This window comes from Pseudonaja textilis, chromosome 2 (assembly GCF_049901715.1).
Source record: "Pseudonaja textilis isolate UNSWEBS1 chromosome 2, rPseTex1.2, whole genome shotgun sequence".
Classification (NCBI taxonomy): domain Eukaryota; kingdom Metazoa; phylum Chordata; class Lepidosauria; order Squamata; family Elapidae; genus Pseudonaja; species Pseudonaja textilis.
This window is the reverse complement of record NC_141991.1, coordinates 116,167,318-116,744,033: the sequence shown is the minus strand read 5'-3', so window position 1 is coordinate 116,744,033 and position 576,716 is coordinate 116,167,318. Positions and strand designations below refer to the sequence as shown.

The 576,716-nt window shown below is 38.7% G+C and overlaps 5 protein-coding genes across 22 annotated transcripts; 2 read left to right on the top strand and 3 right to left on the bottom strand.

Annotated features, from left to right (window-relative positions):
* Positions 1–21,120: 21,120 nt before the first annotated feature.
* On the bottom strand, positions 21,121–35,575 carry LOC113436989 (uncharacterized). Of its 2 annotated transcripts, XM_087925021.1 has the most exons (5): positions 35,216–35,530; positions 27,750–27,801; positions 26,112–26,321; positions 23,108–23,205; positions 21,121–21,574 (listed from the first exon to the last, which is right to left on the bottom strand). In XM_087925021.1, the coding sequence occupies exons 1-5, from the start codon at positions 35,270–35,272 to the stop codon at positions 21,554–21,556; spliced, it is 438 nt and encodes a 145-aa protein (XP_087781147.1). In that variant the 5' UTR covers positions 35,273–35,530; the 3' UTR covers positions 21,121–21,553. The 2 variants fall into 2 exon arrangements, with proteins under 2 accessions (XP_087781147.1, XP_087781146.1); XM_087925020.1 differs by lacking the exon at positions 21,121–21,574 and having other exon boundaries at positions 22,609–23,205; positions 35,216–35,575.
* Positions 35,576–198,647: 163,072 nt separating this feature from the next.
* On the bottom strand, positions 198,648–465,554 carry LOC113436991 (uncharacterized). 16 transcript variants are annotated; one of them, XR_015741852.1, is made up of 7 exons: positions 424,881–425,815; positions 420,514–420,593; positions 228,322–228,451; positions 202,746–202,819; positions 201,178–201,254; positions 200,341–200,477; positions 198,648–199,282 (listed from the first exon to the last, which is right to left on the bottom strand). XR_015741852.1 is itself a non-coding variant. In XM_087925018.1 (6 exons), the coding sequence occupies exons 2-6, from the start codon at positions 424,890–424,892 to the stop codon at positions 199,100–199,102; spliced, it is 429 nt and encodes a 142-aa protein (XP_087781144.1). In that variant the 5' UTR covers positions 424,893–424,914; positions 425,016–425,815; the 3' UTR covers positions 198,648–199,099. The 16 variants fall into 16 exon arrangements, 1 of the variants encoding a protein (XP_087781144.1); XR_015741854.1 differs by having other exon boundaries at positions 200,356–200,477; XR_015741856.1 differs by having other exon boundaries at positions 198,648–200,477; positions 424,881–424,914; positions 425,016–425,815.
* On the top strand, positions 226,010–257,842 carry LOC148127038 (uncharacterized). Its single transcript, XM_087927680.1, has 4 exons — positions 226,010–226,066; positions 227,520–227,965; positions 239,727–239,819; positions 257,706–257,842. Exons 1-3 carry the CDS (start codon positions 226,010–226,012, stop codon positions 239,806–239,808), a joined length of 585 nt encoding a protein of 194 aa, XP_087783806.1. The 3' UTR covers positions 239,809–239,819; positions 257,706–257,842.
* Positions 452,101–477,486, top strand: SOX9 (SRY-box transcription factor 9). 2 transcript variants are annotated; one of them, XM_026701717.2, is made up of 4 exons: positions 452,101–452,350; positions 471,056–471,459; positions 473,037–473,290; positions 474,404–477,486. In XM_026701717.2, exons 1-4 carry the CDS (start codon positions 452,252–452,254, stop codon positions 475,210–475,212), a joined length of 1,566 nt encoding a protein of 521 aa, XP_026557502.1. In that variant the 5' UTR covers positions 452,101–452,251; the 3' UTR covers positions 475,213–477,486. The 2 variants fall into 2 exon arrangements, with proteins under 2 accessions (XP_026557502.1, XP_026557503.1); XM_026701718.2 differs by lacking the exon at positions 452,101–452,350 and having other exon boundaries at positions 470,371–471,459.
* Positions 477,487–494,346: 16,860 nt separating this feature from the next.
* LOC148127037 (uncharacterized) lies at positions 494,347–519,513 on the bottom strand. Its single transcript, XM_087925019.1, has 3 exons — positions 519,416–519,513; positions 515,858–515,983; positions 494,347–497,742 (listed from the first exon to the last, which is right to left on the bottom strand). Exons 1-3 carry the CDS (start codon positions 519,446–519,448, stop codon positions 497,557–497,559), a joined length of 345 nt encoding a protein of 114 aa, XP_087781145.1. The 5' UTR covers positions 519,449–519,513; the 3' UTR covers positions 494,347–497,556.
* Between the last annotated feature and the right edge of the window lie 57,203 nt (positions 519,514–576,716).

Genomic DNA, 576,716 nt, shown 5'->3' with positions numbered 1-576,716 from the left:
TTTGGTAAAAATAAGAAAGCTGGATTCACATTTTATACTGAAGCAAAGAAACTGAAAATGCAAGATTTCAATTTTTTTTATATTATATGTTTATAAGACATTGTGTTACAGACATGAAGTTATACAACATAGATGGCTATTGAACACATTATACTATTATAAATAATAATTTCATAGAAATCTGAGCCTTTTAAGCCTTTCAAGTCATCTTGGTTATTTGACTTTGAGGTGAGTATGGAGTTTAAGGTGTTCTTGGACATTAAAATAATTTGGGAGGATGTTTTGCTTTGTAGACGCCCTTTCTTTTAATTTTATTTAAATTTCTCTCCTAAGTAATTCCAAGTGCAGGGGCCATGATACCCAAGCATCACAACATCTGTGTTTCCATGCCAACACATGATAGCAGAGTTTATCACTGACCGTTTGAGGGATTAAGACAACATGCATTCTTCTTGCAGCTTGTCTAGCATTCAATCCTTTTTACCTTTTTCCTCTGTTCCCTTTGCTCATTCACTCCACCTCATAAACTTAAAGAAAAAAAAAATCGGCAGACATAACAGTTTCAATTCAGCAGAATGAGCTCTTCCTTAGTTGGTGCCATTAGAAATGTCTTCCATTGGCGTTGTCCCAACAGGGCCATTCATTCACTGAAGTCAAGGATTGTACATTTCCCCTTCTACCCCTGCTGGGTTTAAAAAGATGATGAGATCATTTATTGTTCTTAACTTTGAAGGGAGCTTGTCAATGATTTGTTATTGCTGCTGCTGCTGGAAGTGGTTTTGCTGTTTGTTGCTCCTGATACAAGATCAGGAATGGCTCTAAGCTGCAGGATGCTAATTCAGAGCTCACTTTGCTGAAGGGAGGGGGGACTCAGGCCAAAGGAAAACTTGCCACAAATTAAAATGCAGTCAAAGCCAGTGTGCAAAAAAAGGAGGGGGGGCAGGGAGAGATGGGGGGAATTGGACAGAAAATAGCAAACTTGTGTGTATATATTGAAAAAAAGGGGGGGGGGAGTCTTTTGGAAAGGAAATTAGGAAAAACAAACAGAAACTGCCAAGTTTTCTTTATAATACCTGGGGTAGGATATGCTAAATTCCACAAGGCTTCAAACTGGTGCCAGGTGCTGGTCTGTCTGTCTGTCTGTCTGTCTGTCTCTGTCTCTCTCTCTTTCTTTCTTTCTTTCTTTCTTTCTTTCTTTCTTTCTTTCTTTCTTTCTTTCTTTCTTTCTCTTCTTTCTTTTCCTGTGTAGGCTTCAAAGCTATGGCAACCCCAGTGTGGCACAGGATGTGCTTAATTACCGAGGTGATTTTTCAAGGACATGCGTGAGGAGGCAAAGTCCAAATAAAAAAGCCGAAGAAAAGGAGCATGAAAAAAAAAAAGAAAAGGAGGGGGGACCCTAAAACTGAAAGGTCTTGTTGTCCGTCTGCCAAGTGGCAGGAGCAGATAAGGCCTAGAGTTGCTGTGGAAACACAGGCTTGTTGGAGCCAGAATCCAATTTCGGAAACCACAACATCAACATAAACGTGTGCAAAAATAAAAACGTTTGTTTGGCAAGTCATAAGGAGAAGGCGACCAATGTAAAAAACAGATGAACCAGGGTGACCTTAGCCAACTTTAAGCCATAATAATGACGGCATCTCATACAGATTTGGCACCTCCAAAATGAGGGGTAATGAGATGCCGTCTGCAGAGCCTACAGTTATCATATTAACTGCTGCTTTTCAAAAGGCAAACTGCCAGATTTGAATAGGGTAGAGACTTCATTAAGACAACATTTAGGGGTCTTATTTATGAGTCGGGGCAAACTTGCTTGCTTTGTGGTTAAAATAAGCCAATATTGCTCTTTTAAAAGAATGGCACATTATATTTTGCCATGCCCTGATAATCATCAGGCAACTTAAGTTAAATACAAAAAGCTATGAACATTGAAGAATAGCTTATAAATTTAGTAGAACAGTTGAATTCTCCCACCCACCCACAGCCCCAAGAGATAGTCCATTAAATAGGAAAAAACAGGATATTGACCTTGAGACCGTTTGAATTCTTTTGATTTTGTTAGGAACTAGAATTTCTTCCAATACAATGGGAGAGTTGCCTCAAAGCATCAGAAGTTGCCCAGATGGCCTACTGATAAATGTAAATGTAAAAACGTAATGTATGTTAGATATGGTTCAAATTCAAATTCATTTATTATAGCCCGAAGCCAGATACAAACAAAATATTGAGTAAAAACAGTATTACATCCTTCTATATATGTATGTATGCATAAAAGAGAAACAGTAAGTATAATAGAGTATAAAATAATTAAGAATATAGATACTAAGATCCAAATAAAATACTATTTCAAGAAGTTCTTATTCTGAGTTATGGTGTATCATACAATTGATAATACAAAACTGGATGACTTGAGAAGGTATTTTTAAGTCCTTGCCTAAGAGTAGTAGCATTAAATAGAAGTTGCACATTCTAGCTGGGAATTTCTTCAAGACTGGATATACAAGGATCTGTCGAGTCCTTATACAAAGAACCTGGCTAAAGTGAAGGCCTTACAAAATTTTAAAATTAGAATAGTTGATAGATAGGTGGCTGGAAGGGACCATACTAGATATCATTCTCAACTAGCATTGTTCACATCCTTTGCTGTTAGCTATGTGAGTTGGCATTACTAGGAATTGTAGTTCAACATCTGATGGACAACATATTCTCTAGCCCAATGTATATGTTACTTATATGTCCTCATTCATTACAATCTAAACAATGCCTTCTCTGTGGTGGACCCACTCTTTTTTTGTAGGAGAAAAGAAACAAGGTAACACCTTACTGACTATGTCTTCATGATATAGTTTCTCTGCTATGAAAAGTACATAACATCTGTTCTTGTGTAACACTCAACTTCTAAGTGTTACTATTTTTCCTTGTGTTAAAATTAAATTAAACTGTTCAGACAAAATGGTTATTGAGGGACGATTAAGCTTGGAGGGAAAGATAAGTAAAAAATTTAAAAAAATCATTTATTTCTAGTTATAAATAATTCATTTTTACTTTGTGTTTTATCATGACAAGATTTGGGATATGGGAGAGCATCATTCTTTATTATAGAATCTAAAAGTTCTTGATTAACTGACATAAGATTAATTCCATAATAGCAAACAAGAAAAAACAGGAAAATACCTATTGACTTTCACTTAAAAATGTTATTACTAAGAAATTGCTGTAGTTGATAACAAAAGGAGCAAACTACAGTATATCTTACCTGTGAATATATGAAGGAGCTTGTATTTCATGAAAGGCAAAAGCTACCATATTATTCTTTGCTTAGCATAACACTTTTCAATGTATTTCTTATTCACCATTGTGCAGGAATTCATTAATGGAGGAACTTCCTTGAAACCTTATCACATTTATATAGCCACCCATCTCACCAAAGGAGATTTTGAACAACATACAATAAATAAAACAACTGATACAAAAAGAACAGATAAAAATCTTAAAAACCACAGTCATTAAGTATAATAAAAACAAAAATACTAACCGTAGGTGAACAGAGAATAAAAACAGCCCTCTCAGCAATGAAGCATCTATACAAATCTCTGGTACCTTGGGACCCATAGGTCTGGCAACATAACTAGGTCCATAGTAAGTTTCAGAATATAAACCTTGTCCCTTTTCTTCACTATTATGGAGTATTTTTGCTCCATATGGCATACCTTTCTTGTTGAAGGAAAAGTATTTTGGATTTGCATATTAAATTAACATAATTATCCATATATTTCTGCATTCCTCAAGACTAACACATGCAGATCCATAGCTAACCTAGGGAAGATACTACATATCTTACAATTGATAACCTTTTCCCAGTATTGGGCCTACCATGTATGTTGGTTTTCAATTCCTTTATTCATTAGCTAGTAATGGCTATACTCTCTCAGTATAGCCATAAATTCAACACATTTGAAGGGTACTACATAGAGGCACATGAATTACTTAGGAAAAGGGATACATTTGCTTTGCACAATTTGGCAGAATATGGCAAAATAGATTGGCTGTATGTCAGCAAAAGGGTAAGACAAGGTAGTAGATATGCTATAATGTTGGTATGGTATGTGCTCAAGATCATAAGATGGAAACTAGGTGATTTGGATCTTCCACTGTCTCTTAAGTCTGAACCTGCACATAATCTATTCCATAATCTGCCCTTATACAGTATTCTGTAGTGAGCTTCTAGCTATGTCTTTGCTGTTACTATGGAACTCTTTTATCTCTTTGTACGAATAGTTTAAAACATTTGATTTCTCTATCTGGTGATGTCCATGTAGATAGCCATCATTATAGGTGTTTGAAGACTGCCTTAGCAAAGAAAAGAAATCATTCCTGTTTCCTAGATTGTAGAGCCCAATTATATTTTCCTCCTTACTATTTTGCGAGAGGGCTAGAGCAGTGGTTTAGTCATCTGTGAGAACGTGCTTTGTGGGTTGAGGATAGGGTCTTCTAATCCTACATTATCAGGAAGCCTCTATCCATTTTGTGGATCCCATGTAGCTCCTGATCCATGGAAGTGGTGTGCAGAGATTGTCCAGCTACCCAGATCCCCATCACCCCAGAAACTGCCTCATCAGCTATCCTTAAGAGCAAGTGTCCCCCTTGCAAAAGCAAAAACTGGATCTAACTTTTGGGGCAGGGCTATAAGAGGCTTATTTGTCAATTAGGTGCTTTCCCTTGTGATGCAGCACAATATACTAGCTGTCCTGTCATTTGAATGACTGGGGTTTTTTTTTGTACTTTTTGGTTTGTTTGATTTTTTTTTCCACAAATTGGAGAGAATCTGCCCTTATACAGTATTCTGGTTTTTTGCCAGTCTTTTAAATTTGATAGGCAGATATCCTTTAAAATAACCCAAAATTATTGGGTTATGCACTGCTTGCCTTCCTGATTCTCCTCCCTCCTCCCTCCATGTGATTGGGACATTTTCTAGTGTTGTACAGAGAAAAGGCACATATATGTATCTACTTATCACACTATTTCCTTTTGAGATAAGCAGAATTACACAAAGCTCAAAAAAGAAGTAAGAAAGAGTAAGCCAAGATATTAGAGGCACAAGATAACAAAAGGAAGTACAATTAAAGCTAGCTTACACTCACCCCTCTCATATCTTCCAGTCCTTGAAAACCATCACACACCCTATACCAGTTCATAAAATGAGAAGAACCACGATGTGATTGTAGTGATTTTTCTCAGAAGCTCTGGACTGGTTAAGGCATCACTTTAGGTCATTATTTATCTTCATTGTTTTTGGCAAGGAGAGACATGTGACTCCATCTATTATGATGTCATGATATATTTCATCCATGTTCAGCAAACCTTGACTTATTATAATGCATAAATCAGGCTGTTGTTTTAGAAATGCCTCACTGCAGGCAAAAATCTCCTGATAGTTTGAAGTGCTTCATTGGGATCCTCTTTTGCAAACCATCTTTCTGCGGCTAGAGGCTGTTTAAGCAGTTGGTTAGAATGGCTTCCTTTCGGGGAGGGGTTGGTGATGGAGAGCTATGGTGTTTTTTTTTATTTTAACAAATGAATTATTAGTAAAAATAACAAATTAAGCTGATAAATAAATTAAGAAGTTTAACATACTTATTTAATTTTAGAAGAAAGGGAGGAGGAGGAGGAAGAGGAAAGAGTATTGTATATTACAATCCATGCCCACAGTTTATTTATATCCATATAGTCCTTATTTGATCAACCCCATCATAAGATTCATTGGATGATCAACCAGGAGTGAGAAATGATGATTGCTTTCCCTGATTTAAGAGGAGCGAAATGTTTGCTGAGGGAGGGTTATTCCCATGTATTTTCAGGAGGGGAGAGTAGCATCCTCTATTTTGCTAAACAAGTGCAGGTGGTTGGCTGATTAACAACAGATCCCCCTACCACCACAGTGCCCCTGTCCTCCCCATCTATAATTGAATTATTGTCTTTGTGGGTATTTATTTTTAATATATTTACATATTTTTATTTTTTATCATTAGGAACTGCCCAGGGAGTTACTTTGTGGTAAGATGGATGGCCAATAAATTTTATAAACAAATAATATAAAGCTATTAAAAATTCAAGAGTGGCTTTGACAAAGTATGTGCACTTAATTGTATAAAAATATATCCTAAAAAATTCTGAAACTCAATCTGTGTGAATGGTCAGTCCAGAAACCTGGTGGCTAAGTTTCCCAGAAGCTGATGTTACTATTTCCATTTCAACAGTCTTTTTTCCTAATGCACATCAGAGACTGCCAGATGATCCCGATCTCATTTGATTTACCCTGGTTGAAAGGTTATGCCCACATAATGCATTTCATATGGTTGCAGTGTTTTTGCTGTTTCATTATTCTTGCATACAGATATAATTATAGAGTATTTGAAAATCTCATCTGTAATCTGGGCTGCAAAAATCCAAATGATCACTAGATGGAAAAATAGAGAGATGGAAAATAATAATTAGCAATTATCTAGGTATGAGAGCTCTGCGATAAGAAATTTTCCATACTCCATATTCTGCACCAGGTTGAGGACTTGTATGATCTTGAGAAATTGCCTGTGTTTGACAGGTGAGTTGATGTATTTGTTTAGATCTGATGTATTTGAAACTGCAGCAAGATTAGTGGCTCTGATTGCTGCTATTTTTAAAGCACTGGAACTATGTGGGATTTTCTAATTTTCCTGTTTTGCAGAAACTCCTATCTCACCCGACGTGGCTCTTGGCTACCCAGTTTAACATCTTTTCAATTATTCTTCTAAGGATTTGGATTAATTTATTTGCTTACATATAATCAGACAAATATACATAATATGAATTAAAGACACAGATGGGGACAAAGATACCAACAATTTATTCTCCTTTTGTATAGAGTGAGACTGAAGAGATTTGTGTTATTGTAATGGCATCTTGAGGTAAAGCAGTGATGAAATGATATCCCTTGTTCCTTATTTTTTGGATCAAATCTCAATATGATTTCAGATTCTTTCAAACTACTTCTAAGAGATGAATGGGAAGGCATTAAAATGCTTTCTTAAATATCCAAGTAACAACATAAAGGAGCAATGGAGAACTACTGAATGTTTCTGGGCACTTTTGGCCTTTACAATTAGACATTTTCTAGATGTGTTTGACTTCAGCCCTAATATACCAAAGCTTTGACCATGGTGTCATGGAGATTAAAGTCCAAAATATCTGGAGGGCACTAGCTTATTTCAACATCATTACAGTACTAAGAAGTCATCATTTAGTACAACAAATATCTCTATTTACATAAGTACCTTGGTGAATAAAAATGATGGGAAAGGAAGTAGAGAGAAAACTTAAAAAGAAAATAAATGGGGATTCTGTAAAATATATTTCAAAATTAGACCATGCATGACAAAAGCTCTTTAAACATTCTGGATATATTGTTTTGTGTAATGTGTCTTTCTCTTTCTAAGTAGTTTACCAGTCTATCTGTGGTCAATGACAACACAGCTGTATTTAAAATGATAAATATTTTTAAATAGACCTATAAATCTTTTTAGACCTATAGCCTATTTCTTTTTTTTTTTTTGTCTCAGCAAATTGATCATGGGTAGTAGAATTTTGCAGTTCCTCGGAGAACCAGTAATACATTAGTCTGGCCCTGTTCTTGCAAATATTGACATTTAAATTTAGTTATTTAACTTTAGGAACAAGTATACTATTTCTATTGATTTAACTTGCAGGAACTGATCACATACACACACATGCAATGTCTGGGCAATTTTGTATTTTTCTGGATTGGATCCAACTGTTGGTCAATATCATGGCCTAAGTGATCAGATAGAATCCAAATGATGCCAATGGACTCCAAATCTTCATAGACTGATGTATACATTTATGCTGATCTATACCCATAATAAAGGATTGATTGGTTGATGTACATATAGAAGATGAAGAAGTGAAACATCTGGCTTTTTGAACCATCAAATCTATATACTATCAGTGCTGGATTGCTTGAATATTGAGAAGTGAAAAAAAGTTAGCAAGTATGAGCTCAGTCACCTGTGTTTTGGATCTTTCTGATTGGTTAAGATAGATCTCCGTAGTGGTGAATGCTTTTCTGTTGGAGGGGGTAGTCACATCCACCTTTGAAGGTGGTTTCTTCTCCTTAAAAACACTGTTGCTGGTCTCAACAAATCTGAATAATTTTCATCCTGTATCCAACCCCTTTTTTGTGATAACATTATTGAAAATGTGATTAGTTTACAGCTTGTGAGAAACCCAGAAGGAGGAGATTATTTGAACCTCTTTCAGTTAGGATTCAGATCTTGTTATAATACTGATTTCTTTATTGCACTTGTCAGTGGTGCCTGGTGGGCTTGGGATGGGCATAGGATAACCATCTGGAACCTCCTTGATTTCCCAATCATTTTTAATACCATTGAGCATGGCATTCTTCTAGCTATCACAAGAATTGGGAATAAGAGGCACTCTATTGCTGTGGTTCTCCTCCTTTCTCTAGAAGTAGGTTCCACTTCATGCTGATGCAAGGGTTAAGTTAAGTCTGAGGTCTCTGCTTTGAGGGATGCCCCAGGACTTCCACCTTTTCCACATTCGTATTTTAACATCTACATGTTATATGCTGATGATATCTAGCTGGACATATTTACCCTGGGTTGACAAGGTCCTACCCTAATGTTTGGAAGCTGTGCAGGGTGGCAATGTCAGCCAGAAGCTCCCCATTCTCATTCAGCACTCAGAAACAAAGTTCATCCAAGTAAGAATTTATTAAAGAAGTAATGTTGGCACATTTGGGAAAACCCGAATCTGAGAGTTCTGGGTTTTCCCTTCTCAAATGAAATTCAAAATCCATCCCCTGCACCCAGCAGTCCATCACACGGTCCAATCAAATATCGTCCCAACTGGAGACATTTGTTCTTAACACTCCTCTCCAGGTGAACTCCTCTCCTTGTCCTTGACTTTATGAGAAGAATGTTACTGAGTCTAATCTTCCACCTCTCTAAGAAATCCCCCCTCCCAAATTCCCAGGCACTAAATGTGGCAGCCTCGAAGCTTCTAAGTAAAACATGGCTTCCAAAGCTGACAGGCTTCCTCCCCTCAAGGAGAAAAACACGTCCTGGAAAAAGAAAAAATACAGAAGAAATACAGGGGTTAATCTAGTATCCATTAGCCAAATTAACCATCTCTCCCCCCTCCCCCACCCAGGAGGACCTTTTGGCTTGTCTGGGAATTTCTCATAAAATTGTTTTACCAACTTATTTGCCTTGACATCTCAACTGTTTACCCAAGTAGCTTCAGACAAAGGGTACCCCTTCCAGTGTACTAAATACTGTAATCTGCTGTTATACAACCTAGAATCTAAAAAAACCCGTTCACTTCTTAATAGGTTTCCCCTTGTATTACAATTGGTTTGCGGGGAAGCAACCATTGGGGATCTCAAACTTGAACTCACAGCTGGTTACAGGCTAGGGGAAAACAGACTTTGCCTCAACCATGGCAGGAATGAGTGGCTGTGGGTGTTAAGGCCTTAGTTCTGAAGATTTTAGTGCCTGTCCTATGGTACAGCATTTTCCTGGAGATCCAGATGGCTCCAACTCTGTTATGTAAGGCTCTGGAAATCTGGTGGTTTCTTGAGGTCTTGGGTTCAGGAAATTAGGTGATCTTTCCTGCTGCTGTTCTTGCTATCTATGAATGAGTTGTCTTTTTATCCTTGGGCATCATGGTTTGTACTCTGAGATTTGTGTTTTAAGCCTTGAACTTTTCCCAGAGTTTAGATGGGCAGTCATATAAATTCCCTGAATAGCAGCAATGATGAGGCTAATGTGGCACAATTCAACAGCCTGTGTGAGGGGATAGGCCACTAGAAGAACTTAGGTACAAAAGAATGAGATTAAGTATCCATATCAGAATTTATGTTGCTTTAGCTAAAATATGCTCTTTTTTGTAATAATAAGCCAAGACGGATACATTTTCTTTTGTTTCCTTTCCTTCACTTTCCAATTGTATTAATAAATACAACTTATGGACCAAAAATAACAGAACACCATTTAAATTAAATCTGCATTAACAAATTTGTTTTTTGAGTTCCATTCCTTGATTTATCTTACCTCCTTACTTTTTTCCTTCAGACATGAAGAATGATTCATTATTTTTACATTAAATCTTATCTTGACAACTCGCATGAAAAGAAAGAAAAATGAAACTTAACATTTAAAAAACTAATGCAAGCCAAGAAGTTGGCTTTTATTTAATGCTTTGTGCATATCGTATACCAAGATTTTAACAAAGTCATTTGAGGTCTCTCCTGAAATGCATTTTGAGGGCCATAAGGCTATGCATTTATATAATATATTGTGGAATCTCACCTTTCAGCACAGAACCTTGCTTCTTGCAGTTTTAATCCTAACTTGGCCAACAAGTGCTTTGGTGAGTCCTCCTACTCTCTCCTCTGCTGAAAGTCAATGTGTGTTTTCTTTCCATTCCCTCACCCAGTGCCAGAACTTTGTTTTAGAAAGCAGTCAGCACAAACTGGGCTCAGCTTCTGGTGGATCTGAGTAAGTAAGACAAAATAAATCAGTGTTGGGAGGCCTCACAAGCTCCTAGAGGTAATGTTCAAATTAGACAGGGAGGCAAGTGTAGAAGTAATGAAAAGGAAATGACTGTGATTTCGCTGACTCAGTTTAATCCTTATGGTTGCCCTACAGTTCTGAAATCTACACTGATAAAGACTGGTAGGCTATAAATTATTTTATTTACATCTTTATGAGTTATTTTCCTGTATGTTTACAGTTACCCAGACTAATGATTAAAACAGATATTATATAGAATTATAACAGTAATTAAAGGATTTTACCTGTTTCTTCAACTATTTAAGGAGTTACTACTGGTCTCTAAATTGCACTGATTCCCATGAGTTGGGTTAAGAAGAGATCTACAGATAAAGCCAGCTTTTAATGAGAATATTTTTTTAAAAAAGATGTTTTCAGATAAAAGATGGAAATGGTGTGTTCCACATCAGAAGTAACATAAAACAAGCAAGCAAACATCAAACAAAATACTGAATAATATCTCTCAATATTTTAGAATTAGAATTAGAAGAACTTTATTTCATCGTATTTTAAAGTGGTTATTACTATGAAGAGATAAACGATGGTGTTCTTAGAAATTCTTAACTGCTAAGAGCCGAATAGTGCTTAAAATGGTGAGGGTGTCTGTTTCTTACCAAACTTCCTTGTGAATTGACTATGACAAAATCCACTTTCTTTTCTTATACAGTATAAGTCATAATTATGCTACAAACATGACCTGGTAGTTTCTTCTCTACTCCATGACATTGCCTTAATATCATTTTTTAATGTAACAAGCATAAGTTATCTTTAGCAGTACCAGCCATCCATACAATGCTATAGACCACAATCCAGTAAGCGGTCTTTCTCTCTCTCTCTCCTTTTATTCTCACATTGTTCAATGGCTGACTTAAGCACACCCATTACTTTGGAAGAAGTCAAGTGACTGCAGTGTCTTGGAATAGATAATATAGGATGGAGATTGGCAATGAATACAGTGGACTTCATGCTAGTTGTTTTTTAACCCACTCAAGAATAGATGGATACCAGTTCAACTAAGCAGCGGGGAAAGGTTCTCTGAAGTCTTTTTAATGTCATTTCTATATTTATCCCAGGTCAGTTGTCCCATCTTCCCAAAGGAGCCTGTTGTACCTGATACCAACCATATAAAGCCAATCTTGAACGGGAATGAAAAATAAAAACAAAGTATACTCGTCATACTAATTTATCTTCTTCTGAATCAACTGAAGTTTTCTTTTTGATTAAATTCATTTATTCAATATTTCAACATTTAAAAAACAATTTCCACTTTTTACTACGATTCTGTAACGGTGTTCACACTGGTTAATAATGACTATATCAATTACTTCTCCATTCTATTCACTTATACTCTTATTTCTTAATCTAACTTACAATACTTATTAACATATATACATATATACAACATTGATTAATACTTTCTCATTTTTGCTATCAATTGATGCCTTTGCGTCTTCTTTCTAACCATTCGTAGCAAAGGTTCCATGTCTTATAGTACTCTAACTCTTCTTTATCTTTTAATATCATTGTTAACCTGTCCATTTCAGCACATTCGAGGATCTTTTTTATTTTGCTGCCTCAGAGGGAATGGTATCCTGTTTCCAATTCTGAGCAAATAAGATTCTGGCAGTGGTTACCATATGGAGTGTGATATATTAGAGGTTCCTACTAACATTAGGTCCTATTATACCTAATAAAAACAGTTCTGGTCTTAATTCAATTCTTTGTCTCGTTATTTCTTCCAACCATGTTTTAATTTTAAACCAATACTTCCGGGCTTGGGGACAGGTTCATCACATATGAAAATACGTTCCTTGGCTGTGATTATATCTCCAACAGTTTGCTGATATATTGGGAAACATTTTGGCTAGCCTTGCTGGGGGGAAGGTGCAGTAGAACATTTTGTAAAGGTTCTCCTTGTATGCAACTGACAATGTTAGTTTGTAATTTATCTGCCATAATTTTTCCCATTGTTCCAAATCAATACAATATCCAAAATTTTGGCCCAGATTATCATATTCTCTTTTACTGTTTCTTCTTCCATTTTATATTCTAATAAATAGTTATAGACTCTGCTAATCATTTGTTTCCCAGTCCCTTGTTCAATTTTGTCTAGTTCTTGTTGAGTTCTACAGAAGCCAAATTGTTCCCCATCCTTTTTACACCATGCTTGAATTTAGAGATATGCTCACCATCCTATTTCTATTCCTTGAGTCTTTAATTGTTGTTGGGTTTTCATTTCTCCTTTTTCTTCTAAAAGCTCTTTATATTTTATTATTTTATTATTTAGATCTAATGCATTAGGATATATCATTGCTTCCATTGTCGACAGCCATGTTGGTATTTTCATATAGTGGTTTCTTTTTATTTTGTCCCATATATACTCTGATGACCCAAGGTGGGATACAAAATAAACAGTCACAAAAACCAGGTGAAGCCCCTTTTATTCCTTCACTTTGCTTCCAAGCTCCAAATATCCTTGACTGGTGACAAAAAGCTCCCACACAAGCAGTTACAAGAAGGAGGAAATGCTGTTTAAATTATAAAGAGTAAAAAACAACACAAAACAGGCAAGATAAGGCCTGGAAGACATCCACAGAAATCAGAACACACACTGGGAAGGACGCCATACTCAAAGAGGAACAACAAACTAGAGATATTTCCACGCTTTGTTTCCAGCACTTGCCTGTATGCATGTCCTCTTATCTAGTTGTCACAGCTGCAGTCCATGAAAAAGATCAAGGCCTTCTCCTCCCCAGTAGACCACATCTCTCCCTTATCCTCTCCTCCCTGCATGCCCTAGGATGGAGAGGGGATGGGCCTGGGTCCTCCTCTGACTGCCCAGCCAGCCACTTTGCCAGCCTCTTCCACATCTCCAGAGCCACACTTCCACTCCCTGTCAGCTGATCCTCCTCTCCCTCAGAGTCAATCTCCACCAGGGCAACAACCCAGCACCAGGACCACTACCTTCACACGTTTGTGCAAGGAGAGACAGGAGGAACACTGCCAGAATGCTGGAAGATGAACTCCAGAGGGCCACAAATGTGCATGTGGCTGCTCAAATGGTCAGAAACAGATTCCATGAGGGTGGTATGAGGGCCCAACATCCACAGGTGGGGGTTGTGCCCAACACCGTGCAGGACGTTTGGCATTTGCCAGAGAACACCAAGATTGGTAAATTTGCCACTCACGCCCTGTGCTCTTCACAGATGAAAGCAGGTTCACTCTGAGCACATGTGACAGACATGACAGGATCTGGAGATGCCATGGAGAATGTTCTGCTGCCTGCAACATCCTCCAGCATGACCGGTTTGGCAGTGGGTCAGTAATTGTGTGGTGGCATTTCTTTAGGGGGTCGCACAGCCCTCCATGTGCTTGCCAGAGGTATCCTGACTGCCATTAGGTACAGAGATGAGCTCCTCAGACCCCTTGGGAGACCATATGCTGGTGCGGTTGGCCCTGGGTCCCTCCTAATGCACGACAATGCTAGACCTCATGTGGCTGGAGTGTGTCAGCAGTTCCTGCAAGATGAAGGCATTGATGCTATGGACTGGCCCGCCCATCCTCCAGACCTGAATCCAATTGAGCACATCTGGGACATCATGTCTCGCTCCATCCAGCAACTCCACGTTGCACCACAGACTGTCCAGGAGTTGGGGGATGCTTTAGTCCAGGTGTGGGAGGAGATTCCTCAGGACACCATCCGCCACCTCATTAGGAGCATGCCCAGGCATTGTAGGGAGGTCATACAGGGATGTGGAGGCCACACGCACTACTGAGCCTCATTTTGACTATTTTAAGGACATTACATCAAAGTTGGATTAGCCTGTAGTGTTTTTTTTTTTCACTTTAATTTTGAGTGTAACTCCAAATCCAGACCTCCATGGATTGCTAAATTTGATTTCCATTGATAATTTTTGTGTGATTTTGTTGCCAGCATATTCAACTATGTAATGAACAAAGTATTTAATAAGAATATTTCATCCATTCAGATCTAGGATGTCTTATTTTTGTGTTCCCTTTATTTTTTTGAGTAGGGGAATGCGTGCCATCCTAACTGTAGATTGTGGCCCTCTATTGCTAATATTTTTATTATCGAGGTTAATCCAATCTTTAAGCCATGTTACAACTGCGGCTTGATAGTATAATTCAAAATATGGAAGTCCAAATCTTCCTTTACATCTACAAACTTGTAAAAGTTTGAATTTTATCCGGGGTTTTTTCCTTAGCCATATAAATTTCACTATTCTTTTATTCAAATCGTCAAAAAAAAATTTCCCCAATTTTACCAGCACCATTTGGAACAGATATAGGAGTTTGGGTAGTATACTCATTTTTATGGTTGCTTTCTGCCCCAACAGTGAAAGTAGTATTTTGGCCCAGTTATCCAGATCTTTTTGTATTTGCAATATTATTTTATCATAATTACCTTCCTTAATCGAAGAGCACATCCCTATGAACCAAACTCCTAAATACTTCACTTTTCTTGCTATCTGCATTCCTAGTTTATGTTCTAGTTCTTCATTTTGACTCTTGGTGAGGTTTTTAGTTATTATTTTCATCTTTTCCTTATTAATTTTAAGCCTCGCTACCATTCCAAATTCTTCTATTTCATGAATTAGTATACTACCTGTTTCAATCTTCTCAAATCAACAGAAGTTGTTGAGTGGATGGCAATGGGGTCATACTGTGTTAGGATGAGGAACACCCTCAGTAAACATGTTCTTACTTCTTTCCCCTAAAATGTTACCTCTTACAAATCCTAGGTCAGTCACAGATTCCATTCCCTTGCTCATTTTGACCACCTCAGCCTCAGTTCTCGTCTGACAAATGGCTGCCCTGAGAATCTCACCACGTATACTTATTGTTGGAGATCTGTATTGATGCAAGCAGAAGCCTACCCTGGCTTGCATGCATAGTAGAAATCTGGATGCCTAAAGCTTTTTTTAAAAAAAAACTTTAAAATTATTGAGAATAAAAAGAGGACCAAGCAACGGCAGCTTGCCAAGTAAGTGGAGCTCAGTGGCGCGTTCCATTTGAGGTGTTGACAGTGCATAATAAATCCCAGCCCTACCTAACATTTACAGGAACATTATAAAATGAATGAAACGGTGTGAGCTAGTTCCCCAGGCAACCAGACAAACATAATAAACAGTCAGCAGTGGCAAAAGTAACTTACACCATGCACCATTCGCAGGCCTGAAATATATTACTTAACTAGTCCTCCTTTTCTGCTTTTGCATTTCTTGTTATTATTGTTTCTTGGTCTTTGGGGAGAAGCAGGAATAGTTAAAAACAAAAACATAAAGGAGCGACCAGAACCTTATCTTACTAGACTCCTGTCTTTATTGCTATGCATATGAAATTAAGAAGAGTTATCTTGGGTGTTTTTGCATCTTGGGTTATCAGAATTTATTGTTGAAAAAGAAATGGCCAGGGCCATGTTAGGAGTATCACCATTTTTCATAAAGCATCCATGATTTATTTTTATCGGTTCTTGTAAAAATGCTAATAATAATATGTAGAGGTAATTCTTAACAGCATAGCATTCACGTTGTGATCCCTCCCCATACGTATAGTATAGTTTTCTTACTTGTATAGTTTTAATATTAAAAATATGTTTTCCATGACCTATGAGGTGTGTTCTCCTAGTAGCATTTGTTTTTATGGTCCATCCATTATTTCATCCTTCTGTAAGGGAGTAAAGTGGGGGTTACTGTCTGTGTCTTAAAAAAGCAGCTGCATCGAGGCAAAAGCGTTTCCCACCCAACTTCCCTTATGTCCTCATGCATTCATTTTGCTTAAAGCTGTCGATGATGATTGAATCACACCTAGCGATTTCAAGAACATGTGGATGTCCAAAATGGTCTCACCCATCTCGGGACCCTTAGCTTACAAAAGCAAATGCTAAGAAAGAGTGAGAAGGAGTAGGTGTGTTGCAGGCAAGGTGATGAGCAAATGGCCTAAAGACTGGGAAGCAGATTGGCAGCTATTATAAGCAGGCAAGAGGACTTTCATTCAGTTGTCAGGACCACAAACTATGGTGAGCTGCATATCTTGGTGAGTGTCCTGCTTGGAGCTTTGCAACATGTAAAAAGGAGCAACCACATTGAAACTGCACCTCAACCCAACTAGTGAAAGAACTTTTGGAAAAAGGCAAAGGTTGTAACACTGTTTTATAGTCTTGGAGACTTTTACTTGAACTGAGTGTGAAGGACTGAACATGAAGGACAGACATATTTAAGTGGCAATATCACCTTGAGAGTCCTAGAAAGGTATAGTTGATCCAAAGTTGATCCCTATTGTTGGGGAAGGTCTGTGTTGCAATGAAGCATTGTGTATACTTTTGCTATGCTGTGGTGTGTCCAGTCCTTGAACAATAACCCTCAAGGCTCCCATCAAAACCAAATTATTCACTCATCTCTGGCATCTCACTTTATATCATTGAAGACAAGACAGTAATTTGTTTCCTGTGCGTGCAACAGGGCTAACTAAGTATTGGAATAAAACTGGATAATCCACTAATTTTGAGAGACAGAAACTTGAAAGAAGTGACCAAGGCTATGTGTACTCAAAATGCTCTCAAATGGAAAGGGACTAATCTTTCAGTTATTTAATCTTATGTGGTAACATCCCTATTGCAGAATTATCACTCCACATATAATGCTTTAAGAAGGGCTGTGCGATCTTAAAAGTCAGCTAAATGGTCTTACATTTCCTAGTAATTTGTAATTATAATTTCCTTGCTTTTTTCAGGCAAGTAATAGGTATATATGACTCCTGTGTCCAACCATACCCAGTCATTCCTGACTAAATTAAAAGGTTTCCAGGTCTCATAGAGCAGGAAGCCTCTTTCTGAACAGAGGGTACCAAGTAAATAAAATAAAGTGGTGGAGAATGAAGGGGAATTGTGGCCATAATATGCCAATTATAAAGCTTTGAGCTACTTTGAGTGAGTTCAATTTCAGACAAATTCATGGACACATCCCTGTAAATTCTGTTTGTAAAAACATTGAAGTAATTTTAATTTCTTTGGGGATTTTTGTTTTGTTCTGCTTTTATTTCCTAACCCTAGCTTTAACAGTGGGGTTTGTTGGTATTCTCTCATCCAAATACTAACTAGGTCAAATCCAGTTTAACTCTTCGAGATCAACCCAAGACAGCTAGATACTTAACCCACACCCCCTGTTAAATATTCTCTTCAAGTTGAAACAAATTGAAATTAGTTCGTTAATATCTGCTATGCAACTGTTGAATGGAAGTTTGTAAGATGGCATTGGCAGGGGGACACACTAAGAAAAACTAAGTCAAGCTGGACTATACGGAACGTATTCTCATAGGTTTCCTCTTTCATTGTTTTCCCAGTCTCCTACATCTTCCAGAAAAGGAAATGTTTAACATCAGTCACAACAAAGGGGTGGGCTTGCATCATTTGCTTCTTGCTTTTTGGCGGTATGCACAGGGAATCCTTCCCAGACTGTTTGGTTTACGGGCTTTGGCTCAGTGGCTTGCCAAGTAATAATCTGCTAGCTTTAAGCTTTTGGATAGAGAGACATTATATAAAAATATTTCACCTCTCTATGGTATGAAAGCAGAAGGAGCCTTTGGAGCAAGGTGAAGGCCTCCTGGCTTTGAAATAACCAAATTGTCTGAAAGAGGCTAATCACCCAACTAACTGAGCAAGCAAAAGGACTAAGCAAGCAGAGATATCATGGGGAACTTCAACAGGAGAGGACAAGTAGAAAACAGTTGTTTGGGTTTCATTTTTTTCCCTTTGTTTTTGCCTGAGAAATCTGGGGACAGAGAGGAGTGCTCTGCTGTATGCTTCTCAGAGTCACTTGTTTATGAGATGGGTGACTATATAAATTAGTTTAATAAAGAAGTTTAATAAAGAAGTGCTTTCATGAGCTGCAGGAAATGTTTATTGTTTATTTCCCTCCATGCCTTAACCATGAAAGCCAGCTGGGTGACTTGGAGCCAGTCACTCTCTCTCAGCCTAACCAACCTTGCAGGGTTGTTGTTGTGGTGGTGGAGAAAATAGGAGGAGGGAGGAGTATTAGGTATGTTTGCCATCTTGAGTTATTTGTAATAATAGCTAGGCAAAAGATCTGGTATAGAGAAACGCGGACAAGGTAAAGAATACAGTACATAGCGAGGTGCACTTTGAAAAATTGCATTCAGTAGAACATTAAGCAGAGAGACAGAGAGAAGAAGCAAAGAACTGAGCACTTTCTATAGTATGAAAGTATTTATTCCTGAAAGAAAACCAGAATGGGTGTCTTAGTGATTCCATAATGTATGTTCTGTACATTAAGAAATGTCTGGATACATTGGACTGAGTCAAATACATAATGATTATGAGGTTTGTGGCATGCCTGTGGGTAATTATAGACTTCTTTGACGATGTGAAAATTCTCAGACACAGAAAACTAATACCTCATAAGTATTCCATTAAATGTGTTATTTTCATGTACAAGTACTGCTACATTGCTTGCTGTGTGGTTTGAGAGAAAAAATAGCTATTCACATTTAATGTCTGCAGATATAGACCAGATTTATCCATGCTGTTACATGACTGTTGCATATAGTATCATATGCAATAATAAGTTAATATATAATGGGTTATCTAATAATATTAGTTTATAAAGTATAAAGTATTCTACTAAGCAAATTACATGAATTCAGTAGCACTTGATATATATCATCTGAGTGCTCAGTATAATATACCAATACTTTCTGGCTCATTGTACAAAGATTGCTCTGTGGTATATATTTTGATATTTTCTTTTTCATTCAAACTGTAGGAATTTTGTTCAGCACTAACTTCATCAAACTATCTTTTTCTTTTAAGATTTTTCCAAAATTTATTTTCAGTTCAGATTGCATAATTTTTTTAAAAAAATTATACAATTTCTCTACAGTTCTAGAATCATATAGTGGTGCCTTTCCAAATTCTTAAAACAGCTCATCTTAGACAAATGACTGATACAGCATGAAGATATCTTCAGAATTTTCAGAATAAAGCAGAATAAAATACCTTTTTATGGGTAAAACCTTTTTTTAAAGGCATCAAAAAGGCATAGTTTTAGAACAAGGTAAAACATCAATGCTCATTATAGTTTGATTTTACTACCTCTGCATTAAAATTAATTTCCAATACTGATCCTGAATTAAAATCCTATGCAACGAGTAATAAATTATCAAAATGTTATTAAACTATGTATTGTTCATACCATAGAGATTTATTTTCTATCAGCGCCCAACAGTTATCATAGTGCATCGCTTACAACTAGATAGGAAATAAGGAAATATACCAGTGGGTTTAAAAATGGGGTGGGCCTTCAATCATTTCAGTCTTGACACCATCTTGACTTTCTTGACATTTTTACCAACATCCCTGTCCCACTCCCCCCAAAAAACCAGGTGCCAAATGTACAACACCAAGTGCAAATATCTAAAAAAAATATATGAATCACATTGGTCTTCCAACTTTTCTGCATTAAAGTAGAAAAAAAACAAATTCCACCAGCTTCACCATTCATTCCTCCATTATAGGTAACTTTAAGTCCTTCCACCTTTGGACATATAAAAGTTTTGTTGGTCTCTTCATATATGAAAGCAAAGTTCCATAAGATGTTTCCACTTGTTTGTTCGTTAAACGCGAAAGTTCTCTGGTTTCAGTTGTACGTTCACTTTTAAAGTCTTCTGAATCAGAATGCATACTTGATCCCAATATTTTCTAACATTCATGCATATCCACCAAAGGGGGAAAAATGCTCTCAGTTTGATTACATTTCCAACAAATATTTGAAATTCCCTTGTATGTTTTTCACAGTTTATCAACTACCAGCAATGCATCATTTTACAAAAATTAAACTTAAGGTTATAATTCAATATAAATTTCAATCATTTCTTCCACATACATTACTACTGATTCAACTCTATATTATATCCCCAAAGTTTTGTTCCTTTTTTGGCTTAATGAAATCACCATTAACCATAACTCAAGCCTTTTGAGATGTATATGTCAACTTGATTCCTTGAATAAAATTCTTACCAAAGTCTACATCTTCCAAAACTTTAAACGAAAAGGGCCAGTACAAATGATCAAAGGCTTTCTTAGGCTAAGAATATCAGTTCAGCTTGTTTTTCACTACGCTGTTGGTAGTCACTTTGTTACATCCAGCACAGTTCTGGCATTTTTTGAAAAATTATCTTTCAAATAGACAATTAACTTTGATCTTCATGAATGAATTCGTCTAAGCACATTTTGGGTTATCTGCCAAAACTGATTAAAACATTTTATAATCATTGCTCAATAAAGAAATTGGTCTATAATTCCAGAGAAGATGTTCCCCTTAAGCTAAAAACAGGTGTGAAATGCTCTATGTCTTGAATAGCTTGATTGGATTAGAAATTTTGTGATGTGAAAGCCTCTGTATATTCTACAAGATCTGTCCATTCTGTAAAAATACAAACTTTTTACACTCCACAAGCATTTATGAATCAGCTTCATTATTTATTATCTCCTTTTCCTTTATATATAGAACAATCTTTGGAATGACTGCATTTAAGGCGTCCTAACTTTTGCAAAAGACAGATGTCAAAAAAAAACAACTTCCCAGAGTCAACCTGTTAGTTAATTTTTGTCACTTACTGAATATTTAAGATTTATGTTCAGAAAAATTAAGATTTTTCTGGAGACCATGGGCATATGGCATTTATATAAGAGATTTCTGGGTATATTCTAACTTCAAAATTTAAAATAGCCCAGGTAGCCAAATTATATTCCCATGGGGTTTTCTGTTGCAACTTGATGAATCTTTCAGATAAGAAAAACAGAATGCGACATTATATACGGGAGTCTCTGTGGTTAAACTGGGAGAAGATTAAAAGACAATGTTATTTGAAAATTCCAGTCTGGTTATCGACTATTGAAGCATTTTCTTATACTATAATATACAAAAAGGAACAAACAGTTAGATATGGTGAAATATTGAATGAAAAGGGTGAACTTAAATCTATGCAAAAATTAGAGGAACAAGGTATAAAGATGAATTGGTTTTCATATGCACAAATACATTCAAGGTATGATAAAGATTCTAAAACAGAAGGTTTCTATGATAAACTGACTGACAGATAAGATTTTGACAGGTACTGATGAAAAGGTGATTAAAAAAATGTATGGATATTTATTAGAAATTAAACTAGAAGAAGATCAAGTTAAAGAAACTATGATTGCTTGTGGGAAGAATTTTGGTTATGGGATTGATCTAGAGAAATGGCAAAAACTGTGGTCTCAAAATTATAAAATGACAATGTCAACAGCATATAAAGAAAATTTGTATAAGATGTTTTACAGGTGGCATTTTCCCCCCGGACAGGAATAGCAAGAATGTTCAAGAAAAAAACCGAAAAATGTTGGAAATGTCATCAGACACCTGGCTCACATTACCATATGTGGTGGACATGTGCAGATGCTAAAAAATATTGGACTAAAATCCACACATGGCTGGAAAAAAATGACAAAAAAGCATATAGATTTGAAACCAGAGATATTTTTATTGGGAATCTTACCTGAAATATATAGTAAAGACTTGAAATACCTGATTGTAAATGTATTAACAGTGGCTAGGATTGTATTTGCTAAAAACTGGAAAAATGAGAAAACACCATCATAGGAGGAAATCATTAAGAAAATATTGGAATGTGCTTAAATGAGTAGAATGACATTTGAAATTAGAGAACAAGAGGATAAACAATTTTATAAAATTTGGGATCTTTTCTATCAATGGTTAGACAATAAAGTACAGTAATGAATTATGTAGACTTTTAGAAAATAATAAATATACAAAGATGTACTTCTTTCTTATTATATCTACAAAATGATTTTAGGATAGATTTGGGATGGTAATATGAACTGTTATAAGATCTAAGTAAATTATGGTTATCTTGTAAAACATGAATGAATAAAAGTATAGTCAAATGATTAATAATGATATTAATGTATTTAATATTTGATTGAAAGTACGAGAGTATATACAATGTAATTGTAATTGAAGACTACGAAATGGAAGCACAAAACAACTTGTAAACCATCCGGCACACTGTATGTATATATATGGAAGATGGCTTGATGTTTTTATGTTTTGTTTGTTCATGTTTGTTTTAAAAATCAATAAAAATTTAAAAAAAATCAGAATGCAACTTGCTCATTCTCTTTACAGTGTCAAATTTGCTGATTTTGCCATATTCAACAGCACATCATTGGCTGCTTCTCTATACTCCTCTGAACACTTCTGTGCTTGATTTATCTTCTCAATATTTTCTTTCAGATTGCTTTCGAGACGCACCCAGTCTAGGTACTCAGGTGATGAGTCTTTCACTTTCTCCATCAAACTGTCCTGGCACTGATGAACTGAGTAAATCATCTCTTCTATTGTTGTACTAACTATTCCTTTGGTGGCAAAGTTCAATTTCCTCACCTGCTGCTGAGTCTGCTTCAGTTTCTGAGGGACTTCCTCCACTCCCACATCTAGCCAAAACCTGTATCCTTCCATACACACCTGGACATTGTAAGCACCTGAAAAACAAAGAGATGTTAACCTCAAATTAGTGATTAGGATCAATTGTTTGAGTCTCAAGAAAACTTCAAATAGTGGCCAACTGTCAAAGATATTACAATGCCATGAAATCTAATTATTTCTACTTTATTTGTCAGGGACACAGGTGAATACATACATTTATAGGTGTGTGTGAGAGAGAGATGTAATAGTAATTTGGTAATATTAAGCCAAGATTAACCAGACCATTTGCTTGTAATCCTTGGCATAGAACTAGAGATATGCTCTTTTGCAAAACCATCCTTATAGATTTTACAGGTAATCTCTTGGGGTGGGTTTTCTTGCTACTCATTCAGCATAAAGTGATAAAATACTTGATAAACCTCCCTATGAGTAAATTCTGAACTCATTTCTTGTCTTTCTTATTCTAGATTTCACAAACATTGGGCAATTCTTCTTGGCATTCTTTCGAAAGGCAGGCATTACAAAGGAAAGATTAGCTTTAAAGGCACATGAAGGGATAATATACAGGAAGGTAAATCTAAAGAATAATTTCACTGTGACATGCAATCCAAGTAGTAGAATATTCATCCAGGAAACGGAAATCTAAAATTCTAAGCATCTTGGTAATTTATTGAGGCAGAAAATCAAGCTGAATTGATCAATGTAAACAATTTTATCCTGCAAAAAGAATCTGAATCTTGGGTTTTGAACCATGTAATTAATCAGTCTAGAATAATAGCACTGAACAATCTGTCTAGGAGCAATAACAAGAGCATGATATTTCACTATTTTTCTTTCCAAAAACCTCATTGAGTGGATGAAAATTTTAGGATTGAGCTGTCAATAACATAAAGCATTGTTTTCTTACCTGAGGGTCAAGATGAATAAAAGGAGCCATGCTCCCAAAAAATACTGAGAGGAGCCAAGTCATTTAAATTTAGTTCAAATTAATTACAGTTATTTATTTATCTTACAACATTTTTATACCACTACAATTAAACTAATTCTGGACAGTGCATAAGTCAATAGGATTTTTTCCCAATCAGGTATTTTATTATTTTTCTGCTATAACATTCAATATTATAGGTTGGTAACCACAAGTGGAATTTCTGTGGATGCCTCATGCACAACACAGGATTTTAATTGTGCAATTTTGTAGAAAATCATGGCTATTCATTAGATTTATCATTTTCACCGCTATTTTTGTGCTGCATTCAGAATTATGTCTGATGGTAACAGTTGAGTCATTGACTTGCAATCTGAGCATTCCAGTAAGTCTTGGTGAAGGGAGAATGTCTTGGAAAGGAGGATCATATCATTACCACGTGAACAAGGAGGAAGATTTTTGGCCACCTCATAAATATCACCACACAAGTTTAAGGTTGGAGCAATCCCTCAAATTTGTGTGGTGGATGTTTCTGTAAAAAGAAATTGTTTTTTTTTTCCTGTTAAAAAGGCTAAAAACTATTCCATGGTACAGAACACTGCCCTATTTAAGTGGGCAGTAAGAATGAAGTGGATATTTCCAAATCCACATATCCTTATTAACTATCACCACTATCAAAGTGCCCAGATCATGTACTATCAAAACATGCTTTATTCTCAAATATCGTAATATATTTGATTTAATTTGCTCTCATAGGAACAAAACTGCTTTCTGCACCGTAAAAATGAAGCATTAATTTATACAGGAAGTAGTACAAATGGTAGTAGGCTGTGGATTAACAAAGATTTTTCTCTGTAGTTTTGGTCTTCTGTTTGTGTGGCCTGATTCTACCGTGTTTCTCACAAAATAAGGCTGGGCCTTATTTTTTTTTTTACCCCTGAAAAAACAACTAGGCCATCTTTTGGGGGGTGACTTAATTTCCTCCCCCACCTAGAGCGGCCCATACACACATACCTCACCACGAGGCCGCTTCTATCGGCCGACGAAAGCTCCCCAAAGGCAGAGTCCCCAGCTGCTTTGGGGTGTGGCATGGCTGCCCATGTCCCCTCATCTTTAGGCAGTCTCTTTCGGGCGATGGAAGCTCCCCAAGTGCAGTCACCAGCCACTTCGATCGGCCAGTAGAAGCAGCCTCGGGGTGAGCACACACACACACTCCCCTCGCCGCAAGGCTGCTTCTATCGGCCGACAAAAGCTCCCTGAAGACAGAGTCCCCAGCTGCTTCAGGGTGAGGTGTGGCTGCCCGTGTCCCCTCACCATTAGGCAGTGTCTTTCAGGTGATGGAAGCTCCCCAAGTGCAGTCACCAACCACTTTGATTGGCTGGTAGAAGCAGCCTCACAGTGAGGGGAGTGTGTGTGTGTGCTCGCCCTGAAGCCGCTTCTACCGGCTGATCGAAGTGGTTCGTGCCCACACTCGGGGAGCTTCCATCGCCTGAAAGAGACTGCCTAAAGGCAAGGGGACATGGGCAGCCACACCACGCCCTGAAGCAGCTGGGGACTCTGCCTTTGGGGAGCTTCTATCGGCTATTGGGGTATTCTAGCCTAGGCTAACTACAGGGCACTCCTAAAGGCAAGTTTTCTCCCCACCCCCCGCCTTTCCCCCCCATTTCTCTTCACCTCATGTAGTTCTAACAAATGATGTGAGAAATGGTGGGAAAACGCATGGTTTAAATAGGCCTAAATTTTGTGGGTGGGGCTTAATTTCACCTCATGCCTAGAAATCATGCTGGGCCTTCCTATTGGTGGAGGCCGTATTGTTGGAGAAACACAGTATTTTGAATATAGAGAATATGATGGAGTATTATGAAATAATGTGAACCTAGATTGGGTTAGTCCCTGTTCTATTCCTATACATTATAATTAGTGCAGCTAAGCAACACAAAAACAAGAGGTGGAAGTATATTCTTGCTGGCATCCTGTACACCAACATTTTCTCTTCAATTCAAACTGTTCTACAGCATTAATTGCCTACCAACTTACTATGTTCCTGCAAGATCTTCTCCATGCAAACAGAAAGGCTGCTTACAGGTGAACAGTCATAGGAATTCCTTAAGGTCTGTATAGCTTCTCGGAGGGACAAACAATGATCTTGCTGCTTATTGAAGGTCTCAGCAATACTATTGAACAGTGCATCAAATTCAGGCACATTGACTCGTTTCATGGTAAGGGGTGTCCCCTTGGTGAAATTAACTAGAAAAATAGAAGCCACAGTGTAATTTTGAATACAATATCACAAATAAGTAAGAGTCACTAAGTAATTAATAGGAACATGACCATTTCCTCTGTTCTCTGCTCTGAGGTAGAATCTTCAGTCATTTCTCTGCCAAGAACATTTCTATTTAGGATAGAAAATCTTTCTACATACTTTTTCTGTGTGCACTTACCTAGTTGTTACAGGAAGATATTGTCCCTCTTGCCAATAAATTTTGTGGGGCTTGGCATTGATGCAATTGTCTTTTAAGAGACAATTCTTATTATAGTCATGCTTGTGGTATAAAATATGTCTAGTTGTGACCATTGGAGAATGAAGCATTTTATCAGGGCAATATAATTCAGGGAATGTCTAGTCTAGATTAGGGGTCCCCAACCTCTGAATCACAGCCCATTACTGGGCCCTGGCCTGTCTGGAACTGGGCCGCATGACTGCGCAGAGCGCAACTTGCATAAGTGGAGTCCACCCGTCTCCTCCCATAGCCCATCAAGCCATAAAGGTTTGAGATTGTTGGTTTAGAACATGTCATAGATATTGGGATAAAAGAATGATTTATCTTTATAACAATGACTGGTTGATATTTTAAAATATATCCCAAGTAATGTCAGTAGCCAGCTGTCATTAATTTTAATGGGAAACTGGCATTCCAAATCTCTCAACTCACTTTTGAAAAATCGCAGCCATGATATTAACAAAGTAACTTTATCAGAATAAGAAATGGAGCCATAATTAAACTTTGAATTATCCAATTAAAATCATACCAGTGACTCTATGACAACACAGTTCAGGTTACAGTTTATTTTTCAAACTTGCAGAATTGCAATTTTTCCAAACAATGGAATACTTCATCCATTTTCTGGAAGTATTTTCAGCACACACCAGAAAGAAAGAAGGGGAAACTTAGCGTTTTATGTGCAAACTCTGGTTTCCCTATATTGTATATCTCTACAGCAGAATTAACTTTGAAAATATTATAAAAATCTAATTTTTAGAGAAAAACAATTCTGTTCAAGAACGATGAAAAAATATTTACTTCTGGAATATTTTGGAGAGGATAAAACAATGTGTTCCTATTTCCAGAAAGGATAATATAAATCAGATTGAAAACAGCATTCAGGCTGAAACTGCATGATTCAACTGAGATGATAGATAGATAGATAGATAGATAGATAGATAGATAGATAGATAGATAGATAGATAGATAGATAGATGAGAAATTTGGATGAGAGATGGTCAATTACATTAAATATGTATTCACATAAAGTTGTGTGTGGAGAAAAAAGTACAATTTCAAAATTATTTCTTACAATTTCAATTATAATTAATCATAATTCAGTTCCTCTATAATACTGAACATACCTGTAATACAAAGAAAACAAAAACATTTAAATAACCCAGAGCTTTACCATTTTTGATCCTTTCACGATTTCTTGAATGCTGAGGATTCAGATGTTCCCTCTGTGTGAGAAAAAAAAAAGGTTGTTAAAAGTAAATGCATTTACCCTGCCCCCAATGTTTTCAGAGATTGCCAATCTTTGGAGTCAGATGCTTTGTGCTTCTAGAGCTAGATACCTTATTTCGTGAAATGTTACATCTATTATTATTAACGCTTGCTAAGCTGAGATGCTTCTCTTAATACTATTGAGTAACAATGGCCCAATGGTTAGGATGCAGCATTGCAGGCTCTCTGCAGAATTCGATTCTGGCTGGCTCAAGGTTGACTCAGCCATCCATCTTTGTGAGGTCAGTAAAGTGAGAATCCAGATTGTTGAGGGAAATAGGGCTGACTCTGTAAACCACTTAGAGAGGGTTATAAAGCACTGTGAAGTGGTGTGTAAGTCTGCTATTGCTATTATATATTTGATTATTTACTTCATAATTATTGGGTAAAGTGGGATCCTGGGATTCTGGAATTTTTTTTCAAACAGGACTCTATTTGATTTCTATAGCTATCCATCTCGGCAAAGAATTCTGCCTCTCTTAAATGATGGAATGGAGTTCAAGCAATAGGGTCTACTTGTTTTATACAGGTATTGAACTTTGACTTTAAGGATCCAATTTCTAATGCTGATTTAGGAATTGGGTTGCAACCTTCTGCATATAAGCAGAGTATGAAATCCCATATATTTATTGATTTACAGGAATTAGATGACTGCCTATATTGTAGAATGATTCTAGGTAGCTCACAATAATCCATAATACATAGTTAAAATAAGTGTATCCTTTCTCCAGGTGCCAGGCCACACATCCTGACAGCTCAATGCCCATCTAAGCCAGGGGTGGGATTCTACCAGTTCGCACCTATTCTCTAGAAACGGTTGTTAAAATTCTAAGCAGTTCGGAGAACTGGTTGTTAGAAGAAATTATTGCCCTAATCCTGTAAGGAAGGCAAGAAGGAAACATTCTGGTGTTGCTTACAGAAACTGCCTCCGTTAACCCTTATTACATTCTTGGCAAAACTAGACTTCCTGTCTCTAGAACTTCTCTGGGGTTTTTTCCCCCTCCTTTGTTGGTACTTTGCTTGTGTGGAGTGACCATTCAAAGTTACAATGGCTGTCAGCCTTCAAGATTTTCTTCCTTTGCTTTGCATCTTTCGGCTGTCATAAGTAACAGGGGAAGAGTGGGGACATGGTTATGGGAAGCGAACTGGAGGTGTTAAAAACAGAACTGTATAAGTTGGAGAGGGGGAGATTCTTGCTTAGGCTTCTATCCTATGCTATGTGTAGCTGCAACTCTTTATCAAAATATGTCAAGGTCAACGGACAGAGGCCTCATCAGCAGCTGGAAATGCCCACATGATGCTATATACAACTTTTAATTGGATGAGCCAATTGAACTATTGGGGATGGGAACTGTTATGTCTTTGGAACTGGTTGGAGTTCCCAACCAGGTCCGCTGTTTAGGCGGGAGCATCAGCAGCTCCCATTGGTTGGCTCCGTTTGACAGTCGGCTATAAAAGCCGGCTGTCGAGCAGAGCCAGCCGTTGTTGTTCTCTAGCAGTCTGCCTTGTTAGCTGGCAGACGCAACAACCCTTTATTCCCTTGAATAAAGTCCATACTTGTATGCTCTGGTCTTAGCCTCGTTTGTCCCTTCGCTCTACAACACTGGCGACGAGGGTGGGATACTACGGGCTAGCCAGAAGCACCAAAAGCAAAAGAGCTGAAACCACGGCATCTGGATCATAGCTGCCTCGCTCACAGAGAGCTCGAGCTCAAACCGCTGCGTTCGGAGCTGAAAGTCACGGCGCTGACAGCCTCAGCCGCCCGCTCGCAAAAGAGCGCGTAATTCAAACCGCTGCCGTTTGAATTCAAATCTCGCTAGCGAAGCACGGCACTGTAGTCACAGTCGCCAACGTTTCCCCAGGAGCACGAATTTCAACCGTTACCACTGAGCTGAAGTCATTGAAGCTAGTACGGCGCTGTTAGCTACCGCCGCCAACGCACTCGGAGGGCGCGAAATTTAAACTGCCTTCACGAGGTTGAAACTCACAGAGTGAGTCTCGGGCGCTGCAGCCGCAGCTGCCAGCGCTCGTAACAAGCGCAAATCCAAGGGCCACGACTGCCCAGAGAGACAGCCTATTCTACTAAGAGTCTGAGGGTCCCAAAATGAATGCCAATCAGGCATTCCCACCATTCAAACCCAGTGAGGAAAAATGGGACTCCTATAAGAACCGCTTCAATCACTTCCTGGACGCCATTGGCCTGGCTGATGCTGCGGAACACAGGAAGAAGTCGTACTTCTTAAGCTACTGTGGGGCTGAGGTTTTCGACACCGCCACGGCACTCTTCGCACCACGTGAGATCAGAAACGTTCCGTGGAACGAAATACAGGAAACACTCTCTAACCATTATTCCCCAAACCTTCACAGATCGCAAGGCGTTTCGCATTCAGGATGAGGAAGCAAGCCGAGGAGAATCCATCAACCAGTACATGGCAGCCCTGAGGACAGCCGCTCTTCAATGCGAGTTCAAGAACTACTTAGACGACATGCTTCTTGACCAACTCGTTTGCGGGGTAAGAGATCAGACACTCCAACGATGTCTACTGGCCAGGAAAGATCTAAATCTTTCCCAAGCGGTGGAGGAAGCCCTAGCCGCGGAACTATCCGTCCAGTCAGCGGCCGTGATACAAGGCACCGCGCCAAAGCCAGGTATTTCCACTGTCCACTCAGAGGAGGTGATGAGCGAAGCTGACCCCTCTGAAATCGCAGATGTCCATCGCCTAAAGCAACTGAAACAGTCACAGGTAGGAGCGAGACAGAGAAACAGCAGTGGCCCACAACAGATCCCTTTGTGCCTAACCTGCGGGGGTTCCCATTCCCGGGCATCTTGCAGATTTAGAAACGCCAGCTGCCTTAACTGCAACAAGAAAGGTCACCTTGCAAGAGTCTGCCAGGCAGCACGCGCTCCATCCCAGAAGTTTCCCTCATCTCCTAGCCTCCAAAGGCAAGTAGAAGACTGTTACACATGTTACCACACCAACCACACTTCCCAAACTCCTAATAAGATTAAACTCTCTCTCTCCCTAGAAGGTAAACCTTGTACCATGGAGGTGGACACCGGTTCAGCGCTCTCAATCATCTCCTGGGAGACGCTGAAAAAGATTCAACCCAGACTGACCAGGAAGCAGCTGCAAAAGTGCCACCTCACGCTGAGAGACTATCAAGGCAAGAACATCCCTGTCCTCGGGAAAGGCAAGTTCCTTGTTAAATTCCAAACCTTCAAAGGCCATTTGCCTTTAGTGGTGGTTAATGGTACCCTCCCTAGTCTTTTGGGGTTAGATTGGTTCCCCTCTCTTGGCCTTAATGTCACAGGGATTCATGCTGTCTCAACTTCTGATGTAGACACATTGTTCGCTGACTATTCCAATGTTTTCAGTAGCGAGCTGGGTTGCTACAATGGCACACCCATCTCTTTCTCGGTAGACCCCCAGGCAGTTCCTGTCCGCCTGAAATTCCGTAGAGTACCTTTCGCCATCCGCCCCAAATTGGATGCGGAACTAGACAAACTTCTCAAACAAGGGGTAATTGAACCCACAGATTTCGCCAAGTGGGAGACCCCCATAGTCACCCCACTTAAAAAGGACGGTAGTTTGAGAATTTATGCTGACTACAAGACGACACTTAACCGTTATCTCCAGGTTAGCGCATACCCCGTTCCAGTCATCCAGCACCTATTGCACACTTTCGAACCCGGCACCATTTTTGCCAAGCTAGACATGTCACAGGCATATCAACACTTCCCTGTCGACAGCCACACAGCAGACTTACAAACAATTGTAACACATAGAGGGGCATTCAGATGCAAGCGCCTCCAATTTGGCGTTAGCGTGGCCCCGGGGATTTTTCAGTCACTAATGGAGAGAATTCTCCAAGGTCTTCCAGGAATAGTCCCCTATTTTGATGATATTTTGGTCTCAGCTAAGGACAGGCCCCAGCTCCTCCAGAGGGTGAGGGCAGTATTGGAGAAGTTTAGACAGCATGGTCTCAAACTCAAACGGGAGAAGTGCACCATCGCCACTAGACAGGTGGACTTTTTAGGATATAGACTAGACGCCTCAGGCATCCACCCAGTGGAGTCAAAAGTAAAAGCCATCCACGAGGCACCCACACCTACCAATAAAACGGAACTACAAGCCTTCCTGGGTTTATTAAATTTCTACGCTTCATTCTTACCACACAAAGCTTCAGTCGCTGAACTGTTACACAGGTTGTTAGATAAAGACGCTCCGTGGCACTGGGGCCCCAAGGAATCACATGCATTTAAAGCGATCAAATCCCTACTCACCTCTGACGCCGTTTTAATTCAGTTCAACCAACGCCTACCCTTGGTTTTGGCCGCTGACGCATCCCCTTTCGGGATAGGAGCTGTCCTTAGTCACAGACTTCCCAATGGCACAGAGGCACCAATTGCCTTTTTCTCCAGGACCCTTTCCATGACTGAAAGGAACTACAGCCAGATTGATAAGGAGGCTCTGGCTGCAGTAGCGGCAGTCAAAAAATTTCACTAATTCCTTTTTGGCCACCATTTCGAACTCATTACAGACCACAAACCACTCTTGGGACTTTTATCGGGGGACAGGCAAACTCCACAAGTTCTGTCCCCCAGGATGACCAGATGGACATTGTTTCTGGCGGCCTATTTGTTCAAGCTGGTCCATCGCCCCGGTAAGACTTTAAGCCACGCAGATGCTCTCAGCCGCTGCCCTTTGCCAACCCCAGTTGAAGACCCAGCTCCGGTGCACGCGATCTTCGAAGTCAACGAACTTAAGCTACCTGTAACTGCTGATGACATCGCGGCACACTCCAAGAAAGATAGACTAATCGCCCAGGTTCTGGACTGGGTGGGAAGGGGGTGGCCAGAAACAAAGTGTTCAGTTGACTTTGTCCCATTTAAAACACGTCAACAGGAACTATCAAAACTCCAGGGATGCCTGCTGTGGGGTACCAGAGTCGTTATCCCATCCACTCTTCGTGTGCCCATATTGAAGGTACTGCACGAGGGCCATCCGGGTATCGTGCGAATGAAGGCGTTGGCTCGCAGTTACGTATGGTGGCCCGGGATGGGCGATCAGATCGCAGAGTGGGTAAGCTCCTGTAAACCCTGTCAGGAATCTAGAGCAGCCCCACCAGCAGCCTCACCCACAAAGTGGGAAAGTGCCAATGCCCCTTGGTCACGGTTACACATCGACCTGGCCGGGCCGGTTCATGGCAAGACTTTCTTGGTGGTCGTGGATTCGTATTCTAAATGGATAGACGTTGCCTTGCTTCCCATGACCACCACGCAGGCAGTTGTCAAAGCCCTGACCCGACTTTTTGTGACTCATGGGCTCCCGGACACGATAGTCTCCGACAACGGGCCGCAGTTCTCGTCCTGCGAATTTAGCAGGTATGTCACGAACCTGGGCATCAGACACGTCCTCACGGCCCCCTTTCACCCTGCTAGTAATGGGATGGCGGAGAGAGACGTCAGGTCGGCTAAGGAGGCACTAGCCAGATTCGGTCAGGAAGACTGGCATTCCAAGTTATCCCGTTTCCTCCTCAGCCAGCATACAACCCCATGCACTAGCACGAACAAATCCCCGGCTGAACTTTTAATGGGGAGACGTTTAAGGACTACTCTTGACAGGCTGCATCCTCATTACTGCCCTGATACCCCTTTGGGTTCTGACAGCCAGGTGCGAGACTTTGCCTTGCAGGACCCAGTCTTTGCAAGGAACTATGCAGGGGATCCATTGTGGGTGCCTGGGCAGATCGTGGCTATCACCGGTCCAAGGTCCTACCGGGCCCAATTAGAAGATGGTCGCGTATGGCGGAGACACCTGGACCAACTACGCAGGCGGCAGAGGGACCGGAACAGCGGTGAGCCGGATCCAGCAGCCAGCCCTCGAATCCTCGCCCAGGTTCCAGACGGAAATTCCCTGAGGGGCCAGTCATTCCCGCTCGAACAAAGTGGGCCGAGAACGGACCTAGACGGCCGGCCCGAATCTCCTGCACATCCACCCTGCAGGAACACCGACCATCCAGGCCGAGACGTTCTACCAAGCCAACCCGAACGAGGGGAGACTTCTCGTTCCCCGGATCCAGTGCCAACCCCAGAGGACTCCACGGCGGCCTCGGAGCCGTGCTCCTTGGACTCGATGCCAACCGGCAGTTCCCCTGAGCCACGACGTTCGGGTCGCCAGCGAAGTCCTCCATCATACCTCAAAGACTATGCATGCGCCCAGCCAGGGGGGAGGGGTGTTATGTCTTTGGAACTGGTTGGAGTTCCCAACCAGGTCCACTGTTTAGGCGGGAGCATCAGCAGCTCCCATTGGTTGGCTCCGTTTGACAGTCGGCTATAAAAGCCGGCTGTCGAGCAGAGCCAGCCGTTGTTGTTCTCTAGCAGTCTGCCTTGTTAGCTGGCAGACGCAACAACCCTTTATTCCCTTGAATAAAGTCCATACTTGTATGCTCTGGTCTTAGCCTCGTTTGTCCCTTCGCTCCACAACAGGAACCTTGCCATCACTTTGTATATGTGATTTACATGTTCATTTTCTCAGATTCAGAATTCTTTTGTTGCTACCACTTGACTTTCAGTATAAGATATCTTTTCTCTAATTAATGGATTTTCTTTCTTGGATTTTGAATGGAGTACCATCTGACATTGTCACTGAAAAAAGTGACTTATGACCATTTTTCACACTTACGACTGTTGCAGCATCCCCACAGTCATGAGAGGCCAGGCGAGGAGATGTGTGCCTCGATGTAAGTGATATTGAGTTGGCCACACCCAGCCAATAACATGACCACCAAGCCATGTCCACCCAGTCACATGACCACCAAGCCATGACCACCATCAAGCCACACCCACAGAACTGGTTGTTAAAAATTTTGAATCCCACCCTGATCTAAGCCCAATGCTTGGAGGAAGAGCCAGATCTTCACAGATCTCCAGAAGGGCATACATAACCTGTACCTCCATTTTTTCTCTCTCTTCTACTAAATGTGAATCTACACAAAACACATGGCCCCCTTATAAGCTTTCAGGAAGTTTTGGATTCCAATTCCCATCCATCTCAGTCAACAAGAATAATTGTCAGGAATGATGGGATTGAATTCAAACAAGAGGACCTTACTAATGATTTATGGTTGTAAATAGAAAACTACCTGTAACCTCCACTACTAAGCCCTTTCCATCCTCCAACCTGTTCACTAGAGTTCAAATTATCTAACTCATCACATACATCAAGAACCCATCTCCCAGCTTTGTTTTCCCTTCCCAAATAGGTTGGCTTATCTTTGCTACCATTTAGATTTGCCAACAAGGGTGATAAGACTTTAGGTGTTTTTGCTTTGCTTTTTCCATTCAGCTTGTTGAACTTGTTCTCTTACCTCTCCTGAAGGCTCTGCGATCAAGGGGCAACAGGTGAAGCAGCAGGAAAAGGCCATTTTTTAAAATCAAAATGAGTTGGAGTATATTCAGGCACCTGCTTGGACAGTCCTGTAAAATCTTCTCATACATCAGCTTTTCTAGTTCAAAGACTTTTAAACAACATTGCTCTGGTGCAATGCAAACCTAGAAAGTTATCCTTACATCTAGGGAAAAGACAGTCAAAAGCTGTCTTTTCCTTAGACTTGAAAGCTGTATTTCTGTTCATGGGCCCAATTATCTCAAACAAGTCTAACTGGTTTATCAGCAATTACTCTCTGTGTAGTTAAAGAAGCCCTTTGTCCTGAAAAGTGACTTCCTCTAGAGTGGCATTTCTGGAGTGTACCATTATTCCAGGAAGGGGTGTGTGGGTATCTGTGTGTGAAAGGAAAAGGAGCGAAGCAGACAGTGCGTACCAATGTACTACAATAATAACTGAGTGAAATATAGTCCCTTAAATCTTTGTCTGTAAAACTGGTCACAGGTCTGCTGAATCTCGTTCATTTTTTAAAACCTTTTTAATATATATTTCCATCATTTTAAATAGATGAGCTGCTAGTGTAAAATCATACTTGCTTTTCATCAACAGTTCTCTTTTTTTTCTCTCACATCAAACAAGAGAAGTGTTTGTCTTTCATCACTGAAGCTACAAAAAAAAAAATAGTCAGTGGAGAAATAATATCTGAGAAAGTATTATTTAAAAATTCATGGTACTTACTTGGAAGAAAGATAACCTTGAATTTTAAAAAGCTAGAATAGATATAAGCAAAGATGTAAGTCCTGTACAATATTGACTCCTGGCCTATTCCATGTCACCAACACTAGTTGAAAAAAAGAAAGCATGTGATACATGGTTTATGGCAGAAAATCAGTCTGAACACATTTTAAGGACAAAAATTGCTTAAAATAGTTGCAATTGCATCTTGAGGAAAAAGAAACCAGTCACTGTTCCCTATAATAGCGAGTTTTTGTCAAAATTTGTCAACATTTTTGTAATAAAGTGAATGCACACCCTGCAAAAGTTGCTCTTCTCCACAAATGTGTAGAACATATAGGCCATGCCTAAGCATACATGTGTCATAAATATATTTCAGAAGCTAACCACATATTAGCTGAATTTATTAAACTTGTATGGTGCTTGACCAATAACTCTGGACAATTAATTAAATCAATTCAGGCAGTTGATTTTGATTAAAAAAATCACCAACTTTCATTTATATAAAATAATTTACAGTGTCCCAAGCTTGACAGAGGCAATGCTGTTCATGAAATTGCAGATTCCACGTTTCACATTGCATTACTGTCCTCAACTATTTTTTTCCCCAAAATGTATTGACATTTTAATGATGTATGTAGATAACATTAAATACACCACTGGTGGGATACAATTTTTTTTACTACCGGTTCTGTGGGCGTGGCTTGGTGGGCATGGCAGAGGAAAGATACTATAAAATCTCCAGTCCGAGGTGGTATTTTCCAGTTCTCCGAACTATTCAAAATTTCCACTATCGGTTCTCTAGAACTGGTCAGAACCTGCTGAATACCACCTCTGAAATACACACACATACACACACACACACTGCACTAATTGGGACAGCATATAATGTAAAATAAATAAGGGCCATTCTTTGCAGAGTTGGTCAGAACAGGAAAAATATAAAATATGAATATTAAAAGAAATATATACAAATGTATATTTTTCCCTATAGACTTATTTTTATCATTTCGAATTCATGAGGAGTTTTTGGACTTTTGAAAGCTCTTGAAGTTCTTAACACTCTTTGTTGTAGTGCTATGTTTGTGTATTGGATATGCTTTATACCATGAGCTACTGAGTGTTAATTTTGATTCCAGTAGTATAGAAATCTGTTTAATAAATAAATATTGGGGCTTTTTCCTCTAATTGTCCATTGGTTCAACAAAGAAGGTCAACCATATGAAAAACCGCAATGCAATAAAGATGGAGCTTTATTGCCTTCATCAGGGAGTGGTGAAGAGGTTTATTTATTTAGCAGATTTAGCACACATGCATCTCAAAAAATCACCAACTCTGGGCAAAGTACAATAAAGCAGCCACTTAAAATCAAATCAAAACAAAAACATTTATATACAATTAACCCAAATTTATATAAAACACCAGGAAAATGCACCAACAGTCAACACACTGTGTAACTTTCTCAAGGGCTCCCCAGTTCCCTGGGACTTCCGAGCCTGCTAGAAGAATCATGTGAGGGCCAACCTCATCTCGGGGAGAATGATGCTCCAAGGCAGGGTGCCATGGCAGAAAGGGTTTGCATACAGCATACTGATGATATGTCACCCCGTGGACATGTCCTGATCTCACTCATGTAGATGCAAAAATGTAAAATATCTTTATTACAGTCTTTGACCAATCTTTACTATAGAAAAGATAAATAGTTTGATGCAACAATGATGGAAATTCTACCTAACTCATTTTTGAAATATCAGGCTGAAAAGGGGAAAGTCGTAGCATAGGAATTGAGTATAAGAAAAAGTAAGCACAAACTCTGGTAACATGAGCATTATGTATGTATGTATGTTTTTATTTATTTATTTTGCCACCTATTCACCCATGGTGACTCAAGGCAGCTTACAAGGTATAAAACCACATTTAAAACAGTAAAACTAGGAAGAAGAATCAAATAATATAATAAAATCATCCCCCACTTCCCACCCCAGCGACAGCAGATCACACAAGCCATTTAATGGGCTCCATCCTGCTCTGGGTTCCACAGGCCTGCTGGCAGAACCAGGTCTTCAGTGCCTTCTGGAAGAGTGTTAGACTGAGCGCCATGGTAATCTCTGCGAGAATGATGTTCCAGAGAGAGGGAGCCACAACGGAGAAGGCCCTTATTTGGTCCACGTGGAATATTCAGGCCCAATTAATGTGCAATTACAATTAAAAATGAGAATGAATGACTACTGATGGGATAGGAATTGTATTATAAAACAATTTTAAGCTTATTTACACTCAGACTCATGTCCAAGTACATATAATTAATATTAAGTGCAATTGTCAAAAAATTAAAATAAAATAGTTAGACAATGCATGCTTTGAATTCATAAGTGTTTACTTTGGGTTGACTGTCTAGAGAATCAATCAGTTGTCAACTTGGTCTTCAGAATCCATTTTCATAATTTCATAACCTTCCTTTCCTTCATCCCTGTCAAATCATCTGGCAACTGTGTTTTTCACAACTGTTACATGTTTTGCACTGATCCCAAAGAGGTCTAAGAACTCAGCAGGTTTTTCACTGTGAAGCACATCTGACACAGCCAGACTTCGCACCAAAATAACAGGTTCTCCTGAGAGAATGGCAACCACCAGTACTACCTTCTTTGTAATGATAAGTGCCCCAGTGGCTCTGGCACTGGAGATGATGGCATCAGCATCCAAAGTTTAATTATAAATAGATTGATTATAGATATGAATATGGATCATAGGCAAGAAAGTTCCAAAGGCACAGTGAAGAAATTGCTAAACACAGTTCACAAGAGACAAGGCACAAGTCAAAGCTGGGGAGTGCAAGTCAGAACAATTGTTCCTGGCAAAGACTAATTCCCCAAGCTTCTCCTTAAGTTACATTCCTCCAGGTGTTCCTTGTGAGGAGGGTTAGGGTGATCTCTTTTCGAGTAGGAGAACCCTTTCTGGGCTTGCCTACTCTCTACTCTCCTTGTCCTTGAATCAAGTGGAGTAGTTCCTCATCAGACTGCCTATCAGACTTGCCTATGTAGGCAAGCAGTTCTCCATTTGATTGACCATCTCCCCAATGCCTGAGAGGCCTGGGACAGCATTGCTCTCAGCCCCTGGCATGCCTTTCCTGTTGGACGGTCCCAAGGTACTCCTCCTCCTCCTCCTCCAAACTATGCTCTGAGAGGGTCATGACACACCTTCACTTGAATGCGATGATTGGAGACTGGACAAAAGCTGTCCAGTCTGCCTTGGTTAAACAATGTTCCATTGAGGAAAGGGAACACCACTCTCTCTTTAAGAGTTGACATGGATGAATTAACTATTGCCCAGACCCATTAATGTATCTTCTCCTGCAAGGCCTCAATCAGCATGAAGGGCACAGATCTAACATATAAGTGGCCAAACAAGTAGTTGAGAGAGCCCTCAGGTTTCACAGGCTCTAATTCTTTCCAGATCACCTTTTAAGATATCACCTCCATTGACTGCTATAAGGCTGTGATCCAACATAGAGTGAATATGACCAATTTTGTCTGCCAGATATACAACATATTTTCATAGTAAGTGATGACCCGGAGTGTAATACAAACGTAACAAAATCCAAAACATAAATAAATGTCCTTTAATGCCTCCAACTTGGCCCTACTGTTCAATAATTCTCAGTTGGAGATAAACCTACTCAAAAATAATCTTCAAAAGAAAGCAATACAGTCCGAATTTAATGAGCAGATAGAGGTGAAATAAAAAAACCAAACAAACTACAATGAAGGAAATTCCACAATGGACTAGGATAAATAATTATCAACTTCAAGGAGATAACAAGGCACATTCTCCCCAGCTGCAACCAATGAGGGGGATTGTGGTCACTTCCTCTGTCATAAACCAAGTTGTTTCCTTCTCTGTTCCTCCCTGCGCATATCCTAGGATGAAGAGGGAATGGACCTGTTTCTTCCTCTGACTGCCCAGCTGGCCTCTGCCCTTCTCCAGCCTCCTCCACAAACTCTGGAGCCAAACCTCCACTCCCTGTTGGCTGTTCCTCCACTCCCTCAGAGTCCGACTCTAACAAGGGCATGACAGTGAGCCTTTAGGTGAATTTCAGCACTGCTCCATCCAAGGAGAGACTGAGTCACTCAAAAGGGCCTCTGGGTGATTATCGGCAGGTGCAATAAGGTGGAAAAGTAATTACATTATCGCCACGAGGTAGGCCTTAATAGTGGATCCAGCTCATGTCTGGTCATCTTTGTTCCTTGTTTTTGCCAGTGACATTCTAGATGTCTCTTGGTTGTCAAGTTCCCTTAATCCCATGTATACCACAGGGAGCATCGGGAATTTTGAGCATGGAAAGTCTGCTCAGCTGTGATCTGATGTAAAACTGCTGCCATTTTGCTATTTCATGCAGCCACCAAGGCTTCAATCAATCCAAGTATAGGGTTTCTGGACTAGCCCAAAACTCCCTCTGCAACCATTAGTCTATTAGTCACATGGGATGGGTTGATCTCATAGGCCTAGCCACCCTGCAGAAAGGAATGCCACTCAAGAACTTGAGGCTCACCAACGAGTGATCAGTTCATGGCAGGGAAGAAATCAAATCTCCCCAAATCCGGAACATTCTGACACTGCTCTGATAGAAAAACCAGATCAGATATATTACCACTGCTGTGAGTTAAACCTTGGATAATTTGGGCCAGGCCCATGGATACCATAAACTCCCAAGCTACATCTGACCCTGCACTAAGGGATGACAAGGTTGAAATCCTCCTCTGGAACCATAAATCCAGGAAATTCACTGTAGTAGGCAGAAAGTCTAGTACAATTGCAACAGCCCTAACTGACCTTTGCTAGTGCCCAATTGAAGAAACGGTGTCTCACATTTGGTCCCTGTATGCCTCTCAAGTATCTCAGCCACCCACCTCCCCTACTCTGGGGTTTTGGCTGGTGCCAAACCCAGAAGCCAGTGAGCCAGATCTCATTGAGCAGGACCCTGTCCTCTTGTTCTGACAGATCTCAGTAATATATGGTAGTTCAGCCATTTCATTGATAAAAATGTCATGGATTAAGGTGGTTTTATTAAAATGATGACTGATCTATCATTCACCAGCATTTCAGATCAGGATAATCAGGCAGCCAACAGTCTGATTATCCTGACAAATGTCTAACAACCAATCCCTGTTATTAATTATACTGTAATTGGCTGTGTGTCACTTTTAAATGACTATGTATGCCACTAAGGGGGAACCAAGGGTGCCACTAAGGGGAGACTAAGGATGCCACTAAGGGGGAACAAGTAGCATTGGTGGAAAATCAAATTGACACATGGAATTGGTTGTCATACCAAAAGTTGTCCCAAGTTGCCAGGCCTAGCTCATTTTCCTGTCCCAGGACATTCTGAAACCTTGCTCTGTTAGCCCACAATTTGTTTACCACAATCAACTCCAGGAGCTGGGGGCTATTTTGTTTGGTTAGCCTCAGCCAAAGTTGGCTTTGCACAGGGTATTGATCCACATGTTGTTGTTTTTTGCTGTTTCCGATGTGAATTAGTAGTTTCTAATGGAGCATCCCTACCACCCATGGTATGTGGCAAGTCAGAGTTAGTCAGACTTTCTTGGATTGTGCACTTTAAAGGAAAAAAAACTAAACATCTACTAAAAAGTTGAGTCACTACTATGTAAAACTTTCTCTGTAACATCCCACAAAAGTAAAAAGATTTTTTTATGAGATGGGTTGGTTAGAAAAAAATGACTAGTTGCCTAAAGGCCATCTCGGGGTTCATCTGGGTGGCCTTGATTCTACCTGTTCCTGTGGATGACTGCCATAAAAACTGTCAGTCATGAAAATTGAATTTTCTCTCTTTCTCAGTGTATTTCAAGTTTCAGGGAAGCAGAAACATTCCTCTCATGACCAACCAACATGGGAGCATGATTGCAAGAGAGGGAAAAGCAGTATATAAATTTGGTAATTTCAAAACCATCAGCATGGCAAAACCTATATCTTGCTGTATATGTATGTCTACAGATGGTTTAGCCATCTTACATAAAATTTATTAGCATATTAATGACTTTTTTGAGCTTTAGCTACCATTTAATTCTTTTATTTTTAGCCCTGATCTATTGAATAAGGAATAGTAGTAAAGGATATAGGAGAGCAAAGGACACATTAACACCATACCATTTTTTCCCTTGAACCTCTGCAGTCTAAAAAAAAGACACTTCTCTATAAAATAACAGCTGCAAACCATACAGACAATTTATAACTCTCAATATTCTTATTTAGGTAATATCCCAGCATGGATATTCTTAATGATGGAGTCTGATGGTGGAATGTCATTAATCAGATGGTAATGGACAGGAAGGTGGGTGGCTGCTGATAGTTTTGGACTATTTGAGATGGTTTTGGGAACATGCCAGCTTTTGTGTTTTTTTTTAAAGGTACTATGACATCTTTCAAACAATATGGGCTTTACAATGTTATAAAATATAGAATGGCTGGAAGTGTTTTTGAATTGGATTGATGCCAGCTAGACCTCAGGATTCCAGTCAGCTATAACCTGGATTCAAATCTTTGTCTGAGCTGTTCAAGATCATGTGTTTCCCCTGATTTGTGCATCCTGAGTTTTATGCCATAAATGAGAGATTATTCTGCCTAGAACATAATGTTAATGAGTAAAGCCATCTAACCCCCACTCTGTCTCAAAAAAAAAAAGGAAAAGAAAAAATGGGAGATTGCTGGACTTTATTATCTTAAGCTTGAACATTACTGATATCTAGTATTTGACAGTTGTCATAGTGAATTATTGATAAACCTGTGACAGAAAGAAAAAGGGTCCCAATCTGTATCCCAGGATGCATATTAAAGGGAAAGAGTGCAATGCAGGATCTAAAAACCAGCAAAAAGTACTTTTAAAAACTGGCAATAATATATTCAAGGTTTAGTCCATAAGTCAAGTAAATAAAATCCAGTAGCAATAGAAAAGAATTGACAGTCCACTCAAAGGTGAAGTTTTCCTGGAAGTCTGTGTAAGAATAAAGTAAAATATAAAGTAAAATAATGTGCTTCAGGAATTGAATGCTTTCAGGCATAGCCCTAAACCTTAGAAACTCCTGGCCTCATCTAAAGGAATACACAGGAATTCTGAGGCTATTTGGAATTTGCAAGTAGACTTTACTTCCAAGCAAACCATTGTCCCAATATACTTTTCTAGCACCTTTCTTAGTTCTTAATTTCTTTCTTTCAAGATGATAATGCTCTGACCCTATGAAACAGTCAAAGACCACTGTTCAATGAGATACTATTAGATGGTTCTTGTAAGATCACAATATTAAAACATAGGCTTTAATGGATTAGGCACATCCGCTTTTCTACAATTTCTTGCCTCTTCCCCTCCTCTTGAAAAGAAGAGTCATCTGTGGGCTATTAAAGAGCACACCGATGAGATAATCTGGAAGAAACGTCAAGAAATATTGGAGGGGATATCTAAATAGCTACAGAGGAATGGAGAGAAGGGATGACTAGAGAGATCTTTAAATAACTAGATAATAACCCATAACAACAATAACTTTACTGAGAGATTTTGAGAAGTCCAACCATGGCATGTTAGACCACCTATTTGCAGATGAACACTACTGAGAAAAAGAACCATAGGTGAGATTTAAATTCCAAAGTATGGCTTATTATATTTGAAATCAGAGCCATGGTAATCTCAGACAAACCAAATATCTTTATTGCTATTAGGCATATGGTATTATATCAGCATTTCCCAATCTCACTATGGTGATACCAAAATTTATTGCCACACATCTGGAGGGCACCAAGCTGATGAAATATGATCTTTATGAATATGTACACTTTGTCTGTTAAAATGCATAACATTCATGACTTTGGTGTGAACCAAAGGTTTTATGCCTTCCAGATTATGCCACTCTCTGTTCTTCTCCATGTTTAATACTAACCACAAATTTTAGTTTGCAAGGTTGTATAAAATCTAATGCCTGAAGTTGGGTCAAATATAATTTATCACAGCTGTTATACACCTAGTAAAACTAGCCTGTTAGGGGAAAATGCCCTGTCAAAAGACAAATGATAATCCCAAACATCTGACACTGTATTTCCAGGCTGAACATATTAATGGAAACAGAACATTGAGAGATTTTATATAATTTGGGTTTCACTTTTCCCCCTGATACTTCAAAAAGGAAGTGTCAAGATCCAAAACTTATGATTCTTGGTAATTGAATGTTTGACCGCAACCCAATAAAGACAAGATGGTTGTTAATCAGTGTGATTGAAATATCCATATGTCTTTTATTTTTATAGCAAATGAGAACTCTAGTCACTATAAGAATAGGGTGTTAGAAATTTTATTGCAATGGGCTTTGCAGTCTTCAGTTAACTAGGCATAATTTTAAAGGACCTTACTTTCATATAGATATTATAGGCACATTAAACTGGATGCTTTCCAAAAATCCACTCCTATTGCAGCTGATTCTAAGCCAGTTCATACCAAAGGGTTTTAAATAAGCAATCAAGGTATGCTAGACCAAATCCAAAGTTATTTTCCTGTTCCTCATCATTGGAAGGCAGTTTTAATACTGTAGTAGAAGCACAAACTTTGTCTACTTTGTAGACAAAGCTGCCTTATGTTGATTTACACTAGCTTAGTAGTCTTTCAGTGATTCTTTTGGTTTTTGGACATTTTTTCCCCAGAGTTCCTTGTAAAATATCAGCATCCAAATCTATAACATCAACATGCAAACATATAAAGTACTTGTGACTTTTTATGCTATGATTTGCACTCTGTTCCTGCCTATATTCGGTTTTTACCAAACCATTATCCTATGTATATATTACAGATTTTCCTCAGGATTGTAGTCAACAGCCAGACTAGAAGATAGCTAATTGGAGATTAGTGTTGAGTAATATTAGGCTTAAATATTCAGCCCAAATATTGTTACCTGAACAGAGCAAAGAGAAGAAATATTGTCAGGGGTTCAGAGGCAGACTGGAGTTTGCTTCCATGATAAAATACTTATTTCTCCTACATTATTCATATCAGATTACTACTCAACTCAAGGTTCTTAATATTTATTTCTCTGAAAAGAATTCCTGATTCCACGAAACTGGGAACAGGGCTTTGGACCAGTTTTTATTTATCTCCGTCTCATGCTACCGCTAGAGTGAAAGCACTGCCAGCATTCAAAAGTGACCAAACCATCAGCTAGAAAGCATAGGACTTGAGAAGTGGTCTGTGGTCACCACCTGCAGAACCATTCCTTTATTGGGGATGTCTTGCTAACTGCCTATGCTTTCCACCTGTTGTCTATTCCATTTGCACAACAGCATGTGAAATTGATTGTCAATCAGTGTTGCTACCTAAGTGGACAGTTTGATTTCACAGAAGTGTGATTGACTTGGAGTTACATTGTATTATTTAAGTGTTCCCTTTATTTTTTTGAGCAGTGTATATCTCTCACCTGTGATTGCTAATATCTAACTTTATTTATTCTACATATCTACATGTCTATGTATCACTTTCTTGAGCATTCTCCTATATAATCATTCTGTTTCAATTTTTACCTCTATTTTCTAACCATTCATGCCATCTATGCCATATTGAGTAATAATCAGATTCCTCTTTTTCCTTCATTTTAAGTATGAGCATATCCATTTCTGCACAATCTGCTATTTTTTGTACGATTAATTCTTCTGTTGGGACTTTGGACTCTTTCTACATTTGCGCATAAGCTATTCTGGCCACTGTGAGAATATGCAACATTATATATTTTATCTTTTTCGAGTATTGATTTTGGATTATTCCCAATAAGTAAAATTCTGACTTGAATTCAATTTGTTGTCCAGTAATTTCTTGTATCCAATTTTTAATTTTGATCCAATAAGCCCTGGCCTTAGGACATAGCCACCACATGTGATAAAAGGTACCATCAACTTGTTGACACTTCCAACATTTTGGGCTAGTGTTTGGATATATCTTAGCTAATCTTGCTGGGCTAGATGCCATTGATAAAACATTTTATATACATTTTCTTTATAGTATGAGGCTGTTGTTAATTTATAGTTTATGTTCCATAATTTTTCCCATTCTTCTAAGTTTTTAGCCAAAATTCTGTGCCCATGCTATCATGGTGGTCTTAAATTTTTCCTCTTCCATTTTAAAATCTATCTATACGTTTTGGATATAAATTTTGGTTCTGGTCTGAGTAAAATTTTATCCAATTGATTTTGCCCCGTTTCAAATTCAAATTCTTCTGAGTCTGTTTTATATCTATTTTGAGTTTGAAGATATGACCACCAATCAATCATGATTCCCTGTTTTTTAAGTGCTTGATTTGATTTTAATTTTCCTTGGGCATCTAATAGATCATTATAATTTACTATTTCCCCTAAATCTATTTGGATGTATCATGGCCTCCATGGTTGTTAGCCATCGTGGTATTTTCATATAATGTTTGTTCTTAATTTTCCTCCAAGTTTGTAATAATGAATAGGCATGTGTTCTGTCTTTTCCCCCCAGATATGTATGCCAACCTTCCTGGAGATCATGGTCTTCTATTGTTAATATTCTTTTGTCTCTTAACTTAACCCAATCTTTAATCCAATTTAATATCACTGCCTGATAATATAGGATAGGATAGGATAGGATAGGATAGGATAGGATAGGATAGGATAAAATACTTTATTGGCCAAGTGTGATTGGACACACAAGGAATTTGTCTTGGTGTAAATACTCTCACTATACATAAAGAAAAGATACATTCGTTAAGAATCAAGAATCATAATGTACAACACTTAATGATTGTCATAGGGTACAATCAACAATCAAATCATACTAGGAAACAGTCAATATAAATCGTAAGGATACAAGCGATAAAGTTACAGTCCTACAATCAGAAGTGGGAAAGGATGGGTGATAAGGAGTGATGAGAAGATTAACAGTAATAGTAGTGCAAACTTTGTAAATAGCTGGACAGTGTTGAGGGAATTATTTGTTTAGCAGAGTGATGGCTTTCAGGAAAAAAACTGTTCTTGTGTCTAGTTGTTCTGGTGTGCAGTGCTCTATAGGATCGTTTTGAGGGAAGGAGTTGAAGCAGTTTATGTCCGGGATGTGAGGGGTCTGTAAATATTTTCATAGCCCTCTTTTTGACTCGTGCAGTCCTCAATTGAAGGCAGGTGGGTAATTCCCATTCTGGTAACCCAAAATCACCTCTGCTTTTACTACCCTGCATCAATTTTAGTTTGATACGTGGCTTCTTGCCCAGCCAGATGAATTTGGTTGTTATTTTGCTTAGTTCAGTGAAAAATGGTTTTCCTAATTTTATCGGGATCATCTGGAAGAGGTACATCAAGTTTGGTAATATATTCATTTTCAGCACTGCTATTTTACCTAATATTAATAGGTTTCTAAGTCCTTCTTAATTTGTTCAATTAATTTAGTATAATTGTCTTCTTTAATTGATGAGCACCTACTAGATAGACATATTCTGAGGTATTTTATTTTTTTCCCACTCTGTAGTCCCATTTTGCTTTGTAGTTCTATTTTCTGATTTGCAGTACATTTTTTAATTATCATTTTAGTTTTATTTTTGTTCATTTTCAATCCCGCAACTTCCCCAAATTTTTCTATTTCTTGGAGTAGTGTTGGTCCATTTTCAATTGGTTCTTCCACTATGAATACAAGATCATCCGCAAAAGCCTGGACCTTGTATTCCTCATTTCTAATTTTAATCCCTTTTATTTCTGAATTCCATCTGACTGTGGCTAGTAACACTTCTAGGGATAGAATAAATAGTAAAGGTGATAGTGGGCACCCTTGTCTCACTCCTTTTCCTATCTCAAAATTGTCTGTATGCTCTCCATTCATTAATACACTTGCTGTTTGGGCAGAGTATATAGCTTTTAGTGTCTTTACTATATTGGTGCCAAAATTCATTCTTGCTATTTGTTGTAGCATAAATTTCCAATTCAAGTTATCGAAGGCTTTTTGCATGTCCAAAAAGATTAATGCTGCTTGCTTTTCAGGGTGTGCTTCATAGTATTCAATTGTATTTGGCACTATTCTAGTGTTATTCCTAATTTGTCTATGTGGTAAAAAGCTGTTCTGATCTGAATGTATACACTCACTTAAGATTGGTTTCATTCTCCCTGCCAAAATAGTTATAAATATTTTATAAAAGAAGAAAGATAGTTTTCAAATATAACACCCAAATGAAGGTAGTGCATTTAATCGGGCTAAGGTAAAGGCCCTTCTCAGGTTGGGAATATTAAGGTGTGTGAGATACTGGACTGGTGCCAGGATGTATCTCTGTCTGTCAAGGGAAGCTGAGTTGTATTACCCACATCCATCTGTTGCTTTATGTTATATGGACATTGTTGGAGTGAGGTGGGGGAAGCTTGTTATAAACTGCTTGTTTCCACTCACTTTGAACTTACCTTCTAATACCATTGGTGGCACAGTAGTTAAAATGTAGCATTGCAGGCAAACTCTTCCCAAAGCCGAGTTTGATCTTGACAGGGTTCAAATTTGACTCAGCCTTCCATTCTTCTGAGGTCTGTAAAATGAGGACCCAGATTATTGGGGGCAATATGCAAATAATTCTTACATTGTAAACTGCCAGAGGGTGCTGTAAAGCACTATGGGGAGGTATATAAGCCTAAATGCTATTCTGATATCACCATCACTAAACCGGTAGGGAGAAATACCAGTTTCACCCAGTAGAATATCATAACTTGCCAAATTATAGTCTCCACTCTCACCATTCTCCATATCCATCTCTGCTCTCGCCAGCCTCCTATGTAATGAGGCATTAGAAATACAGTGTAGAACTTGGAAAATTGCTCTTAAGAATTTAGACTGGATAAGTTTTAATTGTGCAAGATTGGAAGGTGTGACTTCTGACACTGTTACTGGATCTTTCTCTTAATGTTTTATTACTCTGGAACAAACATACTCAACAGATAACCACATCCTTGAACTTTATTTTAGTGCACAGTAAAAAAAAACTAACACATACAACTGCCTCTCATCTCCTTTTTTTGCCTTGAAATAAGAGGTGATTGGTAAATTTTGCACACCATTTAGGAACAAGGCTTTCAAAAAGCCATATTGAAAAGATGAAGATGGGACAATGACAAATGGCAGAGGGGAATACAATGTCATTGTGTTATATACCTCATCTAAATGTGCTTTATCTTGGGATGTTCCTTTTTCCATCAAATGGATCTACCATAAATTCTTTACATCCCTAACAGCTGCAGAGCTCTAGCAAAAAATATCATGTCTGAGGACCTGATCTTCAGAAACATTGAACATTACCCAAAGGAAAAATAACTATATTTGTGTGGGCTACAAGCTTAATGCATTTTGGTGAACAACCAACCCAATATTTATTTTTCAAGATGTTATCAGGCTGTTTATGACAATAAACAATGTGGCTCAGGTGAATGGTAAAGATCTAGTTACCTTTCCAGGAAGACATTTAGAGAGCAATTCAGAGAAAAATGCAGCCCCCAGTAATGTTTGGAAAGATTGTAAAAATGCATCCTGTTTGGAAATACGATGCAAATTCAAGGTAGCAGGTACTCAGCAGTCTACTTTAGAGGTCATCAGAATTAAATAGAAGAAAGAGTGTAAGTTGATAGTTTTCAATCTTTTTATTAGGACAGGATGTGGGTGTAAGGGATCTTCTATGTTGCAAAGGAGTGCTTCAAATGAGCCGGTATTAAATTGGAAAGATAAGTCTGCTTAGAGAAGGCTAAAGGGAATTATATGCAGGGCATAATGGTTGGGGAAGACTGCCTCTCAAGTAGATTGAATTGATTTCCTGCTATTCTAGCAAAACTATAACAATATTAGTAATGATAACAAAGATTGAGCAGCCATTAGCAGCTAGTCGGCTGAATGTGGCATACCTCTCTGGCACTTATTTCATTTACTAAAATCTCAAACCATATTTACCACTTAGATTTCAGTGGATTACAACCACTGAGGACATTTTAGGTTTTTGTTTTTCTTGGACTTTGAATGAATGGCTTTAAAATCTCTTTGTCCCAAACTAACTCTTGTTTTGCAAAGATTGGGGATAAGAGTGCTACCAATCTGCAATTGGCATCTAGTAATATTCAAGTCAGTATCTGATTCATGACAACAATTTTTTTTGCAATATTTTGTAGGCAGCATGCAATGCTATTTAAGTGATCTGATTCTACTAAGGGAGACAAAGCAATGTAAAGGATTCATTTGTTGCTAGGGACAAGGAGATGCTTCGGAAGTAATATTGACATATCCTTGGGGTTCAACAAGAGCTTGATGATCTCCTGTGAGAGACTAAGGACAACAACAACAATAACTTCAATTTGCCGATTTTTCATTATTTGAGCTTTGTCTATTGATCAAGAAACTTCTTTTTAATTAACAGGCTCCAGAACTTGAAAAAAAAAAATCAAAACCTCTGCTATCCTTCATTTAATGGGGTTCATATTCAACACAGCCTATGTGTGTAAATTGAAGCAGGAGTATATGGATGCAAATCTTCAGAGTTCAAAGCAAGTAGCACTTATTTGTTTGTTTGTTTTTAAAGGACGTGTGAAACTCACCCATTTGGTAACAGAACATTCCCAATAACTGATAACTTTGGAATGTTTCCTCTGGAGCAAACAGTTCCATTTGGGGAAACCATCCTGGGCTGGAAATGGACGAAGGTGAGGTAGTCTGGCCCTATAACAGGCTTGTTCAGTTAGTATGTCATATCTGGAACACTTCAGCCTGCTTCTTGTTTGAAAGATTGACTTCCAAAAAGCTGCTCCCAGATCAGCACGGTTCAAAGGAAGTGTGGCATGAGTCAGAAGAATGATGGAATGTCCTAGACTTCTCCAGAACATTTCCCAAATCTGAGAATGTCTAATTTACCTTTTTTTTAAAAAAAAAAAGTTGATGGCTGCAGAGATTCAGAAAACCCAAATCCATCTAATAATCATCCAGAACTTTGCAGCTCAGAGGTTGTAATTCTCAAGTACCTGCTCAGTGTACAAGTTTGCATCACTGATTGTTCTGTCCTTTTGGTTGAAGAGAAGGAAATGTTCTTCTTTACCTTTTTTTAAAAGTACTTTTCATTAAAAGGTTTTACATATATAATAAGAAATACATTCAAGGAAAAAAATCATAATTAAGAAAGAAGAACAAAAGGAAAATAAAAGAGAGACAGAGGAAAAGGTGATAAAGACAAAAAAGAAAATAAAAACAGAAAACACAAAGTGTGTATGTATATATGTATATCCACATGCTTATGCACACACACTTACACACAGTAAATACACCTATATATGGTTTCTGATCTTCCTCTTGGCAGTTACATATACAAGCAAACTTCTCTCTTCAAGATTTCAACATAATTCTCTTATTTCCATAACACGTTATCTCTTAAACATCAAAACCATAAATCACAAAATCATTCTCTTTCTTACACAAAAATTCCATAAGGATTTCCAATCATTGATGAATGTTGATAATGACCTTTTTCTAATCAAAGAACTCAGTTTGGTGTTCTCATCAAGTTCTGCAACTTCATCAACAATTCCTCCATGGTGGGTAATGTCAATCTTTCCATCCTTGTATATATAATGAATCTTGCTGCAGTAGTCATATATTGAAATAATTTTCCAATACACTTTTCCAACATTGTATCTATCAGTCCTAAAAGGGAACATGCTGGCTTCCATTGAATATTCAACTTTAAAATCCTCTAGATCAATGTGTGTCTCTGAATCTAATTTTTTAAAGCTTTTTTACATATCTACTGGACAGATTCCATTTTTTTCTGTAGGAAACAGGCTGAAGGAGAGAACTTAGAAAAGTGGTGGCTAACCTTTTGGGGCTCCTGTGCCAAAAATTGTGCATGCGCTTGCACGCTCACACTTACATGCCAACACCCAGAAGGCAATGCACGCATCCCTACCCATGCATGCGTAATCCTCACCCACCCACCCCCGCCACCCTCTTACCTGCACTGTGCCTCACAGCTGATTTTCAGCCAGTTTAAGGCCTTTTTCAGCATCCCAAAGCTACAGGCTTTGCAGGCCAAAAACAAGCCCCATTTTGTCATTTCCGGTATTGTCAGAAAAACAGGAAGTGAGGGCTAGTTTTCAGCCTGCAGAAGCCTGCAGAAACCTTCTTCGAGCCTTTGAGAGGCCGATAAAGGCCTCAAACCAGCCAAAAATCAGCTGTGAGGTGCGCACATGCCCAGTGAAGTAAGTTTGCCTGCAGTTTGCATGCTGGCACAAATGGCTCTGTGTGCCACCTGTGGCACGCATGCCATAGGTTCACCATCACGGGCTTAGAGTATCAGTCTATCAGGTTAAGAACTGCAGGAATAAAATATTTGAGATATTCCCTGTATCTCCCCTCACCAATTATCTTAGTTGAAAGCTCATTATGCAAACCAGTGGTTTCGTAAGCAACTGCCTCTTAATTTACTGGAATGGTGTGCAATGCTATTTCCAGGGTCTTAATTTTGAGATTCTATCAACTCTTCTACAAGATAATATTTTCCTCAATTCAGATTTTGGATGTTGGCATTTAGTCATTTTATTCAGTACACTCTTACATCCAAATGCAGCAAAAGGCCTATTTTCCCTCACAGTGTGAACTACGTTGAACTGAGAGTAAGTGGCCTAAAGTCATTCACTGATTTGATCTATGGCTGAAAGTTAACAAATCTCTCGGTCTCCTTTGCATTATTGATTCTCACCATTCAGAACATTACATGAAAGTATGATCAACTAATGGGTGCCTACTTCCACATACACACAGCAACAACAGCAACCCATATTATATCAACCCATTGTTTTCTGGCATACATTTATAATTAAATATGAACTTCATTTTCCTGCATGTATTCAGCAGCAACACTCCACAAGGATCAGAAAATGCTTTTAAGAAGAGAGAGCACACAAGAGAGCACCAGCTCTACTTATTATATGCATGACACCTGCAGCATCCTGTTAATAGTAAGGATGGTACCAGTCAGATTTGGCACCTGTGGACCCCAGTGCATTACATGTGCAATGTGAACTCAATCTGACCTGGGCTTGTTCATGTTGTTCTATGCAAGATGGGATCAATACTTGAGAAATGCCTTGCAAATCAATAGTCTGCTGCCTACATCCCTCCAATTAAGGCAGTGGCTCTCTTGTTGGGATTAGCAGAGCAATCTGTAATTGTTTGTGATCCAGTTTGGGATTGTCACTGCCAATGAATGAAACATCAGTCTGGGTTTTTTTTAATGGGGATAAAGACATTACTTGAGACCAGGAAAAGGGATAAATGGGTCAACCATTGAATTAAGAAGAATATGCTGTGGCCTGAAAATGCTGCAATAAACAGGAAAAAGCAATAAACTGTAAACAATAGTTTAATATAAGGAACCTACATAGCAGAAAGATGTTGCTAAATATACACTAAACCTATGTATTTCACCGGTATGTCCTCAATAGCTTAAATGTTTTTAAAGTGAAATGGAACAACTTGTGTAAACAACTATTGCGTGTGTTTATGTGTCTAGATGGGCAAGGGAAGGGGAGAAGGGTTTTTTCTTAATTCCTTTCTTATGGACTTTCTCAGACATCTGGCTGACCATTATTCATATAAGCACATTGCTATGGTATTGTTATGTAGTAAATTTTGGGTTTGCACTAGTATATTGATGCCATTTAGACAGACGTCCCAGGGCATAGTATGAAGAATAATAAGAGACCCCAAAAGCAGCAAAGCCAACTTACCATATTTTGAAAGAAGAGAACGAAGACTTACCCTAGTCATGCTTCTCAAACTTCCTGCGCTTTAATCCCCTTTCAACTTTGTTTTTTCTCCTGTGGTCTGCCTGTCCATGTCCCATTATTGGTGAAAAATGGACTTTATACACTTGGCTTGTAAATGGAATATATGATGGTATGTATAATAAAAACAGTATTTGCGGTATAACACATTTTGGTTTCCTGTGGCCCTCTTGGGATGTATCATGGTCCTGGTTACATGCTTTTCACCAGTGGCTCCCCTGAAATATCCTAGGGGCCCTGGTTGAGAACCACTGCTTTATGGAGCGCCTCTTTTTTCTGTTAACTACATTCTATAAATGTCTAGCATTATCTCTCTGCACTTTTGGCATTTCATATTAGTTAAAAATTAATCTACTTGGTGGTTATCTAAGACTTTAGCTCATCCTTAGATACTATACTTTGGTTGTGAGAGCTAGTTTAATTTTTCCATTCATATAAGTCTGTGAGCACTAGGGACATCTAACAAATCTCATGCAGTTGAATTCCCAAATCTTGGCTAGAACATGTTTCTTCAGGAGGGAAGACTGGAAAGGCTATTGCTTCCTTTCTGTAAAAACTTCTCCTACCTGAGGCAGTGGCATCCTGCTTTCTGATCCAGAAACAGCAAACCCAATCTAGCTGCGGCAGGCACAGATTGAACTGGAATGCCAACAGCTCAACTGGAAGCCCCCAGACCACAATCTCCTGGAAATAAGCCGAGAAAGGAAAGGAGGTGGGTGTAAAGCCAAGCATTTTAACCCAGTTTGTTTTAAAGTGTTTTCAGATTGTCTCTCTGTGTTGGCATATATCACTTTGCTTCGCTTTATATATTCTCATCCCTACAACTTCCCTACTAAATGGTAAAAAATATGCCTGTGGCCTTCTCATATTCTCTCTTCCTGGATCTTTGTGTCCTACTTAAGTCATTTACTTGTAGATACATGGAGGTGAACCAAACCACATTTTCTCAACAGATTTAAAGCTGAGCTCTAGTCTATAAATTGCTTTTGATGGCAGAAAAGTAATCCAACTGCTTGGGAGGAAAGAAGCAGTAAAAAAAATGATCCCAATAAAATTAATTTATCATAGGTGAGGGAAATAATCAGGAGGGAGCATCCAATAGTTATAGAACTGGATGTTGTAAAGATTACAGAGAGATAGGATTAATCAAACAGCCAATCAGTGAAAGGAGAAAATAGGAAGATTAGTAAATTATAATAAGAATCATTAAAAAGTCACCTTCAGGTTCTACCTCTAGCAATTATATGGATACAATGATGTTGTTTGCTAGTCAACAATACAGAAGTCACAACACATGCATAATTTGGGTATAAACAGAGGAAGGATAAATGCTTTTTTTCCCCAAACACCTGACAGAAAAACTCCTTTGTACTACAGTTTGACTGTGTCTAATAAAGCTAATCCAAATGCCTACATTTATCTAACAAGCAAGTAGTATATCTTGTTACTGTGAAATTTTAACAAACTGCTGCACAACACAAAGTACCTGGAGAGAGGTGGCATCTTCTCTTAAACTGATAGCCACCTCCCAGAGTGGTGCATCCCCACTGGGGGCCCAGGCCAACTGTCAGAGCCAGGTCTTCAGGCCCTTTTGGAAGGTCAGGAGGGTGGGAGAGGATTTCAACTTGGGGCTATGATGTTTTTTAATTTTTTTAAAAAAAATTTATAACAAAAACAACAAATAAAACCATCTTTCAGTTTTACAATGTGTCGGTTGAGTACATGTATCTTATGCATATACTAATATTACTATACATTGCTTATTTATTTATGTTCATAGTTTACTCTAATCAATATTTTATGTCTTATTGTTACATCATTGTATCTTCCTTAAAATTTTAGTTTCAATCCTAGTTTATCTTTCAAGAATAGATCCCAATATTTACTGTTATATTCATATTATTACTTATTCAAAAATAATCAATTATATTGTGTTCTTGCTACTACAACGTATTTCAAATTCTTACTCTTCTACCTAACCATTCGTAAAATAAATATCAAATCATATAAAACTCCTTTTCTTCCTGTTCTCTAATTACCATTGTGAATCTACTCATTTCTGTATGATCCATTATTTTCTTGATCGTTTCCTCCTCTGTCGGAATTTTCTCATTTTTCCAATTTTGTGCAAATACAATTCTAGCTGCTGTTAATACATTAATAATCAAATATGTTATATCTTTATTATTGGGCAAACCCCCCAATAAAAATATCTCTGGTTTTAAATCTACATGTTTATTGATCATTTTTTCCAATCGTGTGTATTTTAGTCCAGTATCTTTTTGCTTCTATGCATGTCCACCATATATGGTAATATGATCCAGGTATCTGATGACATTTCCAACATTTCGCCGATTTGTCCTTAAACATCTTTGCTATTCTTATGGGAGTAGGTGCCACCTGTAAAACATCTTATACAAATTCTCTTTATAGGCAGTTGACACTGTTACTTTGTAATTTCTAGTCCATAGTTATTGCCATTTATCCAAGTCTATCCTATATCCAAAAATTTTTCCCCATGCAATCTTTGTTTCTTTAACTTGCTCTTCTTCTAATTTCACTCCCAATAAATAACCATATAATTTTAAAATCATCCTCTCTTCAGTGCCTGTTAAGATTTTATCTAGTTCAGTCAGTTCTTTAAGAAAACCATCTATCTCACTATCCTTTTCATATCTTGAATGTATTTGCAAATATGAATACCAATTCATATTAATCCCTTGTTCATCTAATTCTTGCTTTGTTTTGAGTTCACCCTTTTCATTTAAAATTTCATTATATCTAATAATATGTTTCATTTTAAAAACATCTGGATATGCAAAAGCCTCTATTGTTGATAACCAGACTGGTATTTTCATATAATGCTGCTCCCTTATTTTCTCCCATATTGTTAATAAAGCATCCCTGATATAATGTCTCTGAAAATATCCATGTACCTTACTTTCCTTATACCATAAAAATGCATGCCACCTCAATTGCAAATCATGACCTTTCAATGTTAACAATCTAACATTTCTCAATACAATCCATTCTTTCATCCACATCAATATTACTGCCTGATAGTATAATTTCCAATTGGGTAATCCAAAACCTACTCTCGTTCTAGTATCCTGTAACAATTTTAACTTAATTCTTGTCTTTTCCCCTGCCATATAAATTTTAACATCATTTTATTTAGTTCCTCAAAATATTTTTTATTTAGCTTTATTGGAATCGTCTGGAATAAGTATAATATTTTTGGCAATATGTTCATTTTAATTGTCGCTATTCTCCCTGTTAAAGATAACTGTAAATTTTCCCATTTTTCCAAGTCTGTCACAATCTGTTGTTTCAATCTATAATTGTCCTCTTTAAGTGTTCCACATCTTGCTGTCATTTGTATCCCTAAGTATTTCACTTTTTTTGTGATCTGTATATTTAATTTGTCCATTAATACTTTCTTTTGTTTTTTCAGTCATATTTTTCACTAAGATTTTAGTTTTTTCTTTATTTATTTTCAGTCCTGCAACTTCTCCATATTCTTCTATGTTTTCTATCAACTTAAAGCCTGTGTATAACAGTTCTTCCAATATAAAAACCAGATCATCTGCAAATGCTTGTAATTTATATTCCTCCTTTTATATTTTCATTCCCTTTATTTCTTTGTTTTTCCTAATATTTCTATTCAATACTTCCAAAGCCAATACAAATAACAATGGTGACAGTGGTCATCCTTGCCTGGTTCCTTTTTTAATGTTAATATTATCTGTCAAGTCTCCATTTATCATTACTTTTGCTGTTTGTCTATAGTATATTGCCTCAATTTTCTTAATAAACATTTCTCCAAAGCCCATCTCCTTCAATTGCAACAACATAAATTGCCAATTAACATTATCAAAAGCTTTCTGTGCATCTTGAAAAACCAAAGCCATTTGCTTTTCTGGATGTGCTTCATAGTATTCCAGTGTATTCAATATTATCCTCATATTGTCTTTTATTTGTCTTTTAGGTAAAAATCCATTTTGATCTGGATATATAAAGTAATTCAAATATCTTTTGAGTCTTTCTGCTATTATTGAAGCAAATATTTTGTAGTCCATATTTAGCAGGGAAATTGGTCTATAATTTTTTTATTTGTTGTAGATTGATATCTTCTTTTGGTATAAGTGTAATATATGCCTCTGTCCATGAATCAGGAACTTTACTTTTTATCAGGACCTCATTCATTACTTCAAGCATTATGGTGCTAATTGGTTCCTGTAGTGTCTCCATTATTTGCTTCTCTGAAAAAGTCTTGAGAACTAGACTTGGTTGAATGAGAACGTGCCAATTCCATCTGCCATTCTGCTAAAAAAAAAAGCATGCAATGTCTTCCAGTATTTTTATTTCTTTTTATTTTATTATTATTTTATTTTATTTTATTTCATTTCATTTTTTTATTTTATTTTTATTATTTTATTTTTTTCTTCATAATTCTTAATCACTTCCTCAGATCTCTTAGGCATATGCATGATGGGCAATGTGCATATCCATATATTGTAAAACAATTTATTAAGATAAGACCAATTAAAGACACTTTTTTCTCCAGGCAGGACATTCCAGAGAATGCTTTAAAGAGGCTGGTTGTCAGTGTAAAATGGTTAAGGTGATATTTTATCATGTTAAAATAGAGTTGTCACACTACTGCAATCTTTGTTTATTATATGTAAATTAATATAATGTTACAATAACATGTCTTTTAAAAATGTTAATGTACTCTTGAATTATATACCAATCAATTCTAAATTATTAAAAATTGAGAATTACAGATGTATTAATCGTGGGGGAGCAGCAAAAAAAAATACTCTTCAGCATCCAACAGTACATTTTAGGATTCCCAATATGTATTCCTTTTCCGTTTATAAATTGACTTTCTATCGATATAATGGAAAGATGAATCAATATTATTCCATGTAGTCAGTATGATTTAATGATGTGTTTAAACACCGGGCTGAATGGCTTTTTATATGCAATATAATGTTTTCATTTTTTTTTCTTTTTCTGTTTAACTTTCTGTGGTTTTTTTTATCATTTTAAATGTCTGGTTTTTTTTCTCTTTTTCTATATTAATGCAATTAAAATAAATAAATAAATTAAACGTATTAATGTAATTTCCAATGGTTGTGTATTTCCCCAAGTTATAGAATGCTATTCTTGCTCAATAATTCAGAAAAGTGTTGTTTAGAGAGACATGCATGCAGAAACTGATATTTTATGGTGAGGAGTATATTTTAAGGGAAACCTCAGACAAATTTGTAAGGAACTACGTTGCATTTTGATGTATTTTTAGTCCTTTGAAAATACAGAAATAAGATTAACCAATTTAGGATAGAACTAGCTGATCCTGTGAAAAGCGACAAATAAATTGATCTATCTGTCTGGAGTTTTTGCTATGCCATTAAAAATATTCAGTTAAAAAAATAGAACTGTTCAAGAGCTTACCCCTCCCACACCTCTAACAACAATCATATTAAAAATTACAACGAAATCAGAACATACTTTTGCCATTTCAGTTGAAAAGGGAGAAAAAATAGCATCAGGATGAAGAACCTCCCTGACAGTCCAAATGACTGACAAATTCTTGCAGTTTTCTCCAAAAGTTAAACTAAATCCACCCCCCACCCCACCCCCAGCCACTGACAATTGGCTCTGACAATTCAACACTGCTTGGAAACAAGTGCAATCATAACCTAACAATTATTTGGATAATTGTTCATCAGACCAACTTGTCAACCGATTTCTTTATATTAGCATATTGCTAATCTAGAATATATTAAGGTATTATTTCTGCAATTTTTTCTTCTTCTTCTGATCTTTAAAGAATGGTGAACGTATTTATCAAAGATGGAAGAAAAAGGCTATGCATATTGTAATTCTAGACCAAAACTGAGGGAGAGAGAAAAGGAGAAAGAAATTTAGCCTCAAGGAGGAAAAAAATCTCAAAATATTGCCTGCTGGGAAAAAATGCTCCTGAATGAGACAGCATGAAATCCCCCTTTTCTGATCAAGATCATTTATTCTGGCCAACATCATTTGTTAGGTGTCCTTAATTACGATTCTCTAACATTTTTGTAAATGAGGGAGAACTCTAGATCACATGGAGAAGTTGCCGGTGTGGCTGGAAGGAGGAGTCAAGAGAGGTTTACCTAGGAGTCCTTTTGTAGCTGCAAAGGACATATGCTTGGCCTTCCCTCAAGATCCATGAAACCTTACCTGGTTGTTCCCAGGGAAAAGCAAGCAGTCTGTGGAGATTCTTGTAACATAGGTGTAGCTTAACAAAGCTGCTGATTAAAGCTATTTTTACTAGATAATCTAGATGATGAGCCACGGCATTGATCTGTGACTCAGATCTTTGCTCAGGTGCCTATGTCAGTGTGATGTAGATTTCAATGTCCTGGCCAAGTCCAGCAGAAGCAAAAGGAAAGATGAAAACATGATAAAATGGGGTCGTTTATTACCATATGCAAAATCCAAAACAAAGAACAGGGCAACTCATTGAATAAGAGTAAGCCCTCATGAAGCGAGGCATCTTCCCTCTCTCACCTGATCTTCCTTGGCCACTCCCTCATGGACCCAGGACTGGTCTTTCCACTGCTGGTTGTGGTAGCAGAGCCATGCATTCCACTGCTTGATGATCCCACAAGTTGCATAGAAAACATTGCAGCCCTGTTCTCGGTTCTTTCACTCCCAGAGCTGACGGTGCCAGGTCGGGATTGGCCTGAACAGGGCCTTGCTAGGGCAGTTGTAGTTGAGCACCCCTGATCAGGAATTTCCGAACACCCGGGGCCCCCCTTCCTCTGGAATCAGAACTCCCTTATGCCAGTTTCCAGTTCTATGGTGACTCGATAACACTCTACTAACCGAAGTGGCAACCTTCTGTATAAACATGCCTGCTGTATCTCTTTATCCAAACTGGCCTGGAACTGGTAAACTAACAACCATTCCGGCCATGACCGCAGCTTACTGGCCAATCATCTCAGAACTTCTAGTCTTCTGCCTACTTCCTTATCTTGAAACCACATAGGACTAGAACTATATAGGGGATCCTGAACTGACATATAACTACATCTATAGTCCAACTCCTCTTAAGCTGGAGGTAGCATCTCTCTTAAAGTAACATCCCCAAATTGCCTTCTCTATATGGGGCTATCTATTGACCCTCTTCAAAGTCAGGCCACCTTTGCACCTTCCATTCTTGGGCCTGTACCATTTGGTGTTGCTGCAAACCCCAGTCTTCTTTATCCAGACATGTTTTCCCTAATGGCTCATTTAGCCTCACCTCCTTCCATTTTGGCTTCACTACACTCTGGGAGGTTAAATCTCCATCTTCCTCCCTGTGTTGCTTGCCACATTCCCCCTCTTCTTTCTGCCTTGGTTTATTCACAGTCTGGGACCCACTGATCCCCTCTTCTTTATTCGTTACATGCTGTTGCTTTTCATCTTCCATCACCTCTTCTGCCACTTCAGCTGCCTCCCTTTCCATAGTCCATTCAGGATCCCTGCCTTCAGCCATTTTTTTCCAAAAACAAATAAATATGAGTGCTAGCTTTTATGTCAGCCCTGCTGGGTACTTGAGGATTTGCACTGACAAACCACGGTACTCATGATTAGAGATTGCAGTGATCAGGGTTTATTTCATAGTCAATTTCACAATAGTCCCGAAAGGCAACACTGGATCAATCCCAAGCAAAGCTAGCGCTGAGAGCTATTGCCTTTCAGCGCTTATTATACTTGCCTTTCAACCCCACGTTTCTAACCTACATCTGCCCTTCTCTACCCATGCCTCTACCCCACATCTAATCAAACCCATCACCTATACCTTCCAACACTCCGCAATCACAATCAAAAGTTAACATCATGTCAGTGCCTAACAATGCATCTGGGCAAGCAAGTCCCATGCCAGCATCGCCCCTGCATCTTGCCAATCCTCTCTGCACGCTTCACAGCTGATAGCTGTCAAAACAGGACTGCAAAACAGCTGAGAGTTCTTTCTGGCAGTTCCGCACAGTCGCAGTATAGGCATTGCTTGGCGTCGCTTCTATTGGTGTACTCCTGGCTTGAGCAGTCATGCTGCCATGGGATTGAAGAGATAGGTGGCTAGTGAGCATCAGGACACCCTACCTGAGTGCCGGGCTCCCAAGATTCCACCATGAGCCTGACACATGGACTCTCCAAAGAAAATGTTGTCTATAGATTGTCTATCTCTACCCTGAAACCCCCAATTAATTTCAATTGCTAAAGCTATTGACATCTCTACAACAGGGCCGTCTTATCAGTATTATGGGCCCTGGGTGAAGCATTGTACTGAGGCCCCTACAACAACTACTCACAGGAATAAAAATGTAAATGGCTGATAAAATTAAACCAATATTTATTTTATTGTCACTTCCAACAAAATTGGTGTTATTTAATAAAATATTTAATAATATATTTAATAAAACAACTCTGATTAATTTAAAAAATGCAGTAAAATGTAATAAACATGTTGCTGTATTTCTATGACAAAAGGTGCACTGAAGGGTTAACATACACAGATTAGTATGGGGCCCCTATACTTGTGGGGCCAACAGGCAAGTGCCCATCAGGCCTATGCATTAAGACAGCCCTGCACTTCAGGATTAATATAGCCTGCATGAACAAAACAAACATTGTCTATTTAACTTGCTGCAGACAATGGAACTGAGTTCCTCCTGGCTGTCCCTACCAATCCTCATGTAGCTCATGGTAAAATGTTAAACATCTGAATTTTATCTTGTATTTTTAAAGGCTAATCTCTTTAAGCTTTTAACATCAGGGTAGGTCTATATAAAATACCATATATTTTATTGCCCAAAGAAAAGTGGATGCAGAAAGCAGCAATGAATGGGTATTTCTAATCTGAGCACAAATCCCACATTTGCTCTGTTTAAATGTCTGAATGTCCTTCTAATGTGATGAATCTCAACATGTTCCAGAAGAACCAAGATATATGTACAATGACATTTCATCTTAGCTTTTTATTTTAAAAAGGGGAAGGGAAGATAAGATTAGGGTTGATTGAATAGGTAAATAAACTCAATTTCTTTGGTTTTCCTCCTCCCACTAAGTTCCTGGGGGGGGAAATGAACACATTATTGCATTGCATAGTGTACATACTATTTCCCTTGGGTGTTCCTAATATTTTGCTTCAGGGGGGATTATTTGCTCACAGTCTGACAACCCTGTTTTCCTTTGGGTTTGCCTCACTTTGCAACATGTGCCTTGGTTTGTATGTGATCCATGCAGGTTTCTGTGGTGAACCTGCTGTCTGCTTATGGCATGCTAAAATCCCAATAGCATTGTTACTGGTGTTCTGCCTTCTGGCAGTGAAGATCCCAGTGCATGTACATGTGCAGGAGAACATGTTATTTAGAAAAAGGCTTTTGGTTTTTTTCTTTTCTTTTAGGGCTGGGAATTGGAGAGTTCATGCCAAGTCTTGTCTTTACCCCTTATAAGATACTATAGATCCGTGATGGTGAACCTATGGCACACGGAGCCCTCTCTGTGCGCATGCGTCTGGGAGTTGCTTTATGGTTGACAGCAGACTTCCCACTTTAAAAAAAAAAAAAGAAAGGCTGAACCATTTGTTACCTTTTTGCCCAGTTTGGCCAACTGGCTTATCACACCACTAGCTCCCCCTTCCCCTGCCCTCCCAGTCACTCCTTATTTTGCCTTGCCCACCTTTGCCACTCACTAGAGTCACACTCGCTGCCCAGATGTCCCGGACCTCACCCACTGCTCCCAAATCTCACCCGCTTGCCTGCTATCACTAAAGTAGCTGTGAGTACAGGGACTGTGTGACACACACCCCTCGCTTACTTGCCATTGCCGCTGGCCCAGACCAAACTTGTGGTGTTGGAGGTGCATGGAAACTCTGGATCCCCTCGAGGCCTTCAGGATGATCTGTCCAAGGCTTTGCTCTCCAGGGAGGGCTATGTGTGAGCCGGGCCCAAAAGCCATCTGAGCCTCACCATCCCTCCCATCGCCAACTCGCCTCCCTGGCCTGTGCGTTTTTGCACAAGGCTTCCCTGCCACACCCTGCTCTGGCTGCTTCCTTGAATGATGCTCCTGCTCTGAACAACCTCCCCCTACCCTCCTCCCCCCTGCATGTGCCACTGGCCCTGCCTTGTTGTTTACAACTTCACTTGCAACTTCCCCAAGCAGTAGGTCCAACTTCTTGGTGAAAGAGGTGAATCAAAGGTAAGAAATGAACTCAGATGCCCTTTTTCAGAGCAGGCCAAAAGCTGGTGGTCAGTGGAACATTGCCCTTTGGGCTGGTGGTCAGCAAATTCAAAATTTCAATTTTTGTGTTTTTTGTAGACTCTAGGTCTTGAATACCTAAAAATGAGTGAAACAAAAAAAAAAAAGCAAAAACAGATAGTGGAAGAGGCCTGGACAGTCATTTGGAGTGATTGAATGTAGTGGGAAAGTGTTATGTACCTTATGTAATGAAAGTGTTGTGTGTCATACATCAAGTGTCAGACAACACTTTGACACCAACCACAAAAGTGTTGCCAGACTTGGTGCAACTGAAGGGAAAGGGAAATTGAGGAAATATCATTCTCAATCTCTTAGTTTTTCCAATTATCTTTCCAGAACAAATCATCTGACAGCTGCCAGTTTTCAAATTTCACTGTGCATAGCAAAACATGGTAAGCCCCTCTCTGATGGCGATATCATCAAAATGGTCATGTTGTGTGGGAGTAATTCCCTTTTTCATGATTTCTCAAACAGGGATAAAATTATTAAATGCATCTCTGAAGTGCCACTTAGCAGAGATACTGTTAAAGATAAAATCCAGTGCATGGCAAGTGGTATTAGACAGCAGCTCACCACTGACTTACAAAAGGCAGCCTGTTACTCCATGTGCTTGGATGAAAGCACAGATGTAAATAATCATGCAAGACTAGCAGCAATTTTGTGTTATGCTGTTGGTGACACCATGAGAGAAGAGCTGGTGAAGCTGGTGTCTTTGCCTGAAAGAACGCAAGGGATAAATATCTACAATGCTGTGATAGAGGCTTTTTTTTTGTCACAAGACATAAGACCAGAAAAAGTGGTTTCAATTATTGGTGATGGGACACCTTCTATGGTGGCACCAACATCTGGTTTCATACAGTTTTTTGTTAAAGAAACAAAACATAAGGTCATTCAGTTCCATTGTATTATACATCAAGAAGCTCTTTATGCCAGGGAAAGCAGCAAAAAAAATGAAGATGTCCTCAGAGATGTCACAAAAGTGGTGAATTACATCATGGCTTATGCTCTGAATTTTCAACAGTTTAAAACACTTCTTGAGGAGGTTCAGGCATAGTATAATCGTTTACTTATATTATATACAATAATGTCCAGTGGCTGAGCAGAGGACAAGTCCTGGAGAAATTTGTAGTCTGCTTGGATGAAATTAGGCTGTTTATGAATAAAAAAGGACAGGAATATCCACAGATCTCTGATATGGCCTGGGTTACCAACCTCATGTTTTTTTTTACAGATTTTACAGTACACTTCAATGTACTGAACAAACAACTACAAGTTATAGGGAAAACAGCAGAAAGAATTGTTATGTCCCTGGAACTGGAAGAAGTTCCCTCTCAGGTCCGTTCGCGCTGCGGGGGCGGTTGCCCTCTCTCTCATTGGTTGGTTCTCCCCAGCAGCCAGCTATAAAAGCAGGCTGCGGGGTCCAACCAGCTGCTGATCGCTGCGAGCCAGTTCCAGGCTTGGCAAGCACGTTCAGTCCTTTATTCTTCTAATAAAGTATTGTTGCATCCATGCCCTGGTTCAGCCTCTCATTACCCAAACCTAACACTGGCGACGAGGATAGGATGGCTACCAGAGGCACAATGCAACCGCTGAATCACTAGCCGCCGATCCGCAGCCAGAGAGAACGATCGGCAGACGATAAGAGCAAATGCTGATCCGCAGCCAGAGAGAGCGGTCAGCAAGCAACGAAAGTGAGAAGCGTCTGTAGCCGCTTGTTAGCCCAGCTACAGGGGAAAGTGTAGCGCTGCGAGCCGCAGCCGCTCGTTTCTTTAGGCGCGAAATTCAAACGGCTGTCATTTGAATTTCCGCCCTAAAAATACAGCGCGGTGCTGTATTACAAGTCACTGACGCCCACGCAGGTGCGAATTTCAAAACGCTGTCAACGACCGTTGCAGCCTAACCTCGTGTTACCCAGAGAGAGAGAGAGAGCTGTGAAAAGCCTCTCCAGAGCTGAAGTCACTTGCCTGCCACAGGCACAAAACCGTCCTGCTGCTGCCCCAGAGAGATTTTTTTTCAACAGACTATCCAGCCTGATTTTTTTGTCATCATGAACTCCAACCCAGTTTTCCCAGCATTCAAGCCGGATGAGGAGAAGTGGGAGTCATACAAGAATCGTTTTAACCATTACATCGACGCAATTGGGTTGGCTGATGCAGGGGAGCACAGGAAAAAATCATATTTCCTGATCTACTGTGGAGCCATCGTCTTCGATACTGCCACGGCCCTCGTGGCTCCACGTGAGTTAAAAAACGTGCCCTGGACAGAACTGTTAGAAATCCTCACTAACCACTATTCTCCTAGGCCCTCACAGATTGCCAGGCGGTTCACTTTCCGAATGAGGAAGCAATCAGACAAAGAGACCATCAACCAGTACATGGCTGCCCTCAGAACCGCAGCTCTCCATTGTGGGTTTGGGACCTACCTGGAGGACATGCTCCTCGACCAGCTAGTCTGCGGAGTCAAGGACCTTCACCTCCAAAGGCGCCTACTTGCTAAGAAGGACCTCAACCTCGCACAAGCCGTCGAGGAAGCCCTGGCAGCAGAACTGGCAGCACACTCAGCCACCGAAATCCAAGGTCCTGCTTCCAAGCAAGGTGCAGTTTCAGTCCACTCCGAAGAGGTGGCCATAGAGGAGGACCCCAGCAACGCAGCCGACATCCACCGCCTCACCCACGCCAGACACCCGCAGGTAGGGCCAAGCAGGAAAGCGTCAGTCCACCCAAGCACATCACCCTGTGCCTATCCTGTGGTGGATCACACCTGAGGGCCACCTGCAAATTCAAAGGAGCCACGTGCAACATCTGCCACAAAAGGGCACATCGCTAGAGTCTGCCAGGCCGCTCACAGCTCGGCACAAAGGCACCCCTCCTTTTCACAGTCTGGACCCCAAAGGCAAGTATTGAACTGTCGCACTCGCCACCATGCTAAGCACGCTTGCCATGCCATTAGTAAAATCTCTCTCTCCGTTTTGTTAGAAGGTAGACCTTGTCGCATGGAGGTTGACACGGGGTCAGTGCTCTCAATTATCTCTTGGAGCACCCTCAAGAGACTACAGCCCAGTCTATCCAGGAGCCGGCTCCAGAAGTGCCAGTTTAGCCTGAAGGACTACCAGGGGAAGGACATTCCTGTAATCGGCAGAGGCAAGTTTTCTGTTAATTTTAAAACTTTCAAAGGCCACCTACCTCTAATGGTAGTTAACGGAAACCTCCCCACACTCTTGGGGCTTGATTGGTTTCCCCATCTCGGCCTAGGGTTGACAGGAGTCCATGCTGTCTCAACCTCAGACACTGACTCCTTATTCGCTGACTACTCAGACGTATTCAGCAATGAACTGGGGTGTTATAACGGTACCCCTATATCATTCTCAGTCGACCCCCAAGCAGTCCCAATCAGGTTAAAACCTCGTAGAGTTCCATTCGCTATTCGGCCTAAATTAGATGCGGAACTGGATAAATTATTAAAACAAGGGGTCATTGAGCCAACAGATTTCGCCAAATGGGAGACGCCCATTGTCACACCCCTCAAAAAAGACGGTAGCCTGAGAATTTGCTCGGACTACAAAACCACAATTAATAAATTTTTACAAGTTAGCGCTTATCCAGTGCCCGTCATTCAGCATTTATTACACACTTTTGAACCTGGCAGCATTTTTGCCAAATTGGACATGTCTCAAGCGTATCAACAGTTCCCTGTTGACAACCAAACAGTGGAACTCCAGACCATTGTCACCCACAGGGGTGCTTTCCGGTGCAAGCATCTCCAATTTGGCGTAAGTGTTGCCCCAGGCATTTTTCAATCCCTCATGGAGCGGATTTTGCAGGGCCTCCCTGGTGTAGTACCCTACTTCGATGACATCTTAGTCTCGGCCAGGGACAGACCCCAACTCTTCCAGAGAGTTCGAGCAGTGTTAGAGAGGTTCAGACAGCATGGCCTCAAGTTAAAAAAAGAAAAATGTGCCATTGCCACTAGACAGGTGGACTTTTTGGGTTATAAAATTGATGCCTCAGGCATTCACCCCCTGGAGTCCAAGGTTAAGGCAATTCACGAGGCACCCACGCCAACCTCCAAAGCGGAACTGCAAGCCTTCCTGGGGCTATTGAATTTTTACGCGTCGTTCCTGCCCCATAAAGCATCTGTGGCGGAACCCCTACACAGACTTTTGGATAAAAAATCGCCTTGGCATTGGGGACACAAGGAAGACTCCGCCTTTCGCGCAGTCAAATCACTAATCACGTCGGAGGCGGTCCTTATTCAGTTTGACCCCAACCTTCCATTAGTGTTAGCAGCGGACGCATCCCCTTTTGGAATCGGGGCAGTGTTAAGCCACAGGCTCCCCAATGGCTCCGAAGCCCCCATCGCTTTTTTTTCCAGGACGCTCTCTGCAACAGAGCGCAATTATAGCCAAATCGATAAGGAAGCTTTAGCAGCTGTCGCAGCCGTGAAGAAATTCCATGAATTTCTTTTTGGCCACTTTTTCGAGCTGGTCACGGATCATAAGCCTCTCCTGGGTCTACTAGCTGGTGACAAACAGACCCCTCAAGTCCTGTCTCCTAGAATGACAAGGTGGACTCTTTTTCTAGCGGCATACTCGTATAGACTCACACACCGTCCAGGTAAAACACTGTCCCATGCAGACGCCCTCAGCCGCTGCCCCCTGCCTGCTCCAGCTGAGGATCCTGCACCGGTCCATGCTATCTTTGAGGTCACCCAATTGGACCTTCCCATCACTGCCCTTGACATTGCTGCCAAAACCAAGGCAGACAAAACAATCGCCCAGGTACTGGACTGGGTGAGGAGGGGGTGGCCGGGCGGTGATGTTGAAGCGAAATTCACGCCTTTCAAGACCCGCCTACAGGAATTATCCAGTTTGCAGGGCTGTTTGCTGTGGGGCATATGAGTGGTCATCCCGACCTCACTGCATACCCGAGTTCTGGAGCGTTGCACGAAGGACACCCTGGCATCGTCAGAATGAAGGCATTAGCACGTAGCTACGTATGGTGGCCGGGACTCGATGAAGACATCAGCAGATGGGTAAGCTCCTGCCATCCCTGCCAGGAATCCCGTCCATCCCCTCCAATTGCCACCCCCACTAAGTGGGAAAGCGCCAGCGCACCGTGGTCCAGGATTCACATCGACCTAGCAGGCCCGATGCACGGCAAAATGTTCCTGGTGATCGTGGACTCTTACTCTAAGTGGATTGACGTGGCACATCTATCCACAACCACCACACAAGCGATTACCAAGGTATTGACTCGCCTGTTTGTAACACACGGGCTACCAGACTCTATAGTTTCCGACAATGGCCCCCAGTTCGCATCGGCAGAGTTCAGCCGTTTCGCTGCCAACCTGGGCATCCGCCACATCTTCACGGCTCCCTTTCATCCTGCCAGTAACGGGCTGGCAGAAAGAGCCGTTAGGACCACTAAAGAGGCTCTAGCTAGGTTCAGTAAGGAAGACTGGCACCACAAACTCTCCCGTTTCTTGATGAGCCAGCACTCAACTCCGTGCACAGTCACTAATAAGTCCCGGCTGAGCTCCTGATGGGTGACGCCTGCGGACTGTATTGGACAGGCTTCACCCACATTACTGCCCTGACTCTCCCTCGCTTCCACATCGGGGTTAGGCATTTTGTCTTACAGGAACCCGTGTTTGCGAGGAACTTCGCTGGTGACCCTCTGTGGATCCCGGGCGAGATCGTGGCCATCACCGGACCCAGGTCGATCGAGTCAGACTGGAGGACGGCCGAGTCTGGAGAAGGCACGTGGACCAGCTGCGGAAGCGCCACGACACCCTCGTTAGCGGTGACTCAGGGTTACAGGCCGGAACGAGTCCACAGCATCAACCCCACATCAGCACCAACTCCGGTGACCTGTTTACACCAGCAGCCGAGCCAGGGAACCCGAACACAGACCACGACCTCCAGATGGCCAACCAGTCCGAACCAGTCAACGGGAACACGTCCCCAGAGACCAACCCTTCGAGTCCCGAGACAGCCCTGACCGAGGGGCGCGTTCGTGACCCCCTACCGGTCCAACCCTCCATTGCAGACTCTGAACTGACAGACAATTCACCAGAGTTGCGCCGTTCTGGGCGCCAGCACAAGCCTCCAGCGTACCTCAAAGACTATGCGTGTTCGCATCTGGGGGGAAGGGGTGTTATGTCCCTGGAACTGGAAGAAGTTCCCTCTCAGGTCCGTTCGCGCTGCGGGGGCGGTTGCCCTCTCTCTCATTGGTTGGTTCTCCCCAGCAGCCAGCTATAAAAGCAGGCTGCGGGGTCCAACCAGCTGCTGATCGCTGCAAGCCAGTTCCAGGCTTGGCAAGCACGTTCAGTCCTTTATTCTTCTAATAAAGTATTGTTGCATCCATGCCCTGGTTCAGCCTCTCATTACCCAAACTTAACAAGAATGTTTTGTGATATCAAAACAGTTGAGAGAAAACTGCAGGTTTCTGAAAGAGACCTTGAAAATGGGCAGCTGAAATATTTTGCATTTAGAAAATTCTGCAACTTTTGCAGACAGTCCAACAAGCCATCAGGATATCTACAAGAAATTTTCTAGCATTGTAGCAGCTGCTAAGGTGAATTTTAGTAACAGGTTTTTACAGTTCCATAAAAATGGAGAAAACCCTGTATTTTCTTACTTCTCCGGATAAGGCCAAATATGAAGAATTTGATCTTTCCTGCTTACACTGGTTAAAAAAATCTGGAAATTGAGCTATTGGAATTTCAAGAAAGCTCTATGTGGAAAAATAAATTCTGTGATCTGCGTGAAACACTTCAGAAGATAGAAAGGATGACAGAGGACAGCACAGTTAGTTCTGACACAGTTACTGGTACTTTTGAAAACGAAATCCTTAAAGTGTAGAATTGTCTGCCAAATAATTTTAAGTCAATGAAACACTCAGGATTGCTTTCCTTACTTTGTTTGGATCATCTTATGTTTTTGAGCAGCTGCTTTCAGCTTTGAATTATATCAAATCTGACACCAGAAACAGACTTACAGATGAGCTGAGTGCTGCATGTGTTGCTCTCAAACTTACAAAGTATGAGCCAAGGTTATAGAAATTATCAGTGTGCGTACAAAAGTCACATCAATCAAAAGCATGCCAAATGCAAATTTTTACCTTTCAATAAAAAGTTGCTTATATCATTGAAAGTGCTGTTATTGTGGGTTTTTCTTTCAGAAAAAAGATGTTAATTACATATGAGTTGTTTTTCTAAACTACAACCTAATTATTCAGGTTAAACTGCCATGTTGGCACTTCACAATAAATAAGTGGGTTTTGAGTTGCAGTTTGGGCACTCAGAGCTGAAAAGGTTCACCATCTCTGCTATAGATCATCCTGGCATATCTAAAACTCCCATGGAATTCGAAATTGCCACCCAGTCTGGAAGTCTCTATTCACCAAATACAAAGCCAGTTCCTTTTGGGCTACATAAAACCAACTGTGTACTTCTTTCAACATAGTTTCCAAAGTGCCCTATTTTATTCTTCCTAATCACTTCTTGAGTTCTAGCTAATGTTGGCTAAGTGGTCTTGGTTAGTAGATGGGTAGGAGCCACCAGGAATCCTTGGCCTCTAGACCAGATTTTGAAAACAAAATAACAACCAAAGAATAGCAAAATGGTTTCCAGGAAAGCTAGAGAGATCCATCTATGATATCACCCGGATTCTAAGTCAACCCAAGAGAGATTTTTAATTCACAAAAGGAGGCAACATCAAGGGTGGTTTGGGCTGATTTCAGAAAACTAAGCAGCATCAGGCTTAGTCAGTATTTGGATGGGGAAGCATCAGGAAATAGCAGGGCAGCAGGCTAGTTTGGGAAGCTGAGAAAATATGCAAGAAGAAGGCAAGGAAAACCACTTCTGAATTATGGCCAAAGTCAAAGAACGTTATTTTAATCACTGACCAGACTAAAAAACATAGCAGAATAAGAGTAATAAAATAAGATTGAGATGAAATAGGGTTAAAAGTAGGATAGAGTAAATAAAAGATATAATCACATCAAACCATTCCTGGTAATATCCCGATGGATCTTCACAAAATTTGATGACATTTTAAGAGAGGACATCACTTTGGTCAACTAGAAGCCCTGAGCACAAAAAGCATCAGTGCAATCTGAAACTTGAAGTAATACAGTTGTAAAAAGTTTGTTCTGCAATTTGTGATAAAGCTAACAATAGAAAAGTACAAAGATGTTATGTCAATAGTTCCTCATTTGCAGTGACAAGGAGTTTTTGTATGGAATTTTCTAGAATCCCCCTTCCAAAACCTTAATTTGCAAAGCATTTCAGTGTGCAAGTTTTAAAGCTCTTTGAAGTTTGATATAATGATTTGATTGAGATATCTGGCAGGCTTATGTCTACTGACTTGAATACCTACACAAACATCAAGAGAGATTAGATACTTCTCAGTGTATTGTTCTGTATCAAACACCATTTTCTGCTGTTCTTCCTGGTTGACTCATATCCCAGTGTAATGGAAGCATAAGGGGAGAAGCTGTAAAAATGCAGTTTTTCTTCCAGTCTCAAATTGTTCTTGATTTCTTCTACTGTGATGTAATCATACCCAGGAGCTTTTCCACGCTTTAGCTGCTTTACTAGCAAATCTATATCAATACCAGTTATTGATGGAAGGGAGAGAGAAGAGGAAGCCCACTCCAGATTCAGCATTGGGGGAGGGGCTTCATCCCATTTTACAGTGCCTGATAGTATTCCTCCGACACTGCTGGAGGAATAAATCAGTCAAATAGAGGCAACTTTTTGGAGTGAGATGCAAAAGCATGCCAGGGGGAAAAAATGCTTTTTGAGCTGCAATAATCAGTTATTGCTAGGTTATCCTTGTAGCTTCCTCTCATTTTGTTTTTGAGCAATTTGCATTACTTTTTTTAGATAGCTCAGTTTCTGTAGAGGAAAGTGTTTTGAGCAGTCACTAGATCTGCATTAATGATGAGATTGGTAGAATCTCAAAGACTGGTAAACCAGATTGGTGGATCCTTTTGTCTGGTCATGTAATCAGTGAAAGCTTAATGGCCAGTTGCAAATTCCTATTCAAGTAAAATATACTATATGTGGGGATGACCATGAAAAGTGTTCAGAAAACGCAGCTAGTGCAAAATGCTGGCGTGCACTTCACATTTTCAGGCATGCTAGCTTCCAGTTACTGAGTCCAGTTCATAGTCCTACATTTTGATAACCCCTTTTACCTATATATCAATATTTCCATAGTTTACAAATGTGATTAGAGACTTAGTTATGGATTCCATCTCGTATAGAGGTTAATCTGATTACCACTTAAAACAGAGCTTTTTTCTTTTAATAGTAAAAGGTAAAGGAGTCCCTGTGAATTTTACTCCATTAATCACTGCTGATGACAGGATTCAATGCTCATCTCTGAGCCTCCCATTTATTAACATGCATTTGCATGCTTTTAAATTTCTAGGTAGGCATGAGCTGGGGCAAGGATAGGAGCTCATTCCCATCATGTAGTGCTTGGGTCTCAAACCTGGGCTGCCGGCTTTCCAGCCAATAAGTCCAGCATCTTAACCACTGAGTCACTGTGCCACCCCTTCGTTAACAGCACCCCGACTTAATAGCAACCATATACGTAAAACGAGAGCTTTGGTGAAAGTGGCATTGATATAATTGCTCATGCTGTGGATCAATTCTTCTTTCAGTTCAGAATGGAGGATTTTCTATCTGTATGAAGAAAGCTTGCCTTCTTGAGAGCTTTGATGTCACATGAAAAAAAGATCAAGAACTGGAACTCCAGAGTATAGTAATAATCCACTAATGGAAAATGACAACTGCATCCTATGTCCTAACACTAGCAGTGATTTGACAGTGAAAGCAGTTAATGAAAGATAATTCACTGTTCAGGGAAAAGCTGGAGAATTATCTAGTGGGGATGATTTGACTTGGGTTCCTGTACTGAGTTTGAAGGGACTCAAGCGCTTACATGGCTCCCGCCAATTCAGTGACTATTGTGGCACTTTGTAAAAATGTGTTAAATCAACAGGGGGAAAAATAATATTTAATGTTTGTTTGTTTGTTTATTACCAGGGTCTCTGGCACTCATGGAGACCTGAACCTGTGTTGAATTATAAGGCAGCATTTATTTGTGAAGCACTTGGAACTGCAAGGGTAATAGTTCTTATAAACTTAGGCTGAACGGTTTCTAAAGTTAGCTGCAGCCTAAGGAAGAAGTTGATGAACAATTGTTATGAACTGAAAACATGAATTAAGAAAGGACCATTTGAAAGATATGCAATGCAGGCAAAGCAAAGGGCTTTCTTCTCCATAAGCATCTTATTGCCCACAATAAGACTTATCTAAAGCATGACTCTCTGCCAAAATCTTTTCTTAGAGAAAGAAAAGTGGAAGGAAAGAACGAAGTCAAATAATGTATGTTGGGTTCAGTGCACTGAAACAGGTTTTCTATTAGGTTTTAAATATTGTGACTCTAATGACATTCTAGCAGGTAGGAGGAATGAGGTTGGCCCTAAGCAACTCTGATTGCTACGAAGAACATCTTGTCCTGCTTGTCTTCTTTAGGTACCTACTGGAGAGGGATGAGCGGTCAAGACAGGGTGGGATTGTGGAGTGACCAGACAGTCCATATAGAGATCAGTGGTACACAAGGGTGGGATTCAAATTTTTTAACAACCAGTTCTGTGGACATGGCTAGGTGGGCATGGCTAGGTGGGTGTGACCATGTGACTGGGTGGGCATGGCTTTTTTGCAGAAAACCCCCACCACCACATTTTTTGGCCTTGTGGGCCTCAGGGAAGCCTCCTAGGGATGCATTTTTGCTCCCAGGCAGCATCCCTGGGGCCCAGGAAGGCAAAAAACAGAGCGCAGGGGGGCACAGCACACACACACCACCCCGGCATACCCCTTTTTGCCTCCTGGGCCTCAGGGAAGCCTCCTGGACAAAGCAGTAAAACAGTGAGAGGGATCCAAGCACAGATGATCATCAGAACAGCTGATTGTCAGGAGGGAAAGAAAAAATTAAAAAAAGAAAAACCTTAAGGAGTATTTCTTAAGATGGGGGAGAACGCAATCAGTGATGTCACCATGCGTGCGATGTTGTACATGTGCACTAAGTACTGACTGGACAGGGAGGGTAAGGGCAAACGGAGAGAGGAGGGGCCAGCCAGGGGCACAATTTGCTGGTTCTTCAAACTGCGCAGAATCATAACAACCAGTTCTATAGAACCGGTCCGAACCAATAGAATCTCACTCCTGGTGGTACAGTTCAGGATTAGGTAGTTGTGGCTATGCACTTGACTGAGATAAACACAAACTTCATTCTATTGCATCCCTCCAGTGGGAAAGGAAGTGGAAAGAGTACCTAAGCTGAACAAACACTGCATTGTACTAGATTACTCCGGAAAAAAAGGCTTGTTCTTACATTTCTTGTTTTTGCCAAGATACTTAATTGCATTGCTTTATTCCAGTGTAGTGAGTTTCTTTTGACTAGGATGTTCATCAGTGAAATGAAACCAAAAGCTTCCCACTAATAACATCTTTATTAGTGAAGACATTTTTTTCTCATTGGGTTTTACAGTTATAGTAGTATAATTTATTGTCAAAGAGCATGCAAACTTCAATCTTTTATGTATTGAAAATTTACTGCTGTCGATAAACATATAATGGCCTTGGAAAATGGACTTTTTGTTTCTTTCATGGTGGAAGCCAGGACTGTATTTATTTATTCAACTTGTACATCACCAAACTCTGTCAGACTTCTGCCAATTGACAGTGTTGTAGATCCAGGGTAAATAATTGGTAAAATGCCCATAAGAATTCAGTGAAACATACATAAAACATCCATGATGGAAAATAATTTGATTTAAAATCTAAATGCAAAACCAACCTTAACAATACAGCAATACATTCCATCTAAGGGGTAGCCCCCAATCTCCAAATACTGTATAGGTAATCCTTGATTTATGACCACAATTGAGCCCAAACTTTTTGTTGCTAAATGATATAGTTGTTAAGTGAGTTTTGCCCCATTTTACAACCTTTCTTACCACAGCAGTTAAGTTAGTTGCACGGTTGTTAAGTGAATCTGGCTTCCCCATTGACTTTGCTTGTCAGAAAGTCACAAAAGGTGACTGCACTCATGATGAATATAAACCAGTTGGCAAGCATCCAAATTTTGATCATGTAACCATGGGGAGGCTGCAACAGTTATAAGTGTGAAAAAAGGTAGTCAGTCACTTTTTTCAGTGCTATCATAACTTCAATGAATGGTTGTAAGTTGAGGTCTACCTACATTGAAGAGCATTGTCAAAGCTCAAAGCTATGTAAGAGCTAAGTAAACAACCCTAGAACCAGAGGTGGTGCTCAGCAGGTTCTGACCTGTTCTGGAGAACTGGTAGCGGAAATTTTGAGTAGTTTGGAGAACCAGAAAATACCACCTCTGACTGGCCGTGCCCTCATCTATTCTCTGCCTCCCCAGTCCCAGCTGATCGGCTGGGTCTTCTTTTGTTGCCCTGCCCAGGAGAATGGAGCTGAAGAGCAGGTTAGTGGTGAGGGGAGGGAATGGGGATTTTGCAGTATCCTTCCCCTGGAATGGGGTGGGAATGGAGATTTTATTGTATCCTTCCCCTGCCACGCCCACCAAACCACACCCACCAAGCCATGCCCACCAAGCCACAGCAACGGAACCTGTAGTAAAAAAAATAATCTCACTGCCTAGAACTAAGGAGAAATTTCCTGACAGAACAATTAATCAGTGGAACAACTTGCCTCCAGTAGTTGTGGGTGTTCCAGCACTGGAGGTTTTTAAGAAGAGATTGGACAACCATTTGTCTGGAATGATGTAAGGTCTGCTTGAGCAGGTGATTGGACTACAAAACTTCCAAGGTCCTTCAAACTCTGTTATTTTGCAAAACAGTAGCAAGACTGAGAAGTGCTGTTTCCTTTACAAATGCCAGGTGCGACATAAATTCAGGCATTTGAGCAAAAAAAGAGGCATGTGGGATTTAATGGACATATATATTGGAAGGAAGAAATAATATACATTCTTGCCTCTTACAAAGAGAAGAAGATATGTTCAAAAGGAAAGAACGAAATGCATTTTATTCTCCAGTAGTTGCTTTTTATCCTGTTAATAGATTTTGCAAATATAAAGAAACAAACAAATAAATAACTAAAATCCAAAGTATTTTTAAAAATTCTTGCTTTGGAGAAACATTCAAAGAATAATTGAGTAAAGAAAATGTTCTGATAAGCTTTGTGAAACAACCAAGGGGAATATATCCATAGACAATTATCAAAAAACGTCTTTGCCAAGCTTATCCATTTATTAACACTGTCTATATTTTCAAAGTGTATATTGGTCAAGGTTATACTGCAATTTAAAAAGTCCCTGCTGAACTGGAGATAAATCTGGGGAATTCTTGATTTCCCAAGGCTATTAACAAGCCAACATAATGAGAAAAAAAGTGCAATAAAAAGCATTCCAAACATGGTGTATTTTCAGTAAAAATAATGGTTACAGTACTGTATGTCAAAAAGGCTTGCCAAGGGGAGAGTTTAATATCTTATGAAAAGTAAGAAATTTCATAATGGCTCTTGGCAGAATCTCCCCTTTTTTTTTCTGCCACAGAAACTGGTAATCTTCTCTCTTCCACCAACTCCAGGGGAACAGCAGGGTATAGTTTTTGTTTTCTTTTTAAGTGTGCAATTGCTGCAGAAGACTTAAAAGTTGATAATTTGGAAACAAGGAAATGGCTGTTTAAATATATCTAATATTCATATATTAGAATGTTTAATAACAGGGTAAGGTTATTGCTCTATAGAAAGATATAGTTATATGTAACTGTATCTTTCAGAAAAATGAAGAGCTCTGCAGCCTATTTTTCCTGCATCACTATTTCTTGCCAGAGGGAATACTTCAGCCATTCCTCAAATATTTGGGAAATGCTAGAACTGCTCCTTAAGTTGGAGACAAAGTTATCCCAAACAGGATTGAGGAATAAATAATTTGGATAACAACAGAATGTCATGCAGTGAGTTTATTTGGATAAAAATAATTGCATGTTTAAAATTCAAACAAAATATGAATCTGGGCACACATGATATGTTCCCAAGCAGTTCAGATCAAAATACCTGTATCCAAAAGACTTTATAAAAAATCTGCTTCCACAACTTGAGAATTGAACAGCCTGGCTGCTAAAGCTGAGAAGTCTTTGTTTGATGAGCATGCTTCTGGAAATGGAGGAGTATGTTTCTGGACCAAACCAAACTTCCTAAGTTGACTTCATTTCACATAGCCTGATTTCAGATCTTAAGCAAGAATTGCAAGTTCCTTGCTTAGTATATGGAGAAGAAAAAGAAGCAAGGATAAGTGTTTTCCTAGAGGTGAAATGCCAGAAAGTGAAATAAGAAGTAAGTAACCACCAAATAACACATTGCTCCTTTTCCACCACCACTGAAGTTGCTCCTTACAGAAGAAAAGATTGCTTATACTGGAATAAATGAAGAAAATTAGGATGTGGCAGGATGAGTTCAGGATATCTTTGTTTTGGACCTAGTATTCTCAAATATTATCCTTATTGTACAGGGATAAAGAAAAAAAACACCCTCTTTTTTCCTTGGCTTTCCCTATTGTTGGTAAATTGCCAGCTAGGCTGGAAAGAGGGGTTAAGCAAGGGCTAGCTTGGAATCATTGTCATAAACTTGATCTCCTTCAAGATCCATGAAATCTTATCTGATCATTCCCAGGGGAAGGCAACCAGTCTGGAGAGATTCTTGTAACATAGGCGGTAGACAATAAAGTTATTAACTTCAGCTATTCTTTAGTGGCTCTGGTAGCTTGCACTTGACACCTATACAGAGAATAGGGAAGTGCAAGTGAATAGATAACAAAGGTGAGGGAGATTTCTGGACTGGAACATATATGACTTTAAATGTAGGTATATTCCAGTCAGAAGATATGGAAATTCTGTAGCAGGAAGGACACTCAAAGAACCAACAAATCAAAAATGAGAGAGGTATGATAAGCTGGCTGTAGAAATGAGACTTCTTGACTACTTCTAAAGTGGCAGGAGAACATCTGGCCAAAAGGCTGCTTAAAATGGCTGGGAAATAAGTAATCCTGGAATGTTTGGTTTATGGCATTTGTCAGCTGTGTGTCACTATAATGTATATGGATACACGAGCCAGTCTCTAGACACTTGGTCCATGATATACAAGCCAAAGATTAACTATTGCTGGTTGCATATTCTACTTCATTTTAAACTCTTTTATTATTTTAAATGGGAAATTATACTAATGTATAGATGCAAAAATGTCAGTGTTCTCACCCAGTAACTATTATGTGTAGCCAGTTCGATCTAATAATTAAGACACCAGAAAGAAGGATACCATAAGTTCTAATCCTGCCTTTGCAGCTGGGTGACTTTGAACCAATGACTGTCTCTCAACCCAGCTCTCCTTACACAGTTGTTGTTATAGGGAAAACAAGAGGAGGAAGATGTGTTGGATATGTTCCCCACCTTGTGTTATTTGTAAAAATAATAAAGGTGGGTCACAAATAAATAAATTCCTTTTTCTAAAAGCTACTTCAGCCATTCCACACTACCATTCTCCCCACCATACAGGATTCAGTCCTCTTACTACATGCCTATGGTGAAGTGGACTATGAACCATTAAAATGTGACGATAATAAATTTCTTGTATTTAAGGGGGGAAAAGAGAATTCTAAAATCTTTGGTAGATGTTTTCCAGACCGAGTCCTTTGTCAAGAGCTCTACAAATTAACAAATGTTTATCGGAACATTTGTTTAGAATACATCCATAAACTTTACATTGTTAAACAATTAACTGAATTTACTGAAAACATTATGGGTATTCTAAACAAAAGACATATAGCCTGAAGAGTCCTGCTATCATGCTTGATCTGTTTTTTATGTTAAAACCATACTTATATACCCACATGTGGGAAATTTTTGTGTGTGTTATATAAAAACAAAGCAAAACATAAAGATAAGAGTTATACATAAAAACCATATGTTAAAAACTTAACCCATATTTTTCTTTGAATATACTGCTAGTTCCATTTGCCCCACAATAAAACAATTTATCAGACTCTACAAGAAAAAACTAGGCACTTATATTTAAGAAGAAAGTGTTTTTCAAAACAAATATTCTCAAAATGAATAGCTCAGTTCTTATTTGCCTGATACATTATTTCTCATGCTGGTTAATATTTATTTATTAGATTTGTATCACAGCTTTATTAATTTTATAAATAACTCAAGGCAGCAAACATACCTAATACTCCTTCCTCCTATTTTCCACACTACAACAACCCTGTAAGATGGGTTGGGCTGAGAGAGCGGAACTGGCCCAAAGTCACCCAGCAGGCTTTTATAGCTGAGGTGGGACTAGAACTCACCATCTCCCAGCTTCTAGCCTGGTACTTTAACCAGTACACCAAACTAGCTATGGTGCATTGGTCCTGTACTTTTGTCTCTAATAAGAAATATGGTCAGATTTGTGTGTGTGTGAAATGCTTGTACATTTGGCACAGTGATTAGAATGCAGTACTGCAGACTACTTCTGCTGCCTGTGGCCTGCAATTTGGCAGTTCAAATCTCACCAGGCTCAAGGTTGATTCAGCCTTTCATCCTTCTGGGGTAGGTAAAATAAGGACCCAGATTGTTGGGGGTAATATGCTGACTGTAAATCGCTCAGAGAGGGATGTAAAAGAGGGATGTGAAGTGGTATATAAGTCTGAGTGCTATTGCTAAGTGCTATTACTTTATGAGATAATATGAAGGGAAAATAAAGGAGAGGTCCTTCATGAATTATACTTAATTTTAATATATTGTAGCACGTGCATAACTGTCAGCAATGTTCTCCCTGCATCTCCAGCCATCCTGGCATAATCCTATAATCTCACAAATCAAATGCCAGGCAAAAGTGCTCCTAATGCATCTGCAACTTCAACCAAACATTTTGGCAACACTTCTGCCACACAAAGCCATTTCAAAGTCTGTTCTTAAGCCAGAAATGTGGCTGTCTGGATATTGCTGAACTACAACATCCAACTTCCATCATCCTTGACTACACTAATTGAGGTTACAGGAAAAAGCCAATTAGAAGTGCCATGGTTTTATTACCATCACCATCAAGTTTAGAAAACCTATAGCCTCTCTTTGCCTCTTTGGTGTCTATTGTCAAGATCTGTTCCATAATACTCTGTTTGGTACTTTATACCTGAGTTGCTTTTGCTTTGAGGGCAGGACAAGAAGTAATGAATGGAAGATCATTGAAGAGAGATCCAACCTAGAATTAAGGAGATATTTCCTGACAGCAATTAATCAATGGAATGGCTTGCCTTCAGAAGTTGTGGGGGCTCTATCCCTGGAGGAGATTGGACAGCCATTTGTGCAGAACAGTATATGGTTTCTGTTATGTTCGGTAGGTTGGATCATAGAGACGAGAGACTCCTGGTTAAGTGAACAACAGCTCTTTATTTAACAGGCTAGTTTCGAGTAAAAGACAGCGCTCACGGCGGCTCTTCTTATAAAGCTAGCCGTGGCTAGGCGGCCAATGACATCGCTTTGAGTTTCCCGCGATTGGTTTCATCCAATCGCAGTAGACTCCTAGCGAACCAATCACAGCCATCCTGACTGTCCAATCACGTAGCGGTCTTTGTGGACCAATAGGAATGCAGGGTTTCAAGCCTGCTAATATGGAACAGTTTCCTGCTTGGGTAAGGGGTTCGATTAGAAGACTTCTAATGTCCATTCCAACTCTGTTATCCTGCTATTATTTAAGCACTATCTTCACATAATTTGTTCCTCTTTTTCACAGCTGTGATGTCTACAGCCACTGAGGTAGGAGGAACAGAGAATTCCTCCAAGTTTTATGGACTCCGTCACAGGGGAGGCATCTCAAAATGAAATGAGGAGCCCCCACAGGTAGCAGTAGAAGACAGCCTGAGTGTGTCTTGGGAGGAAGCCCAGAGCCTCGTATTCTTTATTTTATTTATTTATTTTTTTTATAAATTTTATTGAATTTACAATTAAAAAATAACATAACAACATTACATATGCAACAGAGAGAAAAAAAGAAGAAAGAAAGAAGAGAAAGAGAGAGGAAAGAAAAAGAAAAACGCTCGGTCTTGCGACCGAGAAAGGAGAAAAAGAAGTATAAAAGAGAAAAAAACAAAGAGACGGAAGAAAAAGAAAATACGTTAAAACCAAACAGATATTCTTTTTGACAGTCTGCAAGATCCAATTCTCCTACCTTACTTTAAATATACACATCTTATTACTATTTATGCTTAAATTACCCATTATTCCTTGAACAGTTTATCTCTGATATAACCAATTATACCACGCATTCCAATTATTATCAAATGCTGAAGACTCTTTATTTTTAAGAGCTATGGTTAAATTGTCCATTTCTGCGCAGTCACATATTTTCTGAATGACCAATTGATCTGTAGGTAAACAGGATGATTTCCAGCACTGGGCAAATGCTAATCTGGCCGCAGTTAGAATATGAATTATTATATATTTCGTCTTTTTAGGAAAATGTTTATCAGAGATCCCTAGTAGGAAGAACTCTGGTTTGTATTCGATTTGTTCTTTGGTTATCTCCTCCAGCCATTTTCTAATTTTTGCCAGTATTTCTGGGCTTCTTTACAGGTCCACCACATATGAAAGTAGGTTCCCTCTATGTTTTTACATTTCCAACATTTTGGACTAGAGTTTGGGTTCATTTTCGCTAACCTCGAAGGGGATAAGTGCCATCTATATAACATTTTATACATATTTTCTTTGTACGCGCAGATTTCGTAATCTTAATGATTCTATTCCAGATCTTTTCCCATTCTGTTAATGTAATGCTTCTTCCAATATTCCTACTCCACATTATCATGTTCCCTTTCACTATCTCTTGCTCTAATTCTACCTCCAATAAATATTTATAAAATTTAGAGATATTCTTTTTATTTGATCCTAATAAGATTTTATCTAAGTGTTGTAATTTGCTATAGATTCCAAACTCTTTGATATCTTGTTTGTATCTACTATGGATTTGTATATATAACCACTGATCAATTTTAAATCCCTGTTCCTGTAAGTCCTGTCGAGTTCTTAATTTCCCTAAAGGGTCTAATAAATCTTTATATTTAGTCGTTTTTGTTATATCCAAATTGTTGGGATGAACCATTGCCTCCATTGTTGAAAGCCAAATCGAATTTTTAAATAATGTTTTTACATATTTTTTTCCAATTAGTTAATAGTGAATCTCTAATAAGATGTCTATGAAAGTACGCCTGTTTAGTTTTCCCCACATCCCATAGAAATGCGTGCCATCCTCTCTGAAGGTCGTGCCCTTCCAAGACTAGAGTTCTTTTGTTCCGTAAATTGACCCAGTCTTTTAACCATAATAAGTTGGCTGCCCAATAATATAATTCCCAGTTTGGAAGCGCTAGCCCACCTCTACTTTTTGCATCTTGTAAGGCCTTAATACTGATTCTAGCTTTTTTCCCTTGCCAAATAAATTTAAGAGTTACCTTATTTATATCATCAAAAAAATTTTTTGGTAATTTTATTGGGATTGTCTGGAATAAGTAAAGGAGTTTTGGTAAGATGTTCATTTTGATTGTGGCAATCCTGCCCAGTAGAGAAAGCTGCAACTTATTCCAAGATTCTAGATCTTTCTTAATTTGCTGTAACAGTTTATCATAATTATTCTCTTTGAGTGATTTACTATGTGGTGTTAACCATATGCCTAAATATTTGACCTTTTTTGTTGCCTGTATCCCATGGTTTTTTCTAATTCTTTCCTCTGGTTCTCTGTTAGATTTTTAGTCAGTAATTTCGTCTTATTTCTGTTAATCTTTAATCCTGCTACTGAGCCGTATTGTTCTAGTTCTTTTATTAGATTATGTCCTGAACAACATGAACAACAGCTCTTTATTTAACAAGCTAGTTCCGAGTAAAAGACAGCGCTCACGGAGGCTCTTCTTATAAAGCTAGCCGTGGCTAGGCGGCCAATGACATCGCTTTGAGTTTCCCGTGATTGGTTTCATCCAATCGCAGTAGACTCCTAGCGAACCAATCACAGCCATCCTGACTGTCCAATCACGTAGTGGTCTTTGTGGACCAATAGGAATGCAGGGTTTCAAGCCTGCTAATATGGAACAGTTTCCTGCTTGGGTAAGGGGTTCGATTAGAAGACTTCTAATGTCCATTCCAACTCTGTTATCCTGCTATTATTTAAGCACTATCTTCACATAATTTGTTCCTCTTTTTCACAGCTGTGATGTCTACAGCCACTGAGGTAGGAGGAACAGAGAATTCCTCCAAGTTTTATGGACTCCGTCACAGGGGAGGCATCTCAAAATGAAATGAGGAGCCCCCACAGGTAGCAGTAGAAGACAGCCTGAGTGTGTCTTGGGAGGAAGCCCAGAGCCTCGTATTCTTTAAAAGGGAAAAAGTAATAATTGTAACCCAAAGTGAGCCAAGAATATCAAGCCATTCATAGCTGTGAAAAAGCCAGGGAAGGCTGAATCGTGCTTGTCCAATGTTTCTTTTCCAAACAGGCCTGACCACCCGCCCTACATAACAACTTATTTATTAAAGTTAAGGTTGCTCAACTGGAACAAAACTTATGCATCAGTTAAGGTCTGAAGTGCTATATGGAATGACTTGTAAATAAGCATCATTAAAAGTGATGGAACTTGTTAATTAGAGGGGTATGTTTTAGGCTCTACAGCCCACATTTTAATTACTCCAAAGAAGGTTTTTTAAAAAAAATAATTGGGGGAAAGTAGGGAATAAAATGGCAAAAAGAGAAAATAGTTGCACAGACAAAAAGAAACAAAATTTATTTTTAAAGGAGAGGTTGACACATAGAAAGTTGGACCGTTATTCAGAAAACCACCTTTTTAACATCTTTTTTTTTCAAGAGAAAAAGGAATTATACCATTTGATTTCAGAAATTAGGTGATGTCACTAATTATGGTTAATTAGTATAATTGTAGATCTGCATATAGAAAAAAATTACATTCCAACACTGCATAGTCAACTAAAATGTACTTACTGGTTGATCATAGAAAGAGATCTGGTGGCAGAGTAGAATTTAGCAAAGTTTGCTGCAGCAATTGGAGACTGATCTGATAGACGGTTTATGTAGTCATTTTCTATCTTACAATGATATTTGGTACTAATAAATCAGAGAAGCAATACATACTGATAGCAAATAACAGATAATCAGAGTTGGAAGGGACCTTGTAGGTCATCTAGTCCAACCCCTTGCCCAAGCAGGAGACCCTACACCATTTCTGACAGATGGGAGTCCAATCTCTTCTTGAAAGTCTCAAGTGAAGGCGCTCCAACAACTTCTGAAGGCAAGCTGTTCCATTGGTAGATTGTTCTCACTGTCAGAAAGTTTCTCCTTATTTCCAGGTTAAATCTCTCCTTGTTCAGCTTCCATCCATTATTCCGTGTCTGGCCTACAGGTGCTTTAGAAAATAGCTTGAACCCTTCCTCTCTGTGGCAGCCCCTCAAATATTGGATACTCAACTATCTCTATTTTCCTGGCTTTACATGTGTAACTCAGTTCCAGTCTAGGTAGACTTTCATATTTCTGTTCCAAAAACATTGAAGAAAAGACATTTAATAAGGCAAAGAAAGGTTTTTTTTGTGTGTGACAATATTAAATAGTTAGTAGGTATAAAGATCTTACATGTAATCACTACCCATAAAAAGTAATGTTCCATTTCTGCCTATGAATCTGCAATATATATAAAAATCATTTATTAATTTGCTAGATTTACATCCTGCCTTTTCTCTACAAGTTCACGTTAGTTTACATGGGATATAAGTTACTGTTATAAACCCCCAAAGTTTATCAAGAGTTACTGTGAAGCCAGAAACCCCAAGAAATGTTTTCAGTCAATAACCAAATAAATCCCTCAAACTTTTAAAGAAGCCTATGGATAGCAATCGCTCAAGAATGATCTCTTTCCACCCCTACATGTTACATTTGTTGAACTAGATAATCCTTGTAGTTACTTCCAGTTCCATAATTCTATAATTCTACCTCCCTATAGTTTATCCCTAGAAGAGCAAGTGCATGTGATGAGCTGGGCTGAAAGAGAGCAAGTGATGCAAAGTCAATCAGCTTCAGAATGAAGAATGATGAGCTAAATAGATTAGGAATCATGAGGCACAGATCCAATGAGAAAAAAATGCTTCAGCAAAAATTAAGACTGTGGGATCCTAGGTTACACACTTGCAGACATTTCATTACCAAACTAGCTAACAGCATCAAGTGCTAGTCCTAACATCATCAGACTATTCCTGATCCTAAACTAGCACTGACAATATTATCAACTTTGGTAACAAAACATCTGCGGGAAGATAACCAAGCTCAAAGAGCATCAAGAACCCCATAGTTCAACCCTGAGCTACAAATATTCTGTTGTAAAATTAAAACAACTAGTTACTATACATTCAGGCCCTTCCTGATTCCAAATTCACTAAGAATAAGTTGGGAGAGCTAAAATGCAGCTCTTCTGCATTTTGGCAGAATCTCTTCCAGTTGTCGTATCTTTATGTATACAAACCTGGGAGCCACAAAACTTCAGTTTGCTTGTCATGACTTAAAAATAGGTTTGGAGCTTTTGAGGGAACTCTCGGAATTGGACTTGTTTTTTTTGCTCCAAATTCCAAAGGCTAAGAAATAAGATTGTGCAAACTATTTGAAGGGGCACCTAAAAATGGGTACAAATGGCATGTCCATTTGTATGGACAATTCTTCAATCTAAGATGCAATTCTTAGGTTGTCTCAGCAAACATTTCTATAAAGAGCTTCTTTATCTATACTATTGCCTATCTATCATTCTCTACTTTCAATGAATTTCTTAAAATAGAGTGAAAAACTGATCACAGTCCTCAGGGATAGGAATAAATAATTTACACTAGTAAACAAAGCCTAAGTCTATCAGTGGAGTAAAGGAGAACAATGTTAGTTGTTTGCTTCTCAACTGAATGTTATGATACCCACTGAAAAGGCAGAGCTTAGATGACCAACATTATTTAGAGGAAATAATGCCTGGGTTTTTCAGTCTTCTCTACCACAAGTTCCAAATGGTTTGGGTCTGGGACTTGGGGTAGAGAATGAGAGAAGATGACTCACGTATATACAGTATTCTCTTCAATTTCACAGTAGTGAAATTTTGAGTAGTTTGGAGAACTGGCAAATACCACCTCTGGCTGGAGATTTTACAGTATCCTTCCCTTGCCACGCCCACCAAGCCACGCCCACAGAACCGGTAGTAAAAGTTTTTGAATCCCACCACTGAATAGAACTTCCCTTCATACAACTGTAAACGCCTACTTATTTCTTCCTTCAGGCACCAGAAGGACAATGTCAGAATAGCAGGCAGATACAAAAGAACAGCCAATTTCCTTTCTTCCAAGGAAGGATCTCTTTCACTCTGATTGTAAACTGTCTACTTGTTCTTTCTCAGATGGGATTGGGTGGCGGCCTAAAGTATCAAAGATTGACAGAAGTGAAGTACGCACAATGACGGACAATTAGCAACCTACTTTCAACAAGTAACAGCTTAGAATTGTGGAAAATGAATCAGAACATGTTATACTGGTTAAAAGAGAGGGAGGAGAATTTACAGTTCTTTGTAAATTATCTTGTAAATGGTAGGGAATATATATTAATGTTTTCTTCCAGGCACACATGTTTGGATACATGTCCATGTGCCCATGTACAGAATAGATGGTGTTTATCTTATTATTTTAGTCTTAGAGAATTCTTTTACATTCAAAGTGATCAGATTATTTATGACTGCATTATGCTAAACTGAGCCAGGTAAACATGGAAGACTATGATGGTGTCAGAATACCGTGTGTGTGTGTGTGTGTGTGTGTGTAGATATACACAAGTTCCAGGAATATTAGTTTTTTTAGAAAAAGTTCAATGGGTCAAGAGAAAAACTAAATAAATATTAAGGCATGGAGTAAGCAGAGCATCCTGCATGCTAATTGGAAGAGGTTTTTCATACAGTAGATAATGTTGGGTGGAGCTGGAATTTTAGTTAAAGTCACAATCTTTTGAATATTTATTAAACCTGGATTGACAGCAGTGCAGCATTGATTGTCAGTCTCCAAAACCCAAGAAAGACATAGAGGTTCTTCTAAGCAATTTCCTTTATTGTTCCTCACAAATAGACAGAAATCTTGCAAAACAAAAGCTACTAAACAATGTAGATTGCTAAACAATGCTCTAAGAACTCATAGGGAGGGGCTGTTTTAACTCTCTTCTTCCCACACAAACTATTTAAATTTTGCTGCTTCTTACTCCTCTGGAACGCACTCTTTCCCTCCTGGGAATCAAGACTACATTCCACCACACCAACCCATTTCAGGTGCATAGAAAGGACACATTGTGGGAGCAACATATCCTGGTACCTCCAGCATAGGAGGGGAATACCACAAAGCAGTAGTATGGATGTGGCCATAGAAACACAACTCTTCCAAGCTGTAAACATATTTGAAAGAACGGGATTAGCCAGTTGCAATATTGTGTGCTTACCAATGCATAGGAAGGAAGGAATTTATACTGGAGGTTTAGCAGTTGAATTTAGATAGGTCTCAACTAAGAAATTTATCCATATAATTTCTTGAAAAAAATCAGCAAGACAATGTTACTGGAAAATCACAACTGGATATCTGCATTAATTCACCTGCTTAATCCTTAGCACAGCCTCCACCAGTCCACAATTTGGTATTTAATGTATAAAGATCCTTATTTTTGTCAGCAGCTTTGCAATAATATTGCCTAAAATTAACTTAGGATTCATCAGAAGTCCAAAATTGTTTTTTAAATCTTTCCAAGTACCATCTATAAATCATATAGGCCAGTGATGGCTAACTTTTTCAGCACCAAGTGCCCAAAATGCATGCACGTGCACATCCCCAAAATGCAAAGCATGTGCAGCCTGCCCCCATGCATGCATGCATGCACCACCCGTGCATGGATACAACCCCCATGTGCGCACCCCGCTCCCATGCATACACAGCAGAGACCCAAAGGTCAGCTGGCCGGCAGGAGGCACAAACATGGAGGAGCTGAGCTGGGACAATGGCTCACATGCCCAGAAGTTCTCCATCACAGTTATAGACTGTATTTCTGGGACTAGATTTTTTTTTTTAATGAAGTCACTTTGTGATTCATTTACCTATCACTCATTTTCCTAGAGAAAGCATTGTGAAAAGTTTTATCATCTTGTAATGGATCTCTTGCACTCAAAAGCTAATGTGTGTACACACACACATGCACACACACACACACACACACACACACACACACTTTATATTATAGTACAATATACTGCAGGCACTAATTTGGAGTATTGGCCATGTACTTTTGCAAAGTTTGTGCTTAATGGTAAAGGTGGGATTCATTAAAACAGATATTTCTTGAAGCATTGGGTTTGATCAAAAGCTACACAATATGCCAATAAAAAGTGGTTAGGAGAGGAAAGCCTAGTTTATATGACTCACCTTTTTTGTGCTAATATTAACTTTGGCTAGTGAGCCTTTTTCCCTGTATTGCTTTTCCAGATATTAAAGGAGTTTTATAATGTCTCTAAGCCAGTTAATTAGATTAGATTTAACTGCATCCTTGTTATATTTAAATGTTTTTTTTTTCCTTTTAAACAATATATTTGTATATATGTGTATAATACATACACACAACACACACATCTGTCTGTGAAATCCCTCTAAGAAGTAATCATATTTTTGACTATTGAAAACTTCCAACTACAAACTGGCATGAAATGCTTTCTTTTACTTTACCATCCTCCCCCCTCCCCCCAAATAAGCTGTCACATCTGATTGGTCTGGGATCCAACATCCTCTTTTTCATGCTTCTTTCATCTGGATGAGTGGCACCAAAAATCAGCATTTCATCTGAATGAGATTCTATGCATCTTTAGGAAGCTGTTAGCACAATCATTGTAAGCAAAGCAGGAGCTAAAAGATCATGGAAATGGGAAATCAGTTATGGGAAGCTGTTGTAGAGTCAGATTAATATTTTTGGAGTGAAGAATTTAATTTTAGTCAAGAAGGGGTTTAAGGAAAGCTATAGCAAGAGCCTGATAGGATCAAAAGGTTATATTTGGAGACCTCAATAGGGGAAATGTAGGTTTTAAAAAAATATAAAAATAAAATTATAAAAAGTAAAAATAAAATTCCAGACAGGTCATCTGTCTGGAATCCACACTTCATATCGTACATTAATACAATCGAGAGAGTCCAGAAATATTTCATGAGAAGAGTCCTCCACTCCTCTACTTGCAACAGAATACCCTAGGCCTCCAGACTTGAAATTTTAGGCTTAGATAACTTAGAACGATGCCACCTTCAGTTTGACTTAAGCGTAGTACATAAAATTATCCATTACAATGTCCTACCCATCAATTACTACTTCAGCTTCAACCTCAACAATATATGAGCACACAATAGATACAAACTCAGGGTAAACCACACAAAACTCAATTGCAGGAAATACAACTTCAGCAACAGAGTGGTCAATGCCTAGAATACTCTAGTGGTTTCTTCCACTGACCCCAAACACTTTAACCTCAGACTGCCTACTGTTGACCTCACCCCATTCCTAAGAGGTCTGTAAGGGGCATGCATAAGCATACCATACCAACCATCCCTGTCTTAATGTTCCCTCTTATTTGTATCTATTTCATGTATTAATAATCATGTTTATACTTATATATATTATCAAATGCATGCTTGACAAATAAATAAATAAAATAAATAAATAAAACAATCAGATATGAATATTAGAGATCAGCTCACATTTCTTACAGCAGTCCGTCTTGCTGGAGTTCAGTGCAGATTCTGTTACAATCATCCACAATTTTCTGGAAAATGAGCACCACAGAATTTTTAAATAAATAAATGCTATAAAATGCACATAAAGGAAACTGAACACCATCTTAAAAATCATTCTTTACACAGTTCAGTCTTCAACTGAGAGGAACTAGATATCTCAGATTGTATCAACCATGCATATTAATTTTCTAAATTAATTAGCCAACTCCCTCTTTAAATAATTTTTATCAGAAATAGTTATTCTCATCATACTCCTAAATGAGGAGTCTTCAGAAACCACCTTGCATGTCCTATGTTACTCTTTAAAAATGTATTAACTTTTCAATTATATTATTTATCTAAAATCTATTTAATAGTTTTAACATACTCGTTGTTGAATGTTGAGGAAGGTCTTCAGCTTTATCCCACAAGCCTGAATGGCAACATTTTCTTATATTATTGATGCATTGCAATTCACCAAACTTGTTTGGATTGTCAAACAAGAAACTTTCCTAGTAGTACTTAAGAGCCATTGTGGCACAGTGGTTAGAATGCAGTATTGCAGGCTAATTCTGGTGACTGACTGGCTCAAGGTTGGCTCAGCCTTCCATCCTTCCAAGGTTGGTAAAATGAAGACTTAGATTGTTAGGGGTAATATGCTGACTCTGTAATCCACTTAGAGAGGGCTGGGAAGGAGTATATAAGTCTAAGTACTATTGCTGCTTCCCTCTGCTACCCTCATGTGCCCCATGCCCAAGGCATCTTCCAAGTCCAATGGGGAGCAAGAAGAGGCTGTAGAGAGTAAGGAAGATGAATTTGATGGACATAGGCAGGACCCATTATCTAGTCAAAAAGGGCTGCCACATTTTTTAAGGTTCTGAACAATGATATATGTTTGGAAGCAGCTCAGGTAGATACTTCCTTAAGTCACTGACATAAAACAAGGAGATACAGCCCAAGTAGCCCAATCCCAATGAAAGTGACTTTAGCTTTCCCGTGGAATTAATTTCTGAATCTGGTCAGTCAAGAATGGAGAAATACATGGGAACCAGAAGTTAGGGAACAATAGGGCAAACAAGGAATTACTGTAGCCCCAAGTCCCTACTGAGATTACTCTCAGCACCTAAAAATCTATGACAGCCTTGGCAATAAGAAATCAAGAATGTAGGGACTGAAAAATATAGAAGTGTGAGATTTAGGGAAAAGCTTCTTAAGTAATGTTTACTTGAGAACAATTGCTGTTACTTCCAAGTAAATTGCAGTTTGAACTGAATCAAAACAATCCACCTGTTTTGGGGCAGCAACTTGAAGCCTGGACTATAAAACTGGCTGATGACCCCAGGACTGAAACTAACATCTTCTTTCTCTGTATTTCCTTTAACTAGCAGATAAGATTCTCACTGCATTCCCTAGGATTGTCTCATACAATCATGCAACATACTGTCTTTGCTCCTTTTTGGTATTCTGCAGGCTTTGGACCTCTTTTACTAAGTTGGCTGGCTCTTGAACTCTTGATATCTTTTCTGCTTTAGTCCATCTGGAAGTTATTTGGCTAGATCTGTCAGCCAAGCAGAGTGGTCTTATCTGTCAGCCAAGCAGAGTGGCTCATCTATTGGAACAGGCCCAGTATAGGCCCCTCAACCATGTATGATTAGAAGGAGGATGGGGAAGAGCACAGGTTTTATTCCAAGATTGTAAGAAACATTGATGGTTTCAAATGGCACTGTTTCCAATGTTCAATTAAAAATAATAATAATAATAGGGAAAGCACATATGAATGAACACAAGCAGTTTGTGTACCTAGCTTCGGATCTGGATATATTTAGGTGGTCTGGCTAAAAGAATGCTAATTAATATTAACATATGTTGTGTAAACAATAAATGAGTTTAAGAAAAAAAAAACAATTTATTTGCTGAAGTAATAAGTTATAAGGGAGGTTGACATTTCTGACATTCTCAGAAATCCAACCCAAACGAATGGCTTTCCAACTTTGTTTGAACCTTTAGTGATGGAGCATCTAAGAGGCAGGCTGTTCCATTGCTTAGTAAATCTCATAGCTAGGAGATTCCTCTTTATTTCAAATTTGGATCTATCTATCTATCTATCTATCTATCTATCTATCTATCTATCTATCTATCTCCTTGGCTTTTTAGTCAAGGACTACCTATAAGTTAATTTAGGATTAGCACAAATGGTCCAATGCAATACCGACTGGTTATGAGGTAAAACAGTGGGTTGAAAGTGCAGAAATAGGCAACTGGTTCAGTGGTGGGATTCAAACATTTTAACTACTGGTTCTGTGGGTGTGGCTTGGTGGGTGTAGCATGGCTTGGTGGGAATGGCTTAATGAGAATGGCAGGGGAAGGATACTGTAAAATCTCCATTCTCTCCCCACCCCACTAACCTACTTTCCATCTCCATTCTCCTGGTGCAGGGCAACAAAGAAGATCCAGCCGATCAGCTGGGACTTGGGAGGCAGAGAATAGATGGGGACAGGGCCAATCAGAGGTGGTATTTTAAACTACTCAAAATTTCCACTACCGATTCTCCAGAACTGGTCAGAACTTGCCTGAATATCACCTCTGAACTGGATGCTTTCTGAAGTTACTGAAGTGCAGCTCTCTTTATTCTATCCCATATTGGTGTTAGACTTCAACGATATTTGGAGGGCAGACTCCATATGAACAATTTCTGATACAAAGAGTGAGGTATTTCTTAATCAGATTTAATGATGCTAGTTTCTTGCAAACTATGCCTTGTCAGCCATAATTAACTATCCTTTAAACAATTAGGTCTCATTAGTCCAAAACAATTAATAATCTTTCAAATAATCTTTCATCATACCTATGCTAGAATAGAGAATATGGATCCATACTGACTCAAAAGAGAACAAGCAGATAATAATGCTTCATTTTCTCTCTTCCCTTCCACCCTCACTATCCTGTAAACATTGACTGAAGAACCCATTTCTACATCTTTACCTCAGAGTAATTTTGGACTGGAAGAGTACTGATGCTCTGAGAGTATAGGAATAAGCTTAAAATATAAATTGACTTAGGAAAAAATCCACGTATACTATCGTGAAAATTGTACCCATGGAAATACATATATGCTAATCTTATATTCATTTCGGATTGTTTATGCAAGTAAACTCCTTGGAGACAAAAGAGTAAAATTCTTCTGAGATCTTGTGGTCAGATCAATTTGTAGAACCGTTTCCATGTTTTCTGATGCAATCAAGTGTAACAATGCTGTGTATCCCAGTAAACATGGAAATGGAGCAAGGAAAACATTTCTTAGTTGATTTCCTAAAGAATACTATGCTGGCAGGGGAGGAATTCTAGTTCGGTTTCCAGACTTTTTGAGCCATTAGACTTTCCACAGTGTCTCAGATCTCACATCTTACATTTAATGTAGCTACAAATCGGGAAACGCAGAAAAGACTTCAGCCAAAATGCCCACTAGCTTGACATGCAATAACCATTATGCATTCAAATTTATATATTCATAAGTGGAGAAGTGCCAAATCTAGCAAAAAGCAAACCTGATCTTTGGCAAGAAGGGCAGCCCTTCTACCTCAAGGCAAATCTCAGTAGGGGCTACTCTTACTTAGTATTTGTGTATATTTAATTCATGTCTATGGGAGGCGGGAGATTTTATTTTATTTTTATTTTTTAATATAACATCCTGATTAAAACACAGAGCAGAATTTGAGATGGAAATCAGCCTTCATTCATGTTTGCTATAAGCATCAAATTCAGGTTTGTATGATAAGAAAATCCACTTTTTTCTGTTCCTAAACAGTCCGGCCTACTCATTGAGAAGAAAGAGAGGATGAGGATGAGAACCACAGCACTATTGCTTATCCCACAACATTTGCATTTCCAAGTTTACAATGTTCTTGGTAACCAGGCTAGTTCACTGAAGAAGATAATTGACTCAATGCTGCTCCAGAGGAAACAGAAGGATGATACACAGGTAGTTCTCAACTAATGACTGCAACTGAGCCCAACATTTTTGTTGCTATGTCAGATATTAGTTAAGTGAGTTTTGCACCAATTTATGACCTTTCTTGCCACAGTTGTTAAATGAATCACTGCAGTTGTTAGTAAAACAATTTTTAAGTGAATCTTGACTTTGCTTGTCTGACAGTCGCAAAAGGGGATCACATGACTGCAGGGCACTGAAACAGTCATAAATATGTATCAGCTGAATCCTGAACATGTGACCCTGAGGGTGCTGCAATGGTTAGGGTTAGGGTTAGGGTTAGCATTGAAAAATGGTCATAAGTCTCTCTTTTTTTCAGTGCCATGGTAACTTCAAACAATCACTAACATTTGTAAGTTGAGGACTGCCTTGTGAAAGGGTATGAGGGAATGGTCTTGAGAAATGGGTGAGAGCTGCAACAAGGTTGGATAAGAGGCAGCTGTGCTCCCAGCAGGAATGAGAGAGTGAGAAATGTCTCAGCAGGGACCCTCCCTGGTTTATTGGACTGTAAAGGTGAGGGGATAATGTACTTTCAGGCTTGTGAAATGCTGTGATCTTATGATGAAACAGAATTAATTCATTTTTACAAAGTTGACAACTTGCTGTTTGCTTTCTGCCTGGGGAAAGGATTTTCCATGATTGCTTGCTCTTGACACTAAAAGGCCAGGTTAAGAATGGACAGTCATGGAGAGAATCTATTGCTTGTGGAAGCTAGGAGTGCAGTTGCCTCCTTAAAAGGCACCTTTGGGATGACTTGATGGAACATAATCACTTCTGAAGTGAAGATGCCATGGGAGTTTGCCACATTTCCCCCACTGTATCTTGATTGTTTTGAAGAGTGTTTCTGCCATGGACTATATACAGTAGCCATAAAAAAATGTGTTCATCATCAAAACCAAATGCAACAAGAAAAGGACAAGGAAGAAAACAAGTCACTAATTAGCTGACCAACCAGCTGACCACCTGAAGTCCAGCTAGTTGCCTCAAACAAGAGGGAAAATAAGAAGGAGAGATCACTGTCAGTGGCCCCCACAGTGCTTCTGTTAGGTTTTGTGAGGAGGTGAACATGACAGTCATTCAGAAGAAGCCTCAGTGATAATTTTCAGCAAGGTTCCACCAGGTGCTCTTAAGCAAATACAATGGATATGAGATACAATTAAAGTAACATGACCTTGCTTCAAGACTGATAGAAATGGTATCCTATTGATGATGGCATCAAATTTATATGAGCTCCTGCCCAACATGAGATTCTTTGAGGTTCCTGTTGGTCCTGTCCTGTTTCTCTTTGTTGGGAAAGAAGGCTGCTTATATCTGCAGCTGTTATTTCCTGTTGTTATTTTCTTTATGGGTGCATAGACAGTCTTATAATTACAATGGTGTTTGTTTGTTGGTTTGTTATGCAACCACCCTGTCCAAAAAAAAGTGAATATTTCTAAGACAATTTTAACTCAACCCAAGATGTCTCCATCTGATCATTTACATGGGAGCAATAAAATTATGTGTAAAAGGGGAGGGGTTTGTATACAGTTGTATACAGTTGGTTTGTATTTTTATATGAGAATTTAGGAACTATACAGTATTCAACCTAAAGTGCCTGGTGCCTCCCTAACGTCATACTTTATATGCAAGGAATCAACTTAATTTTATGTATTTCTGCTTTCCCTTCCTTGCTTTTGTGATGTTTGGAAGAAGCAGAGACTCAGAGATAAGTGATAAATTTTGCCAAAATGACTCATTATTGGCCAGAGCTATTTCCGACTCAGATTCATTAATCCAGATTTATGTGCAGTGATTAAAACAGAGAGCATTTCTAGACATTGGGATCAATCAGAATTAAGGGGCAGAATTAAGGAGTAGCACAGATGCCCCTTCCTTTTTCCTGGTGTCTTTATCTAAACATTGCTCTTGTGGATTCTACGCAATTGCGAATCTCTAAATGCCTCTTCAGGGTGACATTTTTCTTCCCATCGATCACACTAGTTTTCAAGTAAGATATATTAAACAGAACAGAACATGTGTTTATTTTTTAAAAACTTTATTCTATTTGATTTCTTATGTCTCTACCTATTTTTTTTTAAATTAAAAATATCTTCAAGGGGCCCTGTCAGAAATACAGATAAATGCTAAACTAAAACAAAACTTCTGCTAACTAGTAATTCGCAAAGCAACACAGATTTTTTTTTTTTAAAAAAAAACCTACACTGTATTTAAAACATAGATACAACATTTTGGAAAAGACCAGGTAAATGAATCATTTTAAATTCTCCTATTAATGATATTATCTTGCAAAAGTATTTCAGAGTCAGATACCACTATATAAATAGTTACCCAACTAAGCTCAACAATCAGGAAAATAAGTAAATAGATATTTTACATATTTATTCACTAAAACAATTGTGTTTGATATGCAAGGTTCCATTTTCTACCCTTAGTTTTTCTTTAAATGGTTGAAAAACTGAAGATTCCTGATAAATACATAACGGTTTGTCTTTTTAAAAAAATTCCAGTTCCTTCTATTCTGTTCCTAATTCTCATACCACTGATGATTGTCTAATCATATCAACTTTAGAATATATTTCAAATGCATACCTAAATGTTTACATAAGATTCTATGGTTCATATTATGTATACAAGAGGTAATTGTAGATTAAACAGATTTGCCTGCTCAGGCCATTACAATCTATGGATTTGAAAATGTTCTTTTCAATAAATCCAAAGTATTTCCAAATGGAGTCACTGGATAAAAATTACTTTCAAAATATCCAGGCTTTCAAGGACACCAGTATGTGACTTACACCAATGCAGCTTGATACCCCTTCAAATAAGCAAAAGTTGTTAGATTGGCTCTGCTATTTGCATAATTCTGCACTAACCAAAAATAAAGTCAATAAATTGCCGATAATTGTATAAATGTCAGACACAGTGGGGAAGGGTCAGAGTTGGAATGTTTAAGTCTGTTTGCCAGGTGTGATGGGGTCAAAAGTAAGGGAAATGTGTCAGGGATAATAGCTGTCAGAAGGAGCCAAAGTGAGCATTGTATAAGGTCATAGTCAAATAAACATCACCCAGTGCTTCAAGAATTGCAGACCGATTAACCATGAATGTTACGTTTCTTGAATTATCACAATTTGTCCTATGCAGTGTTAAAGACCCTTGACTTACAAATCAACTCTTGAAAAAAAATGAGGAATATTTCTTTCATTCTATGACTTTGGTCCAAAATATGTGAGCCTAACAGAGACTGGGATGCTAACCCATAGGTAGTCCTTGTATGCTTATTCAATTATTCTGATGAATGATTCCCATCCACCTCCATTCCCATCCATTCCTAATTTGTCATTTCACAAATATTTAGGCCCCATTTCCAATGTGGTAGCAGAAATCATGCAATAAAAAAATATTTAATACCATTCTCCCCAATTTTGCCACCAATTGTGAAGTCATTGTGCTGTTCTGATTGTAAGGAGCCATCTGATTTAGATGTATTTTATTTAATATATCCCCTCTTACCCTCTCCATCATATATTTTAATATAATCTACAAACTGTTCTTCCCACCCAACCCTTCATTTTGGCCAAAGAAAAGAAACTGGGAGAAAATAAGTTTCACAGAAGCAAAGAATTAGAATCAGAATCAAAATAGAGCTGGAAGCCCCTGCCCAAGCAGGAGATGCTATTATATCCATGGAAATGAAATTCTCTTTCATTTTGCCCAGATCCATCTCATGGTTGAAGGCTGTTCCACAACTGAAGGCATACTTCCAACTGTGAGCTCAGATATTATTCAACATGTGTGTTTTATATACAGTACTGCATAAACAGATATACTGTTAAGTATATTGCGAAAAATAGCAATTCATCCTTCACCACTGAGGTTGGGAAATCATAGATACAAATGCCCTTTCCTTGTACTAATTTTGTATCTGATAGACCAATTTTCTACACATTCAACTATACATTTTTGTCCATTAAACTGTGTCCAGTAAGCTTAGAATCACCCTTATGATCTTTGCACTAAAAAAGATCAAAAACATGGCTAACATTAACAGATTCAGTAGGGCCAACACACAAAGCCCCCAAATTTCTACATTGGTCTGTTTTGATTAACGTCCGAATAGGACAATAGTTTGCCACTGAAGTGGAACTGAAATAAATTCCTAATTTGATAATACTGAACATATAAGAACCTGATTACTATACAGGTAGTCTTTGACTTATGATCACAATTGAGACCCATATTTCTTTGCTAAGCAAGACAGTTGTTAAGTGAAACACTGCAGTAGTTAAGTTAGTAACATGGTTGTAAAGTGAATCTGACTTCCCCATTGACTTTGCTTGTCAGACGATTGCAGAAGATGATCATATGACCCTGGGACATTGCAACCATCATACATTTATTTATTTATTTTATTTTTCAATCACCTGCAAGATAACAGGTGTAAGCGTAAACATGCGTAAGGATACAGGAAATAGGTACGAATAAATGGGGACAATAGGACAGAGATGGTAGGCACGATTGTGCACTTATGCATGCCCCAGTTACAAGCCAGTTACCAAACCAGTTGCTGAGTGTCTGACTTCTGAACACATGGCCATGGGGATGCTGCAATGATTGTAAGTGTGAAAAATGGTCATAAGTCTTTTTTTTTCAGTGCTATTGTAACTTCAAATGGTCACTAAACATAAGGTAAGTTGAGGTCTGCCTCTACTCACTGCAATATTTCCCAATTTCCAAGAAAAATAACATAGGCTTTCCTAAAGAAGCCATGGTTTTCTCTTTTTTTAAAAAAAGAAGCAAAACATCCAATCCATTGTCAGTCTGAAATTTTCTGTTTAATTCTTTGTTGATAAAGATAGTGTATGCATAAACAACAAAGGTTGTTTAGAAGCCATCCATTCTTAAGTGAGGTTCCCATTCCGGCTCTTATTTCTCCAATGTGCTGAACAAGCAAGAGGACTATTCATTTGTCAGATACAAGTCCAGGACCCAGTGAGCATTTCATAAAAATATGCATCGTCTTCTTTTTTTCTTGAAAAGAATCCCTGCTTTCTCTTTTGGAATTGTTTTAAGATTTTGGAGAGAAGGAGATGAACGACAATAGCGCCTTTCACAGCTCTATATAGGATTTCTTTTTCTACTGGTTGGGCTTGAAAGCACTTCCTATTGAAGGGAGGACTTTGAAGTGTTCTCTTTGTTCTTCCAGGCTAGTTATTTTTAGTCTAAAATAGCTTTAAAGGGGTTTGTTTTTATTTTAATATATGCAAAAGAACAAAAATGCATAGCTTAAAAGGCCACAAGCAAGTCAAATTTAAAAGATGGAAAGTTTAATATTTTAGTATAAAGAACATTATATTATTAAATACAAATGAATAGCTTTCATGTTGTGCTGATGGATATTTGGGAAGTGAACCCCAACCAGTTTGTATATCACCGTCAGTAGACCCCACTTTTCTAAGATTTTTCCCTCCAACTTATTTAGATAATATGCATATTCTGTCAACTCGCAAAGCATTCTTGACCTGGCATACTCATTCATTAATGAGGTGAAGAGAGTTCTATGTGATTACTTGATAGAAGAACCATTGCACCCACTAGACCTGGAAACAGCACAATCCCAATATCACAAGCAGGTACAGATATCTGAGAAAGGAAGTTCCTGGGTCAGAAGATCCAGAAAATGCATTAGCTTTTCATGTGAGAAGAAGCCAAAGAGACAACTGTCTCCTTTAGCAACAGAAATGTCGGGCTTAATTGTGGTTGTAAGTTGAGGACTACCTGCACTCTTGTGTCTTAACATATGGTTTCCTTTTTGTTCAAGCTGTTTTCAGCCCCCACTGGTTGGTGGAGAGAGACAGCTAAAAAATAAAAATAATAATTAAAAAAAAAAAGACTAAGAATCTGTGAAACCTTAAGCATGCCAGAATGCAGGACAATATACTCTATGCATTCGTGATATCTTTCCCCAAATTCGTTCAATAGCATTTCATTGTCTTTATTTCAATGATCATTGTTTGATATTGCTTTTTCATTAAATATGAATTAGTAACATGAAAATAGCAGACTAAACTAATTGCCCCATCAAAATCATCCAGATATCTTGAAATGGGGCTGCCAACATTCATGCATAGAATGTTTATGTCAGGAGAAATGGTTATAGTTAATGCCCTTTAATGACAATGTTTAGCCTTAATGGCAAATTTAAGATAGTAAGAGGAAGCAGGGCAATTCTATAATGTTGTACTTAATAATGAATTATTTGGCACTGAGGTTTATTCTTTTTAATGCATATAAGGATTGCACATTACATTTTAAGACATGGTTTTTCATATAAGCCATTATAAAATTCACTTTATTTATCTATTATTATTTATTAAATTTCTCTGCTGCCCACCTCCCCTACAAGGTGACTCTGGGTATCTTATTATAAAACAAGGCCCTCTAAATTTTCGCTATATGTTTTAAGCATCTCCTGTATATGCTATTGTGTCCCTCTGAATCCATATTTATTTATATGCAAGGGAAAAAAAACTGTACAAAAGAATACGAGTTTCTCTGTTTGTATGCTATTTCAAGGAGTAGCAAGGCTGCATTTTGTTGGTATGGTAACAAAATGTTTTAAAAGTGAATCTATTTAAAGTTGAATATAGACTAATATCTACTTTTAAAGAAATGAAAGATTTTTTTTCTTTACTACACAGTAGACACAACTGTTTATACACTGTCATGGAAACTAACAGAAATTAAAATTATTTAAATATATAGTAATAGCTTCTGTTTCAGCTCTTGGAAAGTCCATGCAAATTGCAAATATCTTCAAAGTCATCTGTGAAATAGCAAAAAAACAAAGATCCATACTTTTTGATTTAGGTCCATATATCAGATATACTAATCATTTTTACTTCATACAAATTTTCAAATTGTCTGTTGTTGGCTTTCCAAAATCATTTGTGCTGAACAGTTGAACTGTTATGGAAAGTTTTAAAAAGATACTGGATTATTGGCAATTCTAGAATGTTGACAGAGTTTCAGGAAAATTGATGCGTAATATGACTGGAAAAATAAACTTTACCTAGTAGCTCAAGTTAGAAGTAATTTTGGCTGTTGATTTAAAGGAAAGAGATAGAGGAAAGAAAGTCAAAAGCTGATAAATACAAAGAAGAGAGCCATCAAAAAGGACATATTCTGAATAGTGGGCCAGGAAGGAATGTTAGCTGAAGAATTCAGTGGAAAAGCACAATACAGGTACTCAGTCCTTTGCTTATGACCACAACTGAACCTAAAATTTCTGGTGCCAAGTAAGACAGTTGTTAAGTGAATTTTGATCCATTTTACGTCTTTTCTTGCCACATTTGTTAAGTGAATCACTGCAGTTATCAACCTAGTAATATGGTTAAGTGATTCTGGCTTCACCATTGACTTTACTTGTCATAAGGTTCCAAAGGGTGATCTCTATCTATCTATCTAGAGTTAAAACACAAATTCAGCCAAGGCTTGTTGCTGACCTCTAAGGAAAAATGAAAAGATGACAGGTGTAGAACCACCCTAAGATCAGGGGTGGGATTCAAATTTTTTAACAACCGATTCTGTGGGCGTGGCTTAGTTGGTGGGCATGACTTGGTGGTCATGTGACTGAGTGGAAATGGCTTGGTGATGATGTTACTGGCTGGGCATGGCCAACTCAACATCACTCACATCGAGGCACGCATCTCCTCGCCTGGCCTCTCGTGACTGTGGGGATGCTGCAACAGTCGTAAGTGTGAAAATTGGTCATAAGTTACTTTTTCCAATGGTCACTCCACACAAGCAAAGTACCAGCAAAGGAGGGGGAAAAAACTTGAGAGACATTCTTGAGACAGGAAGTCTAGTCCTGCCAAGAATGTAGTAAGGGTTAATGGAGAGGCAGTTTCTGTAACCAACACCAGAATGTTTCCTTCCTGCCTTCCTTACAGGATTAGGCCAGTAATTTCTTCTAATAACCGGTTCTCCAAACTGCTTAGAATGCTAACAACTGGTTCTAGCGAATAGGTGTGAACTAGAATCCCACCCCTGCCTAAGATGCATTTTCCTTGATTTTAAATGATCTTGTGTCGTTCACTGCCTTAAATGTACACTTAGGAGAAAGGTATTTTATGAAACCAACAAATAATATTCTGGTTTTTGACAGGGAAACAACAGACAACCACAGCTTCTAGAACTTTCTAAACCAGAGATCTTGATTCAAGGAGTAAGAGCACTCCTATTCATCTGTTTCTGTCTCCATCTGCTCTGCTACCTACTTTGTGCTTCTCTGTCTGCCTTCGGCAAAGAAACTGTTGCGGTGCCTGAGGCAAGGGCCAATTTAAACTTGGGCTCACAAATACGTCACTGTTCTTCCTTGGCTTATGGCATAAATCTAAGGCTTTTCTGTTAGCACAGGGCTTAGGTCTGTTTATTTTTTTGCCAGCTGCAACATGCTACCCTCTTAGGGGGATCACCTAAAATCAACTAAGGTTTAGGTTGGAGTGGCATGTACAACCCAAGCTGTGGCCTCAGCCCCTCTCTGTGAATTGTAACCTTGTCAAAAATCAAGATTTATTATTTTTTAAAAAAAAAAATCAAGGCAAATTTTCTATCATATCAAATACCTGCACAGTAAATTATATTTCTGGTGCCGGTCTGACACACACATTCTCTTACTCTTCTCTCAATGGCACCTTCTCAGATTTTCTTCCCTTTTTACAATTAAGCCTCTTGTTTTCTTCATTCGCCAGGAATCCACTTCACGCTGATACAAAAATGTCACTGGAGCTGTATTTGTTACTTGGTGTTTGCCTTGACACATCAGTCAATATAAGGGCAGCTATCAAATTATACGGCCGGCAAGTATTGGTTATTAGTTGAGGAAAGAGAAGAACAGAAAGATAAAAATGTGTATATTTCTGCTTTCTATCACATATCATGACAGAAGAGAGTCTAATTCAGTTTTTAATTCCTCCAATCTTCACACTTGATTCTTTGGGAAAAAAATACAAACCTTTTATAGCCTAACATGCTACATTCCTTCATCTAAGGAATTCCTAGGTGTTTCTCAAACTCTCTGCAATTCCAGAAAACTAAATAAACATTTGGAAGATGCAGAGAACACCCAATTAAGTAAATACTCCCTTCCTGGATTTAGGGATGGGGGTTCACTTTTTCTAGCGAGTAAGATAATGGTTACTGTTGCATTAATAGATGATTGCCTATTTGCATTAATTTTAAAGAATCTTTAAAACTACTTTTTATACTCTCCCATCTGCAGAATCAAGTATGAAATATTAATTTGTTGTTTGTTCTAACAACTCTTAGCACAAACTTTGGGATTTCTAGCCCAATAATTATTTAAATTATTCATCATTATCATCATCACTATGTTCACATTTATTTAGCTGTTGTTTACACAAGATCACGTTACCACTTAGTACATGCCATCCCATTCACATCACACTGCCAGTGATTGCCTTTGAGACAGATTCACTATTGTCAATTATCTGAATTTTAGCAACCCCCATTATTACTCACGTGGTATCTTGTACACTTCAGCCATTGATCCATTCTCACAGCTGGCTGTCAGAGCATGAGGATAGGCAGGACTGAGGGGGCCAGGTGGGTCTTCTCAGCCAGCAGCCCTTTTTTGTAATAAAAAATTGCCAGGATCCATGCATGCATCTGCCTGCCCTGCCCCAACTCAACTCAAGAGATTATCTTCATGTCATCTTACAGTAGAAAGGACAATTTTTCACTACTTTTTTTCTCTCTCCTATCTCTGTGGTTTTATTCATGCTAGTTAATTGTAGCTAGTGTGATGATATTATTATTCACTATTTTGAACTGCCTCTCCTTGAGAGTATCTGCCCATTCCACCCAATCAAATAGAATGGGAAGACCCCAGACCTCTTCCCCTCAAAGTTGCCATCTTGTGGGATCTAGGAAGTATATTTTTTCCGTGGCAGTCCTAGCCCAAAGTCAGAATTCCCACTACAAAAGAAAAGTCATGGTTTTCAGCTGTGAAAAATGTTCCCCCAAAATTTGATTCAATTTGGGTAAATGTTAATGGTTGGGGGAGAAATCTCATATTCCAAGAGTTTTGGTTTCTTAATTTTTACAAAAACAATTTCTATCCCCGGTGTAGCTGGTCCTCAACTTAAAACAATGTATTTGAAATATACTTTTCAAAGCTACAATGGCACTGAAGGAAGTGATTCACAACTGGCCCTGTACATTTATAACCATCACAGTATTCCCACACTCACTTGATTAAAATTTGAGTGCTTAGCCTTAGCAGGTATTTATGATAGTTGCAGCCTCCTGGGGTCATGAGATCACCAATTGGTGACCTTCCCAGACATCTTCTGACAAGCAAAGTAATTGGGGGAAGCCATGGATTCATTTAACAGCTATGGAGACTCACTTAAGATTCACCTTGCTTAAAAACACAATTCTGGTCCCAGTTGTCGTTATAAATGAAGGACAGGGGCAAGCACTGTTTCCTATAGGATTTGACTGTTGCAAAATGAAGGTCCTTTCATGGTTATGTTACTTACTTATTGATATTTATTTGCAAAAGAGCAGCAGTTCCCTGCTCTCGGTGTGGTAAGGGGAGCGGCCATATAGTCAGAAGGGCCATGAAGCTTTAGGAGGGTGCTTGGCTGACCTGCCTGATGCCAGAATCACTGAGGTTCATGTCTATGGATTGTGTGTTTCTCTGTAATGCTTTAAAGATCCAAGGCCCACTCTCTTTGCCCTCAGAATTATTCCACTAAAACTGACGTTAATATGAGCCAATATGTTTCCCCTTATTTTAGACTCCCTCCCCCACCGTTCCTGAAGGTTTGTAAAAGGGAACAATAGCACATCTATATAAGCAGCTTTCTGGACTGGAAATTTAAAGTCCTTAAAACAACTGAATAAGGTTTGTGAAAGCACTTTGTATGCTGAACATGCTTTAGGTATAACTTATTAAAACAGTAAATAAAAATAGACGAATGGAAATTTAAAAAGCTGAATTTTCATTCCAGAAACATTATTCCACATCATAAATAGGACCATCAATTCGGCCCTGAGGTTGAGAGAACCGTGTAAGCTGCAACTGTCTTCAATGTAAAACAGAACCAGAATTCCATGTCGGGGGAAGGAGACATATTGGCTTGCCAAAAACCTAAGCAGAGGGGAGCAATTTGCATAATCAGGTACATAAATTTACATAACATCCATTTTTTTTTAAAAAAAAGGCAACTCAATGTTTTATTTTACCTTTATTAAATAAACAGATATAATGCAGTTACATCTAATGCATACAATGGCCTCTATTTGCAAACCCAGTTTAAACAAGAGATGATCATGACCAAAGGAGTGTATAGATTATGTCTTGAACCAACAAAAGCACTAATATAATTGGGGGAATAATACATTTATTTATATATATATATGTATGTCTTTAATGCAATACATAATTTATTTTAGCTGGAAGGTATTTGGAAATACTATACAACTGCATAAATTTTGAGAAAAGCCTCCCAGCTTAATTCCCATTTTAGATACATGGCATGATGTAAAAGGTTAACATATATGACATATAACATGTCATTAACATATACACAAATGTATAAATGTATAAAATTAGGATCACCAGTGTGCTGTGCACAATCCTCATAGAACCATCAAATCTTCCTCTTTGCTAATGCCCAAAATATGATGTTCCCAGCAGTGTTTGTGTGTGTGTGTGTGTACACTGATCCCCCCCATTAAAAGTAATACAGTACTTGTGAGTTTACACCTCCTTTTTCTTATCCTCCTTTTTCTATGATACAATATTGCACATCAAGATACTTCCATAAAATTTTGAGAAAACTAGAGAACAGCACTATTTGAAAGTACCAGTCTGGCTTCCGACAATGGAAGCATTTAACCACCCGAACACTTTTGATATGGGAAATATTGTAAGATATAAGGATATTCTAAATGAAAGAGGTGAGCTTAAAACCAAACAAGAATTGGGTGAACAGGGGAGAGATATGATCTGATATTCATACTTGCAAATATAGTTGAGATATGAAAAAGATGTTAAAACATATGGCTTACATAAAAAATTGGCAGAATTGGAAAAGATATTAACAGGAACAGAAGAAAGGTTGATTAAAAAAACTGTATAGTTATTTATTGGGCATTAAACTAAAAGAGGCACAAGTGAAGGAGACAATGATAGCATGGACCAAGAATTTTGGTTATACAATAGCACTCGATGATTGCAGAAACTATGGGATAGAAATTATAAAGTAACATTGTCAACTGCATACAAAAAGAATCTGTACAAGATATTTTATGAATGGCACTTTGTGCCAGCAAAGCTGGCAAAGATGTTTAAAGACAAATCAGCAAAATGTTGAAAATGCCACCAAACACCTAGCATATAGTATCATATGTGGTGGACATGTGATGAAACTAAAAATATTGGACAAAGATATGTTCATGGCTGGAAAAGATGATACAACATCATATTGATTTAAATCAGAAATATTCCTGTTGGGGATCTTACCTGAAATTTTACAGTAAAGAAAATGTATATTTGATTATTAACTGATAACTGCAGTTAATAATCTGCAGTGATAACTGCAGCGAGAATTGTATTTGCTCAAAGCTGGAAAAGGGAACAGACTCCTACTGAAGAAAATGTGATTAGGAAAATACTAGAATGTGCAGAAATGAATAGATTAACATTTGTAATTAAAGAAAGAGAGCAAATAGAATATTATAAGGTATGGGAATTATTTTATCAATGGTTAGAGAAAAAATATGAAAGCTAGACATAATTAATGGATTAGTTAAGAATATTGAAGGATAGTAGATATTTTTAATAGAGGTAAATAAACTAAGAAGAAAGATAAAGACATAGTCATATTAAGTATAATAAGTATAATAAGATAAGATTAGAGAATAACGTTATGTAATGAGTATGACTGTAAACATCAACTGTATTGTGCAAGATATTTGTATCCAGATGACACGTCGTCAAATGGAAGAAGATATGTTTGTAATAAATATAAAATAAAAACTTTATAACAAAAAAGATACTTCCATAAAATTTCAAATATGCTAGTCAGCCCCCCAAATACCAGGGTCTCTTCTTTTGTGAGAAAGCTCATTTCTTTTAGTCATTTTTCCTATACTTATTTCATCATCTCAGCAAGAGTTCAGCTTATTTTCAAAGAAGCTGTTTTAGATGTGAAAACTTATAAACAACTTTATGCATATTCTAATCCAGTTAGTGATACATAATTAGGAAGAATAAAAGTTGGATCAAGGTAGAAACATTACAGTATAACACTGATGGTTATGCTGATCTACTTGCAAACCATGTTAAATGTAGGCAGGGCAAAAGATAAATGATAACATTGGGTAACATTTTTTTCAAAAGGTTTGCTTCCTGAACAACTTTTAGTGGGTATGCTAGACCCCTTCAGACTGAACACAAATATAATTTCAGAATGACTGCATCATGGAGTAATCTTGAGAAATATGAAGTTAACTTTTAATGACCATAATGTATTTAATCACAATGTTTTCAACACATTGCATGAGTACAACTAGATTTTGCTGCTGATTTTCATTAGTACTCAATGTCTGATGCAATGCATTTTACTGCAGTAGTATATCTAACAATAGTCACCTAGCTGATAACTGATGGATTCCAGTTCATCTGATATTGTTTTTCCATTCTTGCAATGTCCCGGTGAAACCTTTTACCATGTTCATCATTGACTGTACCTAGATTTTGGGGAGAGAAGTTCAAGCATGAATGTAGAAAATGAATTTTCAGTGACATATTGCACTTTGTAGCTGTATGCTGTAAGACATTCGTCAATTAGCAGAATATAGTTTGGTGCTCTGTAGTTGCCAAGAAATTTCTCAATGACATCCTTGAATGCTGTCCAAGCAATTTTCTCTGGCTCCACTAATAGATCTTCAAACAGCTTGTCATTGATCAAATCCCACCCAGACTTTTCTCTTGCATCCAAACTTTTGCCGATGGCATAAAACCAAATTCTGCCCTTGTAAGGTAGGGTGCGGTTTGCCAATCCCCCCAAAAACCCAAGGATGTATTGAAAAGGAAACCAAATGGCTGCTGACACATACTAGTATATTCTGACTATCTACAAGGAATCACAAAACATTTTGGGAACCTGTTCCTCATTAAAGCAGATGAATGGTTATTGTTTGGAGGAAGCCTGTGGTGGTATTCTACCAGTTCAGCCTGGCTCTGTCGAGTCGGTAGCAGCGATGAGCAGTAGAGACTGAACCAGTTCTCTCCTCCGCTCCGCTGTTGGGCCCATTTGCCTGAGTGGGCTCTCATACCTGTATCCTCTGCTTTTGAAGCGTAGCTGCTTTGCACAGCACAGAATAGTGCCGCGTGGCAGCTGCTGAAGTGACCGGGATCATGCAGACTTGTAGGAGGCAAGTTTGAATGCCTCTACACCTGCATAAAGTGCACGTTTGGCATGCATGCACACGCAAAGGTGTGCAGGTGTGCAAAGTGCGGCCACCAAGTCACGCCCACTGAACCAATGGTAAAAATATTTGAATCCCACCACTGGAGGAAACAGTTATAAAGCAAAATGCTTGCATAATGCTACTGACCTCATGTCCTGTTACTAAAATGCAGTGCTCTTCTGTACATCTATACATTTCCCTTCTTCATTGCATATCTCTGTACAAATATCCTTCTACATAATAACAGGGATGGAACAAATAACCTGAAAAAACTTCTATAATACAGACATATGTAAAAGTGTTCCTAATTTCTGTAGAGAAATTAATTACAGTAACATATACTTATTCAAGTAATCCTGTAGGCTAAGTTCTGAAAAGAAATGGATGGCATATCCCATGCACTTGATTCAAATATATTATTTTATTCCCTCTGCTAGCTACAAAGCTCTTCCCTAAACTTAGGGCAAATTCAGTGATTAGAATCCTTACCATAAGTTGCTTGCACTTGATCATATGGTAATTAGAGCTACTATTACATGGAAATTAGTTTAGCTTAAGCCAAGGGCACAAACCCAGGCATATGCAGAGATTCATGACATTTATAATGACATCATCATAAAAATGATGTGACTAATGAACCTGCAAGTCCATAAATGTGTCATTTGTATGATGACTTCAGGCCAGTTTTGACATCCAGTTGGCTTGCCACAAAAGTGTGTATGTGTGGTGCATGTGTGTGTGTGTAAACAGTAAACTGAAAACTTTGAATTAAAGTAGAATAATTCCATCACTAGCATGCTGGCTGGGGAATTCTGGGAGTCAAAATTCATGCAGCTTAATATTGCCAAGACTGAGAAGCACTGTTTTTATAACATTGGTTGGTATGGCAAGCCAACTTGATGTCAACTTGATATATAATATAGCCATATATATAAAGATATGAGTAAGATAAGGGTCACTTCCTTATTCTAACTATGCAAATTTTCTCATTACCAGATGGTGGTGTCAATGATCCAATGGAAACTCAAGTATCTCCAAGTATCTTCTCCATATTATTCAGTGGGGCTACTATTTTTAAGATCTAAACGTAAAAAAAACAAAATATGAAAGCCTCTTTTTAGGTAGCAACATTTTATTCATTTAATAAAATAATATTTAATACAATTAAACAGACTCGTTGCATTTGAAATCCTGGATTCCTGCACTAGACTGTTAGTATTCCACTCTAATCAATAAATTGGTTGTTGATTTAGGATTGTGTTAAAGATTTGTACCCAGCCAAGTTAGAAAATTCTGTCTCATTCAGTTCTACATTCCTAAGCAAATTCAAGAAAATGAGATAAGTAGATTTCCTAGAAGAAGCCTTCCTCTTAGAAACTCACACATAAGAAGATGCTCTGAATTTAGCACCATGGAGAAAAATTGCCTTCTTTATACATTTGGGTCCTAAAGTGCAAATCCTATGCCTCTTTCTCACTACCATTTTGAATCAATAGATTTTTGGCTAATATTTTTTTCACCCAAGAAGCTTTCTGCTATCTATCCATTAACATTCATTCTCACCATAAGGAAAACAGAGATTCTTGACCACAATTTTCCACTCAATGGAAGTCCGTCAACCAAAGTGTTTGGCTGATCTCAAAAACTAATGACAGCTATTGGTTAGATTAAAAAAACAATCCTGGAAGTAGATAACAGCTAACCATATCAATAACACTATTAAGAAAACTGCATTGATGCCACCATCAGGATTTAACACAGGTTGAATAATTGCTGTTTTCATTAGATAACAAGAGTTTGACCTGTTAAGAAAATTGGAGTAAAAAAAAGAAGCATGAAAAGAGGAAAGGGGAAATATTAATGGAGAGGAAGGAGAGAGTAAGGCAAACGGAAGAAAAAAACAACAGAAAAAGGGACAAAAAGTATAGAGGTATTTTCAGACGTAAAGCTTCAGATTCTCTTAGTTCTTAATTATAGTGCCACTATTTGTTTTTGTTTTTTTCTTAATGGTCCTTATCTCAGGAAAAAGATGTGAACAATGTGGTGAAAAAAAGAAAGTTGTACACAGTGAACAGCACTATCTGGATCACTTATAAAACTTCATTCATAAATCAAGGAAAATGCATAGTACACATTTAATCTGGAAACACACAGAAGAAAACAAAGAAGGAAAAAATAGAATGCAGTTGAGCAATATTTATTCATTTTATTATTACATTTTTATGCCGCCCATCTTCCCTATCAGATGATTCTGGGTGGCTGATATTTCTTTATATTAAAGAGAGGGGAGGAGGGGGGGAGAGAGAGAGAGAGAGAGAGAGCAATGTCAGATCTTCACTGTATATTTCAGTCACTAAGTTTGTATTGATATGTGAGGATATAAAAAGCATACCATATTTTTTTAAAGGCATAAGAAATATAATTTATCCCTACTGCTATCTTTCCAGGGGACAAAGTATTGTTCCATTCCTGTTGAGATGTTAGTAAAATCATGGAGGCAGTGTTGTTTATAACAGATTTTCTATAATGAGAAGCAGTTTCTCTAATAGATTTTACTGGAGTATCAGAGACAATTCATTCTAAAATATGAATTGTAATTACCTTTCCTCCAACAAGAAGAGGTTTTAAAGAAGAGATTGGACAGCCACTTGTCCAGAATAGTATAGTGTCTCCTGTTTGGGCAAGGTTTTGGACTAAAAGACCCCCAAGGTCGCTTCAAACTCTATTATATTGTATTATTTCCCAAGTAGGGGTGCCTTAGTGGAGGGGTGCTATGAGAGATTTCCCAGCTTCATTGATGCTATTCCTTTCTGGAAGCTGACATTCCTGGCATAAGAAATGTGTGATATGCTGCCCAGAATATCAGATTCCATCTTTCATTGTGCAATCACAACCTGACAGTCTGATTCCAAACTTACTTTAATTTATCCAAACAGACTTGAGACAATCAACTATTTTACCATTACTAAGTATCAACACTCCTGAGAGTTTGATTAGGCATTGAACTGCAATTAATTAAAATTGAGTGCAAGGTGAAAATTGAGAGTGAGCCTCATAGTATTTGGAACTTTGATGTTATATATGCTGACAGCTGTGACTATTTTACATTAGTTCTGTCTTGTATTTTTCCACAAAAAGAAATCTTGCTGGAAAGCACGTATTCAGCTCAGCAGGGAAGCACTGACAGGGAGGAAGTTAAATAAAAGAATAACCCCAGACAATAATGTGTATTCCAAGGAGATATGCCTGTCTATAACAGTTACAAAATAACAGCTATAGAGTATGACTCATGTCACGTAAACTGGTCAAAAAAGATTAACATTGTATCTCTTTACCTTTCTGTAAATTTCCTCTTTCACCCCCTCCCTTGAATTAGCACAATAAAAGAGGACAGAAAAAAGCCTGGGGGAGAGAGGAGAAGCAGAAGAAAGGAGCAGGAGAAGAAGCAGAGAGCCCGGACATTTTCCATCTGTTCCAGGGCAGCCAGGGAATCCCATCTCCCCCAGGCTCAGTGTTGCCTCATTTTAAGATCTCTTGTGTTTTGTGTGTTTTATTTCTTGTGCTTGCTTGGCAATCACTCTTGTGAGAGTCTTGCCTAGCCTCACCCTTGCGAGGGTCCCACTCTATCTCGCCCTTGCGAGGGCTATTTTCTCACCCTTGAGAGGGTTACTTTAAACTTCGTCCTTGTGAGGACTAATTCACCCTTGCGAGGGTCCCACTGTCTCGCCCTTGTGAGGGCTACTTTAAATCTCACCCTTGCGAGGGTTATTCTCTGAGAGGAATTCAGCAGTCAACCAGAAAGGCGAAACAACAGACCGGTCGCTCAACGCGACAGACAGCAGCAAGAATGCTCTATGCACAAAAATGGAAAGTTATTTCAATTCCCACGATGGATGACTGGCTGAAAAAACTGAAAGAGTTTAGCAGAAATGGCTAAAATGACAGCCTTTTGTAAGAAAAGAATACAACTACTTTTGTTTCTACTTGGAAACCACTTCTGGACTTTGTGCTTGAGGCGGAAAAAATGAAATTTTGACTTTGGGTTTTGCTGCTTAGATTGGTTTACTGTTGTAGAAATGGCTAGTATATTTTATTATGTAAAAGAAAAAAGTTGAGGCTGTATGTTATTATCTTATTCTACTGCTCTAAAAAAGGTTGGAAGTCTATGCTTTTTTCTTACCTCCTTTTCTCCTACACATTTTTCTCTTCTCCTCCCTTACTTTCCCTTTACTTTCACTTTTCTTTTTCTTTCATATTTTGATTAACTAATAAAAAATTAAATACTGATAGAGTAATCTTAATGCTGAACTGACTACTTTCTCCATTGTTATACTCTTGAATCTCTTGGATTATATCTTTACCACAGCACATGGAGGGAAATTGCAACCAAAGCATCAGTAAATGAATGTAAATGCCCTTGAAGAAGAATACATGGATTTAATTCACAGCCAGTGATGAACTTGGGAAGTGGGTGGAAGCACTGTTCTGTTGCAGAGATAATGAGCACCCACTATCTGACCATCCTATTATTCTACTTTCATGCATATTTCCTATTGCACCACAAAATTTGCATTGCTTTACATTTCTAAGGAAGTGATAGCCCTAGAGCACTGGTGAAATGCAACTTTTTAAAAATATTTATCTCTCTATAAGTGCCTACATTTTTCACATTATTATCGGGTTTCTCAGTATTCCATTTTATTAAAAAATATTTATTTGGCTTCTAAGATTACTGCTTCTCAGACCACAGAAAATTCAATTACTGAAAACTGCAACTATCAAATTGGTCAGAAATAAATAGTCTTTTATCCAAACCTGGCACAAGATGGTTTACTTTTTAATATGTAGCCATAAAAAAAGTTCTTTCCACAGAGAGTTGGTTGGTTACAGTGCCAAAAGCCAAGGTATATTTTGCACCATCAGATTTTATTTTGAAAAAGTAGGAAGGAACTTTTCAAAATGGAGTCATTCTAGCACAAATTAACTCTCTCTTTTTTCTTTTGTTTTTACAAGCGATACTATTTTGTAATGCTTTGTTCCCATAAAATTCTTTCCCCTCTCCAGTTAAAAAGGCAATGGCTGTTACAAATTATATTAATGCAATGCTAAATCATACTAAACCAACCTGATCTTCTTTTCTATTACAATGAACAGATGGCCATGAGAACATAGTTGGCCCAGTATACTTTGACTTCAGTAGAGTGTTTGATAAAGTCTCCCATGAAATCTCAGTTACTGTGGACTTATGAATTTAATGAGAAATAAATCAATAAAATAGCTTGCAAAATATTACTAGTTTAGAATATATGCTCATTCTTCCATCTTCAGGAAACAACTTGGCCATTTCCCCTGTCCTGCAAATCAATATAAGCAATAAGTATTAAGAAATCCTCAGATTTCATAATATTTTATTTAAAGGATTTAAAGATAAATAGGGGGCCAAAATGAAAGTATCTATGTGTCAAGACTTCTCTAACCTAATCCCTTTTCCCTTTCAATAGATCTTATTAAATAAAATGTCAACAATTTGTTGGTTGTTAAGAGTGTTATAAAACACTAACGAAAGAAACAGAGGATAGCCACAATGAACTTTGTGTGACAACAGGGAACCCCAAAACCACTTAACAGGTACAAATAACCAATCATTTTAATACTGGATAATAAGTAGTAGTCTAAGTCTTGCAGCTTAATGGCAAATACCATGAAACCTCACAAACAGTGCATGTCATGCTGGAGGAAACAATAAAACGAAGGCTATAAAAGAAGCAAGCAGACACTGGAAGACTTCTGATCTGGGTCTTCCTTCTGCTGCCTACTGTCTTCCCCAGATCCCTGGGGTGCTTGGCCAGTTTGATGGTGGGACAATATGCATCTCAGCATACATGACAGAGTAAGTGGAAATTAATTAATGAAACTCCTTAAATACTTTTGCTGATTAATTCTTGTGTCCATCTTATCATATTTACTATTGTCCAAGATCCTAAAACACTAGACCAGCTGCCCTTCCATCTTGCCACAAAAAACAAGGGCATTTGGGTTAGATCCCTAAAAATCTCTGACCAGAACTTGATGCAAGGAGAGAAGATGGAAACTTGTGAGGTAGACTACTGTACAATTCAATTAGACACCTACAGAGTGGACAGAATAATTAGAACCAAATAAACTTTTGTCAAAGATTGTATATCAAGCTTGAAGGAGGCATTGGTGTCATGTTGCAAGGTTCCATTCTAGGCCTCGTACTATTTAGCATACTTACAAATGACTGGATGAGGTAATTATCAAACTTTTGGATGACCCAAACATACAAGGTTAACAAATGCCTTACATTCAAATTCAGGACAAACTTGATCATTAGGAACAACAAACTGAAATCAGTAAGATTTAATTTTAACATGGAGAATGCAAAAATCTGTATTGGGTTGCAAAAAATTGTAGGCATGAGTATAGAATGGGAAATACATATCAAACAACAATAAATGTAAAAAGGATCAGTATGTCTTGTTGCATCACCTGTCAGTGCAATAGTATGTCTTGTTGCATCACCTGGCAGTACAACAGAGCTGCAAAAACACAAGCAAAATCTCAGGCTGTTTCAACATCAGAAAAAGTCATTTTTTTTATACTGCATTAATCAGGTCACAGGCAAATATACCATGTAAACACAGGCTAATAGATAAAGGGGAAAAACTGATTCAAAAATGGAAAGAAAGGCCACTGCAGATTGTATTTGCTTCTAGTCTTCATTCTCAGTACTATGGTCGTGATGGTGAACATATGCCAGAAGTGGCATGCAAAGCAATCTCTGCAGGCACGCAAGCCATTGCCCCAGCTCAGTTCCACTGCACATGCACGCACAGTCTGGTGGTGGGATTCAAACTTTTTTACTACTCATTCTGTGGGCGTGGCTTGGCGGGCATGGCAGGGGAAGGATACTGTAATCTCTCCAGTCAGAGGTGAGATTTGCCTGTTTTCTGAACTACTCAAAATTTCCGCTACCGGTTCTCCAGAACTGGTCAGAACCTGCTGAATACCATCTTTGGTGCGTGCCTCCTGCCAGGCAGCTGATTTTTGGGTTTATGCTGTGCATGGCAGGGGGCGGGGCACATGTGAGAGACTGCTCATGTGCACAGGGGGGCAAGGGGAGCACAGGGGGGTCATGCACATGCGCAGGGAGTGGGGGTTGCATGTGCATTGCATTATGGGTGCAGACATGCACACATGCACTTTTGGCACATGGCGACAAAAAGGTTAGCCATCACTGTTCTATGATAAAGACAGAATTCGATAAAATAAAAAAGACAGCAATATTAAGTTATTTCAGCTTGGTTGTGTAATAATCTTTTGTTTTCATGGTAAAATGATTCCCCCCCCAAAGTGTCTCAAAGGTGTTTTTTTTAAAGGCAACTGGACTGTGTTTTTTTCTCCTTGAGAAGATGTTTTGCTTCTCATCCAAGAAGCTTCATCAGTTCTGACAGGATGTGGGGTAGGGAAATGGAAAAACTATACTACTTTGCAATCATTTAGTTGCTAGCACTCTCTCTGAGAGCCATTGAGGCCACTTGGAGGTTTATCGGTGCCCTCCGGGGCATCTGAATCAGAGTGCAAATGGATGTGGAATGTTCTTAGAATTGCTGAAAAGACTATGTTGTAGAGAGGAGATTGAGGAAGTTTTGGATTCTGATTCAGATGATCCTAAGGGTCTCAGAGAGAGTGCTAATGACTGATAACTGCAAAGCAATAAAAATTTTCCATTCTCCCTACCATCCTTTCAGATCTGAGGAAGCTTCTTGGATGAGAAATGAAACATCTTCCTCAAGGAAAACAACAACAGTCTGGCTGCCTTTTGAAAAAAACACCTTGAGACAACTGTGACCTGGATAACTGAGAATCTCCATAGACACTTCCCAAAAAGTAGTAATTCATTATATCTGGGGCCCATTGTATATCAGAGGCAGAAACATTACCATGTTTACCTTCTAATGCACCTACAGTTTACTGTTAACAGATTTTGTTCACAAATCAGCTGAATTAGAGTCCTTTCCTTTAGTGGACCAAGAATTCACAGGGGAAGATGGTTTCATGGGATATATTGTGATTAATGGGAGGGAATGAAGGGGCCCCTCTCCAATTGGCAGAAGGATGAACAGACCAGAGATCAAAGCTAAAAGATAAGAATAGAATAAGGAGCATGGAACTCGGATCTGTAAAGAGAAATTAGGCTATCACCAACATAAACATATCACATATTATTTGGAGGAACAACAAGTTAAGAAAATCCAAGCACATATGAATATTTCATTCTCTGGCACTATCTTTAAATAGGAGCTGTTAGAATACAAAGCAGCTGGAGCCCTCAAAGAACTATTAGGATTCTTCCTTTTCTCTTAATTATTTGGAAACAACTTTCTTGTGTGCAGTCCTTTGAAATGAAACTCTCCAAGAAATTATTTTGTCTATTTTTTATATCAAATGTGAGAATTCAGAGCTCATGATAAGGGTTCCCTTCCCACATGCTGAACAAACATATAGCATAATCTTGGTTATGCCTTCTGAAACCCAAATCCCATTGAGTTCAATGACCCGTATGCTAAGGAAAGTAGAAGGATCACAGCCCTAGGAATGCCTACAGAACCTTATTGCTTTAGAGTGTAATTGCTTCAGGAATGGAACTAACTATTTTAGCACAAAACAACCTGTTGTATTTCTTCTTAGAAGGAAGTACTGATAAAACAAACTAGCAGAGCTTTAAATGTCCTTTCCTTTCTGCTGAGCTGGCCATGCCCACCCTGGCCACGCAGGGCTCTGTTTTCATTGGCAGAGAGCTGCAGGAGGCCGTCACAGCTGAAAACAGAGCTTGGGAGGGCTGTGCACAGAGGCACTGTGGGCCAGTCCTTCACTGGTTCCAGGGCAGCTCCATAGACTAGATCTAAGTACCCAGCGGGCCAAATCTGGCCTGTGGGCCTTGAGTTTGATACCCCTGATTTAGGCCCTACTCAGTGAGTCAGTAGCTGACACAGTGCGGGAATCCAGATGAAAATATCCACAAGAGTTAACCTGAGGTTTCACTTCAACATGTTTAGCAAAAGAGATCTCACCATCCCTCTGGATAATTGGTTCTACCATCTGAATTCTTTTTAAAGGGTGGTGTCCAAAACAGGATACATTGGAAGGATAACTTCCTTGCAACTGTTGTACATTTATGTACACATTACTTTCAAATAAGACAACAAACATGCCATAAGCACTGCAGGTCACTGCTTCAGTTTATTTTTTTCCTCCAAAAGCAGCACCAGTAGGAAGATTGTATTTCTTCTTGTTGTTGTTCTTTTCTCTGGCGCCTGCATTAGCCAAGTCCTTGACTGTCAATGAGAGGCAAAATTTGTTAGGGTCTCTTTTATAAATACCCCAGGCAAACTTCTGTTAGATTTCCTTCTTTGCTTACCCAATTAGCAGTGCATATTCATTCAAATACTGTAGTTAAAGTTGCGATATTTAAAAATAAGCCCTTGAGAGCTTTCTTGTGATTTTGCACCCATTATTGGGTAGAAGGTGGAACAGATTTCTTTTCTGAGCAATTTGTAGAATATTTACTGTGTACTTTTCCTTATTTTTTTTAACCCCCCCAAAAAAGTTTTTAATATTAAGGGAGGGAAACTAAAAATTCTACTTTGCTCAACCCCTATTCACAATAGCTTTTTTAAAAGTTCAATCCAGTTAATGTGAAACTGAGACTAAACTCCACTGAACTCTTACTTTCTGAATGCAAACATGTTACATTGCATTATAAGTTGCTGAGATAGACAATAAAGAGGCTGGAAAGCAATCAAGCAAAGAGCTTTAAATACTTTGCCCTACGGTTTCAGGATTCCAAATGTTGGAAAGCTCCAGTGGACTTTTTGGTCCTACATAAAACTCTGGCCAAACATTCTCTCTCAGCCCAACTCACCTTGCAGGGTTGTTGTTGAGGGGGAAATAGGAGGATGAAGATGAATGTGATATCTTTGCCATACACACACACACACACACACACACACACACACACACACACATATGATACTGAGAAAAAAGAATAAAAAAACTACTCGGAAGACAATTGAATTTTTAATATATACATACCCATACCCATACTTATGTATGTGTGTATATATGTATATGTGTACCCACACATATATACACATACTAGCTCTCTACAAAACTATGTGATTGTGCTTAGTTTTTGGGAAGGAAAATAAAGGGAAAAAATTGTGCCTCTGCCTACCAGCCTCCATCGGTATTCATCTGGCTAGTGTCCTGTCAGTGTGTGAGATTTGAGGGCTGTTTGGAAACTGAAACATGGAAACTGAAACAGTATTTGCTATATGAGCAAGAAAGAGACAGCAAGGAGCCTGGGTATGGCTTAGCTCAACTGTTCTGTACTAAAGTTGGTTGCTGCTCTGAAACTAAAACTGAAACTGAAACTCCTCTCCTCTGCTTGTGTTTTGTATTTGGAACAGATTTCTTTTCAGGTGGGGAGGGGGAGTAGAACTCCTTAACATCAGAGCGTGTTAATAATAATATACAAAATACTAATGCTTTGATGGTCACTTCAAAATATCTTTTCTTAGTGAGCATCTAAAAGCCAAGAGGAACATACATGCCAAATTTCAAGTTTGTTGGCTTTATGGTTCTGGAGATTTTGTGATGATGTGTGAGTGGTATTTTGCTTTTATATAGATACACATGCACATACATATATACAAATACATACACACACACACACACAAACACACACATTTCCATTGCTTTCTGAGTAGTTTTTTATTCTTTTTTCTCAGTATTGTTGTATGAAGGGAAGATTTCTCCAATATCTTGCTTCCTTCCACCATGCATCCTAAGAAATTACTAGCTAATCCCACCACTCCTGCTGGATGTGTCCTTTAAAATGCATTTGTAAGAAAGTCATATTTAATTTAAACCTCTGCCACCTGGGATTGATGTCCCACCTCCATCCCACCTCTATTGTTTTGACTAGACGGAAGATCATACTGAATACATTAGCCAGCCAATGACTCGGGACACCCATGGCTTGGAATGTCATTGCACTCTGAAAGGAGAGGGATAAAAAGTCCACCCTTCAGCCCTCCAACCCAAGAACACAGTCATATTTCTGCCGCAATAATACTTTGCTGTCAGTTCCAGCAAGGCAAGGCGGGATAGCTGTGGTGGTTTGTTGTCAAAATGAAAAATGGTTCAGTGCAAAAGGTCTCATGGTTGGGATGCTAACAATCAAGGAACCCTAACTCAAGCATTTGACAGGAACTTGGGTCTTGCTGTTAAATACCACTTAATATTGTCCTGCCTGATGATCCCTGCTGTTTAACCACTATGCAGCCCAAGGCTCAGCTGTGGCTTATGCTTTTTCAAAAGCAAAACCTGGGCTCTAGATCATGTGTTTGCCTGCATCCGAAAAGGAAAATAGAAGGCCCTTTTAACTTCCAAGGAAAATAGAAATAACTATTTCTAGTTCTATGTAACATAATTGTAAATTTATTAGCAAAACTATTTGTCCATGGTGCCTATGTCTAGGATGAAAGCATATGTGAGATTCCAGCTGATATGTGGGAGTTAATAAAACAGCAAAAAAGGACTTACATTACTGCCATTTTGTTTAAGCTGAGCCCATTCTTGAATGGGAGGACCTTCTAGGAATTTAGGTGTTCAGGCATTCTTAAGAGGGTTTGAATCCAAATCTGTGTTACCACAACATCCACATGGAAATACATCAAGTTTAAGGACAGTTTTTCACCACCTAATTTTTTCAGATGCGTTGCTCAAATCACATCATCTCTGGCCTCCAAACTTTGGCAGCTTGGCATTAGGAATGCTGAAATCCAACATATGTGAAAGGAGCAGATTATAAAGACTAATTTGTCGGCATTTCATTTAAAATCCACACAGAATAAATGGAAGGTTGATTGGGTGGGATATAGAGAACAATTGTCAGACTGCTTTGGGTTACTGAAATCCTATAAAATCTAGCTCTGTGAAGAACGCAAATGAAAGATATAATCACCCATTTTAATAGTGCTTACATATATTACAAATAAACAGAGCATCTATCCATGGGAGATATGTTCCAAAAGTGCTTTTTCAAAAGACAGCTGGGCTTTCTTTGTTTTTCCTTGAAGAAGTTTCACTTCTCATCCAAGAAGCTTCTAATTTTTGGATGAGAAGCAAAACATTTTCAACCATGACCTGGATGACTGAGGATCTTCATAGAAGTGGGAGATATGGTGTCTCAGTGGCAACTGCATTTCATTAGAAACATTTAGGTTGTGGAGGCAGAAGATGGCCAACAGGGATGTAGGCTTCCCCCTTTTGTATTTCCCCTATCATCCTTCATATTTAATATAATAAATGATTTTTGAGACATCCGCATGTTTGAAGAACTTCATTAACCAGTTCCAATGTCCACTTGGAATTTTACAGTAATGGCACAAGTATGAAAGAAATTAATCTGCAATTATTTTTTGGTAACTACTGTTGTAAAAGTCATTCCAGATCCACCAAGGTCAGCTTTCAGAAATGATGTTATTATATTTAAGAAGGAGGCAGGTGCCCTAATATATTAATAAAGCAGCATCCTTTGTTCCATCTGTACCAATCTCTAGAATATGGTTCAACCGAAGTATCAATTAGTGAAATAGATACATTTTAAAAAATCAGAATGATAAGAAATGGAATACTTAAAGATATGACAGTAGTTTTTTTAACCTGCATTAAATACCTTCCTGTATGTAAGTATTTAAACAAAAGGACCAGATTAAACAATGCTCTAATAGGAGCAAGTTACATTATTGCAATGTTTTCACCTTTACATAACTTAAAGAAGATGCTAATGTTTGTTCTAAAAAAATAAAAAGACTTTTTTTTTCTGTCCACTTTCTTGATTACTACTGAAGCATTTACTTTAGAATTGAAAGAGAATCTGATTTTAAAAGCTGTATTTAAACAAGATCAAGCATTTAAAAGCCAATCAGGAAATTTAGACTTTTAAAAAGAGTTCTTGGAGCCTCTCTAATAACCTTCATTTTTTGTAGCAAGCTACATTTTTTAAAAAAGTAAAATAATAATTAATCCCCTTCCCACCCCACCCTCAAATCTGAAGTCAAAGAATTTTAATAAACACATTATTCTGTCTTACTTTTTGCAGATTGTGAATCTATTGGCTCCAGCTAGCTCTTATTTCTGCTCCAAGCCTGCACCCCTTGTTGAGCAAATTGCAATTTTTGTCGTTCAATAGCTCCAGAGGGAGTGTCTGAAAAGGGCTCTGCAAATTCATGACTGAACTTTATAGAGGAATGATACTTTGCCAGAATGAACAAATGAGCAGAGAGATGCCCAGTGACAGGAACATGGTTGCTGAGATTGTGTTTCTCAGTTTGCTGGGGGGAAGGGGGGGGGTTCATTTTTAAAGAAGGATTTACTGATTTAACCAACTAATATTCAGTTGCAGGAATGGAAAAGAACAATTGGTTGTTTCAAAGCATTTCCACGTAGCTGTTTCTCCTAGGGTTTTGCAAAGAAGTCCCAAGAGGTATTTCACCAAACCCATTAACAGACCCTATGTGGTCATCTCTAATCATTTGCACTTGCACAGATAACAGTTCTACTAGAATCGCAAGGAAGCAATTGTATGGATGCATCCAGAAAGAGCTTTCTAAACAATTAATGAGTGGAACAACATGCCTCCAGAAGTTATTGTAGACATTTTTATGAAGAGCTTGGACAACCATTTGTCTAAAATTACATAAGGTTTCCTTCCTGAGCAGGGGATTGGACCAGGAGATTTCCAAGGTCACTTCCAATTCTGTCATTCTGTTAAACTGTTAAACAACAATGTAAGCTTTGCAAAGCCTAGGGCAGCTAATGATTCAAAGAGGGGCTCATTGTAAACACACTTTGCAAACACCTTTTAAAAATAACTTGAACTTATTTCTCTGCTCTCTTATGTATATGACTGCATGCACTGATTGCATTCATTAGAATTGCATTCAACTAAAAAAAATCTGATCTGCTCAGCTGTATGACTTATATGCATCTGCTCCCTTGTCACAGTGCTCTTTGTTTATTTATGAAACAGGGTCTTTGGGATAATATAACTTTTTAAAAATAACAACAATGAGGAACTAATATCTGGGACTAAAAACATTTCCTTTCAAAACCACAGTAAAATTTAGTTTAAAAACTGATCCCAAGGACAGTACAGAATGAGCAAGTAAAGCCAGCCAAGAAATGAAAAATGAACACAAAACAGTGTCATAGGATTAAAATTAGAAAGTTACGTAATCCTGTAAATATACAGTTTGCTATCATTTATTGGTATATCTACAGTACTTGCTAACAAGGTCAAAACAAAGTAGAATGAAAAATAATTTATTCTGATTATTACAATTGACCTCTGATTCAAACATAAAAGGAAACTCAGTCAGGTTACTGACTTATCAATTGCAGTGATTCACATAACAACTGAGCCAAGAAAAATGGGGCAAAACTCATGCAACAAAACGCCTCACTTAACAACAGAAAAATTGGATTTAATTGTGATTGTAAGTCAAGGACTACCTGTAGGTTGTAAATGTCTCCACAAAGCAGTGATAGTTTTTTGTGGAACAGAGTCTATATTTTTATGAGAGTCTGCTGAACGTAATTCTATGAATGCAGAAAAATATTTGGATATTATAGGATGCCTCCACTAAAGCACTTAACCATGAATGTTATTAATGGCTTAACTGAGGAAATGCTACTATTTCTTAACAGTATTGAATAGGGATCTATTAAGTAATGCTAGAACTGAAAGAAAATAACACTTCATGCCTGAAAATATAAAGACCAGGTACAGCTATTTGAGCCAGTATTGTAACAATAAATAGTTGAGAAATAAATCTATCGGAAATTCTCATTGTTAATTACAATGCTTAGTGGATACCTATACCCGTTAAGGAATAAAAATAAATAAAATTAGTTAATTAACAGAAACTGGCATACAACCAAAGTATAATATAACAACCCAATGAATCTGAGGTAGGAAAAATTAGGATAGCATTTATGCAGAAAAGCATGTCCCTCAATAAATTTTGGAAAATCAAAGGAATAGAGGTTAATTAAGAGCTCTCAGCTGCAAAATTCCAGCCACTCATATAGAATATATATACCTCTTTAATAATATCTGATTTTTACAATCTAGATCTGTTCTGGTCATTCCAGTTGCAGGTTGTAAGGAAACTTCTTTTCAACATAACTGAAGCATTTGTTTCTATAAAATAATACTAATAAGAACAGTTACAACAAGAACAACCACAAGAGTAATCAACTCCTGGCATCACTTAGTTCTCCACATTAGTCATGGTTGCAGCTGACGGTGTCTGCAATTAATTTCACTTATTGCTTCATTTCACATTATTTCAATAGTAGACTGCCTTATTCCTTTACATACTATTCCAACTGGATTATTTGTGTTAATAAATAATAACTTACCACCCAAGGTACAGTTGATTCAGCCCTGAATCTCTGTGCAAATATGCTTTGAATGAAAGGAAAAATAACTAACAAGAAAGGGAGAAAGTTGTGGTCTTACTATTTTATTTTTCCACAGGTTAATTAGAGATGGATGGATTAAATCCAGTTAAAAGATTGCTGGGAGACTAAATGAAAAAGAATGTTTTCTTGTGATTATTCTGTTAATCTCTTTCTCTGAAGCTGACTCTCCTCATTTGCAGTGTGTTGCTGCTTACACAATTGAACAGTATGAATTCAAAATCCTGCTCAGTTTAAGAGAGAATTGGATCATTGAGACCTGCAGTCTATTGGATCATTGAGACCTGTAGAGTAGGATTAGTTGCCAGATTATTTTTATACATAACTGAAGGTGGCAAACATACATAATACTCCTTCCTCCTCCTATTTTCCCAATAACTTTGGGTTGTTGAGGTGAAAGAGAGTGATTGGCCCAATGTCATTGGCTTTCATGGCTAAGGTGAGACTAGAACTCACAGTGTCCTGGTTTCTAGCTGATTTTCCTTATTCATGATACTTATGTTATATAAATTTGCTGCAAACCCTGAATTACCAAATACTGACTCACATCTGGAAATGTATGAATCAGGCAAATCATTTTTTTTTTGTCTGATCATGTCTGAGAATAACATTGTAAAGTGCCACCAGGATTGATTTGGGACTTATAAATAAATTTTACAAGATGGCCAATTCACAAATATATATATGAAAATAATGATTAACTCTATATCTACGAGAGATACTGCTCTGTAACTTATGACAATTGTTTAAACCTTAGCCTGAAGACACAAAAATCCAGGGGGAGTTACTTTTCTGGAAAAAATCCCTTTTCTGGATATCATTTGTCTGCTTAAGAATCAGTAAGCATAAACATCAGGCAACCTAGCAAAGAGGGAATTAAAGTAGTCCTTTGGAATATGTATAAAAATATGGTGGCTATTAACTGTGTGCAAGAGTAAGATAATTTTTGTTTAGGCAAAAAATAAAGCACAATTTTAAAGAGCAAGATCTGAGTTAGAAATATATTAAAGTTGTGATTTTTTTCTACAATGTTTTTGGCTAGACATACAGAGTCAAATTTCAATTTTATCAAAATGTTGGGAACACTCCAGGCAGATACTGACAAGTGTGGCTTTCTCACTTTCTGGATAGAGGTCCCGTGACAAGTATAGATGTGATGCTTCCCCATGTGACAAGACTTTCTCACAATCCTACCTAATTGATCAGAAAATTGAAGAGCAAAATAAAATAAGTAATTAAACATTCTTAAACACTGGATTCCTTTCATACATTAGTCCTTATATTAATGAATATCAATATTATTTTTCTCAAATGCGTTGCAAAAAAATGCTGAAAAATTAAAAGTTGTAGATGCTTCATCACTGAAGTTTTGTAGGAAATCACTGCACAGCCACTTATCTGAAATGGTATAGGGTCTCCTGCTTGTGCAAGGGGTTAGACTAGAAGACCTCCAAGGTCCCTTCCAGCTCTATTCTGGCTGACAGATTGATTGATTCTTTGACTTACAATTGCAATGACTTTTGACTGAACTTTTGGTCTCAAATACAATCATAAATCAAGGAATACCCAAATTAAATGTTGAACAAGATGCCTAATCCCCCACACTTTAATAAGCCCACTAATAATATCTGGATGTCCTGATTGCACTTTAAAATCAAAGAGAGTATTTCATAAGTGATTGCAGCAACCTAAAAAATTAAGTCCAAAATTGCAATTAGTTAAAAGAGCCTGATAATTTTTTTAACCTATCTATACCTTCCTGTAACCAATGCCCAAAGACAGAATCTTAAAAAACAAAATCTTCTCTTTTGGATCTTATTCTGTGTGAAGGGATGGTGTACACTTCCTATTTTCAGGATTGCTGTATTCCTGCCAAACCACTGGGGAGGAAATGGTAAGAAAAAAATACTTCCTTCTCAGGAACCCTATGATCTCCTGCACTGAAGAGGCGGCTGGTTTCACATTTTGGATGGAATTTAACAAAGAAAATGTGGTTCCAATTCAGATGGAGTCACAAGAGAACAAACTTCCAATGTACTGAAAGGTAGAGCAGTTCTATCACACCAAATCTTTTTTTTTTTAAGTGGCATGTTTTCATTGTAGATAAATACATCTTTTGATAAATTTGACTATGTTAAATTAGCGTTACTCACCTTGGGCTGCAGAAATCCAGATGGCCATAAGATGGCAGCAATAGTATCTTTTGGCTACTATTTCACATTCAGTCAGAACTTTCCAGCCCAGATAGGAGAGCTTAAAAACAGCAATTATTGCAATATAAGTTAATTTACTATAGGGGTTTAATTTTTATTGATGTACACTACCAAAAATCATAAATTATGAATTGAGCAGCCTTGTAAATTTGATAGACAAACTTAAAGGAAGCTAATTTTTGATATATATAATTTGTGCCTTGCTGTATGTCTTCTGAAGTTATTTTGCTGCTTCGTTTTCCTTTTTGCCATTCTGCTTCTAGCTTGTCTTTGCTTTTTAATTCCCTTTTTCCCACTGTCTTCTTTTTCTTTCTCGTTCATTTTCCTCCATTACCCTCTATTCAACCATCTTTAGGGCTACAAAATATGGCCTTTAAAGATTATCTTGACCTCTTAGATAGCAGGAAAGAAATGCATTTTTTTTTGCTGCCACCTGCTGTAATGCTGGAAAGTTTTGCAGCGCAGTTAGAGCCACTTTGATCTTAAAAATGATGCATTGACATCCTCATGGTGATTATGTGGATTTGATTACATTATCTCATTGCAACTCAGGCAAACCATCCTTCCCCTCACAGATTGTGAATTATATGACATAAATTGCAATACACTACAGAGAACCAGTTTGGTGTAATGGTTAATATATCAGGCTAGAAAGACTGCAAACTCTAGTCCTGCCTTAGGCATACCTTACTAGGTAACCTTGGACCAGTCATCTTCTTAATCTTAGGGAGATTAAGTGTGCTCTCTCTCACACACACACAAATCTTAATTACAAGATACATAGCTTTCATCTGGATGTCTCAACTAGTTCTATGTTTACCACTGCAAGACCTTGGCTATAAAATCTGGACAACTGGATGGCTACAATGGAGATACAGAGAGATTGTAACCTTTTCCTCACATCCTTAAGAGTCTGGACTTTGGCAGATCTCGTAAACTTGATTCTATTGTACTTTGGCTTCAGAAAAGGCCAGTGCATTGAGCAAACATCAGAAACTGAATTGCATTAAATCTGATGGCAGTGGCTTCCAGAATCTCAAGTTTTCAAGGGAAAGGAGAGACTTGTTAGAGGTTCAGCTCCCTCTTTGCACAGAATTGTGCAATTCCACCTATCACTACCTCTGCTTTGCAGCCTCCCTTCCTGTTTAAACCTTGTTTAAACAGCTGGCTTTCACATGCTTCTTTTGCTGTAGATATAAATAAGCATCTTTTAATTTAATGTGTTATGGGCCACTGTCTCTTTCTGTGGCCAATCATCACTTCTATGGAACATACTGTTTTTTAAAAAAAATGAATTATATTTCTGGGATTGTGGGTTATTGCTACAGCAGCCTTCATGGCAGAAGTAAAAAGTCATTTCAGGTTGCAGGTGGGTGTTTTAAAAGGGTTTTTTTCCCTTCCTATTTTCTTACAAGGAGATATGACACAAAGCCAGATGCTTTAAATTTACTTCCTGATAATCATCATACTGTTTATCATATTGATTGACAATCATTATTATTCAAGGTAGATAACTAAATTCTTTCCCTTTCGATTTATGTTAAAACCTGTACTGAAATTAGTAATTGTGAGGGGAGGGAAAGCATCCTCCATGGGGAATAAAATCCTCTATCTTCATTTTTTTAAAAAAAAATTGAATTAACCACCCAATTTGTTAGATCAACCCTTTAGAAAACTAACATGTTGGACTTTCCAAACAGCAGCTGCTCGGGGCAAACATAATCTTTTTGGTTTGGAAACCAGTGTACCCAGCAAGCACATTTGGTATAAAATAGTAGCTGGCCTTCCCATGAATGGTGTGTTAGTTCCTCTCCCACTCATTCCACTTTCCTGCTGAGATAAAATGTACTGACATTGAAATGGAAGCACACCCTCCTGAGGAAAATTAGATACAATTCCCACCTAAATTATAGAGTTTAGTTGTGGTTCCATATGGAACACTTTTGCTGACAAGTTTACCTCTTTCTCTCTGTGTATCTCTCTCTCTCTGTGTGTGTATTGTTTGCCATTATTGTTTTTGTCAGCAAAGGCTGAATCCCCTTCAAGAGTGGGCATGCTTTTTTTTAGAAAATTGTCCCTTTGAGGTTCTGGCTGACGTAGTAGGTCTGTGATGGCCCAAACTGAATCTTACTTCTTTTACATTCTCCTAGTCTGAGTTGATAGTGGCTGTATTCTTTCCTGTTTCCCCTTTCATTGTAACATGAACATTGTGGGCCCAGCTCCAGTTTTAATTGATATAGTAGTGTCAGAGTTATTAAAATCATTTGCATCAGCAGAGTTGAAATGCTAGATGGAGACTTTGGGCTCAAGTATGGGGACACAAATCTATGATCACGTCTTGTCTCAAAATGAGATCTTTGGTAGTGGACAAAAAGTAAAAACAGTGATTACTCACTTTAATACAGGGGTGTCAAACTCATGGCCCATGGGCCGGATGAGTCACATGCTGGCCATGCCCACCCACCCCGATTTAGCAAAGGAGGAAAAAGTCACGATACATCACGTGACAACGTGATGCTGTGGGTTTGACACCCCTGCTTTAATACATTGAATAGCCTGATCTGATGTGGGTGTCTGAAAGAAGTTGAATTGTTTTCTTGAAATTACTGTTAGAATGCTATGAGGGCAATCCTTAGCAAGCCTATACAGATGAAGAAACATTGAATAGGTTAGGACTTTTTGGGGGGGAGTGGTAACAGCAAATTCTCTCTACATACTGGGAAAAAAATGCCTTTGGGATGGAAACAAATCATTTCCTCAAATATCCTCAGGTGAATTCAACTTTCTTATCTTCAATTCTTCTCATAGCTCACCCTCTTGTTTTTTTTCTCCACTGGCAGTAAAATACAAAAATACATCAGTGAATTAATGATAAAAGATCCCCAAAGATGTAATATGACAATATGGAGGTAAATTATTCACATGCTCCTGAATTAGGCTATAGTTAAACTATTTAAATCTCAAATTTTCAGTCTTGGGATATATGGATTAAAGTATGGATTAGGCTTTTTCATCTTGAGGTCTGTATGCAGGAAAGTATATATGCAAATAGTTTGTGTCATGGCAGCACCGATAAAGCTTAATTTAACATTTTTACTATATGTCAATAAACTCCAGTGTAAATTTTAATTTGAAGATAGGTCCTCAACTTATTACTACAATTGAGCCCAACATTTATATTCCTAAGTGAGACAGTTAAGTGGCTTTTGCCCCATTTTACGGCCTTTCTTGCCACAGTTGTTAAATGAATCATTGCAATTGATAAATTAGTAACACAGCTGTTTAGTGAACCTGGCTTCCCCATTGACTTTGCTTGTCAGAAGGTTGCAAAAGGTGAATTCATGACCCCGTGACATTGCAGCCATCATAAATAAATACCAGTTAGCAAGCGCCTGAAGTTTGATCATGGAACCATGAGGATGCTGCTGTGGTCATAAGTATGAAAAATTGTGATAAATTATTTGTGTGTGTGTGTGTGCCTTTATAACTTTGAACAGTCACCAAGCATATGGTTGTACGTTGAAGATTACCTGTGTGAGGTGTATAAGAATCAAATAAATTCATGATGGTCTGGTTTTCATTCATTAGGCTAATTTTATATTCTGTCATATTATGATTAATGATACTCCCTTCTGCAACTTGTGTGAGTGCTCATAGAACACAGTCACATTTCTAATTTCAGGCTGCTACATATTTGGAGAATCCTAAACTCTCTGAAAATGGGAGCTGTTTTATTTCTGGAAGTTAGAGAAATCAGTATTTTTCACACTGTACTGGACGAAGTACAGTATTTCATTTCATCTTGTTTGTATGGGACAAGTTCATTATAACACAAATAAGAACTCAAATACAGAAACACCAATAAAATACAAAGGCATCGCTTTTTTAAAAAATAGACCTGAAACAATTAATAATGAGAAGCGTAGTGGTTGTCCAATTAGTCTTACGGAAGAAAGATTGCAATGTTTTGATCAGAACATGGCTAAAATTTCTGCTAATTGGATTCATGTGTGCCACTTCTATGGCGGTATAATGAGCAGTGCGTGAAAAATGGATTTGAATCTGTATCTGAGTGGAAACACATACAATAGTGGTACAGGAGACTACCATATTTCCATAACAAGTAGTGCCCCAATTTGATCCAAAGTAAAAAAATGTTGGAGCTTCTCATTTTTAATTTTCATCACTGGATAATTTATTTTTGGAACAGATATCCTCCTTTTGTCTGCAGCTGGTAGTTCATGATTGGCACGCGCCAAGCCTGAGTTCCTTGCTGCCTTGATCCGAAATGACTGTGTTGATGCATCTTTTCCTTCACTGCACAGAAACAAAACAAATATACTGTTCATACAAACGAATCTTACCCAAGATGCCAACAGATGGCAATATTTTTTCATCCTTGCACAATATGGGGGTGTTTTCTTCCTTGGTCTAACATCCTTCTTTTTGTTGTTTTTGAGATGTTTCAGAGTCTTTTCTCAAAATGACTTTGATGTAATTTCCCTCCCAACTCACCAGTTTTAAGCAGAAGTACAGTCTATTGTAGCATAGGGAGAGACTAGTACCTGTTAGTTCCTTTGATAAACATCATGTATAGAAGCGTAAGAGTAGGGAGGGGGAGGGAGATTCTAAGCAGCTTTCCTTTAAAAAATGTGTTGGGTTTCTGATTCCATTATTTGCAGGCAATATGTTGCTAGAGGATTTAACAGATGAACAGATTTGCAAGGGACCTTGTAGGTCATCTAGTCCAAACTGCCTCCCAAGCAGAAAACTCTACACTAGAGGTGGTATTCAGCAGGTTCTGGAGAACTGGTAGTGGAAATTTTGAGTAGTTTGGAGAACCGGCAAATACCACCTCTGGCTGGCCTCACCCTCATCTATTCTCTGCCTCCCAAGTCCCAGATGATCGGCTGGGTCTTCTTTTTTTGCCCTGCATAGGAGAACAGAGCTTGAAAGCAGGTTAATGGGGTGAGGAAGGAATGGGATTTTGCAGTATTTTTCTCCTGGACTGGGGTGGGAATGGAGATTTTACATGGAGATTTTTATTTCCCCTGCCACGCCCACCAAGCCACACCCACAGAACCGGTGGTAAAAAAAATTTGAATCCCACCACTGCTCTACACCATTTTTGACAAATGGCAGTCCAATCTCTTCTTGAAAACCTCTAGTGATGAAGCTCCCACAACTTCTGAAGGCAAGCTGTTCCATTCATTCCAGGATGACATAAGTTAGCTGTGTTCTTTTCTTTAATTACAGCAGTCAGTTTAGCCATCTCTGCAAACACCATCAGTTTTTGCAGCCATTTGTCCATTGTGAAAATCGAAGTATCCTTCCATTTTTGTGCATAGCGTTCCAACTTCCCCCACCCGCAAATGGGTGTGTTTCATCCTACAAGGTGATAGGGATCTTATTTTGCTTCCTACCTGGATTTGAAGCCATTTCTGAAATCCTATACCCAAGAAATTTTATCACTGTCAATAGATGTGTAAGTATATGACTTTTACCTTTTGAAATACAACTTGCATACTTTCTCATCTATATGCCTCCTTTCAGCAGTAAACCTCACAGAACTTAGAGATATTTCTAGTTAGATACAGAATTCCAGCCCTACATAAATCCAAAATTCTCCTGATCGCCTTCTCTCTTATCTCAAAAAGAACAATTAAAGCGACCTGATAAATTCACTTTCAATTGCAACACAGCACTTCAAAGACAGAAATAGCTGGAAAGAAATATAGAACTCTTTTTTTTTCCCCAGACAGGCCATAAAATTGAGACCACCAGAAAAATCAACTCTCTTTCCCCTCATGTAATCATATTTTCACTCTTTTCCCTTTCCCTCACTATTCCTCCTCCTCGATACTTTAGAAGAGATCTTTTGGTCAAAACTCAGCAGGAAAGGTTGTTGAAAGCTTTGATAGTCAGTGAAGTAGAACACAGCTACACAAAGCAATAGCATGCCCCAGTGAAGTCTCTTGTTGGGTGGACCTCCCTTCAATAACAACTAGCCATCATTATTCATTTAGCCCCCACCCTGCTCTGGTCCATAACACCATTGACTCCAACAGCGTCTTGCTCCCCAGCTGCCCTTTCTACAGGTATGGCTAAAGCAAACAGCAGACAGTATTACCAAGGTGTGCAACCCTTTAAATCACCTTAATCTACCCAATAAAGCATTTGCAGCCAATAAAAATTGCATGGTGATGCAGCCTTTCTTCAAGAAGGAAGAATGGTAGAAAACAAAATGGGGGTAGGCCTTGGCCCAGCCATATTCTCTCTGAAGTTCTGCAAAACATCCAGAGGGGAAGGGAAAGCGGTGAGCCCTTAGACCACATCTGGAGAACAGAAAAATAAATACCACATATGCCGCACTAGAACAGCAAGCAACAAATAAAATGGCACAACAATAAAGTGATAGAAGCAGAAAAAACTTTAGAAATAGTGAGAAAGAGGACAAAACCATGCTTCTCTTTGCCTTGTTTTTTGCTTTTTTCATTTTGAGTGTTTACGTGCCACAACCACACTCGTTGCACTAAATAACATGAATTTAAGAAATCAAATGCTCTGTTTTTGCCTTCTCAGACGACAATTGTCAGATGATATTGAGTCTTTATATCCCGTGGCTCAAGGTTTTTTTGGAAAATTTCCAAATTCTTACCACTGGCTTTTTGCTCATAGTTAATTCTTGCTGATGGACCTGAAAATCTTACCCGCAATAACCAAGATTCCTCGTTCTGTAAGTTCTACCAAGCCTCTCGGTTGTTCCAAAAACAAGCTATTGTTAACTGAACACTTTCAAAACAGGCCTGAATATTTCGGAATTGAATCTCATTCTCCGCCCACACACATTTTAGACTTCTGCTGGCTCATAGGTTCTTTTCCATTTCTTATGCCCTTGAGTACAGGGTGAATGTTTTTGCTTAAGCAGAGACTATTCAGCAAAGCTAAGGGGAAATCAGCTAAATGCCTAAAACAACATTAGCAACAAAAGTTGACTGCTAAGGAATTTCATTTCTGCTTAACAAATGTAACCTGCAACTCCTGTATTTTATTTGGTAGTACTCAACCCTACTATCTCTTTGCAGTACATGGAATCAGCATCAACCCCCTGTCAAATATTTTAATTCTGACCGAACTTGCAATGTTTCCTTGATTGGCAAGTGACTACAAGATACAAACAATGATGGATCGATATGAGCCCCTCCAGATCCGGAAAAACACTCTAAGAATATATTGGTCCAGTAAAAGAACAAAATAAACATCTTAATATAAGAACTAGATAGAGTGATTTAATAACCTTGTCTCCACATTCAATATCTACCTTGAAATAACAGGATAGTGTCTCCATTATGCAATTATGAAGCAATTGGGCTTTCTCAGATAGCATTCTCTTTCTACATGTGTTCCCTTTCTCCCCTCATCATCTCCACTCTGTGTAAATTATAGGTCACAGCTCTGGATGATGGCTTAACAGGTCATGATCTTATTGCCTATCTAGGTAATATCAAGGCTGTATCAAGGCTCAAAAGCCAAGTTGGAAAATACTTTATAAATAATTGTGGGATTTTTAGGAAACCCCATGGCTTTGTCAGTCTTTCTCAGTAGGGCTGGAGATATGTATGAAAATATGATTCTCCTACTTGATATCAATTCAAGTGGGTGTAATTTAATCTACTGATAAATCTAACTGGCTGAATCAGTCACTTGAGGTTTGCCCACATTCTGAAGGGTGATTGTCCTATGATAGATAGATGATAGGTAGATGATAGATATAGATAGAAAGATGATAGATAAGTAGATAGATAGATAGATAGATAGATAGATAGATAGATAGATAGATTGATAGACAGACAGACAGACAGATTTGAGTGGATAGAAAGCAGTGATGTCATCCCAGATGATAGGATTACAGAGCCAGCTGGAAGGGACTTCTTAAAAGGCTCCCTAGCTTGCATGAATTGTGTTACACTGCTGTAAAGAAGTGTAGGGAACACTGATCTCACTTAAAATAGGCCTTTATTCTCTAAATGTAGTTATAAGCATTCAGTTTAATTGGGGGAATTAGCAATTAGCTTTCCTTCCATTTTTTTTTCTTTTTATTGATTGATGTTTTAAATTATGGTGGTAGAAAAAAAGTGAATGTTAATTCTTGGCTGTATTTCAGAAAATTGAATAGGAACATTGACACTCATGCATAAAAATTGTGGATAGGAAAAATTTAAATGAGCAAGAAACCGACAGAACCTTTCTCACGCTTACATTGTAAAATCATTGCATAACCTCCTACTGTTGAGCTTCCTTTGCTTAGAACCAGACACATGTCCTCTTATAAATGAAAATACTAAGATAAACTCCTTGGCAAACGTGTGACAGTATGAATGGATGCGGAGTAGATTGCTGAGATGATGTTCTCAAAGCTGTGTCTTGTGGAACTCTTCTCTTAGAGGCAAAGCCTAAGGAGTTGTTGAAAGAGTTTACTCGCATCCAGAAAGGAGATGACGAAGCTGAAAGCTGACATTGTAACACACACACACACACACACACACACACGATTCCCAAACCAGGCATTTGCCACATGATCCATTTGCTTCCAAGAGGCCATGTGATTCCAATGTGTCTTGTTTGAGTGGGCAGGGATGACTCAGACTTTGGTAAATGTTGCAGACCACACATGACACCTAAGTGGGAGAGGACTATATTTATTTATTTAGCTTGGAAAGAGTGTGCTCCAGAGAGGTGAACATCAAATTGGTGATGACTGTACTTTCTGAATTGGCCAGCGCTCTCTCTGAGCTTTCTGGTTGATAAAAGTCTTAATAAAAAGAGAACATTCGTAGCTCTGTAGCTGAAATGAGGGGTCCTGGGTGCTCACTGACCTTGCTTGTTTTTCTTGTAGCCATTTCATTATCAAACTAGGGAACATCATCAGTGACAAAAGCCTATTTGAAGGCAATTTTCTATCACTTGGTCCCAAGGATAGCAAGGATTCCCTAAAAACTTTATTCCAGGCCAGTGAGCAAAAATTTTGAATGTAAAGTTGACCGAGGTATGCAATTTGAGATTGACGTATTTCTCTCATCTAGTTCCATCTTGGAAAAGGGAAAGAATGTGAGGGAGAATGATAGAGGGAATGTCCCAAAGTTATTTTTTCAGGAGGCCACTGGACTTTCTTGTTTTTTCTTTGAAGACGTTTCATTTCTCATCCAAGAAACTTCTTCAGTTCTGACTGGATGGTAGGAAATGGAAGGATTTATATTCCTTGCAGAAGCTGGTCATTTGCATCCTTTTGGGTTGTTGAAGCACTTGGAGGTTTATCTGTGTCCTCAAGTCACCTGAGTAGTGCTAATAGTTCCTATAATCTGTAATTTTTCTGGAAATCCATTCATACTCCGTTTGAATAATGTGGGAGTATGAATGGATTTCCAGAAAAATTGCAACAACCTTAAAAGGATGTAAATGACCAGCTGTCTGCTAGGAATATAAATTCTTCCATTCCCCACCATCCAGTCAGAGCTGAAAAAGCTTCTTGGATGAGAAATGAAATGTCTTGTTTTTTCACAGAAAAAACAAGAAAGTCCAGTTGCCTCCTGAAAAAACACCTTTAGGACAACCATGATCTGGATGACTGAGAATCTCTATAGACCGATAGAGGAAACGAGTGATAAGCAAAAATGGGAGGAACATTGAATTGAAACCAATTGCTTCAGACATAATCCAGAGATAAGGAAAAAAAAATTAAGAACAGAAAATGCAGTTGACTCTAAAACAAACAAATCAGTTCATTATCCCTGATGAAAGGACACTTTTCTCCACCTTTTCATAGTACAGTTATAACATAATAGGAGATTTTGAATTTAACTTTTTTAATTCTGAAATTGATGAGTTTACTACAGTATACTGTAAAAATAAATAAAATGACTTGGAATATGTGGCATCAAATCCTAATTCAGAAATGGGCAACCTTTTCAAAAGCTTTCATACAATCATGTGAAATAATGCCTGTGCTAAGGAATCTTGTTTTTGTTTTTTTTAACGTGAGAACAGTGAAATTGGTGTCTCTTATATGAGAACACTAACATCTTGGGACATTTGGTTATAGACCATGGCTTAGTAAGATTTAGACCTTAATCATGAGGTCTACAGACTCCTCTATCAACCTACAATTCTTTATATATATATATATATATATATATATATATATATATATATATATATATATATATATATATATATAGTTATATCAATTTTTTTACTGATTTAAAAACCAGCAAACATGTTAAAAATATTTAAGAATGAAATTCCTGTAACAACTTTTATATGTACTGAAGAATTTGGCCAATTTTAGCTTGCAAAAAGGTTCCCAAATTCAATCAAAAGCAATTATTTTAGTATACTGTATTTTTATTCCATATTTAATATTTTGTCTAATAAATAACTCAAGGTGACAAATGTACTGAATAGTCCTTCCTCCTCTTGTTTCTCCCATAACAACAACCCTGTAAGACGGGTTGGCCTGAGGGAGAGTGAGTGTCCCAAAGTCATCCAACTGGCTTTCACACCTGAGAGAGATCTAGAATACCCAGTCTCCTGGTTCCTAGCCTGGTGTCTTCACCACTAGATCAAACTGGCTCTCACATATACGTATATTGGTCTGTTTGATCCCTGCCCTGGTGCATTAGGCTTTTTCCTAAGTCTGATTTGGAATGGTATTGATCAGTCCCAATACCCACACTGGCTGTGGAAACCTTTACAAACTGTCCAGAGTCACCAAAAGAGAAAAACTAACATGCGTGGCATAACTGGAGTATGGATTGTAGCAGCTAAAAATAAAGTTGCTTTATTTTTCAGGTAAACAGCTGGATCAGTCTCAGCTCCTCCAATCCGATGAGCAATAGTAAAATCTGAATTGTGATCCTGTCTTCCAGAAGAAAGGTTTCCTATAGCCTCTCAGGCTATCTAGACAGGCCATGGAGAATAAAAGGGAGAAGTAACCATGCAGTGAATCCTGAGTTTCTAACAATATTTGTTGGTTTTTAAAATGCAGCAAGAAAATGATAATCCGAAGAATATGATCTGCAATCTGCCATACCACTTCTTAAGATAATTTTAATATGTGCAAAATCTGGATTATATTTTAGAAGTTAGTCTGAAAATTTGTTATTTTGATTGAAAATTTATGACATTCGTTTTGGCATTACATAGGCCAAAAATCCAGGATGAAGGGCATTATTTAAGTGTTGAATTGGATATATAAAGAACAACATTTGTGGAGAGAGAGAGAGTGACAGAGACAGACAAAGAGAGACAGAGACAGACAGAGAGAGACAGACACAGACAGAGAGTGACAGAGACAGACAAAGAGAGACAGAGACAGACAGAGAGAGACAGAGACAGAGAGAGAAAGACTAATAATGAAGTAATTTCATTTCATGAAAACTAGTCTTCAAACAATAAATAAAAAAGCATACAAAGGCATCTCATACATACATGCATAAACATATGTATATACCATGCATACATATAGTACATACCTATTGTCAAGGCCACTGCTGCAGATATAATACCAAATAAATAAATTACTGTTGTGTTAGTTCTTTTGAACTGATTTCATTAGACCTTTTATACATTTATTATGGTTCCTGGCTCATTGACACATCCAGTGTATCAATGAAGTGGCTTCAGTTACCAAGTGACATAAAACATTAAATCTCCCTTCAAGTCCAGCTCATCTCCTGATGACTTCCAAGTTGTGCCCATGTAGAATTCTTGGCAGAAAGGCAGAAATAGTTTGCCACTGCCCTCTTCTGGGACCTCCCTTGATTTTCCTATTTAGCTTACAGCCTGGGGTTTCCTAAAGGTCTCTCATCAAAGCATTAACCAAGCCTATTCCAAAGGTTCATTAGTTTCCAAGGCCAGACCAGATCAACCAGGGTCTGAAATCTACTGAGACACCCAAGGATGAATCTGTATGAATTAATCTTTACCCAGGATTTCTGCATTCTTAAGCACTATTATTATTATACTACACAAAAATGACAGCAAAAAGATAACTATCCTGGGTTTTGTATCACAAATCACTAGTTGAACACTTCCCAGGTGTTTAGGACTGTGTGATGTGTCGGTGGATTATGTGAACAGATCCCAGTAAGGTGGCCTTTTGCAGCTGACCAATGGTGATCTTGTCAGCACCAATTGTTTTTAAGCGCTTGCCTAGGTCTTTAGGCACAGCACCCTGTGCTGAGTACCACTGGAATCACCTGCACTGATTTATGCCACAGTCTCTGCAGTTCGATTCTCAAGTCCTGATATCTGGTGATTTTTTTCAAGTTGTTTCTTGTTGATTCTGCTGTCACCAGGTGTGGCAATGTTGATGATCCACACTTTTTTCTTCTCCACAATCGTGGTATCCGAGGTGTTATGTTCTAAAACTTTATCAGTCTGTATTCAGAAGTCCCACAGTAGTTTTGCATGCTCATTTTCGACCACTTTTTCAGGCTTATGATATTATTATTGTTGTTGTTTTTGCTGTTGCTGTTGCTGCTGTTGTCATTGTTATTGTTGTTGTTGTTATGATGGTTATGATGGTGATGATGGTGATGATGTTGTTGTCATTGTTGTTGTTATTATTATTATTATTATTATTATTATTATTATTATTATTATTATTTGCATTTCCATAAGCTGTAGTTATAGATGTATTTAAAGATCTACTTCTCCAGTTCAGGCGGAGAAATCCTTTCCCCACTTTATATTATCTTTTAAAAACGGAAACAAATTCAGGTTTATATTCTCATGCCTATATTTTTTTATCCTTCACGTTGGCTGTGTTTCTGTATGTACTTGCATAGGATGACGTGATGGAAATCCATGTTTTAATATACATTAAAATATATATATATATGAAAAACAGTTCCCATGTGTTCCTTTTTTGGGGAGGGACTGCTTCTGTTCCTGCTGCTTATGACTAAGCATGGGTCATTAAAATCACATTTTCCACTCCACCCATATTTATCAATAACGTTACAAATTTACTCAACACCTCCTTCCTCCCCCAATACCCACAAAATGAAAAGGCTTCCAAACTGATACACGTGACAGTTAATGTAGGAGTCTAATACTGGCTCAGACCCAATATAATTTTTATTTGATGGGAAGGAAGAACACCAGAAGCCAAAAGGAGCAGATTTATCTGAAATGCCCAAGGAATGGTCTTCCCTGGTTTCCCACTATGGTCACCCTTCCAAGTCCTGGAGTTGGATATCACACTCCGCATCCCTACAGAACATAGTTAGTCCTGAAGGGAAAGGAAATAATTCTGTGATTGACAAACTCCCTTGAGGCCTCTTCTTCATACATTCAAAAAAAAACAAAAATGCAGCATTTGCCACCACAGGTGGTGTTGAAATTTAAGTGTGCAAGAGAAGAAAACTGCAAAAGCATTCCACCTAAAAAAAAAAAATTACAAGGCTATTCTCTTCATTGGATGGAAAGACACTGATGACAGTCAGATCAACAACCAAACAAAACAGCTAGAATTAGCTGGTTTGAGCTTAATTATTGAAGAGATGGAGGCACTCTGTGTCCATCAGCCCCCCCCCCCCTTGTGGAGCACAACTCTTGTGGGCTGGGCTATTGACAGGTACTTATTACACACACACACACACACACACACACACACAAAATGAGAGAGCAGTCGGTCCCGAAAATGGCTAGCATCTGTGCTACTGATGTACTGTCTCTTTAAGCCCTCACCATAGCCAACACAACAAGGTTGGCTTTCAAAGCTATGTTGAGAGACAGTTGGGGATAGTATAGTATGTAGGAGAGAGAAGAAAGTGTGTGTGTTTGCATGTGGAAATAAAGCAGCTCGAAAGATAATTTTCTTCAGCAATATTCACAAGGAATAGGAGTAGGACTCATAAGGAGTATGAGCTGGAGTAACAGTAGTAAAAGCTGTGAGGAAGAGTGGAGTAGTGGTGAGCAATGAGTAATAACTGCAAATGCTTGTTTGTGTGCTGTCTAGGGATCTGTGTTGTTGTTGGTTCTATTGTGCTTGGAGCCCACTGTACTGTGTACACCAAGGGTTTTCAAACTTGGCAAGTTTAAGACTTGTGGACTTCAACTCCCAGAATTCCTAAGCTAACATGACTGGAGGAAGAATTCTGGGGGTTGAAGTCCACAAGTCCTAAAGCTGTCAAGTTTGAAAACCCTGATGTATACTCTAAAGAACCCATGACACAATAGGAAGAGATACACTTTATTGTAGCATACAGCTTTGCATTGTTGCCTTCTGCAGATCTGCTCCATTTTTTCTCCCCTGACCCTCTTAATGTATAAGTAATGATACTGCATATAATATAACTCTTGTCAATGGTGGGACACTGGGACACAGCTTCTAGATCTAAGTCAACCTGCTGATATATGAGTTCAGAGATTCAGTTAGGCTGCTACATTAAGATCCACTTTTCCCAACAAATGGCATAGGTGTTCACAGTGCCCTCCAGCAAAGGAGACACTTGACATATTGGTGTCAAATGTCATGGTATGTGACTTAGATACCCAGCCCCCCTTGCTCTCTCATTGAAAGCAAGCAGTGTCTAAAGCTCATCACGGTTAGCATAGCATAGGATTTAACTTTGCTCCATCCGTCAGATTGGTAAAATTTGTTTTGTGACAATTCTATATTGCTCAATGTGTCCAATGTGCCGAGTAGTGAGTGGAGCAAGAGGGTTTCTGAGAAGTTTCTGAGGGCAAAAAGCGATATCACATGCAACTAAGACTGTCTAGACAATCAGGCAGTAATCTTTATTGGGGTTGTAGCACAAAAACTAGTGAAGGTAGCAAGTTGCTATTAACTGTGGTGTACTTTGGATTGCATCCACACATACCTCTGTATTCCTTCAATTTTATTCTGAATCGGATGCTAATGTAATTTAAGAAAAGAAAAGACAGTCTTTCATTGTATCTGAAGGGAACACCAATGCCTTCCAAAAACTGTCATGCCTTTTTTTTTTTTTCCCCAAGTCATCTTTAGAATCTTCATTCGCCATACCACTTAAGGACTCCATATTTCGTATGGTCAATGGAGAGATTAAATAGGCTGGAGCAAATTCAATTAGAAGAAAAATTTATATCAAATCTGCTATTCTTTCCAGCTAGTGATAGCTTCTGGCAAAGAGACAGGAAGGTAGTTCGCACAAAGGAGGAAAGCCAGGAGGAAACATGCCTCAAACTTTAGGTTTCGCTTTGCTTGGGGTGGGCTGTGTGTGGGGAGGTTCTTCAGACACATTGTTGTTTTTAGCATTTGGTCCTATGAAAATGATCTGCTACCCTTTGTCCAAAAACTTCAACTTGCTCAATTGATTTCGAGATAATTTCTCAGTATTTAATAAAAGAGTCATGCAAATCAAAGTAGACAAATGCAGTGATAAATAATCAAGGGAGACCTAGCTATTACATATTTCACACCTGAGTGTGTGCATGCACACACACCACATCCAATCAGTTGTTGTTGAAGTCATCTTTTGTTTTGACCTGGAATCTTATGAAGAAAAGTTACTTTGACTTATTCCTTGCTTGGAATGCCAGCATTATAGTAAATTATATAGAGAGATACTCTACACCAGGCTTGTCCAACCCGTGGCCCACGGGCCGCATGCGGCCCAGGTCGGCTCGTAATGAGGCCCAGTGCCCACCCCAACCTTCGTACAAGAGGACGAGCCAGCGAGGAGGAGGAGGAGAGGCAGGCGTGAGGCGGGGTGAGGCGAGCGCCACGCCAAGCAGCAATAGAAAAGGTGGGTGCCGTCAGAGCGCTCCTCGTACCGAGGCAGCCGCAGCCCAAGAGTCCCGCTCCGCCACCTCCTGCTGTTGCCACTGCCGCTGCTGCTGCCGCTGCAGCTGCCACTGGAGCTGTTGTAGCGGCTTCTGCCCCCCCCCCCACGCCGCCGCTGCTGCTGCTGCTGCTGCTGCTGCACCAAGCCTCCCAGTCCTCGCCTTCCAGTCCTGCCGCATCCAGCTGGATCATTTGCAGGAGGAGAGGTAGGCACGAGGCAGATGAGCTTTCTCCCACCCACCCCCCCGCATTCCTTTCTCTATCGTATGAAAAAAATGTTTTCTATGGTTTTTTTGGATGATCAGGTATCGTTACTGTTATTTTATTTTATGTGCGGCCCAAACCAAATTTTCATCTTCTAATGTGGCCCAGGGAAGGTGAAAGGTTGGACAAGCCTGCTCTACACCTTTATTTGTAACTTCAACCTGTTTTAATTCTGTTTTTTGAATCCATTCTTTTATTTATGTATTGATATATGTTTGTTCAGAGTCATTCAGGTAAGATGGGTTGTCTTTCTTACTTCCTTTTTTACCACTTTGGGTATCAAGGGAGATAAAGTTCTGTTTCTTGCTCTTAACAATCAATGATGGTTAATTCATGCTTTTGTAGTGTGTCTTTGATGTTGTCTCTCCATCATCTTCCAGATCTACCAGAATGACTAGTACACTACCAGATGGGTGGTGTAGAAATTTAATAAATAAACAGCTTCCGAAAACGTTAGGATGGAAGAAATATTAGTGAGAAAGCAAGAAGTGATACCAATGCAATAACTTAAGTCACTCCAACTAATGAGCAGCCTTTTATAATATGTAAGAGAGGCCAGCTGTGACCATATGGAATGTTAAAATTCAGACAACATCGTCTGGTATGGATGGATGGTTTCCATATGTGCTGGACTGCAACTTCCATCACTCCCACCCAGCTTTCATGCTACCTGGCTATTACAGGAAGTATAGTCCTGCCCTTATGCCAAGGACCAGGTTGAAGAAGGCTTCTCGATCGCTATAGAGCTGCAGAACTCAGAGATTAGATCTTCAGCAAGAAACCTAAATTCTGCAAGCTGTTGAAGGGGCTGAGAACCTTGTACTTTTCATTTGGCTAAAATGTTTTTTTTTTTTAAGTAACTTATTTATGTTGGGTTGCTGCAACCAGCTGCATTTTCTCCATTCTGTTTTAGACAGTGATGTGTGAAAAACCCTGGAGGCTTGTTTTGTGGTCAAAAAGATTGGCTTAGAACAACAAAAAACATTCAAGTGAATAAACAAAAAAATCCTCTGTGTTCCTGTTTCTAAGAAAATGCACCATTTACATTGACTGTGGTCCAGTTCTTGCCATCTATTTTCATGGAATTTATTCGTTGCAAATGAGAACGGTACATGTGGTTTCACTGGCTTGATTGTGCAGCATTAGCTACTGTCGGTGAATACAGAATGGGACCCTGGGCCAGACAAATCATGAATTTGTGTGAGATTACCTGCTGGTGGAGAAAAGACAGATCTCATGTCTTCAGGCACAATCTCCTGTTTAAAATATTGCAATGCAATTCATCTGGCTGTTCCCAGAGTCTGCGACTTAAGAAGCGCACACCTCGTTTTGACACCACATATACAATGTGGTGGTGCTGGAACATCCAGGGTTGTTCAACCCTCCCTTGAGGAACCTTGGTTTCTTTGTTTTGGACATGGAATGCCACAATTTTGCTGGGAAAAGGGTCAGTAGATATTCAAAAGCTAAAGACATTAGAAACCTCTGTCAGAAAGTTATATCCCAGTTTGAATGTGCAACGTGGAGTTTTGGATGGATATGTATCTTCACCAATGTTGTGTGGCATTGATAGAAATAACTCTTACAGCATAATTCTATTTTTTTTGCTGTTCTGTTGAATACGGAAGGCTGCAAATTCCTTCAGTTGGAATCATTCTCAAGAAAAAAAAAACTTATATTCTTTGAAGCAAATCTCTGAATTTTCTAGTACTTGACTGAGCATGCTGGTTTTCCTGAAGTACATTTTGCCATGAGCTCTTCCCTTTCTGTCAAGTTGGATATATCCTTTCCTGCCTCTGATAATTCCCAGAGATTGAACAACCTGAAGAAAAGGAGATAACTTTTTAAAAAAATAAAACTTTTAATCAACTAAAAATGGACCAAGGGTTGTTAGACCATGTCTGCCTTGTTCTGAAGAGATTTAAAGGAATCTGGGTAGCCAACAGGAAGAAACACCAGGTGCAATTGGCTCTAAGAGCCATCTGGTGGATCATCTCCTACAATGTTGTATTTTTCTGTACATTTTGTCCCAAAATCTCCACACTGCATCAATTTTCCCACACAACCTAGAAAGTAAAACTCTGAATATTCACACTGCATCTACAAGCAATCATGGGAGGAATAAAACCTCCAAATTTTAGTCAGCAAACAGAATGTGAGAATGTTGGGTTCTGAAGAGCTGCATTGTTCTTGTCACTAGATTTGTGTGTGTATGTGTGTGAAGTAGATTAATATTAGTAATTGGGAATCTATGAAATCTAGCGATTGCTATACCCCCATAGCTCTCAAAAGGATTTGACAAATCCTCTAAAAAAGGGTAGACAATTTGCACCATATTTGCATATGTACATATGTAAGTAGCACAGAATTGGAAAATGCTACAAACTACGCAGAAATGTAATCAATATTATTGCAGTGAAGAAAACTGTGACTGTAATGAGTCACTAGCACTGATGATGTTACCTAGTTTAGGTAATGAAACATCTGCAAGAAAACAAGCAAGCTCAGAGAGCACCAAGAACCCTTCATGTCAACCTTGAGCTACACATATTCTCCTTTATTGCCATCATGTGATCATTTTGCAAATCTTCTCACAAGCAAAGCCAATTGGGGATCCAAATTCACTTAACAGCTGTATTACTACTTTAATTGCAGTGATCCACTGAATAATTGTGGCAAGAAAAGTCATAAAATGGAGCCAAACTCATTTACAAATTTCTCACTTAGCAACATAAATTTTAGGCTCAGTTCTGGTCATACGTCGAGGACTACCTGTATAGATTCAGTAGAAAGTTGTTGGTTTTTTTAAAAAAAATGTTAGTTATATGAACCCTATTCAGTCACTTTGGAAGTCAAATCTTCCTTAGATATGAGTCCTGGAACTTCGTGGGCACTGAGGGTGACAAAATGGAAGTGGATGGCTTCCATCTTTCTTCTAGGACCTTTTAAAATATACATTTTCTTTCTAGTATAAAGCCCTGGAATTTGCTGGAGATCTTGCATCCAAATACTAACCAGGCTTACTTTGGGATCAACAATAGTTGGTTAGATGCTGCCAGGTAGAAGTAGCTAAACATCGAATATGACTTGGTCCAGCTAGCTACATCCTCAACATCTGCTAGAATCATCCATCAATTTAACATGAACCTTGAAGGGAGTGCAAACTATTAGTAGGTCTGTTTGCAATCCACTCAAAGTTCAAGTAAGTTCAACCTGCAAAAGTCTGCTTCTTTCAAGGGTTCATGCAGAGCTTCCAGCAGAGCCTATATAACATGCAAAATGTAGAGCAACTCTGATTTCAGAACAATTGAGTAGAGCCAAAGCAGTGCTAGGTATCTGTCTGAGTTTTCTGATACTTAAATGCCAAAGAGCTTTAAAGACTTAGTAATTCTCCATTGTAACTTAAGCTCTTGCCTCACATGCTATTCCCATTTGTCCTTTAAGCCAACTTCATAAATTCCAGTGCTGAAAGCAATAGGTTAGTCAAGCAGTTGGGTTGATATCCTATCTGGACCACCAGAAACCCAAAGGTGCCCAATGGAACTGAATGGAGAGTAAATTTCTAGGATTGAAAATAGTTCATTTACCTAGCAGACCCTCTTTAGATCAATAATTAAATGATATTTAAAACTCAATGGCCCTTAGCAGAGAATGTAAGCTATGTAGAAGCCCAAGAGAAAATGGCTGTCCAGGCAACAACCAGTTATTAAAAGGAGGGGCTATGCCAGCTGAGGCAAGCAGTCAGAGCAGGAGCTTCTACTAGAAGAGAACAAAGCATTGGAGATCTTCATCTCTGATGGTATTAAGATAATTCATGTTAGAAAGCAGGACTTTTAACTCAAGCCTGGAAAATCCTGGTGTGGGCTACATTTGCAAATTGCTGAGAGTGGGAGGAGGATGACATCATCAATTCCTGTGTCCTGGAAGTAGTGATTGGATCCTGTTGGACATGGGCCAAGGAGAAAGTATGGATCAGCTTTGACTTTCAGCCTGAACCACAAGTATTACCTGAAGTGAATAAAGTGGTAGAAGATACACTTGAGGAGACATGAATGCAGACCCGGGCCTTGAGTTAAGCAAGGTCCCAAGTTCACACCACAATTACAAAGGGAAGAGCAAAGAATATCAAGCTACTTAAAAAGAATAAATATAACTCGATGGGTCTGATAAGCTGGTGATTGAGGCTATTTGACCAAAATGGGTTCCATGGTTATTTGTGACAAATATTCTAATATTTAGAAATAGTATACCCTTTATACTTAAGCTTGGGCATTCTCTTAGTGTCTGAATTGGCCTGTGCTAATGGCTGAATTGGCCCGTGCTAAACTCTGTAGAGTTTATGATGATTCCTTGAGCTCATCACAGGGCATTGAAGAGGAAAACTGTCCATCTTATGAGCAATTGAGGGAATGAAGACACACAAAACCTTCCTTCTCATTTCCTGTATTGCTTCCATTACATGAAAATTGAGAGGATGGTTGATGTTAATTTTCCCCTTTTCAATAGCTTCTGGTGAAGTGCCCCATTCTACTCCCATCTGCACAAAACACTCCATCACTGGAGTTTTTAAAGAAGAAACTGGACAGCCACTTGTCTGAAATGGTATAAGTCTCCTACTTGAGCAGGGGGGTTAGACCAGAAAGGTCCATTTCATTGTATTGTATTGTATTGTATTGTATTGTATTGTATTGTATTGTATTCTATTCTATTCTATTCTATTCTATTCTATTCTATTCTATTCTACTCTACTCTACTCTACTCTACTCTATTATTCTTTAAGTAAACTAAGGGTGAGCATTCTGCACTACTTATAATTCTCTCTGCTGAAAACTGTGGTCCACAGATACTGGTTTTCCCAGTCTTTTCATTGTTGAAAGTTGACTTCCTGCTTTTCAGATTTGCTCAGCGGCATCCACACATTGCACTATTCCCAGACCTTTGCCCTTGTGATCAAAACCAGTTTGAGGCTAATCACCGTCTTAAAATTTAACTCTGGAAGCAAATTAATTGAAGCATTTTCATTTGATAAATAGTTTTTTAATACTTTCTGAGGCGAAGCCTAAATGCACAATTCCCCAAAGAAAGGAGTTTTTAATGATTAGCTAAGGAATAACTAAATCGACAATGTGCTGTGTGGAGTTGTTGTTTTCCTTGGGCATCTTGATCTGCTTCTGCCAACTCCCTGCCACACCAGAGTATCAAATGATTTTGTGATACGGATGGAGACTAACCCCACTCCTATTGAATGGATGCCAACATCATTCCCCATTTATAAGCAGAATTATGTTCACTATAGGTTTCTGCCATGTCAGGGGCCTTAAAAGAGAACATTGTAGCAGTATACAAATAGCTGGATATATATCAAATGAGTTGAGTTTAAAAAAAAAGACAAAAAACAACACTGTTCTAACATTTCAAAATCTGATAACCATATGTATTTTTCTATGAAGCAACGATGGCTGTTTCATAGCCCTTCATTTCATGGCTAAATAATAGATATATTTATGATTTGAGCTGGGAAAATATTGAATGGATTTGCATGATTTAAAAAAGCACTTCAGGTTGCAGATAAATCAGACCAGAAAATGGTCATTTTGCCTCCCTCCTAACAAACCCGAACCAGAATAAATAATTTTTTAAATCAAATTTCATGACTGGAGAGGAAAAAACAGGGATAGGTAAAGCTGTCAGCCATCAGTTCAATCATTTTTTAATTATTTCCAAAAGGTTTAAGTTCATTTTGGCCTGTTTATATATCAGTTAAGCAAAGAAAAGAGGCTGCTTAAAAATCAGTATGTATGTTCATACATGCTATATTTCTTCTAACAGACTCATTTTCTATGTCCTTTGCCAAATGTACAGTCTTTTGAATTGTTACTCAAAAAATGTAATTTTTTTCTTCTTAATAAGATGCGTTTTTATTTGAACATTATGGGAAGCAAAAAACTGGATGATGATCTGGCAAACTTTTTTAAATTTGTGTCATTAGCCATCAGAGATAGGCCTGCATCTGAATTCCCCTTCCTGATTCAGTTCTCTTGCTTATTTCAGCATAGGAGTTTTGTGGCAAAGGAGTAAAAGGAATGAAAGTCACTTTTTAAATGCCCCCTGTAATGCCCCCTACGCACCATCTAGTTCAACAGACACAGAAGACGTAGACCGAGACAATTCTCCAACCATGAAGCCCAGACTAAAATAAAAATGCTGGTAGGTGGCTTGTTTATATAGAGCCTAGCCCGGCATTTTCCTTTAAGTGGTTGGTTGGTAAATAAACACAAAGCAGCCTGTCAGAAGAGAATATTTTTGTGGTTGTTTCTAATGATTCAGTGGATTTTTGAGTTTGGGGCATGTCTGGCCAGGGACGAGGTGCCTTTGACTTGCCAGATGTTGCGAGACTGCAATACCCATCAGCAGCAGTGCCATTGCCAAGGATTGGGTGATTGGTGGGAGTTCAAGTCATAGAGATCTCTCTAGAAGGGCAAAGATGCTTTCCATTCCTGGAGAAAATATCATAGTGCATGGTAAGCAATTAGCTACTGTTATGCTTAGCTTCTTTATTAAGATAGTAGACAAACAAAACGTGCTTTACAGATTCAGTCTAGAGCTGTTCAACTTTGGATACTGTTGTATTCTAAGCCCTAGTTCAGATTCAGTGCTGCTCCAAGCATAGCTTAAATATTATCTGTACTCATCGTAATTTTTATGGTCAGAATAAGAGAGCTAGTTTGGTGTAATGATGAAGGTGCTGGCTTAGAAACCAGAAGGATCTGAGTTTTAGTCCCATCTTAGACACAGAAGCCAGCTGGGTGACTTTGGGCCAGTCCCCACCTCTCTCTCTCAGCCCAACCCACCTGACAAGGTTATTGTTATGGGGAAAATAGGAAAAGGGCATATTAAATATATTCATTGCCTTGGGTTACCTATAAAGTAATAAAGGCAGGATAAAAATGTAACAAAAAAATAAATAAAAATAAGACATGGGAATATCAAAGTGTAGTCATCAAGTAAAGAAAAAGTGAACCACATTATTGCCATTTTTTAAAAATGGGGGGCGAGGGGTCTGAAATTTAGAAAGACTATACAGGATGCAGACATAATGTACAACAAGATGCTCTCACACATTTTTATTTGGAGTGATCTGTTTGTTTCTTCTCTGATCAAAGACACCCCCGCCCCCCGCCTTTGCAGCTCTACAGCCAAAAGAAAATGTTTCAATTTACTTATTTAATGGTAGAGATCATCTTATTAAACAGCTAACCTAATGGATATGTTCCTGGCCAGGACAGATGTAAAGATGTATATTCCTTTCAAAAAATAAGATACGATTCAGCCACGATTCAGCCTATTTGTACTAGTAACACAGCACTTCATCCATTCATTTTAAAATGTTTTGGAAAACGTAACCATGTGTCCCTTAAAACTTTTCCTAATATATCAAAAATTTGGATGCAAGATTTCATATTTTAATACTTCCAAAATGTTGACTCTGTAATCTCTTGTAGCAAATCAGTAACCAGAAAGAATCCTCAAAGAATAATTTTCTTTAATTATAACATAATTGTTCATGAATCATCTCTACAAATAAGAAAAAAATGGCTCTTGAGACTTAATTATATCCATCTGAAACACCTTATTTTAGAAATGTCAAGAAAAGTAAAAGTATTAAAATAGTAAAATACTGCACTGGTTGGGCCTTAATAGGAATTTAATGGCAGAATAGCTTAGTCTAATGTTATTGTTTTTTTTTATCTTGCTCGGGATTATCCTGCAATTTAGCTGTGATATTGCTGGTGTTCATAAAACTCACTGTTTCACTAAACCATATATATTCTAATTGTTTTTAATTTATTACATGTTGCTCTGAAACATTCCCTGCTTTATGACTTGCCTTTTAATACCAGAAAGTGGGTTTAAGATGTAATAAATAAACCTATCCTGAAAAGTAATTTAAAAATAATCCTGTATACATCATAACATCTATAGATTTTTTGTTATGTTGACAGTTCCCCAGAATACTGTTTTTCAACCTCAACAACTTTAAGATATGTGGATTCCAATTCCCAAAATCTTCCAGTTGGGTTAGTCTTCGCCCAACCGAATTCCAACTTCTTTGTCTTTGAAATGAATGAAACATGGTGGTGTTAGAGCATGGGAAAGATGCTTGTCTATTCACTAAAATATGCTTGCAATATTCTGGTTTTAGCTTCAGCTAATACTTCACACCTGTCTGCAGTTGGCTGCAAAACTGAGAGGAAATTGTACAGACGCTGTCCACCCCCAGATCTATTCCCCTTCCATGTGGTTTTGGGGATCCATGCAGGTTTTAAATTGTGCCTGGAAAACATAATGTAAGTACTGTACCGACATCCGGAAGTATCCTAATCCTTACTTTCACAATTATTATCATCACCGGGGATGTTCTTACAAATTTGCAGCAAACGCTTGCTTTGATTATCGAAAGCAATCTAGACCAGCTCTTATTGCAAGGAAGAGAACAGAACCTAAAGAGTACAGAGATTAATGTAATAAAGGGTCCAGAAAATTTTTACACTGATGACTGTTCAAAATCGCTTACTGGATTTGTAAATTAATTGTTTGACAAAATCAAGACTGGTTTTTTTAGAAGGGAAAGTGGGGTACTATTTATTAAAGAAACAGGAAGCATCTCCATGTTTTTAATTTTGCAAAAGTTTAGACTTTCCGTTTTTAGAGGTCTCTATTAAATCAGAAAATATCAGACCTGGGATCCAAAAAGTCACACTGAGGGGGCGTTTCCATTTTTGACCCTCTAATAAGTACCAGTCCTGGGCTCAATGAGTTTTTGATGTGGCATGAATGGCTATGGTGAAAACAGAAAAGAAGGGAAGCCAGGATATGCATGGGCTTAACCCGGACGCCTCTGCAGTTTTCCAAATGGCACAAACCAAGCCAAATCTGACCTCTGGTGTTAGGCTAGGCCCAGCATGGATAAATCTGCAGTGCTGGAAATTGCCTCAATTTCGCACAGGTGGGTGGGAGGTGTGGATGAATCTCACTTTGTACTGGAAGAAGGCCTGCAAATAGTGCAAGACATATTGCATGCTCCATCTCTTGCATGGATACAATGAAAGCTCGGACTTTGTGGGAATAGAAAGGTGCTGGAATTCGTCCCCCTTAATAATCTCAGGAAGGGAATCTGCGTCACCCATTTCCAACTTCCAGCCTTCTGTATTTACACTTACAGAAATACAGCTGAAAATATCTAATAATAACAACAATAGGGTTTAAAAAAAAGAGGATGAAAAGTTTTAGATTTGCTTGTTGTACTCTCTCATCTGTGTCCTTATATATACAAGACATTTAGTGGCCATACAAAATTACGATGGACCCCCTCCACCAAAAAAGTATTTATGACTCAATTTTGAAGTGTCAATAGCTACTTGGTAAATCACTCACCCTTTACTGCTGTTTACAGTGTTCCGTGGACAATTTTCATCTTTTTTTGGCCAGTTTTTAATATTCACTTCTGAATAATATCTCCCATTGAATAAAACTGTCGGGTTCACTTCAAAAGGTTTGAAAATCAGGCACAGTCACTCAGTGACCACAACAACTTATGACCATAATTCCAGGTCAATTATAGTTGTAAGTTGAGGACAATTTATATTTCAAATATTCAAGTATTTATCAACTCCCATCACAAAAGTACCACGGTACATATAACGCTGCAAATGAGCTTTGAATCATATGACTGCCTCTTGAATCTTGAGTCCTCTTGAATCTTTTGGATTTGCCATTCTTTTAAATCTAATGAATTAATAATAGAAAACTGTTATGTCCTCGGGACTGACACAAGTTCCCAACCAGGTCCGTCCATACCGCGGGGCGTTGCGCGCTCCATTGGCTGGCTCTTCGACAGCCGGCTATAAAAGCCGGCTGCTAGGTCGAGCCAGCCGCTGTTCGCTGGATAAGTCTGCGTGTTAGTATGCAGATAGCGACAGCCCCTTTATTCCCTGAATAAAGCGTGTTCTTGTTAATGCTCTGGTGTGGCCTCCCCTTATTTCCAAGCTATAACATTGGCGACGAAGGTGGGATCAGGCCAGCCAGCAGCAACGATCAAAAGAGCTGAAACACACACCTAAACGCTGAGCCGTAGCCACGCCGCTGAGAGCTCGGTCAGTTGTTGATTGCGGAAGTGAAAGTGGAGCATTGTAGCCACTCCGTTAGCAAGCTACTTAGCGAAAGTAGGGCGCTGAGAGCCTCAGCCACCCAGCGTTATAAGCACAGAATTCAACCGTTGCCGTTCGAATTCTGCTGTTAGCGAAGCTCGGCGCCGCACTCACGGCCGCCAGAATAACATTGGGCGCGCAGTTTGAATAGCTGTCAGCACGATGCTACAGCTATAGCCGCCTACGCCCTTGTAAGGGCGCGAAATTCAAACTGAAGTCAGTTACGGCGCTACAGACATAGCTGCCAAGAGTCACATAGAGCGTGTAACACAGAGAGAACCTCTAAGAGCTGCAAGCACTAAGCAAGGTAGGCGCTGCAGCTACAGCCGCCTCACTTATCAGGGCCTCGTAGTCCCAGAGAGATTGGTCAGTCTACCAACAGGCTGAAATGAATTCAAACCCGGCGTTTCCACCATTCAAACCAGATGAAGAAAAGTGGGACTCTTACAGAAACCGCTTCAATCACTACATTGATGCCATCGGTCTAGCCAATGCCACAGAGCACAGGAAGAAGTCATACTTCCTGAGCTACTGCGGGGCCGCAGTCTTCGATACCGCCACAGCGCTATTTGCACCAAGAGAGATTAAGAACGTCCCTTGGGCCGAGCTGTTGGAGACACTCTCCAACCATTACTCCCTAAGCCATCGCAGATCGCGAGACGCTTTGCCTTTCGTATGAGGAAGCAAGCTGATGGAGAATCTATCAATCAGTATATGGCCGCCCTGAGAACCGCAGCCCTCCACTGCGAATTTAAAAATTACTTAGATGACATGCTCCTGGATCAACTTGTCTGTGGGGTCAAAGATTTGAGGTTACAGAGGCGTTTGCTGGCCAGAAAAGATCTCAACCTCTCCCAAGTGGTCGAAGAAGCCTTGGCCGCAGAGCTAGCAACCCAGTCTGCCGCTGAAATCCAAGGGACCTCGCCAAAGACCAGTCTGGTCACAGTTCACTCTGAGGAAGCAGTGAGCGAAGTAGACCCCACCGAACACTCAGAAGTTCATCACCTCAAACCATCCAGGCAACCACAGGTAGGAGCAAGGCCCGGGAGCAGCAACACACCTAAACACATCCTGCTGTGCCTTTCCTGCGGGGGTTCCCATGCCAGAACGACTTGCAGGTTCAGAAACGCTTCCTGCAACAATTGCGGCAAGAATGGCCACATCGCCAGGGCCTGCCAAGCAGCACACGCGACGCCACAAAAGTCATCCTCTTACGCCCCTCCGGGGCCACCAAGGCAAGTAGAAAATTGTTATACGTGCTACCAAGCTAACCACACTTTTTTGACACCTAATAAAATCACGCCCCTTAAGAAAGATGGCAGTTTAAGAATTTGTTCTGATTATAAAACCACAATTAATCGCTACCTACAGGTTAGCGCGTACCCAGTGCCAGTAATCCAACACTTACTACACACATTTGAGCCTGGTACTATATTCGACAAATTGGATATGTCACAGGCTTATCAGCAATTTCCTGTTGACAGCCAAATGGCCGAATTACAAACTATTGTCACCCACAGAGGGGCATTCCGTTGCAAGCGCCTCCAATTTGGCGTTAGCGTTGCCCCAGGCATTTTTCAGTCATTAATGGAACGGATACTGCAGGGCCTCCCTGGCGTGGTTCCGTACTTTGATGACATTTTGGTTTCAGCCAGGGACAGACCCCAACTATTCCACAGAGTCAGAGCGGTATTGGATAGGTTCAGGCAGCATGGCCTCAAACTAAAAAGGGAGAAGTGTGCCATCGCCACTAAACAGGTGGACTTTCTTGGGTATAGAATAGACGCCTCTGGCATCCACCCGGTGGAGTCTAAAGTCAAAGCAATTCACGAGGCTCCTACTCCTACCACTAAGGCAGAATTACAGGCTTTTCTGGGCTTGCTTAACTTCTATGCGTCGTTCCTACCCCACAAAGCGTCAGTAGCCGAACCGTTGCATAGACTCCTAGACAAAAACACTCCATGGCATTGGGGACCCAAAGAGGAATACGCCTTTAAAGCAGTCAAATCACTGCTCACCTCAGATGCTGTTCTAATACAATTCGACCAGCGCCTTCCTCTAGTCTTAGCCGCAGACGCCTCACCTTTTGGGATAGGGGCTGTTTTAAGCCACAGACTTCCAAATGGCTCCGAAGCTCCAATTGCATTCTTTTCCAGAACCTTTTCACCAACCGAGCGTAATTACAGCCAAATCGACAAAGAGGCCCTAGCCGCCGTCGCTGCGGTTAAAAAATTCCATGAATTTCTTTTTGGTCATAAATTCGAACTTATCACAGATCACAAACCACTGTTGGGGCTTCTCTCTGGAGAAAAGCAAACACCCCAAGTCTTGTCACCCAGAATGACCAGGTGGACCTTATTCCTGGCGGCTTACTCGTACAAACTCATTCAACGCCCAGGAAAAAACCTTAGCCACGCCGACGCCCTCAGCCGCTGCCCGCTGCCAGCTCCCGTGGAGGACCCAGCCCCGGTCCATGCCATCTTCGATGTCAGCGAGTTCAACATTCCAGTCACCGCTGGCGACATCGCCTTTCACTCCAAAAAAGACAAAACTATCACCCAGGTTCTGGACTGGGTACGGAGGGGGTGGCCAGGCACTAACCTCTTAACTGAATTCTCACCGTTTAAAACCCGTCAGCAAGAACTTTCCAGTTTACAGGGCTGCCTGCTATGGGGGACCAGGGTCGTCATACCAAGTCCCCTGCGCACATCCGTCCTGAGGGCACTACACGAGGGGCACCCTGGCATCATCCGGATGAAAGCGCTCGCTCGGAGTTACGTCTGGTGGCCGGGCATGGACGACGAGATCGCCAAATGGGTAAGCTCTTGCCACCCCTGTTAGGAGTCTAGGCCAGCACCACCAATCACCTCCCCAACCAAATGGGAAAGTGCTAACGCACCGTGGTCCCGGTTGCACATTGACCTGGCCGGACCATTCCATGGCAAGACCTTCTTGGTGGTCGTGGATTCGTTCTCCAAATGGATCGATGTGGCCCTCCTGCCCACGACCACCACCCGAGCAGTGGCCCAGGCCTTGACCCGCCTATTTGTTACACACAGGCTGCCGGATACCATAGTCTCAGACAACGGCCCCCAATTTACATCTACAGAATTCAGCCGGTATGTCACCAATTTGGGCATCCGGCACATCCTAACGGCCCCCTTTCACCCTGCTAGCAATGGGTTGGCGGAGAGAGCCGTTAGATCTGCAAAAGAGGCGTTGGCCAGATTCAATCAAGAAGACTCTCCCGTTTCCTCTTAAGTCAACACTCGACCCCATGTACCGTTACTAACAAGTCTCCTGCCGAGCTACTGATGGGCAGACGCCTAAGGACAGTGTTAGATAGACTGCATCCACATTATTGCCCTGACATGCCAATTGGTTCTGACAGTAGGGTCAGAGGTTTTGTATTGCAGGATCAAGTGTTTGCCAGGAACTACGCCGGCGATGCGCTATGGGTACCAGGGAAGATCATGGCCATCACCGGTCCGAGATCATACCGAGTCCAACTGGAGGACGGGCGCATTTGGCATAGGCATCTGGACCAGATTAGAAGGCGCCTGAGCGGTCATGCCAACGCTGACCCATGGACTCCCGTAACGTTCCAGGTACCGCACCAGACTCCGAGCGGAAACCACCAGAGGGGCCAGTCATCACCGGCCGAACCAGAGGAACTGACGGTACTCCGGCCGTACCGACCAACGACGCCACCGGGTTTCTGGGCAATGACTGCTTGACTTCCCAACCCGAGGACTGTGACTGCTCCCAGACACCAAGCCTGGTACCAGAACAATCCAGCTTTACGGCAAACCCCGTTCCTGATTCTCTGAACTTTGTGCCACTTAGTGACTCACCAGAATTGTGCCGGTCCGGGCGCCCGCATAGACCGCCTGCATATTTAAAAGACTATTCATGCTCGTATCTGGGGGGAAGGGGTGTTATGTCCTCGGTGCTGACACAAGTTCCCAACCAGGTCCGTCCATACCGCGGGGGCGTTTGCCGCTCCCATTGGCTGGCTCCCTTCGACAGCTGGCTATAAAAGCCAGCTGCTAGGTCGAGCCAGCCGCTGTTCGCTGGATAAGTCTGCGTGTTAGTATGCAGACGCGACAGCCCCCTTTATTCCCTGAATAAAGCGTGTTCTTGTTAATGCTCTGGTGTGGCCTCCCCTTATTTCCAAGCTATAACAAAAACCTCGGTAGCAATAATTTCCTTTTGTAGTCTGGCTCTGTGGCCTCGTTAGCTGCTTCTTCTTTACACTCTGGAAATTCAGGAGATATTTATTGTGGATCCTGGAGTTAGACTCTATGGTCTTCAGATGTAGGAAGCTCTATGAATCAGATGAAATCTGTTGACACCACTTTACGTTGCTTCAGTCTGGGATAGATGCCACTCCAAACATGCTTCAGGCAACGGAAAGTGGGTGTTGGTCGGTTATCTGAGACACATCTCTTTGCATTTCATAATAACTGCCTTTCAGGAAGAGAGGGCTAATTAAAACAATTCTCAGCATCGTGTTTTCAAAACACAGAGTGCAAAGAGGAAGGTTTTTCAAAAAAGGGAAGAAGGAGATCAAAACTCTTTTTCTCAGGCCACGCAGAAGGAAGAGCTGGAAGTAGACCTTGAAAGGCTTTGTTTGAATTCTAGCAATAACATGAATTGACGCAGTGCTATCTGTTAATTAAAGCATCCATGTGCGTGAAGTAAAATCCAGTGATTCTTCTCAGGTTGTAGGAATCAAAACCCAATTTCCTTTTTTCTCTCCCCCCGCCTCCCTTCACGCTTTTTACTCTCTTTACACTGAACATCAAAACCTTGCACTTTGGTGCTGGCTTTTTATGAATGCATATTTGTTTTCTAAATGGCAACCTAGTCAAGGTCAACCTAGACAATATTTCTATGGATATTAAATTCATAGGTATGCATGTGTGTTCTTGCATTATCGATTTTTTAATATTCTGAAAATTTCTATCGTATATAGCAATATTAGTTAGATGTATATTCCGCTTCACAGTGCTTCACAACCCGCTCTAAGTGGTTTTTACAGAGTCAGCCTATTGCCCCCAACAATCTGGGTCCTCATTTTACTGTCTCCAGAAGGATGGAAGGCTGAGTTGACCTTGAACCCTATCAGGGTCAAACTGCTGGCAGTGAGCAGAATTAGCCTGCAATATTACATTCTAACCACCACGCCACCATGGCTCTTATTATGTTGTGTTATGTTGATATGTTATGCTATGTAATATATTATTATTATTATTATTTGATGATGATGATGATGATGATGATGATGATGATTTGCAAAGGAGACAAAAATGTATTTTTATGACTAATTAGATTTCTCCTGTATCACCATCCAAAGTGACTCTGGGTGGCTTTCCAATATATAATTACTTCCCTGTGTATCTCTTTACCCACTGATTTCCCTGGCTACAATTAAATCCCAAAGGAAGACATCCCGAGGAGACTCCTCTTTCCCTTCCCCCCTCCAGTTCAGGAAACAATGACCAGTTTGATCAGTGATGGGATTTTTTACTATCAGTTCTGTTGGTGTGGCTTGGTGGGCGTGGCAGGGGAAGGATATTGTAAAATCTCCAGTCAGATGTGATATTTGCCGGTTCTCTGAACTACTCAAAATTTCCGCTACTGGTTCTCCAGAACTGGTCAGAACCTGCTGAATAACACCACTGAGTTAGATAAAATACAGCATTGCAAGAAGATATATAACACAAACTCCTAAGTAAACCCAGAACCACCATGCTCTGCCATCTTGGATCCATAAATAAAACTCAAAAACACAGGAAGAAAGGCTGAATAAATTTTGAATTGCTTTGAAAGGAAGGAAGAAAAAGAAGATGACACTTTTGCAAGAGAAGAAAACTTGGGCAGTTGAAAGGCAGATAGCGTGGTTTGCGCCTCACCAATTGACATGATTTTTTAATTGAATAAATCATATTTTGTTAAATCTGTACAACATATTGTCATAATAAACAAATTACACAGGATGAGCTTGCATCAAGCTATGATTCGTTTACCCAAGGTTTATGGAATAAACCATATTTTGTTACATCATAATACAATGGGTGGCCTTGCACATCGTACTAAGACAGGCAATCAATATATCAACATGCATGCAAATATAAACACAAATATGTATGTATATACGTATTTATCTATTATGTATGTATGCATGTATATATCTTGCAAGCTCACTGCTTTTATATAAATTAAAACAATTTTATTGTAGTAGACAGAAGTTACAACATTTATATATTTTAGATAACATTTCAGACTACTTTATAGTTTAAGTTACAAAAGCCAATCATTTGCAATTTCTGTGCCTAATAACTCCAAATAACATCACTGGTTTTTATTTCTTTTGTATAATCCTTCTGCTTTGGAACCTTTCTCTAGTTCATTAATTGTGCAAATGAATGTATTTCACTTTCAGTGAAATACTACACAATATACTAAATATGCCTTCTCCATATGTGTGCATGTTCAAGTATGTTGGAACATGTGTACAATCTGGTTGCATGTTTTTATAGTAACTAGACAGTGCTGGGCCTGGTGGGTTGCCCTGACTGGACATGTAAACAGTCCACAGTTCCAAAGGAGCAGGCACTGGACAGGCTACTTTTAACTCAATCTAATCTGGATAACTCTAAAGTACTGCAAATCTAACCTTAATGACATGTAGGGGGTCTGCCTAACTGAGTGCTTATTTTGGCAATGCCTTGCAAAGAACTTTTTTTACCTTGAAACATTGTTCAAACATTGTTCTCAGCTAATCCTACAGACACATATTTCTTCATCAGCACATGAGCAAACAGAGGAGGGAGCAAATCTTGAGGCTGACATTTAAAAGGGAAGACAAAGGAAGGTTAAATAAGCAAAACGTATAAACGGTGTCTGAAGGACCGCACGTGCCTGAATGCACTGTTTGGCCACTCTTGACTAATACTGGCAGGGAAATATTGCTTTTCATAATTTATCTAATTTCCTGCTCCCTCCTTACATTAGTATCTTGTATATCGGTTCCTGGTTCAAGCTTTATTTGGAAATGCCAAGCCTGTCTTCCCCCGTGGAAAGGCATTCTTGACATGTAATATCTGCCAGTCATTCACCATGTTCATTGCCATAACATTTCAGTTTTGAACACCCTTGGGAGCTCTTCATATACATCACGTAAAAGGTCATAACCTGTGTTTCACCATCCCACCAGATTGCATATGCTGCCCTAGAATGGATATTATGTTTCTTAGGTTGGGTCATATCTGTGCTAGCTGCATATTGATCCCAGCATGCCTCCTTTTTACTAATTCAGCTCTGACAACGGGCTAATTATCATTTATTTAAGGATGCATTGGATTTACTCCCAACCATTATTTTGCACAAGTCAAGACAGGGTGTATAATGCTGTCTTCTCTTGTTTTCTTCACAAAATCTCAGTGAGGTATGTTGGGCTAAGCGCGACAGATTGGTCCAATATTTTAGAAAACAATGTATCAATCTAGGTTTCGATCACTGGATCTATTGGGCATTTTGAACTTTCAGGGTTTGGTGACTGTGGTCTAGACAACAGATTTCCTGATTGTTACCAATAATTGTGGCTGGTGTCTTCAGAAGCAAGGTGTTCTGCTATACAGACCCAAGGCAACTGAGCTGGAACTGTCTCTATAGCCGAGTGACCCGACATCTAATGTTACTTAGCCCCAAGAGAATAGCATGATAAGTATGCTTCTATATATGGGTTTCTGCTGTGGCAGCTTTTTACATGTACCAGCTTGGGTTACAATCCAAGCAGGATAGCAGTTTTTTCTTTCTTTTAAAGAAATGCAGCCAAATGTGATGAGCTGGACAAATTCTTATTGCAAATCAGCTAAATAGAAATGTTGGCAGCATCTCTAGGGGCTGCTGGTCTGTTCTGTACCCTGGAATGAACCCAGCCCAAAGACCCTCCCACGGAGTGCCAAAGGCATATTTGAGAATTAGAAGAAAAGAAAACTATCCCTGATTTACATCTTAGGTAAACAGGCACTTCATCAGGTGACTATATTTTCAACATTCCTCCCACTGGTTTTGTTAAAGGCGTCTGGTTTCATTTCTACTGCACTTCAGCTCCTGATCTCCTCTTTAGAAATGCCAACAAATCAGAGGTTGGATCAAGCCTAGGGATTTTCATCCCAGGCTGACTGTTTCATTTTTACCAGATTTACCAATGAGGTTTTCCTTCAAATACAGTTCAGCCTGTAGTAGGACTTCACTACTAAGAGTTTGCTATGAAAGTGTCAGCCTCCAAGAACAGAGGGCACAGCTGACAGAAGGACAGATTGTTACACATATCTCAGTCTATGGTTTTGGATGTTGTGAGATTGGCATTCTAAACCAGCATGAGTTAATATGGCTGCCAAGCCAAGGGTTCAGTTGGTCTTTGGCATTGTGTCAGAATTTGGAGCTACTAAGAGTCTGGCTAACCTGGAATCCTTGTGGAAGAGGAAGCAACAGAGACCTGACATCTCCCTCCGTTCCAAATAATCCTTTGAGCTTTTATCTGGTATAGTCTGAGTATAGTCTGGCTAGATTCTTGTAAATAGGCAAGTAACAATAAGAAACTATTCTGACCAGCTCACAGTGCCCTTCTGTTTCCTGTCTGTTTCTGACAGATGTGCATTGATAGAACTCTGACAGGAGTTTGGATTTGCAGCTCTTATTCTTATACTTAAGAACTAATTTGATTACCTTATTGCCTCTATTCCAAAGCTTTGTTCTGAAAAAACTGGGGGCGCAACTATATGAGTCAACAGGAGATATTTTGATATTTTGTTTGATTTCTGCTTGTTCTTGTTTTGGCGTTCTCTGATACTGAATCTGACAGGGACAACACTCTATTTGTGCTTTTAATTGAGTGTTGTATAAACTGTTAGAAGCAGTGGTGGGATTCAAATTGTTTTACCACTAGTTTGGTGGGCGTTGCTTGATGGGTGTGCTTTGCCTAACACTGGCGTGCTGATTTCCCCATACCAGCTGAGGCTCTGCCATGCCAATCTGCTGGGAGGATAAAGAAGAGAAAAGCACAGAGGTGGCGGGGGGGCAATCCTGCGCTTTTCTCTTCGTTTTCCTCTCAGATGATTGTTGGAGGATTTTTTTCCTCCTCTCAGCTGATCGTTGGCTTTTTTTTTTTTACTACTGGTCTGAACCAGTAGCATACCACCACTGGCTAAAAGGATTGTGTTTTTTTATTAGACAATTAGCAAATAATAATAAATAAATAAGCGGATTTCCATCTGGGTTAGCCAAAGGCAAAACATAGAAACATAGAGGATTTATATTATTGTATGGTAAGCATTTGCTCTCAATGGAAGAAAAACCAACATTGCAAATGAAATGCAGCAAAACCAAACAATTACCAGCCCAACAGTCATTGCATTGAATAGACTTTTATTTCATCATTTTACATAGCAGGACCAATTGTGATTTTTTTGCTCCAGGAAAATTTCCTCTTAAATTTTATGTCTTGCATTGCAATGCTCAATTGAAACCTAACCTGGTTGCGTTAAAATGATGGCAAAATACGTTTCTGCAGTCTCTGTGTAGGTGTTTCAATCTGGTATCTGGAAATGCTGGCTGAACTTTAAAAATCGGGCTTGTAAATACAGACGGCTTTTGACCACAACTGAGCCTAAAAATTCTGTTGCTAAGTGAGACGGTTGCTAAATGAATTTTGCCCCATTTTACCAATCTTTCTTGCCACAGTTGTTAAGTGAATCACTGCAGTTGTTAAATTAGTAACAGGGATTTTAAGTGAATCTGACTTCCCCATTGACTTTGCTTGTCAAAAGATTGCAAAAGGACAAAACATGACCCCTGGAATTGCAATGACAAAAATGAGCCAATTGCTAAGCGTCTGGATTTTAATCATGTGACCATGGAAATGCTGCAATGGTCGTGTGAAAAATGGTCATGTCATTTTTTCAGTGCTGTTGTAACTTCAACTAAATGAACTGTTGTAAGTCAAGAACTACCTTCCGGTAACCTGTAACCTTCCGGTTTGAAGTCTCTTCGGTGACAGACAGAAATCCGCGATCGTGCGTTGTTTTGGTCTGGGCTCGCCGCTGGAGCACCCCGAGCCGGTTGGTTTCGGGGCTAAGCCACCCCATAGAGGTGGTGAAGAGGGAGGAGACTGCCAGCAGGGTTGAGGAGAGCCACATCTCTCCTCCTCAGCTGGCCATTACTCCCTTTCCCGAAGGCGGTTGCAGCGGTGGTCAGAAATGGCCACCACAAAGAAGAACTCGACCGGAAAAGAATGTGCAGGAGGAAGATAAGAAGTGAAAGTTTTGGCTGACTGGGTTAAATTGTAAAAGCAACAACTAAGGTACCCTGGAATTTAAACTTACAAAAAAATAACATCTCTCCCAAAGAAGAGTTGGAAGCAGCAAAGGAAAGGGAAAAGGGAAAGGTTTGGCTTTTTTTTCCTTCTCTCTCCTTCCCTATACTGACAACTAAGAGACTTAAATAAGAAATCAGAAAAATCCTCTTTGACATCAATAGGCAATTAAGCTGAACTAAAATAAAATGCCAAAGGGATAATAAAGATTCCTGGACACTAAAAAAAAATTTTTTTTCATAAGCAGGAAGGGAGTGAAAAAGAATAATAAGGGCAGGATCTGGAAGAGAGAGGAGAGTGTCTGGAATTAAAAAGAATCTACAGTAAAACTTCAACAAGTCTTCTAAAAAATACATTTTAACTGAAACTTTGTAACTAAACAGTAACCCCAAGAAGAGAAAGCGAAAAAAAAAAGCAAAAAGGAACAGCTTGCGTGTATTTGGATTATTTGGTGATCTTTGGATTCTTGGTTATTACATTTGAATGACTAAAATTAATCGGGTGGTTGTTTAAAAATTTATACAATGGCACCACTTCTGGATGAATTGAAAATGGAACTTTAAAAGTACAAAGAAGATGCACAAGAAGGGAAGGGTTCTTTTGGCTTCATTTTTCAATTCTTAGAAAAGGAGATTTGAAACTATGAGAAACAACAAGAAACGTGTGCAAAACAAGAAGACTGAGACAAAGAAGAAGCCATCTTTTATGAACAAGTAATTTTATGTGGGGAAGAAAAAGGAAAGGGGGGGAAAGAGAATGGAAAATTTAAGATTTAAAAAAACAACCAAAGAAAAGAAAAATAATATGAAAAATAAGTATAATAATGGAAAGCAACAGAAAAGGTGAATACAGAAGAGGGAAATAGAGGTAGAGAGACAAAGGGGTAAAAAGGGGAGGGAGAAGAAGAGAGGAAAGAAGGAAAGGAAAAGAAGTTACAAAGGTCCAGAGCAAGATATAAAGAAACAGGACCTATTAAGAGACAGTGGGTGAAAATTTAACTGAAAGGGGGATTCTGTAAAGGTACATGAGATTGTGTTGTTATATTTGAAATAGAAATAACTTTAGAAAATTGCAAACAACATATGATTAGAATGAGGGATAGAATGGTTAGTGTAACTTACTGAAATGTTTGTGAATAAAGTAAATGAAATAAAATAAATGAGAAAATTGAATTAGGAAGGAATGGGAACACTTTAATTAGTCTTTTTTTTTTAAATATAAGTGAAGGGGGGGGGGAATTGATTATGGAAAGTTTATAATTGTTCCCATAGAAATATGATATTTAATTGAAAAGTAACGTGAACAATCTTAAGACTTTAATGAATATTAATATTAATGTTAGAATTGAATTGGAATGGAATGTGTTGTTTTAATTACATACATTTATAATTTTTTTCTTTTTTTAAGAATATAGTGTGTATTTTAAGAATGTACCAAGCAGAATCCGAATGGAAATTATGTATTATATTGAATGTTATAACTTTAAGGTATATATTGAAGCCTAAATAAGGGTTAAATGGATAAACTTAAAAGATATAAAGACGTCATACTCCAATCAGTAACTACAGGAGAAATTTTGTTTAATGGGAAAAGATAATAGATAATTGAAACAGGACAGACAAAAAATACAAATATAATGATTTGAATTGAGATGAGATAATTAAAATAAAATTGAGAAAATTAAAAGAGGGGAGAAGCTATGCAGAAAATGTAAAATAGTAATAAGATATGGAATAGAATATTAAAATGAGCATGAACTTGAATTTGTGTCTATACGAAGAAATGTAAAAAAAAAAGAACTATCTGTAACAAATACTATATTTCTTTCACGTTTGTGCTTGTCTAGCATTAAAAAATGCATGTGATATGACTTTGCCTCTCCATCAGTGTCTTTATAGCAACCAAAGGAGTTCAGAATTTGATGCCACCCAATAAATTTCAACTTGTCTTGATGAAAAGGCTCTTCATTTCTCTAGGCACTACAAGAAATAACACAGTTTTGATATTTCAATTAAGCAACTTGGAGATTCTTACTCCTCTCCTGCCAGTTAAAATCAAGCTAGATATTGGTCCCTGTTAGCATTTAAATCCAGGTTTAAAATATCTCCAAGCAGTGGTAATTTGCCCCCCATAAATTATCAATTTCCCCATAATTTACAGTACAAATTGAAGAATTACTCACTCAAAGACTTGGGTGTCCCTTGAAAAATGTTGTCCCCAGGATGGTCACAGTTTGTTTTAATATTGTGCATATCAAGCCTTAACTTAAGATACAGAAGTACAGCATATCTGATAGGTTTTTTTTTTTTTAATCTAATAGCTCTAGCCATTTAAGTGCTGAAATTACAAAAGCTTCGAACAAAGAGCCGTCCCGATGGCGGAGATTAAGAAAGCACAAAAAAGCACAAAAAAGGTACAAAGGAGGAGTTGAAGGTGGCCGGGGAGAAGCGGGGGATGGCTGGCTGGCCGGTCGCTCGGCTCGCCTTGCCTTGTCATGCGTGCTGATGCTGGTACCGGGCCGCGGATCATTTTGTGATGCCGGTACCAGGCCGTGGCACAAAAAAGGTTGGGGGCCACTGATCTAAACTACAGTGAGGAAATTGTGATCCATTACCATGGAAAGTTGTCAAATAATCCCTTAATGGCACATATCATTGTGATTTTTGAAGGCGGATAGCAAATCTGTAATTTCTGCATAAGTGAAAACAACTACCTTCTACTTCATTTAAACTGAATTGAAGTCCAAGCTGCTTTTCTCCAGATTTTAAATGCTTAAAAAAAAAAAAATAACATGACATTTGACATTTTTTTAAAAAAAACCTTTCCTTTAGTTGCTGAGATTTTTAACATTTTATTTTTCAGCTCATTATTTATTTATTAGTTTGTTTGTTTATGTTGCATTCTGCCTTTATTATTTTTATAAATAACTCAAGGCAGCGAACATATCCAACACACCTTCCTCTTCCTATTTACTCCACAATGTGAAGTGCGATGGGCTGAGAGAGAGCAGCTGGGCCAAAGTCCCCAACTGCCCCAACCATGGTCCCATGGTTGGGGCAGTTGAGCCCATGGTCTCCCACTTTCTAACCTGGTGCCTTAACCACTAGACCAAATGGGTCTAACATATTTTCTAAAAAATGCCATTCTATTTCATGGTGCTTACTCTGGCCAAGTGTGATTGGACACACAAGGAATTTGTCTTACACGAAGACAAATTCCTTTTGTGTCCAATCACACTTGGCCAATAAAAAACTCTATTCTATTCTAGATTCGTAGAATTTTGTCCATGATAATTTTTCAGCTCATTTTACAAAGTTTGGAAGCTTAGCCCCATCAGTCAAATTAATTTATTTCAGACTGTTCAGATCGCACTGAATGTAACTAGAATAAAGGAGAAAGGAACCCCAGTTTGAGAATGAGAGCTTGGGAGGATTTTGTGATGATGGATGGATGAGAAAGAGATTGATGGTAGATTGATAGATGATAGATATAAAGATCTTAATAAAGATAACAATAAACGGATTTGGGAATGTAGGAAAAATTATGTTGGAGCTTAAATATCAATACAGCAAGAGTACTAAATATTTCAAAATTACACTATTAAAATCCAAACAGTCCTAGAGTGGGGAAAGAAGATTTCCCCCCCTCCCATTTGGGCAACAAAATTGGAGAGGACACTGCATCTGTAACCCACTTTTCCTAAAGTCTTTCTACTAAAACAAATAAGTCTCAGACTTTATGCAAAGCAATTAGCATGCCTGCTACTGGAGAAGAAAAAATAAAATATCCCAAACTGAGGCCATCTTCTTAACTTTGGGACAATTCAATTGGATGGCTCCAGAAAAATTGATGCAGAGTGGATTCTGCTCAGAGAAGTGCCAGAGAGGTGCTATTACCAGAGCTTGTGGCAGACTCAAATGATGAGGAGGTTGTGGGAGAACCTGGGCCAGTTCTGGAGCCTGGGAAAGCCTCTGATGGATGCTCAGCATCAGATACAGAGATGGAACCAGGGCCGTCCAACATTTTCCAGCCACCAGAGAGGCAGCTTGCCTTTGGATGCTGAGATGAGTGGGGAGAAGGAATAGCTGGGGCCTGTTCCAGATGCACATATGTGCAGAGCAGTTAGGAGAGGTGACCAATGGGGTACAAGGAGTTGACTCAGGAGGCAAAGCAAGTGTGGACGCTGAATGGCACCTCCCTGGCCATTAAATAGAAAGACAACAGTTCCTATTTCTGGAGATTTTTCTCATTGTGTTTTGTGCCTCAAAGGCTACTTGCCAGAACTTAATTTGCAGCCTTTTGGCTTGGAGCTCAAGGCCTTGCAATTATCACAAGGAATTGATAAGATCTATTGCTGGAGTTAACTCCTTGCAGGACTCTTGCCTGGAGTTTTCAGTGGGTGAATGCAATTAATTCACAAGAGGTAAATAAAGAGGGGTTTTTGTGACAAGGAGTCTGTTTCTTGCTTCTGCTAAGGCTGAGTCAGAACAGGTGCTTCACGTGGTGACCTTCGTGAGATATGACCTAACTGCCACTGAGTTTTGAAATACTCATCCAGAACAGGTTTGGTTGTTCATCAAGATTATGAAAAAGGAACTAGTTCCCAGGGTTACAAATAATTCCCTCAAAATGATCACAACATTTAAGGATGGGTGTGGTATCCTTTCCACATATGCACCCACACCCTGATGCGTTTAGCTTCACACTCCTTAATGAGACCAGAAAGTGACAGCAACAGAAAAATAGCTTCAAAGTAGGCGTGAATAATTTCTGAGGAAAGGTATATCCAGCCACAATTTTCAGTATTACTGGAAATTCAGTACCTAGAATATTTCCTAATGTGATTAGTGTAGTATAACCTACGTTCCAAGCATTTATGGTAGACTCACCTTTCAGGTCAAACAAAGGTCTAGAAATTGGAAGTTGAGTTTCTGATGGATTTCTTGGGATAAGCTTGAACAAGTCTCATGTAAGAATGCTTTGCCAATTCCTGTGAAAACCATACTGATCATGTCTCTCCAAATAATGTATGAAAATCAATTTCTGCCAGGCTTGGCATTTCCTGAGTATTCTCACTTTTTCATTTGCTGATGAAATAAAGAATGAAAAAAAAAAATTTAGAACAATGCAGATGCTTGTTAAGAGCTGTGTTTCAAGAGGTACTAAGTTAGACAATTCTTTCTCTGGAATAAAATATACTGTAATTCTCCAATATACATATTAAATAGCAATAGCACTTAGACTTATATACCACTTTATAGTGTTTTACAGCCCTCTCTAAGTGGTTTACAGAGTCAGCATATTGCCCCCAACAATTTGAGTCCTCATTTTACCCACCTGGGAAGGCTGAGTCAACATTGAGCCTGGTGGGATTAAATGCCTGATCTTTAATAATATTTACTATTGTTGCATATTTACTACGACAATTTAGGACTTATAAACATGGCACTGAGCAAATGAAATATCAGTACAAATGCAAATCTCCATTTGGATATTTTTTTAAAAAAACTTCAGATTAAAGCAGAAGTGGATGTAACATGAAAGGAAAGCTGAAGATGTTTATTTCTTGAACTATTTATTTATTTGATTTATACCTTGGCATTTCTTTTCAAGTAAGTCTTTAACAGAGGCTGTGTCATCCACCTCTAATCCCCTGTGAATTTAGATACCTTTCCTCCTTGGGATTAAGTGTGCACAGCCTAACACTTTAGATGACACCACAGCAGCTGAATCATAATCTGGATTTGAAGAAATATACATTTATTGGCAAATTTGCAAGACTATGCAGAGAATATATCAATTACTCCCATGCATGATTATGGCTGCCAATTGGTTAAGCATGCCCAGTGGAGCACCAATATTGGTAATTTGTGTGTGTATTGTCTAGATCAGGGGTATCAAGCTCACACCATCATGACAGCATCGCGTGATGTATCAGGACTTTTTTCCCCTTTGTTAAACCAGGCATGGCTGTGGCCAGCATGTGACACATCCAGCCTGCAAACTGGGAGTTTGACAGCCCTGGTCTAGATGGTTTGCGGTTTAGCAAAGGGGGCAAAAGTCATGATACATCACGTGATGATGCTGTGACGACACATGTTTGACATGCCTGGCCTAAGGCCTTTAATAGCAACCTTTACAATAAGTTTATAAGCTAACATTCATTTCAGGGGGAAGTCATCTGCATTTTTAAGACTGGCCCTAAATAAGACTTTTGATTGTAGGGCATGTGCCGAGAGCTAAAGTTCAGATTGATTTTTAAAATAAGCCCCCTATTTTTGCAAACAGATCATTGCCTTTGTGAGCAGTTGCTTAGAATCCCTGTGTAGAAAGAATATTTTAAAAATCCATCATTTTGCATTTATGGCCTTTTAGTTTAACATAAAAAAAAAATTGGCAAAATTGAGCTGGCTGTCTCCTAAAGCTATTAATATTATAACCAAACATTTAGATCGTGGCACAAAGCTCTTATTTTCAGTAAATGTTCTTAAAGGTCATAAATTTGATTCTGCTTCCCAGATTCAATCTTTCCAGCTTTATTTTCTGGTTGGTTATTAGGTCATTGGACCATTTTCCCCCCTGTTAGCAAATGAGCAATGAATCCCAAGAGCACTAAAAATAGATTGCCTTTTTAAAATGTATTGATAGCTCTTTTTCTATTCAAAAAGGAAAAATTAAAACATTAGAGGCAAAAGGTTAGAACATTTAAGAGCATCGTCCTATGCAAACTGTTACATCAAGAGATTCATTGGAGTTGGCTCAAACTAATTGGGCCCAATTCTCATTGATGTGTGGTTTTGTGTGCGTGCATGCATGCATGGTGTGTGAATGTGTGTGTGTGTGTGTGTGTGTGTGTGTGTGTGTTATAAAGATGCCCAAAATAAATATTTTAGAGCGGTCTTATATCATTGGATGTTTCTATGCCAATACATACAAACATACATACATACATACATACATACATACATACATACATACATACGCATGCTTTAATCTTTCAATATTTCTGCTGAAGTTTCCCTATGCAAAGGCTTTGTGTCAGACATAAACTTCATTTTTAGGACTGATCCAAACAACCAACTCGATCCAATGTGAATACAGACCACTGAACATTTATTGAGGGCATCAATGCATAATATCATCCTCCACCTAGCCTAGTTCACCAGGAAGATAATTTCTGCCCATCTTTTCCTGCTACTCATCAAAAGCAGTATTCTAACATTTGTGCCAACATAAGTGTTTCTGTCCAGTCTAGTTTGCTTCGTTCCATTGTAGGAAAGTGCCTTGACTCTAATTGGTTATTGCACACTGTGACAGAGATGTCGCCTCTTTCACTTTTCTCTATGGCATTTTTTAACAAGTTCACCAAAAACAAATAAATTAGGGTTCTGCCCAGCGGATGGGAAGGGTGATATAACTGGTGTTTTCTTTTGTCTTTTCTTTTCTCCCTTTCTCTCTTTTTACAAGGTTGCTGATGGAACAGAAAACATGGACTTCCCTTCTTTTTTTTCAGTCAGAGGATATTGACTAGAGTTCTTTCCCTTTCTACCTCTAGCCTATCAATGAACCTCTTCAAAAATTCACCCACAAAAAGAAAAATAAAACAAAAAAGTATGGAATCCACTAATCAGAGGTGCAAGTGAATGTGGTCTGAACAGAACACTAGGCCGTCATTGTGGCCCAAACAGAAGAAGATGTTGAAATCCATAAAGATCAACCATTTCTGTAATTAACAAGGAACCAAGTCACTAGGGCTTTATGTAGGTAAAATCCAGGTGAAAAAGCTAATATTTGCATTCCAATGCTATGTGCATTGGTACACTGTATGCAAAGTGTGGTTATTGACAAAGTCTACAACTTACTTAAGAAACAAATCTTGTTATGAAGGAATCCTCTACATATTATTTACATTTTGGATGCATATCTGTAAACTACCACTAGATGGCACCACATCACTAAGGTCTTCTGTATTTCTTTGTTGCCATCTGGTGTTGATGTGAAATTTTGCAGCCCACATATGGTAGCCCTGCCACTATTATACTATTTCAAAAATGGAGATTTCTGATTCTGCATGAGATAATGATGTGTGATTTGATATCAATTTCTTAGAATTGTCCTGGGAACATTGCTATAGAATTTAACAAGTTACTACATAACAAGGGTGTCAAACTCGATTTCCTTGAGGGATGCATCAGGGTTGTGTTTGACCACGGGAGGCCAGATGGGCATGGCCAGGGTGAGCGTGGCCAGAATGGACGTGACCAGCTCAATGTCACTCATGTCAGAGGCACCTGTGGTGGCCCAAGCACTCTGCCAGCAAAAAATGGAGCTCCTCCCAAGCTCTGTTTTCACTGGCAGAGGGCTGCAGGAGGCTATCTTAGCCCAAAACGTAACTCAGGAGGGCCATGCACAGCCCTCCCAAACTCTGTTTTTGCTAGCAGAGGCACTGTGGGCTGGTCCTTCACTGTTTCCAGGGTAGCCCCCGATCTAAGCACCCCACGGGCCAGATACATTATGAACATATTACGAAACGAGAGAGATTTTACAAGTATTTCTAATGTTTTACTGAGGACTTAGCCCTATCAAATTTATAAAGTAGTAGAAATAACAAAAGTGGTCTTCACCCCATCTCACTTGAATAAATCATGAAAGGAGCCCCCAACCGTGTAGACCTCGGGCAACAGTGATGTCACTACCTAATCCTTTCAATCCAGAAACACCTTGGGATTTCCGACATGAACAGGGAATGGGATTGCCATAGCTCATTCACACTCCTTAAGTGAATCAGATTCCTATTCCTTTTTAGGAAAATCTGTTTGCCCAGAAGATGATCTTCAGACTAATATGATCGCATTACCCAGAGAATATAGTTAGTGCATGCAAATCACTGAAAAACATAACCTTACAGTTTTCTCATTAAATTTTCAAGAAATTCAGATACCCTAAAAGTTTCCCTGATAAGAAGCCAGGTGTTTCCAGCATAACTAGTAACTCAAAATGCTATTTTGAAAATGTAGCTTGGGTTTGATTGAGGTTGTCAAGCTATATTTTCTACTAATTTGGATTTGAATTCAATAAAGAAAAAATACTATATATACTTTTATACACATACATATATATTCTATATAGTATATGTATATATAGTAGAAATACATACATACATACATATGTACATGGATACACACAGAGAGAGAGAGACAAATGTGTGTGTGTGTAGTAATACACACACACACACACACACACAATGCAATGTAGTAATTCTGGCTATCTACTAACCAAACTGAGGAGTACATCTGTTAAACTATACAGAAGAAAATTAGTAATTGATGGCATTAAACCACTTAAACCCAATACGGAAGAAAGGGAAAGTTGTTGATAGGTTGAGCTATTAATCTATCATGCTAAGAAAATTACAACCAAAGAGGAAGAGCATAGCTTAGTATGGGAATTCGTATACTTTTTTTAAGCCATAAAAATACACACATAAAAATACACACAGATGCAAGCTATTATCTGAGAGTAGTTGCGTGAGTTAAATTAAGCATATCTTCTGGGATAGAAATAAGCTTTTTACTTTCAGGGTTTTTTTATAAGAAAACAAAGTACTGTAAATTTTAAAAAAAGAATTATTTTGACTAGTTGTCTTCCCACGAGTATATATTTGAATACATCTGTTAAAAAAAGATCATTAGATCCAAGATAAAATATGTATTGGTTTATTTAAGACATGGTAATTCTTTGTTTGGCCCAATCATCAGCTTCCATCATGTCATTCTATAATCATATTTCAAAAATCAAGGAAACACTCAGTCCACTAAAGAGAGAAGATGGCAAGGAAGTAACAGGCAACAGAGAGAAAGCAGAACTGCTTACCTCATTTTTTGCATCGGTCTTCACGCAAAAAGAAACTATAGCTCAACCCACCAAAAACATAACTGTAAACGACAGACTAGAAATAAGTTAAAATTAGCAAAAAAAATAGTAAGAGAACACCTGTCTGATCTTGATGAAAACAAATCACCGGGGCCTGATGGATTACATCCCAGAGTTTTAAAGAAGCTGACAGAGGTCATCTCAGAACTACTGCACCACATCTTTCAAAAATCCTGGAGCACTGGAGAACTACCAGAGGACTGGAAAAGAGTTGATGTGGTTCCCATTTTCAAAAAAGGAAAAAAAAAAAGACCCAGGAAACTATAGACCAATTAGCCTAACATCAATACCCAGGAAGATACTGGAAAAGATAATTAAAAAACAACAGATCTTCCAACATCTAGAAACAAGTAAAAGTAATAACTAGCAGTCAGCATGGGTTTTTTAAAAACAAATCATGCCAAACCAATCTTTTTTCATTCTTCAACATAGTGACTAAATTACAAAAATTAGCAAAATACTGTGGACATAATATATTTAGATTTCAGCAAGGAATTCGACAAAATAGACCACAACCTACTTTTTAGTAAGCTAGAAAAAAGTGGAATAGATAGCACCACCACTAGATGGACTCGCCACTGGCTGACAAACCATACTCAACGAATAGTCCTAAATGGATCTAAGTCTACATGGAGGGAAGTAAGCAATGGGGTGCCACAAGGTTCCATCTTAGGCCCAGTACTCTTCAATATCTTCATTAATGACTTAGATGAGGGAATAGAAGGGGAACTTACCAAATCTGCAGATGATACTAAGCTGGCAGGAATAGCTAACACCCAAGAAGATAGGCTCAAGATCCATATGGATCTTGACAGACTAGAACACTGGGCCATATCTAACAAAATGAAATTCAATGTAGAGAAAAGTAAAGTCCTACACTTAGGCAAGAAAAACCAAAAGTACACATATAGACTGAGTGAAGCCAGGCCAATAGCAGTAACTGTGAGAGGGATCTTGGAGTCTTAGTGGACAACCAGCTAAATATGAGCCAGCAGTGTACAACAGCAGCCAAAAAAAGTTAATGCAATCCTAAGTTGTATTAACAGAGGGATACAATCAACATCAAGGGAGGTACAAATACCACTCTATAAAGCCTTAGTAAGACCACACCTAGAGTACTGCATCAAGTTTTGTTCACCACATTATAAAAAAGATGTTGAGACTCTAGAAAGAGTACAGAGAAGAGCAAGTAGGATGATTTTTTAGTCTGGAGACTAAAACATATGAAGAACGGTTACAGGAACTAGGCTTGGCTATTCTAGTAAAGAGAAGGACTAGGGGAGACATGATAGCAGTCTTCCAATATTTGAGGGACTGCCACAGAGAGGAAGGGGTCAAGCTATTTTCTAAAGTGCCTGTAGGCCAGACAAGGCATAATGGGAGGAAACTGAACAAGGAGAGATTTAACCTAGAAATAAGGAGAAACTTTCTGACAGTGAGAACAATCAACAATCAACCAATGGAACAGCTTGGAAATTGTGGGAGTGCCATCACTTGAGACTTTCAAGAAGAGATTGGACTGCCATTTGTCAGAAATGATGTAGGGTCTCTCGCTTGGGTGGGGGGTTGGACTAGATGACCTACAAGGTCCATTCCAACTCTGATTATCTGTTATCTGTTCGTTTCTTTCTCTTCAGCAGTTGCCCTGTAAAACAGGACCCAAGAATTGCAAGAATTATACAGGCATAGTCACATTTCATGTTCAGGACTGTCAGTAGAGCTAAATAAATAACTACTATTTACTATCTGTTTACTAACTATTTACTATCTGTTTAACCAGAGGACATAAACTAGAAGAAATACTTTTCTAATGAATTCTCACTGAGGTCTGTAATGGACCCCCTACAAAATTCCCACCCAAGCAGAAGTGTTATTCAGCAGGTTCTGACCAGTTCTGGAGAACGGAAATTTTCTGTAGTGGAAATTTGGAGTAGTTTGGAGAACCAGCATATACCACCTCTGACTGTAGATTTTACAGTATCCTTCCCCTGTCATGCCCACCAAGACACGCCCACAGAACTGGTAGTAAAAAAAATTTGAATCCCACTACTGCACCCAAGGAATTTCCTTCTGGATGGAATCATCCAGCCAACTAGATCATGTTCTAGAGTCATCCAGGCTGAGAACAATACAATATAAAATATTCTTGCTTTTGGGTTGTGTTTTCTTACAGTAAAAAAGAGCACTGCTTACAATATAATATTGGTGCAAAATTCCAAGTTACAGACCAATAACTAATGCTTTCCTGTGTTTAAGAAAGAAGTAGGGTGTTAGAAAATGTAGACTTTTTGTATTTTATTTTTGATCTGGAGAGGAGGTGAATAGAACGATGCACTAATATTTTTCAAGATGTGTAAAATTTTAACACACTAAAGTGCCACGTGCATAATAATTTAAAGCTGAGCTGAAACAGGCTTTTTTTGTTTTGTTTTCAATTTTATTATCGTCGAAATTTTCTCTTTGGGATTTTTCAATTGCTCCTTTCATTTTAGGTTATGCTATTTTATTATTTAATCCAAGTCTTGGATGCCAAAGTGACAACTCAGACTACTTTGTGCAAAAAATGAAAATCTACAAAGGCCAGTTGTTAAAAGTTCCTCTGCCCAGGAAGACTAAGATGAAAAAGTTCATGAAAAATATAGTGTGTCTCCCCCTCAAATCTGGAAAGTCTGACAAGGAAAATTGAAACTCCTCGCTCTAAATTATTGTCACCTCCTTGTTTTTGGAATAACTTATTTTTAAAAATAAGGAAGAAAACAACTAGCAAAGGCTAATAATTGTTGGAACATAGATAAGGGGTTCAGTCTTGATAACTTGAAGACTTATGGACTAACTCTGAGAATTTCCAAGCGGGGATAGCTGACTGAGGAATTCTGGGCCTTGATATCCACAGGTCTTAAAGTTGTCAAATTTGTTCACCACCAAGATAGATGAAAGAAAAAATAAATAAAGACTGAAAAAAGAAAAAGAAAAATTGAAAGTGCTAAAATAAAGAGAAAGAAAAACGTACTTGATACTTCAAGTTTTTAAAAAAGAGATGTGTAAGATTTTTTTCCCTTCTTCTATGTCAATTTCTATGATGGAAGAATGGGTAGAAAAAATGGATGGAACTAGCAGAGATGTCAAAATTAACTGTTTGATCAGATCATTAATATAGACAGTTTTGTTTCTACTTAGAAATCACTTCTGGACTTTGTGCACAACACACACAAAAACTGAATTCTTGATTTTGGGGTTTTGATGATGAAATGACTTGTTGTTATAGAAATGGCTGGTACTTACTAAGTTGTAAAAGTAAATAGTTGAGGCCGTAATTTTATTTTGTACTTTTTGCTATGCTGGAAAAGTTGGTTGTCAATGCTGTTTTTCTTTACCCTTATCCTTCACCTTTCTTCCCCCCACCTCCCTTTTCCCTTTTCCTTATTATCTTTATTTTCATTTGTGTTTTGTATATGATAATCTTAACAAAAAATTATATTCTCAAAAAGCTTTTTTTTCCCAAAACCAAAGCAGCTGAATATAACTAAATGGGGGGAGCCCTATTTTGACAATCTTTAGGAGAATACTAGCAAAAGATTCTTCCAAAAAAAACTCATATTCAAACAACTTTCCCTTCTGGTCTGATTTATGCAACCCAGTTATCTGTTTATTTGGTTATTGGGTTCATGATTTGTTTTGTTTGACTGCCTAACAGACTTGCTGTCCCAGCTTTATAGATGTTCAGAATGGGGCATAAAGCAACTTATAATGGACTAGTCATCCCGCCCTGGGGGTCCTCCCATAGCAATTTTCTTCATTCACAGGAGGGTTTTTTTTTTCAGCTTGTAAGAGAGATTATCACCTTCACTATTTATTTTTATAGAAATCTACCCAATAATTGATAATTAAGAGATCTTGACCTCAGAAGATATGCTTCTTCTGAGCTTAGTTTCAGCCTGAAATGTTGAAGGACATCTGTTTGTTTTTCTTTCTGAAATAGTATTTTTGAAATTGCAATAAAGCCCTATAGGATTTTTTTTTTTAAGTGTCAATGATAGACTTCCCCCACCTGGTGTCCTCTCAGATATGTTAGACTTCAACTCCCTCCTGGTATTGGGCAGATCATGAGTGTTCATATTGAACACATCTCCAAAGACAGTAGGTAGGGAAAGGAAGGATGAGACAGCTTTGGAGTTGAGGCTTTATGTTTAAAGGCTTTAATTTATTTTTGTACATTACTAAAATAACTACATTATCCTTGTGTTTGAATCTTTGTACATTATTTTTTTTAAACTCTGTTCTGGACAGAGGACCTTATGAGAAAACAGTGCAGAACATACACTGCTCTATTATTCTGCAGAGACAGGATAACCAAAATATACTCCTTGCTTTTTCATATATAAATTCTTAATTAAATAAAGCATAAAGCATGACGTACATGTATACCAGTATTTAGGAACTTCTGTCCTTTTAGGTCATAATTTGAATGAGCTTCATCCTACCTTCAGGACAGCAGTCGTTAGCTGTAAAATAATAGACCATTAGCCAGCAATAATTTGCAATCCAAACAGATTTGACGTTCTCTGAGATTTATGGAAACCTCAGCCCCTGCCCACCAGTTTCAGTTTTCCTCCCTTTGCTCTGTTTTCACAGACAGACAAGTGCTTAGGCTTGAGTTTAATAAAGAGGAGACATTTTCAATTGGCTTTGCTTTGCTTGTGTTGGCTAAACTGGGGCAGACAGGCAGTTGGAGTTAATTATGTTAAATTTTGAGAACATTATTTGACCCCAGTGGTTCAACATTAAATGCTTTTAGCTTGGCGTTAAGTTACCTGCATGTTCAGACCAGATTATATGGGTCATATACCAACTGCAGAGGAGAATCGCCAAGTACTATCTGTCCCAAAGTATAAACTAAGCTTCAAGATACCAAGATTGGCACAGATATATGTCTATACAGGGCTCTGGGGAGTTAAGGTTGAGTCACACAGACAGGTAGATCAATTCAGTGAAATTTTCTACACAATGTAATTTATTACCGGAAAAAAATGAGCCAAGGCCTTGATGTGCTAAATTCAAAACAAAGTACTTTGCAATATAGCCTGATCACTCAGGAGGCAAATGAATTTGTGTTTTTGAACACAACTTGTGCAGACTTGAAACTTCTCTTTGTGTTTTGAAGGAAGTTCAGTTTGGGGGCAGACTTTCTTCTTAAACTTTACTAAACTTAAGCCCGAGTGTCAGAGCAAAAACCTACTGTAAGATTCTGATTATTTTTATAAATGGAGAGAGGGAAAATGTCTTTGTGGAATCTGAGCTGAAGGTGTTTAATCTTCTACAAGGTTTTAGCTGGTTTGCGAGAAAGATAAGCAGATTGACTATGGAAACAGAACAGAAATATTTAACAATAAAAAATATTTAACCATTCATGGCAGTCTCACTGCACTCAAGGAAAACTTAAATGCAACTGGCAGTCTTTAGAGATAGATATGGCTTAGAATTATTCCAAGACGGAAGTTTATATTGTTTAACATATTAGATGAATTGCCAATGAATTGCTGAGGGAGTGGGGTAGAGAATATGAACAAAACATACTGATACACTTTAAAAAGTTAATTAAGTAAGCAACAGCTCATTATTCATTTATCCTATAACGCTTTACTACAATGACTGACACCAAATAAACAGTGAATTCCAAATTAAATGCTGGTTATAACTGATCAGCAGGTTTCCCTTGAGTCTCATTGGTAAAGCTTAATTCAACAGACATTCAACCCTGCATTTCCCAGAAGCAGTCACTAAAACAGAGGGCAGAAGTGACAGCAGAGGTGTCACATTGCACCTTTTTAAAATAAACTTTTGGACTGAGGATCAATACATCAGTTCATTTCTAATACACTTCACTTAAATGTGCTTTCATTCATCCTGTCCAACTGTGTTCTACATTAATTGATCATTAGCAAAACTGCACTCAGCTTTAAATTTCAGTGTGTAATATGCTGGATAGCTACTTAGATATCTAGATAACTTGAAACAAGATGGCTGACTGCCAAGGTGGCTGAATAGATAGACAGATAGATGACAGATAGATGATAGATAGGTAGACTAATAGATATGTGATTGATAGCTTGATTGATTGATTGGTGATTGATAGGTGATAGATAGATAGATGAGAGAGAGAGAGAGAGAGAGAGAGAGAGAGAGAGAGAGAGAGAGAGAAATATAGAAGCAGAAGCACATGATACCTCAAACTTGGAGAATGGAGATCCTTTTAGCTCAGAAAATTCTCCATATTCGAAATGGTTTGTTGCTGCTAAACTTCAGGAAAGGCCATTTTGAGCAAATGGCCAATTCTGAGAGTGGCCCTAAGCTTCAATGAAGCAGGACCTTGAATCAGCTTGAATTTCCAGAAATAAATGAGGTTGAAAAGATTTAAGAGATTAAAATTACAACAGCATGCCACAAGATGGGCAACTACAAATTCCATGAGGAGGAAGAGGCAAATGCTTACTTAAATTAATAATAAGACTTTATTGATTAGCCCTTGACTTACTTAAATTGAGTATTATCCTACCAGAGTCCTTTTTACCTTTGCAAAGTGAATTGTATTTTATGGTACAATATTAATACCTACTGCTGAGGTGTATCTGGTGGAAAAAAAATACACCTTCTCCATGGCCTCATTCTCACATCCCACTGGACTGTATCAACTATTAAGCTAGTCAGATCTGTTTATTAATTCAACAATGTCCACAATATTGAGTCAAAAGTTTCCATTTTCCTCACCCCAACAATTTCTCCAGGAAGAACCTAAACTCCTTTTTGCAGATTTGCAGAAAGCCTTTGTGACATTCCTGTTCTCTTCCCTTATTGACTACACAGCTAAGCAAAAAATGCACCATTTGATCCCCCACCTACACCTTATTAGCCTTTTCATAGCTATGTTCTATGTTGATCTGCAGCATTGAGTTTTCTAATGGATAGGCTCACATCTTTTCTTCATTTCTCTTTTCCCCAAAGTATCCAATATGCAAAGCAGATCACTGAGCTTAGGAGTTTACATCACACAACTGACTGGGTGGAGTCATTAACCCCCTGCTTTGGGTTACATGTAAAACCCCCAAAGGATTAAGCTGATTAGGTTATTTAATGCCTTTTTGGTGTGATCACAACAAGCAAAAACCCACCCTTTTGATCCTGTTAAAGGTGTTGTGAGAAAAAAAAAACATGGGCAGAGATTAGCTGGCTGAAACACTGGTTTGGCATTCTTATTTACACCAAATGGTGAAATACCTTTGCCCTGAGTCAGCTCGCAAAAATTGTGTGTGAAACACATTTCTAGGGTGAAGAATCACAGATACATATAAAATATTTGTATCATTTTTAGGTACATGAGTCTAGACCTTGCTATGCTGGAATATTTGGCCAGGGCAGTGTTTATATGTTTGAATAAAACATATTCCCAGAGACCTATATCCAATTTTCATTCAGCCCTGGAGCTCACTGTGTGGTTTGGGGTCTATTTTTATTGTTCGGTCTGATTTACCTCAAAGGATTGTTGCAAGGATTAAATGGAGCAAATCTCTGTGTGCAGTCTTGGGCCCCAGGAGGAAAACGGGAGTATAAATAAAACAAATAAATTCAAGTTGTGACCTATCTTGTCTAGCATTATGCTCCATAACGTTCAAGCTGTTTCCGAAGGGAAGCCCCCAAGTAGCAGCCAAATATAATAGCAGCATCTCATTCCTCTTCTGAGCAGCTGGCATTAAAGGATTAAAAAATGCTAGACTAGAAGTTGTAATGGTGTCTTTCTCTGTGAATTTGTCTCAACTTTTCAAAGCTGTGCATCACCATGTTGTTGGGAGAAGGTTTTGTAGTTTAATTCTTCAATAAAGAAATACTTCCTCTGATTCCACCCCCATCTCCCCACACACTCACACTAAGTTTTATTAGATGGCATTATTTCCTAGTAGTTGAGGCCAAGGGTTATCTATACACATAGTTCTACATAGCTTTTATATCTTAACATGACTAGTTTTCTTCTAACTTAAAGAGCCACGCAACTTTCTGCACATCAGATTGAAATTTTCATCCCTGTTACTGTATATATGAAATCAGAATATTGTACTCCAGGATGCATTGATTTGCACCAGTTTGCATGGTTACCACATCACCAGATGACTTCCCGTGTTCTTCCATAAAGTCAGGAAACGAAGATATAGTGCTGATCATTCAAAATGGTTGATTCTTTATCTGCGTGGATCATGAGTGTGTCTTTGTGGTTTCTAGTCAAAATTTTGGCAAACTCTATGTGGCAATACTGGTGAATGAACCTGGAATCATCTACAAGTAATGGCTGTTAGGGATAAAGGGATAAAATGCATAATAAACCTCCCGCTCTACCACTATTTAGCATTACTATGAAGAAGAGGAGGAAAGGAGGAAATAGAAAAAGTATTGGCAGTATCTTTAAATGAGGGAGGGAGGGGAAGGAGAGAAAGAGAGAGAGAGAGGGAGAGAGAGAGAGAAATTGGCAGCAAATGAGGAAGAAACATCAATGCCGAGTATATGGGAGTGAGTAGACAGATGGGAGATATTATTCTATTCTCTGTCCCAAGAACATTTGCATTTTAGGCAACCAGAGGATTAAAATAATTGGTAGGTAGACTATTTTTAACATAACTTATAGTGGGAATGCTTTGTCTTTTTTTGCATAATCAGAGTTATCTCCTAGTGCATGTATTATTCCAGCCTCTTAATATGAATCCCCTTGATTATTTTGTCTTTTAATTTGGAAGATTTTTTTTTATAAAATCAACAACAACAGATGAGGGTGTGGGGGGGGGATCGGGCTGCAATTACAACTTTTCTGTACTATTGCAGACATATAATTTATTTATTCTTTCTGATTGGTGCTATAAGGAATGCAAGCTGGTTCAGCCCTCCAGGTGTTCGGCTGCGATTATAAGAATGATTTTTGAAATGTTTGATCAGTTAATCTGCAAGAAGTATGGCATAATCATGGAAATGGGTGATGATGAAACAAAAATAAAAAGCATAGTTCTAGTTAACCAGTTCAGGTTGGGACAAGCCCAGAAATAGGAGGAGAGGTTGTAAATGATTTTCCCAGAGCTGGATTGCTTTCCATTTTAAACCAAATTGCCTATTCAGCCCATGGAATGCTGCTTGCAAATATTTCTCGCCCTGATCTTCCTTCCTCCACCAATTGCAAGGTGAGTATGAGTGCAATGCAGGAATTTCGGCTTTAGAAAGTCCTGCAGTACCCCTCAAGAAATCAATGAATTATATGCTTTTCAGGCACTAAGGGTGACATGGTAGTAATGCCCCAATATCTAAGAGACTCCCACAAAGGAGGGGGTTAATCTATTGTCCAAAGCACTTGAAGGCAGAACAAGAAGCAATGGATGGAAACTAATCAAGGAGAGAAGTAGCCTAGAGCTAAGTTGAAATTTCCTGACTGTGAGAATAATTAAATCGTGGAACAGCTTTACTTCAGAAGTTGTGGTGATCCAAAACTGGAGGTTTTTAAGAAAAGTTAAGGCTGCTTGGGAAGAGGGTTGGACTAGGTCCTTTCCAACTCTGTTATTCTGTAACAACGTTAAAGTTGGGACTCTGTCCTGTCTATAAGCTTACTGCTTCCTCTCCATCTTGAGCAACAGTCCCTCAGCTTTAGGGCATTTTTAAGAGGTACATTTCTCAAGTTGCATCATTACTCTATCCGGCCATTATCTAAACCCATCGATGGACCACCCCATAAGAACCATAGCAGGTTCCCCATAAGAACCATAGCAGGAGAGCGGTGACCCCTCTTTCCCAGTGCTCACTAAAAACAAGAATATTAGCATTTAAAATAAATCCTTGGAGTAGTATACCTGAAACCAACTATTTTTCGAAATATGACTGCAGTGTTATGGTTGGTGAAAAAATATTAAACCTCCAAGATATGTATTTTCCTTGCCTCTACCAGCATTGCTTTGATTTGATTTCCTCAGCAAAGTAAATCCAATAGCTATGCTTTATAACACTAAAAATTTTGCAGTCTTTTCTCCTTCCTTTCCTTTGCTTATTCCGTATCAAAACGTATTCTGAACTGCCTCTGGTGTGATTTGTTGTGCAGAGATCGAGACAGGCACCATGAAAACCTGGGGGGAGTGACCATGTGACTCAAGTGGTATCACACTTGCCTTCTGCAGTTCACAGCTCGAGGCTGAGATCACCATCCCAGCTTTAGTACCAGGGGCTCCCTGACAACATCAGAGATGGAAATGTTGGGTTTGTGGTGGTGCTTTTTAACCCTGAGCCATGCACAGTGGAAAATACCACACTAGCAAAGTCAACCTGTGGTTTTTTCAATTTCCAATTGCAATACTGTCTTGCTGAGAGGGGAAAAGAGAAACATCTGTGTTATTTCTTGCTAAGCATCACATCTCCATTTCTGGCATGTAAGTGTAAGACCCCACCTTCTGATTTGGGGGAACTAAAGAGAAAGGAGGGAGTGCAACTTTAAGGAAGAACTATTACAGAAATGGGGTGCATTTGACTACTTCGGTAATCATGCTTTTAGCATTGATGGCTCAGCTATTGGGATCAAAATGTTTTATCAGAGTAACTTAATTCAGTCATTTCCTATTCAGTTTCTGTAGGGAAAGGAAAGTTGCCAGTTTGGGTGTCATTAAACCTCATGTAAGGTTTTGAAGATGAGGAAAGAAGTTCCAGGATTTAAAAGTTTCAGGGTTGCTAGAATTGTATTTGTTAAAAATTGGAAAAATGAGAAAATACCAATGCAGGAGGAAGTTATTAAGAAAATAATGGAATGTGCTGGAATGAGTAAATTGACATTTGAAATTAGAGAACAAGAAGATAAACAATTTTATAAGATATGGGATTTATTTTATCAATGGTTAGACAAAAAATTATGGAAATGAAATATGTCAGAGAATTTTATAATACAAGGATAACAGAATGATACCGAATATAATATAAAAATGTACTACTATTGGATGAACTTAGGATGATGTAATGAATTATTATAATATAAATTAACTTAAACTTTTGAGTATCTCGTATAAAATGATGGAATAATAGTTTAGTCAAATGATTAACAATGATAACAATGTATACATATATATTAGATTGATAATATGAGAATTTATACAAGCTGTAAGTGAGGACTATGGAGAGGATGCACAAAAGATTTGTAACCAACCGACACACTGTATATATGTAACTGGAAGATGTTTTTATGTTTTATGTTTTGTTTGTGTATGTTTGTCCAAAAATAAATAAAAAGTTTCAGGGTTGAAACTTCAGGGTTGTGGAACACAGAACCGGAGGAACTGAAAAAGCAACATGAAAAGAGAATTAAGCCAGAAAGGAAAGGTAAAAAGGATGGTGAAGCAAGCATGAAGAGCCTAACAGGGAATGAAATTGGCAGGACATGAATGATCCATAAATACGTCAAATCAAATGACTTTATTACAACTGTTAACCAGTAGAAGGAAACAGATAGTTTTCAAATACAAAGGACAACCAAATTTAAATAAATAGGAATGATACATAAAAAGATATGCTAAAAGGCTTCATTCTTGGAATGGAATGGAATGGAATGGAATGGAATGGAATGGAATAGAATATTCTCTATTGGTCAAATGTGATTGGACACATAAGGAATTTGTCTCTGGTGCATAAGCTCTCAATATACATACAGGCAACAAAATGATAAATCATAAGATACAATCATAAACCACAAGATACAACCAACAAAGTGATAGTCATAAAATACCAATAAGAATAGGAAAGATGAGAAGAAGAATAGTAATACAGCCCTACTTCATGTACTACATATACTTAGACATAAGACAGTGTTGTGGGAATTGTGTGTTTAGCAGAGTAATGGCATGGGGGAAAACTGTCTTTGTGTCTAGTTTTGTTTTGATTAGATTAGTTGAAACTAATCTAATGTGTTCAGTTATAGATCCCCTGACAAAGCTGAGGAAGATGAAGCACAGAAGCTGACACAGAAAAATGACCAGTGGATAGTGCTGATGGAAAACCATTCCCTATTCTGCAGAAAAAAAAAACAATTATTACTCACCTGCCTTCAGTCGAGGACCTGTATACTGCATGAGTCAAAAAGAGGGCTGTGAAAATATTTACAGACCCTTCACAATCCGGACATAAACTGTTTCAACTCCTACCCTCAAAACAATGCTATAGAGCACTGCACACCAGAACAACTGGACACAAAGACAGTTTTTCCCCCAAAGCCAACACTCTGCTAAACAAATAATTCCCTCAACACTGTCCAGCTGTTTACTAAGTCTGCATTACTATTACTATTAATACTCCCATCCTTCCTTTCACCCATCTCCTCTCACTTGTGACTGTATGACTTTGTCGCTTGTATCCTTATGATTTATATTGACTGTTTCCTAGTATGATTTCATTGCTTATTGTACTCTATGTCTATTATTAAGTGTTGTATCTTATGATTCTTGACTCTTGATGAATGTATCTTTTCTGTTATGTACACTGAGAGCATTTGCACCGAGACAAATTCCTTGTGTGTCCAACCACACTTGGTCAATAAAGAACTCCTATTCTATTCTATTCTATTCTATTCTATTCTATTCTATTCTATTCTATTCTATTCTATTCTATTCTATTCTATTCTACTCAAGCGCGTTCAATTGTTCTTAAGTATTCTTTGTCTAATTTTGTGTGCCACTACACAAAACCTGGCATTCTTATATGCTATTTCAGGGTTAATGTCAGAGAGTAAGAGTTGCTTGTGCTGTTGATCACTGTACCTTGTTTTATGAGCCAAGATTGGAGCAATCAGAGCATTTCAGGATTCTGTGTAAAACTGGCACTACGAAAGAAACATGTTCGATAGTTTCTACTCTTCCTGAGTCTCAGGGCATATCAGTAAAGAGAATGGTACCTTTTGGTGTCTTCCAGCTAGGAGTATTGAACATAATGCATTACATGGGGCTAAGGTAAAGGCCCTTCTCTGGTTGAGAAAATGAACCATAAATATGCGAATCCCATAATAGAAAGCAATCTTTGCATTAAATGATATTCTATCCATACAATCAACATCAAATTGCATGCTAACTGCAGGATTATGGAAGCTAAAACCTAATTTATATGGAAGGAATAGGTTAGCCTGGTCTAATGCACCCAAAGGGCGATTCTGTGTCCAGTATGAATGGTTTTAAATGTCTCATCTCATCTGTTGCATTCTGCACATTTTAAAAAAGAATATTCCAAAATTGTTTTTTGAGGGTTGCCATACATCTCAGGGACAGATCACCTTTTATGCGAGTAATGCATGATAGGGTTTCATGAGAAGGCCAATCCATCATCATTTTAAAGGACAGAACTGATTTTGGACATCCTGAATAAATAGGACAATAGATTATTAGAAAGATTATCGAATTTGTACATTTTGGAAGAATGCTTTGAATTTTTTTTCTATATTGATGGGGCTTTTCAGCTTAAAAAAATGGACTAAAATGTGTGCATGAGAAGATATGTATACATGTGAACGCATTTATTTTTTCTTGGAAAAATGCTCATAAAATCTGCTCACTAAAACAAAAGTTATGAATATTCATGTGTATCCTTTCTGCCAAAGTTATAAACAGAAGAACCAAATGGAAATATGAAAAAAATGGGCAAAAGCCAAACTGAAGGAATTTGTCATCCCTAATTTATAAAATGGGCTCTGATCCTGCATTTACAAAGTGGTAAGTATCTGTGAATATATGAATCAGATTATTATTTTTTTCTTTTTGTTGGGTAAATTTAAATCTACCCGACTTATTGAAAAGGGTGAGAAATATTGATCATTCGTGCTTTCCAAGTTCTCAAAAGCCTTAATTATAGCGGCAACAGTGTAATGTATGAATTAAGCAAAGATTTGCCTGAACTAAAAAAAAATAAAAGTGTAAATGCAAATAAGTTGAACTGTCAAATAAGGAACCTGCATATGATTAGGATTATCTGAGTTTATGGAAATAACTTTCCAGTGTATTAACATGCCATAAAAAGCAGATATTACACTGTACCATGAAAATTGCTCTAGCCTATAGACTGAATTTGTATCTGTTATGCAGCATAATTATTGTGTGAAATTTTCTTTATTGTTGGCGAGCATGGTTTGCCAATAGAATGAAATGTTTCTGATGGTTAACATAAGACTGAATTGAAAAATGATCTTCACAAATCTTCCATTAAGAAATAAGCAAAAAAAATTGTATAAGATGTTTGATAGGTGGCATCTACCCCCAACGAGACTGGGTGAGAATGTTTAAGAATAAATCGGATAAATGTTGGAATGTCATCAGATACCTGGTTCATATTACCATAGGTGGTGGACATGCTCAGACACAAAGAAATATTGGACTAAAATCCACACATGGTTGGAAAAAATGATAAAACAACATATAGACCTTAATCCAGAGATCTTTTTATTGGGAATTATACCGGAAATATACAACAAAGAGTTGAAATATTTGATTGTAAATGTATTAACAGCGGCTAGGATTGTATTTGCTAAGAATTGGAAGAACGATGGGGTACCTATGCAGGAGGAAGCTATTAAGAAAATTATAGAATGTGCTGAAATGAGTAAATTGACATTTGAAACTGGAGAACAAGATGGGCGATTTTATATGATATGGGATTTGTTTTGTCAATGGTTGGATAAAAAGACACGGTAATGTAATACACTAGATAATTCTGTGATAGAAATGTAATAGATTGATATAAAACATAATATAGACATATGTAGCCATTGGTTGAAAGTATAACATAAATTTTAAGATAAAAGTTGGAATATCTCATATAAAGTGATGGAATGAATGGTTTGGTCATGGATCATTGACAACTGATGAATATGTGGGCATATGTTGGTTTGACAGTGTGAAAGTTGATATGAACTGTGAATAAATGACTATAAAAGGATAGCACAAAAGATTTGTAACCAACTGACACATTGTGTGTATATAAAATGGAAGATGGTTTTATGTTTTTATGTTTTGTATGTGTATGTTTGTTTGTTTTTAAAAAATAAAAACTTAAAAAAAAGAAATAAGCAAAAATGTAACATTAAAAGCAGCATTGGGAATCGATTCTTAAGATTATTAAGTAAGTTTCGGAATGGCATTTTAGAGTATTGTATGGAAACTTATCAGGGAGAAATCCAAGCTAGAACTAAGGAGAAATTTCCTGATAATTAGAATCAGTGGAAAGCCTTGTCTTCAAAAGTTGTGGATGCTCCATCACTGGAAGTTTTTAAGAAGAGATTGCACAGCTGTTTGTCTGGAATGGTATAGTGTCTCCTGCCAGAGCAGGTGGTTGAATTAGTAGACCTCCAATAACTCTGTTATTCTGAATTCTGAAAAGTTAGTGACAATTTATAATGCTGTGCTTTCAAAACTCTTCATTTGAAACTTAGAATGACAATAAACAAACCAAAGTTTAAAAAGGCAAATAGCATTATATTAGGCAAATTTAAGTTGAAGCTCAAAAGATTTCTCATCCAGAAAAGTGCAATCTTAATACGTGATGAACTTCTGCAGGGAACGGAACCTGGAGAGCTTGGCAAATGTCAAGGAAAGAAAAGAAAAGAAAAGAAAAGAAAAGAAAAGAAAAGAAAAGAAAAGAAAAGAAAAGAAAAGAAAAGAAAAGAAAAGAAAAAAGCTAAGTACATTGTATTTAGTTAATACCTGAAGGAGACATTAGAAGAAACTGTAAGCTAGACTAGTAGGTTTTTTTAAAAATCCAGAAAAAGGGCAATATCAAAACACCTCTATACAATTGTCAAATGTGACAAAGGTTGTGAGGGTGGAAGACAATGCAGAAGCCCAGATAAAGTTCAAGAAGAATATTTAGAAGCAGCTGAAATCAAGCAAGGAATTGTTATTAGTTGCTAGAGGATGCTATAGAACTGCAAACTACCACAACTGAAAAAAAAGCAATACAAGCCTTGATACAACTCAACCAATACCAATATACAGATTTAACAGATAACCAGAGTTGTAAGGGACCTTGTAGGTTATCTTGTCCAATCCCCTGCCCAAGCAGAAGACCCTACACCATTTTTGACAGGTGGGAGTTCAATCTCTTTTTGAAAGTCTCAAATGATGGTGCTCCCACAACTTCCAAGGGCAAGGCGTTCCATTGGTGGATTGTTCTCACTGTCAGAAAGTTTCTCCTTATTTTCAGGTTAAACCCTTGTTCAGTTTCCATCCATTATTCCTTGCCTGGCCTTCGGGTGCTTTAGAAAATAGCTCTGTGGCAGCCCCTCAAATATTGGAAGATTGCTATCATGTCTCTCCTGGTCCTTCTCTTCACTAGACTAGCCAAGCCCAGTTCCTGCAACCGTTCATCATATGTTTTAGCCTCCAGTCTCCTAATACATCTATGAGCCTGGATGATAAGCTCAAAAGAAGCCATGGTAGGCTTTATTTGTTGGTGTATGCAGAACAAACCAGGAATCTGTGAGTTCTAGCCCACTTTAGGCATGAAAATCAACTGGGTGACTTTGGACCAGTCACTTTCTCTCTGCCCAACTCATCTCATAGGGTTGTTGTGGTGGAGAAAAAAGGAGGAAGGAGCATTAGCACCTTGAGTTAATTATATATAAACAGGCAGGATAAAAATCTAGGAATAATAATCCACACACTTAATGCTGAATGTTTCTCGTTTTCACCCTGGCTCTGTTTTGTATTTTAAATGAAGATGATTTAGAAAAATGTAAATATGTTAGCACACATTAGCTTAGGTTTGTAAATAATAGGAAGCACTTAGTCCACTTGAATTGAAGTGTGCTATATATTTAATACCTTCAGATATTCCCTCTGTAGTCCCTCTGTAAACTGTTGAAATACATAAACCACAATACTCAGGACCATTTTCATCTCATTGTCCTTCCATCACAAACTCATCAACCATCACAGGATCACATCACACCTTCTTTCATCTCCAAAACTTTTCAGGCTGCAAAGTAGAATGCTTTTATTACATATGCCAGATAAAAAATAGAACCAGCCAAATAAATTCAATTCATCCAAGGACACATTTCCTTTTGCACCATTTATGTCAGTCAGCGTTTTTGAACAATATTCAGGAACTTGCCCTTGAAGTTGTATGGAATGTAGCTTTAATGTATCAGCATACGAAAGAAAGGGTGTTTTTTTTTTTTAAATAAAATGTGGGGGGGGGGGAGATGAAACAGTACAGGGAGGGATCTTTATGAAGTGTTTCTCTTTTGCTGATGTTGTTTTGCCTGTTGCATTTTTAAAGCATATAAACATAAAATAGAAAAGAGATGGAAAAGAGACATGAGAAACTTGCTACATGCATTAAGTAAATACATTACTCATTATTATTTCATGCATTCTGCTTGTATCCGATTCCCCATTCTCAGAGAATTTATTTCACACTGCCAAAAGTCACATAAGTTGGTGGCATTCTTTCCTATCCAGCAGATTTAAATTTTAGGCTTTAAAAAAAATGGGAAGAGGGAGGAGGAAGAGGAGAAGGAAGAAGAAGGAGAAGGAAGAAGCATCTGGCTGGGCCACATACTTTTTGCACAGTCCCCAAGGACAAATCTTAAAAGTGATACAAATCGGATTCTCACTTTGTTATATTTCAGTGGCTGTGACAGCAGAGAGGAGTATAGCTAATAAAACTGCCTAATTTATACTGATTTAAAAGGTAGTTGGGAACCATTTTTTCCAGTCCAGTAATAGATAACCTCATGTGAAAAGAGAGATTTCAGATGAACTGAGAACTTGGAAGATCAGATCTCCCTTTGGGGGAATTCCCCAAAGAGCAAAGTTTTGGATTCATGCAGGTGGTATTGAGATCATCGTGACTGCAGTGGGACCATGAGACCATGGGTGGCCATATAATGCCTCACCTAAGATCCCGAGAAGGTCTTTTCTCAGAGCAAAGTCTGGCCCATTTGATAGTGGTAGAGTTTAATGTTAGCTAGGTAGCAACCAGCAACTAGCCTATGGTAGGACTCCTAATAATATATGGCAGGTCCTGGTTCTACCAGTTTCAGTGACGTGTGGTAAAGGATTCCATGCAACAAACTTCATAACCAGAGATTTTACTCAGAGAAGGATACTAAAGAAGCACTGGACACAATTTTATTTTGTAAGCTCGCATGCTGCCCTCCTGAAAGAAGAAAATTCTGTTCGAGTTATACATTAACTCTTGAATCGTCCAACCACAACCTCGGGACATGTAGAAAGTTATAAATAGAGTTCCAATGTAAGGTTCTTTTTTAGACACAGGGTTGGGGGCAGAGGAATAAAATGCTCCCTGGGGGAACACTTGATCTGTTCTCCAGGTTTGAGTTGTCAGCTTTGACAGATACGATAAAAACTAATTAAATTTCTGTTAATTTATTTTATCTGATTTACTGACTGCTTGTCACACAAATCCCTCAGTAAGTCATACTTTGCTTTCATATCAACCTTTCCACTCTTCTCCACCCCAGAATTCTATTAGGTAAACGCTTGGAAAGTGGACTTGTGTAACTCAAATAAACAGAAGGAGCACTTAACTCAATCTACCTTGCATGCTTCATCTGCACATGCCTGCTTTGGAGAGAAGTTAACTGGTTCCAAGTGTACAAATCTCCATCTGCAGCCATTTCATTTTTCAGTCATTTGGATGAGGGTGCTTGTGTCTGTCTGTCTATCTATCTATCTATCTATCTATCTATCTATCTATCTATCTATCTATCTATCTATCTCATCAACAATGTCAATAATATCCTGACGTTAGATATTTACTTATTTACTTGCTTAGATTGATTTATATTGTTGCCCATCTCACCAGTGTGACTCTGAGTGAGTGACTAACAAGAATGAAAACATGATATGCATGAATTTAAAAAGGTAAAGATTTCCTCTTTCCGGTCAAGTTTGATTATAGGGGGCATTGCTCATCTCTGTTACTTCGGCGAGGGAGCCAGCTTTATCTGAAAACACTTCCATGGTCATGTGGCCAGCAGGACTATATGCCGAGGCTCACGGAACATCCTGTTACCGTCCCACCAAAGTGGTACCTATTTATCTACTCTCAACTGCATGCTTTCAAACAGCTAGGTGTGCAGGAGCTGGGGTAAGAATGGGAGCTCACCCCATTGTGTGGCACTTAGGTCTCAAATCCGGGCTGTTTGTCAGCTGACAAACTCAGTGTTTTAACTTCTGAGCCATCCCACACCCCAAATGCATGAATATTAAAAGAATAGTAACAAGTAAAAAACTACTCCCCACCAATTAACACAATTTTGGGTTCCAAATACATTTTCCACTAATAGTGTGGGCTCAACTACTCTCCTGGTCCCCTTCCCTATGAAAATAGCCAGGTCTTCAAGATTTCTTAAATGGGAGCAGATACTGTAGCTATACTAGATTTGGGTGGTCACCCAGAAGGATTTGCAGGACCCTGACAATGCTTTTGTCAAAAATGAAGAGAGCAGTGCGGTGTTGTTGGTTTTCCTTCTGCTACGATGTCATATGCATCTACAAAAGGATTAAAAGTCGTGTCTCCACAAATTGATCCTCTCCTTATCATGGGTTCCCTTTGGCCTCCTGGGTGATGGGAAGCCTATATAATACGTCAAAATTAGGCAAACATCCCAATAGCTAGTTGCACTTAATGTATTCCACCAAGGCCCTTTAGCTTTTCCTAGGAACTGAAAGAAAATTAAGCTGTTGCTCAGCATATCCATCTGGCTGATATTTGTCAGCAGAATGATTTCAGAATAATTTTGAAATATAATAATTCAGAGAGGCAGCACTTGCTTACTTTTTGAAGGTTGGTTTGAAATGTTGCTAGATTTTTGGAAATGTTGCTATTTGCTATTTAGCTAAACTGTGTAAACCAGGAGTGTGGAACTCGTGTCCTTGCAGAGATGATAAATTATAATTCTTGCCATTTCTTGCTGTTTGATGTGCTGGCTGAGACTTCTAGGTGTTGCATTGCTCAGCAGCATCTTTTAAGCCAGTTGAAACAGCAAGAAACAAGCCTACACGTCTTGTCCAATATTATCTATCCTATTCTGTATGTATTCGTTATTGTAAAGAACCTTGAACTTCGATGGGTCCAAGATTTTTTGCTAGGTAAAGTATTATTACATACATTAGTATTATTTGTCTAGTCTAAATCCATTTGATAGCAGAGTCAAAGAAATTGCCTTTAGGTTTGCCTGTTAAAAAGAAAATGCACTTTATAACCATCAATATTTGCTTTGACAATAAAAATACACTGTGGATGAAAAGCTATTTATTTGCTTTATATATGGAGCAAACCCAAGGGGGAGTCAGTACTCCTATTTAAAAATCAAAGACACAAATGTAAATCAAGAGTACAGCATAGAGGCCACGATCTATGTTGTTTCATTTCAGTGAATTTCCATTTTTGAACTGGGCAGAATGATTTAGCTCACAAAATTTGACCTGTGAACGTTGTGCTGTCTAAAGTTAGCAGAGATCAAGCTAAACTCAAAGGAGGCCTCCCTTTGATCATCATTGAATCAGAATCAGAATAGAGCTAGAAAGGATTTTAGAGGTCCTCTAGTTCACCCCCTGCTCAAGCAGGAGGTCCTATACCATTTCAGACAGGTGACTGTCCAGTCTCTTCTTAAAAACCTCCAGTGATGAAGCATCCACAACCTCTGAAGGCAAGCTGTTCCACCGATTAACTGTCCTCACTTTTAGGAAGTTTCTCCTTAATTCCAGGTTGCTTCTCTCCTTCCATCCATTGTTTTTTATTCTACTCTCTGATGTTTTGGAAAATAAATTGACCCCCTCCTCTTTGTGGCAGCTTCTCAAATACTGGAATACTGCTATCATACCCCCCCCCCACCCAGTCCTTCTTTACTCTAGATTAGCCAAACACAGATCCTGCAACCATTCTTCATATTTTTTTAGTCTCCAGGCCTTTTCATCATTTTAGTTGCTCTTCTTTGTACTTTTTCCAAAGTCTTAACATCTTTTTTGTAATGTGTTGACCAAAACTTGATGCAGTCTCCCAGGTGTGGTCTTGATAAGGTAATTTCTGCATTAAGGTTTCTTAACATTCTCAAAAGCAAGTATCTAGGCAATCAGAAAAAAACCAAGGAACTTGACTGTGCATTCATAACAAGCCAGGAGGTCAAATCTTTCTTTCCCCATCCCCACCCCAAACCTAATCTTCCTCTTTGGGGTGGCATTTGTGTAGATGCATTCCACGTTTTATTTTATGGTATGTTAGGGAGAACAAGAAAGGGTGTGTTGCTTGACAAGCATGTCTCATGAAAATGATGATATCACAAGCCAGTTGAATAACTTCCAGACATTTCATAGTTTTATAATAGTTAAGCTGAATCACAACGAATATTCTCCAATCAAAGCAAAATTACTATATTGCTCCAGAATTCTTTTCTTCGTGGCGTTGACATTCCACACCACAAACCTAAAGTCAACAATAAGTAATTAAATAATTTTTGCTTATCGAAGCTTACTCAAGGCAATGTACACCATTTGCAGTAAAAATGTATTTGAAATATAACATTAATGACAGTAAAATTAAAATCAGATGTTAATTAAAGTTTGGTGGATAAGATGTGCCTTTATCACTTCTCTATATTTTGGGAGCGTGGAAGCCACACAAACTTTCTAGGAGAGAACATTCCATAATCTGAGAGCCACCTAAAAGAAGACCTTCTCCTGTGAATCAGATAGATACTGTAAGTCTCTGACAGCATGGCATTTTTAAAATGACCTCTCCTGCTGATCTATATAACCATACAGGTTCATGGTGGGAAAGATGATCCTTCAGATAATTGTTCCCAAGCCATTTGGGACCTTAACTTCCGACCAACACCTTCAGTTTTGCCCAATAGACTCCTGCTAATCAAGGCAGATCTTTCAATGTTGGCATCACGTGAACCCCATAACCACCGATGATTTGCAGACTAGGCACTGCATTTTGCATCAACTGGCCTTTCTGAACTCTTTACATTACACCTACAAAAAATGACATAGGAGTTAAAACTAAATGTAACCAAGGGGTTGATAACCATCACTCAGAAAAGGACATAGCCAATACATAATTTGGCATATGTTCTCCGGACAGCTATTCTCAATGGCAAGTGACAGCTGAGGATCAAAATCCAATCCTAACCTGCTTTTAGTGAAACTCCTTTCATCTTTAAACTGGTTTATAATATAGATATTATGCAAACTCCAAAAGAGAGCTTCATCCTAGGACACACTTTAGTTAGCAAATAGCATCCTAAAGTTTATCCAGAGGCTAATGCTATTCAGTCTTGGCCTTACCTGAGCTTTCCAGGTGGACTGCATTTGCCCAGCTAATCCTCAGATCTCAAACCCTGAAGATTCTGATTCAGAGAAATCTGAGAAGAATACCCAAGGAGTGGCATAACAGTTTATTTTTCTGTGATTCTTCAGGCTCAGTTCCTAAAATATGAACACTCACCGCCACTTTAACAACAACAACAAAAAGACTATTATGGTGTTCAAGAAAGAGCTATCAAAAGTTACCTAATTTGTCCTGAGACACATTGCAAGAATGTCAACCGAAGGAGGGGAGGTGACAATCCTGGAGGTAAAAGCCCAGGAGGTAAAAGGTATGGAGACAATTCCTTGAGTTCCAAATAAATAGTGTTGTTTGTAAATGTTTTCATGTTAACCTTTTCACAATAGTGGCATTGAGAAAACAGGCAAAAGAAAGAAAGACAGACAGACAGACAGACAGAAAGAAAGAAAGAAAGAAAGAAAGAAAGAAAGAAAGAAAGAAAGAAAGAAAGAAAGAAAGAAAGAAAAGCAACTGTTTATGCATCTGTAACAGATGACAACTTTCTAAGTTTAGCTTAATACATTTTAGAAAATAAAATAAGAACATGTTTCATGTTCTAACACTGCTGGTTTTTCAGGTCCAATGAGTTGAGTATATCATTTTCATTACTCGGTATGCTCTTGACTATAGGCCATTACCCCTGGAAACTACCAACAAGAAAATGAAACCAAGAAGTAAATATATGGAATGCTTACTATGACCCCAATTGCCCCCTTCCTCCATATGCCGGTAACTGACATAGGCTAGGCATGCCTGTTACATTGATATCCCAAGTGGAGATTCAGCAATAAACTTGCCCCACCTCAGTCTTCCTAATGTTAGGACTATAACTTATGCTGCAGCATGAGAACTTGGGGGTGCTGTAATTACAGCCCATCATCTTCTGGAGGGAACTCAGTGATTTGATTTCTGTTCATTTTCACAATATTAAAATCTAATTGGATTTCCCTCTACTCACTTGTACACAGTACATGTTTTTATTGTCCGGTTACATAATTTTGAAGCAATTCTTTCAGACTTGCCAGCGGGTAGGAAAGATCCTGATGACCAGGCAATCTGGAAAAGTCCCTCTGCTCTGATCTAGATGCACACAATGTTTCACATAATGCCAGCAAAAGTAATAGTCACTAATAACTCTATTACCAGTGCCATTATAGGTAGTCCTTGACTTACGTCCACAATTGAGACCAAAATTTCTGCTGTTACATGAATGACTTCATTTGATAAGTTAGCAAAAACAGTTGTTAAGTGAATCCGGCTTCTCCATTGATTTTTGTTGATTTTGTCAAAGCATTGCAAAAGGGGATCAAATGACCTTGGAACACAGCAACAGCCATAGGTTTGAACCAGTTGCCAAGCATCTGAATTGATCACATAATCATTGGGATGCTGCAACAATCGTAAATATAAAAAAGGGTCATAAGTCATTTTTTCAGTGCTTTTGTAACTTTGAATGGTCACAAAATGAACTGTTGTAAGCCAAGGATTACCTGTATTTATCTAGCAGCCATTGAAAGCCACCTGAATTGGTCACATCTGATCATAGCAAATTCTACAGTGTAATGATAAATAAGTGCTTCTCTTAATCTTCAATTTGCCTGCATTTTATTTTAATGGATGAACTTGAATTCTAATACAAAGAGTCAGTGAGAAAACCATCTCTGCTCCTGTCATTATACTGTGCACTAGTATAATATTATAGGGGCCAATTCATGCTTGAAGGGCAGAGCCCAAGGGAGACAGGGAGAAAAAAAGCATTGTGTTTTCATGATGCTAGCTCCATCTTTTTGTTAGCGTGATGTTACTTTGCATGTATGTATGAAAGGAGCAAAGCTCAATGGGATAACACTACTTTTGCTATTCTAAAGAAAGCCTTCTGTACAATGGACACCTCTATAAGGTTCAACTATATTTTCCAGCAGTGGATATCCCAGTGTAATTTTGAGTGAGGCCTTTGGTATAAAAATATATATTTTTACCTTTAAAAGGTTTTTTTTAAAAAAATTCAAAATACCCCAAAGCTCATGAGATCTCACCTTGCAGGAGGAGACCCACATTCATTTACAGTGGAGCAAAAAGATCAAGAGAAGTTTGGTAACAGTTTCCAACTAACAAATTTCATCTCAAACAAGCCAGTCAGGAGGTTATAAAGACCCCTTTTAGATTGCAGTTGTATGGAACTCTTGGGAAAACATGCAATTGAGAAAGTTCCCTAGCCTATTTAGTGGCCCTCCCAAATCACTTCATTGGAAGAGAAGATGAAAGAACTTCCAATAGAACCAATTAACCAGAGTTTGTAGAACAGCAAGCTGCTTTATTCTAAGATAACCTTATCGGTTACAGTCCTGATTTGTTTTCACTCACTCTTCCCATCTCCAGGCATTTTCCGAATTAGGAAAAGGTTTCTAAACTGGTTAGAAATAATTAAACTTGAACAAGGCAAAAAAATTGAAAAACCTTATACAGAGTAACAGAGTTGGAAAGGAACTTGGAGGTCTTCTAACTTTCAGCCCAACTCCCAGGAGGCAAGTTGTTCCATCAATTAATCGTTCTTGCTGTCAGGAAGTTTATCTTTATTTCTAGGTTGGTTCTCTCCTTGATAAATTTCCATCTGTTACTTCTTGTCCTGCCCTCAGGTGCTTTGGAAAATAGGTTAGCCTATTATAATATAGTATAGCATAGTATATATGACAGGTTGACCTTGCTTGCAAAATGGTCTTCAGTTCCAGCTTCTTTGTTTCTCCCTGAATGCTTACTACTTCAGCTCTGATCAATTTCAGATCAAGCCTCAATCTCATCAATGCAGCTTCACTCAGTTTATTTCATAGCAGAGCATCCATTTCTTAAAATGTGCTGTAAGCACATGAGTATTTATGCAGGAATTTGCTAAATGTACACTTGTAATACAATTACAACAGCAGAGATTCAGTGGATTCATAACAGGTTTCCTGATAACAGCTTCTTCGGTCTCCTTCTTGCCAATGCCATATTTTATCTACAAAAAGAGGAAACATTGTGTTTGTAAGTCGTTGACTGTCATCCACATATCCAAGACCAGAAATAACTAGAAATCTATGTATAGGACAGGATCAGGAGGAGGCTGTTGATAAAGTATCTGAATAAAGGCCCTTTTTTTTTCTTTCCTAAAATGCCTCACATTCTTCAGAGTCTAATTTTAGACTCTTATTTCAGAGGTGGAAACTGACACTGAAATCAGGCATCCTTAATGTTTTTGTTTATTCTCAAGAATAATCCTTCTTGTAATTATCTATTATAATTTATAATTCGCATTTCTAAAGCGGCCCAACTTCTCAACTATGACATTTCTGAATCTCAAAAAGAGAGGTGTGTTTGTTCCAGAAGGTGGGTGCTGTGACAAAATCAAGAGGTCTTATTACATGCTATTATTTAATGGGATGAGACATGGCCTCATAGATGTCATAGTACAAAATCCAAGAAAGACATTCTGAGGTTCTTCTAAGCAGTTTTGTTTATTGTTCCTTGCTTATAGACAGAATCTTGCCAAACTAAAGCAAACTACAAGTATTAAAATAGTTATACTCTGAGAACTTCTAGGGAGGAGCTCTCTTGACCTCTTCCTCTCAACTAAACCATATAAACTTTGCTGTTAGGTAAAGTATATGCAAACAATTCAAGTGAAAAGAGACTGTGAGAAAGGGCTCTTGATCCAGGATGGGTAGAATTGGTGCACAAGATGAAGCTGTGCGAAGGACTTCATAGCTAGTACACCAACCAAGAGAGATACAACAAACTGGTGGCCAAATTAACAGAGCTAAGGATTCTGTACATTTCTCAGGAGTTGCAGGATCAAATTGTTCTTGGCTAATAAACAAGACTATTTATCTTTTGCTTTGTATGGGCTTATTACATCAGATCTCCAAACACAGCCAAATGATTTTATCACTGTCAAAAACAGTCTGCATGAATTGCTGAATTACTGCAGCATTTAGGAACTAAAATAGGCCAGGTAGTTCAATAAATCTGGAAAACTGTTATTATTGTCCTTCTGAATTTGTTTAAATAGTGCATCACCTAAAAATAATGCACCTGCAGCAATAAAAGAAAAAGTTAGGAAAACTCCACAACCGTGTTTTCCTTTTCTCCTGATCTTTGGCCTCTTCTGATGTTCTTTGCCATGGTCAAGACCTCCCATCTTGCTGCCTGGTGACCTTGAAAGGAAGGTGTGAAGATTAACAATCCTGAGGATGTATTTAATGAACAGCAACAAGGGATTAGTGACACAGTGTCACCTTTCATGGCCCTCCTTAACGGACAAGCTGACACTTGCTTTATTTTTGTTTGCCTTGTTGAGTAAACTTGGGGAGACTTAACTGGATTTACAGTCTTCCACATTTTCTGATTAGTAGCAATGCCATCAACTCTTTTCATTTCACCCAGTTTTGACAATGTTTGACAACTCCCTTGTGCATGACTATACAAAATGATAATTATTTTCTCCTCCCACTCCCAGAGAAGGAAACAACTTTGAGAAGAAACATTCTTAGATAAATAAACAAACAATGTAAGAAAAAAAAACTTAACCTTCTTCCCTACAGCTGAGATCAGAAGTTGTTGCATTCCACATCTGTAAATTTTATTTTATTTTTTGCACTTACTGTGCTGTAAGAAACTGCCATTTAGATAAAGCATCCTCCATTCTTTAGGCTTTAAAGGGGTGGTATGATACCCAAAAATACTTCAGTAAGGCTTACTTCAGACAGAACAGATATAAGAAGGCTGCCATGGTTAAAACAGACTGTTACACTTGGGTGGTTATGCAGCAATCCATGAGGTTACATGTAAAACATTTATGATGATGGGAAGATACTGATTTTATGCAGTTGGGATAATAGAAGGACTTTTACTTACTCATTCTAAGAACCAAGTTCTGGAGAAGTAACCATGGTGTATTTTGGCAGCAAAACCAAGAAAAAATCTGCAGGCATCTTAAACAGAAACAAATATATTATCTTATTAGCCTTCAAGGTTTTGAAGTAACAAGATCCGCCATTACCCCGTCAGGCTGAAGAATATTTTGTTGAAGAATATTTTCAAAAATAGTGCACATGTTTGTGAAGAACTGTCAGAAACTTGTTTTGCTCCATCCTTAACCTTCAGGTTAAGTTTGATATATTGTTCTTATCCTTTTCCTCCTTGTATAATGCCGAGACTTTATAGTGGGCTGAGCTAAAAACATAGTATGTCAGTAAGTAAATCAGTCAGTCAGTCAGTCAGTCAGTAACTGCATACATCAACATGTAATTTGGATGCCTCAAACATCATGTCAATGCTTAAAACAACTATCATTTCTTAAAACTCCTTAATCCCCTTGAACTCAAGATGGCCTGAGTCTTCTCCACTTCAGGAGTCCATCCTTTGACATATCCCTGGAGTAGCTTTTGAGTAAATAGGTAGCATAACCCCAACCCAAATCAAGGTTAAAAATTTATGTCCATTTGGTTGAACTAAGATACCTGACTTATTCTGCTAGGTTGGCTAGATAAGGTACCATGAGAGCTAAAATGTAGACAATATCTTGAGGGCCATTTGTTCACCATCCTTGATTTAAACAAGAGGTGAATGAATCATTTCTCTTTTTTTAACAGTTACATTATTATGTAAGCAAATTGATCCAGACAACATGCTGTTCACAAAGCACACATCTGTCTATAAACTGAAAATGTGAATGAATCATTTCTATATGAGCATCTCCAAAATTTAAATTTGGCAATCCCATATTCATGGGAAAATATCCACATGCCCCATGCTAAACATTTCATCCAATGTAATGCAGGAGACAAAGTCTAGATTATTTTAGCAAGTAAAAGTAAATCCCATAAGTTGGCAGTTATTTCAATGTATACTTAATTAAATGGTGATAATGGAGGAACCAAAGGAAAAAAGTAACATACATAGGAAATTATTACGTGACATACATGAATATTTAGGAAGAAAACTAAAGTATATGGGAAAAAATGACTGGGCCAGTTTTGATATTTGTTAAGTGGGGGTGGGTTGATTGATGCAAAAGCATTTTGAAAAAGGTCTCCTTACTTCAAATGCATAATAGATGTGAAGAGAACAAGTTTCTCTGGACGAACCCAGATAATCTTTAAAGGTCTTAGCAAGTTCAGTTCTGGTAAGCATAGGCAATACAGAGACTAAAATCCTTTAATAAGAAAAACATGCTCTGTGACCAAGGGACTGGCACACTGAAGACTGTTGATAAGAGAACATGGCCCTATTTGCCCTATCTTGTTTGTCTGGAGTAGGCGAGATCTATTAGACTGCCTGTTTCCTGATACTCTCTCTCCACAAAATACACCTTCTACAAAATAATAATATTTTTTTTAAAAAAACAGAGTAAACATGCAGTCCGCTACACCCCCATCCCCACCTCTGGACCCTTTTGAATAGGCCTTAGATACCTTGTTTACCTTTCTGCGTGCCAAGAGCAGAAGTGATGCGGACAGTGGCAGCTCCTTGCCAACCTCTCTTCAAAATCAGTTTTCTGGAGGCAGAGAAATACAGATATTCACACAAACACATCTAAAGGAATTTGGTGCTATAGATCTTAGAAAGGGCACAGTTATTTCCCCCTGAAGATAATAAACCAGAGAACCTCTTCCTTCTCTTGCACTCGGAAGCAACAGGAAACGTTGTGGAGAAGGCCCAAAGGAAAGATCTGGCTCAGGTGCTAAGAGTGGCTTTGACATCTGGCTTCCTTGAAATTCATATGGCTGCTTCTCAGTTCTTCTGATGCAGTCCAGAGACTCCCTTAGCCAGATTCCTGAGGCTTAGCACCTTGGCTCCTGAAATTAATTCACCTTTAACCCTCAATTTTAGGAAAGCAGATTCCACCTAGCATATGAAAATATCCTTAGGTATACCATCTGTTATTGTCCTGAAGGGTGACTGAAGAAGATGGAGGAGTGGAACTATAAGGGCATCAACAGGGAAATGCATTGGGCATAATGTACATGGCTGTCTGGTTTTGAGAGATGAATATATGGATATTTTCATATCACTATTTAGTTAAGTGCTCTTGCTGATCTCAGAGGGGGAAAATATACTGTATCGTATAAATGCTAATAAAACTGCTATAACACTATAAACAGGTTGTCCTTGACTTACAACCATAACTGAGCCCAAAATTTCTGTTACTAAGCAAGATAGTTGTAAAGAGAGTTTTGCCCTATTATACAACCTTTCTTGCCACAGTTGTTAAGTGAATCACTGCAGTTATTAAGTTAGTAACACAGTTATAAAATGAATTTGGCTTCCCCATTGATTTTGCTTATCAGAAGGTAGCAAATGGTGAACACATGACCCCTGCAACCATCATAAATACATGCCAGTTGCCAAGCCTCTGAATTTTGATCACGTGACCATGGGGATGCTGCAAGGGTCATAAGTGTGAAAAATGGTCATAAGTCGCTTTTTCACTGCCTTTGTAACTTTAGTCACTAAAAGAACGGGTGTAAGTCAAGGACTACCTATACTTTCATATAGTGAGAATTTAGTGGTAGTTATAATTAGTGATGCTATCAAATAAAACTACCATATGGTGCAGGTATCCTCACTAAATATGATCCTCACCAGATATGACCTGGTGTTATTGATAAGGTTATATAATCCCACCACTAAAAAATATCCTTAGATATGATCATATGAACTCCATATCAAAAATGATGTGTTTCCTAATCCCATCAGGAAACAGCCACTTGCCAACCCTAAAGTTAATAATTAACTGAATTTCCCATTTGATTGTACTGATTTCTGATACTGTTAGGCCTTGATGCTATTGAAATATGGAAATATTTTCAAGCAAACCCTATTTTTTGTAAAGAAAGCCATAATAAACTTTTTGCTGACCATAGTTAAAATCACAATAATTACAATTAATAGGCAATCAGGGACCCACAATACACCTTACACCCCTCCAAGTGCTTCAATCAACCTGGCCTCAACAGGTTTGATTCACATATCAATATTATCAATGCCAGAAGGAATTTACAAGAAAAACTCATTAAATAGTACATGTTTTAAAATAGGAATAGTAAACTAACAAAAAAAAAACCTTACTGATTTTCTTTTCTATTTCATAGCTGTACTCTGTATATTTTATTTAGTAATTTTATTTGGTTGTTAACCTATAATAAATAATTTGAATATTGAGTTTTTCCAGGCATGTTGGAAATGCTTTTGTATTTTAGAGTTCTAGTCTTATTTTATTATGATTTTGTGCTATGTCAACCATGTTGCTCTCTCTCTTTTCTCTTTCACTCTCACTCTCATTCTCTCTCTCTCTCTCTCTCTCTCTCTCTCTCTCTCTCTCTCTCTCTCTCTCTATATATATATATATATATATATATATATATATATTTTCTCTGAGGTTCTCTGGTATTTGTATGTGGATCTTTGGTTGTTCGGGTTTTCTCCCGCGTAAGATTCAAGTATCTAGGCAACGTTTCGATGAAGTCTCATTCATCATCTTCAGGCTTCTGTCTCCGGCTCTGTGTTTCTCAGAGTGATGTGAGATTGCAGCTGCTTCTTCCTTTAACTGCTAGTGGGGATGGGACTTGATTGGGTGGGGGCTTGGCTGTGTTCTGATTGGGTGGGGGTTGGCCATGTTCTGATTGGTTGGAGGCGTGTTCTGTTCAGGTGGGGGCTTGGTTGTGCTCAGGTTAGTCTTAGTTGCTGGGGATTTGAGTTGGTGAGCTGTGATCTTGCTGTTGGCTTCGAGTTCGTGGTCGTGCTGCATCTTCATAGTGGGTGTCGGTTTGCTTCATGTATGGCTCGGAGGGGTTTGAAGTGGGTAGTGATGCAGCTGCAGTGCAGCTTCTGGTCCATGGTCGTGTCTCATCTTCTGAGTGGGTGTGAGTCTGTTTTCTACATGGAAGTGTGGTGGTGGCATCTGTGTGGCTCTCATGGGTGTGGGTCTGGTGTCATTCTTCATGTTAGGTACTCGTCTGTTCATGAGGGCGGGTTTCCAAATGGCTGGAAGGTGGGAGGTGTCATCTCGCTTTGTTCATGCTGTGTGGGCGTTTTTCTATCTCTATGGCTTCTCCGATTATTCTGCTGTTGAAGTGTTCGGTTTTGGCGATAGTTCTGGTATTTTTAAAGTCAATTTCATGTCCTGTGGCTTTGAGGTGTTGGACCAGGGAAGAGGTCATTTCTTCTTTTTGATTGAGTTCTTATGTTCTTCAATGCATGCACTTATTCTTCTGTTAGTTTGTCCAATGTATGTGGTAGGGCAGGCAGTGCAGGGATTTTGTATACTCCTTGGTTTTCTAATTCGATTTTGTCTTTGGGGTTTCTTAGGATGGTGGATATTTTTCTGTTTGTGCAGAATGCTGTTTTAATGTTGTGTTTTTGGAGGATCTTGCTGATTTTGTCTGTAGTGCCTTTTATATATGGGAGGAGGGCTTTGCCGTTTTCTTGTTCTCTGTCTTGGATTTTGGTTGGGGTTTCTTTTTGGATTAGATGGGTAATCTTCTTTCTTTGGAATCCATTGGCTGTAAGTACGTTGGTGAGAGTGTGTAGTTCGGTTTTTGGTGTTGTTCATCGGCTAAGCATTTTGTTCTGGAGATGAGTGTCTCGCCACGGAATTGATCTGTGCTGGGTGGTGGTGTGAGAGTGCATGTAGATAGCGGTTTGTATGTGTTTTCTTCTGGTAGATGGTGTGTCCTAGGGAGCCATTGGATCTTTTGTATACCAAGACATCTAGGAAGGGAAGTTGATTGTTGGCTTCTGTTTCCATGGTGAATTGTATTTTGGGGTGTAGGCTGTTGAGATGTGTGAGGAAGTTGTTCAGTTTTTCTTTCCCATGTGGCCAGATTATGAAGGTGTCATCTACGTATCTGAGCCAGAGTTTGGGTTTGTGGTCGTATTTTTCTAGAGCTTGTGTTTCAAAGTGTTCCATGTAGAGGTTTGCGATGACAGGTGAGAGGGGTGATCCCATGGGTGCTCCTTCTATTTGTTTGTATTTTTGTCCATTGTAGGTGAAGTATGTATTGGATAGGCAGAGGTTGGTCAGATCTAGGATGTGTTTGGGGGGGGTTGTATTTGTTTTGGATGGCTATCAAGGCTTCTTTTATTGGCACTTGGGTGAAGAGGGATATGACATCGAAGCTTACTAGTAGGTCGCTGGGTTGTAAGTTTTGTTTCTTTATGATCTCGATGAACTGGAATGAGTTTCTTATGTGTGAGTTGATGGATTCTGCATAGGGTGTGACAGCAAGATCACAGCTCACCAACTCAAATCCTCCAGCAACTAAGACTAACCTGAGCACAACCAAGCCCCCACCTGAACAGAACACGCCTCCAACCAATCAGAACACGGCCAACCCCAACCAATCAGAACACAGCCAAACCCCCTACCAATGAGAACACACCCCCACCCAATCAGAACACAGCCAAGCCCCCACCCAATCAAGTCCCACCCCCACTAGCAGTTAAAAGGAAGAAGCAGCTGCAATCTCACATCACTCTGAGAAACACAGAGCCGGAGACAAAAGCCTGAAGATGATGAATGAGACTTCATCAAAACGTTGCCTAGATACTTCGAATCTTACGCGGAGAAACCCGAACAACCAAAGATCCACATACAAATACCCGCGAGAACCTCAGAAAACAAATACTGCACCTCTACGGGAGGAAACCCACCATCTGACCAGGACTTATGAAAACTTGAAGTCCAAAGAGCCTCCATTTTATGTGACCTTGCATTCTTATGCAACTGCCGAGATCAAAATTTAATTCCCACAAGCTTCCAATTGAAATTCCACACCAACACAGCAGCCACCAAACGCATCCTAAAAAGAACAGAACTGGCCCTAATTAGAAATGAACTTCACACAAAAAGGTTTCTCCTAGACCAAATCAACAAAGATCTCCTCACACTCCACCTCAGACTCAGCAACAAGATTCACCCTCTACTTTGGGACAACCAAACAACTCGCTGTCTGGAGAGCCGAAACACAGACCACCCTCAAGACAGACACACACACCAACAAACTCGGAAACTACAACAACGCCAGAAACCAACTCCTCCCCCACAGCCACACATGAAACAAACAGTGCACAACATCTCAGACAAGATCCTCACTGAAGCTGAAACCAAGGTCCTTTCAAAAGGATTCAACTTTGCTGTCGCTCCCAAACACATCCCCACAGAAACCATCATATGCGGAGTTGAAACCAGCCTGACCAAAACCAACCCTGATGATGCTAACAAAATCAGACTTGAAATCACCAACATCCTCTGCACTAGCAAACCACCCAAAAGCAACTTATCCAAAGAAGAACAAACTGCACTACTTAACCTGAAAGAAGACACCAGCATAATAATTCTACCAGCAGACAAGGGCAATGCGACAGTGGTTATGAACACATCTGACTACCAAACCAAGTTAACCAACCTACTCCAAGACCCCGCATACAAACACAGCCAAACCCCCTACCAATGAGAACACACCCCCACCCAATCAGAACACAGCCAAGCCCCCACCCAATCAAGTCCCATCCCCACTGGCAGTTAAAAGGAGGAAGCAGCTGCAATCTCACATTACTCTGAGAAGCACAGAGCCGGAGACAGAAGCCTGAAGATGATGAATGAGACTTCATCGAAACGCTGCCTAGATACTTCGAATCTTACGCGGAGAAAACCCAACAACCAAAGATCCACATACAAATACCCGAGAACCTCAGAAAATATACATATATATATATACACACATACATACACACACACACACACACATAGATATATATATATATATATAGTTTGTATGAAGTTGATATGTATAAATTGCAGTGAATAATGCATATAGTAGCCCAACATCAAAAGACAAAATTGACTTTACCATTTCTGTATCAAGGTCAAATGAATCCTTAGAAAGACATGCAAATAAAAGAGCATAAAAATAGTGTGTCAATAATATATATTTAATGAAGTAATACATGTATAATAACCCTTACTGTGACAATAAAATTGACAATTCCATACAACATAGTCAATTATAGTTTTCTAAGAAAGAATCTGTAAGCTTATGGGTTCTAATTTTGGGATTAAAGTTCATACTAAGGAGAAAAAGAGATTGCCTTCCAACAGTTTTTCTTCAAGGCTAATTTTCTAGCAGCTGTTCAGAAATGACATCTAGATGTAACTTGATAGGTCTGATAAGGATGTTGACTTGTATAATGCTAAAGCAGAATTTAAAGCAGAGTTACAAATGCTCTTAACCAAAATCTGTTCATCTTGCTGGTAAACCAATTTTCCCGTGTATTTCATTATTTTAAAATTATTAAAAAACCCAAAATATTGTTTTCACTTCTGAGTCAGTTCTGGACTCCTAGCAACAGTCTTAATGAGTCCCTGCAATTTTCTTGGCAAGTCATTTCAGGATTGGTTTGCCTCGAAGACATGGCAAATTAGATATCCCCGAAGGAGGAGAGATAGCATTATGGTTTAAATTAGCATCCAGAGGATGGAACTTGACTGTTGAAATCTCCCTGGAGAAAGAAGAGATTATGGGATCATCCACATGTATGCCAGATAGCTGCTCCTCACAAGTAGACCACAGGCTGATGGTTGTCTTTCTTGGAAAAGTTATCATGTTCAGTGATTCATTATGGCAAGAATTTATGTACAGAAACTATATGTAGAAACTTAAACATACATATTTTGTTGGGAAGCAACAGTACCTTGACAATACATTAGTGTATGTTTCATAGCCTCTGCAATTATAGTAATGCAAATGAAGGCCTTCATTGTGAAAAAGTTTGCGTTGTCTATGGATGCCTCGGAATGAAGGCAGATAATGCTGAAATTAGGGTTACTTTACTTCCAGTTTTTATGGTGTATGAGTCAAGTATAACCATCTAAAATCTACTTCCATAGCCTTAGGCGCTTGGCTTCTTTGAAAATCCCACTTCCCCTTTTCATTTTGTTAGCAATGCACATAGTCCACAAGAATCATTTCTGAACCTGACTCAACATTTGGGGGGGGGAGGAAGGATCTTATTTCACATTAAAGTTACTTGAGCCCTTGGTTGGACTCTTCAAATCTGAATCTACATATCATTGGAAATCAATAAAGTGCTATGAATTAGTTTTGTTTTTTAAAAAAAACTTTTGAAAACCTGAATTAAATTTGAAGTAGGCACGCTTATAGGAACTTTTGCTAGAAGCATGTAGGACCTTCTGGGTGGGACAGATTCCTATTGGGACAGAAATTCCAAATCTAATTTGGCTGGATCCAAGAAAGGAAGCACTCTGCCTGTGCTATCACAGCTTGTAAATCTTTCAAACCAAGGAACCTTCAGGAGCAAAGCAATGGATTTTCCCTGCCTTGTGGCAGGGGAAACTTTTAAAATTGAAGCTCTGTAGTACAAAAAAAAAAAGGCCTCCAAAAAGATCACCTCTGGCAAGATTTCTAGCCTTATCCTTTATTATTATACACATTTATGCAAATGAAAGGAAATTCATCTCATCTGTTTTGCTTTACATGTTTAACGAGAGACACATTCTGTCCTCCAGCTAAAGATGTAAATTCGATTTAGAGCTTTCAAAGGAGCAGTAGATATGTCTGCAGGAGAACTAGCTCAAAAGAGACATTTCTGGTTTCAGGAGATATATTTCAATCACAATTTTCAAAATGTGACACTTTTATTCTCATTATTCCAAGATTTGTGGGCATGCATCTTTGTACAAATTTCAAAATGTATAAAGCTATTCCATTTATGAACATGTTTGTTGTCTGATAATATTCTCTAATGTACAGTATTAGCATTTGACAGAAGATTTGGAAGTGACGTTTTGAAAAGAAAAAAAGTGGGGGGAGAATAAATGCACAGGAAGGTGTTCGCACTAATGGAAGTGGAAGGCCACACTCCCACACTCAGTCTGATTTATTCATCCCAATCCACAGAGGGAAGAGAGCAGGGTATAAAACACAAACACAACTATGTTGAACACAGCAATCTGTAAAAAGTGGGTGTGCTGCAGGTAGAAAAAAGCTGGAATCTCATTTTGGATATTTCTAACATCTATCATTCGAAAAAGAATGTTGACGTCTTTTCAGTACACCATAATCAGAATATCAGGCTTCCACAAACAGGAAATGCTAAGTTTTATATTAAAAACAGATTCTTGGACATTCCATCCATCTTTTCTTCCATCTTTTCACCAAACCTTTGTGTAACCTTCAGCTAGTTTGTAATAGGAGCGGCTCCAGACTTTGGTGTGCTTAAGGAAATGCTGATGTATGAAAGAAAAATTTAAGGGTAACATCTCCTTTGAGGTGAACATTATGGATGTACAGTATGTAACATGCATTCTCCACCATAGTATCGTAATGGTTTGCTACTATTCTGCATTGTTTTAAAAAATTGCAGTCTAGTTATTAGCCTTCAAGGTAGACAAGAGTAGGGAACTAAGGGCATGTAGGTCAGAACTTGTAGAAGACCAGGCAGAACCTGGGGGCAGAGTCAAGAGAGGACTCAAACTAAAACTATTAGGTATCCAAAAACAGTCCAAGTCCAGAGCCCTCAAATTCTATTAACTTTTATCTAGTGACAATTTAGTGCTGACTGTTAACTGATAGTCTTGTCTAGTTTGAGCAATAAATCTTCTGAACTGGAGCTTATGTGAGATCCTGATTCTTTGCATCTGATAAAACGACTTTTATTGTAACAGCTTATAGTAACAGAATCTTACAAGACTGAATGCACTTTCCCCCTCCCTCCCTTTATCTTCATGTGAGTTACAGAGGGGCTTGTGTGAAATGTTGACTTACCTTTCTTTCCTGGCCCAGGCTCAAGCCCGTCTTATCTGAGTTTTGCCTTGATAGCGGTTCTTCTTCTTATGCCCAAAGGCTGTTCCCTCTGCCCTGCACATTAGCCTATAGTCCTGTGATGATACACGAGTCTCTCATCCAGTGGTGGGTTTCCAAATCCTTTCCTACCAGTTCTGAGAATGCTCTTTACACACTCACGCACATGCACTGGGCTTGAAGACCGCCCTCTGTGTCAACGCTGGCGAGCTGTGCTGTTTTTCAGCTCAGGTGAGGTCTGGCTCTACTGCGCGAATCAGCTGAGCTAAAAACCAAGGGAATATAGGAGCGGTAACAGCAGGGGCTGGTGAGCCAGAGGTGGTATTTGCCAGTTCTCCGAACTACTCAAAATTTCCACCACTGGTACACCAGACCTGACCCGAACCGGCTGAATACCACTTCTGCTCTCATCCATATGTCAAAATGGTTTGTCCCCACTCAGTTTCTGAGACCAGCTAAGGATGGCTAAATGCAGAGCGCTAGAATAGCTTCCCAGGAGTTGCATGTGCCTTGCTAGTGACTTAAACTGTTTGAAAAGCATAGTGTCTGCATGTTGTAAAAGATCTCATTTGAATACTTTGCATAGTCTTAAAAGACCACCCTTGTAGTCTTTCAGTGTATCTCAGTCCCAGGAGCATTTTTCATATTTGTTTAGAGGCTTCCTTTTCCCATCTGTAGATCTTAGGAGCGGTTTTTTTCTCTTTAAGGTGTTCTTTGGAATCTATGGCACAAGTTACCTCTGCTATCTTTAAACAAAAAAAGGGTGAGACCATTACTTGTGTTTGCTGGATTTCAGTTAAATGCATATATCCACCCCACCCCCGGCTCATGGCCATGCTTACATGTTGAGTGGCATTCTAGTACAAAAAGAGGGGAGGCCTACAGCGTGAAATCACTAGGACATAATTGATAAGGTCAAGGCTGGGTCTTTTCTTTCTCTTTTCTTTCTTTTTTTGGTAATAGATTGTTTCCATGTGGCACATATTTCATCTTATGCATAAGTTAAAGTATAGAATGCAACTATAATCCCAGAAATCTTATATCTCTGTTTACTCTCTACATATGACTGTCAAATAGATATTGCTTACATTTAATTTCCAGGGAAATCTTTTTTAAAATCCCTCTGCTCAAAAGGGAGGGTAGTTTTTTTTCTCTCTTGAAATAATTTTAAAATGTGAGGTCTGAGGTATGCTGATATAACATTATCAGAGGTGAGGGTGGGGTTTTATTTTCCTGCTAATCTTTTATTGAGGATGAGAATTGTTTCAGTTTCAAGATCATTCTCCTTTGAGTAAACATGGGGTAACTGTCATGTTTATAATTATATGGCTTATATTGGTTCTTTAAATGCCCCTAACTTTTTTACTTAAGGAGGATTTCAGACTTTGTTTCTGACAAGGAGGACACAGTTCAGATGTAAATGATCCATTCCTTTGTTCAGCTTCTGTTCCTTAAATTTATGCCCATTTTTGCTTCCTTGTCTCAATTTTCCTCCTCATTATAGCATTTTATACTCCCTCTTTTCTGTTGGGCCTCTGAGATCAACAAGAAGAACAGTAGCTAGGAGAAGACAAGGAAGAAGAACCATCTACATTCGCTTGAACTCTTCTGGTCCTGAATTTGTGGGAAACCTAACAGATTTTTGAAATATTTCAGGTGTTTGAGACTGCAATTCACAGAATTCTTAGCAGGATAGCAACCATAACTTTTTTCTTATTCTCTAGTTACTGGCGGATGAAGATCAGTCTAAAAAGTATTTCAGCTATATAGAGAGAAAGTAAAAAGAAGAAACATACTTTTCTAATATGTTCATTTCTGTTGGATGGTGTCAGAAGATTTAAAGAATGCAGGATGTATCTATGAAAGCCAGCTTGGTGTAATGGTTAAGGCACCAGGCTAGATATTGGGAGACCATGAGTCACAAGTCAACACAGCCACATAGCCACACACACACACACACACACACACACACACACACACACACACACACAAAGGTGTATCTATGCCATTAATAAAAAGTAGCAAAGGGAAACCAAATTTAAAGTTAACAAGCTTGCTTAAGCAGTTTTAAAGAGAGTGCTTGATAATTAATTAATGTCCTAAATGGCGAGCAGGAAGGAAGGGTACAATAAGCCTGATTCATCTCCGGAATCCATAAAGTAGGAATTTCTTCAGTTTCCTTTATTTCAGTTCTGTAAATAGGTTGATTTAATCTGTAGTTTGAATGAAAAGAAATTAGTGTTTCCTCCATGAGGGAACTAATTGTAGACGCTTAAAGACAGCACAGAAAGCAGAAAAGAAAAATAATCTCTGAGATACGGTAATTTATATCAAAACATATGCATCAAAACAAGGCTGACATGAGGACTGTCATTTGTCAGCATGTCATTTTCCTGAGGGGAGGCCATTTTCCTGAGGGGAGTCAAAAGACAGCACTTTTTTGTAAGATTTTATCAAGAGACAATAATTTTTAACAGCACTTTTGCTGATCTTGTTAAAGGAATCATTTCCACTTGCTTGGGTTTGGAGGAGGATGTGTCAAGTCACCAAAGTAGAAGTTTTGAATTTTTGCTCAATCCTGAGCTATCGTTGCTGTGATGTCACTTTTCACACACACACACAAAGTTAGGGTCCAATCTGAGTCAGTCACCAGGACCAGAGATTTATTCTTCTATGCTTTCAGACTCATGCTGGAGCCCATCCTCAGAGAAATTTCCAGAATGTTCTGGAGAGTGAGAAGTTCCATGAGGATGGAGGCTCCAGCATGAGTTTGAAAGCATGGAAGAATAAATCTCTGGTCCTGGTGACTGACTCAGATTGGAACCTGTCACTTCAGCAACTGATGCACAGCAATCTGCTGTGCCGCGCAAAGCAGCTGTTGCTTCAAAAGCAGGGAATAAAGGTCAGTATGGGAGCCCGCGCAGTCGGATGGGTCCAACAGCAGCTCCTCAGAGAGAACCAGTTCAGTCTCAACTGATCTTTGGTGCTACCAGTACGCCAGAACCAGGCCGAACTGGCAGAATAGCATCACTACATTCAGCCCTGCTTTCCTGCCTCATTCGTTTCAGCCGAAGACCAAAAGTCACATGTCCTACTGAAAGGAAAGGGATTTTACAACATTTACCTTTGCTTGGATCATGCCCATGCTTTGGCTCTGTTCCCCCATTGTTGCACCTTGACTCTCTCATAATCCATTCAAGAACTAGTTAAAGAACTTCATCCTAGTCACTTTTTAAAAAGAAACAAGACATTTCTCCACCACGGGATGTTCACAAGGAGCTGACAGAAAGCAAACTCCATTGGACTCTGGATTTATGTTTCTTGAAACACATCATCTCCTGTCAAATGGCACTCAATATGGTAAAATTATGGAGTCTTGTAAAGGAGGGGGGGGGGGAAATCTCCTTTCCAAACTGAGGTAGGGGATTACTGACTGAAAATGTGTTCTTTGGGGAGCAATCTAAGTGTTATATTTACATTTGGCTTGGAATTATTTGCAGGGTGGAATTTAAAATGCAAATATTTTAAAAGCCTGGAGCTGAGAGAGAAACTGAGTGTGGGTACTTCTGTTTTCTTTAACAAGAAATAAAGTGAACTGTTTTCTCAACTTTCTTTACTGGAATCTTAATGAGACCAAAATTATGACAGCCAAAAATGGAGAAAGCTGCCACTTTAAAAGCTCATTGTTACTGTGCAAGGCAGGCTTCAGATTTATTTCTTTTTAAATTAAATTCATCTTCATCTTCCACAGTTTGCAATACTAAAACCATGCTTGCTCTTTGGGGCATTCCTGTCAATGTGAACAGGAGTCCAAATAAATTTCTTGGAGATTGTAGTTTGAGAAAAGGCACCATACAGAGTAGTATCCCGACCTTAAGACTGAATGCTTGCCTTGTAATATGCAGTAAAATAAACCTAGTTAGGCTGTATTTGAGCCCTGACTTGGTTCAGTTATGACTTTTTGCACCATTTTTATTCCAGGACATTCTAGGAAGTTTCTGTTTCAACAAAATGGCCTAAAATGGATATAGTATTTAAAAGTAACTCTCCCCCTCAAAATAAGGAAATAATGATTGGAATAATATTCTTGACATTGTCATAGCTAATGTCGTAACAATGAAAACCAAAAGCAATTGCCATCAGCTGGATTATGTCAAGGGGTAGTTGTGATGGCACATATAAATTCAATTTAATAAATTCATTTAGATTCAAAATATTTAAGAAATAAATAAAAATCATTTAGGCCAGTGGTTTCCAACCTTTTCTTCAATCAGAATCGAGCTGGAAGGGATCTTCTAGTCCAACCCTCTTCTCAAGCAGGAGATCTTATACTATATCAGAGAAATGGCTTCCAGTCTCTTCTTAAAAACCTTCAGTGATGAAGGACCCACAATATCTGAAGGCGAGCTGTTCCACTGGTTAAGTGTCCTCGCTGTTAGGAAGTTTCTCTTTAATTCCAGGTTGCTTCCCTCCTTGATTAGTTTCTATCCATTGTTTCTTGTCCTGCCTTCTGGTGCTTTGGAGAATAAGTTGACTCCCTCCTCTTTGTGGCAGCCCCTCAAATACTGGAACACCCTAGTCCTTCTTTTCTCTAAACAGACCCCCTTCATCACGGAGCCACTTTAAATACCTTTTGTGGCCATGGACCACCAAGACTTAAGTTTTAAATCATAACATTTCTTCAAGCTTTCACAGACCCCTGGGACAACATTGTGCCCCCCTCCCACCAAGAGTCCACAGACCACAGGTTGAGAACCACTGATTTAGGCAAACAGCAATAAGCCAGATAGATAAACCTGCTTCAGTGAGTGACTGCTCTTTCAGTCAAGTTGCAAATATACAACATTGGTCCAATGCTATATTGGAACAATATACATAATTAGAATTCACTATTTTCAAACATATTTATCTGGTTGAGGTAATTAGAACTTTGAAGCTGATAGCACAGCGTGTACACTGAATCGCTACATTTCTGTTAACTGATGATAGAATGACAGTTCAGTATCAGGAAATTGTAGATGACCAGGCTGAGCCCAAGGGCGGGGTCAAACACATCATCAGTTTGGAGTCACTCCACTCCCACAAGAAATCCAAGTCCAACCGTCCCTCCCCCTTGAATTCTCTTCACTCAGAGCCAATTTGCCTTGATTATTAGTAGATCAGATTCTTGTGTATAGATAACATGGAATAAACTTGAAGTGCTTTGAATGAAAATCCTGTTCCTGGTTACTTGCACATGACCAAAATGATATTACAGAGTTTACTTCTTCTACATAGTTATACTCCAGCCTGTTCAAAAGCTATTCACTCTTTCTCTCTCTCTCTCTCATACACACACATACGCCAATCATGGGCCCATATTTTATTCTGCTATTGTCAGACCAAATGGCACAGTCCAACTGAATGACTAATGCAAAGCATTGAACTTACAGCAAAATAACTGGATGTATATAGGTAGTCGACTTACAACAGTTCATTTAGTGATCATTCAAAGTTACAGTGGCATTGAAAAAAATGACTTATGACCATTTTTCACATTGACAACCTTTACAGTATCTATAGTCACATGAACAAAATTCAGACCCTTCACAACTGATTCATTTATGACTGTTGCAATGTCCTAGGGTCATGTGGTCACCTTTTGCAAACTTCTGATGAGGAAAGTCAATGGGGAAGCCAGATTCACTTAACAACTGTGGCACAAAAGGTCATAGAGTGGGACAAAATTCACTTAACAAATGTTTCACTTAGCAACAAACATTTTGGGCTCAATTGTGGCCATAAGCCAAGGACTACCTGTAGTTAGAGGTTATATCCAGCAGGTTCTGACCAGTTCTGGAGAACTGGTAGTGGAAATTTTGAGTAGTTCGGAGAACCAGCAAATACCAGCTCTGGCTAGAGATTTTGAATAGAATAGAATACTTTATTGGCCAAATGTGATTGGGCACACAAGGAATTTGTCTTGGTTTAAATACTCTCAGTATACATAAAAGAAAAGATACATATATCAGGAGTCGAGAATCATAAGGTACGACTATATTATGCAGTATCTTTCCCCTGCCACCCCCACCAAGCCACGCCCACAGAACCTGTAGTAAAAAAAAAAATGAATCCCACCACTGCTTGTAGTTAATAATATTATCACAGATCAGCTCAATCTACATATCCCTGCAGCATTAGAGAAATACATGTGCATATAGACTCTTCACTGAACATCTGTAAAGAATTTGGTGGTTCAGGGGCATATTATACATGAAATACCTAATCTCAGGTTTCTTTTTTTATTTGTTTATTTGTTTAAATTGGTTTCCACCAGCACATCTGGTTATTTTGGGCTCTAGAAAAATCAAGACTCCCAAAGTGGGAATAAGTAGCAAAGCATAAAACTGTGTGGCACAGAAGTAAGGCACGGATTTTGTTGGGTACCGGTTCCCAGTTCGAGAATCTTCCCTGAAGATTTCCCAGCATGCACCATACACACACATAGAGGGTTCTATATATGTCTATATATCTTATGTCTCTTATAGTCCAATGAAAATGAGTTTAAGGAAAAAGTTGAGGCAAGTAGCTGTTATTCATTAGCCTGGTTCACAAAGAGTATTTGCAAGTAAAAAGGACTGATTGTGGAGAAACCCCATGATGTGCTGACACTGCGCTCTATGGTATACATTTGCTGCATTTTTAAATGAGCTGTGCCCATTTTGTGCGGGCCTCATTGCTCCTAGAGAATGTTTTTTACACTCCCGTCCTTAAACCTTTGCACTCTGGAAGGTACAAAGCTGGCTTGTTCACCTGAGCACTTCTTAAAAAATTCTCAGGTCATTAGAGACGCACAAGATTCATCCTACCTTTTTTTAAAAAAAAGAAGAAGAAGAAGTCGTATACTGGTCAATATTGACCTACAGGATTTCCACTTGATGTTTTACTCTGCTCAAAGAGCTGAATGATGGAATGCTAAACCTGACAGTGATGATTTGGGCTTCTGCTCTACCATGAAGCTCATTCAATTACCTTTGGCTAACTTTCAGCCCAACCTAAGTTTCAAGGATGATGTCAAGATAGAGTAAAATAACCCAACAACCCTGTATACATGGTTTTCTGAGCCATGTAAGGGAAAGATGAGATAGAATCAAGATAGACAAGGCCACTAGTTACAACCTAAATAAACCCACAGATAACAAAACTTAGTATAAGCTAAATCTTGAATGAAATTATATTGAAAGAGTAACAGCTTCACAGTAAAATCAGTGTTTTGGAAAAGCCCACCGAAGTTAAAAAAACACACTGCCCAACTAAAAGGAGGCAGTGTTGTGGCCAAGGATACCTTCCTCAAGCAGCTATTCGAATCCTGGATAGTACACCAGAAAACTTCTGGTAACCACCTTTGGAAAGATTTTTGGATGTAATTGAGATCTTGGACATATTCATGGGGGGGAGAATGTAGCCCCTGGGGTATTTGGATCAAAGTCAACATTATAAATTGAACCCAAACCAAACTTTTAAGCAGTCAGGCTTGTAAAGGTTTAGTTCTAAAATATATCCTCCTGTACACAGTTTTGCCTTTCATGCTGTGGACCTCTTCAGACTTCCAACCTATCTTCATAGCAAGCTCCATGCAATGTTCATGATCATAATCAAATCTGGAAATGTCATGGCTATGGACAAATAAGTGTGGTATAGAGTAGACGGAAGCTGTATGTTTCTATTGATATGCCAGTTATATAATCAGGCTGAAATAGTTCCCATTGTAGAGAGCTTGGGCCAGTAGATTGTTTCTACCGTAAGGTCGGCCAACAAGATCATGGTTCATTTAAAATTTAAACTCCTGAACCACGGCTCGCGCTCTAGTTGTGAGTGTTTACTGGCGCTAGCCATGGTGCACCTGAGTAATATCTAGAAAGCCAGTCCACCAATTTACTTTGCCTAGAACAGAATATAGTATGTATAGGTAATCCTCAGCTTAGTTCATTTAGTAGCCATTCAGAGTTACAACAGCCCTGAAAAAAGTGACTTAGGACCATTTTTCACACTTATGACCATTGTAGCATCCCCATGGTCATGTGATTTACATTTGGCAGCTCAACAACTGACTCACATCTATGATGGTTGCAGTGTCTTGTGATCCCCTTTTGTGACCTTCTGACATAAGCAAAGTCAATGGGGAAACCAGATTCACTTAACAACCGTGTTACTAATTTAAGAAGTACAGCGATTCGTTTAACTTTTCTCAGTGGTGAGAAAAGTTGTAAAATGGGGCAAAACTCAACAAATGTCTCACTTAACAACATAAATTTTGTGCTCAGTTGTGGTCCTAAGTTGAGGACTACAGGTAATTTTGTCAACATTCGCCATCAAAATAGCAGTCTGAAATAATTTCATGGATTGCTTATAACATCTATGTTACTTGGCATATTAAGAAACACCCTCAAACTACAGGAATAGAATCCTATGGTTATTCTCATTTTTCTTTATGCTTTGTTCCTGATTTATGCATCACATTTAGACAGAAAGAGAAATGTTTAATTCACATGTTTGGCTATGATCACCTTTCTGCTTCAGAATCTGTACTTTTACCTTCACTGGTGTGATGAATTCTCCAAACAAAGCATCTTCAGTATACTGATAGAAGAGAACAGGAGCCATGGTAGAGGTTAAGCAGCTTGAGTAGTTCTATTCTCACCTGCTCAAGGTTGACTCAGCCTTCCATCCTTCCAAGGTGGATAAAATGAGGACCCAGGTTGTTGGGGGCAATAGGCTGGCTCTGTAAACTGTTTAGAGGGGGCTGTAAAGCATTATGAAGCAGTATATAAGTCTATGCGCTATTGCTATTCGTAGCTGAGGATTGAATTGTGTGGTCCTTAGTATTCTCTGAGCTTGGTGGTTTTCCTGCAGGTATTTTATTACCAAACTAGATAACATCATCATGATGCACTGATTGTGTTACCTAGTTTGGTATGAAACACTTGCAAGAAAACCACCAAGCTCAGAGAATACCAAGGACCCCACAGTTTTCATGATCTCATAGCCCAAAGTTTCCCAACATTTGGGGCTTTGCAGACCGGCGGAGGGAAGGGGATGGTTAGGTAGGGGGAAGGGATGGTTTGTCTAAGCAACCAGCAAGTGTGCAAGCCTGCGCAGCTCCATTTACCTGAGTGGCATGCACACTCGCCTGTCCCTCATGCACGCACATTCAACTGCTGTTTGCACAAGTGGGGATGTGTGTGCGTGCACGCTTGCCAGTCATTTCCACAGCCCAGTTGCAAACCCTCATGGCCCACTAGTGGGCTGTGGTCCACAGGTTGAACTATACTAGAATATAGCACTGCCAGATAGGTAAGTGAGCAGTTAGATAGCCCATACATATTGCTGTAGTTACTGTAATTCGAGTTTGCTCTTCATTTGCTTTCTCCTCCCAGTAAATCAAGGAATGTATTTTCATAGGCTGATTTGGTTTAGCATACAAAGATCTATAAAAGGAAGGGGCTGCTTGACAAACTAAACTCCATTAATTTCAAGAACATTTTTATTCCTTGGTGTTTATTGGTCTTCTGCAGATCATGCCACTATCTACCCATATCTTGTAAGCTGGACATTCAACTTTTTCTCCAAATCAGGCAAGCTTTAAGGGAAGCTAAAAACTACTTAGATACACACAGTGATATTTATGTAATACACACAATGCAAAACAATCAATGACAAATTTAAAACTACAAGTAATCAATTCTATCTTTCAATAGCTGCAGAACAATGTAAGCTAAAAAAGAAAAGAAAGACATCAGCATCCACATTCGAAAGATATAAAGAATTCAAAAGGGAAACTTCTCAATACTAATACTTATTAGATACAAAATATTGAGTCAATATGTGAAAGCTTTTTCCCTCCAGCAATATTATGTAGTCATTCAGTGGGCTGTGTTACAGTCCTGATACAGATATGCTCTTAAACTAAAATGGAATGCATGTCACCAATATATTTGGAAGTGGGAGAAGTATATTTTGCTTTCAACTCTCTCTCTCTTTTTTTCAACTGCCCACAGATTTCAGAGCTATCTTGACTGAAGGGAGTTGCAATGTGGCAGACGTTTCCTTCTACTACCTGGGTGGCTTGTCAGCCCAGAGTCTTGGTACACTTAAGGAAAGCTCTTGCTACAACACAGAACCTGTTTCCAGCAGCAGCAATATCAGCAGGACATTCCTTGAGTTCATGCAGGGAAGGCAGACTATAGTCTGGCAAAAAATCTGGAGACAAGTTGAGGCAGACATCACCAACTGTTCCAAAGCCCATTCTCTGCCTAGATGCGGGGGGGAAAACCTGGATTCAATAGAGGGAAAATTAAACAGAAGTGGCTAAAAAGTTGAGATGAGATGAGATGAGATGAGATGAGATGAGATGAGGTGAGATGAGATGAGATGAGATGAGATGAGTTGAGAAGAGATGAGATGGATGGATGGATATAGATAGATAGATGATAGAGAGATAAAAATTAGAGATAATAGCTAGGTGATGGATAGATATAATAGATATTATAGATATAGCTAGATGATAGGTAAGTAGTAGGTAGATAGATCTGTGTGTGAGAGAGAGAGAGATAAAGAGAGAGAGAGATTGCCTGCATACCTGCTGTGTAATGAGAGGGCTTTGGGTTGGGAGTGACTGACCTTTGACTCTTTCTTTGTCCAGTAAAGAATGCCAAGAAAACTCAAATACACCTTTTGTATCTCCACAGTAATGATGACCAAGATGATGACCTGCATGAGAGGTTCTAAAAGATGAAATTTTGCAGCCCTTGCTCTGAAGCCCTTTCCATTGGCCAGAATTCCTATCTTGTTCCTTCTCCTACCTCTGGGATGACTTGCCATGCGACAATAACTAACTTCCTTTCCTCATCATTTCCTTTCCTTCCTTTTCCTCTTGCAGAATGGAAGAGTAGGTTTGCTATCCTTTCAACAATAACTGGCTTGCTTTTCCTTCATCATCTAGTTCATCTAGATGGGCTAGAGCAATGGTCATATACTGAATTTATGCTCCTATATGGAAGGACGCTTGGCTGGCGCAAGGAGTGAGACAACTGTTGGATATTATAAAGCTGTGTCAATGGCTACATATGCTTATTTCACTAGACTATGATGAAAGGACTGAGGCTGACAGCTTTATGGGAGAAAGCTAAATCCAGACATCCATCAAACAGCTGTGGTTGTTACATGAGAACTTGTACAGAATACTGTGCCATGGACTGCTTTTTCTCTGAGGATCAAATGATGTATTATATTGGGAGTTCTATGAGGGGATGGCTGCTTTTCAATTCCAACTGTGATCAATTTGTTTTGTGTATGATTTCTAGCCACTTTTTGTGAACTGCTTGGAGCTGGCTGGCATCAAGCAGCTTGAAAACGGAATCTAAATAAACAGCAGCAAAAACATTATTTATCCATTTGTGTTTTTAATATTTCTTTATTTTCATTTGTTTAACATTGTGAAGCTCCAGGCATTTTATGCTCAGCAAAACCACTATGTCAGTATTTTCTTGAAAAAGAGCAAAAATATTTTTCCCCCCATGAGGGCAGGCACAGGTGTATCTCTGCTATGTAACTATCAGTTAATACAGCTTTTCAAAGTAAGAGTTGAATTGGTGCTTTACTCAGCCACAGATATTTTCCCCAAGTTCATGTTTGATTGATTGAGCCATTCATTCATGTGTTGTGGTTGCAAAAGATGGAATGCAACTCTGATGATGAAGTTCCTGTTTTACTGAAAGCAATAATAGTTGGGTCCCTGTTTACAGAAGACAGAGGGAAAAGAACAGTAAAAGAATAAGGATTTTTATTTGGTCTAAAAGGATTAAGCTAAAGGCAAGAGTTGCTCTTTTAGATCTGACAGGATTATGAAAAGTGAGAAACTAAACCTTGCCTCTGTTGCGTTCATGAGGCCAGAGAAACCCTTCACTTTGTCTTGCCACAATACATGCATATTTTCAGGATATTATCTGGCTTGTTTTAAATCAAGCCAGGAAGAGATATTTCCGAATATGTTAAAATTTTATGTGCAGATAAAAATCCTCAAATTACAGTGGCAGCATCCAAATAGGCAACTACGGTTGTTTAAAAAAAAGGCTTTTACTTGCACATTAATAACTTTGAGGTTTAAATGTTTTATCTAATACTGTATTTTATTGATTAAATAGGTTTGTCTGATGCCAAGCTTTTACATTATGTTTATATTCTGCTCTTTTGGGTCTTTTGCAAAAATTATCCCTGTTGTTGACTTAGATCTGAATGCTCATCACTTATCAACACCTACAAAGACTTATTTCAATAGTTGCAATTTTAGTACTTATGATGGGTAATTAAAAACTGGTCATTCGGGGTAAAGTGCAAAGAAGCACTGGAGTGATTTATCATTAGAGATTGGGAATGGAAATTCCTCCCTCTTCATTGCTTTTTGCAAATTTGCTGAAAGTTTTCCATCATCTCTAATTTAGCTTCAGAGTTTCCCCTGAGCTCCAATTTCTAGCATGTTCGGCACCAAACTACTTCCATGCCTGTTTAAGGAGACTGAGGCAGATGGGAAGCTGTAGCTTTAAAAACTTCATCATATCTAATATCACGAAGGGAAATTCAGTTATTATCTTTAATGTAACACAGGTGCTTAATAGGCTTTTCAGAAGTCTGCCCTTGATACGTAATGCAGCAGAACAATAACTTTGTCAACATTTTTTTGGTAACACTATCCCAAATTGTGTGGCTGAAATTTCTGTCAGATGACAAGTGCCATTACCTCAAGAGTTCCCCAGCTCCTAGACAGTTTTCTAAACTACTCCCAACACCCCTTGGGTTGCTGCATGTTACAGATCATGTTTCAGACCGAAAATATAGATTAAATGTGATCTCGACAGAAGTCTAGTTATCTTGTCAAAAGCAATGTAGCACCAAAGGATGGAAAGAACTTTCAAGCAATTAATGGATCATTGTCTAAATATCACTTCATGAAACTCCCCCTGCCTCTTTCTCTACTATTGGAACTTTTTATGGAGCTTTTAAACAAATTTTAGTGCTCATAAAATCCCACTTCAGGTAGTCCTCAACTTACAACTACAATTGAACCCCAAAATCTCTGTTGCCAAGCAAGACAGTTATTCAGTGAGTTTTGCCCCATTTTATGACCTTTCTTGCCACAGTTGTTAACTGAATCACTGCTGTTAAGTTAATAACACAGTGGTTAACGGAATATGGCTTCCCCACCAACTTTGCTGATCACTGCAACCATCATAAATACATGACAGTTGCCAAGCATCCAAATTTTGATCACATGGCCATGGAGCTGCTGCAGTGGTCATAAGTGTGAAAAGGGGTCATACAGTAAATCACTTTGTTCAGTGCTATTGTAACTTCAAATAGTCACTAAATAAATGGTTGTAACTCAATGTAAGTACACCAAAGTTAGACTCCAAACTAATAATGAACCTAGCCACACCAACAGACCTCTAGATCAGGAGTGTCAAACTCGCGGACCATGGGCCAGATGTATCACACACACAGGCCACCCCCATCCCAGCTCCACAGAGGGAAAAATGTTGCAATAAGTCACATGATGGCAACATGACATGGCAAGTTTGAGGATAACGAAGTCCTCAACCCTGCAAATCACTCTTTTTATATTAAGTTACCCTAATTAAAAGTGAAGGGAGAGAGTGGGAGAAAATATTTTCCCCTGGATTCCTTGTTTTGTCCCTTAGTTTGACCATTCAAGCAATTCCAGAGCAATGGAATGGGAAACAGATTTCCATGTTTTGCTATCACCATTGCTGCTTCCTGGGCTGCTATTTGGGAAAATAAGGAAAGTGGGGAGGCAGGTTGGTGGCTGAAGAGATGGGGAAAGGGTCTTAGTGAAATGAAGACGTCATCTAGTCACTATGTTTCATTTAGCATTTTGGGAACTGATGTTATCCTTATTTTTAGTAGCTTTATCTTGTAAATAATAGCTGAAAGAGAAACAATAAGCTAGTCTTTTCCATTCTGATGGCTTCATGAGGTTTTAGGACTACAACTTCCATTTGCTTTGGCTGATGGCTACTTGAATATACCTCCATTTCAAAATGAGTTATGGAGCCTAGAATTTTTTAAAAAATTACAGTCTGTAGATTCTCCTTGCATTTAACCCCAGACCTCAAAGAGGAACACAAGCTTCATCCAGAACAAGCAATTCTGACTAATTCTCAGAACTGGAAACTACACACCCACAATGCGCTTCTCTTATTTGGATCCAGCTTGAACCAAAACGCAATGCTCCTTCTACTTTCCAGTATGGAATATGTGTATATGGGCAGGTTTTTCAGAGAGCAGAAAAGAGCCTCTTTAAACCCAACCGTGTTTTGGAGACCAGAGTCAACATTTCTCAAAAGACATTTTTCTTCCCACATTTCTAAAGTTTTTCTTTACTGTCACAGGGGGAAAAAGTAAAATATATTTTCTAGTCCCAAAGGCGCTTTTTCTGGAGGCAACTGGACTTTCTTGTTTTTTCTTTGAAGATGTTTCACTTCTCATCCAAGAAGCTTCTTCTGCTCTGACAGGATAGTGAGGAATGGAAGGATTTTTTTTATTTCTTGCAGAACAGCTGGTCATTTGCATCCTTTTAGGGTCCTTGAAGCACTTGGGGGTTTTTCTGTGTCCTCGAGGTCACCTGAGTGGTGCTCCTGGTTCCCGTAGTCTGCAATTTTTTCCCCTCTGGAAATCCATTCTGACTCCCACACCATTCAAAGGGTGTTCATCCAAAATTGGATAGCTAAAAGTCTGTAGAGATTCTCACACCTTCAAAGAAAAAGCAAGAAAGTCAGGTTGCCTCCAGAAAAAGCACCTTTGGGACAACCATGACCTGGATGACTGAGAAGCTTTACAGACTTTTAAGTGCAAAGCGCAAACCAAGGGTAAAAATTGCAATGACAGTTACAAAACAATAATCCCAGCAAAATCAATAGACTTAAATATATGTGTGCTACTAGTGTTGTTTCATTTTAAAAAATGAAGCACAATTATACAACTTTCTTTGGGGTATTTCTGGCGTCCAGCTTGCATTTGAAATTGTCTCCTCTCCCAAGCACATACTTTTATTAAAGTAAAAAAATGCTTTTTAACTGTCGGAGTTAACCCAACCTGCCCCCCCCCTCCCAAAAAATGCATTGAAGCAATAAATTGAAAATACCGAATAGCTTGTTTATTCACATCTACATTTGTTACCCATATTCAACCTTGGTTCCCATGGATTTAAACGAGGGGGGGGATATGTAATTTTCAACTCACCCAGGCTCTTAAAATGGCAGGCAGCAAAGAGGAAAAATATTTTGATATCTAAACTTATAAAATAATATAGCTAGTTTCTAACAGTGATATTCCTAACAGAATATAGTGAATCCCCACAACCTCACTGTTGAATTCTTCACCAGAGAAATTTAACCCACCTTCTTAGAAGCTAGTTATTTTTTTTTTTAAAAAAAGCAGGCAAGCTGGGTTTCTGCTTTCAGGTACAAGAAGAACAGCAGCAAAAGATTAACTCATAAATGTTTTATTGTCATAATTAAGTTCTGCACTTGCTAATAAAAAGGTAGCGCTTTCATTAAAAACCCCTTTTCAAATTCTGCATTCGTATTTGGGAAATAATTATATACTTACAGCAGTTCATTCTTTAAAAACTAGATTAAAAAGCTTGTTGTAACACATGGTCTTAATACGTCCAAAATATCTCTTGCTCAGACAAACTCTCATTCTCCACCTTCATAATGTGGCCCGGGGGCAATAAGGTTGTGAGTCCAGTCTCCCTCCTTTGCAATTTGTTCAAAATATGTGCTGCATGTTTAACATGTAGGGCATGTGTGGTTTTATTGGAAAATTCTGCAGGAATTTGGAACATTCAGATCCACCAGAATATCTGATGATAGCAACATCATAAACGGCAAATGGAGGTGTCTATGAAATTGCAGACTATATCAGGATAAGGAAATGTATTTATTTATCTGTTAAATTTATTTGCCATCCATCTCGCTCTGGGGTTACTCTGGGAAGCTTACAACAATGGAAAATACAACCTGATAAAAATGCAAATGTAACAATAGTAAAGGAACGAAACAGTAAAAAAATAAACAGTGTAAGTACAATAATATGACATAAAAGCAGGAGAAGAACAGGAAGCGCAGGATGGGTAATGTTGTGTCCCTGCCTAACCACAGTCCCCAGTCTGGGCTGCCATGTCCCTAGCTAAGGGGGAAGGGGTGTTGTGTCCCTGTCAGTTTCCGTTATGTCTTTGGAACTGGTTGGGGTCCCCAACCAGGTCCGCTGTTTGAGCGGGAACACCAGCCGTTCCCATTGGTTGGCTCCGTTTGACAGTCGGCTATAAAAGCCGGCTGTCGAGCAGAGCCGACCCAGCGGAGAGCGGACCAGCGGAGCAGCGCTCGCAAGAGTTCTCGCCCTCCGGGCTGCCTGCCCGGCCAGGGCAGCTCTCGCCCCCCGGGCTGTCTGCCCAGCCAGGGCAGTTCTCACTCTCCGGGCTGCCTGCCCGGCCAGGGCAGCTCTCGCCCTCCGGACTGCCTGCCCAGCCAGGGCAGCTCTCGCCCTCCGGGCTGCCTGCCCGGCCAGGGCAGCTCTCGCCCTCCGGGCTGCCTGCCCGGCCAGGGCAGCTCTCGCCCTCCGGGCTGCCTGCCCGGCCAGGGCAGCTCTCGCTCTCCGGGCTGCCTGCCCAGCCAGGGCAGCCGCGGCAACTTGTTATGCTTCAATAAATCGACGTTAACCTTCAGCTCCGTGTCTGCCTCCTGTGTCATCCGACTACATAACAGGTAATAATAGGTAACCTCCTATTTTTGGAAGATATTTGGAATGGACATCCTTTCTTGAAGCAGTCATGAATCTGCAATTGAGAATTTCTCCTCTTCCCTTGCCCTCCACACAGGTCAGTCTAAATCAGGAGTGGGCAATTACTTTTCCTAAGGGAGAAACCGGGAGGGCTGCACTTATAGACATGTGAAGGTGTGTAGGCATGCACAGGCACATTGGGGCGGGGGGGGCGGGGGGGGGATTACAGTTGCCTTCAAAATAAAAGCAATCAACGCCAGCAGGACAGAAAGAGCAAAAGGGCTGGATGTGGCCCAGAGGCCATAAAATACCCAGGTCTGGTCTAAATGAATACACTTACACAATCCAAGTGAAAATTGTCCTGGAAACTTCCTCATAAAGTCAGCCAAGTGCTATACTTTCCTGGTCACTCCTGATAGTTGGCAACTCTAAGCGTGAGGCCTGTTTTCCTCCCTTCCTTTCTGTGTACCCTGTAGAAGAAAAAAATGGCTTTGGGGGAAAGAAGTGCCAAGATTCAGAAGTGGTTTCAATGTGTGGGGCAAAGCATGATGGGGGCCCATTTATCACTGAGGCCTGTTAAGCCCTGCAAATAGCGACATGCTCAGCCAGTTTGGCATTTGAACACCATGAGGCAGAGACCCAAAATAAACCTTTCATCAGAAATGTATGCAAAATGATCTTGCTAGAGTTAAAACCCAAGAGTGCAGCCCACCTTTCCTATGGATTTTAAAGGACCTGGATTGCACCCCAATTTTTAGAAAGTTAAATTTATGGGCTAAAAAAACCTTTGCAGACTGAAGAAAAACTAGACTCAGAAGCATTAACAGGATCTACAAAACAAATCAAATTCCTTTTTTTTTTCCTTTGGACCTCACTTATTGCCATCTTTTGCTGAAATGAAATGTAAAATGAGATCCAAAATACAACTTCACCTGACTAACTCTTTATAAAGAGGTATTTGAATAATCCATTTAGGTTAAAATGTATTAACTATTAGAACAGTTGCAGATTTTTTTGCTTGTTTTATTAAAACACAAACATTGTAGCTGTTTTGTGGCAATGTTCCTTAAAAAGGAGCCTCAGACATATAGGACTTCAGAATATATACCGCCCATTCAACTTATTTAGGAATAATGAAAAATATTTCCAGCGAATGTTATTATTTCAGCCATTCCAAAAATTAGAGAAGAAAACAGAAAACATTGTTGGTTTAATGCTAATCTTCAGCTCATCTGAGTGTTGATTGCAAGTGAGGTGTTTTGGTCTTTTTGTTTGGCTTGTTGATTAACTCTTTGACATTAGACCAACAATCAAGATGCAAACAATACTCCAATCAACTAAACCCAACTAAGGAACCATCAAAACAACTCCTACCAACACTGACAGACCAAGCCACCAGAATATAAAATGAGAACAAACCTCATTCCCCACTCCCCAATTTCATCTACGTATTCCAGATGTCATATCTTATAGCCTCTTCCATCAGCTTATGCTCCACATACATTTGAGGCATTTCATAGAAAAATATGGTACTTTGGTTTTAGAAGTGAAAAGGAGACTGGAGATCCATAGTATAATTTAGAGTATACATGTATACATACATATATATTATCTTAATTTCCCTCACCTGATTACTATACCAGCAGAAATTTATTTGACTTGCAGTTTTAAGAGAGAGTAAAATTTCTATTTCTGGATTCTACCTGACAGAGTAAACCTCAATTTTGGCTACTTATTATATTTTGTTGCACAGTCACTCAGATGTTCAGATTGGATTTGGCCTTTTTATCTATTATTCTGAAATGTATTTGCTGCTCATCTTGTCACAAAGCGACTCTGGGTATAATTCATATAATGCCTACAGTTTCTTACAATTGTGATTCCCCTCTCCTTTCCTAAATATCCTTTAAACACCGCTGCAGAGTCTCACCATCTCTGTCAGACTCTGTTGGTAAGAAAATATTCTACATTCATTTAGTTTACTGTAAACTAATAGGATTACATAAGTGAGGGAAGGGCGACTGCTAAACCGCTGTTCTTAGAAATATAGTGAAGTAACTTAAAGTGAATTTAATAAAGAACTGCTGCGGGGTAGGTGGGAAACAAGATAACTAGTAATATAACACAAAATCTGGGGAAGCAAAATGAAAGGTCTACAAAGTTAAAGAGAACTCAGATGATCTGAGGGAGAGAGAGAGCGGGGGATAGAGTAGAAAGAGGGGGGAAGCGGGGAGAGAGAGAGAAAGAGAGAGAGAGAGAGACTTTATAGCTAGTAAGCCTAGCAACATTTGTTATATATAACAACATGGTATGAAATAGTGACACTTTGGTGGGGGGGGGAGACAGAATTATCGGAGATTAGAAGTGACCTACTGAATAAGAAAATCTCATTGGGGACAATCCAGAGAAACTGGGCATAGGAGTTTATTATTTCAGTAGCTGTAGTGAAAATTCCCTCAGGGGTGATCTGTGAAACTAGCCACCCCCCTTGGTCTGTGGCAAGAGTCCCCCTCCCACACACACATACCCGCCAATCCCCTTCATTGACATGGTAATGGGCTTTGTTGCATTCAAAGACGATTACATCAGAAATGTGTGGCCTCTTGTGGGTTTTCCAAGGCTTATAAAGCCTACAAGCTATACAAAAATATTGGCTTGAAAAATTAGTAAGCCATAGAAATGGGTGTTGTTTTAGCCTTGCTTTACTGCAAGGAAGGAAAATTGGCAGCTCAAGACCTCTTGCCAGTCATTCTAACCCACTTTCTTCGCTATTTCAAAAAAAGTTGGTGGGCTTGCTTCAGATAAAACTGTCTGTATTTCTGAAAGATTTTCCTACAGAAGGGACATTTTTCATAACGTTAGGCTCAGAAGAACTAATGCTGGTGGGATACCTTTGGCCTCCATGTAATTTGCTTGGCTTTAGCATGGTGAATCAACAGAAGAAATTGGTACAGTTTTAAATGCATACAGAAACAAAGACACACAAGCACACGGGGCTTCCAGTTTGGTAGACACAACAATGCTACAGGTAGTCCTCAACTTATGGCCACAATTGAGCCCAACATTTATGTTGCTAAGTGAAAAATGTGGTAAGTGAATCTGTCCCATTTTACAACTTTTTTTGCCACTCTGCCTCTGAAAATGCCACCCACCACTGCTTGAGAAACAGCAGAAAAACTAGGCCATGGGTATTTAACCTGAAAGCTCATCATAGTTTAACTAACACTGGCCATGAAAATCTACTTTAATATACAGATAGTCCTCAACTTACAACCACAATTGAGCCCAGAATTTCTGTTGCTAAGTGGGATATTTGTTAAGTGAGTTTTACCCCAGTTTGCAACCTATCTTGCCACAGGTGTTAAGTGAATAAGCATCATTGTTAAGCTAGTAGTATGATTGTTAAGTGAATCTGACTTCTCCATTGACTTTGCTCATCAGAAGGTTATAAAGAGTGATTACATGACCCGGAACTCTGCAACTGTCATAAATATGAGTCAATTGCTAAACATCCGAATTTTCATCATGTGACCACGGGAATGCTGCAATGGTTGTGTGAAAAATAGTGCTCAGTCACTTTTTTTCAGTGCCCTTGTAACTTTGAATGATCACTAAATCAACTGTTGTAAGCCAAGGACTAGCTGTATTCTCTGTGTGTGTGTCTCTCTGAAATATACAATGGGTTTGGAGGGTAGAGTTGAAATTGAGCCGATTGGTTTGTTCAGAAACAAATGGATCTTCTCCCACATTAACAATTTGACCACAGTCCTAATCCAGAAAATAGACATGTCAATAAAATATAAATGTATATAGACCTATTAGGAATAGCTGGAAGCAGTCAGAACTCCCTCTCCTGTTATAGCAGTGAATCTGAAAATTTAGATGCTTGGCCCAGGTAAAGCAAGTCTCCCCACCCTGGAAACTTTATTCACAGCCATACCCTTTGCCAATTCTTTCTTACCCAGACATCTTGCCATACAGAGGGTCCCCCTCCCCCCCCTTTTTTTTTTTGGTGGCTGGGTGATGCTCAGGTGGTGGCAGGGAATCTATGAACATGGATGGCACAGAAACATTACATCAATGGGAGCTCAGCTACTTGTGCTTGGCTCCAGTGGATTGACAAGGTTTGAAGGCCCTTTCCAGAAACGATTGCATATCTCAGGCTACCCTTTGCCCTCCTTCCTGGAAATCAAGGTGAAATTTTCTACAGACATTTGATTAATTGAATATTAAATAACAGTGATAATTTTCCCAAATAGTGGGAATGCAATTCACAAGGTCACAGCCCAGGAGGTAACTGATAAAACTTTGTTGATCTAAGGTCATTGACACTGTTTATCAGTAGAAGATAAAAGTCTCACTGCAAGCTCACTTGTTCCCAGCATATTTTCTATATGTGACCCTGCCATTTGCTTACACCTTGAAAACACCTTGTTAGAATTCTGGATGTGAAATGCCTTGATCTTCTATTTCTAAGGTGCATTGAAAGAAATTAGACCTCAATGGCATTTTTAATAGATAAGACAAAAATAAAGACAACTAGTGGTATAATAAAAGAATAATAGAGTTGAAAGGGACCTTGGAGGTCTTCTAGTCCAACCCCCTGCTTGAGTAGGATACCCTATACCATTCTAGAGAAATGGCTGTCCAATCCCTTCTTGAAAACCTCCAGTGATGGAGCACTTACAACTTCTGAAGGCAAAGTCGTTCCACCGATTAATTGTCTTTACAGTAAATGTCTCCTTAGTTCTAGGTGGCTTCTCTCTTTGATAAGTTTCTTCTTGTGCTGCCTTTGGATGCTTTGGAGAATAGCTTGACCTCCCCAAATATTGGAAGACTGCTAGTAATGAGATATTAATGAGTAAAAAGGTGAGATTTTTTTTCTCTCCTGCCTGCCAGTTAAATGGGGCAGAAGGAGACATAGTGGTAGGAGAGAGGTTTTTCTCCCATTGCAATAACTGGCACCATCACATTAGCCCACACACATGATTAATTGCCCCATCATTCAAAGAAATAGGTCTTTTCATTCTGGCCACTCACAATATTATTAGTATGAGCTACTGATTTCCCAGAGCCAATTATTATATGATTCAAATGTTGCATCTGCCCACGTAAGTGTGGAGATGCATAAATAAGGGGTTAGTAATCAAATAAAAGACCTTCGATGGGGTTTTTTTTTAATTCCTCCAATATGTCATATATGTACATAAGGCTCCTGGCATTGAAAAGAACAGCTTTTAAACAAGCAGTGGACTGAAATTTTTGGAAAAGGTTGTAGTGGGAAAGTCTTCATAAGAGAAATATATGTCAAAAGTTTTGTTTGAGGCTGAAAGTAGCATGGGGAGCAGACCCAGGGGCTTACGGGGTACTTTTCTAAAGCCTGAGGACTGGGAAAGGAAAGGAGAAAAAAAATGTTTCTGCTGAAGACACTACAATAGACAGAAAGGAACTTCTTGTTATGGTTGGCAGGATTGCTGATGGGCAGAAAATCAGGATCCTCCCTGAGGCTGGAAGCAGAGGGGAGGAAGGAGTTACCTTTGAAGCTAGATAATGCGGAATTGAGCTGCGGTGGGGCTGACCAGTGGGGGGAGCCCCAGGGAGATGATGAAGAATCACAGGATCTCCAGGCAGGATGAAAAGCAACTCAAACTATGGCTAGCAACAAGTATTTTGAAAATGGAAAAAATCAGCTATGTATCAAGGTGGCGAGACATTCTGCTTATGCATCCATATGCAAATTCACATAAGGCTTGGGACATACGTTTTAATGACTCCTGCTCCTTATACATCTATAAATAAGTTCCTCCTTGGGTTAAGCTCAGCTCTTAGCGAATTCATGCAGTTTTCTAGGACAATAGGGTGGCTGAGAAGGGGTGTCTTCTAAGGGAAGTGGTGTGAGTGTTGCATGCTATGTTCTGAATAGGATGGGAGAGGAGACCCTTGCCCATCTAACAGGAGGGGGAGGGAAACTAAGGCTAACTGAAGAGGGAAAGGGAAACTCTCATAAAGCTGGGGCCAATGTAGCTTCCCCTTTTCTTCTTCCTTTCCATCCTCCATTTCCTGAGCTTGGAGTAAAGCAGAATCAATAACTATCCCAGGAACCTTTGTATCGCTATCTATCTATCTATCTATCTATCTATCTATCTATCTATCTATCTATCATCTATCTATCTATCTATCTATCTATCTATCTATCTATCTATCTATCCATCTAACCTCCCTCCATCCCTCCATCCCTCTAATATCTTCCACTATATCACCAATAATACAGAGCTGTATAGACTGCATATAATATGCAGATTCAATTCATAGATGCCCTCTATTCTGTCTAAGGTGCAGAAACAAATGTCTAATACCTGTGTGACTACTGAAACAATTTAAGATGTGAGGAAAGGATTATGGGTATATATCGCCCATATATGGCACCTGTTTCCATTAAAGGAAAAGCAAAGCCTTTCTGTGCACATAAACACTATAGGATGTGATCATCCTTGCAATATCTTCTCTGGTCTTCTTGCTCTGAAAAACAGAAATAAAAATATCACCGCCTTTCCAAATCCCAATTCTTCTCCTTTCACTTTAAAATGCAGCCAGGTCAGCTCTGACTGACTGTAGACATTGTGATGCTATGAATTGAGCCATGTTTACATTTGAGAATCTTTAGAGCTGGTCAGAATCTGAGAGTCAGTTAATGATTGCTTCCCTATCTGGATTAGCAGCCAATCTGTGATTTCTTTGAATGCTTCTTTCTGCCCCCTCAAATTTGTGCCCAAATACAAATATGTTCTACTTTATAAAATATAAATAGAAGGCTACATTGTTAATATTTTGGCTGTTACCAAGGTGGCACACATCCATTATCTCTGAGTCAGGCTTTTCTTTCTTAAAAACTTCTTCACTATAAGTCATCCCATATCTGGTCATTGTGGGAATGGTCACCAATACAGATACCGGTTCCAGAGAAAGTTAGAATTTTAAAAATGAGAATGAAAATATATTATGACGTTTAGATATGGGACTGGTGATTTTTGGCCTTATAGAATGAAGAAGTTGGGCCTTCAGCCACTATAAGCACAAGTTCCTCTTCTCATGTTTTTCCCCTAAATCTTTCTTATTTATAAACCTTTCTTGGATTCTATTTATGTTACTCCTAATTCTAGCCTGTTTGTCAAATCTCACCTAAAGCTGAAAGAAAAACTCCCCTGTAGAGGCAATTTAGGAATTGCCCCTCCTCTCTTTCCAGTTTTGACAGGGAGAATTTCAGATGAGCTGCCTGATAAAAACCAGCCCAAATGCGTAAGTATACACAAACACATGTATATATGCATCTCTCCTTTTTTATTTTCCCCAGAAAAAAAAAATCAGTTAAATATTTGAAGGGGCAAGAGGCTTTCAATTATTTTCTGAGGAATTTATTCCTTTCTCCAAAGTTACATCAGAATCATAGCAGTCAATTGTCATCAAGATGTTTCATAGGATGTATTGAATATGCACTATTAACTTTATAACAGAACTAATTATAATTATGCATTGCCCAAAAAGTATTAGTGTCATAATTCGAAAGACCTGAACCTGAAGTAAATTTCAATTGCTAGGATAAGATTTCTTATTATAGAAGCCCTGTTCAAGTGTGCTTTATCCAACTCCCCATTAATTTTCCTCAAACGATGTTAGCTTAATTTGCCAGTTCACTGCGACTTTCTACAGGAAGAAAGCCATTGCAAGTACTGTGTGGCTGAGTCAGTGGTGGGATTCAACTGTTTTTTACTACTGGTTCTGTGGGCGTGGCTTGGTGGGCGTGGCAGGGGGAGGATACTATAAAATCTCCAGTCAGAGGTGGTATTTGCTGGTTCTCTGAACTACTCAAAATGTCCACTTCCGATTCTCCAGAACTGGTCAGAACCTGCTGAATACCACCTCTGGGCTGAGTACATGTTGGCTTCTATGCAGATCAGATTACTTAATTCTGACATATGCAATCCCATTCTACAAGATAAATATATTGCCATTTTTTGAGATATAGCAATTCCTACTGAGATAAAGATTTCGGTCCTAAGTTTATTTATGCCTTTTAACTCTTCTTTAAAAATCAAAATGGGTTATAATGGATGAAACCACTAACCATAATATTTAAATGATTGTTTTCAATACCCATCTGTTTATAACATGGATTTTTTTTATGAGAGGATTGATTGGATGGGTGCATCAGTCAAAAGAGCCTATTTTTTAAAAGAAAGTTTTCTTCTTATTTATGAAGAACATTTGTGAATTTGGTACATTCATAACAGGTAGAAATGGACCCACTTGCATCAGTCAAATTCAGATGGTGCTTTTATTCCAGACACAAAGTATATTGAATATGCTTTTTGCATAGATGTTGAACATGAGTAATCTGCCCCAAAGAAGTAATCTGCCTCAAATTCAGTACTACAAACAAACTTGAAAGCAGATCTTTTCAAATACCTTGATAATGTTTTCTTAACAGCAATTTCCTGTGGGGCAACTAAAGCTTTGCCATCAACTTTTATCTCTGTTTCTTCATTCCCACTCCCTCTTATGAGGGAATAATCCATTTAGTTAGGGGTTCTTCAAAGGGGTGGAGGCCCCAGAACCCTTTGTTCTGGAGTGGGAGCTTTGATGTCTACTGTGTAGCTTGTTTCCTCTCCCTTTGTGTCCCCTTCCCATTCTCTCCCATCCCAATTCACCATTCAGTGAAACAATAGGAGTTATTTGTACGTACTTTACGAGTCTTTCAGGATTTGAAATGTTACAAATTTTTAATACTTACAGTGCATGACTCTGTAAGTCTTGTTTCTCAAGTACAGGAAAAGAAATTATCTCTTGCATACATACAAAAGCAAGCAACTAATATATCAGCAAACATTTGTGTCTCTGTTCATATGACAAGACAGAAAAAGATGTATAAAACAACTCTTTTGTAACATTATTCTCCAGGAAAATTTATTTATTTATATATATATAAATAGCCAATATTTCATATATTGCCATTGTTAAAAGCTTCACTGAAAATAAGAATTTCTATCACGATTAAAGGACAGGAATATGATATTATTATTGATAGATCCAGGAAAGATTGGTAATACTCCAAGGAAGTTGAACTTCTGGAAATTTGACATTTGTTCAAGTATGTAAGGCAGTGTTTTTCAACCATGACAACTTTAAGATGTGCAGACTTCAACTCCCAGAATTCCCCACCCCAGCCAAATTGGCTATGGAATTTTGGGAGTTGAAGCCACATGTTATTTTATTTGTTTTATTTATTTAGAAAATGTATATGGCCACCTACTTGCTCACCATGACTCTAGGCAGCCTACAAGGAATAAAAACACAATATAAAAAAATGAAAATAAAAAATGAAATAATTCCTCCTTCCCTTGTGACAGCATATAATCATAACCATCTTAAAGTTGTCAACCTTGAGAAACACTGGTGTAAAGAAAAATAAGTGGAAATCTGAGTTGTAATCTTTGTATGGCTGTTTTCTTGCAATGAGGCAACTACTTCTATGGATTGCAATAATACAAGTAACAAATTCAAATGACAGTATAATGACAAACGTGCTAGATTCATTTTCTGCTATTTTGTTTTTGAATTTTTCAGCCTTTGGGTTCTTTTTGCCTCTTGATCTCTCTATGAAGAGATCTACGGTCTAATATTAGTGATATCAGTTCAAAAGAAAAAAAAGGATGAAGCTCTCTCCTGAAGAGCTTTCTCTTCTGAAAAGTTGAATTTCAATTATCCAGAGTTTCTCAATAGTGCATCAGATATAGCTCAAAGGCAGAATTTCCACTGCTTCCTTATTATACAGAAGGCATTGATCTGAATTTTTAAACCTAAGGCAAATTCCAGGTATTACAGTAAGAGTGCCGAAGTATTTTATCCATGAAAAAAAAAAATACATGTGATTTGTTGAAACTTGATGCAGTGAATGTAGTAGTAATGGAATGAGGAAAAGTAGGCTAAATAGAGGAAAATCAAATAAGATGTGTTATGCCAAATCAAACACTAAAGACAACATTCCCTTTCCCACACCTATGAAGGGGAGCTCAGATAGAACATTTTGTCCTTGGATTAAAAAATGAAATACTGATAGTTACTGACGGACAACTCTTTGGAAACATGGCACGCTGTTTTTGAAGTATCCCTCAGCAAATTCAAGCTTTGAGTGTGTATGAATGTGCACAAAGGCACTCATGCTCTCTGCCATTTCAGGATCCTTCCTCCTAATAGGTGCCATCCACTGTAATAGAATTTGTGGAGTCCTTGAAGGACAAAGGAAAAAAGATCTTGCCAAGGAAACAATCAGACAAGAGAAGGAGCAGTTTGCAAGATTGATGTCAGCTCCCTTGGGTAAACCAGACAGGAAACATGACTAGATGAATTAAATCTACTTTTTTGTAAGGTCACATTAACAGAATTTTGCAAGTCCAAAAATATAAATCTCTCACTGCTATTTTTAAGCATCTGATCAGTTAGGGGAGAGAGGTTCCTTGCTAAGTTTCCTCCTCTGATCTTTTAAGTCCTTGGGGGCTTCCTCTTCTCTTGTCTCTTCAGGAAGCGCTTCTTTCTCTCATCTCCCAAGGTCATCTACGCATTACATTATATTCAGCAATAGTAAGCAATCTACTAATTCATTGAAAAATAATATTAATATTTCTTAAAAGACAAATGTGTCAAGATTTGGATATTATGCTGCACTATCTTAATATGTAGAAGAACAGATTCTGCTTCAAGTTCCAACTGTGTTTCTAACACTTAACCATAATGTTTCTCTCTTCTTGTCTGTGTTTTTATTTTTTTACTACTGTCACTTATAGTAAATCTTTTTTAAAATATTGGAAGTTTTTCTGAAAAAGATTACTTAGATCCCAGCAATTAAAGTGTTACAAATCATTCTGATATTGCTTAAAATTCTTAGCCTATCTATGCTAATCTGTGGTCTGACATATACATAACTCCATCATGAGCTAGATATGAAGAGAATTATAGGCAGAAGGAAGAGCCAAGATACCCAGCTTTTATTTCCTTTTCTGCAAATATCTAGCTTCATTCTTCAATCTTCCCATACAATTTGAAGGCTATTTGAGTGTTTGCAGTGCAGCACCCTGCTCAGTTTATTGTTAAAGTCTCCCTCATGTATTTCTGTCCATCTTGTTTAAAATGTTTCCAAGAGAGAATCTATTATTTTCAAAGCAGTTTGTTCCACAATTCTCAGCATTACGAAATGTCTTCTATTGTCTAGTTGAAAATTGCTTTCTTGTATTTTCATTCCCTCTGGAACAACTTTCTTCTTGCCTTGGCAAATTTCCACATATTTGAAGACTGCTGTTTTAATCTGCTCCTTTCTAAGGGAAACTTACCTAGACTGTTCGAACTATGTCTCCTACAATAGGATTCCAACTCCTCCACCACTCTGTCTCTAAATACTTCTAGGTTGTCAACATCTTTCTTAAAATATGGTACTGAACTGAAGAAGTTTCTTGGGTGAGAAATAAATGTTTTCATAGTAAAAATAGCCAAGAAAGTCCAGCTGCCTTTTGAAAAAAAGCACACTTGGGACAGAATTAGAGACAATATTCTATATATTATATAATACAAATCCATGATAATCTATAACATAAATCAAAATTTATAACAGTCTCACAAATTCCTAGCTTGCTAAATAATTCCAAGATCGCCAAACAAAATTTCACAGGTTGTGTTTTCTTCTTATCTGTCTTTCAGCCAGCCAATGAAAACAGATTTGGGAAGGAGTGAAAAACGAAAGTCAAAAAGAAAAATGCAGCTAGTCTTGTCCATGTCTTAAAAGAATACAAGGTAAAGCATTTTTCTGCTTCTAATTGTTTTTCAGAATCTGACAACTCCAAATGTCTCCGTCCATTTAATTAATCTGGATTGACAGGTCACATTTGATTGATAGGTTAGGTTTTCCTTTATTAATTATAATGTCTGAACAACAATCCCTATAAGCAAGGATAGAAATGATCATTGTCTATACCACATCATCTTATTCTATACCACACTGGAAGTTCAATTCCATTATATAGTTGGTTATAGATAAAATTCTGGAAAATATAGTATACATTAAATAGAGACGGTAATTACCAGGTGGATGCATCTCATATTCTGTAGAATTCTTTATCAGGATTTTGATTGAGTTGGCTATGCACAGACATAGCTAAGGCTGTGCTGATTATTGGCTGATTGCCACCAAGGGAGCAAAAATAGTTGATTATATTCTATTTTGGTTATTCAAGAGTTATCATTTATTGATTTTTGGAGAGTATCCAATAAAGCTTAGCAACTATCTTACGTTCCAATTGTTAGCAGCAATAGTTTACAGGGAAAAATGTCACATTTGTTTGTATGGAGATGCTGGCAGATATAAAAAATTTAAAGCCACTTCTTTATTTTTTATTTTTAAAGCTATCCTAACTAAAATGGTTGAGAACAGAGTATTGTATCTCAGCTGAAGATCCCTAACACACCCAACAGTGAATTAAGAGAAGACAAGTAAGATTTTTCAGACCAAAATACTGTTCTTTGAATCTCAAATGTAGACATGATTGGAATTCCAGTACAAGCAAATCAATGACTTGCTGTTTTATTGACAGATGTAGCATTTGAAGACTAGGGCCTAGATTGCCTTTGTATGTTTGGGATAAGATACATATAGTCAAGGTGAATTTATTTTTAAATGCAATATGTTTTCACATTATTCCAGATGAATTTATATACTCTTAAACAAATTTGTCTGGCAAAGATATCCTTCAAGATTTCCATTTGTAAAAGTGGATTTAAATTTCTAAAATTACAGGCTTATTTGGGGTCATTTACTTTAAATGCCACACTGGCTAGAACGATAAATTTAGAATTCAGATCCTCATTAGTCTTAATTTGAAACCAATTATTAAATCCTACTGAAAATCTTGCAAGAATTGGAAACCTTCATTGTTCAAGGCTCAGCTGCAATATTTGCATACACATGGAAAAATGAACGGCAGGCCTAATTGTGCTCCTTTTCTTCATAGCAGCTCACTTTCATGGCTATTTAAAAATAGCCCAAAAAATCAATTTTTGCAGAACACATTGTGCTTTCATAATATTTTTACTTAGAACAACACAGTTGCAGCAAAGTAATTCTTCAAACAATTTTTCTAATATACTGAATTACCTGGGCCCTGACTCATATGGAACCAAAGTGGCTTTTCTACCACAAGCACTAACATTGAATGCCAATTTTTGAATGTAATAAACTACAGGAAAGTTGATATTAGAGCAATGTTTATAGAGGAGGCACCGTATGCTCTGAATTGATTGTTCCTGGATGTGGATATAGATAATAAAGTATCTTAGGTATTTTAAAGATTGCACTTTAATTCCTGGTTTAAGAACCATCTTCAGATGCAATTTTGTACAGTAGTTTCTCAGAGCCACTTTTTTTTTTCCAGGTTTACTATCCAAGAAATATTATACAAAAGGATCAAGCATTACAAGGAAGCCAACATATTTCATTTTGATTGTTTCTTGTCTCCTTGTTCCTTTTCTTTTCAACTTTGCCATTGTAACTACTATACAGATGTTGGTTCCCTGTTTTGACTCGCCTTCTAAAGCTCTAGTTCACTCCTATGATGTTATGCCGTAATCTTTGCATCCGTCTCCCTAGATACAAAAATCGTCTGATCAGCAATCCTGATTCTCCCGAGGTGACAAATTTTGAAAAAGCTGTCTGAAATTTGAGTTACAGACTGGTAATTCTATGTGCATTTACCTCTTTTCCTTCCTCTGAAAGGTCTATTGTCACTTATTTCAGGCCAGCTGTGAAACATGGTGAATTAGAAGCTCAAGCCATAATGCATAAAGTTGTAACAGGTCAGATCACTTGGAAATCAATTGCTGGTGAAGCACAAATTATAAGACAACGATTGATAGCAATAATGCCACAATGTGAAGTTGAAGTTGTAATGTTGGGAAAAATTTGGCAGTCTCAACACACAAATGTCCCAAAGGTGTTTTTTGAAGAGATAACTAGACTTTCGCATTTTCCTTTGAAGACATTTCACTTCTCATCCAAGAAGCTTCTTCACTTGGATGAGAAGTGAAACATCTTCAAAGAAAAACAAGAAAGTCCAGTTACCTCTCCGAAAAGCACCTTTGGGACAACCATGACCTGGTTGGATGACTGAGAATCTCCATAGATATCAATCCACAAATCTATTCCATAGACCTCTTTCTTCTTCAGTTATAATTCTATACTACTATTAAACCAACTTTCACCAGTTGAAACTCCAATAATCCAATATCTTTTTCATCAATATCAAGGTTGTTCATTTTGAATTGACAGAAAGGTGCTTTTATTTTACGTATGTATGTATGTATGTATGTATGTATGTATATGATTATACTTTGCTTTCCCCTCATTACTCAATGTGATGACCCAATGTCAAGAGACATATGATTACAGCCACCATTTATGTTCAGGTAAATTCTAATGTCCTTGACAGTTGAAAAAGCAGAACTTTGCTTGGAAACATATGTTTTCTTCAGGAAAGCTGAGATGATGTTCTCCAGCTGCACTTCGGGTACTCAAGCACTTATTAAAGAAACTAATAGAAACAGTTCTGTCCAAATGAAGATCTATCAACTTATCTGTTCTCTAATAGCAAATTCAGGTGTCTGCTAATATAATCAGTTGAAAGCAAAGCTAATGAAAAAGAAAAAGGAAGTATCATGATCCTTAGATTAACTCCGTTTTGCCAGAGTTGCTAAAAAGAATCTGAAGGTAGCAATAAATACATAAATGCAACACAGTGGTGCAAGAGATATCAGTTATAGCTTCCATACTTACTTTGCTTCATTAGCTGTGATTTATATATTTTGATTTGGAGCACAGATCAGTAAGATTGAATTAGCCAGCCATGGAACTCACTTAGGGCCTATGGACCATCCAAAGCCATTGGGGAATTGCTCTAAGTTGAAATAGCAATAGCCACAGCACTTACACTTTTATACCACTTCACAGTGCTTTTACAGTCCTCTCTAAGCAGTTTACAGAGTCAGCCTATTGCCCCCAACCATCTGGGTCCTCATTTTACCAACCTTGAACCAGTAAGGATTGAACCCGTGGCTGTCAGCAGAATTAGCCTACAAAACTGCATCCTAATCACTGTGCCACCACACCACTTTATAATGGCAAAGTTGAAAAGTGGGTAACCATCTTGGTTTCCCAGAAAGGGAAGTCACAAATGTAATTGACAAACGATAAAATGTCCTTTTAATGTGGACTATAGAAGCCAAAATATTAAAGGCATGTTCATGGGGAGCTCTTGAGTGGTGTGCACCATTCTGCTGAGTTATGTGCCACTTTAGGAGAAGAATTAAACTTGAAATCCTACAGGTTGAGAAAGCACTCAGCATGAATTTCTCCATCCATCCATCGCCCTTATTAAAATATCGCAACAACAGTAATAAACCATCTCTAAACATTTTCAGCTTGTTCAAACAACTTTTTTTGCCATTAAAAGCTTGTAGCCATTTGCACGGCTCAAGGGTCTATAACTGTGCACCTTTGTCCCACTTGGAAGCTCATGTTCTGTTTCAGATGATTGGCTGAACATCTCATTTTTTCTGGTCATTGACTGCAATCAAGAAATGCATTCACTGCCTGAATATCTGCAGAAATATTGACTGAGCTATTTGAACATTTAGCTGTATTAATCTATGTATACTTTTCAGCAATTCTGCTGAGTTCAGGAAAGCTTACTCCAATGTCAGCATAGATAGAATTACAGAGATCAAAATAAAATTGAGCAAAATCTAAATGCTCTAACATGGCCATTATTAATGTCAGTTCTAGGAACTAGATGTTCTTGAAGTAGAATGATTTTGCCTTAACTTGTTACTTCTTTGTTTCGTTATCCGTGTGCCAGTAACCTCTTTGTAACTTTTATTGCAGTGGTACACACACACACATACAGAGAGAAGAAGTGTTCCTATAAATATGTACTACGGCCAAGAGAACATTTTATGGGCTGTTTACCCTTGTGCCTTCCACAAGTTGTCAATATGATTGTTGCCCAGAGACATAAATAAAGTGAGGCAATAAGATTTCATAATTTTACCAATGCATTGGTAAAATGCTTTTTTCTCTTTAGTCATTTTTTCAGTAAAAGAAGGAAAAGTCACATCTGAAGTGTAAGCAACTGCTTGCAGGCATTCCTCAGAAGTGTACAAGGGGAGAATCAGGCCTTGCATTGCATTGTGTAAAAGTCTTCTTTCTTCCCTGGCCTCTGTACAAAAAGAGCATGTCTAAAAGCCGATGCCCATTCATAGGTTTCTCACACACTTCTTCAAGGAGAAAATGGGAAACGCTATACAGATTCATACCTATACATACACACAGAGAGAAAGAGAGAGACCTGTCTTGCTGCCTTGAGTTCACAAAGGAAAGTTACAATTTAGTATTATAAAAATAAAGGGAATTCTCAGGTGAGAATTTTGATCAGGATAGCTTGCCAAAGTGACAATTTTGTTCAGGATAGCTTGCCAACATCCTCAAATGTCTTCATTTAAAGCAAAACAGACTGAATGTGGAATAAACACAAGCTGACATGTTTGTTCACCTGGCCAAGGGGTGATTTGTCCCTGTCTTAAAATATGTATTATTGCTTATATCTTGAAGGGATTGGGACCCTGTTCATAAACATACAAAACAAATATTAACTGTGAACTGCCCAGGCTCAAGCATATGAGATGAATGGTCTATAAACTAACTACCTAGCTAGCTAGCTAATTAAATCACTAACTAAATATGATATATTTAGTCATATTTATATTACACTGGGTTTATTCTCTGCGTGAAAGAGACAGAAAGGTGGGGGACAGGTCATCTTATGAGTTCCTGTGGCTGAAGATAGACTTGAATCATGATCTCTCCAATCCTAGTCCAACAACTTAACAACTAAACCATGCCAGCTCTTAACTACCAGTCACAAAGCTGGAAGATTGTTTTGGCACATATAATTCTTCTCACTGTTCATGAATTCTTTCAGCTTCCTGATTGAAATATCAGAGTGGAAGCCTATCAACTATCAAAAGTTATATAATCATAATCAAGTTTGTAATACAATTATCCTCCTGGGTATGATGATTCTTCAAAATATAGAAAACACTGTGTACATTATGGGATTTCATTTTATCTGTCTTGTGCTTGATCTTCAGTTTTAGTTATTCTATAAGACTGGCAATTATGGAAATGATTCATTGGCCACTTAGGACAAAACTAACTTCCCTCAAGTCACAATAGTGAAAACAGTGTTTTATCATGCTTTTAGAATTATAGCATTTTTATACTGACTAGTAAATTAACATTTGAGAAAAAGAAATCACAGGAAACAGATTTTTCTCAAATCAGCTAAACAGGATTAAAATTAATAGAGACACATTTACAAGTCTATTCATGTAATCTGAAAAGCCTTTTTTTCTGTCTGTGTTTCCATTTGGGGATATACAATTATATAGTATTTGTCAGTCAGGCAGTAATTTTTGAACCACTTCTGTTCATAACACCAATCCTGGGAAAAATGATTATAACGCATCCTGACACTCTGTTTCTGTGAATGTGTTATTACAGAAGTTACATGCAGAACTTCATGAAATCCAGAAATTCACTGTATGAGTACCAAATTGAGCACTAAAAACTGGTTTTTTTTAAAAAAAAATTTAACATGCAAACTTATTTTTCCCCAACCAATGAATAGATTAAAAGACAGATAACCAGTCCAATGTTGAATATAAGAAAAAGGCTTTATTCATTTTCTCAAGGGTGGAAGATTCTTCCAACAATATTCTCTCTCTCTCTAATAATTATAAAGATCTTGTCTATGTAGCAAAAGAGTAGTCTTATTTAAAGGCAATTGCAGCAAATATTTATACAAAATGAGCAAATGTATAGGACGCATCCAAGCATGAGATCAATTCCTATGGTCCATTGGTTTTCTTAAGATAGTAACTGAAGCAAATTAGACATCTAATACAGCACCAAAAATTAATTCATTTCAGAAAATTCAGTTGAGAGCAATTTCATTGTGGAAATAAGAAAAATGCTAAAAGGGAAAATATTTTGACAACATATCATAATGAAATCCAACTATATTCAACTATAAAGATTTCCGATGTCATGGACACCCAGTTGTTTCAATAACAGCATATCCATGCCAGTTTCAATATGTTTATCTCTCTCTAGTCATTACTCCGAGCTAAACCTGAAATTAAGACACTTTTCCCATTGATGGGGATAGCCAATAAACACCTAGGGTGTTTTCCTTGGATGTATTTGTAGCCAATTGTGATATGACAACAATATTTCCATTGGCATGATTACTCAGTCAGCCACATGGAAAATTTGACTCATTAATGTGAAAGAGAGAAAAGCAGTTACTGATATTAAAAGAGGCAGCTTTTCAATGCTATAGCTAGGTGGAAATGGAAATATATGTTTAGCTGAATTGTGGAGTGCGTCTCCTGCCAGATAGCTCCATCTCAATGTTATTTCCTTGCCCTTAGTCTATAAACAGTTCAAGATTTTCTGGACTCAGAAAATGACCTTCAGTGCCAAGTACTATGGGTATATTAAACCCATACCTACAACAATAGCTCTCCACAAGGGAACACAACTAACTAATTACCCTCTTGTTCTAGTGAGCATTTCAGCAGAGAAGTCAAAAAGCTAAAGATGTAAAAGGTCCTAATTAAGGAAATAACTTGTACACGGCATTGTAGAAATATAAAGATTCTAGAAAGAGTGCAGAGAAGAGGAACAAATTTGATTAGGGGACTGGAGACTAAACCAAACAAAGAACAGTTGCAGGAACTGGGTATATCTAGTTTAATGAAAAGGACTAGGGGTGACATGATAGCAATGTTCCAATATCTCAGGGGCTGCCACAAAGAAGAGGGGGTCAAGCTATTCTCCAAAGCACCTGAGGGCAAGACAAGAGACAATGGGTGGGAACTCATCAAGGAGAGAAGCAACCTAGAACTAAGGAGAACTTTCCTGACAGTTTGAACAATTAATCAGAGGAATGATTTATGTGCAGATGCTATGTAGAGGTTTTTAAGAACAGATTGGACACCCATTGTCTGAAATGGTATAGGATCTCCTGCTTGAGCAGGGGTGGACTAGATCCCTTCCAAATCTGTTATTCTGTTATTGGTGAAATTCTAGGCACTTACCTCGCACTCAATTCAGAGTGACATACCTGACATGCCTCTGCAATAAAATTTGATTGTGGGACTTAGTGTGATGGATTGAGATGAGTGAGTCATTATCTGTCATTTATCTGGTACTTAGAGGGGAGAAGAAAAGGGGGAAAAAGGTCAGAGTCAAGCTGGGCATGATGCAGCTGCAATTTTGCCCAATTGGTTTCATATTCATTCCTTTCCTTCCTGACTTTGATAGGTACTGTCACACATATCCATCAGTAGGTACCCAAATTAGACAGTTTGACTTCCTTTTTTGACAACTGGGGCAATTGAATATGAAGGCTATTTCATAGAACTGAATCCCATGCAGTGAAGGTGCATTCATATTCATTATGCAATGTGGCCTCCAAGGGCTCAAAGACCATTCTAGATTGCTGTTGTTAAAAGAGAAGAGAGAGTGAAATATCCTGGTTGATTTACTTATCAATTTCCCATTTATTAGGCGGATTTATAGTTCAAGGTTCTATCAACAGATCCTGTTCAAGGTGTTTGTGTATGTGTGCTGGGGAGAAGAACTGTAATTACAACATATCTGTGTGTTGTTCTTCCAGGTTAGAGATAGAGTCCTTGCAGAAGATAATGACATTAAATTTAGTTGAATATATCCTTCTTGCTCCTGCAAAGTATATGCTAATAATACTGCACAGATATTGGTCAAAAAGAATGGTGCTAAAAGTTATTCTGCAGATTTTGCAATTATCTTTCACTTATATGGAAGGAAATTTGTTTTGTTTTCAAACGAAGGACAAATAAGAGAAATACTCATTGAAGTGAGACCATAAGTTTTTTTTACATTTCCACAGGAAAGGGCTTAAGAACTTGTGCTAAAGTGTTTTCATTGCACAGCGATCTCTTCTCCTTGGTTTCTCCCTGACTCCAAGGGACAACCCTTCCCATGAATTTTTGGGGAGAAGTGATGTATCAATTTAAAAAGAGAGCATATTAATAGTACCTTCCACCATTTTGAAAAGTGGGTTACAGAATAAATAAATTTTAAAGCAACCCAAGAATTTTTTAAAAAATAAAGCTTGTTTTACACAGGAGAAAATTTCAAAACTTCAAAACAGGAAGATGGCTTCCTCACAGAATTATTAAAGGCTAAAATTGTTCTTAGCTTAATAATTTTGAATTGAAGCTCAACAAAAGTTCTCAACCATCAATAATACATGGAATCAGGGACACGGGAACATTTAATAGCACCCATTCTTATAGGAAGCAAGTGTGTACACTGTGCACAGGACAACACTCACTGTTCATTTTGTGTTGGTCATAGTGGTGGGATAGTATTTTTGATGACATCCCTTTGGCAAATTAAATTTCTGTTCTCTGTTCAGTTTCTAAACTTTTGATTGACAGAAAAATAGCTGACCATCTTAGAATTTATTAAGAAAAAAGCAAACTTGAATAGGAAGATAGAATAGAATAGAATAGAATAGAATAGAATAGAATAGAATAGAATAGAATAGAATAGAATAGAATAGAATAGAATTCTTTATTGGCCAAATGTGATTGGACAGACAAGGAATTTGTCTTGGTGTAAATACTCTTAGTATACATAAAAGAAAAGATACATTAATTAAGAATCAAGAATCATAATGTATGACACTTAAGATAGTCATAGGGTACAGTCAGCAATCAAATCATACTAGGAACAGTCAATATAAATCGTAAGGATACAAGTGACAAAGTTACTGTCCTACAATCACAAGTGGGAGGGGATGGGCAATAAGGAGTGACGAGAAGATTAACAGTAATAGTAGTGAAGACTTTGTAATAGATGAATAGAGTTGAGGGAAATATTTGTTTAGCAGAGTGATGGCTTTCGGGAAAAAACTGTTCTTGTGTCTAGTTGTTCTGATACGCAGTGCTCTGTAGCATCGTTTTGAGGGAAGGAGTTGAAACAGTTTATGTCCTGGATGTGAGGGGTCTGTAAATATTTTCACAGCCCTCGGAATGGTCAGAGGTCAAAATTATAGAGCCCAGAAAAGAAACCTTGAAGGTTTCATGTTGTCTCCTGGTACTTTTTGTACTTTACAGACTGGGTTTGGGATTTTTATGCTTTACAGATCATAGTTATCTTGGCCCACCTGAGGCACTACTGGTCTCAGTGAGTATCTCAGTAATGTAGCCCACAATGTTTCTTATTAAGAAATGTATTCCTATCTTGATGTCCTTTAAAATTTGTTGAAGGGGAGTTGCTTATCAAAGACATATGTTCCAAAGATAGAATGTCCTAGTCATTTATTCTTTTCCTTTTTTTAATGTCAACAATCTGGAACCATAATTTTAAGTGAATATACACTGCTCAAAAAAATAAAGGGAACACAAAAATAAGACATCCTAGATCTGAATGAATGAAATATTCTTATTAAATACTTTGTTCATTACATAGTTGAATGTGCTGACAACAAAATCACACAAAAATTATCAATGGAAATCAAATTTAGCAACCCATGGAGGTCTGGATTTGGAGTTACACTCAAAATTAAAGTGGAAAAAAACACTACAGGCTGATCCAACTTTGATGTAATGTCCTTAAAACAAGTCAAAATGAGGCTCAGTAGTGTGTGTGGCCTCCACATGCCTGTATGACCTCCCTACAATGCCTGGGCATGCTCCTGATGAGGTGGCGGATGGTCTCTTGAGGGATCTCCTCCCACACCTGGACTAAAGCATCCCCCAACTCCTGGACAGTCTGTGGTGCAATGTGGCATTGGTGGATGGAGTGAGACATGATGTCCCAGATGTGCTCAATTGGATTCAGGTCTGGGGAATGGGAGGGCCAGTCCATAGCATCGATGCCTTCATCTTGCAGGAACTGCTGACACACTCCAGCCACATGAGGTCATGCATTGTCATGCATTAGGAGGAACCCAGGGCCAACCGCACCAGCATATGGTCTCACAAGGGGTCTGAGGATCTCATCTCAGTACCTAATGGTAGTCAGGCTACCTCTGGCGAGCACATGGAGGGCTGTGCAGCCTCCTAAAGAAATGCCACCCCATACCATTACTGACCCACTGCCAAACCAGTCATGCTGGAGGATGTTGCAGGCAGCAGAATGTTCTCCACAGCATCTCCAGATACTGTCACATCTGTCACATGTGCTCAGTGTGAACCTGCTTTCATCTGTGAAGAGCACAGGGCACCAGTGGCAAATTTGCCAATCTTGGTGTTCTCTGGCAAATGCCAAACATCCTGCACGGTGTTGGGCTGTCAGCACAACCCCCACCTGTGGACATCGGGCCCTCATACCACCCTCATGGAGTCTGTTTCTGACCATTTGAGCAGCCACATGCACATTTGTGGCCCACCGGAGGTCATTTTGCAGGACTCTGGCAGTATTCCTCCTGTCCCTCCTTGCACAAAGGCGGAGGTAGCAGTCCTGATGCTGGGTTGTTGCCCTCCTACGACCTCCTCCACATCTCCTGATGTACTGGCCTGTCTCCTGATAGCACCTCCATGCTCTGGACACTATGCTGACAGACACAGCAAACCTTCTTGCCACAGCTTGCATTGATGTGCCATCCTGGATGAGCTACCTGAGCCACTTGTGTGGGTTGTAGACTCCGTCTCATGCAACCACTAGAGTGACAGCACCGCCAGCATTCAAAAGTGACCAAACCATCAGCCAGAAAGCATAGGACCTGAGAAGTGGTCTGTGGTCACCACCTGTAAAACCACTCCTATATTGGGGATGTCTTGCTAACTGCCTATGCTTTCTACCTATTGTCTTTTCCATTTGCACAACAGCATGTGAAATTGATTGTCAATCAGTGTTGCTACCTTAATGGACAGTTTGATTTCACATAAGTGTGATTGACTTGGAGTTGCATTGTGTTGTTTAAGTGTTCCCTTTATTTATTTTTTTGAGCAGTGTAAATCAGACACACTAATTCTTAACTGAATGTAGGTGAATATAAATCACATAGACTCATTCATTCATTCATTCATTCACTCATTCATTCATTCGGTGTTAACTAAACCAGAACAGGATTTTAAAAGTTGAAAAACATGGGGCTGTTTACAATAGATTACTGGTCTAGCTGGAACACAAAGAAATCTTTCCTGTAGATCAAACAACATTGAAGAAATACAGTTACTTTCATTTTTGTAAGCTTCTTCATTATACAAGCAAAAAACAAACAAACAAATCTGCTGTATGTAAGTACTACTCCAATTCAATGACTCATTTTTGATATAGAAATTCTAACCTGTATCTGGAGCGCCTACATATCTATCAGGTTTCACAATCATATTTATCCTGCCTGAGCAATTTATTTCAAAAGAATAAGTACTGGATGTGGATTTTTTTCTTCCAAAATTATATGTAAGTGTAAAATTACTAAGCATACTAAAATGCAAGTAATTTAGTGGCGAGGATTATTCTATTAATGGTGTAATAGCACCATTGGAGTCAGGGGAGACTGGCAGCCAAGGAAAAGTAAAAAAGAGAAAGAGAGAAGCAGTGGCATCAAAGGCTATAGGGATGGAGGTTAGAGAAGAAAGGCAATGCAATGAAAGGAAAGAAACAAGCAGCAGAAATGAGCACTGAAGTTAGAGAATATTGAAGATGGGGACAAAGTGGAAAATTCAACAATATAGAGATAGTAGAATTGGGAGAAGATTGCAGGCAGATAAGGGATATGACAGAAGAAATCAAGCTCACCAAGCTTTAGGCTGAACTTCTAATTAAGAAGTAATTAAGTAACTAAGGCCACTTAATATTTGTAGGATATTCTCAACTCTGATAACATTCAGGAGATTCATTTAACACTCCTGAATTTTAAGTGCCCGTGTCTAATATAGGCACTGAGAAATTCGTTGTGATGGATCCCTTTAACCCAGTTTGTATCTGTATTATACTGAGGCCGCACCTACACTTGCCATAGTGAAATTAAACTCATCAAAGTGACTGGAAGGTTGTCCAGAATAATTTTTTTTTCCTAAAAAATAATCCTAGCACATTAATTTTGAAATGAACCTTATCAATACTTTAATTCAGTCTGAAGGCTAGTTGGGCCTGACTTAGGAAGTGATGTTATGAAGGGAGCCTATAATTCTAGCAATCCTCAAAGCAGGAAGCTTTTTCCTTGAGGAATAGTACACTTGAAAATTGTAGATTACAGTGTAATACTAACCAGATTTCTACATTAAATGTGATTTCCGAGAACAATTTGATTTCTCTCATACCTCTGCTCCCTCTAAGTGATCAAAACTGTGTGCCCGAGCAAGCAGCTCCTGGAATGAAACCATGTCTGTCTGCAATTTAAATGTCAACTTTTGCAATTGCTGAACACCATCAGATTTTGCTGTCAGTCACTTGCTCTGCTGTCAGTCTTAATTTGCTTCCGAAGTTGGCCTTTCCCTCATACGGCCTTGTTTTGCTTCCACTGCATGGCTACACATAATCAAAATGGGGTTAAAAGTGGTGGGGGGGAAACATCCTTCATGGTGTGAGACATAAATCGAACCATGTGGTGGAGATCCAGGATTCATCCACACAAATGCTGAAGACTATGGTAACTGCTGATGAATGAGCTCATAATTTGACACCACCAGTTTATTAACTCCTCTGAGCTGGACCTCTGTCACCTTTCCAAGCCCTGATGAATGTTCAGATATGAAACTTTCTGGGTGGCCATTGAGAAGTCCAACTCTATCTCACTGGTTATGTTAAGGATTCTTTTTTGTAGTTATATGCTTGAAAATGTCCTGGTGTTATCCTCATAACAACAAACACCATTGCTCTAAAGACATTGGGATTTAGCCTATGAAGTTATCACTATCTCTTCGTGACATAGTTATATAGCCTTAGGAACATAAGCGCACCAACGTGCACAAGCACACCAACGTGCCTATTGTTTCTTTTTTTATTTTTCTTATATGTAACCATTTCATGTATTCATAACTATGTTTATATTGATACCTGTTATCTTATAATCGCTTGACAAATAAATAAATAAATAAATAGGGAAACTTGACTTACACAGAATCAGACTCTAGGTTCCTCTAGTTGATATTGTCTACATGATTAGCTACAAGTCATATACAGGTGAAACTCAAAAAATTAGAATATCATGCAAAAGTTCATTTATTTCAGTAATGCAACTTAAAAGGTGAACCTAATATATGAGATTATTACATGCAAAGCAAGATAGTTCAAGCCATGATATGTCATAATTGAGATGATTATCGCTTACAGCTCATGAGAACCCCAAATCCACAATCTCAGAAAATTAGAATATTGTGAAAAGGGTCAATATTCTAGGCTCAACTCTAATCAGCTAATTAAGCCATAACACCTGCAAAGGGTTCCTGAGTCTTTAAATGGTCTCTCAGTCTGGTTCAGTTGGAAGCACAATCATGGGGAAGACTGCTGACCTGACAGTTGTACAGAAAACCATCACTTATACCCTCTATAAGGAGGGAAAGCCTCAAAAGGTAATTGCAAAAGAAGTTGGATGTTCCCAAAGTGCTGTATCAAAGCACATTAATAGAAAGTTATGTGGAAGGGAAAAGTGTGGAAGAAAAAGGTGCACAAGCAGCAGGATGACCACAGCCTGGAGAGGATTGTCAGGAAAAGGCTATTCAAAAGTATTGGAGACTTTCACAAGGAGTGGACTGAGGCCGGAGTCAATGCATCAAAAGCCACCACACACAGACGGATCCTGGACATGGGCTTCAAATGTCGTATTCCTCTTGTCAAGCCACTCCTGTACAACAAACAACATCAGAAGCATCTTACCTGGGCTAAAAAAAAAACCAGAAGTGGTCTATTGCTCAGTGGTCCAAAGCCCTTGAAGTTTCTGATGAGAGCAACTTTTGGATCTCATTTGGAAACCAAGGACCCAGAGTCTGGAGGAAGAATGGAAAGGCATACACTGCAAGATGCTTGAAGTCCAGTGTGAATTTTCCATAGTTTGTGTTGATTTGGGGAGCCATGTCATCTGCTGGTGTTGGTCCACTGTGCTTCATTAAGTCCAGGGTCAATGCAGCCATCTACCAGGAGATTTTGGAGCATTTTATGCTTCCTTCCACAGACGAGCTTTATGGGGATGCTGACTTCATTTTCCAGCAGGATTTGGCACCTGCCCACACTGCCAAAAGCACCAAAACCTGGTTCAATGACCATGGGATTACTGTGCTTGATTGGCCAGCAAACTCACCTGACCTGAACCCCATAGATAATCTAGGGGGCATTGCCAAAAGAAAGATGAGAGACATGAGACTGAACAATGCAGAAGAGCTGAAGGCCGCTATTGAAGCATCCTGGTCTTCCATAACACCTCAGCAGTGCCACAGGCTGATAGCTTCTATGCCACACCGCATTGAGGCAGTAATTGCTGCAAAAGGGGCCCAAACCAAGTACTGAGCATGCTTATATTTTTCAGATGTCTGATATTGTTCTATGTACAATCCTTGTTTTATTGATTGCATGTAATATTCTAATTTTCTGAGATTGTGGATTTGGGGTTTTCATGAGCTGTAAGCCATAATCATCACAATTATGACAAATCGCAGCTTGAACTATCTTGCTTTGCATCTATCTCATATATTAGGTTCACCTTTTAAATTGCATTCCTGAAATAAATTAGCTTTTGCATGATATTCTAATTTTTCAAGTTTCACCTGTAGATAGATAGGTATAGGTATAGGTATAGATATAGGTATAGGTATAGATATACAGGGGTGGGATTCAAAATTTTAACAACCGGTTCTGTGGGCATGGCTTAGGTGGTAGTCATGGCTTGGTGGTCATGTGACTGGGTGACATGAACGTGGCTTGGTGGTCATGTTATTGGTTGGGCATGGCCAACTCAATATCACTCACATCGAGGCACGCATCTGCTTGCCTGGCCTCTCACGACTGTGGGGATGCTGCAACAGTCGTAAGTGTGAAAAATGGTCATAAGTCACTTTTTCCAGTGCCATTGTAACTTTGAAAGGTCACTCCACACAAGCAAAGTACCAGCAAAGGAGAGGGAAAAAGCTCCAGAGAAGTTCCAGAGACAGGAAGTCTAGTCCTGCCAAGAATGTAATAAGGGTTAATGGAGAGGCAATTTCTGTAAGCAACACCAGAATGTTTCCTTCCTGCCTTCCTTACAGGATTAGGCCAGTAATTTCTTGTAACAACCAGTTCTCCGAACTGCTTAGAATGTTAACAACCCGTTCTACTGAATCAGTGTGAACTAGTAGAATCCCACCCCTGTATATATAGATATAGATATATCTCTCTCACACACACACCCATTCCTGCCTGTAATGGGGATTGAATCTAAAAACTCCTGTATGCAAAGCTGAAGAAAAAAAGAAAACAAATTACAACATATATCACCATTCAGTAATATTTGTGCTCATGCCTGATCTTTTGCTTCCAAATGTATACTGTAAATACTGGGGGAGGTTGGGAGGTGCCATGTGTATATTTCTTAAAGGGAAACGGGATCTGTGCAAGTGCTATCATTTGCGTATATTTTAGCCAAGATTTCTCCTTCTCTGAGCAGTTCTTCCTTTAAGAAGAATATAGTTTGCACCTGGCCTAGTTGTCGACCAAAATGCAAACCAAAATTCTTATGGAGCTGTGCAACAGTGTAAAATTAATCAATTTTTCCTGCTGATATGATTCAAATTGATGGGAAGATCTACCACAATAATGCCTCATGTGGTGTGGAATGCCACTGTGGCCTTTAGACAACCACTCCCTGGAAACATTTATAGTTTCTTTAATTCCCTCTTAGCTTACAGATTAGTACCCATTTTATTTGGATAAGCCACTGTACCACAGAAAACCACACAGGGCCTATAGATTTCCTTAAGCCAAAGTCTGGAAAACTGAAAATTGGCAAGCATGATGGAAAAGCACATTTCCTGCTCCCTCAACTACAGACACATCCTTCCCAATGTGTTAAGTCACACAGCTTTTCGGTGACTCAAACCCTCGATGACAGCTTTTCTTTTCTTTTTCCCTCCTTCATTAAACTTTACAGCATGTCCAAGATGCTATAAAAAAAATTCTGATCCAAAGGAGATTCTAAAATAAGGAATAAATAGGAATCAAAACACAAAGCTTTGTTCCACTTGATATGTGACTAAATTCTTGTAAAATGCACAGCATGAAATTAAAACAGAGAGCCATGTTTAATATTAAGAAAAAAAAATACCACCAACAAGAGCCAACATGTTGAAAGAATCTAACAGTCCCATCCAGCTGTCTGTCCCTAGCGTATGGCTCTGGAAATTTCTCCTGATTAAAAATGTTATTATCATCATACTATGTTTGTCTAAACACCTACACATAAGTCATATCACATATACTTACATGAACATACACCCATAAACTGGTAGAACAGCTGTGGGAACAAAGTCCCAATAATGTCACTGAGCTCCCTGTAGTTTTATCAGTCAGAATACACTTCAGTTCAATTATAATATGCAGTAAATGAATTGAAATAGCAATAGCTTTAGCTAATATTACCACCAGAACAAGTTGAAATTTGTTATCCTTCTGGAAGGATATCCTTTTGATATCCTTCCAGAAATAGATGGATTTCATTTTTATTTTTTTTATAAAAAATTTATTTGGGTTTTCACAAAACATAATACAAGTAAAATTTCTTTTTTTGAGAATAGCATGGTCACTTCTCCATACAGATTGCTATTCCTGACATAACATCTTCTATTTTGACCAGAAAGAAGTTATCTACTTGCTATATTTGTCACCTACATATGGTGGTCAATATATTGATTATCTATGTTCCCCTGAAATGTAAGTAGAATCTTTTAATTGTTTATAACATAAGAAGATGATTAATCATTATGACAATATATGGGGCGAGGGCCTTGTTCTGTGAGAAGAAATACAATATTAGTATGGGTATCAAAGTAGAAGTTTATTGAGATAATAAGTCAATGGGTTATTCTTTCCCAATGAAGAAGCACCTCACAGCACCTGTCTATGCAAGGATTAGCAGCATGTATAGAATAAGTACTGGCTGTATAGTTAGGGTAATCCTGAGCCTCACAAATGGAAACAAATCAGATTATCAGATTATCATGCCAATGTTTGCCTAGAGTAATGTTTTAAGATGTATGGACTGCAACTCCCAGAATTCTCCCTCCAGCACAATACTGCTATGTTTGAAAAACACTGGCCTAGAGCATCAAAAGACCTGATCTTCATCCAAAGCAATGTGTTTATTCTTTGTGTGACCAGGAAGAAATGTTTTTAACAAAATGGAGTAGAAAAGTGGATCCAAATGTGCTTTTTCCTATAAACACACACTTCTAAAAGTAATTAGAAAAGATGATTTGGATAATATACCTGTTTACCAGTTGCCTCCTCAAGGACTAGTGAAGAAGACCTGCATAAGAGTATTCTTGTCAGTCGATACTGCTGAACAAGGCAAAGCTCTTGACCATCATCTATCATTTTTGCAGGATAACTCAAACAGAGGGAGCTGTGCTACACCCCAGCAATTGCAAGCTTATCCAGGATTCTTTAAATCACAGGTTTCACCAGTGAAGAGTACATTCATTCAAGAAAAGTTAAAATTCTAGGGGCACTTCATCACCATGTAAAGTGAGTATGATCCTTTCTGTTCCCCCAGCCACATAGAAATCATGTTGATTGCCTTTGGAGATTATTTCATTAATTTCAGATAGATATTGGTTACAACTTATGTATCAAGGTACAAACACCATATGGGATCATTAGGTGCTTTTGGACAACCTTTTCTAAACCATTGTGATGCCCACTTTGGTCCTCTCTTGTATATATAAATATTATGAACATAAATTGCAACAAGTCATCAAAAACTGTCCATAAGATTTTTGGGGCTTTTTTTTAAGCATCTTACGCAGACTGGCTGTCCCATGGTTCAAAGGCAAGAAGCTGTTTCTAGTGGTCCCTGAGTGAAATATCTATGTAAACAGATGAAAATATGAAATGATTATTTTATAAAAGGTTGGCTGTAGGAAACATGAACATTTGGGCATATCTGGAGCCAGTAGTATAGCTGGTGTAATGGCTTTGGGGTTTCCTCTAAGAACCTCCCAGTCTGTGGTCCTATGGAAATGAATAGGGTGACAAAGAGGCCATTCATCTCATCTGGTCTAATATAAGAAAATCTCTTGTAGATGATGCCTTTAATGAATACAGCGGTTGGCTTTTTTTTTTAAATACATCAATATTTATTTCAATCTTGATATTCTATACTGAGCCTTTCCTTACCTTAACTTCATAATTCAGGCCATCATGTCCATATCCCCAACCCCAGCAGTGCCATTGTTTATGAATGAAGACAAATATAATTTTATTAGCTAGGCAAAAGTAATAATGTTTACACTGTGAATCTGGGAGAGTCCCCGTTCCAAAAAATATATATGTGAATGATGGAAAAAATAAAAAAAATGTTGGGATAACAAAAAATGCAAAGCTAGTGCCCACTAGTAATAAATATTAGACTGTATACAAATCCTGCTTTCTACTTTAGCTCGGAATACTATTCCTACATAAATAATAAAAATACAAAATTATAATCATGAATGGACACATATGATCATTGTATCTTTTAACCTCGGTTCAGAAAGAATTTTGGCCACTGGGCAGAGAGATGTAATTGAGCATTTCATACATATCTTCAGTTAATGTACTTAGTTATTGCACTTAGAACAAAATCTCAAGGAATATGTTTTATGACAGGGTCATGGAATGTACACTCAATATTATATTTTTAAGAATGGCTAAAAATTGATCTCAGGTTTAACCATGTTCTTTCTCCTCTTTAATTGAAAGATGTGGAAATAGCTTCATTTGTTGAACAAAATTCTGGCAGAACAACATGAGTGTGTGATATGTATACATACAGGTGATCCCTTGATTTACAGCTATAGTAGAGCCCAGAATTTCTATCATAAGTCATGATGGCCATAAGTTGAGATGCCCCTCTGAGTCACTCCATTTATATTTTTGCAGTGGTCATAAAGTGAATACCATGGTCATAAGGTGAGTCCATTCATTCCTATGAGCATTATTTTTTTGCCAGAAACCATCCAAAAGGCCATTTTATGGCAAAACAAAAAAATGTTATAAATTCTGGATCACTGCAACTGGTCATAAAAGCACCTGTTTGCCAAGCCTTTTTTCCAAGCACCTGAATTGTGGTTGTGTGACTATGAGGCTGTTAGAACTCTAAAACCAGATTGTAAAAAACTTTTGGGAGGTCCATCATAACTTTGAATGGCTGCTAAGCAACCAATTGTTAAATGAGTCATAAATATGCATGTAGCTAACCATTAAGTCATCTTTTTCCTTTAGTGTTCATTAAATGTTCTATAATTCTTTGTATATACTAACTGGAAACTTTGGGAATGATGATCTCAGTACAGTTCCTTTACCTATTTTTCTTTATCAATCCAATATGAATTACAAAAAATTCTTATTATTTTCATTTTTAAGAGCATAACTGATTCTAGGTCATCCTAGGATTCACAATTTTGGACTGAACAAGTGCAAATCTTTGTAAAAGAGAAGGTTAGGGACAGAATCAAATGTATTCAGTTCTCTTTGTCTCAGTGAACATTTTTGAGGAGAAGAGATTTTTAAGAGCCAGGAAAGTTACCTTTCTCTCAAACAAATATTCACCATCCCATGGATCTAACTAAACCAGCCAAGAGGGACACGACCAGCTGAGAGACACGACCAGCCAAGAGGGACATGAATCTAAAACAGAGGTGACCAAACTCACAGACACATGGACCTTTTCCACTTCTTCAGTCTTAACAAGGACAAATTCTCCCCAGATAACAAACAAGGACTGTCCCTCGGTCAACCAAAATGTGCAGATAAGGCTTAAATCGAACCACCTTTTACTAGTGACCTAATTCTGGCTGACTAACACACAGGTAATACATGAATGAAGTCACAACTGCCCACTGTTGGGTGAATCAATCAGGTAATAGAAATGTGATGAAGTTTTATGTAGGATTGGTGTCCTGTTTTCTCTGTATCTTGAATATCTCCCAGCTAATGACTGAAATGTTGCCAACTGAAATATATGTTGCCTATTTCTACTAGAGTTTGGGGGAAGCTTCCTTCCTTCCTTCCTTCCTTCCTTCCTTCCTTCCTTCCTTCCTTCCTTCCTTCCTTCCTTCCTTCCTTCCTTCCAAGTTACTCCAGTCATTGTAGATTCTATAGTGTGCATAGATACAACAGTTGCTTGATACAGCAATCATATTAAAGATAACATAAATAAACATTTTTAAAAACCCAAACCCATTCACTATTAACAAGTATTCCATATAACTTTTCATCTGTAGGATGAACAAGCTGCTATATCAAATTCCAAAAGTACACCGTTCTTTGTAGTATTTTGAAAACCCAGAACCACTGGGGCCCTTCTAATTTCTGGGTGAATGTTCATATTACAGACCCTGGATTCTCCTCCTGACATTAATGGATGGGCAGAGTCCCTGGAAGTAAGCAGCCCTGAAGATAGCAAGATGTTGAGACATGAAGGGGCTTAAAAGTGACACTCAGAGTCTTGAATTTCCCCTGGAAGCTAATTGGCACCCACTACAGCTCATAAAGCAGGTGTATTTCATAGTGATTAACACCTGTAATTGCATGAGGTGCTGTATTCTGAAACAGCTGGAGCTTCTTACTAGACATCAGGGGCTTCCCCTTTGTACAGCAGATTGCAATACTCCAAATGAGAAATTACCTAGGCATGAGTTTCAATCAGCAGGACCACACACCCCAGGAAAAATCATATATTTCTAATGCGCAAGATGGATCAGTGCAAAAGCCCTCCATAGCTACTATCTGCTCTTCAAACTAGAGTCCAGAAGGATTCAAATTACAAAACAGCTATGTGTATGTGTGTGGGGGGGATTTGTTTCTGTAAAAAACTGATACCTCTGGAATCAGATGGTTTCTGCACCCATAGCTACCCCACACTTATATAAATTAGATGAGAGGGAGGGAGGGAGAGAGGGAGGGGGGGGTTTAAAAGAGACTTTGAATGTAAACCTGTTCAATCACAATCAATCCCATAAGTGTAAGTTTCTCCAATTCCATCTAGACCCTAATAGCACTGGAATAGGACCTTGATTACATATCTTGTTTGGATCTCAATCAGCCTTCAGTACTAATGATCCCTGATTCCATGCTTCACCCACAGCACCCCACAAGGCCTTAGACTTCAACTTGTCTTTTCCCATAGCAACCAACTAGAACTGCTTATTCAGATAGGAGGAAAATCACTGAAGAACATGACCTCCCTCCCCTAACCCTTGCAGAGGTTTCCAAAGAAAGGTAAAGCAAGACCAAGAAGGCCAAACTTGCCAATTCCCATCTTTTGAAAACGATCAATGTAGACCATATTTTTTTTAAAAAACAGCCCCTGTTCACCCCTGTGCAATTCAATTGGCCCTTTCACTGTCTCACTGCAAAATTGCACTACCAAAGCAGGCAGTAGTAACAAAGCAGATTTCTGAAAATTTGATCCCCAAATCCCTAATTTGTATCCAACAACAAGTAAAATGCAGGCGATTGTCTGCATTCCATCAACTAATGCTGGTATTATAATCTTAAACTGTTATCCTCTCTATTGTCTTTGAAAAAGTGTTGGGGGTAGTTTGTTTGTGGTTCTTGGAGGTATATAAAGAGTATAGATACCTTCTGTATGGGGCTCTAGAAGTTGTCAAATACCAAGTTTGAAATCCTTTGACATTAGCCATGCTTCCTAGAAATGTTCAGAGCTATTTTCCAACAACTTCTGGGATTGCCTACCCTTGCCATAGATATATAGAAGTTGTAGAACTTATGATTCTTTACACTATCAGGTTGATACCATATACAGTATACAGTAATAAAGATATAGCAGTTTTATACTACACTGTTTATACTGTCATAAACTATGACACATAGTTTAACATAAGTTAAACATTTTCAGGCTATTTTTTTCTGGGTTCTTTAAAAAAAGTTGTGATGGAAAGGGGACACATAAACATATTATATATACATGTATAAAAAAATATATTATACTATGATATACTATACTATTCATACTATCAATACTATTTCTTTGCTCATTCTTTACACATACTTCAAAGCAAGAAGGTGCTGGCATTATTATCCCATCTGCCAACTTTATAGCCTGATTCTGTTAACAGCAACAAGACAATGAGTTCTTGTAATATCTAGCAACATTCAGAAAAATTTCTCTCAATGTATTACAGACTTTCAGATTAACCCTTTAGCTATAGTTGCTTGGGATCTCATGATTTTCCCCCTTAATGCTGTATGTTTGCTTTCAGCTGAAGGTTAGAGGGCATGTAACTTTTGCAGGCAACCATCCCACCCTTACCCCCATTTCTCCCAGTGCAATTTCTCCTCCTCCTTGATGTCTTGAAGATTAAGAAAACAGTGAAAATAGTAAAACAAACAAGGAGGGAGGAAAAAGTACCCCATGACCTGTTAGGGTGGAGGTTCTTCCCCTTTCCATCACAACTTTTTTTTTAAAGAACCCAGAAAAAATAGCCTGAAAATGTTTAACATCAATTTGTGGGGATTTCTATAATTAGAGCTAATAAAAGGATGTGTCTTATCCATCAGTCTTGCAAAAACACAGAAGCTGCCTCCCTCCTTCTTTCTCCCTCACTCTGTAATTTTTTTTCTCCTCTTGATGGACATCAGCAATAAAATTCTCATTAGTATGTGATATATACTTAGGGTATATAATGTGTATGTGTTGGTACAGGGATTGGTATGTGTATGTTCCCCCACATCTCCCAAGAGGATTGCTTTAACTAAATAATTTGAGGGATATAGTGGAGCAAAGGTAGCGTTATAAAAATAGTTGTGTGAATTGAGTTGGTGGTCTCTGTGATCAGCCAACCCTCTGCGACAGCTGACACTAATTAACACTCAGGTAGGCCAAAAAAGAACAGCCAAAGGAGCCACACAGAATCTTCAGGCTGAAGATGGTTTAACGTGGTCTTCCCTGTAGTAGGAAAATAACTGAAACTGGGATCTTATTGTTTTGTTTTGGGTCTGAACTATATCAATATATTAAATGTTCCTTGTTGTTTGTAAATAAAAGAAGCTGGATAGGCCTTTTACTTTAATTAGCTATAGCTCCACCATTGTGTAAGGTAGACAATAGAAACAGAAAACAAAATTCTTCAAGTTAAGAAAACGCTACATAGAAACCAGTTTTAGAAAACAGGGGGAATAGCCTTGAGAGACAGGAGAAACAGCCATTGCCAAGGCAACGGTGAGGTAAAAGGGGCTTGAGCCTGGATCAAAAAGGTATGAATAAACAACTCATGAATAAACAACTCAGATAAGCCACTCTTCTATTACTTATATTGTTTTCTTCTTTCTAACTATATTGTCTATATTCTTTTACATACTATATGACTTTCTATCAATATTATTTATTTTCCTTCTATATCTAAATCTCCCCACCCCTCCCCTGCTACACGTACACTTTGTCAAACATAAAAACCCTGTACTGTTGGCTGATGTGCTGTACAAGGAATCAGACCAGCTAGGGTTAGTAGTAATTTAGATTGTTCAAATGCATACCACATAATGAAATGAAAATGAGAGAACAGAATACTACAATGATAGGAGAAAAAAACTGTTCCACTACAAGGAACAACAATGAATGTGGTCCAGGTAAGAAATGTTCTGCAAATACAAAATTAGTGCCTTAAAGAGAAAGCTTCTAGCCTCATCTTTATCTGCCGCTTTTCTTAATCCACCTCTTGCTATTCAAAAATGTGATCCATCTCCTGCTTTTCAAAACGCTACTTCTCTTCTCTCTCACATTTGCATCACATTCTGTTGTGCTTGTTGATGCATGGGCCTAAAACTCATGGATACTCGTGGAATAAACTCTGCTTGATTTATTTATATTTCATAGTTTCTAATAGGATCGAACCTGAAGTCAAGGTTGTTTTTTTGTAATTTGTAGAGGTGATCCGTACAAAAACTTGTGCTGTTCTATATAAGCGATTTATTTTTTCACATATACAAAAGGGAGATTGGGTAGTCTTACATACATACCAATAGTTCACTGAGAAACACTTAACTACACTGGCTATTTGTAAGTCCATTGAGAGTTGGCAATATTGAATCCAAATTGAAGGAACTTCCATGGAAAACAGATCTAGTGTAAATAATGTGCACCACAGCCTAATCTGAATGTGCTTCAGCCCAAAGCAGCTTGCCCAAGTATGTCAGCTAATTTATTTTAGAGAGTTTATTTAATCTGGAAAAATTCATTTGCGAACCAAAAGAAGATAAAAGTTTCTTTCAGAAATCACGCTAGCAGACAAAATAATAAACCTTTTTATTTCCCGTTGTCATCAAAATGAGTGAGATTTAATAAAATCCATGGAGATGCTTCATTGTACTTTCAACAAAATTAGTTGTGTTTTTTTTCAATTTGCATATTAAAATTGAAGGTTTTTATATAGATATAAAATGCAATTTCATTTCTGGGCAGAATGTAAATTTTTTGAACCTGGAGCAGGCAGAACAAAATTTTTTCCCCTTCTTCTCAGTTTTTCTTTCTTGCCGATAAAATTGTGATAGTTTCCATACTTGAAAATATAGTCTGCGCTTAGATCTCTGCATTGTTTCTGAAAATAACACTTTTTGAAAAGATTCATTTGTAAATTTTCCAATGAAATGGTTAAATTTTACAGCCTGCACTGAAAAATAAAAAACCCACTCCTTGGGTAATTCAGTAAGTTAAAAAAAAAGATTGTTGGTAAAGATTTAAATGTAATAAATAAATGCTTATAGGCCCGGGGTGGGTAAGGGATGGAGTTTCTTCTGCATACATATTTTAAGAACAAGTATCAAAAATTTTACAGTCACTGTAATCTGTTTATATTTCCTCAAAGGCAGATCCTACTTGAACTAAAACTATTATTTAGTCCTTTAATAAGTGCGCTTGGAAATTTTAAATTGTGTGCCCATAAAGCGTATTAAAATATATTCTGCAAAAAAAAGTCTAATATTGCTGCTTTCAATTATCTGCCTGCAATTTTGCCACTCTAATAAAGCTTCATGAGATAAAATAGACTTCATTCCAGTCCACCCCACCCCAAAGGAGAAGAAAAGTTTAATAACATTCAGAAGATTGAGGAAATGTGGCATGGGCTGTTTTTGTAGTCAAGGGTTTGCAGAAATATGTAATTCTTAGTGTTTAATAATCTTTTCAGGGATATGTAGCATCTTCATCCCTTAGGCTTTTGTCAAATCTCAGGAAAGACTTCCCAAGAGAAATCCTTTGGTGAGACTGTTCACACTGGGAAGTACAGGTAGTCCTCAAATTACAACCATTTATTTAATGACCATTCAAAGTTACGCAGGCACTAAAAAAAGTGACTTATGACTTATGTTTTCCACATGTACAACCATTACAGTATCTCCGTGGTCATGTGATCACAATTTGAATGCTTGGCAACTGGCATGTATTTATGATGGTTGCAGTGTCCCAGTGTGGGATTCGTTGTCTAGTTTGAAAGGATTGCAAACCAAAACGTATAAAAAAAGTCAATGGTAAGCTTATTTACTACTTTGGAAAGAAGGTGCACCACGCACATGCAGGTAGTGTGGACATACCTTAAGCCATCAACATACTTTCTTTATATTGCCTATCACTGTCACAGGTTTGTTTCCTGCTTTTTCCTCATTGGCCGAGTACTCAGGCCATCACAATCTATCTGAGGTGCCTAAAATGAATACATTTTTCTCTGCTCCTTATTTACAATTTACCTCTAATAACTATTCGTTTCTGGGGGCTGTCTCTAGTTGCCAGCAAATTCCTGATAAAACCAGTTCTGATCCTAACATGGGCCTCTCCTCCCTTCATTCCTATGTGCAACTTTAAGCTCAAGTAACATTTAGGATACTAGATAATACACAGTGTATTCTTTTCAAAGGTTAGTTCTACAATTTCCGTAAAAACAATACTCCTTTCTCCTTTCCCACACCGGGATCATGTGATCACCTTTTGCAGCCTTCTGACAAGCAAAGTCAATGGAGAAGCCAGATTCGCTTAATAACCATGTTACTAACTGAACAACTGAGAGTTATTCACTTAACAGCTGTGGCAAGAAAGATAAAATGGGGTAAACTTTACTTAACAACTCTCTTGCTTAGCAACAGAGAAGTCTTTTTTACTGCACATGAAGACTTTCAGGAAAAAAAAATGGAAGACAAGTTTCACCATCATTTTAGCTTATAATATTGCTTGATTTCTAGTCTAATACTAAGGTATGACCTCTCTCTCCATGTTCTAGGAAATGTTTGGGGCTGTTCATGATTAGGTGGAGGGAGGGGAGCGGAGGAAATTTGGTATTGCTTAAGGGTTATCTGTTTTCATACAATCCACTGGTGTATGTTTCTTACACAGGAGGCTTCTCTTCTTGATGTCCTTGAAAGAGAAAAAATGATGTAATTTGATCATAATTAAATCCCTTTAACACGTTAGAGAGACAAAATTAGAACTCCCAGGAATTATCCTTCTGGGAGGTATTAAAGCGAAGCGGCACAAGAGGTTAAAAACTAGACTTTTTCAGGCCACAGAGGCTAGTAAGAAGCACCCCTTTTTTTGATGATGTCCTTTCCCTTCTTCTCCCCTGTGGTACACGGAACATACCAAAAGAGGATAGAGTGGGAGGAGGAAAGGGGCAGGAAGGATCAGGTAGGAAGTTCAGTGAATATTCTCACAATGTCACTTACAAGCGATCTGCGTGGAAACATGTAGTGAATCAGGATATTGCAACTATATTTAACATAGGGGTGGGATCCGACCGGTGTAACTACTGGTTTGGTGATTTTATGTTTTGCGCGTGCATGTATATCATCATCAGCTAGCTGCCTGGACAGCTGAGCAGCGCTGCATGTGGGTGCGCAGTGGTTGAAAAAGCACTTTTTTTCCTGCTTTTTCAACCGCAGCTGTGTCGCACAAAGCAGCTGCAGTTGAAAAAGCAGGAAATAAAGGTCAGGTAAGAGACCAGGCGGGTGGGTGGGCCAAAACAGCAGCAGACATAGAACTGGTTCTATGTATGCTCTCTGCTGCTCTTCAGAGCAACCGGTTCTACAGGAGTGGACAGAACCGGTAGAATGGTTTAACATTGGTACAAGCATGGCATAAGAAAAATTGTTCTTAGACCAAAACTCGCTAGATTACAGAAGGCCTATTCTTCCCCCCCACAAAAAAATGCCTGTTGTCATACACAGAAGAATAAGGAACACTTCCTGCAATATTTTTTTATCCAGTATTCAAATTTACACTGAAAAGCCACAAAGAAGAGAACTCTGTGTTCACAATTCTATGTATTTCGAAGGTCTCTCTCTCTATATATATATTCTTTTTTAACACTGACATCTCTGCACCAGGTTAAAAGCAGTTTGAAAAAGTAGTCAAAGAAATGCTCACTTGAGGCTAGCTTGTTCAGAGAGGGGGGGAAAGCACAAAACAAAACACCCAAAAGCTGGACAGAGTACGCCTAAGCTTATGTATATTTCCCTAGAGCTTCGAGCCTGTAACACTATAAGGGTAGAATGAATTTCTTTCCTACTGTGAATTTAATATTATATGGAGTTGGAAGCTGAACAACTTGCAGCCAGCATAACTTTGTGACGCACTAAGCCAAATGCAGCCTTTCAGCCATTTATGGTGGCCTGCCAAGTACTTCACAATTCTCCAGCAGATTTTATTCTTAAGGAAGAAAATCTCTAGCAGAGAAACTTATAGTCCTAGCACATTTAGAATAGTGATTTTAAAGTGCACCAATTAGAATAGCGATTTTAAAACGGTTTCACCAATAGTTATCCTGTGCAGATGAGTTCCACAAAGCATAACGATTCCTGAATATTGTTGGGACAATTTTAAATTGTTAGTATCAGCGGCACAGGTTAGAATATACAGGTACTCAACTTGCAACAGTTGTTTAGTGACCACCTGAAGCTACAGCACTGAAAATTTGACTTATGAACGTTTTACATGCTTACGACCATTGTAGCCTCTCCACTGTCATGCTCCTGTTGGAGACTGACTCCGAGGGAGAGGAGGAACAGTGACAGGGAGTGGAAGTGTGTCTCCGGAGGTTGTGGAGGAGGCTGGGGAAGGGCAGAGGTGGGCTGAGCAGTCAAAGGAAGATCCAGGCCCATCCCCTCTCCATCCTAGGGTATGCAGGGAGGAGAGGATAAGGGAGAGATGTGAATGGCATGGTCCATGGGGGAGGAAAGGGCCTTGATCCTCTTCATGGGCTGCAGCTGTGAGAACTGGTTAAAAAGACAGACATGCGTATGGGCCAGTACTGGAAACAAAACGTGGAAATATCTCTAGTTTATCATTCCTCTCTGAGTTTGGCGTCCTTCGCAGTATGTGTTCCGATATCTGTGGAGATCTTCAAGCCTTTATCTTGCCTGGTTCCCCTAATTGCTTCAGTATGGTTTGTGTTGTTTTTACTCTTTATAATATATAGGCATTTTTATTTTAAACGGCATTTCCTCCTTTTTGTAACTGCTTGTGGGAGTTTTTTGTCTCCAGTCAAGGATATTTGGAGCTTTGAAGCAAAGTGAAGGAATAAAAGGGGCTTCACCTGTTTTCATGACTGTGTTTATTTTGTATCCCACCCTGGGTCATCACATCCACATTCACATGATCAAAATTCAGATGTTTGGCAACTGACTCATACTTAGAATGGTTGCAGTGTCCTGTGGTCATGGGATCACCTTTTGAGACCTTTTGATAAGCAAAATTAATGGGGAAACCGGTTTCACTTAACAACCGTGTTACTAGCTTAACAACTGCAATGATTTACTTAACTGTGGTGAGAAAGGTCATAAAATGGGGCAAAACCCACTTAATAACTGTCTCATTTAGCAACAGAAATGTCAAGCTTAAATGTAGTCATAGGTCAAGGATTACCTGTAATCAGTGCTAACACAGAGAGTGACCTTGTCAGTTTCTACATGTTTACAAGGTTATTCTAAGAGTTGGTGAGTTAATTCCTGGAAGTGACTTGAAGAGCTTGGTAAAACATGAGAGAAATATGTGAAGACTTTAATCCTAAACATATTCATTTGAGAGTGTGAATCACTCACCTTCATGGGGCTTCTGATGAAACCCAAACATGATTGGATTGGAATATTATTCATGCGTATTTTGCTTTGTAGCTTATCTCTTTGAAGTAATCCAGTATGCTTTCACACTCTTTTAATTATCCCAGTGCAAAAATGGAACTGTGTTTTTTCCCTATAAAAGTTGAGCTTGGATTAAGCAGAAGGCAGTCCCCAATGGGATAATCGGAGGGCCATATTTTGAAACAGAGCTGAGAAAACACTAGATTTCTTTTGTCCAGCCCAAATGAAAATAAATGAAAACTTCAATTTGAAGTAGTTATGAAAAATTTGTTCTTTCCTATGCACTAATTTCAAAACCCACTTGCAGTTAATTAGACTGATTCCAGCAAGCTCTCCCTGCCCGGCGTAGCATAAACAAGACCCATCTGAGTTTCATTAAATGTAAAGGATAATATAAACAGTGGGCCAGAAAACAGTAGTTTGGGCACAGATCATTGCAGCACAATGCTGTTAAAATTCTTTAAGCTAGTTGGAGGGTGTGGGGGGGTAACAGTTTAAAAGGACTTGATGCATGCTGCTTGGTTTGAGCAGTTGCTACTATACAACACCCCAAAGAAGGTACTTTTAAAATGACAATATTTTTGCCATCTCAGTTGCCTAAACAAGTGAGAGATACTGTGCTAAATACATGGTTTCCAGCTGCATATTGAACATTAATTCATCCCAGTATTAACTAATGATTGGAGATCGTTAACATTTTAGCTTTTATTGTCTAAACAGATTGTCAGTACATTGAGAATCTTGCACAGGCACATGCATACACACACACACACACACACACACACGATATTCACAAATAACATACGTTATTATAATATCTGCCTTTGCTATTTCTGTCCGGGCAGAATGAGAATTTATATGCTGAATACAACTCCACGTTGGTGACAGGAAGGGCATCCGGCCAGTAAACACTCTGCCCAGACTCCACCCCACAAGGGATCATGGTGTCATTAAAAGGAGATGATGATGATTATAATATCTGCCTTTAGCTTTCTTTTAGCTGGCTAGTGTTCCCCACTCAAATGGATATGCTATACATTGAAACTGGCTTCCAATGATTGTGTAAATCAGATTTCAGGCTTTTGTAAGTTTATTACACTAAAGTTACACAAGGAAAACCATCAGGTAGCATATGGTGAGGGCAGATAGCCATCTTCTAAAAGAACAAACAAGGTACCTGGGTATTAGGCATCAATGTCCAGAGAGTTAATAATGGCCATTCCCAACATAGCCTTTTCTAGATGTCTTCAGATCTGAGATCTATCTTAAAGGCTCCATATAGGAGAAAGCAAGTTAATATCCTTAGCTATGAACACCAGGCTTTCTTCTTCATCTTGCTGGGTGACCAGTGAAATCAACCAAGATAATAAAAACAAACAAACAAACCTTTGTGAGTGATGAAATGTGAATAAGCATTATTAAACCATTATTTCCAGACTGCTATATTTCATGCTAAATATAACATGAAACAAATTTTCCCAGGATAGCTGACATCAGCCTAAAGCAGCCATCTCAAGTGTCATCTAGACATTTTAAACTAAAATCTGCAATTAAAAAATATACATGTAGGCAATAACAAATTGTAAAAAGAAAATAAATCACAGGGTTCTATTAAGACATAGAAGTCAGTGTCAAACTACTGTGAAATCCTAAGATGTTAAAATTTTTCGAAGAGTAACAGCATCTTTACTGGGTACCCAAAAGATAATAAAGGAGGGACAAAAAGGACCTCACTGGAGTCCCAAAGGAGGACTCTTCAGGTTTGAAGCTTCTTGGATGAGAAGCGAAGCGTCTTCAAAGAAAAACTAGAAAGTCCAGTTGCCTCTTGAAACAAGCACCTTTGAAAGAGCCATGACCTGGATGACTGAGAATCTCCACAGACCTCACTAGAGGTTCTCACTCTTATTCCAGAGCTGATAATGTCCACTTCTGGCCTGTCCCTCACCAGAGTTCAGCATGAGAGAGTACCAGTACCTCAGTTATTGGAGATCATTTTAGAATCTGGATAGGAAGACAGGCTTCTGCTACAGAATCTGTGCTTTCAAGCCATGGCTGATTAACTCCACCACTTCAGTTTAGGGAAAGACATCAAAGCTACAAATGAAGGGAATCTACATGCAATACAGTCACAATGTCCTGTCCAGTCAGTACTCATCCTGCCATATTTTGTCTTGGGGTGGGAAAGCATTTTCAAACTTGTCATCAAGGGCAGTCCCATATACAACACATTGCTGTAGGCTAGAGGTTATTAGGTAGATTATGGAAGAGAGGCTATTTCTATCCAAGGAGCACCTAAATTGGTGGTAGGCACTTCATGCTATGGATGACAATGTGCTTCTAAGGATAAACATTTATCTAAAAGCAGTCCCAAATTAGGATTCTTTATAGAAAATATCCCCTTTCCAAGATACGTTGGATACAACTTAGAGAGACAGATAGGTTCTGGTTTGTTTTTTTTTCTATATCGTGTTTCAGTTTATTTATTGCCCTGACTAAATCTTTTCACTGCAGCCTAGAGCTGATCTTTTCACAATTTCACAAATCAGCCTAGAGCTGATAACATCTAATTTTTATCTTTGTTTTTCAACAGCACGTTGATGTCGTGTTGCTCTATCCAGTTGACTGAATTGACTCAGTAGCAATGTTATGTAGACCTTGTACAACATGGAGATGAAGATAAATCCTGCAGATTTATCCTGAAGATAAATCCTGCAGCACCCCACACTCCAATTGCCACACAGTTGAACAGAAATCTTCCAGCACCAACCTCAGAGATAGTTGTACAAATACAACAGGAACCAGTGTAAAAACTATGCTGCCAACACCTAGGGTAGCCTTTGAGGGCATAATGGTTGATGATATCAAAAATCTTTGAAAAAAATGCAGAAAAAGTAACGCTTTAGCAGTCTTACTCCCAGAAAAGTTCAGCCCACGGGAAACATCAGTGCCAAGAACAATTTTAAATCCAACTGAAGTGGATCTAGAAAATCTATTTCATCCATAAATGGCTGGCTCTGATTAGCTACTAACTATTCTGGTAGCTTAGCTGAGGAAGGCACACCAACCTAGAGTTGTTCAAATATGAATCCATCTGATTTTTTTTTCCATCTTAGTACCATCCTTTCCTATTAGGAAAAAAAAGATGTCAGATGGGCAACTACATTCTGCTAGCTAAAACATACTAAAAAGGACAGGAGACAAACAAACACATGATTGGACAATTTTTCATAAAGTGTCCACATCACTGAGATTTCATTAAAAACAAAGAGGCAGAAATTGCCTTGTGCTACTTTGCACAACTTATACAACCTGAATTGCCAAACTGGAAATGCAGAATCTAATAAGCAATGGCAGAAAAATTGAATTTGTTCTCAGTAGGTCTGTCTCCCAAGTGCTCTCTTAGACTTTGCACATGCCTTGATCATTCAAAAAAGGTCCAGAAGAGGGCATTTAGAAGATATAGTAACTATAAGATATGTTGTACTGCACAGAGTTCTAATAACATTCTTGGGATTGCTCATACATATCAAGTGAATAGAATAGAATAGAATAGAATAGAATAGAATAGAATAGAATAGAATAGAATAGAATAGAATAGAATAGAATTCTTTATTGGCCAAGTGTGATTGGACACACAAGGAATTTGTCTTTGGTGCATATGCTCTCAGTGTACATAAAAGAAAAGATACAATTATGTGCAAACTCTGAAATCAGATACATATAGCTAAATGTGAAACTGAAGGAAAATGATTTAATCAAGCCTTAATATTCAGTGGAAAAGGAGAAAAAGTTACCGGGTGATAGTCTGTACACAGAGGTGACATACAAGCAGCTATTTGTCTTGTAACTTGACTTCAAATAAGGCTGCAGTCCATGGGCTTGTTAATGACACTCATACCTCTCTCTGAGATTTGAACACAGTTGAGAAGCAGTTGGCATCAGCTGGGCCCTTTGCTAGAGTTGCAGATTGTATAAGAAATGGATCAAAGTTGTAGATGCGTACTAGCAGGATAGTTCTTATCAAGCTTATCAAGGTTTGTTGCATTTCAGGACAGAGTTGGATTGGGCACAGCTGGGCAACATTTCCAAAGAAATGTGGAAACGATCATGAACACCTATGGTGATAATGCTTCCCATGTCTCAAGCACTCCCTCCGATGTTTGACAGAGAGCAATAGGTATGCTTGTTTATTTTAAATGAACAAAGCATCCACAGTATAGAAGTGAGTTAGCTAAATGTCACTTCCAGAGAATCTGTGGCACCATGCACTTGCCAAAAAGGTTTTGCCATATTACTCTCAAAAGACAGATTTCCATTAAATCTTAGAAAACCAATGTTTTGCGTACATGTAATTGTCATAACCTGTTTGTCTTTTTTTTCCTCAAAGGAGTAGTACAGTTGATCAGGGGATTCTGTAGCAAACAGGATGCCCTCACCACACTATTTATCCAATCAGATGGCAGTTGATAGTAAAAGCCACATACAAGAATGAGCAGAGCTACAGTTGGTTTGCTTGGTTGTTGCAAGAGCGCTAACACATTGTCAATAAAGGAAGGCATTGTGTGGTGCTCCTACAAATGTTTTTGAAAGCATAATCCATTCAGTATATTTATCCGTCACCCCCTGCTACAATGAGAAAATACAACTTGTATTTACTGCCTAGAAACAGCAGAGGTCTTCTAATGCTAGTCAAAGGGAAGTTGTAAGTGAGCTTGTGTTTTCTGTAATACTACACCGAGCAGAGATGCTTAGGTAGCAGAGCAAATAGCCCGTGTGGATCTTGGAGCCAACTGAAATACATATTAAGAAAAAGTCATGTTATAGTCTTTCTACTGAGCTAGAATACCTCCATGGTATTCTACATACAGAATCTTTTTGACACTAAGGGACTTAAACAGACGTGGGAGCCCCTGACCCCCACGGCTTTTGAAAGCATTGCCTTTTCTTATATGTAGTGTGTGGTTTATTTATCATTCCATTAAAGAGTAGCAACCATTGGACAAAGTGACAGTGGAAATTTAAAAACTCACACCTTGGGAATTTCCCCTCATTCAATTTTATTCAACATAAATTGGGTCTCCCATCACTTCTGCTAATCTTACACTGAATTCTCCACAAAGGTTCATAAGATCCTTTTTAACTGTGGAACAAAAAAAAATAAAGAATGTGAAAATGCTGCTGTTGGGATCTCGGTGTCTAAACCAAAACAAGTCACTGTGGATTTTTAGAAAATCACAATCACGAATTAGACTGCTTTCTTCTAGCAAAAGAACGAGGAGTTTGCATTTAGATTTTACAGTTGAGTTCAATGTGAATCCATCAATCAGAATGGAGAAGGGGAAGGGACCTTGGAGGTCTTCTAGTCCAACCCCCTGCTCAAGCAGGGGACCCTATATCATTTCAGACAGGTAACTGTCCAGTCTCTTCTTTAAAAACTTCCAGTGAATATTGCCTGGTATTGCAACAATATTCTTTTCAGGATTTCTATGTGCAATCTGATACTACATCAGTCTAGAAGATCTCCAAATGAGTGTTTTGATATTTTTTTTATATGAAGTATTCATGTTCACCAGAACATACCAGCCTCCATGTGTAGTGTGTAATACCCTTCTAAACGCTTGATTGGCCCAGAATACTACATCAGGGTGCTACAAAGACAAATTTTGACAACTGGTACAAGGACAGGACACTATGGTTCATGCGAGGGAGAACTAGACAGTATCAGGCTATAATAACAAGTGCCTGGGATAATAAAACTTTCCACAGAATTAAGGAAGTATCTAATCTCCAGCCAGTTCAGCCTACAATGAAAATTTAGCAAATGGCACTTATAATAGTCAGGAGAGCTTGTGCATGTGTAGGCAAGTGAGGGTGTGTGGAAGGCAGGGAAGTTAGCTCAGTTTGTCATAGCCAATATCTCCTTTCATCAAAGACATTCACAGTCTTTAAATGAAAAAAATACTTAAGAGGCAACTTGATTAGAGTGAAGCACAATGATTTAGGAATGATTCAACTAATTAGAGTTTATGTAGATGTTTCTTAACTGGATGTGAAGACATTGATGTGACTAGCATAGGTTTGCTGGAATCCCTAAGGGAGAAGTCTTACTTTCAGGACCCTATCACCAAATATTAAAGTAATTGGGGGGGGTGTCTTCTTTATATTTGTTAAGATTCTTGTTAAAGCTCACACTCTTTTTTTTTGTTAAAGAACTAGCTTACCTCTCAAATGAAGAAAAGAAAAGAAGTAAAGTATTTTTTACCACTGTTTGCTTTTCCAGTTTCTTTAATTTGGGTAATTGCTTAGTCAACTTTCAAAAATATATATTCTGTCTTGAAAAAACAGCAAAAAATGACGGATCACCTTCCTTTTCATTTCAGATTTGGCACACAGATCCCAGATTGTGTATTCTTTCCATGGCGCCATACCAGCGTCCAATACTTAATTAATTTCCCTTTGCTCCTGCAGTCTTCCACTTAAAGAGACAGTGTCCCATTTTTGATTGCTTGCCTTTGGCTGGTTTTCAAAAATGTCACTTTTTAAAATCTCTCCACCCACCCATTCCCATCTCCTAAATGTATTATATAAACTTCCCAGAGTTGCTACATGGCACAGAGCTGGTATTTTCTTACTTTACCACCCCCTTGCTTTCTGTTTTGTTCAGGAGTCAAATCTGCCTACATGTAAAAGAAAGTACCAAAGCAAGGAAGAAGTTACGAAGGCAGGGTTGTTTGTTGTGTTGATCTGGCTTTATTTCACGCAACTGGAACAAAGAATTTGCACAAAAGAAAATAACATCTGTCAATTCGATGGTCTTGTCAGCCTTCACACAGCATGTTGAGGGCTACAAGCCAAAAGGAATGAAGTCAAGACTGAGTTTGAGGGTAGGAGGTCTTTAAGGGATGAAATTGATGTCTTGAAGACCTGGCACCCATTTTGTTTCCTAATACTGAAAACTAAAAAATGTCTAAAAATATGGAGCATTACGACTGCATTCTGAAGGCCATAAAAGACACGCCAGCAGGTCACCTCCACTCTCCAACAAGCCATAATTTGAGCACATTTTCAGGACATCAGTCAAAATGGAACGAGGCAGAAACTTTGTTACAAAACAAAATTTTAAACAACCATGCATTCTGGAAGAGAAGCATCTTCATTACCATTTTAGAAGAAAACATATCACAGCAAAACTTTTACTACAGCCCAAGAGCCAGAAAGACCAACAAAAATTTTAATTTTCATCTGTGTAGTTTTAATGTTTTAATAATTTTTCCACTTGTTTTATAACCTGTCATTCACTCAGAGTTACTTTACAGGAGAAATGGGTAGCATAAACATTTAATTTAGTATAAGCATTAGATCAGGGATGTCAAACTCAATTTCACTGAGGGCCACATCAAGGTTGTGTTTGACTTTGGGGGACTGGGTGGGTGGGGCCAGGGGGGTTTCATCAGCTCAACATGTCAGGGGTGCCTGTGGTGGCCCAAGCGCTTTGCCAGAGAAAACAGGCTCCCAAGTACTGTTTTCAGCTGCAATGGCCTCCTGCAACCCTATACCAGCGAAAACAGAACTCAAGAGAGCCTCATGCAGACCTCCCGAACTCCGTTTTCACTGGCAGAGGCACTGCAGGCCAGTCCTTCGCTGTTTCCAGGATGGCCCCGCAGGCCAGATATAAGCGGATTGGTTCCAGCTTAATAAAAAAAATTAAATATAGATCTGTAATTATTAATCCAACATCAAATTTGTATTATAGTAACTGTAGTATAAATAGCAGTGACAATCACCAAAATTGGTTGCTAAAATTCAGCTGTAGGTAGGACAGATACCACTAATGGTACCACAAAACTGGACATCCTGGAAAGATATGATCCTGGTCAGATGGAAACAATGACAGATATTTATTCATTTTGTTAAACTTTTGTTAAAATTTATTTTGTTGTAACTCTATGACTATGATGTTAGCATAGAAAAAGCACTGAACCTTGGAACCACTCATATTGTAATTCTGTACATATTTAACAAGTATTATTATTTATTACTCTAGTTTATCTGCTCTTTCATCTGAAAGATAATGGCAGGATATGAAAATCCCCCCTCTTTTGGTTTGTGTAAGAACAGCCCCAAGAGTTAGCAGCTAAATTTGCACCATAATTTACTTTTCAAAGATTAGACATTTCTAGAACATCTAACTATATAGGATAATTTATGGCTGTGGCAGATAGCTAGACAGGTAAGACTATGTTCTTTGAACACTCATCTCACTTGTCAATACCCTAATGATATATCTGTGTTATTCTTGTATCTAAGAGTGGGTTGCCTGAATCCATCCATGATTGTATATGTTATTTGTGCTGGTCAGCTTTTGTTAGTTCTCCACCATGAAACTTTAACCAATAACCAATATGGCGGAGAAGGAAGAGTGGTCGTTTATTTCCAAGCTAGCTTCCATATGAGTACAAAACAACAGGGTAAATACAGCTCCTGTTGCTCCTTTAGCTTTAGAATCAACCAAATTCTTTTTTTTTTTTTCACTTCAAATTATCCACCTTCAGTTATAGAATTTCCCAGCCCTTCTAAATTCAATGAGGCAAAAAAGTCTCTAGTCAGAACTTATCTCCTCCAGAAATAAAACATACAGTAGTAAGAGGAGTAACAAATTGCTTGGCACCTCATTAGCAATTGTAAAGCAGACTCCGTTTTCACCCTGGGGTCTCGTTGGAATGATTTGTTAGGTTGGTCTCTCTCCCGCCACCCCCTTCCTTCTTAATTGAAGGGAGTTGGAGGCAAGGCAAGAACAACAGTGATTATTTGTCTCCTTCTGGGATTCCTGTCTTGCTGTCTACTGCTAAAGTACCTCTGTACCTTGTGTTGTTTCTGGAACCTGAATCCAGCTCATGTAGCTTCTGTGTGGGTCAGCTGGTTGAAACAAGGTAGTCAACCTCAAAAAAGATATGTGTTTCATTTTGCTGTATTTAATGGAGAGGTCAAAATAAGGCATCCCTCAATGGCCATACCATGTAGGGGTGTTCAGACTGTTGTTACGTTTTCAGACTGTTCCCCACAATATAATAACTTGTCATGCCAACTGCACTGCAGCACTAGGTCCTAGTCAGATTAAGGTCTCAATAGTATAAAATCTATTTGCACAATTGATGTATCATATGCCAGTAATATGGCCATCATTAAGGTCAAAACTGAGATAGAGGAACAGCTTCCTCAAAACTTCTGCCTCTCCTAACAACCAGCCACCACAAACCACACTGAAACTATGGAAGGTAAGTAAGGAGCTACTGGGCAACTGGACGCAACCATACAACTGTCTACTGACTGATAAAGAACAACATTGGCCTCTATGGAAAGTGCTAAATAGACTGCCCACTGGAGATCAAAGAACAATCTAAGAAAATGGAGCTTCCCGATAGAAGACATTCTATGTGAGTGTGGAGAAGAATAATTCAATTGCAAATGCTATGGTTCATATGATGTCCTTCAAATGTACAAAGGAAGAGCTGGCCCAATACTGGCCAATTGTTCATTTAGTTCTAATCCTAATCCTATTCCACATACTGTTTACATGTGCTATATTTCTATAGATCTATTGTATACCTATTTTATTTGTTCAGTGATGCATGTTACCCGTCTATAATTTGTAGGTGCTTCTGACACAAATGAAGAAAGTATAAAATGGCCCGAAGGTTTCGTGCTAAGGATAGTGTGCCCAAGTGTTTGCCACAATTCTTTCTGCTATCTTTTAAAATCTCTTCCAACTACTGACAAAATACTGGCTGATTAATGATAAGACCTTTCCATCTGTTAGCTAAATTGAAACAATCCTAAATATATTTCTGAGCTGAAAAAATAGAATTGATTTCAGCATCCCAACTTGAATACATTGATTTTTCATAAAAACTAAACCACCTTGTACTTTATTTTTAAACTGCTAAAAATTTCTTTATGAAATATAGTCTTAGATATTTATAGAAATATTAAAACAACCTGAGGAAAAAATATCTAAAATATTGGCCAACAGCACCTCAAAAGGATGGGGTGTACAGTCAGTTGAGATACAATTCATATTGTATCAAGAAGGCTTACTTTTAAAATGAAGACAGTGAGGAAATATAAGTCTGCTGGGACATATGCTGAAAGAGGGATTTTTTTTTTTTTACAGTCCTGGGCTTCTTATGGCTACTTTTTAAAATCTGTTCATGATGAGTTTCCCATTAAAGATACTTCCTATCTAAAAGTAATGGGGAGTGTAAATCATGCATCTCCTCAGATATTTCAAGTCTTTCCACAGGTTCGTGTAATCAAGACAACCATGTAAGCCCAGGAACAGTGCATTTGTATAGTCATAGTACTAAGGTTTCTTTCAGAGTGCCATGGACACATCTGATAATGACCAATTCATCTTTCTTTGTGATCAAACCCACACTTCTGTGTGGAGGGGGGAATCCATTGAAGATTGTTAAAGCTATCTCCTTTCTTACAGTTTAAGAGGGCACCCCCCGATTTATTTTTCAATGCCTCTTGTTGAAATGCTTTTGATCTTATGTTCTAGAGGAGGCCTAGATTCAGGTGGCGTTCTGGAATATTGCTATTTTGCAGCTGAGTATGCCTCCCATTGCAAACATTTTCAGGATAGAAAAGCTCCTTATCCAACAGTGCCCAGAATATGTTCTTGACATTCTAGAAGTGTTCTCTAGGACTTTCAAGACAGCAGACACCCCCCCACTTATTAAACAACGAAAGGTAATTCAATTTGGAAGATGCATCATACAGAATTTGCTGCCATAAGAACAGTATCAGGTCTCTGGGTGCGCTGTCAAGGGATGTAAAGTATACTTGATTAACTGCCGAAGGTAAGTTCATCATGCTGAACTTTTGGAGATGAAGACAGGTTCTGGCTGCTGGAAGCACAGTGATGAATGACTTGTTTAATTTGAAGAAATGAACTGTCAGAAACAATGGCTGTACAAAAGTTTCCCTTGTTATTAAGAGAAAGAGAGCCAAAATGACATTTTTACTTATTTGTGTAAGGATTAGTTCTATGAACTCTCAGTTGAGTCCACAAGGTTTTTCAGTCCAGTTCAAATAGCTTAAGATGTTTAGAAAGGAGAGTAGGTGTGATTGTCTTTAAAACATTGAACCAGTTTTGTAATAGCAATTTGGATAATGGCATTTCCATTTTAAATTGGAGTACATCAAGACCATTCTCTAATTTTTACACATCTATTCATGTGATCACTGATAGTAACATTGAGCTGTCAAGTGGTGAAAAGAGGGAAAGAACAATTAATATAAAAGTTACAGGATAATTAGCTAGTCATCTTCAAAGGTTATGAAGGAAATTCAGCTGAATTAAAAATAAAACACTTGGTGCTGTGAAAAGGGAAATAAGGAATAATAGATAGGATACAGACTAGGATTAAGAGGTCGCCCATAGTATCTAAAAAGAGTTCAAACAATTAAGAAATGACTGTGGGATCAAAGGAATAGGGCTTTAAATTGTATGGCTGTAACCACCATCTTGGCTTTGCCTTCCCCCATGGTCACCAATGAATAGCTGTTATGACCACAAGAATCCATAAAAAGACTAGAGGAAGATTATGGCTGTGTGAGAAAAAGACTGAAGGGCCACATCATCTCCCAGACTCCAAATCTTGATATGGGAGAGATAATGCTTGCTTGCTTGGCCTTAGATTTTTTGGGTTTTGGGAAAATGCTGGGAAAGAAGATGTGAGGGAGCACTAACAAATACAGAATTCAAATCCATAACACACATGAACTGGAGCTAGAAACAAAGGATATTATTTATTTATCCATACATTCACCCAGTCCATGTATATTCTGACTTTCGTTTCAAAGACTAGTTGGCTAACAATAATAGTGATTTTTTTTAAAAACCAACTTGGTCTTTCTTTTCTAGCAATAAGTAAGAAAGTGAAGGTGACTAGCCATAAAGGTAAGAATGACCTTGAAGGATAGGCCAGGAGATTGTTGCAACTATCAAGGCAACAGTCAGACAAGCATGACTTGAGACCATTCTAACATACTAATTTGAGTTTGCTAGTCTGATCTACCTTATAGGGCTAATGGCCACTCTGGCTGAAGGACCTCAATCTGCTATGAAGACATTCCCAGGTATGTCTTGCAAGAAGACATGTTAGAAAAAGTCCTACTCTCAAGTGTTCACAACAGTAACCATTCATCTACCATGTTTCTCCAACAATACGGCCTCCACCAATAGGAAGGTCCAGCATGTTTTATCAGCATAAAATCAAATTAAGCCCCTCCCCCCAAATTAAGGCCTATATTAAACATGCGAAATGGGGGGGGGGATGGTGGGGGGGCTTGCCATTAGGAAGTACTTTTGTTGCATACCCGGATATGGTGCTGCCTGTGTTGACTTTGGCGTTGGTGGGGCACTTCATATCAGGAGACCTTCCTCCACCAATGCTGTCCCTTCTCCCTTGCTGCCGTGGTGGGTAATTGGCTTTACCTTCGAAGGCAAAGGGAAGGCTGCAACAGGAGTGCCTGAAGCCGAGTGTCTCCGCTGGGCTCCGGTTGCAGGGAGGAGCCCTGGCTGGCCACACATGGCTGCGCCAAATGCCATGCTGTTGCTCTAAATGCCACGGCAACAAGGGAGAAGGGAAAGCAACAGTGGCGGAAGGTCTCCTGATACAAAGTGCCCCACCAACGCTGAGGTCAACATCCAAGCCATCGCCACCCACCTGCCTGAGGATGCAAGGGGGGGGAATTAAGTCATCCCCGAAAAGACAGCCTAGCCATTTTTTCGGGGGTCAAAAAACAATAAGGCCTGGCCTTATTTTGTGAGAAACACGGTACTTACTATTGTCTAGTGATGTATCAATCAGAAGCTTTTGAAACCACAGGGATGATGTAGCAGGTAAACTAACAGAAACTGTTGTGTACTTTAAATGGTTCTTCCCACAAAATAACAACAATCCTACAAGAAAATCTTATCAAGGAAAAGATACGTAGTCAAAACAGACCAGCAACAGCTGGGCTCTTAGTTAAGCCTCCTAGTATTCACTCAGCTACATAGTTCTCCATCCAGCTTCCTTTTTATTCCATATGTATCATGCAGGCAATTAAAAGGGAAGCTAACAAACCTCTGCAGAAATCAAATCCTCCTTCGCAACATTTAAAAATCAAAATAAATGAATGGAGGCATAGCAATTTTATTTGAAGAGGGGGAAAATTGAACCCCTGCATTTATTATTGTAAAGATGGATGCGCAGAGAACTCAGTGTTTGGTGTTTAGTAGGATCACATATTTGTAAGAAGTTGGAAATTTTAAATCTCTCATAGTAAAATGTATCTTAAGATAACTTAATGGAATATCCTCAAATCACTGATTATGACCCTGGGGGCAATAAAACAAAGGTCGATTCCAGTGTCTTTACTGAAAATAGAATTAAATTGAGGATGTGGGGCTACTGTCATGGGGAAGGCTCTGAGTGACATCCCTAAGATCACAGAAAATCAAGTTCAGGTCGAAAAGCTGATCAGTTACACTCTGCATTCTTTGCTTTACCCATTAGATTTAATACAAAATGTTTCCAATTAGGATGAAAAAGCACATCTATTGTAAACAACAGTGTTCAACAAATTCCAAATGAAATACAACCTGCATTACTAACCACATGTAGGTTTTGGTGGTATCTGAGGAGAAAGATACAACCTTGGGCCAGATTTTTATTTTTATTATTTTTTTTACAGATTAGGATGTGAAAAAATGTGGCTTCCAAGTTCCATGCTCCCACTTTCTTAATCTAATCATTTTCTGGGTGCCTTTTAAAAGGTGGGGAAAGGTGGCATTCATCAACTCACATTTTTCTGACCCAGTTGTGGTAATGCCACATTAGTACACATGCATGACTCTGTTAGCCAGGGCTGTCCAACCTTGGCATCCTTAAGGACTGGAGGACTTCAACTCCTCATGGCTGGTTGGAGAATTCTGGGAGTTGAAGTCCACAAGGCTTAAGTTTGCCAAGATTGGACACCCCTGTTGTAAGCAGAGTGAATATTGTATGGCTTTTATTATAGCTTTTTTTTAAAGTGCCTCTTCTCCAGGGGAAGCCTGAAATGAGGTCCTACTTTTCTCAAGAGAGTTTCCAGTGTTGGAAGTTAAAACCCACCCCTCTCCTAGAAAAATGAAATATTTTAGTATCTATTAAAAAGGCAGACTATTTCCCCTGAAACAGAAGTAAAAACTCGGGGAAGCAGAAACTCAGCTTCCCCTCCCTTTGTCAATGGCCCATTAAGGCCTGGGCCAGTCTATTCTACATAACAAAGATCTATCTCCTTCAGGCAGAGCCATTTAATTGCCCTTCGTTGCATCACCCAGCAAGTTTCAACCAAACTTAGCATACAGACAATGTACAAAGTTACCCCTGCGTGGCCTCATGGGGGTTTGACAACCAATCAGGATACATTTCTTGCCACAGGAACAGGAAGCAAATTCAAAGCCCAACAGAGGGTATAAATATATCTCACTCTCCACTCCATGTGGTCAGTATCCATGTGCTATCCAGAACCACACGTGCCTGGTGGTTCTGCTTCACCATTACACCATCTTTCCAATCAGCCTCCATGTTTCCAGTGTCTTTCTTCTCACTTGAAACTGAACCCAAACGGACATTTCTTCCAACACCAGTTTTCATTCTTTTCTTGTCAGTCTCTTGCTCTTTGTTATGTGGCCCTCCCTGAAACTAAAGAAGGCCTGAAACCCAAAACCTTGGCACCAGCTTGTGTTGAAATTTGCAATGATCTCTTTGGGACTGCCTCAGAAGCCATCTCTTTCAGGCCCTTTGCCTTGTTCCTAGCTTCATCCTTTTGCTCTCAGTTTCAGAAGATGTTCTTTTCGGGGCTGATCTGTTCCTCCTAGACATCCTTCCACTTTTGTTTTCTCTAACCACAACCAATAGACATGTTCGAAAGGGAGCAGGGAGACGTGTCCCGCAGCTTATAAAATAATCTTGGCTTTATAAAGAGATCAGTGTTTGCTTTTTTGGAGGTTATATTCCTTTGGGAACATTTAAAGGAAAATGTTATAAATCAGGGCCTGCCACAACGGGTGATCTACCAAGTCAAATAAAACCCTCGAGCCATTATTTTTGGCTTGCAAGGGGCTTGACAACCGGCTGCCCCCTTCCAAGATTTTGGAGTCAGGAATGCAGCCAAAAAGGGTTTTTTTTGGGGGGGGGGGCAGCGAATCTGAGAGGTTTAGCCTCATTCCTGTCACCAGCGCTTGAAAGTGAGCTAGCCTTTGCAAGGGGTGTTTTATTTTGAGGGGGTAATTTTTCTGCATCTTGGACTTTGGGGTACACGCCTGTTGGTGGAGCCATATACCTCAATATATCCAGCCCCCCCCCTTTCTTTTGCAGCAGTGGTGGGATTCAATTTTTCTTACTACCAGTTTTGTGGGCGTGGCTTGGTGGGCATGGCATTGGAAGGATACTGCGAAATCTCCAGTCAGAGGTGGTATTTGCTGGTTCTTCAAACTACTCAAAATTTCCGCTACCGGTTCTCCAGAACTGGTCAGAACCTGCTGAATACCACCTCTGTTTTGCAGATGGTAATTTCCAGAAGGGCTGTGTGAAGCCTTAGGAAGTGTGTTGCCAAGTGTGTTGCCATGAGTAAAATGCCTTTTTTTGAAACCAATAAATCCCTTGGAAGGCTTACACAATTATTGTGAAGGCTTTCATTGGTTATCTGTGTATGTGTGTGTACTATTTCATTTCACTGATAGTCCCATTACACAGACACAACCACAGACAACCTTCCAAAGGATACAACTGATTAACGCTTCAAAGTGAGTTACTTCACTCATGCTAATATGTTTTGAGTAGCCCTTTTTTTTCCCCAAATGCTTTTCAGAGCCTTACTTTCTAACAGCTGTCGTCAGTCCGTTAAAAACATAAGCCAAAAGAGAAGGATTCAATTAGCGCAGGAGTTTTGCATTTCTAGTACTGTTTGCGTGTCATAACATCTGCATTGAACAAAGCTAAATGGTTTAGCACAATCACACTAAAGAGGGTGTGTTCCCTATGCAAACTGCCAGTGTCAACCACATTGTTGGGCAATAATCATTCAGAAAATGTATCTGATGATTATAGATAATCACAGTGGGCTGGTAACTAAATGGAAGGAGATTTTTTTCTTTTCAAGAAACTGATGTCTAGCTGATAGATGCCCTCTACTGAAGAAAAGTAGTATGTCTGTGCCAAATCTCTCCAATCTTGTGAGCTATTTTAGCAGGTTTTGCTGCTTAACTGGTCCAGGATTGCAAACTGTCAAATCTCTCAATTGGAAACTGACCTCTTTCAGAATGCAGCAGTGATTGGATAGACCCAAAAATGCCCAGTGAGTTTCGTGACTAAGAATAAAGCTGAATCTTAGCCCAAATAGTAGGATGGAGAAATGCAGCTTCCAATTAACATTGATTCAGGAATCTTTGTGGTAGGTCACTGTCTTTCATAGCTCTCTTCCTAAAAGGATCATTTTAAAAGTAAAGTGTAAGAGTAGGGCGTGCTCCTTGAATAAAGGCAAGACAGAACTGCAAGTAGGTAAATTAAAAAGAAAAAAAAAATTCAACATAAATTCCATCTGATGGCAAGGGAGTTAATGATAGAAATGTGTGAATTGGCTTTGACTGCAATTTGACCGTTGATTCAAATTGGATCTAGTTCAGTATAATTTGGTGCTTTGAATTAATTCACATTAATTAATACATTTCAATACTTCGATTCAATGGATTAAGTGTGGGTTTAATCACATTTGGTGCAGCGGTTAAAATGCAGTGGTGGCACAATGGTTAGAGTGCACTATTGCAGGCTAACTCTTCCCACAGCCAGGAGTTCAATCCTGACTGGCTCAAGGTTGATTCAGCCTTCCATTCTTCCAAGGGCAGTAAAATGAGGACCCAGATTGGTGGGACAATATGCTGACATTTGTAAACTGCTGAGAGATGGCTATAAAGCACTATGGAGCAGTATGCAACTCTGTGCTATTGCTGGGTTTGAATATACAATGGTACTGTAAAAAATTAACATATGACCCATCCTCATAGTTACAACCATCGCACATCCCCATGGTCATGTGATTGCAATTCAAGTGCTTGGCAACCAGCTTGTGTTTACAATGGTTGCAGCATCTTGTGGTCACATTTGATTTGCAACCTTTCCAGACAACTTCATTCAAGCAAGGTCATTGGGGAAAACTGGATCTGCTTAATGACAGCATGATTAATAATCACAATAAAAATGGTTGTAAAATTGAGTCCAGTCACGTGTTGAGTCACTTAATGAATGCATCACTTAGCAACCAAAATTCTGGTCCCCATTGTGATTGTAATCTGAGGACTAGCTATAATTCAACATGGTTTTCGGAATCAGTTTTTTTTTAAAAAAAAATGATGCACCACATTCAGAAAGATAATAACTTTCAGTGATTTAATCAAGTCATGTTCATATCCAATTTTTGGAATTGAATCTTTCCATTATCCCAATTAGTAAACATTGTTATTAGATTCTGGGCTTTGTCTCCCAGAAAGTTGCTTGTGATTCTGACAGCCACCAGTCATTATATTGAATTTATAGAACTCTTCTTCTAAAAAGAAAGAAAAGGGAAGGAAAGAAAAGGAAGCCATGGAAGGGGACGCATTTGGGAAAATGTCACGGTGGAGGCAAGAAAACAACAATCCAGTAAAGTAATGTTGCAGAAAGCAGACAACCGTGGAAAGGAGAAAACAAATGCTGTATGTTGTATGGAGCCCAGAAAATATCCTTTTGTCATTCCTGTTTTAAAACGTAGAAGTCAGAAGGAGCCACTCAGAATTATTTAATCTCTTAATATTATGAATGAAATTTCTAGTCCAATCCACCAGCAGTCTCTTGTCAGCCATGGAGTTTCAGTGCATCATTGGAGTTCTGCATTTAAAAACAAACAAACCCAAACCCTCTGTCCGTGCAAACTTCGTATACCTTCTATTGGGATCAATATGGCAATGAATGAATGGGGATGCCCGTCCGTTTGCATGCACGCACGCATATGGATGCATCTTTGCACAACTCCCCCATTCATCTCGATGGGACTTCTGCAGGAACTATTCCTGGAACAGAAGCTAACCAGGTGCCTCCACCGCTGAAGCCAGGGCTGGAATTCCAGCCTGGCCCGAGGGCTCCATGGCAGCTTTTCTCCCTCCCTGCTGACCTTCCTGTTGAAACATTGAGGTTTTCATCTGGCTCCTGGCTTCCCTTCTCCGCTTGCAGAATTAAATGTCACCAGCAGAAAGAGGGAGGGGAATGCCACCATTGCTAAAGCAAAATAAATAACACACCGTTTGGCGTCTTGAAGGTTTTTCCTTCAGCCTTTTAAAAAATCTGAAATGGTTTTTTTGGAAAGCCTCTACTTGAATAACTCATGTCTTCATCAACAGGACAAATCTGTCTTAAAGAAAGAAGGTACAGTGAGCAAGTACAAATACTGTGGTCCAGCAAATGACGTCGAGGCCGGCCAGGTAATTAAAGTGCCACGGGTGCTCTGGGCATAGGAATGGGAAAGGGGTGGGTGGAGAGCTTATGGACCTTTATGGTATTTAAGGTGGCTCCATCTAATTTTCCTTCCCGACCCAAATTTTTTTAAAAAAAATAAAAAACAAGCATTCCCTATGTCAAAGTGAAGAGATGGAAATTTTTTTGAAGGAGAGAACTCGGTTTCACTTTTAAGAGGCAGATCACGGCTATCTTTGGGAGGGGCTGGGTCTCTGAATCCACAACTTAGCAAATAAATGCTAAGTTTTTTCCATGGAGTGAGGGCTGGGGGGGTAGAAATACTGTATATCCGTGTGGACCTTTTCTTGAGTGTAGCTGTTCTGGACGCCAGGGGTTTACTTACTTACAAGTAGCTAGACATAAGGTGGCCAGGGAACAATCTCTTTTTAAAAAGAAAAAGGAAATGTCAAGAAAGTAAATAGCCACAAATTAAGCCTGTAGCTACAAGCAACTAGGAACATGCAAGTTGAAATGGGGAGGATAGAAGCATCTCAATGTGACTTTAAAGAGCCAAGAGAATGCATTGTTTTAAAAGGTGCTGTACTAAGGGGATGGGATAGGCGCTCGGCTGCAACGCATGGTTGAGGGTGGCCTTGTAGTCACCACAGATCCTGACTGACCCATCTGGCTTGATCAGGGTGACTATGGGTGTCTCCCACCGGGCATGGTCAATTGGCTCTAAGACCCCTTGCGTGATGAGCTTGTCCAATTGCTCATCGATTTTGGGTTTGAGCATGAATGGCACCCGCTGCGGTTTAAGGCAGATTGGGGCAACGTTAGGGTTTAAGTTAAAAAGGATTGGGGACCCCTGGTACTTGCCTAGGTCACCGTTGAACACCTCTTGGAAGTCCCGCAGAAGTGTTGCCTCCCAGTCTGCCTCGGCGACGTGATTGATGCCTGTTACTTCGATGCCCAGCAGTGCGAACCATTGCAGTCCCAGCAGGCTTGGGCGGTCCTTGTCCACGATTGTGAGTGGAAGCACCTTGGTATTCCCCTTGAAGGTTATTTTAAAATGTCCGGTTCCGACTACAGGGATGTGGTTTCCCTGATAATCCTTTAGGGTCAGCTTTTGATTTTCTAGCTCGCGCCAGTGGATGGTAGGCACCAGGCGCTTGATTGTGCGCCAGGAAACCATGGAGAGGTAGGATCCGGAATCCACCTTCATCTCGCCTGGTTGATCCTCAATGCCTACCTCCACGTGCACCTTCCAGGCGTCGATGGTCGAGGAATGGCCGATGATGACCGTCTGATGGGTCTCCTCTCTCCACTGCATCTCGCTGAGACACTTGCTTCGGCTGTCCCAGCTCCACCGGCTCTTGGCGTGGCGGTCTCTTGTTTTGGCATACCTTGGCGATGTGCCCCCACTTATCACAATGCCGACAAATGGCATAGAGGAATTGGCATTCTGAGCGGGGGTGGTCGCCACCGCAGCCGGCACACTGGAACCCTGACTTACAACCTCTCCGTTCCCGCTGATCATGTTCCACCTGGAGTCAGTGGATCTCCTCTTCCTCATCCTCAGTTTTGAAGAAGGAGTCGACGTCTCCATGGTGGGTGGTGATGGTTGTCCTCGGGCTTGTTTCTGGGTGTTTCTCTGGTGCTGGGGTCGCTTCGCTGGTTGCTGGCCGGTCCACCACATTCATCTGCCGCATCCAAACCACTGACTGTTTGGCTGCTTCAGATGCAGTTGCTTTGGCGATGGCCTCGGTGACAGAGATGTCTGCCCTCGCCATTAGCCAGCTCTGCAGGATGAGATCTCTGAGGCCAAGAACCATGTGGTCTCATAGAGCATTGTCCATGTAAGTGAAACTGCACATGCCTCCGAGGTCCCTCAGCATGGCCACGAAATCGCTGATGCTCTCACCATCTTTCTGGTCTCACCAATAGAACTCATGCCTTCTGATGAGATTGGGCATGGCGGGGGCATAGTGGCACTGCAGCAACGGTTCGAGGTCGGCCCAGTCCATCTCCTTCACGTCGGTGGGTTTAGCTAGTGCTTTAGCCATTTTGAACACTGCGGGCCCGCAGTGTGTCAGGAACACGGCCCTTTTTTTCTGTCCGTTGGCATCTTTTAGGTTGCTGCTCTCAAGGAACATTAGGAATCGGTCAATGTATGATTCCCAATCCTCAGCAGCTTGGTTGAAGGGTGCGGGTGGTGTGATGCTGCTGGCCATCTTGTTGGTCATTTTGTGCTGCTTCGCCACGTGCTTGGTTGGTCTCTTGTCTCATGATCCCACCCTCGTCGCCAGTGTTAGATCGGGTAGATCGGTTCCCACAGAGATGCAAGACCAAAAGTGTACATTCAGCTCTTTATTTCAATGTTAAGACCTGTACAAGATCTTGGAGCCGTGGCAGCCCTTCATATAGGGATTGCTCGCAGCTCGGCGGCCAATGACAGGGCTTTGAATCTTCCACGATCAGCTCGGCCAATCGCGGTTGATTCTTAGCGCGCCAATCACGGCCGTTCAGTTGACCAATCAGGTTGCGGTCTGTGTGGACCAATCAGTATTCAGTATTTGGAGTATGCTGATATAGAACAACATCCATTTCCTAGAACTGATATTAATAATGGTCGTGTTAGAGCATTTTGATTTTGCTCAATTTTATTTTGAAGAGAGGGAGGAGCCGGAGGGAGCGAGGGAGGGGGGAGACTTTATACTTTAAAGAGGAAACAAATTCTACCTGGTAAACCTCCTCAAAAAAGGTGTGCCACGGGCAAAGAACAGAGATGAAGGGCTTTGAGTTTCTTGCTGTAAACAAGTTAAATGATTTTAAAACACATACATGTCTCTTTAAAGAGCTGGAGTTTGATTGAGGGGGTTTATTTTCATAACGTTTCTTAACTGAAGGCGTGTGTGGTGTGGTGGAGGAGGGAGGGGGGCTTTCTTCTTGATGCCAAAGAAATATTAGTGACAAAGCTGGGAAAATGGTTTTTCCATTATTTCTCCTGGAAAACTCTATCTGCCCATCATAAGTCAACAAACAACAGGCTGATTGACAAGTTAAAATGTTTAGTTTAGCCTGCAAACCACACAAACTGCCTGTACATTTTCTTGTATAGGAGAGTGATGTAAAAGAGATGTAAAACAAACAAACAACCTCTTCCACCTTTGCCTGTCATCCAGTTCCTCCCCTCATACATGATCTGGGTGGCAATCACACCCCAGCTTACATTTGCTTTTGAAACAGCAGGTCTTCTCTAGCCTGTTTTGGGGTGGGGGGAAGGCTTAAGTTAATGGCATGCCATTGAAGGTTCTTTGGGCTTATCCAAGCAGCAGCAGAACCTTTCCCTGTATTAGTCTCAATGAGGAAAGGAGAGGAAGGAGATAAGTTGTTGTGGTGGTGGTGGTTCTTGTTCTGGTTCTTCTTGTGGCTGTTGTTAGTTGCAAAGTCATGTCTGACCCATTGCGACACCATGGACAATGTTCCTCCAGGCCTTCCTGTCCTCTACCATCCCCCGGAGTCCATTTAAGCTCACATTGACTGCTTCAGTGACTCCATCCAGCCACTTCCTTCTCTGCCGTACCCTTCTTCTATTGCCCTTTCCCAGCATTAGGCTCTTCTCCAGTGAGTAAATCCAAATCAATTCTGGGTGGAGATTTTGGTGCTCTTTGAGATAAGGTTTTTTTTTTTTTTTTTTGCAGATGGTCATTATCCAATCAGGTAACATCACCAAGTGTTAAGTTCTGGATATATTTCTTGGCATACTTTCACTTCTGGATATATTTTTAGACTGGGTTCATCCAGCTCTGTGAGCCATGGGTTTGTTTGTTTGTTTTATCAAGGCTGAACACTGACAGTGGTCAGGCTGGACAACTATTTGTCTGAAATGTTTTAGGATTTCCTGCTGAAGCAGGAGGTTGGACCGTGAGACTTCCAAGGTCCTTTTCGACTCTGTTATTCTGTTTTATAAATGACACCAGACTATTTATTAACTTTTACAAAATGCAATATCGATGGACAATCTTTTGGTTCCTGCAGGCCACGTTTTAAATTGTGGTAGAGACTGTAGAGGGGATAATATACACACAGGGGTGTCAAACTGATGGCCTGTGGGCCGAATGTGTCAATTGCAGACAGGGGTGGGATTCAATTCTTTTAACAACCGGTTCTGTGGGTGTGGCTTAGTTGGTGGGTGTGGCTTGCTGGTCATGTGACTGGGTGGGCATGGCCAACTCGACATCACTCACATCAAGGGGCGCTTCTCCTCGCCTGGCCTCTCATGACAGTGGGGATGCTGCAACAGTTGTAAGTGTGAAAAATGGTCATAAGGCACTTTTTTCAGTGCCATTGTAACTGAACGGTCACCAGTTTTAGACCAAAACTCAAAAAGGGCATGTAAATTCATGTTCGAATGTCAATCTTTCTAGCTAGCCAAGAAGCCTTGCTGAATGTCACTCATCTTGTTTCCTTGACATTAAAAGCTTCTTTCTGGCAGCTCTGCTTCATTATTCAATTATTTGTTCAAAGTGCTAACTCCAACAGGGGAGTATTTCCTCCCAACAGCAGTGTAAAAATCTTAAAACAACCCTTCCCCTTTAAGAAAGTATCAGCAAAGAAAAAAAAAACTTCTTTGGAGACAGTAAGTCTAGGCATACTGCCAAGAATGTAAGAAGGGTGGAAAAAAACAAAAGGAGATTTCTTCCAACAACCGGTTCTCCAAACTGTTTAGAAAGTTAACAACTGGTTCTAGCAAATAGGTGAGAACCTGTAGAATGCAACCCCTGATTGCAGGCCATGCCCACCCCAGCTCCACAAAGGGGAAAAAATGTTGTGAAACATCACATGACAGCAACGTGACACCATGAGTTTGACACCCGTGATATACAGGGTGCTCAAGATCCACTCCTATCTCCATAGACATTTGATAAGGGACTCCCTTTTACAAACATGGGAGAAAATAAAAAAGCATTATTTGAAAAAACCAAACTGGACCTATGGAAGCTATATTATATCCAAATACAAGGGACATTAAAAAAAATGATTAGATATAAAGAATTGGAAGATTAACAGGGGGGATTAAAAACACTGGATAAACTAAAAGAACAAGAGATAATATTAGACTGGTGAGTATATTTGCAAATTCAAACTAAATTTAAGAAAGATGTAAAGGAGCTAGGGATAGATAAAGATTTACAAAAATTGGACCAAATCTTGACAAGTAAGGATATAAAATTTATAACACGAACATATAATTATTTACTGGAGATAGAACTAGAGGAGGAAATTGTTCAGGGACCAATGATTGCCTGGGCGAGAAATGTGGGTCATAATATACATTTGGATGAGTGGGAAAAGACTTGGACCGAGAACTGGAAGTTGACTTTGTTGACGGCATTCAAAGAAAATAAATATAAAATGTTTTGTAGGTGGCACTTAGCACCGGCACGACTGGTGAAAATGTATCCAACCTTGAAACCAAAATGCTGGAAGTGCAAACAAAAGAAAGGAACATTTTTCCATATGTGGTGACAATGTATAGAGGTCAAAAAATACTGGAAGAAAATACAGAGATAGATTTTTGATATTACAAAATATAAATTGAATTTGGAACCCCAATTTTTATTAGGTATGATCAAAGGGAATTTGAGCGAAGATAAAAGATACCTTATTGTACACATCTTAACTGCAGCAAGAATCACGTTAGCACAAAATTGGAAGAGTGATAAAATACCACCAGATGAAGTTTTGATTCAAAAAATAATGGACTGTGCTGAACTAGATAAATTCACTATGGAACTGAAAGGCAAAGAGGATCAAGAATACTATGCAACATGGGAGAGGTGGTACGAATGGGTGAAGGATAAGGATAAAAATAATGTATAGTCACAAAATAAGAAACAATGACACAATAACTGTTAACGGAAATGAGATTTTTGCATTTTTTGTTTTTAAAGAATAAAAATTTAATTTTTTTTTAAAAAAGAAAGAAGATATAAATAGAAGGCATAATACAAGAAGTGGTCCAGTTGCCATACAATCCCAGTGGGGATGAATACCCATTGCTGGAAGTTAGAAAGGAAATGTTCAATCACCAGGAGGATCACAATTGTACATCAAGGTATACATGTGGGACAAAGGGGGGCATCTTTTGTGGCCATGATTTTTTATTTATTTATGTATATTTATTTATAAAATTTATAAGGCTGCCCAATTTATACAGCATAAAAATAAACAAGGCATCAAAGAAGAAAATAAATCCGAAATGATAATAATAAATGATACAGTATATATAGAGAATAATAAAGAATTCTATTCTATTCTACTTTACAAGACCAAAATGTAGTTTCTCCAACCCTAAGATCTTTTTTAAAAATTGACACTCCTTTAACTACTTTCCAATTGTCTGGGATAGAGGGACAAGTCTTACATTGTCATATTTTGTATAGCAGATAATTAATTTCTTAAAGAACCTTTGGGTGGAAGCCCACAAGACCTGGTGGTTTTATTATTCTATACTGTCAAAAGATATCTTCAAATAGATGGCGTCTTCCTGGACTTAATTTGTGGGACTGGTGTCAGGAGCTCGCAATTGCAGGCAAGAAATGGGAGTTGTGTGACTTGCAATAACTTCAAGGCAAGCTAGAGACTGATTTTGTGCAAAAGCCAGGAGAAAAATGCAACAAGTCTACCAAAAGATGTCCAAAGTCTACTCAATGGCACTGGGCAATCAATAGTTTTGTACGGATTCTCCTCTATCTGAGCTGCACCTGTGAGCCTATCACCAAGTCTAGCCTAGGACTAGAGCCAAACTGTGAAGTGTCAAGAGATCAGTTGATTTATTGCTGAGTCCTAGTTGTTGACACTATGGAATCCATTTCAGCTGAGCTGCAATTATTGTGTTTAAAACAACTTCCGGGCATTTCAAATAAAATTATCCCTCTTGACCTTTCCACTTCAATGACCACCTCATCTTCTTGAAAGTTTCTGCTTTCGTAATCAAATGTCATTGTGCCAAACCCTGATGGCAATTTCTTATTTCCACGTATGCAAAATGTAAGTCAGTTTCCACAATGCTTATATCTTGTGTCAGATCACGGTCATCACTTAGGATTAAATCTAGCTTTTCCTTACCTCTAGATATTTCCAAGATCCAGTGGTTCTAAGCTAAATTCAAGGTCACCCTCTCGAGGTTACTTCGGTATTTTAATCAGGTAGGGTAATAATATACACCTATATCCAAATTTTGAACTAGATGCTACCACGAATTGTCATTCTGTGGGGGAATTTTCCCCATATTTGTATTCAGGATTATCCCACAAAGTTCCTCCATGCAGACCTATAACTTCCTCCAGGCCTCTCTAGATGCCCTTCCATATGGAACTGAAAACATGTCTGAGAATGCTACCTGATCAGGTCTGTTCCTAAGTAACAACCTAAATTTGGTATCCAAATCAGGCTGATTATTTGTGTCCATAATACTAACTGAAATCCTGACAACTACATGCTACCAAGAAATAACGAGTTATTTAGCTGGTGTATGATGACCATAATCTTCAGGCAAGTCATATACAGTCAATACACTCATCACAAATCAGAATAAAGCTGGAAGGGACCTTGGAGGTCTTCTAGTCCAACCCCCTGCTCAAACAGGATACCCTATACCATTTCAGGTGGGTGGCTGTCCAGTTTTTTCTTAAAAACCTGCAGTGATGAAACACCCACCACTTCTGATGGCAAGCTGTTCTACTGGTTAATTGTCCTCACTGTTAGGAAGTTTCTCCTTAATTCCAGGTTGCTTCTGTCCTTGAGTAGTTTCCATCCGTTAATTCTTGAGTTGCCTTCCGATGCCTTGGAAAATAACTTTACCCCCTCTTCTTTGTGGTAGCTCCTCAAATACTGGAAGACTGCTATCATATCACATCTAGTCCTTTTCTCTAGACTGGCCATACCTAATTCCTGAGACTGTTGTTCATATGCTTTTGTCTCCAGGACCTTAATCATCTTAGTTGCTCTTCTGTGCACTTTTGCCAAAGTCTCAATGTCTTTTTTGTCGTGTGATGACCAAAATTCTCTTTGCTTCTGACAATTAACTCATAACAAAAAATAGCCTGGTTCCAGAAGGGCTGACTTTGCTATAAGAGAATGTGCGTTCATCACTCAAGGATTTGGCCCTTCCTAAAGAAACATCTGCTAGACTCTCATTCACAAAGCTAATTTCATCCTTGGAGCAGGATAAAGTTATCATTCAATGGAAGTTTTCATCTACATCCCTCTCTGACTCTCTGAAGATTGCCCAAAACACAAACCCACAATTTATGTTCAACAATCAGGTCTGCATTTGACACTTTATGCCAGGGGTCTTCAAACTTAATAGTTTTAAAACTTGTGGACTTCAACTCCCAGAGTTCCTCCTCCAGTCATGTTAGCTCAGGAATTTTGGGAGTTGAAGTCCACAAGTCTTAAACTTGCCAAGTTTGAAAACTCTTGCTTTATGCAACAAACCACCAAGAAATCTCTCCCCAACCAATGGCCTATATTCATACTATTGTTGAAAACTTAGTTTTCCTCTTCAGGAATACTGAGACTTCAAAGATAACCTATGTTATAGTTTTGTGTAGTGTAGAATTCCATAGTTTTTAATTTCGACTTGAACCTGTCTGGAGGTAGGAGATCAGTGTGATCCTCTGTTCTTTTAACTCATTCATCTCTCCTGTTCCTCTTTGCTTCTATGTTGTTCTCTCCATTTTCTAAAGAGTACAGTGCTTTTGATGGTCATGAACTCTCAACAGATTCAGGAGGGAAGACAGATTCTACGTGATACTGTTTTACCAGAGGATATTGTTGGGTTATATTTTTATATATTTACATCTCTTTATCATCTTTCTCTATCTCGGTCTCTATCTCCCTATATGTAATATCACTTAGTTTTCATCCAATTCCACAGAAATTTATCTGGTTCATTTTTCAATCAGATCTGGCAAAAAATGTGCAATTACCAATGTGCAATTAGTTAAAAAGGAAAACTAACAGATTCCTATATTCTTGGTATGCAACATTGAAAAATGTTCTACACAACTCCAGTTTATGTATTTACAGTTGACAATAAGCAGTACAGCAGCTTAGATATCAGTGAAGGAAAATTCTCCAATTTGTTTGAGAAACTTTACCATTTGGCCAAGTTATTAGAGAAAGATAAATTGTGCATCTGTTTTCCAGCATGCAATTTTAGATAACAAACAGATCTTCCTGGCTGATGTCAACAGTACAAAAAGAACTCCTCCAGTTTTGGCACTTCTTGTACTTTTATGCTGTCAATGCATATTCGGTTTGTTTAGTTTCCTCATTTGTTTGCTTTTGCACTGAGATGAGGAACCCACTAAAGGCTGTTTCTCCACATGGGAAACCAACTGTGTGTGGTAAAGTGACTACGACGACTGTGGACTTCACTGAAATCAAAGGATGATAATCCAACCAGTGTAACAAAATGAGCAACAACAAGCTATATAGCCTTTAAAAAAGGATACGTGAACCTTTCCCAAACATAATCTTGTTTGTTTCTAAGCATATTTGGCAGGCCAAATAATGAATTTCCAATGTGTTATAAATCACCCTCAATATCTTGCAAAAGAAGAAAGTGAAGGTCATATTTGTTATGGAAACAGGTCTTGTGATTAGAGAAGAAATGAAAGAACCAGAATTGTTCAGATATGCCTAGCAAAATTTCAGCAAGATCCACATAATTATATATGGTCTATTTCGAAAGACAGCCTTGCTTGAAATTTGATTCACAACGAACAGAGAGCTATGTTCCTTTGGTATTATCTAGTTATATAGATTGACTTACTCATGATCGCATTAACTGGAAGTCAAGGGATATTGAGTTGGAAGTTCCTACCATTGCTGTATTTTGGCTTGAAATGAATAATATTTATGTTGAACAGACATAAGCTGACTGACTATATTTCCAACATTTGCACTTTATCTAAGTATCAAGAATTATAAAAATTCTGCCCAAGGGGGAAGGCAGCAAAAGAACATTTGCCAACATTATTGATATTTGATAGTGGGTTCCTAATATGTTCTATTCATCATTTGAATCAACTGGTTTTGATAGAGGCTAGAAAAAAGATCTCTAAAAATATAGCCAAAATTCTTTGAATTTTGTTCATTATCAACTTTTCTTTTTGATTTTATATTATACTCAAGTGTCTATAATTAATTCAGACTATCAACTTGCAAATATTTGAATAATATCAAAATGTGTTACACTCAATTCAGAACTTCGTATTTTGTGATGGAAGTGAAAAATAATATAATCAACCCAGTTTTCCTGACCACCTCACCACTCTGATGTACACCTGGCTATCATGATAGATATGGAAGCTTCTTTCTGTTTGTCCAACTGATTTTCAGTTGACTGACAGACTCCTAGCTCAGGAATGGAAATATCATGGAAAATTCTTGAATTTTCTGAAATTTGGTAACTATCCTTCACTCTAAAATTGTTGCACGCACAACAATCCTTTGGTCTAAGTTAGGACCACAAATTCATTTTGCATCGCCTACTTTTCATTACAATCCCAATCAGCCAAACCAATGGCAAGGGATTATAGAAACTATAGTCCCCAATATCTAGAGGACATCAGATTGTGTTTGAATAGATAGATGTTTCAGATAGATTCTTTTTAGTTAGTTATGATCCATATTCACACTCCTGTATAATTTGGCAGTATGTTAATCCTAGAATATAAATCCACTGCTAATTCCATTTATTTTTAATGTGATGCATTAAAACTTCTTGTGTAAGTCAGTCATTTTATTTTATTTCCTCTATTCCTATCCACCCCTGATATTTTGGAAATATATCAGCACACTACCTTCAATCAGGTGTTGTTTCTGGTCAGCAAGCATACCACCCACCTTGTCAAGCAAAATGCTTCACTTCTGTTGCCTTCATCAAACTGGGCCCATCTTTCTCCACAATGCTGCCTTTGCTTTATGGAGCCCACCATTTTCTTTTTCTTTTTAAAAGAGGAGATTAATAAATTTGCCAGCAAAGATACATGGCCCTGCTATTAGAGGCAACCCTGACATACAGACTGTAATGAGGGCTAAATTCTAAAGGGAATTGGGTTTTCTTTTTCCTTGCTTCTTTCGTCTCTATGCTCTGAACATGTGGTTAGGGGAAGGCAGTTAACTGTGGTTTGCTTAGGGCAGCCAATATAAGCAGACTCGATACCACATGGATTGCTGAAGGGCTCATGGCCTATTTCATGGAGTGCTATGAATCAAGGGATCTCCAGTAGACCAAGACATGTCTCAGACATGACAGAATACAGTAGGTAGCCCACTGCTATGGAGTCACTGCACACCCATAACATGAACTTTGAAGGTGTGGCTCCTTGTACTATGCCTATTACTATATTTATTTCCTAAAAACTAACTCAAGTTGTATGCTTGTGCCATAGCCGGCACACTCCCCCACACCACTGATAAGTTGATTGTAAAGAAAAATAATGATTAATGCCATTATCAAAATTGTTCATACTTGTCTTTAATGAACGAATGGTTTTGAGTCATAAATGTCTTTCTTACTGCAAGTAGAAGTATGCTTTTTATTGTGCAAAGCAGCCTAAACTATTTTTCCTGCTAACCTCTACCTCTCGTTCAATCGCACTCTTTCAGACCGGCCTTTGATTAATTGGGATTGAAAAGGAGGGGAAATGGGGAGAAACCAGAAAATCCTATTAGTGTTTCTTAGTGGGTAGAAAATAAGAATATTAAAATTTGGTAGCATTTTCCAAGCCTTGTTACCAGCAATAAATATGGCTTTTAATAAGTTAAGCAAACCTAGGAATTAGGATATTTCTCAAATGTCTACATTTTCAGTTTTCCTTCTAACTATTTATCTTAACATATTCCATTATTTAGCATGATCCATAATGCCCAAAATACAGCTGTAATCAATAATTTTTTGTATCCTCTTGACTTTCTGAATCTGTCTACAGATAGTCCTCGACTTACGACCACAATTGAGCCCAAACTTTACGTTGTTAAGTGAGGTAATTGTTAAGTGAATTGTGCCTCATTTTACAATCTTTTGCGCCACAGTTGTTAAACGAATCTGCAGTTGTTAAATGAATCACTGCCATCATTAAGTGAATCTGACTTCTTGTTCGAAGCTGACAGGAAAGCTACCAATGGTGAGTGCCTGGCCCCAGGACAGTGCAAATATCATCAATACAGTGACAGTTGTCAAGAGCCCAAATTTTGATCATGTGTTCATGGGGATCCTGCAACATTCGTAAGTGTGAAAATTGGTCATGTCAGTTTTTCAGTGCTTTTGTAACTTCGAATGGTCGCTAAACATATGGTTGAGGGCTACCTGTATTTATTCGGCTTTTCTTTCTTCATGTGTAGCTCTTTCAAATGTCGTAAGTAATTTTTTCTTGGAATAGGAATTATTGCAATGGTTTGCTAATTTGCACCTTCTCTTGCACCTTAGTTTTTCCATAAGGAAAAATACATCGATCTCTTTCAGTCTCTAGGCCACAGATGTCAAACTTGCTGTGTCACATTGCCATCACGTGATGTTTTGCAACATTTCCCCCCTTCACGGAGCTGGGGTGGGCGTGGCCTGTGCATGACATATCCATCCCATGGGCCACCAGTTTGACACCCCTCCTCTAGGCCATATAATCTTGGACTATGTTTAGTGGCATAGAATTGTTACAGAGGTGGTATTCATTAGGTTGTGACCAGTTCTGGAGAACCAGTAGTTGAAATTTTGAGTAGTTCAAAGAACCGGTAAATATCACCTCCGAGTGGAGATTTTACACTATCCTTCTCCTGCAACGCCCACCAAGCCACACCCATAGAAACAGTAAAAAAAAAATTGAATCCCACCACTGAACTGTTAGTACTCTGTCTCTTCTCCTGCAGCTTTTAATCAGATTAGTTCAAATGTGCCTGGATAGTTGATCTATTGCAGGGTTGTCAAACTCACGGGCTGGATGTGTCATGTGCTGCCCTGTTTAGCAAAGGAGGGAAAATTCCGATACTCACATGACACCGCCATGACGACATGAATTTGAGACTCCTGATCTATTGCCTATCTTTATATTCTGATTAACCTTTACAATGAAAAGACACTATTATAATAACTAAAGTTGAAAAACAGAATAGGAAAGGGATTGGGGGAAAGATGTATCTGCTGCAGTCTTCCTGTTAGTAACCAGAATTTTGATAATAAGGCAGGGAGAAATACAAATAACAATAAGGAAATTGTGAATGGGAAAAAAAAGGGATCTGAATTTCTTCTTTCACTGCATCAAAGATACAAAGAGCACTTCTGTTATGGCAAGAAGATTATGAAATTTAAATTTGGCAGAAAACCTCTCAGCTGCTGAATTTCCACTCCACTTTTACATGTTTTATGATTTCCATTTTCAGGGAATAGTACGTTCTGTAACATATAGCGAGTATTAATGATGGTTTTTCCTGGTTGTTGGGCCAGTTGCGTACAAAATATTCTATACATGATCGTGATGTGCTACAGCATCTTTTTGGTCAATTGTGGTGGGGGAAGAGACTGAACCAAGCTGCCAACATGGCTTTAATATGTTGTGGTTCATTTCACGGAGCTTGTTCAATCTTTATATTCATGTATTTTCAGTCATCCAGAGGAAAATTGCCCACTGATTGTTATTAGCACAAGTAGCAGCAGTAGTAGTATGCGAATATGAATGTGAAAAATGGAACAGGAAATTGCCTTGTTTAACTAACATTCAACACCACCTCCTGATGATCTGATTCCATGAATCCTTGACCTTGTGCTAAATTATGATGATGATTATTTACAATATTAAGTCTGAGCTCTGCCAACTTCCACACATGCTAGACATTTATCATAACAGGAGGCTAACTAAACATCATACAGTTATTCTTGCTGTTACCTTGACTATAGTAATAATAAAGGCAACTGTGACGTCTTGCTGTGGCTGATACAGAAGCATGGAAGCAAATGAATGCATTTGAACTAAATTAAGGAGCAGAACAAAGCAGTGAGATTGGGTTTCTCCTGCTGGAAAAAAATTGAAGGCACACCATCTCTATGGCTTTATAGCATCAGATAGAAGAGGGTGCTAATGAAAGGACAATTCAGCACAAAACAGAAGTCATTTCCCAACAAGCTGTTTCTATTTCTTAAACAACAGAAGCACAAGCTTAGTATGTCTCAGTGTTAAATTACATATCACGTTAATTGTGTCTAAGTGTTTAAAATGCAGAGTTTCTATGAACTATGTTTTAGGCTTGGAGCAAATTTACACCTCCCTCATAACTAATCTTCTTTGCACATAGAAAAACATGTCTTACTTAACCACTGTTTGTTGAGTAAGCCACAATTGCTGGAGAAATACAATGTATAAACCACAGTGGCTGAAGTCCCATAACAGGCCAAACCAAAACTATACAAACCTCATAATAGCTAAGTGCAATGTGTAAATCCATCCACGGATAGGAGTCTTGTTGGCGATAATAAGGATTTATTGGACAGGCTTAATTCCAGATTGTGCAAGGTTCATTTTCATTGGGATGGTGAGGGAAGAAAGATTAAGCACACCCGCTCCCTGCCATCTCTGATGCCATTAGGGCAAGAATCTGAAGAAATCTGGGGGCCTACTAGGCAGAATGAACAGAAGGGGTACAAATACATTTCTCAGGACTCCCTTTCAATTTGTCCTACATATCAAAATAATGCCATTATTTCATAGTGCAAAATCCAACTCCCAGTATTATAGTTTGCATGCTGTTTGATATACTGTGAATCATTTGGTGTTGTTGGGAGGATTCAAATTGAATAAATAAAATGATTAAGATTTCTTGGCAACAGCTTAAAATTCTGGTGTTTACAGTGGGAGTATACCCAGAAGGCATCTGATTGGCAAAGAGTGGCTTAAAATAATTGAATTTGTCTCTTCGTATTCCACTCTTTCTTCTCCATGTCAGCTAATGGTAAACAATTCTGCCTTAGACAATTCTGCCTCAGACTTGGAAATCTTTTATCTGAACGATGTCTTGCTTGTGGCTCTTCCTCCAGTTTCTCATTCTGATTATAATGTTATGTTATGTATAATATTATACAGGTTGTCCTTGACTTATGATAATAGAGCCCACAATTTCTGTTGCTAAGTGAGACAGTTGTTAAGTGAGTCTTGTCTCCATTCTATGACCTTTCTTGCCACAGTTAAGTAAATCCCTGCCGTTGTTAATTACACGGTTGTAAGTGAATCTGGTTTCCCCACAGACTTTGTTTGGTCACAAAAAGTCACAAAAAGTGATCACGTGACTCCAGGACACTGTAACTGTTATAAATATGAACCAGTTGCCAAGCATCCAGATCACATGACTGCAATGGTTGTAAGTATGAAAAACAGTCATAAGTCACTTTTTTCAGTGCTGTTGTAACTTTGAATAGTCACTAAGCAAAACGTTGAGTCAAGGACTAACTGTAATGTTATGACATGGAACAAGAGAGGATGGTTTTTGGCTTTGCTCTGAGGTTTGCAATATTTGAAATCTCCAGATGTCATTTTCTATGTTTTATAAGTCTACAGCCTGATTTTCTAATGCTCTGCCATTAAAACAAATAGATTTTTTAAAAGAAGATGTTTTCATGACCTCTAATTCTAAACTGTTTGTGACCTACCCTGGAAGTTCTCTGAAGGAAGGAGAAAATATAGGTTAAATCTGCATGGCCAAGTCAGTCTGAAACCCTAATAACAAGTTTCTTCAGGCTGTTATCTTACCTGTAACCAGCCATACCTGGTGTGAAAATTTAACCCAAATATTTGACTTAGTGGGCCATCTAAACCCATTTTGGCTCTACAAAAAAAATGGAAACTATAGTTTACAAAACTTGTTAATAAATTCCAGTTTCTCCTTCATTCATGTAAATGTCATTTGAGACAAATTCAAATGCTTTTGAAAATGTCATTTACTGAGAATATCTGCCCTGTGATTCTGAACATTATTTCTTTTAATATGTCCCAATATCAGCTACTCTGTTGAGATCTGTCCAAAAAATGAATCATCATTTTTTGTTCATGATAGATTTAGCTTGAAAACAAACAAGCCAATAAATTAAAACAAAATATTTTTTTTAAAACCCAGCCACATCCTCATTTTCCCAGGAGAATTCCAAATTGGATTAATATTCTTATCTGATCTTAAAGCATTTGTCATCTGGTAATGGAGCCCATAGGGACATTTAGCTAACTGCAGAGTTGCCAATCTTTTCAGTTTGGGGAAACTGTTTTATTATTCTTTTACTTTCAAATATAGGTGAAATTAGACTGAAGGAAATTGGCATCTTTCACTTACAAACTCTTATTTCACCAGAACAATTGTTATTACTGTTACTACTCTTCTAGGAATAATTCATTGCCAAGATCAAGAGAAGCCTAGTAGCCATCTGGAAGTAATGGATTAAAGTGCAAAAAGGTCTATTTCTCCTCCCACTCCTTTTTTAAAAAATAATGCTGACCTCTTTTACTAACCAAATTGACACCCTTCCTCCAGTTGAAATAAATATCATAAATGACTATCATTGCAGGAAAACATCATTTATCAAAATAAAAACAGGGTTTTTTGTTTTGTTTTGTTTTGTTTTGCAGTAAAGCTCCTCTATTTTGAACAGTAATTCTACTTTTCTAAAATGCAATTAGAAGAGAGTTCTCTGATTCCATCATTTTCCTAGAGAGAATTCTTATAGGCCTTTAGCTATAAATAGCCAAGTAAATAAAAAGTTTCTTATTATTCTTAATGGACACAATAAAATTATTGTCTCTGGTAAATAAAATGGCCAAATCAAGTTGTGAAATAATCAGATTTAAATAAGATTAAATTATGTGGATCTGGTTTTTATCTATATTGATTCTCATTTGTTGTTATTAACAAGTTTCAATAAAACTATTTCATATTGTTTTTCCCTTCTTATATAGACTGTCTCACGCATAGTAACTGTACTATTATTAAAGTATTAACATTTTATAAAACAATTGAAACAAGATACCATATATATAATAAATTTCCATGGATTTGATACTAGCACTGGATATTTCTGAGGCATATATTCAAGATCATGGAAAAAGAAGAATAAAATGCCTAAATGAGACATTTTCAAAAATAAGGTGAAGTATTAACTTTTGAGTATCTGTGAAAACAAGTTATACCAGAATTGGAACTTAATCCCTCCATATAGTCTTGATACATCCTTGATAACAGAATACTAACTGAATCAAGTAAAACATTGAAAATGAAGGTAAATTTTTCATAAATTATTGGCCTCTCAGTAGAAATAGCAACAATCAAAACGTCATATCTGCTATGAAGAATGCTAGCGGCAAAATATCTAATGGTATGATCTGATGAAATCAATATTTTTAATTTATACTTGATTTCCTAACACATGTGGTTTTATATTATAGAGGACAAAATTAATTATTTTTAAGATAATACAGTTCTTCCAAAGATTACACTGATTGAACTGTTTATCTAGCTGCATGTCTATCTCTTCAGGAAATAATATATTGATTATGTACCATTTAGCTGATGGTGACTCCTAGCGACCACGTAGATAGGCTTTTTACAGGATGCTCTACCCCCAACATGGGTTTTCAGGTTTTCCAGTTTTACACCCACAACTGTTTACAGGAAATAATATATATGGTTGAACTATATTCCCCCTCAAGTCTTGCTGAGCTACCTCATTGGGAGGCAAGAGGAGTTCCTGGGAGGAATAAGCAAAGAACCATATGAGGAATTACACATCACCACAATGAGGCACTACAGCAGGACTGAAAAATGAGGGTGCTAGTGGCACCTGCAGAAAAGATATTCAAATAGTAATTCCACCTACCTATGAGCTAGCAGGGTAGTACACTGAAAAGAAATCATTTATTTGTTTTCATGTTGTTGTTTTTGCAGAATCTTAATTGAACTGTTTTAATTGGTCTTAATTGAACTGTTTATGAAAGCAGATTTTTATAATAAAGTAAAGTGAAATGCCCTAATCCAGATCAATACGCATGACTTTCAAACTTAATCAAACACACAAGTCTTGGAAATATATGATATAATTTTCACATCAATTAAAGCTGTCCCTCTTACAACTCACAAAAAAAATTTTGAAGATTGTTTAGCCTTATATTTTTTGCTGCTACTGCAAGTAAACCACCTGAATATTAACATAAATATTTATCAGATAGTAAATTGCAGTTAATCTCTGTGGGCGCTTTTGCACAGGGGTGTCTAACTCACAACGACACATTGTCATCATGTGACGTATCACAACTTTTTTCACCTTCGCTAGACCGGGGGTAGGCATCTGGCCCATGGCCCGCAAGTTTGACACCCCTCTTTTAGCAGATGTCTCCCTAATTTGTGAGGTGGCAAACTTCATTTGGAATTACAAGTTACAAAATAATGTCTAATGAATAATGTCTTCCATTGATTGATTGATTGATTGATTTCATTTATATGTCATCCTTCTCACAGATTCATGACTCTGAGCAGCCTTGAATAAAACCATAAAAAACAGTAATTACAAAGAACACTCTACAATTAAAACATTGGTATGAAATGGGCTAGAGACAGAGGACATTATATGTTACACGCAATATAATCACCTCATTAAGTCTCCATTTCTGTGAGGTCTCCAAGCCTGATTACATAACTAGGTTTTAAGGGACTTCCAGAAAATCATCAAGGATGGGACCAATCTCGTCTTGGGGAGAGATTATGTTCTACACAGGGCAGTCATAAAAGCCGTTTCTCTGGTCAGGATGAATAAAGTTATTTAGGTATCTTTTGAGCCTTTCTGCCAAGATGGAAGCAAAGATTTTGTAATCTGCATTCAGTAAAGAAATAGGTCTATAGTTCTTAATTTGTGATGGATCGGCCCCTTCTTTTGGAATAAGTGTGATATAAGCTTCTGACCATGTTTTGGGTATTTTCTTATTTAACATGGCTTCATTCATAACTTCTAACAATGGAATGCTCAACGATTCTTGTAATGTTTTATAAAATTCTGCCGGGAGCCCATCTGGGCCTGGTGCTTTTCCATATTCTTCATTATTCATGAAGAAGGATATTTTTGTGGTATGTTTATGTTTATCTTGTTATGTATGCTTATGTTTATCTTGTTATTAAAAAATAAAAAAAAATTATAAAAAAAGCCGTTTCTCCTAGGTCTCATTAGCTGTAATTTCTTAGCAGATGGGTCCCATACCATACCTCTTCTGCTAGATATGGTATGATGGAATGAGCAGAAGTACTTGGTGGTGGTTACCAACTAGTTTCACAAATATAAATTGATTGGCATGAAATACTTGCATATTTCCTATCAAGTAGACATAGGTCATGAACTAAAATTATAATTGGTGCAAAGGTGAGTGTATCAATGGTTATACATAAGAAAGCAAGTTAAATATCACCTTACATTTTCCTAGTTATCTAGCTGCTATAAACAGTCTTAAATATTTTCCATGTTGTTGGAAGGAAATTATTGTCAACATGTTTGAGGTTAGTTTTTCCATACAAATATAAGCCCAATGTTTCTTACCAAGATGTTTTAAATAATACTGATGATCAATGGTTAGACATACTCCTTTTAAAATATTATTCTATTTACCTAACAGTAAGGGAATAAAAATTCCACATCAGCATTAAGTAGAGCATCTGTGTTCAAGATGGGATAAAATATGTCTGACACATTTACTCTGGACTATTTCCAATTGATCCTATTCATTCAAGCCCCATATTTCTATCTCATTATGCATGGAATATATCCTTCATACTAACTGTCCACCATTCCAAGTTTAAACCAATATGGTTCAAACCAAAATTACATAAAGTAGCACTTTTTTTAATCATGATACTGTATCCAGTAAGTGGCTGAGGCTACAAAAGAAATCTCTCTATCTACTACATGTATAGAAATAAATACAGGTAGTCCAGAGGTGGTATTCAGCAGGTTCTGAGCACTTCTGGAGAACAGGTAGCAGAAATTTTGAGTAGTTCAGAGAACTGGAAAATACCACCTCTGACTGGCCCCGCCCCCATCTATTCTCTGCCTCCCAAGTCCCAGCTGATCGGCTGTGTCTTCTTTGGTTACCCTGCGGAGGAGAATGGAGCTGGAAAGCAGGTTAGTGAGGTGGGGAGGGAATGGGGATTTTGCAGTAACCTTCCCCTGCCGTGCCCACCAAGCCATGTCCATAGAACTGGTAGTAAAAAAAAATCTGAATCCCACTGAGGTAGTCCTTGATTTACAACCACAATTAAGCCCAAAATTTCTGTTGCTAAGTGACACAGTTGTTAAGTGAACGTTGCCCTATTTTATGATCTTTCTTGCCACAGTTGTTTAGTGAATCGCTGAAGTTGTTACGTTAGTAACAAGGTTCTTAGGTGAATCTGCCTTCCCCATTGACTTTATTTGTCAGAAGGTTGCAGAAGGGGATCACATGACCCTGAGACACTGCAATCATCATAAATATGAGCCAATTGTCAAGTGTCTGAATTTTGATCACGTGACTATGGGGATGCTGCAGCAGTCATGTGACAAACAGTCATAAGTCACTTTTTCCAGGGAACGGTCACTAAATGAACTGTTGTAAATTCAAGACTCGCTAAATAAAAATCTTCTTCCTACTCTTCAGGTTCTCAGTCAGCTGAGTTTGGATATAACAGCTCTTAGCCAATAGGGACCTATAATACAATAACACATATAAGTCCCACACCACCACTTTCTACTTCCTGATGTTTAATTGCTAGTTTATCAACAACAAGAAAATCTGGAAAATTCAAATTTGCATTATCTCCGTGCCAAATCTGACAAAGGAATATCAAATGAAATGCTGGAAAAAACCTGAAGATTTTTCATCCATGCTGCTATATTCTAAGGAAAAGTTAAGGGAGTTGTGTTTCTCCCACTCATAATCATTGTAATGCTTCCACTGAAATTTCCCTCTGACCACAGTGCCAAGATAACTATTCCCATTCAGGTGCCCAAATAGGATTAACTGGACAGCAAGAACATTGTTATTGTATTGTTTATTTCTGAGGAACAGTTTTATTCCCATGTAGTGAGGTGCTCTTTGGAAATCCAATGTGGAAGGAACTTTAATCATCTATCCTCTCCTACATGGAAATTTTCTTTTTAAACATTCTCCCTTATATGTTTTTCAAAGGCTTTGAATGGGTTAGCTTACGTGGAAATAAGAAAGAAATTAGAGAAATAGTGAATATAGTAGAATATGTTGGAATGTGAATGGAATTAGCAAAAGTGAATATATTTCAATTTTTCTTGTTCCAATAATATATGTAGTGTTTATGTATCAGACACAGGAGCAATAATTTTAAACAATAACCATTCTTGGCAATCCATGATGTTATTGTCTACTAACCTTTGTAAAATGAAGAACATTTTCCATAAAACATAATTCCTTTGGGACCAGCCATCACAGGATGACATCCCACTTCTAGCAATCTCATTGTTTCCTTGATCTGTCCATTTGATCAGCAAGTAGAAATTAATTTAACTGCTAATTTGCATTTCCCAGGCTAATCCATGAATGGTGATGCACTTGACCTAAATATTGCAGGCTATTATTAAGTTTCTGATATTGCACTCCAATCAAACTCATTTAAAGTACATACACAGGAGAGCTGATTATTTACAAAAAGTATATTTTTTTGTTGCTTTTGAGACATTCAAAAGGCAAATGATTCTGGCTTTTACACTTATTAAACAAATGGCATAAGAATCATGAGGAGGGTTTTTCTCCTGGTTGTTTTACTAACACTCCCAGAAGAATTATATCTATAGAATCTTTGAGAAGTCTAACATATTCAGGGAGCCCATGGTAATCAAATAATAGTAGCAGATCACAGGCCTACCTAAACAATCAATAACCTGATACACAACACAAACAATGCAGAAATGGGGCAGAACTTTTTCCATTATGGATGTAAAAAGCTATAGAAATCATCTATAATTGGGGTAATTCCATGCCATTAATTAGAATACAGGAAATATCTTCCCACACATACTCAACTTTAGCCCTCACCACATAAAAACTCAACCTTAGATCTTTTCCATGCAAAGCAACAGCCTTACCATTGAGTTACGTTCTCTCTGGACTTTTTCTAACCATCAGTCCAGTGGCTTGATTTATCTCAAAGGACCTCCACTCTTCAAAGACATTGTTCATTTCCTCAACCTTTCTTAATAAAAGAAAACTCCAAAACCAGATACTTGCCTTTGGGGGGAAAAAAAAGATAAGTCACTTGCATCTCCATTCACTACCACCCAAGAAGTCTGGTCTTCTGTCTGTTTGTCTGTCTAACTCCAGAAACTTCAGAAATAATTCTTTCTGGAAAACACAGTTTCTTAGTAGAAAATTATATTTCTTAGCACCTTCTTATACATCAACAAGTTCTGGAATCAAAATACTTTAGTTTAGTTTTTGAGCAGACTCGAGTTGAGCATAACTAAATGAAGGAGTCAGTTGAGATTGTTAGGTTATTGACATAAACTAGAAGATGCCCTCCTGTACTGGTTATTCCAAAACTTCTTCAAAGTTAAGATTGTTTTGCTTAAGAGGTTGGCGGGGGAACTCTAGTAGGATATGAGGGAAAGGGAACTCTGTTGTTGTTTTGCAGAGAGAGGACTTGTCTTCAGTAGCACTTCCCAAAATTGTTCCATTTCACATTAATCCAGGAAAGATCTGGGAATGGAAGAAGTTTCTCTACAAATGCCCTCAGGCAACAGTACGCATGTGAGGGTTTTTTTTAAGTTTAAACACTGCAGATCTCTTAGCCACCATGCACATTCAAAAACTGTGTGCTTCCATCTCCACCCAGTGTGATAGTGATTTCTTCACAATATACTTGTAAAAGAATCTTTGCTAAAAATGTGAGTCATCATACTGCCCTCCCACAACAAAATTAAGTCATATTTTTAAGACAGTATGTATTTATAAATATGCTAAGTGAAATCGAACAATCTTGAATTCAAATTTTAAAATGATCGGTTGGTAGCAGGCTACTGGGAAATCTTTCCTTCTCCATCTCATTTCTGTCTGAAAAACGGGGATAATCTTTACCTCTGTTTTCATTAAATTCTTGTGGAGCTGCATGACATAGGGAAACCTGGGTACCATCTTGTGGTCAATTAAACCCTCCAAAAAACACATATAAGCAAATGGCACTGGCTCTTTTGCTTTTGATTGAAGTCACCCTGACTCTCAATTCTACTAATTATTCTTACAGCTGTATAACCGAAGAAAAATTAAACTGCGCACAAGGGGAAAAAAATTCCAGCCATTGGCAACATCTAAGGTGGGTTAAAAAGCTGAGGCTTGCTAGAATGTAGCACCCAAAGGACTTGACATCAAGAATTGTCGCCTGGGTGAAAGTCTGCATACGGTATGATACACCTGCTCTCAGGGTGGTTGATCTGCAATACAGTCACAGAAAGCAATGAACGGTTTTCTGTGGTACGTCTTCACCACTGCAGACAGTTAGTAGTCATATATTTCCTCCAAACATTTTCAGGATGAATCACTGCAGCAGGAGTTGGTGGATACGCCTGGTTGGCAGCCCATTATGATTTTTATGATGTATCCACAGAGGTTTGTGTTAGGCTTTCTCCAACATATCTGCCTCCTACAGAAACATAAAATCTTTCAGCAATGGCAGCTTGGTTTTCTGGGGTTTTTTTCTCTCTCTCACTGTCTACCCATGTCCCACACCTCCACCCTAGTCATACTTTGCTGAAGAAAAACCAATCCTTTCCTCTTCTTCCTTATAATTGCTTTCTTCTCCTGGCACTCAGTCTCAAATATTTGCTTTAAGATAAACTACTCTTCTAGTAGACTAACACCATGGTGTTAAAAATGTGGCATGTTCATAAAAGGCAGAATAAGAAAGACAGGTGGGAATTGGAAAATTGGTCACCATCAGATGAATCAAACACATTTTGTCATGAAATGCCACTTCACTGTTAGACAGGGTGGGGCTACTTTGCCTACAGCCTACATTGGGAACACCTATGAGAAGATCCTGCTTATGCCAAAATTGAATCACACGGTAACAGCAGATGTAGGATTGACTCCACAGGCTACATGCATACATCCCATTATCCTATGAAAAAATCGTAGTCTTCATCTAACTAAATATTCATCTAATACAACTCTGTTCAAATTATTGGACATATGTTACACAATTTTCACTGCTCTCTCGGTTCTCCCTCCCTCCCTCCCTCCCTCTCTCCCTCTCCCTCTCTCTCTCTCTCTCTCTCAGGTTGCCCGAGAGCCAAATTGATGAATTTCAAACAATGTATAAACTTCTGCAAAGAACAATATGAAAATAGATTAAAGTTATTTGCAAAGGAAACTTCTGGCTCAGCTGACCATCCTCAGGTGAGGATGCAGAAAAAGAGGAAGGGATGTATTTCTATGATGCTCAAAGGAGCACACCGGAGGTGGTATTCAGCAGGTTCTGACCAGTTCTGGAGAACCGGTAGTGGAAATTTTGAGTAGTTCGGAGAACCGGCAAATCCCATCTCTGACTGGAGATTTCGCAGTATCCTTCCAATGCCACACCCACCAAGCCACGCCCACAAAACTGGTAGTAAGAAAAATTGAATCCCACTACTGGAGCACATGTATATGTATGGGTGTGGGTGTAAGAGGAAGAGACTAGTATTTTCAGTAGGTGAAAATGAGCTTCGTGGGATTACATATTGGCAGTTTGAGAGAAGCTATTATGTATTGGCAGCACAAACTATGTTTTTATATTTGTTTACTTTATCTTAGAAGTTATTTGAGGAATTTGGGTGATTTGCAGGAGGCAAAACATTTTGGGTGCAAAAGAAATTGCTCCCTAGTTTATCAGTTTGTCTTTCTTAGAAACAGGTATTTTGTTATGCTAATAAGTTGGACAATTACCAAACTCTACAGACAGCCCTTTTGGGATAGTGCTCACCGCAGGTCTCAAAAATTCAAATGGGACTGTTAGCCCCCAAAACTAGAGACCTGAATATTGAATTTTAAGAAGATCAACCATCCTAAAAGTGGTGTTTGCATAGTTTATGGAATCCCAGGAGCCCTTCTGACCTCCAGCATGATATGTGTAATATTCCATACATATCCCTTCCCATTCACTATACCCACACATCCCTCACCCTTCCTCACAATTCACCAATCCCCAGTGTCCAAACAGCATATCTAGAACAAAGAGGAAGTCAGTGGTTTTCCCCTTCCTTCCCTTTTCTTCCCCAATGATTCAGATCATGGGGTTTCAGCTGCCATTGGCAGGAAGAATCCAGTCTTCTCTTTCTTGCTGAAGCTGATAAAATCCATCAGTTAGGTGATATGGGAGGGGCTTCCTGAAGCTTCCCAGTCTAAATACTGCATAGTCCAAAGCCTCCCAGGTTCTTAGGGTATATCTCATTTCTTGAAGCCAAGACTTAAATAACCCAAATTTATCTCTTTCATCTGAAGACTGCTGTGTCATAGTTGAGGATTTCTCCTGCAATTCTCATTTCTTCCCCCTCCCTCCCCACACACACACTGTGCTTCCATAAATATTCTGCACATTTTGGCAACTCTCTGCATCCTTTGTTAAAATGGTACAAGTCCATTTACAAGGGAACAGGAGCATTTGAACCAAGGTCTAATATAACCAAACTAAAAAACTAGAATTACAATCTCCTCACACCCCAAAGTTGGATGTTGCTCCTCCTGTCATCCCAAGCTGATCAATATATGGGAGTTGGTGGTAAGAATAGGGGAAGGCCGCATGCATATGTCAAAAGACTGTGGAAGTGGGCAAGGGGCAGTTGCAATGGAGCAACATGGGCAGAGAATACATCCTGTCTACATACTGAGCAATGTTACTTCCTTCCAGGGGTATACCATAATCATTGTGGCAAACTTTGTGGAAAAGGTTACACACTGCACTCTTAGGCATTAACCATCTGTCTAAAATTCAAAATTACCCTCCTGCTTCATCAGTGATGTGCTAACTCTTTAAATCCCTAAATTTTGGTAACATGGAATGCTTGACAGACTTCTACTTTCACACATCTGTCTGGCACACACTAGTATCATCTGAGATATGTTTTGGAATATCCAGGTAGACACAATGAATAGCACATCTGAGTTTTGATGCTAGCATTTGGGATATTCTTCCAAAGACAGCTCCTATAAAGGGCTGTTCATTATATGCCCTCTTCTCTGGACAATAGTTGGCTCTTGGAATAGAACATTCAGGAAAGTTGGATTGGCCAAACTACCCTTGTTTGCTGAATATGATCCTTGTCACAGTCTTTTGTATTTACATGTTAGCTGGTTTGAATCTTAGTAGTGGAAGGAAAATAGAAATTTTTGAATTGGTTTATTTCCAAATAAACATGCATGCATACCTTTTATGAAATTGATTCCAAAATGATGTAATTTAAGAGCATCAAATTTCTGCTTCTTGTATATGGGTAACAAATGATGAGACTAAAAATGCTGAAAGAATGTTCTAGAAACGTATCATTGCCATCATCATCATCAATCGTCAACAGCATCATTCAATGCTTCGACCAATTGCTCCTCATTCTGCTGAGAAGAGACATCAAAAAGGTACATATTTTATTTCCTACTACCCAAATCTCCATCCCAGGCTTCTCCCAACATGGACAATAGCAGGAAAGACAGACTGAAATGCAAAAAGGGAAACCAATGATATATAAGTCATTTCTGGAATAATCGGTTTGAGATGACTAAAATATACTTGCAATTTCTATTCTCATATAAAGAAAACAGTGTCTTTCTTCCTGCACCATGGGCATCTTTCTTTTTTCATTCCTTGTCTCCTATCACTGGTATTTGCATTTCAGTATATTATTTACCTTCACAGAAACATAGGTCACACACCAAGATGTAATGATGCGTACTATTACATGACTCATCCTACAACTATGTGTCTGTCTATTACTTTTATGGATAAAATATTGGGACTCTTTTAAACAGTATGTAATTTATTACAAAAGCTAAAGTCTTTTAAAGAAAAAAGAAAAGTTGCTTATTATTATAAGCAAAAACCTTGGATTAAAATAAATCACAATTTTAATATGAGTCCCTGCTTGATCTGTCACCTCAGATAAGCAAATTGACCAATGATTAATTGTGAAGCACTTACCCCATCATTAGGTTTCTAGATCTGCTTCCAACCAATGTATTTGACAGCTTCCAGGCCACTAAGCTACCTTCCTCCTTTATTGCCTGCAGAATAGGCACAATACTCCAAACTCCACATTTTTTCAGAGGTTGGAGGGGCATTTCTGATGATACAGTACTTAACTTTTGGGGTGGGGGGGTCACTTTGAATGAGTGTTGACTCCTGGCAATTGCCTGGGCTAGTCTCTGCGGTTTTGTTGGCAAGACCTAGAGAAGTGGATTGCCATTGGCTGCCTCCTAGAGCTGAGAGAAACTGAAAAGCCCAAGTTTTACCCAGCTGGTTTTATACCTAAGGCAGGATTAGAACTCCTGGTCTCCTGGTCTGTAGCCCAGTGCCTTAACCATGACATCAACTGCATATATTATATATAGCAGTTGAAGAAGCTTCTTGGATGAAAAGGGAAATGTCTTCAAAGAAAAAGCAGAAAGTCCAGTTGCTTCTTGAAAAAGCACCTTTGGGACAGGACATAGAATGAACAGTTACAGGAACAGCGTATTTCTAACCTAAAGAAGAGAAAGACTGGGGTGATATAATAGCAATAGCACGTAGACTTATATAGTGCTTTATAGTGCTTTATAGTCCTCGCTAAGCAGTTTACAGAGTCAGCCTATTGCCCCCAACAATCTGGGTCCTCATTTTACCCACCTCGGAAGGATGGAAGGCTGAGTCAACCTTGAGCCTGGAGGGATTTGATCTGCCAAATTGCAGTGGGAATAGCTTGCAGTACTGCACTCTAACCACTGCACCACGAAGACTCCATAATAACAATCTTCTAATATCTGAGGGACTGTCACAGAGAAGTGGGGGGGGGTTGACCTATTCTCTAAAGCAGGGGTCCCCACCCCACCCCCATGGCCTATTAGGAATCAGGCCACACAGCTGGAGGTTAGTGGTGGGTAAGTGAGCAAACCCAAAACCATGCCCCCTTCCCTCTCCTGTGGAATTTTTGTAGAAAAATTGTCTTTGGACTAGAAGATCTCCAAGGTCCTTTCCAATTCTGTTGTTTTGTGTTCTAAATGTACATCTCCAGCTGACCCCTTTATTTTTTCTAAGCAGCATTTTTTAAAAAAAATGTTCATTAAGTGAAGCACTCTGGTCTTTGCATTGCCATCAAACAGCTTTTAGTAGCAAGGAATGGGAAGTAGAAATAAAGAGAAAGCCACTGAGTTTGAGGTCACAAGTTTTTTTATCTACGATTTATAGCAGTTGCCAGATGGAAGTAAAGCAAATATAAATTACTCAGGTAAAGAAAATCAGACAGTGCATATGCATGCTTGAACCCAAAGTATCATTTCTGTCTTTTGTAATCTCTCTCTCCCCGTCCCTCCCTCTCTTTTTCCTTGAGAAGATATATAAGGGAGGATTTCCTGGGAAAGACATTTTATGTTTTACAACTAGCAAATCAATCTGTGATTTATCTTCAGAAGACACCTTGGATACAATTTTCTCTTATTTCCCTGCAAAGAAAGGATATTCTTTACAGAAGATCTTGGACATGTTGAAGAAATGCTTGGGGGAGTATTGGATCATGCAAAATCCATAGACTTTTCCTTGCACACCCACTGTTGGCCTTTTTTGACATGTGAGTTTGGATGTTGAAAAGAATCGAAGTCAAAAAGGTTAAAGGATGAATCTAACATACGTTTCTCCCATCTGTGGAGAAAATGATCTTGCCCCCTTAGAGAGGAAACTGAAATTATCCTATGATGCTGGAATGTCTTCCCAGGGACCACTAAACTGCAGATTTCATTTACTTCTTTAAAAATTGATGATGTGCTGTCCACTGCAATAGCAACAGCCCTTCTGCTTTATGTGTCAGCTTTACAAAGATGGCTAATAAGAGGGGCGGGGAAATAGGTGTCAGAATGAAGAATTGGGATTGAGATAATTTGGGATTAAAACTCCACTTTTCTATGAAGCTCCAGACAATTTTATGTGAGAATAAAACTCAAGATGGAGAAGAAAGAAAGTGTTATTTTTTTTAACCTGAGCTTTTAAGGCAAAAGAAAAAAGTAATATAAATGTAAATACTGTACATCAATCATTCCCAAAAGGAAACCTCCTTTATAAACGAGAGACATTCTGCAATGAATTTAGGTTTAAGTTAAACATGCTAAGAGTTTATCACCTTTATTCTTTGTTTATACAGTATGTGTTCCTCTTCCAGATATATCTATGCTTATTTCAGCTGTAAAATGGGCCTTACTTTGGAAATACTCATCCAGCCATACTTAGTAAAATAATCTAGAATTGCTTATTATTATTATTTTCCACCAAGCCCTGGATTCATTGGGATTTGTCCTAGTAGCACAGTCATTTAATAAAACTTCATTCCAGCAGAGGAGGCCCTTACTGCTATTCCCTTAGTGTGAAGCTAGTATAGGAAGTTCAGGCATTTCATCTTTAGCAAAGGAGCAAGCTGGCACAATAATCAAGCTGTGATTGGGAACAGAGTGTGGTACTTAATTAAGGCTCTGTCTTTTATTCTCAGGAGGCAATTCAGCTGGGCTTGAATAAACTAGAGGACCAGGGCATGGTGGGAATGTCTTTCGAAGGAGCAGGAGAATTGGGTCTCCCGGGCTGCCTCATTAGCATGACAATATCCCCCAGGATGCACTTGGCATGATGTAATGCTCAGAATTAGAGAGATGAAAATGTTCCTTGCAGGGGGCTGCAACATTTGCAGTGCGCACTGGCTGTTACTTCGGGGCATGGAATTTCTGGGTCCGTCTTTCGGCAAAAATTGTTTGCTAATTGAGAGAACTTAAGCAAACAACATGCTATTAACTCCCCCTCCCTCCTCCCAGCTTTTCTCAAGCAGCACTAAGAAACCAGCAACCTTGGCGATACTCATCGCAAGAACTTAAGAAGCTGAACCATTCTACCAATAGTACCTCTTAACTCTTTTGAATAAATTCCGCTTCAAAAGAATTGTAATGACCTGTGAGGAGCACAGAAAAAGCCTTTTCACTCTTAAGAAAATATACAAGAAAATCTGACATTCAAAAATGCCTCTAAGCCAGTGGATAGCCTCTATGGTGACATCCCTGTGAAGAAATTGAAAACATGGAGCCATTTTGCAATAGAGCAGTTATCTACCAGGCCTATTTTGCAATCCATTGCCACCTCCCAAAACTCATTATAGGAATGCCATGAAACACATTCACACCTTGAAAACCTTGCTGGTGGATATAGATATCCTGGCTTAAGTTTCACTACCTCCAGTTGCCAGTATCTGTGGATCCTTTGAAGGCTGAAAAAACCAGCATAGATTAGAGAGAAGTGTTGAAAGAACAACTAGTCTACTCTCTTAAATGATATGACCAAATACTAAAAACTATACTTCCAACAGGGCGAAATGTTGACATTTAAATCTAAAATTCAGATTTAGATTTAAAGTTAAATCTAAAGTTCATATTAAGACAGAGAAAGACTGATAGATCGCTAGAGGAAATAGGGATGGCTATTCTGTTTCTGTGTTCATTTTCAGTGTCATTTAGATTAAGCAAGGTCCTGTGCTGAGGCCCTAAAATAGAAATTAATTCTCAGAGTTGGGGCTAGCTGCTGCTAAAAGCTAGCAGCAGTAGGAAAGAAAGAGTGAAGAACCTTTTGTTTGTGGAAATGAGTATAAAAAATTAGCAGAGTTATGACTGGTCTACAAGCTGCAGTTGGGACACAATTGTGGTGGCCAATTTCTTACTGGGGTCTCTGTGTATCATGTTACCATCCTGTGGAAGCAATCAGGCTACTACTGATTAACTGCTAAGCCAACCTGGAAGTTTTGCATATGATTTTGTACAACTGCAATATCTAAAGTGCCACCTTTACCAATGCAAATTGATCGTAAAGACTGTAAGGCATAGGATGATTGTATACAATCATTTTATCTTGCAGATAGAACCTGTGCTCAGCAGTGTCCTCTGCCTTGAAATCCTTGAGGCATCAATTTTTAGGTTCCTGTATATATTTCTTTGCTCTGTTCTTTTCTTTGTATTAATTGAAGTGTCCTTCCTTCCTTCCTTCCCTCCCTCCTTCCTTCCTTCCTTCTTTCTGTGATTGATGATTGATGTTGATGATGTTGTTGAAGATAAATAGTTAATTGATATTCCATTTTATTGTGTACAGCACTTCTAATTAATTTAAATTTTTATCACTTGTCCAGTGACTTCATGTCTATTTATTTATACATTGACAAAATTTAGTCCATCTTTTCTTTAGGAATGCAAGACGCTTATAGGGAGGCAGGTATCTACTTTAATTTTATATGTACACGATCACCAACTCTTTGAGATAGGTTGGGCTGAGAAAGAGATACAAGTAATCGTCGACTTAGTTCATGTAGTGACCATTCAAAGTTAAAACGGCACTGAAAAATGTGACTTATGACCATTTTTTACATTTATGACTGTTGCAGCATCCTCGTGGTCATGTGATCAAAATTCAGATGCTTGGCAACTGGTTCATATTTATGATGGGTGCAATGACCTGCAGTCATGTGATCAGCTTCTGCAAATTTCTGACAAGCAAAGTCAATGGGGAAACCAGATTTACTTAACAGCCATGTTGCTAACTATGGCAAGAAAGAGCGTAAAATGGTGCAAAATTCACTTAATAAGTGTTCCTCTTAGCAACAGAAATTTGGGGCTCAATTGTGGTCATAGGTTGAGGACTACCTGTACTGGCCCAGAATTATTCCCATGCCTGTGGGTGAATGACCCAATCCTGGTTCTTATTTTGCAATTTTAAACTTTGCTTTGCATTTAACCACAAATTATGTTAGAACTTAATACCCTTAATTCCTTTAACAATCTACAGTAGTATTTTTATTAGCGTATTAATTAATATTTCTTAAAATCTTGTTTTTTCCTTGAACTTTTTAATCCTACAATATGTTTTCCACATGCCCAATTTCATGCATACTTATTTTATAATTTTGACAAAGGATATTTAGTTATGGAAGCATACCTTCATATTTATATAAATATCTAATGTGCAAAATTCATTTTAACAGAATTGACAATTTGTTTTTGCTTATTTGTTATTTATTTATTTAATTTATTGGAATTTGTCAAACAAAAACAAGAACAAGAATAAGAGAATAAAAATACAATGATAGGGACGATAGGCACTTTAGTGCACTTATGCATGCCTCCTCTACTGACCACTTAAGTATGAAATAAGGTCCATGGAAGTCAATTTGTGACTAAAACTGTGAAAATTTGTAGCTGAGGCAACTGAATCAGGTAGGGTCTTCCAGACCTTGACAACTCTATTACAGAAATCATATTTTTACAGGTAAGTTTAAAACTATTTACATTGAGTTTAAAGCAGTTGCTCGCATGCATATTATTGTGATTAAAACATTTAAAGAAAAAGTCATTTACAGGTAAAACATTACTACATATAATTTTGTATGCAATACCTAGGTCTGACAGCAAGCGACTCAGTTCTAAGTTATCTAAACTGAAAATTTCAAGCCTAGTAGCATAATGAATACTATTGTGTACATAAGAGTGCGAGACTTATTGTAAGTCTTCCAGAGTCATATTGTTGAATTGGGCAGCCATATAAATCTCATACATCCATGCATGCATACACACACACACACACACACACACAAACACAACTTGAACTATATCTATAATTGCATTCTAGCATAAATAAATTGCTAGAGCCTCTTAATACTACTGAATATGTGGAAGTTATGGCAACCCCATAGGTATGAAATAGCTAATTGCATGTTAATCTTAATTATTTGGGCATGAATATTTATATATAGGTGAAATGTTCATCTGTACACTCTTTTTTCTATAATAAAGTGTGATTATAAGAAAGGAGAATAGAAGGCTACAAATTTTACAAAGTCTATAATGAAGAGCAATTGACAATTAGCAAAATGTTGAATCTATCCAGGAGTTTACTGGAAATAATTATTTGAAATTGCTGGCACGCTTGGCTTATGATTCAATGTCCTAACTCTGTGCAACCACATGTTTTGGACTTCAACTGTCGTCATCCCTGTTCCTTGGGAATTCTGTAGCTTGTGATTCTGATACATTAGGAGGATGGCAAATTGAGAAAGGCTGTGGTACTATATGCATTCATAGCAGTTGATTATACTGCAAATATAGTGCTGGAGCTATGAGATTCTTTCCCATTATAAATCCAGCTGGTTTCTTCACTTTGTAATTTGTGTTTTTTTTTTTTTTTTCAGAAAATAATTGGAATTCAGCTGCTCTATTTTTTTTAAAAAAATCTCCATATATATATATAAATTGTGGAGTGATTGCAGCATACACACATTTTGAGCAAGCATTTTCCCCCTAGAAAATCATGACTTGAGGTTAGGGAAATTCCTTTTGTGGGTTTCACACATCCTTAGTTTAGTCTTCATTGTCAGCCAAGCTTAGGACTGGCACAACTGCAGAACTAAAAATATACCTTGAGCACTGGGTGACTCATTTGGTGGTCCTTAGACTCTGAAGACACATGGCACACAACCCTTCAATCAGAAATGCCCCTTACCCACCCTCCAAAAAAATAGTAGTGGTCAAAACACTAGAAAGAGAGAAAACTCTAATAAAAAAGGAAAGGCTCTTCAAGATATTGCCTCTAAGGTGTCAAGAAAGGTAAATTGTTTTAATGGATTTGCTATGACTATTTCAGAGCTACATCCTGCATCTGTGAAGTGGGCAGGGCAACCATGAATAAAAAAAATGTGTTGCTGGATGTACAGCAGAGCTGCCTGCAAACATAAAATGAAAACATGATTTTTCAAAGGATACAAAGGACATCCCCCTGAGGTATCAAACATGAACAAAGTAAAGACAAAAAGGATCTATCATAGGCTTCTCTTGTTTGTGTACAAATTCAGAAAAAAATGCACTTCTCTCTCTCTCTCTCTCTCTCTCTCTCTCTCTCTCTCTCTCTCCCCCCCCCAAGAAAAATATAGGGGGGGAAATCTATAGACAACAAAATGGAAGAAAGAGTGTTAGATGAAAACATTTGATAAAATGGTACCCACTGTGACTCTGTTATTCTATTGTGTGCAACTCTGTTGGCTGTTTTGCCTCACTGGCCATCGTACTAGAAGCATTATTCAGTCCCATTTTTCTGAGTGGCTAAATCCGCAAATGCTTACTCACTCTTTTTTTCCCCCTTCCTGATGGGTGAACCGTCAGATAAAAATTTGACAGTGGTAGTAGATACGTAAGGTTTGCACATAAAAAAAATCAAGGGTATAAAATTGATTCCCCATGTTTTTATGAAGGACCCGAAATAAAATCCTGGAAGGAGAAAATAAATCATGTGAAAGGAAATCAGTTAATTTAGGGTACAACTTCCATCTTCCATAAAACCATCCCTTTCTTTATCTTCCTTACGCCATGCAATATTTCTGTTTTGGTGTTAATACAAAAATAAATCCTAACATTTCTTTAATACTTAGGACTACCTGTCAATGAATACTACATTGCACTAGAAATGTTTTAATGACAGAAGGAAGGAAGTTTGTGAATTTCAATGTATCAGCTGCTTTTTCATAAGTCATCTAGATCAGGGGTTCCTTAGCCCCAGACTATAGACTAATACCAGTACCAGTACACAGCCTGTTGAGAATTGGGCCATGGAAGCAGTGGGTAAGTACACAAAGTTCAATTTACACATGCTTGGTATTAGGATGCCCATGCAAAACAACCCTTCACCGACCCTCCCAGTCCCCAGAGCCAGAAAGGTTAGGGACCACTGATTAGAAGACCATTTATTTCGTATTAATTTTGATGAACTTTTCTCACTTCATGTCAAAGAAAGATTGAAAAGTGGATTGATTGTCTATATCTGTGCCATTAGTTAATTATAAGCAGAAGTTTTTCTCTTACTTAGGATCTATAGATATGCAGGTATGTTTTCCAGAAAAGGAAAATAATGGTGATATTTAGAACATGGTTTCTCTAAAAAGGTCTCATTGAAACCACATTGGTACAATCTTAGTCATTTACAGTCACCATTTTCCACAACACATTATAAGTTCTGGCTCTTGATAGTAAGCATAATTAAGATGGAACACATGCTTGTAAAAATGTTTGTTTCCGTTTTGGGGAGTTGTTTTAATAAATATTGAGGAGTTATGTGTACATTATACCCAGGTGAGATGCAAAGAAGAGAATGGAGTAAGTAAACCTCATGTGGAAAGTGTTAGGTTAGACTGTATAGCTGTGAAGAAAGCCATATTTAAGGAGGATACCAAATAATATTTAGAACATGGTTTTTCCAAATCAAGGCATGGAGAAAGAAATGAACACTAAAGAATGGAGCTTTGCTGCCTTAAAATTTAGCTGTCAGAAACTTCATAAATATTATTGTCTTATAACATGAATAAGAGGAATGATTTGGGAAGGGAATGTATTTTGGCATTAAAATAATTTCTCCACTACCTCAATTAGATCAAATGATCTGGAAAGGTTCTCCTTGGAGAAATCAAACTAATGTGCAGATGGTTGAAGGGCCTGATGCTTGCTTTAGAGGTGTTGATATGAGCATTAGTCAGCAACACAGATTGCAATGAAGTAAGTGAATAATGCTGTCATAGCAGTCATTCAAAACCATAAATTAATTATTCCACACTGGTAATTGAAACCATTTTAGGAATCAGGTTTCGGGAATACTATCCAATGCTCCCTAGTAAATTTGTGACTGTTTAAGGCCACCACAATGTCTGTAGGTTCTATTTAGATTCACAGACATTACACTGAAGAAGATACTACATAATAGTAGGCAATTAGTTCTGCTAAGGCAACAAAATGGTTGAAAGACTCTTAGGTTTACAAGTATCATGAACCATATTTTCTGCCATTGGTGGGGCCAATGGAAAACTTTTCAACAAATAAATTATAGGTAGTCCTCAACTTACAAACACAATTGAGCCCAAAGTTTATGTTGTTAAGTGAGACATGGTTCAGTGAGTTTTGCCCCATTTTATGACTTTTCCTGCTGCAGTTGTTAAGCGAATCACTGCGGTTGATACGTAACACCATTCTTAAGTCAATCTGTCTTCCCCATTGATTTTACTTGTCAAAAGGTCGCAAAAGGGGATCTCATGACCTTGGGGCATGGCAACGGTCATAAGTATGAACCATTTGCCAAGCATCTGAATTTTGCCCAAGTAACCGGATGCTGCAATCGTCATGAGTGTGGAAAAACAGTCATAAGTCACTTTTTTCAGTGCTGTTGTAACTTTGAATGGTCACTAAATGAACTGTTGTAAATTGAGGACTACCTGTACTGATCCTGAATGTGACTGCCACTGTGGAAGATATAGTATTAATATGGGTTAATTAAATGGAACAAATGCTGGAACCTTCCATATACAGTATATCCTCTGTTTTTTTTCCCTTTCTGATTCTTTGGCAGTCAGCTCTTACTTTGGAATCAGCTATTTAGGTCATTTTCAGATAAGGGAATGTAAGGGATTTATAATTTTTAGGATTTAATATGCCTGGGTAAAATCATCATTACTCAAAAGGGAATCTGCTTCACCCCAAATGTTTGTTGCATGATATTGGACTATTAGCAGATGGCAGCCATCCTGGTTCGGTCACATTTGATATCATTCCAGCATATTTCTGCTACATGGGACGAAAGGAGGCAAGTTTTGCCCTTGAGGACGGCATCCGCTTTGCTCTTTGACTGCAGGCATTTCCCCTCCGCTTTCATGGATTGAGAGAGTGAGGTGAAAAGGTCAATGGCCCCTTCCCACTCCAACAGAGGCTTCTTGAATCCCTCCAATGTACACAACTGGGAGAAGAAATGACAAAGGCATGGTAAAGAGGGGGTGGTGTACCCTGAGGACAGAGATTTAATTTTGCCCCTTTGGGATGTCTATCCATGTAAGAACTGTGTTGGCTTCTGCAGATTGCGCTGTCTGTGGTGGCCTGACCTTGTCCCTGAGGGAAGAGTTATCTGATAAATCTCTTCCTCACAGGGCATCAGGAGACTCCTGTCCCTTGACTGCCATGATTTTAATGAGCAGGCAGAGTGAGTGATCATCACATGGCCAAGCCCAGCTGTGAAACCCCAGGCACCACGAGCCACAGCACAGAGCATCCCATTAACTTCTTCCCTTTGAAGTCCCCGGGGTCTCGGCTCCTCAATGGCCAGCTGCCCGACTTCAGCCTGCAGGCATTTGAAAGACATTGTTCAACATTGTGTTCACCTGATGGGAGAATCCAAAGACAGAACTGATGCCGGGGGAGCTGTCTCCTTCTGCTGCCTTTAAAATCTGCCTTGGGGTTATTAGGACTTGGGACAGATCCACATTTGGCAAAAGTCTCAATTAAAGACTAATCAGCAGAACATGGCCATTTGAAAGTTGGAACTTCCTCCGACTGATTCAATGGCCAAAGGCTAAAAATGTTGAAGCAGCCAAAGTAGTTAATCCAAGTAGGATGATTTTCCTCACTGTCTACCATCCCACTGAAGGAACTGCTGATTTGGCAGTATTTTCTTTTGATCCCAATGGTCATCTACAGGAGTCCTCTATTTTTTTAAAAAAAATAGTATACTAGTTTTGATTCTCCTCATTTGTCTCCTGGGAAAACATGTGTTGACACTATAGTCATTAGGATCCATTAGGACTCCATTAGGAAGGTGCTATTTTAAACATTGAGTGTTACACAAGATTCATCCAATCCTTTGCATTCAACTCTTTCAAAGTCTTCAGCTATGTGCCCTAAGAGAACCTGAATAGTTTGGGTCTTACCTCACTGATGTTGCTCTGCTCTGCTAGAGTTACCACCAAGCCCTCCACAGGGATTTAAGTTAAGATCTCTAGTGGGTCCTAGATGATTCGGTCAGGGTCACAAATGGTCACGTGGAATGGAATCCATTACCAGAGTCTCTGCTGAGCGTCATTTTATTGCTTCCTTGAGTGCCACCATAAAGTGGAATGGGAAGCAAACCAAATTTATCCACAGCACACATCTCATCCTGCCTGTGAAGACCCTTGAATAAAGACAAGCCATCCAAAAGTACCATCATTTTATCAAGGTTTATCTAAGCTGTGAAAATCTGGATGAACATAGCAGGCAGCAAAGAGCAAGATTTTTTTAAATCTCATCTTCCATTCATATTATTTTCATGTCTATTTGTCTATCTATCTTACCTACCTACCTAGGTATCTATCTGTCTGTCTGTCTATCTATCTATCTATCTATCTATCTTATCTACCTACCTATCTATCTTTGATGACCTTATTAGTGAGGTCATGCTTCATAAGTACTAAGAGGCTTTGATACACCTGGGTACATTGATGTCATATTTATGTGTCTGACAACACTGGAGGTCTTCACTAACTCCTACACTGAACTAATCAATCCAAAGCTCAGTTTTGCTTCATAGATTTCTGTTTTAAAGTATGAGCAAATATAGTGTAACATTGTACACAGGTAATTTACTGACTTTCTGAAGTTACAGCAGCATTGAAAAAAGTGACTTATCACTGTTTTTCATACTTACAGCCAGTGCAGCATCCCCCATGGTCACATGATCAAAATTCAGCTGCTTGGCAATTGTTTTTATTTATAAGGGTTGCAGTGTCCTGGAATCGTGTGGTCCTCTTTTGTGACTTTCTAACAAGCAAAGGCAATGTGGAAGCCAGATTCACTTTACAACCATGTTACTAACTTAGTAATTGCAATGATTCACTTAACAACCATGATAGAAGTTGTAAAATGGGGCAAAATTTAGTTAACAACTGTTTCACTTAGCAAAAGAAATTTTGGGCTCAATTGTGGTTGTAAATCAAAGACTACCTATACATTATTAATGTTCCAGGTGCAAGCTAGGTGGTTACTTACCAGCAAGAACTCTCATCTCTTTAATTGGTAGTTTCCTCTTTTTGCTATAGTCAGGATGCTATTGGTATCCCACCATGCTCTTTAAATCAAGCAGAGGATCCAGCTCCCCCTCCCCCCCGCATGTCTGTAAAACAGGACTGGAGAAGCAGCAATGATTGGCTGCCAATGTTTATGCGCCATTGGCTGTCTCGGGAGGAGGGTGGACAAAAGGACACTTGGTCCACATTAGGGAATGGCAATCTTTTGGAAACCAAGCTGGCAGTTGATATGTCTTGAGAGCCAGTTTGCTACAAGAGGCAGAGCAGATGCAGAGAAGGGGGCCTCTGGTTTTCATTTCTCTCTCCACCCCTCAATTTTATTTTATAATAAAAGGCATATATTGCTTCAACATAAAAAAAAGAACACAGCAGTTTTAGGTAGAAGTTTTTGTAAGCTAAGAGAATTAGAGCATATAATAATCTATGCACTGTTTAATTATATTAACTATATAATCCCAGTTTGAGAGTCAGTTTGATGTAGTAGTTGAGGTGCTAGCCTAGAAACCAGGCGTTATAGTCCTGCCTTAAATATAAAATCCACCCTGGGTGATCTTGGGACAGTTTCTCTCAACCCAACATACCTCACAGGATTATTGTGTAGAAAAAAGGATGAGAAAAGAGAAATTATGTATATTCAACACCCTGAGTTATTTTTTAAAAAAAACAATAAAGGCAGGATCAAAATCTGATAAATCAATAAAATGAATCCCAGAGCAGTGAGATTGCAGATTGTTTACCTCTCAAGTGGAAAAGTATCCTTAGAGAATGGATAAGCAATCTATCTTTCCTCAGCATCTCAGATTTTCTTTGCACAACTATAAGTGGTAGAAGCACAATAATAACGTGGTTTGTACTAGCTTTCCCCAAACTGATACTTCCCTAATGGATTGTTTTGGTCTCTGTGTTGCCGTTTTAGAGACTCTCAAGGTTTTCACTACATAGGTATGATAGTTAACTGCATTGGACTCTATTCAACTGAGTGGAAAGGGCAGCCTGATACGTATTTTTGGTCTCAGGTAAGCTAAGGGTAATTTCCAGAGAACTCTATGTCTGGAGGCCCTTCAGTGGCTATTTTATGCTATTGCTGGCATGACCAGGTGGTAATAGCATTTTTCCCCAAAACTGCCCAAGCCCCAGGCCTCCTTCTGAGCAGTATATGATAAGGGTCCTTTCTGACATCCTGCAGAAATTTGCTACCAAGATTCCCTCTTACAGGACCTACTGTAGTAATGAGAGTAGGCTTTGTGAAGGGGTCTTTTATTATTGTTATTTTGTGGTTGAGAGGTTGCCTATACTTTTTTTCCCCCTCATGCAAAAACTTAGAAAGGGTGGAAAGCAAAATATTTGGATAATTATTCAGGCCATCAGGTTACATAAAAGGTTCCATAGCCCTTTGCATCAAGTCTTAACAGTTAAAACCGCAATTTCTGTTTTTGCAGTCATAAAACATCCAGAGCAAAGTATATGTGTGTGTGTTTGTGTGTGTCATAAAATAATAAAAAGCCATTTTTCCATTTGCTAGAAACTTGAAAAAGTTAATGTGATTTTTTAAAAAATAAAATAAAATGTCAATTTACTCCCCAAAGGGAACTCCTTAGAAAACTTTTTTCGGCTACACAGTGGTCTGAAAAAAATGATATGTATTTAGTTCTAAAGTTTTATTTTTAAAAAATAGCAATTAATTCCTAAAAAAAGAATGTACTGACATCAAGTGCAAACAGCTAATTTTATATTTTAAGGAAACTCTTTTTATATGACTCTTCAGACAGGAGCACATGATGTCTGCAGTTTATAGCTGTGTGGCGTGTATATGTTCTAGCACTGAGGGATCATCAGTAGAATCCACTCAGGGGCAATGATCAATAGCAATAGCACTTAGCTTTAGATACAGCTTCACAGTGCTTTACAGCCTTCTCTAAGCGGTTTACAGAGTCAGCATATTGCCCCCAACAATCTGGGTCGTCATTTTACCGATCTCGGAAGGATGGAAAATTGAATCAACCTTGAACCAATGGGAATCGAACTGCCAGCAGCTGGCAGTCAGCAAATGTAGCCTGCAGTACAGCATTCTAACCATTGTGCCACCATGGCTCAATGGAACGCTATTGCTGTTTTCCCCATCAGCTTCCTGTCTCTGAGCAGAATATATGGGCAGGGAAGGGTAATAAATAGTATGGCACCCAGGTGTCACTCTGAACTAGAATATCATACAGATAGTCCTCGACTTAAGACCACAATTTGGCCCAGAATTTCCATTGCTAAGCAAGTTAGGTGAGTTTTATATGATTTTACCACCTTTTTTTGCCATGGTTATTAAGTGAACCATTGCTGTTGTTAAGCAAATCATGTGATCATTAAGTGAATTTAGCTCTCCCATTGACTGTGCTTATCAGAAGCTAGCTGGGAAGGTTACAAATGATGATCACATCACCCCAGGATGCTGCAACCATCCTAAATTCATGTTGTTTGTCAAGCATCCAAATTTTGAACATGTGACCTTGCTACAACAGTCATAAGTGTGAGGAGGAGTCATAAGTCACTTTTATTTTTCAGTGCCATTGTAACTTTGAATTGCTGAATGAATGATTGTATGTCAACGGCTTCCTGTATCTGAGCTGGATAGTTTGTGGTACCAAGGTAGTGAATTGCCCATTCTTCATTCAAGACAAATGCTGTCTTAATTCTAGCATCCAGGAGGAGGAGAATATTTATCTAGGTAATAAGACTGTTAAGTCTTTGGTAAAACCCTGAGAAAGTTATCTTCCATTGGTTCTGACCCCAATGCTGCACTCTGACCTCAACCCTACAATCTGGCCTCACCTCTAAATGATAATTAACACTATCTCATTGAGGGCTGAACAAATAACATATTACCCAGAACACCTTGGGAACAGAAATGAATTTGGGAATAAAGGTTTATTCAGGAAACGCTTGCCACTTCCAGTGGTGGGATTCAGCCAATTTGCACCACTTCAAGAGAACTAGTTGTTAACTTTCTGAGCAGTTTAGTGAACTGGTTCTTGGAAGAAATCATTAGGGCAGAGAACCAGTTGTTCAGTTATTTGAATCCCACCACTGGTCACTTCCAATTATGCCATAAAAGTGAACATGACCCTGGTTATCCCATCATTTTCGTCTGTCACCAGTGATAATTCTTTAGATATATTCCAATGATTTCCATAATCCAATCACCTACCTTAATCATTTTCTTCTACTTTTCTTAACTTTGCCAAGTATAATAACTTACTCCAATCTGTCACCCACTCATATCACATTCCCCAAATATGTAAAATACTACTTGACTGGTTCTTCTTGTAGCCTGTGGCACTCTGTCACTGCCTTCCTCCTATCACCTCTGAATTTCTCTAACACACTTTCCTCTATCTGTCCAAGAAAAGAATATGAAAAGCTCCAATTATATTTGAATGGAGACTAGATGCATCCTGTACTTAAGTCTTTGAAAACCATCAATGAACAACTTCAGTGAAAATCCAAATGTAGCATCCAAATGTTAGATGACATTTGAGACCCCTAAGCTTTGATGGGGTTTGATATACTCTAATAATGGACCTTACTATCATGAATATTGGATTAGATTCTCTCTACATTTAGATGTAACTACTAAGCGTAGAGGAGGAAACATCTTCCTTTTCCTCCAGGGATCCATATTTATTATTTAATCCTCTAAGACAGGGGTCCCCAACCACCGGTCCCCGGACCGGTACCGGTCCATGGATCATTTTTTACCAGGCCGCAAAGCTTGGGTGCCGCCATCTTGTTTCAACGGCGCTTCCAGGTTTTCGGTTGCTTCAAGGTTTTCGGTTGGAAAGTGCTTCCAGGTTTTCAGTTTGAAAGCGGCATTTGGGTGCTTGCGCCTTAGTTTCTTTGAAGAGAGGGGGGGCGGCTTCGAACAAAGAGCCGTCCCGATGGCGGTGGAGTCTCGCGTTACTCAGGTACCAGTCCATGGAAGAATAAATAATCATGAAACCGGTCCCTGGTTCAAAAAAGGTTGGGGGCCACTGCTCTAAGAGTAGAATATTGGTAATGAACAAAATTTCCAGCCGCAATTTCTGTTTCAAGTACATGGAGATCTGCATTTGGAACTTCTAATGTAATCGTCTTTTTCCTTCAGGAAGCTTTCAAAGGAAGTCTTCACCCTTCTCCCCAGGCATTCCTGAGAAGAGGAGAAACATCTTCACCCTAACCAGTTCTTCCCCAAGATTTCTCCCGGGCCATTTAAATAAGATCTAGTGCATAAAATAGAAAAATTGGACCTTTAGTTATGTGCACTGCAGTTCTAGTTAAAAGACACATTCGGCCGTTCAATATTTTTAATGTATTTGATGGATGGCTATCACTACAAAACGAAGTTCGTTTTTTTTTTCTTTTAAAGAACTTAAAGGGGTATTAGGCCCTTTATTCCATCTCAATGATTATCCAAACTGAATTTAATGTAACTTACGGGGAAGTCACCATTATACAAAACTGCATTCAGAAATCTTCTGTGCAATAAAAACCTCCTCCATTTTTCAAGCTAATATCAACCTCTCCTTGCAGATGTCCACCCTTTCACAATGAGGGATTGCTCAACACTGCACATATAATTTATTTCACATTTCTTTGGGTCACCTAAATGAGGTTAATGAGATACAAGAGCCAATTTTCAGATGCTCACAAGCAAACAACCTGATATCAGTACTATTTGTTACCAAAACAAGAGACTGGTAGAAACCATTGTTCTACCTAAAAACAGATTGGCTTCTAGCCCATAAGATTGTGTAAGACTTTCAATTGGTATGGGTCTTTGATTTTTACCCTCCACTCCTTTAAAACTAGATCTTGCATCTGATTAACAGCAATCATGGGAATTCTTTCATAATGGCCACTTTCGTTGTTTTTTTTTTACAATAAAGCAATTTATCTAAGTTTATGTGTCCTCTGAAATCTGGGGTTGCACTTTCTTACATGGGGTACCAGGAGAAGTCTGACATTGGAAGATGGGTGAAGTAATTTTGCTGGAGTTCCTTTAAGATAAAATTGATTTAACTTCTCTTGAGTAGAGGGATTGTAGTTCATTTTCATTTCCATGTTAATTATCAGTACAATATTCTGCCAAATCTTCCTCTCTGAATTCCATCCAATCTGGGATGGGATTTTTCTGGGTTTTCTGTTTCATTTCCCTGCCACCATCTGCATTTTATACCCAGCATTTCACAGGTTGTGACATTTGAAAGATTGGTATAGTCAATCTTCAACTAGCAAAGATTTCACTGAAATTAATAGTCTACACAGTAATGAAGCTAGGTGGAATGCTTCGGCTCTGAAGAAAGATAAGACTTTTTCTGTATTTTTGCTTCATTTAAGCAATTCACACAATCTGCCTCAAATAATAGGAGGATGGTATACAGTATGCTAAAATTTTCCAGTAGCCACAAAAATTCAAATGTTGCCAGCTAAGACCTAATATTCCCTTGCAAGTCAGAATTTGACATTCTCCCCTCTTGTGTTTAACATCTATGTGAAGCTGCTGGGTCATCTGGTGTGATGGGGTAAGGTATCATAAATATAGGAAAAATATTTCCATCTTGTTTCATCCAAGAATTTCTGTGGAGCTTCAAAACAACTAAAGCCTCTTAGCTTCTTCTAAATCATCTTAGCTTGAATTTATAACTACAATGGATGGAGACTAGGATACACCAACCCATGCACACACACACATACAAAACACCTACGATGAGACAGTCTTATATCTGTGTGATTCCTACCATCCTTTTGTAGAAAGGAGGGGGAACTTAGTTAAAACAGTGATCAAACAGGGCATTTCAAACAGTGATCAAACAGGGCAACAGTGATCAAACAACCCTATTTTAGGGTTAAAATAGTGTGTCAGATCATTCTTTCAACCATAAGTGTCCTCCCAAAAAGGATGGTGGGAATCACACTGTATCATGATAGTCATGTATGTCCATATATGTGTGTCTGTCTGTCTATTTTTCCTACTTTTCAGCCTTGTTAAAAACCCATACTCAGATGATTTAGAACCTCCCCTGTTAATTCAATGCTATATTTCCAAATACTTCAGTCTAACCACAGCCTTTCAAAATATGTGTTCCTTTATTACATTCAACCATCATTTTCATCTTATATGATCTTACTACAGTTCTCATTCAGTCCCATCCAAATGCTTGGGGCATTTGGGGCATTTATCTTCAGAAAAAAACAATAGTATGAGGGAATGTGCTGGATGGGTGGCTTGGTGTGAGAGTTTGATATTTCCCTTTACTTATATTGGTCTAAAGCTTAGAGAACACCTATAATTCTACCTCTCCAGATGATTTCCAGTTCCTCCTGAAGATAAGAGCACCTGCTGATCCATTTCTCTAAGAAAGGAGCTACAACAGCAGTTCCTTCCTTGTCTGCAGATAAAATCAGTGTGTGACCATCCATTACAGTGAAAAAAAACATGGATTAGATTGCAAGACACAGTTTTAGAGATGTTAATGATTGTGCTGTAAAAGCACAAACAACCCCCCTCCTCCCCTTGCTCTCCTAGCATTCTTTTCTCTTATTCAGTTCTACATAGCAGACATTTGATCTGTAAGGCCAATGAATTCGCAGGCCTCCTGAGAACCCCAAAGGCTGACTGATACGTGTGGGAAAGTGGTGGCCATTTTGGATAAATCCGTTGTGCTGCTAAACACCTTCCCTTTTCTTTTTTATTTTTCCCATTTACCGCATCTTCTTTTATTCTCTATTTTATTTTGTTTCAGCAACAGAAATCTTGCTACTTGAGCAGATAGGACAGCTTTGCCTTTAAACTGACCTATGAGGGTTTTTTTTGGTTTTTTTTTAAATCTTCTGATAATAGTGTAGGAAAAACATTTGCGCTCAATAGAGAATGGGTTTAGAAACAATATCATTTTTCAGAGTTGTATTCTGAAAAGGTCAGTGAAAAGCCTCTCTCCCAGCACTTTCTGAATGACTTAGCATTTGAATGTCCCTAAGAACAATACCAGTAGAAAAGTGACTTTTAGATAAAAGAGAAAGCGAAAGGACAAAAGCCAAATCATCATGTATCTCTCCAACATCATATTCATTACTCTGAGGCTGGGGATCAAAGTCATCTAGGATTTCTAACTTTCAACCAAATTTTGAACTATGCAGATGGTAACCTTATTACAACAGTGTACCTTGCTTCTGACAACAAAGAGAATTATCCCAAATGTACTTCCAAGCAATAACAACAATATGCTTTTGGAGACAAGAATACTTGCAGAATCAAACAACACTTTCACCATTGCAGACATATCTTATTACCCTTTTTTGTTTACTGATGGATGACAGTTCCCAGTAACAAGTCCTATATGAAGGTTGGACATTGGAGCCACACCACTGTATATGAACACTAGGTTTTGACCAACAAGCATGATATCATCCATGAAAACATCAAATAGTTTCCAATTTTGATCCATTTTATCTAGGAGCCCAGAACATGCAGAGAAATTGGTGCACTGATAGCTGATAAATTCTATGGAAAAGTAATTGTAGGACTGAGCTGTGCTTCACATTTTTTTCCTCCCCAAAGTTCTTCAGAGCAGGCAGGAATGCAAACTGTCTCTGTGATTGTTACACAGAGGATTACACAGCTGCTTTTTACAGCTACCCTACAATCCTGGGAAAAAAAATTTTTAAGGTGTTGCAGACAGGTGTGATGTTTGGACTCTCGTTTGCATTTAAGCACATTTTGCAGATCAGATCTTCCCAGCACTAATATAATTCCATCAGAACATTGTACAGAGGAACTTTTCATAGAAGGTAAGTTGAAACTAGATATTAAAAAATAAGTGCACATTTGGGCCTACTCTCATATTCTTTATTTAACTAGACAGTCTGTTCCATTTCTCTGCTACATAGCAATACAAACGCTTCACATCAGGTCTAGCTATATTTTCTTGGGAAGGTATGTTATTAATGCTCCAGCAAAACTAGAAAGCATTTGAAAATCTGAATTTAAAAAATGTACTGAAAATTGATACTTCCTCTCTGTACTTATCTGAGGCCTCCTCACATTCCTAATACTGAAACCAATCCCAAAATCTAATGTCAGTAGGGTAACAGCACCCTGGTTTTGTATCTTGTTGAGAGTTGTCAGCTGGGTGCTGATCTCAACATTTCACTCCCTTACTCTAGTTTATTATACCCAAGTGTCCTATCTTGATAAACCTCATTGACTCATCTGGCATCTGACTCATACCAGATGGTTGGATATCATAGTTTAAAACATAATTTCCTGTACTATCAATTGCAAGCACATTAATTATTCCGTATCTCTATTCCTGCTGATGAAAAATCTGTGTATGCTAGTGGGCCACACAAGCTGCCTAATCTTTTCCCCTCCCCAAGTCTTCAGTGGCTGTGAAAGTTCAGGGGTATCTTCAGAACTTAAGCTTTAAACTATCAATCAGGTGACACTTGTATCTAATTTCTAAGAGCCATGGTAGTGCAGTGGTTAGAGTGTAGTAATGTAGGCTACTTCTGCTGACTGCCATCTGTCTGCAATTTGGCAGTTTGAATCTCACCAGGCTTAAGATTGACTCAGTCTTCCATCTTTCGAAGGTGGGTAAAATAAGGACTCAGACTTATTTGAGTCCTTATTTTGGGGGCAACATGCTGACTCTGTAAACCACTTAGAGAGGGCTGTAAAGCACTATGAAGCTGTATATAAGTCTATTGCTATGGCTATTTTTCAGTTCAGAACCTGTCATGCAGTTTTCACAGCCAGTTTATACCACAACCCTTAAACACTACAGTATTTCAAAGGAGTTTCCCTTTTTTTAAAAAAATGATGTATTTATTGATTGTTAGAACAGGCAATCCTTGACTTATAATCATTCATTTATTGACCATTCATAGTTCAAATTTGAGCACTTAGCAAACAACATGTGTCAGGCTTCAAAAAGCCTACGAGTTTATCTCCCGGAGTAAAGCCCGACACATTATCTTGGTTGGGGAATAAACGTCCAATCCTGCCATTTCCAACATGTTGACTTATTGGTAAACGTTTCCTACTTTTGAATATCCCATCCTGGTTCGATCCATCTATCCTGTATCGGCACAAACATGTGACAAGGATGGGGGTGGGAGGAGGTTTATTGCTCCAACCCCTCTCATTTCCCGAAACAAAACACAAAGACTCATTGGGGAAGATAAGGCACAGCTCGAGAATTTAAACCACATTCTGTTTGGTAATTAGTTGCATTTAGAATTGCGGGGTGGAGGTGTGTAGGACTAATGGGGAGGGTGGATGTTAGTTAGCTGCATGGGGTGGGGCTGCATGATAAATTGTGCTGAGAAGCGAATGATCTCAGTGCTGACTTTATCCAGTATATCCGTTGTTGCCACGTTTGAAGGAAAATGAGCGGAAATAAATGTACCTATTCACAACAAATCCTGTGAGCAATATAGTTTATTGCTAGAATTCCTGTTGTGTAGTCGTTGGGATGACACACGAGGCAGACACGGAGCTGAAGGCTAACACAATTTATTTAAACATAGCAGGTTGACGCGGCTGCCCAGACTGGACAGGCAGTCCGGGAGGCGTTAGCTGCCTCGGCGGGGCAGGCAGTCCGGGAGGCGATGGCTGCCTCGGCTGGGCAGGCAGTCTGGGAGGCGATGGCTGCCTCGGCTGGGCAGGCAGTCCGGGAGGCGTTAGCCGCCTCGGCTCGGCAGGCAGTCCGGGAGGTCTGTAGCCGCCCCGGCTGGGCGGGCGGTCCAGAGGGCGATAGCTGCCTCGGCTGGGCGGGCAGCCCAGATGGGTGAGAACTGCCCCGGCCGGGCGGGCAGCCCGGGCGAGAGCTCTTGCGAGCGCTGCCCGTTGGTCCGCGCTCCGCTCGCTCGCTTGGCTGGCTCTGCCCGACAGCCGGCTTTTATAGCCGACTGTCAAACGGAGCCAGCCAATGGGAACGGCTGGTGTTCCCGCTCAAACAGCGGACCTGGTTGGGAAACCCCAACCAGTTCAAAAGACATAACGGAAACTGTCAGGGACACAACACCCCTTCCCCCTTAGCTAAGAACATGGTAGACTAGACTGGGAACTGTAGTTGTCAGGGACACAACACCCCTTCCCCCTTAGCTAGGGACATGGCAGCCCAGACTGGGGACTGTGGTTAGGCGGGAGTTCCAAAGACATAACGGAAACTGTCAGGGACACAACAATTCCCATGAGTTCAAACAGAGGCTTACAACATGTATTTGTACTGGCAGTTGTACTGTCCCAGGTTCATATGATCACCACCTGTAACCTTCCCAGCCAGCTTCCAATAAGCAAAGTCAATGGGGGAAGCTAGATTTGTTTAATAACTATATGATTCACTTAGCAATTGCAGGGATCCACTTAACAATTGTGGCAAAAAGTCATAAATTGCAGCAAAACTCACTAAACAACTGCCTTGCTTAGCAATGGAAATTTGGGCTCAATTGTTGTCATAAGTTGAGGTCTACCTGTATTGACTCTTAATGACCTCATGGATATATTCTCTCTAGAATTGTCTTTCTTTCACTTGGCCTTTAGGTCCCTCAGTGGAGCATTTATTACTGTTATTTAAAAAAATCCATCCGTTTGGCTGATGTCTATTCTCTTTCTCCTTGAACTTTTCCAAGATTATAATCTTCTTAAGGGAACTGTCTCTGCATGCATCCATAATATGATACTTAGAGACATATTTTTAAAAGAACAAAAGGCTTTGTAGAGTTAATTCACATGTTCTGTCATGCCTTCCTGTGGTTTTACTGCACTTTGTAAAGTATTTTATACAAGCTGCCTAACTATGGTTTATGAACGAAGGTTAAAGAAAACATGGTTTAGTGTGATTTGTAAAATTACTGTTCAGTTTTTCTAGTAAAACTCTTCTCCTGGCTTAGACCTTTACAGTACAGCAACATTTCATTCTGCTTATAAATAAAAAGTTTGCAGTTGTAAAAAAAGTGTTAACATTTTTAAGAAAATAGTTGAAATGTATTTCAGAATACATAAAATGCAGAATACAACTGTAGCTCCTGTCAATATAAGTCATTGCCAAAGAATAAAATTTTGCTTTATGTTCTCTGATCATGATATCCCTGTTTTTCAATTAAGTCAAAGTATTGTTAATAGTCATCAGTTTGAGAACTATTTCTCCATTAAATAAAACAGTGAAGATCTTTGGCAATATCAGGATAATAGGCTGGAAAAGAGTTAATTAACTGAAGCTGAATCCTAACCAGAGGGAGGCACTGTGAACTGGCTACCAAAATTGGGTAAGTCTCCAACTCTGGATGGGTTTACTCTCCATGAAGCCTTTATTCAAATCCCTCAAAGGCAGAATGCATTTGGTGGCACAGAATCCATTCTAATCACTACAACCTTTCCTGGACAGAAATAATTTGTCCACAGCAGTAGTCCATATTCCAGTAAATTCCTCTTTGCAATACCGTAATTCACTCTCTGTAGCTCTCCCCTAAATAAGTTAGATATTGCAGCTAGTTTTGAACCCAGCATTAAAAATATCATCTGAAAGTATTACACTTTTCATATATGTATTGGGATTTTTTTCTTTGCATTTATGAGCCACCCAATTCCATGGTCTCTGGGAAGGTCCACAAAACTGAAAAACCTATAAAAACTCGAAGCCTTCAAACCAAACAAGCAGCCAGACTAGAACAATCTTATAAACAACACAAATCAAAGAAAGACAGGGGTTCTAAACAAACAATAATACCAAACAATAATACATCAATCCCAGGGACTAAAGTCAGATTTTAGAGCTTTCCAGAACCCCCAGGAGAAGGCAAAATCCTTATCTCTAGGGTATGCTGCTTCAGGGGTGGCATGCTTTCTCAGTCTCACAAGATGACAATAGAATTTAGAATAAAATAACCTTTAATAGTAAAGACCTGGAATGCGCCCACTTTACCAACACATACCAGGGAGTAAGAAATGATTGAAGATAAACGGTCCCTCAGATATCCGGGATCTATGGGCTTTATAGGTAGGAACTAGCACCTTAATATTAATACTAGTCTTTTTTTAATATAAATTTTATTTGGGTTTTCCCAAAAACATAATACAAATAAAATATCTTTTTTTGAGAATAGCATGATCCCAGGTTATCACTTCTCCATACAGACACAAACTCAATTTCATATTCATCTTTGTGTTCTATTCCATATCTTATTACTATTTTAACAAAACCACTGCCTATCCAATACATACTTCACCTACAACAGACAAAAATACAAACAAATAGAAGGAGCACCCATGGGGTCACCCCTCTCACCTGTCATCACAAACCTCTACATGGAACACTTTGAAACATGAGCTCTAGAAAAATATGATCACAAACCCAAACTCTGGCTCAGATACGTAGATGACACCTTCATAATTTGGCCACATGGGAAAGAAAAACTGAACAACTTCCTCACACACCTCAACAGCCTACACCCCAAAATACAATTCACCATGGAAACAGAAGCTAACAATCAACTTCCCTTCCTAGATATCTTAGTATACAAAAAACCCAATGGCTCCCTAGGACACACCATCTACCAGAAGAAAACACATACAAATCGCTATCTACATGCACTCTCACACCACCACCCAGCACAGATCAATTCAAGACACTCATCTCCATAACAAAATGCTTAGCTGATGAACAACACCTAAAAACCGAACTACACAGTCTCACTAACGTACTAACAGCCAATGGATTCCAAAGAAAGAAGATTACCCACCTAATCCAAAAAGGAACCCCAACCAAAATCCAAGACAGAGAACAAGAGAATGGCAAAGCCCTTCTCCCATATATAAAAAGCACTACAGACAAAATCAGCAAGATCCTCCAAAAACACAACTTTAAAACAGCATTCTGCACAAACAGAAAAATATCCACCATCCTAAGAAACCCTAAAGACAAAATCGAATTAGAAAACCAAAGAGTATACGAAATCCCTTGCACCACCTGCCCCACCACATACATCTGACAAACTAACAGAAGATAAGTGCATGCATTGAAGAACACAAGAATTCAATCAAAAAAGAAGAACTGACCTCTTCCCTGGTCCAACACCTGAAAGCCACAGGACATGAGATTGACTTTAAAAATACCAGAACTATCGCCAAAACCGAACACTTCAACAACAGAATAATCAGAGAAGCCATAGAGATAGAAAAATGCCCACACAGCATGAATAAACGAGATGATACCTCCCACCTACCAGCCATATGGAAACCCGCCCTCACGAACAGATGAGTACCTAACATGAAGAATGACACCAGACCCACACCCACGAGGGCCACACAAGATGCTACTACCACACTTCCATGTAGAAAGCAGACTCACACCCATACAGGAGATGAGACATGGCCACGGACCAGAAGCCGCACTGCAGCTGCATCACTACCCGCTTCAAACCCCTCCGAGCCATACATGAAGCAAACTGACACCCACCATGAAGATACGGCACGACCACGAATGCGAAGCCAAACAGCAGGATCACAGCTCACCAGCTCAAATCCCCCAGCAACTAAGACTAACCTGAGCACAACCAAGCCCCCACTGAACAGAACACACCCCAACCAATCAGAACACAGCCAAACCCCAACCAATGAGAACACACCCCCACCCAATCAGAACACAGCCAAGCCCCCACCCAATCAAGTCACACCCCACTAGCAGTTAAAAGGAAGAAGCAGCTGCAAGCTCACATTACTCTGCGAAGCACAGAGCCGAAGACACAAGCCTGAAGATGATGAATGAGACTTCATCGAAACGTTGCCTAGATACTTCCAATCTTACACGGGAGAAAACCTAAATAACCAAAGATCCACATACAAATACCCGCGAGAACCTCAGAGAACGTATACATACATACATACATACATACATACATACATACATACATACATATAAAAAAGACTCATTCCATTCCAATTCAATTCTACAATTAATATTAGTTACAATCTTAACATTTTTAACATTTCTTTTCAATTGAATATCAAATTCCTTGGGAACACTTATAAACTTTCCATAATTATTTCTTTTTTTCCATATTTCTCCACTTATATTTTTATAAATCATTAATAATAATTAAAATGTTCCCAATCTTTCCTAATTTCATTCTTTCATTCTCTTTGTTTCATTTATTTATTAACAAACATTCCATTGCATTACAATAAGTATTTTATCCATCATTTTAATCATACATTGTTTCATATTTTCTAAAATTATTTCTATTTCTAATATAACAATACTATCTTATGTACCTTTGCAGAGTCCCTTTTTCAATTAAATTTTCACCCATTATCTCTAAATAGCCTTATACTTTCAATCCTTATACATTTTCCCTGTTTCTCTATACCTTGTTTCTGTCTTTTATAACTTCTTTTCCTTTCCTTCTTCCCCCTCTTCTTCTCCCCCCACCTTTTGCCCCCTTGTCTCTCTACTTCTAATTCTCTCTTCTGTAATCCTTTCTTCTGTTGCTTCCTAATATTGTAATTATTTTCAAACTATTCTTTTTTGCGGGGGGTCAAATCTTAAACTTTTCACTCTTTCCCACCTTTCCTTTTTTTCCCCATATAAAATTGCTTGATCATTAAAGATGGCTTCTTCTTTGTCCTGACCTTCTTGTTCTACAAGCGTTTCTTGTTGTTTCTCATAGTTCCAGATCTCCATTTCTAAAACGAACCTCTTCCTTCTTGTGCATCTTCTTTCTGTTTTTTAAGTTCCATTTTCTGTTCTTCCAAAAGTGATGCCATTTTAAACACTTTTATACAACCACCTGATTGATTTTAGTCATTTAAGTCCAATAGCCAAAAATCCAAAAATCACCAAATAATCCAAAGCTGTTTCTTCTTGCTTCTTTTTAACACTTTCTCTTCCTGGGGTTCTATTATTTCATTACAAAGTTTCAGTTAGAATGTATCTTTTAGGCATCTTGTTAAAGTTTCACTGTAAGTTCCTTTTAGTTCCAGGCAGTCTCCTCCATTTTTCCAGATCCTGCCCTTTTATTCTTTCTTTTTCTCTCCTTTCCTTCTTTTAAAGGTTTTTGAGTATCCAAAAGTCTTTATTACCCCTTTGACATTTTATTTTCAGCTTAAATGCCTATTGATGTCAAAGTAGATTTTTTCAATTTCTTATTTAAATCACTTAGCTGTCAGTATAAGGAAGGGAAGAAAAAAAAAAGCCAAATCCTTTCCCTTCCCTCTCTCCTTCGCTGCTTCAAAATCTTCTTTGGGAGCAATGTTATTTTTTATAGTTCCAATTCCAGGATACCTTACATTGCTGCTTTTTCAGTTCAACCCAGTCAACCAAAACTTTCTCTTCTTATCTTCCTTCTGCACATTCTTTTCCAGTCGAGTTCTTCTTTGAGGTGGCCATTTCTGACCACCGCTGCAACCGCCTTCAGGAAAGGGAGTAATGGCCAGCTGAGGAGAAGAGATGCAGCTCTCCTCGACCCTGCTGGTGGTCTCCCCCCTCTTCACCACCTCTACAGGATGGCTTAGCCCCGAATCCGGCTGGCTCGGGGCGCTCCAGTGGCAAGCACGGATTGAAACTGTGCACGATTGTGGATTTTGGTCCGTCACCGAAGAAGCTCAAAACCGGAAGTCCAATATTAAAACTAGTCTTAAAGGATTACACTGCTAGTCACATATTACTACTTGGACTTCATCTTTTTAGTAAGGATGTTAAGGCCGTTAAGTACTTAGGATATTATTTGAAAGAGCATCTCTCTCAAGATTTACCTGTCTGAAACTTAGGATCTGCACAGATGTCTCTCTACAGAGCCCCAGATCTAGAAGACCCTCATTATGTGCAGATGCCTTTGTTGTAGTACCAAGGCTTTCACATGTCCTGCTTGGAAAGTCAATCAGACCCAGATATTATCTGGTGAACACTTCAGTTTTAGGGAGGGAGGGAGAGAGGAAGGGCGGGTGGAAGGAAGGAAGGAAGGAATAAAGGAAGGAAGGAAGGAAGGAAGGAAGGAAGGAAGGAAGGAAGGAAGGAAGGAAGGAAGGAAGGAAGGAAGGAAAAAGTTTATGTAGAAGGATAAACCATTATTCAGTTTCTACCATTTCACTTCTGTCTAACCCCTCCAACAATGTTTGGAGCTTTATTAATAAAGTGTCATTTTCTTAAGGATTTGGAGCACCCCCACAAGTCAGGAAAAGCTCTGTCTACAACTTCTCCACATTCCTGATCTGTCCTCTACTTTGAAATATCTGATTGCACACTGTGTTCTATTGTATTTAGACAATGTATTTGTCCTGAGCTATCTACACCAGACAAGCCCTAACTTGCCCCCAGCAGAATAAAACCAGGCTCACACTGGAGAAAAAGTATTTGAGCCAATTTAAGAAAAAAAATTCTCTTTCCAGTTATCCCTATGTTCAGAAAAGTATGTTCCAGACATGTTTCTAGCATCACAGCTATCATAACAGAAAGTATTTTCAGTGAATAGAAGAAATATATTGAAAAATTGCTTTCGTCATAGCTTCTACTGGGGCTTTTAGCATCCTTGTAATTTCATTTCTGTTTGAGGGAAGCAAAACATAACAATATATGTTTGTATGTCCCTGTGCTCAGATATAATTATTGGTCAGAAACTAACGTGGGCTCCCTGAATCTAAAGTGAAGCATCAAAGAAATAGTATTTCTCAGTACAGTGGTGGTAATAAATGAATCTTCCCAGATTCTTGTATAGGAAGTGGGCGTAAATTTCAATCTCATTGAGGGAGAAAAGTGGCCTAAAAGAAGCAGTACCAGTTAGCAGTTTTGGACACTTTTTTCCCTTTCATTTTGTTATTTTTACTTCATTCTCTTTTTCATTGAGAAGAGGATAGATTGTTCTGTTTGCATTATTGACAGTCGATTTTTCATGTTTACCCTTCTGGATGTAAGCTTCACATGTGTGTACACACAAACATATACACACACACAAACATTTGTGGTTTTTTATTGTTACATTTTGCCTGTTCTACCAGATCTACCTCTCTGGATGGAGTTTTCCACTTAATTTTCCAAAAAAATGAAAACTGGCAAACTTTTATCCTAATTCTTTTGGCATTCCTTCTGTGTCTGCACACATGTTTCACCTGTGCAAAATCTTAGGATTCGTCTGGAGTAGCAATAGGAGTGTCGGGAAAATGATGAGAATTTTTACTCCAGCTAGTGATTTGTTCTCCTGTGGGTCAGAGGCAGAAGAATGACAGGAGAAATTGGACTTTAGGGCAAAGACAGAATGGGAGGAAGGGAAGGAAAAAACGTAAATTAAAACATCTGGCTTGGTAATTACATGCACTAAAAAGTTTACAGTCTAAACTACCCACATGTAATTGATCTAGCTATAGTGATGTGTCACTTTCACTTACCCATATTAAGCAGTGGGCTTCACCTAGTTATAACCCATGCTAACCTCCACCACTGACCTGCTACAGTATACTTATTAAAGCTGCAATTATGAGGTGATCCTTAATAGGTAGGGTCTTGGTTCAGAGGGATTTTTCCCCTCTCCCTGTAGCTCACATGCAACAATTAAAGATAATTTAAAGTGTAAGTAATTGAGCTCTGTTTCTGAAAACTACTGTAGGGGTCTTGTCCCAAAATATCTGACAGATGAAGTGGTATATTTTGACAAGTTTTCTGCAGACTTCCATTAAATACCAACCAGGAGTTCTGTTTTCTTTGGAGTCCTTGGCTAAGAAATGGCGCTTGCAAAAGGTTATGCCTTGCCAAGAATGAGGATGGCGCTCATGTTAACGGGTTCACCACAGGGGGTGGGCTCTTGCCTGCTGGGTCATTGTCAAGCCCCAGAGAAAGGGAGGGTTCTAATGCCAATGGCAATAGCTTTCAGATATTCATTTCAACATTCAGACCAAGGCACCTTCCATTTAATGGCGAAAGTGATTAGGAGGCAACTGGGAACTGCCTGGTTGGTGTGAAATTCTGGCTGTTCTTGGTCTGACCAAGGCTTATGGAGACACTAACAAACACACATTAGTCCCCAAACCCTTTTTTCTTTATTTCAATGGCTGTGAATTTTAGTTATTCACAGCCCATAATGAGTCTGAAACAGTTTGTAAATAGTCCCATGGAAGTCTGCCAAAGTCCTTCAGGATAAGTCTGATAGTATGCACCTTTATCTTCCTTGAAATGCTGCCAATGACTAAATGTCCAATTAGTGATATGATGCCAAAATGGAACACAAATTCCACACCAAGCTTCAGGTTTCAAACCAACCCATACAAACAAAGTTGCTTCCTGCAAAGATTCCTTTCTTTTTGCTCCTCTTTTATGTCTTATGGGAGAGCCAATCACCTCCAAGCCTTACTCCTGAGTCACCCCTTTTGTCTTAACTGTTCTTGCCTTCTGCCAGCTCTCACACACACTGGGAACAGGCTCCCCTTGTTCCTCTGCCTCGCTGCTGTCAGATTCTGGAGGCTCCAGAGCACATAACTCCCAGATGGCCCTGACCCCATCTCTGTATCAGATGCAGGACCCTCGTCCGAGTCCTCCTCAGACTCCCGGACTGGCCCATGTTCCTCCCCACTGTCCAACTCTACTGCCATCTCCGGACTCTGCTAATGGACCACAACATTTCTAATCCACACAGATGTCTTTTTATGAGGCCAAGAGAGGCTTAGAACATATTCAGCACACCAGGCCTTCCATATAGATATTCACAGAATGTAAACTCATTCAGGATGACTTGCACAATCAGTGGAGAAAGAGGCTCAGAAGGCATCTCCTCACCCAAGTTCAGGACTACTTGGGACAGCAACAGAGGATTGAAGATGGCTCCATTTTTGCGGAGCTGATGACCATAGCAAAAAGAGGAGCCGGTGAACGGGTAGGCTCCTAAAAGATAGACTAGAAATAAAAATTAAAATAAGCAAGAAAATGGTAAAAGAACATCTGACTGATCTTGATGAATATAAATCACCAGGACCTGAAGGATTATATCCCAGAATTCTAAAGGAGCTGGAAGATGTCATATCATAACCATTGTACCATATCTTTCTTTGGAACACTGGGAAACTAATGGAGGATTGGAAAAGAGCTAATGTGATTCCCATCTTCAAAAAAGGAGGGAAACAATAACAGACCAGGAAACTACAGATCAATCCATCTAACATCAATAGCTGGGAAGATACTGGAAAAAATAATCAAAAAGCAGTTGTGCAAACATCTAGAAACAAAGTTATAACTAGAAGCCAGTTGGGTTTGTTTATAATAGATCTTGCCAAACCAATCTTATTTCATTTTTTGATAAAAATTAGTGACTGACTAAATTAGTAGACAAGCGAAATACTGTGGATATAGTATACTTAGACTTCAGTAAGGCATTTGACAAAGCAGACCAGACTATTTCTTGGTAAGAAAAAAACTAGAATAAAGTGGGATAGATAGTATGGATTTTTAACTGGCTGACAAACCGTACTCAAAAAATAGTCATTAACGGTACTATATCAACATGGAGGGGAGAAAGAAATGAGGTGCCACAGAGTTCTGTCTTAGGTCCAGTACTCTTCAATATCTTCATAAATGACTTAGATGAGGGAATAGAAGGGAATTTGCAGATGACACTGACAGGGATAGCCAACATCTTAGATGATAGTGAAATAGTGACCTCCAATGGGTTTGAGAGTTCTGGGAGCGATGGAGAGAACGATGCCTAGGCCATGGCATGGTGCCTTCAAAGGGATACTGGGATTGCTTGCTTCCTCTCTTAACTACTTTAGGAATCTTCTTATTGACCTTCTCGATATTAAGACTCTTCTGAAGGACAAGTTTCATTACACTGGGAAAATCTTCTATCCTGGATGAAAGAAATTTTATATGTTTAAATATTAAAAAGAAGAACTTTATTTTTTGGAAAAAAGCAAAAAGAGGATGAGAATGTTGATTTTGGAAACTTAAGGCACAAGATCAATTTAAACGAATATTTCCTGTTAGATATTTAAATTTTTGCTTTAAAAAAATGAAAAAATTGAAATTAATTGTAAGAATTCTTCCCACTGAAAAGTTTGGTTGATTGGAAAATAAACAGATGATAAGAGAGCATTTGAAGGTTAACTAAAGGAAACCAGAGAGAACTAATGGTTAGAGACCCACTAATACAATGGAATAATATTCCTTGACTTTAGCTTGTTTGGGAACAAAGTGCCCCAAAATCATTTATAATATTTTCTGATACTATAACAGAGAATATACAAAAACAAGAGATTTATTGAATTAATAAAAGAGACATAGGCTGATTTGAATGTGAATTTGGATTTTAAAACATGCCAGATTACAAAAGTGACATGGAAATGATGTTATGGACCTAAAAATCGATTTACAAACATGAAGGTATAGGAGTGATATGGAGAAAAATGCCACAATGGCTTAACAAATGAAACCAGTGGATATCTTAATAATTAAAGGAAACATACAAATAATAAATCAGACAAATGACTTGGAAAGCCATTTAGCTTGGATTTACAAAAAGGACATGTTAACAAATGAAGCTGTTCCTAAAAGAAGATAAAGAGAAAATGATGAGAAATCAGCTTGAGGGACATGATTTGATGGGATTAAAGATCAAATGAAGTAAACAGAAGAAATTTCTCATTATTTCTCCCTCCACTTTTATTCAATTATTCAAAGATATATATGTGTAAATGGAAATGTGATAATGTGGAACTATGTTTTAAAAAAATAATGCTTTATTTGCCTTGTTAAAATTTATAAGTAATTCTTAGAAAGGAGGTTTTATACTTTTATGTGTTATGTTTTGTTTGTCTTCAAAAATCAATAAAACTTGTTCTTAAAAAAAAAGAAAAAGAAATTCAGACTGGATTTCTTTGATCAGGGTTAAAATATATGTTATCATTTATGATAGCTATTAATGGAATTTTTTCCTGATCAGAAGTGAACAGGAAGACTTAAAGGTTTAAGATCTGTTTATAAATGGGGAGAAATATCTTTTGCTCGTAGAAAAAGAGATAAATTGACATATGATATAAAGTGGAATTATTAGATTAAAGTTAAATATGTTACCACAGTATTTCTGGTAGATCTTAATAGACCTGTTGATTAGAAGTGAGTGATGTGTTTATATAATTTGATTATGGATAAGGGATGAGATATGGGAATAGGATTTTTATGGACATATTGGAAATGGTGTTAAATTACTGAAGTTGTTTATATTAGTTTGGAAGGAGAGAGAAGTCATTTTTTATACAGTATATCTGTGTTTCTTACATTTTTTTCCCCACCAGTTCTCTTTTTCTCTACTCTTCATATTTTTTTAGTCTGTGTTAGTCTTTTATCTTCATATTTGTAAACTTTTAAAAAAAATTAAAAAAGAAGAAAAGATAACACTTCCTCTCTTCTTCTCCAAGTTCTCAGACAGTGGAAAATTTGTATTTTCAGATTTTCAACGTTCTATTAATGTTGCCTTACAATAAAGTATAATTCATTCATCCAGTTGTGTTTTTGGGGTGTTTTTCCCTGGGAATCCATTTTTAATGATCATTTTTGGTCAAGGGTTAAACTCCAGGGCAGGCCCAGGAATATACCTGAGGCTGACTTTCAGTGCAGCTTTTTGCTCAGAAATCCCACAAACAGTTAAGAGCACATACATACTTCCATTCATGCTTCCCCCACCAACCCCTGAATGGACAGTCTCTAGAATTCTCCCGCCAACATTTTCTCTCCTCAATGGAAATCAGCAGACTGCAGAAAGCTATCTTAGCTTTAGCTTTGAATTCCCTTCTTGATGCCTGTTTCACATTTTGCTCATAAGGATGAAATATATTTATACCGGGACATCTAAAGCACCCACTACTTCATACTTAAAATGATCCGGAACTGTAAGTTTGTTTGTTTTTTAAGTGACTTTGTCCTTTCTGTTTTCAGCATCAGCAGAGGGCTCTCCTACTTTCTGGGCTGATTGTTGAGGGTAAGTTGGGGCGAATTGTTTAGTGGATTGGCAACCGCAGCCTTAATTGTGCCTAATACAGGAGAATTTGCTTGACAATATCCAATGCCTCAAAGAGATTTCTTCAAATAGGCATCTAATTGCTGTCCCAAATATCCCCAACTGCCTGAAGTTCCAAAGCATGGTGAGTTGCTAGTAAACAATTAAGTGTTACATTTGGGAGAACATAACCTATTGCCCCAGGCTGTCTTGATGACATAGAATTCAGATTTCTTAATTAAGAACCTAGCATTTGACCTTTGTGATAGGAAACATATGGTTGACGGCTTATTTGTGTACATCCTGCTGTTAGTACTTCCTCTCCTCCCCCCCCACCCCCTCCCCCGCCTGCACCCAGGCTCTTGTTTCTTTCAAGCCTGGTTGGCAAATGAGAGAAAATGAGTCCTGTACCAATGTTTTCTTTGGCTTGTTTACCCATTTTCATTCATATTGATGGGAAGGCAAGTGCTACTAACCTTTTTCATTTTTCAAGAAAAGAATACGTCAGTGAAAATCCCATAGATAGAGCAGTGGTGGTCTGGTGGTTACTGAAGTTACAAAATGAAGATGGTACATATGTGTGGGAGAGTGAACAAGTGTCCTGCTTTCATTACACAACCATCTGTCCAGTGGACTTCCTGGTTTCTCCCACTTTAATGGAGGGGAATCTCAAAAGAAGGGATCCCAAAGAAATTTTTCTTCAGACTAGGAATTGAGGAGAGGGGAGGTTAAAATCAAGACTGCGGCTGTTATTGTAGAACCAAGCAGCACATAAAAATTTTGCTGCTGATCCAGACTTTCCATCAAAATATCAATTGTGGATGCCAATATTTCCCAGGATTTGTGAGAAGTGCTTGTGGTTCTAAAATAAAAGGCTGCAGAGATTTTTTTTTTTTTAAGTGAATTTTCATTGAGACAAACCTGGTGGTATCACGATGGTCTATAAGGTTTTCTTGGCAAAAATATGGAAATGGTTTGCTACTGCTTCTTCTAGGATTTTTTTTTTTTTTAAATGAACAAGGCCTCAGATCTTGATTGTGTTTTACCTGAAATAATGAAAACAATTGCAGCTGGTGGCCACCTCAGTCAGCATCCCTATTTACATTCATAGATCATACTAGTTATATTCCAAAAAATTCGGGACTGGCAATATTAGTCCCAATGTATAATAAGGGCAATAAGAATGATCTACGTTACACTGTAGATAAATCATGGCTAAGACTGATGTCCACAAATTGTGGCCACATTCTGATCCTCAATCAGTCAGAATAGAGCTGGAAGGGATCTTCGACATCTTCCAGTCCAGGGGTGTCAAACTCGCGGCATCATGGCAGCATCACATGACGTATCAGGACTTTTTTCCCCTTTACTAAACCGGATGGCACGTGATGCATCTGGCTCATGAGCCATGAATTTGACACCCTGTTCCAGTCAAACTCTCTACTCTAGCAGGAAACCCTATACCCTTTCAGACAAGTGGCAGTCCAGTCTCTTCTTAAAAACCTCCAATGGTCTTTGGTTTTCCAAGCTGTTTTGTGCATAAATCAGGCGTCTTCAGCCTCTAATGCTGATACAGGGCAAGGCGCCACAAGCAGGCAGTTACAGCCTGTCTACTTGTCTCACTGAGAATAGCTGCTTCAATCCTGACATGAGAAAGATAGGTGTGCTTATTTTAATTATGCCTTTGGGAAAAGATTCACTTCTGGTCACATATCCATGAGAAAGACGGTGTGGATTAAAACAAAAAAATATTAGATATTAAAAATTAAAATCTCAAACTACTCAGATGAAGCTATTTCATTTTGTGTGATGTGCTATAGGAGGGATTGAAGCAATTATAAAGCAATTATATCAGGATTAAATGTATTGCAGTTTAGAAACAGTGTTGCCAGCAAACATAGCTTTTGTGGGGCATTTGCAGTTGCTTCTCATTATGGAATTTATTTTGCACTCAAATTAATCTGGCTATATAGAGTCAGGTGTTGCCATTGAGAGATTGAATAATTGCATATCTGAAGTACAGAGATGGAGTGCCGTGTTTTCTTACAGCTCAGTTTCCCCAATCTGCATAGAGGAGCAAGAGAGGCCAAGGAAAAACCTTAGTTCTATGGCAGTCTTTAGGCTTTAAAAGAGAGCACATAGCTCAAGTTTCTAATCTGCTTTCTTGGATGTTTCCTGCATACCTTTGTCACCCGAATTCCCCATGGAGGCTGCAGGACAATGGCCCCTTTCGTAGCCCTTTATTTTTCCAATATTTTCCCCTCTCAAATCATATGCAGAGAGAAGGTACTGAACAGAAGCCAATCGTGACTGTCAACAGTGCTGCAGGGAGGCAACCCCAGAATGGGACAACTCACTGTATCCAACTTGCTGTGGGACTATTCAACAATTCAATTTAATTATTTAAACTAATTAAAAATTATTTTAATTTTTGTCATTCACATTTCAGCTTGCCCCTCCTTTTGCATCTTTTGTTTAATGACTCTATTCCACCACTTCTTTGATATTAGTGTAACTGTGTCCCACAGCAAGTTGGCCCATGGCAAGTTGGCCATGGTGAGTTGACCACTGCAAGTTAGCTGTGATGAGTTGGCCATGGCGTGTTCCATGGGGTGTGCTACCAGATATATCCTTGCCAAAGATGGCTTAAAGATGCAAACTGCGCCATATTTGTCTAGCCCTCTACAGCTCTTCCTCCAGCTGCTTGTGCACCCATTTGTTCCACATTATTTTTCTCCATTGGAAGGATAGAGCACAGTGTCTCCATCACTCTTAACATCTGCAATGAGGTGAAATGCATAAATGGAGCATGTGTTTCATGTCATTTCATGCTGCATAAAGAAGGGTCCAGATCATGAAAAACACTCATGTATTCAACCGTTCAGGTGTAGGTCCTTATCTGTGGATATTGTGCTGATTGTGCGACCATTTATGCTCTGTAAATAACAGCATATAAGCAACTGGAATGGAACTAATGGCTATGTCCCACTCCCTCACTTCTTTAGGTACCCAGGTGTAAATAAGGTATGAACAACTCCTGTTCCTCTTACAGGTAACCTCAACATACAAACATTATTGTTTCATCCACTGTTCAAGTTTACAACGCTGAAAAAAGTGATGTGACTGTTTTTCACATTTACAACATCCCTGTGACAAAAATTCAGGCGCTTGGCAACTAATATGTATTTATGACAGCTGCGGTGCCCCAAGTCATGTGATCACCTTTTGTGATCCTCTGACAAGCAACGTCAATGGGGAAGCCAGATTCACTTAACAACCATACTAACTTAACAGCTGCAAGGTCGCAGTGATTCAGTTATAGCAAGAAAGATTGTAAAATGGGGCAAAACTCACTTAGCGAATGTCTCAGTTAGCAACAGAAACGTGAGGCTCAATTGTGGTCATAAGTCAAAGACTATTTGTATATATAATAATATCTACTTAATATCCAAGGTCAGCTAACCAAGCGAGAGCTGAATAAGGATGTAGAGGAAATATCAAAAGCTTCGAGCAAACTAATATCATCTTGGTGAGTTCAGCTCTGAAAAAGTTTAAGGCCACTTTCCCAACTTGGGGAACTAAAACAAAAAGGAAGAATAAAAGGAAGCATAGTCTGGGAATTCTGCAAACTGAAGTATAATACATTGGGATGAGGACATATGGGAGGAGGAATCTATTAAATCTATTGCCTACCATACGTAGAGCCCACAAATAGATCACAAACAAATGCAGCTCCCCAAAAAATATTCTGTTAAAAGATTTATTATCTAATCAGAACAGCCAAAGGTACGCCATCTTGCCATCCTCCAAGCAAAAACTATTTATGTCTCTCAAATAAACAGTGGGTGAAATACAGATGAAAAATTACTTTGTGACCTCCCCTGAGGAATCCTTCGTGGGTCCCAATGTGGGAAGGCTGTCAACCTTTTGATCTGATAGGTCTTAGATCCAGCTTTTGCCAAAGCCTCCTTGCAAACACCGGTGTGCTAACCTCAGAAAAACAAACTAAGAATGGTTGGCTGCGATCCTAGTGGGGCTGAAAGCATTTGAGTCCTAGCCAGGCTGAACGGAGCATTTGGTTGGTGTTTTTAAAGAGCCCCTCAATTCATTAAGACTAGGAGTTGGCTAATGTTTCCCAGATTGGTCATCAGCCCAATGTACTTTTCTGCTATTGCTACTTATCCAAGGCAGAGTGAGGGAGAGACAGAGAGACAGAGAGAAATAGGAAACCTTGGAAAACATTTTTTTTTTTTGAAAGGGGAAAAAACATTGTTTGGCACTACTCTCAGTCTAATTTGCATTTCATTAAGGGAGATTGTGTTTGCCCAAACATTATTTGGTTCTGATCTCTTTCAACCACATAAATGGTTTCTTTTGCTTTAAAAAAAAACATTTAGGTGATGTGTTTGTTCCTTTGGGCACAAGTATTTATATTTACATTTCTTTACTGTTACATGAAGTAACAGACTCAGTGGTGTTCTGAATGTCAGACAAGTCTAAAGAACATGAACTGAACGTTTTTTATTCCAATCACAGCACTAAGAGAAATGTACATTTGGTTAAGTGTTTCTGATTGGGTTCATAAAAGTGCTTCACTTAACAAGAGCTCAGTGAGGGAGATGGGCGGTTCTTAACTAGGATAAATATGTGAAGTGAAATGTTTCCATTTTTATTCTTATCTTCTCCTGACTTTTGGAAGAGGGGTTCAGATGAGAAGGGAGTGTTAATGTTACTCTTTCTTTATGTCTTGGTCGTACTCTGCCCCAAGATCAATACATGTATGTCCTCGACTTACAATCATTTGTATAAGAACTGTTCGAAGTTATAATGGCACTGAAAAAGTGACACGGCTGTTTTTCATGCTTACGACATTGCAGCATCCCCATAGTCATGTGATCAAAATTCAGATGCTTGGCAACTGGCACATATTTATAATATTTGCTGTGTCCCATGTGATCACCTTTTGCAACCTTCTGACAAGCAAAGTCAATGCAGAATCCAACCCTAACCACCTTACTTACTTAACCGTTGCAGTGATTCACTTAAGAACTGTGGCAAAAAAAGGTCGTAAAATGAGGCAAAATTTATTGAGTGACAATCTTGCTTAGCAATGGAAATTTTGGGCTCAATTATGGTTGAGGGCTACCTGTAGACTGTATCAGAAGCATGTGATGTTGTAGTCCCCAGCTGGCATGTCTTCAGAATGAACGTCTATCCCCGAAATATATTAAGGAGTGGTAATCTTTTTATGCAATGATCAACGGTATTATGACAGAAAATAAAAAATAAAGAACACAAATTAAAAAGGGAACTGGAATCTCATGTGGTTCTGTCATTCTTGCCTGAATCTCGTGGTATCTGTGTAAAATTGCTTGAGATTGTGAAGATAATCAAACTTAAGAGTTGTTGGCTTTAGATGCTCTGCTGGCACCATCTAGGGCAGGGGGGCAAACAGAGCAGCCTGAAATATGCAGTCTGCCATTTTATTATTATCGTTATTATTATTATCGTTGTTATTATTATTATTATTATTATTATTATTATTATTATTATTATTCCTTTCTCAAATAGATAGGACAGAACATTTATTTAGTTTGGGGGAAATGGGAAGAATTTTAAGGAACTACTGATTGAGTGCTTCAATATTGGAAAGGTGTAAGGCATTCTTTTTTAAATCTTAACAGATAACAGATAATCAGAGTTGGAAGGGACCTTGTAGGTCATCTAGTCCAACCCCCAAGCGGGAGACCCTATACTATTTCTGACAAATGGGAGTCCAATCTCTTCTTGAAGGTCTCAAGTGATGGCGCTCCCACAACTTCCGAGGGCAAGCTGTTTCATTGGTTGATTGTTCTCACTATCAGAAAGTTTCTCCAAAACTTTCTCTTAAAACTTCTTAGCTCTATAAATATGGCCTGACAGATATCACATCTTTGGAGTGCAAGTTTCAACATACCATGCTATGGTCAGAATAGCTCTTGAGTTATTAGAAGTTCTCCAGATTGATCTCAGTTGATCCAGGAGATTTGGTGATCACATGCAAATATTCTCTGCTAAGTCTACCATATAAATGCAGAGGCCCAGTTATTATTGTCATCTCCATGAATAGGTGAGAAAGACTTAAACCTTCCCTCTCCAGGATATTGGTTCATAAAATTCCTTCCTTTTGTACTTATTTTTCAAATCAAGCAACTAGAGCGCACGCTTCCCCTTCTACTCAATACATGCAGAGAGGTTTTACCAGACTCAGGCATCTATATACTTCTGAAAAGTTAAACAACCATGACAGATAGTTGTATACTAAATATACATTGTATTGGATACATAGCAATGATATATAGGAAACACAGACCTTCTTCTGAATCCACTTCATTTCCTTCTGGGTAGATGCCACACTATTCAATATGCATGACATCAATTGGCTGGTTGAGAAAAAAAGAAAGGAAAAAAGAAGATTCTCTAACCACACAAAATAAAAGAAAATTATACTGAAAAAAATAAACATTGAGGGGTGAACTATTGTGAGCAATTATAGGCAAGTAGCAACAGTTTTACTGTTATACCACTCTGCTTCTCTCGTGCACCAAGTCTTTTTAGAATATTTAGAATACTAGTTTTTTTTAAAAAAAGTGATTAAAAACTAATACAGACTAATATAAAGCAACAAAAATAAAAAAGAAAGAAATCAAAGAGAAAGTAAAATGCAAGAAAGAAAAAATAGCAAAGAAAAAAAAGTATAATTATACATTATACAACATAACTCTCTTCTTTCTATAATCTGTCCTGACCAATCATCAAAATCATAAATCATATGTTCTTTTTTTTTTCATTTTACACGAATAGTCTGTAAGGGGTTTCCAGCCAGCAATAAACATAGACTTTGTCTTTTCTCTGATCAAAGAACTCAATTTAGTCATCTCAACAAGTTCCATTAGTTTTCACCAATCATTAGGAAAATCTTTCCATCTTTGCACATTCTATACAATGATTGTATACATCATTGGTAGCCTAAGATAATATAGATTCTTTTAAAGTGTTAGTCCTTTCAGACAGTCCAGGCAGGAAACCAAAAAATGAATACTCATGCTACCTTTATTGTAAAGTTACAGAAACAGAACTTTGAAAGTTTGAAAGTGTTTTCTGCCTTTACTTTACAGATAAGTAGGAAGAGTTCCTTCTCCACCCCCATCGTTCAGATTTGGATGCAAATTTCTCTTATCAGACTGTTGTCTAGGCTAAATTCCTCCCTCCTGACTCCCAAGGTTATTTTCACATCCCATTACATAAATGATAAATGCGTGAGTTTCAGCCAGCTGGCTGAGACATCACTTCTAAAATGTGGTCTTCCTGAGAGGAAAACAGGGCCCAATAAAAAGGGGTTCAATCATGCAGCTATTGCTGCTGTCTTGGATTATTTTATAACTCTTTCTCTTGAAATATCCTTAGAGAAAAGGAACATCTGGAGCCTTATATACTCTCTGTGTTTGAGAGAAATGGCTTTGAGAATTAATCATGTAAATGAGGGATACCCCTACCAAAGAAAATCTCCAGAATTTGGATTTAAGTTGCTATTAAGCACAGCCAACATGGCCAATGGCAAAGGATTTGGGGAACTACAGTCTAAAACATGATGACCATTCTGTTACTTTCCCTCACTCTTTCACTTTACTGTCACCTCACAATTTTCATTATTTCCATGGTCCTCCTAGTCAGAATACCAAAACCCATTATCCTCTTATTTTTAATTGTCTTGCCCTTTCTCTTAGGCTTTCTCTTGCTCAGGTCCCTCAGATCCAAGTTGTGCTTGATTTGTGCAATAGGCAGAACAAGAAATACCATGTACAGCACCCTTTCCACTACCAAATGATTCCGCCCCAAGGATTTGTGTAGAAGTAGGAATTTTAAATATATTTTTTTCATTCCCTGAAGACGTGAGGGTAGAAAGACAAATACTTCCTCTTCTTGCTTACTGTGCAAAATTAAATGCACAGAGGAGGCAGCCAGATGATGTTACTGAAGAGTGTTCACCTCTCCTAGCTTTTTGCCATGGGCAGCCTGGGCGGTAACAGGAAACATAATATGCCAGGAATATTAAATTAATGCTATTATGTCTAGGCTGAGATGAAGAACATTCCACGGGAGTAAATAATCCTCAATATCCAGTTCAGGTAAATGATTTTTTAATCAGTGGGTTAATATAAAGACAAATGATCAATCCCAGGTATGCAGCCTTGGAGCTAGACAGGCAGTAGAGAAATTGGCTGTTAAGGCTTATGTCAGCAGCATTTAAAATAAAAAGTCAAGTAGGGTAGGGTAGTTCCATTGTTTTGCAAGCAACCAAAAGTCTAACTGGAATGGATGAACAGCCCTTGCCTTGTCAGACTGAAAGAGAGGCAATGTGGTACAATGGTAAGTACAGTAAGTAACGTTTGGTACAGCTATGGCACTCACAAAAGTTTTCAGTTGTGAAAATTGTGCTCTGGGTAAGTTATCACCATACCTGATCACGTGAACCTGATTTTCTAATGAAGACTTTAAAACTTTTGAAATGGATTCAATAATTCAGGATGGAAGAAGCAGTTTTGTAAAACGTTCCATCTTTCACAGAAAGATAAGCCAGAAACCTGGTTTTCCCAATTCTTCTCTCTGTTTCTGGTGGGAAAGGGGAAATTTGGTGGGATCTATTATGCCAAACTGCACAGTTCATTTCCTCACCAAATCAATTGACAAATTGAAGCATTAAAAAACACTTTGGGCTTGTTTTCTAAGAAGGAACAGTTGCATTTGCTTTTCAAGATATTCCCCTTTGTTTTGTTTCTATGAAAACTTGGCATGTGGTTGTCATACACGTAGATGTGAATCTTAATCACTGTTCTTCTGAATAAACCTCACTTGTGGGTATATGTGTGTTTCCTTTTTAATTGTATATTTCTGAAAGTTTCATTTGGTCTGTTATTGTCTGCTGTTTCTGAATCCTGACCTTTTATTTGAATTTGGAAACCCAGGCCCCTCTTGTTATTTGTGTATTTTCCTCCCTTTTTCAGAGAAAAGGCTATTTTTTTTTAAAGACCTGGGTGACATGATTTACTTCAAACAGATTATGGCTTTTATCAATTGCAGCCCTTTCGTCTTTTTTTTTTTTTTTTTTGCTCCTCTTCAGTTTACAACAGAAATGCTCAACAACATCAACTCGCTGTGCTCTTTCAGCAAATAAAGATTTTGAAAAGGTTAAAGAAAAAGAAGCAGCTGCTTTCTGACCATTTTCCTGAGAACCAACCATTTAAGACACTAAGAATAATCAAAGGGAATGTTCAGAGCTCTGCTTGTCTAATGACAGACATCTGGAGCCCAGAGGGAGGTCGAGGGATGCATGAGGGATGGGGAGAAGCCTCAGAAGACGGAGAGAAAATAAAAGTCATATTTCAGCTCACTGTAGCTCCTTTGGAATTTTGCCCATAAATCATAGCTTCAGCTTAACACATGTCTCTAATTGCAGGAATTGCTACATCTCAGCTACATCTTAGTTAGACTTTGGGACAAGAACCATTCTCAATTTACGAGTGGTTTATGGAAAGAGAAGCTGTAGAGGAAGGCAACTGGTTAACACTGATCCCCCTTTTCAGTGGCCTTTATCCTCTTTAATTTAATTTAAAGTTCCCTAACTTGCATGGCCTGGTTCAACACATGTGCAGCTTATTGGCAATACCCTTTGCCTCTAACATTTATTCCTGGCTTAGTAAGCATTTCCGTAACCTGTTTGCAATTGCTAGCAGTTTTAATAAAGTCTTTATTATTTCTACAGGTAGTCCTCGACTTAAGACCACAATTGAACTCAATATTTCTGTTACTAAGCAAGACAGTTATTAAGTGAATTTTGCCCAATTTTAGATCTTTCTTGCCACAGTTGTTAAGTGAATCACTGCAGTTGATATGTTAGTAATCTGGTTGTTAGGTGAATCTAGCTTCCCCATTGACTTTGCTTGTCAGAAGGTCACAAAAGATAATCACATGATACCGGGACACTACAACCGTCATAAATACATGCCAGTTGCCAAGCATCTGAATTTTGATCACATGACCATGGGGATACTGCAACAGTTATAAGTGTGAAAAACAGTCATAAGTCACTGATTTCAGTGGTATTGTAAATTCAAATGGTCACTAAATGAATGCTTTTAAGTCGAGGATTACCTGAATGCAAATTTCAGCTCTGTTCTTCTCCATTTCAAACTCTATTTAGGCTTTCGAAGACAAATGATCCCTCTTAATTTTCATGACACAATCCTTGCAACAAGTAAGAACCTCGAAGAATAGAATTTTTTTTCTATGTTCAGAAAGAACAAAATGGTAACCACAGCTGTGAAATATGATTTTAGAAGCTGATCCATACAAGTTTTTTTTCTCCCAGAAACATCATCTATGTATTCATAGGCACAGAGTCCTGAAACCTGACAAATTGTTCCAATTCTCCATGTACATTTTTAACCTGCAGGATTTGTTCAGGAGCTCCATAGCAACTCTACAAGCTATTTATATGTTCCTCATTTTAGTAATTCCAAAATAAACATCACCAGAATTTTGAATCCCTAAATCAGTGGAATGTTCTTTTCTAACTTTCTCCAGTATGTTTTACTTTTCTTACAATATCATCAAAGGCCAAATGAGATATGACGATGGTAGATTAAATCTTAATCTCAGATTTGCTGTCTTGTATTTTTTTAAAAAAACAGACAGTGGGAAGCTTCCTGATTTAAGTAAATGTGTGTATATCTGTGGTGGGATTCAAATGTTTTTACTACAGGTTCTGTGGGTGTGGCTTGGTGGGCGTGGCAGAGGAAGGATACTGTAAAATCTCCAGTCAGAAGTGATATTTGCTGGTTCTCCGAACTACTTAAAATGTCCACTACTGGTTCTCCAGAACTGGTCAGAGCCTGCTGAATACCACCTCTGGTGTATAGATGTATTCATAAAGTATTTTTAAGGAACTCAGGAATTCAGCCATCTCCTCTGTGTGTGACTCCATTTTCTTAGCAATGTCACTTTTCTTACTAGTTCCAGGCTGTTTCTTGAGCCTCCTTCAACAAAGATGTGGGATTTTTGTCTTGTGCAAATTTAATAGAACTAGCAAGATTTCGGTTTCAATTTCTTGCTGTGAATTTACTCATCTTTCCTCAAAATGTGGCGTAGATTTTGCTGCAAGGGTTTGTGAGCTGTTACCCCAAACTTGAATTTAAAAAATGAAAAAGGGTGAACTTAGTAAATTAAAACGTTCACATTTTGCTGACTATTGGTGAATATTATTCTATTCTATTAGAACAGAATAGAGCCAGTTTGATCTAGTGGTTAAGGCACCAAGCTAGAAAGTGAGAGCTCATGAGTTCAAATCCCACATTAGTCATGAAAACCAACAAGGTGAGCTTGGGTCAGTCACTCTCTTTCAGCCCAACTCACCTCACAGGGTTGTTGTTGTGGGGAAATAGGTGTGTTCGATATGTTCACCTCAGAGGGTTGTTGTTGTGGGGAAAACAGAGGGTCTGTTGCATATGTCACCTCTTTGAATTTTCTGTAAAAATAGTAATGGCAGGTTACAAATAAATAAAATCTTCCTTTTTTGGCCTTTTACAAGTCTCCAGACCTTTCCTTGTTGTTGGGTGGCAGTTCTCTCTGCCTATCCTAAGCAAAAGAACGATCAAAATTGGCTGTTCCTGTTGGAGATCCCTATTCTGTCTCTATTGCCTCTTATCTGGGTCACAACAGTCTCTGACTCTTCAAACATCATGACTTACCAAGTCTAAAAGATTTGAGTCTGCCCCAGGATAGGATCAAAATATGGAGGAGAAAGTAATTAAACAAGACCATAGTTAAGCAAGTTAAGCCACTCACTCAGGGCTGGGCAGCCAAGAGAGCCCATGTCATGGGGATACCACAGGAAAACAGGTCTCCCTGACATGTTTGTCCCACAGTTAGGTGCAAGAAAGGAAAATTTATCTTCTCTTTGGGGGTTTCTTTAACTGATTGGTGTGCTTTTGGGAGGGACTAGCTATGGAGTTTTTAAATATACTTGCCCCGTGCAAATAAATAAATGGCGGTTTTCAAGCAGATGATTGTTGAGATGACATGCTGATGCCATACATTTTTAAATACGGTTTTCTAAACATCACAATGATCACAAAAACACCACTGTTGGGCAAGGCTCCTGGGTTTCCATCGGAGTGCTAATATATGCTACTAAGGGTACAAAGACATATTTTGAACCTCAAGGTTTCCTATTGCCTTGCCCTGACTCCTCCATTTCCTTTTCAATGGGCAGGCTTATGTTTTGCCCTGAAAACAGGCTTTGGTTAAAGGTGTTCTTGGCATGGAATGATTCTCTAACATTAATTGAATTAGGAATGAAGGTCTCCATCTTTGAAGCAACTATTTATTTTATTTATTTTTATTTGTCAATTGCTTACAAGATAATAGGTATACGTAAAAACATAGTTATGAATACATGAATACAGTTATGAATAGTACCAACTAGATTTTATTAGAAATTAAAAATATAAGTATTTTGTCTAGTTGGAGAAAAGCGAAGTGATTACAGGTAGTCTTTGACTTACAACTATTTGTTTAGTGACGGTTCTAAGTTACACCATTGGAAAAAGTGACTGAAGACTGTTTTTCAGGCTTATGACCATTGTAGCACCCCCCATGATCACATGATCAAAATTCAGCTGCATGGCAACTGGCTCATATTTATGATGATTGCAGCGTCCTGGGGTCATGTGATCACCATTTGCAACTTTCTAACAAGCAAAGTCAATGGGGAAGCCAGATTCACTTAACAACTGTACTACTAACTTAACAGCTGCAGGGATTTTGTCATGCCCTTGGTGGAGACTGACTCTGAGGGAGAGGAGGAACAGCTGACAGGGAGTGGAAGTGTGGCTCCAGAGATTGTGGAGGAGGCTGGGGAAGGGCAGAGGCTGGCTAATCAGTCAGAGGAGGACCCAGGCCCATCCCCTATCCATCCTAGGGCACGCAGGGAGGAGAGGATAAGGGAGAGACGTGGTCTACTCAGGAGGAGAGGGCCTTGATCCTCTTCATGGGCTGCAGGTGTGAGAACTACATAAGAGTTTGGACCTGTGTACTGGTGAACGCTGGAAACAAAGCATGTTTTATTTTGGTCTGAAGTTATCTTGGTTGGCGTCCTTCCAACAGACTGTGCCTTGTTATCTCCTTGAATTTGGTAAATACTTCTCCTGTTCCATTGTGGAAATTTTGTCACTGTAGTTTGTTTGGTTTTTATTTCACCTCCATCTGCTCATTAAATTCGGACTGTATTGCTTTCTTTCGAACACTATTTTTGAGTACGTTTTATCTCCAACTGAGTATTATTGAACAGTGGGGCCAAGTTGGAGGCATTAAAGGACATTTATTTACATTTTGGATTTTGTTACATTTGTGGTACACTCTGGGTCATCACAGATTTACTTAACAACTGTTACAAGAAAGGTAGTAAAATGGGGCAAAACTCACTTAACAAATGTCTCACTTAGCAACATAAATTTTGGGCTCAATTGTGGTCATAAGTTGAGAACTACCTGTACATGTCCCAGAGGGAGATATAGTAGGCTATTGTGGAAATTGAATTTGGACTTACAAAGGTGTTTGGTCTGATCTAGCAAAATTATTATGCTGTTATTCCTAACACAGTTTATCTAAATGAAGACTGTGGGAACTCTGGTAGTATATTCAGAATTAATTTATGTGTTAGTTCTTGTGTGCTTGCACTAAAGGAATACCCAAGAAGAAAAATACAATGAGAAAATAATGCAATGCATTTTCCTCCTCTGGCTTTACTATTACATGTTTATTTTTATGAAGAAGAAAGCACAAAAATCTGCCTAGCAGACAGACAATAATTTGTTGAAATTGCAAAGTTTAATTAGTATTAAGGCAAAGTTTAATTATCAAAATGTCTTGGTCTACCTGACTGGCTTTAAACAACTAAGCCAGCTGGTGACTATGGGGGTCAATCACTCTCTAAAATCAACTTATCTCACAGGATTATTGTTATGGGGACAGGAGGAGGAGGAGGAAGGTGTGTTTGATATGTTCACCACCTTGAGGTATTTATAAAAATAATAAAGGTGAAATTGAAACCAAAAACCCCTTCATATACGTAGCTTAATATTAAAAGAATTACAGAAGCAAGGAGAAACATCTTATCTTATATAACTTGAAACATTTGCCTGACCTTACTTGTAAACTGCTGGTGAAGAATGACCCAGAACCTGAGCAGGTCAAGGACCATATGATTAAACAGATGCAGAATTTAGATATTGTAACATATATGCAACAACAGGAATTTCAACAGAAGAAGAATATTAAATATCCTGGGTATTAGAGAAAAGATGGTTTTACTGTTGATATATTGATGATGTTTCTATCAGTTCAATCACATCTGACTGCTGAGAGATTCTGTGGACCAGTTCTCTCCACATTTTCCAATTTTGTGTGGCTTCTTTCAATTTATGCTTTGGATGGTGTCAACTTTGATGGTATCCAGCCTCTGTGTTTCCTTTTAACCCCTGACCATTTGGAGCATAACTACCTTTTCCAGTGAACTTGGAATGGCCAAAATAAGTAAGGCAAGGATTGCATGATTTTGTCTTCCAGCAATATGTCTGGTTTTATATGCTCCACTACTTGTTATCTGTACAGTACAAGAAATGCTCAGGAGCTGTGATGGAATGTGTCTATGAAGGGGGAGGAGGTGGTATGATGGACTGCAATTGGGACCAGAATTTCTGCTGCTAGCAAAGTGGTTATTAAATGAGTCACAACTGATTTTATGACCCTTTTGCCATGATTAAGTGAATCACACCATCATTGAGGAACTTTGGCTTCTCCCATTGACTTTGCTTGATAGCTGGGAAGGTCGCAAATGGTGTTCGGATGATGAAATGGCACTTTGCAACTGTTGTTAACTACATACCAGCTGCCAAGAACTTGAATCAATTTCATTTGTCAATTTCATTGTACACATGTTGTGTACTGACAATAAATGTTTGTTTGATTGATTGATTGAATTTTGATCATGTGACCGAGGGGGATGTTATGACAATTGTAAGTGTAAGGAGCAGTTGCTTTTTTTCAGGGCCATCTGAATGGTTGCTAAATTAATATTCGTAAATTGGGGATTACTGTACAGTGAAGTAGCAAATTCCCAAGAAGGAAGAAGAACATTCCAAGTAGGGGTAAGACAAGAAGCAAGACAGTCCAGAGTTAGATCAGAGAAAGAGGAAGATATTTAGGACAGCAACTCCCTAGAATCTCCCAGGGTATATCCCTTAGGGTTATCATTGCATAGGTGTAGTCTGGCAAGATTCTGTCTATATGCAAATAAAGAACTGGATTTTTTGGCTGGATATTTCTGTCATTCTCAGGCTGAGCCTGTTAGGGGCCTTCTGCAACAACACAGTTCAAATGAATCGATTTTCTTCTTCATAGTCCAAATTTCATAAATGGAGGTAGCTATGGGAAACACAATAGTGTGAACTAATCTGCATTTTGTTGCCAGGCTGATATCCTTTTTTTCCCCATGCCATCTGTCCTTGACACCTTGTTAGTCAGCCAGTTCTTCCCCTTGGATATTTTTGATAATTCTTTTATGAGCAGCAAATGGTATTCAAATATTTTGATTTGCACAAATGCATTCTTGGTGTGCCCATTCACGCAGCCTACTTTTAACTGTAGTAACCAACACTGGTCCCAATAAATGTCATTGTTTTTCCTTGCTGCTCTTTGGAAATTCGTATTCATTTTCCTTGCTTCCTCCCATTTGCTTGCTATTTTAGCAGCTTTTCTTAACATGATAGCCTGGACATAATCTGCATTTAGCTGGCAAACTGATGTCCTTGCTTTTTCATCCTTGATTCATACTCATCAATGCTGTGCAATCCAACACTTTATTTCCGGACTGCATTCTCTGCATTGATCAATCTGCTATCCTAGGAAAGTGAATTCTTGCATGCATTCAATCTTGTCACTGCCAATTGTTGTTTTGACATTTCTATTCCTTGCAGTGGCCATGAACTTAGTCTTTTTGACACTCAAGAAGAGACCAATTTTCTTGCTTTCTTCACTCTTTTCATCCAATGGTCAGACCTCCTTTGGTTTCTGAAAGGATAGTTGTATTATTAGCATACTGAAGATTGTTGATGTTCCTTCATTATTCCAGTTCTAGGAGCTCTAATGGTGCAGTAGCTAGAATGCAGTATTGCAGGCTAACTCTGCCCACAGTCAGGAGTTTGATTCTGACCAGTTCAAGGTTGACTCAGTCTTCAATCCTTCCAAGGTCAGTAAAATGAGGATCCAAATTGTTGAGGGCAATATGCTGACATTTGTAAACTGCTCAGAGAGTGCTGTAAAGCACTATGAAGTGGTATATAATAAGTCTAAGTGCTATAACTGTTCCAGTTCTAATTGCTAAAATGGCCACATAATTTTCTAAAAATTGCTGGTCACATAGTGCTAAGATCAGATCCTCTTCGCAAATCTGGGAGCAATGTTATAAAATTGAAAAATGTTTCACGTTAGAATGAAACAAAATTTCTACAAAAGTTGAATTCCCAGTGATATTTTTATTCAACTTTACTAAACTGAGTATTCCTATAAATACATGCTAATTGTTGCAAAGATGATATATGCCTTTTATTGGAAAGGATGCTTGATCCTTTCTATAAAAGAATGGCTAATTAAGTTGTGTTCATATGCTTTTGTCTCTATAACGATTTCATATCTCAAAAGTAAATCTGGCCAAGAACATAATTCAAATCAGTTTTGTTACCTGTTCATCTACATCAGACAACAGAAAATATTTTTTTTCGTTCAGAACTGGAGTGCTTCAGTTGGTTTAACAAGGATGTGATGAACCTATCTCTAGATTCCTGAAATAGTTGGCAATGAAATAAGTAAATGGTTAAATCTTCCACTTGTGGAAGGCTAGATTAGAATTTCATGCATATATTTGAACCCTATATAAAAAATGGATTTCTTTTTTCCTGAAGTCTATATTTTAATTTTACAGATTTCTAAATTAGAAATGTAGAGATGTAGTAACTAATATACCAGGATAGAAACCAGGAGACTGTGAATTCCAGCCCCAGCTTAGGCATGAAAGACAGATGGGTGACTTTGAGCTAGTGGCTATCTGTCAGCCCATGACATCAGGCTCGGGTGTCACGCCAGTCGGTCATTTCCTGTCACAAACTATGGATCAACTCTTGGTTGATTCAGAAAAAGTAGTAAATCTAGAAAAACACTAGGAAGGAAAAAAAAAGGAAAAGACAGAAACTATTGTATCTTACAATTTAATTTTATGATCTTACAATACAATTTTATACTGTGCTGACTAAGATTCCTGATATTTATCCTTTGCTTTGAACTTAGTCGCAATTTTCAAGCTTTTAAAATATTTGTAAATCCTTTACTCACTTATATCCTATACTTGTATCCCTTTATTATGTTCTTTTTGTCTCCCCTATTTGTGTATTTTCTCTCAAATGTCTAATAAGTATATTAAATAGGAAAAGAAAAGAATGCATCGCTTGGCAGGAGCCAGCATGGTTTAATAGTTCTGCAAAACCAACTTGATCTCCTTTTTTTGATTGGAGTGACCAATTTTAGCTGACCACAGGAATGCAGAGGATATAGTGTACCTTGAATTTAGCAAAAGATTTGACAAGTCTCCCATGAAGTTCAAATAAGGAAGAGGCCAACAATCAGATGGGGCTAGGCTACCATGACATGGATGAAGAATTAATTGAATAATTGTTCCCAAAGTATATATACACCAATGGCTCTGTGTCAAGCTGCAGCAAAGTGTAAATTTGCAGGACTCTGTTGTATTCCATCCGTTGCTTAAATATTTATGAATGAGTCAGATGATGCAGTAGAAAAAAAATAGGAATATTAGATTTGCAGGCAACCAAAGAATAGCAAAGGACAGAATCAGGATGCAGAAGATTCAAGGTGAATTCAACAGGGATAACTGAAAAGTCCTATATTTAGGTGGGGTTACTTGGACTGTAGAAGGAGGTGGCTCAGTGGCTAAGACGCTGAGCTTGTCGATCAGAAGTCAGCAGTTCAGTGGTTCAAATCCTTAGCACTGCGTAACGGAGTGAGCTCCCATTATTTGTCACAGCTTCTGCCAACCTAGCAGTTCGAGAGCATGTTAAAAAATGAAAGTAGAAAAATAGGGACCACTTTGGTGGGAAGGTAACAGCGCTCCATGTGCCTTCAGTGTTTAGTCATGCCGGCCACATGACCACGGAGACATCAGATAACAGATAATCAAAGTTGGAAGGGACCATGTAGGTCATCTAGTCCAACCCTCTGCCCGAGCAGGAGACCCTATACCATTTCTGACAGGTGGCAGTCCAATCTCTTCTTGAAAGTGATGGCGCTCCCACAACTTCCGAGGGCAAGCTGTTCCATTGGTTGATTGTTCTCACTATCAGAAAGTTTCTCCTTATTTCCAGGTTAAATCTCTCCTTGTTCAGTTTCCATCCATTATTCCTAGTCTGGCCTTTAGGGGCTTTAGAAAATAGCTTGACCCCTTCCTCTCTGTGGCAGCCCCATAAATATTGGAAGACTGCTATCCTGTCTCTCCTGGTCCTTCTCTTCACTAGACTAGCCCTGCCTAGTTCCTGTAACCATTCTTCATATGTTTTAGTCTCCAGTCCCCTAATCATCCTGGTTGCTCTTCTCTGTACTTTTTCTAAAACCTCAACATCTTTTTGTAGTGTGGTGACCAAAACTGGATGCAGTACTCTAGGTGTGGTGTTACTAAGGCTTTATAGAGTGGTATTAGTACCTCATTTGCTCTCAATTGTATCCCTTTGTTAATTCAGCTTAGGATTGCATTTGCTTTTTTGGCTGCTGCTACAAACTGCTGGCTCATATTTAGCTGGGTGTCCACTAAAACTCCAAGATCCCTCTCACAGTTACTGCTATTGAGCCTGGTTTCACACAGTCTATATGTGTACTTCTTTGTTCAGACAGTGCTGGCTCTTCGGCTTAGAAATGGAAATGAGCACCACCCCTAGAGCCGAAAATGACTAGCATGCATGTATGGGGGAACCTTTACCTTTACCTTACTTGGACTGTGTTCTAGTGAACAGCAATGCATGCCAAAAGGATGTGGATCACTAGATGGGAAACAGAGGCAGAGTGAGGCAATCTCAAGAAGCAAATGTAATTCAAGATTCCATCAACAAAAGTAAAGTATCAAGATCAAGAAAACATATTTGCCTCAGTCAGAATGCATCTAGAATGCATCCAATTCTAGCATATCATTTTGGATAAAGTACATGGAAGGAAAAAAAACTTATCAAAAATAATTGGTTGTTATAACTTGTTAGGTATATTTAGTTGGGAGAAAAGATTTGTTGGAAGACATGATAGTTGTCCTCAAGTATCTGAAGGACTGTTTACATAGAAGAAAGAGCACAACTGTTCAGAGTTGGTCTGAAAGATAGGACAAAAAATGGAAGTAAATTTGGTTGGACATAAAAAAGGCTATTCAGCAATGAAAGAGCCTGTTAGAAATTCTGTGGCAGCTGATACCTGCAACTGGGCAGATTAGATTTAATTATCTCCAAGGCCCTTCCAACATTTATCTTCTAAGATTCTGTGAAAAAAGAGTCTTAAACACTGTCAGAAACATGAGGGTCTGGATGTGAGGAGAAAAATGCTGTTTAATTTAGCCTTAAGGGAAGCAAAATCTATCCATTTTCATAGAAAATGCTAAACACCCTATGTAATATTGACTTTGTGCCAGCCAGCCAGCTGAAACAGGCACATTATTTCTAAGACAAATAAATAGTTTTAATACACTTTAGAACTTCTTTATTGCTTCCATAGTGTTTACTTTTAAATTGTTCATTCTCTGGTATAACAGCGAAGCATCAAGGTACACACAGATGACTATGTATGGGTATCTACGTAAGAACCTAGAGACACTCGGGGTTTGGTGAATTAGTCACCGTAGATCCCTATCTGAAAGTTTTCTTCAATTATTTCTAGCCTTCATTTCTCCAGGAAAGTAACATCTCCTGCACAGTGTATTCAAAATAAAACAATAGTATATAAAGTGATTTACAGAATGGTGATTTGTTTAAAAACGAACTAAAAAAAAGCAATCTCACTTCTGCTTTAGTAAAGATTAATCTTTCTTAAAGCAAACATATGAATCAGATGTTTGGGGAGCCAGGCTTCTTTTCATGCCTCATTTTGTTCCCAAGTACACATTCTGAGGAAAAGTAGATACAGACTGCATTAAATAAGGATAAAATGTGCTTGTATTATTTGGCACTCCTTCCTTTCAAATACATATGACTGCTGGCAGGGGGGAAAATCATGAACTGCACATTAGCAACTCCTGGATAGAAAAGTTCATTTGAGAAAATACTGGCATTATCTTCTTCCAGTATAAGTTTGAGTTTCCATTCTATTGACAGTCTTGGAAATTCCTGGTGGTCTACTATCCAGTACTAACCAGGCTCGACCCTGTATAACTCTTCTAGCTCAGCCAAGAATGTCTGTCCTAATCTCTAAATCTATGGTGTTCTCACAGTCAGGGTCTTGGTTGCTGAATTTATAATGAGTTCCTGAGGGCATACAATAAGGAAAAATAAACCTTGACTGACTTCATAAAAATCTGCTTCGACCTATCCTGCTTCCTTTATCCTCTGTCTGTGTCTCTCCAGATGCTTGTAACTTCAATTCTAGCAATTCTACCCAGCATGGTCAAGCTCAAGAGATGCTGCAAAATACAGATCAGCATACCAATATTTCCCCAATCCTGCAATTTCTTTCCAAACAGCCTGCAATGTTTGAAGCTGTTTTACTTTAAAACAAGAAAAAATAGGACAAGGAGGAGAAGGAATGAAGCACAGGTTTTCTATGGACATGATTCATATCAGTCTTTACTACAATCACTGATCAGTGAAAACATGTGACGAACAAAATAACAAAAAATTAAAAGCATTGCTACAGTATTAGAAACGTGGTAGGAAGCTTGCGAAGTGTTTAAGCTGCTGCTACCATGAACCTCTATGTGGAACATCTGGATGCAGTAGTTGCTTTTACTCCTGCCTGTTATTGTCCTTCTCTTTCTCTTTCAATGTGCAGGCACATTGACAAAGGAAACATACATCATAATTTTTGACCCAATGCAAATCCACCGCTGTATGTTACAGCAACACCTGCAGGGTGCAGAATCTGCTATTTTTGCCAGACAAGCCTTCTGCCATCTCAACAGGGAAAGTTCATGGATATATGAGAGGTTTGCAGACTCTGAGAAAACAGTGTATATTATTATTTTCCCAACAGGCTGGTTCTCATCTCTTATGGGAAATGCCATAATGATCAAGGTGCATAAAGCACCACAATCTGGCAGAAGTAACCAAACAGTTAATGTGGTATAATGTTCTACAGATGTCTGTGTACATAGAAAGAGTTTGCCAAGTTTGGGGACCCCTGACATAGAGTCACCCCAGAGCCACTTGACTGTGAGATGGGCTGCATATAAATGTAATAAATAAATAAAAATAAATAAACAAAAGTAAGTGAATAATCATTTCAATAATGAAATGACATTTCAATGAATAAATGACATTTCAATGAATAAATGACATTGCTTGGTTTGCTCTACGCACCAAATCATAAACCATGGTGAACAAAGTATAATGGCAGAGTCCGTTCAACACAGTGCCAAACAAAATTCTTTTATCACTTAGTGCGAGATAAAAGCCCAACTTGTTCTTATTTATTCTGGATCACTCAAGAAACATTAATTACAGGGAAAATTAGAGTGACTTGGGGAACTAATCCCCAGGTCTACTAAAGTGTTCAACAGCCTTCTTTCTGTTTAAAAAAGAAGAATATATGGGCTTTAGATGGAATTCAAACCACATCTAAATAACTTTACTTTTGAATGATCAGGTTTCTCTATAGGCAATCAAAAGCTTTGTAGGCCTTGTTCAGGGTTCCCATTGTCTTGAACATGAAACACTAACGCCCTTGCAATAGTATTCACTCTACACATTTTATGCTTTTCCTTTCCTCATCAAGAACAAAATGAAGGGCTCACTTTGTATAGAACACTTCCATATTTAGAAACTCTGAAAAGACTCCTTTTCACTGGGAAGCAGTGAACTCAGCTAGATGCTCTCCTGATCTTTTTGAGCCTTTTTTTTAATCTACGTGATCTATAGGGAGGTAAGACTTAAGCAGGCAGAGGAATTGGAACCCTGAGTCTGCATGTGTTAAAATATATGCCCTGAAATTTGCTGTCCACCCTAGACTAGTGAGTGACATTGCTTTAAATATATTTGGAACTGGACGGCAGTAGAGTGAAGGAAATTAAAAATAAAAGTAATGAAATAATTTGAAGTGAGGAAATGTTGGAAGGAATATTTCAGAGATTTCTGCACGTAACCTCAAACTGACAGGAGGGAAGTTCAAAATTAATGTTAGAAAGTATTACTTCACAGAAGGAGGTAGTGAGTCAATCATCAGTAACTGAGTTTAAACATACTTGGGATAAATACATGTCCATCATCTGACAAAAATAAATAAATAATAAAAATAAAAAACACCCAATAAACAAAAAACTCAAAGAGCTGACTCAATGGACCACTGAGTCTTTTTTTGCCATCAGTTTTCTATGTTTCTGTGTAAGCTTTTTGTATATTTAAATCACATTGGAATAACAAAATAACTACTGATATCTCTTGTTATACTATTAAGTCAAAAATATTTCATCAAAATATTTCTCAAAACTCTAGAGAACAAGAGTGGGAATGAAGACATTTTTTTCAAAGACACAAATGAGGACAATAGAGTTGCGACCTGATGGTTAGCGAGAGATTGACTACAGACTCTAACATAGTTGCTTTAAAATACTGTAGTATAATTGTGGTCTGTGGTTTATTTTAGTTAATAGTTCAAGCCATACTGAGCTAATAAATATGAGTTGTGAGGTCACTTCATCATAGAACTGTTATCCTTTCTATGCATTACATAGCTGGGTAGTAATCTTTCAACTGCCTCAGTGGGAAGTTCATAAGGTCCAATCTTATTGGAAATCTGGGAACAGAGAAAGCTTTTGGAGGTCCTGAAGAATGTGAATAAGATAAACCAGCTTTTGAATGGGATTATTTTCCTCACATATATCCTATACAAAAAAACATATAATTTGTGAGAAACGTGTCCTCTTCCTGCAGTGAAAGAATTGAGGAAGCTGTATTCATTAAAAAAGGCAATTGAATATACAGTATTAGGGCTTTCCTACAGCACAGTTCACAATTTGTTCCTTGATTATTTGGAGACCTCATGTTACCTAGTAGATGTTATGTGCTCATATTGATGAAGCTGTATTAGCACTCCCTGTCATTTCCATGAAAACAGAGAGGGAAATGTGTCAAATGGATTTCCCCATACCTTTTACTTCTTGGTAGGTATGTACATTATCCAGTCATAAATTTTGCTGCTGGGTAATTCTTTCTGCTCCAAATTCCAAGGCTGAGCAGTAACAATCAGGATTAGAAAATTAATCTACTATCTGAATTGCTTTTAGTTAAGAAAAACAAGGGAAAGTTCACTGCTTCTCCACTGGATTTTTTTTCCTTAAACATTCAGGGTTGAATTTGCAAACTAGGATATGGCAAATTGTGACTTCATGATAAAGTGTTTATTCATGATAAAGTATTATGGGGATGATGTGTTTCAATTTTTGATTATATTATTTTGAATATACCATTAAAAGATGAATAAATTTTATATCATGAGCGCAGTGTGATTATTGGAGGGGAAAGTGTTTTAACCTTGTGTAAAGCCCTAGCCTAGAAAGCAGTGGGAATGCAGTTTTTAATTTCAGTTGAATCATGCACACAAAATTCTCAGAATCAGTTAGTTCATACATTTATTTTTTGCAGATCTGGGCAAAATAATAGAAGTTTTTTTTTAAATCTAATTTCTGATCATCCCTATTCCTTTTTACAAATCTCAAAAAGTAGCTGAGGAAACAGTTGATCAAAGACTGTGGTCTTTAGGACTCAGGAAGGAACTTTCTCTTGTGTGGCATCTGCCCTGTGGAATGAGATCCCCCACGAAATCTGGATGGCACCTATCTTCTGGAGGGTCTTAAAATCCTTGATGTTTTCCAAGGCCTTAGGATAGGGGGAATGGAAACCCCTTGTTAAATATATTTATCATGTGTCACATATAACTTCGTGTTAGTTGTTTGGATTACCATTTTATTTGTTTCCCTTATTTGTATGTCTATTTATTTTGTTGTATTTCTCTTGATTTTCTGTTGTGAATCAGCCTGGAGTCAGGTGGCACCAAAGTGAAATGAATTAAATAAATAAATGTTCAGACACACACATCAATGGAGTTTGTACATCCCTCAAGTTGGATCTCATTCTTTGGCCTTAGGGCATATCAGGAAGTCAATTTTGTTTGCTAAAACGTTTTTAAAAAATTTAAATTCATTGGTTCAAATCTATTTTTAAAAGTAGCATTATTTTTCATTTGATTAGAGAGGCATTTTGTTTTCCTGAATACTGCCTCGAAGGCTCTTTTGGACAGGAAAAATAGTTCTTAAATATTTTGATGAATAAATAAAAAGATAGCTATTGGTGCTTGAGATCTTGAACTTGCAGAGAATGGTCACTGTGGCACATTGTTTTCTGTAACTGTTGCAAAAGTTGCAAAAGTTTGGTAAGGAGGCTGAAGATATCAATGTTATTATTGTATTTCCAAATCTAATTATTAAAAAAGTAACAGAAAATACAATTTAAAGATGAAGATCTCCTCACTGCTCTTCAAAGGCATGAGGACTCATTCCTTATTTGCTTATTTTTAAAAAGTATTTTGGGAATATACATGTACTTTTTTTATAATGTGTTTTCTTTAGAAGGTATGAGCAATCTTTAACCTTTACCTTACTAACTACTTTCAGTAACCTATGGGTAGAAAGGGAGAATATAAATTAAATAAAAATAACTTTTCTTCCTTTTTTTCTTTTTTCTATTTTACTAATGATGGGTGGATGGACAGATGATTGTATAAATTAATGAATAATGAATACAATTAATAAATAAAATAAAAATATTTCTTCTGGCAAGCTAAATAAGAAAACGACTGTTTTTCTCTCTCCCTTTAAAAAAACTTTTTAAAAGTTTACCCATGGCAATTAGGTATAGCTAGCCAAGAAACTTATTTAGTGATTTTGATCAAAACTTAATTTACACTCTACAAGTCAACAGGAGAACTGGAACTTTGTCATCTGAGAACTGGTAAATTGTATCAGTATAGCCAAGTGCCATTTCATTATTGCCAAATTAAGAACGGTGTTCCAAATTCATACTGATATCCAAAAAACCTTTGAGGAACAGGATCTTCGTTTCCGTCACCTTGCAGTTCAAAAGCAAGGAGGGCTTGGACCAGAACATAAGCTACCTTTAAACAGAGTGGGAAAGATTTCTTCGCTACTATAAAATCCAGAAAGAGAACAAACAGCATAAGCTGAACGAATACCGGGGAATCTAAAGAAGCCCTTATCCCTCTAGAGTCAACTTCTGTTGGGGTTGTTCCATTTGCTAATACGACAAAGTGAAACTAAAAGCCAAGCAAGACCAGAATGGATCCTGTTAAAGATAGGTCAGCCTGTTGATGGAGAGGCTTTTCCAAGTATTGTGCACACTCCATATAGGGAAGCCAAGAAAGCTTTTAGAGGTTCTGGAAAAAGTTTCATTACTGATGGTTTGGCCATGGGTAGCTATTTCTTCCCTTAGGCATGCTGGAAATCTCAACCAGATTCTTTCTGACATCATGGGGGTTGGAAGTCAGCACCCAAGAGGAGGTACCAGCTTTACAAAACCAAGCCAGCTCGATCCATCTGAACTTGCTAAAACAGGATAATGTAATAAGTTGTCTCTTAAAGGACTATACAACCAACAGTTCACATTCAATACAAGTTTATAAAATTGGAAAGGGATTCCAGGCTTGGCCATTGACTTAAACAATGCCCTTGAAATTGCTGCCTAATTATAATCTGAGTATACATGTGGGCTATCAGTTTCTTCTTTCAGCATCTTTCAAAAAGAGACTCCTGGGAAAAGCAAAGTAACATCTTCCACATGAAGGTGCTTTATGTTTGAGTCACATTCTTCTGGGTTTTATAGCTATGGCTCCTAAACAAGAAAACCACAGTTTATCAAGAGTTCCTTAACAAAGGATCTCCCACATTCTGATTAAAATTATACATCTTCTTCCAGGTGTCCCTTGGAAGAGTTGATATGGTAAAAATGGTAAAAAGAGGTAAAATTATCGTGTGGTACATGCACTGAGTTGAGAGCATACCATGAGCTCAGCGTGAAGATGATTGGACTGCCATGATATTCTAGGATGCTTCACAATTTTGTGAATAGGTATGACATGAGGAGCAGGTTTTTTTTCCCACCAGAAGCCCTCCAAATTTAGAATGTTCCCTGAGGATTCTGAAAATTGCAGTTCCAACAGATCTTTAAAGAATCTTGCCAAAAATGTCTTGGGAGTTCCAAAATTTGAATCAATTTTCCAGATCTCTTTCAGGTTGCTTATATTTATGAGCTTTGCTTTTGACTGCAACCTCTTAGCCAACAACAGATCATGCCAGCACTAAGTGACTGACAAGCATTTTCTTTTCAGGTGAAAGAAACAGTAGCTTTTGACCATATGAGATTCTCACTTTTTATCAGGAGGAAGTGAACAAATATACATCGTAACTTTTTAAGTTAAGCAGCTTACTACTAAAGTTGGAGCTTCCATAGAGACCTGCCAAGAATGACTCTTTCCAGTGAATCACTCTATGCACACGGCTTTATAGCTTGTTGTTTTCATATTATTTATTTGAATATGCATAAGCCATTAACGTGTGCAGCATAAAGATACCATTGGTGAAAGTATATAGGACCTATTACAGGAAAAATAAAAGGCAAGTCAGTCAAGGGACAATAAAAGGTATAAGAAAGAAATTCAAAATAAATCTTTCATTCTGTTTGGCATAAGAGGGGGGAGAAGAAGCACTGGTAGGTTTTTATGATTCTGCTATTACACCCTATAACCATTCTCATAATTCTTGCAATATCTGTTTTCTGATGTGGCCTGCCTCTAAGGACTGACAGCATTGGCCATGTGGTAGTCAGGAAACGGTCAAACAGTTTTTACATTAACTTCAATAGAAATTTGAATGATAGGCCACTAATCACTGGTGGATTGGCAATTAGTGATAGAAATGAAACCATTTCAAATAGTCTTCAGCTCTGAAACCAACCAGATCTGTACCACCCCATTGGGCATACCTAGAAGTAATAAGGAACTATGGAGCAGTTGTCCCCTGAAAATGTAGGGGAATATAGACCTTTAAAGGGCCTGAACAAAGGGGAAGCTGCAAAATTTAGGCCATGTGGTAGTCAGGAAAAGAAATATTCCTGTTTTCCAACTTAAGCACTTGGCCTGGCTTTGTGCCTTATGTCTGAACAAGCACCAAATATCTTGGGAATATAACAAAAACTATAGACTTTGCAGGGTTTGATTTTGAAAACATCAACAAGTACAAATAGTACAATAGAAATAGTTCTAAAACCTGAGAGAAGAGAAGAGGACTCTTGCCTGTGAAGAGAAACAAACTGAAATAAAACTGAGAAGCACTCGTATACCAGCCAACTGCTTTAATGTAAAATATTATGTGGATTACCTTTACTATGGCTCTTTAACAAAGAATACATATTCACACAGACACAGCAAACAAAATTCCATGCTGTTTTGGGGGAATGGGCTGTCACGAACCCAGTGATTTTTCAGATTCTGTTCATAAAGGCATACTTGTAATATTAGGCTCGGTGACAAGAACAACATGAAATAAAACTGCACCCACTCATTAAGAACACCGAATGTGTCACAATCATCCGTGTCACGCTTTTAAAAATAGTTCCACCAGCAGTTTAAATCAAAATGGAAGGAAAGGGGAAAGGGAGGGAATCCTTATTTATAATGTTTTGTAAATAATCTGACTCAGCCAGGTGGAAAATGTTTGTATCAGAAGCGAGGGCGCTGTGAACAGCCTTTGCAACAGCATGAATCTCCTGTGGGGTGCGGTCCAGGACAGAGGGGAGAGGTCTCTCCCTCTTGAAACCTCAGAGAAAGAAGTGGTGGGGGGGTGAGGTTCTTGGCTGCTTAGAATCTCCAAAGCCAGGCAGCCTGGAGCAGAGATTTTAGAGGAGGAAAAGGATTAGAGACTAATTGAAAGGTTAGAGAAGGATTTGGTCCCTCCAGAGGTTTCCGCTTTTTGTTCTTCATATTTGCCCAGAGGTGTGCAGTGCTCTTGGCAGCACAAACTGAAACTTAATGCAGGATTTAGAGCCCAATCTAAATCTGGATCCACATTTCTCAAAGTCATATACAGGAAGTGGGTGGTTTCTTTCTTTCTTTTTTTTCAATGTGACTGTAAGCAATCCCTCTGACTAAAGCTTTGGATAGAATGTCTGTTGTAGCAGACATCATAGCTAATTGCTCCATTTGCTTTTGGCTTGTCTTTCCTTTTCCCTTTCCCTTTCCTTTCCTTTCCTTTCCTTCCCCTTCCCCTTCTCCTCCCTTCCCTTAGCCCTTTTCCTTTCTTTCTGAACAGAGGGTATATTCTTACTACTATCTCTCTATCACTCCTTCCCTTCCTTTAGCCTTTTCCCTTTCTTTTTGAACAGAGAACTACTACCTCTATCACTGCTTGATTGCTAATGTTCCCACCCAAAACACCAGACTGCTATTGAGCTTCCCAAATCAGATTTATGGCCAAATCACAAGACTGGCAAACAGAACGGATGTGGTAACTAGAATTCATCCTTCCTTATGGCACTGTAAATGATGATAAATGTTTCCTGTCTGTTTTCCACCCTCAGGGTGAATATGTCTATCATCCACTCTATAGCAAGGGTCTTCAAACTTGGCAAGTTTAAGATTTGTGGACTTTAACTCCCAGAATTCTTGAGCTAACATGACTGGAGGAGGAATTCTGGGAGTTGAAGTCCACATGTCTTAAAGCTCTTAAGTTTGAAGACCCCTGCTCTATAGCATGGCACAAATGGAAGTGTTGTTCAAGTGCAGGAGTGGTGTAAGTGTTCATAGTGTCAACCTATGGGGTGTTTGAGTTGCACAGTCTCTGATTCAAAGAAAGTAGCTGCAAAAGTCAGGGTTCTGGTCTCCCTTGCAGCTAAAACAGCAATGCAGAACATGCAGAGAATCCAGCAACTGGACAGAAAGGGACACTCCTATAGTGGGCCAACTAATTCTGAAGGCATCATAATTTTAAAAGTGTTAAGAATGCTACACTAGTTTTCAGGCTGCCTTTTACTAGATGCTGGCAGTACACTAGTAGTAGTGTTGAGAGGATGTAATCCTCAGCAAGCTGTAAGTGAGGCATATGTATGCCAGGGCAGGGAGACTGAGTGGATGACCAAAATAAATATCAATCTTTGGGGATGGGGAAAGAGGAGGAGGAGCAGGAGGAGGAGGACTCTTGCTTGTAAACATCAGGAGAAAAAAAACGTGGATTTGAAGTTCCTGAATCTGCAAGTCTCTACTAAGGAAAGATACTGCATTATAGGCCCATGCCCACTTTTACTTGCCCCATACCATCACAGATTTTGGGTCTTGAGGAAGAACATGAAGGAGAGGAAGTTATGTCATCTCCAAGCAAAGACTTGCAAAATGTGTGATTTCTTTATGAATCTTCAGCTGAAATCCTTTTGGCAGTTCAGTCCTTCTCAGTGATAGTCCCAGGATGCTTACACATTCCTAAATGCTCCAAGCCACATTGTGAGACTCACCTCTGAGCAGGAAACAGAACCATGGCTGTCTCTATGTATGGGCCAAGTAAATAAAGCCTTGAATAGAAACTTCCATGGCAAGAGATATGCCATGATAAATAAATATGCATTATAACATAATACATTATATATTTATATGTAATTACCGGTATATGCAATAAATATGTATTATAATTAGTCATGGATATATAAGAATATGATTAAAAACCATAACTTGTATGGTGGGAAAACATCTACATCTGTTTAGATTTTAGAAGTTCTACAGCTAAACTCTTAAACTTTCTTTAATTAAAAGGATATCCTATTAAAAGGAATTAATTAGAAATTAAAAATCAAGAGTTTTCAGTCTAATTTTCTCTCACCCAAGATAGCCTTTGTACATATGCTGTTTTTTAATTTTTATCGTTGATCACAAGAGGCATTCGCTCCAGCTGCAAGAAAAGACCTAGTTACCTATTCAAGCTGTTGGTAAGAATTTAGCCCCACAATTGAATAAAATTGGAATGGGGATTCAGCAACTAGTTGGATTGGATGATAGAAATAAAAGGGCTTTTATAGTTAATGTTTCTAAACATGTGAGAGCAGATATTATTCCTTCCCCTTCATGGTTTCCATCCATTAGAGATTAAGTGAAAAACTTCCTGGGAGCAAACAGAGAGCATTCTTGGTTGTTTCCTGTGAAGCATTGATTTATTGCCTGTTACTGGGAACCATTTCTGCTCTAGGCCATAGTTTTACACAGTGCATTAGGGGCGGGGTGGGCCTAAAAGTATTTGATACAGAACCAGCAGTGCTTTTGGATGGGGGATCATTTTGATTTAGAGAATATAGATTGACATGGGATGCAGTTTCAGTTCTGAATTGGAGCCTTGGCTCAAATTGAAAACAGAGCCAGCAAATAAGCATAGGGGATTTTGTGAAATAACTTTTCTTTGTAAGGTATGTCCACTAGTTTTGAGCGGCAACTTGGTTTGAAAGTTGAGTGCAGCTAGCCATCAACTTACAACCATTCATTTAGTGACCATTGTAAGTTACAATGGTGCTGAAAAAGGTGACTTATGACCGTTTTTCAGACGATTGTTGCACCGTCATCCCCATGGTCATGTGATCAAGATTCAGAAGCTTGGCAATTGACATGCATTTATGATAACTACAGTATGCCAGGGTCACATGTGATCACCTTTTGTGACCTTCCAAAAGGCAAAGCCAATGGGGAAGCCAGATTCACTTCACTTGTGTTATTCACAACTGCAGTGATTCACTTAATAACTGTGACAAGAACGATCGTAAAATGGAGCAAAACTCATTTAACCATTGTCTTGCTTAGCAACCAAAATTTTGGGCTCGATTGTGGTCATAAGTTGCCCATTACCTGTATATTATTGTCTCAATGTTTTTATGTATTCACGCAGAGTGAATACATAAACTATATATGTGTATAGCTTATAAATACTCAGAGTACCAACGTCTCACCTTTTAGCCAGAAAGGGAGTGTGGATTTTTCTCACTCTTTGTTTCAGAACTAAGCCACAGCTTATAGCTGTGGCTTTTGTTGTACAACAGTAGAAGACAGCACATGTGACACAATCAACTCTCAGTCCTTGTTCTTCCCTCCAGCCAGTTACATCACTGAATAGAATTTATAATCCCTTTGAGAAGGAGCAGTCAAGGAGAAAATGTTGGAAGAGAGACCTGGCTCCTAAGGCAGACCTGGGAAAACTTGAAAAGGAGTCCTTCTCCCTAGAGAGGCCACACTAATTAATATATTGACTGTTAGTTTAGGTCACACCCAAATATACCTTGTTCACACCTAGAGCAATAGGTCAGCTCACTGCTAGCCTAAGGAAATGCATGCATGCTCTGGCACACCTATGAAGGTGGGATGCTCCTTGTTTTCATTGTTCCTTGGATCTCTAGAAACAGGGCTCTGTGAGCGCTCTAAATCTTCTGGTTCCTTCAGAAGGAATGCAATTCCTTCCAGGAGAGATAAATTATCTAATTACTGGACTTCGGAGCTACCCTTTCAGAGAATCCGCTTATTATAAGGATACAAATAAAGTTTTGTTTGCCTTCTTTAATTTACTTTCCTTGGCTGTAAAATAAATTCACTTTTCTAGAAGAAGGAATGGCAAAACCTAGGTGTGGAGTGAAAAGAAAGATCGGCCTAGAATCCCTACATGGCTACAAGTGAACTAAGTTTTAAAAAATCCCTGGAATACCATTGATGCTTATCTAACTTTAGCCAGAGGCTGCCCTTAGTTGAGAAGATTCCTGTGCATAGGCTTTCAGTATTAAAGCAACTTAATTGAGACCTCCATTTTTGTGCCTTACTTCTTCACCTCTCTTACCAACTACTTAGCTTTGCTCACACTGTGAGTTTCTTAAGCTAGAAATTCAGTACTTGTATCATTTTAGACCACTTTAGACTATAATCATCATAGTTTAAAGCTAATTATGCATTGCTTTCCTCAGCTTTATGTTTCATCAGAAGCAAATGCCTAATTCTAATGAAGAAGGGCATTTGTACTTGAACCTACAATTGCTTACAATCATCCATATTTTCAGGGTTCCTAGCCATCAATGGATTTTTTTCAATATTGAGTTGATATGATCATGATACATATACTGATTAACAATTTACCTAGCTGGTACTTTCCCTCTGTGTATTATATTATAGTCTTTTATCATGTTGCTCTTTAAGATTTTCTATTTTGTAAAACAAAGAGCCCCAAATGCTTTGTCATCTGATCTGGATCTGGAGTAATCAGAACATTGCAAAGTCACTATGGCTAATCAATGAATTAGTACCAGATGTCCAGTCAATTATAATAGACTTTTAAGGCTTGAGGGATCCTGAAGTGGAGGGGGTGGAATATTTTGAAACATTCTGAAGAAATGAGGTTGTACCCGTCTAATTGTGGTGTCCCCCACCCCTAGAAGAAGTGAAATCTACATATTAGGGTATGAAATAGCTTTAGAATCGCTCCATCAAACAGTGCCATCTGGATACCTCATAGGAGCAAGCAAGCACCATCCAACCATGTTTTGGATGAACAGAATTAGGGTGGATCTTTGTTTTTTCTTCCAAAAGGTGTGCCAGTTCCACCTCTCTTGTCTTGGAATAAAGCCAAGGTAATGCTCATAACTGCTGGGTAATGAGCTAGAAACAGCATTAACATATGCTATGCTGGGTGAATGTAGACAGAATTAGAAGGACAAACATCAGCGAGAGAATGCAGAGGGTTTTGGGCTGAAACAAAATAACTTTCAGGGAAGAAGAGCCAACATTTCCCAAGCAGAATTTTGTTTAGACATATGCACATGAAAGATTTTTCACCTGAATTAGCTGATTGTATATATGCATGAGATCTGCTTCTAAAATTAATCCATCTTGCTAAAACCAATGGAATAGTCACAGTCACATTTACTGCTGAGTGAAAAGAGGTGGAGGGGACTATGATGACTCATTTGGGGGGCCAAGATTTCAATCTGCTCTAGAAACTACTTTCAGTAGCAAAAGTTCAGATCTGACACCTATTAAATATCAGTAAAGTTAGTACTTTTCATTAAGTTTAAACTAGTGTCCTCCCCCTTCCACTGGCATAAGTAAGCATCCCTTGCATTTACCAGTTTAAAAATTAAGCACTGGATCCAAAAGTTTGAGATCAGTTTTCAGACTACATTCATTCAGACACTGATGGATATCTGCATCAGCTTCCATTCTTAATCCTAGATTTCATAGTTGTGGTATGCAGTCATGGGAATCATTCCCAAATCTACAGAAATATCAGCTGTTCATTGCAAATACATTTGCATGTCCTTCTCAAGTCAAATGACGAACACCCCATGAAGATTTCCCCAGTATTGGATCCCATTATTGAAATAGAATGGAACAGACAGACAGAAACTTTAGTTAGGTCATTAACCAATAAAAATACAACTAATACAATAAACAATATATAACTATACCCTAACAACGAGAACTATCAGCAACCATTTGTGTGCAAAGTTTATGCATAATATGGCAAAATTTTGCTACTTTTAGAGAAATAGACTCATCTTGATTTTTAAGCAGATAGTGCAAATAAAATCTATCAAACATTTAAATAAACTGGATGTTGGTATAATTATCTGAGAACGCCCTTTCTATCTACGCTGCAAGAGAGCTTACGAATGGGATATGACTCAAAGAGGAGTAATCAACTGGTGGCAAGAACTGGCAGAACTGCAGAACTGGCAGTAAAGAAACCATGAGCTGTGGTTTCTATGGTAGCCATATCACAGGGGCAGTATAGAATTTCTTTTTTAAAAAAAAAATTAATTGGTTTTTAAAACAAACATAAACAAACAAAACATAAAAACATCAAGTCCTCTTCCAAAGGTGTGCATACAATGTGCCAGTTGGTTTACAAATTGTTTTGTGCTTCCATTTCATAGTCTTCAATTATAATTACATTGTATATAATCTCATATTTTCAATCAAATATTAAATACATTAATATCATTATTAATCAATCATTTGACTATACTTTTATTCATTCATGTTTTACAAAATGATCGTATTTTACTTAATTTGTTTTATGACAGTTCATATTATCATCCCAGATCTATCCTAAAATCATTTTGTAGATATAATAAGAAAAGAATACTTCTTTATATATTTATTATTTTCTAAAAGTCTACATATTTCATTACTATATTTTATTGTCTAACCATTGAAAGAATAGATCCCAAATTTTATAAAATTGTTTATCATCTTGTTCTCTAATTTTAAATGTCAATCTACTCATTTCAGCACATTCCAATATTTTCTTAATAATTTCCTCCTGTGATGGTATTTTCTCATTTTTCCAGTTTTTAGCAAATACAATCCTAGTCGCTGTTAATACATTTACAATCAGGTATTTCAAGTCTTTACTATATATTTCAGGTAAAATTCCCAATAAAAATATCTCTGGTTTCAAATCTATATTGTTTTTGTCATTTTTTCCAACCACGTGTGGATTTTAGTCCAGTATTTTTTAGCATCCGCACAAGTCCACCACATATGGTAAAATGAGCCAGGTGTCTGATGACATTTCCAATATTTTTCGGATTTATTCTTGAACATTCTTACCATTCTTGTCGGGGGGGAAATGCCACTTACAAAACATACAAATTTTCTTTATATGCTGTTGACATTGTCATTTTATAATTTTGAGACCACAATTTTTGCCATTTCTCTAGATCAATCTCATATCCAAAATTCTTCCCCCAAGCAATCATAATTTCTTTAACTTGTTCTTCTTCTAGTTTAATTTCTAATAAATATCCATACAATTTTTTAATCACCTTTTCATCAGTACCTGTCAAAAGCTTATCTAAGTCAGTTGTTTATCATAGAAACCTTCTGTTTTAGAATCTTTATCATACCTTTAATGTATTTGTGCATATGAAAACCAATTCATCTTTATACCTTGTTCCTCTAGTTTTTGTATAGATTTAAGTTCACCCTTTTCATTCAATATTTCACTATATCTAACTGTTCCTGTTTGTATATTATAGGATAAGAAAATGCTTCAATAGTCGATAGCCAGACTGGAATTTTCAAATAACATTGTCTTTTAATCTTCTCCTAGTTTAACCACAGAGACTCCCGTATATAATGTCTTCTAAAGTACCCCTGTGTTTTAGTTCCTTTATACCATAAAAAAGCATGCCACCCCGACAACAAATCATGTCCTTCCAATGTCAACAATCTAGTATTTCTTAATGTTATCCATTCCTTAACCCACACCAAATTTGTAGCTTGGTAATTTCCCAATTAGGCAAACCAAATCCTCCTCTTACTCTAGCATCTTGCAAAAGTTTTAACTTTATTCTCGCTTTCTTACCTTGCCATATATATTTCAACACAATTTTATTTAAATAAAAGTTTGATATAATTATTCTCTTTTAGTGTACTGCAACTTGCTGTCAAGTATACCCCCAAGTACTTATTCATGACCTGAATTTTCAATAGGTCTGCCAGTTCTTCCTTTTGTCTTGATAGCATATTCTTTGTCAAGGTCTTTGTCTTATCTTTATTTATTTTCAAACCAGCCACCTTTCCATATGTCTCTATCTTTTCTATCAATTTTGATGCTGTTTCTAGTGGGTCTTCTAAGATAAAAACCAGATCATCAGCAAATGCTTGCAACTTAAATTCTTCCTTTTTAATTTTCATCCCTTTTATATTCTTTTCGTCTCTAATATTTCTATTTAGCGCTTCCAACGTTAACACAAACAACAGAGGTGATAGTGGGCACCCTTGTCCTGTTCCTTTTCTTATATCGATAGAATCTGTCAGTTCTCTCTCTATCATTACCTTTGCCATCTGCTTATGATATATAGCTTCTATTGCTTGAATAAATTTTCTAGCAAAGCCCATCTGTTCCAGCTGTAATAACATGAATCACCAATTCACATTATTAAATGCCTTCTGTGCATCTAGAAATATCAGAGCCATTTGTTTTTCAGGATGTGCCTCGTAGTATTCCAAAGTGTCCAAGATTACACTCATATTGTCTTTAATTTGTCTCTTTAGCAGAAATCCATTTTGATCAGGATGGATAAAATTATTTAAATATTTTTAAGTCTTTTTGCCAATATTGAAGCAAAGATTTTATAATCTGCATTTAGTAGGGAAATAGGTCTATTGTTCTTGATTTGTAATGGATCGGTCTCCTCTTTTGGAACAAGTGTGATATAAGCTTCTGACCATGATTTAAGTATCCTCTTCTTTAACATAACTTCATTCATAACTTCTAGCAATGGAAAGTTCAATGATTCTTGTAATGTTTTGTAAAATTCTGCCAGAAGTCCATCTGGGCCTGGTGCCTTTCCATTATTTTGCTTCTTTAGTGCTTCAGTTAACTCCATCATTGTTATATTGCTTTCTAACATTGTTTCAATCTCTTTAGGTATCTGGGGTAAATTATCATTCTGTAAATACTGTTTAACTCTTTCCTCATCAATATTCTCTTGTGTGTATAGTTTCCCATAATAATCTTGAATGATTTCCTTCTTCTCTTTACTACCATAGCAAACTTGGCCTTGGTCATCTAATAATTGCAACATTTTCCTTGATTCTTTCTCCTTTCTCAATTTATAGGCTAACCATCTACCTGGTTTATTTGCATCTTCAAAGTAGTTCTGTTTAGCACCTCTAATTTTTTGTGCTAATTCTTCTTTTTCTATTAGACCCATTTTATGTTTGGTTATATCCATTTTTAACTTAATGTCCTTTTTCTGTGGCATTTTCTGTAGCTCTTTTTCAAGTCCTTTATACTCATCTTCTAATGCCTTAGAAGCTAATCTTTTCATGGTATTTCTTTTCCTTGTATAGTCGATTTTCAAGCCTCTGGCATATGCCTTCATTGTATCCCATACATTCTGGATTGATGTATTTTCTTTTTTGTTTTCTCTAAAGAAAAACGCCAGTTCTTTCTCCATCCACTGTGTGAAGTCTTTTTCCTTTAAAATAGTATTATTTAATGTCCATCTAGATCTTCTTCTTTGTCTTTTCCATTTAATTGTCATTGGATTGTGATCTGCCCAAGTACTTTTTTCAATATTTATTTCTTGAATATTAGTTCACAATTCTGTTGTCATCCATATCATATCTATTCTGGACCATGATAAGTGTCTATTTTAGTAGAAGGTGTATTGTTTAGTTTTAGCATTTCTTTCTCTCCATGTATCTTTTAAATTTATTTCATCTACCATTTAAAAAAAAAAAAGATTTAGGGAGAGTCTTTCTATTTTGCTTTATTGTTTTCTGTGCTGTATAGTCCAGTTTATTGTCTACAATTCCATTAAAATCTCCCATCATAACTATATTAACATAGTCCAGTTCAATTATTTTCATATGTAATTTTTTATAGAATTCTTCTTGATTGTCATTCGGGGCATAGATTGCAATCAGGAGTGTTTTCATATTATTGTCCATTATTTCCAGCATTAATATTCTTCCGTCGTCATCAGTATAAATCAATTTCGCTGGGATGGTCTCTTTAATATATAAAACCACTCCTCTTTTCTTACATTGTGTCAAGGAAGTAAACATTTCCCCTAATTTTGGTTGTATCAACAATTGTTCATATTGTTTTTTAATATGTACTTCTTATAGGCAGATTATATTAAATTTTAATTTCTCTAATTTATGAAAGGTTTTCCTTCTTTTAACGGCTGAGTTAAGTCCATTAATATTAATTGTAATCATTTTTTTCTCTTCCATGGTTATATTTTGTAGTTAGGTTTGACAGCTCTCGTGGATCTTGGTTCACATTGTTCTTTGGCTTCCTCCTTTCCACCTACTGCACCTTCTTCTTTTTCAGTCGTCATTTGGGAGTCCTCTTGGAATTCAACTAGTGAAATTTCTTTTTCTGCCTCTTCATCCCCTCTGAAAAATTCTGTGTAAAATGATTCAGCGTTCTCAATTGAGTCAATTCTATATCTCTGTTCTTGCCATGTGAACATTAAACCTTCTGGAATCAGCCATCTATAATTCACTCTTTTTTAAGTAACAATTTGGTCAAGAATCGGTATTCTCTTCTCATCTCTCTCACTCTTCCGGGTACTTGTTTCAAGACCACAATCTCCTTATCTTTGTATTTCAATGTTTTCTCTCTTGCCACTTGCAATATTTGCATTTTAAAGGCTTTCTTTGTAAATCTGATGTGAACTTCTCTTGGTAAGCTTTTTCTCATCGCATATCTTGTGAAGACTCGATAAACCTCATCTATTCCATCCATCATCTTCTCTTCAGTTATTTCCAAAGCTTCAGCCAATATTTCTATTATTATCTCAGCTAGATTTGTCCTTTTTCTTCCTCTATGAATTAGAATCTAAGATAAAATTCTGATCTGTCCATCTCCCATCTCAGCATACCACTTTTATCTTGTTCAACCACAGTTAATCTGTTATCAATGTCTCCAATCTTCTTGTCTCTTTGTTTCTCTTCTCCTTCAATTTTTTGGAGTCTCTCATCATACTTCATCATCATTTGTTGGATGTTCTCCACTTTGTCATTGGTTTTCCCTGTTCTTTGTTCAATGTTCTTTATTCTCTTTTCAATATTTTCTGATCTTGTTTGAATATTTTGAATTCTTTGCATAATCATCTGCAGGGTCACTTTTTCTTGTTCTTTTTCTTGCCTTAACATTGTCTGTATTGAACGTTATCCTCCAGATGGTGGAGAGGAAGAAGTAGAAGTTGAAGAACCAGGAGCTGTTAATTTCCTACTCATTTTGAGGAATTCAAAATCTTCAGGTTCTTCTAGACCTTAATCCAATTGTAAAATAACTAATTGCAGTTCCAAATAAAAATAGTAGGAAAAAAGAAGCCAAATAGTAATAATAATAAAAAAGGAGAAAAAGGAAAAGACCATAAACACTCCATAAACACACACACAAAAGAAAAAGTTGTAAAATCCTAGAAAAGGCGAAAAAGTGAAGAAAAAGGCTAAAAAAAGAAAGGAAAAATTCTTCAGGTTCTTCAACACCTTAATCCAGTTAAGAGGTCTCAAATATAAAAGGATGCATAAGAAAAAAGAAGAAGGCCAGAAAGATTAAAAAAAAAACCCCCAATATGGAAGGTAGATGGAAAGGCAAAAATACCAGGAAGGGAGAGAGAAGAAAAAGGCTACTCCCTTAAAAAGAAAAGAAAGGGAAACATTAATACTAAAGCTTTTCCTTTAAAATAAAAAGCAGGCGTAGAAATTTAACTTCCAAAGACAAAAAACAAAAAAAACAAAGACAAGTTCAAAAGAGCCAAAAATCCAAATAGCTATTACAAAAAAAAAAAAGTAAACTGATGAGGAGGGTTAGCACAGCTTAGAAAGAATAAAAAGAGCACACTGCACTTTGTTTAATTATCCAAGGCTCTTGTTATAACTCTCTTCTCCAAAGACTTATCACCTTTTCTTTTCCTAAGCTTCAACACCAGACTCCAGCTGTTGATAGAAACCCAGAAGAGCACCTGCAATAATACTCTCCCATGCTCTTCCCTCTATCTTATCAAACAGGCAATGTCCTTGAAAAAAAGTCTCAGTTGTTTCTCAGCTTTGTCTGGTCAAAAGAGAAATAGAATATTTCCAAGCCTCTAGTTGGCAATGTTACAAAGTTTCTTTAGCTTTCACTTTCCCCCTCCTTTTCCATGCAAAATATAATGGGAATTAATTAAAAAAAGAAAAAGATATTTTTTTAAAAAAATAACTAAAAGGGAGTCTCTGGCTTAGAATATTATAAAGTCAAAAAGGAGAAAAGAATAGAGAAAAAAAAGAGAAAAAAACCAGTCCAGTTTCAAAATATAAGATCATGTGTAGAAAATCCAGCAATGAGAAAAAAAATAAAAATATTACTTTGACATTCCTGTTTAAAATCGCCGCTTAATCACTTCTGTCAAAACTTTTACAGATTCTTTCTTTCCCTTAGGGTGTCCTTTCAAGTCTTAAGATAAAGAAAAAGTTCTCACACACTCTCTTTCCATTCTCTTTTGTTTCGGAGCTGTCCCAACTTCAGCAGCTTTAATGGCTGCCTCTTTGCCACTGGCAAAAAGAGCTTCTCCTGGATCTACCAGGGACTTTGCGATATCCCTGGGATCGGCAGGATGCACTCTTTACATTCACCAACTCTTCGGGACGGTTTAGAATCCATTTGGACCGTTCAGGAGCAAAGATATTGGCAGCGATCTCAGACTTCCAAGATCGCATGCTGTATCGTCACGACGCCAGCTCCGCCCTCCGTGTAGAATTCCTTATGGGCTTTTCCTATACTTTCCTTCCAGAACAAGGCATTTTCCCAGCATGGATGCTGGGAAAGTCAATTCAAGTTCTTGCAATTTACCTTACTGAAAGGTAAGTACTTTGTCTTCAGAAGAGGTGGCAGTTCCTAGATTGCAAGCAGGAATACATTTGTTCCAAACCTAAGCACTGAACACTCATAAGGAAAGCATATTCATCTTTCCAAGAACTTCCAGTGTCTTGAAAACTGCTGTTCATAGGTACAACTGGACTTACTATGATGACCTTCAACCATTGATGTTGGACATGTTTACAGCATTCCCATATCAGGCTAAACGTGCATTGAAGCACAATCAAACCTTCTCAATGCTATTATGAAATATGTTTAATTCAATTGTATAAAAGTATAGTTTTCTCCTTCATTATAATAAAAAGCTTTTTTCAAATGGGCAGAGATTTTCAGAGTTGAAACCCCCCTTATCCATTTTTAATTTCTGCAACAGGAAGCTGAGACACTCAGTTTGGGACTGATCTGTAGCTTTTAGGAGGTTGTTTCAGAAAAAGAAGACACAGAAAAATGACAATGATTGATTTCCAGAACACCAAAGCTATTTTCAGGGACATCATTTTCTGTGCAAAACATTACTTCATTTCCCATACATTCTCTCTCTCAAGACTATGTCCATAAAATTAATTGCTATTCCACATTTATCACTGAAAAACTTATCTAGATCTTGACAAGATGCTTACCATTCTACTTTTTTATCAGTGTTTTTTCCTCTCCCATTTTTCCTTCCTCCAAAATAAAGATACTTCAGAGCTGTAGAGAGCTTCTTGACTCACTTGTGCAATTGCTGTTTTTTTTTTTTTGTTGTTGTTGTTATGTGTGTTGCTGGTAAATCTCTAGAGTTGAATGATACAAAAGTAATTGCAAAAACCAGTCAATATAGGTAGGTATGTGGGAGGCAACAATGCCTGGGGCTGAACCAAGGGATGAAGACAGTGGTAACTGGTGGGAAAAAAATCATACCCCACCTAAAAAAAAAAAAAAACCAGATGAAATGAAAGTTTGTAAAGCATCCACAGGTTCAGTGCATACTGGCACTGTTTTGGGCCTTTCTATCTGAATGATTGTTTCCATTTGAATCAAAGGCCAGTAAAGAGGAGATTAAAAAATGGCCTGTTCACCAATGAAAGATGACATCACCTGGAAGCTCCATTTTGTGTATGTATGAGTGTTTTGACTCCTGGCAACTGTCTGAACAAGTCCCTGTAGTTTGCTTGGTAAGATTTCAGAAGAGATTTGCCATCACTTGTTTCCTATGGCTGAGAGTGACTAGTCCAAGGTCACCCAGCTGGCTTCATGCCTAAGGCAGGACTAGAGCTCCCATTCTCCTGTTGCTAGCCCGATGCCTTAGCTACTACACCAAACTGGCTCGGAAGCTCCATTGAATTTCTGCAATTAAGCATCTGCTTTGCACATTAGAAGGTCCAACTGGACATGGCTTAAGAAAGCAGTTCCACTACAGTCATATAATTCATTGTAACTTCCTGTTTTCTTTTGTAACTGTGGATGAGGAGAAACAGAGAAGCAACTAATCTGAGCTTTTGACTTGCTGTTTTTGGCTTTCGGATTCCTGACAAACTTAATTTGACAGTGGTCAGAATACATTCTCAATTCCAGCCTCAACCACAAAACCTGGTCAACATCAAACTATTTTTGTTTATTGCAAGGAAGCTGTTACAAAGTGTCCTATTTGATTTTTTTTTTTCAGTGAAATCACAGCTCTGGGACATCCAAAATGGCAAATGTTAAATATTTATGCAGACAGGCTTGTTCCTATAAAATAATTAGAACATCTTAAAAATCATTAGTGATTCAGGGTGAAATTCAGTTGCATTTGTTGAAGGATAATCAATCAATCATTTGTAGTACAGGATATAGCAGTTCTTACAATGCACAAACACTGTCTGAAGAGCCACTATATGCATTTAAAAAGCGTGCATTTAATGCTGAGTTTTGCCTTGTAATCAATCTGTCCTGCCTGAATCTTTTAAGTTTTGGAATTGTACAGCCACCTATTTCTATGCCACGAAATGATCTGATCTTTATTTTACTATATATTTATACATATCCAAGCACACACACACACACATACACACACACACACACACATATGCATGCATGCATTGTCAATATTTCAGCACTTAGACTCCTTTTTTTTCCAGTAATTGCTGGTCTATTGGGCACTCAAAACACTCCGGTGATTAGATAATCCAGAATGACTACAAATCCCAGAACAAGGGCTAGCCAGAATCTGCTAGGCACAAGTTGGATATCTGACCATGAATTACATCATCCTCTCCTCCAACATTTCCACCAAAGCCTTAATTCTGCTAACCTTTAAGTACAATGATGACATATTTTAATTAGTTCCTCCAGACTTCTTCCAATTTGGCCTGAAATAAATGAGGAAATGGGGCATACAGCTGAAACAAATTGACCATATTGTGCTTGCATACAAAATTTGATTATTTGTACAACTGAATACATAACTGGATTTGACATTCTCAATTTAAGAATGTATTTCCTTCGTTTTCATTGGTCCTTTACTACTCCCTTAGGCACAACCCAGTCAAAGATGTGTATTTTAGTCCCATGGATTTTAATGGAAAAATCTTAAATATGTGCCTAGATTTTTCCCATATCACTGAATGAAACATTTTTTTTTTTTTTTTTTTTTTTTTTTTTTTTTTTTTTTTATTTTTTTTTTTTTTTTTTTTTTGGTTTTTTTTTTTTTTTATTTTTTTGGTTTTTTGGTTTTTTTTGTTTGGGTTTTTGGTTTTTTTTTATTTTTTTGTGTTTTTTTCTCATTGTTATTTTTTTCTTTTTCTTTTTTTTTTTTATTACCCCTCCCTTTTTTTTCTCTGAAACAAGTGGGACATTGTATCACACTGTGTAACAAAATCAGTAACAAAAGCAACAAAAGCAACTGTGTAACAAAAGCAACAAGTACACACACACACACACACACACACACACACACAAAATTGTATGAAATGCAATATATGTCACATATACTACTACAATACACATAATATTACAGTACAACAAGAATATAATAGGTGCAAATATTGATTCTGGAATGTACATTTTTATGTCAGTTGCTTTCTCAGGGCACATAATATATCCCCTTTATTTCTTCAATACCACAGTCATTGTTATAAGTCCAACGTTTTAAAATACAGACCATTTGCTGAATGTAAAATCAGCTTCTAGTTTCTGTTAGAGCCACTCACTTTTATTTTTCCTCCCAAACAGCAAAGGTTATTAAGTATCAGCATGTATGAAATTACACAACTTTAAATCCAACATTAGCCCAAGCAAATGTCTCCTATTCCTAGTAGCCAATTACTAAGCAAATGCCTACTATTCCTAATAGTAGGGGAGTCAAGAGCAACAGATCATAGCCTTGGGATATTTGTGTTCTTTGCTACTCACATCAAAAAAAGTCATTTGCTGTTGCCTGGCTCCTAGTTCCATCACAGCCACAACATTCACAACTTAATATCCTGTGATGCTGTGGTGAAGGATTTCAAAGAAGATAGGATTATTGTCTAATTGGATTTCTGTTGCCAATAAGAAAAAATATTCCAAAAACAAAAAACAAAACCTAAATCAAACCCCCAAGTGAAAGTTTTTCTACTTCTTTAATAACTGCTAGATAGTTTATGAAGTATCCAACCCAGGATAGAATTTATAATCTGAATTCAGGTGATTGTCTAGAACTGTAATGTTTACCTTGCATATATTTATATATAGACAAAACAGTTCTCAGGCTTAGAGGTGCCTCTTTTGTGCAACAGAGCAAAATGAAACAAAAATAGTTACAAAGATTGCCTGTGGGAGGACATAATGCTAAGACTCATCATCTCTGCTATCTTCTTGTTTTCAAAATGCAAATCAAGCACGTTAGCACGTTTGATTTTTTTTTTTCAGGGAAAATGAGGGCAGCAGAGGGACAGGAAGACAGACCTACACACACACACACACACACACACACACACACACACACCCCTTCTGATTCTTGGTTAAGAATACGTATGAAAGCCCAAACAATTTGAAATTGAAATCAAACCATCTTTGGGAAGGAACAAGCAGTTTAAAGCTAGGATTTGGGTGTCAGCCACATGTTGTGCATCAGAGAGGCCACGTAAGGTTAATCATTGCAGGCCAAGGATTTGCAAAGCTGCTGAAACATTTCCACATGGTGACTAACCCCGGAGACAACTAGGGCAATCTGGAACTGGTGAAAACAAACCATCAATACTTGGGCATAGCAAGTATTGCTAGTTCTTAAACATAGACATTGATGCAAGTCATTAAAGCAAAATCTCTACCTTTCTATGTCAAACTGGGAGTCTACCAGCCAATTACTGGGATGCATGGAATGTACTTTTCCTTTTCAAATGGAAAAGTGAATAAGCTTTCGAAAGGAAAAATAAAATGCACCCATCTTGATCTTTGCTTCCTAGGAATGCTTGTGCAGTACAGATAGTCTCAACTTACCACAGTTCAAAGTTACAATGGTACTGAAAAAATGACTTATGACCATTTTTCACAGTTACTTTTTGTAGCATCTCCATGATCATGTGTTAAAAATTCAGATGCTCAGCAACTGGCCCATACTTATGACCATTGCTGTGTCCCAGGGTCATCTGATCACCTTTGGACAGATTCACTTAACAACCCGGTTACTAACTTATCAACTGCAATGATTCACTTAACAATGGTAGCAAGAAAGGTCATAAAATGGGACAAAACTCACTTAACAAATGTTTCACTTAACAACAGAAATTTTGGGGTCAATTGTGGTCCTAAATTGGTGGTCTTGGATAAGGACTGCCCTGTTCAGCAACCATATGAATTGCCAATAACACTGAAAATCTGCTTTACAACTGGTCTAAGTTAGCTATTCACCAGGATGGTAATCATAGAAACAAGGGTTCTGAATTCCTACTTCACTTTCTCTGTTAGCAGGAACTCTGATTTATGCAGCATTCACATTTACCTTAAGGGCTACAGGCAACATTGTTTAAATACATGATTTAAAACCAATGTTTACCCTTACTTAACAAACCATAGCACATACAGTATTTGCATTGACCATTTTGGTACCCATGGGGCTAAGGTATTGTTTTAATCAGTTGCTTTAATAAGAACCACAGTATGCTGCATTCATAGACTTTGGCGCTTAAATTTATACTGGAGTGGCGGTAGAATTTCTGCAAATAAAACTATCAGATCGGATAATTCATTTGTAATTTTTTGACAAAAATTCAATAGTAAACAAAACACTTGAACATTTTTAAGAATGTTTCTTACATTTTTACTATGAAGGAAAATATTACGTTTAAAAGAAACCAGGTCTATTTTCAGAATTGTACGCGCAGTTTCAACACCTAAAGATGTCTTCTATAAATACACTGTTTTAATTGCTCCACGATTTTAGGCATGCTTCTCTCTCAGCCTTGTCAGCTGAAATTCTTTGAAATGAAAACAACAAAATTAATTAAACAGCTACTTTATACAAAGAGCATAGCTATTTATCTCTAAAAATGGCCGCATCCTTTGGCATCACACCTGACATTTTCATTTTAAAAAGATCATTTTTAAAGAGAAGGGAACCACTTCAGTCCAGGACTGTTTGTAACAGCAAAACATTTACAACTCAAAATACTTGGAAAAGCCCAAGACCAGAGGTGTCAGACTTGGATTTGGCCCACAGGGTGCTTAGATCTGGCCCACAGGCCAGCCTAGAAATAGCAAAGGACTGGCCCATGGTGCATCTACCAGGAAAAATGGGGCACCCCATTTTGGCTGACAGGATGCTGCAGGAGGCATCCCCCCATCTGCTGTCTGTCCCATCTCCCCCCCCTCCACCCCATGGAGGACAAATACAATGTTGATCCAGCCCTTGAAGAAATCAAGTTTAACCCCTAGATGTTAAAAAGAACATTACCTTCAGCATCCTTTGATATAACTGAGAAAATGAATATGAAAATGAAAAGACATTGTGATGCCCCTTGAGCAAATGTACATCATAATGAAATTCTTCATCAACATCCAATATAAAAGCTTTTTTTTTCTTGTTTCAGAAGGTGTTCCTTTATGCTTCTCTTTCTTGCTAGAACCAAGCTAATCCCTACTGTTTTATTCTTCTGCTATGGGCTGAACCTGGATACTTACTCCTTCTTCAATAGTGCATAACTAGGCTTCCTGGTAGTTTGCCATCTCAAGCCAATGTGATCCTTGGTGCCAATGTGATCCAAGGTGCCTTCACTAATTTCCACTGTACTTGAATGGGTTCAAATGGAGTATACCCATAAATAGCATAAATGGAGAGGGAAAAAGTTGTGAAACAGTATATTTTGGGTTATGATAAATTGGAAACAGAGCATGAAAAGGGAAGCAGAGATATCCCAAAGGTAGTTTTTTTCAAAAGGCAAGTAGACTTTGTTTTTCCTTGAAGGAGTTTTACTTCTCATCCAAGAAGCTTCTTCAGTTCTCAAGAAGAGAACTGGAAAACTGAAGAAGTTTCTTGGATGAGAAGTGAAACGTCTTCAAGAAAAAACAAAGTCCAGTTGCTTTTGGAAAAAGCACCTTTGGGACAACCAGGACCTGGATGATTGAAAATCTCCACAAACAGAAGCAGAGATAGGTGGTGGTGGGTTTTTTTTTTTTTTTGTCTGATTGTTTAAGCTTGATAGTTTATATGAATGAATTTAGGAATGAAATTACATTCTATGCCTTCACATTGGGAAGGAAATGTCACACATTCGTGCCATCCCCATTGCTCTGGCATTTGGTTTGCCTGGCAATGTCAAGATAGTGAGCCACATCCTTCCAAATGGGTTCAAATTGGATTATGCTGGCACCATTTCCATTCCTTGGCAGGTCTCCTGAAACCTCCTCAGGGAGCTCCTTTGTGGTGATAAATATATATATATGCCCACACCCTAGTGTGGCCAGAGACTACCAAGTTCCATCTGCTTATTATATCAGTCTTCATTAACTTCAATTTGTATGGAAAAGACTCTGGAAAGGCTCCCTGGGTTGCTGATGTCACAGAGTGTCTGGCGCAGTGTGGGGCAACCACATGTTTATGGCATAACTTATGAGGAAGATTTGCTGCAACAAATGAAGGAGTCCTAATGTTTTCCATCCACAGCACTGAAGCATGTGCATTGGAGGCTATTTATAGAAGCCTGAAGGAACTCCCATTCAGTTGAAATGGAGCTCAGATCCTCAGCACTCTAAGCATATCCTGATGGCATAGACAGAAAATAGGCTGGCTTTACACTACCCGGTTCCAGACAAGAACAAATTTAGAAGGAACCTCCTGTTTTCAACTTGTTTGTGCAGTGTAAGGAATATAACTGAAAGAAAGCGGTACATTCATTTGGTTCCTTGTGACATCAGTTCTGGCTTTTGATTGTTTTAAATCTTCGGAGGTTATATACAGTAGTTCAAACTTTCTCTGGCATGATTATGCTCAAAAGAGAAAAGAGTGTTTAAAATTTAATAGAGAAAGATACTTTGATCTAGTGATCAAAGCACCAGGCTAGAAAGCAGAAGACCGTGAGTTCTAGTCCTGCCTTAGCCATGGAAGCCGGCCATTCTCTCCTCAGTTCAACTTTCCTCACAGAGTTAAGTTTCTTGGGAAAATAGGAGGAGGAAGGAAAGTTTCAAATTGTAGGGCATAAGGTGAATCTGAGTGAAATGACTGGAATTCTGTAATTAAAAGAGGGTGAGATGGGTGAGATTAGATAGATAGATAGATAGATAGATAGATAGATAGATATCTGATCTAATATGCTTAAGAACTTCTACAGCACAACCTAAACATGAACAATGGGTTTCTGAATAGCTGCACATCTAATCTCTATACATGGTCTCACTCAGTTCTACCAAGAAAGAAAATATTTATTGGGAAATGTACCAATGTAATACTGTTGGTGTTGGTATACCTTTAAATCATTTTTCTTCTCCTACCTGGCTTTGCACATGATTGTTTGTTTCTCTAAAGTCACACTAAACCCTATAAGGGTTAAAGGGAGTGTCTTGAATTGGACGTGTGTTTCTTGGAGACGGGTTGATGTTCATTAATCTTATTAGTGTATAATGAGGCTTCCTATGAGTAGTACTTTTCATGATTGCCCAAACAGAACAGCAAGCAGTTTGGGCCGAGCTTACTTTTCATTGAGTTTATTTTTTCAGTGAAAGGTAATATTTGGGGGAGAACCAAATGTTTTCTCTGATTCCCGGATTACCCTTTTTGCTGCAAATCTGACTTTCCTCTGTCTCATTTGACAAAGTCCTTGCCAAGAAAAGGTAAAAACAAGATCCTCGTAATACTATGGGTTGCAGCTCAATGTATTACATCCAGCTTTTTACAACCAGGGCGTGAGAGTAGATTTTTATTATTTCTAATAATATGAGAAATAGTTTTCTAATAATGTATCTAATCCTGTAGAACGCCTGAGAGAAATTAAGCAAAGAAGGTCAGAGCCGGGTTTGTCCATCAGTCTGTCTGGTCCTCAACATACTAACTCTCTAAAATGAGAACAGGGGCCAAATCTGATGTTGGGAGAAGCTGACAAAAGAAAGATCAGCTTTAAAAAGGGGTCAGACCAGTACAGAACACATTTCTGTATCGAGCCCTGATGAAGCAGTTGTTAGAATGCTATATTGCAGGCAAAACTCTGCCCATTGTCAGGAGTTTGATCCTGACCGGCTCAAGGCTGACTCAGCCTTCCATCCATCTGTGGTCAGTAAAATGAGCAGCCAGATTATTGGGGGCAATATGCTGACATTTGTAAACTTCTCAGAGAGTGCTGTAAAGAACTATGGACAACATATAAGTCTAGCTGCTATTGCTATTTCAGAAATGCTGTAATTCCCCCAGTACATCTCTATGGGAAAGCTGCTGAAAAACAACTCAGAATATCACTGAATGTTTCATTCTAAATGTCCTCACCTCTCACTCCTGGTGCAACAATCCGGGAAGGTGGCTGCAACTAAACCTCTGCTTCCCAGTGCATATTTTAAAATTTCTGCTCAACCGGGTCCAATTCTTGAAAACTTCCTGGACAAGTTCCTGCAGATTTCTTGGCAAGGTTTTTCAAAAGTGGTTTACCATTGCCTCCCTCCTAGGGCTGAGAGAAAGTGACTGGCCCAAAGTCACCCAGCTGACGTCATGCTTACGGCAAAAATAGAACTTATGATCTCCCAGTTTCTAGCCTGATGCCTTAACTACTAAATAATACAGGCTTCCCTAGTACATATATATTGTACAAAGAAATACCAATCTGTACCTGATGAAATACATAGACACAGACGGAGAGAGGGAGAGAGAGGGGGAATAAAATGCATACAAAATGCATAAGAAACTCACACAAAACTAAGAGCAACATGTTACTTCATTGCACAGAAAAAATCCAGATACCTTATAAGACCACTGCTGGTAAGGGGTTGGAAGGAATCCCAAAAGCTGTGCTCTGCATGCTATCCCTGGCTTGTTAAAATATCAGTGGCAATTTAAAATTAAATGATTTTTTTTCCCAACCGTCTTTGGCTGCCTGTTTAAAATATTAATGAAATTCGATCAGGGAGGTCTTCAGGCAAAATACTTTAGTGCTAAAATTGTTACTGGACTCCAACTTATGGGTAGTGGTGAGGCAAGATTTGTGTTCACTATTAGATGGGGGTTGGGGGCATTGGGGGCATTTCTGTCTCCTCCTTCAGCCTCAGAATGATTTATATTATAATAAAATCTAGACAATCGTGCTACTTATCGTCTAAAAAGAGACAGTGCTGAATGAAGGGGAGGGAAGCAAAATAACTTGGACAATAGTTTTTAATATTTCAAGATGACCATAATGGCTCTATATGGTGAAGACAGTCTGCTCAGAGAAGCTGAGAAGATCAGAGGTGGCATTCAGCAGGTTCTGACCAGTTCTGGAGAACCGGTAGCAGAAATTTTGAGTAGTTCGTAGAACCGGCAAATACCACCTCTGACTGGAGATTTTACAGTATCCTTCCCCTGCCACGCCCACCAAGCCACGCCCACAGAACTGGTAATAAAAAAAAATGAATCCCACCACTGGAGAAGATGCTACCTTCTTGGAGCAAACAAAACAGGACAATGGGGCTTGGTGGACACTGTGTCAAAGTGGAAGAGATCCAAGCCAGATAGTAATATACGAAGAAGCAAAGATGCCATTCCACTTTTTCTTCCCCTCTTTCTCCAGTCAAGATAGTTGGTCCAAAGACGTTTGTGAAGAGGACTGAAAATCAGGGACTGCACTCATCTATATGCAATTCATTCCATGGTATATTTCTTGGTTGTTTCAAAGATGCAATAGGACATGGAAAGAGGTTCCCTAGGCTATGATTTTGTATCAATATTCATTAGAACGGATTCCCCCCCAAAATGTCTTGAAATTCTAGTGAGCTTCAGAGTGATTCCCCTTATCTAAAATTTGGCCCAACCTTGAAATAAAAAGATCAGGATGCACAAAATGTAACATTTAGGAAAGCAAGGCAAAAAAGATATCTATAGTATTCAGATTTTCAAAACAAAGGGATTTTCTTCCTTTGTGGAGAAGTATTCATATCTGTGATTTCCACACCCACTACCCAACATGATACAATTCTGGAACAGCTTTACTACTTTGTGTAAGCTAGGCCCACCTATTAGCTTGAAGACTTTCTTGCTGATGTAATGGCAGATCATTGTATTTGATTTTGACCCCATATTGTGATTCTGTGAGGAATTCTTTTATACCTTGAGAAAGAGGTGGAAAACCAAGTGAGTTTTTCGAGAAAGCAAATATTGGTTCCTCAATTCTGCTTAGTCATTTTTTTTCCTGTTCAGTCACAAAATGCAATTAAAACTCTGCTTTACTGTGGCGCTCTCAAGGAGTGAATATCACCGTTATTTTGGGGCTTCAAGAAATGTTATCAAATATATATTTTATGAGATGATTGGTACTGCATTGTTATTCTTATTTTTCTTAATACTAATTATTGAACTATTCATTTGGTCATTATTGATGATAATTTTGTTTGGCTTGGTTTATTATATTAGTTCATAATCTACTTAGAATTTTTGATTGATCAGCATTTAGTACATGAAGAATTAATATAGAAATTAACAGAAAAATATGTTTAGTTTATGCTTGGAGATAATAATTTGAAGCTTTCATTTTTATAACTATGGGATAAATTCTTAATAGCAATATACTGTATAGTAGCAAGTTTCTGGAGATTCAGTACAAAACCTTAAAGTGCTGAGAATTAATTTGCACTGTATTTTGCTAGGGAATTTTATTATTATTTGATTTTTTTTCTCTCTCTGCGTTATTGCCTCCAATTTAAATCATCCTCAGAGTAATGAGGAAAAAAAGGTGATGAAAAGACTCAAATACCATGTTTCGTTTGGCTATACCTAGCCCACTTGTGCTCTGTGGTGTGCAGAAGCTTATTGAAATTTTGCTTGTTTGGAGAACATGAAATATGTTCCACAAAGGGGGAAGGCTAGCATGGAAGATGCATCTAAGATACATGTATGGGCAGACCTTATAACAATTTTATTCTGCTAACTGAATGGCGTACAGATCCCTCCCTAGTACATAACTGGGTTAACTCATACAATCAAGTGAAACAATGACTAAAAATATCCCTCTATAAGCAGGAGTCATATCTAAAAACATTAACAGAATAACAGAGTTTGAAGGGACCTTGGAGGTCCTTTAATCCAAACCCCTAACAATGTTAATAGTGTTCTCTTCATAAAGAGAATCTCACTCATTCAACCAAGAGATCATAAAAACAATCTAATCTCCTTAGCTTGATGGAATAACAAGGCTTTTGTCAGCTTCCTAAAAGTCAAGATTCTTGAAAATTATCCACTTCATAGTAGGAGATGCTTTTGTCAGAGCAATAATCGGTCTATTACACAGATCGGTTCTTTTGCCTCTGTTTATTATTGTTGTTATTACTATTATTTCCCACCTCCTGAAGTGTAGAAAGCTTTTTCTACTATTTAGAAAGAATTCCAAAAGAACATCATGTAAATCAGGACATAATGAATATTAAATGCATGAATGAACCAGTTATTGCAGAAAACTCTATTAGAGATGTGAAATAAATTAGCTCTTAAATTTCAGTGGGAGCAGAAGAGAGCATGCTACAATGGGTTCCACTGTTGCTCAAATAATAGAGTACATGTCATAAATAATAAATAAGTTGTTACGTTATGCCCCAAAAGTTATATTTAGGAAAGATGCACCAGTATTATTATGGTGTTAGTTATTTATACATTACTTTTCTTTTGAAAATAACCTTGAACAGCAGCTAGAAGAGGACCACAAGGAAATCCCAAAGCAATATTTGTAATCAGTGGTAAAATAAAAAAGAAGAGTAAAAATAATTAAAGAACAGTTTTTAGCTGAAAAAACACATCAAGGCATTTATCAAAACCAAAACATAATCACCATTTCAATATTAAAGACAGCTTGGTTTTGAGACAAGTGTTATTCTGCAAAATCCAGAGGGACAAGTCATAAAATTTCATTTAAACTTAAAAAGTACTGTATATGGACCAGGAATACATAACCAGGACTCTATCACTGAGGAAGTCAATCTTTAAATCACCATTGTGAGTCTCTGCCATTGGTGGGTCAACTAAGTCCTTTCCACTTGGTTTTAGCACACCACTTAGGTGATATTGGATAGTTTTTCAGATCTGATTCCTGAGATGTTGATTGTCCCTCACTTCTTTGATTGGACGTAGTAACATGTTTGAGAATTGCATTTTTTAAAAAAAAAAAATGCTTATCAGGGCAGCTATGTTTTTAAAACTCATGTTTTATAGCAAGTCAGGATACACAAATCCTGAAACATTAAGGAAAAATAAGAATTACAACAAATGGTGATTTTTCCAGAGTTAAATAAAATTAGGCAAAAACCAAAAAATGGATTTTATTTGCACAGGCTATGTTTAGATTAATCAATTCATTCCTAGGTTTGTGCCTTCACGTCAGTTTGATTTCTGGAGGCAGTATGACCAAGTTTTCTTGCCAAGATTTCAAAACTGGTTCGTCATTGCCTCTTTCCTAGGGTTGAGAGAAACTAACCAGTCTCAGTTCACCCAACTGGCTTCATGTCTAAAAAGGGACAAGCACTCATGGAGTCCTTGTCCCAAAGGTGCTTTTTCAAGAAGCAACTGGACTTTCTGTTTTTTCTTTTGAAGATGTTCACTTCTTCAGGTCATGGTCTCCTTATTTCTAGCCTGGTGCCTTAACCACTAATACCAAACTGGCTCTCCTATGCTGCCCATACGTAACTTGGAGTAGAATTTAAGGGATGTACAGTATTCTCTCAAACAAATGATTCATTGGACAGCCTTGTTGGTGAACTAGTCAATCCAGGATTTTAAAGGGCATCCATTTACTGCCCCCCCCACCCCCATCTCAGCAAACACCATAAATGACTGTCAAATAAATTATGCTTAGGCTCAAGCATTTTTCTTAGGACTTAGGGCTAGAATGCCAGATCTAAATCAAATACACCTGGAGATAGCCTGGATATAGCCAGCTGTTTCTTTTCCTTTTCAAACATGGAGTTTTCATTAGCTTCAACTATTTTGATCTAACACAGTCCAGTACGAAATATAAATTGCCTCGTACCAGAAACAGCAGAATTACTAGCAGGAACTGGAAGAAGACATCCACCATATGTATGTATCTCTGGCCACCTTTAGGTACTGTGTTTCGAATATCTACCCTTCCTTTAAATGCCTTGCCCACATTATTATACATTTAATAAGCTACAGAATTTTCATGGAATATCTACAGTACCAATAAAAAGCATCTGCAAGTCCATTAAAAAAATCTTCCTTTTCCTGCCTTTCTTTCAACTTAAGCTCCTGCTGCTGTTGTGCCAGAATTAATAAGGAAATACAAAAGTGGATGGCCCCATTTCTAGCAGTTTTTCATTGACCCAAAGATGAAATGTCCTTCTCCTTTGTAGATAAGGATATGAAGTACTCCTCTCCTAATGCTGAAGGTTAACATTTCTTCTTTTATGGCAGGGGTGAATAAAATGAGCATTTGTGATTGTCCTAAAGATAGGTTTTCACAATTGTATCATTTCTTCTTTACGCACACACACACATACACACACAGAGAGCTTATTCAGTGAGTTACTAATATACTGATTAGAACCAGATTTGTTGGAATTATGAGTCTAAATCGGAACAGCAACTGCTGTGCAAAGGATGTAAAGGGAATAAAATGAATGGTGCATTAACTTCCAACCACTGAATATTAATCAGCATTTCACAAAAAAGAAAATACAGAAGCTGCCACACTAAATATTTTTAGTGCTTATTGACAGTCTTGATTTCCTTCATCACTACACACACACACACACACTTTTGTTTTGGCATCCAATCTGGATTCTAAAGAAAGTACAGATGAAAATCTATTTTTTTAAAAAAATGGGGCAGGGGGTATATTTTGAGAAAATAATGCAGAGTGTTGGAAAATTGTATCTCACAAAATGCTTTATACCAATCAAAGCTCTGTCTCCCTAACCAGAAACATTCCAAGCCTCAAGGTAAACAGAAATCTAAACTGAAATATGGAAAAGCACTTGGAAAAAAAATGAATGCACATAGTGACTTGTTCAAAAAATAAACTTCCTAACTACTTAAAAGTTTAAAAAAAAAGTACTCAGTGTTTTGCAAATGTTTGCTAAATGTAATTATGACATATTCTGCTTTTAATCAGAAACAAGCATAGAGTCCTTATCACTAAGCTATCTAAGATGTATAATGTGCATAACATCAAGTTACACTTTTTCCCATCAGTATTCTGGATGCTTCACCAAAATTAGATATCAATCTTTCTTCCTCTATGGATTCCTGCTTGGTAATCTCTGCCCACCAAGATCAATAAGACAAAATTGTTATTCTTGTCTATTTAAGCCAAACTGGACCATATTGTAAATCGGAATAAACCAGTGTATCATATTGTGGATTTGAAAGTTTTCTTGTTATAGATCTACTCATAATCTAAACAAGCAAACATTGAATTCTAGTTCGGTAAAAGATTGTTCCCTTGATTATTATTATTATTTTTTTGGTCAGCTGAAGAAATTAAGCATGATTCAAACATATTTAATTGAGGAACTTAAAATACACTACATATATATGTGTGTGTGTGTGTGTGTGTGTGTGTGTGTGTGTGTGTGTTTTCTTAAGTTTTCGCAGGTACTTACATGTATGGTATTCAGCTTTGTTCAGGTATTTTCCCACATCATTATAGTTGTGCTTTTAAAGTTGTAGCAACGTTTCAGCAGAATCTCATCTGCCATCATCAATACAGAAGCCTGATGATGGCAGATGAGATTCTGCCAAAATGTTGCTACAACTTTAAAAGCACAACTATAATGACATGGGAAAATACCCGAACAAAGCTGAATAACATACATACATACATACATACATACATACATACATACATACATATATACCAGGCTCATAAAAATTTAAAAATTGTACACAGTAAAACATTTCATCTGATATAAAAAAAAAATCTCAAAAATGTGATTAGACTTTAAACTTTTTTTACAGTAGTTGTTATCTATCCATTTCATGAAATCTTGAAATTGAAAAATTGAAATTGAATTGAAATGCATTCTACAATAGGCATGTCAAATTGGTGGCCTATGGGCCAAATACGGCCTGCACAAGCCATCCAGCTCCACAAGGGCAAAAAGCATCCCAATATGTCACGATGCAATCGGTTTTGACACTCCTGTTCTAGAACATTCTCTATCGACATCCTATTGTAGTAATTCATCGTTTCTTGGTTCCTCCAGTTATAATGCCTTTGGAGGTAGAAAGATATATGAGACGGAGACAATTTTATTATTGATTCCACTTCTTAACATAGGGCTTTATGAACAATATTAGCTATTGACCTGGTCCAATCCCCAAAGTATGTTATGTGTAAGATCAGCAAGTTAACTCTTTGCTCTTCCACTTGAACAGAAACAATATATTTTAACAAAACAAAAAATTAAGGAAGTGAAAGAGATATGCTATAGATCCTTGATGACTGCAGCGGAGACCAATATTAGTTCTGTGGGAACAGCATTTGGAAGTAATGAAAAGGGAGTCTAAATCCAAAAATGCTAGGGAATTTTTAGAAGCCTGGTACTCTTACAAATTAGCCATCAATAGACAAACAGACATAAAGAACATCTACATACTGTGCAAAAAAGACAATCAACAAGCCAAAATGAGAACAAAAGGATCAAAATACCTCCCCACCAGCAATCAACATCCAGATGAGCATAGATTAATTCCAAGATTAACATTAGATCAACAATCAAGAAGTAAACAATATCCCAATCAAGGAACTGCCAAGCAGTAAACAACCAACTAGGACATCTAAACCCACTCCTACCAACACTGACAGGACAAGCCACTAGATAAGCTGACAGCAAAGCCCACTCCTTACTAGCACTGATGATGTTACCTAGTTTGGGTAACAAAGCATCTGCAAGAAAACAACCAAGCTCAGAGAGGACCAAGGACCCCTCATATCAACCATGAGCTACAAATATTCTCCTTTGTTGGCAAAGTCCTTTTTACTTGACAAATTAACCTGTGTAACATAGGTATTCAGTTCTATTGGGCCTTCTGAAATACATAGATGCTTTGGCACTTCAAAAACAGATGTTCCACTTATGATAGTGTGCTTTATGATGTGATCTTTTTCAAAGGCTTCGCTTAATATTAATCCTATACATTTTTATTCCAGAGATAACTATCACGGATTTTAGTGGAGCTTACTTCTCCATGCAATCATGCAATGCTTCTAAATGATGCTTCATTTCAAACAAGTTCACACAGAATATCCCAATGAAGCTGCTTCAGGTCTCCTTGCCTCTTTTCTGAGATATCCTTTGCTAATTTCAACAGAAGGGAATAATTTTAATGTGACACAAAGCATCTTGTTGAGGCAAATCATACCACCTTTTTGATAGGGTGTTGTCTCCAAGGCCAAGGCAACTATAACTACCTCCCACACTCCTAGTTGCAAGTATAAGAACGTAGGCTTGTAGACTGAGTATCTGACTTCAATTTTCACATTTTGCTTTCTTAAGTGAGAATAATAGCAAAGGGAAGACGTTTATAGTTTCACTAGGTAATCAGAAAACCTAGCCAGGTCTCAGTACTTAATTTCCACAAGAAAAAAAAACCTGCAATGAGACCATTGTTCATATAATCTCATCACATCCTTCATTTAAAATTGCCTTTTGCAATGTTGGCATTAAGAAACATGCAGAGAGTTTTCTACCTACGCACAATTCTGAAAGAGACCAGGAGCTAAAGCTGCATAACTGGATATCTGAACTTCTGAAGGTTTCCGTAGCCAAGACAACAAAATCACTTCCCTCGCCAGCACAACTGTCATTCTTCCCAATGTGCCGGAATTCATTTGTTTTCATTCATTCCTTATCAGGTTACCTGCATTTGAGTCATTGCTCAAAATATATTTAGAGAAGAAAAAGTGGTAGGTTTTCAGGAAATAGCAAGGTTTTTTTTAAGGGAGATAGAAATCACTTGGCAAGAGATGACAAAATACTTTACGTTTTCTTTCAGTAGTTATAAAACCGAGTCCCAGGGAATGCAAGCCAGTCGGTGATGATAATAATGCAGGAATAAAACTTTTCAAAGAAAAATAAATGTGGCTAATCTGACACAGTTTTCAACTGCTATTGAATACAGATACATGTGTCCATTTTTCATAAATTATGTTTTGGTAAAAAAATGGGTAAAATATAGAAAACAATAATTATCATTGAAAATATTAAGCTTTACTTAAATATTAAGCCCAATATGATATTTTAATAGATATATCATTGTTTATACAATCTTTCACTTGCAGAATGAAGTAATGTAACTTTGTCAGCATGACAGATTATTTCACTAATTATGGACCCAATCTGGCTGTTCTTCAAGGGGACGTTTCCTGATAAGAAAACTTTATGAATAAAATGAATGAAATTTGGAAACATACACTGAGGAATTAACTAAATGCAACTGCAGATTAGCTAACATAGATTAATCTTAAATTTTAGAGACATCCAACTATCTTCATATTTCCTTTCTTACCATACATCATTCTCAACTGCTATTATAAAGAGGCAGATGGAAATTGATCCTAATATTCAAAGAAGTGGCTCTCTTTTTATGAGCTGCAGAAATGCAAATGAGCATTAGATGGCAACAGACAGATACAAAAGCCACGTTCACTGCTGACATCTGATATCATCCAGACATTTGCAGGCATATTTATGTCTATGGAGATTTTCAGTCATCCAGGTCATTGTTGTTTCAAAGTTCAACCAAATTAACCATTCAAATCCATTCCCCTCCACACACCAGCCAGCCAGAACTGATGAAACTTCTTGGATGACAAGCGAAATGTCTTCTTCTTCCTCAAGGAAAATTTTTGAAAAAGCACCTTTGAGACAGCCATATTTAAATGCATATAGGACAAGGGAACAAAAACTGAAATGTCTTTGAATATTAGTTGTTCAGGTTCACGGATGGGATTCCACCAGTTTGGATGGTTCGAGCGAACCAGATGTTAAGTTTTTATCTGGTTCACTGAAATGGTATGTCAACCAACCAGCTGACCCCGCCCTCCCAACCCCTCCCCTCCTAAGAGTCTCCACGCGATGCAGGTAAGTGTAGGGTCCACCCAGAGGCTCTGGGAGGGGGAAAAATGGGGCTTCTGGAAGTTCCAGCAGGCCACGCCCACCATGGCCACGCCCACCCAGCAGCTGGGCAGTGAACCAGTTGCTGGGATTTTTGAATCCCACTCCTGCTCGGGTTGGTCGTTATGTTGTTGGTTTCAGCTCCAAGTTTGGCGATTTGGTTGCAAACGTTACATCCCCATTCTGGCCTTTAAATACTTTATTATTATTAAATAATATTTAAATGCCAGTACTCCACAAGACAAGCACAATCCAAAGTGCACTGAAGATGACTCCTCAAATGGGTATGAAAGGTTTGCAACCAAATCGCCAAGCTCCGAGCTCAAACCAACAACATAAAAGCAAAAACTCAAAGGGCAAAAGATCTCAGCTAATTTCCAATATTCAGAAATATAGTAACTTTTTTGATGGAGTAAATCAAGGGTGTTATTTCAATATGAACATGCATGGTCTTTGTTTGAAATCAGGACTTAAATCAAAACATTATATTACAAATCAACATTCAAAAATTTTAAGAACTGTACCTTCCATTTTATATTTATTCCCCAAATCCCCCAAAATAAGGGTATTATACCATTTGACGCAGTGGCTAATTCAAATAGTTTTACTAGCCATGTGCAGAAAAAAAATGACCAGACATATTTCTCAAAGAAAAGTAATTTGATAGTTATTTGCTATGTTTTACAGAACTGGAGAAGGGCTGTAACAGAGATGAGCAATTTTCGGAGGCCAAGAATTACATTTTAAAATTATTATGAGAGACCTCACTGTCTTTAAGGGCATGGTGGGGATACAACAGGAGGAGCAAGGCTTATTATTATTATTATTATTGTTGTTGTTGTTGTTGTTGTTGTTGTTGCTATTGTTATTGTTTTGTTCCCCTTTTCTCTGTGGGGTTGGCAGTTTAAAGGAAATAAGTAGTAACAAAATGACGGTTATGTCAAGCAAAAGCAAAAGCATAATGCATTCGTTTTATTTGTTTTCATTTTAAAAATGAGCATTGCCACTGAATTTTGGCAGCAGAGGGACTCGGGGGGAGGCTGCCAAAAAAGTGGCATTATGGAAGGGGGTCTCTGAACTAGTACAGACATGAATAAATCTTTTTCAAGTAGAATATCAATAAGTCTGGAATAAATGTGTAAACTTATAGCTCTCAAAATATGTTTCCAAACAGTTTTGAACCCTCAGATTTTTATTTTTTGCCTGTGTTTATTTGAGGAGGAAGAAAGAGAGAAATAGAGGGGGGAGGGGAGGAAGGAAGGAAGGAAGGAAGAAAAAGAAAGAAAGAAAGAAAGAAAGAAAGAAAGAAAGAAAGAAAGAAAGAAAGAAAGAAAGAAAGAAAGAAAGAAAGAAAGAAAGAGGGAGGGGATTGATATGAGATATGAGAGAGAGATCAGGCACTCTAGTCCTGCAACACAAAATAGTACATCATATTAATAAGTCATATTAATTTATCAGCAATAACTCATGGGGAAGTAATCTCCAAAATAAGAGGATACTTTCTCCAAAGACTTCTATGTTGAATTTAGAACCCCCTCGGATTTTTAGCTCTCCATCAAATAAGCACCAGCTGCTTTCTGCTGCTGCTGCTGCTTCCCCCCCCATTTTTAAAAACTGATGTGTTTGTTTATGTGTTTGTTTTTAACAGAAAGCAATGCTTTTTATCCATTATTCCATGGATGAGGTCCAACCTTTACCAGAAACAAACTGCATACTCATATATACAGCAAACCTTAGGTGTCAGACGATTGAAGTTTTTGATCTGAACATTTTAAAATAAGAAACATATGTTTAAAATAAATTCTGCCTGTGGAGAGCTGCTGTTTGTAAAATCTACTAGGTGACTGCACTTAAGCACCCATGTAGAAGAGGCACATTGGTGTAGATTTCCATAATACTTTTTCTATCACTTGGCTGCGGCCTCGTCTAGAATTATAAATTCATTTATTGTAGAACAAACAACTCACACCAACCACATGAACCACTCAGGGATAGCATTTAGGAAAAGGAGACGGAAATGTGTCATCTACTCATTTATGCAACATTTATGCAGCGTTGCAGACCACATGTGATCTCTACTCAGAAACACTTATATTTCTGGTTATACTTTTTTTTTAAGTAACCACAAACAAATGTCCTTTCTATATATTTCTTTGCATTTTTATGGCAATTGAATATGAAATCTGTAAGAGGAGTTCCTTGAATTCTGCAGTGAATCTTGAGCCTCAAATGTCTTTGACTCCCCTGCTCAACTTCAGCTGCTGTGACTGCATCCCTCTTCAGCATCAGTCCCCATTTCCCATTTACCACATGTCCCAAAGGCTTTCATTTCAAACAGTAGAAACATAGATATACTTCATGCCATAATACAGCAGTCTCCAAACTGAGCTGTGGACCTGTGGACTTCAACTCCCAGAATTCCTCAACCAGCCATGATGGCTGAGGAATTCTGGGAGTTGAAGTCCACTAGTTTTACGGATGCCAAACTTGAAGACCCCTGCTGTAGTATATTTAGTATATTAGTATATTAAGAGGGTGAAGGTTCTAAGTTGACAGTCCAATCTGATATAGACTTCCCTAAAAGCAGATCTTCTGTGATCAGTAGAGATTATTTCCAGGAAAACAGATATAGAATTGCAGTCCCAGTCTTTTGTACAGTCTCAGGCCGATGCCATAGGCATTACATTGGCATATGGGACTGTTCTTATATATAGCATACAGGACATCTTAAGGGCAGGGATTGCTGGAATCCCCCATCTTTCTTTCTCCCACCTTCCACTCAGGGTCTCAAGTTAGAAGGAAAACAATCTTGAATCACTGGGATCAGGGCAGAAAGGCAGGTTTTGACAAACAACTAGACCCACAGGCTTAGACATCAGTCAAAACTCATTCAGCTTCTTTGCAAATGGTTTATGAAGATACTAAGTTGAGCTCCCTTTGAAGTGCTCTCAATCAAAATGCTTGTCCAAAACCAGAACTTATCATTATCCTACAACAGCACTAAACCTGTTGTTCAAAAGCAGTCACAATAACCACTAATAGGCACAGCGAGAGCTGCACCATGAAATGGTAGAAATGGGTCTATCCTATTTCGTTATGCAAACCCTGCCCTCCACTATCACTGCTCATCAGCTGCAGTTCTGATTAGGTCTCTAGGCTAGGGGTCATCTTGACTGCAACAATCTCATCTAAGAAATCACTTGACTTGCAACACTGACTGAATGGTTGGTGAAGCACATGAGATAACAAACAGACATAACCAATCACCTCCTTAAAGGGGAAATGCTTTTAACACTTGAACAGTTGAAGACAATTTTAAATTGCCTCCATTATGGGTTGGAGAAAACCCCAAGCAGCTGTAGAAAAACATTTCATCTACTTTGTTTTACAGTCTCATATCTCCAAAAAAATCTATTCCTACAGACACTATAAACAATACATTTACTTCTTAAGATCTAGTATCCAAGGACTTTTGGATTAATTCTGCCTTTTGTTGGTTTGATCCCTACACAAAATGGGATACACCATTATAAATTCACGTCATAATACACCCAGAGTTCTGAAATATGACCAGCTTTGTTTTATAATGTCTTTAAAAAAAACAGAGGCATTAATCTAAAGACACTGGCATGAACATCACTTCTTGAAAACAGTCTAAAGAGTCTAAGTCACTGATGTCAATCTTGCGGCATCACGTTGCTATCACATGACATTTTGTAACATTTTCCCCCTTTGTGGAGCTGTGGTGGGCATGGCCTGCACATGACACACCCGGCCCGCAGGCCATCAGTTTGACACCCCTGGTCTAAGTGGAGGTTCATCAGTGAAAAGGAACAATATGTATTTCTGCCATTATAACAGGAATATGAAACATTTGGTTTGTGCATAGTAAAGTAAGAACTATACTATACCAAGTTGTTAGGGCCAGAACCAAACTTGGGTTAAAGCAAAGATTTAGTAATTATAATCACATTGATTAAATCCATTTAATATGATTCCCTCTCCACCTTAACTCACAATTTTCTCCTTCAACTACATTAAATATTACAATATGCTTTTGAGGATACTTTAGAGGTCATGGACATGACTTATGAAGAGCTCTGGTGCCAAGATTCTGCACCTGCAATTTAGAATAAGTTCAACAAGGAATTAGGGCATCCTTAGTTATTCCAGCAATACATAGAGGTATAGTTTCAGAATCCTGGAAGGAAACTAATGAAGCAATTATACAGCTAGGTGAATAGAATCCATCTGAAAAGAATAATCTCTTACATCCTGCACTGTTTATAGCAAGTATAACTCTTTCCTATTTTTATATCAAATATTGGGAGTCTGAGAAGGAGAACAGAAGAGTTGGAATCTATTTTCATCAGTGGAAAAATATTTCCATATTAGGCAAAGTGCCAGTAGCCATGAAATTTAAGATTTTTCCATCTCCATTAGAAGTTGAAATAAAACTTTCATATAAAACTGAAATGAGAAGTCCTATCATTATCCCATTTCACAAAGTTTGCCTGGAAGTCAAACTTAAGAATTCATTCCAGAATGCTTTTTTTTCTTTTTGCAAACCTTTTGATATTCTGAGCACTATACATTTTCTTTTCTTTTCTTGCCATTGCTGCCTGCTCCTGTAATTGTAATTGCTATTACCTTATCATTATTATTTTTATTATCATTAATTATTAGGGCCAACATTCAGTTTTCTCCTAATAGCAAATGATCTAAAAGTGTCAGCAGAGTTTTCAGAATGGACATCTCAAGAATGAGAACGATAACATCAACTCTGAAATTTCTGTTCAGAGAGATCTGACATCTGTTTATTTTTCTAACCTCCTCATGACACTCTTTACTAAGGTTTACTTAGGTCTTCCCACCAGCTCTCCACTTTCTCCTTCATTTATTGCCAACTCCCTGCAAGGCCCTCTAGAATGCAAGATCAGAACTAAATGCCAGCACTTTCCCGAGCTCTTCATCACAGTGGGAAAGCCAACAGTTGTTAATCAGAATCTGGGGCTGCCTCACAGATGCATACCCAACTTGTGAATTCACTGACACAGAGAAACTTTGTCGACTCGCTTCTCAGTGAATGAAATCCCATGTGGTCTTCAAGGTGCATAACAGACACACAACATGTTATGTAGAAAACAAACACAGGGTACAGTCAAAAAAGACTCAAATGCCTCAAACATCAACACAATAAAGTATGTGGAACAAACATAATGAACTTGAAATCCAAGTACATGAGGGCAGATATGATATCGTTGTCCTTACCGATGAAACTCATAAATGGAATACATAGCTGGAGGGATTTAAATTATTTAAAACAGACTTAATAAAAGAGTGGGTGGAGTTGCTCTACATATAAGATATTCTCTTGATTTCTGAAAATGCAATAATACCATAGCAGTGACAGTGGTATTTGAGATGACATTTGACTGATCATGCTGCAATCCTTAATGTTTTCTTCCAACTATGTTTTATTTTGCTCCCCATCTACAAACCAACAGCTTCTCCTGTCATTTTTAGAAAAGGGATCAAGAGCTTCCTTTTTAACCAAAGTTTCTCAATTTGAGTGAGTTAATCATGATTTCAATGGCTTCTAATAAAAGTTGACATATGTTTTATTAACTTTATGGTTTTTTTAGGGAATGCTGCAGGTCCTATCCCTGAGGGAAATACACCTGGTGGGACCCAGAAGGGCCTTCTCTGTGGTGACTCCCTCTCTCTGGAATATCATTCCCCCAGAGATTGGAATGGCCCCCACTCTAACACTCTTCCAGAAGGCGCTGGAACCCAGAGCGGGATGGAGCCCATTAAATGGCTCGTGTGATCTGTTTTCGCTGTGGCAGAGGGTGGGAGGTGATTTTATTATGATTTTATTATTATATTTATTTGTTTTTTTAATTAGTTTTACGGTTTTAAATGTGGTTTTTTATTCTGTAAGCCGCTTTGAGTCACCATGGGTAAATAGGCAGCAATATACATTTAATTAATTAATTAATTAATTAACTGCTTTGCATGCCCTCCAAGCAAATATAGTATAATAAATGGATGCTACTTTAATCCAAATGGATTATACTCTAATCAATGGCGGGTATTTTCTGTGTTAAACATGAAAGATTTATCCTGTTTGTTGCTGCAGTTCTGATACAATTCTTTTCAGTTTCTACATCTTGAACATATAGACAGAGATGACAGAAAGAGATTTCCTTTTGTCCACAGCCAGGAATCTTTAATCAATCTTTGTGATCCAAAACCTGACAACCACAGGTATTAGAATGACTTTATTCTATATAAAAACAAATATTTCTATGATTCTTCCTAAGAGTTTGATTACCTAGATATTTTAGTAATATTTGTTTTTTTTATCTGCTAAATGCAAATAGAATACTATATTTATTAACATTTGTTAAATATTCTATTTAAAAGAAAAAAGAAAAAATTGTTACATAGATAACCTGAGAAACATCGATCGCCAAAGCAGCTTGGAAAGGAAACTGTTTTCTACATATAATGCCAGACCTCAGACTATGAGCAGTTTTAGCTGAGATAAATATTCAGGTAAGGAACAAGCCAACATTCAGTCATATCAATTATCAGCATACTTCAAGATTAATATATATGTAACTCGGGATATCTCAATTATTATGGAAAAAACATAAATAAAAATATTTTAAAGACTCTTTTATCACTCTAAGCTCAGTAGAAAGATGAAATTTCATGAAATTATTGTGTTTCCTTAGGTTACTGCACAAGCCACAGATGACCAGTTGATGCTCTAGAGGCTGTCTCAGAAAGACTGTATCTCTGGGGTTCATTTCATCTTTCATAGTGGTTGCAAAATTCACATTTCATTTTTATACCAAAGGGGAAAACGTCTTTCAGCTTTGTCATTAGAATGAAAGGAAAACCCTGGGCCTGTTGGGTTTGATTTCCCTTCTGCCCCGTTAAAGGTAAAGTTACAAGCTTATTAATATCATACATTTCAGAGAGCAAAGGGGGAAAAATGGCAGGGGGCTCATTTGCTCCCTGTTTTCTCTCCTTTCTTTTTCTTTCTGGATACGTACTTCCTTCCGTTCTTCTCAATCAATTAGTGGGCAAAGGCTTCCGAAAAGCTTTTTCCTTCCTAACCTTTCACAGGCTTTTGCAGTAATGACCCTGGAGAGATCAACCTGGCCCTTTCTATGGGGTTGGTTACCCTCCCAAGGCGCTGTAAGGTGACCTTCCCGGATTCCCTCTCTTCCTTTTCTACCTCCTCCTGCAGGTCTTGCCTTCTCAGGAAGGAGGGAGAAGAAGGGGAGAGGTAATGTGCTCAAAATGGCTAGATCCCCCTAGATAAAGTTTCCTCTCTGGTACGGTTTCACATTGAAGATATGTGCAGAGGAGAGCAGAGACTCCTGCTTTAATAAATAACAGCTCGACTTATGTACCTGAAGACACGATGGGAAAAGTAGTTTCTGTTTTTAATTTCTACCCTCTGCCCTTTAATTTCTCGACCGTGGCCCACTCTCTACAATACTTTTGAGTCCTGAAGTCATGTTTTGGATCATGCAGTTGATATAAAAAAAGAATGGAGGAGGAGGAGGAGGAGGAGGGGAAGGGGAAGGAGGAGGAGGGGAGGAGGGGAGGGGGGAGGAGGAAGAGGAGGAGGAGAGGGGGAAAGGGAAGGGAAGCTTACATGTTCCAATATCTCAGGGACTGCCACAAAGAAGAGGGAGTCAAGCTATTCTCAAAGCACCTGAGGGCAAGACAAGAAGCAATGGGTGGAAACTAATCAAGGAGAGAAGCAACTTAGAACTAAGGAGAAATTTCCTGACAGAACAATTAATCAGTGGAACAACTTGCCTCCAGAAGTTGTGAATGCTCCAACACTGGAAGTTTTTAAGAAGATGTTGGATAACTATTTGTCTGAAGGGGTGTAGGGTTTCCTGCCTAGGCAGGGGATTGGACTAGAAGACCTCCAAGGTCCCTTCCAACTCTGTTATTCTACATCTAACATTTCTTTGCTAACTTTGAAAGTCTCCAGCAGCTATGGATTTCACCACACATTCTTACTTTTGGCGTGCATTTCAAAATCTGACGAAAATTGTGGCTTGATAATGCCAGTAAAATTACAATTACTTCATTTGTTTAATTTTAGGTTTCTGTCTTGAAAACAGTATATGTTAGCGGGGGCAGGGCAGATATTTGTTCACTGATTTATCTATTTAATTACTGGCCAGGAAACATAAGTGCAGATTGGTTGTCTGTATTCTGCAGGCTCTATAGATTTGCTCATTATGTCTTGACACACAAACTGTCAAAACAACCTGTATCAATCTCACCTGCTTTTTAAAGTGGAAGCGTGAGAGCTGAGAAAGAGAAAGAATAGTTGCTTCAAAATATCCATGCAAGGTCCTTTCAAAGAAGCTATGAGAGCCATAAATCAAATAACTCCTAATGTTGGTCTTACACTATGTATATGTTTTGGACTGAATTTGGCACTTTACTTTAGTACTAATACAGAGGTAAGCAATCTGAGGTTTAAGAAAATTTGGTCCATATTTCCTAGCCTCACAATAAGAGTAAAAAGAGAGAGTATAAATCTAACAAACAAACAGAATAAACGTTTTCCCTTTGAACTGAGCAAAATATTGCATAAGATTGTGGTTGAGGTGATGGTACATCGGTTTCCAGCAAGGGAGAGACAGCAGTGCTGCCCATGGTCAACAGTCTTATTCCAAAGCTTGCAAATCAAAGCTACAGACTGGGAGAGCTTTGCTGTTGATGAGGACGCTTGAACGAGAAGCATATTTAATTTACAAATTTTGATTTTCCTCTAATGCAAGGAGCAAGCAAACTACTTTAAATATTAAATATAGTTTTAATTTGAGAGACGGGAAAGAGTTGGAGGATCTAGGGTGCCCAGAGTTACACTGGTGGAGTTGGGCAGCCTTATAAATCTTATAAAAAATAAACAAATACATCTGGTGGATCAACAACCCTTCCTGGGCCCACTGCCTTCCCAATCCTTGCCCTAACTCTGTTTCAGGCTATACCACATTTCTGAACTGGGATGGGCTAACAATTTAGAAATGGCATCAGACTTTTCCCTCTGCAGCTAGAGTCTTCTCTCTAATGCTGGAGGAAAAATTCTGATGCATCATGTGGCAAAATTGGATATATTTGGAATCTCAGGGAGGGAGGAGAATTGACTTGCATTTTCGCAGTACTAGTTGATTGTTAATAACTGCATCATATGAACACATACATAAGCCACCCAGAGTGACCTATATGAGGCAGGCACCTATATAAATTAATTAAATAAATAGCTAAGCCTTCTTTCTCTCTCTTCTCTCTCCTTCAAATTCAATTAGTTTTTGCTACCTTCCTTATGAAGGATTTGGCCAGTTAACACTTAACTTGCATTCTGTCCAACCAACAAAATACCATTTCATCAATGAGTCTAAATGTGCAAATGTTTTATGGAAATAAAACATTTGATGTTTTACTCTGTTTTATTCTGTGATCATATTAATCATATTAATATCATATTAAGAGCAACTGTGTTCTCTTCGCTGATGATGTAAAGCTGTTCAATACCACAGACAATACTGCCACCCTTCAAAAAGATCTTGACTATGTATCAGAATGGTCAAACAAATGGCAACTTCAAATCTCAACAAATAAATGCTCTGTCTTACATATTGGCAAAAAAAAAAAATCAGAAAATAAAATACAAGCTGAATAGTCAAGACCTTGTTAATGATCCAAGCTCTGTCAAGGACCTTGGAACACTCATCTCTAATGATCTAAGTGCTAAAGCCCACTGTAACTACATAACCAAAAAGGCATTAAGAGTTGTTAACCTAATCCTACATAGCTTTTTCTCTGGTAATATCACACTACTAACTAGAGCATTCAAAACATTTGCTAGACCAATACTCAAATACAATTCATCAGTCTGGAACCCACGTTACGTATCTATTAGCACAATTGAGAAAGTCCAGAAATATTTCACAAGAAGAGTTCTCCACTCCTCTACTCGTTGTAGAATACCTTATGCCACCAGACTTGAAATTCTAGTGCTAGAAAACCTTGAATTACGCCTTCTTCGGTCTGATCTAAGTATGGTATATAAAATCATACATTGCAATGACTTACCTGTCAATGAATACTTCAGCTTCAACCATAACAACACAAAAGCACACAATAGATACAAACACAAAGTTAACTGCACCAAACTTGATTGCAGGAAATATGACTTCAGCAACAGCGTGGTCAATGTCTGGAATACTCTACCTGACTCTGTGGTTTCTTCCCCAAACCCCAAAAACTTTAACCTTAGACTGTCTACTATTGACCTCACCCCTTTCCTAAGAGGTCTGTAGGGGGCGTGCATGAGCGCGTGCCTAACATCCCTGCCCTATTGTTTTTTATTTTTCTTATATTTACTCATTTCATGTATTCATAACTATGTATATACTTGTACCTAGTATCTTGTAAGCGATTGACAAATCAAAATAAATAAATAAATAAATAAAATAAAGCCAATTCTAAGAGTAATTTTGGCCTTAGAAGTAAATATAAAGTCTTCATTTCAAGGTGGTTATTTCTGAAAGCATTATAACATAATTTAGCATGAAAGCCGTCAATTTTCTCTTTTAATATAAATGGGGTGGGGGGGAGAAAGAACTCTCTACTTTTTTACATACTATTGAAACCAACAGCAGCATGTGTTAAAATAATCACGGCAAGATAATAAGAGACAAAATTTTGCTTGAGTTGCCTTAAAAATAATTATAGCAGTAATCTTTAAACAAAATGCATATTTGCCCAATATTGGGCAAATATTAAAAATAATTATTTTAAATAGAGGTGTTGTTTTAAGGATAACTCAAATTTTGTTCATTTGATGAGCAAAACAGAAGATAAATCCATTTAGATGGAATGATTTGAATGAATCTGTGTTCCTGTTTTTAACTGCTGAGAAATCAAAATGTTTTGCAATCACTTAAAACAACAACCTGTCATAGTTCAGGGCATACCTGGACTTCCTTTTGTTTCAAAATCATAGGAAAAAGCTCACAGTATGATCTTCAGAAACATGATATAAATATTTTGTCTTTTGAGATCATGAAACTGAAACATTGCCTCTGAAATCAGCAGATTACAACTGGGTAAAATCTATGTGTTCCTCTTCCTCTTTAGCTTACCCCAAGCTAAAGAGAGTTATTTTTTTAAAAAAAATGTATCACCTTTCTGCAGCCATCTGCTCATAAAGTTGGGCCACTGAGAATTGCATGTCAAATAGTCAAAGGTCCAAACATTCAAATCACAGCTGGGGATTAATAAATACATGATGTATATATCCATTTCCAGAAGTCTCATTTAGGCCATGACAAGAAAAATAAGGGAAGAGACTGAATGTATTAAATTATACCAAATGCCTATTTACTAGAAATGCATCATTTAGTTTTGCAAGCTGGTCTTCTTATCGATGGAGCTATCAGATGTTCTTCGGGGCCACTGGAAAAGTCAAAGCTCGAGTAGAAGATCTCTCCAATATGCCCTCTTCTTTACCCAGAATCTAATAAAGATCATTAAATTACATGTCTCTTCCTCCCCCTGAAATCAGAGCTCACTACTCTGATATTAGAGCTCAGGAAATAAGGTATGACAACTTCCTCGTGAAATTTTAGAAGGCAGTGCAGGGGTCTGAAGGACAGGCCTGCAGCTGCAGACATGGGCAGCTCTAATTAACAATTCACCCTGCTGAGTAAAATCTAATCTAAAGAGAGAAGAAAAAAGGAACTCGGTTAGCTCAGACTGTCACCTACCTGCTCTTTCCATGCATGCTCCATTTCAATCATGTAGTAGTTCTCTCCTCTTGCACTCTCTCCCATACACACATTCTCTGCTGGAAGAGAGGAAGCTTACTTCACAAATGAACAAAAATATCTGAGTTAAGCCCACCACTGACCATCAAAGACAATATCCTTTCTCCAACAACTCTCTGATTTTTAAGAAAAATTTAGAGAGAACCAATGGAACTGAATGGAATTTACCTATTTAATAGATAAAAATAAGACTCTTAGCTAAATTGGTTAACATTTGGCTACACAGGGTGATATGCTGAATTCCCCAAATTATAGCACTAGAAGCCAGTTTGGCACCTATACATTGCATGAATAATACAGATTAGTGGACCAAGACAAAAACTAGCAAGACTTAAATTTATGTTCTAAAGTTTGATAGCAATCCTTCTTCTTCCACAACTGGATGCTGCCAGGGATATACATCCAGATGCATAGCATGAATTTATAATTAAATATCTAGGCCTTTTCTGCAACTAGGAGAGAATCTAATTCCTCAGATCAAGGAAAGTAAGTTTGCTTTCAGACTGGTGTGCCTTTTGGTCACATGGAGTCTCATTAATCTATATTAAAGCTAAAACAAAAAACAGTATTTTGTATCCCTATAATGAGCCTTAGCCATACAAAAATATACAATCTTGTCACTTACATTTCAGTCATGATAAAAAAAACATAATTAAATGTTCCAAGGATGTAGTATCACATCCTTGTTTCTAGGAGTAGGCTCAGTTTTACTAGGATTTAGCTTTGAAATAGCAAAGTTACTTTCTCTGCTCCATAAAGATATTATTCAAGCAGAACTTGAATGACTGATTATTTGCTATATGGATGGTATTAGCACGGGTGGGATTCAAAATTTTTAACAACCGGTTCTGTGGGCATGGCTTAGGTGGTGGGTGTGGCTTAGGTGGTGGGCGTGGTTTAGTGGTCATGTGACTGGGTGGCTTGGTGGTCATGTTATTGGGTGGGCGTGGCCAACTCAATATCACTCACATTGAGGCACGCATCTCCTCGCCAGGCCTCTCATGACTGTGGGGAGGCTGCAACAGTTCTAAGTGTGAAAAACGGTCATAAGTCACTTTTTTCAGTACCGTTGTAACTTTGAATGGTCACTCCACACAAGCAAAGTACCAGCAAAGGAGGGGGAAAAAAACTCCAGAGAAGTTCCTGAGACAGGAAGTCTAGTCCTGCCAAGAATGTAATAAGGGTTAACGGAGAGGCAGTTTCTGTAAGCTACACCAGAATGTTTCCTTCCTGCCTTCCTTACAGGATTAGGCCGGTAATTTCTTCTAACAGCCAGTTCTTCGAACTGCTTAGAATGTTAACAACCAGTTCTAGTGAATAGGTGCGAACTGGTAGAATCCGACCCCTGAGTGTTAGAATAAGGTGTGTATGAAATAATGAGTCTAATTCATGGGCTGGGAACAAGATGAAGGCACTCCATGAGGATATGGCAGGAAAAAAATGTGTTCCATGGTTAGATACACATGAATAAATGACTTGTGAGATAGTGAATCTTTGCTCACCTTCTCTTAGTTCTACCTTTTTGTTGAGTCTGATTTTTCTGAATGGAAAAGGTTGTTAAATGTAAAAATCGACATAGGTAAGTTCTTTAGTTTTTACTTAATTTTCTTCTTGTCATATTGGAAAAGCCATTTATTTTCTTATGTGTAGATATTGTACATTATCTGTACAATGTGTAGATATTATACATGATCTTATTAACTGAGGTAATTATGGTATCACCCAGATGCTTTGGTTCCAACACAAGTCTTCCTCACATTTGGATATATATGCAATCCATTCTATAAATCTAAATTGCTATCTTACTAATACCCATACCAAATTGCTAGCAAATACAATCAGGAGTTATGTGCCTTGCAACTTTAAAATGTTGTCTTTTTATAAATGAAATCAAAATCATAACTAACCTAGAAAAGAAGAGACATTTATATGTTAGTGTATAAAAAGCCTTCCATGTATTCAGAAACCAGGCAGAATTGAACCCCTCAAGAGAAGCAAATACACCTGCCAATCTTTTCAAATATTGCCATGGTACAAACAAGTTATCAGAAGTTATTTTTAAAGTAATCTATTAAAACATCTTCAGGCTGTGATTAGTATTAGCCATAATTTGGATTGTTACAACAGAGGAAATCTAAGATGACTAACAGCCTAAATAAATGCTTCCATGGGCCACACTTGGGTTCTCAGAAAGAAGAGAGAAGTAGAATGGTGCAGTTCAAGGCTCACTATGGTTTACAAATCATTGCTCCATATCAGCCTTTGCTCATCTGGATCCTTCAAGATGTTTTGAATGACAATTCTTATGAACCCCAGCCAACATGGTAAATGAACAGCGACTATAAGGATTGTAAGATAAAACATCTGAATTTCTACACTAAGCAAAACTCTACCATACAATATGAAGCTGTCTATCTTCTACCTCAATCCCGTGAAATCCATTTATAATGTCCTAGCTTAATCTCTTTCATTTATGGATACTTCTTGAAACGGCTTATAATAGAACTCAAATTCATAGTCCTTCCATTATCACATAAAACAAACAAACACTGCATGGGAAACATTATTAGAATTCTTGGCAACATCTGTAACTACAATCCATTCAGCTTTCAAATACCACCATCGCTATTCATCCCCTCAAGCAAACCCAACTGCCACGTAAATTTCTATATGGTTAATGAAACCTTTGTTAATGAAGTAGTTTTTGCCCATTCTTGATTTCTTCAGACCCTGGCATTTTGCAAAAAGCAATTGCTGGGGATTTAAAAGAATGGAACATTGTTCATACATTTTCATTTCTTTCCTCTTGTGCAAATGACAGTAAGGATGATAGTGTGACTTCAATAATGAAGATCTTAAAGCAGTGAACAATGGTGTAGGAAACTCAGAAATTAGAATATATTTATTCATTAAATCCTATTATAAATCATAGTTAAAAAGCGGACATTGTTTACAAGACTTCTGATTGATTTTACAAAAATGGATCAGTGTCCTCTCCTCTCAATATAAGTAAAGAGGACATGTTCCTCTTTGATTTTCTAACTGGCTTGAACCTAAAAAGTATTTGTTTCAATCTAAAGATGGCAAAATTGCTACCCTGAGTCATAATTCTTTGAATGTAATTGAAAAGTAATCTGGAATAACAATTTGAGGAAGCCTGGTTATTTAGCTTAATGCTCTTTTTGTTACACTGCAAAATATCATCAGATAGAAAACCTAACATAGCTAAGACAAGCAAGTATTTTTCTAAGTTGCAGATAAGTCAAGTTAATTATATTAAGGCATTAAATATTCTGTGTGGCATGATACCCCCTAACCTAAAACCTGACAATTCACTAATGACCTTGGTGAGCTTCACTTCTGTCACTTTTGTTGTTCTATAGGCCTCAACCCTAAAAAGAAGAGGGGAGAGGGAACCCTTCAGTCTTGAATAGCGGGACTCTGAAATACATTTTCTGATTCTTAAAATGTTATGCAACATCCAAAGCAATCCAATGAATTTAAAAAAAGGATTGCTTTGAAAGAGTTACGGAATAATGGAATTCAATTAGGAATAAAAAATAATGGCAAAATTCCAGTTTGTATGTTCAAGTACTTGCAAGTCATTTTGGAAATAAACAATTGTGGGTAGAAGTAGATTATGCAATATAACACAGTCAAAAGCTTTGGAACAAAGGATCCAATCTCAAAACCATCCAAAAGTATTTGGCTATTTTCCATATTCTCCAAAGGACATCAAAAGATAGACTCGGATTTGCTGGACTTCATGGAAATTGTATAACTAACTAAGCAAGTTGGAACTTAGGGGAAAACTTTGTTAAAATGTTTTTAGTTAAAACATTTTAACTAATATACCTAGTAAATACATATATAAAGAGAGAGAGAAAGAGAGAGAGAGAGAGAGAGATTGGGGAGTGCGAGAGAAGACGCTGCATCTTCTGTCCTTTCGTTTCTTAATCATTTTACACACAGAAATGCACATACCGAGACACATTTGCAGATAGAAAGTTATTCAATATCTAAAACTCATAACAACCAACCTTTCTATAAGCATTAAGGTATCTTTGACTGTATTTGTCACTTCATAGAAGTCAAAAGACATCAACCCAAAAATGGCAGGAGAGATACCAGCCACAAATTATACACAATACTCTCTGTAATGTTCATTGAGCAGAATCCAAGAATAATTTGCCTAGGCAAAGGGCTATTTCAGAAGTTGAATCCAAAAACTCATTTAAAGCAAAACACTTCAGATGCAAAGACAAAAGAGCAGTCCTTATGGCACTTAAGCCATTGTTTCTTCTTACCTTTAGGTACATTAATGTCAGCGTAAGTGTGGATCTGAAGAAAAGATAAGAGATGTTTTTTTCAGATGCCCAGAACAAAGCAAACATGCATTGTTTTTCACCAACGTGCTGAGTTCTTTAAAGAAGAATACAGACCATGGTTTCTGATTTCCAGCCTTTTCAGCAGAGTGAAAAATGGCCCATTGAATTCACTTTTCTAGAGCAAAGAATCTTGTCCATTCTTGGGATAAGACCAACTTGGCTTCTTCTTTTCATAGACAGACTTTTCCTAAAGGCAACTTTGGTTCACGCAACCTACATGGTGCCAGGTAGGCCTTTGCTACAACTTGCTTGGCCAAGACATCAACACACTTTCCACAGGCCTGGGATGACATTGCCAACTCTTGAAAGATGGATGCTGAAACAGTGCAATTTTAAAAGAAAAAAGAAAATCTTATTCCAAAGCAAACTCTGACATAACCCTCACCAAACTTTCTCTACTCACTCAATCAACTACTCTTCTAACAAAAAGAAAAGAAGGGGAAAAAAAAACACTTGAGCTTCACAAAGCCCTAATCCTGAAAATGGTGGAGGGGTGAGTTCATCAAGCCCAAAACAGGTTGGGATCAGAGGGAAGTAAGCAGCTACATTGGGGTCAGCAGGCTGTTGCTGCACTGCTAGCAGCAAGGAAATGAGTCTGGTGAGTCCCACCATCTATCTTTTATAGTGCTTTGTTTATGAGCCGGGTGCCCCTATTTCATAAGGCCGTGTTTGCTAGAAAGCACATGAAGGAAGGAATGATGAAGATGACTATTAACACTAGTCCAAGGACACCTTTTCTTAAGCCTCTTTCATAGCAGCAGACATGGAGGAACAGCCCGGCAATTGTTCTCTCAAATGTCACCTTTCTGAGCAGGCCACTGTGCAGGCAAAGCTATGCTCCTGTTGGAAGGAGGTTCACTCCACCCCCACCCGCCTTTTTTTTTTTTTAAAAAAAGCATGAACTTTGCTATTCTCCTCATATCTCCAAAGGACCTCAACTGACAAGGGATGCTTTTCTTCTTTTCCCAGCTGTCCTCTTGATCCACCTTCCCTCCCCTTTTCTTTTTTCTTCTTCGCACAGTTTGAACAATTTGTCTCTGTTCTAGCACATTCCTCCAGCCCATTCTTTGGGTGCCCAGCATAAGATTTACACTGAGTGGAAGAACGGTGAGCAGGGGGAAGGGAGGAAGGGAGGGAGGAGAGCAGAAGGTAATACAAGGCCTACATTTAGATAGACCAGAAAAGCGAGCCAAATAGCCTGCAAGATTGTTGTGCCATCAATTTAATACCTGAGTGAGGAAAACAAAGAGCCTTCAGAGAACTTCTGACCCGTCCTCCATCCAAAAGGGATCAGGAGAGAAGATAACGTGAGTTGAAAGAGAAGGCACAAAACATAATTAGAGCTATCCAAGGAGTGGACAATATATGATGACAGAGAACCACACTTGTTAATTACACTCCAGCATTATTAAAATCTTTTTGGCATCAATAACTTCTTCTGCACAAAGACTTCGCACTCTCTTGCGCCAGTGCTTTTACTGAGAAAATCTAATACATATTTTCAAAGCATTTATAACTATCTCATTAATGACTTTTAAAAATAGGTTTCTTTTTTTGAGGCTTTCAGGTACAGTCTGTTTTGAATGCTATTGATCAGCAATTTATAACTGCCTTATAAATTCCCAGATTAAAGCCCGAAAAAAAGAGAAACCAAAATATTTTGGCTGAACCCACCTTTTAAACATATTTAAAAGTAAATGAACAAATTTAGAAAATGGTATTTAAATCCTTGCAGAAAAATTGTTCTAGTGAAATGGTATTCTGCCAGAAATTTTAAAAAAATTTCTAAACATAATATGTATATAACTCTAAGTCATTCACACTAAATGTTTCCCTATTAAAAATAATTAATCTCAATTCCAAAGTTCAAATCACTCTAGCTCAAAAATCTCACTTTATCACATAGCAGGCAAGGATTATTTCTTTTTAGAAATATTTTTATGTAGTGTTTTTAAGACGTCTTTCTGGATTTCATGATACAGAAATGGATAAGCATGATACAGAAATGGATAATTACATTTTACCTTACCAATTGTAAGTTCTCTTACTTTTATTTTTTCTGTGAAATTTTTGACAAATCACTGTCTATGCTTCTGGTTGCCATAGACTCATTGAAAAACTTCAATAAAATCTACACACCTACTGGCTGGATATACATAAGCAACTACCTCTCTATTCACCCCAGAGGATAAATCAGATTAAGAAACAAATGCCATATAGATCTTAGACACTTTTATTAGAATAGCTATAATAACAGAATCTTGCAAGTCTGAATATGTTTCCTTTGTTCCTCATTTTATCTTTATGTGAATTAGGGAGCCTATCTGAGGCATTTAAAAAAAATAGTTTCTCAGAATGGTCTTAAGCCTTTCTTATCTGATCATTGCTTTTTTGGTAGTGGATTTTCCTATTGCCCTTCAAGGCTACCCTCTCTGCCCTCTGCATGATCAGGAATTATTATAAAAGATAGGATCTCATATACATGCAATGCCAGTATATATCAAGTTGACCTTCCAGTCTTGATGAAATTCCACAGGTTAAGGATAGGAAAACCATGGTACAAAACTATACATCCTATTCACAGAATTATATTATTTTAACATGTAAGTCTCTTGACTGTGAAAATGGCACAAAGATGTCTTTGAACTGCATTTCAAGCAAGTATGTACTGCAGTAATTAGACTATTTTGATCTACATAGAAGGAGATCAAGTAACTTCACTTGTATGCAAATCATCAATAAGAATTCAAACATATTTTCCAGACCTTATTGAGAATGTACAAAAGGAACTGGAATCCAGCTAGACAAACTGTGACCTGAAAGATCAATATTAGCTTTTTTTAAGATCAGATTTAATATAGGTTATATGAAATTTGTATAAAATAAAAATTAGTTTTGAAATGTATTTGAAGTGTATGATTTCTTAGAACTGAAACTTATAATGTAGCTAAGTCCCATTTGAATTTAGGGGTGCTTATTCCTGGCCACATAGGTTCAGCTGGTAAGTAAAATAGTTTGAGACCTTTAGCTAACATGCAACCTTAATTTTCACTGTGACAAATTTATGGTGTCTGGGTACAATGGCTGGGGAATTCTGGGAACTGAAGGCCACGTGTCTTCAAGTTGGCAAAGCTGATAAACACTGTTTTAGTCTGAGAAAATATAGAAATAATACTTGAAACCCTTAATGTCTCTTCAAAACTCTCCAGAGAAGTGTTACTCAACTGTGACAACTTGAAGAGGTGTGGAGTTCAACTCCCAGAATTCCCCAGCCAGCAAAGCATTAGTGGAAAAAAGACTAAATAAAACAATCACCCTCAAAGACTAAGACGTCTTTGAGATAAAGTATTTGTACTGATATATGTTCTATAATAAAGTACAACAGAGAAGGAGATCTGCTGCTGTTTTCTGACTTTCTCACTAAAATGATCTGACTCTATCGGTTCGCTCTCATCCTTTATCCTTTATCTCATCCTGTGTTTTGGAGTGCCTGCTGTTTAGATTCTTCACTGGTTTTGTTTAACCTAATTTAAATCAAAAGCACACAACCTAGATGCTAAACTTATTCCAGTGTATAAATACAGGATATTATTCCCTCCACTGACAAATATGGCAAACTTTTAATAGAGTGGCTATCTCTGCTTATCAGATGTCAGGTAAAAGGGCTACCGTATCTAAAGCTCCTTTTAATTTCTGAGCCACCATAACACCAGCCTTTGAGGTGCTGCAGTTATATTCCATTACCCTTTTTATTATCATCTTACTAGCCGAGGCATAAAATTCAATTAGTTCAACACTATTTAGTGAGAGTTTATAACAGGAAAACACACTGATGCTGTGTCTATATTATATATCACTCGCTGAATAAACACATACGGTTCAAAGATGGCATCTTGCCATTTGGGAAGCTTGAAAGGTTTATTCGTAGGACTCTGCCAACAATTTTGTGTGGTGATTTATGTATGCTACCTACCCCTGAATTAAGCAAATTGCATCTCATTGACTTCAGGCAAGTTAAAGACAAATATGTCTTAAATATTTGCTCAGAGTACAACCTAGCAGTCTTATTCCCTCCAGCTACAGTGGCTCTTTAAATGAAAGGAGGTGATTTGCAAGGGAGATCATTTAATCTTGTTTTGCTGCTGAAGCACATAGGAATAAGTTTATTTCTCTAACATTTTTTTTCCTTTACACTGGGATCCAAGAAACCTGAATTCCACACAAGATTAAGAAGTGGAAGGAGTGCACTCTAACCTAGCTAATTTTTTATCTAGATTGCTTTGCCTCTTGATCCGGGATTTCAAGTTTTCTTTTTAATTAACAAATGGTGTTGTGGTGATTTCAGCATGTTCCTTACATTTTGAGCCCAGCAACCATAAAGATAATAGAAGGTTCCAACTGCTTTAGAGTGATTGGGGAGTGAAATTGATATTAAATACCTGTAGAAAGTGAAGGTAATAAATACACTCAGAGAAACTGGCCTGCTGCAACAAATAATCAGCTAATCCAGGTAGAGCTTTTCCCTGTCTCCTTTTCTTATTTAAGGTCTAGACGGAAATAAAATTCAAAGCAGGAGGTGATATGAAACAAACTATTAAACCAGTGTGGCCTTCCGGAGGTGTCATAGTTGTGATAAGTATTGTTTAAATTTTACCTGGAGCTAAACAAATGTCAATAATACCTCAAGCCCAAACACGGGAAATATCTAATCAAGAAGCTGCATCAAGGCTGTGATGAGAGTGAAGTGGGAATGTTTTAACTCTCCAATTCCCATTCTGTCCTGAGATCTTTACAATAATTTATCTGCAGCTTGCAAAGATAAACATACCCTAACTAAAACATTTGTATATGACAGAATTTATCAATCTTCTAACCCTCCCCCAGATCCTTTTCAATTTGCCAAATTTACTAGAAGTTACTATACAAATAATAGTTGTGCTAATGCCCAACAAACACATCTGTTGTAATAGGGAAGCAATTGTATTTCTCCTTGTTGCCCGAATCTCATGGATCAAAAGGAGAGTAAGAGCCTGATCTTTCGCTTGAGGACTTAAAGCTTATTCTCATAAACAGCCACTTCAGTGCTGGATCATCATTTTTAAAAATTGGCTGTAGTTATACCCAATGAATGGTTCCATTACTGCCATATCCCAGCACTGGAGAAGCAGAGAGAAAGTAAACTCTTAAACCAGATTATATAGCAAATCTTAGATTCATAATGACTTTAAACCAATTTGGGTATACAGGCTGAAATAGCTGTGAGAACAGTTTCCTAGGTTCTTTAATATAAGAACCATAATAAATAAAAGCCAATGTAAGTTTTTTCATTCATTCAAGGCTCCCTTGAATCTAAATTTTCATCTGACAGTTCTTTCATGGAAAAGTTCCATGTCTATTAAGCTGATTTTAAATAAAAGTGGGAATCTACCTGGAATAGCCGGGAAATGTAGGCTATCCAGAGTTGGCTTAAGCTATCTAAAGAAAGTTTAAGAAACAATTTGCCAGAGATTTTTTTTTTTAAGGTGTACTATAAATGAGTGCTTTTGAAGCTTGCAACATATTTTATTAATTGATGCCAAGTAACCTTAAGATGCCAAGTGTTCAATCAACTTTCTAATGAAGAATATATGGCAGGAAAGAATGATAGAGTTCCGCCTTCAAAGTGCAAAGGCTATTTACAGACATAAGTGTAAAAGAAAGAGAAACAAGCAAATGCCATCATCTTGATACTACCCTCTTTGGTTAACAGGTAATAGTATTCTAAAGTTGTGTGCTAAAACTGTAAAGGTGGGGAAAAAATGCCCTGGCTGACATAATATTGCCCAGAAGTTTGTCTGAATGCAATTCTCAGGAGCTGAGCTTCATTGGAGGACTTTTATTTCTCCTATATCAAACTGACTTCGAGACTGATAACTTTAGGAATAAGGACTGAATTAAATGTTCAGTCATTTGGTATTTGCTTTAACAGTGGAATAATTGAAATTATTCAAAAGAAGTAGTTCAATCACTTGGTACTTTTATTTTAGTATTTTATTTAATTAGTATTTCTTCTCATCTTTCTTGTTGTTGGATAAAATCACCTTCAATGCGGTTTAACCAGATTGTGTGCATGTGTGCTGATGTCTGGTTTTGTTTATAGTCATCCATTTTCACAGTATCATCACATTAGCTATGATGTTGCAGTATCACCAGCAAACATCAGATGAATTGCCCCTACTGGATAAAGACAAATGTGATTCAAGATGAAGAAGAGAAATAATCCTAAGCAGTGGCAGAATGAAAAGATCTAGAACAAAAGTGATTACTTTCACAAAGACACTTTTCATGAAAATGAACATATTAATACTAGTTGTTTTTTTTCAAAACACAGGCTATTGTACCACTGTTCTCACACAAATAAACACATATTGTGTATATGAATTTGGGATTTTCTCCAGGATGATCTGCCCCCAACCTTACTTCTTAAGCAGGAGTTGGATATGACAGGGTTAACTACCAGTTTGGGATTTATGAGCTTCCCTGCAGCTGTGAGCCACGAGCTTGTAAATCGTCATCAGCATGCTGTGTGCAGAGACACAGCCTTTGAAACAGCCCTCTTTTCCTGCTTTTTAACTTCAGCTGTGCCTCATTCGGCAGCTGAAGTTGAAAAATCAGAAAATAAAGATCAGGTAAGAGCCCAGGTGGGTGGGTGGGCAAAAAACATCAGCAGACATAGAACCGGTTCTATGTCTGCTGCTCTTCAGAGCTACTGGTTCTACAGAGGTGGACAGAACCAGTAGAAACCCACCCCTGTTCTTAAGTCTCTTGATGATAGATTCATTATTGTTGCAGTCAAGCGGGGCTGGATTTTGCAAAACTTTCCCAAAATGTTTGTGCTTGTTATTTGTGCCTCAAGTAAGAACTCTGAATTGATTTGTTCTATTTATTTGTTTTCCATGCTGCCATACTATTCTCTAGAGCTGGGTTGTCAAATTCCTGGCCCGTGGGCCAGATGTGTCATGCGTGGCCATGCCCATGCCTGGTTTAGTGAAGGGGAAAAAAGTCCCAATACATCATGTGACACCGTCGTGATGACATGAGTTTGATACCCCTGCTCTAGAGTCTTCTCCAAAGGCTCCAAGCCTTTCCTATGCTCCTGGCTTCTTCAAAGTCCAACTTTCAAATCTATGAGAAAAATCATTGTCTTCACAATGCTAATCTTTCTAGGTATAGATGTGTCATGGAACTGAATAACTTACACAAGGTTTTCATTGCTACCCTACCAAATGCTTGTGTCTACTGCATTTTTGACTACTGGCTCTTTTAGTACTGACAGTAAATTCTAAAATAAAAAGCTATCCATCACTTTGGAGTTTTTTATAGCAAATTATAAAAGCTGGCTGCTGGTAGTCCTATTTCTTCACTGTGTTCCTTGACTTGCATTACAAGAGGTTGCAGGTCATTCACATAATCATTGGTAAGATAATGCTATCAGCATACAGAAAATTATTGGTATTTTATTCACCCAATTTTAAAATCATGCTCAGATTCTAATCCAGCTTCCCCTTAATCAACATTTGGGTTGAATAAATATATAGCTTTGTTTCACTCATTTGCTGACTTGGAGCCTGTCAGTTTCAAGATATTCCATCCAGAGTATGGCTTCCTGTCCTATGACAACCTTCTAGTATCAGAGGCGCTTTCAAGTGGAGATTTTTAAGATGTTTTGGGTTGGCTGATATCATTACAATATCTATATACTTCTTCCATCTTTGATCTTCTTCAAATTGATTACTATGTGTTCATTGGCAACCTTTAATATACCAATCTGAGTTGGAACTTTCTTTTGATTTTAAAGATTTTTTTGGAAGACTTCCTTATTTTGTTCATATTGCTTCCATCTTCAGTGTCTTTACAGATGTCATTGTAATAATTGCTCTTCTTACATCTCTGATATTCCTTCCACAGGTTTTGTCTGTTTTGGCTTTGGCTTCTCCCTTTTTCTTGGCAGGTCTCACCATCTGTTCTGATATCCAGTTTGGTTTCCTATGTTTCTTGGTCTCTCTCTTCACATTTGTCCTTAACAACTTCTTTATTTGTAGTTCCTCGGGTTCCCCATCAATGAGGTTCAGGATTTTAAAATAATTCCCTATACTCTCCTTGAAAATGGTAGATATGTTCTTCTTTAGCTTGACCTGGAACTTGACCATGAATAGTTCATGATCTGTGCCACAATTATCCCCTAGCCATGTCTGTACTGTTATAACAGAGGTCTTTACTTCCTTGTACTAATGATATAGTCAGTTTGATTTTGGTGTGCTCTGTCTGGTGATGTTGATCTCCACAGGTGTCATTTTGATTATCTGAAGAAAATATTAGTAATAAAGCAATTAGTTGATTGGCAGCAACCTATATCGATATTCTATTTTTCAACCATAATCAACACATCTTGACTGCATGCTCTGTTAATTTCAAACAAATTGATTATAGAACTTAATAATATTATCTTCTGCATCAGTGGTTGGATATAAATTTGAATTAGCTATCATATTAAAGGCATGTCTGATTCACAAAATAAACATGCCTGTTCCTGTAAGTTTCAGGTAAACTTAAATAGCTAGAACAGCCCACTGAAATTTTACTTAGGTGAAATTGGGCAATTAGATAATGTGGTCATTGCCTTCAATTTCCCTAGCTATATGGAAAGCAGAGATTCATGGGGGGTGGGGGGGAAAAAGGCTTGGCACTCTTGGCACTAAACCATGCTGACATTTGTTAGATCTTTAAAGACAAAGGAGATATCTTATTGCAACAAACTGATCCTTTTCTTCTGGCCAATTTAAAAGTTTTACATTTCTTTAAAATGTGAATTTTGAAATGTGATTAATAATTACTAATTTAATATAAGTTTTAAATTGCTGACATAATGTTTTTAGATTACAGAATTTAGTTTTAGTTAATGTAGAACCTGCATGCATTTTTTGCGGAATTAACAGAACTTTATACAACCATAACTGGAGTGGAAAATCATGCCAGAACTATTTTCATGCTAGATTCATTGTGATGGTTTATGGCAAAAAGAATGAAATGAATAGAAGGTTATCCGGAACCATCAAATGTATGTTTAATTTAATACAGGTGTATTTCAAAGAGATTGTCTTTCATGTGCCAGTTTTTCCCCCTTCAATTTAAATCCTTACGATTTATATTGACTGTTTCCTAGTATGATTTGATTGTTGATTGTACCCTATGACTATCATTCAGTGTTGTACATTGTGATTCTTGATTCTTAACGGGTGTATCTTTTCTTTAGGTATACTGACAGTATTTACACCAAGACAAATTCCTTGTTTGTCCAATCACTCTTGGCCAATAAAGTATTCTATTCTATTCTATTCTATTCTATTCTATTCTATTCTATTCTATTCTATTCTTTTGCTCAGCTGGCAAGTTAAACCAAGCATAATTACTAAACAGAAGTACAACCATCTTATCAAATCTTCTTCATCTCAAATCATTCCCTCTCTTGCATACAAACACAACACTCATTTATCATTTCTGTGAGGGCCCTGTGGAATGCCACTCATTCTTCACAAGGACTTTAACCACTCAGTGCAAACAACAAAGCAGCATTCCTGGGTGACCATAGGGGAGGTAAAGAGAGGAGGCCAGGCCTAATCAATCTGCCAGACTTTCCCACACTTTCCTGGATCAGTTTTTATCAGTGTTGTAACACTGCATGTCAAGGACTTTCTAATGGTGCCAGAGGTGATTTTTCTGGTCCAATATACTTCAGGGCTGACAATTTCACAAGGTTCCTCTTCCCATTAGCAGACAACACATGGAGAGAATGGCTTTTCTATCTTGTACAAATCTCTGTTCAAAGGACTGAAAAGCAAGTGAAAGCACCATTAGGATTTTTTAAACAAAGTCAATGAGAGGTATAGTTGCACCTGCTCGTCTCTAGATGGTAAAGCCAAAGCCGACAGCACTTGAAAGTCAGTTTGATGGGAAGCTCAACTCAGCCTGGAAGGACAGCTTTTCAGTAGGGAGAAGTGACAGTTTCTTATGTCTAGTTTAGTTTAGTTTAGTTTATTGTCATTGCACCTCATACAACAAAATCAAACACCATCTTCAGTGCATATCATGACCATGAAAATAAACACAAATACACATCCTTCACAATCTACACATTGACCCGAAAACCCCCAACACTGCACTATACAGTAGAATTCAAAAGAGCTTCTGCCCTGGGATAGAAACTGTTTTTCAGCCTATTTGTCCTTGTTTTTATTATTGTGTACCATCTGCCAGATGCTAATAGTTAAAACAAAAAGGTGTCCAGGATGAGATGGGTCTTTGAGAATGTTTTGAACTTTCTTAAGGCAGTGAGAGTTATAAAGCTCTTCCAAAGAGGGGAGATGATCCTCTGAGCAATGACATTAACCCTCTGGAGTGCTTTCCTATCTGCCACTGTGCAATTGGCAAATCATACAGAGGTGCAGTAAGTTAAGATACTCTCTATGGTGCAGTGGTAGAAGGTCACCAGCAGTTTTCCATTCAGTTGTTGTTTTCTGAGAAGTCTCAGGTATAATCTCTGCTTGGTCCTTTTGACCAGTGCTACAATGTGGGGACCCCAGGTCAGGTCCTCTTTTATGGTAACACCCAGAAACTTAAAACTGGCCACTTGCTCCACTCAGTCTCCATTGATAAGCAAGGGCTGGATGTCTGATCTGTTCCTTCTATAGTCCACTATAAACTCCTTGGTCTTATTGGTGTTGAGGACCAAGTTATTGTCTCCACACCACGAAAGCAACTGGTCCACCTCATTTCTGTAGGCTTACCGCTATTGTATCATCTGCAAATTTAGTAATAGTATTACTAGCGTGAGTGGGAATGCAGTCATACACATAAAGACTATAGAGTAAGGGATTCAACACGCAACCCTATGGTGTACCAGTGTTAAGAATAAGGGCTGAAGGGGTATGATTTCCTAATCTGTGAGCGGCCAGACAGGGAATCCATAATCCAAAGGCAGGTTGAATAGGAAAATCCAAGGTTCAGAAGTTTAGACACTAGCCCATGTGGAAGAATTGTGTTAAATGCAGAACTAAAATCTACAAAAAGCATCCTCACATAGTCCCCCCCGCTATTCTAGATGAGTCAGAGCAGTGTGAAGAGTGATGGCTATAGCGTCTTCTGTATATCTATTTCTTCTGTATACAAAACATATGTCTAAAGGAACTTCCCAATGAAGGACTATAACTAAAATGAGGTATGCAAGCCTTCCTGGGTAGGGCTGAGATGCTAAGATTGCTTCTGAGCAGACATCTGCAAATTGTCTATAAGAGGCAATGACAAAACTGGTGGAGCATGGAGAGTGGTTGAAGGGGCAGGCAGATTATAATTCTATGACATTATTATTATTTCTACAATCCCAATCCCTTCTACAGAATTTGAGATGATTCCCCGCCCCCCATCCAAGAACATCATTGAATAATTGATCTGCCCTGAACTATCACGAAACAACCATTGTTACAATCTTACCCTATGCAAAAGGGAAAGACGTTTTCTCTCACAACATACTAATCCATGTTCTTAACTCATGTTATCTGGATTTGTCTAGTCATATGCAATAAATGTGAAAGGGAGACCTTCAAAAACATTAAGAGATCTTTCTCCATTGGAGACCTTGAACCCTGGATATCTTTCCTTTCTTTCATGCTATACTAACATGAATAAAGTATTCTGAAGTCTACATAAGAGTTAGTCACATGTTTGTTTGTTTGTTTGTATATTTGTTTAAATATGACAGGACAATCTGAGATCATTTGAAGTAGGAAAGCAGCCAGTATTTAAAAGTTTTAAGCTTTGTCATTTGTCTCTATCAAATCATCTTCCAAGCTGCTTTGTTTACTTATAATATTAATTGCTACATGTACTGCTATTTCACTCATCTTCAGTCAGACATGATTTTTTAAATTAAAGTCTTAGTCCTGCTGTGTCCCCTCATTCAGCATTCCTACAATTTTGAATTTGGAATAACTTGGTTATTCATAAATTCAAAATGGCACTAATTCTATATATCTTACGTGGGGCTACAAAAATATAGACAATCACTAGATGGCAGCAAATTTGTTAACTTTATTGCCATCTAGTAGTCAACCGTTTTTTTGCAACCCAGACACTGCATGCCTCACATACTGTAGCATGGAATGGGAAGACAGCCTGTGAAATTCCAAAATTATCTTTATTCTTGTAAAAGGGTTACCAGTACAGAATTTCCCACAATAGTAAAGAAGCTATGTAATATGTGGCTAACATTTGTTATGTTCTGCAAACTAGTGTGCAATATTTAGTACTGATAATCTCTTATTAAACTAAGAGATTGAGCTGCAACTCAAGAAATCTTTGGAAATGTTATCTTTCACAGCCAAAGAAGCCTTAGGCAAGTTTCTCTTTGCTTGTAATTGTATGTCATACTTACTCAGGATTAATTTAAATATGGATTAATGAATTAAACAAATGTTGCAGATTCACCTGACATAGTCAGCCACAAACTGACTGTATTGGCTGAGTTTGAGTTTAATTAGGCTAAAAATGATTGTAAATAAAATTATTTTAAATAAACAAAGATTTTGCAACAAGGAAAATAACTAAGATTACTTAGTTTGGTTGTTGTAAAGGATTGCAATACATGGAGTGCTCTGTACACTTGAAAATGCTCTATAAATGCCAATGGTTATTACAAATAATTAGGTACCAGACACTGAATTACTTAATAGGTGGAGTCCTTGAGAGTTCACTGTGATTTTCATGTTTGTTACCTCTTTTCCGTGAAAAGGTTGACCAAGGCTAAAAATGTTCTTTACTCAGAAAACATGCCCTTTGCCATATCAAGCCCAAATGTAGCAGCTCTGAAAAGCAAACAACAATCTCCAGGCTTGACACACTAGAGAGGAATCTGATCTTGATAGGAGAAAATAACCTATTACATCCTCTTTACTTAGAATGAAAGTCATGTTTTTCTTTCTGGCTTGAAACTATGCTGTACATTTTATTCCCTAAAACCCACTTCATACTAAGCTATAGGAAACAGAATTGGAGAAAATAAGCTTTCAGCTTCCTAAAACGGATCATCTTCACAAAAAGCAGGAGAGACAAACAGGTCACTTCATATGAAAACAAGCCCTCATATGGAGCATTTCTCCAAGGACTAGGTGGGCTTCAAATTTGGCCTTGCCTGAGCTCATTGTGACTGTATGATCTACACATCTTGATCGTTGCAAAATCCACACATGACCAAAACTTCCAAAGCCATGTAAGAATGACAGAGGCATGTTAGGGTAGGGACAGCGTGATTGATTTGAGACACTCAATAAGTCACTCAGGCAGAATTTAAATGAACAAACAGCCAAAGAATGAAAAAAAAAACACAATCCAATAAGATTATGAATGCAATACTTAGAGAATTAGAGCAATATAGAATTAGAATACAGCAGAGTAAAAAGAAGAGTAAAGGATAGATATGCTATCCAGACAGTTTAGAGTTAATGGGATTTGGGATAGTTAGTTAGGAATTGAGAGCTGTCCTCTTAAGAGAATGCATCATGGTAAATGTAGTTAAGGTATCCTGGGAAATGTAATACATGTCATGTGGTCACATCTGTAACCCTGATTGGTCACTGAATTGACCCTTGCTGGATTGAGGGAGGCTCCCTAACACTTGCCTGAATCCATTACCATGCAGCCCCTCCAATCATCATGGGGATGAGAGTTTATTATCTTTCTACACCATAATGCAGATATGCAAAGGATTGGACATTAAGAAGAACCTCATCATAACTGTGAGTTGATAAGGATGCCTGATGAACCAATAAAAAAGACTTTGTATGGATGCTTTGTGGAGTTGGTCTGTCTCCTTTATACCCATCCAGAGAGTAATAAGCAGAACAGTAGAGAAAAGTGAAAGGGAAGAGAAACATCAAGTTCACAAAGAGGAATGCTAAACAGTTCAAAAGTTTTTCTCTGGAAATCTGATAAAAATTCTTAAACACAACCTCTGGGCAGCTTACAACAATTAAATACAATATAAAAACAAAAACAATATAAAACATGCATTAGATAGTTGATAGACAGACAGACAGACACACACACACACACACCCAATAAAGTGTTGGTTTACACTTGAAGCACCTCTACAACTCATCCAGGCAAAGATAACTTAGCCACTATTATTTCTTGCTTTTTTAAGGAATTGATAACATAATCTATAGAAAACAACAATTCAAAGGAGAAATATATACTTATTAATCACTCAGTGGATTCCCTTAATGCAGCACTCATGATGCACCCTTTGACATCTGAAACCTATTGGCTATCCCAGGATCAGCTGAAGTCCAAATCATTTGGACTATACAATAACTTCCACAGTCTGGAATGTTTTGTCAGGCTGACTGAATAGAAGTAGAAGTAGAGTGGAAATAGACATGCATCTGAAAGATGTCAGATTGTCTACTCTTGCCATATAGAATTAGAGAAATGTAAGATATCAATTAAATACCTTACATCCCTACACTGATTGTTTTTGAAGTGCCATGTAAAATCAAATATGGCTTAGAAAATGGGAATATAGCACAGCAGTTACTTCCACAGAAAATGGCCTGAAGTAATGAGTATCTTCTGAGTCCCTGCGTCTCCAAATTAAGGAATATTGTAATTGAAGTAAAAAAATAAATTAATTGTTCAGCCACTAATGCTGCACATATCTTTTCACTCCCTCCCTTGTATTTTGTGATACTTTTATTTCCAATTTGCACAATTCTTTGTTGTTTTAATTAAGGGCATTGAAAATGAAGGACAGGATTTGAGATAATAAATTAAGTAGGTGACATTATTATGAAGCTATTCTTAGCCTGAGATAGAAGTCTTCATGAAAGCATCCCTAACTCATCTTTCTCCAATCTGGTGCTCTTTTAGAGATGCTGGATTTACAACTCTTATGGTCCCTAGCTAGCATAGCCACAAGTTAGGCTAATAAAGGATATTGAGACCTCAGCTCCTCTGAGAGTTGTGGTGAAATGGCATTTGATGCCAAGAGATCCACATCCAACAAATTATCTATTAAAACTCAGAATGCCTAGTAGCTTCATGACTTTTGAGACAGTATCCTACTTTTCCTATACAACATTTAGATGGGAAGTTAAAACTCAATTTCCCATTAAAGGATATAAGAAAACAAAGCAAGTAGCAGTTTAGTAGAGGCAGTGAACCACATGTAAGTATCAAGATGCAAAGCCCTTAATCAGGACAGAAACAACAATACACAGAATGTTCTGTGTTTTTTGGCAAATCTTTCTTTCTTCCTTTAATTGGAACCTGAGAATACTTATCTTTCTCGATAACTATAATATGAAAGAAAATACACACGTAGTAGATAATTTATAGAACTCCTCAAGCAAAACAGCAAACATGACTACATGTTTTTCCATCAGCACCATGAGCCCATTGTTTTCCCCCCAAAAAAATATCAAAAGGCAGTCCCCTGTCAAAAAATGACAGAAGCTTCTACAGACTACAGGTGACCTTCGACTTAAAACCCAAAATTCCCACTGCGAAGCAAGACAGTTGTTGAGTTTTGCCCCATATGATGACCTTTCTTGCCACCGTTGTTAAGTCAGGGGTGTCAAACTCACATCATCACATTGTCATCATGTGACATATCGTGACTGTTTTTCCCCTTCACTAAAATGGGAGTGGGTGTGGCCAGCGCGTGACACATCTAGCCCGCAGGCCACGAGTTTGACACCCTTGTGTTAAGTGAATTACTGCAGTTGTTCCATTAGTACATGTAGTCCTCTAGAAATGACAAGCCACTTAATGACCATTCAAAATTATGACGGACACCCCAAAACTACAAACAAACCTGTTTCAAAGTTACGAAAGATGTAGTACTCCCCCATCATTTGTGCTTATGACAGACTACAGGGATGATGCAGAGACCACTACTTGTCTTTCCCCCTCCCCCGCTATTCTGGCCAGATTGAACCCCTGCAGCAGTGGCCCCCAACCTTTCTTAAACCAGGGACCGGTTTCACGATTATTTATTCTTCCATGGACCGGTACCTGAGTAACGCAAGATTCCACTGCCCTCGGGACGGCTCTTCATTCGAAGCCCCCCCCTTTGATGAAACTAAGGCGCGAGCATCCAAACACCGCTTTCCAACTGAAAACCCGGAAGCACTTTCCAACCGAAAACCCAGAAGCAACTGAAAACCCGGAAGCGCCGTCAAAACAAGATGGCGGCACCCAAGCTTTGAGGCCTGGTAAAAAAATGATCCAGGGACCGGTGGTTGGGGACCCCTGCCCTACAGCACTTAGGCCTGCTCCCCAAGCCTCCTGGCAACAAGTGCCATTTTCAGAGTCCCTAAAATGGCTACTGCTTTCTGAGCTTTCTGTGCCAATAATAGCCCCCCATCAACTGGCAAGTGGGAGGATTCAAAGCTCTCCTGTGCCGCTAGGCTTTGGAAAGCCAACCCTTGCATAAAGACAGCTTCAAGACAGCTTTCCAAACATTTTTCTTGCTTAAAACACCCTCCCTCACTCCCCCAGAAAATTATGCTTCTTCAATTAAAAAACAACTGGGAGGGACAAGCATATTTATCTTGCCTCCCCCACTCCCCAATTAGGTGCTAAAACGAAATTGTCCCTATCCTCTCCAGTTTCTACCCATTTTTTTAAAAAAACTTACCTTGACAATAGACTGAAGAGTAGAGGAACCAGTGAACAAGATGAGAAAATCTACATTTTTCTCCCTAGAACTGGAGGTAAAAAAAAAATCGTCTCCAACTAGAAACTTGTGCTAAAAAATGGAGGATGCTGAGTCTTTAAAGCTTAGGCTGTTTGTTTGACTGACTGACTGCCTGCCTGTAGGGGGCAGTCTACCATTTAGCTTTGAAGTCCTAGCTGAGCTCCTCAGGCAGTCCAGCAGACAGCTAAAACTTTATCCATATTTATCCATATTTCTCTGGATGTTTAAGATTTCAGACTGATGATGATGATGATGATGATGATGATGATGATGTAAAACTTCCCATTAAAAAAAAAAGCCATTAGTAAATTCAAGCAAAGCAGATCTAGGAACTCATGCAAGATCACCCTCCTAAGATTGCTTAGACCAGGTGATAACTTAATATGCTCATGGCTTTTGATCTCTTTGGCTCTACTTTAAATTAAAGTAGAATCTGCAATAGTGGCAAATATCTGTAGCTCGGGTATAAGATGAGGTTGAAGGTTCATTCTCCGAGCTTGTGGGTTGGTTTCCAAACACTTTGTTACCAGGTGAGGTAATATCTTCAGTGGAGTTTAGGGGAAACATTTAGGGGAAACATTTAGAAAACAACGCACAAGCTCAGAGAACAAACATTCACCCTCCATGTAGAATCTGTTAACTCCTGCATGGAGTAAACAGATTTCTCCAGCCATAAAACAAAGAATTTATAGAGTGTACAATTTCTTCCCCTTTTGATACATTTTTATATTTTACGTTTTTTATCTAAGCTATAACCAGCACTCTGATCATCACCTTAAGTTTTGTAGAGTTTTTAAGAAAAATTCTGGAAGAAATAGACAGTGTGAGAACCTTATAATAGGTTTCCTACTTCAGGAATCACCCGAACAAATGTGATCATTGCCCTGAGATTTATTTCAGTGTGTATTTTTATGATTTAATATCAAAATTGTTTAGGAAAATTTGGCTGGAGAATGCATCCTTTGTTCATAAAACTGAGATCAGTAGACTCTCAGTTCATTCAAGCTGAATTATTTTCAGCGTAGATCGAGCTGTTTGTTTATTTCTCAATTGGAGCCCTCCAAATTTATTAGGGTGCTGTTTATAAAATGGAGAGACGCAAAGGAGAGAAATGAAGGAAGCAGAATTGGGTCTTGTCCAATCCTAATAAACCCGTTTCTCCCCTTATAGGGAAAAGGTTCCTTTGCCAATACTAATTTCCATACTGGTTTCTGTATCAACAGCAGCCTCCTCTCTTATATTTGACAGTAACACTGATACATGCAAAGATGAAATAGACTGAATTTCTTTGTCGCAGTCTCTAAATGCCCATTTTTTAAGTCGCTGGGAAAAGAATCTTGGCTTCTCCCTAATATGGGGCATTAAAATGCACAGTTTTGTCAGTTTACTTCCAATGTTTGTCTCAAAATTTTACAGCACAGTTAGAAGCCAAGCTGAGAAGTCTCCCATGCCCTTGTCTGAGATGAGAGGCCTGTGACACAAATGCCTACTTTGGTATCTTCCTGTTCTAATGAGGCAAAGAACTTCCCCAGGCTAACATATTTTTTCAGAGCTCCCTCTTCCTGCCTTCCTGTTTCTTCTGGTCAATGGCATGGAATGTAATTAACTCTAACGTGTGTGTGTGTGCGTGTCTGTGTGTCTGTGTGTGTATGCATGTGTGCGTGCAGATGTCATATATATGAATGATAAAGCTTCCTTTAAGTCAAGCTTGACATCTTGGCAATAGAGCAGAACAGAAGTGATTTGTCCCTGCCTTTTTCTAGGAAGGTTTTGATTTACCAATCAAGCTAGACTCTAAGTATTCCCTGTAAGTCTTCTGCACAGCTCTACAGTAATTAAGGCCAACCCTGCTTAATTTTCAACACAGGTTTAGCCAAGCACTACTATTTGCATATGCATAAAGGTAAAGGTTCCCCTCGCACATACATGCTAGTTGTTTTTGGCTCTGAGGGCGATGCTCATCTCCGTTACAAAGCTGAAGAGCCAGCACTATCCGAAGACATCTCCATGGTTAAGTGACCGGCATGACTAAACACCAAAGGTGCACGGAACACTGTTACCTTCCCACCAAAGTGGGCCCTATTTTTCTACTTGCATTTTTACATGCTTTCAAACTGCTAGGTTGGCAGAAGCTAGAACAAGTAACAGGAGCTCACTCCATTACACAGTGCTAGGGATTTGAACCATCGAACTGCCAATCTTTCTGATCGACAAACTCAGCATCTTAGCCAGTAAGCCACAGCATCCCTCTAATACACGTATGCATATGTGTATGTAAAAACATGCCTCACCACCATGATTTTTAAAAAGGTCCATTTATTTCTGTGTTTGATAGATTTATTTATTTATTTATTTATTGGATTTGTCAATCGCTTACAAGATACAGGTATAAGAATAAACATAGTTTTGAATACATGAGATGGATACTCATAAGAAAAATAAAAAGAAACAATAGAACAGGGACAGTAGGCATGATTGGTGAGCTTATGCACAGCCCCTACAGGCCTCTTAGGAAGGGGTGAGGTCAATAGTAGACAGTCTAAGGTTAAAGTTTTTGGGGTTTGGGAAGAAACCACAGAGCCAGGTAGAGTCTTCCAGACATTGACCACTCTGTTGCTGAAGTCGTATTTTCTGCAGTCAAGTTTGGTGCGGTTAACCTTGAGTTTGTATCTATTGTGTGCTCTCGGATTGTTATGATTGAAGCTGAAGCATTCATTTGCAGGTAGGACACTGCAATGTATGATTTTATATACTATATTTAGATCGGACTGAAGGAAGCGTAGTTCTAGGTTTTCTAGGTCTAGAGTTTCAAGTCTGGTGGCATAAGGTATTCTGCAATGAGTAGAGGAGCAGAAAACTCTTCTTCTGAAATATTTCTGGACTTTCTCAATTGTGTTAATATCAGATACATGATATGAGTTCCAGACTGATGAGCTGTATTCAAGTATAGGTCTGGCAAAAGTTTTGTATGCTCTAGTTAGTAGTGTGATATTACCAGAGAAGAAGCTACATAGGATTAGATTAACAACTCTTAATGCCTTTTTGGCTATGTAGTTACAGTGGGCTCTAGCACTTAGTTCATTAGAGATGAGTACTCCAAGGTCCTTGACAGAGTTTGGATCCTCAACAAGGTCTTGACTATTTAGCTTTTATTTTATTTTCTGATTTTTTTTGCCAATATGTAAGACAGAGAATTTATTTGTTGAGATTTGAAGTTGCCATTTGATTGACCATTCTGATACATAGTCAAGGTCTTTTTGGAGAGTAGTAGTATTATCTGTGGTGTTGAATAGCTTTACATCATCAGCGAAGAGAATGCAGTTGCTCTTAATATGATCACAGAGGTCATTTATGTAGAGTATGAAGAGAGTTGGTCCTAAAACACTGCATTGATCGATTGATTGATTGATTGATTGATTGATGAAGATGCATGCCTTGCATTTTCATACTCCTGATTTATCCATCTTTTACAACACTGGGGTGTTTTGGGCTGAGAGAGACAAGGCCTGATCCAATGCCAGCCAATGATCTTCCATTTCTGTCAAGGGACTCAATCCTAGGCCTCTACAGTGCCACGCCAATGGTTTAACTACTACACTATCTTAGCTCTCTTTTATTGCAGTTTATTTAAGTGTCCAACCTTGGCAACTTTAAGATGTGTGGACTTCAAGTCTCATGGCTGGGGAATTCTGGGAATTGAAGTCCACACATCTTAATGTTGCCAAGGTTGGACTCCCCTGATCTAAAATATACCCTGTTTCTTGGGGGCGGGGGGAATACTGTGTATGTCACAGTTATCACCAAACCTGAGATTAAATTCTCCAGAAAAAGAAGGTTAAAGAGTGAAAATGAAAATCAGGACATTTCTTAGGCAGGATCCTTAAGGGACAACACCTGAGTTTTCCTTCAAGCTGTCTTAACAATGAAGGCATGGAACAATTTTCTATGTGCTTGGCCTGACTGTATGTCCAATCTTATAAGAACCTTTTATTAAAATAACCTGCTCCAACTTCCAGAAGAGCTGGACTTCAGAAATGACTATGTAAACTAGGAACTATAGAAATCCAGTATATCTCAATACCAGTAGGCTAAAGAAAATTTAGAAAATGAATAAATTACTTCAGTTTGCTCACTATCTTTCTAATGCACAAAATAAAGTGTTTCCTTCTAAGTAATTTATTGTATTACTTCAAGTACAATAAGCAGCTAACACAAGAAATCCCCATTATGAAAGCATTTTAAACCATCAGGATTACAGTAAATGGATTATGACATAGACAAATCTATGGGAATCTCATGGATTAGAGATGATTCTATTTGTCATATTGCAGAAACACTATGCCTCATTTAGATAGGAGGGTACAGTTGAAATAATAAAAGTATTGAAATCCAAATAACACAGTTATAGAGTGATCTTCCTTATTTCATAAAGCAGTATGGTATATTTTATTGCAGTGGGCTACCAGTGTAATAAAAAAATTAAATTGTTCTGGCCATAAATCTCATAAGATGATAGCTTAGGCCACTTGCCATCTTGCAGCCGACCCCTACCAAGACTGATCATCTCAAGATTCCTTCCAACTCTGTTTCTGTTGCTGTAAGACAGGGCTGTCAAACTCCCAGCCCATGGGCCGGATGCGTCATACGCTGGCCACGCCCATGCCCAGTTTAGCAAAAGGGGGGGAAAGTCCCGATATATCACATGATGCTGCGGTGGCATGAGTTTGACACCCCTGCTGTAAGATATTTTTAAATGCAACTCCCAGGTGGGGGCAGGCTATTTTTGACTTACAGAGTTGCTAGGATGAAAGGGAGGGAGGGATTTCCTGTGAATTAATCTATTTATTTAATCAAGTTTGATATAATAGAAAAGTGCTTCATGATAATCACTAGCATGATTGCATAGAAATATATCATGAATGAGCACACTAACTCACCCATTATCTCTCTGTGTGTCTGTGTTTGTACGCAATAAATTATTATACAGTTGAATATATGTTTATATTTAGCAGAAAGGAGTTGTGTAATGTAAATGTTTAAAAGGGTTTTTTCCCCTACTATTAGAGAAGAACTTCATAGTCTCCAAGAATGTATGGTGCTGTAGACTCCAGTTAGACATTTAGCTTGGCCAACAAATTGGCAGTTTGGCTTCTAATTCACCTGGTACAGAAATCCACTGGGCTGCAAAAGAAACTTGATCATCTGTCCAATGCCCTCCACTCAGCAGATATGCTTAACACTAAGAAGTCCTTTGATCTTACCATTGTTAAAGGTGGGAAGCATAAAGGCATGTCCCTGATACCAACTTTCTTTCAGTAGGTGGGCAATTATCTCCACAAGGGAGGAATGGTTCTTTTTGAAATTGTCCTTTCTCTGCCTGTAATGTCGATCCATCTAATAATAAATGTTACATAGCTGAATAATGTATCTGTAGTATTTACTCTGCCGTGCCTTCTGTTTCATAGACTTCGTGTTATTGGACTGGTCAACCACAGATTGTATGTACTGAAGATTCGGATTGGGTTCTCCAATCACATTCCAAATGCACTCTCATTTCCTGCTCCCCAGGTCATTTTGTCCCTTTGAATCATTGTTGTAGACTGATGATGCAAAACACTGAACAGAGCTTGCCGCCAATGCTCAGGGCCATCAGGCTCAAGGAGTGGATAATTAATATTGAAAGGTGTGATTGCAGTCAAGTGGGATGGCTAATCAGCTACTGATTTCTCTCTAATGTCTTAGATTATTTAGAAATCTAATCTCTATGGGGAGGCAGGGAAGGGGTCTGGGATGGTGGAATTGTAGTAGAAACATGCTATCTCATTTCAAATATAAACATGGAGCAATTATACCAGCAAGCTGGTCTCATTATTCATTAGGCTGTGTCCTCGAGCAAGGACAAACTTTTCCGTGGCTGTTTCTTTGCCATTTCCAAAAAACAGAAACAAAAATCACATTTCGTATCATGAAAGTCGAAGACCTGCACTGTAAGACAAACTATAAAGGAACTAGACATTTAGGCATATATTCTTCTTATACCTATGCGGCCTGTCTTTCAGATATTTTGATTTTGAAATGGGAAAGAGTCCACATTATTGTTTTAGCCACAGATGGGAGGGGAACATTCATCAAGGTTTGTGGCAAGGGGAACTGTATAAACATGTACAATATATCACAAAATAAGTAGGAAGCTCCGTCAAGTAAGAGCCTTTTCTTCAATATGCAGGAGCACGTATCAAAGCTGCAGGACAGAAGTTCCTGTACACCTATATTTAAACTATTACAGTACAACATTGTTGACTCACGGATGTCAGAGGGAAGTATTTTGAAAAAATGGTTTTAAGGTTGTGACTCTTCTACCAATGCAAACCAGAGGTTTCAAGAAAATGAGGACATTCACGTTAATAATCTTTTTTTAAAAAACAGTTAAGATTCCACTAAAAGTTAAAGTACCCTTACTTTTAAAGTGTGAGGAAGGCTCACTGGTCATTTGTCTAAGATATGTTCTTACACTGCAGCCTCCATCTCATTGCCAGCCCAATACTGAGGCAGTACAAGGCTAGTATTAGGTATTCTGATGGATTGCCCAGCAATCACATAAGATGTCTTCCTATGCAGACTTTTAGAGTACCTGGAGGAAGAAGTTTCAGAAATTGTGAAGAGCAGGCTTGCTTTGTCCAAGCAGATTGCCAAACTCTTCATTTGGGACCCAGTTTGGTCTAGTGGTTAAGGCATCAAGCTAGAAATCTGCAAGTAAGATGGTGAGATCTAGTCCCATTTTAGGCATGGAAGCCAGCTGGGGGACTCTGGACCAGTCCCTCTCTCTCTCAGCCCAATTCTACCTCCAAAAAAATGGGAGGAGGGAGGAGCATTAGGCATTTTTGCTAAAGGGAGATAAATAATTTTCCAGAATTTTTTGGACTACAATTCCCATCATCCCAACCATTGTGATGAATAGCAAGGGTTCTGGGAGTTGTAGTTCAGACAGTTGCCCCAACTCTACCCTAAATGGGATTACAAGGTCATAAAAAGGGAGAATTTTAAAATTTATTTATCCCCCCTAAAACAGAGGTGGTATTCAGCAGGTTCTGACTAGTTCTAGAGAACCGATAGTGGAAATTTTGAGTAGTTCGGAGAACCGGCAAATACTACCTCTGACTGGAGATTTTACAGTATCCTTCCCCTGCCATGCCCACAGAACCGGTAATAAAAAGATTGGAATCCTACCACTTCCCTAAAGTCATTCAAACTGCTACTCCAGGGTAGCATGCTATAAGGTTATTACTGCGTCAGCTGATTCCAATGCCTCAGGTGGAAAGTGTAGTCTGATGTTCTTAGCCCTACCTTCATCTGAACCCCATAACTGTCTCTGATGCCTTCAAAAATATGAATGGGATCAGTGGCTCAAACTTCAGTTCAGTCGTGAACTTTCTGGCCATGCTATTTCAGCCAGTCTTCCTTTTTAAAAAAATGGAATTACTAATAAGCTGTCACATGAAAAGGCTACGTTGATGAATGTCAGTCATTATCCAATGCTCAAGAAATGATTTACAGTCATGATCCAGAAAAGTATAACTCACAAGTTCAGATATATCAACTGTATCTGATCTACACACATCCTTTCTCTCCACAAAGTGGATCATGACTCATTTATACTTAAGCAAACACCTGCATCCTTTTTGTCTGCACAACACTGAAATGACAGTCATTCTGTAAAAGCCCTGGGAATTTCTCTCTTCTGCTGATCCGTCTGGGCTGCCTCCCACCTGCTCTTTTGGGAAGGCCAACATTCCTTCAGAAACTCAGGAGGAGGGTGTTGGTCCTTGTTGCTCAATGAGGATTAAAACCAACGTCTTTTGCCCCCAAATAAAAATGCTTTTATTTGTCTTGGATCTCTGGAGGATTACCGTGTTACTCGCTTAATTAAGAAAAACGGTCCTTTGCCTCCTTCTTTTATTTTTCCATTTAGCCTTGTCTTCTGCTTTGCTCTTTGATCTTCTCATCTGCTCTCAGTCACTACCTGCTTCCTAGAAAAATCAGCTAATACAGATCACTTCATTTGTCCCCATGATAGCACCGTGCATGAGAAATCACATTATAGCCCCCCCCCCTGTACTTTTTGCATGTGTGTGTTTGCACACTTACTTTGTGTGTATCTGTTTAATTCAGTCTCTTGCAACATGGGGAGGGTGCATCCTTTTGCAATGTCTGTTTGTTTTGGCTGCAAAGCCTAATGCCTCTGGGCTGGATGTTAGTCAAACTGACCTTTCCTGTTTTCCGAGTCAATGATCTTAGATCCCCAAGTCAGGCACAAGATGTTGGGAATTAACCAGCATCTACAGATTGACAGGAAATAATTTGGGCAGAGGCTAGGTAAGATCACTTCTTAACTGAAAGAAAGTTCTGTGGTATTAAACTTAAATGTGTGACTCTTGATGGCATGTGCATTCAATGGGCTCATGTAACCTACTGCAAAAACTGACATCCTGGCCACAGCCATGGGCAACATTAAATACGCTTAAGCCAGTTAAATCAAAGCGCTCACACAGTACTGTGTCCTATGCCTACCAAAATATGGTGCAACATGCATACCAAAACATATTTGCATGTTGGGCATATTTCCTTTTTCTCTTGGGTATTAGCTGTATGATATAAACGGATCAGGCCCCACCATCAGGCAAAGGGATGCTCTTGCCTGGTGGTAGATAGTAAGAGTTGGGAAACAGCTGCAAGGTAAGGGAACTGTATGTCATATAGCCTGGCCTTTATATCCTTAACAAGCCTGCTACCTTCAGTGCATGGGAAAATGCTACCCTGCCATCATTGTACATGCCATTCCCCACACCTTCTATCCAAATGGCTTTTCACTTCACGAAGAAGAAGATCATCAGCCATCCTGCTTTCCATTACTGCTCTGCTTTTCCTTTCCTTAATACCAGGTTTCTAATGATTGCTGAGAAGCTAAGACAGAATTGCTTCCATTAGCCTTTGTTAATGCATATCATCTGTAACCTAATATTTTGATCCCATTTTCAGGTTCACTCCTAACTCCTTTCTCTTTGGAGGAGTCCTTTCACACAGAGGAGCTGCATTCAGTCTCTCTGTGTGTGTATACACACGCAGAGGGTAGATAGGGAAACACACAAAACTATGATCTTGGGCAATTATTTATTAAAAGTCTTGGTACAGACTTCCTTTTATCCAGATGTTTTAAGGAGATCTGAAGAGCCAACTGAAATGTAAAACCAGCCTTCTATTTTTTTTAATTAATGCCAATTATTTAATTAATTTAATTAATTGCTACATGAAAGATTACAGGTCTCCTTGCCTAACAATATTTGATGCAGAGGTGGGACCTGGTAGAATCATGGCTTATATTGTACCAACTCTAGTACAATATAAGGAAACATCATATTGGATGTTTTGGGTTCCTCTGCTCCTGAAACAGGCTGAGAAAGTCAAAGGGTAATAAGGTCGCTTAGTAAACATCTTTCATGCATCAAGGAGAGGATGACATGAGACTTAGCAGCACTGCAAATAAATATTACAAATAGGAGAGATGTATTTGTTTCCTTGTAATCCTCTGTCCCAAACATCTCTACAAATTTGCTTTGGAACTACATTTTATATATATTCCTCCATAGAACCTAATGCCAAAATGCCACAGCAGGTGGCAGCCTCCGGTTGACTTTGACTAATTTTTTTTAAAAAAAAACCTAATCAAAGTCATAGCAAATCTCTCCCAGAATGGGACACCATCAGGAGATCCTAGTTTTTATTCTGTTGCCATGAAAACTATGTGGACATGCCCCCCTCCGCTGTGGAATAAATTTCCATAATGAGGACCATCAATGGCACATAAAGGGAGAGGTGCTAAGCTGCTGTCCCCATTCTTAAGCTGTTCTTCCATTGAACTTACAGGACTCTGTTGCACTGATGCTTAGCCTGAACCCCATCTCTAACACCAGCCCCACCCCCAAGGTCATTCAATCTGCTTCCCGCCATTTACACCCCACCTACCCCTAAACCACTCCACCTTTGCTCCTGCCAATCCCCGTTTTGTAATTAGGGGCCGCTTGCTCCTCAAAACCACCAGTCACCGAAGGCATCATCAAAGACCCTGTTTTCCTTCAGGTCCAGCCAAAGCAACGTTTGACACTGCCAGGCAATTTCTGAGGGCCAAATAATAAAGCTGTTCTCAAGGAATGTCATCATGAACCTGTCATAGCAAGAAAGGAGCCAAATTCTTCCTTTGTTTCCAATCTGTACTCAAACAGCCCCCTCCCTCCTTCTCTCCCCCCTCCCACCCTTCTCTTCTAAAAAATAAAGGCAATAACAATAGATCCTTTCAGGCTCTGCCAAGCTGCTTCTCAACTCGTCTCAGATAAGCACTGGCAGGAAAGGTGACTGTCATCAATATTTTGGTGAATGTTAACTACCTGGGGACAGCTTTGTGAGGGAATAATCCCAAGTAGTTTCGAAGCATGTTTTAAAACACAGCATGCAGGAACTCCTCCATCAGACCCTTCTTGTCAAACAAGCATATAGGCAGCCCAGCTTCCTAATTACAAGAGCAAAGGTGATAGTCCTCCTTGTCAAGGTAGGTTTCCCCCATCCCGCGTTCTATTTCTATCCCTTTTTCGTTCTTTCATTCAGAGAGATCTTTCATCTTAAAAAAAAAGTCTTGAGAGTGGTAGGACATTTCCCCCCTTAATATGTTCCTCTAGGATAGTATGTTAAACATCTTGTTGGAAAAAATTGTGGGGATCTTGAACTGTTGTGTGTTGGAGCTCAATATGAAAGGTGCAATCCTTGAAATTCCAATTCAGCTTTCCGATCTACAAATTATATGGATGATTTTGGTCATTTGCAGCTATTCTGCAGTGCAGGAATAACAATCTGTTTGTCCCTGTACCATTTTGGTATTCAGCTTACTGGAATAATGTATATGTGAATTGTTTTCAACCCTTGATAAGGTTTTACATTTTTTTCTTTCTGAATCTATGGCCCCTCTTTTAAATTGTTATATTCTTTGGCATTATATAGCATCATATGCTACATTTGCATTTATAATTATCATATTTTAAGGGACTTGCAATTTTCATAACAGATATTTCTGATACAAGAATATTCCACTTCAGAGTCATGTCTAGGAAAGGTATCTGTGACACCTGACACAATAAAACCAGGCAGGAACCATGATCGTGCCAAAGTATTATTTATCTGAACTTGATTGTGCAAACTTCTTAGGTAAACCCATGTTTGATTATCCTAGGCTTTGGGATACCTCCCAAGCTGTAGGAATAAATGTGCATGTTTTTGCAAAAGTTGGATAGCAACAAGACCTCCTTTGATCGAAGCTGCAATGATATATTTGCTGCTTTTTTTCCCTGCCATTATTCAGAGATATTTGCTCCTTTTGTTTGAATAATATTCTCCTCCTCTTAAAAGATCAGATGGCATGAAGGACACAGCAGAACAAATATACATTGGTGAATGTGTATGCGTGTGCGCACTCATATATATCAGAGATATGTGCAGCTACAACTGTAAATGTTATGAAATTGGAAAAAAAATAGAACTGTAGCTCAAAGTTAGAGTAGGATAAATTGTGAATTAGAAGGCCATTATTAATTCTAGATTCAGATCACTACTCTCTCTACACCTTCTTCTAAAATACTGAGAGAGTGTGTGTCTTGAGATCAGTCTAGGTCAAGAGAAGGAATACTAGGGTGCTTCAGATGTTTTGAACTTTCCAACAGTAGCAGAAAATATGGTCAAGGGCTTGTGACAGTCACAACTCAAACTTTTAGAGTACACCAGGCTATCTGCCCGTGGCACTGCCAGGACTTACCCTCCACTATTAAACACTCATATTTTTATTTCTCACTTATGGGCATAGCTATGCATGCAAACACAAGGACCTTGGGTGTTATGTCCTGAGGACTCTAGGAGTTCTCACTCAGGTCCATTCACTCTGCGGGGGCGTTCTCCCCTTTACCCATTGGTTGGTTCTTCCCAGCAGCCAGCTATAAAAGCAGGCTGCGGGGTCCAACCCGTCGCTGATCGCTGCGAGCCAGTTCCCGGCTTGGCAAGCACGGTCAGCCCTTTATTGTTATAATAAAGTATTGTTGCACTCATGCTCTGGTTCAGCCTCTCTTTTCCCAAACTTAACACTGGGTTTATCATATATGCTCACCAACATCTACTGCTCTGAGGCACATGATCTATCCCAGGAGAGACAGAATTAGAATCCTTGCCATCTCACCACACAGGTGTACAGTGCACAACTGAGACTCAGTTTTTCACAAAATATTCTCTAATACAACTCTTTCCAATCTCATTTTATATTCTGCAACAGAGAGATAAGCTCAGTATTAAAACTAGTCTTATGCAACATCAACATGTTTCTAAACATCACCAGAGAGTTTTGTGTACCTTTCAGCCAAGAGCGGGGTGGTTGCTAGGACATGAGGAAAGGGCCAGAAAGTCTCTGTTGACATCCTCACTCGAACCCCAGGTGCCAAGTAAGGAATCTCAGCCAGTCTTTTCTTTTTCTTTTTAACCCTAGCCTACTCTACCACTTCGTTCCAACAATAAAATGGGGATGAGGGCAATAATCCCGTATGCCATTTGCAATTTAGGAGGAAGACTCCAAACAAACTAATCTGCAAATTAAAAGGCTCGATTCCAAGCAGTTTATCAAGCTACAAGCTAGCTTATTATTTTACCATGCTGAACTACAATAGTAGTCTCTATCAGTATCTTCAGATATTTCTTTTAATCTTTTTAAAAAAAAGATATTTCTTTTTTGATTAGGCATGTCCTAATTTTATTATGCTACTGCATGTTATATTTATTATGCTACTGCCTGACTTTTCCCTGGAGATTTTGATTAACTTCATCAGTCATCCAGAGAAAGGAAAGCATTTTTAACATGGACTATATGGGTACTATCATCTAGAATTAATGAATAACTAAGAAAAAAATGTCCCAATATAGGGAGTTATTGCATACAAACCAGTGGTATATAAATAGCAGTGGCATATAAGTTTGTATCTCTGCTTATACTCGTACATAGCTATATACTTGACACTGTACATATTATTATGGAGTAAAGCAAATCTGAGTTTTTAAAACAAATTCTCCATGTATAAACAAACTCTCCACCTTGAGCAAACTTCAAGCAATCTCTGAACTGATTTTTCTATTTTTAAAATAAATCATTATTCCAAATGAGTGTGTACCTGGCAGTTAGATTATCCAAATGATTCAATATTTGGGGCATATTTGGAAACAATTCAAACAAACTATTTTATAAGTTTGAGAAATGAATACTTTTTCTTTCTTTCTTTTTCTTTGTTTCTCTCTCTCTCTCTGTGTTTCTCTTTCTTTCTTTCCTTCTTTCTTTCTTTCTTTCTAATTTGAAGAACTAGAAGGGGAGGGAATGGGGGGGATGCTCTTTGGCCCATAGGAAATCAATGACCCAGAGACATCTGCAAACGATTAGGACACAGACTTCAGGTAGCTCATAAGAACACGTGCTGTCCATATTACACTCTGCAAGTATATTTCCACAACTTTACTTCTGCAAATAAACAGTCTGGCTTGTCCTGCATTAGCAAGAAACTACACAAACAGGTAGAGAGAATGGCTGTTCTATTCTCTCTTCCAGTTCTGATGGATTTCTCGCAAGCCATCGCTTGGCTATGTAATTTGAACAGTTCCCTGGCAGTAATTTAACACGAGCCTGGATTCTAAACAGAATATGGCTAGCTTTAACTTACTGTCATTTATTTATCTCTGCTATGAAACATCATATATAATTTTCACAGGATGTTAGCTTTGACGTACATGTCATAATTTAACCGCTGCTTGCAAAATATAAGAAAAATCAACACTGGGAGCAATAATAATAATAGTATATTGTAAAATATGGTTTACAACATTGCTAACATAATTTAATTTTGAAACTCCTCGTAATTGCTTGTGTTGAGAGATTGTAATAATTTCTTGTACAGAGACGAATCAGTGTACTTAAGACTTAAATCACTTATCTGCAATTTAAGTACCCTGAATTCCAGTAGATGTATATAAAATTTCTCCTTACCTATTCATGCATGAATATTGAAAATATTGCAGACAAATGATAGACCTCAATAGAATCCTGAAAATAAACAAAGTAATGCTAAATAAAAATTATACCATGAATGAACTAGTAAAAAAAAAAGGAAAAATCGGGGGAAATAAATTGTAGCTTCAGCTTTTCCAATATGCCCTTACTATGTGAGACATTAATAGCGTACGTTATAATCAGCCATATGGGGAAAGTGATTAAATGTTGTGAAAGTCAGGGATCTCCCCGTTCAAACCAATAAAACTTTTATGAACTTCATGTTGAAATCAACAAGCTCCTTGTAACAACCTTCCCCACCCCACTCCCCAGCAAGATTTAGACCTGATTAAGCTCTTTGGAATGGAAAGGGATCAAACAGTCTAATTTAGTACCTTTCAACTCAGCAACTGCAATGAAACGATCCACTCATGAACATGCAGAGGTATTCTTATTGATTGCATATAAATAAATTCTCCCTTTTGAATCAAACACACAAAATCCCTTAGAATTTTTTTCTTATTGTGAAAACTAAGAAAAAATGCACTGGAATCAATAGGGCTTTAGGAAAAGGAAATTATCCTGTTTGCTCTAAAGCCCAATGCTGAGGATTCCCCCAAAACATAAGTTACTTGGATAATTTTGTATCTAAAGATCCTTGCTGGTGGCTAAGGAAGTTTCTGCCCAGATAGACTCTGTGCGCACATGTGAACATGCTCACTGGACCTCCAACACACATAAAACCAAGCAGAGCTTTATCAGATCGTTCCCAACACAAATGGCAATAGGAAATATAATCCAGTTTCAACTGAATGCTTTGATAATCCATTGATTATCACTGAATCTAAGTGAAAGAAAAATAAAAATGTTCAACGTGAGTTTGATTATCCCCCCCCTGAATGTTACACCATCATCTTTGTTTAATAAAGGGAATCTGCTGTCTTCGTTGCCAGGCCATTTTGAATGTGATGAATTTGCACATTCTTATCGGAATAATTTTAATATGCCTGAATGGAAAGTAAAATGGATTAGAAAAGCCAATATTTTCCAGATGCTTTGGTGTTCAACTGCTGTTAGACTAAGCCAATATTTTCAGTGGAAAGATAATGAAGGCTATAGTTCAAAGCACCTGCCTGCTTCTGCTCACAAACCTATATTTTACATTTTGTTTCCAAAAAGTCCATGGTGACAGAAAAGAGGGAGAGAGAGAGGGAGGGAGGGAGGGAGGGAGGAAGGAAGGAAGGAAGGAAGGAAGGAAGGAAGGAAGGAAGGAAGGAAGCTTGGTTGACTTAGGCAAGTGATTCTATGCATGTATTTTTTAAATAGAAAGAAAAGTTCCAATATGATGAATATTAAGAAAAATATTGTACTTCTCCCTTTCCATAAAGTGCTTAAGAATCACTGCTCATTCAGGGCAGAAAGCATGGTCAAGAAGTTTGCTTGGCTTCATTGTTTACACCTTAGAACACTGGCCAAAATGCCCAGAGCAGGAATTGTGAAAAGTAATGAGATTAACAAAGATGAGGAAATATTTAAGCAAACACTTTAAGTATGTTTTAAAGAGGGTAAAATTAAAGTGTATGTGTAGAGTGGGGGATTGTCAGAATTTTGCACAACTATATACAGTACTTGATTATTATTTTTTTAAATTCATTGAGACACTACTGTTTGGCAATCTAAAGTTTCATTGAAGAATTTTAACTGAATCCTTATGTCAGCTTGAAGACAACTTTTCATTCTAAAGAAAATAAATTGTAGCAAAGCGGATTGGAATGAATTATGGAATTTATTAGTTGGGAGGCATATTTAAAGTCAGAATCCAGTACTCTTGTTCAGTGCAGAAATCCATTAAAGTGCCTCTGAGAAGTGGCCACCCAGTCATCATTATAAAACCCTCAGCAGTGGGAAGTTGACGGCTCCACTATTTAACAACTTAGAAAAGTCCTTCAACCTTAAACAACCTTCTTTTAATTTGGCTACTGGTCCATACCCTGCTTTCAGTAGAGAATACCACTTCTTGCCCATCACAGTGTTTCACATGGGCCTCTACAGAGAAAATGATCAAATGTGCATCCTATCCTAATGCAAGATCCTTTTGTATATAAGCCATGATGGTACACACGGGCATGTAAGATGCAAAACACAACACACATTTCATTATGTTGCCAGAATCTGTTTCCTGGGACAATTACATATTTGTAAATCACTATCAACCCCGCCCCCCCCATCCCACTAAGTCTTTTATTTTTATACAAGCCAAACACCTTTCACAATTCTTCAAAGGTAATGACTTCCAGATCTTCTATTATCCTTGTAGCTCTCCTTTGAATTCACTCCAGCTTCTCCATATCCATTGACATAGCACTACAAATATGATCTAGCCAGCAGCAGTGAATAATGGAATGATTGCCTCTGGTGAACCAAATGCAATGATTTGGTTAATGCAGGCCAGGAGTGCTGTTGCATCACAGGGTTTGCTCATGCTCTGCTGGCGGTACACTGGTACTCCTAGATTTTCATTTGCATTGCCAAAAACCAAACTTTCCCACTCCTTAATTACATTTTTGATGTTTCCTACCAAAAGGCTTGTCACAAATGAAAAACATCCTGTTGGACACTGTTTTTGGCCTGTTAAGACTACCATAAGACAGCCAAGGTTGTTTTTAATTATGATGCTGTTCTTTAAATCATTAACTAATCCTAGATTAATGGCTTAAGCAGATTTGATAAACATGCCTTCCATTTCATCCTCCAATTCATGTATAAAGAAGTTGAATAGCAGTGAGTCAAGGATGGAGGCCTTGAGGATTTCACGAAATATTTCATTCCAAAATGATACAGAACTATTTACAAGCATCCTTTGGATCTGTCCTAGTAGTGTTTAGCTATATTTCTCCTTCTTGTCCCACAAGGATCTCATGAGATTGATACACTACAGGTAGTCCTTGACTTACAACCATTCATTTAGTGACTGTTTGAAATTACAACAGCGCTGAAAAAAGTGACCTATGACTGGTTTTTCACACTTACGACCATCAGAGCATCCCCATGGTCACATGATCAAAATTCAAGAGTTGGCATGTAGCATGTATTTATGTTGGTTGCACTGTCCCCAGTTATGTGATCATTATTTGCAACCATCCTAGCCAACTTGCAACAAGCAGAGTCAATGGAAGAAACCAGGTTCGCTTAACAACCACATGATTCACTTAACAGCTGCAGTGATTCGCTTAACAGCCATTGTAAAACAGGTTTTAAAATGGGGCACCTCTCACTTAACACCTGCCTTGCTTAATAACAGAAATTTTGGGATCAATTGAAGTTGTAAATCGAGGACCAGTTGTACATCTAGATCAATACCCTGGTTGACTGTTCTAGTTACCTTGTCATTTAATTTAAAAAAAGAAAGGAAAGGGAAAGTTCATCTCATATACCATACTTGTTCTTCAGAAATACATATTAGTTCCCAGGAATGGTAGTTTCCCAATATTATTAGGCTTTATAATGTAACTACTACATATAAAAAAAAGTATCCAAACTCCTTGAATTTCCAAAGTTTTTTTTAAAAAAAATAGTTATTATATCTAGAGTGATAGACCAATTGTAAAACATCTTATAATCTCTCTATGAAAAAATGTTCCTTCAAACTTATTTTATTAATACGCCCTACCTAAACTTCTCTTCTTAAATTGCTTTTCTCTCCAGATTAACCTCATTTAAAATTTTAGCCTTCCTAATTTCCATTTGTGTTCATCTGGTTAGTAAGCTCTCTGAACTTGGTGGTTTGTTTGCAAATGTATTATTACCCAACTAGGTAACTTCATCAGTTTCTTCTGACCGTATTGTCTTGAAGTCCTCCATGAAGTTGTTGCTTTTCCCCAAGATGTCTAACACCTTTTGTCTATCGACAAGTACTTCTCTGTCAGGATGAAATCCAGAATTACTGACTTTTTATTTCTTCCTCCATTTCTGCAAAATGAACTGGTTAGCAAGAGAGATCAGATTTTTTTGTGCCTTCCATGCTTGGCTGAGTTAGTTTCCCTCAGATTTTAAGTTGGAAGTCTCCCATTATTGCTATAGCCTGCCCTTTTAAGAATTTGGCAGTTGGTTTTAAAAAGCATTTATTATCCTCATGTTCTGCCTGGATAAGTGTCTGTAGTTCTCACATTAATATATCTTTTGTTTCATACCCATTTTAATCTTACCTAAATACACACACACATGCAAAAGGCACCAGGTGTTTGTGTATGTGTGTGTGTTTCTCACCTCCTCCCTTTTTCCTGGATCTATTTCTTTTGAATAGGTTGTATCCTTCAAGTTCTACTTTCTAATTCTGACCCTCATCCCATCATCTTATGTGATAATTACCATTACTGTATGATAAATATCACATTTGGCTTTGTTTGTTTTTTCATATTAGGACTTTCAGTACTTCAGCCCCACCCCATTTGTTCTCTGGCCATTTGTTTACAAACACTGGAGACTATATCAATATTATTATTTTCACTATCATGTTTTGAGGATTTCTGATACCATTTCCTGTTTCATAATTCCTTATCACATGCGATCATATTCTATGACCCAGCACTTTTTTTTTTTCAGGTTTAGTTTAAATCCCTCCAAGTCAGGTTTGCATGGCTCTTGCCAAAATATTTTTCCCCTTTCCTTATGAGCTTCCCAGGAATCCCTTCTATTACACTTTCAGGCCTCTTCCAAGGATCCTATTATTCTTGCTGACACCTTTTTACCTGTTGATACTGTTCTCCTATTTTCTCAGTTTCTATATAACTTTATGTGCCCTGTTCTTCTCAGAAGGCTTATTTTTTCCTGGGCTTTCATGGAATCTCTCTATGCAATAACTGTGGGCTCTTCCATCTTTCTAACTGAGACCTAAAGAAGAAAGACTGGTCTCTGGTCCTTTCATCTTCTCCTCCAGTAAGGAATCAAGCCTGTGTTGCAACAGGTACATTTGGTTTAGGACAGGGGTGTCAAACTCAAGGCCTGGATCCGGCCTGCGGGGTGCTTAGATCTGGCCTGCAGGGCTGTCCTGGAAACAGTGAAGGATTGGCCTGTGGTGCCTCTGCCAGTGAAAATGGAGCTCTGTTTGCAGGAGGCCATCACAGTCAAAAATGGAGCTCGGGAGCCCATCTTCGCTGGAAGAGGCACTGTGGGCCAGTCCTTGAGGGTGGCCCCCTGGACCAGATCTAAGCATCCCATGGGCCAGATCCATCCCCCAGGCCTTGAGTTTGACACCCCTGTGCTAAACATGCTACCACTGGTGCCCCCTATATGCATGATGTCAAATTAGCTGTGCACACCCTGGCCAGGCCCCCCATCACCCCGCCTAATGTCAAACAACCCTGATGTGACCCTCAATGAAATCGAGGTTGACCCTGGTGATTTAGGATATTCTTCTGGGAAGAAAACAATCATACCTAGCAACTAGCAAGTTCCTGCTGTTTTTGCCTTAATATCCAGGCTTTTGATTTGTTCTTTCCTTCATTAAATTCCATCACAATATTCCCAGTTTGCTCTGCTCATCAAGAAGTTCTCAAGGCCACTGGCTGAAACTACTGTAGCTAAAAACAATCAATAGTAAACTCACGGTACTGATAGGTACAATATAAGCCTTTGATTCAAAAAACATAGTTCCAAATCCAGCAAAGGTGCTCATAAAAATGAGTGATTTCCTTTCAGTTCAGTTTTAGTACTATATATATATCTTCTATTAAAGAAACAATTCATTGTTTTATGTTAGGTCATAGTGTGGAATAAATTATCTGTATTAAACATCTTTACAAATTTCAAATATCTGACAAATAGATTATTTATAAGCAGGAAAGAAGCAGAAAATAGGATAAACTGATAGATACATTTTACTAAACCTTCATAAGTTAGTTATTCAGTTTCACAATGTATATTGCCACCACATGTAAAAACAAGAAACTCTGGAGAAAGCACATTGGTTTATCTCGATGTCTGATAATTTTGCTGTTCTAGATATCCTTTAAACCATTCAGATAACGTACAGCTCCTATATACTCTGACAAAAAGGCAATAGAACTATTCAAAAATCTTCAATAGGAAAGTTTTGTGATAGAATCGGTGTGATGTTATAACTCTGAGTTTACACATCAGTCTTACGAGAGTTCTGATTTGCTTACAAACAGTTGATTAAAAATCCCTCACTAGCTCTTTATTTACCATTCTACTGACTATGTCTGTTTCATGCTGAGATCCCTCCTCACAGAAAAAAAACTTAAGTGTACCTACTCACAAGTAAATTCCTAAGAAGTCAAGGGAAATTTCTCCCAGATAAGAAAATACAGAATTATTTCATAAATTTTCAAAAAAAAAACCTATTTAAATAGAATGCATTACTCCATTTACTATTAAATGGTGAAGTTGTTTCTTTTGAATTATAACTATGTTGTAAAAAATTTTCAATATTTCAAAATCTATTTTTGCAGAAGTGCAAATCAAATTGGTGGCCATGTGAAATTTATATAATACATATGCAACGATGTCCTCTTATTAAATTTGATCCTTAATTTTAAAAGAGAAGGTTTTTAAAAATATGTTTATTTAATATAATTGAATATAACTAAACAAAGAATAGAATAATTTGGGGAATTGATATTATGCATAGAAAGCAAACTTCTCAATATGGCTGGGAATTTTGGAGGTTAGCAAACTGGGAGATGGAAATACAAAGTAGTGTTTATAATGAATGAATCAAGGATTGTGACTCTTTTCTCTAAACATATAAAATCAAGAGACATAACACTTGCTGTTTTATTTGTATATCATTTTACACCCATAGAAGTGCAACTGCAACCTTATTTATATCTCTTAAAAATAAATACAGACAAAGGTAGTGAGAGGATCAGGCTTTTGGAAGCACAATTTTAATGGGGTTAGAAATTGTTGGAAATTGTAATTATACTACAATGCAAATTAAGTATCTTTCAGTGTAGCAGTAGGAAAATGTTTAGCTTGCGATTCATCATCCCAGTGAAATTATTGTAAGGCAAAAGTCTTCCTTAATCTTTCTTTTAACTAAATCATATCTTAAATTGCCAAAATGGCTAAGAAAATGTATCAAAGAAATAATTTCCAGAAGTTATTTTTTATAGGGGTTAATTGATGCATACTAGAATTTCTTGTAGAATAATTTACTTCTATAAAATCTTTCTCTCCATAATCCTAAATTATTCCACTTCGCTAATTTTCTTATGTTCAGAATCTGCCTCCTTGGGCAGCTTCTGTGTGTACCTAAACATAGTATTTATTGCATAGACAGGCACACATGTGTATATGTATACGTACATACGTGTATATATATATATATATGTATGTACATGTACATGTATATGCACATGTATGAATCAGGTAATGATAAATCACTACTCCTTTCTGCACCAAAATGCAAAATAAACAAAACAAAAATCTCTTTTGCTATATTGGCAAACTTGTGGTAATGGATATTATGACTTACAGGGCCTTGCAGGACAAAAAGCCACATTGAATGACTTAGGGTTAGATTTAGACTAATGTCCCTTTGAATGTATACTAATCAGCGTACATTAAAATGGACTTTCATTGCATACAGCTCTCAAAGGGTCACCACCTCCAATGTACGCTCCATAAACATGAAAAAATAAATACACAAAATTATGCACATACCCACATATGTTATATAAAACAGAGAAACAGCACAGTCCAGTTCGGATGTTCAGATGTGGAACAGACACTCTGCATAGTGGAACTTGAAAGTTTAAAGCAGAAGTGGATAACGGAGTGCAAATTTAGGGATTTGAGACATTTCCTATTAGCTCCTCATCACTAGGCCATTAATCAAAACCAGGTAGAAACTCCAAGTTAAGCTCCAAGTAAAGTTAAATGGAACAACAACAACAACAACAACAACAACAACAACAACAACAACAACAACAACAACGGAGGGCAGATGAGTCAATGGCTCACCCTACTCTACCAATGGGCTTATTATACAGATGGCAGTCAAAGAAATTATTGCCCTTGATTCAGGATTTGAACACTAAATGGCTATTAAAGCCAGGCCTGGTCAAAGACAATCATTTTAAAAAGTGGGAGAAAGGGAAATACCAAGAGTAGGAGATGACAGTGAACATAAGGCATTGTAATGTTTTTTTAATATCAATTTTAAAATAATTCCTACAATTAAATGACTTCCTAATAACTATTAAATGTTAAACTATGGGTAGTCAAAAACTCTTGGCAGCAGCCTACTACTGCCCATCTTCCAGTTGATTTCAGGTGTCTCTTTGATCACCCTTTGATTTCTCCCACAATTAACCTATAACTTTGTGCAGCAAGTCACCAGAGGTAAAACTTGACTTGAGGGTATCTTTACCTTTTTGATTAGCTAGAGCTGAACTTAAGGAAGGAACTTTACCTGGAGCTCAGCCCAAGAAAGGATGAGCAGGATCTCATAAAAAGAAACCATTCCATGATAGGTCGTTTCTACAAGTCTAGCAAAACCAGCCAACCAAGTTTTCTTCACTATAGTAAAGCACAAAGAGCACTTGCTCACTCACTGTCTATCTCTCCGATGGCTGAGAAGATGTAAGGCTGAGCTTCTTGACATTGCCTACCAAAGCCAGTCGATTCTGTTTGTAGGGGTGTCAACTGCGAAAGGCATAAAAGTGATTCCTCAGTTTTAAGAACATTAGCTTTTGTCCCTTTTTCAGAGAGCCTAGAATAAATATTTGCCCTTCTTTTTATTAAGAAACAGGGGAACGAGATAGATTAGGCTGTACAATATATTCCTCCTTGCAGCCTTCTGAAATTGGAACAATTAAAAGTATCTAATAGAAATACTATCCCCTTCCTGGATACATTTAAAAACTTTCCTCTGTGCACAAGTAAATCAGAGCCTTTGGATTTTCATCCAACGTATAGTATTTCCAGGGATCTTCCCTGGGGTAGGCGGGTGGAATAAATAAAACATTATAAAAGGAACTGACATGGGTAAAAGGCCTTTGATAAAAGCAATTGAACTGATTAAAAGTGAACTTTTCCGATAACAAAACAGAAACAATTATTCCTATCGTACGTTTTATTTAAAAGTGGATTTGCATGGTTCGGAAACAAACACCGGAGGGAATGAAAGGGGGGGTGGTATTTTATCCCAACCTGGGGTGTTTTGGGTAGTGGGGTTGGTGGTAAAATTCATTGGTTAGGCGAAATGTGCATAAAGCAAAATCCAGGAACCTCTCCCCAATTGTGTGCCTGCTTGTGTTTCGCAACGGCTTCCAGAGTGCGTCTCTAAAATAGATGCCTTTGATGTCTCGAGAGCAGTGGCTACTACAGTCATTAGAAAAATCGAGTTTCCTTCCGCGGCGGCTCAGAGAGACCCCAGCTCCCCACCGGCATCGCCCCACCAAAAACTTTCCTCGCGTCTCTCTCCACGGTTGTGTTCCCTCACCCACCCACCCACCTCCTCCTCCACCACCCCTTCCCCAGCGCCGGCCGGCCGGCTGTCTGGCTCTTTTTTTTTTTTTTTTTTTTGCTTCAAACCTTCTCGCCGCTTCGTCACCGCAGGTTTGAGGGTGACATCACGCTTTGCAAACAGCAGCAGCTCGGGGGGCCCCGAAGGCTCAGCGCGCCCAAGGGAAAGAACGGGACGTGTTACCAAAAAAAGTTTTTGGGAAGCGCGGGGGAGGGAAGGTGGCGACGGGGGAGGAGGGGGGGAGAGGAGGACGCTTGATTTGCAAACCCTGCAAGTAACTCCAGAAAGGAGTTGGTAACCTAGCCCGGGGATGCCAACTTATAGCGCTTTGCAAGGACCCTCATGAGGGTGTCGGGTTTGCCTCTAGCGACAGCAAACCCGCTTGGACCTTGGTTCGCCTGGTCTCCACCCTAACCATTCATCCCGACCCCTGACCCCCCCGACCCCCTGTAGCGGGGCAGAGAAGCGCTCCGAAAACTTTAGGGTAGCAATGCGGGCGAGGATAAAGCCGCCCCCCCTCCCTCCCTCCCTCCCTCCCCCGCGCCGCGTTTTTGAAAACGCAACTTGTCAGAAAACTCTTGATACTTTCCTTTTATTTCCAAACTGGCTCCAAAAACATAGGGATAAAAGAGGGAGGCTCAAAAGAGAACAGCCGTTACGATCAATCTCCGCACCCATCGGGAAATCCAAATATAAAGCATTGATAATGACACGGTCGACACGACCTCTCTCTCTCGAATTGGTATAGGGTATGATTCCAATACCTATTATTATTATTATTATTATTATTATTATTATTATTATTATTATTATTATTATTATTATTGCTCAATCTTATTAAAATGAAGTTTATGGGTGGGTAGAAATCCATAGGCAGGGATGGAGATGTGATCAGGATAATATTGCTTTGGGGCAATTGATATTTTAGAACGAAGCCTTAGTTGCTTGCTCCTCATAACGTCATTCAACGAAACAATTTGTTTTTGTTTATTCCTGCCTATTCGGTATAAACGCGCAAAACTACTTAGTTTTCCCATCTCTTAATTTCCGACAAAGACTGGTGTTTTTTTCCTCCTTTCTTTTCCGGAGGATGGGGGAAAGAAGAAATAAATGTTTTTAGTTTGACAAAAATGAAGCTTTTTGCCACGCCGAAGAAGCCCTGAACTTACTTACTTCCAGCCTCACAACCATTTTCTGCGTTAAAGAAGTGTTTGTGCCACAAACTCATAACAAAAGAAGAGAGTTAGCTTCTCTTAGTTGTTGATGGCATTTAGGACTAAGATTTAAACCGAATGCAACAATTAACTGCTGGCAAATATGGTGCCAGATTGATCGTTTGTTTCCCTCTGAACTAGGGAGTGAAATGTACTGTTAAATGTTGCAAAAAAAATGTACAAAGCGATAGATTCATTTCATGGGTGTTTTTTTTTTCCTCGTGAAAGCTTCTCCCTTTCCTCTGCTACCCCCTCATTGATGGGTTAACTCCCCCACCCGTTAATTATTGTTAAATATATTGGGGGCGGGAAACACGACTATATTGGCGTGATATTAAAGAAACAGATCTCACGATTTATATTCTGTTCCTCAAACCTTTTAAAACATTTTTTTTCCATCTAGAATATCCAATCGGATATTAGGATCATTCAGTCCGTTGTGAGATTAAAACAAACAAACAAACCACTGATTCTCCTAAATACAAGTCGCCTTTAGGAACGGTCTAGCAACACAAAAGCTACGGGGTGGAGGGAAGAGGACAAACCGAGTTCCGACGCAGACAGCTGGGAGTTGGAGCTGAGCGCGGATTCACCAGAAAGGCCTCGGAGTCAATGCAGATCGCCTTTGCAAGGAGCAGCCCCTTTCTACTGGGATTCTTTCTTTCTTTCTATTTTAACTCAGAGTTTACGGAAACTCGCCCCAGTATGGACATTGAGCGAACAGCGGAGCGCAGATTAAAAAAAAAACGGACAGGACGAAATCAAACCTCAAAACAGGGCACGCTTTCATGTTTCCCTGTAATGATGTTAATGGTGATCACATTACAATGGGAATTTTGATACTTTAATCATACAATCGTGTGAAACGGTTTTTTTAAATGCACCTAAAAAACCAACCTCTGCACTCTGTCAAAGGAATTAGATAAACCAGAGCAATCTCAGTTTAGCCTGCCGTGTCTCGAAACGGAGCATCTCTCTTAAGAAACGTCCCGCTAAAACGTTCGGGGGTTGGTTCAAGCTTGAGGAAGTTAAGATGTGCAAATTGCGGCAGACAGTTGCTTTACCCGTTTTCACTCGGGACAGCAAGGCAGCTGACTTCCATCGCCCCTCTTTTCTCGGGATTACGGGAAACGGCTGCGCATTGAAGTGGGGAGAATGTGAATAAGCATCTTTTGGCAACCAGGAGGGATTGGATTTTAAAAATGGCTTTCCTTCAAAATAATTCGGAGGGGAGAGACGCATATCTATTTGGTGCCTCGCCATCTAATTTGGCAAGTGAGACCCACTGAGGTCAGCCAAACATTTTCCACCTTAGTATTGGGCTGCGTTTCCTCAGAATCATTTCCCCAGTTTTTTTCACTGAGATTTACTCCGAGGTAACCATGGCCATCTCCACCGGGGACCCCTCGTGTCTCCTATGCTTCCTACTGATGCGGGATTGTGCATCAATGTTGCACATACCTACGTTGCAGCCTTAAAGGCAAGGCGGATGCGTGGTAAATGGATGACAGCGCAAAAGAAGTCGCTGTTGCACATCTGAAAAAATTCTGGGTGGTGGGCGCGGAGTAGTAGTCAGAGCGAGGGGGAAGTTCTGCTCTCTGCATCAGCGCCACCGCCACCTTTATAAACCTCTTTGAAAGCAAGAATTGCCCCGTTATTCTAAAGCCCTTTGATAAGTTTATCACTTGCATTGACTTTAATGAGATTTCATTAATTTCATCCTTGATTCACAAACCGGGCAAATGACATTAGAGGCTGACTGATGAAGTCGCCCGAGACTTAATCCGTGTTTTAGTGTGCGTGGTGGGGAGGGGGCGTGTTCTGCATGCATACGAGCGTGCGAGTGTGCGCGCGTTTTAACAACCTTCAAGAAACATCTCTAACTTAAAGCACCAAGGCGGTTATTTTCTGAGCCTATGGCGCCCCCTCTGGATGGAAGTGGGAGTTACACTTTATCTGCCGCAAAGGTGATTTGTTTATATAGAAATAACTGTTAAATTCCAAGTAAAAAAAAAAAACCGAAGCTGAAAGGAGAGTGGAAAAAGCGCAAGTCAAGCCAAGCCAAAGGGAAGGCGCCTGTCCTCCCAGGCAAAGCAACATGACAGCTAATGATTTAAAGAATTGACAATGCGAGAAGCGCCCATCGTCGACGGGCTCCCTAAGAAATCTTGTGTTTGCAGAGGATGCCCGGGTTGTCTTTCCAGCCTCGATGAAAGGGCGATTTTATACCAAGAGGCCAATTCGCAACCAAGTGCGCCCGGTTTCTTTTTGGGCCATCTTGACTGGGAGGCCAGATTGCTTGGTTTTACTCTTCCGCCTCACTTTCCCGGGCGCTGCACTGACAACTTAATCGTCTGGTCAGTGACATACTTTTCCTCCTCTGTCTCAATTAACTTTAGAAGAAAAAATATTCCGGGGATTAGCCCTTAATTTTAAAAGCTCACAAAGTCAGGCACTCTGAAATCAGCGACGACTGTCGTGGCCTTTAAAACTAATTTAGTAAAATTGTTCGCCTCTCTGAGGGAAGGAGGTCAGTACGAGAGAGATATACTTTGGTCTGAAGTTTTTCAATATGTTCAATAAGAAAACTCTAATCTTTAATGGAAAGGGCTTAGCTTAAAGGAGAAAAATCTGCGTCTCTGATTATGATATATATTCCCCTCTGCAAACATAGTCTGTTCCCATTTCCTAAAAGTAGGCAGTCCGAGCTCTGCGCGGTTTAACTCAGTCCTGCTGGATCCAAAGGAAGGTTAATTCCCAAGTTAAATCGGAAGTCTAACCTAGATATACCTGCTATTTATTTATTTATTTATTTACTTTACAAATGCTTAGTCAACACAATCTGAAAGGCAACTCTAATCATATATGCTTCTATAAGGGAATCTTTTTGATAACATCGTTTAGGGGAGGGTTGAGCTGTCATTTAAACACTTTGAAAAAATAAAAAATACAGAAAAAGAGGCCATTAGCCTCACTTGCACAAAGAGTGATAGGAGGCTTTAAGTACTAACCGCGTGTTTCGAAAGGAAATTCTAAATGGCTAGAAAAACGCCGCCTTACTTAAGAAGTATCGAGGTCGTTTTTCTTCCTCTTCAGCCCCCCCCCCTCCCCCGCCTCTCCACCACAGTCCCTCCTGTCCCGCGAACGGGCAGCTTAGCGCGTTGTGCCCGTCTTCTCCTTGAAACTTTTCAGCACGAGCGAAGCATTAGGATGAGCAAAATCAAAACAAAACCCTCCCATAGGAGAATGAGTCACAAAAACACTGGCTTTGGGGGGAGGAAGAGGAGGAGGAGGAAGAGGAGGAGGGGGGGAGAGACAGAAAGAACCAAGTTCTTTCTCCGAGCAAACGGGAGGCTGGTTTTCCTGCGCCGTTTTCGCAGAAGCGCTACTTCTGCCGGCGAGATGTCAAGCCCTTCCTTTCCCCCTGCAAGCAACCCCGAAGATCTGCTTCGATCGATAGAAAAGCGGGTGGAGAGGCGGGGGGGGGGGAAGCAAGGAGAAATTTACTGGGGGTGGGTGGGTATCACAACTACCGCAACAGTTGGGAAGTACAAAGAGCCAACTGCAGCGGGCGACCAACTTTCTCTCTCTCTCTCTCTCTCTCTCTTCCACCTCTTATCCCCCACACCACCACCACCTCCCTTCGCCTCGGCGCCCCCTCCCTCTCCAGAGGGAGGAAAAAACTTTTTTAACCAATCAACGCCGTGCCAGCCCTTCCCAGCCTGGGCTGCCATTGGCGTTTCTACGGCGAAATAGAGCAGAGGCGAGGTATTTATTAAAGAGAGTCGCAAGTGAGCGTTAGGGAGAGCCGGGGTTGAGACTCGCCAGACGATTCGGGGAGCCTTCCGACTTTTCGCGCGCCCCACTATCACTACCACCACCACCTCCTCCTCCTTCCCACCCACCCACCCCCGCCCCTCCAGCCGAGGAATTCGTCTCCCTTCTTTCGATAGGGGTGGGGGAATTTTTCTTTCTCTCTCTCTCTCCACACCTCGTTCAACTTTCGCTCTCACCGACTCCGCTTCCAAGCGTCCGCGGACGGAGCGGGAGCCAGTCCACATGCGCGTTTCTTAAGAGAGAGCGGGTTTTCCCTCGAGCGGCGACTTCGCGTCAGTCGAGTTTTCCAGCAACGCCGAGCCGCGGCTTTTTCATTTGTATTATTTTTTATTTTTATTTTCTGGGGGGTGGGGTGGGGGGCGCGAGCGAGGAGAGCGAGACGCTTCGCCTGTGGGGCGCGCGCGGGCTTTTCCTCTCTTCTTGCCCGGCTGTCTTAAAAGAGAAGCCGCTCTTGCCGATTGCTTAGCCCGCTCGCTCCCTCCCTCCCTCCCTCCCTCTCTTCCTTCCTTCCTCGTTCTCCTCCCCCACCCCCTTTCTCCCCTCTGCCTCGATTTTTATTGTGTTTTATTCTTTCCGCCCGCCCGCCCGCCCGCTCTTCTTTTGGCTTCGCCCTTTTCTCGCATGAATCTCCTCGACCCTTTCGTGAAGATGACCGAAGAGCAGGAAAAGTGTCTCTCCGGCGCTCCCAGCCCGACCATGTCGGAGGATTCCGCGGGGTCTCCCTGCCCTTCGGGCTCCGGCTCGGACACCGAGAACACGAGACCCCAAGAGAACACCTTCCCCAAGAGCGACCAGGACCTGAAGAAGGAGAGCGACGAGGACAAGTTCCCGGTGTGCATCCGAGAAGCCGTCAGCCAGGTCCTCAAGGGCTACGACTGGACCCTGGTGCCCATGCCCGTCCGGGTGAACGGATCCAGTAAGAACAAGCCCCACGTCAAGCGCCCCATGAACGCCTTTATGGTGTGGGCTCAAGCGGCGCGGAGGAAGCTGGCCGACCAGTATCCGCACCTGCACAACGCCGAGCTGAGCAAGACGCTGGGGAAGCTCTGGAGGTAAAGGGGGCGAGGGGAGGGAAGGAAAGCCGCGCTGGGGCGACGAGGAAGCGGCTCGGGGCTGCTCCCGGGAAAGGGCGCGAAGGCTGGCAGGCTCGGCCGGCCGAGTGCCGGAGGGGCGGGGATAGCGAGGGAGAATTGGGGGGCGGGAGGGGAAGAAGAGCGCTAGGGCGGCTGGCTTGGGTGGTCGGACGGCTCGCTCGGCACCCCTTTGGGGCGGGGGAGGGGCGCACGGCTTGGGATCCACCTCGCAGGAACAGCAGCCCAAATCGTGCGGGGCTTGAGCGCTGGAGGCCGACCTTCTGGTCCGATGGCGGGAGACTGGAACTGGGCAGGAAGGCCTGGGTGCACAGATGGGAGACCAAAGTTGGCCTTTGCAAGTGGGGGGTCGGGGGAGTCGCTTCCGAAAAGCGGATCTTTGTCCATCCACCCTCCTCCTCCAGTCTAGTTTCAGTTTAAGAACGGAGGGGGCGGGGAGCAAAAGAAACCACTAGTTAGAATAAAAACCACTGAGGGAAAAGATGGGAATGCTTTACAGGCGAACGTTGTGGAATCCTCATTAGAAAGACAAGAAGATCGGGGCTTCGTGAAAGCTTGCCTTTTTATACCCCTGAAAACATATAAAAATATTCCTTAAAATATAGGAAGAAATACTCTGGAAAGCATGTTGTATGTGCCCAGCAAGGCTTCTCTGTTTAGATATTTGGCCTACCTGCTGGGGGTGGGGGGTGGGGAAATACCCGACAAAGTTAATAACTTGAGCCCTGCTCTGGAGAAAAACAGGAGTAGCACATCTTGGGTGTAATGATGATTGGCACAAATTGGCAAGTGCCAACCAATAAGAAGTTGGCTCAGAAGGATGACTAGCAAGAGGCACTTGGGGTGGGGAGGCAGAAGAGAAGAGAAAGTGAGTCACCTGGCTGAGGCATGAGCTTAATGACTTGCAAAAAGGGGGAAAAAAAAAAGGCTAAGGGAGCCACTTTTGTGGATGCAGAAACGTTTGGGGTGAGTTAATTCCCCAAACGCCTAGATACCACGGCTCCTGGTATCTGAGCCGTGGCTGAAGCTGCTTATGTGCATGTGTCCATAGTGCTTGAGTGGGATGAGAAAAAGGGACTGGTTGCTATCTTGGGTCCTCTTTCTTGGAAGGAAGAGAATAAGGTCCCAGAGTAATTGAAAGAATTGCTGAGGAAAAAAAAATGAAAGGAGTGGTTTGAGTCTCCCACCCACCCACCCCCTTTCTTTTTTTCTTTCTTTCTTGCAAGAGTCTCTGGGGAAGTTTGCAGTGCGTTTCTACCCAGAGAGGAATGCAGGAATAGCAGAATGCTGAAATCTGCCTTTCCTGGTGCCTGTCATTTCATGGTGGATTTTATACACTTTATGTTTTGTCCTCTGTATTATCAGAAGTTCATTCTACCCAAGTTTGGGGCCTCTGACAGCTACCAGCAGCGATGCTTAATGGTGCAGCGGCAGAATGTAGAGTACATTTATAGCAAATCAAAGGTTGCTCTGAGTAGTAAAATCAAGAAGCTTAAACTCTGTGTAGAACTTAATCATGGCTTTGTTTAATTGCTCAGGTTATTGAATGAGAGTGAGAAGCGCCCATTCGTGGAGGAGGCTGAACGCTTGAGAGTGCAACATAAAAAAGACCATCCAGACTATAAGTACCAGCCACGAAGGAGAAAGTCAGTAAAGAACGGACAGGCTGAGCAAGAGGAAGGATCGGAGCAGACCCACATCTCTCCGAATGCTATCTTCAAGGCCCTGCAGGCAGATTCGCCCCAGTCTTCATCCAGCATGAGTGAAGTACATTCACCTGGAGAGCATTCTGGTGAGTGTGCCATCTTCCCTTCCATGTGGAAGATGAGGAAGAACATCCCATGTAGACAGGACTTCTAAAGGAGCATCAGTAAGGCAGTCCAGTTAGCAGACTGCTAACCTAAAAGAGCTAGATAGCTATTGGCAAAAAGCAATAGCTTTTGTGTACCTACAAGGCAGGTCTTCAAATAAAATTTCCCATCATATCCATGGGAATTAGATGGTCATAGGTGATCCTTCAATGGGGAATTAGATAGTCATAGGTGATCCTTCAATGGTTCAATCACCTTCAGTCCGATCTAAGTATAGTATATAAAATCATACACTGTAATGTCCTACCTGTCAATGAATACTTCAGCTTCAACCATAACAACACAAGAGCAAACAATAGATACAAACTCAAGGTTAATCGCACCAAACTTGATTGCAGGAAATACGACTTCAGCAACAGAGTGGACAGTGTCTGGAATACTCTACCTGACTCTGTTTTTTTCCCCAAACCCCAAAAACTTTAACCTTAGACTGTCACCCCTTTCCTAAGAGGTCTGTAGGGGGCATGCATAAGCGCACCAACGTGCCTACCATCCCTGTCCTATTGTTTTATACATACATACATACATACATACATACATACATCTTATATGTATCCATGTATTCATAACAATATTTTTACTTATACCGATTATCTTGTAAGCAATTGACAAATAAATAAATAAATGTCACCTTCATTGCTTTGCTAAGCTATTCCACCAGTAGTACTAAGTCTTAGTTTTCATCTCAGTGTATTACCACCCCTTGTAAACTATAAACATCTGTTATGGTATAAAGCAGCCAGTTTTCAACTACATGCAACAATCTGCACTGGTACTTCATTCTTATTGGCAAGTTCTCCATCGCCTCCTTGGCATCCAGCCAGAGTTAATCTTTAGCTAAGTTATCACTGCCACGCAACACCTTCTGCTCATTAAAAGTGGCCACTGGTGGGAGCTTTATGGCCCTCTGGCTGTGCCTGTTATCAGAAGGGAAAGAGACCCAGGTGTGGCTTGCTTGCCCTGTGACTTCAAAGGCATCAAAGAGAACCTGCCCCCTTTGGTAACAACTACTATCTACTTTGTATTCCTTACAGGGCAATCTCAAGGGCCACCTACTCCTCCTACCACTCCTAAAACAGATGTCCAGCCTGGCAAGCAGGACCTGAAGCGTGAAGGTCGCCCCCTGCAAGAAGGAGCAAGACAGCCACCTCATATTGACTTCCGAGATGTGGACATTGGGGAACTCAGCAGTGATGTCATCTCTAACATTGAGACTTTTGATGTTAATGAGTTTGACCAGTATCTCCCACCCAATGGCCACCCAGGAGTTCCGGTCACCCATGGCCAGCCTGGCCAGGTCACCTACACAGGCAGCTACGGGATCAGTAGCACCACAGCTACCCCAGCAGGCACTGGGCACGTCTGGATGTCCAAGCAGCAGCAGCAGCCACCACCTTCTCAGCAGCCACCTTCCCAAGCTCAGCCACAACCACCACCGCCGCCGCAGCACACACTCACTACCCTGAGTAGTGAACCAGGCCAGCCTCAGCAGAGGACACACATTAAGACCGAGCAGCTCAGTCCCAGCCATTACACTGACCAACAGCAGCATTCACCTCAGCAGATCAGCTACAGTTCCTTCAATCTCCAGCACTATGGCTCCTCCTACCCGACCATCACTCGCTCCCAGTATGACTACACAGACCATCAGAGCTCCAATACTTACTACAGCCATGCTGCCAGCCAGAGTTCCAGCCTTTATTCTACATTCACTTACATGAACCCCACCCAGAGGCCCATGTACACCCCAATTGCAGACACTACGGGGGTACCTTCCATTCCTCAAACCCATAGCCCACAGCACTGGGAACAGCCAGTCTATACACAGCTCACCAGACCATAAAGTTCTGAAGGATGGTGTCAATTCCCCAGACTTACAAATATATTTTTAAGCTAAAAGTGAATGGAAGAGAGGAAAAAAAATATCCCAGAATGCATTGTGCACTACAGCACCCCTTCAAAACTGACCAGATTATTCTCAGTCAAGGAACATTCCATGGTGGACTTCCTTTGATTTGAAGGCAGTTTTTTATTTTTTTTTCGAACAGCCAGCTTAGCTTGCATAGGTATGAACTTGTTAATTATTTTTTTAACAATAACTAAGAACAAAAAAATGAAAAAATATACACTCAAAAGTATTCCTCTGTGAGGAATACTCTCTATTTTAAATATTTTCTAGTATGTATTGTGTATGATTTGTTACCGATATGATGGAATTTATACGTACTTGTTTTTAGAGAAACTTTTAAAAACTGATTTTTCCTTTTTGGGGGGTGGGGGGTACAGTTGAACCACACTTAGCAAAAGAATATGCCTTAGCTTTTTCCCCTGCTGTCCGAGGTATTTTTCTATAGTTAACAGTCACTTTTAGAGACTAAAATGTGTGCATTAAAAATCAAGGAAAAGGAAATTTTGAGGAAAGGAAAGAAGTGCCCATTAACATGATTGTGGGAATTTGGAAATAGACTTTTATTTTTCTAGCATGGAAATAAAATACGGGGAGAAAAAAAGATTAACAAAAAAGCAAGGATACCTTGAGCCTTAAAATAACACTATCAGACGCCTTAAAGAAAAATCCTGTGAAATCTTCCAAAAGACTTGCACAATTATCTTCCGTCCTACCAAGGGAAAATATGGAACTCCCAAGAAGAGAGCTCAGTTTTACATGAAGATTTTTAATTAATATTTTATTTGCAACTACAAGCACCAGGTTATAAAACCAGAACCAGCATTCTCTGCCTTGATCCTTTTTCTTCAGCTTCCAACACCAGACCAACATTTGTAAGACAAATTGCGGTCACTCAAAAAACCAAGAGTCTTCCTTGTAAATTGCATGAAAAGCTAAAATGCTTTATTCCATGAAGACAGCTTACAAAAGAAGATGGGAATGACACAGGGACACCAGCTTTAGCAAGGTTCATGGATGACAGTAGTAGGTGGTTTTTCTTCTTTTAAAATTATATATATTTATTTTGTGAAAAAGATGTTTTTAATCAAGAGGGTTTTTTTTTCAATTTCCCCCTTCCACATTAGAAATCTTTGTAATGTAAACAGAAATACCAGCATCTTACTCAGAGGGTATATGGTGCCTAATTGTTAAATTATGGTCTAAATCAATAACCCTTTATTTATCTCTCAGTCTTTGTTTTTGTATTTTATTATTCCTTCGGAATGTGTCTTAGGTTTGTACAAATACCTGCTTCTGTTTGTCTTTCTATCTTTTCTATGCTTTGGTAAGAATAAACTGGAAAGCTTTTTTGTTGTTTTTCTCATTGTACAAACAAACCATGGCTAAGTAATGTATCACTGAGTTATTTTTGACTGAATACTTTTGGACTTATGATTTGGATCCGGACTAAATTAATGGAACAGTATGGAGAGTACAGAAGGTAAGAGTGGGCTTGAATCACTCTTTCGTTCGTGAAAAATCTCCCAGGTTAAAGCCAATTAGCAAACCTTCCTTTGCATGCGGAAGTCTGACTTGCAGGGGTTTCATTTTCAACCAATTCCCCAAATTGCTATCCAAAGTGGTCCAATCCACTGTATCGCCTTAAGGTTCCACCTCTTTTCTCTGGGTAGGCCTATTATTCTGCCCAAGTGAAGCAAAGCAACAGTGAATGTAAACCAACAAAGCAGGGAGTGGCACATTTCCATTAGGGCTTTATCTGTCTCTTGAAGGTGCCATAGAAATGGATGCTGCTGGAACCTCCAGACAATGGATGCTTCTCAATGTGCCTAACCAGCTTTTCACTTCATTTGGGAGGAAAATTAGAGAAAGCAACACTGGTGAACTTGTCGCCAAACAGTTAAAATATTGCTTTTGGAAAAAGTTAGCCAACTTCTTTTTATTTTAAAATGTTATATTTGCTAATTATTTTGTAGGGAATTCAGTAGAAGAAAAGCTTAAAGCACTCTTATCATATGGTATCTTTTCTACTTCTATATTAAAAAAAGCAGATCTGTTGAAAGTATTTCTGTAATTTAATGTCCTTTCAAAAAGATTAGTTTTAGATAAAAGAACACTTTTTTCAGTCATTTTGTTTGCAAACCCTTTGGGTCTCTGTAAAACTTACCTTTTTGTATATTATTGTTTGCAATAAATATACATTGTATGAAACTTGGAATGAAAGAGCTATTTTAGCTGTAATTCCGGAAGTGATCCTAACTATCTTAGCGAAGATGCATTGTTTTTCTTTGATGCAATTACATCTACTGGTGACCTAACCTATATACAGTGTACTGAAAAATGTAGTGTATACTGTTCTGACCAAAGTTGAATTTGGAGTGTACAGCATCACCTATCTACAACTCTTTAAAACAACTGCATCTTTTCCTGGGAACACATGGTTTGGAAAAGTCACAAGTGGTTAAAAGAGTAGAAACAGGTGTTATATTCTTCATAGTAGTCTTGGAACTGGGTCTAGAGTCTTGTACAGCCCTATTCTATAATAACATAGCTATCAGACTCAAATCAATTTACAAATTATCACAAAATTAGCTAACCAACTTTTCAGGATTGACAGTCTGTTTAGTTGTGTTGCTTGCTAATTCTCCTGCAAAATAAATGGAAGGAATGATGGATGTCCCAACATTTAAACAGGGAAAATAAAACTTCCCATAGTTTTAACATTCTAGCATATTATTTCTTACACAACCTGAAAATACCATTTTCTTTTCAGCATATGTTTACATGTGCTGGGCAATGTTACATAGATTAACTTAGTTTTGTTGCCTTCAGAATGCACAGAAATACCTTCTACCAAACAGTATTTTTCTAAAGGAATTACAAAAACAAGCCTGAATGCTTCAAGACTCAGCTGAATTTGAAAACCATGCAATACAAAATTTGAAACATTTGTTGGGCCTTATTTAAAATGGCTAAGGAAATATGATTTGGAAATATAAGTTAAAAATTGTATAACTAAATGGATGTAGCACTGAAAACAATATGCACAACAGTGGGAATTTCAGTGGAATCAAAAAATTAGTGCTAAATATCACACTTACAGAAAACTGGTATAAAATGTATCGCAAATAATATACCACTCCCGTATGGATTATTAAATGGTAATGCATTTTCTAAAAAAATGTCTGGGAAATGTAACTATCAGGTTAGATCTTGTCCTCATATTAATGGCAACGTAGTAAATCCCAGGAAATTTGAAAGAAGATCTATAACAGAATGAAATTGATTCTAAAGGCTGAATTTCCTTTCCAACTTGCAATCTTTTTATTAAATATTACTAGAACTTATTTCTACAGAGCATACCAAATTACTTTTATACATGCCAACAGCATGTGGGATACCTTACATTTCTCATTAGAAAATACATACAATTCCTATGGCAGATAAAGAGCAAATAGAGTAGCTTTCATTGTCTAAGGTAACTTCACATTTTAAAAATAAATCTGACCCAGAATTTAATTTAATGTAGAAACTAGGTTTGGACTATAATTCCACCCATGGACACATACCATATCTGAAGTCTAGGCTTGTCTTATTTAAGGCATAAATGATTTTGTAAATCAAAATAGATTTTTTTACAAGATAGGACTAATTTTTCACATTAATTTCATCAATTTGAATAATGATATTTTCAAAATGACATAGGATACTTTAAACCTCTGAGGGAGAGGAGCAATTTAGAATAGGAAATATAAATATTTAGAATTAAACTTTATCCTCAGGATGTACACTTAATTTACTCATGTGATGCTTGTATAGCTCATGTTTATTTGCTTTGTGTTTTTATTCTTCTGTTTCTTTCTGCCTTTCTTTTTTTCCTTTAAAACGTTCAATTAAAAATATCATTTAAAAATGGGTAAAGGCACCCAATTTATGAGCAAAGGATGCTAAAGTGCATGCATGAGCTCCTGCTTCCACCTGTAAATCATAGGAACCACTGGCCCCACCCATTGGGCAAGTCCCCTTCTATTACCTTTCATTCAGATCAGATATGAATGGTGCTGATGGCTGAGCCAGTCAGAAGAAAACAGCAGGGTGCCTTTCAGATGCTTTTGGAGTTTAACCTCCATAACATCTGTCTTTGACTATTCTGCCTGGAGCTGGTTGAAATTTGACCTTCCTTTGCCCAGCTCTGTGCTTAATGCAGTACAAGCCCATATTTGGCCCCACAAATCTCAAAAAGACTTGCGCTTTCCAGCTTTAGGTTGGGTGGCTTCCTGGAACAGAACCCTGGCTAAGAAACACATTGCCTTGTTGAAGGTAATGGCGATGGAAGGATACAAGGTAGACTGCTTGCTTTGGCATGAATCACCTAGGGAGTTCACAGGATCATACCAGCTTGCAAATCCTCTCCAGCAAAACAAACAGATGAGGTCATTCCTTGAACTTCTGGGTTTTAATCTAAACTGCTGCTGCTTAGTGATTTTCTTGCTCTCAAAGCATTGGTGGAATTTCTCCCCACACAGATCTTTCTTGTGGCATGAACAACAGAGAAAGTTAGCTGCCCATGGAAAGCAAGATACAATTCCATCTAAGAGCTGCAGTAAAGCCAGCACAATGGTGGTCTTTTCCAGCCAGAGATGTCGATAAACAGTTTAAGGAGAAAACAACAACAATATCATCTGTTTTATCAAGTCAACTAATCACTGACCTAGATTTGGTGCCAACTTTTGAAGACTTAACCACACTGCTTAGTTTTGTTTCAGTTGTTAAGGGGAAAATATTTTGTGTTTTTTGAGGTCTGATAGTCAGCTGCCTTAATTTCATTTTAAAGACAAGGAGGACAGATAAGTCTCAACAAGCAAACATTGAGGGAAACTATGTCTTGGAGAAGTTATCAGGATGCAAAAATATTCCTTAGCAGCAGCTGTAGCAAAGCATGGTCAGGCCAAAATGACAACGTGCTCATGATGCCATCAGACAAATCTCACATTATATATTTGTGTCCTTTCTTTTTCACACGTATGTTGTACCAGCAGCATGACAATGACATGCATCTATTGTCATTTTCCACCCTTCCAAACCTCTCCTAACAAAATGCCCAGGAACTATTCGGACATAAGCTGCTGTTCCATTATTTTACTTTCATTTGCTAGAAAACATTGAAAAGAAATCCCAGCTCCTTCTAATTTGGCCAATGTATCTGGAAAGAAAGAAATCAGATTTTATTATTTAAATTCTTAAGCAGAGAGAGAGGGGGGGGGGAGGGAGGGAGGGAGAGAGAGAAAGAGAGAGGGAGAGAAATATATTCTAGCTATTTCCATATTTCAAATTTTTGATGAAAACTGTGGTTTTAAACCAAAAAAATAATAATTCAAGAACTTGATTAAATCCTCCCACTATCTGTCATAGTCCTTTAACTTTGTACCATCTATGACTCCAATTTAAGAACAAACAACTTCTGAAACCTTTTCATTTTACCACATAACACTTTGCTTCCAACTCTGCCTCCCTTCTCTTTTGTAACTTCTTGTTTTTGATTCCCTATCCAACTCTCCCAAAGTCTATTGTAAGTTCCAACTCAGCTAGAAAAAAGATAGAATAAAATGCTGTATTTTACAACCCTGACTGCACTGAATGGTGCAAAGAAATAAGTAAGAGTGTTAATTGCCATGAAGGAAGTGGTCCCATAAATCAGATGATTGGTCCATTCTTGGTCCCATTAAATAAGAAGTTGGTCCCATTAAGTCCAAAGTTTCATAAAGAATATTTTTCTTCTTTTTCTCTCTTGCAGAATTGAATGATTATTATTACATGGTTACTTACAGCTAGATAAGCAGTTATATTATAATTAATTAAACTTGTACATTGAATATGCAAACACACATTGTTATTAAATACATTTAAATATTTTTAAAGTGACTTATTCCACATAGGTAGTAAAATACATATTCTTTGCTGCTCTGGTTGAAAAGAAAAAAACACTCACTGTTATTAGAAAACCAATTTAGTGGTCTGAAATTTAATTCAGGGATCAGTTTGCATCCAGTCTGAAATCTATTCAGGGACCATTTTGCATCCAGATTGTACCTTGTATGTTTCCATGCACACAAAAATGGAGAGTGACAGACATAGAGGAATAATTCTGATCTCTCCCAACAAAATTAGAATGTCTGGCCATCCATATTTATCTCTTTTCTTCACTACCAGCTCATTACTGTACTCTGAAAGGGGCGGGCTTCAGGGAATGGCTAGGTGGGGAGCCTAATCAGCCAAATTAAGTTAATTGGGCAAGTACAGCACTTTCCTGTTTAAAAAATTCCTTATATTCTTACAATCAGATTTTTAACTAAACCCACCATCAGGAATTTGATTTGGTGTGTTCAGAATGATTTTTGAAACCCTCTGGTCAAAATAATATGCCAGAGATTCAAACTGGAATCATTGATCTTTGTGCTGCTTGTTGTGTCAAATCCTGTTTTGCAAATAACATTTAAGGGCCAAGCCAGAAGCACAAATTGTTCTTTTCATCTTAGCTCTGTTCTAAAGATTGTCTATTTTGGGAGTTTGAATGATGTGACCCTCACAGATGTTCTCTTGAGAAATGTATATTCTGGTTTACAGAAAAGGAGTGCTTTTACACTAACGTCTCTTTCAAAATGATGTTTCGAATTCATATTTGTTTATAAGCTAAAGCACTTGATATCCTTTATCAATTTTTAGGATAGTTTGGGAAAACCAAATCAGTTCAAAGGTGTGAACCAAGACAGTTTTCAACTCTCATAAATTCCGAAGCAAACATCTGTGTCATAATATCTCTCACCTACATATTTCCTTGCTGGTGCAGTGACCACTGTGTTGCTCATTGCTTTTAAAGACTAATAGTTCTACTGCAGATATTCCATGAAAGAAAAATAGCTTCCACATATATAGTCAGCAAAAGTCTAAGGGAAAAGATCAACCATATGAACGAATGAAATGAAAATGAAGCTTAAAAGGCAGAGCTGGTTCAACTACCATAAATCTTCAACAATATCTGCCTTATGGTGACTCTTAAATATTTCCAAATCCAAATCACCCATGCAAAACACAGCAGCCTTATGAGTGAGTAAACCAGTGCTGCTGCTGTTATGCTTCTTCACAAAATCCACTTCTAAATATCACCAATAGCAAATATTATAATTTTCTGGCTATTTCCATATCCTGGTTTATTTTCATGAAGGAAAGCAATCTTCAAAACAAAACAAAAATGATCACAGATTATTGGAGATGTAGGTACAGATATATAGAGTAGAGTTAACATATTATGGAATCGGACAAGGATTTATAAAATATTTTAAATGAATCAAGGGCACTGTTGCTTACTATGTACTTATTCATATCTTTAAATGGTCCTCAGAGAACCTGTCCTCTGCCCTGTCTTTAAGTCACTCTTAAGATGCCATGGTACAGGTGTCTCATGATGGTGAGAACTTCAGGAAGTTCCTTTCCTACAGCTTTTGAGCACATCCTTCATAAAGAATGGGACAACATGCCACAGCCAACTCGCTGTAGCCAACTCATCATAGCTAACTCACTGCAGGACAACTTGCCATGGCCAACTCACCATGGGACAATTCGGTGTGGGGCAATTTAACAATTCTATTTAATTATTTAAAATAAATAATTATTTTAATTTTGGCCATTCACACATCATACTGTCCCTCCTTTTGCATCCTTTCTTTAATGATTTTATTCCAGTGTTTCTTTGATATTAATGTAACTCTTGTCCTGCAGCAAGTTGGCCACAATGAATTGTCACAGACCCTCCTCAGAACCTGTTTGGCTAAGACTTTTATTGCTTTGATAGCTTATGAGCTCATTGCATTTTAATTTGCAACTCGTACAAAGATTTTGTTTTTAAGAAAAATTATTTCGGGAACCTTGTTCTAAAAGAGGGGCTATATTGAAAAAAAATGAGAGAGGAGAAGCGGGGAAGTATACAACACCAAGGTTTGCCCAACAGTATGACAGAATGCTAGAGTGGGATGGGGGCATTTAGGCTAACCATTTCAATTGCTTGTTCAGTGCACAAATCTAACTTAAAATATCCCAGACAGATGGCTGTCTGCTTTCGTTGCAACTTATGTAAGGAAGGAAGCTCACCACCTGTCTGGACAATTGGTTCCACAACTGAACTGCTCTTAGTGTTAACAAGTTTCTATTAACATTCAGTCAGAACCTGCCATCCTGAAACTTAAATCCACTATTCCATAACTTGCACTCTGGAACTAGTGGGAGCAGGCTTTACCTTCTTCTATCTAACATTCTTTCAGGGACAGTAAACCCTCGGTTTATCAGTCCTTGATACCAAAGAATGCAAAGATGTGCAATATGTTGCCACAATGTTGCACTGTTATATTTAATGGATAGTCATAAAAAATACCAAACATCAAGTTAGTTTACTAAAATGCGGTTTCACTGTACTTGAAGAATGCTATCCTATATGCCCTTTGTCTTCTTTTCTCAGACTTACTGAGATGCTTCAATGAATATCAAATACAAATAGTTTCTAGCACATTAATCATCCTGTTTGCTCTTCTCTGAACCTCTAGAGATAATTTGAGAAGCTCACAATAGGTGTTGAACCACAATTTGCACATCCATGCATTATTTCCTTGATCCTATTTGCAGTTCTTTTCTGCACTTTCCAAGACTAGTTATATTTTTATATTTATATTTATTTTTGTTTTTTTAAAAGTCTCAAAGTGGGAAGCACTAGCAAGAATTATACACAATGATAAAATTCCATCAGTGATCTATATGAAAGTGTTATGATATTGTCCTTCATTTATTTCTTTTCCCAAAGATACCACCATAGAAATAACTTTTTTACAGCTGTTGCCCACAGTTGTCCACAATCTCTCCTTAATCCTTTTTTTAATCAATTACTATAACTTGCCACAGAGACTCTCTATCTTAATCATATGCCTCAATTGCTCAAACAGAATTGCAATCTTCATCCTTCCTTTGTCAGAGCAATCCATTTATGAATTAGTTAGGCACATTGAGTTGGACCAGCAATTCTATGAACAACTATCAATTATTTCAAATTATCCCTGCAAATGTGCAATGATCTTGAACATCCAGTTTTCACTAGTATTACTACCTTTGTTGTCATAGACATATAGCAATAGGAATAGCATTTAGACTTATGTACCACTTTATAGTGCTTTACAGCTCTCTCTAAGCAGTTTACAGAGTCCACATATTGCCCCCAACAATCTAGGTCCTCATTTTACCCACCTCAGAATGATGGAAGGCTGAGTCAATCTTGAGCCTGGTGGCATTCGATCTGCCAAATTGCAGGCAGCTGGCTGTCAGCAGAAGTAGCCTGCAGTACTGCACTCTAACCACTGCACCACCGAGGCTCTATCATATCATTGTTGTTCATGATCTTTTGTATATTTACCAATGCTTCCTCCCTGGAATTGATATCTTTATTCTCCAAGCATTCTCCAAATCTATTTTTAAGCTCCCCCAAAAATTAGCTACCACTTTCATATTTTTGCTGTCAACTGTAAATTCACTAAGTAGGCTGATTGGCATTTCATATGTATTTAATATTAAAATTAATTTACTTTCATGATTGCTTCTAGGACTTATTTTCCAGTAGCCAAGTCATATGTAGATGACACCACACACTCCAGTTTTCATTCCAGCTGTCATTTCTTCCAATCCTGCTTTTCTAATTACCTATTTGTTCAAGTTAAACAGCTATGGGATGATATGTCTCATTCTCTCACTCCCTTTCCTAGATTATATCATTTTTGATTTTTCAAATTCAATAATTACAGCATCCCTAAATTTATTATAAAGGCTTCTAAAAAAATGAACAGATAATCTAACATACCCTTTAATGCCATTTTACTGTAGTGATTAAAGACATCAAGCTAGACCTTGTTCTAGTTTTTCTTAGGCATGAAGTAGTGGTGGGATTAAAAAAAAATGTTTACTACCGGTTCTGTGAGTGTAGCTTGGTGGGCATGGCTTGGTAGGCATGGCTTGGTGGGTGTGGCAGTGGAAGGTTACTACAAAATCCCCATTTCCTCCCTACCCCACTAACCTGCTTTCCAGCTTTGTTCTCCTGTGCAGGGCAACAAAAGAATCAGCTGGGGACTGTGGATCAGCTGGGACTCGGGAGGCAGAAAATAGATGGGGGTGGGGCTAGTCATAGGTGGTATTTGCTGGTTCTCTGGACCAGGGGTCGCCAACCTTTTGGACCTCAGGGACCACCAAACTCATAATTTTAGATCCCAGGGACCACTAACTGATTCTGTGGGCATGGCCTAATTTGTGGGTGTGGCTTGGTGGTCATGTGACTGGCTGGGCATGGCTTGTATGTAAATATTATAAATATTTATATATATATTGAATTTTTTATAAAAAAGAGCAACTTTCACCCAAAATCAGGCAAAGCAGGCAGGCAGATTGAGTTGCTCACAGAATCATTGAGTGATCTATCTATCTGCCATCAGCTAGCTCAGTCTCTCAAATTTGCTTGTCGTGAGTCTGCACTGAATTTGCTTGCAAGCAACCTTCAGTCCTAAGGGAGGTTCGTCTGTGCTTAGCTAGAAAGCAAGAAATCCAACTATTTCCTGCTTCCTAGCTAATCTAAATCTCCTGGCACAGCAGAACAGATGATGGTCGGAAAAAGGAAAAATAGCAAATTAGCAGACAAGTTTGCTGGGTAAGGAGTGAGTGGGCGGGGAGGGTTCCCGCGGGCCATGTGGGCTGAACAGCCTTGTGTTTCTGTGCAGCCTGGATTAATTGCTTTTGGGGGGGGTTCTCTGGGGGTGAGATTTCTCTACGGCCCACCAAAATTTTCTCATGGCCCACCAGTGGGCTGCAGCCCACCGATTGATGACCGCTGCTCTGAACTACTCAAAATTTCCACTATTGGTTCTCCAGAACTGGTCAGAACCTGCTGACTACCACCTCTGGCATGAAGCCAGCCAGGTGACTTTGAGCAAGTCTCTCTCTCACAGCAGTAGCAAACACTTCTGAAAATGTTGCCAAGAAAACTTCATGGAGTCATCCAGGAAATCACCAGAAATTAATGTTGACTTGAAAATGCACACACATAGCTCAATTAGCCCTAGTATGCTTCACATTCTGACATGATCTACAGAATCTTAAGTTTCTTTCAAGTCTTGGAATAAGCAGATAAAATGATATCAAGTTAAGCTCAACTCCTGGTGAGAATGGCTACAACTATTCAGTTTTCTAGATGACAGTACATAATTGGTTGTTAGTGACTTTTGCTAAGAAATTTATTGACTCCTTGATCTAAAGCTTTGGAGCTCTTTAGTTTATCTGCCACCTGGTCCTAAATAGGCCACTCTTCACTTAGCTTCCTGTCACAAAGTCAGCCAGGTGTAACAAATGCTAATCTTGGTTCCCCTGCCAATCTATAAAATGATATCACTTATTCAATTTCAGATGATTGTTCAGAGGGTGTTTTTTGAAGAAGAAGAAGAAGAAGAAGAAGAAGAAGAAGAAGAAGAAGAAGAAGAAGAAGAAGAAGAAGAAGAAGAAGAAGAAGAAGAAGAAGAAGAAGAAGAAGAAGAAGAGGAGGAGGAGGAGGAGGAGGAGGAGGAGGAGGAGGAGGAGGAGGAGGAGGAGGAGGAGGAGGAGGAGGAGGAGGAGGAGGAAGAAGAAGAAGAAGAAGAAGAAGAAGAAGAAGAAGAAGTAGAAGAAGAAGAAGAAGAAGAAGAAGCGGTGTGTGTGAGCCTTCAGAGATAAGCAAGCTGCCTAAAACAGGAAGTGACAAATGAGAAGAAGAATCAACCCCAGTCCCAATTTAGTTCTGAGTATTTTGGCTTGGTTTATTCTTCTGAATAATACTGTAGACTGATCCCATTTGATGTAACTGGGAGGGGACTCTGATGAGATATAAAGAGTACAATGGATTCAGAAGGACAAAATCAGGGTGAAATGAGGCCTATGCTAATGCTTACTGTATGTTGTAAGCATGCTCCACTGACTGTTCTGGTACACATCTATACCAAAGTAGACCTGAGTACAAAGCTACCATTACCACTAAATAATACATTCATTGCAGAGATCGCCTTCCTATGACCTTCCTACCTTTTGTATTCACTTTCTAGTTTTCAGCAGCAGCCCAAAATAACTTTGTGCCATTAGATTGCCTACCTAGCATCCTTGTTCCTGCTGATGAAAACACTTTATACAAACCTTCAGGTCTCTAAATATGTTGTTTTAAAACCCAATTCAAAGGGCATAATGGTAGCCAATTATTAAATACCTGTAGGCTTATCTCTGGGATACGAGTCAAATGTTTTAACTCTTGATAGCCACTGCTTTCTTCCTCAGACAACCTTCCATGGTAAGTTTCCATTTTTTTAAAAAAGGGAACTTGCTCTGTGCATCTTCTATGAACATGTGGTTGGCCATACAAGGAATTTGATCTTGGGTCTCCCCAGTATATTCTATTCAATATAATTTAGTTCCCATCATTCCTTGATATTTTATAGTAGACCTAGGGCTGTGCTCATTCTGGATACAGGGAAAATGTTAAGAAACAGATGATATAAGTGTGAAATTGGGCTTTTCCCCTTGATATGGGGACTAATTACACCAAGTTGCTTGACCATCAACTGCTATCAACACACAGTCTCACTTCATAAATTTTAAGCTGCTAATAACAGGACTGGACAGAAGTTTTAAAGCTTCAGTGGGCAGTTTAAAATTAACTTACTCCCTTTTGGTGGAAAAAAATCAACCAATGTGATTCCAGCTCTGTTTCTTAAATCGCTTAGATTCCCATGGCACCCTTGAAAAGGGCATGGCAGAATCTCCACAAAGTGATCCATATTATGAGCTCAACCCAGTGACCCAAAGTCCCTAAGACAGGGAGCCAAAGTCCATGTTATGCTGGGAGATCATGACAGATTTCTCAACTGATGCAGTCATAAGAAATAGGGATAGCTGATTTGATGAAGAAAACAGTGAGAGGGGTTTGCTGAATTTAAATTTTGCTTGGTGGTACTTTCCTGATCTCAACCGCTGTCTTCAGTGCTCATGGACTTATGTGCTAATGGGAGTGAGAAATATAGTTGATTGCATGATTCTTTCTTTTTTCCCTGTATGGAGCAAATAACACTACTTTTTTGGGTGAGAAGGTAATGTTGAAAGTTGACCACTCTTAGCTACCTTACTGCTTCTTAACTCAATCAACAGTACTCCGACGTGCTTGGCTCATACTAGTTCATAATTACATTCAATATCATCTGCTAGATGATGTACAATGACTTATTTCACATATAAGACAAAGCTATAATTCTTGATGCACAACTTTTATTAGGCTGGTTAGCATAGTTGGCTTCTGAGTGGCATGCCAGGGCCAAAATCCCAAAAGTAGGAGGAGATTTAAATGAAAAAAAACACAATTTTCTTTTACATAGAAATGAAATTTAAATTACATATTACAGAAAGGTGACTCTCAATAATTTCTCTTATACTACATTTTGAAGATTTCTAAGGCTATAACAAAAAATTCAGTGGCCTCAGGTTGTACTGCTCTTATAGTTTAAACCAGGGGTCTTCAAACTTGACAGCTTTAAGACTTGTGGACTTCAACTCCCAGAATTCCTCCTCCAGTCATGTTAGCTCAGGAATTCTGGGAGTTGAAGTCCACAAGTCTTAAACTTGCCAAGTTTGAAGGCCCTTGGTTTAAATCATAATGCCCGCGTTTCAGACATCACACTAAGCCCAAACCAAACAAATCACATTATTGCCCATTATTTAAACCCAGCAACTGTAGCTGCTGCTGGAAAAATTGGTTACAGATGTCCCAGTGCATTGTGTAACCTGACCCAAATTCCTTGTCTCCTAATGTGACTGCTGCTATGGAAGTGTCTGAACTCTTAACAGTTCTGTTCAGAACTATGGATTCCCCTGCAACTTGCCACTTACATTACTGGAAGAACAAGTTTTTAAAGGAAGGGGAAGTTACATGCCTTCAGCTTTTAGGCATATGTTATTGAGCAGATTCCCCACTCACTAAAATATTATACCAAATGGGGAAATGGGGAAAGCAGAGGACAGAAATGGTTTCCCCTCTTTATTTTCAGAAATTCCACTTATATGGATTCTGTAAGACCAGCCCATTTCTTGATTTTTTGGGGGTAGTATTTGGTGGGACCTAAAGCCATCTGCTTCTTCAAACACAGTTGCCATCTACTGAAGTCATTTTTCCAAGGCTAGGCCAGGGGCCTTCGCCTTTCTCCTATAACTTTCTTGAGGTATTATAGGATCAACTTGTAAGTTCTATTTTCTGGGGGAAAGCAATTTTATTTTATGCGATTTGTTTAAATGGTTTTTTAAATATTAAAAAAGCAGAATGAATAAAAGTTCATCTTAAAATTACAGTGTCAAAAAGATAACAAGTAATTTCAAAGAAAAATGTATACCCATATATATTTGGTATCTGTGGCTTTAAGGGTTCTTAATATGCATATTCATATTAACATATGCAGAATTCCCAACTATAGAAGATCTATTATAAATAATTGCTTCCTACATGTGAGAGACTGGGCAAGGGACAGAATTAATGTGCTTGTTCTACTTCTGCTCCTTGTTCAAGGGATAAATTTTCAATCCATCCCAATTTTCTCTTTTTCTTTTCCTAATAAATGGAGGGATATCTGTCATGTTTGATGTAGTGGTTTAGGTGCTGGCCTAGTCCTGCCTGAGGCATGAATGACTTTGGGCCAATCACTCTTTCAGCCTAACCCATCTCACAGGGTTGTTGTTGTGGGGAAAAGACAAATGGGAAGGAGTTATAGGTATGTTTGCCACCTTGAGTTGCTTACAGTGGTGGGATTCATTTTACTACCGGTTCTGTGAGTGTGGCTTGGTGGATGTAGCTTGGTGGGCATGGCAGGGGAAGGATACTGCAAAATCCCCATTCCCTCCCCACCTCACTAACCTGCTTTCCAGCTCCGTTCTCCTGTGCAGGGCAACAAAAGAAGACCCAGCTGATCATCTGGGACTCGGGAGGCAGAGAATAGATGGGAGCGGGTCTAGTCAGGGGTGGTATTTGCTGGTTCTCCGAACCTCTCAAAATTTCCGCTACCGGTTCTCCAGAACTAGTCACAACCTGCTGAATACCACCTCTGGTTGCTTATAGAAGTAAGAAAGGATGAATTTTAAAAAACCCTAATATACGTAATCTTACCAGACTCCCCGTGTTTCCATTTGAACGACTATGTTTAATATCCAGTCTAGGCAAAGGTTTAGCAAAGGCTTCTGGTTTATGTTGTCACTTATAACAAAGTCCTTATCCTGACAAATGTATGAAGCAGCTATTACTGTTAGTGATATTTAGGCACAAATAAGCCTCGCTTATTCATTCCACTGGTGCACTAGGTAAATTTTAGAATTTAAATCTAATAGTTTAATTACATTTGCCAAGGAGGGTTCTCTTTGGCTGGCCAGGGCAGTTCATCATCTTGTGTCCCTTTCCTGCAGAAAAGAGCAATCTATTTTGAACATAAACACAGTAAAACTAGTATTTTGATAGTGCATATGTCCAAATGTGTCTCCATAATTATAAAATATTTTTAAAACTCTTTTTCTCTTTCTTATATGAGAATATGCTACAGTTAGTGTCACTGGCCCTAATGTCCCTTTCATTCCAACCACTGTCCTGGTCTTTTTTGTTGCTATCCACATGACCTGCCAATCTCCCAATCGTCATTTTAGACTCAATGTTCATTGAGGAAGACCCTGAACTTTAGTACCAGATCCAAGCCAGAAATATGTGAAATATTCAGTGTGGGAGTTCTTCTCCAAGGTTGCAGATTTCCACCTCCTCAGATTGACCCATAGATAGTTCTGCAGGTCAGTATCAAATGACATGATGTAATCATGTTTTCTTTTTGTTATTGTTTTAAAATGATCTAAAACTTATTGTGATGTTTCTTTTCTACAGGAAGCTGCTAGCTAGATCAAGCCCCATAATCATATCAGACGGAGAAAATTACTTCTCTTAGAATTTCTTTGGTCTCTGAAGATGAAAATAATTAATCAAGGGTAGATTTAATAAAAGGCAAAACTGAGATAGGAAGACTGGAAGGTACGTTGAAAAAAACCCCTCAAACCCTGTAAAATTAATGCACATTTAAAAAAAAACAAAAACAATGCCCTGCTATTTTCTAAGATGAGGAGGGAAATTTCTTTCTTCAAAATACTTGGAACAAAATGTGGCGTTGCCATGGTTTCACCCTCACTGGCTGGAAATGACAATATTAGCGGCAGTGACCTGGCAATTAGAAACTCTGTTCCCAGGTCAGACTACAGGGAAAATAAAGAGCGATTACTGAGCTTAGAGAAGGCCGAATAATGGTGTGGGCTCCTGGGCTCCCTACCTTTTATAACTGGCCCATTTAAATGCAGATTGTGATGACTTTCTACCTGGGGCCTCTAATCTGTCTCCCAGCCCAATCAAACAATAAGCATCTTTTGGCAGAAGAGGCTGGAGGGGATACAGACTTGGGCTGTTGTTTTTCCAAGAAGAAATAAGTCAGCATCCCCACATTCAACCGTTTCTCAAATCTTCACTGTTGGCTTTTCTCTCCCTCCTTCTTCCCATACCAGACTTCAAGTGCCACGGTTTCACCACAGCCTTTGTAATCCTTCGGAGGCTACCAAGCAGAGAGAGCCAATCGTATTATTAAACAGTAAAAGATGATGAAATCCTTTCACTGGCCCAAAGAAATGGCCCATGTTGATAGCTGCTGGACTGCCAAATTTTAATCACTAGATTAATCACAGGATGGCTTTGTGGAAAAATTGGCATATCCCTAGGGCTCCAACAGAAGAGAGGTTTCCAAGCACTCATGGGCTGAAGCACAGCTGATTCTGTTGCATAACTGTAATGTGTGGGTGGAGAGTGACACTTTAATGTCCATGGATCTGCTCAGGATGGGACTATGACACAGAATTGCTTACATCAGTCCCTTGTTGCTCTAGATCACTCTCAACTTTGGACACTTTTGGATATGCGGACTTCATCTCCAAGATTTCCTGGTTGGGGAAGTCTACATCTTGTATTTTAAAGTTTCTAAGATCGGGAAATACTCCTCTCGATGAAACAGCATTCTGTACTATGTGTGGTTTCAGCTTCATCAAGAAGCAGCCCCTGTCACTTGGTCTGGGTTCAGAATACAGGTGGGGTTGGGTGGGGTTTAGTACCTAGCTGGAAGATCCAGGGAATACCACAGCCACAGGCTGTAAACTCTAAAGAACATCATGGAAGAAGATCATGCCAAACCATTTCCAGATTGCTGCCAAGTGAATTACATAAAGTAACCAGGAATTGAGCTCATTTTGAAGGATCCTATTGTGGTTAATGTAATCTTACCACCAAAACCAGTTAGCTCATATCTCCCTTACTATCTGTCTTCCTGCTCATCTCTTACTAAAAATACAATTTCCTCAATCTTGTTCCACAATTGATTCTTATAGAGGCAATTCAGATAAAACAGGGTTGTGAAAGGAGGAGTTTGAGGGGGTCTAATGTTGAAGGGAGCCATAGACTGCTATAATACCTTATATTTATCATCATATAGACTATCATTAAATAATAATGTTTTGCTTTGTTACATTTATAGCACTCTGTTCTCTCCCTTCCTCCCACTCTTTCTCTTCTTTGTGTCTTTTGTGTCTTTTTTCTTCTCTTTTATCTTTATCTTTTTTCTTTTCTTTCGGTCCCTTCCTCCTTCCCTCTCCCTCCCTCAAGATACTTTTCCCAGGGTGCTCCAACATGCCTGGGGCCCATTAGCATCCCTTGTGCATAATTAGAGCTCGATGCACTGTTATGCAAAGCAGCCTCAGATGACAAAACTGCATCCTGGACAACTACAGAAATCTGGGAGACACTTTCTCACACAGTTTTAGCCAATGCAAACTGGCACTCTGCATAGTTTCAAAATTAATTAATTGGGGACAGTTGGATCCTCTTGCACCCACTCGTGGCACGCTTCCGATCCCAGCTGCTGAAAAGGACTCTCTTTACAGTGCATGTCTCTTTGCGTGTGAAGAGAATAAAAACTTTTTTAAAAAAAAAGTCCCTATTTTTTTATCCTGTGTTCTGTCTCAAACGAATAAAGATCTTGCAAGAAAGAAAGAATTGTTGTCTTAAAACAAAAATCAGAAGAAGCTGCCTTATGCAAATTATGCTCTTTGTCCATCAAGTCCAGAATAAAGGAACCCTCTACCCCATGGGAGGAAAAGCCAAGCTTCTGAGGGTTTGAAGGCCTTTCCAGATAGCCACATTCAAGTATTACACACCAGTTCTTAAGCCAGCAGAAAACTTTGCTGGCATAGACAGCGCTGGCCTAATGGCCAGATCCCCCCACTCAGTCACAGTAAGGAGGCTGACAAAGCATTACTTGTCCTTAGTGATTTATGGTAAGCAAGGTTAAGATAGTGATTGGACCATCGCCTTAACTTTGTTTTCCGCAGGGGCATCTGTGGAAAGGGGGGAGTGACCACAGCTGCAATTGAAGTTGCATGCATGCAGCATGCAACCATGGCACGGATACGGTTGACATCTTGAAAGGAAGAAATGAGAAAGACCTTCTATGAAGCACTCCCAAAGCTCCAATCTTTTGTGAGGTCCTGGTCTGAGCACTGGCCAAACTTTGAAAGGATCTGGCAGAAGTGGGCAGATCTGCCCACTTCTGCCTTCAATCAGATTGGGTCAATGTTAGCAGTGAATTTCAGCAAGAATTTACACGTGGTTATCCCCAGTTCTAACTCACAAAGTTCAGTTTGACATTTGGAGAAGAGAAATAGGAGAAGGATACTAATTTGAACCACCTAGATCCCCTTCTTCAGGTAAAAAGGTTTTTTCTCCAATGGAAAGCACCTTCTCTCTGTGAATTCTCCCCTTGCAATTTGGGATCCTGGAAAATGATTTGAATTTGAATAGAAAGCTTCCAAGACACAGACAAGTTTGCTTTCTTTTCATTAGAGACTTCAACTCAAGACTTTTTTTTTTTTGCCTCTAGCGGACCGTCAGTCATTTTATTTCAGTCATTCACCAGCAAAGCAAAACAAGAATCACATTTACCTTGCTGAATATGAATATGAATACAGCCCATATAGCATAGAAATTGACTAAAGTAAAACAAAGCTGTAGAATACAAAGTAAAATTGTAAATTTAAGAATTTTGGGCGTGAAATTAATACAACTAAAGTATTACACATTTTATATAAGGCAATTAAATGATTATATGGAACAAAAGAATAGTGAAGTTACGGATCTAAAATATAGAACCATTATAATACTAAAAGTCATGGTGAATAGCAGGTGTTTTATTTCTATTCAAACCATAAAGCTTTTATTTCTTATCCATTCATTTTAGATGACACATTAATTCACAGCTGATCTTTACCAATATTGGCAGGATTCTAGACTCCACCAACATATAATGTAGCAAACTTCAACCAACACAAAAGGACACCCCAAATCCAACCCATACCAGTCAGAAGCCAAAACCTAACCACAGATGAATAGCCACTTGTCCAAATTAATGTTTTTTCCAACAACGTTGCATCAGAATTTAGAATTCTTGGGAAGCTTCTTCCATGAGTGAAGCTTGACTCCTATTGATTTCCTGTTATTTTATTGGCAAAGTTGTTTTCCATTGATGTTTTTGGGACTGGTTTTGGTCTCCCATCCAAGTATCAATGAGATTTAATCCTGCTTAGTTTTTTTTCAAAATCAGCCAAGATCAGCTACATGCTGCTACTTAGCTGAGGTAGAATTCATAACTGCCCCTGAAATCCAGACACAGTGGAAATACAAAAATTTCTTCCTGCGGTTAAATTGTTCCTTTGTAGTGTCCTGTATGGTCTAAATATGTATCAAGCCAGCTTCTTTTCTTTCCAGTGTCAGAGAAAGCAGCAAAACGGGATGTGAGGAAAAGAAAGTAGACAAATGGCCCCAGTGGTGCCCATAAAAACATCTTGTCTGGCATCTTCTTAAACCTGATGGAAGACCAGAGCAAATGCAAATTGGCTTGACCCAATTTTGTAGGAATGTGCGTGCTTCTGAAGAGAATATTTTGGGGATTTGTGCTTAAATATTGACAATCATAGGAATGGCATTCTTCTAATACATCTTCCACAAAGTGGTTAACAAAAGAGAGTTGTAGTTCAAAAATAGATAAATATGTTTTGGGCCAAACTTACTCTGCTCAAAACATGACATTGTTTCACTGCTGAATATCAAGAGCTCCATGTGCTGGCCTCTGCTGCCAAAACCATAGGGGTGAGAGAGGTTTGCCTCAAAAACCTCTTGGTAATTTCTGATGGATGATGATGAATCATGAGATTTAGAGGAGTTCCCTCCGGGTCAGGACAATGCAAATAACTATGATTGCAACATTGAGTTACGCTAAGTTGAATGACATCTGGTTGAAATGCAGTTGCTACCAACTTTCCTATTAGAGAGAACCTCAGGCAGGCAATATTGAATTTCAATGTTCTGCTTAGAGGAACGGCAAACACTTGAGAGGGGATACATTATGAGACAACCATTTCTTGACTTCTTTACTCTCCAAGGTACTCAAAACCACAATTAAATACAATATGCAAGCTAAGTAGAGCAAAGCCCCCTGAACTTTTAGGAGAAAGAAACTTCTGATCCTTCCTCTGATTCTATTCAAATGCAATAAGAATGGATGGCCTTTGGGATGCTGTGGGACCAAGCTGGAGAAATGTTTATGGTCTACCCATCCATACATGCACACAAAGACATTTATATGCAAGTGCTCAAAACTTCTCCTTACTAACCTCTCCCCGTCTCAGCTGTATGGTGATCAGAGCAGATGGAAAATTAAAGTACTCCATTCCATCCAACAACCTCAATGTCCAGGAGCCTCAGCCTCCATCCAGAAGCTAAATAATCGAAGTTAAAGCTACCTTTGCTACCAACAATGATTCACAAATGTGACACTGCCACTGCTTTTGCTACAAGTCCCTGCTTTTTCTGCAAATGTCTATTGCCATTTTTTCCATTCCTTCTGTTCAACATCCAGAACTATCACAAAGAAATTAAAGCACGGGTGTCCAATAGAAACCATCATGACATCATCACATAAATGTCACAGATGATGTAATCTTCATCAATCATATCTTGATGCAAATAAAGTACAAGATATAATTCACATAATTTGTGTGATGAATTCATGGTGCACATGGTATCTTTGCCCCTGGCTTTCCTCTGCAAAGCCTCATGAGCAGCTAGAAGGAGTCAGTCTCACAATGATTATACATAGTCTGCTCACTTCCAGGCTGGATTAGTGGAATAGATCTACATGAGTTATTGCTCAACACATTTTAAAAATGCAAAAAACACAATAGTCCAGATGCTTTTGATGGTCAAGCACTTAAACATCATTGTACTTACTACTATACCATTTCTTAGTACTTCCTGATCTTAATATCCAGTGCTGGTGGTTACTTTTAATGGCCTAGTACTTTTGACCACTTGCACCCATCCAAGTGTACCACAAGTTCTGAAGTGGTCTCATCCTTAAAAATATCAACATTGGATGTCCTAGACATATCATTTTGTGTTGCCAGGCCATTCCAACAAATATCATTTCCCAATTAAGCAAACCTTGAAAAATATTCTATTCCCAGATGACATTAATGGATGTTCTATATATAGCGCTATATTTAGCTATTACTTTCTGAACTCTTCATTTAGTCACTCTGGTTTCATATTTGTGTTTTATGCATCTACTAGTGTTACACTGCTGCTGCTAGAACAACTGTTTGTTGCCTTAAGGTCATTATGGGCTAAACATTGCAGACCATATCTGTTTTAACACACTGTTAGACTGTATAATGAAGGAAGTAATGTCCTTAACTCATTGAGTGTTAGATTCCTAAAGATGCTCATTTCTTATGATGGGAGATAAATGTTTTCCTCATTAAGGGTGTGCAGAAATTGCTAGCTTTTTCCCCATTCATCTCTGGAGAATGGTAATGTAGCTCTCTTAAGCAGTGCAGTCAATTGCCACTGCATCCATGGAAATCTGCATATGCAATATATAAAAGAATCTGATGTAAGACATTTCCTGAAAAGCTTGCATTTTCTTTGAAACCGCTATTTGCAATAGAGATGTATACTCTGAAGATCCTTATCAGCGTGAGAGTGACAGGCCCATTTCCTCCATCTGTCTATTAATCAGCCAACTGTTAAAGTAATGAGAAAGGCAAATTTGGAATAGAACTCCTCCCCCAGTCATATTTCCATCCTACTGAAGAATATGGGCCACCAACTATGAAGTCTGAGTTCAGAGGTAAACAGGTGCACTCCACTAAGGCTGCAAACCAGGAAGAAGGCACACCAGGAAGCCTGCTTTCTTCCTCTCTCCATCCATCCTGTGGAATAACAGAAAAAGGACATTAGGGGCTAGTGCAGAGGGGAAAGAAAAATTTGATAGTGACCTTTGGGAGCATCCCTGCCTTTGATTCTTCCGCAGGGCACACAATCTGTATTGCAACACTTGCCAATCAGCCCAGCATGAAGCTACATATTGTTTGAACCCATAGCTTTTAGTACTCCCACTTAACCTGCTTGAGACTTCATGAAAGGCTGAAGAGTCCACAACCTAAGGTAGATGCAGATAGTAGGGAACGAATCAGTCTGCTTTTCCTTATTCTCTTATCAGCTAGAGCTGTATCCAATTCCTTTTCTCTTTGGCTTATTTTGGATGCTTGCAGTCTCAAATATGCACATACAAACTGTTCCGGACTAGCAGGCTCGAAAGCCTGCAACTCTGATTGGCCCGCGAATAGCCGATCGTGATTGGTCGCCATAGACTGATGCGATTGGCCAGTAAACGGGCTGCCGCGATTGGCCCTGCCAAGAGCGGCAAACTCAAATCGCCTTCATTGGCTGCCTAGCCACAGCCAGCCCTATATAAGGGGCTGCTGCGGCTGGGATAGCTCGCTCAGATCTGAAGTCACTAATAAAGAGCTGTTGTTGCTATCTGAGTCTTGCCTCTGTTCTCGAACCATCCTCCCAGATCTAACACTGGCGACGAGGATGGGATGCGGAGGCAACGAAGTCTATTGATTTGAACTAGCTGAAGGAGCACGTGGCTGACAGAGCGCAACGACGGCGACATGGCCAGCAGTGCTATACCACCCGCCCCATTCGATCCAGCTAGCGAGGACTGGGACTCATATATGGACAGATTTCAAATGTTCCTGGAGTCCAACAACCTCAAAGATGCCACGCCCAGCAAGAAACGAGCCGTTTTTCTAACCCATTGTGGGCCAGCTGTTTTTAAGATGGCTAAAGCCTTAGTGAAGTCAGCTGAGGTTAAAACCATGGATTGGGACACCCTTGCTCCCATCCTGCGCAACCATTATGCCCCAGCTGTACCAACTCCCATTCACAGACACGAGATCTACCAGAGGGACCAGAGTGAAGGTGAGAGCGTTGGGGATTTTGTGGCAGACCTGAGGAACCTGGGTGGTTTATGTGGCTTCGCCAATCTCGAAGAAGCCATGAGAGACAGCATCGTCCTTGGCCTCAGAGACCCAATCGTCCAGAGCAAGATCACGGCCAAGGGAGACATCTCGCTTGCAGATGCCATAGCAGACGCCACCACAGCTGAAGCCACTCGTAAATCAGCAGCACGAATGTGTCAAACCAGCGGAACCAACCGCCAACCGACCAACGATGCTGGGAAACCTTCAGACAAGTACACATTGACCACCCATCATGAAGATGTCGAGTCATCCTCAGACAGCGAGGAGGAAGAAGTCCACAGACTCCGGTCAGAACATGAGCAACGGGACCAGCGGGGTCATAAATCCAACTACCAATGCGCTGGATGCGGGGGAAACCATCCTCTATCCGAATGCAGATTTTTAGACGCCATGTGTCATTTTTGCGAGAAACGAGGGCACATAGCGAAGGTATGCAGAAACAAGAGAAATTCCAGCCCCAGACAGAGAGGGAGCTGCCCAAAGAGGAATGATGGCAACTCCACCACACAGAGGGACCGCCCTAACAACCAGTGGAACCAGTACAGCAGTCCCCGAAGGTTTAACAGCACATCCAGACAAGAGGAGGCTCATCAAACCATCACCATCGGCCACGCTTCATCACTTGATGCTAAAAAAATCCGAGTAAAGGTCACCATTGAAAATAAACCGTGCATCATGGAAGTCGACTCTGGGTCATCATTATCCATGGTATCCTGGAAAACACTCAAGCAGCTGATTCCCAACATCCGACGCCAAGACCTCAGCAGTCAGAGACTCATACTGAAAGACTATCAAGGCAACCGGATTCCAGTCGCAGGTACCCGCCATTTCCAGGTCTCTTTCAAGGGACATAATGCAATTCTACCACTCACCATCGACAGAGACCGGCCAAGTCTATTGGGCCTTCAGTGGTTTGCACCATTAGGAATCGGAATGGCTGGCATCCATCATACTGAAGACGATGACTGGGAGGGGGCCCTCGTCCACGACTTCTGAGAAGTGTTCAACGAAAGCCTAGGCAAGTACAAGGGGTCCCCTATTTCATTTAATCTTCACCCCGACATTGCACCCATTCGCCTAAAGCCACGCCGAGTTCCCTTTGCTCTCAAATCCAAAATTGATGAGAAACTGGACAAATTAATTGCACAAGGCGTGTTAGAACCCATTGACCACGCCCAATGGGAGACACCAATTGTCACCCCCATAAAGCCTGATGGGTCCATAAGAATCTGCGGTGACTACAAGGCCACCCTCAATCACGCGCTACAGCAGAGTGCCTACCCAGTACCAGTTGTTCAACATCTCCTGCATTCACTTGGGGGTGGCAAAATATTCGCAAAATTAGATCTGGCCCAAGCGTATCAACAGCTGCCAGTTGATCCTGAGACTGCAGAAGCCCAAACTATAGTCACACATCGTGGTGCATTCAAATGCAACAGGCTCCAGTTTGGCGTAAGTGTAGCCCCAGGCATCTTTCAAAGCCTGATGGAGAGACTATTACAAGGTATAAAAGGGGTCGTGCCCTATTTTGATGACGTATTAATAGCAGCACCCACAAAAAGTCAATTAGAGAAACACCTCAGAACAGTCCTACAGAGGTTCAAAGATGCTGGCCTCAAGGTTAAGAAGGAAAAGTGCCAGCTTTGCACAGAAAGGGTGGAGTTTCTTGGCTACCTCCTTGACAAACAAGGAATCCACCCTACAGAAAAGAAATTGGCAGCTATCAAAAATGCCCCAAGACCCAAAAACAAAACTGACCTCCAAGCCTTCCTGGGACTTATTAACTTTTATAACATCTTCCTACCCCAGAAGGTGACTGTTGCTGAGCCCCTTCATAGACTACTTGATAAAAGGGCCTCCTGGATTTGGGGACGTCGGGAGGAACACGCCTTTCAGCAAGTAAAAGACCTCCTTACCTCTGATGCAGTACTAATTCAATATAACGAGACACTCCCCTTGACTGTTACTTGTGATGCCTCACCATTTGGGGTGGGGGCCATCCTGAGCCACGTCCTACCAAATGGCTCAGAGGCACCAATTGCATTTTTTTCAAGAACTCTGTCAAAAACAGAAAGAAACTATAGCCATTTAGATAACGAAGCCCTTGCTATTGTCCCTGCAATTAAAAGGTTTCATGAATATGTTTATGGAAGACCATTTTCTATTATAATGGATCATAAGCCACTACTTGGCATTCTGGTGGGCGACAAACCTACTCCACACATTCTCTCCCCCAGAATGATGCGATGGTCAGAATTTCTCGCTGCCTACGACTATCAATTAAAGTATCGCCCGGGGAAATCTATTCCTCACTCAGATGCCTTGAGCTGCTCGCCACTACCTGAACCACAGGAAGACCCAGCTCCCACGCTCCCAGTACTGCAAATAGAGAAAATGCCCTCACCTCCACTAACGGCCCAGGACATCACCTTTGAAACCAAAAGAGACTCTTGTTTGGCACGAGTTCTTGGCTGGGTGGAGAGGGGATGGCCAGATTACGACCCTAAGGAAATATTTAAGCCATTTAAAAACAAACAGAACTTTTTTCACAAAGAGGGTGCATTTTATGGGGAGACCGAGTTGTTATACCAACTAAGTTACAAAAAAAAATCCTGCAAATGCTACACGATGGACATCCGGGCATCGTGCGCATGAAAGCGCTGGCAAGAAGTTACGCCTGGTGGCCAGGTATGGACAAACAAATGGAAACCTGGGTCGCCTCTTGTAACAGGTGCCAGGAAAACCACTCAGCCCCACCAAAAGCTCCACCAGCAGAATGGGAAACACCCAGGGGTCCCTGGTCTCGCATTCATATTGACTTTGTGGGACCTACTAGAGGCCACACTTTCTTAATAACTGTAGATGCGTATTCTAACTGGCTTGAGGTCAATAAAATGAAAGCAACCACTACTGAGGCAGTCATCAAAAAACTGAACAGACTCTTTGCCACACATGGCCTACCAGATGTCCTGGTCTCTGACAATGGGCCCCAATTTACTGCCTTAGCCTTTGAACAGTATTTAGCTGAACGGGGCATCCGACACGCACTCACATTGCCATCTCATCCTGCGGTGAATGGTAGGGCTGAACGAATGGTTCAGTTTACAAAGAAAACCCTGCAGAAAATGGAACAAGGTAACATCCACGACAAAGTCACTAGAATGCTGCTCCTGCAACACATCACACCAAACAGTACTACCAACAAGAGCCCAGCTGAACTCCTGATGGCCAGGAAACTCAGATCGCCTCTAGACCGTTTGCACCCTGCTTACACCCCGGAAAAGCCCCTGGGTTCCAGCAGCAAGCACCGTGCCTTTAAGGTAGGAGACCTTGTATTTGCAAAAAAAATTTCTGGGGATCCCCTCTGGATTCCTGCCCAAGTAACTCAAGTCACGGGTCCCCGCTCCTACCGTCTACTCACCACTGATGGCAGAGCATGGAAATGCCATATTGACCAGCTACGTTCCAGACTGACCACAACGTCCACCCCTGACCCTAACTTTGACACCAGGGGGGGAGGGGAAGCCGTGAGCCCAGAAATAGAACCAACACCTGTTTATTCTGAATTAACACCGAGATCACCACACCATAGCTTGCAATACTCACCAGATGTAGTTGAACCTGGGCAGACGAACACTTCACCGAGAAGCAGCAGCCAAACAGGTTCAGCAAGCCAGGGGAGCGATAGCAGTAGCAACGAAGCTAAGGACTCTATCACCCCGGGGGCATCAGAAGAGAGCCCTAACCAGACACCGGTTCACCGTTCCTGTTTGATCCGGCAAGCAGTCCATCTAAACCCGAATTTGAACATGGACAATTGGAATTGCGTAAGTCAAGTAGACAGGTGCAAAGACCTGCCTACCTGCAAGACTATATTACTCCACCCCTTAAACGGAGCCGAGAGGGGAGGGGTGTTCCGGACTAGCAGGCTCGAAAGCCTGCAACTCTGATTGGCCCGCGAATAGCCGATCATGATTGGTCACCATAGACTGATGCGATTGGCCAGTAAACGGGCTGCTGCGATTGGCCCTGCCAAGAGCGGCAAACTCAAATCGCCTTCATTGGCTGCCTAGCCGCAGCCAGCCCTATATAAGGGGCTGCTGCGGCTGGGATAGCTCGCTCAGATCTGAAGTCACTAATAAAGAGCTGTTGTTGCTATCTGAGTCTTGCCTCCATTCTTGAACCATCCTCCCAGATCTAACACAAACCAAAGACCGCTGTCAACCCTGAAGCTGCTTGGGAATATCCTATGTGGCCCACCTACAAAGAGGAAGAAAGTTCACCCATGAGACTATTCCAGATGAAAAGGCTACACAGAAGCCTATCTTTGACTGGAGTAGATTAGCACATCATTAGTGTCCTATTGTGGAATAGAGGAGACTTCTAGGCCTCAGACTCATTTAATTCAGTATTGACTACACTCCCTATATGTAACTTTCAAAAGAATCTTTTAAGAACTTCCTTAAAGATGGTGAAGACTAAACATGGGACTTTCACCATGCAAACATGTTCTATATCAGCAGACTATAGACATTGACCTTACAAATTTCTTCAACAGTCACCAGGTGAGAAAAATAGGACAAATTCACAAACAAAGGAACATTTCACCAATTATTATATTTGCCTCCTCTATCCACTTAGGAAGGTTGGAGGCTTCAAAACAGCCAATTGGTGTTATGGTTGTTGTTATTTGACAGAGACTGATACAGATAGGCATTGGCCTTATTGGAAGGGATGAATTAGAGTTTTCAGCTTGTTTTTGATACCTTGTGCTTCCCCATCCTCTCTTTCTTTATCCAGATACACTAAACATCTACAAGAAAAATTGTTAACTTCTTGTACTTCTAAGTGCTGCAATCCAATACAGGTAGTCCTCAATTTACAATCATTCAATTTCAGTAAAAATAGAAAATACTGAGATGTGACATGTTGGTAAAATTCTGTGAATATAAGAATATTGTCTATTGTAAAAATCGAAATATATACTTGCAAGTTATTTGAATTTTCAATCTTTTCTTAGCTGAAAAATATAAACAGAGTCAAAACTGAATAGCATTTGGATGGATACTACCCAGAAATAACACAGCTATAATTTAAAAAAATGGGGGGAAATCCAGAAAAACACCACAATAGCAATCCACTTTCAAATTATTGCCAGGAAAACAACATGAGAAATCTACAAGGTCCCCATGGGTCAAGCTCAAATCAAGGTGCCCTTTCCTTTAACTCTACAAATGATTCTGGCTTCAACTCCAGCTTAAAGAAGAATATGCTACAGAAGAATTGCAACCAAAGTATTTGGCTTTTTAGAGCACACCAGTAGGTTTGAAACATTTAATTAAATGGGCTGATTGATTGGTTCAGGGAAGGAACAGAGTTCTTCTGGAGAACGGGGGCATTCTGGATGTGTCATATTAAGTGTCTGATCTCCACAGGATTTTATTAAAATTGCTTATGTCACCCAGAAGGTTACAATCAGGACCTTCGATGAGCCAGCTCTGGGTCACTAGAAAGGTCAGTGCCTGACTTTGCTTTGGTCAGAAGGTCCATGGGGCAGGCAAAGCAAACACACTGAGGAACTCCAGCCAGAATTGGGTTTTGACCTTTTTTGGCCTTGGATGTCCATGGTGATCACAACTTCCTGTGTTTTGCCTAGGGATACGACTTCAGAAATCTGGGAGGAGGGCAATAGGACATAGGAAGTGCTTGTTCTCTGTCTGAACAGGCTGGGAGAAGAAAACGCTTGTGCATCAACAAGGGCTGGGCAGAAAGGCAGTTCACTTCAAAGCAGCCCCTCATTTTTCACCCTTGCATTTAACAGCTACTAGATGGATATTTTTAGTAACCGTAACTAATACACGAACTGATGGATCTGTTTCCTCTGTCAGCTAATCAATTGACCAATCAATCAGCATTAGAGCACCGAAGAGTTTTTCACGATAATTCATTCAAATGACCATCCTGCTCGGAAAGTGCATCCCCACAATCAGTTAAGCAACCAGAAGCGTTGCTTTCAGCCAATGACTTTCTGAAGGGGAGAGGATCTTTGTCTAGACCATAATCTCATTCACTTTTCTTTCTCTAGATACTGTAGCTGGATGAGTCATTTTGGAAAACAAAGTAAGTTAACCTTTTTTAAACCTACAGTGAGCTTGCGCAGAATTCTTAAGGTTGGGTTACTTTTTATCTCACTGTTCCTTTGTTAATTTTATTATGGACAGGGAAAGCGTTGCTCAGTTTTTTTGAAGAAAACCTCAAGGAAGACTGTCTATAAAATAAGCAATTCTTCATTATACAGAAGATGACCCTGGCTTAACCTCTCACCCTTTGGCTTTCTGCTCCAAAGTGCCACTGACAATGTAAATCAGCATTCAACAACTTGGCAAGTTGGACTACATGAGTTTTTCAGTCTACCAAAGTCAGCCAAGGCCTTCTGCATATCCTGCGACATGAAAGACCTTCTCTGTTACAATTAGTTCTAGCCTCTCAGAGATGCATTCCTTTCCCTGATGATAACTCAGCATCTTCTGTTGATGGTTTTGCTCCTCAGCCTTCTGATAGCCCTGGAGTTTGATTGATTGATTGATTTGGTGGCTAGCTTTCTACCTGCTGCTGCTATTTATTTTCAGCTTGTTTTTCTTTTTTCTTTTAATGTGAGTGTTTCACCATTACTATGTTTGCTGATTCAGGCATTTTATTAAATTATAAGGGCAGAATAGAAATACTATGATAAGATAAATATATTGCCATGGTTTACTAAATGGGAAGAGCTGTTAAGAGACTATGCCTGGTGAGTGAAAAAGTCTTGATCAAAGGCGCCATGGGACCATGTGACAGCAGCTGTGCACATTTTCATTTCAACAGGGCACAACCAATTGCACGGCCAAATATCATGTATTAACAGGAATGTCCAGACTAATGTCTACCCTTCTTTGGGGGGGGGGAGGGAGTCTGATCAATAACACATGTGTGATTGACAGTTGTGCATATGTCTAAAGTGATTCCTGACCACCCACGTGCAGTGAGTAACATGTCCTATCACTGTTGTGTAATTGTACTCTGTCTGCTCTTCATCCACACTTGGCCCCGTTATTATAAATGCGGCTACTTCAAAACATTCTTTAAGGAGAAGATAAATCCACAGAGAAGCTGAAGAATAGAGTTGGTGATTAATGATTAATCCAGAGCACCTTGCCAAGCTCTCTAGAATTAGCTTCCTCCACCCGTGTCTGTAAACAAATATAGGTCAGCTATCACACCTGTTGTTGCAGAAAAGATGATGGTGGAAGGATTTTTAGACTAAAGTGCTCAATAAAAAAGAATTTTTGTTGATGTTTTTAAGGGAAAGGAACATCATGCTTGTCTCAAGTTCTCTGAGGCAGTGATCCAAAATAAAAGAGTATTTAGATCAATTTGTATATATATTAACTAATATAAAGAGGCATTGTTAGAGTAGGATGATCCCCAACTTTCAAATATTTTTGGATATGTAAGATTCTGGTAGGTTCAGGTTTCTAGATGTCTTGATGTTGTTCAGTTGCTAAGTCATGTCCAACTCTTGCAATCTTCTGGATCATTGCATGCTAGGCTTCCCTGTCCTCCATTGTCTCTTGGAATTTGCCCAGATTCATGTTCATTGTGTTAATGACACTATTTAACAATCTCATTCTCTACCATCCGCTTTTCTTTTTGCCTTCAACCCTTCCCAGCATCAAGGTCTTTTCCAATGAGTCTTCTCTTTTTATTTGGTGGCCAAAGTATTTGAGCTTCAGTAATCTAGATGTCTAGGTGTTTAGAGTTTAATGAAAGACAAGTACAAGTACATTAATTCATGTAGTATCACTGCGTGGTGTTTCCCAAACTCAGGGAAACAAATACTATTTTCTTAAAAATTAGCCAATCTCAAATCTTGTTTTCACAAACATGTAGCTTTCAACTCTCCTGTACCAGAAGAGATGTATCTGGAGTGTTTTTTCCTTGTGAAATCTGAAGACACCAAGTATTTGGAAGTAACAGCAATTTACGGGCAGATTTTGGCCTACTGCAAATATATAATTCAATTATAGCAAATTTCAGTGTCATATACATCAGTTCATGCACTTTTGCATTATGCCAGTCTTCAGGATTGCAAGTGGTGATGCAAATCTTTTTTAAAAGAATGAAAGAGAACATCATTATACAGGTGAAACTTGAAAAATTAGAATATCTTGCAAAAGTTCATTTTTTTCAGTAATGCAACTTAAAAGGTGAAACTAATATATGGGATAGACTCATTACATGCAAAGCAAGATAGTTCAAGTCGTGATTTGTCATAATTGTGATGATTATGGCTTACAGCTCATGAAAACCCCAAATCCACAATCTCAGAAAATTAGAATATTACATGCAATCAATAAAACAAGGATTGTACATAGAACAATATCGGACCTCTGAAAAGTGTAAGCATGCATATGTACTCACTACTTGGTTTGGGCCCCTTTTGCAGCAATTACTGCCTCAATGTGGCATGCCATGGAAGCTATCAGCCTGTGGCACTGCTGAGTTGTTATGGAAGACCAGGATGCTTCAATAGCAGCCTTCAGGTCTTCTGCATTGTTCGGTTTCATGTCTCTCATCTTTCTCTTGGCAATGCCCCATAGATTCTCTATGGGGTTCAGGTCAGGCAAGTTTGCCGGCCAATCAAGCACAGTAATCCCATGGTCATTGAACCAGGTTTTGGTGCTTTTGGCGGTGTGGGCAGGTGCCACGTACTGCTGGAAAATGAAGTCAGCATCCCCATAAACCTCATCTGTGGAAGGAAACATGAAGTGCTCCAAAATCTCCTGGTAGACGGCTGCATTGACACTGGACTTAATGAAGCACAGTGGACCAACACCAGCAGATGACATGGCTCCCCAAATCAACACAGACTGTGGAAACTTCACACTGGACTTCAAGCATCTTACAGTGTGTGCCTTTCCATTCTTCCTCTAGACTCTGGGTCCTTGGTTTCCAAATGAGATGCAAAAGTTGCTCTCATCAGAAGAGAAGCAACAGATCAGTTCTATATTTCTTTAGCCCAAGTAAGACGCTTCTGATGTTGTTTGTTGTTCAGGTGCAGCTTGACAAGAGGAATACGATATTTGAAGCACATGTCCAGGATCCGTCTTTGTGTGATGACTCTTGATGCACTGACTCCAGCCTCAATCCACTCCTTGTGAAAGTCCCCAACACTTTTGAATAGCCTTTTCCTGACAATCCTCTCCAGGCTGCGGTCATCCCTGCTGCTTGTGCACCTTTTTCTTCCACACTTTTCCCTTCCACATAACTTTCTATTAATGGGCTTTGATACAGCACTTTGGGAACATCCAACTTCTTTTGAGGCTTTCCCTCCTTATGGAGGGTGTCAGTGATAGTTTTCTGTACAACTGTCAGGTCAGCAGTCTTTCCCATGATTGTGCTTCCTACTGAACCAGACTGAGAGACCATTTAAAGACTCAGGAACTCTTTGCAGGTGTTATGGCTTAATTAGCTGATTAGAGCGGGACACTTTGAGCCTAGAATATTGACCCTTTTCACAATATTCTAATTTTCTGAGATTGTGGATTTGGGGTTTTCATGAGCTGTAAGCCATAATCATCTCAATTATGACACATCATGGCTTGAACTATCTTGCTTTGCATGTAATGAGACTACCTCATATATTAGTTTCACCTTTTAAGTCGCATTACTGAAATAAATGAACTTTTGCACGATACTCTAATTTTTCGAGTTTTACCTGTAGGACAAGCAGACACCATGGCTCAAACAAACAAGATTTTTTTGTGGTGGTGGTGGTGGTGGCAAGAATCCACCTCATATAGCATCCTGAGCCAATTTGAATAAAACAGCAGTAAAAACTTTATGGGAAACATTGGCACAAAAGAACAGCTGGATGGAATAGCAGCTGCTTAGCCAAAGGGGTGTGGCCGAAAATGGGTTCTATCTGAGAGGCAATTGGAGGATTATTGCAACCCGCATGATCCAGTATGTTAGCAAGAGGTTGGAAGGCCCAACTGAGGGTGACTTAAAGGATCTTAATTGTAACCATTGGAAAGCTAATGGTAGTAAAATTGAAATCTGAAAACCTGTTGAAATTTTACAATCCAGTACTCCCCTGAACAATTCAAACAAACCGACTAAATGGTCTCATGAAAATATATGAACTGCCTTATACCAATACAGTATATTGATCTATCTAACTCAGTATTGTCTATGTTCATGTAGTGGTGGTGGTGTTCTCCAGCAGATGGATTTTTCCCCTCTGCCATATGTTTATGTAGAGAGGAGAAGAAGTTAGAAATCTTTGCCTTTCCCTGTTCATGCCTGAGCCTTAAGGAAAGAACACCTTCTCTCCTCTGACATTAACAGGTCGCTACGTGTTTTTACCATTCTGAAAATGCCCTAAATTGTTTTATCCTTATCTACAACTTTTTACAGGCCACTGACAATCTAAATTCAATGTATCATAGCTCCTACTTCTGGTCTCTTGCTCCCTCACTCTGTCTCCCTCCCTTAACCTGTTTAACGCTTTTAAGTTCAAGGATTTGCAAAGTAAATATTATAAAAGATGAAAGGTAGGTCTGAGGAAATAAGCTTTGATAAGAAGCTTTTTATGACATGCAAACTCTGTTCTGACCCTCTCAGCTTGAAAGGCGGTGCTAATTTTAAAAGCCTTATATAAGTATCACCCTGAAATAAAATAATGGCTAAATGATTTAATGGATTGTCAGGCAATCCATTAAATATAGCATGCAAAGCTCCCAGTAAATTGAAATTTAATTTTAGTGTTTGATGAACCAATTTAAAATTAAAAGGAACTGTGGGAGAGGAAGTGATTTGTAACAGGTAAAATTAGGAATTTCCTATGATTCTACATACTTCCTCCCTCTTCAGACCTCTACCCTTTTGTCACAAAATTTAGATATGAGTTTCAGATCACAATCATTTTTGCTGCTTTTGGAGAAATAGCACTTTATCAGTACACATAGTATCATTTATTCATGTCCATTACTTAAATTAATTTCCAAACATCTTGATAAATTATGTTTTCTTAGAACAGATAACTTTCAGACTTGAACTAATTGATTTATACATGAAGCAAGGTCACAGAGTTTTAACTATATGATTGAATGAGCTATAAAGGATTGGAAAAAAAATCTAGTTCATTGTTTCTCAATCTTAACAAACACTGATCTAGAGGATTACTAGAATAGCAAATCTTTGCCCCCATCTGGTAGCTGTCTGTTTTATAGGCTAATAAAGGTTTTTAAAAATTCAAGCTTGACTCTTGGTGAATTCATGAATGCATCTGTATAGTTTTCTGGGCAACAGTATGGAATTATCTTCTTCCAAAATTTCTTATTTATTTTTTAGCCTAGCCTACAATCTATTGCTTTCTAATGATCTCCCACTGAAGTATTAACCAGATCTGACTTTGTTTTCATTTTCAAGACAAAGTTAATTAGATGTTGCCAGTTAGTTATTCTGAACAAGCTATATTTCACTCGTTTCTTACTTAACAGAGTCCATAATGGTTTAACTCACATAAATTAGAAACAAACATCATACAATGTTTAGTGTGCAAAGAGAATACTTCAGTATAGCAAAGGTTTTAGTATATTTCAAGCCCATATTTGTCCAGAGACTGAGAGCGAGGCCCTGTCAGGCAGCTGGTGAATGAAAATAGCTCCATGCAGCCTTTCTATTTATGCCAGTAGGCACAGGAAGCAGACGAACCTTCTGCTTCAGCTATAGAACAGAAGAAGTGCCTGGAAAATCCACCAAATCTTTGTGTGTTTTAGAAGGCAGTGGCAACATCAGAAAGGAATTAGTAGCCACAGTCATGTGGTAGGACAAGACCAGTGGTGGGATTCAATTTTTTTTAATACGGGTTCTGTGGGTGTGGCTTGGTGGGAATGGCAGGGGAAGGATACTGTAAAATATCCAGTCAGAGGTGGTGTTTGCCGGTTCTCTGAACTATTCAAAATTTCTGCTACTGGTTCTCCAGAACTGGTCAGAACCTGCTGAATACCACCTCTGGATGAGACAGAAACAAAGAGAGACAGAGACAGAGAGACTCAGGTTCTTCATCAACTAAGAGGAACAGAAAAGGTGCCATTAATCACTTCCAGAATTTGGCTTTTGGAACAGAAGAAATTGAAATAAAAGGGAAAAAAGCAGTAGCAGTGACTTCACAGAAAGACAATTTCATTAAGACAGGATTGGTGTTCCTTCTCCATCTCAAAAGAAGGAATGTGAAGGCACCTTAGACAGAGAGAAAAGGAAACATTTGGGTGACTGTAGATCTTATTTTATAGAATAGCCCCCTGTTTGAAGAGCGATTCAGTTCAACTCTGGTATGAAATGGAGTAAGAGTCTTCAAGTTCCCCTTCTATAATGAGTTCCTGGAGAGAAGACAAGCAGGCAGCCCAGCCTGTAGTTTTCCCCTAAAGGAAATATTCCATATTTTTGAAAACTGTCTACATGCAGATGAAATCACAGATGCAAACCTGCAAGCCACCATTTTACATAGATGTAAAATGTAGATGATAGGCCAGAAAGCCAAAATACAGGTTTGTGGTGAGAACCTAATACAAGATCAGAGGGCACCAAGGTCATTGGGACCTTGTCCTCTTTGTTTGGACCACTTTTCACTCTGAAAGCCTGATCTAGGAAAAGGTGACTAAAAATAGGGACCTTGGCAAGGGGGATTCATAAAAAAGGGATAGGATTAAGTATTAGGTTTAAGAGTACCTCCTCTAAGATGTGTTGCATCCCAAGATTCATGTCATGAGATTTAGGGTTCTCGTCATTTCTTACATGAAGATTATAGCATATGGTGTGCATGTATAATGTTGCTAGAAAAATTGTTGATATTCCTCTAGTGCTGCAGTTCTCAACTTCAACAACTTTAAGAGGTGTGAATTTCAACTCAAGTACTGCTTCCAGTACCTTTTTGTATTTTAATGAGAAAAATCAGGTTCAACCACTTGCGGCATCCTTAATCTTTAAAAGGGGAACTGAACATCAGTTAATTTCAGCTACATTAGTCTGAACTATGCTCCCATATCCAAGGACATGAAAATGTTTGTTGATCAGAATCAATAAATCCATTTTCAATCAGTGACCCTGCGGGAAAGAGTTTGCTTTAATTCTGAGGTCTCCAAACTTGGCAACTTTTTAAGACTTGTGGACTTTTGACTCCGAGCATCCTTCAGCAATACTGTCTGAGGAATTCTGGGAGTTGAAGTCCACAAGTCTTCAAACTTTGAGACCCCCGCTTTAATTTAAGTGAAATGGTAACATGTCCACTTTGTTGCATTCTAGAGGTGTGCTCAACTAGTATGCAATATATACAGAATTTTCCTTCTCAGATAGCATGACAAAGAAAAGCTAACATATATCATATTTAAACATTGATGTGAAATGAGCTGTAGACAGCCAATGTTCCAAATTAGCTTTAAATATAGTTTGTTTGCTGAAAGTAATGGTGGCAGCTACAGTAAATAGGACAAGGAACTTTAGTTCCACAACAAAATAACTAAGGTTCAGATTCACAAGAACAAGTTTGCATTATTTATTTTGTGAACTTAGCTCAGCTCAATGTTTTTTAAAAAATTCTGAAGCGATCAAAGGTTTAAGGGGTTCACTGGAATGTAAAATCCCAAAATTGGCCTAATGTACTTTCTCAGATTATTTCTATTGGTCATTAACTTAATGGAGAGAGCGAAATTTTAGGTGATTACAAGATAGAAACAGCAGCCATTGTGCCTCTGTTGTACATTGCTTCTACTTGAACTTCGTGTGACATATACAATATCATCCTGTGAGTAACATCATCATGCTGCAGACAGATTTCTTTCTCCATCCCAATGAAGTGAGCATGTCAAAATCCATTTATTCTCTGCATTAGGCCAAAAACACAGGAACAATGGAAGGAGAAGGAATGGTAATAATTTTGTCATAATTCCGCTAGTACCCTGCACATTGCCTCTTCCATTCTCCCTCCCCCTTTTATTGCATGCCTTCAATTTTAGGCTATATTGGAGATTAGCTTTACAGAGACACAAAGCCAGCATTGTGGAACTCTCTCTGGCTGCAGTATGGACACTTGTTGAAGTCCTGCTCTGGTCAAACCAGTTTTGTCAGATTCTGTAATACTGCCTGTTTATTTTTATTTTTATTTTATTTATTTATTGACATTTTTCTTAATATCTTGTTTTTCTTGAGTTAAACAAAAGTTGGCCATCTTTTTGCAGCCAGCAACTTTTTGTAGTTTTGGATTTTTTTTTAACCAAAAGGACGATATAACAATTGTCAAGAGGATTGTAGCATTTCCACACACACCAGAGTGGGGGGAGTGCCAATTACAGGAAGTAGTACACTTGCAACCAATCTTTAGTGACCGTTCAAAGTTACAATGGCACTGAAAAAAAAAGACAGATGACCATTTTTCACACTTGTGTCCATTGCAGCATTTTGAGAACTTCACTTTCACATCCCGGTGCTGAAATATAAACCTGGATATAATGATGCATACTGAACTTTGAATTTATCGGTGACCTGACCTAATGATTTCTTGAAGATATTGGGGGTGGGGATGTTGAAGCTTCAGGTACTCCACAAGTAAGGGACTGTAGCCTTGACTGTAGCCCTCCTATCAATACCAGCTTGAAATGACCACTGAGGAAGGAAATGAACTACTGCAACCTACTGCCTTCCACTCCTAGCCTCTTCTGCCACCTCAGAAGGAACTGTGGTCAACCATATTAAAAGTTGCTCAACGATCAAGAAGTCAAAGGACAGTTCCACCATTCATCTCCTTCCAAAATAGGACTGCTGGAGGGCTATTGGCAGATACAGAGAAATAACCTTTGTCCTCCCTTATTGCCAGGATGTAGGCCCAAATATGGGCTCTTGTCATGTTTTCATTCATTCTATGCTCAGAGCATCACTTCTTGGCTTCCTCTCATGGAGTTCCTCAGAAAGCTGCACCCTAGGATCAGCCTACAGAGAAACTGCATAGGAGCAATCCTGTCCAGGCAGGTCACTGGAACCTACTCCTGGCTGCAGCTAATATTGTTTTTGATGGTGAAGATGACAATGGTTATAACAATAATGATGATGGTGAAGATGAAGATTTCTATAAATTAATTGCTGCAGTGAACTGCATAGCCCTTCTCCTTGAATGAGTAAAAAAGAAGCCATATTTTATATTACATCAATAAACTAACCAACCTGTCAATCAGCTTCATTGATTATTATTATTTTTAGAGTTACAGCATAGGCATCATTGTTCTGAAGATTGCTCTTGGGAGGGCGGGGTTTGATTTTGAAGGATATTTTATCTCAATGTGTCAGAAGAACTCTTACTCTCTGGCTTTGCAATCCACTTGTAAGCCTTATTTTTGGACTTGTGGGATGAAATATGAATTTGTGACAGTGTTTCACATTGTCACAGAGGCAGTGATGTTGTCCTGTCCTCAGACCTTCTTCGCCATATGGAATTCTTTAGCTCTAGAACCTGGGAATCTTGGCTCTGCCTATTGCCTAACCCATCAAGGAAGGTGATAGAAAAATAGAAAAAAAAAAGTGGGATGTCTGAAAATTCCATGCGGTGTTTCAACTCTGAATCAGATTTCTTTCTTCCCTTCTTTACAATGCCTTTCCAACTCCCAACTCCCCTCCCTCCCCTTGTCCTTGTTTCAGGAGCTGGCAGCTCAACTATTTAAGAACTTTCTGAGGAAACTCATGGACTTTAATCCGATTATATGTGCACCGGCTTCCAGAACTTTGCTTCCCCACTCCCAACCTCACTCCCTTATCCATCTTATTCAGGAGGCCTTTTCCAGCTTGAAAAACTATTGCTCATTTTTGGCAGGGGGCCCTGCAACTTTCCTCCCCCTAGTAGAGATTTGGGCAGTGAATCAGCTACCTGCAGCTGTTCTTCAGCCTGCCACCCAAGTGCAGGAATTTTGACTAGGAATGTTGCAATGTATGTTGTATCTTTTGGAAGGACCGGTTTAAAATCATGGAAACCCTTTCGCTGCCTCAGACATTTAGACTGACTTTAAGCCTTAGCATCCCCTCCCCTCTTCTTTCCCAAAATTAAACAATAGCAGAGCTTTCTCTCCCCTCCCCTCCCCGCAGTTAACTCCCCTACTGTTTTGGACAGCAAAAAAAAAAAAATTCTGGCTGACCTGTGCGGGTGCAACATGTGAAAATAAGGAGGGGGGAGGAAATGCATCTGGCTGCCTTTAAGCCAGTGATGTGTCAAACTTTGTTATTAATAAGGAAGTTCCATAGCTAACATTTATATATCTTGCTCATTTACCCTTAGAGCAGTTAAGGTATCAGTTTTGTTCAAGTTCTTTGCCTATCCTTGGGTATGTGTGTGTGTGTACACACATCTGTATCTGAGTCTCTCTGTGTTAGTCTGTTTTTGTGTGTGTGTGTGTGTGTGAGAGAGAGAGAGAGAGAGAGAGAGATCAATCTCACAGTAGGATGAAAGGAGGAAGTGAAGGAGAAGCTGTATCAAATTCTGAATTCCATAAACAGATAGACACATAAGTTGGGAGAGTCCTTTGAGAAACTAATTGGTTAAAATGTCACTCCGAGTTTTACCCGGTAAACTGGGATGCACTTATCTTTTCAGGGTGATTTCAGTGGTGAGGAGTTCTCTCTTGCTGTGCAGGCTATAGAACTGCAAGGCCAAGATTGGTCTTTCAGATGCCTTGAAACTTTGCAAGACAATGTTTTTTCTGCTTTACTCTCAATTTCTTTTTGCAGTCCTCTTGAGCTTCCTTTATTGTTGTGAACTAATGGGAAGGAGGAGGGGGGTGCCTGTGTCTTAATTACACTCTCTCCATCTTTTTGTGGCCTCCATGGCTGCCCACATTTCTGAGTCATCTGAATATGTTCTAAGTTCGTTTGTGGTACATTTGTATAATGGAAAGTCAGAGAGGCTGCAACTTACCAGATTATTGTGCAATGAAGCATACACGCACGTATTCTCTCTCGCTCTTTCCACAAACACATTGGGAGTTGCATAGCTAAAACTCCCCACCAGATCCATGAGAAATCCATTGAAATTGTTTCCTGCCTGGAAAAAAAAATCTAAATTTAAAAGCAAATTCATCTCTATCAAGCTGAATGAGAATGGGAGCGGACACAAAAAAAATTGGTATCTTCCAAACACTCCCCTCTCAATGACCTGACAGTGCTATGTGCAGGCTTGCCTACTTAGAGGTGCCAAGAATGTATTGGTTTGCCTTTTGATTAAAGGCAATTGATAAGGGAATTCACAGACTTTAAAGAAACATACAGTAGATTATCCATAGGTAGAAAATGAGAAATGAGCCCTTGTATGTTGAGCTATTATGACTGGATCTAGCCCCTTTCAAAGCATGGACCAGACTCTGGGCTCACTAAAAGCATTACATGCCTTCAAAACATGCCCTGGATCATAGATAAGACTACTTTGAAGCATGTTTCATACTTTGTCCTAGAATAGGAATGAGATACATTGACGTTTGTGTGTGCAGCATTTTTAAACCACACTCCAAAAGGGAACCCAATTTGTAGAGGGAAATATCTAACATTTCCCTTTAAATGTTGTCAGATATTTGAAAACTGCAAGGCACAACATAATCCTAGCCTTCAGAAGGATCAGATCTTGAAGAAGGATCTGACATTTTAATTCTTCCCACTCTAGCTCTGCAAAAGAGATGACGAAGTTCATTATCTTGGCTGTCCATTTTTCAGCTCTCTCCCAAATGCTGTTCAAAGAAAGATAATTTGCCTGAAATCCTTGGCTGTCTATAAAGGCAAGCAAAAAAAAAATCAGTTGGTGGGAAGGGCAAGTATATCTTGCGCTTGGAAGATGCTAAAGAAGTACGAGACCAGAAAGAAAAAGAAGGAAGTACGGGAGAGAATCCAAAACAATAGACTTCTAGCTTTTCTGCTATTTCTTCTATCACACAGATGAATCAGTAGAGTTGTTTTTCTATTTTTCAAAAAGTTTATTAAATTTATCACTTTGTCTACCCCATGCCCAAATATTTATGGGATTCTTAAAACTGAAAGAGCCTTGTCAATAGAAATGCTCCGTCTGTCTTCCCTAATCGAACTCTCCTGGTGCTTACTTTGTACCAGGTTAGTACTTTTAAACTTTTCCCCAAACATTTTAAAGAAAACCAGTTGTCCCATTGTAGAATATTATTTTGCTGGCTTGATCATTTATCTGTTAAATATATTGTATTATTGATATTATTTTGATACATGTTTTCAGTTGGTTGATACTCTAAAGCTGTGGTGTCAAGCTCACAGCCCGTGGGCCAGATGCATCATGTGCTGGCCCTGCCCCCGCCTGGTTTAGCAAAGGGAGAAAAGTCCCGATAAGTGATGCCACCTTGACACGCAAATTTGACTACTCCAAAGCGACTGCAGTTGTGAGAAGTAACTAATACTTGGCACTTGCAGGAAAGTGATATCCAAATAGATCAAAATGTCTGTTCTGACCCAAACCCTTTTCCAATAAAACAAACACGAACCAAAGGGAACAGAAACCTTTTAACGATTCTTACGAATCCCCAGTTAAAAGTCTGCTGCAAACTAATTAACTCTGATAAGCACAAGCCTCGCCAAAACTGTGCAAGACTGCAAGAATAACAGATAAGAAATATTTCGCAACACAAGAGTCTTCAAATACCAACTTAAGATACTGCAATGTCCACGAGGCTGAGTTTCAAAACATCTTTGCTTCCTACAAAGAATGTTCGCTTCACAGCTGGCTTTTATCTTCTTGAAGGAGGGGCCATTACCTTGCAGCCTTACTCCCGAGTCGCCCATGCTGCTGCAACTGCTCTTTCCTGCGAGCAACCCTGCGCGCACATGCACTTGGCACAGCCTCATCGCTGCTGCCAGCCCCCATAATCTCTGAAGGCAGCAGTCCACTCCCTAATGGTTCTGGCCCCTCATCTGAGTCCTCGCTCTTCTGAGCTGTCCACACCTGCTGCCGGCTCACCACAACAATGTGACATTGGAGCTTGACCTGCATTTTAACTTAATTAATTTTGATAAATTAGCCATATTCATAGGCACATTCACAAATATCTACATAAACTGAAAGAAAATTAACTTAAACTAATTTTAACATTGAATATTCTCATTCAATTCCCCAAGCATTTATAAGGGCATTTTGATAACCTCAGCAACTGTGCTGCCCTGTTCCTCCCCCACTCAACTATGGCTTCTTTTTATGTAACTTCTATATAAACTTTTATATAACTTCTACAGGTGTTTATTCAAACCCACAGACAGTTCATCGGAAAGCAATCCTGTTTCATAGGTCTGGATTTCAAGGTCAGTACAGAAAACTTAAGTCACAAAGTCCAGGAATCAAATGAGCCAGGCTACACAGCATGATCACACAAGGCACAGAACTGGGCACATTGCTCCAACAACACTCCAGTCCTCAGGGACTTGACTCAAGTCCTCCTTAAGTAGGCAAGGTTGCCTCCCCACAAGTAGTCTAAATGACTGGCATTGTGTCTGTCTCCTCTCTGCTCTACATGTCCTTGGATCAGGAGGAGGGGTGTAGACTCCACCTTCTCCTCCTCATTGCAAACAAGTGGCAGCTGCTCCCAGTCCTCACCTGGAGTCTCCTGACCAACTTGCTGCAGCTTGGCTCCTTCAGCCTCAGCCTGTCATTGGTCTGATCAACCCAGCTGAGGCTGCTCCATTCTGAGCCCCAATCATGACCAATATTCTTTTTCAATAGAAAAAGCTGACCAATATTCAGCTCCACACTTTCCTCTCCAGATGCATCCTTCCTCCTCTGAACTTGCCTCTGGAGAAGGGTTTGGGGGTGGATCTATGACAGCAACTAGTGAAGGATTGAGACCCAGCAGCATCAGTGTAATTTAATAAGCCAAGGGTGTTCAAACTTGGCAAGTTTAAGACTTGTGGACTTCAACTCCCAGAATTCCTGAGCTAACATGACTGCAGGAGGAATTCTGGGAGTTGAAGTCCACAAGTCTTAAAGCTGTCAAGTTTGAAGACCCCTGTAATAAACAATGAAAGAAACTTTGGATTTCATTAAGGTCTGGTTTAGAGAAACATTGGCTCAAATGGAACACATTTGATCAAATTTGCTCTTGAAAATAAATTGAAAATAAATTTAATTGCCCATAAAAATAATGAATTAAAGCAGGGGGTCTTCAAACTTGACAGCTTTAAGACTTGTGGACTTCAACTCCCATAATTCTTCCTCCAGTCATGTTAGCTCAGGAATTCTGGGAGTTGAAGTCCACAAGTCTTAAACTTGCCAAGTTTGAACACCCTTGAATTAAAGGAAAGTTAATACAGGCTATGTAAGCTGGAGAGTCCTATCTCATCTCATGAAGAGTCCTATCTCATCTTTATAACTCTCCTAATGGGATTAGGGTCATAATATGAAGTAAAGTCAAATTATACACTGAGATGGTCAAAAACCTGATGGAGATGAATATCAAGAATGTTCTCCAACCCTTACCTCATTTCCCTTGGGAAAGTTGACAACTGCCATATTAGTTCTTCAAATTGAAATAGTTTAGTCCCGATCAGTTATTTCACTTAGCCAGAACAGAACACTTAGTGCACCATGGGAGCAGCAGCAATACAAATACAAATAAAAATTGACCAATGCCATTTTGTTTACAAACAAAAAATCATGCTCTGCAGGAAAGATGTCAAAGTCCTGTTTTCCAAGAGCTGTATTTACATTCAGAATGACAAACCCTGGTGTTTGTACAAACTTACACAGTCAAGTTTGAAGGAATTATTTAAATCCTCCATGGGTATATAGTGAGTGAAGGATTATCAAGTCTGATAGAAAAACAGGATTGAAAAACTATCTAGAGAAATCAGAGGTGGGATCTGACCGGTGTCACTACTGGTTCAGTGATTTTACATTTTGCTGCATGCGTGTGTATATCGTTGTCATCTAGCTGCCTGGACAGCTGAGCAGCGCTATGCGCAGGTGCGCAGTGGTTGAAAAAGCACCTTTTTCCTGCTTTTTTAACTGCAGCTGTGGTGCGCAAAGCAGCTGCCGTTGAAAATGCAGGAAATAAAAGTCAGGTAACAGCCCGGGCCGGTGGGCCAAAACAGCAGCAGACATAGAACCAGTTCTATGTATGCTCTCTGTTTGCTGCTTTTCAGAGCAACTGATTCTATAGAAGTGGACAGGACCAGTAGAATCCCACCCCTGAGAGAAATGACAACCAGAAAGTCCTATAACCGATCCCCACTCATCCTTCTTCTAACCTTTCCAAATAAGAAGAATCTCTCTAATACTTGTGTTAATGAGCAGCACACATCAGACAGCTGCACTGAGTTTGTGCACATGACCAGAATTTGAAGATTGGCACTTGATTAGCTCATTGCAGATGGCATTAAGAATGAAAAGGCAACAAAGACAATTCAGTCACCTGCCACCAGCCTCTCACCCCCGCCACAATCTAAAATAATATTGGCATAAATAACCTGAATTTTTATTCCTTAGGGAAAAAGGGGATGGGAGGAAGGGAAGAAGTGGAAATGCTTTAGTCATCTCCTTGACGAGGAAACACTTCAGCCAAGAGAGGATTTGTGCTTATGAAATCCTGTTACCATGAAGTTGTTGCTTCATGTACTTGATATTTCCTCTCTGGTGGGACAGCTGCTGTCACTAATCCAGCAGTGCCAACAAATTCATATAGGCCAACATGTGCTTTCATTACAGGCAAGAAAACAGGTTCAAGAGTGTCTTCCTTCATTCCAGAGATAATGTCCTTTTTTAAAATTGTCCATGTATCTATGTAACCAACAGACTAAATAGATAAAAAAATAATATAATAAATAGGAAGAGTTAAAATTATATAAACAGCAGCATTTATTGCATAGCAAAACCCAGTAAATGTAGCAGAAAAGGTAGGACTTCACTTGCTATTAACAAACTACAAATTTCCTGTCCTTAGATGCTTTGGGCATGCTGATCTTGCAGCAGCTGATCTACAATCATGGATTATGATAGGTTGGAAAGAGCACACTAATAAGTGGGAGATCAAGGCACAATGTGTATTGCAGGAAGCAGTTGAGAAACACATGTTCTGCCTTGTTGCATGAGCGCAAGGGTCTTCAAACTTGGCAAGTTTAAGACTTCTAGACTTCAACTCTCAGAATTCTTGAGCTAACATGACTGGAGGAGGAATTCTGGGAGTTGAAGTCCACAAGTCTTAAAGCTGCCAAGTTTGAAGACCCCTGCATGAGCACATGCAAAGGTGATAGTGGTAAATAGGTTGTTCTACTTGCCTATAATAACACCATCTAAGACAGGGTATCAAGTTGCACCAATGTAAATGCGGAGCATGAACAATATGAGAAAAATATCTAGGTATGAGAAAAAGAGCACCCTCCAGCTTATGGTAGTGAAATGAAATATTTAATCTATATTTTTGGATTTCAAGATTCAAAATACTCTGAGATCTCTGCCTAAGCTCTATCTGGACTCATAACACATACAGATAGGAGGGATAGCTTGCCAGAAGACAAATCCAAATGTATTTGCTTTTTAAAGGAGGAGGTGTTAACTATCCCAAAGCTGGGCCAAGGGCATGCCCCAGGATGTTTGTTCTAGCTAGAATTTAAGTCTGTAATGTCTTAAATGGTCCTCAAAGGAGATGCAGCCAAGTTCCAATTGAGAACCTGTATCTATGGTTGATCAAGATACATAAAGACCTGTGATTAAATTACCTTGTAATTTAAGTATCCTTGTCCTCACAGAGTTGTGCACTGTAAGGCAGCAAATGTAAGACTTTCCTTTCATATAATGTGCTTGACAAGCAATATTTTTCTCCCTGTGGCAATCTGATCGTTAAGAGCTTTTTGTACTCTTGATGTGACCTCAGTTTATTTGGTGGAGATAGATAGTGAGAAATGAGCAGTGATAGGATTCAAAAATTTTTTTACTACTGGTTCTGTGGGCGTGGCAGGAGAAGGATACTGTAAAATCTTCAGTCAGAAATGGCATTTGCCGGTTCCCTGGACTACTCTAAATTTCAACTACTGGTTCTCCAGAACTGGTCAGAACCTGCTGAATACTACTTCTGGAAATGAGTGCCTAAATATTTTGAGGTTGACTTGCTCAGTAGGCTTATCACTGCTTTTGCAATGATAGGAAATGTTAAAATGCTTATTACTTAAAAATAGAACCTGTATAATCAATTGATAGGATTTCCCTAGAACAAAAGGAATTCTACTGCTCTAGGCATCTATGAAGCCAACTTAGGATATAGAGTAGATAGAACGGCAGCAATCTCTTCATAGAGAGGAATAGAAATGACCCAATGGAGGAGGGCTGGGGAATAGAATTTCAGTTTAGCAAATAATATGATTAATATGGAAATTGAATGCAACTCTGCTTGGCTCCTTTTGAGATGCAATTGGAAACAATTAATTCCTCACTGCTTTCACATCTAGTTTGTATAAAGGTCTCATTTACCTGCATTATCAATCTGAGAAAATGATAGAAGAAACAGCTATCTTTCTTCACAGCCTCTGGAGAGAGAGAGAGCAAAAAAAAAGAGAGGGGGGAAGAGGGGGGGCAGAGGTGGTATTCAGCAGGTTCTGACCAGTTCTGGAGAACCGGTAGTGGAAATTTTGAGTAGTTTGGAGAACTGGCAAATACCACTGACTGGAGATTTTATAGTCTCCTTCCCCTGCCATGCCCACCAAGCCACGCCCACAGAACCTGTAGTAAAAACAATTTGAATCCCGCCACTGCTGTGGGGGAAGCCATGCATATTGCCAATTCTGTTCGTAATTTGCCCAATCCTAAAATTAAGAATAGCTCATCGCTGAAGCAGCATCATTTCCCCAATATGAGCAAAGAGATATTTTTGGAGCCTTCTTAGGTATTCTCTTCCTTTTTCCCCAAGATGTAGTATATTTTTCGCTTCATCCACCAATGGTTCCATTCCATTTTTTTTTCTTTGCTTCCTACTGAATCAAGAGAGAAATGCAGTCAGTGGTAGCTGTTGAGGTAATTCCCCATTAGGAGAATGAACGCATACAGGGAGACGTATCTGAGAGTGGTGTTTGAATAATACACATACAGCACACAGATACACTGTACAGTAAATGTAGGTTTTTACTTCCAGAAACGTTAAGCAGAGTCCAAATAAGCAATCCAAAATCATTCACAGGTTAAATCAGTCAGTTTTCAATCCAGGGATAATCCAAATATCAAAGTCCAGTGTCAAAAACAGTTCAGTATCAGACTTACATTAAATCCATGAATATCAGTCAATTAGGAAAAATAGAGCAACGGCAATACTTTCCAACAGAAGGAAACAGAGAGACTTACTCACACTCTCTTCTGAGTGAGACTCAGACTAAACAACCCAGGTTTCTGGCTCCATCTTATGGCTGTTTGAGAAACCACACCTAATTACAGTTTTGCATTTTCTTAAAAATACAGTTTTAAAATGTTTATCCTGGTTTATATATTTCTAACCCAAATAGCTGTTAGGTGACTCATATTCCTAACAGTAGCCATTATAGCTAGCAAACCAGTATTTTCAAGTACTATAGCAAATTATGCCAGAGATCTGTGACAGTAATACATTTATTTGAAAACAATACCATTCTTATAACATCATTCATTCCTTATAAGCTATATACTTCCTAGCACTTTATCTCCTTTGTGTAGTTTTAAATTCTAAGTATTACTCCATTGGTCATTTTTGCTCATTGCATTTGAATCCGTGTGATTTGAATATTTAGCATGGCAAGTATACACACAATGTAGGTTTAGTATTAAACTTAAAGTTCCTTTAAGGCTTTATGGATGCATTTTGGTATTTTTTTAATTGATCTGATTATCAGGTATTATTTCTCTCACCACAAGGCCTGCCCTCCCACTAAATCTAGATAATTCAGCAAGATGCACCTGTTGTTGTTCAAAGTGATACTACTTTTCACTCTTCCCTTTTTTCTGCCCCACCTAATCAGGGAAGTAGAGGCAAGACAAAAAGAAGTCAAATACTTTCATCTTTCTGCTCTTTATAAAGAACAGCGGAAAGGCTCAAAAGAGCCTTAGATGCAGTAGCTCCAAATGAATGTTTAACATATCCAAAACAAAGTAAACCCAATCTGATTTAGATACCACCACCCCCTAAATCAACTTGTGACTCATTTTTTCCTACATCCTAGAAAATATGTATCCCATAATCCTGAAGTAGGCTTTCCCCCTCTTTTCCTCACAGCTACACTTCTCTTTTTGAAAATTCAAAAGCACAAAAGTCTAGAGCAAACTCTTCCCTGGATTTTTAAGCTCCAGGGGGAGTGTTTATTCAGAAATTTTACCATCTGGCCTTTCTGGGCTTCCATGCTAGAGATACAAAGGAAAAAGATTAATAAATGAGTTGTGTATGCAAGTTTGATCTAACAGCATTTGGAGCGTTCTTTGCCAGATATGTTGCATCATCACTCTTGTTGAAATAAGTGTGGTTTCTCAAGCGAATGTTGCATTGTCTAATTTTTGTCCTTTAAGGAACAATTCAAAAGCAGCATATATAACTTGTATGGAGGCATATATAACTTGTATGTTAATATGTACCTATGAATTTAGCTACTTCATTCATGAATAAGCATAATGGGTATAATAAGAGGGTTTTAAATGCTCCTCAATGGTCTGAAATCTCTTTTCAGCTTTGGGATCCTAATATCTACCACAGTTGAAGGTCCGGAAAGAGGAAGAAAGAATTAGCAGAAATAATTAGACAACTCTGAATATAGAAGAAAAATGAAGACAGATCTATGACTTTTCACTTGGAAATAAGCTAGGAGGGAAGTTGGGAACCACCAGGATTGATGCTATAATTTTGGATATCTGATAGACTAGCTGTATTCTTACTATCTTCCATAGAAAATCTATTTGCTTCAGTCATGTTCAGCTTTTATATTTTCAAACAAAGTACACAACATTAATTGTAATGTAGATTTTTAATTTTTCCTTTGAGTTTTGCAACTGGATATCTACTTCACACAAGTGGTTAAGAAAGCTTCTCCCAATCTTGTGTTCTTCCCCAATTGCCATCAACTAGGACAGACTGGTTGACAGTGTTTTCTTTGTTTCTTTCACCACATTTACATAAATATAATGCTAGTGCCAGAACAAAACTTTAAGTCACTTCCTTCTGGTAAGAGATAAATTATAATTTGCCTTGGAAGTTTTTTTGTTCCTCTCCTTTCTTAGAAGCCACAAGAAGATAACATTCATGGGACTAAATATTCATGTTTAGCATGAAATAACATGAAGTCTAGCACAATGTTACCCAGATTTAATACATTAGCGAAAATCCCTCCAATACTGAGTTTCATGATGGGAGCAGAATGAAATTTATTCTCTCATTATTAAGAAGGGAAGCAGAAGATGTCACAGCCACTGGGAATGGTATATATTTCCTATCTGAAAGGCAATTTCTCTTGCTGAATCTTTGGATCTCACAGAATTGCTTAGCCTAAATGCCTTGAAGTGAAAGTAATGTTGAAAAGACTGCCCTTTATTTTATTCCTGTCCACTACCTGGAATAACAGCTCCTAACATGAATCAATTTTGCAGACAATGTTCTTTTGGTAAACTTGGTGCTGGCCATCTTCAGGTAAAATTAACTAGCTTTAATTCCAGAAAGCCATGACAGCAGAGCAGAGAGGAATTCCTGATTTAACTCTTGGAAACTTGGCAATATAAAAGTTAAGATACTATTCAAGATTGCTAGTGAATATTAGGCATCTGAGCTATTGTGTATTCCTGTCATCAAATAAATTCCAGTGTCCTTTGAGACCCTTCTAATAAACCTGCTGTTTGATTAACATTTGGTGAGATGCGATTCCAGGGAATTCTAAATAACTTGCCTAATCTCACTCTTCAATAGTTTCTTAATCCTCTATTGCAAAGCAACAGGCTAACCCTCTACCGTTTGCTGGCCAGAGGCTGGAAACTGGCAGGCCTGTACCTTGGTAACCAAGTAAGGCATTATGTTCAGAGAGGCTTAAGAATTTCAGTCCTTTGGTTATTTGCTATGTGGCAGCATATCTATAAGTTAATTTTATTTTGCTGGTAATACTGGAGGAATGGGGCACACCCCTAACCTTCTTAAATTGACAATCCTATTCCAACTTCTCTGGGATAACTCCTATTAACCTCAGTGGGGTCTATCTTTATTTGAAACAAAGGAAAACAAAGGACAATGTTATCTGGATTGCCAAGCTAAAGAAAGATGGGAGATCAGACCTCAAAAGGGAGCCTTCAGACAGGAATAATCCATTAAAGGGAGGTTGAATTTGCCATTCATTATTTATTCAATGTATAGGATACCAAATCTTCTACTCTCGTGGAAATGGTCATAGCTTGAAATTAAACTACAGGAAATCACAAGGGAAGTTAAATTAAGAAAGGAAAAAAACCCAGAAAATAATAAATCATTGGCTGAATTGGCCAGGAACTGCAAAACACAAAACAAGTCTAATATTCCCTTATTGCTCAAAACGGCCTTCCTAATCCTTGGCACCAGGCCTTTGCTTTTCAGCAAAACTTACAGAAAATCACTGTTGAAATCTAAGAAATGGTTTGGATCAATACCTCTAGAGGGATATATATGTTGTCATTAATCCTACAACCAGTTCAGGAGACATTCTTTCTCATGTTTCCAATTTCATAGTAACGAGCAAACTATTGATAAACATATAAATAAAGGAGTGGTGTGCCGTTGCTTTTTTTTAGAAGGTTTTTGTTTTCTTGCCAGTTCTACCTACTATCATAGGGTCAAGTCTGGTGGAGTCTAATCTAGGTACTAACCATTTTAACCATTTGTAGCTTTTAGCCAAAACTGAGATAAGTGCCTCAGGAGTCAGTGATTTGCCATTTGGAAATGGGGCCCAACAGGAACAAAGGCCTGAGTATCAACAAAGTATACCTGTCAGATATGATCTTGAAATTCTTATTTTATAGTACCTCTCAACCCATCCCAGACACATAGGTTTGAAGCTCTGCCTATAAACACCAGCTTGGGTTTTTATGCTCCTGCCACCAGACCAAAGAGTTTGAGGTTTTCTAGGCCTTTTCTGCCTCCTTAATTTCCTATTAAAATTCATTTGACTTAATTTCAAACCCTGAAGCCAGATATCCTTTTCAGCTATAGATTTATAATAGTTGCATATAGTTTAGGGACATATAAACCAAGAGGAGAATTCTCTGTTTGAATTCTGTGGGCATTAAGATGCCCAGTGATGCCTTCCTTGGCTCCGGACAATATTGCTTTCTTAATACTTCTTCATTACACTTTGGTTTAAGAATCAAAGGCTAGAACACCGTAAGGCATGAAATGTTAGAATTATTTCCAAAAATATTTCCTGATCTCCATTTCAGATGCATATTGAGAAAATTATTTATTTATTTATTTTTATTTAATTTTATTTTGTCAAGCAATTATAAGATAACAGGTATAAGAATAAGCATGGTTATGAATATATGAAATGGATACATATAAGAAAAAAGAAAGAAACAATAGGACAGGGACGGTAGGCACATTGGTACGCTTATGCATGCCCCCTATTTAATTAAGCATGATTAAAATTAAGCATGATAGCTGTCTACAACCCTTGTACCCAAATGTGTTCTCCTCTTCCAGGGCAATGGCAAGTAGAAATAGGAGAGATTATTGGGGGAGAGGGGTATTAAATTAGTGACTGGTTGCTCAGAGGCTCCATGGCAGCCATTCTGAGGTGGAATCTCTTGCTAGAGTAGAGATGGAGTAATGGGGTGGGGGGGCGGCTGTTAGCTTGGAGTTGCTCCATGGGAGGAAATGGCAGAGGCCAGACTCTTGAAGACTTTATCTGCCTGTTCCCTAGAGAAGGCAGTCTAAAAAGATTCTTATAAATACAATAAACTACTTTGTCCTACTTTGTCCTAAACTACTTTGTCCTACTACTTACAAAGTAGTTCTGGTTTCTTGCACCTGACAATTTTATGAGCTTGTCCACAATAAGTACTGAAAATTCTTAATATGCCAACTCGGCCTAAGCAGCTGATAGCCTTGATTTTATTCTGTGAGGAAGGAAAGGCCCACTGATTTATTTTACAAGATCCAACTTTATGTTGCAATAGGCAGAAGGAATAGCCTTGAGGAACAGAAGAAAGAGCTGCAACCAAGACAATGGGTCAGATAAAACAGTCTGAGACAGAACTGTAATTTGAGAAAGCATCTCAGACGAGATTCTCCTTAATTTTCATAAAGATAAAAGAGAGGGAAAGCACATTCTGATTTGCAATATTTTGTTACTATAACCTCATACCAAAGATAGTATTAGCATGCATTAGCATGGTTTCCTAGTCTCATCTACCTTTCAGGTAGCTGCCATATACTAACTTTCATTGCCAGAAAAGTCTCATTCTAGAAAAGTCAAGTTCAAAATTGAACCCGGAAGATTTTTAACAAGTGTCAGTACAATTACTTTGCTCACTAAAGCTGCTATTGTTTTAAGGGGGGGAAACCCATAGAAAATAGTCAGGGGAAAATATAAATGAACTTTACTCTCCAGCTTTCCAGGCTGAATCCAAATCACATGTCTCTTTCTGAATGTAGCCAAAGATTAGGGGATTTTGCTTTGATTTCAGGAGCAACTGTGTCTCAAAGGGATGGGGATTGGCTTCTGAAATCCTGTCTTTGCTGATATAGCTATTTGCATGATAGCAAAAGAGGAATCTGGATTTAGAGCATCTAATCACCATATCATAGTATTCCAAATCTAAAAGTTAATCTGAAGTATATAATTCAGAACTGACATGGATAGAAAAACGGAGCTAGATGCCATAAAACATGTTAGTCTGAGGGATGTTTGGTGCTCTCAGAATTTGATTTTTTTCCTTGCAGTTGTTTCATTACCCAATTAGGTAACATAGTTCTGACCCCAATGGGGTTTGCTGACCCCATTTATATTCAAGTGACTTGCCCAGTCAGTGCTGGTGAGAGTTTTCTTGGTGGTTCCCTTGTTAGGTTGTTGTTTACCATTTGTTTCTGAGTTGGTAGTTCTTTGATTGGGGGATTTTTTTACTACTTGATTGTTGATCTATTAATCTTGGTGTTAATCTTGATTTATTTGGTTGCTGATTGCTGACAAAGTGGTGTTATGATCCATTAGCTTTTTTAGATGCTTATATATCTAATGAATGCTAGCAGAATATGCACAAAAGTGGTATTTGAGATCCATTTGGAAGCACTTTTGGAAGAGCCTTTGATTTTAAAAGATTCAGTCAACCAACATGCTCAAGTCCTGAAGTTTAATAAGATTTTGAGGGCCTTGCATCCTTCTCTCATCCTCTTCCCTAGAAAGTTCATTGACTCGGTTCAGATATTACACAGACCCCTAAAACTTTAACTAGATTATAACGCAAGTCCTTTCCCAGGAATCTGTAAACTATGGCTTAGCAAAATGTATGATGTACAGTCAATTGTAGCTTAATCAACTAACTATGGCTAACAAATGACTATGTTCATGTCCTTGTGAGTTCAGTCATCAGGTGTTTGCTAAAATAGAAATAAAGGGCCGCTTAGTTCTAATTTTCTCTTGTTACCTGGAGAGGCCAACCTTTTTTGTATGCAGTAGTTGTCTTAGAATTCCTACTCCATCATTAAATAAATTCAAATAATGCTGCTTAAAAAGTAGACTCCTGAGTTGAACACATTGATAGAAAACTCAAGAAGGCACGGAAGACATGCAATACTCTATCAGGACAGACATTTATAGTTCTTCTCCCACCTCTTGGAAAATCCAAACCACATTAGGCAGATAAACTTCTAGAAAAGGTGGGGGCCTTTTGTAAAATGAGAGGTTCCGACTGACTGATGCCAAGTAAAACAATATGGAAAAGTACATGCCCGGAAAGGCAAAGCGGATTAGGTCATATCTTATCCAAAAGTTGATAAACTGGTCACTTACATCCTTAATAAATTCCTTGTAAATCTTTAAAATTGGCATTTCCTTGTTTCAAATATGTATTCTCAAATACTGTGCAATTATCCACTGACAATCATTTTATTTAGATGGTTTAATGTTGATTCAAGCTGCAGCTCATCCCCACTTCCCTAGGAGTAAGCTCAACTGAACACTATGGGTATTTAGATTCTGCTATTAGTTTTTAACTCGGCATTTCTCCGCCCACACTGGCACCCACAAGCCCTTACATACTCATGTACTATTATTCACTCTTCTCCATTCTTCCCCACAGCTGCTGCTGCTGCTGCTGCTGCTACTACTACTACTACTACTCATATGAAAGACAGAAAGCAATCACACAACTCACTATCTCACCCTAAGCTATTTCACAGCAAAGCTTTTATAGCCAATTTCCCCATGCTGCAGCTGGGCAGAGGGCTTACAGAGAAGGGCAGAAAGCAGCAGAGGTGCTGGCAATTTTCTGAGTAGCCTGGTCTTTCACCCTATGCCATTTTTGCCAAGAACAAAAAATGTGGGAAGGCCACAGATTCCCCACTGGTGGTGTAAATAGTAATAGAAGTTTGTATGGTTCAAGGTCACTTTCAGATAAGGATGAAGGCGATTTGCAACTTCTTCCTAGGAAGAGAATCAGAATTCATTCTAAAGTAGCCAAACTACACTGCACTGGCCTTTTTTAAATGGATGGGTTTATGGTTAGTCACATGAATGTCAATCTTTTCAAGTCCTTTCTATCATCCCCCAGTTCCTTCCTATTTTCTTTTCACCCTAGAGTTATATCTACAAAATCAAGCGAATCTTTATTGGGGTATGGATGTTTCAGAACTGTTGCCTTGCACAGTAACAATGGATTGTAAATTGTTGCCCAGCAATTCATTAAATAGTCTTATTCTCCCATTCTCAAGAGCAGGGATGTCAAACTCAAGGCCCGGGGCCCAGATCTGCCCCACAGGGTGCTTAGATTTGGCCCGTGGGGCCATCCTGGAAACAGTGAAGGAGTGGCCTGCAGTGCCTCTGCCAGTGAAAATAGAGCTGGGGAGGGCTGAGCTCCATTTTCACTGGCAGAGGGTTGCAGGAGGCCATTGCAGCTGAAAACGGAGCTCGGGTGCCTGTTTTTGCTGGCAGAGTGGTCGGGCCACCACAGGCACCCCGACATGAGTGATGTTGAGCTGGCCACACACACCCTGCCCCTCCTGCCAGGTCAAACACAACCTGATGCAGCCTTCTATGAAATCATGTTTGACAATCCTGCTCAAGAGCACTTGGGAGGGTGGAGGCAGGAAAGCAAAACTCAAACTACTTTCCAAAGTAGGGGTTCCCAAACTTGACAACTTTAAGATGTGTGGGCTTCAGTTCTCAGAAATTTTCATGGTGGCTGGGGGATTCTGGGAATTGAAGTCCACATGTCTTTAAAAAAAAAACCAGTTTGGGAACTCCTGCTCCAAATCTTCTCCTAATCATGGCTCCCTCTACACAGCTGCTCTATTTGCTCACATGAAATGCTCCATTGCTTGTCATCCACATTTCTTTGTCCCTCCTCCTCCTTCATGCTGTTCTTTGATAATGGTCTTGCTAGGCCAGCAGAGCATGAGAATGAAAGGCAGGAAGAAAGATGGCACAGCAATTTTTGTCTAGTTGGCCATTCTCACATAAATATTCCTGCTACGCTATTGCTGTTTGTTCTTTTTTTTTCCCCCTATTCACTCTGATTCCTTATAATTAGTAAATCCATATAAGATTCATTCAGGTTGCTTCGATAGCTTCTCTCACAATGACATATGTCATGATATGTTGGTTTATTACAGTTCATCAGAAACGTAAGAACCCTGAATCCCAATGTCTGGTTTACCTACCTCACCTCTGACTGCAAGCTGATTGGCAGATTTCCTGCCTAAGGATGGCTGAGAAACCTCTGTCTTTCCTCCTGTAACACAGTCTAGTTCTTATGCAAGGAGAACAAACCAGTGACAATTGGTGACAAATGGACTGTGTACCATGGACTCTGTTTCTATTGCCATGGAGATATCAGCCAAGCATGATTGGGCAACCAGAAAACTTCAGTAGGAATGGGATACAACAGACACAGGTGCTAAGACATCAACATGGTGGGGTTTACTAATTAGATGTGACTGGTTAATTGACAGCAGGCATGTTAAAAGATTTCTCCCCCTACAAATCCCATGTGAAGAAGAGAGGCATAAGAAATAGCAGTAGTATTAATTTATAATTTTAGCTCTAGGTTATTCTGTCTTTTATTCATGCTTGAATGTGTGATATATGTATATATGTGTGTGTGTGTGTGTACACACACACACACACACACACACATATATATATATATATACTCTGATGACTAGAAACAAATATTACATCATTATGGAAACATTTAGGTGCTGTTCAAACAGCTGGCATAGTAAGTACATGTTCAAATAGGATGCAATTATGTGTTACATGTTGAATAATTTTAGTAATAAGGATGTGGGGCACCAGGATCTTTGAAATGTTGTTCCATTTTACAGGTCCCAGGTGAGTTTCAGCAGCTTCCACACAGTGATTCTAAGGTGATATACAGTTGTGGTGATACATAATTGTACTCATATTTGTAGCAATGACTCAGTTGCAATGAAATGTTCTTTATTCTATTTTAGGAACTCTAGAAGGCCAGTGAAGATATCCAAATGATGCTAAGACTGAGGCTGTTTTTTTTTAACACTGATGGGCTAAAAAAAATGGAATCTGTAACCAGTGGGAATTCTGAAGAAAGCAAGACTGATCATGATTATCACAGGTGTGCTACTTTTTCACAACTGAAGAAGAGCCCTGCTGCACATGACTGTGACTTACAAGGAGTCAAATGTGTGACCAAGCTGCTCAGAGAATTTTGAATTATCTGTTTTGTCTGGTGAGATTGATTCCTCTCTTGCTTGATCTCTCATAGACGCCTTCTTTATCTTCACTGCAACAACTGAATGCAAAATAGGTTTTCTCATTAAGACTTCACTTTCTGGAACCAAAATGAGAAAAGGTGCCACATTCTTAATACAATCATCTGGTTCCATCCTGACAGAAAACATTGCACTGCTTTTTTTCCGTGCCCTGTCTTGTCTCTGCAGTCCCCCCTTCCCCCAATTCTCTTCTCATTAGTGTGAGAGAACCTGATCCTCCGTTGAAGCATTTAAGCATCTTTCCCAGCAAAGCTGGGCTGTGATTGGTCAGATGCTTTCCTCCCATTGCAACTCCTGCCTGCGAGCTCCAACTAACAGCTGGACAAGCAAGAGTTAAGTCTGCAGCTGCTGGCTCCTGCAGCGTGGAGCCCTGTTCAAACTGTTCCCAGTGCTGCATGAACTCAGCTGTCACTGGAGAACAAAAGCAGCCCAGGATCAGTTCAAGTTGTGGCTCTCTGAGGAAGCCTTGAGACTGTTCCCTGATTAGGATTTCTAAATCAGCCCCATCGAGGTCTGAGTGAATAAAAGCCATAGAACAAAAAGCTGGCTAAATTCGTACAAGTCTGCTCTCCTTCTTCCTCCTCCTCCTCCTCCTCCCATCTGTTCCCAAGGAAAACTCCAGATTTCTTAGGTCACCCAAGTCAAAACAAAGCTCTGAGTTGCTTGAATTCTGACTCTCGGTACTTCCGTGGTTAAGTTTTCCCTCTTCCATTTCTAAGGTTTGAATCCAATTCTGGAAAAGCTATGTAGATTAGATATCCATTTGTCTGGGATGATATAAGGACTCCTGCCTTGAGCAGTGGTTGGACTAGAAGACCTTCAAGGTCCCTTCCACAACTATGATTCTATGATTAATTCCAACTGTTATGTTGTTCAGTAACTTCAGGTGGCACAACTGTATTGCAGATTCTTTAGATCAGGGGTCTTCAAACTTGACAGCTTTAAGACTTGTGGACTTCAGCTCCCAAAATTTCTCCTCCAGTCATGTTATCTCAGGAATTCTGGGAATTGAACTCTACAAGTCTTGAACTTGCCAAGTTTGAAGAGCCTTGCTTTAGATAGTCCTGTGTTTTTATCCTTCCTCAAAATATAAAGCATCTTCCTGCTCATTCTATAGAACGTAACTCTGAGCCTTTGATGGTACATTTACATTGCATCTCATGTATTATTGTCACAAATTCAACCTCATACTGGAGTCTGCAATCCAATGGAGTCAGATAATCCATTCAAAATTGCAAACGCAGTTTCCACAAGAACTCCTTTCCCCAGCTACTTTTTATCATGTCATGCAATCTTCAAAGGTTTTTTTCAAAAAACTCAATCCCCATCCATGCTGTCCTCACAATTATAGGAAATAGTCTATGGCTGGGGTGTCAAACTGGCGGCCTATGGGCCCGATGCAGCACACGCAGGCCATGCCCACCCCACCTCCACAAAGGGGAAAAATGTGATACATCATGTGACGGCAACGTGACACCACAAGTTTAACACCCATGGTTTATGGTCATCAAGGCCTTAGTGAACTATGCTGCTGATGGACATAAATGTAGATATACTTGTGGAGTCATCTGAGCTTAGTTGGTTGCTTGCAGATATTTCATTACCTGACTAGATCTCACCTGACCTACCCTAGTTGGGTAATGGCACATCAGCAAACAAACAACCAAGCTCAGAGAGCACCATTAATTCCAATTCTGAGTTACAGAAATCCTCCTATTGAAAATATGGATATTCTAACAACCCTTACCCCAGAAGGGACAGAGATTGCAGGTTTTGTACAGAGAAAAATGGCCAAAAAGTTCTTATAAACTGAGGAACGTGGAAAAATAGCTTAGGCAGGATACATACACTTAGGGCAGCATCATGCCTCAACTATGTTATGCAACAATCCTCAGCAAATGAATGGAACTTGGACTGGAGATAAACCCTATTTAAAGTACTTACATTGGCCTTTCTTTACCCCTTGTATTCAAAAGAAAGCCTGAATTTGATGGAGATTCAAAGCTTGTGATTATTTTTTTTGAAGAGCACTGATTAAGATCTCTATGACTCATTGCTAGATTATTGGATCAGTTCATTAATTCATAGTTCATTCACCAATTCTATTGAAGCCTGTCTTTCTGCAAGGAGTTCAAGGCACCATACTTCATCCTTCCCTTTGCCTTTATCTTCAGTATAAAACCAGGTAAAAAGTGGCCGGTCCATAGTCACTTGAGCAGATCTTTCAAAACAGAGTGAAGATCTGAACACAATCCTTTCTGTTGCTAGACAAAGACTATAAACTGCAAAACAGTCAAGTTTTTTAGAGATCTGTTTGTTACCTCAAACAAGTAAATAAACAATACCAAGCCCCAGGCTTTTCTATGGACAGGTTTTCGTTAACAACTTTCAATTTCCACCTACACATGCTCACTTATTCTAATACACAGTATATGGTACATACATAGCCAGTGGTGGGATTCAAATTGGTTTACCAGTGGTTCGGTGGGCGTGGCTTGGTGGGTGTGCTTTACGCACTCCTGCACTCTCCCTGTCTCTTCAACAGCTGACACATGGCAATCTGCTGTGCCGCACGATGCAGCTGAGCGTCAAAAGCAGGAAATAAAGGTCAGTATGGAGCCTGGACGGGACGGCCGAACAGGTTCAGAGTGAACTGGTTCGCTCCCAGCTGATGTTCGGAGCTACCGGTTCAGCCGAACTGGGACAAACTGTTAGATTCCCACCCCTGTACATAGCCATAACAAAGTCCATTTTGCAAAGCTCTTACTACTGAGTCTTTCTATTCAGAAATGATATTTAATGCACATACAACTTTTCTGTCATGTTGAACCAGCATTCTCTCTCCAGAACTCAGAATTATTCTAATAATGAACAAATTTGAAACTTCTTTAAACATTCAGTAATTATCTAATCTGCAATTTTTGAAATCATATCTTCTTTACAAATGTGCGAAATATTTCAAATATACACAAATGGACGCCCACACATACACACCCACATCTACAAATATGTAGGCATGTGTACACTGAAAAGTAATTTGCTTTCTGGCACATCATTGTAAACATTCGTAGGTGGATTTGCATGTCTTTGGTAAAATCTTACCATTAAATTATCTAAAGCATACTAGCGTAGAAATAGTTCTCAATTTGCAGCCATCCATTTAGTGATCATTCAAAATTACAATAGCACTGAAAAAAGTGACTTATGATTATTTTTTACACTTACAACTATTGCAGTATCCCAATGATCATGTGATCAAAAGTTGGATGCTTGTAAATGGCATGTATTTATGATAGTTGCAGTGTCCCAGGGTCATGTAATCCCCTTTTGTGACCTTCTGACAAGCAAAGTCAATGGGAAAGCCAGATTCAATTAACAACCGTGTTACTAACTTAACAACTGCAGTGATTCACTTCATGACTTTAGCAAGAAAGATTGTAAAAAGCTGTCTTGCTTCACAATGGAAATTTGGGTCATAAATTTAGGACTACCTGTAATGATGTTGGTCAATAAAAATGCTTTAATAAATATGCAATTAAAAATCTCAGTGAGAAGAAATGATTTGTTGAGAATACAATATGTAAGGAGTAACTGTGACCCAATGTGGTGTTCATCTCTTACCACAATTTCTGATATTTTGTAGGTAGAAAATTTAAAAAAATCCAACATGATTTATATCATCCTATTGAGGTAGGAGTAATACCGGGGTGCTCTTTTGGCCAGGGAATAAAAGACTGGTGAATGGTCAGGAAAGTCTCAAAACCTACATCCAACCTTGACTTGTGCTACGAGAGACATTTCCTGGGATCTCCTTTGGAAAACCCCTGTGTGCTGAACTGAACTTCAAGATAAATAATGTGTTCACAGGCTTTCCTCCTTTAAAACAGGATGACAAGATACCCTGCTGTAAAATGCTTATTTTCCTGAGTGCAAGGAAAATAATTACTCTATTTCTCTTCGGAGGCTTAAATCCAGGAACAAAGACATCAGTGACATTGAATAAACATCTCTACTTTCACTGTCCGGGACTTTTTCTGCTCTTTAGTTACAACTATTAAGAAGGTTGGGAAGGAACTTTTTTTTTTTCCAGAAGACTCTTCATGAGGCATTGTCCCTTTGTTTTTTCATCTTAACTGCCAAGCACAATTATGCAGGGTGGGGGGGAGAGGGAGGGAGTGCAAGAAATTCCTTCAGTCAATCCATGAATCTTATGAATAAACATCTGTGGATGGAAGATGGGGTTTTAAAAAAAATCAACACAGGAAAAAAAAAAGGCAGAACAGCTTCCCCCCCAACCCCCAACCCCCAACACCACCACCACCATCCCAGCAAACACACAAACTACAAATCTTGGGAGACTCGGCCATCATATGACATGAGCAATCAATCAGGAAAAGAGGATTTCAGGCACACCTCGTCCTTCGGTGCTGTTGAAGGATTTTCACCCCTTGAGAGCACCATGCCAAGAGGGGAGAGGGAAAGAAGATGAGGTTGGAGGTGGGGGGGTGGGGAGCCAATCAGCCAGGATCAGCTGTAGGCCGCCTCGTTATGAAACTCCCTGTCCCAGAGGGGGGCACAGAGAGACATATTGGGCCGTGTGGGAAACCCGCAGCCTCAGCTTCTCACATATTGTTCTTTACCTCTTCCAGCGCCCCCCCTCCACCAAAGCCATTAATGCCACAAAAGATAACTTTGCCCATTGTGTAGTAGACAGCTGAGAGGATAGAGTTAGTCATACACTGCTAGCTTTTACGCTCTCTCGCTCTCTCGCTCTCTTTCCCCCTTATTCCCCCTCCCCCTTTTTTCCATCCTCCTGTAGAGTAAGATGGGGGTCGCAAAGGGAGAGCCCAGTCCCTATGAAGAGAGTGATGCTTATCATACAAAAGAATGCAATCCACTTAGGGCCTCCTTTTTCACTAATCTAGGGCAGTGGGGGGTTAAATATGGTTACATTTTCATTAGACCCTAATAGCAGAAGGGCAGCCCGGATGGTTGCATTGTCATGCAGATGCAGGAGAGGGCCAGAAAAGGCTTCTCTCTGGGTCTGAGGCTGAAGGGGAGGAGGGGCATTGTGGGCAGGGAAATTCCATCAACGGGAAATTCCTGTTTCCTCTGAAGGGAGAAAAGGAGTGGGAATGGTTGAGGTAAACTCGGTCAAGATTGGGTGGATGGGAGGAAGACCAAAGCAAAGTGTAACCACAGAGAATGCCACCTAAACAAGGAGAATCTTTGATGCCGCACCATGATGTACAGGTAGTCCTTGATTTGCAACTATTCATTTAGTGACCGTGTGAAGTTACAACGGCACTAAGAAAAGTGAGATCCTTTTTCCCCCACGCTTCCCCCATGGTCACGTGATCAAAACTGGGACGCTTGGCAACTGGTTCATATTTACGATGGTTGCAGTGTCCCGGACTCAATGTGATCACTTTTTGTGACCTTCTGACAAGCAAAGTCAATGGGAAAGTCAAACCATGTTGCTAATTGTAGTGATTCACTTAACAACTGTGGCAAAAAAGATCCTAAAATGGGGCAAAATTCACTTAATAATTGTCTCACTTAACAACACAAATTTTGGGGTGAGTTGTGACTGAACGTTGAGGATTACCTGATTAACAGCATGGCCTGTCAGCATCCTGTGCACATGAAGCCAGAAGGACAACAGGGAATGTATTTCCATTAACCATGCGTCATGCAATACATGGGTGGTAACTGAGGAAAAACTAAAATAGGTTTTGTTTTAAAGAACTTGAGAAAGAGCCAGACCTCATGTAAGTGATTGAAAAATATAGAGAGCAGGTCAGGAACTCCGGAAATGAGGCAGAAATCCAACTGGCAGATTCCCTGTGCAATAGAGTGAACCGCCTCCAGAAATTTAGACAAAACTGATTAATTTTTGCTCTCAGTTTTTCTTTATTGGGGTAAATATTCAGAAGCTAATAGACATGATTAATAAGAGATTACATTCTGTTGCAGTGGCTATATTGTACCTACATCAGCCATAGGAAATTGCTAACACAATCTCTTTTGTTGTGGACCTTCTTAGATCTTAATCTAAGTGGATGAGAAGAAAAAGAAGAATGTAGTTTAATAACTCTGTTGTTCAAAATAAGTCAGGCTGCAAAAGTCAATTCTTCAGGTACCAAAGCAGGGTAGGTATTACTTGTGGACTAGATCCATGCTGTACAGTTTACTGATATGGCCTATACTACTAGTGTGCAAACAAACATGGCTCTATAGGCTTGGGAGACAAGGTGGAAGTCAACAAAACCCCAGGCTGGACTGTTTGCTCATGATAACAGCTGCAATGGAAAAACTTGCTAACAAGATTGTAAATTTTGCTAAACGCTAATTGCTAATTAGCACTAGTAAAACACTTGCAAATGTTGTAGTTACAACATAGAAAACTCATTTATTATTCAAATTTCTATTATTTGATTGCTTATTTACACAAATCCAACAACTTACTGGAAGAAAGTAGATAATAACTGCCTGGATAAAATGTACTTAATTTCTAGGTATCCAATTTTTAAAACAAACTAGTTCTAAATCAATTTTAAAAACTTAGTGTAGTTTTTTTAACTGGTAATATAATAATTGTGCCTATACTTTCACTCTGCTGGTATATACTATAAATATAACATAATAAATAATGATTATAGTATTTGCACCATGAATTTAAAACAAGCCCTATCTGCCTTTGTCTGCTGGCAAAACTCCAATAAAACTTATAATTGCATTGATGACCAATCTGTACAACCTTGGAATCATGGTATTTGTATAAGTACATTAATAAAATCTGGAATATTTGTGAATTTCACTTGATGTGCTTAGCTGCAGACCTAGGAACCAGGAGACTATGAGTTCTAGTCCGTCCATAGTCATGAAAATTGGGTAAGTGACTTTGATCTAGTCATTCTCTTAGCCCAAGCTATCTCACAGGATTGTTGTTGGGGGGGCGGGGGGGGATGGGAGATGGAAGGAGTATTAGGTTTGTTTGCCACCTTGAGTTACTTATAAACAATAAAGGTGGAATAAAAATTGATGAAATAAATGTGAACATTCTAAAGATAGATGGATTTGTTGCACAATTAAATTCCTTCTGCATCTTCCTTCACTGGATCTTCATCTAGTGGGTTCCTGTTCTTTGACTACAAAAAAGGGTTTTTTTTTTCTTTTTAATATGGTGAGGCAGTATAAGAAGTTGCAAATAAGTATGCAAAATCAAAGGCAATCAATTAGAACAGTGGTCCTAGTTAAAGTAATGATTGATGAACGTACCTGACATGATGAACATGTTATATAGTAATTCTTACATGAAAAATGTATTACATCATACAGCATTGGTGAAGCTGAAAACATGGAGTATGAGTTCACTTGCTGCAAAGAAATAGGAAGTCTGAATTTCTACCAATAAACTTTAGCCAGTCTACTACTCATTGACATTACAATAAGGAAGTCTTGCGTAAAACTACACATTGCATTCTGTATTGAGCATCAACAACTGCTCTAACGTACAAATGGATAACTTTATATTGGTGGGAGGGCACACATAATATTGGGGGAGGGGATTCACAGAGCAAGGTTAATAATAGAGAGCACTGACCTTTCCACTGCTAAGTTAAAGCGCTTTACGCTTTCTTCAGTCAGCAGAAACTCTACTAGCATGACATTTACTGCCCACATTGCAGGTCCAATTCTCTCTCTCTGAGGTTTTATTCTCAGTCACTCTCAGTCAGCTGACTTCCTTCCAATGTAATGGATGACAAAGCTCAACAGAATTTTTACACATCTTGAAGCTGGTGTATGTAGACAGCCTTGGGACAGGAAGGAAATCATGAGCCTTCACAGGTCTGGTAGCTTTCCTCAAAAAAAGAAAGAAAGAAAGAAAGAAAGAAAGAAAGAAAGAAAGAAAGAAAGAAAGAAAGAAAGAAAGAAAGAAAGAAAGAAAGAAAGAAAGAAAGAAAGAAAGAAAGAAAGAAAGAAAGAAAGAAAGAAAGCATAATTACACATTGTGTTGCAGGCTCTGTCCTTTTTGGATGTGTAGGTGACATCACAATGCATGAACAAAAGAGATGGAGCTTGTATTGGAATGCTGCTTTCATCAGACTGACTAGCTTGACTCCCACCGTGCAGACACTGAGGAAAGAACCAGTTTTATACCAAAATAGCCAAGAAGGAACCAGGTTTGTTTCATCCAGGGGCTGAGCATGGAATGAAAGCAACATCATACAGTAGGGACTGAGAAGAAAAAATAGGGGTTAGTTAGATGCAACTCGGGCCCTGAGTAGCTTCTGCAAGTAAGCAAAGGGGGAAATATCAGGGTTTTTTTGTGTGTTTATTTTGTATTAACCACATTGTCTATTTTTTGGTTTGCTTTACAGCTTTTATTCTAGGAGAAATAGATAAAGAATTTGGAGGTGTTTAGCTATGGGTGGGAGAGAGAGAAGCAATCTCCAAATATCAGATGGACTGTCACACAGAATGCTGCAATCTGTATTGCCCCAGGGAGTAGGACCAAAACCAAGGAAGACCAGGCTAGGCATCAGCAGGAATTTCTTGATTGTCTGAGATACCAGCCAGAAAACAGACTGCCACATCATGTGGCAAGTGCTTCTTCATTACGGATCTTCAAACAGAGGCTGTGCATTATTTGTTTATGCTGATAAGAAATGAGATGGCATCCATGGGTTTGTTTTTTGTTTGGCCTGTGGCTCCTTTTCATCTGTTAAATGTGATGCTGGAAACTAAACAAAAAGAGAAAATACATGTTATTATTCTTATAGATTAAACATGACAGCACTGCATGAATGTTTGATTTTTGGTTAGTTCAATTAGTTTCTGTCTGTATCTTTAAGTTGTGTGATGGGTCGCTGCCTCAGTCATTTCCTGGCTTGCGGATGCTGGGAGGATTGGTCTGATTTGTTAACCTTCTCAGATGATAAACAATTCTGCTTAATATACTAAAGCAAGATTTACACAAAACATTCAAGATCAGAGACACAATTTAAACTGTTAGGTTGGCATATATTTTAGATTTCAAAGTGTATCACTGCTATCTCCAGTCTGTTCTCATGGTGAAAATGAAGAGCCTCGGTTTGTATATTTATTTCTGATTAATTAATCAGGAACAAACTTTTTCATATGTTTTGCATTTGCACAATAGAAAATGAATATGTGTTGAATGAATGTGAGCCTTTTCCTTTAGCTTGCTTCAACACCTTACTCTTTACCGAATTGGATGGGACATGGGAAACAAGGAGGAACCTGTTCAATGAAGGATGTTGTCCTTGTGATCAGAATGAACCTGAAACCCTTTTGCATATATTTTTATGTTGCCCTTTCTACATCAGTTTACATGCCGCCATACCTTAACTACCCCTTAATAATAATAAAAAAAAACCAGTCTTATATAAGGGCAATGTAATCTGTTTCCTATTCACAGCTCAGAATTTTACTTCCGCCAGTAGATTTGCTAAGTTTCTATCTGCAACGTCCATGAAAAGGCATAAAAATGGAATAGTTATCCTATTTTTGCTTTATGTTTGCTGTATTTTAATTCAATGTCTTCCTAACTCTGGTTCATATTCATATTTGATTCATAAGAATATTCTATTCATATTTATTTTGCTCCTTGTTTCTGAGGTTTTCTTTTTTCATTTCTTGTTGATAGTTGAATATAGTTATTTGAATTTGAATAGAATGCCTCCCCTGTAGCAAGTGATAACAAGCAGTTCTTTAGCCTAGGATGATCCTAGATCCAGCTGGTGGAACTTGGATGCTTTGCAGTTGCTTTGCGGCTATCCTCTAACAGTAGAGTCATAGTTGTTCATACTTTTTGCATATATCTTTTAACTTCCCCGCCCCCCCTTTAGCATAGTCTCTAAAATGGGCAGGTTATGTGCAGTTTTGAATCCTGTAAAATGAAGGGCCTTCTCAATGCCAATTGAGAACTAGCTGAATTAATTCTCTCCCTCCCTTCAAAAAAATCAAGGAAAGGAAAAACATTAAGTGCCTCACCTTGAAATGTACTATAGGACTGTGCTTCAGAAGTGTTGGGTGAGGTACTAATTTGGCAACCCCATTGAATATGTCCTTTTAAGTGAGTCAGGATCAATTTAAAGAGACGCAGCATACGCAGCTGTATACACCTGCAATAAAGTGAAACCCTGCTAAGGAGGGCCTTCCCATAAGCCATCCTTCCTCTCTGTGCTCTGTTGGTTGAAATAATCCTCTGCCTACTGCCGCAGCTACATAGCCCTCTCTTGTTATTGTTGGACAAGTGATTCTCAACTTTGGATACTTAAGATGTGTGGACTTCAACTCCCAGAATTCCCAAACCAGCATGCAGATGGAGGGAGAAGCATGCTGTCATGATGGGCTCTTGGCATTGCATGGGGTGAGACACTACTCTTAGCAAGCCCAGCAGCTACAGGTAAAGCATTCCCCACCCTCCCCTCTCTTTTGCTGCCTGCCTTGCCTGGAGAGAGGCAGGGCAGAATCGGCCTTACATGAGTGAGGTGAAAGTACATGTTGAAAATAGAGAGAGCTGACATTGTATATTTGGGATCCAGGCCAGGCTAGAGGATTAGATCATGCCAGGGTAAATGCTAATGTTTTTGTGATATAATTTAAAATGAACAAAAAAAACAGAATACTTTAATGCAATGCAAGTATTTACCCTCCTATACATAAGAGCTTTCCCTTCACTCATAGTAACCACTAAGCAATAACTTAAAGAATTTGCCAGGACCAATGTAAACCTTTGGAAAGCCAGAGAGGTTATAATGGCAGGTGGTACACCCTGGATTAAATAAAAATTCCTATTATGAAACCGTGATCAATCTGCCTCCATGCTGAGAAGGAGGGATTGGATACTAACTGGCTTTTTCAGGACAATATTAATTCAAAGCAAATCCTGATCCTTTTTTTAATTACTCCCCCTCCCCAGCCCCCATGGATCTGGTTATTAAAATCACATGGCCATTCTCCAATCCTATCAAAGCCTCCTCAAAGATCAACCTCACTGAATATACTGAATATTATTCAAGGCAAGTAGCTAAGGATCACATCTTTAGAGCTCATATTCTTCCCAAGTTTCTCTTGAGTTATGTTTTAATGACAGTTTAACAGGCACACACATGTATTTCTGTCCCAGTGGTGGTACACCACTTTGGATGAGAAACAACATTCTGAATAGCAGATAAGTCAAAATAAATTACAGCCATTTTCAGTAATTACAAAAAGTAAAACATTAAAACAAAGCACGGGCTAGTGTATATTTACATGTTAATTGTGGCCTTTGCTAATGCTGGAAGGCTGTGTTCAACTACAATAAAAAAGGGGATTTCCTGACTTGAGAAAATATTAACCCTTGCATTCTGATGGATTCCCCATTTTCCCTTTTCAAAATGAAGATTTTGCAGAAAGGTTAGGCTATTGAGTGCTTGCAAATTTTCCCATTTGATTGGCATCTTCTTCAGATCCAGAAAGACAGCTGATCCTGTACAGCAACAAGATGTTGACTGCAGGAATGATCTTTAATGCCTGTTTTAGAGTCAAACCAGACATAAGATTCTGTTGAGGAGTGCAATAGTAGTGGTAAGATATAACGGAATTAATTTTCCCCAATTGTCAATTTTCAAATTAACCAATTTCTTTGAGGACCAATATCTTTATATCACAGTGAAGGCAACCAAAGCAAAATTACTCTGAGTTTTGTGCAACCTTAGTGGCATCCACTAGAATTTGTCAGGTAAATATTCTTATTCCTAAGGAAAAAAATATTTAAAAGATAGTGCTAAACAGTTTTTTTTTTTTCATGAGATGGTCAAATTATAAACTGTGGCAAGAAAAGTAACAGGGAGAAGCTTGTAGCATGTATCCATGAAGGCCCACTGCAAACCATTTAATCTACTTTCTAAGTCACAGCTGAATATTATCCCATCCACCCTTGTCCAACTGGACTGCAGTGGTTTCATCCCCTTATTTTTGGCTCACAAACAAGGCTACAAAATTAGGACATGCTTCCTTAGCCCTATCCCATGCCCTATCATTGCCCAAAAATAAAACATGGACTATTTTGATTGTAATTATACTGAAAACAAAAAGATGTTGAGTTTTGTGATGTCATCTAGACTTTAGATTAAGCTTTCTTTTAAGGTGCCTATTTTTGCGTTTGAGAAAAATAGTCACACTGTTTTCATCGAGTGCTATTTCTTTGTTCTTCTGTTTAAATAATTGTTTTGATATTGTTGCTCAGCAAAATAATGGCATCCATTTATATGGCAATTCCTCCTTCCTCCACCTAACCTCTATTCCAGGGCTTTCAGACTCCCAGCCCACGGGCCAGATGCGTCACCTGCTGCCCACACTCACACCCAGTTTAGCGAAGGGGGGAAGTCCCGATATGTCACATGACGACGCCGTGATGATGTGAGTTTGACACCTCTGCTCTATTCCTTCCTCTCCTTATCTCTTCAAAAATGGTGTAAAACTGGCCTTCCACAAGAATGTGCAAAGCTTTGATGAACTGACATCATTCCAAGATTTCTAAAAGCTTCTGTTAAGGCTTCTGAAAACAAAAGATATGTACCACTTCATTTTGTCTTGCTTCTTATTAAAGCTCCAATAGCTGGAGAAAGTGGGCCTTTGTCAATGCTGCCAGGCAACTATTTCACCAAACATCTTCCAGCAGTTGATCTATCAGGTTTACAGGACCTAAATGGCTCATGAGGGAGAATTTTGAAGTCTCAAGGGGAGTGAAGGTGGAATTGCATCACTCTCTTACATTGACAAACAGAATCAGAGTACTTGGTAGTGGTGAAGTTCAATCCTCTCATGCAAACTTAATCTGCCTTCATCTTTACTTCTACTGTCCTTGAAACATTGAGAACTAGGATCAAAGGAAGGCATTTAATCATTACCCCACCCAAGCTTCAACTAATCATGGAGAAGCAAAAAAATTCCCCATCCTACAAAGGGGAAATAAAATAAATTGCTTGAGAGATATGGCATTGCTTTGTGTTTTTAGCATTTATTTGGTTGTATGCAAAATATGCCTGAATGACTCCAGTGAGGCAGAGCTACAAAGACATCTAACTACCTTTTCCCTTGAAAGATATGATGAATTCCAGCAGCTGAAAGATAAGGGGAGGCAGAAGTTCTGCAGATGGAGATATAAGTTGCTCAAAATTTCCACAGAAGAAAGGAAAGACTGTAACTGAAACAGGAAGGAATACATAGGAAATATCACACGTTTTAAAAATGGAGCTTTGGAGATATTGCTGCAGCTTCATTTCAAATGTTAACTGATATTCATGATGTGTTTGTGTGAAGTTTAATACACAAATGCATAACTCTGGTTCATGAAGTAGCCCAAATAAATTGACAACAAGGTCGACCTGTGTCTGAAAATAAAAAAAATTGCATCAGAAAAAAAAGGTTGATCTGTGTCTTAACCATATGGAAGACTTCATCTTTGGTAGATTGCAATGGGATCTGTGGTGGGCAGAGGGAGTCAATAAAATGAAAGATGGCAGTCACCACCATACAAAGTTCCCTTCCTCTGCATGGCATGTGATGATGTTAACATATAAAAGGGGTGGCACTTAATTCTTGATGTATTTGATAACTGCTGAGTTCGTTTGTTATTCCAAAACTCTTCCAACACTATTTCAGATGTTACCTCTATCAAAATGGGCTAAGGCAGGGGTGTCAAACATATGTCATCATGGCAGCATCATGTGACATATTGGCACTTTTCCCCCCTTCACTCAACTGTACATGGGCATGTCCAGTGCATGATGCATCCAGACTGTGGGCCGGGAGTTTGACAGCGCTGGGCTAAAGAAATATTTGGAAGTTTGAGAGCATATAATGGATGCAAGCACCAAATAACTGTCATAGTGAGTAAAACCCATTTACCAGAAGACAAATTAGTCCCTCAAGTCTCTTCCAATACAGGTCTTTGTGGACCCCAAAAGCATTATTTTAGGTTGGATGAGAGAGAGGCTTGGGAGTACAGTTGACGCCATATTACCCACAACTGTTTAAGCTAATGAAACAGTATACTAATCGAATTAAAACAATGTATACTAATTGGCCATAGTATCTGGGGTCAATAGGAAATTAGTAAAATCTAGAAAGTAATGACTTCCCCATCTCTGTGAATGCCAGTTTTGTGAACTTAAAAATGGCACAAGCCAGATTCAAGAGACCTTCAAAAGTTGAAAGGAATACAAACAAATTTGACAGAATCAAAGCATTAATTGGGGGAAAAAATTCCAAAATAGCTCCAGAAGATCTGGAGTAGGGGTGTCAAATTCATGACCCACAAGCTGGATGCATCATGTGCTGGCCCCGCCCCCCTTCTGGTTTAGCGAAGGGGGAAAAAGTCCCAATAGGTCATGTGATGCCACCATGGTGACGTGAGTTTGACACCTAGAGGAAACATCTAGAGGAAACTCTATTGACAATTTGAAAGGAGAGATTGGCCAGAACGTCTGAAAAGTGGGCAAATGGAAGGGAATAGATGAAGAGAAACATTGCATGACATGGCATGTTGTAGATCCTGTTTTAGGGTCTCATGAGATACTTCTAACGCTGGTATTACTCTCTGAGTTCTATTGTCAAGACACCTGAATAGCATCACCTGCTTACAAGAAGGAAGTTAACAGTCATTTTCTGAGGTTTACAGAAGTACTACAAAAAAAAATTGGGAACAGATTTTAAAAAATCCCCTTCCCTTCTGCTTCAGGGGATGGACTAGTGAACAGTTACCCTGCATTCTGCCTCATTTCTCACCAGCCTCCTTGCAAATCTACTCAGATTTAAGCACCCAAATAATGGGAAGTGAAGTGCATGGTAACATACAATTAGGCAACAGGATCTTAGCAAAATATTAACCTAGGTTCCTGGGGATGGTTGATGATTAGAGCAGAGAGAAACTCTGAAAGTTTCAGTTGACAAGTGGGCGGATGTTTTGCTTTGCAAATGATCTGGGTGCATTAGGAGAGAAAGGAAAGAAAATGTTTTCATCAGAAGGCTTGCATATTGATGAACATAGCCCCCATTAAAGAAAGCACATTCGGGATGTATTATGCTGAAGGTCTGTGACTACTTGCGGTAAAGAGACCCCAGGTCTTCTTTCAACTACAGTACACCTCAAATAACTAGCAAGTGGCTTAACTTGTTTTACAGAGGTTTAAGACTGCAATCCTATACAACTTGCCTGGAAATAGACTCCACTGAAATAATGGTACTAAACTCTTGAGTACAGAACAACACTGGAAACTGGCTTAGTAGGGGTATGCAATATATTTAGGTCCAAAGGCCACACTTGGCTTTTCCAAAGGCCAGAACAAACCCTAAATTTTATTTCACTGAATGCATATTTACACATGATTAGTTTAAATACAATTTCCATATGTAATTTCATCTCCAGGTCATGTCTTTAATCATCTTCCTTTTCTGTTCCATTGAAATAAAATTACAATTTTGGAAAACTTTTAGATTTCTCGAGGGTTGGGGAGAGGGTTAATTCCCAAAATTTCTTGGAGCTGCTTTAAGTACTGGAGTCTCTATTTCTGAAATTCTAGTGTAGCATAAATGAGTTTGGGATTTCACAGGACTGGTTTTGTGGAGGAATAAGATCTCATGTTCTCCCAATGAGGACTAGGAAGTTTTGTTTCAGTTCTTGCCTCCTTTAGATCCCTAGGCAGATCTTAGCAAACTGTTCTCTCATTGTCTTCCATAACACAGCCTTCTTATTGGGCTCTTAAGGCTACTTCCTCCTCCTGTGTGCATTAGGCTAAGAAATACCCAATCCTTGAGTGAAACTCAACCTGCAGTGACTTCATTGGCATGTCTAAGGATTTTCTTTGCAACAATACAGAAGGACTTTGCTGTTGCCCTTTTCTAGGAAGTTCTTGCAACCACTCTAGCCAATAGTGTACAATTTCTTGGTACAATTTCCCCAAAAGACTATGAACTATGAATGAATGCCAGTCCCAAACCAGAGATGGGATAGTTAGACCCAGTTGAGTTCGATTTTCATGTTCCTAATAGATAAGAATTTTGTCAAACTAAAGCTATAAATTTCTCAGTTACTAGGTATATCATGAGAGATGCTAGGGTCTGGCTACCTGGAACTTTTTCCCCCATCCCCTATCTAATTTAGGACTGTGCAGTCTCTTAATCCGGTTTTCTTTCAGAAAGGTTCTTAAATTGGCAAAATCCTTCCCCTCTGATGCTTAGTCCATCATAGCATTGCAATATCACACACAGAGGGAGCATTGGGTTGGAAAAAGCTGCTGTAGAGGTTATAGCTGAGCTTTTGAGGTAATGTATGGGGTGAATCTACTGGTTGATGAGGTTTCTAAAGCTATTGTGGCTTATTCGGTGAACCATAATCGAAACAAACCATGACTTTTAGAAAAGTATAAATCCAGGCAATATTGGTCATAGTGAATAAATAAAAGCATGTAAATGCAAACCGTCTGTGTTTGATTCAGGACTGTGATGCAGGACTATGGAGATACATTAAGAAAACAAACAGCTTTTGAATTCATTTTCAGAAGTTTATTAGGTGGCCATGGGCATTTACCATGGGCATTTCTATAGGCCTGCAGCTCAATATGTGGCTTGGGATTATAAATCAGTGAGAATAGCCCCTTATCTATCACCTGAGCAGCTCTTGATCAGATTCTTTTCTTCTTTCTGCCATTTCATGTGAACGGCTCCAGTGGTGGGATTCAAAAAAAATTACTACTGGTTCTGAGGGCATGGCTTAGTGGTCGTGGCTTGGTGGGTGTGGCAGTGGAAGGATACTGTAAAATCTCAAATCCCTCCCCACTCCTGGGGGGGAAGGTTACTGCAAAATCCCATTTCCTCCCCACTCCACTAACCTGCTTTCCAGCTCTGTTCTCCTATGCAGGGCAACAAAAGAAGAGCCAGTCGATCAACTGGGACTCGGGAGGCAGAGAGTAGATGGGGGCGAGGCCAGTCAGAGATGGTATTTGTTGGTTCTCCGAAATACTCAAAAATTCCATTACCAGTTCTCCAGGACTGGTCAGAACCTGCTGAATACCACCTCTGAACGGCTCCAAATCTACCAGTTTATTTATTTATTTGATTTTTATCCTATGTTTATTACTTAATAACTAACTTAAGACAATGAACATATACACATAAAGCTCCTTCCCCCTCTTCTTTTCCCCACAACAACCACAGGTGAGGCTGAGGTGGGCTGAACTGAGAGAGAGTGACTGCCCCAAAGTCAACCAGATGGCTTTTATGTTGCCCAAGTCCTGTGCTTTTCTTCCTCTTCCGTTCCCAGTTTTATCTAATCCTAGATGTTTGTCGCTTATTTCATTGAGCAGACAGAAATGGGGGTTCAAATAGATTATCTGACATTTTGTCAGATTTAGATTTAAATTAAATTCTACTGGATTGGAATTAGACTAAGTTTGTGATGATGGGGAAGCAGAACTATATTATTGCTCCCAAAGAAAATTGTACAGATTTCATAACTCCTCTCCCCTGCTTCCCCCACAGTCCCTCCCCCTCCCCCCTCCAAACTGCTGCTTTGAATGAGTTGTTCCTATGGGGGTATTTCATCTGAATTCACTTGCCACAAAATACTTTATTTCCCACCATACACACTCATTTATCTTTCAGGTTTTGCTTATCACGATATCCAAACGCAGTAATTGCAGGAACTCAGGTGTAAACAGATTTTGAGAGACGGTCCCTTCCTTATACTCCCGCCTGAGGTCAAGAATAAATGAACTCCTTCCAGGCAATGATTCAGATCTGTGGGTGGCAGGGCTTATATTTAACTGCACAGTCAGTGGGTGAGAAAATGTGAGGTGAGAAGGGGAAGAGGGCAAATCCCTGACCACTGTTCTCTTTTGCAATCTGCACTTGTTTTCTTCCTGCTTTCTGGGATGTCAGTGAAGGACCAGTATAACTGATATGGAAGGAAGAGGCAGAATATTCCCCATTTTTTCAGTGAGGGAGGTAGGAATGAGGAAGAATCCTGTAATGAAGGAACTTTTAGGAAGGGCTTCATTTCCAGATCTACAGATCATTTATAAAATGTCCCTTCAGCTGAGATGAATTCTGCAGAACAGAATTCTCCCTCTCCGTTATTTTTTTTTTTAAAAAGACCTGACAGTCTTAAGCAAGAGATAGATTCTTTAAGGTTTATTTCTCCTCTTCCATCTCCTTCCTTTCCTGGTTAGTCACAAGTTTTCCTTCACCTCCTGTGGATTCCTGTGGGAGCATCTGTTTCGCTTTTGGAATGCAAGGGTCATTTCCACATTCCACTGAAAACCATGGTGACACAGATCTAAACGTCCGAGCTTATTATCCAACACTGAAAAGAGCCATTTGAGCATATAATGCTGAGCTGCCTAAAATGATTCAGAGGTCCTGCTCCCATCTCTGCCGACTGGCTCACCGAGATCTCAGGCAGACCAGCTTCTTAAAAACCCTTTGAGTAGAAAGTTCTGCCCATAAATCAGCTGCTTGATTTACTGATCCATGGTGCCTCCCCAATTATTCACATGATTTTAATAATGTAAATCAGTATTGTGTTGATAGCTTGTCACTGCAAGAAAAGAGCCACAAAAAAGCTACCTCAAGTGGTGAAAAATTAAAAACAAAACTTGAAAGTTTATGGCTGGACAATGGCAGAAGCAGAATTAATTTCCTTTGGCAATATAAGATTAGAAAAACCTGTAGCCAGTAATCAAATGGAGCTTATTTCAAAGATTCATATGATGCATTTTCACATTTACGGCAATGATACAATGGTCAACAAATGAACGGAAGAAGCTCATTATTATGGAACAAATTTCTTATTTGTGACGCTAAAAAAATACAGTATGAGAGATGTTGAGTGTTGCCATTTCAGATAACACAGCTCCTACAGGTATAATAATATCAAATGACTTGGTTGCATAAAGGTTGTTTTAGCAACCTTCTTTTTAAAAATAAGTTGAGGGCAAGGTTGCTATGCTGGAAATCTGCTAAAATCAGATCTCTGCCAAATTACACACAGCAAGCCCTTTAAAGCTTCTGCAGAAAGGCTTCAAATGCTATGCTCAAAATATCAACATCGTGGAGCCACACAAATCATACAAGCTGAGCCGATCTGCAGGTTCACAAACTGCTATAATTGTTGCCTTCGGAAATTATGTATTTCTGTAGCTAAATGCTAGAAATCTGTTTAGGAGGGAAAGGGCAAGGAAGTTGGGAAAAGACAAGTATTTTTCATATCTGCAACATATGAACATTTGGCTGGGAAAACATTTAGAGTCCAATGACAAAATAGTAGGTTATTATCTGATTTCTCTGTGGGTGCAATTCTTTTTAATCATGTCACAAGATTCAGACGGGAAGAAATTAAAGCCAGGAGCCAGGGAACTGCAAAACCCCTCGTGGAGTTACAGATAAAAATAGTGCTATATAACAATATCGCTGGAATTTTTTCTCTCTCTCTCTTTCCTCGCTTATTAGTATGGTATAAAGTAAGAAGGATGTTTCTGTAATTTTTGAAGTTCTTTCTCTTCCCTCCTGTTACTTCAGAGAGTACTTTCTCTTCCCTTCCTGTTACTTCAGAGAGTACTTTCTCTTCCCTTCCTGTTACTTCAGAGATTTACTCATGAACAATCTGATCCCGTACACATTTGCCAGGAAATCATTCTGCTGCATTCATTTCACAGACTTATTCTGTGGAAAATGGGTAATAGGCACCTTTACGGGAAAATGAATCCAAGTAGAAGTCAGTGTGATTTGCTTCCAAGTGAACTCATTCAGCTTTGGGCTACAGACCTCAATATCTCCTTCCTGGCCCCTGGCTATATTTTTTTTTTAAATTAAATATATTGTTAGACACATCTTTCAATCCCTTAGGTCAGGCTGGGCAACGCACCTGCTCTGTAATCAACCACATAAATAAAGTTTATGGCTAAACTGGCCTGACCCTGCATTGCCCTGCAATACAGAAGCAGGGTCTTATTATTAGTATGCTAAACACATAGGCCTTCATGTCTGCTCATTTGTTCTCAGTTCTATAAATCTCCACAAAAGGGCAAGGGAGGGCTTGGGGAGAAGAAGAGGTGGTGGCTGAGACAGGGGCTGGAGTTCAGCCATGCCATTCAACAGCGTTCTGCCTCCAGCAGGAGGAGGGGGTAGGGACAAGCAACGTTAAAAGATTTAATTCCTGTCTTCTCTTCATGGTTCCAAGCCAAAAGCACTCAGAGACTGGAATTGTGCTCCACGTCATTTCAATGTGCACATGGACGATTCTTGCTGATAATGGTATAATGTTGTTCTATCAACTTTCACCACGCTCTTGACTAAATGGAGAATCCGTGCCAAAAGCACTTGGCCATGGCTCTTTGGAATCCTCCGAGACTGAATGAATTCCCATACAAGAGGGATGACAAATAGGAGTCCTGAAAAATAAAAAGAGCTACCTGACATACCTGCCAATTTTCAGCCCCTAAAAAGAATTCTTTTTTAACCTAGGAATTTCAGGTATTGATAAGATGGTATTAAATGTTCCTAAATTGGATAGAGAGACAGGAGACCAAGAGTTTTAATCCTGCTTTACCCATGAGGCCTTCTAATCACTCTTTCTTAGGCCTAAGAAGTTGAAGACAACAACAAATCACTTTTGAAAATCTTGCCAGGAAAACTGCCAGGGTTTGTCCAGGCAGTTTCCAGGAATCAAGACAGGCTGGAAACAGAAAGAAAAAGTCAACAGGGTAGGAGTGAGAGAAATTATATTCTGTACCTATAATTTTTCAAACATCTCCCGGTGTGTCTAATATTAATCAATATTATTAGGCATTCCTAGTAAAGCAATAATTGTTTGGAACTGTTGCTATTGTTATATTATTTACCTTTAAAATTATTGTAGTACAATTTAAAGTAATATTTTTTTTATTTTGGGATTAAAATAGTCCATAATTTGTGATCCGGAATTACTTTTGTAAGTCATGCCAGTAAGCAAGTCACCATGTGACCATGCCTGAGTTTACAATCTTTTTTGTCGTGGTGGTTAAGTAAATTACCATACAATGAATGCATTGTATGCAATGCACGACCTGAAAACAGGAAGTAAATGACAGTTTCTGGCAAAAAAAAATGTTGTACTTTTGTGATATATGGCTGTGGGATGCTGCATACGATCATAATTGCAGGCTGGTTGCTAAGCACCCAAAATGCTATCATGTGATCCAGAGGGAGCAGCCATCACAATTTCAAATCCATGTCGTAATGAACCCTGGGGAGATCTGTCATAACTTCAAATGGTTGCTAAGTGACCAGTCGTAATTTGAGGATTACATCTGCAAAGTGTCAGACAATTGGGGATGTTGCAGTGAATCAGATAATTCACAAAATGCGGCTAGAGTTGACTATGCAGAGATATCATGAATTGATATTTAAAAAGTACATTTTTAATGAATGGCCAAATACCAAGGAACAAACACGTTTACCAAAAACAACAGAAAATTTACAGCCTTCTAGTTTACAGCTTAATTTAGCCTGAAGAACTAGTGATGTCTCCACAAAACATTATTTTCCAAAAAGGAAAATAGCAGTGGATAAATAGTTCTGTATTGTTCTATATTGTTAGTATATTAATAGTTCTGTATTGTTTAGGGCAAAAAGCTTAGATTTTTGTCGTATTTATGTCTCATCTTTCTGTTTCTAAAAACTAATGTCTAATATTGAACCATCGTATGTGGTAAGATGTCCAAACTACAAGTAGTTTACAACAAAATCTGACTGCACTTGCCAAAATGATTTGAGATTGCTTCATACATTTTTGCTGAACCAGCAGCTTTCTTTGGGAAAGCAACATCTTCTGAATCCTCTGTTCCCACCAATCTGTCCCTGAAAAATAGTTGCCATTATCAACCTGCTACCGCCCAAATAGAAATATAATTCAAATCAAAAGACAATGCAGAGTGAGCCAGTTTAATTTAGCTGTTAAACTAGGCTAGAAGGTTGGAGGCTGTGAGCTCTAGTTCTGACTTAGGCCAGAAAATTAGCCCAGAAAGCTAGCTGATTGAATTTGGGCCAGTCACTGTCCTTCAATCCAACCTATCTTATTGTTATGAGGAAAGAGAAAGGAATATTAGATATGTCTGCTGTGGGAGGAAGGAAGGAAGGAAGGAGTGGGGAGAGGGAGAGGAAGGAAGGAAGGAAGGAAAATCAGTTGAAGGAATGACAGTAAAGGGAAAGAAAGTAAAGATATTACAAGTACAGCTAGTCTTCGACTTATAACTACAATTGAACCCAAAATTTCTGTTGCTAAAAAAAAAAAAATCTCAAAAGCTCTTCTCCCTAATTTGGCCTTGCATCTAAAAGTCAGCAGGGGAAACCATCTGTGATTTTGCTAAGAGGTCCTCTTCTCCTCCTCCCCTAACTCAAAAAGGTCCTGAAGACAATCTTTCCATGTCCTGACAAACCTAATTTGACAGCCATGTCCCTCTCTCTGGAGGCTTACCTTAATGAAGTTGTCTTGCAAGGTACAAACTTTATTAAAAGAGGATGACCTGCTGAGAAAGCTCAGCTACAGCTAGACAGGCGGCTGAGCCAGCTTTTTCCAAATGTGAAACAAGGCCTTGCTTTTCATGTGCTTTTTTTTTTTTTCATGACCTGACAAAAACTACTCAAAATAACGTGAGGCTTCTACAGATATAGGCCGCTTTGCCAGTAAAAGTCTGGAACTAAAATGGAGATGGTTTCTTCCTCTAGTCATGATTAGTTCTGCTTCCAAACAATATAGTACCTTTTTGCAAAAATAATGTCCATTGAAAAAAACTATAAACCATTGGCCATAAGAAGATTTTATATATACTGCTGGGAGGATTTTAATATGATGGAGTAAAAATTACAGATACATGCACATATGGATGAATGAATTAGGAAAAATATGTGGACGTCATCTTTGCATAAGAGTCCACAGCTTAATATCTTCTATAAATAATGAATAATCATCGACTTGCATTTGTTGACTCAGTGTGCTCAGCTTAATGCGTTGAAGTAACATGCAAGTAGTCCTCAACGTATGACTACAACTGAGCCCAAAATTTCCATTGCTAAACAAGACAATTGTTAAGTGAGTTTTGCCCCATTTTATGACCTTTCTTGCCACAATTGTTAAGTGAATCTGGCTTCCCCATTGACTTTGCTTGTTGGAAGGTCACAAAAGGTGATCACATTACCCTGAGATACTAACCATTATAAATACAGGCCAGTGGCCAAGTGTCTGAAATTTGATCACATAATCATGGAGATGCTGCAATGGTCATAAGTGTGAAAAATGATCATAAATTACTTTTTTCATTGCCATTCAAACTGTCATTAAATGAATGGTTTTAAATCAAAGAATCCTTGTAATTAATTCTGCCATTGCTTTAGCACACATTACACAGGTATTAATTTTAAAAATTCTGCTGTTAATATGTTTACAGCATAGTAAACTAAATGGTATTAGTAGATCATTCATCTGGATATGTAGTACTGTGTGTTCCTGAAAATAAGATCCAGTCTTATATTTTGCGGGGCTCCAAAATAAGCACTAGGGCTTATTTCAGGGGAAACATGATTTCAGGGTGATCAGCCTGACTGGGCGCCCCACCCCCCCATGCATACACAAAAGGTGGCAAGCTTGTGCGGGTCAACGTTCATCGACCCACCTGCTCCTACCCACCGACTCTTGGCTTTCCTGCGGTGCATCCAGATTGCCTGCCTGCCCCCATCTCTGCCTGTTGCTTGGATAGACAATCAACTCACATGTACTTTGCAGGTTGTGGCTGCTGCCAGACACCATTGGCCCCTGCACTGTCGCCACCACTGGTGCTGGCCACATCCCTTCCCTGGGCTGATTACGATCTTCATTAGGATTTATTTTTTGGGTAGGACTTATATTAGGTGCACACTTAAAAGCAGACTAGGATTTATTTTTTGAGTGGGTCTTATTTTGGGGGAAACACATTATTACAATAGTTGCTGGGTGTGCTGTCCCAGCCAGTCTATGGGAATTGGATAGTTACTTAGGAATTATGAGCTGTCCCCTTAAGGGAAGGCATCATGGTAAATGTAGTTAAAGATATCCTGGGAAATGTAGTCCATGCCACATGGCCATATCTGTAATCCTGATTGGTCGCTAGTTTGACCCTTGATGGTTTGGGGGAGTTTTCCTCATTCTTGCCTGAACTCTCTAATTCATGGCAGCTTCTTTCTATCACTACGAGATGGGTTAGGAGATAACCATCTTTTACTGCCATGTTTCTCATATAATAAGGCCAGGTCTTTTCTTTTTTTTTTGAGCCCTGAAAAATGGCTAGGATGTCTTTTCAGGAGTGAATTATTTTCTCCCCCCCATGCACCCTCGCCTAGGGTGCCCCACAGGCAGCTATGCCTCGCTACCAGCCACTCCTAATGGCCGATCATGGTGGAGTGCAGAGGGCTCCTCTATCCCCACCAAGCACTGAAGACCCAGGTCAACGGGCAGGCGGGGATGTCTGCCGGCAGCATTTCAGCCGCTTCTCAGGCCTCCATAGCTCCCACAGTTCCCACCGGTGCTGGTGCCTTTCTTGCCAGCGCCGTCTCCAACAACAGCATCTGAGTCGCTCCCATTTTTCCCCCGTCCCCATAACAATAGGAAAAAAAAACATTTTGAGGTACCTGGCAGCACTGTGCTGCCTTTTGGTTTAATCCTGAGCGGCTGGGTGGGCATGAGAAGAGCCGAGTGAGCGTCTCTGTTGCTACTACCCTTGGTGCTCCAGCCTCAGGCTCTGTAAGTTTGCAAAAGTCCCAGTGCGCAACCCGTTCCTGCATTCCAAGCACCCAGGCCGAGCTGCAGCTGTCCCTCTCTTGCCAGTGCCACCTCCAATAACAGCGGCAGAAGCGGCGGGAACCGTGGAAGTTATAGAGGTGGCTCCCCCACCCGAGAAGTGGCTAAAACGCTTCCAGAGTTATGAGGATACCTGATGAACCAATAAATGTAATTTATTATGGATGTCTTCAGTGGTGGAATTCAATTTTTTTTACTTCCAGTTCTGTGGGCGTGGCTTTGTGGGCGTGGCAGGGGAAGGATACTGTAAAATCTCCAGTCAGAGGTGGTATTTGCTAGTTCTCCAAACTACTCAAAATTTCCACTACCAGTTCTCCAGAACTGGTCAGAACCTGCTGAATACCACCTCTGGACGTCTTGTTGAGTTATCTATCTGCATTTGTACAGCTTCAAATCCACCTCTGTGCAGAAGGCAGAAAACTGGGGACAATCCTATATATAATAGTATTCAAAATATATGGAAAACCTGCTTATTATGGCTGTTTCACTAAATGGTGATTGAGCAAATCAAGATTTTGGGTAATATGTGAACCCAACTCTTGTCTAATTGACAGAGAATAATTGTTCCTTTTCCTCTCTAGTATAGAAACAAAATTGCCTCATTAATTTCAAATGAGAAGTGAGGAAACTACAGGTATCTAAAGGACAAGCTTTGCAACCTCTTGTAACTCATTGCTAAGAAATTAATATAAATAATTACTCAAACTGGCCAATTATCTACTTAAAAAGAAATAAACCAACCTTCCCACAATTTCCACTTTACTGCTACTTAAGCTGCAATGGGTGTTACATGCCTGCCTACCTGAGATATGGTATTATGAAATACAAAGGCCGCAACTGAGGGCAGAGAGGGAAACAAGGGGCAGGTCCAGTTCTTCTTCTTTTCTTTACCACTCAATATATGCATTATAAAAGTCTACATTACTTTGTTTTGGGATTTTACATAGAAGATTTAACTATTTAATTTGTTTTTAAAATATGGTTGAACAATTAAACAAGATTTTTAAATAGGCTTTAACTATTATCAATCTTCTTCTTCTTTTTCTTCAGCGTTTGTCTCGCGCTCGGGCGAGGTCCGCTAATGTCCTTGAGTACTGCTTCCACACCTCTCTGTCTGCCACTTTAACTATTATCAATATAATTTAAAAATACAATTTAACAATTTAAGAAAAAAAAAGTTTCCAATTATACTGTTCCTGATTTCCTGGGATCCCACCTAGAACAAACCAGGAAAATCAAGAAATGGTTTCTCCCAAAAATGTAATGAAGAATTGTCAAGGAACTATATATTAATACTGGGACATTGCCACAGATTTGCACTCTTAATTACTCAAGGCTGATTATGCTACTGCATTTACTAACTTTTAGGAATGTTCCTAGTTCATTGATTTCTGATGCATCTCTAATCCCAAAGTTTTTAATCAATGCAAAAATGCTTTCAGTGAATAGAAAGAAACTGTCTCCTACTTATCATTTATTTATTTGGAAAATTTATAATGCCACCTACTCGCTCACAGCGACTCAAGGCAGCTTACAGGAAATAAAAACACAATATAAAAGAAATAAAAATAATAAAAAGTAAAAATAATAAAATAATAACTCTCCCCACCCTGTTGATAACACACACTCAGACCAGCCATTTAACAGGCCATTCTTTTAAGCAATAATCCATTGAGAGCAGTATTATTTTTGTTGCTGAAATGACCTCACGCAAAGGCTGAACCTTCAATATTTTATGCATTTCCATCAATGCTGAAAACTAAAAGAAGCTCTGGTGAATGACCAATTGAAAATCATTACAAAAAGCTAACTCTTTAAACTAGTGCATTGGTACTGAATTCAGTGGGCCTTTATTCCAATTAAAAGTACATATTCAGTTGCAGGGATTTTCACAGATGAGCTATCATTATGAATGTCCAATCTGAACACAATTTTAATCTGATTTTTTTTTTAAAAAAGGAAACCCCTTTCTTTAAAACAATTGTACATCTGCACGTTCCAATAGAATCAACTTTTTAAAAACATTTGCATAAGGAAGTCTCCAAATGTTCTAAGTGAAATGTTCTTAAAAGTTTCAAAACATTTGGCCGCTATCCAGAAAGATATCTCAATGCATACGCAGGTTTACACAAATTTTCATGCCATATCATAGAAACTGCCTTTCCCTAAGCTTTAAGAGCTATTCTTTGGCATATAATCTAGCAGGTTGCTACCTGATAAACATAAGTAAAACACACATGTACATTAGGCCTACAGATCTAATAGTACAGTTCTCTGCCACAAAACAATATTAGAGCTTAGCTTTTGAATTTTATGCAGATCTGCTCAAATGTAATTATATAGGGTTTACATCTAGAGTCATGTTTGGCTTGCCATCCAGATTGAATTGAGATATCTTTGTCCATCAATCCTAGCAATTTCACCGCTGTTCAATAGACCAGCCTTCTCCAGCTCAGCACTCACCTTTGAAATATAATTCCTAAAATTCTTGGCCTAGGGGTGGTTGCTGTAACAAAACATCAGGAAATACCCTATTGGGAAGGCTACAACAAGGCTGCAGTTCTTTGCCATCTGACTGATCCCACAGCTACATGTATTGGAAGTCTGTGACACTTTTGCTCTGTTTCATGTCACTCAAAACATAAATGAGACTCCTGAATTGCACCCTGACATCAATGTTCAATTAATAATTGGTTGTGTGCAAGGGAGTACATGTCATCTAGTAACAATTATAGGAAATGTTGCAAGGTCTGCACAGGTTCCCAGGGTGCCGATGTAATTTGACCTTTTTTACCTTGGATGGGAAACCAATATATCCGGCCTTTGAGGCATCTCTCAGATAACTCCTTAGGCTGCAGCCCAAGTGAACTAAAGTTGCTATTTGGCTATGGTAATTAACACTGAAGACTTCATGACTAATCTCAAGGCATTAAAGGTGGGGCAGGGTTTCCATTACAGATCCTTGTTTGCCTGAACTTCATGAGAAATCCTCTTTTCCTCAGTGAAACTTGGCAACAGCCTGGGCAGCTGGCTATTTTCCCCCCTCTATAGTTTTTAAATGGATATGAAATCTGACTACAGATTGGGGCAGCCTACCTACAGAGATTGGAGAATTTGATTCTCCTGTTAAGACATCTTTCAAATATGATGAGTATTCAAGGTTGACATGAAAACAATAGAGTGGAAAATGCCCCACAGTGGGAGATGATAGAGCCACTTGAGAGAATAACAATTTGGAAAGTTCAACCTCAATGTCTCAAGAATGTTTTAAATAAGGCTAGAAACTTATAAGAAAAAAAGATATCCAATCCACATGGCTAGTGTTATGTCTTTGGGACTGGTTGGAGTTCCCAACCAGGTCCGCTGTTTGAGCGGGAGCACCAGCAGCTCCCATTGGTTGGCTCCGTTTGACAGTCGGCTATAAAAGCCGGCTGTCGGGCAGAGCCAGCCGTTGTTCGCTTGCAGTCTGCCTGTTAGCTGGGCAGACGCGACAACCCTTTATTCCCCAGAATAAAGACTGTTACTTGTATGCTCTGGTCTAAGCCTCTCATTACCATCGCTCTACAACAGCTAGTTTCATCTTTAAACTAGAACATTCATCACAAGAGAGGCAGCTTTAGCACATCAGAAGAGCTCTAGGCCAGGGTTTCCCATCCATGGCACACATCTAAGATGCATGGACTTCAACTGTGCTGGCTGAATTCCCAAGCCAGCACAGCTGACTGGGGAATACTGGGAATTGAAGTCCTCATTATGTTCAAGTTGGCTATGGTTGAGAAACCTTGCTCTAGGTTAGGAGACACATTCCAGGCATGGCGATACTCCTTGAATATACACAGTTATCCCAGTCCAAACCAAAAAACAAATTTATAGTATTAAAAAGGTTTCTGGTTTTCTTTTAATCCCCCAAATTGCATTTGTTTTAAAGAGATTTTCTGTCTAAGAACAAATAATCTTGGTGTCTTTTCTTTTTCTCTTACAATCAAACCTTACTTGATAAAAGCTAGCTAGCTATTTGCTCACTTGCTGAAATAAATGAATTAATAGGCAGACCAAGGGCAAAATTGATGTTACAAATGTTTTTATTAATGGATTTAAAATGGGTTGGTAGAGTATTATAGTGAGTATCATATATTTATTGATACTTCTCAGCATAGTCTATGGAATTCTGACAATCTATATTTGCACAAGGATGCAGAGAGACATACATGTATAATCTATTCCATTCAAATTTGTAATGTAAATGCAATATACAATGAATTGCCATGCTTATAGAAAAATTGGCTGCACATACATACCAACATTTCTGCTCAATTGATCAGCCAAGGTCAGTTAAATGCCACCACTGGGTTGAATAAATACACATCAATTATTTTTCAAAAAATAGCTGAAGCATAAGTTACCATGCAATTTTCTTTGGAAATATACCCATACTACATACACACAGGCACACAACACACACACACACACACAAAGGGGGGGAGGGAGAGAGAGCGAGAGAGACTTGTGAAACTTTGATGCCTCATCTCTTCCCTTAGCAATCTTCCATTATTTAATACAAAAGTATTGTCTCTCATTGTTGATCCAGAATTCTATACTTTCTGGCTTTAGCAAGGAACAATATTATTGTTTCATGATGTTTTGTTGGAGAGCTGTTGCATTATTCTACTCCCTGAAATTCAAAACTTCCACTTTCAAAAAGGAATCTTTCTCACCAGAACTGTTACAACATGCCACGGAAGCCTCTTTTTCTGTGCAACATTTCCAAAATAGTGGCAGGTCTTTTCCGCAAGAAATCAAAGGCAATTAAGACAAAGAGAAGGAAGATACTTATCTTGCTTCTCTGTCTGTTTTGCAGCCGTTGTTTGCCCTGCAAGTTTTTCAGTTCACACTGTAGCCGAGGACAGGATTAAACAGGTCACTGTGGAGTTGGATTACAGTCTTTTATGCTTTTTCCTCTATTTTCTTAGCAGATAAATAGGATAATTGACACAAAAGCTTAGGTTGAGGAAGAATTACAGAAAAATATCCAGCACAAGTTCCGTCCATAGTTAAATACACATCAGAAGAGATTTATTTACTTTTCATTCTTCCACCATATGCTTGTTTTGTTTCCTTTTAAAATAAATGGGTCTTAACACAATAGGATGTTGCCTGGATGGGATCCTAACATAGCATTTCTCAAATAGTTATGATTTTATTCCCTAAATTAAAGTAGGAGGCATACTTTTTTCTTATATTCTGAAAGTTTTCTTCCAGATCCATAAAGGGTCATGGATTACCATGCGTCTGAGAATCCCGCTTTCCTAGCTTTTGTTCCTAGCTTTTGCTTCCTGGTTTGGAAAAAATGCTCCACCTAAAATTGACCTCTGTTGCTGACTTGAAGTTAAAGTTCACTTACAGATTTCAGTCTGTTTCTCGATAGCCAGATAATTACTTTTTAAAAAAAAACAACAACTTAATTTGCATAAATTTATTTTAAAAGCCTGACTCCCAGTGACACTAGATGCTTTATACCAGTAAAATACGGAAACACACTGTAAAAGAACAAAGAGATGTGTAACCAGAAAAGATAATATAACAAAAATAACCCAATATTATGGCTGCTCGTCACCATTTTATCCTAGGGTCTAGGAGAATAACCAGGTCTTCAATGCTTTTCAAAATGTCTTTATGGTAGAAGCCATACATTAATTGGGGGGAGGGGGGGTATACTATTTGAGAATACAGGTGCTGTGACAGAGAAGGCATGCTTCCAAGACGACATTATTTAATAGAAGGATCTTGAAATCCATCATCCTCAGTAATGGGGGTGGGAAAAAGAGAGCAGAACCTAGGTTTGCATATGGCTACGACTACCAAAATAATATAATGTAACTAGACAACCCATTGGGTCATTATTTCAGACAGATGCCTGTTCACAGAGATACACAGTATGCAAAAAAGCAATGGGGGCAGGAGCATCTTCCAACTTCCTGATGGCTTCCTCATTGAGTTTCTTTGTGGGAAGCATCAGAAATATTCCTTCCTTCCTTCCTTCCTCCCCTCCTTTTTCCCTTCCCGTCCCTCCTCTTTCTAGCAGCAAGTAAATACTGTAGCTGTTTCTGGATGGGGGGAGGGAGTGAGAGCACTTGATGTTTCAATACAAAATAATACACAATTAGAATGATATAGGCCACATAGCTAATGGATATTTTGCTATGATATGCCCTATGAACCAAAGGACTAACCAAAGGAGCAGATGATTAAACTACCGTATTTCCCCATGTATAAGCCACCCCTTTTTTCCAAAATTTTCAAGCCCAAAAAGTAGGGGGGTGGCATATACAAAAGCAGGTACACTTTTTATACGTGAAAAATGCATAAAATAATAAAGTAGGAATAAACTGGTTTTCCAGCAGTATGCTATACTTTTTGTAAAATTGTACGTGATGATACGATTACGAGTGCGAGTACACGATAGAAATGCATACGCTAGGCATCGGCCTGAATGCTTCGTTCCTACTCTCGTTCCGATGCGTAGATTGCTAGCATCGCCCGCACCGCTTTCGGCGTCATGACCGAAGTTGTAGATCTAGACGTCGAATTTTGTTTCTTTGTAAATTTTCTTTTTTCATAACTTGTTTCTCTAATAAAATATTTTTTTCAAAACTTCACAGTCCAAAAATTGGGGGTGGCTTATACAAAGGGGGTGCTTATACATGGGGAAATACGGTATATTAACATGATTGTCAGTCAACAGCATATTCTGATGTTCTTCGTCCAAACTTACTGATTCTCAACCTCCATTTCAGCAGAACAGTATATAATTCAGTATACTTTTCATGAAAAAAGTATATTGGCTTCAGATTTTTAGATTTACTAATAAATGAACTTATAAGATTGTACATTTCAACTTTCTATTTTTTTTTAAGCCAGAAGGCTTGTTTTTTCTTTTCAGATCATAAACACCATTTGTCTTTTACTTAAAAGTAATTTAAAAATTAAAAAATAAAAAATTAATGTTGAAATATAAAATAGCATCAACAAACGAATGAAAAGCAATTATATAAGCAACAAAAACATTAATTGAAATAAATATAACAAAAGAAAAACTAATTAATGAAAGCATGTATATGATAATGATTTATAATGATATAAACTCAAGTTAATCCTTAAAACTATGAATACATCTGGACCATAAACAACATACTGCATTTTTTTTCATTTTTAGAACAGAGACACTTTTCAAAAATAGATAGCCAACACTTACCTTGGATCATTTCTTTAAAATCAGGAAAATAATTTTCTGTTACTTTATGTAAAATTATCCTCTTTGCCATGTCATAGTCTTGACAGAGCTAATATCTTTATGAGATGACTTATTCCAAAGTTTAGAAATGTAATTCAACATCATATAAAGATCCCAGACAACGTTATTGCAAGGTAGCCCAAATTATATAATTGTAGAGAGTAATGAAGATAATGGAAATATGTAAGAACTGATATCTAGGCGATTTAAAGAGGTGAATCATTTTTTTAAGTCCAAAGCAATGAGATAACATTTGAAATTAACTCAGGCATATACTTCCTTAATTTACATGAGTATAGGAAGGAAAAGGAAATACAGCACAATCAGATTTAGTATAAAGATTCTGCTTTACACCTGTTTGCAACTAAAGTATTTTTAGCTGCATTGTTGTTGGAGTTCATTTATTGATCTGTTCTGTTGACTTTGGCTGGCTTTGGCAGGCTTTGGCAATATAAAAAATTGAATGTCTCTTTTTAAGCATCTTTTTAAGGGTCCAATAAATATCCTTCAAACACATGGGAGCTGCTAAAGCAGAGCATCCATGCCATACTATTTAATTGATACATGTTTTAATTGTATTAATTGCCAAGTAAATATTGTAGGTAAGCCTCAACATGCCAACTGTCAAAATCTTAAAGACTAGAAAGCAATTTATTTGAAGAGTTGTTTAGCCCAAGTATTCCAATAAAATATCATCTGCTATTTTCAAATTTGCCACAGCATCAATTTCCTATGCAATTAGGAATGAAAACATAACTGCTTATCTATTAATAAGTGCAACTATTATTGATTAATAATTAAATTGAGTTAGAGAATGGATTGCAGTTTATTATATGTAGGCTCTAAAACTTATCAGGTTTCAGAGCTATTACACACTTGCTCTCCAAGTAGATCCCAAGAGGAAATTAATCATTAAAAGTGTAATTCCAAAAAATAAAATAAAATAATAAAATAAAATAAAATCCCAATTATATACTTGAAAAACTGGTAGGTTAAAACTGGCAAAGGATATTTAAAGGGCTTTAGCTTTCCAAGAAAACGTTCTCATTAATTCATATATCTAAATAATATACCTAAAAGAAATTAACATTGGCATCATTCTTAGAGTATGTGTATGTATGTATGTATGTATGTATAGATAGATAGATAGATAGATAGATAGATAGATAGATAGATAGATAGATAGATAGATATAGATATAGATATAGATAATATATTTATTTTGATAATATTAATCATACACAAAATTTTAATGGGAATTTTAACCATAATATTGCACATATATCTTTAGACATATTTAATTCAAAATATTACAATATATCTCACAAAAGATATAAACTTAGGTATATTATTAAGTCTGTACAAATTGTAAATCCAATCTCTTATAATAAAATACAGATATATATTTGTTGTGGAGAAAATCTGTGGTCCTCAATACTTGGCCTGATTTGATGGCACATAATCATAAACAGATATAGTGGATCCCAAAGGCAGTATATTTCAAAAGTTCCAATTAATAGAATGACCAATCAATAATATTGTTATAAAATAATCAAGTCAGCTTATACTGTACAAGATTATATTCTGTCTCAGGCATCACCACCCCTCTAATATCCTGAAGCCGTCCAACTGAAAAAGCAATATTTGAAGAACAAAATTGAAGATTAAAGGAGACAAGCGTGACTATTGTCAGGTGCCACAAAATAACTGAATAGGTTATATTACAAATACATTCTAGACACTGGGTGAAGATACAAATGGTAAATCAGTGAAAACTCTTTATCTTCTTAGAATGCATTTTATAAATTCAATCTAGAAGCCCAGGAGTGTTAAACTGGCAGCCCACAGGCTGGATGCGTCACACACTGGCCACGCCCACCCTAGCCCCAAAAAGGGGAAAAACATCACATGACAGCAACATGACACCATGAGTTTTACACCCATAATCTAGTTATCAAAGGCCTTTTCATCATCCAACAGAGGGAGAACAGCTGTTTTTAATTTATCTGTGGCACTATCATATCAAACAACTCTTAGTTATGGTTAGACATTTGTCTATTTTTTATAAATCTAGATTGAAATGAGTGAGTTACAGTTGGTATTACTTTCTCTAGCTTCTTGACTAATATTGTATTTTATATTTTAGTGTCCATGTGAAGCAGAAATATTGGTTTACACATTTTATGATGTCTTTCTCAAGTTTTAATATTATTTTACTATAACATGAAGAAAATATAGAAAGATACAATGATTGATTATAAAATCCTACAGCAGTGGCCCCCAACCTTTTTTGAACCAGGGACCGGTTTCACGATTACTTATTCTTCCATGGACCGGTACCTGAGTAACGTGAGACTCCACTGCCATCGGGACGGCTCTTCATTCGAAGCTGCCCCCCCCTTCGACGAAACTAAGATGCGAGCACCCAAACGCCGCTTTCCAACCAAAAACCCGGAAGCATCACCTGGTGGCAACTGCCGCCAACCGCCGCCTTCTACTACTAGTCCCTAAAGCAGCACGGAGCTGCTTTAGCCGGGCTTCTCTTTCCCTTCTCAGTCTCTCTCGCCTTCCTCAGTGACCTGTCGCCCTTCTTCTTTTCAGCCTCGGGCAAAAAAAAAAAAAAAGACTTGGCACAGCCGGCTAGAAAGCACACCCAAATTCCTCGCAGCTTCCCCCCTCTGTCTGCGAGGAAGTGGGCGGTGGGGGGGGCAAGGGGTGCAAGCGTGGGCCAGGAAGCGTGACTGGTCAGGGAATGAGCTTCCCCAGGAAACTCGGAGGCGCACCAGCCGCCGCCGCTGCAGCTGCTGCTGCTTCCTTGCGCTCTGGCGACGGGCACTGTGGCGCTCCTTCAGCACCTGTGCTCAATCTGTTCCTCTGGGTCGGGTTGTGGTGCAGCAGCAACAGCAACAGCTTTATCTGCGTGCGTGCATGTGCGTGGTTGACGGGGGAGAAGGAGAAGGAGAGGAAAAGGGAGGCTAGCTCTGGGCCTACCGTAGTGCTCTTTTCTCCCTCTCTCTCCCTCGCGGCACCCAAGCTTTGCGGCCCGGTAAAAAATGATCCACAGACCGGTACCGGTCCAGAGACCGGTGGTTGGGGACCCCTGTCCTATAGTATAGATGTCAATAAAACTGTAAACATTTTATAGCATTCAACTGAAAATTCATGTGATCTGAATGTATTCTCCAGTTTCAAAGGTTGCAATATTTCTGCAGACTAACTTAGTTAAGTTCTGACACTGAATTCTACCCTTGCTTATTTTCCATTCCCACCCAACGCCACCCCCTAAAAATATCTAAGTATATTTAATGGAGAATGTCCCTGACTTATATATTTAGGTTCACAGCCTGAAAGTACTTGGTAGTGTCTGCCAGTTAATAAATAAGCAGAATAAAAATAAACAAAATAATCCTTCTATTAACAGCATAAAACCCAGCAGCCTTCTCTAGATTTCTCAAAATTCATCCTTTAATCAGTCGATTGACAGGTGAATATATTTGGTGGTTGAAAATGAAATACTCAGTTTTTGATATGGATTTTGAGTATGTCATGATTCCCAAGCAAACATCAAAGAGAATGACTTACAATTTTCATTAATGTAGATCATCTCAAGTGTTGGATAAACAGAAAGACAGAAGAGCAGTTTAATTAATTAATTTAATTAATCAATCAATCAATTAAAAGGTCATGTAAGCATTTCCACAATTCTACTAGCTTTTAAAATGTGTAATAATCCCAAATAAGGAATAACATTCAACAGTAATATGATGATCTACAGCATTTTGATGTAAGTAATGAAACGCATATAAAGAATGTTGTTCAGTTACATACTTTCAAATATTGTTCCCTTGGCCCAAAGCATGCAGAAAATAAATTTTGAAAAGCAAACTGCAATGTCCAAATATCTACTGTTATAATCAAAGTTCACTTTTATATGCCCTCATTATCCACCAATGCTTTTCACCTCTAAAACTGACAAGCCTGTGTAATTGCAGTTCAGACTTTTAGTTGCAAAGAACAATTTCCTCTTACCCTCAAACTTTCCCAAGGGAAGTAAATCGCTTTCTGCTGTGATTTACCAAACAACAGCTCTTAATCCTACCTTCTTTTTGTCACTTCCACACAAAATAGTCCTTGGTGACCTGGAAGAAGGTTTCAACTTCCTGTTGGCTATTAACCTCAACACCTCTTATTATTTTGGGAACAGCTAATCAGCCCAGCATATCCTGTAATTATAGGAGACAAGTGGAAACTTGAAAAATACATGGAAAGCGTTCTTCTATTGGTCTGTTTTATAGCATATCTCTTTGTCTGCATACAACCTATCCCTGGCCCCCAAAATATGTATTTGCTATGAAGATTTAATCCTTAAGATTCTCATTCTGCAGGTCCTCACCCATTTATCTTCACATTTAGGAAATTTGAAAAACTTACTATACCTCACTTTTACATTTCCTGTTTTAAGAAAAAGTATTGGCTTTGTTAAAGAAAATTATCCTGTTTCCAGAAATGTCTTGAAAAGAAACTTTAGACCTGATACTGGAGTAATGTCAATTATCAAGAAGGGCCCCATCAGAATCCTCTTAATGATTTACTAAAGAATTTGGAGGATATTGTGTGTTATGTCTCCTATTGGAAATTCAAATGAACAAACATAAAGCAGCCGTTTCACAATCAAATCAAACTGAAGGAAATAACAAGATAACGACTGGCAGAAACTGTTAGGACTCCCCTTCGAAATTCAAACAAACAGAGAGCTCTTTGCTATAACGTCCTCATTCAAAATAGTCATTTTGTTTCTGGCGAAATGCACCAGCTCAGCTGTGTCCTTTTATACCCATTAAGGCAACGTGCTAATTAACTGGCTTGCCCTTCAGATTAACGTTTCCTGGTTCTGACGTCAATCCACGATCTAACAGTCATCAGAGTCAAAACTCCCAACAGGACCGATCCTTCCAATCACAACACTATCCCCCACCGCAGGGCCCTTCCCCCGAGTCTGATGATTAACTTGACGATGTTTCGTTGACAACCCCACTCTGTCTCCCACAGCCAATGGAGGCGTCGCTCGTTCCAATTGTCTCAGGTGGTCTACACATTGGAGACTTGGAAAAGAAATACCGTTCTGCAACCAAGCCACCAATGGATTGTGCAAACGCAACCAGGACATTCCGAGCACCAAAGGGAGATGAAGGTTCGAGGTGATATAAAAACTTATCGCCTCCTCATGATCCCCAATGATCATACGCACTGGCTGGGTGGCGAAACGAATGGGCCCAGACTTGAGCTCACGCCCATCCACAGTTTCCACCTTAATGGGTGGATGTACAGCAACCAACGGGATCCCATAGTGCGTAGCAAAAGCTCAGTTCATAAAGCTGGTTGTAGCCCCTGAGTCCACCAACGCAACAGCGGGAATTCCCTCCTTCCGTGACTGTAGAAAAATTCGAGTGTCCAAAAGTAAATGCCGAGGAGGGCCAGGATTTACTTCAGCAATTTGAGGTGGGGATGTGAAATGTGTCCGACCTAGGGTTTCCTTGAGGTCAGGTCTACCCTGTTTTCCCGACGAGCCAAGAGTAGTTTCAGGTACGGGTCTGCGGGTCCCTCTCCATTTGCAGGAATTAACAAAATGTCCCAGACCCCCGCAATAAAGGCACAAGCCTTCCTGAAACCTTCTCGAACGTTCTCGTGCCGTTAAGCGAGGGCGGAGTGCTCCCAACTCCATCGGCTCCTCCGTCTTAACTGTAGCTTGTGAACGAAAAAGAGAAGGTGGTTCCACAAGGGGCCGTCTGCTTCCGCGCTGTTGTAAACGGGCTTCAATCCGTAATCACTGAATTATTAATGCATCCAGAGTTAAAGCCCGCTCTGCATGGACCAGCTCATCTTTGATGGCATCAGACAAGCCTTCCTGGAATGCAGCCATATGAGCCGGTTTGTTCCAGTTAGAGTCCAAACACAGCAAACGAAATTCTGCAACGTATTCCTGCAGGGAACGTTTCCCCTGATTAATGTCCCATAACCGTCTGTCCACAGTTTGTATCTTAATTGGGTTCTCAAACATCACTCTCATTTGTTGAAGAAAACCCTGGAAATTATTCAACAATGGGCTATCTTGAACTAACAAGGGAGTAGCCCAATTAGCAGCCTGCCCAGATAAAAGACTAAGCATAAATCCTGTCTTAGCCCGATCATTTGGAAAGTTTTCAGGCCTCAAGGACATAAATAATTGACACTGCCCCAGAAATGCCGGAAACATGTCCATTTGTCCTGAAAATTTCTCCGGCATGGACACTGGGCTTTTCCTCACAGGAGGGGCAGGGGGAACAGCAGCAGGGCTTGGTAAGCTGGAAACATAATTCAGCAATTGTGTTACCTGATTCTGAAGCGTCACATTGCTTTGCAGTAGCTGATTAATTTGTTGTTGTTGCTGCTCTACCAAACGCTGCAGTTGATTTGAATCCATCTTGCTTTAAAGATGGTTTGTTTAGGCCAGAAACAATAATGTTATGTCTCCTATTGGAAATTCAAACGAACAAACATAAAGCAGCCGTTTCACAATCAAATCAAACTGAAGGAAATAAGAAGATAACGACTGGCAGAAACTGTTAGGACTCCCCTTCGAAATTCAAACAAACAGAGAGCTCTTTGCTATAACGTCCTCATTCAAAATAGTCATTTTGTTTCTGGCGAAATGCACCAGCTCAGCTGTGTCCTTTTATACCCATTAAGGCAACGTGCTAATTAACTGGCTTGCCCTTCAGATTAACGTTTCCTGGTTCTGACGTCAATCCACGATCTAACAGTCATCAGAGTCAAAACTCCCCACAGGACCGATCCTTCCAATCACAACAATTGTGTATTTTATGTACTTCAGGAATTTTAAAAAAGTAATCTGTCAGATTATTATCCTGGGTGGCGCAGTGGTTAGAGTGCTGTACTGCAGGCCACTTCTGCTGAGTATCAGCTGCATGCAATTTGGCAGTTCAAATCCCACCAGGCTCAAGGTTGACTCAGCTTTCCATCCTTCCGAGGTGGGTAAAATGAGGACCCAGACTGTTGGGGGCAATATGCGGACTCTGTAAAAATCACTTAGAGAGGGTTGTAAAAGCACTGTAGAGCGGTATAAGTCTAAGTGCTATTGCTATTAAGAATTGAATTGAGATCCTTTGATCTTTTAGCCTTCTAATATATGAATCTATCCTTCTGGTAATAGAATGACATGGGAGCATGGGAGTAGGAAGGAAGTGGGAAGGGATGAAGAAATGTGTTGCTTTTTTATGAACTTTGTGAGGAAATCTCTCTTTGGCACATTGAATTAGAACTCTAAACATAGCCAGAATTTGGAGGGGTAGTGGTGAATCCTAGAATCCAGCAGGTCCTGGCCTCCAATTCAAACCCCATACATACCGCATTCCAATTTTATGATTTTCTAATGTTGAAAATTCAACACTTAGGAAGGCAGAATGAGAAATCCATCATCAGATTACTTTTACATCAGGGAATATGAAATATGTATAGTTGAGGCAATGTCTAAGGGATATAGGATTGTATCAAAAAGAAGTTAGAAAACCACACCATTCAGAGCTTTTATTTTTGAACGTAAGAGTTGCAAACTCTAGGAAATTAAAGTTTCTATCAAGTTTTTTTATTGTATTCTACATATACACATCAATACATAAACAGTGTGGCACCTAGGCATCATACATTTGGTGCAAACAAAAATAACATTAATCATATCGCTTACATTTTGTATTAAATTATAATCCTTCATTATTTAATTATTCAATATCCCAATGCATTCTTCTATGGCAATCACCTTATTATTTAAATATACATAATAATTTCATTATTAAATTTCTTCTTTTGTTTTTATCTTTTTTTAAAAAAAAATCTCTTTTGGCAAGCAGTGTGGTTCCAGCTTTTTATATTTCAATACAAACATGACCATAGTTACATATTCATCTTTCTTGTTCAATTTCATATCACATTATTACTTATTCTATTTTCTTTTAAATATTCTCAAATATTAAATTCATTAAACTTATTTTACCCAATTTCAGTTCATATCTTATTTCACTTTTCTTAAAATATCTCATATTTTGCTTTACAATATTATCTAAGATTCTTATTTCATTTCTATATTGATTACACGTATTACTTCTATCTGTCACATTTGCAATTTTATTAATACTATTATTCCATTTATTATTGAATAATTTATCCTTGTTCTAGGAGTTCAAGAAATTGTCCCCTTTGATTGTCAATTCGAGCTTACCACCTATTTACCTCGTACTTTCCCTCCATTTACTCCCTTTAAAATTAACGTTTGTATCAAGAAGAAAAACCGAAGGAGAGAACTTTTGCTGCTGTACCAGGTTAATTAGTCTTTTTGTTAGCACTAATTTCTACAAAATAATTTTTTTAAAAAAGTTGGAGATTTGCTTTTTCAAATATATTGTTTTATTATTCCAGAGAAGCATCTGACCCATAAAAAATAAAAATAGTGAAATCCTGAAGACACTACCTAAACTAGTTTTTTCCCCATCAGTAATTAATTTTTGCAATGGTAGCTAGTTCAGAATAAATACCTGGTTTCAACTGGAGGAATAATTATATTACGGCATCTCCCAGATAAAGGGACATCTTCTCAAATTCTGTACATTTACAAGGTTCTAGAAATAATGCCCTTTGCTAATTCTTTGTTTTATGTATGTCTATCAGCAGCACATCTAATTTCAGGGTATTTTAGATTTGATATGTTTTACTAATAATTACAAAATTTTATTCCAAGCCATTTGTGTTAATGAAGACAGAAAACACAGTTATTAGTGACAGTAAATATAGTATGCATTCTCTATCTAACTGCAGTCCTTTAGCTAAAGTTTCTATATTCAGTTCCATTGGAAACAGATACTCATATTAAGTTTGAGTGACAGTTGACCTTGCAGTTCACCTTTTCTTATAGATGAAGAAAGGCAGTTTTGAGAGATAATGATATCCAAGCCAAACAACTGGCTACATGCTGTATGTTATTTCCTTGGGTGCGTAAGATCAAAGTCTCTTTCAATCCTTCCATAACTGAAAAGCTCAGTGGCATGTCCACTGTAGAATTAACTTGCTCAGGCCACCGTTAGGATTTGTCACGTTATTTTCCACTCTCCTCAGCATCGTGATTGTGGACACTGGCTATTTAACCAAGGCAGAAAGAAACAGAAGATGTACTAAAAAGCATTCTCCATGAAGTAGCTTCTCTTTAAGATCTAAGGTGCTGTAATAATTGAAATTGATTAGAAATGAGGGAGACCCAGTAAATGTCCGCAACTGGCTATGGAATCTCTCTGAATAACCTTACAAAAGACCAGTGTCGAATTACCCTACAAGATTGTTGTCCTGAGGCAAAATGGATTATTGTGGAAGAAAGATAGGATATAAATCTAACCAAAAGAGAGGATCAGAAATGGTATTCAGCAGGTTCTGATAAGTCTGGAGAACCAGTAGCGGAAATTTTGAGTAGTTCGGAGAACTGACAAATCCCACCTCTGACTGGAGATTTTACAGTATCCTTCCTCTGCCACGCCCACCAAGCCATGCCCACAGAACCGGTAATAAAAAAAATTTGAATCCCACCACTGGAAAGGCTGAAACACAAAGTAGCCAGAAAAAGGAGATAGTTAACATCATAGCTGCACAGAAATATCAGAAGAATGAAACTTATTGAACGTTAATGCTTTTTTTTCCTGGACTCCTCCTTCGATCTTTCACTATGAATAACATTTTATTGGGGGTGCTAATGGTGAGGATCAATTGGACTGATTATGTGCCATCAAGTCAGTGTCAAATCTTAGTGATCACATAGATTTTCTATATAACAATCAATTTTCTCAAATATAATCTGTCCCTAACCTGATCTTTCAGGACTTCCAGTAATAAACCCATCACACTGTAACTGAGACCTTCCACCTTGTTGCTAATCATAGAACACAAAGCCATCTTCTTGCCTTTCCTTCTACCTTTCCCAGCAATATAGCCTTTTTAAGAGAGTTAAAACTTTCCATGTTGTTTTCAAAGTAGAATAATCTGAGCTTGCCTCCAGTGAGAACTCTAGGTTGAAATGGCAAGGTGTACTAGCAAAATCCAAGCAAACAGTTCTGAGTACATTTTGTCCTGTAATGCGGTTGTTACGCACTTAGAGGCAAGGGACTTAAATCAGCCTTAGATATTTCCCATCTTCCCATTCCTATCGTTTTCTGTAGGCTCGAGAATGGATAGAAAGTGCTTCAACTCAACAGTGGGGACAAGGACAAACCCCATAAGTCAGCTTCTGAATAAACACCAGTGACATACACATATTCACCCCATGAACATATTCACCATCAGGTTGTATGGTGTCTTCCTACACTATGCGGTTTAAAGAAAATGAAATAGTGAATGAATAAATAAAAAACAAACAAACAAATGAATAAATAAATAAATAAGGATGATGGATGGATATGATATCTCTAGATATTAAGATCATAAATTTGACAATGGTTTGTCTTAATAAATACAGAACCCTAAAAACCCTGGATTTTGAGCTGTAGATAAACATTTCATATAAATATGCAGATCTGTAGTAGTATCTTACTGAATGTGCTGCTACACAATTAAATCACATAGTGTACAATCATTTGTAATACTTCCCGTACCAACCAGATGCCTCCCAGGTTTGTGGGGACAACAGCTCCTATTATTTCCAGACAACTTGTGCTGTGAAATTATACCAAAATAATTAATCACTACACCCGGAAGACAGTTTTCTGGATGTGGCTGATATCGTCTCTGCTTTGGGGTAAGTCACTCAGAGAAATTGAAGGCATTTGCTGTTAGACTTTTACTCTTCAAGTCTTCCAGCTGCTTACACTGGGGAAATAGCACCTGCTGTTTCCAACACTGTTTTATGGACATGATATTACAGAAGGTGGAGGAAGTGGGACAGGCTGCTGCTTCCTGTGCTGCAGAAGGGGATGGAGAGATAAAGATCTGCTGATAGATCTCTAGGTGATTCGAAACAGATCAGCAGGGACTTACGACTTCCATTGTTTCATTAATAGTAAATAAACAAGACTTTCTGTCCATCCAAAGACAGTAAAAAAAAGTAAGAAACCAGTAATTGATTTCCATATAAAATAATAATATTTTTTTGTTGCTGAGAAAAAATCTCATGATCTCTTTTTCCTACTTTAGAATTGACTCTGATAGGTGGATCTGGGGAGGGAGAGAGGGAGAGAAGGAGGGAGGGAAGGTAGATAGGTAGGTAGGTAGGTCCCAGCATTAAAATTTGCCCAAAAGAAGAATATTGGAAGGATAACTTCCAGTCTTTGCTGAATTTACAATATGACAATAAAGTATTTTCATCATGAGATTTGTAATCCAATACATTTGAAGTGCTGCATATCGCTTTATTATCTAATGTTTGATTCAAATATGCCAGAAACTGAAGCAACATGAGACCCTCCCTTTAAAATCTGCAAACCCACCCCCACCTAGTATGCTGAAGTGCTCAAATAATCGGTAATATGAAGAAGGATCTCTGTCTAAATGTGGGTTTGTGAAATCACAAATCCTTCAATATTATCAAGGCTTTTTAAGGGAAAGTTGATAACTCAATGAATAAATCTCCAGACAAAGTCTTGAATTTTTGTTGCCA

What these genes read in the sequence shown, in the direction of transcription:
- LOC148127038 (XM_087927680.1), top strand. Translation starts at nt 226,010, where the DNA reads ATGACCTGGATGACTGAGAAGCTTTACAGACTTTTAAGTGCAAAGCGC. An exon ending in GTGCAAAGCGCAAACCAAGG is followed by an intron (nt 226,067 to 227,519) that starts GTAAAAATTGCA and finishes TCCGTTTGACAG; the next exon opens with TCGGCTATAAAAGCCGGCTG. An exon ending in GTCATCCGACTACATAACAG is followed by an intron (nt 227,966 to 239,726) that starts GTAATAATAGGT and finishes TCTGTCTTTCAG; the next exon opens with CCAGCCAATGAAAACAGATT.
- LOC113436989 (XM_087925020.1), bottom strand. Translation starts at nt 35,272, where the DNA reads ATGGCCTTTTCCTGCTGCTTCACCTGTTGCCCCTTGATCGCAGAGCCT. An exon ending in TCGCAGAGCCTTCAGGAGAG is followed by an intron (nt 27,802 to 35,215) that starts GTAAGAGAACAA and finishes TTTCTCACACAG; the next exon opens with AGGGAACATCTGAATCCTCA. An exon ending in TCGTGAAAGGATCAAAAATG is followed by an intron (nt 26,322 to 27,749) that starts GTAAAGCTCTGG and finishes CTATTTTTCTAG; the next exon opens with TTAATTTCACCAAGGGGACA.
- SOX9 (XM_026701717.2), top strand. Translation starts at nt 452,252, where the DNA reads ATGCAGGAACTCCTCCATCAGACCCTTCTTGTCAAACAAGCATATAGG. An exon ending in TGATAGTCCTCCTTGTCAAG is followed by an intron (nt 452,351 to 471,055) that starts GTAGGTTTCCCC and finishes CCTTTCGTGAAG; the next exon opens with ATGACCGAAGAGCAGGAAAA. An exon ending in TTCACCTGGAGAGCATTCTG is followed by an intron (nt 473,291 to 474,403) that starts GTGAGTGTGCCA and finishes TATTCCTTACAG; the next exon opens with GGCAATCTCAAGGGCCACCT.
- LOC113436991 (XM_087925018.1), bottom strand. An exon ending in GAACTTGGTTCTTAGAATGA is followed by an intron (nt 200,478 to 201,177) that starts GTAAGTAAAAGT and finishes CTTCCTTTCAAG; the next exon opens with GTCACCAGGCAGCAAGATGG. An exon ending in CAGGAGAAAAGGAAAACACG is followed by an intron (nt 199,283 to 200,394) that starts GTTGTGGAGTTT and finishes CTCTTTTTGTAG; the next exon opens with ATAAAATATGGCATTGGCAA.
- LOC148127037 (XM_087925019.1), bottom strand. Translation starts at nt 519,448, where the DNA reads ATGGCAGTTGTCAACTTTCCCAAGGGAAATGAG. An exon ending in ACTTTCCCAAGGGAAATGAG is followed by an intron (nt 515,984 to 519,415) that starts GTAAGGGTTGGA and finishes TTTTTTTTCCAG; the next exon opens with GCAGGAAACAATTTCAATGG. An exon ending in CTTCATTGCACAATAATCTG is followed by an intron (nt 497,743 to 515,857) that starts GTAAGTTGCAGC and finishes GTTATTCCACAG; the next exon opens with GATGGATGGAGAGAGGAAGA.